Source organism: Uranotaenia lowii, chromosome 2 (genome assembly GCF_029784155.1).
Source record: "Uranotaenia lowii strain MFRU-FL chromosome 2, ASM2978415v1, whole genome shotgun sequence".
NCBI lineage: Eukaryota > Metazoa > Arthropoda > Insecta > Diptera > Culicidae > Uranotaenia > Uranotaenia lowii.
The window spans coordinates 366,771,402-367,348,117 of NC_073692.1; the positions used below are offsets into that span (position 1 = coordinate 366,771,402).

At 34.6% G+C, this 576,716-nt stretch overlaps 15 protein-coding genes and 1 long non-coding RNA gene across 27 annotated transcripts; 8 read left to right on the forward strand and 8 right to left on the reverse strand.

The window, feature by feature from the left end:
• Positions 1 to 1,094: 1,094 nt before the first annotated feature.
• LOC129746781 (uncharacterized protein K02A2.6-like) lies at positions 1,095 to 4,136 on the reverse strand. Its single transcript, XM_055740661.1, has 2 exons — positions 1,384 to 4,136; positions 1,095 to 1,305 (listed from the first exon to the last, which is right to left on the reverse strand). The coding sequence occupies exon 1, from the start codon at positions 3,835 to 3,837 to the stop codon at positions 1,585 to 1,587; it is 2,253 nt and encodes a 750-aa protein (XP_055596636.1). The 5' UTR covers positions 3,838 to 4,136; the 3' UTR covers positions 1,095 to 1,305; positions 1,384 to 1,584.
• LOC129746782 (uncharacterized) lies at positions 1,102 to 6,095 on the forward strand. Its single transcript, XR_008737370.1, has 3 exons — positions 1,102 to 1,250; positions 1,399 to 1,468; positions 5,871 to 6,095. It is a non-coding gene; the product is annotated as an uncharacterized LOC129746782 (long non-coding RNA).
• Positions 6,096 to 7,028: 933 nt separating this feature from the next.
• Positions 7,029 to 70,433, reverse strand: LOC129747799 (uncharacterized). 10 transcript variants are annotated; one of them, XM_055742154.1, is made up of 6 exons: positions 70,216 to 70,433; positions 51,611 to 52,084; positions 15,269 to 15,468; positions 14,928 to 15,205; positions 8,173 to 8,345; positions 7,029 to 8,108 (listed from the first exon to the last, which is right to left on the reverse strand). In XM_055742154.1, the coding sequence occupies exons 2-6, from the start codon at positions 51,714 to 51,716 to the stop codon at positions 8,020 to 8,022; spliced, it is 846 nt and encodes a 281-aa protein (XP_055598129.1). In that variant the 5' UTR covers positions 51,717 to 52,084; positions 70,216 to 70,433; the 3' UTR covers positions 7,029 to 8,019. The 10 variants fall into 10 exon arrangements, with proteins under 10 accessions (XP_055598129.1, XP_055598131.1, XP_055598122.1 ...); XM_055742156.1 differs by having other exon boundaries at positions 51,611 to 52,087; XM_055742147.1 differs by having other exon boundaries at positions 70,138 to 70,433.
• On the reverse strand, positions 55,744 to 69,740 carry LOC129747802 (uncharacterized). Its single transcript, XM_055742157.1, has 2 exons — positions 69,601 to 69,740; positions 55,744 to 56,919 (listed from the first exon to the last, which is right to left on the reverse strand). Exons 1-2 carry the CDS (start codon positions 69,625 to 69,627, stop codon positions 56,359 to 56,361), a joined length of 588 nt encoding a protein of 195 aa, XP_055598132.1. The 5' UTR covers positions 69,628 to 69,740; the 3' UTR covers positions 55,744 to 56,358.
• A 37,389-nt stretch (positions 70,434 to 107,822) lies between the features above and the next one.
• On the forward strand, positions 107,823 to 133,833 carry LOC129743579 (cytochrome P450 6g1-like). The gene is made up of 6 exons (XM_055735638.1): positions 107,823 to 108,495; positions 124,133 to 124,280; positions 132,357 to 132,786; positions 132,845 to 132,951; positions 133,012 to 133,287; positions 133,352 to 133,833. The coding sequence occupies exons 1-6, from the start codon at positions 108,155 to 108,157 to the stop codon at positions 133,634 to 133,636; spliced, it is 1,587 nt and encodes a 528-aa protein (XP_055591613.1). The 5' UTR covers positions 107,823 to 108,154; the 3' UTR covers positions 133,637 to 133,833.
• Positions 133,693 to 142,338, reverse strand: LOC129743578 (ATP-dependent helicase brm). Its single transcript, XM_055735637.1, has 4 exons — positions 141,407 to 142,338; positions 136,955 to 138,890; positions 134,420 to 136,642; positions 133,693 to 134,353 (listed from the first exon to the last, which is right to left on the reverse strand). The coding sequence occupies exons 1-4, from the start codon at positions 142,001 to 142,003 to the stop codon at positions 134,178 to 134,180; spliced, it is 4,932 nt and encodes a 1,643-aa protein (XP_055591612.1). The 5' UTR covers positions 142,004 to 142,338; the 3' UTR covers positions 133,693 to 134,177.
• On the forward strand, positions 139,450 to 140,755 carry LOC129743580 (uncharacterized). Its single transcript, XM_055735639.1, has 2 exons — positions 139,450 to 140,101; positions 140,171 to 140,755. Exons 1-2 carry the CDS (start codon positions 139,631 to 139,633, stop codon positions 140,537 to 140,539), a joined length of 840 nt encoding a protein of 279 aa, XP_055591614.1. The 5' UTR covers positions 139,450 to 139,630; the 3' UTR covers positions 140,540 to 140,755.
• Positions 142,339 to 144,123: 1,785 nt separating the features above from the next.
• On the forward strand, positions 144,124 to 145,612 carry LOC129747642 (uncharacterized). Of its 2 annotated transcripts, XM_055741943.1 has the most exons (4): positions 144,132 to 144,194; positions 144,483 to 144,604; positions 144,683 to 145,366; positions 145,427 to 145,612. In XM_055741943.1, the coding sequence occupies exons 3-4, from the start codon at positions 144,686 to 144,688 to the stop codon at positions 145,565 to 145,567; spliced, it is 822 nt and encodes a 273-aa protein (XP_055597918.1). In that variant the 5' UTR covers positions 144,132 to 144,194; positions 144,483 to 144,604; positions 144,683 to 144,685; the 3' UTR covers positions 145,568 to 145,612. The 2 variants fall into 2 exon arrangements, with proteins under 2 accessions (XP_055597917.1, XP_055597918.1); XM_055741942.1 differs by having other exon boundaries at positions 144,124 to 144,194; positions 144,683 to 145,612.
• On the reverse strand, positions 144,382 to 147,144 carry LOC129747640 (probable methyltransferase-like protein 25). The gene has a single exon (XM_055741940.1). The coding sequence runs from the start codon at positions 147,142 to 147,144 to the stop codon at positions 145,678 to 145,680; it is 1,467 nt and encodes a 488-aa protein (XP_055597915.1). The 3' UTR covers positions 144,382 to 145,677.
• On the reverse strand, positions 147,004 to 147,960 carry LOC129747643 (protein LTO1 homolog). The gene is made up of 2 exons (XM_055741944.1): positions 147,626 to 147,960; positions 147,004 to 147,561 (listed from the first exon to the last, which is right to left on the reverse strand). Exons 1-2 carry the CDS (start codon positions 147,633 to 147,635, stop codon positions 147,155 to 147,157), a joined length of 417 nt encoding a protein of 138 aa, XP_055597919.1. The 5' UTR covers positions 147,636 to 147,960; the 3' UTR covers positions 147,004 to 147,154.
• On the forward strand, positions 147,855 to 149,816 carry LOC129747641 (uncharacterized). Its single transcript, XM_055741941.1, has 2 exons — positions 147,855 to 148,454; positions 148,997 to 149,816. Exons 1-2 carry the CDS (start codon positions 148,174 to 148,176, stop codon positions 149,799 to 149,801), a joined length of 1,086 nt encoding a protein of 361 aa, XP_055597916.1. The 5' UTR covers positions 147,855 to 148,173; the 3' UTR covers positions 149,802 to 149,816.
• Positions 149,817 to 151,409: 1,593 nt separating this feature from the next.
• On the reverse strand, positions 151,410 to 429,386 carry LOC129745446 (pro-interleukin-16-like). Its single transcript, XM_055738532.1, has 5 exons — positions 428,365 to 429,386; positions 406,669 to 407,932; positions 207,892 to 209,765; positions 159,780 to 160,031; positions 151,410 to 152,361 (listed from the first exon to the last, which is right to left on the reverse strand). Exons 2-5 carry the CDS (start codon positions 406,691 to 406,693, stop codon positions 152,020 to 152,022), a joined length of 2,493 nt encoding a protein of 830 aa, XP_055594507.1. The 5' UTR covers positions 406,694 to 407,932; positions 428,365 to 429,386; the 3' UTR covers positions 151,410 to 152,019.
• A 66,403-nt stretch (positions 429,387 to 495,789) lies between these two features.
• On the forward strand, positions 495,790 to 497,173 carry LOC129747701 (mitochondrial genome maintenance exonuclease 1-like). 2 transcript variants are annotated; one of them, XM_055742018.1, is made up of 3 exons: positions 495,790 to 495,836; positions 495,900 to 496,691; positions 496,752 to 497,173. In XM_055742018.1, the coding sequence occupies exons 2-3, from the start codon at positions 495,910 to 495,912 to the stop codon at positions 497,047 to 497,049; spliced, it is 1,080 nt and encodes a 359-aa protein (XP_055597993.1). In that variant the 5' UTR covers positions 495,790 to 495,836; positions 495,900 to 495,909; the 3' UTR covers positions 497,050 to 497,173. The 2 variants fall into 2 exon arrangements, with proteins under 2 accessions (XP_055597993.1, XP_055597994.1); XM_055742019.1 differs by lacking the exon at positions 495,790 to 495,836 and having other exon boundaries at positions 495,878 to 496,691.
• A 16,633-nt stretch (positions 497,174 to 513,806) lies between these two features.
• Positions 513,807 to 514,337, forward strand: LOC129744341 (uncharacterized). The gene is made up of 2 exons (XM_055736814.1): positions 513,807 to 514,012; positions 514,074 to 514,337. The coding sequence occupies exons 1-2, from the start codon at positions 513,871 to 513,873 to the stop codon at positions 514,271 to 514,273; spliced, it is 342 nt and encodes a 113-aa protein (XP_055592789.1). The 5' UTR covers positions 513,807 to 513,870; the 3' UTR covers positions 514,274 to 514,337.
• Positions 514,338 to 514,584: 247 nt separating this feature from the next.
• LOC129747450 (uncharacterized) lies at positions 514,585 to 526,064 on the forward strand. Its single transcript, XM_055741683.1, has 9 exons — positions 514,585 to 514,745; positions 514,813 to 515,016; positions 515,159 to 515,443; positions 524,544 to 524,844; positions 524,913 to 525,126; positions 525,187 to 525,370; positions 525,428 to 525,568; positions 525,625 to 525,788; positions 525,887 to 526,064. The coding sequence occupies exons 1-9, from the start codon at positions 514,664 to 514,666 to the stop codon at positions 526,004 to 526,006; spliced, it is 1,695 nt and encodes a 564-aa protein (XP_055597658.1). The 5' UTR covers positions 514,585 to 514,663; the 3' UTR covers positions 526,007 to 526,064.
• A 9,341-nt stretch (positions 526,065 to 535,405) lies between these two features.
• Positions 535,406 to 544,394, reverse strand: LOC129743131 (transmembrane protease serine 9-like). The gene is made up of 3 exons (XM_055735097.1): positions 544,374 to 544,394; positions 535,913 to 537,142; positions 535,406 to 535,849 (listed from the first exon to the last, which is right to left on the reverse strand). The coding sequence occupies exons 1-3, from the start codon at positions 544,392 to 544,394 to the stop codon at positions 535,406 to 535,408; spliced, it is 1,695 nt and encodes a 564-aa protein (XP_055591072.1).
• Between the last annotated feature and the right edge of the window lie 32,322 nt (positions 544,395 to 576,716).

Below are 576,716 nucleotides of genomic sequence, written 5' to 3' on the forward strand. Positions count from 1 at the left end.
AGTTCTTATGCTTTATGGCCCTCTTGGTACGTTTATAGATAAAGCAGTCATAAAGTCCATAACACCTGCGTTCACTTGGAGTACTCGAACGACGAGTGTTGAGAACCATCTTTGGCGGCGTTCGGGTGAACGAAGTGTGAAGGCGAAAGATGAATCACTACTGATGATCAATCATAAATGAACAAGGAGCTCCCGCGACTCTACGGTAAACCCAGTAAGTTCAAAGTTTAATATTTTGGGAAATTCTACCAGGTTTACCTGACTTAAGGGGTGAGGTCTAACGGGTAAAAAAAACACCATTCTCACAATTTTTTCTAGAGCTATTGTTCAAACAAATGTATTCAATTTTTTTGCATTATACAAAGCATTGTTGAAAGAACATTTAGTAATTTTTTCGTTGAAAAATATTGAAAAATGAGCCGGTGACGGAGCACTTTCGAGGATGCCTTTTAGAAAACAGGATTTGCGGTGGACACTGTATCTCAGCACAGAATCATCTGAAGTCAAAAAATCAGAGCAAAATATTTTTAATAGATGTTTTTCTGGACCCCAACGTTTTTATTTTACTTAAAAAAAAATTTATGAAATTTTTGTGGCTGTTTGAAGTAAAAACTACGATTATTCACGAAAAAATCCGCCATTTTTTATCTGTAAAATCTTCCCAAAGTAAAAAAAAGAAAAAAGAAAAACGTTGGGGTCTGGTATTTTATATGTAGAAAACATATTCCAAATTTGAAAAGAATCGGATAAGTAGTTTTCAAATGACGATGTCCACGGACTTTAAAAATGTGCTTTCGAGAAAAACGCGTTTGAAGTTTCTGCTCTTGCTTTCTTGCAGTACTAGATGTAGAGTCCACTAAATAACTGCTGGATATGCTTTTATAATGGAAAACACCGACACTTTGACAACACCACTTTTTATTGTCCGCTTGGTTCAACGGTCGAAAACTAACTGCCTTTCGCGGCAACTGCTACACTCTTAATTCATTCCACAAATATATAAGTAAACATTACACAAAATGCACTCTCATTATTATTTACTAAAGACCAATTCATACATTCCTTCTTCTACCTAAAAAAAAATCAGTAGTCCATGCTTCATTGAGAAAATTTTATGTCAGTCCTATGAAGAAAATCTTGAAGGCAGTTTGGTTTTGCGTTTCGGCCGACTTGAAGTTTGGATTGGTTCATCAAGGGTATCCTCAAGGTCCATTGCGTCCGAGTGAAGACCAGGTTGGCGATACTGACCGGTTTGTGATGTCCCTGCTTCCGAAGATGAAGATGAATCCGAAATCGAATCTGATCCTGGAATGAAAGCTATTACATTAATCATGTCTTGAATGAAAAGAATGATTTAGGTGATTTGGATTATTTTAAACTTACGAATTCTCTTTTTAGATACTTGTTCCGAAATTGTTTCCTGGTCTGATTGAGAAGGCCACTTCCGCAAATGAGAAACTGGTCGATGGTATGTAATTCCTTCATCATTGCGTACAACCGTGTCTGTTCCGTTTCGTTCAACGACTGTGAATTTTTCTAGTTTAAAGTGCGATTCCAATTTTCCGCTAGCGTAGTTTTTTAGCATTATTGTATCCCCGACCTCAATATCGGACAGTTTCGCGTGACGGCGTTTGTCAGAGCGTATATTTTACCTTTCGTTTTTTCAATGAGGTCTTGCTCTCTTATTCCTTCATCACGAAACAAGTTAGGATCTGTTTTTAACGATGGCAAAAGGTCCTTAACCGGTCGTCCCGTCATCAATTCTAATGGAGCTTTTCCGGTCATCGAATGTGGCGTAGTATTGAACATGTAAACATAATTTTTCAGAGCTTTTCGCCAATCCTCATTGGTCGCCTTAGCAATCCTCAAAGCTCGTAAAATGCCCTGATTTTGACGTTCTACTAGCCCGTTCATTTGTGGCCAGTAGGGAATAGTTCGTACTAATCTGATGTTTTTTTCCACACAGTAGTTTGCAAACGCTTCGCTATTAAACGGGGGCCCATTATCACTTCGGATGGTCTCTGGATAAGTTTGCTCAGCAAAAATGTCTTCGAGAACATCAATTGTTTTGCTTGCATTCGTGCCTCTCATTTCTACGACTTTCAAAAACCGACTGTAATAGTCAACTAGTACTAAAAATGTAGAAAACTCTTTCGCTGAAAAAAAATCTATTGCTACTTCTTGCCACGCTCTATCAGGCATACTCTTGCGAAGCATAGGCTCAGGAGGTCCATCTATTCTGACTGCAGCACACCCAATACATTTTTGAATGCGATCCACAACGTCATGATCCATGTACGGCCACCAAAGCTTCTCCCTAAGAATTCTACGCATAGTGACTATCCCGGGGTGGCCACGGTGTGCAATGTCTAACGCTTTTAGTCTTAGGGCTAAGGGAAGAACTATGCGATCGTTTCTAACGAGGATTCCATCGATAATGCCAAGCTCTTTAGCAAACGCTGAATACCGAACGAGTTTCGGATGCCAGTCTTGTGACTCAATCGCTTTCATCACCTCACACAGTGTCTCATCCTTGTTTGTTTCCTTTTTTATTTCAGCCAACGATATAGCAGTCATCCCCTCACCTATGGCACAAAGAAAATGTTCGGATGGCTCGTCGAATGGTGTTTGTGATTCAGCACAAAGCCGCGAGAGGATATCAGAAATGTTCGTTGGCCCCGGAATATGCTTTATCTTGAAGTTGTAGGGCTGCAATCGCAAAGCCCAGCCCTCTGCACGAGAACAAGCCCTTTTTCCCTGTTGATGTTTTCCGCCAAAAATATATTCTAGCGTTTTGTGGTCAGTAAAAATTGTAAAAACCGTGCCGAATAAGAAGTGATAAAACTTCTCCACCGCCCAGACAACTGCGAGGGCCTCACGCTGCGTTTGTGGGTACACCCTTTCAGCTTTAGTCAGACCCTTGGAAGCGAAGCTTATGATCCTGGGAACGTTTTGCTTATTTCTTTGCGTGAGAACCGCTCCAAGCCCAACTGGCGAAGCATCCACAAAAAGCTCAATTGAATCTTCTGGATCGAAGAACCCAAGCTGACGGACGGTGTTTGATAGTTCAAATCTCAAATCGTTAAACGCTATCAACTGATCTTCCCCAAAAACCTCGACTTCTCCTCGTACAAATTTTCGTAAAGCTTCGGTTCTTGTGGACATATTGGGGATGAAATGTCCCACAAAATTGATCAAACCCAAAAAGCTCCGCACTTCTTCTTTAGTTTTTGGAACTCTGAAGTTTTTTATTGCTGATATTTTTTCCTCTGAAGGGCTGATACCACTGGCACTAACCTTAAAACCCAAAATTTCTAGCTGATCCGTTCCGAACAAACATTTTTCTTTGTTCAATTTAGCGTTGTTTTCTCCTAAAACATGAAGAACCTCCTGCAAGCGAGAATTATGTTCATCTAGTGTTTTTCCCGAAACTATTATGTCGTCAATGTATACGATCACTCCTTCTATACCAGAAAGCATCTCCGTCATGATTCGCTGGAAAATTTCAGGCGCACAGTTGATGCCGAACATGAGCCTTTTATATCTCATTAGTCCTCTATTTGACATAAACGTCGTTATTGCTCTTGAATCCGGATGTAGCTCCACATGGTGGTAGGCGGAAGTTATATCTAGCTTGGAGAAAAACTTAGCGCCCCTTAGCTTATTTAAAAAAGTGTCTATTTTTGGAAGGGGGTAGTGCTCACGTTGTATTGCCTCATTTGGATATTTCATGTTAACGCATAGTCTTATATCTCCTTTGGCTTTCGGTACAATGACCATCGGAGAAATCCATTCAGGGGGTTCTATAGCTGGCTCGATCACATCTTGTTCTAACATTTCTTGTATCTTCTTATCTACTAGCTGTTCTAGTGCAACAGGTATCCTAACCTACCTACCTAAGGGTCCAGCGCCGATTGACCGGCGCATAGGGCTGAGATAAAAGATCTCCACTGCTGGCGATCCGGAGCCAGCGTCTTCACTTGCTGCCAGCCAAGGTTCTCGTCAACTGTGCGGATTTCAGCGGCTAGACTTCGCCGCCACGAGCTTTTGGGCCTGCCTCTTCTTCGATGCCCATCTGGATTCCAGTCAAGCGCCTCTCTGCAAATCTCGTTTTCATCTCTTCGCAGCGTGTGCCCAATCCATCTCCACTTACGTTCCCGAATCTCGATTTCTAGCGCCTTTTGATGACACCGGCGATGAAGTTCAACGTTTGAGATCCAGTTGCCAGGCCACCAAGCGCGGATGATGTTCCGCAGGCACCGATTCACAAAAACTTGCAGTTTTCGCGTCGTCACCGCATATGTGCACCAAGTCTCACACCCGTACAGCAATACGGATTTGACGTTTGAGTTGAAGATTCGGATCTTAGTTCGTAGAGAGATCTGGCGTGACCGCCAGATGTTTCGGAGACTCGATCCGCAGGTAAGATATTTTTCGAGGAGGAATTTTGGGATCGACTGACAGTTTGACCTGAATGTTAGGGAACTTAGGAAAGCTTGGCAACTTTACTTCAACATTTTGAACATTTAGCCCTATTTTTAAGATTTTCAAATCCTCTGCCGTTCGCTTGCTAAGTAACGATTTTTTTGCTCCTTGAATAACGAAGAATTCCGAATAAATTTTGGGTTTATTTTCGTTTACGGTGACCCAAGCTTCAAAGCCACCTAGCACTTTCAAAGGCTGCTGACTAGCGTATGCAAGAAATTGCCTTTCACCCCCAATTCTTTTCTTAAAAATCTTCACATTATTTTTCAACAGCAACGACCATACATTTTCAGTTACTGTGTTGATTGCTGATCCCGAATCAATAAGAAACTGTACTGGGAAGCTATCAATCTTACAGATAATGTTTTCGTTGTCATATGATTTTTCCTAATAGGAAAAATAAAAAATAAAGAAATAATTATAAATAGGTCCAATTTTTTGAACAAATCGATTTATTCGTTAACTAGGTTAGTTTTGTATTAACCAATCAAATAGAAGATAAACATAAAAGATATTTTAAAAATACGACTACTGCATTACTCTACCTTAGGAAATATTTCGCTTTCGTTCAGGTGGGCTGTATTGTATTCTTTACGCTGATTTTCGTCTACATGGTTGGTCTCGCGTCTGCTTGGAAAATTTGGCCTCCTGCTAGAAACTTTGCGTTGAGTTCTACAAAATTTTGCAAAATGTCCGCGGAATCCACATTTGTTGCATTTTGCATTCTTCGCACCACAATCCCTTGAATCACTTTCATGGTCGGTAGAGCCACATCTGGAACATTCCTGATCCGATAGGGGTTTCCTTGTGCTAAAGTTTCCGAAATTTGTGTACCTTTGACGCTGTCTAGAGCTTGACGCCCTTTGAACTGCTGCTACATTCTCAGTTTCGGATACTGTTTTAAAAGGATGTATTTTTTCTTTTTGGTTCCTAAGAATTTCGCGATTCATAGCATAATTTATGAGCTCGTCTAGGTTCATTGTATTTTCTAAGCCTTTATCCCTGACGCGCTCGTCCTTTGCACCCATAGTTATTTGTTGCAAAATTTCTTTTTCCTCGCGGTCAGAAAAATCGCAACGGTTTCCTTGGGTACGCAGGCGCAAGATGAACTGGTTGAACGATTCATCGAAGGATTGTTTTATAGACCGAAAAACTTCCAGCTCAACTCGCTCGTTCCGCTTTCCAACAAAGAAGTGATTCAAGCGCTTAATCGCGTTGTCGTACTCCGGTACCTCTAGTGGCATCAATGGTACTTTAACTGGTTCGGGATAGATTTCGGTGGCAACTGGTCTGCAGTTGTAATAAAAATGCTGCAGTTTTCGGCCACCTCGAGCCAACAAGTATATAAATTTTTCATGTTGTGTTTCTATTTGTTTTATTTCCAGTATGAGTTCAAATGCTCTGTGCCACTCTTCCCACTCTCGACGGAGGTCTGAGGCATCCACGGCACCGTTGAATGGTTCTAGTGGCCACTGATCCATCTGCAACAATGGACATGATTAATGATAGAATGATCACGTGATAAAATCACTATTATGAATGGAAATAAACCCTCCAGGTGAAACGAAGATGAAGGAAAATTTAATGACAAGCCAGTTTCCATTTTTAAATAAAATACTATTCAACCCGAAAGGGAGTGATATTGCTTTATTTCAATTTTTTTTTTGTTAAGAAACATTTCATTCATATTAAGACACATTCAGCTCTTCAGATAGATTCTGGACTAGCTTATGTACTGCGCTTCAGTTTTTTCTAACCGGACTCGCATATTATTGCTCTTCGGTAATGATTACCGGACTAGCATAGCACTTCAAAACACAATTCCGGTTTAGCTTTACTTGCACTACGACTTTTGGTCGGTCTTGCTCTTTTGGTATGAACATTCATTTTTAATAGCACTTCGGAATTTATTTTGGACCTGCTTTAGCGCTTCGATTAAAACCGGACTCGCTTAATATCTAGTTCAGCACCTTTGCATTTCCAGCACTTCGATAGAGAGAATAATAAGCGCCCGCGGAGAAAATTAGCGCCCGCGGAGAAAATTAGCGCCCGCTTATGATTAGTAGACTTACCTTGAATGATCCTACCGACTGCGCCAAATTGTAGAGTCCACTAAATAACTGCTGGATATGCTTTTATAATGGAAAACACCGACACTTTGACAACACCACTTTTTATTGTCCGCTTGGTTCAACGGTCGAAAACTAACTGCCTTTCGCGGCAACTGCTACACTCTTAATTCATTCCACAAATATATAAGTAAACATTACACAAAATGCACTCTCATTATTATTTACTAAAGACCAATTCATACACTAGATAGGAGGAGATAAAGGCCTATAATTTCTACAGTTTTGCTTCAATTGACTTGAAAATTTGATACAACATTCTTGAAATGTTTTACAATAAGAAAATAAAAAAATAAAAAAATCGATTTTTTGAAAGTGTTAGACCCTACCCCCCCCTTAAGGAATCGTAAATGTATAATATGTTTTAGTAGTGTTTAAAGTCTTTCTTAGTTCGATATCAGAAAAAAAACTACATTTAATTTTATCTTAACTTTATTATCTTAAACTTTTGGTACAGGATCTTTGTTTTGTTTCAGTTTCATTTGTTTTCGATTGACATAAAGCATTTGGCATGAAGTAACAAGCAATAGTTTTTTTTTTTTGATCGTAACAATAAATCCAATTCTCACACGAGAATCATTAATTACTGAAACGAAATTTTGAATACAATGTTCAATAGATTTACACAATTAAGAAAAAAAATATCGCCTTATGATAAGATAGATTAATTTACACAGAAAACAAAACAACTGTATATATACAACAATTGCTCAGCAATATAACAAAAATGTATCAATGTTGAACTAGTCGATTAACAAGGTGCATTTTTTTTTGTTTTCTTTATTTTTGGAGCTATATTTAAATTTCTGTGGTAAGCTCTTCTTCACACACTCATATTTGCGATTTGACTAATTGCGTTGTGCGCTGTTGTTCAATTATGGGAACTGAACGGAAGCGTTAATAGAATTGAAAGTTTACATTACTTCATTAACGTTTCTGAATGGACGCACTTAACAGAAAGTCGATAGACCAATTAGCTATAGTTATTTTCGTTAAAAGTCACATATCGCTTAAAGAACTAAACACATAACAATCTGCTTTCCAGATTTTTTTTTTAATATTTTTTTGTAAGACACTAAGTATTCACTTTTCAGTTTGCCTCCTAATCCCCCTACGCAAATATATTATTGTTGTTTGAATTTAATATATTTTAGGCTAGGCACAACAATACACACTACTTTCAAGAGCATAAAACCCCGAGTGATTTTACACTTTATACTTAACTCAACTAATACTCAAATTGATCGTCGGTTTTCAGTATTACATCATAAATGGGGTCTTAGCTCAGATGTTTCATTTACATGCAGTGTGTATGTAAAGCGCTCGAATTTGAAAATCGCTTTGAGCGACTGACTATTGATTGGTTCCAAATTGTTTGCTACCAAACAACACCCGCCGGATGCTGTTAGAATCTGATCGTACTGGATAGAAGGGCTGCCAGCAGAGCGTACAGTAAGGCTTGTAGAGTTGATATTTTCAACGATGCTGCGGATGCTGCAATTAAAAAAGAAAATTGTTAGGATCATTTATTAAAATTTATACAATTGCGTGATCTTACCGCTGAAGAGCTTCTCTCTCCGTTTGGTGTAGTTCGTTCCGGGTATCGAGAGCTGGCACTGGATGTTGGCGTCCTTGCTGTTATCCGCTAGAACATGCTGCAGCAAAACATCGTATGATCCGTGAATGTTTTCCTCCGTTAGTGTTACTTGCTTGGTAATTTCTTCGTCAATGCTGAAAGGAAAAATTAACTGTTGAGTATGGTTTCACAGCATTTGAGTAGTGGATAGTTATGCAATGTTCTGTACTGATGGTCTCAAGATTGAAAATTTGCTGATTGTTCGGGAATGTCGTAATTGAGCTTGTGTCAATATGCCTAAGTGTGTGTCTGCAAGGCATTCTCTAGCCAGTATAGTCTTTCAATCGAAATTGGATAAAAAAATCCGAAGCGATTCCAATAGACGCCAAATATATTCTATTATAGTCTTTGTTCTTAAAAAGAACATATCCATGGCCCACCTTTCCAAAAATTTGACTTCGAGCTTAATTTAGGTTATGATCTGATGAAGCATGAGGAGTTCAGCTTTTAGAAGGAAACGTCAACAATCCTTATGCTGAGATTATACAGGGTGTCCCATTATGTCTAAGCACAATTTTGATACATCCCTGCTCATTCCGGATGACTTTCAAACAGCCGATGTCTGCTGTGTGTTGTTGTTTACAGTTAGCTTAAAATTCTATGTATCATAATGACGAAAATGGAAAAATGCTTACATTGAAGCGGTCCGGATATTAATTCGAAAGTATTGAGACGAAAGCAACTTGGTGAATAAAAAAAATTTGGACGGAAACCGGGTCCGATGGACAAAACTTTGGACCGGATAGTTGTGCGTGGTTATGTCAGTAACAAGACTGCCTCAGATTGGGATATGGCCAAAAAAGTGAGATCCCATCGCCGCACCGATCATCGTGCCAAAGAAAGATTGGATTTAAAGACATAAAGTCTGTTTCACATAGAATCTGGTCGCATCTTTTCATTTACTGCAGCGCTCCTAGTTGTCAAATCGCTGGTTCACTGGTGTTGGGAAAAAGTGGTAGAAATTCTGAAATTTTGAAAATTTTACCATGCAAATATGTTTTCAAGATCTTTGGGCGTTGTATTTTTTACCAACACTGTTTCTATTTCAGCCGTATGTGATAGAAATATTGCTATTTTTGCATCACAGCATGCGAAAATACAACACGTGTTGTAAAAAAAACTAGAAGGTCACAGATCTTGAAAATGTTTTTGCATGGCAAAATTTTCAAAATGTGCCGTAAGTGTCAAAATTTCTACCACTTCTTCCCAACACGAGTGAACTTGCTCTAAGTGTCGAAATTTCTACCACTTTTTCCCAACACCAGTGAACTTGCTCTTAGTGGTGAAAATTTCATCAAGATTGAAGCAGTCAGTCAAAAGTTATCGACGATGGAACGCGAAAGGCGAGAGAAAATTCTGCACACTCACGTAGAGAAACCGACGTGGTCCGGGGTAAAGATCGCGAAATTCCTGAATCATCCTAAATCGACTGTAAATTCGGTGCTGCAACGTTACCGGGAGACTCTTACGGTGGATCGAGCAAAACAAACCAGGCGTAAAAGTGGAACATTTGACCGGAAGCTGCGAGCAAAGGTAATTCGATCAGTTCACAAGAATCCTGGAATCTCCTTGCGTGATTTGGCGAAAAAGTTCAAGACAAACCACAGTACAGCTCGACGAATTTGTTTGCGAGAAGGCTTGCGGTCGTATCATGCGAGCAAACACCCCAACAGGGCGTTGAAACAAAACCTGGTTGCCAAAACCAGGGCAAGGAAGTTGTACGAGAAAGTGTTGACCAAGTACAACGGATGCATTTGATGGACGACGAAACTTACGTCTAAATGGATTTTGAACAAATACCCGGTAACAAATTTTACCTTGCGAAGCGTAAAGGGAATGTTGCGGGTAGATTCAAGTTTGTTTTCGCAGATAAATTTGCTCGTAAGTTGATGATTTGGCAAGGGATCTGTAGGTTTACAAAGTAGAATGTCTCCAGAAGAGGGTTTTGTCATTCATTCGATCCCACAAAGGTCTGGTGAAGTTCTGGCCGGACCTGGGAAGCTGCCACTACAACCGGGATGTATAAGGAGAACAAGATCAATTTTGTTGAAAAAAGTATCAATCCACACAACTGGGCAATAGTTGGGCAATAGTTAAGGGCAAACTGAAGAAATGTGGCAGAGCCATGAAAAAATCCGCTCAAATGGAAAAGTGGTGGAACAAGATGGCGAATGAGGTTACCAGCAGTACTGTGCAGAAAATGATGGGTGGTATCACAAAAAAAGTTCGAAAATTCATCCGGAAAGCTGACGTTTGATTTTTATGTATTTTTTTTCCTTAAAGTGCAATAAAAACTTTACAAAATGACATTTTTACTTTTGTTGCACGTTATTTCTTTGTGGAGAAATGATCTATTTTATCCAACCAGATTCTATGTGAAAAAGACTTTACGATCGCTTTTTGGAGCAGGCCGACGCCAGATCCGGCAAGAACACGGCGTTTTTGGCTTACAGGTTTTTTTGATAAATTACGCAACTTCTGGCAAGCACCTTATACTAAATATTTTTTCGTTCATGACCCCAGTTCGGAGCGGAAAAAGAGTGGTTTTGACATTTCTTTCTTGCTGATTGTCATCCACAGCAGGAAACACTCGCGGAACTTGGTGTGAAGTGATTTTTACTCCAGAAACACGTCTTTAATACGAGAAGGAAAATACGAAGTTCCCTGCCATTCATTGCCATCCGGGGTGTGATATATTGACCAACTGCATGTTCCCTAGGATGATCCAACAGGGGTATGTCCCGGAACCAACACCTTTGCCTTGGGGCTGAAATCGTTCCTTGGCTTACCAGGAAGTCCCATTTCAACTTTCAGTTCATTTGGTGAACCCTAAGGGGTCGCTGTACGTGGCTCAACGATACTCGATCATTGTTTCTAGTTAAACTGCAAAATTCACATTTTGGCTGTAATTTTTATGCATATGGGCCGATTGATCTACAACTTGGATATTCTTAATTTAGACATAATTTGACACAATTCTTTGGAGACTGTATGATGATACGAGATAGCGTCGTGTTTTAGGAAACGGAATACATCCTCGGAGACGAAACTATCATCTGGGTGACTCGTTTCAACAATCTGGGCGTTATTTTCAACCAACAGCTGGAGTTCAATACTCACACGAACTATGTTGTCTGTCGAAAAAGCTTTTCGAAGCCTTCGATTCTTATTTCGGATGGCCAATAACCGTATTTTCGCTGACATCTGGAACACTGAAACAGTCCCGGCCGACTGGATGCAGGTTATCCTCGTAAAGGTCCCGAAGAAAGAAGACCTGACCAAGTGCTGTAACAGGCGTGGCATAACTTTGATCTGTACAACTCTCAAAGTCCACAAGCTGGGTTCCGATCCGGATGATCATGTGTAGACCACATCACCACAATACGAATCGAAGCACAGTATGAGTCATTTTTGTGCAAGTTTCTGCACTATGGTGTATTTTTTTATCCAGTCCCGGTAACTGCTGGAGTGAGTCAGGGATGTATCTTATTACCACTACTCTTTCTCCTTGACGTGGCTGACGATATTGTTTTGCTCGCCCAAAGACAACAAGACATTCAATGCAAACTCGACGACCTCACCGAAAGCTCCAAGGCAGCCGGTTTCAAAGACCAGGTCGATGGAAATCAACGTAGAAAATCGTTTCAATTTCGTGGTAGCTGGGCCACAGGTTGAGAAAGGTGAGTGCTTCCAGTATCTTGGCAGCCCGATTACGCCTAATTATGGTAGGTAGGTACCAAGAAAGACATCGAAACCCGATCAGAAAAGCTTGAATCGCTGCCTGCGGAATATTTTCCGCGCTTGATGGCTTGGCAGCTGGATCTCAACCGTGGAACAAGATCGCAGGTGTCATCAAAAGGCGCTAGAAATCGATATTCAGAACCGTAGGTAAATGGAGATGGATTAGGCACACACTGCGAAGAGATGAAAACGAGATTTGCAGAGAGGCGCTTGACTTGAATTCAGGTGTGTATCGAAGAAGAGGCAGGCCCAGAAGCTCGTGGCGGCGTAGTCTAGTTGCTGAAACCCGCACAGTTGACGAGAACCTTGACTAGCAGCAAAAAAAGACGCTGGCTCCGGATCACCAGCAGTGGAGATCTTTTATCCCAACCCTATGCGTTGGTCAATCGGCACCGGACCCTTAGGTAGGTAGGTATAGAGTAAAGACTTCAAAGATTTCACTGCCACCTAGTCCGTTCCATTCTCGAGTGTGCTTCAGCTGTTTTGTGGCCTTTCCGCCAGAACGGAGCTGAATGAATCGAGGCTATCCATCGGCGCTTGATGCGGACGCACTACGACTATGAAAACCACTGCCGTCTCATAGACTTGAATACGCTTCAAGTCCGCTGAAATGCTACTCGTGCTTTAATTCTGGGTAACCAAGTACATGATCACTGAAGCTGATGAATGTGAAAGTAAACTTCCTCGATGAGGTGACACAAGAGGAAGAACCTCGAAATGCATTAGTCTCCCAATGTAGCTCTGCCAGGTGAGAGCAGACAATAAAGTTTTTTTAAGGTTTTATCAGTGACCCTTTACCATTCTTGTGGCATTCGTGTCTTAGCCTGGTCACGTCTCAACAAATCTTTAGCATACAAAGCTTTAACCGCAGCCCGTGGTGTAGAGGATTGCCTTCAAGTCTTTTAAGCCAACGGGTATGAGATCGAATCCCGGTCACGGCATACATAGTACACTTTCTGTGGGTTGGTGGTTTTAGCATTTGTAAGATGCTAGCCATCATATCCTCGAAAGATGTACGCTTAGAGTCAAGAAAAGGGAATCTCTTCGTTTCATTGAGATCCTATATGTGTTTGTGTTCGTTTTTCATACACATACACGGGGGGTGTAGGAGCAAACTATCAAGCCGCGCAGGTGGCGCTGAATGCTGCCCTGCATAAGGCACAGGCGTATCTATAACAATCGCTTATTCGTCGTTACGTTTTGGAGGGTCGATGTAGCGTCGAAGCAAGGTGCGAGTGAATTAACACAGCGAAAGGTGGTACACTAACACGGTCATTCGATGCCGGCTGAGACAGTTGAGTCGAAGTAAGATGGTTTCTCGTTGGGAATCATCCGAGTCGATACGCTAAGTTCCGAGCGTGGCACGAGACTAGGATAAGTATGTCTCTACCGGTACACGACGGGCACTTCAAGCTAACTCGAGGAGAGATCGGTCCTTGAGTCGTTCGTGGCCGCCCTCCATTAAAGGGTAGTGTAGAAACAATTCGAGGTGGTTACCAACGTCACAGGCCTCAGGGGAGTAGGAGGTATAAGTGGAGTAATATCATGGGTAGTTCTATAATGACCTCGAGTGTTTATGATAAGACGTCGGGTCTCGAGTCGCAAGAGGAGATATCAGGCCTTTTATCAACAAGAGGAGGGGTATAAGTTGTTACCTCGAGTCTTTACGAGGGAAGGTTAGATTTCGAGTCGAGGAGAGATCGGGCCTTGAGTCGTGCAGAGGAAAGGTATGTGTACATCAACCTCTAGTCAATGTCAGGAAGGGTCGGATCTTAATCGTAAGAAGAGAGATCTGGTCTCGAGTCGCTAAGAGGAGAGATTTATGTGGGAATCTCGAGTCATTGCGAGGAGATGTCGGTTCTCAAGACGTTAGAGGAGAGTTCAGACGTCGAGTCGTAAGGATGAAAGGTTTTGCAGGAAGTGGTCTGGCCTATGAGTATTGCCTTGGAGCGCAATAGCGCGAATAGGCCTTCCACTTTTGAAGCATAGTGTGTTAAACAGTTCGAGGTGAGAATTACTAAGTGTGCGGCTCCTGGTAATCGCACGCAACACGATTTTTAGGTACGGCAAACCTACTACTTCCTACATCCTACATCGCTGGGCGGAATGTATCATTACGTAGGCGGATGTTCAAGGCAGTACAAAGCCGCTGAGGTTCTGAAAACCGAAGTTTCTACCAAACTACACCTCAAAATATGGACGTGAACCCTACATGATTTCTTCACTGCTTGTACGTGTAACATAAGGAAAGGCGTAGTGATCGAGTCGGTTTTACATTCTTCGACCGGTCAACCTTCGACCCAATAGCTCCATAAAAAGGGTGAAATGTAGGTACATAAAACTTGATTGACGTTCAGAAGAGTGAATTTAAAAGGAAGATCTGTCTTAAAGGTTGTTTTTAGAGGGATGACCCCTCAAAGCATTGACAAGTGGATTTCACTCTATTCTATTCTATTCTATTTTTATTTATTTAAAGAGGATTTTAACCTTCGTGGTCATTTATCCTCTTTTTCGAGGAACTGGTTACATTTCAATTTTTAAAGCTTAATTTTTGATAATAAATTTGCACTTTGTAAAAATTTTACTAGCTTTTCTTCATTGGCTGGATGCAAAGCTTCTTCTATCCTATGTCCAATGCCGCTGGATTGTCTGTATGTTGCATATGCTCTACATTCTCCGATGATGTGTGAGACGGTGAGTGGTTCGTTACAAGAGCCAATTTCACTCTTCTATTCATAATACCCTCTAGGTTTTTTCTATCCTTCTATTCCTCTATTCGTACCTATATCATTTTCAGTCCTCCCATTCTTACTACTAGAAAAAAAATCATAGATCAAGTTGTAAAAATTCCAATAACCAGACACACGGTTATACCGAAAAATTCTAAAACACGAGATGAAACAATAATCATAATAAAAAAAGAACTAGATACTCACAACAGTGACAGCTCCGGCTTGGGGAAGATATCGCTCACCGCACAAGAAACCATCAGACTTCCGTTCGATTCCTGATGGTAGGTCAGATTGAACTCTGTCTCTGGCAGAATTATCTGCAACGGTGCACTCTTGGTTTCATTTTCCTCATACGTCTGCACCGAGCAGCTATACTTCCCGGTCAGATTGGTCAACGGGTTTGTCAACCGTAAGGCACGGTACTTCTGAAACCGATCATCCGAAACGGCATAGTCAGTATCGATGTGACCCTTGAAGTGACTCTAGAATAGATTTTCGTTTGTTAGGTTTCCAATAAGTTAGAAAATTCACGTTACGAATCATACAAACGCTACTGGTTTTTTGGACGGGATCCACTGGTAGATTTGCAGGTCGTTGTGCTTCCACTTTAGTACGAATCCCTTGGAACGGGTTTGGTCCAACTCGAACTCACAATCCAGGATCAGGTCTTCCGGTGGATCCTCACCCCGGGATATCACGTAGGACTGGGGCACATCGATGTTTGTGATCTGCAGGCATTGTGAAACTGACAAAAGAAACAATAAAAAACACAGATTAGAATAAAAAATTAAAAATGTAAACTATAGTTAAGTCAAGTTCGGTCTAGAGCTGTCAATCATCTCTGTTAATAATTCAAATCGGGTTTATTCAACGGATCGTTGATTAACACGCTCCTTTCCACATCAAATAAATCAAAATTGAAATGCACTGTCCATGAATGAGTACATATTCAACTGCAATGATGGATATGTAATGTGTTATGAATTATTTGATACAGGATGCATATTGAATCAAAAATTATATTATCTTAATCCGGACAAGCTCTCAGAACTTTATAGCAACTTATGAAAAATATCAAAATATCAATATTTTTTTATTCAAAGCCCTCACTTAAATGGTAATGTTACTCACTACTACCAATTCATTTTTTCTCTTGTCACTAGGATGTCTGTCTGTCCGTCAATCTTTCACTCAGCACCGGATCACTTGTATGCAAATGTGTGACCTACTATCAGATGCTAATTTATCCTAAAACTGAAATCCTGTATCAACAATGAGGGCGCGAAACGCGATTCAAATACACACATAAACCAAGTAATGTTTTTGTCGCGTTTCGATTGAAGTTTTACGCTTTTCCTCCGTTCAAATAAAAAAATCGGATCCCCGAACCACAGACAACAAAAAACCTAACCTCATTACTATGGCAGGTCCACTTGCACGGAAATGGGCCGGCACGAAGAAAGTATCGGCATATGAACTTGCGACCATTAACCAAGAAAGAACCGTCCGAATTTCGAATCTCACACACTTGAAACAACAACAGTAGCTAGCACAGACATTCGGACCTATGATAAATATTCAAAATTTTCTTTTCATTTCACGCTCCACTAACGTAAATAAACATTAGAAGACCGGGGCGGTTGGGCGATCGTCGGCCAACTTTACGACCAACGATGATGATGATGCCACTTGCCAGCCTTTACGTAATGGACTTACTTTTAGGAGGTGCGGCAGTTCTATTCAAATAGTCATATGTACCTACGTTCTACTGAAAGAGTGTCAGGTCAGGTCTTTCTCCCAGACTAAGTATGTATCTACTAGTGAAATCAGTTGCCTGACTAGAACTGACAAAATAACCTTTAATGCTGTTTTGCATTTCTGAGCTGAAAGCCAGTGTCGGAAAAGGAAAGTTCCTGCATGTGTTATTAATTTTCGAACCACAGCAGCAATTTCAAAAATTACAAAAATGACAAAAATGACAAAAATCACAAAAATGACAAAAATGACAAAAATGACAAAAATGATAAAAATGATAAAAATGACAAAAATGACAAAAATGACAAAAATGACAAAAATGACAAAAATGACAAAAATGACAAAAATGACAAAAATGACAAAAATGACAAAAATGACAAAAATGACAAAAATGACAAAAATGACAAAAATGACAAAAATGACAAAAATGACAAAAATGACAAAAATGACAAAAATGACAAAAATGACAAAAATGACAAAAATGACAAAAATGACAAAAATGACAAAAATGACAAAAATGACAAAAATGACAAAAATGACAAAAATGACAAAAATGACAAAAATGACAAAAATGACAAAAATGACAAAAATGACAAAAATGACAAAAATGACAAAAATGACAAAAATGACAAAAATGACAAAAATGACAAAAATGACAAAAATGACAAAAATGACAAAAATGACAAAAATGACAAAAATGACAAAAATGACAAAAATGACAAAAATGACAAAAATGACAAAAATGACAAAAATGACAAAAATGACAAAAATGACAAAAATGACAAAAAAGAAAAAAAATGACAAAAATGACAAAAAAGAAAAAAAATGACAAAAATGACAAAAAAGAAAAAAAATGACAAAAATGACAAAAATGACAAAAATGACAAAAATGACAAAAATGACAAAAATGACAAAAATGACAAAAATGACAAAAATGACAAAAATGACAAAAATGACAAAAATGACAAAAATGACAAAAATGACAAAAATGACAAAAATGACAAAAATGACAAAAATGACAAAAATGACAAAAATGACAAAAATGACAAAAATGACAAAAATGACAAAAATGACAAAAATGACAAAAATGACAAAAATGACAAAAATGACAAAAATGACAAAAATGACAAAAATGACAAAAATGACAAAAATGACAAAAATGACAAAAATGACAAAAATGACAAAAATGACAAAAATGACAAAAATGACAAAAATGACAAAAATGACAAAAATGACAAAAATGACAAAAATGACAAAAATGACAAAAATGACAAAAATGACAAAAATGACAAAAATGACAAAAATGACAAAAATGACAAAAATGACAAAAATGACAAAAATGACAAAAATGACAAAAATGACAAAAATGACAAAAATGACAAAAATGACAAAAATGACAAAAATGACAAAAATGACAAAAATGACAAAAATGACAAAAATGACAAAAATGACAAAAATGACAAAAATGACAAAAATGACAAAAATGACAAAAATGACAAAAATGACAAAAATGACAAAAATGACAAAAATGACAAAAATGACAAAAATGACAAAAATGACAAAAATGACAAAAATGACAAAAATGACAAAAATGACAAAAATGACAAAAATGACAAAAATGACAAAAATGACAAAAATGACAAAAATGACAAAAATGACAAAAATGACAAAAATGACAAAAATGACAAAAATGACAAAAATGACAAAAATGACAAAAATGACAAAAATGACAAAAATGACAAAAATGACAAAAATGACAAAAATGACAAAAATGACAAAAATGACAAAAATGACAAAAATGACAAAAATGACAAAAATGACAAAAATGACAAAAATGACAAAAATGACAAAAATGACAAAAATGACAAAAATGACAAAAATGACAAAAAAGACAAAAATGACCAAAATGACAAAAATGACAAAAATGACAAAAATGACAAAAATGACAAAAATGACAAAAATGACAAAAATGACAAAAATGACAAAAATGACAAAAATGACAAAAATGACAAAAATGACAAAAATGACAAAAATGACAAAAAAGAAAAAAATGACAAAAATGACAAAAATGACAAAAATGACAAAAATGACAAAAATGACAAAAATGACAAAAATGACAAAAATGACAAAAATGACAAAAATGACAAAAATGACAAAAATGACAAAAATGACAAAAATGACAAAAATGACAAAAATGACAAAAATGACAAAAATGACAAAAATGACAAAAATGACAAAAATGACAAAAATGACAAAAATGACAAAAATGACAAAAATGACAAAAATGACAAAAATGACAAAAATGACAAAAATGACAAAAATGACAAAAATGACAAAAATGACAAAAATGACAAAAATGACAAAAATGAAAAAAATGACAAAAATGACAAAAATGACAAAAATGACAAAAATGACAAAAATGACAAAAATGACAAAAATGACAAAAATGACAAAAATGACAAAAATGACAAAAATGACAAAAATGACAAAAATGACAAAAATGACAAAAATGACAAAAATGACAAAAATGACAAAAATGACAAAAATGACAAAAATGACAAAAATGACAAAAATGACAAAAATGACAAAAATGACAAAAATGACAAAAATGACAAAAATGACAAAAATGACAAAAATGACAAAAATGACAAAAATGACAAAAATGACAAAAATGACAAAAATGACAAAAATGACAAAAATGACAAAAATGACAAAAATGACAAAAATGACAAAAATGACAAAAATGACAAAAATGACAAAAATGACAAAAATGACAAAAATGACAAAAATGACAAAAATGACAAAAATGACAAAAATGACAAAAAGAACAAAAATGACAAAAATGACAAAAATTATAAAAATAATGGACCGTCCTCCAGTATATGTAAAGAAATTGTTTTTTTTTTGTTTTGGAAAATTATAACATCACAGTTGATTTCAATTTCGAAAGTTGAATGTTAGATTTGTTCATCGATATTTTTTTCTTTAATTCTTATTTTTGTTTACATTTTTCTCATCTGTTTCCAGCATTATGAATATAGGAAAATTCATAGAAAAAATCGTTATTGTGGCACATATAGTTTGATTTCCATTTGATTTTGAAGTCAATCTCATTTAGGGACTGCTCGGTTATTGAACATGCTCAGTTTTTGTAATTCATCAAACCATCATTAGTCTTAAATTGCGTAAATAATGAGAAATCAGCTCTTCGTTTGACAAGCTTGGAAAAAGCTGATACAATATGAGAGGACATTCAGTCCTCCACGAAACCCGATAACAATTCTTGAAGAGAAAGAAAATTGACTTTGAAACGCATGTAGGGAAAACTACGTCAGATGAGCAGCAGATGAGTGACATGAGAAGGTTTCCTGTTTTAGGAACAAGTGTAGAAGTTTAATAGAAAACAGAGCTTCTAGTGCTGACATTTTGACATTTTTTAATTTTTTATCAATATTCAAAATTACTCAAAAAAGATTTATATCATGCTGTACATTAATTTTAATTAATTTAACATAAAAAATTGAAAAGTTACTATAAAAACAGCTTTTTAAGAATGTTTCCAAAAAAGGAACGGTATAGCACGAATATTGCCAAAATCCAACGTTGCCTAAATCAAACGTGTCCTGCACCTACTATTTTAGCAGAAAAGAAAAACGGTCATGTAAACGACCAGTTTCACTCAGATTATAACTTATTTACAAAAAAAAAACTTTAAATTTAAGAGGAAGAATTTTCATTTTTTTTTCAGTCCTATCACTTTCAAATTCAAACTGAATTAATATAACAAGATTACTCGAAATGACACAATATGGTTGTTAAACTTTGCCACCCATAAAATATGCATATTCTGTCCGATGTGGAATTTCGATGAAGGGTACACATTTTATCTGCACCGCCAATTAACAACTCCACTCACGCGTTTGGGATCGGAACATCCGATCTGATTCGCACCATTGACCCTGTTTTTCGTTCACTGGCTGGCTGCACTATGGAATTCACAGTTTCTGGTTTTATTTTTATCCGACAAATGAATGACCGCGTGTGCACTGCAGAAACATACTAGGTGCTATCGTCATCAAATGTGGATCTGTGAATTTATCTATCTCGTTGGATGGATGAATGCATCCCCACGTCTCAGTTATTTAGTTTAGTTTACTCCCGCACCAGAAACTCATTCATCCATCCATCCATCCATCTAGTTATTTATCCGAGATGGGTTTTCGGTTTGGGAAGGTCGCATCCAGGATCGAATAGGTTGTTGTTGTTTTGCTTTTGCTGCATCGATACCCCGGGGGCGAGTTTTACTATGTTTTGTTCCAAACATGCGGGAATCAGATCAAACAGCGCTCTGCGAAAAACAATGACGACCTACTGCAGGGAGCGATCTGGTCCACTGAATATGAAGTGTAAACAACATACAATTGAAGTTGGATGCTGCAAGTTTCGGAGGGAAAAACATGCACATTGCAAATATTTTATTCGATACAAAATACCGATGAAAAGAGCAGGTTTAACCTTTTAAAGGGTGATACGGTCAAAATTTGGTCAAGGGAAAACGCGTGTAAATCGGTGAAATCGTTTATTTAAAAAATCAAATTAAATTTTCTTTTCAAGTTAAATTAGTATTAAATTCAGGAAAAATATTCAGTTCAGCTTCCGCTTTTCAAATCCGAATTGCCGGGCCTTTCTCTTAATCCTTGCCATCAGATTTTGTACAGCCACCTTGTCCACCTTCTTCGCCGCAGAAAGCCAGTTTGCCTTGAATTGCTGCTCGTCCTTAGCAGTTTTTTTGGTCTTCTTTAGGTTCCGCTTGACAATAGCCCAGTATTTCTCAATTGGGCGAAGCTCTGGCGTGTTGGGAGGGTTCTTGTCCTTGGGAACCACCTGCACGTTGTTGGCGGCGTACCACTCCATGGCCTTTTTACCGTAATGGCAAGATGCCAAATCCGGCCAAAACCGTACGGAACAACCGTGTTTCTTCAGGAAAGGCAGCAGACGTTTATTCAGACACTCTTTCACGTAAATTTCTTGGTTGACAGTCCCGGAAGCTATGAAAATGCTGCTTTTCAAGCCACAGGTACAGATGGCTTGCCAAACCAGATATTTCTTCGCGAACTTTGACAGTTTCATGTGCTTGAAAATATCTGCTACCTTTCCCCTTCCTTTTGCCTTATAAAACTCCTGTCCCGGAAGCTGGTTGTAGTCGGCTTTGACGTAGGTTTCGTCGTCCATTACCACGCAGTCAAACTTCGTCAGCAACGTCGTGTACAGCCTCCGGGATCGCGCTTTGGCCGTCGTATTTTGTTTATCATCGCGATTTGGAGTCACTACCTTCTTGAAAGTCGATAGTCCGGCTCTTTTTTTGGCTCGATGCACGGTTGTAGACGATACACCCAGCTTATTTGCGGCATCTCGGAAAGAGAGGTTAGGGTTTCGCTTGAAACTACCGGCAACTCTCTTTGTCGTCTCAGCGGCTTCCGATTTTCGATTTCCCTCCGAACGAGACTTCATGGCTGTCGACAAACGTTCACCAAACACTTTAATTACATTTGCAACGGTTGATTTGGCAACTTTTAACGATTTTTCCAGCTTTGCGTGCAAGAAGCTCGGATTTTCGCGATGCGCGAGTAAAATTTTTTTTTTCAATGCCAAACGACTAAGAATTTGATAAAAATCAGAGAAATAATGCTATTTTCAAAATAAAAAAAATGGCCGAAAAAATTGTTTATGAATACTTTTCACTTTTTCGTAATATTCACCATTTATGTCATTTTTGTCATTTTTGTCATTTTTGTCATTTTTGTCATTTTTGTCGTTTTTGTCATTTTTGTCATTTTTGTCATTTTTGTCATTTTTGTCATTTTTGTCATTTTTGTCATTTTTGTCATTTTTGTCATTTTTGTCATTTTTGTCATTTTTGTCATTTTTGTCATTTTTGTCATTTTTGTCATTTTTGTCATTTTTGTCATTTTTGTCATTTTTGTCATTTTTGTCATTTTTGTCATTTTTGTCATTTTTGTCATTTTTGTCATTTTTGTCATTTTTGTCATTTTTGTCATTTTTGTCATTTTTGTCATTTTTGTCATTTTTGTCATTTTTGTCATTTTTGTCATTTTTGTCATTTTTGTCATTTTTGTCATTTTTGTCATTTTTTTCATTTTTGTCATTTTTGTCATTTTTGTCATTTTTGTCATTTTTGTCATTTTTGTCATTTTTGTCATTTTTGTCATTTTTGTCATTTTTGTCATTTTTGTCATTTTTGTCATTTTTGTCATTTTTGTCATTTTTGTCATTTTTGTCATTTTTGTCATTTTTGTCATTTTTGTCATTTTGTCATTTTTGTCATTTTTGTCATTTTTGTCATTTTTGTCATTTTTGTCATTTTTGTCATTTTTGTCATTTTTGTCATTTTTGTCATTTTTGTCATTTTTGTCATTTTTGTCATTTTTGTCATTTTTGTCATTTTTGTCATTTTTGTCATTTTTGTCATTTTTGTCATTTTTGTCATTTTTGTCATTTTTGTCATTTTTGTCATTTTTGTCATTTTTGTCATTTTTGTCATTTTTGTCATTTTTGTCATTTTTGTCATTTTTGTCATTTTTGTAATTTTTGTAATTTTTGTCATTTTTGTCATTTTTGTCATTTTTGTCATTTTTGTCATTTTTGTCATTTTTGTCATTTTTGTCATTTTTGTCATTTTTGTCATTTTTGTCATTTTTGTCATTTTTGTCATTTTTGTCATTTTTGTCATTTTTGTCATTTTTGTCATTTTTGTCATTTTTGTCATTTTTGTCATTTTTGTCATTTTTGTCATTTTTGTCATTTTTGTCATTTTTGTCATTTTTGTCATTTTTTTCATTTTTGTCATTTTTGTCATTTTTGTCATTTTTGTCATTTTTGTCATTTTTGTCATTTTTGTCATTTTTGTCATTTTTGTCATTTTTGTCATTTTTGTCATTTTTGTCATTTTTGTCATTTTTGTCATTTTTGTCATTTTTGTCATTTTTGTCATTTTTGTCATTTTTGTCATTTTTGTCATTTTTGTCATTTTTGTCATTTTTGTCATTTTTGTCATTTTTGTCATTTTTGTCATTTTTGTCATTTTTGTCATTTTTGTCATTTTTGTCATTTTTGTCATTTTTGTCATTTTTGTCATTTTTGTCATTTTTGTCATTTTTGTCATTTTTGTCATTTTTGTCATTTTTGTCATTTTTGTCATTTTTGTCATTTTTGTCATTTTTGTCATTTTTGTCATTGTCTATTCTGAATCATGATTCTTCCTTGCTTCCATTGTCATATCGCACCTCATGAAAAACTGAGTGACAAAATGATTTATCCATAGAGCCATCATCATCCCCCGATCCTGGTTCGCACCGAATCCCCCCATACTATGGTTCCAATTCATCCCCCCGAGAATCAACAGAGTGGTCGTGGAAAATTAACCACAACCCTGTGGCGCGCGTTCGCTAACACGGTGAAAACAGACGTTTAGGTCGGTACAAGAGGGAAAATTTACTAGTGATGATGGTTATCGTCATCATGTCGTTAAACGGAGCGACGACGATGAACGAACGCCAATTCAAAAAAAAATATACAGAGCCAAATTTGTACTTCAGATTGTTACCGTAACAGGTGGAGTCTATTTCTCGAAGTTTTGAAAATTTTTAGTATAACATCGAATTCGAATTTAAATTCGGAAATCGGAATTCAGAAAAACAAAATTTTAAATTTTGATGTATTGAAATCATTTAAAAAAAAAAGTCAATTTACATCATTTGACGGTCTCTCTCTATCGTTCAAGTCGATGCAGGGTAAGAAATCTAACATGAATCGGCCATCATCGACCGGTCGCCGCCGGATGATGACATACATAGTTACATATTTGTAGAGCCAATGTCCACTGCTGACTTTGGCCTTGACTATGATAGCAAAAATTTCCCTCATTTGCCGTCAGTTTGTCTAAAGACTGGTGTGGGATTTTTCCACCAGCTTTAATTAGGACTTGTGGAGATATTGCATAAAATGTTGGACTTAACAACTTTCCTGGAAGAAAATCGGGGAATTGTTAAGTCGTTCTGAAAACCTAATTAGAATTTGACACGGCATCTCTAAAAAAATTCTTATGGAGCCGTTCGCTTATGAAATCACTTTTCAAATTCCAAGCACTTAAATATGAAGCCTCAATTGACAGACATTAAACTGGTCTTCAAATCGCGAAAGAAGTTGCACCAACAAAGCTGTTTTTTTATGAATGAATATTAGGGTGGCAGCAAATTGAGTCCTGTCGAATTTCGAAAACCGACCATATAAACTTTTTAGATTTGTCCAAAAAATCAGAAAAATCGAAAATATAAGTTTTTATGCCAAATGACTTAAAAATACAAAAAAACGTCGAAATCTGGTGTAATCTCGAAAAAAAAATATGTAAAAAATTTACTTTCTTGGATTTTTTCGGAAAACCTGCCATTTTTTCCCAGAAAGTCGATTTTTTTTTCGAGATGACACCAGATCAATAAAATAAAAATTTTGATTTTCCGGATTTCTTTTCGTCCCCCTTTGGTGATTATTGAAGGTCAAAAATCCAAAGATCACGTAAAGGGGACCACAGAAGATGAGCTGTGTTATCAACATTTCATTGTATAGTACCATTTTCCTTAATTCCACCCTGGTCGGGGCCCGGGGCAATTTTTCTCAAGGTGCCCCTATGATTCGATTTTTTTTTCAAATGCTATCCCAGAATACAAAACATTTTAAACTTCTAAAGGAACTGAAGATGAGTTCAGTATACTGTCTTCAAATAGCTACTGCGTATAAGATAGCTTCTGGTATTTCCAATAAAAATTAAAGCTCTGATTTGAGCTGCAAAATGCAAAATTAGATTCTCATTTTTTTAAATGCCCTTATCATTAACTAAAATACTGTGATTTAGCAAAATGATCAGATAGATATTATACATGTTTTTCATTTCATCATTGATCGATTGGTTTGTGCTTCTCCGAGAAATATATAGCTAATGACAATTTGAAAGTATCACGAAGATTTGAAACATAGAATACAAAATACAAAAAATTCAAGAAAATCATAAAATTTAAATTCCATGAAGATACAGATATAAGAGTTTAACAATTCAAAACTTGAAATCAGGTTATATTCAGAACCACAGTTCAGTGTCTCAAATCCAAATCATAATTTCAATTCAAGTTTTGAGAAATAAACTACAAATTGAATAAATAAAATGAGATTCAAAGTTGCAATCAAAGCCAAAGCAGGAATTGCATTAAATGTATATTTCAATTTAATATCTTTTAAACAAAAAAACGTGTTCATCAAATGTTTATGAGTATAATTATTCTCATCAAATAATTTTTTTTATCTAATTGTTATTCTAGATGTGACAAAAGTTTCATATGACGCCCTCAAACCCAAAGGGGTATAAGGGGTATATAAGGGGTATATGATCGATTAAAAAATATTAGAATGGAGATTAAATAAATGTTAAAAATACAGAATCAGTTATCATTAAAAAAGTCAGATAAAGAATCTAAATGAAACAAAGATCCTGAGATCACAAAATTCAGAAAACTATGAAACTAAATTTCTCGGCCTTAGCGGTGAAAAGTGATGTCCTTTTTAGTAGGGACATCTAAAGATTATGAAATTTTTATATAGGTGGAGCCCGTGCGAATGACCCGTCCATGGGGGGGTTTTCTGAATTCAAATTTAGCTAAAAATAATAACATTACCAAGAATAAACAGTAAAAACAGGTTGATTGAAAAATTCCGCTGTTGTATTTTGAATTTGTACAAAAAATATTTAATCGCGATTTGAACGATAATTTCAAAAGTGCCAGTGATAGAAGCCAGAAATTTTTTTATAAATAAAATCTTGCAGTTATAATAAAACGGCTTGAAAAATATCTTCATTTTCAATTATTCTGGAAAGGAAATGTTGGTAAATTGGAAATTTCGTAATTGATCAATCAAAACTGATAAAAATTTGAAAATGAGGGGTTCATAGTTTTGTTGAAAAATATTGAAAACACAAAGCAAATACAAAGTTAGTTAACATTGCGCATTAAAATTAAGTTTTTACGTTCATTCGAATCATTTTTCAAACCTTTTAAGATTAATTTAGAAGTCATGATCCATTCATAAAACATGATGTTATATAAAAAAAAATAAATGAGAAGTTTTGAAATTTTCAATCGCAGTTTTCAAAGTTTAAAATTACAAGCACTGAATATTTTTTCACTTTCGATTGAAATACTGGGTAATGGAAAAAAAACAGAAGGTTGGAAGTATGTTTTTCTTATAAAAAACTAGCTGATCCCGTACGAACTTCGTTTCGCATTTAACTTTAAAGCTGATGATTTTGTATTTGGTTTGTAATTGGGACGAATTTTCACCAAAAAATTGCTCAAAATACTAAACAAAATTTACAAGCGACCTTTTTACTTGTCTAACAAACGGAAATTTTAAATAAGAAATTGATTGACCGTTAAAAAGAACACCAGTGTACGATTTTTTGTCTTTTTCGGGTGCATAACAATGAAATTATGTCTAAAATATTTTAAAGGTAGTATTAACGACCCCTTTTCTGTCGTCTGATTCAAAATTTTAATTCATAAATCAATTGTCCGTTTTGTAAAACAACCGGGAATGAATTTTTGTCTGGATCTCATGCATAATAAAACAATCCTTGCAAAAACATTAAACAGTAAATGTGGACGATCCCTTTTTCTGTCGTCTAATAGAAAGTTTCTTATCAGGAATCGATTCCTCATCCTGCAAAACTCTCGTGTTTAAATTTTACCCTTTTACTGATTCCGTGACAAAATTTGACACGTGAATCAATAACATGTGCTGTAAAACTCCCATGTGCAAATTTTCATTACAATCCGATGTATGATAAAAACAATAAGACTTATTCTGAGAGTCACGTGACGTGATGTGCAAAATTTCACATCGTTGTGCCGAATCCAGAAACTACTCTAGGCTAGAAGGTTCAGCTCAAATGTCCTGTGATCGATTTTTGGAGCTCATTCATACTAACGTTTCTTCTCTGAAACATTTCCTGGAGTCAGGATAAAGAAATGAAATTGTGTGAGTCACGTCACTCGACTCGCAGAATAACTCCCAATCAGCAAAAACAGTAGACAGATTATATGGACTACCCCTGACTCCAGATTTGAAATCTGAAACAATTGAGCGTCCCTCAAAAGTTTAAGTGGAAATTTTTATTTCTATCCAATGCATCATAACGGCAACACCGTAAAAACATTGAAAATTTTATATGGACGACCCCTTTCGCAGACCTCTGAATTAAAATTTGACTCCTGAAACCAATTACTCGATCCTTGAAACTCCCACTTACCAAGTTTCCATCTTAATCCAATGTATTTAAGCATCAATATCGCGAAAACAGTGTTAATATGGACGACCCCTTTGGCCGACCTTTGACTCTGAATTTGAAACCTGGAATCGATTGATCGTTCCTAAAAATACTACTATGCAAATTTTCATCAAAAACAAATATATAATGACGCCAATATCGCAAAAACATTCGACAGTTTATATGGACGACCCCTTTTGCCGACCCCTTCTACAAAATTTGAAAACTGGAATCGATTGTCCGTTCCTTAAAATTCCCGTCTGCAAATTTCCATCTCAATCCAATGAATAATAACGCCAATATAGTAAAAACATTAAAAAGTTGATATGCACGACCCCTTTGGCCGACCCCTGACCCTGAATTTAATACCTGGAATCAATTGCTCGTCCTTCAAAACGCTCATGTGCAAATTTTCATATCAATCCAATGCATAATAACGTCAATATAGTAAAAACACCGAACAGTTCATATGGACGATCCCTTTTGCCGACCCCTGACACAAAATTCAATACCTAAAATCAATTCCTCATCTCTCAAAACTCCTATGTGATGGTTTTTGTCAAAATCTGACAAAAAATAACGTCAATATCGCGAAAACAATATTTGTCTTGTATGGACGACCCCCTTTAGAAGGGGTCATCCAAAAATCTGAAAACATTTTTCATCATTCCTGGTCCTAATGAGTATCCATGCCAAATTTCAACTCTCTAGCTCTTAAGATTGCTGAGCCTATAGAGGACAAACAAACAAACCCACAGAAATTGCTTTTTATATATATAGATTTAGATTTGAGGGCTTATGTTTCAAGAACACAAAAATTCAGCTTCAAAAAACAAAGACAAATTTTTCAAAAATATTTCTTCAATTCAAATAATTTTTTCTATGAAATTCGGCAAGTTTATTAGAAAATTGAAAAAAAACTCTACTTGTACTAACTGTAAAATTGAGTAAATTTATTTGAAAATTAAAACAGAATATATAAAAATGAAAAATATAAGTTTTTCAAAACATTTCAGAAGGTTTTTTTTTCATATAAATACTTTTCACCATAACAATTTTCAGAATTTAATTGATAATTCAAGGCATCAGAATTTTAGAGCTTATGATTGATTTGGTAGATTGTAGCGTACTGAACTCGAATCTTTTGTCATTTAGTTTGGGTGATAAGGAAATTCAAAATGTATCAGTTTTAAGTGAAATCAAATATTGATAACTGATTAACTAACAAACCTTCATTTATGAATAAATCTTATTGTGATTCTGCTTATCATCCAATTAAGGAATAATATTCTGATGAAAATGATGCATGATCTAAAAAAGTAAAATTCAACAGTTAAAAAAATTGAACCATAGGTATGCTTTAAAACTATCTAAAATTCAGTTTGATTTAAAAATTCTTATGAATTTGATAAATGAGAAAAAGGAAAAAAAATAACATAAAATTTCTATAACTTTTTTCACAAAACTCAAATGTCTTGAAAAAAAGTTGATAATTTGTTTTAAAATTTAATTTAATGACATGTTTTTGTAAAAAAAAAGTGCAGAAATTTCTCAAATATTTTTTTTTACTTGTTTTCAAAAGTCTGCATTATTCAAAGCTGATAGAAATATTGCAAATTTAGTTGAAATTATCTTTTTATCTTATTCATTGCACTTAAAAAAAATGTAAATTTTGTGGCCTTGTGTAAATTATTAAAACCTATTGTGTTGAAAATTTAGAAGAACAAAAAGCACGAAATAATATTGAGTGTTAAAAAGGTTTCTAGAAGAATATTTCATATCAGCATAAAATTTGTTATGACATAAACGATTTTTTTAAATAAAAAAATGGTTCGTTTTATACTCTGTTCTTATTAAGTCACATTCTGAGGACGAGGTAAGGCTTTTGTATGTGAACTTTTGAGTTCTAATACAAATGATTGATTGAATTGCGAAAACTCAGAATCAAAGTTAGTTTCAATTCGTGAACGTCGAATAGTGTCGTAGATTGAAATGATTTAAGATTGAAGTCCGCCGTAGGCGAGAAAAATTTCTGGCTGGCTTAATAACACTTATTTTTAAATATATTTTAAGATGATGTAATTTTCCGTTGCAACGGTGGAAATTTTAATGTATGTATGTATGTATGTATTTAAACCCACCAGTGGCTGATAGGTCTTTCGACCCGAGTCGGTACGGGAAGTCTCGATCACACGTTCAAATATTGTCCATGCTTAACTCACCAACAATATTTGCAATGCAACCAAGGGGTCCGTTACCACTGGTTTGGGATAGGTTTGACTCACCTAACTCTCTTCCGACTGTTCGAAACAAATTTAGAATTATGAAAAGGAACCAGAGTATCCTTCTTATGATTCCATATTTGCCGAGATACTCCGGCTGGCTTGAACCCACAATCCATTGTATATCAGTCTTTCGTTCGCTTGGTGACCTATCCAACCCCCCACGAATCCCCTTGAATAGAGTTAAGCTATTTTAAATATATGAATATAATACATTTTAAACATCTTACCTTTTACCATAGAAATATAAATACATTTTAAACATCTTACCTTTTAACCATTTGAAAAGGATACTTATCTTAAAACTACACCGAATTTCGCTACAAATTCATAGTAGCAAAAATTTATACCACAATAATGGTATAATTTCATGATGAAGTTGGTTTTCTCAAGGTATGCAAAAAAATTGTTTTTGTTGATTATGTCCTAAGAACTAAGTATTAAGCCATTGAATGGATTACTTTAACAAAAAGTTAAGATGAGCGTATATGAGTTTTTTTCTTAAATGCAACTAAAGCAATAAACATCGCTGTGTTATGAAAATCGGTTGCACTTTTGGTTGCATAAATTATGGCGACTTTCACACCTCCGCTCGAGCATCTAAAAGTGTTAGAAATAAACATATACGTTCATATATTACGTAACGCAGTTTTTATTTCCCCCCCTAACGCACATACATATTCATAATAGCACCATAACTTCTGATACTGAAATGTGAATTTAGATGACTTTTTTTTTCAAAAATCGTAGATGAGTGTGATCTTCTGCGATACATACATTCGTTATTTATTGGCGTTTCAAATAGTTTCATAATAAATCGTACTGCAGAATGCGTTGCAACGGTGGAAATTTTAATTAGAAAAAATCTTCATGGGGGGGTTAAACCCCTCCCCGTTCGCACGGCCTTGCGTGGATAGAAGGTTAGATGAAATGAAAGATGTTGAAAATGATTTTTTTTTGGGTAGAATTTATTCAGAAGCATATCATCACATATCAAATTTTTGTTCCTCACGGGCCTACTACTATGAAGCGGTAGATACAGATAGAGTTGCATCTACCACCACACATTAGTAGGGCAAGCGCCTACTAATGTGTGGTGGTCCCCACAAGGGAAAGCTTGCAGTGCGGACGAACAAAAAGATGATATGTGATCGCTCAGATATACTCCCTTTAACTCAGAAACGCATCTATCGATGTATAGTCTTCTCAGTTTGTTATCTTCGCATTTGTTACATCCGGGGTTTGGATGCGAAACGGTACGGTCGATTTTCTGATAGTGACCTATCACCGATGCTATGATGTCGTATTTTTTTTATTTCTTTTTTGGCCAAAGTTATTTAATTTAATGAAGAGATTAACCACCGTAATGTTTGTATGATACTTTAATTTGTCGGCCTTAGCGGTGAAAAGAGATGTCCTTTTTAGTAGGGATATCTAAAGATTATGAAATTTTTATATAGGTGGATTTAGATGTCCCTACTAAAAAGGACATCACTTTTCACCGCTAAGGCCGACAAATTAAAGTATCATACAAACATTACGGTGGTTAATCTCTTCATTATATGGAACTAAACTTCAGTAACTGAAGAAACAACACAAGACTTGAAAATCTCAACAACAAGACTTGGAAAATGATATGCTGAATTCAGGATATTTATTTCAGTAGAGAATTAAATTTTGGTTAAATCAGTTGAAAATGATTCAATAAGAAGTTCATGTCTAAGACAGAAACTGGAACGGAAATTCAATAAAGAAACTCAGCACTGTCGATTGCTCCATAAAGCAACTACAATTTACTTTATGAATTTTATTTTCAAAAAAGGTAGGGAAAAGGGTTAAGAATTTATAAACAAAAGGAAATATCAATAATAATGATTGAAAAGTGAAAAACTATCAAAATACCCGGTATTAACCCGGATATAGACCGGATAAAATTCTGAAGTGTTTATTATAAAGACTTTTAGTTTAATTAAATAATCGTGATTATATTAATAAATTGCATATTTAAAGGGTGATACGGTCAAAATTTGGTCAAGGGAAAACGCGTGTAAATCGGTGAAATCGTTTATTTAAAAAATCAAATTTTTTTTTTTTTTTCAAGTTGAATTAGTAAAAATTTCAGGAAAAATGTTCAGTTAGGCTTCCGCTTTTCTAAATCCGAATTGCCGGGCCTTACGCTTAACTTCTGCCATCAGAGTTTGTACAGCCACCTTGTCCACTTTCATCGCCGCAGAAAGCCAGTTTGCCTTGAATTGCTGCTCGTCCTTAGCAATTTTTTTGGTCTTCTTTAGGTTCCGCTTGACAATAGCCCAGTATTCCTCAATTGAGCGGAGCTTTGGCGTGTTGGGAGGGTTGTTGTCCTTGGGAACCACCTGCACGTTGTTGGCGGCGTACCACTCCATAACCTGTTTACCGTAATGGCAAGATGCCAAATCCAGCCAAAACAGTACGGAACAACCGTGTTTCTTCAGGAAAGGCAGCAGACGTTTATTCAAACACTCTTTCACGTAAATTTCTTGGTCGACAGTCCCGGAAGCTATGAAATTGCTGCTTTTCAAGCCACAGGTACAGATGGCTTGCCAAACCTGATATTTCTTCGCGAACTTTGACAGTTTCATGTGCTTGAAAATATCTGCTACCTTTCCTCTTCCTTTTGCCGTATAAGACTCCTGTTCCGGAAGCTGCTTGTAGTCGGCTTTGACGTAGGTTTCGTCGTCCATTACCACGCAGTCAAACTTGGCCGTCGTATTTTGTTTATCATCGCGATTTGGAGTTACTACCTTCTTGTAAGTCGATAGTCCGGCTCGTTTTTTGGCTGGATGCACGGTTGTAGACTATGCACCCAGCTTATTTGCGGCATCTCGGAAAGAGAGCGGTAAGGGTTGCGCTTGAAACTACCGGCAACTGTCTTTGTCGTCTCAGCGGCTTCCGGTTTTCGATTTCCTCCCGATCCAGACTTCCTGGTTGTCGACAAACGTTCACCAAACACTTAAATTTGGCATTTTTAGCGAGTTTGCCAGCTTTGCGTGCGAGTAGCTTGGATGTATGCGATGCGTGAGCAAAATTTTGATACGCTGCTCTTCTTCCTTGCACGGCATTTTGTCAACTGAAGAGTGAATTCCAAAATCAAAATAGGGGCAACATTCTACACACACACACACACACACACACACTCACACACACACACACACACACACACACACACACACACACACACACACACACACACACACACACACACACACACACACACACACACACACACACACACACACACACACACACACACACACACACACACACACACACACACACACACACACACACACACACATACACACACACACACACACACACACACACACACACACACACACACACACACACACACACACACACACACACACACACACACACACACACACACACACACACACACACACACACACACACACACACACACACACACACACACACCTTCAAAATGAGGGGTGTTCATGTTTTTTAAATGCAAAATTGGAAGAAATTCCTTCAAGTTGATATTGACCAAATTTTGACTGTATCACCCTTTACAATTGTGGACCTGGGATAAGATTTCGAGGTTTTAGCTTTAGTTCTGAGTTGAGATTGTTATTCTAGAATCATTTTGGCCGTTCATCGAAATCTGATAGGAAATTAGAAATTTTGAGTTTAGAGAAGAACAATGCTCTTGGCATTTTCTAACCCTAACCCTGGTTAAAAGTCACCTTCTGTGGTATCCGTTATTGGTGTACAGCCTGGGGCGAACCATGGTTGAATATTTTATAAACGGTCGCCATGCACGGAGAACATTCAACAACATTTTTTTTACTGAAATGAAGAATTGACAAATACCTTATTTAACGATGTCTAGTGAGTATTTTTTCCCTAAAATTTAAGAACGTATAAACAAGATGCGAACTATTAAACGGTCCTAATTTAAATGCATTCTTCATATTTTTTGTATGATTTTTAAATTAAAACTTGATATTAAAAATTTTAATATTAAGTTTTCAACTTTTTAGGTGAATATGAGTGAACAGTTTGCTCCAGAATCACAATATTTTCCTAAAAAGTAAGTTACAAATCATTTAACAAGCTCAAACGAAAGTTGCTTAGGCTGCTAATCCAGCAATGGAATGAAACCTAATTGGGTCAACATTCACTTGTGCTCTACGAGATATTCTGTCGTATAAAACCTGTGGAAGAAAATTTAACAGACACCTTACAGTTACACCCGTTGAGATAAAGGATAGGCTAGTAAAACACGGGAAGGACGCAGGTTTGATTCAAGGTATAGAAAAGCAATGGAAAGTGGGATCAGGTTGTGTCAATATTTTCTTTCGGTGCTGTTAATTGATGCAACAAACATCGTCAGTTTGATGAGCTTGATAAGCCAGGATTATTCCCGAGGAAAGAATGACACGGGTCAACCATTTATTAGGTCAGACTCTCTCTGATGAAAATGAACTAGTTTTTCTTCGAAGAGTAGACATCAGATACGGGAAATAAAATCTAAATTAATTTTCTGCTGCAACGAATTGGTGAAAATAATGCCTGGTGATTGACGGAGTTAAAGTTGATGTGGAGTATGAAAAAAAAACTTCATGATAGGGAATATGAACAAATAAACATAACCATAAGATGGCAATAAAAAATTAAATAAAAAGTATGAATGCAAATTTTCATAAAAATGTTTAAATGCTTTCCTCTGCATTGGTCGCTACCAATAATTATCTTGCGTTGCTTTTCAGTTATTGCGGAATCACATCTAGAGGTGTATCCTGGCAATCTACAACGGTTTCCATTATACCTGTTAATTATATTAATTAGGTTAATATTTCATTGGTTAAAAACACAAATCAAACACGGTACTCGACTCGCTGCTCACGAACATTTCTTGTTCAGTGAATTTTTAATTTTCTATCGCGTGCATCATCCCGCATCATCATCAGCAGCGTTGGGGCAGCACGATACTATGTAAATATTTAAAGAGATGGCACGCGAAATTTCTGATTCATGTTCGTCATCACAGGAGATGTCATCACTTCCAAATATGCCTATACGAACCTATCGAATGACGGCCATGTTAGCGCTTCGCGGGAATCTGATTGACTAGAACGATCCATTGAGGATTAAAAAAAAGCGGTTTTGTTTTCAAATTTGTTTAAAGAATTAAGAAAAAATTTGAAAAAAAATCCTAATCATTTTATAAGTAAAAATATCCAACCAGTTTCGTTAGAACTGATTGAAGATTTCGTTTTGCTAAAACTTGAAACAATCCACTCGGAAGTTCGTAGATCAGCGATACGCCGATGACTGATAGCGAGGTGTGGTACAAAATGAAATTGTATGTCAGTTTTGCCCGGTCGATGATGGTTGATGTTGTTTACGCTCATCACGCTGATGGGTCAACTGAAGACAGAGAGTAGAAAACGGAAAATAATGAACAGAGGCAGAAAAAAAGCGCGGGAAATAATGCCACGGATCCATTATGATTTGATGTCCTTCCGCGAGATGCTCAAGGCTCAGGACATGGCGGCGGTTGATTTATTATAACATGGCGTCGTCGTTGCGTGATTAGATGGCTGCCATAGATGAGAGTAGGCGAAGGAACCAGCGTTTTGCTTTCAAGTGGATAATCTTCGGAACCGGATATATTTGCCCAGCCATTAGCGGAATTCTGCGCGCAAAATGTTTCTGGTATTCTACTTGTGAAGGAGATTTAAATCGCGCCAACGCGTTGGAAATATTTGCCAACCCACTGATAAGAACAATGATGAAGGGCAACTTCCGGAAAATATTACTCTAACAAGAAAGTCCATTCAGCGTAAAGGCCTATCTATCGATCAACAGGGTTGGACAAATAAAACACGTTCTTTGCTATGAAATTATAAAAATGCGCTGAAAAGTGTACGGTACCAAAGATGGTATCATTGGAAAAGCACTATTAGCATAAAGATTCGAGCTTCTAGGCTAAATTTTATGGGATTTTCATCCTATTGATACTTACTTACTTACTTAATTATCCCGAGCCGATCCTCCGGAGCATAGGGCCGTGGTAAAAGACCTCCACTGTTGACGATCCGGAGCCAGCGTCTTCACCTGGTCCCAGTCAAAATTCTCGTCGACAGTTCGGATTTCAGCGGCTAGGCTTCGCCGCCAAGAGTGTCTGGATCTGCCTCTTCTTCGTTGTCCTTCTGGATTCCAGTCTAGCGCCTCCCTGCAAATCTCGTTTTCATCTTTTCGTAGCTTGTGCCCAATCCATCTCCACTTACGTTCCCGAATCTCGATTTCTAGCGGCCTTTGATGACACTGGCGATGTAGTTCCTCATTCGAGATCCAGTTGCCAGGCCACCAAGCGCGGATGATATTCCGCAGGCAGCGGTTCACAAATACACGGATTTGATGTTTGAGTTGAAGATTCGGATTTTCGTTCGTAGAGAGATCTGGCGTGACCGCCAGATGTTTCGGAGACTCGCAAATGCAAAACGGGCCTTTCTGATCCGGGTTTCGATGTCTTTCCTGGTACCACCATCAGGCGTTATCTGGCTACCAATATACTGGAAGCACTCCACTTTCTCAACTTGTTGCCCACTTGTTGAAACTGGAGGGATTTCCTGTGTGGATCTCCATCGACTTGGTCTTTCCGACATTGACTTTGAGACCTGCTGCCTTGGAACTTTCGGTGAAGTCGTCGAGTTTGCTTTGCATGTCCGGTTGTGTTTGGGTGAGCAAAACAATATCGTCTGCCAGGTCAAGGTCGTTCAGTTGCTTCCTTGTTGAAGGATTCCACGGCAATCCTCGGTTCGGTGCACAGTCAATCGATCCAGTCAGAATCTCATCCATTACGATTAGAAAAAGTAGCGGTGATAAGATACATCCTTGTCTCACTCCAGCAGTTACCGGGATTGGTTCGGACAAGACACCGTCGTGCTAGACCTTGCACGAAAATGCCTCGTATTGTGCTTCGATGAGATGGACTAGTTTCTCTGGGACCCCTCGTCGCCTTAGAGCCGCCCAGATGTTTTCATGGTTAAGTCGGTCGAATATTTTTTTTCGAAATCAACGAACACCAGCAGAAGAGAGTCCTGGTATTCGTTGATTTGTTCCAGTATGATTCGTAGCGTTGTGATGTGGTCTACACATGATCCAGCTTGCTGCCGTCGGAGTGTAGCGTCGATTTTCTCCTGGATCCTGTTCAGGATCACTTTGCAGAGCACTTTGAGGGTTGTACAGATCAACGTTATGCCTCGCCAGTTATCACACTCTGTCAGGTCTCCTTTCTTCGGGACCTTTACGAGGATACCCTGCATCCAGTCGGCCGGGAATGTTGCAGTATCCCAGATGTCAGCGAAAAGACGGTGCAGGGTCGGCTTTCAACATTTCAGCAGGGATGCAATCGATCCCAGGTGCTTTGTTGGATTTCATGTTTTTGATTGCCGCTTCTATTTCAGCCAGCGAAGGAGCTTTTGAGTTGGCGCCATTTATGCGACTTACAGTTGGCGCTTCGAGCTGCGGATTCTGTTGGCCATCGCTATTCGTGACTCGGAAGAGTTGTTCGAAGTGCTCAGTCCATCGTTTGAGCTGATCTGTTCGATCGGTCAATAAATGACCTGCTCGGTTTTTCAGCTGCATTCTTGCATTAGTCCTTGCACCACTAAGGCGGCGAGAAATGTCATAAAGTAATCGGATATCTCCATTGGCGGCGGCTCTTTCTCCCTCTTCGGCTAGGGAGTTTGTCCACTGCACTGTCCACTCTCTTGTCTCGTCTACAAGCTCGTTTAACTGCCTTTTCCAGCTCCGCATATCGTAAGCGGGCGGCTGCTTTGGCTGACCCGGTACATGCCTGCTCAATTCCGACTTTCGTCTTTCTCCGATCATCGACCATCCTCCAAGTTTCCTCTGACATCCATTCACTTCTTCTTCCACGAACTTTACCGAGAGTACCATGGCTCGTCGTGATAAAGGCATTCTTGATTCCACACCACTGTTCTTCGACTGTTCCGTTTGTCGGCAATTCCGAGGCTCGGGATTCTAGCTGTTCAACGTATGCCCTTTTCACCTCTGGATTCTCCAACCGCCTGACGTCGTATCGACAACCGACTTTCTCCTCGCGCCGTTGGACACGCGCAACTCTCAGTCGTATCTCGCCAACGACGAGGTGATGGTCAGATGCAATGTCTGCGCTTCGTTTGTTGCGTACATCAAGAAGGCTCCTTCTCCATTTTCGGCTGATGCAAATGTGGTCAATTTGATTTACTGTTCGGCCATCTCGAGATACCCAAGTGACCTTATATGCTGGTCGATGGGGGAAGAGCGATCCACCGATCACCATGTTGTTGTTGCCACAAAATTCTACAAACAGCTCTCCGTTTTCGCTCATCTGTCCTAGACCATGGCGCCCCATGATGCTCTCAAGGTCCTGATTGTCGGAGCCAATCTTTGCGTTGAAGTCGCCCAAATTCTTTCTGACCTAGAGAACAGAGGTTGTTGTTGCACGCTGCCCCTGACCTGGGAAACAGACGCGTGCGGCCACCTTCTCAGTCTGCATGCGACCAAAGCATCCACCGGGGTTGGGTACCCGATCTCCGCTTAGGTTACTCGCATCCCAGCCGGTACCACGGGGAGGTAGAGATAGGAGTTGTGAATAAGAGATTATATGACCACTATGGGGTCTCGTGTTGCACATTATCCACCATTTACCATCCTATTGATAGTTCATCTCGAAAAAAAAAATACATAGTGAGAAACGAACTTACTGCAACATTTCATCTCGGCTTGCCAGTCCGATATCTTACCCAGTGCACCATCTGAGTCGGTTAGCAAACGAATGTTTTTTTTTGTCATAGTCGTTCCGCCACCGTCAATTTTCAAAAAAAACACACTGCAATTGTGTTTTTTTTTATGAAAAGGGGATGAGAATGGGAGGGGAATGCAGTGGGAATGGGAAGCCAGAAACTAGAAACTGTTTTCTATTGTCGGCCGTTTACTTACACACGCACAGCTCATCTTGGCTGGTGGTTTTTTGCCGTCTGTTGGAAACAAAAGAATGTTTTTCTTTTTTCTAACGCCGGTTTACATACACACACATCACTCGGTACTGGCACTCGGTACACACACATCACTTGCTGGCTGGTTGTTTCCATCCTGCTTTGTCTTGTGATAGTAAACTGAGTCGATTTGGGTTCATTTTTGAATTTCTCAAACCCTGGGGTCTTAAAAGCTTCGTTATCTACATGGCTAAATTTGTACTTTTCATTTTGTATGGGAAAATTGAATATTTTGTACTGAAAAATCAATATCATTTTTGGTTCTTCTGCGGTACCGAACCTGTTTACAGTTTTTGTGCCAATTTATAAATTCGCTAAAGGAAATTTACCGCTGAACAACTTTGTAGAAGACTGTTACTTCGTATTTTGTTATACTAAAAAGTTATTAGCTGTTTAACAGGGGTATGTCTTTTGGCATTGAAATTCAATTGATATCACTGCTGGGTGCCTAGCGAGGAATTGCATGACTACTTTTCATGCAATATTTCGCCCCTGCTCATCTTGTTCCTTCCGGATTCACAGTAAACACCTGTTTTTCAGGACAGTTGTCCGGCATTCTTGCAACGTTTCCTGCCCAGTGTCAATACCTTCTGGGTACTGGTACGGTACCCTTCGCCTCCATACTAAGTTTTTCTGCACGCCGCCAAAGTTGGTTCTAAACAATCGTCGCTCGAATACTTTGAGTCTTCTCAACCAAATGAAAATATTTAAATTACAAACCCTTTATGAAATATGCGTTCAGATCGAATTTAGATCCAACCTTTTGTAGCAGATTTTTAAGAATGCAGCTCAAAACTGGAACATTTGATATTTAATAACAACTTTTAAAATTGATCTGATAACTTACATTAGTAGTAACAGGTAGAAAACGACCCGAAACTATTAAGTTTTATATGCTCTTTGATCGTATTCTCAACTTTAACTGAGCAGCAGTACCTTCGCACATTTAATGTGTCTACTTATTTCCGAAATGTGTGAAATTCCACACACTAATGTATGAATAAAAATAATAAAATAAATGATAAAAAAAAACTGTAAGAGTTGTTTTGATAATTTGCATCGTTGGCTCTTCCATACTACAGATTTTTTTATTTTACCCGTAATTTTGCATAATCAACACAAATATCGACTAACAATTTGGCATTGTTGTAAAGTAGATTCATCTGTACAGGATTTCTCAACAGCTTTCGGCTATAATAATCGAACAACTGGTAGATTTCATAGTCTTCTTGATAAGTAGTTCTCTAATGCCACTGAAGCTTGACTATCACACAAAAAAAATCTGAGTTTTACATTTGATGTAAATTTTGATTTCATGTAAAATTCGGTCAGATGTGTTCTACATTATAACGCAGCCCTGAAAAAAACCATGCGTTTATTCATTCGGGTCAATTTGTTGTAATTTTACATGACTTTTGCTTGAAACGATGTTTGGAATCAGAAACGTTGCTGTCGCGCACAGGGTGTGTCTTATTGTTTGCCAATTTTAATGAATGTAAAAAAAAGAAATCCTTTTAACAATTTTCACCAGAAACAAACTATGTTTTTTTTGCTTATTGTAAAAAAAAACACTTTAAAAATATTAAATTACTAGATAGAATTTCGTAGACTTTATTAGAGAAGTGATATTTTGTTCTAAGAAACAGTTCACCTCTTGTCTTTGATTCTTGATATTTTAAAAATATATGAATAACTCTAACCTAAGCTTGCCAGATTGCCCGGTTTTATCCGGGTTTGCCCGGATATTTGATGCAAAATTTCGAGAAAGTCCGGTCCGGCCCGGTTGCTCGGATATCGTGAAAAAAGTCCGGATTTTGCACGAATTTTTAACAATTTTCACAAAGAAACCAAAAAAAAATCAAAGTTTTTGTGTACGTTTTAGCAAAATCGATTATCGTTATGGAAATTTTCAACGGTTGTTTCAAATAATTTCGTTGATTTACTTTTATAAATCTTTAAATATTTAAGTGTTCCAAAAAGTTGTTGGAAGTCTGTAATTCCATTAATAAAATATTAATTTCGATTTTTTTGCGTTTTTTCTTTGCTTTTATGTAAAATAACACCTTAATTTTGCCCGGTTTTTGGATTTGAAAAATTGAAATCCATGCCTGGGTTTTGCCAGGTTTTTTTGAAAAAATGCCCGGATTTGCTAGGCCCGAAAGGTAGTGAAAAAAATTCTCTCAACCTTACTCTAACCGATAACATTGATACGAATTCTAACAATCAAAAATGAATAGCACAATAAGTAGTCAAACTTTGAGTTTAATAAATATTGCACAAAAAGGTCAACAATATTCTCAATTTGTTGTTACAAAAGATTCAGCACAATAAAGCTTTTTTTTTCGCTTTATTCTTCGATTTAAGTATAAACTTCTGAATTCAAAAAAATCAAGTTCTTAGATTTAAATACAAGTGAATCGTTTTGAATTGTTTAATATTTATACAAACAAGTTACAAGCTTCATGAACCCTTCCTCACATTCCATCATATTGCAAAGGAGATTTCAATGTACAACGAACAAATAGCAAGTATTATTAATCAAAAAACATTCTAGATAAACTTAGTGCTACCTACTTTGAAAAGTAATGAAAAATTGTTTTCAAAATCATCCATCCAAAAAGTATTAACGAAACTAAAAGAAAATTCAGACACACCCTGTAGCAGCATCGTTTCACAAACAACACCGAACGGCCGACCGGTAAGCAGCAAGTTCGATTTGATGCGCCATGAAAATGCTGTTTCAAATCCGGAGCTCGTGGATTTCAAGTAGGTAAATCATTATGAATATATTTTAAATCATACTGTCATGTTTTGTCATGAAGCTGATAGCTAGAAGTTGAATAATGATTCAAAAACTTAAAAGGAATTATGAGCCGGAACGGTTTCATTGTTATGGTCATTGTTCACGCGGCCCACAGTGCTTGACAACGATAACAGCAGTTCTGTCAGAAGTTGTGATTTACGACGGTTTGAAATTTTGCACCTCTCCGACTACGAAGCGGAACTTAAAAGGAATGTCAAGAAGAACGTGAAACCGGTGGCGGCAAATTCAGTATCAGTTATACTCTATATTTAACATTCAGTTTAGCAGAAATCGTTAGCACAATTGTTGCGTTACACTAATAGCAGTATTTGGTTAGTATTACAATTATAATAATAATTTCCACACCAATAACTAACTAATTCACTATTGTAATCAAAGTGCAGCAAGTTTAAAGAAACTAGCCAAAGAAGGCAAATAATTTAGACGTTTCGGATTAACGTATTGGAAGTATCACACGAGATACGTAGCAATCGGATAGTTCATCGTAAGTCCAACGATTAAATTTATCTAAAATACGTTATAACATTCCTTTACGAATTATTTAGTATCGACGTTAAGATTCGAGTTCAGCTCGAGATAGGCCAGATTACACTACCGCTCGAAGTATTGTGAACACTAAAATGTAAGTTCAATTAATTTATCAGCTGAATTAATATTAAAAGTCTTATATTATGTTTTAGCTTTGAAGCTTACGGCTATCAAATCTTGGTGGTTTCACTTACGTCATCCGAACACTCTTCAAAGATTTTATTTCGGATTCGAGATGACCGGTAGACAGGAAAACGAAGCTGTATCTGGAATGGAAAACAACTGTTTCATGTGCAGCAAACCAGACTCAGCTGCCAATTTGGTTGGATGCGATAACTGTTCGGCTTGGGCCCATTACGATTGTGCCGGGGTGACAAGTTCCATCGAAGGGACCGATAAAACTTGGAAGTGCCAGAACTGCCAGCCTTCTAAAGGCAAGAGTATATCATCTCGCAATAAAGGTGCTTCAAAAGCAGGCTCACACAGTAGTCAACGGTCCATCCGTGTCGACACGGAGTTATTGAGGCTAGAGGAGGAAAAAGCCATGGCCCTGAAGGATCTGGAAGAAGAGGAAGAATTTCAACAGGCCAGAAGAAAGAAATTTGTGGAAAAGAAAAAGGAAATATCTACTGAGTATTTGAATCGGAAGTATGATGTTCTGACAAGGGATTCAGGAGAAAGTGCTAGCAACAAGAGCGCGTCGATCAGCCAAAAGAGTAGGGAGAAAGTGGAGGACTGGTTGACTATAAATAGAACTGGAAGAATGTCTGGACAACACCCACAATTAGAGTTTCCATCAGTACCCATAACTTCCAAACCGTCCTCTCAAACAAGTGCATTGTTTCAAAACGTTAACGTAGCTCTATGCAATGAAACACCTCATGATATCCGGTTACCAGCATCATCAACATCCACTCCACAAAACACCCAGGTTTTTCAAGTACAAAATACTGTTTTAACTCCTAACGTCATTGACAGCTTGGCAGAGTTTACAATTTCGCGCCCAGTGGTCCATACGTCTTCTGCCTCCCGTCTGGTGCCAAGAGTGAGCGTTCCAAATCCCTTTGTAGTAAAGGCAACTGATTTAGCGATTGAAACTGGGTCAACGAATATGAAAACTGCTAACGTACACGTTTCTCTACCGCCAACTGCTGGATTGAATACAAGAACGAAGAAGTCGCTAGACAAGCGCGAGTTTCTTTCCACAATATCTGAAGAAAGAAGTAACCAGAACAACAACACATCTAGTATACTGAACATCCCCAATTTTGAAGCTCTACCACAGGTTTCAGTATCCACTATTCAACCTCAGGATTTATGGATTGATTCGTCACGGGAAACACGGGAAAGATCCAGTTATAATTTACGTTCAAAAGAAATCGGTAATATCAGAAGAAATACTAGGATGTCATACTTCAATCTTCCCTACCCAGCTCAACGCCATACATCAGAGATCGTTCACGCAAAAATTTCAAAAGGGCTGGAAGTAACTGAGCACATGATTACTCCCCAAGCTGAAGAAGTAATTCTCCAGAATTTTTCTACAATATCTGATGAACACGTTGGAACAACTGTTGTGTCTGGCAACAACATCTCCGCGTGGACCTTTGACAATCGATTTGCAACCGTCAATGATTTGAAAAAAGGATGTGAACCACAGATTTCACGCCCAAACACTTATGACGTCACTTGGATTGCAGATCCGAGAAATGCGGCACCTATCCCTAGCAGTTCCGTGTACAAGGGTCGCGCCCGCCCGTCTGTCTCGTTAGAATTTAGTTCTCAGCCAAATAAAGGCTCACCTGGGCCAAATTTATTATCCCAATCATTGGAATGTCCAAGCTTAGTGAATGAAGGTCGCAGGGAAAATCTTTCGAGTAGTTTGAAAGAAGCACTGAAAGGCGAAAGTTTCGGACCATCTAATGTTCAACTTGCTGCCCGTCATGTAATGTCTAAGGACCTGCCCGTTTTCTCGGGAGATCCCCAAGAGTGGCCCTTATTTTTTGGTACATTTCGAAACACTACGGAGTCATGCGGATTTAGTGATGCCGAGAATTTAGACCGACTACAACGATGTTTAAAAGGAGAAGCTCGCGAAGCTGTTGGTAGTAAGCTGTTGATTCCGGAATCGGTTCCACAGATAATTCAAATCTTACACATGCTTTACGGCAGACCAGAGATCCTCTTACATGCAATGATACAAAAGCTCCGTGGAATTCCGTCTCCAAAAGAAGACAATCTTCGTTCAATTATAAAATTCGGGTTGGCTGTGCAAAACACGGTGGATCACATGACTGTTGCACTATTACATGATCACCTGTATAATCCACTACTGCTTCAAGAGCTGGTTGAAAAGCTTCCCCCCCAAATGAGGGTTGATTGGTCGCGATTTAAAAGGCAGGAAACAGTCGTTAATCTACAAACATTCAGCACCTTCATGTCAGACTTGACATCAGTCACAGCTGATGTGGTCATTCCAGTAGCTGGTGCGAAGTTTCACGATAGATCTAATAAAACCAACCGTCAAGGGTTATACCTTCATCAGGAGACTGATTCCGAAGAAGAGAAGCAAGAGAAGATTCCAGAACGCATCTCCACAACCGAAAATAGGTCTTCGGAATCACGCTCACTACAACTGTGGAAACGTAAGCCTAATGAAAGTGCCTGGCCTGAGTACTCGCAAAGGAAGTGCGGATATTGTAATGACATCGATCATCAAATAAATCACTGCAATCAGTTTAAAACATTTGACTTGGATGGAAGATGGAAGGCCATCAAGCAAAAGAAGCTTTGTCGTACATGTCTCGCGAGTCATAAAAGATGGCCCTGTCGCTCGAGTAAAGAGTGCGGTACTAACGGATGTAGGTACCGGCATCATCCCCTTCTACACACTCCTAACCCAACTCCACAACTAAATATCGATTCTACGAGGCTTGTTGAGCACAATAACCATCATAGTACCACCTCTCTTTCCTTATTTCGATATGTTCCTGTGGTGGTGGAAGGAAACGATAAATGTGTGGAAATATTTGCATTTCTAGACGATGGTTCGTCATCGTCAATGTTGGAGGCATCAGTAGCAACTGAGCTCGGAATAAGTGGTCCAGAAGAATCTTTTTGCCTAACTTGGACTGGCAATATCTCACGGGAGGAAAAAACTTCTCAGCGTCTATAACTGTGCGTAGGAGGAAAAGGGTTGAAAACACGATTCTCGTTGAATAATGTCAGAACTGTGCAACAGCTTAAGCTGCCAAGACAATCCTTTAATTATGAAGAAATGCAAAAGCTGTACCCACATTTGAGAGGACTGCCTGTGCAAAGTTATGCGAATGTTGCACCAAAAATGATCGTAGGTCTCGAACATGTTAAAATGCTTGTATCATTAAAAGTTCGTGAGGGACGGGATAATGACCCAATAGCTTCTAAAACACGTTTTGGATGGTGTGTCTTTGGAAAGCATGCTATGAATTCTAACACAATAGAACAGCTGAATATCCATACGACAGACAATATAAGTAATGATGAACTACATCATCAGATGGGTAGATTTTTCGAAAGTCAGCTGACAAGTGTATCGCCACCTCCGAATTCAGTACACGACGAACGAGCTTTGAGAATTTTGAAAGAGCATACCAAGAGAATAGGAGATCGATTCGAGACAAGTCTACTATGGAGATATAATTCTCCCCGCTTTCCAGATAGCATTCATATGGCAAAAAAAAGACTGCTTTGTCTGGAAAAACGTTTAGAGAAGGATCCCCAATTGAAGCAAATAGTTCATGACCAAATCAAAAGTTATGTCGATAAAGGCTATGCTCATCTTGCGACCGATCACGAAATAATGAAAGCAAATCCTGATAAAGTGTGGTATTTACCTCTCGGCGTTGTCAGAAACCCGAAGAAGCCGGATAAGGTCCGCTTAATTTGGGACGCTTCAGCAAAGGTTAACGGGATCTGCTTTAATGACATGGTCCTCAAAGGCCCTGATATGCTGACATCCCTGCCTACTATTTTGTTACGTTTCCGCCAGCGTAGTATTGCAGTATCCGGAGACATAAAAGAGATGTTTCACCAGGTGAAGATCAGGGAGGCTGATAAACACTCTCAACGATTTCTGTTCCGATACGACACTAATTTTGCTCCACAAATATATGTCATGGATGTAGCAACATTTGGAGCTACTTGCTCACCATGTATGGCACAGTACGTGAAGAATAAAAATGCAGAAGAGCATGCTTCACTATACCCCAAAGCAGCAGAAGCAATAATCGATTTGCACTATGTCGACGACTATCTGGATTGCTTTGATACACCGCAGGAAGCAATAAGAAGAGTGAATGAAGTCAAATTAATTCACCTAAAAGGCGGTTTCGAGATAAGAAACTTCTTATCTAATTCCCCCGAAGTCTTGCAGCAACTTGGAGTTGTTCATGGTTCAACCGACAAGCCTTTGAATCTTGAACCTGGATTGGATCATCCAGAAAAGGCAGAACGTGTTCTGGGAATGCTGTGGAAACCAATGGACGACATTTTCTCATTCAATACTGCTATCTACGACGACATGCAGAACTACGTTTTTCAACATTCACCAACTAAACGACAAGTTTTAAGAACGATCATGCGCCTCTTTGATCCGTTGGGCTTAGTGGCACACTTTGTTGTCCATGGGAAAATACTCATGCAGGAAGTCTGGAAGTTCGGATCCAATTGGGATGACGAAATTCCAGCTGAGCTGACTGAAAAGTGGACCAGATGGAGTCAATTGTTACAAGAACTGGACACAGTTCTAGTTCCGCGTTGTTTTTTCAGTGGTGTTAAAGTCGATAATTTAGCTGAGATTCAATTGCACATATTTGTAGATGCCAGTGAAGCCGCCTACGCAGCAGTGGCCTATTTGCGTGCGGCAATTGAAGACAAATTTGAAGTGTCTTTAGTTACAGCGAAAACAAAAGTGGCACCATTAAAACCGTTGTCCATACCTCGGCTAGAACTCCAAGCCGGTGTTCTCGGAAGCCGGATCGGCCACGATACCTGTTCATCGCTTAATATACCGATAAATAAACGCGTTTTTTGGACGGATTCCATGACAGTACTGGCTTGGCTGAGATCAGATAGCCGACGATTTCACCAATATGTGGCAGTCAGAGTTGGCGAAATTCTTACGAACACGCGCGTCGACGAATGGCGTTATGTTCCAACCAAACAAAACGTAGCAGACGAGGCAACTAAATGGGGAACTGGTCCAAGTTTCAGCGCCCAAAATCGGTGGTTCACAGGTCCGGATTTCCTTAAGCAACACGAATCTCGGTGGCCGACCCACCACAATGCAAAAATTAACACAGAAGATGAACTTCGCGCCGTATTTCTACACCACGGAGAAGCTCCAAATTCACCGATTGACTTTACAAGGTTCTCCTGTTGGAGGTCCCTTCTTCGTCGAGCAACATTTTTGGTTCGAGCTATAAACGGATTTCGCAAAAATCGAGTACTGGGTTTGTTAACATCTGAGGAATATGCAGCGGCGGAGAATCTTCTCTGGCGTATGGCGCAGATGGACGCGTTCCCAGATGAATATGCTACACTCAAACAAAATCAAAGAACTAATACTCCACCACCGATAGTAAAGTCGAGCCTGTTATATAAACTCTCACCGTATATCGACAAGAACGGAGTCATAAGGATGAACAGCAGGATTGGGGCAGCTCCCTTCACCCCATTCGAAGCTAAGTATCCTATTATACTTCCGCAAAGGCATCGTCTTACAAACCTTATCATTGACAGCTATCATCGGCGCTACTTACACGGGAACAACGAGACAGTAGTGAACGAAATGCGACAAAGGTTCTTCATATGTGGACTCCGAGCCCAGGTCAAGCGAGTCAGCGCGGATTGTCAGCTTTGCATACTCAGAAAGGCCAAGCCACGACCGCCGATAATGGCACCACTTCCCCGAGTTCGACTTACTCCGTTTGTCAAGCCGTTCACCTTTGTGGGTGTTGACTACTTCGGACCTCAATTAGTGAAGCAAGGTCGTAGCTTGGTCAAACGTTGGATTGCACTATTCACCTGTTTAACGGTACGAGCAGTTCACCTCGAAATAACACACAGCTTAACAACGAGTTCGTGTATTCTGGCATTTCGTCGATTTATTGCCCGCAGAGGCTCACCCGCAGAAATTTTCTCCGATAATGGAACCAATTTCCAAGGAGCGAAAAACATCCTCGCGGACCAGCTAAAACACATTCATCAGGAGTGCGCTGTTACATTCACCAATTCTACCACACGATGGAATTTCAACCCACCTGCCGCTCCTCACATGGGTGGTTCGTGGGAACGAATGGTTCGTTCTATTAAAGTGGCTATGGAGGGAATTTCGAAACACCCGCAAAATCCTTGCGATGAGGTGTTGGAGACAGTAGCGCTCGAAGCGGAAGCTATAGTCAATTCCAGGCCTCTTACCTATATACCCCTAGAAACGGCTAATTCTGAGGCGCTTACACCAAACCATTTTTTGTTGTATGGTGAACACGGTATCACCCAACCGATGAGCCTGGCGGAACCGGAAGGAACAGTGCTCAGAGATAGTTGGAAACTGTCCAGAAATTTAGTAGACATATTCTGGAACAGATGGGTTCGAGAATATCTACCCACTATAACTCGAAGAACAAAATGGTTCCAGCCGGTGAAACCTTTGGAACCAGGAGATCTTGTACTCGTAGTAGACGGAAATAAACGGAACGGTTGGATTCGAGGTCGCGTTTCTAGCGTCGTCAAAGCCCCCGATGGTCAAGTGCGAAAGGCGTATGTTATGACTGCCAACGGTGAAAGTTTGAAACCAGTGGTAAAGTTGGCGCTACTCGAGGTTAAACCCGGGACTGCAGAAAACGCTCCAGATCCGTCGGAAATGCACGGGTGGGGGAATGTTCACGCGGCCCACAGTGCTTGACAACGATAACAGCAGTTCTGTCAGAAGTTGTGATTTACGACGGTTTGAAATTTTGCACCTCTCCGACTACGAAGCGGAACTTAAAAGGAATGTCAAGAAGAACGTGAAACCGGTGGCGGCAAATTCAGTATCAGTTATACTCTATATTTAACATTCAGTTTAGCAGAAATCGTTAGCACAATTGTTGCGTTACACTAATAGCAGTATTTGGTTAGTATTACAATTATAATAATAATTTCCACACCAATAACTAACTAATTCACTATTGTAATCAAAGTGCAGCAAGTTTAAAGAAACTAGCCAAAGAAGGCAAATAATTTAGACGTTTCGGATTAACGTATTGGAAGTATCACACGAGATACGTAGCAATCGGATAGTTCATCGTAAGTCCAACGATTAAATTTATCTAAAATACGTTATAACATTCCTTTACGAATTATTTAGTATCGACGTTAAGATTCGAGTTCAGCTCGAGATAGGCCAGATTACACTACCGCTCGAAGTATTGTGAACACTAAAATGTAAGTTCAATTAATTTATCAGCTGAATTAATATTAAAAGTCTTATATTATGTTTTAGCTTTGAAGCTTACGGCTATCAAATCTTGGTGGTTTCACTTACGTCATCCGAACAGTCATGAAAATTCACAGTAGCATTTTTTTCGTTTCGGGAATTTACATTACATCATAAATCATGTAAATTTAGTAGAAATAACTTGTTCCAATTATTTGCAGGTTAAAACATGTAAATATTTAATACTGTGTAGACCTCGAATATTGTCAGTCAACTTAGATATCCAAGACGAACGAGCAATATCTATAATTGGTTTAGGAAATAAAAAAAGTAGAAGAATGGGGAGTTTTTTTCTGGAAAAGATGACCGTCCTGAAGTAGCGAAAAGATAAAACTTTTTTTTTTCAAGTTGCTTTTTTGTAAAACATTGTCACTTCGTTTCAGATACACAGATTTTTCCTGCCAAAGTAATCCCTTCTCATATTTTAAATCTACGATTTTCTACATTCAGAGGAAATATCTGTTACGGTAAAAACAGCCATTCTCTTGGATTTTAGGTAGCGCTGACTTGTTATTTCTAGATAAAGTATTGAATTACAGTGCCATGATTCAAATTAAGAGAACAACTTGAACATAGAACAATAGAAAAAAAAATCAAGTATCGTAAGATTTTTCTTAATCTTCAAGAAGGAATGCGCGTCAAGCCGTTTATAATTTTTTAAGGGTATTAAAAATCGGTGCTTTGATAAAACGACCTACATGATACCCGTTCGAACCTAATTCATTGCATTTTTTGTTTTTTTTTTCGTTTTATAGTGCAGACATAATGGTCTTATACTTGGAACAATTATAGAGATTTTTCGAGGCTAAGTTTAGACAGGGAAACATAAAAATCCATCATCGATTCAAAATAAATTATAACGATACTTTAATTTTATACCGGAAATAACATGAAAAATTTGTTCTAGATGATCGCACTAGTCAAAAGTGTCTCCTGATCATATCCTTTCATCCATACTTCCAGAAACATTTTTTTTTGCTAGGATGGAGAGGTAACCTCGATCCTAAAGCACAATATTGATCTTTCATTCTTTTCTCTCTTTTCCAACTATCTTTTGACTTCAAGGACGTGGCCGGCGCCGTTATTGATGTTCAAAGAGAGAGCATCAGTTTTGTGCAAAGAGAATGAGCTGCTATTTATTCCCAAGCACCATTCTTTTGACCTTTGCACAATTGATGGCCTCGGGCAATCACGGAGTAGTGGGTGTGTGGAGTGGATGTGAGTAGTCAAACAAGCTAAGCTAATACACAATAACAAACTAAAGCGTCCTTATGTTTTTGGGTTAAAAATTGGTAAGACACTTTTGACACGTCGAGAAACAATTTTTGATCACAAGATCTTCATTCCAGGATTAGATATAATTTATTTCTTAATTCTTGTAAAGGTTCCTCAATCTGAATTTCTGGCTGTTTTTTTTTCATAAAATGAGTCTTAATATCCATATATCCAAAGTTGGGTTTTGGAAAAACAATCGGAATTGAAATTTAAAAAATACAACAACAAAAATGATATTTACCTTCCACCGCAAGAAGCAGCACGAGTCCAATTTTACACCACGAGAGTCCGCTCATTTGACTGGCGGAAAAGTATTTCTGTCGGGTATCCACTTTGTTTGACGCCATCGCTTTTCCGGGGGAAAACACTTTTCCCACAGCTTTCCGGAAGTTTGTAAATATTTCCCCCGAAACAAATATTCACCTCGATTTGTACCTCGACTACTGGTAACTTGTCATTCACTAGACTCGATTCTAATGGGATGTTATCCCGGGTGGTGTTACTGATTTCTCCCCAACACGATTGCACTTCTTCACTAATTGATTTGTTTTCACACTTCTGCTTCGTATATTCAATTATCACAGCTTCTTCTTTGGCGGCCTTGTAAGTATGTTATTTTATCCTCTAATTGATCTCATCTGTGTGCTCTTCTGTTCAAAACACTTCTTCACTGCCCATCATCAGTTGGTTGATTAGTCACTTTGGCATTCACGTGCTGCTAATTCAAAAATCGAAAGGAAATTTAAATAATTTCACTTGAAAAATTATTTCACGACGACGACGAGGAGGACGACGATAATCAATTTGCGGTCGGTCTTAGCGGTAAAATCCCTAGTTTTTGATCAAATCTTCCACAGTAGGTACTCTGTACGTTCACTCTATGGGACAGGTCGGAAACCACCGAGAGAAAAAGTCCGTCACTCTTAATTTTCCTCAGGCGCATTCGGAAAAGTCGAGATCTGTTATTTATAAACCTTCCTACCTCTGAAAGTATAAGTAGGGGTATACGGATAGCTTCAAATATGTAAAGAAGAAAATTCCCAAGAGGCTTAACGGCCAACAGCCGAAAAGAAAATGTAAAATGACACGATCGTCAAAATTTTCGACCATATGCAAACATACACAAGCCGAAAATCAACCACACAAAAAAACAACAAACGATGTTTCTATATGGACCAGACAGACAGACACTGACTTAATAATGGCTTTTTGGCAAGTTTTTCGGCGGCCGAAGAATGCATTTGTGCACTTGGTTCGACCATGCTTTTCGTTAGACAGCATCCCTGTTGCACTCATCGTCACGCCATCACAATCTTGATTTCTGTTGGTTGGTGTTGGTTGTTGATTCAAAACTTTAGGATAATTTTGTTTAAAAAGTTTCTCGATTAATATCTATTTAAAGGTTAGAGAAAAATCATTCAATTGAAAGTTAATATTTATAACAAGTTTAAAGTCAGTGGGTTGGTGAAATTCAAAGAATCTTTCGCCAATTTCATAACAATTTTCAGAGTAAAATATCATAATCTATATTTCAGAAGATTTATTATTTGTAGAATTTAAAACTACGTCTCACCTAAATTTACATTTAATTTTTCAACAAGATAAGTCACAAATAATAATTTGTTATGGAAGCTTAAAATTTTTTTCTTATTCTAATTTCAAAGGAAATTAATTTAGTTCTGATTTGATAATACGTCCTCATTTTAATATTTTTATTTCATTTAAGTCATTCACGGCTAAAAACTTACGATTCAGTTAGCGGATTACCTAGCCGATGCAAATTTCTTCAATGTATTTTTTGAACGGAACTTATGACCGCCAATAAAAAAATAATTAACAATATTAGCAAAACAGGTCTAAAAAAATTATTTGTTTTGGGGCTGATTCTCACTAATTTGTTGAATACACATTTGCTATCATTTTTTCTTTAACAGATCCGGTTTTTTAAATCGATTATTTAAAAAATTGAAAAAAATCCTTTTTTTATATATTGCCAAAAACACTGGAGAATACTTCCAAGATATTCAATTTCAAGAAATGAGAGGTTTCAAATCATACATCATCTTTCTAGAAGATTTAGAGTTATTATAATTTCAAGGAAAAAAGTTACAGAAGTTATTTTTTTGTTTTTGTTTTCCGTACCGTAGAATATTAGGATATCGAGAAATTTTTAGAGGAATATTAGATCAAAACAAAATTTTTGTTTTATAAAGCATGACTATTTTGTTGTATAAAAGCATGACATGGTTTTTAACAAAGTTCTAAAAATTTTTTTTGATTTTCTCAAATATTTCCGATTTTTTTATAAAATATCATCAAAATTGGTGTTTAAAAACAAAATCTGACAATAGATTCATTTTCCTCTAAAATGTTAGACAAATTATTTTCCTGGTATTCTTGATTCTAGAATAAGCTTGTCTTATTGTCCATTTTTATCCGGGTTTGCCCGGATATTTAGCATAAAATTGGGAAAAGTTCATTCCGGCCTGGTTGACGGATTTGATTGAAAAAGCCCGGATTTAGACCGGGTTTTTTTCCCATTGTCATTCTCAAATCAATTTAATTTGCATTTTTTTTATTTATGCGCCCAAATTTTTTTGGCCAGTTTCATAAAAATAATCATGAAAGGGTTTTTTGTAAGTCTCAAACACGACTAAAGGTTTCGTGAAAATTTTTTTCTAGTTTTTTTTTCTTGATTTTTGTTGAGTTATTCCTGGGTCTTAACCAAATTCGCCTGGATATTCCGTCGAGAATTTTTAAATCAAATGGCCGGATTTTGCCAGGTTTTAAATAGCCCAGATACATGCTAAAAAAATTCTGGTAATATTATTCTAAAATAAGCTTGCCAGATTGACCGGTTTTATCCGGTGGAGAGAGTCCAGCACGGCCCGGCTGCCAAGATTTCATTGAAAAAAGCCTGGAATTTTCCCTGATTTTTTCACTTGGCTTGCCAAAACCAAACTAAAAAAAAACAAATTGTGTTGTTAGTTTTTTTCTATTTATGCGTCCACAACCAAATTTCTGAGCAAGTTTTATAAATATAATCATTTTTGTAAGCCTAAGACCCGATTTAAAATCTTTGATTTGATGAAAAAATAATATTTAAAAAATTTTGTATATCAATCAAAAGATAAAATTTGATTGAGTTTGAGGTTTTATTGAAATTCATAACAATCACAAACTACTGTAGAATTCTTAGGCCATCATCACAGAATGCAGAATTTTGTATTTCTTTTCCTTATTTGACCAATTTTCTGCTAATTTTCCCAAACTCAAAGCGGAAATTTTAATTTGAACATCTGAACAATTATTCGAAACACCGTGTTTTGCAATACAAATTGAAACGTAGCACATATTGAAATATGAGTTTGCAATTAAAACTTAAAATTTTTCTTTTCAATAACTTTTTGTTTGGTTTGATTATTTGAAATAAAAAAGTTTTTCAGAGAAACATATAGGTATGAAAACCTGATTGTATAACTAATGAATGTAAATCCGACTGAACCAAATTAAAGGTCCAATCATAAAGTAGAGACTTGAAATAATTAAATATTTGATTTTGCGATCAAATAACAATTTTTTTTGTTTTAATTAATGTAGTTTTAATTAACACGTTCGTCGCCACGCTCATTTTGGTAGTTTTACTAGCAGGGCCCAAAGAAATTTTCAGAGAGAGAAAGCAAAGAGGGAGAACTCCCATATTTGAAAAGTGTGGTGAATCTGAGCGGTAAACTTAAGTAAGAGAGCGTCACACGCTTTTTGATGTCACGGGGCCCCCCAGGAAATACACCCGTCACCCGAATATGAGTGCCGTGGCGACGAACGTGTTAATGATGTTTTCAAGATGAAGAAAAATTTACCAGATATACCGGTTTTTCTACCAATCAAAAACCGGTATTTCGATATTGGAAAATTGACGGTTTTACCGGTTTTGGTAAAACCTTTTAGCCCACCCTAAGAAAGACTCACTTACTTTATTATATACTCTGGATTTAATACGTTGCATTCTATAAAATGAACTTTAATTTCAGAATAAAATTTAATTCAACAGTGATAACAATTTCAAGCGACACTATAGAAAATCTTTGAGATTCATATCATTTTCAATAATTTTTTATTCACTTATTGAAAATCAACTCAATTGTTTATGATTTAGATTAACATGACACTGAGCCATACCTGACATGATTTTTGATAATGCAAAGGTAGTTAAAAAAACTCACAAAAATTTCGCGTAAATACTTTGGAAACTTGAAGCACCATTTCTTATTCAAAAAATTGGGTAACTCAGCGAAAAAACTGAAATTTCTCATGAACTTACATAAACCATGAAGAAATAGATTAGAAATTATATCCTATAAGTGGGTTATCTTATATAGTCTCTTATATGAAGTCCTCAGAGTCAAATGTGTATATTTAAGTGTATAAAATCAGCTTCGTGAAAAGACGTCTCAGAGCATTACGCGAATTCACATGCATTTTGTTTTATTCGTTAAAAAAATTTCAAAATAATATTCGCTATAAGATTAAAATCATCGTATATTTATGATTCGAAATTTTATTCTTTAAATCAAAACTAAGCACTGGAGACAAATTTTAATTTAAAGCTTTTTTGCCTTATTGACATATTGAGAACCGCGAAGGAATCTTATGAAAATTTTCTTAAGGTTTCTTAACATAAAGGGCGATACGGTCAAAATTTGGTCGAGGGAAAATGCGTGTAAATCGGTGAAATCGTTTATTAAAAAATCAGTTTAAATTTCTTTTTCAAGTTTAATTAGTATAAAATTCAGAAAAAATATTCAGTAGGCTTCCGCTTTTCCAAATCCGAATTGCCGGGCCTTACGCTTAACACCTGCCATCAGATTTTGTACAGCCACCTTGTCCACCTTCTTCGCCGCAGAAAGCCAGTTTGCCTTGAACAGCTGCTCGTCCTTAGCAGTTTTTTTGGTCTTCTTTAGGTTCCGCTTGACAATAGCCCAGTATATCTCATTGGGCGGAGCTCTGGCGTATTGGGAGGGTTCTTGTCCTTGGGAACCACCTGCACGTTGTTGGCGGCGTACCACTCCATGGCCTTTTTACCGTAATGGCAAGATGCCAAAACAGTACGGAACAACCGTGTTTCTTCAGGAAAGGCAGCAGACGTTTATTCAAACACTCTTTCACGTAAATTTCTTGGTTGACAGTCACAGAAGCTATGAAAATGCTGCTTTTCAAGCCACAGGTACAGATGGCTTGAAAAACCAGAGATTTCTTCGCGAACTTTGACAGTTTCATGTGCTTGAAAATATCTGCAACCTTTCCCCTTCCTTTTGCCGTATAAAACTTCTGTCCCGGAAGCTGCTCGTAGTCGGCTTTGACGTAGGTTTCGTCGTCCACTACCACGCATTCAAACTTCGTCAGCATCGTCGTGTACAGCCTCCGGGATCGCGCTTTGGCCGTCGTATTTTGTTTATAATCGCGATTTGGAGTCACTATCTTCGTGTTAGTCGATAGTCCGGCTCGTTTTTTGGCTCGATACACGGTTGTAGACGATACACCTGTGGCATCCTGAAGAAGAGAATAAATCATCGCAGTCAGATGAGTGAACGACGGGTATCCAAAACTATAAAAGGCAAAGACGTGCAGGCGCAACGCTCAGTCTAGAGAGGACCATCAATCTGTGCACATCAGGGTATCATATTGGCGATCCGTGCCAGGAGCACAGCCCTTACCCTCGAAGAGAGTTTAGATAGGTTTTAGTTCCGAGGGAGGGCTAGTGCCAGACCAGAAGGTGCAAGATGCTAGGCCCCAGATGCGTGGTGTTGAAGGTGTTGTGGCGATGTTTGGTGCTGCGATGCATTTTGCTGAGTTGTGAAAGTGTGGCAATCCAAGTTTAGTTTCACCACCGAAAGTGTTGTAGTGCCGAAAGTGTTGTAGTGCCGAAAGTGTTGTAGTGCCGAAGGTGTTGCTTAGATGTTGCTATGCCCAAAATGCGGTGCCGGAGAGGTTACAGTGCCAACTGGATCTTGGTGTCTTCGATGTTGCGATTTTTTTTATGAGATGAAGCTAGAGTCGGTTATGATTCCATGATTCCAGTGTGGGTGGAATGAATGCGGTGCTCCGCTCAATGATGGTGGGTAATCACCGCCAATGGGAAAAATAATAAGGAACCAGTAGAAGGCAATGAATTGGCCATTAAGTGGCTGCACTAGTCGAGTTTAGCTCAAGGCAGTGCTACTATATGAAAACAATTGCAGTCGGAGTAAGCCCAAGACGCAAACACTAGTCGAGTTTAGGTCAAGGCAGTGTTACCATTGACGAATTTATGCAGTCGGGCATGCTTGGAATCGCAGCTCAGATTAGCCCGTTCAGAGTAAGAGCGTGTATTTTTTTCGCTGTGCTCTCCCCAAACGGAGAATCTTTAAAAAATGCTCAGTTACCTCCAGAGCGACCAAGCGTCTACCCAAGTGTGAACAAGAGATGCAAGCAAACTGATGAAGTGCGTTCTCGGTGCAGATAAATTCGTTCGCACTCGGGCGAAAGAGAAGCTTTACAGAAAACTCGGTTTGTCTTCATCGGTTGCGCCTGGATCGATGTTTCGAAGTGAGTCAGAATTTACAATGCAGAACATAAATCTAACGGAACTAAACAAATAACGCCAAAGGTAGTTAAGATAGAATGCTGGTGTCTTCGACAATATTGCTCTGTATAATAAAGCGCATATTTTGATATGAAATATAAAGTTTAGAGGTCCACTAATACCAAGATATAAATCATAACTTTCTTGTTTAGCATTTTAGAGCTTTAGTTTTTTCTACAAAGTTATTTATCTCAATAAAACACACAACTTTGCTTAACATGTCAAAGTTCAACAATCTTAACCCAAGGAGATACGGTTAAATTAAAAAAAAAACTTTACAAAAATTTATTGTTATTATCACGCTATTTTTAATCTCTTCACTTTAAATTTTATATCAAAATATGCGAATTAACAACTTTGCCCAAAACACCTACACGGTCATTCCTGAGCGAGTCCTCTACTCTAGATTGATGTTCTGCACCAGGACCAATGATTAGCTACAAAAGCTTTCTTCGGTCAAAAAATATCGAAAGCATAGTGGTAAAGGAAGATAAATCCTAAATTTTACGATTTGTGAAAGTTTTGCAGTTTTATTACTAAAATTTGTCCCAGATCCCCGCGTTATTTTCACGGTTTGTTTAATAGACAAAGATTTTTGGATAATTTTAGTAAATGTTACTTTGCGAATTGCTGCTTTAGTAAATTAATGCTACTCACGTACGATATTTAAAGTACATAAACCTAAATATACAGCAATTTGCGGATGCCCGGATATTGTGAAAAAACTACTTGGATTTTGCCCAGTTTTATCCACATTATTTGGAAAATGAAACAAGAAAATCGAATTCAGTTTAAAATTGTTTGTCGAAAATTGGATTTGTGAAAGTTTGTTTCATCAAAAATCAAACCAAAACTTTCCTTCGTATGCTTTAAACATAAATGTAACACTGCTGATGTGTTGCGACAAAAAAATGTAAGTCGTTTTTCTCCACTAGATAAATGTCTGGAATTTCCTCAGATTTGGTGAGATATTGCTCGGTTTTGTGAATGGAAAATTTCAGATTATTTACCCGGTTTTCAACATGTTTTTCAAATAATTTGCTAGGAAGTGCCCGGCCCGGCTACGTACAAAAATATTTTATACATAAACCTACATTGGACCTTTTCGACTGATGCACTGTTCCGCACTGCATAGCGGCTTTTAAAAAAAAAACATTCCTGCATTGAAATCTTTCTGGCTTGATACACTGAGCGACTCAGCAGCGTCGCTAGAGCACAATTTTCTAGCCAGCTCCTTCTCTTTTCTTTAGAGCGAGCGACGTCCACCCGACCGTCGGAGCAACCGCAATTGGGCGCACTCGGCAAAAAGATAAGTGAACGTTGATCGGCTGAGCAGTGCACTCGGAAACCGAAATGATATAAGTGTAATTGGTTCTCTGCTCTGTTCGGTTTGCGAGGTGTTGGACAAGCATGCAGTCGGGTTTAGCCCAAGGCGCAAATAAATAAAATAAGAATTAAAAGACAAATCCTGAACCGAGTACAAGCTCATGGTCAGGTCAATAAAGGTTTAAAACACTAATAGAAAAATGAAAATATAATGGTAGTGATGAAAGGTAAAAAAAAAAATAAAAGTAGATATCAGAAAATGAGAAAAGTGTTCCAATACAGAAAGCGAGAGAATAAAACGAAAACTGAAAAAAAGTTTATCGAAAGAGAAAGAAATTCAAAAGCTTTTCCAAATTAAAACGTAAGCGTTTAAAAAAAAAATAATTGAAGTGTTATAGAGACAGAAACGAAATCGAAATATTTAAAGAAAAAAAAATTTAAACCAGTGATAATAGAGAGTAAACTAAACATTATATTACTGAAGGGAAATAAATAGAAAATAGACCAAGAAAAGGAGAGGAAGAGGTGAATATAATGAAAACTAAAGAAAAAGAACAACAGAATAACGTGAACAGAAATATGAAAAGTAAGGAAAAAAAGCAAAGTACAAGTACGGAATATTGAATTAATAGTGAGAAGAAATATATAAAGGGCGGTTGAAAGAAATAGAAACAAACAGAAACAAGAAAACCATTCATGGATATAACTTATAAAGAAATAAAGTAAATGAAAATGATGGCACGAGCACATCTTAATTAGGAAAACTGAGATAATCATTTAAAATTGTTCACAGGAAATGGCAATATATTCACAATAATCAATTTCCCTGCAAAGGGAGGATGTGGCATCCTGAAGAAGAGAATAAATCATCGCAGTCAGATGAGTGAACGACGGGTATCCAAAACTATAAAAGGCAAAGACGTGCAGGCGCAACGCTCAGTCTGGAGAGGACCATCAATCTGTGCACATCAGGATATCATAACACCCAGCTTATTTGCGGCATCTCGGAGAGATAGGTTAGGGTTTCGCTTGAAACTATAAGCATCTCTCTTTGTCGTCTCAGCGGCTTCCGGTTTTCGATTTCCCCCCGATCCAGACTTCCTTGCTGTCGACAAACGTTCCCCAAACACTTAAATTACATTTGTAACGGTTGATTTGGCAACTTTTAGCGATTTTGCCAGCTTTGCGTGCGAGTAGCTCGGATTTCCGCGATGCGCGAGCAAAATTTTGATACGCTGCTCTTTTTCCTTGGACGGCATTTTGACAACTGAATAATGAATTCCAAAATCAAAATTGGAGCAACATTCTACACACACACCTTCAAAATGAGGAGTGTTCAGGTTTTTTAAATGCAAAATTGAAAGAAATACGTCAAGTTGATATTGACCAAATTTTGACCGTATCACCCTTTATAACCTTTGCAAACACATTTCATGAACTTATTAAAAGTTCTAGCAAGCAAAATTGACCATTTTTAATACTTTTCAATGGTTTCTGATTTTTAATTTGGAAATGGTTATTACTTTTTTTCATGGAATGTTTAGCTGCTTGTCAAGATAGCAAAAAATAAAGCTTAAGAATAATCAAAACCAGAAATTAAAGACCAACTTTATTACAAGTTTATTTGAATTTTCTGGATGATTTTATGTGCAAAAAATTCTTTTTCCATACAAAATTGAAACGCGTTGTTCTAACTCAGATATCAACCAAATCATCACAAATTTTACTTGGTTGCTCGGTGACCCAAAAGGCATTGAAAAACATACGAAAGCAAAAAGTAATTTTTTGCAGCGGTCTAGTGTCGCATCCTTCACTCCCCCCGTCCCTCACCTTCACTCTTTCAAAATGATCGTTCATTCACTAGTTAAACAAAAAAATATTCTAATGAATACTCATCATATCACAATCACCCAAAACCGATAAGTGAACCTAACATGTAAAAGGTGATCAATTTCACCAAATTTGTTCCCATTTCGCTCGGTTCATTCATATTTTATTTATCTTGTTTCTAATTAGAACAAGCACCAAGATTCAAATATCTTTTCAATATGAAGTGTAAGTGAAGTTGAAATTTAAAGTTTTGTTAAAAAGTTTTGGAAAGACTTCTTTTAAAAGGTTTACAAAAGCTCATTTTTTCACCTCGAATGTTGCAAAGTGAACATGTAATATCCTATTGTTTCCAGGCTCAATTTTTTGATAAATCTGTCTCTTTACTTAAGCTGAATATTCTTATTGTTTACTCAAATTAAATTTCAGTGATGATTAGTGTGATTTTAATTCTGTAATATTTGTTCGCTTCATGGAGGGAGTGCCGGTCATCTTGTATATTTTTCGTTCCAAAGATGCCAGAAACATGTTATAAATTTGCACCAACATTTAAACTGACAGCAGCAAGTGTTCGGCCTGGCAAATATCTATGGTTTATTTTTCTTATTTACCAAAAGAAGCTGCATAAAAATAAAAACACTCTCCAAACCAGTGCCCATGGCCATGGTCATCCGGTTGTTGGAGATTATTTTTATTTTCTGCGGAATACAATTGCATGTTGTACAATGTCTGGTGGGATGTGTTGGAAAATTGAACAGAAAATTTTGTTAAAAAGTGGGTGACTTCATACTAGGATTATCACCTTACCAGAAGTATATTTTGGGAACAAGATTCCCAAGAAAAAAAACATCACTTTCATACCTAGAATTTTTTTTTGTTCTCGTGTTGCAGGGCGAAACAACTGATGAAAAAAAAAACCAACACATATCTTAATTTTCCTCTCAAACCGCTCAATTTTCGCCCACTCGAGCGCTCCGATAAAAATGCGAAATGTGATAGTGCCGAGCAACTTTTTTCGTTCGGATTGCAACGTCCGTCATCGTCTACGTTCGGTCAGGCATCCAATTCAAGACTCAAGACGCGGGCAAAGCGATGCAACAAGTGTGTGTACCGATTTTCTTATTTTCTGTTATTGCCCGCTACTTTTCGGATCGCGACGCTCCATTTCGCGATTACTGCAGCAGCTTTTCCCCTTCTTACATCTCCCATGCTTCTGTACCTGCCTAAATTCGGTTTGGCGTCCGTCTCTCGCAGGATCTTCATTGAACGTGCTGAGCGTAACAGAAAATTTTGACCGGCATTCACGCATTCCTTGCTCGTTTTATGTGTATGGGCAAAGGAAAAATTAAAACTGTAGGTTGAAGAAGGGCCGGTCAGTGTTTCATTTTCCGAGAAGTCTCCCGATACTAGACGAGAGAGAAGGTAGCAACACAAAGCGAAAATTTGATGAAGAGATCTAATGGAGTTTCGTTGGATTTTTGATTGTTCACACCCAGCCAGATGCGTCGCGATTCTTGAAAAACAGTAAACTTTTGAACGTAATCATGTTTCCTGTTTATTGTTACTGGAATCTTTTGATGGTTTCGGCCCTAGAAATGTGTAAAAGTTACACCGATAGTTGACTTGGGTTTGAAGTCTGTCGGAGCAAATCGAGCTGAAGTTGTTCGCTTTACACAAAACAGATGATGATAGTTCAATATGACGCAAATCGGAAACGGTTCATGGTCGCCGCAAGTTTCTCCGTCGAAATTTTTCTTTGAAAACCAGATATTAAGTGTGCCAGCTGTCAAAATGCCAGAGTAGCTCTTTCGCAAATCTTTTATGGTTTTCTAAGCATAAAAGAAAGTCGGGTAAGAAGGACACTTTCAATATTTCGAAAATTACAATGATTGGCACAAATCTAATAATGGTAAAACTTTTGCCATTTGGTGTCTAATAATAGTAAACAAAACTAACAAAAACTTAGAGGATTCATTATTCGATATGATTTTCTCTCCTCAGAAATTAAAAAGTTGAAATCTCAGAAAACATTTTCTAAAATTTCAACCGTTTTCAAAGGACAATAGGAAGGCGGAGGGGGGCTACCTTATATTTTTTTACAAAACGCGGGAACCGAAGTGGAACCTAATTTGGCAAGGGAGAAATGTTCTAATGATTATTTCAGATCCTTCCCTTTTCCAGTGGGGGTGTACGAAAGGGGGGGGGGCCAATTTCAGCCTCTATTTTTTATCTCAATGTTCAACTCCACATTCAAAAGGGTTTTTCTAAATTCACATGGCCACAGAATTAACACTTTTTTAGATGAAAAGAATTTGAGAGCTAATCTTGATTTATGTTGGTGCCCTAAATTATTTTCAAATAGGTTACAAATTATTCAAGATAATTCTGCACTTTTCTGACAAAACTTTAAAATATAACAATTAAAATTCGGAATAAAGGTTCATATCACATTTCTTTCCGTAAGAAAGCAAGTTATTTTGACTTCTGTGAAACTTTTTTATTGATTTTTATTGCTGTTCATTAACTGTTCCCAATTTTGTAAAATAATTGACTTTTAAGGAATGTTTAAGGATGTAATGACTGTATAGAATTTAAGATATTTCTCAAAGCATAAACTAAATCTGTTTTCAGATACAGCAATTTTTTTAAATGAAATAAAATATTTGTTTTTAATACTTTCTTTAATAATGTCAGAAATTCTGGTCTTCCAGAATTATAAAACACTAGATTTTTTTCGATCATTCATCATCATGAAAGTAGTATTCCTTAATTGAATAAAGTATAATAAACAAGTTCAGAATCAGTTTTTTTTTTTTTCATGTTAACTTGTAAGTTCATCAGTTATCAATGATTGATTTCACTCAAAACTGATTGTTTTGAAAACTCCACATAACGAGAGGTGATAAACAAAATCTAGTTGAAGATTCAAGTTCAGCGCACCAAAATCTACTAAATCAATCATCAAAAATTAAACACCAAAATGCTATCTTACATTATTTTGGTAAGACGTTTTTATTAGAAAAAACATTCCAAATGTTAAAAACTAATCTTTTCCATCTTCATATTATATTAAAATTTATGAAGAGTTAATCACCGTGATTTTGTTTGTTAATTTTATTTATCGACCTTATCGATGGAAATTAAAAGAACATAACTAAGAACAATTCAACATTATGAAAATTCTTGCAAATAGAAAGTTAGAAATGTATGGATGTTGAAAATGAGAGAGTAAAATTTTATAAGAAGCATTTTAATCACATGTCATCAATTCATTCTTCATGGATAGACAAATAAACAAATAAATAAATAAATACCTAAATTAAAGGGAACAGTTTCGTGTTTGATCATTCAAGAACTCTTCAATTTCCCAAATTGTTTGTACTCAGTAATGATGAATTATCGTTGTATTTTAAATCCATAAAGTTATAACTGCGACCACAATCTAAAATTAACTTTCCTTGCCTTTTATAATAATAACTGGTAGAATTTGAATATAAGTTAGGGATTTTATCTTTGATAACCTAATAACTTGATAGAATTAATTATTTTCATTTTTAAATTAATCATCTACTAATTTCGAATAAATTTTCTGAAGTTCAAAATGGATATATTTTCCTCATCGATAATTCACATTTCAAATTGTGATTGAATATTATTTCAAATGGAAGATATTACAAAGGAATTTTTCAACCAAAACTACAATTGAAATTAAGGAAAAGAAATGTAAATTAATATGGTTGATAATTTAAATTGTCATCAATTATTCTGACCTGATCTGATTTTGGTAAGAATTCGAGTTAAATTTCTCACAAACCTGGTGTTATATTTGATCTATTCTTCTTCTGTGCACTGATTGTTATGTCCGAGGCTTCAAATTCTGGCTCAATACCAATTTTTAATTGGCATTCTGTTTCTGATGTTTTGAAAATACTTGCTTGATTTTTTTTTTGTTCAGAAAAAGAATCTACATTTCGAATGATTTATTATAGACTAACCGGAAATTAACTTGATTTGAAATTTTGATTCTGATTTATTTTGATTCGTATCAGTATCTTTTTTTCGAGTTTGTGTGATGATTATGGGTTTGAATATGGTTATTGAATTCAATTTGCCTATTTTTTGTTCTTTTTTGGTATTGTTATAATTTCTAACAAAATTTGAAATTCGAAACCCCTCACCCATGGACGTGTCCATCGCACGGGTCTGGTGTGGAGCAAATATTAAAGTCTCATTTGAAACTGCACACAACCTCCCCCCCCCCCCCCTTCCCCCCACTCGCACTCGCCAAATCAACGTTTTTTTCGCAATATATTTACGTTATTGACTGATTTTTGAAATTTGGAAAATCAACCCCCAGCCCCCCCCCCCCCCCCACCCCAAGAGCCAGCTCTAGGACCGCCCCTGGTTGGTCCCAACCTTTTGGACGAAAACTTATTTATTTTTAGTACATTTCAAAATTTTTGCACTAGATGCAACAAATGTGTGTTGATAAGTATGGAATAAGGGTTGGAACGCAACTTTAATTTTGAAATTTGGTCCACCCCACCCTGAGATGAACGGGTTTTAATTTTGAGTGCAGGTTTTAAAATATTCTAAAATATAGATTTTAAATCAATACTCAACTTTCCCAAAGACCGTAAGTAATTTTGATTGCGGTGGAAAAAAATTAAAGAAGCTTTCATTTTGTTTACTTTTTCTCATTATTTACTTGACCCTGACTATATTGTTCTATCGATGGACTGACGTTAAATCAATAAAGAAAAATTACAATTACAATTATTCTCTAAACTACGGGAATTTTAACGAATTTCAGAAGTTTTAAACCAATTTGAGTAGATGACTTTAAAGTAAAAATCGAATCGTTTTGCGGGCTTCTATAAATGTGTTCAATGGTATAAAACCATTTTTAACTTTCTTAAGTAATGACAGAAATAATCGTAATCATATCCTTCAAAAACTAAAAAAAAAGGAAAATTTAACTTTTTGAGATAGTTTATTTTCTGAAATTAGAATATCTTCAGGCAAATGCCATTCTTTGGGTAAATTAAGAATACCAAACAAATTCAGATTTTTTTTGTTTCGTGTATAGGTTATGTTCGGCTTTCGGTCTTTCGGTCAAAATTTACAACACTTTTTATGTGCTCTTCATCCAACGTTTCGAATTAATATTTATTCTTTTTCAAGGAACTAAAATAAAACATAAAGCATAAAACATATTTCTTATGGAACCAAAAATGTTCACTTACTCGAACATTCGTGCTATAGTCCGAAACAGATGCGCTCCTAAAGCGTTCATCAATCGTCGGTTTCTGGCTATTAAATTTTGGAATTTGAAATGGTTCAGCTCAAAAGTGAGGAGGATAGCGTGTAACTTACGTGCCCGATTTTATTTTAGTTCCTTGAAAAAGAATAAATATTAATTCGAAACGTTGGATGAAGAGCACATAAAAAGTGTTGTAAATTTTGACCGAAAGACCGAAAGCCGAACATAACCTATAAATTATTCCCGGTCGAAAAATAAATAAGTAGAAAGATGGCTAACTTTTGTTTCGTGTAAATTTGCTAGTTTCTCAATTATAAATGATTGATTTCACTCAAATTAAAAATATATTTTTAGGAAAAAAGGCTATCAGCATAACACTAGTCAAAAGTGTTTCCTAATTATTTCCTTTCCCCCACATTCCCAATAAATTTTTTTTGCAAGGGTGCCGAGGTGACCTCGGTCCTTAGGCATAAAGTTGTTCTTTTATCCCTTTCTCATTTTTCCTAACCTATCTATTGACTACTAGGACGTGGCCGGCGCCGTTATTGATGTTTAAAGAGAGAGCATCAGTTTTGTGCATTGTGAATGTGTAGCCAATCCCAGGTTCCGTTCATTTGACCTTTGAACAAAATTGATGGCCTAGGTCAATCACGGAGTAGCAACCATTGGCGATGTGGAACTTGTTCTACTGAAATGTATTGAATGTATTTAAACCAAGTTTAGAAATCTATCACAGAGTTTACTAAAATACTCTAAAATTAAAAGACTTTTTAATTTGCATTTCGGGTTCAATGATTCAAGGTAGATGTGAGTAGTCAATCAAGCTAAGCTCAAGCTCAAAATTGATTCATTTTTTACCTTATAAACTTTATACCACTAAAACTAGACAAAATCTGACAAAATATTCTAGTTCACGAAGCCAATTTCTTTTACCACTATTTGAATTTTTGATTTTTTTTTAATAAGTTGACTTTGTTTTCCATTTATGAAATTTTGTGTATGAATCTAATTTCGTCCTTTCCAGAACCACATTTAAAAATTGACGGTATCAAAATATAAAGAACTTCAAACTCTAAACTATATAACGATATAGATTAAGCTTGCCAGATTGCCCGGTTTTATCCGGGTTTGCCCGGATACTTAATGCAGAATTTGGGCACAGTCCGGTCCGGCCCGGTAGCCTGGATTTCAGTGAAAAATGCCCGGATTTTCCCCGGATTTTGCCCGGATTTATTAACTTTTTTGGCTAATAAAAAAAATTGTGTTGAAAATATTATTTTCTTATGCCTCGAAAAACACAATTTCTGAGCAAGTGTTGTAAAATTGTAAAAATAATCCAGAAAGGTGTTTTTTGAAAGCCTGAAATACGATTTAAAATCTCTCGATGAATTTTGATAAAAAAAAAATTTCCATTTTTTTCTTGATTTTTGTCAAGTAATTTCTTGATTTTGACAAAATTTTCCCGGATATTGCCCGGATTTTCGGTCGTCAATTTTGAAATCGGATTTTGCAAGGTTTTCATATAAAATTGCCCGGATAAGTGCTGGAAAAATTCTGTAGCATAGCATAGCATAGCATAGCATAGCATAGGGTGACTACACACATCTTGCATTGGCTGATACACGAGGTACAACTAATCATCAAGCTCAACACAAGATGCCAAAATGAGAACCTGGATTCAATTCTCATTTCAAGTGTTGATATTGAGAATCAGTGTGGTACCACAATGCACACCGTGGCTAGTCAATGTAATCATATAGGGATAGTCTGAACAGCTTAATGAACTTTTCAGGTGCAGAGAACTCATACGACCCTACGTGTAAAGATGCTGTTTCAGACAGGAAAGGGAAGGGTTACTCGTTTTGATGGGAAATCCTACTTGACAGATAGGATTGATGAATAAGGAATTGTTATGATGTTCACAAATATACAAGTAAAATGGAAAGAGCTCACCAATTTTTTGTTTTAACCCGAGTATCTGCTGGCAACCACTTCAGATCTTGAAAACTACTATTCTCTGGTCACGATGCCCAATCAATTTCTTGAATCTAGTTCCAACTTTGAATATTTTCTTTGCTTCATTTCTGGTAAAACTTGATTTGGTGCAATTCAAAGCAAATTTCAATTAAACTGTTGAAGTTTTTTGAATAATTTTGAATTTTCGCTAGCTTGATTTTGGCAGATGAAAAACAACACGTCTTTCTCGGCACACGCCTACTTCACTTTCCATAAGTGCTGGAAAAATTCTGTAGCCTTAATATAGTTTGTGCTTTAAATATTGATTAAATAATATTTTTCAGCTTTAAATTCCGGTTTCATTCAAAATATTAATTTGTATTCCATTTTTGATGTTTTGTAAATATTGATTGCAAATTTGTAAACTAGACTGCTTAAAATTGATTTTCAAGCAAATTTGTAGTTCAAGAAAAAAGAACATGATTTTTGATAATTTTGTTATGACTTTCTGGAGAAAACATTTATTTGAAACTTCGATTCTGATTCATTTTAATTTTTTTTTGTAATTCGTTTATTCGAAACGGCTCATACCTTGAGGCTTTAAGGAGCCAAACTCGTTACATTTTTTTTTACAATTGTCATTTGGAAATGTATTAGTAAAATTTATTATTTTTCCAAGTTCTGTGATGGTCATGACTTATGAGTAAAAAATGGTATTAGAAATCAAATCGAATCAAAATCCTCGAAGGGAAGGAATTTACAAAGCGTAGGAAGATGTTTTATCAAGGGCTATCAGAAAATTTAATAGGGGAAGTGATAAGAACAAAACGCCTGTATTCATTTTAAATTGGAAAAAAGTAATCATTTTAAATGAGAAGCAACTTATTTTTCTCTTTAAACATTAGTTGTAAACCATCTTTTGGTTTTTCCCCACTCTTCGATCCCAATCGCATCACAGAGCGTAATTCAATTACCGATTGAAATTTCACCAAGCCATAAATTTTCACCCGAAAAAATCCTTGACCCCAAAGCATTCCACTTATCCTTGCATGTAAAGTGAGCATCCGAAACAGTTCGGCCAGCCGCCACCAGTATTCCAAGGCAACGAAGAGCAAAAGCAATATTTTTGGCCAGTTCCATTTTAATGGTACAAAAATAAAGCATCCCTCCTCACACTGATCCTTATTACTGCACAACACACACACAGTCAGTCAGTCACAGCACAGTGTAAACATACAGTGTATCCTTCCATCACTGCGTCCATCCATCTTGTTCCTGGTCCTGGACCTGCTTCTGTCCTCTGCCCGTCCTCGTGAACTCAGATTAAAATCAACTTATCGGAATGAATTAAACTCAACAAGCACACTTAAATTTGCACCGTTACGTTGCGATTTTTCACATTTTTGTTATTTTTTTCGAAACGGAAAACACTGTAAACATCAACAACCACCACCAGGGCACAGCACAAGCCCGAAACGTAAGTTGCCTATTTAATTTTCCACGCTTCGGTAATCAGCTTCTCTCCTTTTCCCCACTCTTGAATTCACGGTGTTTTCATCCGTCAGGCCGCTGATTACAATAATGCGGTTCCTCCTGGCTGATTGCATCTCTTTCTCTCTCTCTCTCTCTGTCTCTCTTTAGGCCCACAACACAACAACACTGGAATCCGGCGTGCGATAAAAACCGGAAGACCGTTAATATACCTAAAATAAACACACATCAAATATCACCTCCGGTCCCTAGAGGGCACTTCGCTTTCTTTCGTTCTCCTCACCTTTTTCGGGGGAGCACGTGCTCGCTTCCAAAACGCGATTCCGATACTGCGAAGCGCGCGCCAAAATTCTCAACCTACGTCCTTTCGGCGGTTTTTTTCTCCTTCAATTTTCCCGAAGGTCCACTCAACCGCGCGAATCCGAAAGAGATCGGAAACCACCAGTAAAGCTAGAAAATATGTAGTCTAAATGTTGGCGCGCGGCGGAAAATTCGACTCTCGTGCACTCAACACAAAAACACGGATGGATCGTCAATCGTTGGTCGGTGCGATTCGTTCGAGCGAAGGAAAACGACTGCGGCCCATCCGAAACCGAAAACCCCGAAACGGATTCCCAAGTGGGAGGCAAACGGAATGCGCTTACCATACTACACATACCTTCCACTAGTAGGAGGAAGCAAGCGAAATAAAAAACGGAACCAACCGTTGATCGTCGTCGTCGTCGTGCTCTATGGGTTTTCCTCCCCGAAACGTTTTACGGTTTGCTGCGCTTCGACCACTATAGGAATTACTAGAGGAGCGTTTGGCATATGTACAAGGAGGCATCCAAGCAAGCGAACCGGCAGCAACAACAGGCAAATCATAAGTCTAAACGTCAACGACGACGCTCTCCTGCTTTCCGAACATCATTTTCTCGACCGTTTCCACGTGCCACCATGTAGTGGATGATAAGTTGAGACCCCAGTCATATGGTCGCCTGTTGTAACGACCATCTGATGCTCTGCATCAGATGACCCAAACATAAAAAGCGCGAGGGGAAGGATAATTCAATTTTGGAAAATAGCTTCCACACACGCGTCTGACGTAATATGGCGGAGGAAATGATCGATCATTATTTATGTTTTCCCCTGTCAATTCCGGAAAGTTTACTTTGAAAACGACAATTCCAAAAGTAGGTAGCCATTTCAACCATAACACCTATTGATTGGGTCAGGAATCCTCCAAGGTAGTGCAAAATATTGATAATATACTCCGAGGCATCCGGAGTTCAAATTTGTGTTCCATTTGTGGGCGATAAATACTGATTGCATAAATGGTTGTAGATCTACAAAAAAACAGATCTATCATGCGTCACACATTTTGAGATGAACTATAGAAATGATCATGCCGGAAATTTGCTTCACTGAACTAGAACTTGCACCTGGGAGAGCTATCGGAATTTTGTCGCATTTGAGTATAAATATTTAATTGCTCGAGAAGGAAAGGGTCAACTCAGCAGAAATAACCGGAAATTAGGAATTATATCACGGCAATGCAACGAGTTACGACTCGCGCACCTGTTGAAATGTTGCCATTCCAATGACCTCTCAATTGCGTAAATATTGACAAATAAACTTTTGAATAAATTTTATCTTTCTATCTGAAACCTTACTCAGCACTCGAGTTTAAACAGAATTTAAGGATTTGTAAAACAACCGGTAATACTTAAAGGATTTGTACAACAGCCCTACAACATAAGGTTGAATTTTTTCAGCTCGTATCCGGGCCGCAAACCTCCGGGCTATTTTATCTAAAAACCTGGCAAAATCCGAGCACTTGATTTCAAAATTATCAACCAAAGCCCGGGAAATATCTGGGCAAATTTTGTAAGAACTCAGAAACTCAACAAAAATGAAGAAAAAAGGGAAAATTTTCGTTTCAATATATAGGAGCTGATTTCAAATCGTATTTTAAGCTTGCAAAAAACATTTCTTGATTAATAAAAAATTTTTGATTCTCAAATGTTTTACGTTTGATTTGGCGAAAAAAGGGGATAACTCTGGGCAAAATCTTCGCTTTTTTCAATGAAATCCGGGCAACTGGGCCGTATCAGACTTTTCTAAAATTTTGAATTAAATATGCAAACCCGGATAAAAACGGGCAATCAGACACGCTTACTATAAGCCTTAAGCCCTATAACAGCTATTTAATACCTTATTAATAACATTTATAAACAGAGTGACAATAAAGTTCCCGTAGATACTTAAAAAAAATGCTTCAAAACCGAAACCTTGCCTAATTACACTAGTTTACAGTATTTTTGAGCTAAGCGAACTGTAGATAACTTTTAATGTGTAATCGGGCACTGTATTCAAAAATGATACGAAAAAACTCAGTTGAACCGCTTTTTGAGTTATGCTCCAAACATAAAATGGCATATTTTTTGGCATATTTAATGTGAATAAATATGCAATCTATCATCTTAACTTCATTTTGCGTATGATCAACAGTATTGTTTTTATTTTGTAAATTCTTTATTTTAAACGGTTCATACCTTTAGGCTTTAAGGAGCAAAACTAGTTTTGTTTGGTTACAATTGTATGCTTATATCTAGTTCACTTTTTGAAAGATAGATAGGTAAATATGAAAATAAAAAGAATTAAATACGAAGATCAATAGCTTTTAGAAAAAGGTATATTTCGAACATGTAGTCCCAGTCCATCACAGCTAGCACATCTCTCACTGGAACATAGGGTGGTTTATATTTATTTTTCGCTTTTTGCTATTGGTACGGACCAAAAGGTGGTTTTCCTCGGGCCCGAAGGGAGTCTACACGCAAAATAATTTAGAAATTAAATGCAGGAGATGTTTCACGTAAACTCAACTTTAACTGCATTACATCGGTTCTTCGCGTGCTTTTAGTAGCTATTGGTACTTCCATTTAATAGGCACATGAGTTTCACGTAAAATCGAAGTGGAAAGATTCTAATCCGTTTTTTCAATCAATTTTCTCAAGCTTGTGGTACTGAATTCTTATAGGAAAAAAGGAATTTAAACCTGATATTTGCTGCGATAATGCACAATGAATGCGGTAATTCAGGAACATTTAGCTTAAAGGGTGTGTAAGATCCGTCTTACCACTTCCGCCGGCGTCTCAAAGACTCCCTTTTTTTTGGGCCTCAGGGCGGCACGCTTATCCACAAAAACAAATCGCAGGGAATATCAGTCGAATGAAAGAAAACTCCCAAAATTTATGCTTCTCTATGTGTACACGTATATTGCCAGACTTTACACTGCTTGCCCCCCACTTCCTTAACTAAGGCTAACCTGTTAGGGACCTTGCCCTTACTGCTACTGACGAAACCTCGAGGTCTGATGGCGACCTCGATAGTTGTTCCTGGAGGGGTTGCGTTCCAGTACAAGGGGGCTTCCGTCGTGGGAACCCCGACAGGACGTTCCAGGCTACCTTCTCCCCGAAACAAGATGGCTTCCGTCGGTGCACCAATGCGGCCTAGCGATGGGTACCAAAAACAATGGCTGGCCTAACGACGACGCCGGAAACAAAGGCTTTAGCTTAAGCCAAAGGGGTCCTGATGTCCTTACTCACACCTTTTACAATACTCTTCTCACAGTTTCGACTATGGTTGACTTTTTTCTTGGTTTTTAGTCACAAGATAATGTTCGCGCTTTGGTGGGTTTTGGAAGAGTCGACGAGGATCAGCCAGTGTTCTTTGAGCGACCTTCACCTCTCATTCAGGTCGTTGCCCTCGCCTTGGCGCTCTTGCTTTTCGAGTAGAGTTTTGTCGACATCGTTACTATCGTTAGCTATCTGCTACCAACGGGTTCAGCTGACGGCCATCTGGTGGTCAAGTTCCTAAGCTTGGTCGGTGTATGTGTCTGACAGCAGGGGGCTTAATCATCTGGGGACTGCTTTTGGGAGAGAAAACTTTACATACCAATGACACTCACTGCGATATTCTACAAATAAACAAAATTTACATTTAACGCGAACAATCTATGAAACCTCATTGGAAGTGTCATCTGGCGCTTACAGGTGTCCACGATGAAATTGTCACACACAAAATTGATTCGCAAAATTCGAGTTTTCATCCGATTGCCATCAAATTTTCAGAGATTGAAGAATGACTATTAAACTTCATTTTACCATTTTTCTCGTATTTTGTTTACAGTCCATACGCAAATGCCAGCACATTGGCCTTAACCCCGGCCATTTTTTGCATGTAAACCCGTACTTTTTTAAGTTCCTCGACTGTTTTACTACCTTAGGTCGTTTAAGAAGGTGCTGCTTCCTAATCGCCCGGTTCCGAAAGTACAAAACTAAGGCTGGGCTTCGAATCTTCAAGGTACGAAAGGCCCCTTATCGCGAAGAGAAGCAGAACAAGTCCGCGAAAACCCGTGCCAGAAAGTTGTACCTCAACATGCTGGCGAAAGTTGAATGCTGCATCATGGAGGATGAAATATATGTGAAGGCCGACTTCACACAGATCCCCGGCAACCTGTTTTTTACGGCCAAGGATAAGGAGCATGTTCACACTCAAAAGATGTCCGAATTTGCGAAGAAATTCCTGGTTTGGCAGACTTGCTCTGCTTTTCGTCACGATTAGGGGCCTTTTATACCTTGAACGTTCGAAACCCAGCCTTAGTTTTGGCCTTCTGGAACTGGGCGATAATGACGCAGCACTTTCTTAAACGGTAGTGAAGTCGAGGAGCTAAAGAAAGTATGGGTTTACATTAGACTGCCCCAAATTTGTATGGGAAATTCAAAACCTGTGAAATGTTATGCGCTTGTCCATTTTTGAAGCCCAATAACTTTTTTATCTTAACTCTTATCGAAATGCAGTCTTCGGATGAAATATTTTTCATAATTTAGGTTTTGAGAAAACCCATTTTTGAAAGAAATTGGTCGACAGGAACCAAAGTTATTGATGAAAAACTTGTTTTTCATATTTCTCCCGAACAAAATGTCTCAATATCCCATACAAACTTCAGGCTTGTTGAGCGACCCCTTCCCATGTTCCAATCTGGCCCAAATTTGGCGTGGGACCTTGTACTTGACTTTGGATCAATTGAAGCCTGCAGTGCATAACATTTTTAAAAGTCGGGTCATTTGGGGCACTCTAGTTTACATGCAAAAAACGGTTGATTCACAAGTTGTGCAGAATCTTATGGCCAGGGTTAAGGCCATTGTGCTGGCATTTGCGTATGGACTGTAAATAAAATACGAGAAAAATGGTAAAATGAAATTTAATAGTCATTCTTCAATCCCTGAAAATTTGATGGCAATCGGATGAAAACTCGAATTTTGTTAATCAATTTTGTGTGTGGCAATTTCATCGTGGACACCCTTTAGGCTAACGAGCAGTAGTAGGTATACTCTGGACGTCCTGCATGACCCAAGGTAGCGTGAAGGTAAGTGACGTTGTTTGATTTAGGGTGAGGAATCCATGTTTTTTTATTTCGGAGGTATCAGCCCCAGATGGAATATACATTTATGGCAAAATAAAACAAGTTTTCTACTGATCCTCACAAGGTAAATACTAATCATTTTGCTGATTCTATTTTTAATCATTATATTTTTTTTTCAATTTTTACAGATTTCCACAAACCAACTCGTTGGAAAGAGGAATTGATTTTTTCATTATGAGTGGAGTGTAGCGGCAGTGTGACTTACAATGATGTTACTAAATCATTAAAACGATTAAATTTAATTTATTATTATTTTATTATCCAAAGTAAAGAAGAACAAAAAAATAATAGGAAAGATCCAAATTTTATTTCTTTTATAAACACATTACAGGAAACTTCCATCCTCAAATCACGTTTGACACATTTAAAATTCACGGAATTTGTACGAGATGTTCATTAAGCAAATATTCCTATTAGGTACACTGACAAATCATTTCACACATTTTTTAAAATCCCTGAGAACTAAGGAAAAAAATCACACATTAGTGTGTGAAATTTCACACACTATGGAAATAAGTAGTCCAATACATAATATGTGTGAAGGTACTGCTGCACATTAATGTAAAACACTGCCTAAGGAAACGAAATGTTTGCTTTTCACACACTATGCAAAAAAAACGTTTAAAATGTGAAAACATGTGAAATGTAAATAGATTCACTTGCAAAATATTAATTAATTTAATTTATTTTATTAGAGAGGCTTAAAATAAATTAAATTAATTAATATTTTGCAAGTGAATCTATTTACTTGCAAAATATGTAAAATTAATCTATACGAGCTCAGGGAGGTCACAATTTTAATTAATGATAATTTAATTACGAATTACGAATTTACGAATAATGGTAATTTGATATCAGATTTCTTTAATTACAGTAAAGGGTAAAACAAAAAATTAGATTTGAAAGATTAATAAAAATTTCAAATTCAAATTCCATCGAAAGGCTTTCGATGATTTCTCAAGAAGTTATGATTTGATATTGAGAGGTTTGACAAAAATTTTAATGGATGAAATATTGTTCAATGTTGTTAATTTTTTCAATTTTATAACGTTACTAGCTGATCCCATACGAACTCAGTTTCGCTTTCAACTTTGAATATGTCATGAACAGTTTGTATGAAAGCCGATTGCCAAGCTATTTCTAGATGCACTTCCGAATTCATTGTTTAGTAACAATTGCAAAAATATTGGACGATCACTTTTTCTGCGTCTGCTGCTAAATTTGAAATCAGAAATCAATTGACCGTGCCAAAAAATCCTCGTGTATAAATATCGACTCGATCGTCACATAACTACGTAATTATAGCCAAAAAAGTTAAACCCCTTTCGAAGGCCTCTTATACAATCTTTGAAATCTGAAATTCATTGTCCTTCCCTGAAAACTCCCGTGTGCATATTTTCAAAGCAATCCAATGCATAATAACGTCAATATTGCTAAAAACAGTGAAAAATTAGTCAATATGGACGACCCCTTTTGTCGAGCCCTGGCAAAACATTTGACATCTGAAATCCCGTCCCCGAAAACTACCGCGTGCAAATTTTCATCTCAATCCGATGCCAAATAACGACGATATTGCAAAAATATTGAAAGGTTAATAAGGACGACCCCCTTTGCCGGCCCCTTACACTGAATTTAATTCCTGAAATTCATTGCTCGTCTCTTTAAACACTCGTGTGCCAATTTTCATCTGAATCCGATGTGCATTCACAGTGATTAGTTAATATGGATGACCCCTGTTTTTAATTTGGATAAGTGAAATTAATTGTTTGTCCCTAATAACTCCTATGTGAAAATTTTCATTCCAATCCGATGCAAAATAACGTCAATATAACTAATATATTGAAAAGTTAATAAGGACGACCTCTTTTGCTGGCCCTTTACACTGAACTTGATACCTAAAATCAATTGCACGTCACTCAAAACTATCGTGTAACAATTTTCATCTAAATACGACGAATAATAACGTCAATATCGCAAAAACAGCGAACAATTCATATGGACGACCCCTTTGGCTGACCCCTTACACAAAATTTGTCATCTGAAATCGATTGCTCGTCTTTCAAAACACTCGTGTGCAAATTTTCAACACAATCCGACGAAAAGTAACGTCAATATCGCGAAAACAATATTTGTCTTGTATGCCGACCTCCTTCCGAAAATCTGAAAACATTTTTCATCATTCCTGATCCTAATGGGTATCCACGGCTGAGTCTATAGAGGATAAACAAACATGCAGAAATTGCTTTTTATAAAGGGTGTTACGGTCAAAATTTGGTCAATATCACCTTGACGTATTTCTTTCAATTTTGCATTTAAAAAACCTGAACACCCCTCATTTTGAAGGTGTATGTGTTGCTCCTATTTTGATTTGGGAATTCACTTTTCAGTTGTCAAAATGCCATCCAAGGAAGAAGAGCAGCGTATCAAAATTTTGCTCACGCATCGCGAAAATCCGAGCTACTCGCACGCAAAATCGTTAAAAGTTGCCAAATCAACCGTTACAAATGTAATTCAAGTGTTTGGGGAACGTTTGTCGACAGCCAGGAAGTCTGGATCGGGGGGAAATCGAAAACCGGAAGCCACTGAGACAACAAAGAGAGTTGCCGGTAGTTTCAAGCGAAGCCCTAACCTCTCTCTCTGATATGCCGCAAATAAGCTGGGTGTATCGTCTACAACCGTGCATCAAGCCGAAAAACGAGCTGGACTATCGACTTACAAGAAGGTAGTGACTCCAAATCGCGATGATAAACAAAATACGACGGCCAAAGCGCGATCCCGGATGTTGTACACGACGATGCTGACGAAGTTTGACTGCGTGGTAATGGACGAGGAAACCCACGTCAAAGCCGACTACAAGCAGCTTCCGGGGCAGAAGTTTTATACGGCAAAAGGAAGGGGAAAGGTTGCAGATATTTTCAAGCACATGAAACTGTCAAAGTTCGCGAAGAAATATCTGGTTTGGCAAGCCATCTGTACCTGTGGCTTGAAAAGCAGCATTTTCATAGCTTCCGGGACTGTCAACCAAGAAATTTACGTGAAAGAGTGTTTGAATAAACGTCTTCTGCCTTTCCTGAAGAAACACGGTTGTTTCGTACCATTTTGGCCAGATTTGGCATCTTGCCATTACGGTAAAAAGGCCATGGAGGGGTACGCCGCCAACAACGTGCAGGTGGTTCCCAAGGACAAGAACCCTCCCAACACGCCAGAGCTTCGCCCAATTGAGATATACTGGGCTATTGTCAAGCGGAACCTAAAGAAGACCAAAAAAACTGCTAAGGACGAGCAGAAGTTCAAGGCAAAATGGCTTCCGCGGCGAAGAAGGTGGACAAGGTCGCTGTACAAAATCTGATGGCAGGGATTAAGCGTAAGGCCCGGTAATTCGGATTTGGAAAAAGGGAAGCCTAACTGACTATTTTTCCTGAATTTTATACTAATTAAACTTGAAAAAGAAATTTAATTTGATTTGTTAAATGAACGATTTCACCGATTTACACGCGTTTTCCCTTGACCAAATTTTAACCGTATCACCCTTTATTGTATGATAATTAACAATCTAGAAAAATATCGTGAAATTAATTTAATTTGAGATTAGCTTCACGGGCAGCACAAACATGTCTCGAAGGGTGTACTGACCGCGGGTCGCGGGTTACCCATCCCTGGCTTAGATAAAAGTTAGGTTCGTTCCTATATACTGTAAAACATAGATATTGGAGAGTAATCAATGGAAAGTAATCAAAGAAAAAAAAATTTAAATTACCGAAAGTTCCTAAATAACGGTCAAAACTTCCCTTAACCCCATTGTTTTTGTCAATTTGAAAAAACACCTTTTTTAACCTTTAAATATGCAATTTATTCCATAAAATATTCCAAAATTGCCCCCTAATGCACTAAATACTCTAAATAAGAGCATGCATAAATTTCTTTAAATTTCCCTAGAAATAATTTTTCAAATTTTCGTTACAAATAAAAACCATGTTGAGCGACTACTCTCATAGCGAAGGTCAGAATAATGAGTAGAAGAATTTTTTTTTAATCATAAAATTTGATCATGAGCTTTGGTTGTTAAATAAATATGCGATCATCGCTCATGTTAAGCTGAAAAATCAATCCGTAAAATCAATACCTCATTTGTATTTGTCAAAGTTGTTGTTTATCGCACATTACTCGTGATAATGATGCTGGCTAGTATGAGAGGGAAAAAACTAATGAGTTGGCATCGTGGTAAGAAGAGGGAAAAAACAACATAGTGGTCATCATCAAAAGATGGCATTGCATTGCAATGTCTCGGAGATTGCTCGAAAAGTTAAGAAGCGACCTAAACAAAAATCACGACAAGGTGCCAATCGATTGAGTAAATAACTGACATCATTTTAATGTAGAAAACAAAATGATTCCCAAATAAGCAATCATTAGGCTCTCAGAATTATTAGATGTTTATCAACTTGATGACATGTTCATACGAAAATTTGTACCATAGTTTGACCTACAACTTCTATGTTTACCAGCTTTGAGATGCTAGAGGACGTCATTGGCCCAAAACATCATGAAGTTAATTCCTGGAAGATTTCGATTCTTCTTCAATAATCTACCATCAAACCTAATCCACCTTAAACCTAAAACTATATTGTTTCTTAGAATGAATGAAAATGTTTTGCCTAGCTAGACCAATATAAACCTGCTCAAAACGGCAGGATCTTTCGCTTCCCCAATAACCTTGATTCAGGGGGAGGTGGAGAAATCAATCGACGAAAGCAAACCCCGGGACCGATTTCCAAACATCAAAATATTATTCCTAATTTTATGGGAAAGTCAGAGAAATACAATCGGGTCGGAGAAAACAAACAATCCAGCACCTGCACCACGCCATCTTCCACTGACCGCCTCTAGTCATTCCATTTAGTTGGCTTAATGTTAACCGGGGTAAGGTTTTTGTTTCAGGAAATGGATCAACCGGCCGACCTTTCAGCGCCAATTTTCTAAACATTCGAAATTTACTGAGAACGAAGAACGAATGATGGAAATGTGTCGATCTTTCCGTACCTTACGTTCGGTCGTCCATTCGAAAGTCGTATGCAAATGGTGGTTTAACTTAGTCTCTAACTAAGTGATTCGCAATATATTCTAGCTAGGCAAACGAAGGTAGATACCCACATGTGTGCTGATTCTACGATAGGCAAACTTCTGAATTCGGATGCACCACACATGCAGAGGAAAGGTGCTCGAAAAGTTCCTTCGTCGGACGCACTGAACCGAAAAGTTTTGTGTGGTACAAAGTTTTACGGTCGTTCGCTCGCTCGTTCGCTCACTAGAAGATGTTCGGAGGGTGAAATGGGCAATATGTTGTCAAACGTCATTATTTGTTTTTTTCTTTCGTTCGAAAAAAGGAAAAATTCAAATAAAACTGTTTAAATTTAAGGATTGGAACGTGTCATGCCTCACGTTGGAATGTATAAGTAATGCACAAATTCCTACTCTACCCTAACGTAGCTGCACTAGTTAGTTGTGTACCTTCAAACAACCGAGTGGTCTTTTACTGCCGGTTGCTGATTCACTTACTTTGCTGTGTTTTACCTGGCTTAGCTGGCTTGAGCTGGTGGGTGCCATATGAATGAAGATGCGTTCCACTTGGCTGGCGCCTCTGGTGTTATTTATACCAAAATGTTTCCACGTTAGAAGGGGTGTTTGAGTCGATTTTGCTCCAGAGAAACTCATCCATCACTCAGCAGCTGGAGAAACTTACTAGCTCTATGGCTTTGTTTTCATTTACTCTCCTCTTATCATGTGATATTACTGAAAAATATGTTCCTATCTCTAAAGCTAACTTAGTTTAAACTTCAGGAAGCTCCAGGGTTGATTTTCTCCGGTCAATCTAGCTTTTGTGAATATTTCATATCCTTTCACTATGTATTTCTAGAAGATGTTTGAAAGAAAGAAAAAAAACAGTAACTCTAATCTTTTCATAAATGGAATATTTAGCCATTTTCCGAGTCTTTTTTAGGCAAAATTAAAATATTTGGTCGGTGAGTCTACATACGCTTTGTTTTTTTTTTAAGATTTGTAGTCCATGTTTATAAATTTTCATCAGTACAATGGAGTAGCAAGGTTTTTCTATCAAAATTTTATTTTTTCATTTTCATTTAAGGTTTTGTCATACCGAAACATAAAAAAAATCAAGGGCAGAAAATATTAGTGATTTGAATTGAAAAACTTATAAGCACGTTTCAACTGGAAAACCGATTTTTATTTTTCGTTATTCAGTAATAAATTGCACAGCATTAGAAAGGTTATTCCTTGAGCTTCATTTTCCATCAAAAGATATTCAGTTCTCTTTTTTTAGAATTGAGTATGTTGTAGTTGAAATTTTAAAATTTAAGTACGAAAATAAACTGGTTTTTACAGTCATTCTTTATTTAAAACATAACTTTGTTAAAAATCTAGCTACATAAAAAAAAAATATTGAAAAATGATAGTTTAAAATCCATGAATGAATTCAATTATCAAGTTTTAAACCAAATTAAGAAACTTATTTTTTTCGAGGAGAAAGCCATGACTTTTGGGCGACGCTAATGCCAAGAAAGGGGGAGTGATGGCATTTTTATACTATATTTTTGGTGATCTGTGAAGGAATTTTTTTTTTCACTTGACTTGTTGGATATGCGGATAATTATGTGAAAGCGCATCCTTTCCATCAGATTCGTGCAAGATAGTTGGCAGTTTCTGGATGTTCAAAATTAAGATGTTCAAAACGTGTGGATGCAGTCTCCACAACGCAAGAATAGTGAAAATTTTGGGTGGAGCTTATAAGGCCGGAACAAATTTCAAATCCTTCTTTTGTCTCTCAGAGTTGGGACATCGCGAGGGGGGGGGGGGGTCAATAAAAAACAATGCCAAAAACAAATAAATTAGAATAAATTGCACGGAAGCTTTTATGCAACAAAATTGCATACTATATCTTAACACAAAACTTATAAAACAAGTAATTTTTTATCGAATAATTCAATCAAATAAAAAAAAAAACAAAAGGTTAATAACTCTCATCTTCTTAAATTTGCTTTTTGGTCTTGTAATCTTTTAGATAATGGATTTTTTATACAGACCCCGTTCGTTTTTGGCAACACGCTCGTAAATTTCATGTTGCCAAAATCGAATGTTGCCAAAATCGAACGGATTTTTTTGTCACTTTTTTATTTCAAATTTATATTTCAAATTATTCTAAATTTATGTAAAACCTTATATAAGCATAAAATTTTTCAATTTGGCTCAATTATATTAGTTCTAAGCAGTAAAACATGGAAAATGAATTTTTACTAATTTGAAATGAAAATAAAAAATAAAAAAGTTACAAAAAAAACCGTCTTTTTTGGATGTTGCCGAAATCGAACGGTTTTTGCTCGGATGTTGCCAAAATCGAATGTTGCCAGAATCGAATGGGGTCTGTATTGAAATTTACATAAATTTTTTCAAACTTTATTTAATTCCCCCTTCTGATTTTTTGGAAATGGGGGGTTGTCAAAAGAAGAAATTGATATTTGTTCGAGCCTAATTGAATGGGAAAGATTGTGCCCAGATTCAGTGAAAAAGGTATTTATAAGCAGATTATTGGGCTGTTAAAAAAAGGGTTTGGAAAATTTATCGGTGAATTCAGCCATGATTTGGTGAGACAATTTTCATAACATTTCAACGTGTGTAAAATAAAGAAAAAACTGGTAAGTGTCACACGAAATCAGTGCACAGAAAATTTAAAGATCATAAATACTTTCTGCCGATTCATGTGCCAGTAAAAGTAATTATGTATGTACCTGTTAGTGAAGTGATGTTGGTTTGCTGTGACTATCCCTGTCATATGTCAAATTATCAACTGTCTCTTAAGAGAACAACTGAAGGACTGAATATGGGAGCCACAAAAGATAAGTATCCTTGAGAATTTGTCGAGAATTATACATTTTGAATGTTGTTGTAAAACTTAATTTAAAAATATAAATATACGGGGTTGTTGTAAAATTTTAAATTATCTAAAAAATATTTTATGATACTTAAAACTTAATGGTTCATTGAGCTACCTAATGAAAAGTGATGCAATACGTTGCAATACGTTGCTTCAATGACATTACGGGTAACTGTGTTTGATGACTATTTGGTTGTTGTTGTTGTTGTACATTTATTTAAAGAGGGTTTTTAGTCTTGAACTTTTACCCTATGACTATTTGGTTATTTTAAAACTTCCACATTGATTCAACGCAATCTTGAATGAGTAAATTTCAAAAAACATTATTTTGTCTTTCTGTTCCTTCAAAGTTTCTTTTCAAGAGCGAGCAAAGGCGCTATATCCAAGGTCATTAGAGAACCAGAGATGATGGTGCACGGAAATCCAAAACATGCAATTCTATGAAGCGTTTATTACAGATGTCATGCTAATTTTTAACAAGAGATTTTGCTAAATGCAGCACTATTTACTATCTTTTCATAAATTAGTTAACTATATCGCGAAGTTTTGGATTTCTGTGCAGAAAAACCTTATTTCCGAAGAAGGAAGAAATCTCAACGACAATAATCATCAAGGAGCACAATCAATTTTAGCAAATGTGCTCCCAACGAGAATAACTTAAACATTTTATAATAAAATGAGCGTATAATTGGCTAGCGAACGGTAGACAATGTGCAACTCGAGACCCCATACACCCATCCTTCGGGTAGTGGTCATATAACCTCTTGTCTGCAACTCTACCTCCCCGTGGTGCTAGCTGGGGTGCGAGCAACCTTAGCGGAGATCGGGTACCCAACCCCGGTGGATGCTTTGGTCGCATGCAGACTGAGATAGGGGGCTTCGTACGCGTCTGTTCTCCATGTCAGGGGCGGCGTGCGGAGTGCAACAACGTCCTGGTGGTGTTCGGGACCCAAAACAGCAACATCACGACGGTCCTCCTGCGAGATAGTGGGGTTAGCTGCGGGCCTTGCGAGCCCGTAACTACAAAAAAACATAAGCAACGAACAACGAACAACAAATTTCAGATGGAAATCGGCAAAGACCCACGCGACGAAAAGGGACAAGCGATTGGAAACTTGGAACATGGAACTGCCGATCTCTAAATTTTGTGGGCAGTACCCACGTGCTCTCCAACGAATTGAAGAGCCGCAAATTCGACATCGTAGCGCTGCAGGAGGTATGCTGGAAGGGCTCCACGGTACGAACGTATCCAGATGGTCGTGCCATCTACCAGAGCTGCGGCAACACACACGAGCTTGGAACAGCTTTTATAGTGATGGGAAAGATGCAAAAGCGCGTGATCGGGTGGTGGCCGATCAACTCACGAATGTGCCGGTGGAGAATCAAGGGCCAGTTCTTCAACATCAACATCATCAACGTGCACAGCCCTCACCTCGGAAGTACCGGTGCCGACAAAGACGAATTTTACGCGCAGCTGGAGCGTGAATACGATCGTTGCCCAAAACATGATATCAAGATCGTCATCGGGGATTTCAACGCTCAGGTCGGCCAGGAGGAGGAATTTAAACCGACAATTGGAAGGTTCAGTGCGCCAAGCTGACCAACGAAAACGGCCTCAGACTGATAGATTTCGCCGCCTCCAAACGAATGGCCGTACGTAGTACCTTTTTCCAGCACCGCCTCCCACACAAGTACACCTGGAGATCACCGTACCAAACGCAATCACAGATCGACCACGTTTTGATTGACAGCCGGAACTTCTCGGACATCATCGACTTCAGATCCTGTCGAGGAGCCGACATCGAGTCAGACCACTATCTGGTGATGGTGAAGATGCGCCCAAAACTCTCCGTAGTGAAAAACACACGCAACCGGCGCCCGCCTCGGTTAAATATCGCGCGACTGAAGCAACCTGAGGTCGCGGCAGACTACGCGCAATCGGTCGAAGCAGCGCTGCCGGCAGAGGGCGAGCTTGATGAAGCCCCTCTCGAGGACTGTTGGGATACTATCAAGACAGCCATCAACAGTACTGCGGAGAACGTCATCGGTTATGTGGAGCGAACTCGACGGAACGACTGGTTCGATGAGGAGTGTAGGAGGGTGATGGACGAAGAGAATGCCGCGCGGGCGGCAGTAGTGCAAAGAGGCACCCGTCGAAATGTGGAAAATCACCGACAGCGGAAGAGGCAGCGAGTCCGACTTTTCCAGGAGAAAAAGCGCCGCCTGGAGGAGGAGGAGCTCGAGGAGCTGAAGCAGCTGCATCGTTCCCAAGAAATACGAAAGTTCTATCAGAAAGTCAACGCATCCCGCAAAGGCTTCGTGCCGCAAGCCGAAATGTGCCGGGATGAGGACGGAGGCATCCTGACGGACAATCGTGAGGTGATTAAAAGGTGGAAGCAGCACTTCGATGAACACCTGAACGGCGCACATGCAGGAGATCAAGACGGTGGGGGAAGGTACATCGCCGGCGTAGCCAACGACGTAGAGGAGCCAATCCCAACGATGAGTGAAGTTAAGGAAGCCATTCGCCAGCTGAATAGAAACAAGTCGGCTGGGAAGGATGGCATCACAGCTGAACTCATCAAAATGGGCCCGGACAAGTTGGCCGATTGCCTACACCGGTTGATAGTCCGGATCTGGGACATAGAACAGCTACCGGAGGAATGGAAGGAGGGGGTAATATGCTCCATCTACAAGAAGGGAGACAAATTGGACTGTGAGAATTACCGAGCGATCACTGTCCTCAATGCCGCCTACAAAGTGCTGTCCCGAATCCTACTCCGCCGCCTAACGCCACAAGCAAACATATTCGTGGGAAGTCATCAGGCCGGCTTCATGGAGGGACGGTCTACGACGGACCAGATATTCACATTACGGCAAATCCTCCAAAAATGCCGGGAACACCAAGTCCCCACGCACCATCTATTCATCGACTTCAAAGCCGCATATTTTTTTTTTTTTTTTTTTTTTTTTACAAGATGGAAATTTGACTTCAAACCATAACAGCCGGGTGTTTGCTGCCGTGTGTGGGTTTGTCCCACTAAAACCACCTTGGGCTTCGTGTGCCAGATGTGCCCCTTGGTTTCACCCTATGATACTACATCAAGGGGTAGGCTGTGCTCATGCACTTATACATCTCACCCTTTTCCTCTTTCTCAATTTTTCCTCAATTTCTCCTTGATCATCATTCTGCTTTATCCTTTTTCCTCCTTCTCCTTATCCTCTATCGTGAACTTCAGACTGGTACGGAAGACCCCGAAACGTGTGCCGGTTAGGTAACGCTTTCATAATAACTCACGCCCGTCACAGCATCCACTATCCCGGGGACCTCGAAACGTGTGCCGGTTAGGTAACGCTTTCAAAGTAACTCGCGCCCGTCACAGTAACCACTTCCGCAGGATTTCTAACCACCAAGGCATGGCCGATTGAGAAACTACCAAGCTAGAATCCCGACACGACCACCCCGAATGGTATCTCCGCTTCCTTTTGCTGCAGGAAAGATCGTAGCTGAGTACGTGAGACCTTTTAAGTCCCACCACACGTATGAGTCCAGATTAGGGTTATACCGCGCCCTAAGATCGCGTTGCTTTTGAATTGAAGTGTCATACGAGGCCCAAGACCTTTCATTAGCTTGTCAAATTTGATTGACTATCTCGCTCTCTTCGTTCATCATCTTTCCTGATCCTTATCAGATCGCGCATGATTTGCGAGATTTCGTCGACTATAGCACGCCATGACTGTTCGTCGCGACACATTTCACTCACTATGTTTTCAGCGTTCAAATTTTGAAGTTGTTGACGCCTTGAATTGAACCTGGGGCAGACAAAGATAGCGTGTTCTGCCGATTCCTCCGTCTCTACGCATTCCGGGCAATAAGGCGAGCTGATAAGCTTAAACCGATGAAGGTATTGCTTAAAGCACCCATGACCCGAAAGGAACTGCGTCAGGTAGAAGTTGACCTCTCCATACTTCCGATTTACCCAGTCTGAAAGTCTCGGGATTAGCCTATGCGTCCATCTTGCGTTGTTCGATGCGTCCCATTGCTCCTGCCACTTGAGCATTGACGCTGCTCGTTGAATATTACGCACTCCTCTAACAGCTCTTGCTTTGTAACATTCCATATCCTCCGCCAGAGTTATGTCGATGGGAACCATGCCCGCGATGACAAAAGCTGCATCTGCTGATATGGTCCTGTACGCACAGGAAACTCGCATGGCTATCAACCGATGTGTGCTCCGTAATTTGGATCTGTTGCGCTCTACCTCTATCGCGGAGCTCCAGGCCGCTCCTCCGTATCGTAGTTTCGACAGTGCTACGCTCGCAAGGAGACGTCTCTTGCTACTCTTTGGACCATGGCAGTTCGGCATAATCCAGGCCAATGAATCTATGACTTTCGATGCACTTTCGCAACAGTATTTGACATGCGCACCAAAACTTAAGCGATGATCGACCATTACTCCAAGGTATTTCAGCTGCTGTTTCGAAGATGTCGTGTGCCCTCCAACAGTAATCTCCATGTGCGGCACAACTCTTTTATTGGTCACGAGCAGAACTTCAGTTTTATGGTGAGCTATCTGAAGCTTAACTCCCTCCATCCAGATACCAACCCTTTCTACGGACACCGTTGCAAGGTCTTCTACCTCCTCGATTGTTTCGCCGGTAATCATGAGCACGATATCGTCAGCAAATCCGACTATCTGCACGCCTGCTGGTAGTTTCAGCGTTAACACCTCATTATACATGGCATTCCAAAGCACAGGTCCGAGTATGGAACCCTGTGGAACACCCGCTGTTAGGGCAGTAGATCGTATCCCAGTTTCGGTTTCGTACGTCAGGATTCGATTTTCGAAGAAGCTTCCTATTATCCTGCAAAGAGTATTGGGAACAAGCATCCTGTGAAGCGCTTTGGCAATCGCTTCCCAGCTGGCATTGTTGAAGGCATTCTTAACGTCGATCGTCACAATGGCGCAGTGACGAACACCTGTTCGCTTCTTTTTATATGCGCGCTTCGCGTACTCTGTCACCATACGGATGGCGTCCACCGTAGATCTCCCTTTCCGAAAACCGAACTGTCTGTCCGACAGTCCACTTCCGCCTTCTGTGCTGATAATAAGTCTGTTTAATATTATCCTCTCCAGTAGCTTACCAAGGGTGTCCAGCAGACAAATGGGTCTATATGATGATGGATGCCCTGGGGGTTTCCCGGGTTTCGGTAGTAGCACCAACTTCGCCGTTTTCCACGAATTGGGAAAAGATCCCTCGTCGAGACACTTTTGTAGCACCACTCTGAAGGTATCCGGAATGGTCTGTACCGCCACCTTCAGCACTGCATTTGGGATTCCGTCCGGACCAGGGGCCTTATTCACCGCAAGTTTCTTAGCGATAGCCACGAGTTCTTCGTTCGTTACTGGCTCGATGTCGTGGGCACCCGCGTCGTACGGGGTAAGTGGCCACTGCGTCGGGCCATGCTGCGGGAAAAGATGTGCAACGATCTCTCTCAGTTTTTCCGGACACTTTTCGGTCGGCGACCTTGGGCCACCGAATCTCGCCAGTGCAACTCTATAGGCTTGGCCCCATGGGTTATCATCTACGCTCTGGCATAACGCTCTGTAGCAGTTTTCCTTGCTTGTTTTAATAGCTCGCTTAAGTGCCACCCTGGCTGCTCGGTAAACGGCACCTCTCGTTTCTCTGTCGGCTTCATTTCTCGCCCGTTGAGCTCGTCGTCTCGCTTTTAGACAGCTAGTACGAAGCTCAGCTATTTCTGAAGTCCACCAGTAAACCGGTCGTCGCCACCACTTCGGTGTATTTCTTCTGGGCATGGTCATGTCGCACACCGCTACCATCATTTTCGTCAGCTGCTCAGCATTATGGACCTGGGATGAGTCCTGCATGTATACAGCTTCGGTGCACACTTCCTTGTCGAACACTTTAGTCTTCCATCTCCGCTCGTGCAATGGCAGTTGCCTTACTGCCACCGGATTTCGGTTTCCTACGCTATAGCGTATCGCCTGGTGATCGCTGTGGGTATAATCGTCACACACTCTCCAATTCATATCAGTTTTTAATGATGGACTCGCAAAGGTGATATCGATCACTGACGTTCTGTCTGGTAATCCATGCTTGCGATAGGTGCTGATGGATCCAGTGTTGCACAGCTCAACTTCCAGTCTTGCGAAGGACTCTAGTAGACTGTGGCCCCTAGGGTTGTTGCACCTACTACCCCAGTTTACCGCCCAGGCGTTGAAGTCTCCTCCTATTACAACAGGGGCCTTTCCTGCCAGTTCGTGAGTGAGTTCATCCAACATTGTGTTGAACTCCCCGATCGTCCATCTTGGTGGAGCGTAGCAGCTACAGAAAAAGATACCGTTAATTTTGGCAATCACGAATCCGTCCCGAGAATCTACCACTATCTCCTGGATAGGAAAACGTCCCGTGGCGTAGACAGCAGCTGAGCCAGACCTGTCCGCTGCCCAATTACCGTTTCCAGACGGGATTCTGTATGGTTCTGATAAAAGCGCCACATCACACTTCTTTTCGCCTACCGTTTGCTCCAGCAGAAGCTGTGCAATCTCGCTATGGTTGAGGTTTAGCTGGATTATTTCCAGTTTTACTGGCTTGCCTTTGCCTTTATATATACCGGACATTCCAAGCCACCAGTTTCGTGGACATTTCCATCCTCCTGCTTGCATAGCATACATTTCGGCTGTTTTTTGCATTCTCGAGAGAAGTGTCCCTCTTCACCGCATCTTCGACAGCATCGTGACCGGTCGGGTCCGTTGCAGCTTCGGGATAGATGACCAAAATCCCAGCAGTTGAAGCAGCGTTGCATCTGCTTCGGTATCCTGGGTGCGGTTTTAAAATGCCCTATTGACCACCCTACTCTTACACTTCCTACCGTCAGTAGCTTGTTGGCCGCTGTTGGTGAGAGGCGAATCGTTGCAATCTGCATTCCACCGTACGCCTTTCTTAATTTTATAGCTACCGATTCGTTGCTCATGCCAGGTATGCTGGAGAGAGCTTTCTCGAGCTCCTCTGCAGTGGTAAACTCATCAAGGTCCTTACATTCAATGGACGCGATCTGTGATAGCGCTCGGACAGTCGCTTCATCGCCTAGGGTGCTTTCGACAAGCTCCTTGAAGTCGGCGCTTTTTACCGCCGGGTCTTTTTTTAGCTCGAAGAGCAGTTCGCCTTTTTGGGTGCGTCTTGTTTTGGTGACGCTCTCGCCAAAAGCAGATAACTTTGGCTCTGCGCGTAACTTCCGGAACAAGTCCGCATACGTTGTGCCTTCTTTCGCTTCCACGATAAGCGCATCACCCCTGGACATCACCCGTTGAGGTTTGGGTTTTGGGGGTGGTTCTGGTTTCATAACGACCTTTCTTTTTACGTTCTCCTTCCTATTGCGAACCATTCGCCAGCCTCCAGCACTGCTTTCACCGTCGGCATCCTCATAATCCGTGCCCCTCCTTTTTTTGGAGGAATCGTTCACGACAGGGGAGTCGCGGTCTCTTTTTGCGGTTTTTCTTGGCTTAGACTCCTTCGAAAGTCCTTGAGAAGCAACCAATTTTGCTTCCTCCAGGTCCTTTTCTGCAGCCTCGGCCTTCCGCACCAACTCCGTTCGTTCCTTGACGGCACTCTGCAGGAGCACCATCAATTTCGGCACCCAGGTCTTGATGTGCGTGTGCACGTTGTTGGTGCTTCGCACAAACTCCTGCATCTTGTCGACCATGTCGGCTGCCTCCAAAAGGCCACACTTTTTGATGCCCCTTGGTGCACCTCTTCCTGCGATTGGGACCTGCTCCTCTTGCTGGGAACTGTTGAGGTTTTCAGTGGACCCCTCCGCGACCGGGCTTCTTCCCGCTTCCTTAGCAACCTCCCTGCCAATCTCCTTTCCTAGCTCCTTTACTACTTTGCTCAGTAGAGGAGACCTAAGGAGTCCTCTCTTAGCAAAGACCTCCGACCTCCGTGCCGCATACGACACGATCGACCGTAACGAGCTATGGAAAATCATGGACGAGAACGGCTTTTCCGGGAAGCTGATCAGACTGATCAAGGCGACGATGGATGGAACGCAGTGCTGTGTGCGGATCTCGGGTGAATTGTCGAGTTCATTCGAATCACGCAGGGGGCTTCGACAAGGTGATGGTCTATCCTGCATGATGTTCAACGTGGCGCTAGAAGGTGTTATTCGACGAGCGGTGGGCGAAATGTGGGGCACGATTTTCAACAGATCCAGTCAACTTATCTGCTTTGCCGATGACATTGGTATAGTCGGCAGATCATCTGCGGCGGTGGAAGACATCTATCGCAAACGGAAACACGAAGCAGGAAGGGTTGGGTTGATGATTAATACGTCCAAGACGAAGTACATGCTGGCCTGCGGATCTGAGACCGACCGAACCCGCTTGTCCAGTAATAACAAGGTCACGATCGACGGCGACGAGCTGGAGATAGTCGAAGACTTTGTCTATCTCGGCTCACTGGTGACCGCAGACAATGACACCAGCCGTGAGATCCGGAGGCGAATTATCAGCGGAAGTCGTGCCTACTATGGACTCCACAAGCAACTGCGGTCGAGAAGACTTAGCCCTCGCACGAAGTGTAACCTGTATATGACGCTCATTAGACCGGTTGTTCTCTACGGGCACGAGACATGGATATTGCTCGAAGAGGACCTGCGTACACTCGGGGTATTTGAGCGACGAGTGTTAAGAACCATCTTTGGCCGCAGCGTACAGGAGAACGGAGTGTGGAGGCGAAGGATGAACCACGAGCTCGCGCGACTCTACGGCGAACCCAGTATCCAGAAGGTGGTGAAAGCTGGCCGGATACGCTGGGCGGGACATGTTGCGAGAATGCCGGACGACTGTCCTGCAAAACAGGTGTTCGCTACGAATCCGGTAGGAACAAGACAAGCGGGGGCGCAACGAGCGAGGTGGTTAGACCAAGTGGAGCGTGATCTGGCGAACGTGGGGTGCCCGAGGAATTGGAGAATTATGTTCGTCAAGTTATGTCGTGAGACGGAATACTATGAAAATAAAAAAAATAAATAAAGAATGAACATTGTAGGAGTTTTTTAGTTTTTTTCTATGAATTTTGTATGGGAGCTCCCCGTTTCAAAAGCAAGAAACATCATTAGGGACAATGAATCAAACTCTCGTGTCAAATTGTGCTTCTGCACCCAGTTTCATGAAAATCATATGTAAATCGTTTGAGTTATGTCATACTTCCAGTTGAATTTGTATTAGAGCCCCCTTTCTATAACATCTGATGGTTTTGAACCTATTCAATTTAATTTCAATTTCAATTTTGTTTATTTAGAGAGGATATTAACCAACATGGTCATTCTTCCTCTTGCGGTTTTGAAACTATAATACAAACAATCCTCGGCCCAAAACAACCTTCCTTGTGTAAATGAATAAGTGAGTAAGTGATTAAGTTAGTAAGTGAGTAAGTGAGTAAGCGAGTAAGTGAGTAAGTGAGTAAGAGAATAAGCGAATAAGCAAGTTAGTGAGTAAGTGAGCAAGCGAGTAAGTAAGTCAGAAAGCGAGAAAATGAGTAAATGAGTAGTAACAGAGTAAGTAAATAAGTTAGTAAGTGAGTAAACTTCCAATTGATTCAGTAAGCAAGCGAGTAAGTGAGTGTTTGATAAAATAAATAAGTGAGTAGGTGAGTAAGTGAGTAGCGAGTAAGTGAGTAAGTGAGTTAGTGAGCTAGTGAGTTAGTGATGCAAGTTTAAAAGTGAGTGCAAGTGATTAAGGGGGAGGGGGGGGTAGGGTCAAACGGGTAAAAAAAACACCATTTTCACGATTTTTTTCTAGAGCTATCGTTCAAACAAATGTATTCAAATTTTTTGCATTATACAAAGCATTGTTAAAAGAACATTTAGTACTTTTTTCGTAAAAAAATATTGAAAAATGAGCCGGCGACGGAGCACTTTCGAGGACGCCTTTTAGAAAACAGGATTTGCGGTGGACACTGTATCTCAGCACAGAATCATCTGAAGTCAAAAAATCAGAGAAAAATATTGATAAAAGATGTTTTTCTGGACCCCAACGTTTTTATTTAACTTAAAAAAAAATTTATGAAATTTTTGTGGCTGTTTGAAGTAAAAACTACGATTTTTCACGAAAAACTCCGCCATTTTTTATCTGTAAAATCTTCCCAAAGTAAAAAAAAAACGTTGGGGTCTGGTATTTTATGTGTAGAAAATAAGTTCCAAATTTGAAAAGAATCGAATAAGTAGTTTTCAAATGACGATGTCCACGGACTTCAAAAATGTGCTTTCGAGAAAAACGCGTTTGAAGTTTCTGCTCTTGCTTTCTTGCAGTATTAGATAGGAGGAGATAAAGGCCTATAATTTCTACAGTTTTGCTTCAATTGACTTGAAAATTTGACACAACATTCTTGAAATGTTTTACAATAAGAAAATAAAAAAAAATCGATTTTTTGAAAGTGTTAGACCCTACCCCCCCCTTAAGCGAGCAAGTAAGTTGGGGAGTTCTTATTGAATATCCAAACTCACGCGCTCTGTTGTTCTCATTCAAGTTTTAGCTGTAAAGTTTTTACGCTCACGTTTGGTTCGAAAATCGTAATGCGTCACGCCGCTGCCTGCCTGATTGAAACACGAATAAAACAACAAAGCACCACACACTCTACAGCTCCAAGAAGTATTTAGAGAGATACGAATGCAAACAAAGAAAGAAAAACTTATCCACCGGAACCGGAGAAATAGAAACCTTATCATCTTCACCGTACAGCACCTTGTTCAACTGACTGATCGCATTCAACCGCACCATTCCAAAACCGAAACAACCAGGTGGTCAACGAACAAATTTAAGCCTCGTTTGATACTGGTTTTCACTTACGCTGAATGCCCTATACTTTATCAACAAAACACATGCCTTAAATTGTTTCATTCTACCGAGACGATCGAATAACGATATCAAATGGGTAACGAATTAAAAGAGCACTGTGGATTGCTATCGTAAACGAAATAAGATATTAGGAGCTTAGAAACGTTACGATCTCCTAATTTCATGGAAGGTAATTGAAGAAGTTGTAATTGTAACTCTGCAATGAGAACGAATTTCAATTTATTTTCAATAGAAGAAATGGAAAGTCAACTTTCTGCTATGCATCCTAAAAATAAATATTTAAAAAGAATCTGAATTCTATCTATTTTAAAACTTTTTGACTCGACCAGAGATTTATTCGCAATTGATCGACGGTATTTCGACAAAATATAATAATACAACGATTAGAGGCGGAAAAAATGACTAAACAGCTGAGCAGCAAAAGTGCAATATTTCAAATTAATTTTGGTCACCTGTCTGTCGTCTAGGTTATTTTTTTCATTTCTCGTTTGCAAACATTCAAAAGTAGCTTACAAACATCTCGCTGTGTTATTTAAAGAAATCTAACGACAGAGAAAAAAAAACCACAACGATGGAAAAATTTTTCGATGCCAAATCGTTAGATCATTTCTTTTCTGTGAGCGTTTAGGAAAAGTTGAATGAGGAAGGCAGCGAAAAAAAAAATAACACCAAGTCACTATTAATATCTGACACGAACCTTGAACAGGCATTAGTTAGGCATTCTAGCTCTAGCGTCAGCATATTCCCGGCGCTTTTTCCACTATGAACCAAGTCAAACGGATGTTTTCTCATTGTCAAGGCCTGGGTTAGGGCGTGTACGGATGTGTGATGGTCATCATAAAGTAATTACAAAGTTCGACAAAAATTCCCATAAACTTTGTCAACACATTCTTCAGTGGATTTCTCATATAAAAGTAAACACACAAGAATAAGAAAGCACCCTATAAGTTTAGAATTCGGTGTTTTAGTTTCCATTTTATCAACAAAAAAGTGTGTTTATGATCTCGATTTTTTCTCTAATGATAGTCAGTTTTCCAAACTTTGATCCTTGAAATATGTGGTAATAAGAAAATAAACATGAGCAAGCTTAAAAAATATATACATACTATTTAATCATCCCACAAATCCCACTGGCTGAATTAGATAATTCGCTAAAAATAAACCATCCATCATCGCTCTGACTGTCCTTTATTACTCGATTTAACGTACACATCACAAACACAAACCAATCCGCCGCCCGCCCCTCGTCTTTCTTATGTAATGCAAAATAAAATAAATTGTGTGACCACCATGCAAGGGGAAAATCGACGAACATCTTGGAGGAAACATTAAAATTGAAACGTGCATTTTAGTAAAATCTGGCTGTGGTACTCTGTTTTTGCCAGACGTCATTCAGTTTATTCTCATTTACAGGAAAACGGTACAAATCGAATCTAAATTATTCGAGTATTATTTAAGTTTTATTCTGAATGTTTCAGATTTTTTTTTTCCTTGTAGGGGAGAGCTTTCAGGTTATATGAAATTCATAAAATGTCATTTTTATCATTGGTGTCATTTCTCTAATTTATGTCATTTTTGTCATTTTTATCTGTTTTAATTCTGCATTAAAGTTTAGTTAACAAAAGTACGAAAGGTTTGAGAAAAATGTTTTTAAATACAAAAACAAATAAAAAAGTTTTTTGAATGCAATGACAAGAAATTATATTTATTTTTTTCCTGTCTGAGTTAAAAATATGAATGAACTTCAATGAAAAACAAAAATAAAGATGCCATCTAAAATCAAAATTAAATTCACAAGTTATGTCGTCATTTTAAAAACCACTTAGAATATATTCCTTTTCAGCCTTGGGTCGCACAGAAAGCCACAACTGTCGGTGAAAAATTGAAACTTGTTTATTAATTATTTTCACGACCTTAGCGATGAAAATTATATTGTTTAGCCTAAGGTTGCCAAAATTTTTGCAGTACGTGTCCGGGCTGTTTTATCTAAAAACTTAGCAAAATCCTGGCATTTGATTTTGAATTTGTTGATCACAAATCCGGGCAGTATCCGGGCAAATTTGGTCAAAGGCCAAGTATTACTCAACAAAAAACAACGGGAAAATATTCAAAATAAAAATTTTTCATCAAAACTCAGCAGATTTTAAATAGTATTTTAGGATTCCAAAAAAACTTTAATGATTATTTTTATAAAACTTGTTCAAAACTGGCGTTTTGCATGCATATTTTTTTATGATTTGGCGAATAAAGTGCATGAATCCGGGCTAAACCGAGTTTTTTTTTATTTAAATGCGGACAACCGAGTCGGACCAAACTTACCCCAACTTTTATATTAACCCCTATCTATCTGATTTTTAAAAAATTTCAAAGTCTGAGAAAATGAAAACCAGAAAACATGCTTAAAAAAGACTATAGATCAGCTACGGAATACTCATAAAAATTTATTTAGTGTTCAGGAAAGCTGAAGTTAGAAACTATACGTTGCGCACAAGGATTATTTTTTGATTTTTTTTTAAATCATAACTACACAAATTGTAAAAAAAAAGTGGTGTAAAACCACACTTTTCAATCAATGGACCGTCAAAATTGTTTAGGTCTCACTAGATAAATTTGAGGAGAGGATTGGAAAGTTGACGTAATTTGGCACATTTGTGCACCTTCAGATTTAATATAATACGAATACGTAATACGAAACACAGAATTTTTGACGAATTTGACGGTCCGAAAAACACATTTGAGTTACATTAAGAAGTTTTCAAAACTGTAAATTTTGTAAAAATCGGTTGAGAAACATGAGATACATGGCGATTTTATTCAGGAGTGTCAAATTGACACTCCAGGAACTCTATCGTGTATAAATTTCAGGGACGGATTACACTTGTGTACAGCATTTTTGAGCTAAGTAAACTTAAGATCACTTTTAATGTGAAATCGGACACTGAATCTGAAAATGATGTTAAAAAAATCTCAGCAGTTGAACAATAACATTTTGGAAGAATTAAAAACATATTTGTACTTAGATTTAAATATCTCGGACTGCATAAAATCAATTTGAAATCTCTTTTCTGCATATTGAATAAATTTGATGAACTTTTATGCGTATGATCAACAGTTTGTTGATAAAAGTGAAAAAATGATAAAAAATTTTCTTTCATTCATTTCTTTACAGAAAAAGCTTACAGAATCTTTACAAAAAAAACTCCCGCTTCTTTTGGTGAATTTTCGAGGATCAAAAAATTAAAAAAATCAACGCTCGCGATTTGTCTCCCAACACAACCCCGCCTCCACTGCTCCAGTTAAAATTCATCTGGACTCGATGATTGAACCATACTTTTGAAAAATTTGGTGGTTCATGGTAGACGAAGAAATTGCGGAAGCAGATTAATACAGAACTGAGGCCTTCAAATCACGTTTTACCGATTGACTGTGTGATTTTGTGATCTTCACTATATTGTGCTCAAAATAAGCAGATGACAGGGGGCCGCCCTAAATTCATGATTGTTATTTTAACCATTGCACAGTGGGAATATTTGGACCTTAAATACCGATGAATTCCAAGCCGCCGTGGTTTAAGGACCTGAAATAATACGTATGTTTTGTGCATTGTTTCAGGAGTTTAAATCTGTCCCCAGATTTGGCCGGAGACATCTGAGTGCAGTGTTTTTTGCTCTTAAAGGAATCATTTTGAGCAATAATAATAATAACTCAGCAAATTTTTTTTCGGGAAGCTTTGTGATGTGAAAGTTTTATAAAGATTGATGAAGTGTTACTAGAGTTACTAGTCACATATATGATCACTCTATTAAAAATAAATACACTATTTTGATTTTGAACAAACTTTTTGGAAAGGCTAACGAATGTATGCACAATTGAATATCGTTTGCATACATCGTTCGATTTAAAATAAATTTTGAGCGTTGTTGAACGCATTCTGGCCCTTTAATATGATTTCCATTTTGTTAAAATCGATCAACATTAAAGTGAGATATAAAGCAATTACATACACCAAGGTTTTTTTAACATGGTTTTTTACGCGGTTTTTTTACACGGCTTTTTTTACACGGATTTTTTTACACGGATTTCGCGAATTAACACGGTTTTTGAGAGAAAATATTCCCTTTTCCCCTTTTTTTTTTTTTTTTGTTTTCCTTTGAAAAGGAAATAAGTCCTTTTCAAAGGAAAACACTTAGAATCTTTTGAAAGTTGGGGAAATCTTAGCTCTGAGACTAAGAACATGATACATGAGACCTGAGACCTGGGACCTGAAACCTGAGACCTGAGACCTGGGACCTGAGACCTGAGACATGAGACCTGAGACCTGAGACAAGAGACATGAAACATTAGAAATTAGACATGAGACCTGAGACCTGAGACCCAAGACCTGAGAACTGGAACCTGAGACAAGGGATATTAGACTTGAGACCTCAGCATGAGAAATTAGAACTGAGGCATGAGACAAGAACCATGAAACATGAGACTTTAGACCTGAGACATGAGACATGAGACATGAGGCATGAGACAAAAGACATAAGACATGAGACCTGAAACATGAGACCTGAGACCTGAGACATGAGACTTTGGACCTGAGACCAGAGACAAGCTACTAATGTTAGTACCGCGAGAAAATAGTTTTGCTCCGATTTCAACTTTCGACCAGTCTTCACGAAAACATGTACCGAGTTCAACTTGAGAGCGGAAATTCAGGCGCATGTTTTCTCTGAACTTGCACACAAACTTGTAGGGTATTTCGGGGGAATATGCACCTGCTAAGGGAAATGACCGAGTATGCTGAATACGTAAGCTGAACACCCGAATAAATTGCAACATGTGCTTCGTATTTCTATCTTCTACTCATATTCTGTCAAAAATATTACTTTTTATGGTAAAAACTATGAAAATATTCGATTTTTTACAAACGCCTTTAAAAGCAACCTTTGAAACCATTGGATGTTAAACGCCCCAGTGTAGGCAAATGATGCTCCAAAACATTGGATCAAAACGACTCGAAAACAACACAATATTCACAGTGAAAATAAATTAATTCTTTTATTTGATTCAGAAAAAAGTGCAAAAAATATTTTTTTTCCAAGTTTATCTACACATAAAAACAAATGGTTTGTTAACATTTCCCAATGAAAAAATTAAATATTTTGAAATTCTTGACTTTATTTTGAACTGTGTCAGTTTCAACCAAATTTTTCTGCTGCTTTTGGCGACAAATTTAGTGAACCGATTCGATTTTCTGTGCACGTTTTTTACTCAAAATCGGTCGAAAGTTATAATTATTATGCATCCTAATGATAATTAAGGACTAAGCAAAGAAGAAGATCGATACATCTTTTCGATAATCGGTCTGTATTCATGGAAAACTGCACTTCAAAATTTAGAATAAAACACGTGGTTTTGTTTACATCTTACCGAACAGCACCTTGAGAGGAGGGCGATTTGTCCATAAATTCATGGGGGCATTTTGATCGGATATCTAAAATTTAATATGTCTTTAGTTTACCATAAAACAACAATTTACCACAGTTTTTCATCAATTGATAATTCAAATAACAAAATTTAACAAAATATAGTTGCTGTCGTTTTACCCCGCATGGGCGTTATGGACAGAAGTACCCTACTTGGGTTTAGCTCGAACCTGAACTCGAGCACATTTATTGTACCCGAGTGCGCGCCCCGATGTCCCTACCCTGGTTCGCTTCGGGTTCGTACCGAGTTTTGTACTCATAGTGGCTGGCTGAACTGAGATTGAATGTGTCTACCTGTGTATGCCTGGGAGTTGAATGCGGTATGAATTAATTTCTTCAGTTAGTTTTTCTATCATTTGTGCGTATGTTATTCAATTTCACTACTGTTTTTTGAGCATTTTTGGAGTTATGTATGGGGTGTTAAAACCGACACATATATATGGTTGGTTTTTGAAAATTATCGATGAAATTTTTTTGTCTTCTGGCCAAAAAACAGAATAAAAAATTTGGCCGAAAATTTGTTTGTTTGAAACTAGATAGGTAGTTCCCAAATATTCCCAAATATTTCATAAAATCACCGGTTGATGATTTTATGAAACATTTGGGAATTGCCATTCCAACTCTCGCTCCGCAAACCTCATGAAACAATGTTTATATTTATGAGGCATTAAAAAATGCAAACATAAAATCGATAAATAATCGCATGGCGAGTAGAAAACATGTAAAATTTTGCATAATTTGAATGATTAAAAATTATAAAAAAGATCCAATTGACACAAATGAAAAAACGGTCAAATATTCAAAATGTCAACAATAACAAAAATATAAAAAATGGCTTTAGTGACAAAAAAGAAGAAAATGACAGAAATATCACAAATGGCAAAAATGAGCCCATGGTTAAATGGCAAAACCTTCTAAAGCTGTTCGAAAAACATCCGTTACAAGGAAATTTGAGTTGCAGTTTGATGGCGTTCCCAAAGCCGCAAATGTTATCCGATTTTTATGATATTATATTCATTGTGTAGATTATTTATTCAAGCTACTCAACATTTCAAAATTAAGTCGATATGTATTGCCAGCTTTTAAGAAACTGGTTCAGACAGAAAATAGTAAATATAAAAAAACAATTATATTTTCAAAATACTTATGCCACTGATCTTATACCTTCTGACAGCTTTGCTGTATTTGAATGTTTCATTGATGTTTGGAATTGTCAAGAACACATCCATCCGACTGTGTTTAGATATGTTGGAATCCAATGAAAGTTTTGACCGCTATTTCGGACTAGAAAAAATTCATACTTTAAAAGCGGCATCTAATTTTGGCTTTGCTTAGTTGTATTTCATTTCTATATGAGCTGATTTTTTTAAATAAAATTTTAATTTTTTGTTGTTCATTTGATTATCGTTTCGAATGAACATACTTGATCTTATCATATTGACCCAAACAATTTTGAAGGGTTAGAAATGACAACAAATATCATAACTATGAAACTGGCAAAAATGGGAAAAAATAAAACTCATAATAATTTGGAAGATTCGTTGATTAGATTTCATAGACTTTCCACTGGTAAGATGTTGAAAAAATTTAATACCTCATTTTATTGTACACCTGTCAAATTACAAATCACATATAATTTCTTTTATTTGTTCTACAATTAATTCGTCATATGAATTATAAAAGCTCTGTTAATACCAGGACAATAAATTGTTTTACAATTGTTTTTCAGATAATCTATTTGTTTAATTGTTTTTTACACTATTACTTCAGAGAAAGATTATGTTCATCATTTTAGTCGTACATGAAATAATGTTTTTATAGTCTTTAAAACTTCGTTTAAATGACCTTTATTTTTAATGTGATATCGGGCTCTGAATCGGAGAATGAAATTTAAAAAAAAAACTCAGTAGAACAGTTTTTAAGTAATGCTCGAAATATGAAATTTTGAAAAATTTTTAAAAAGTAGGTACTTGTACTGAAATTCAAATATCTCTTTATGCATGACGTGAATTTGAAATCTCTTATTTGCATATTAAAGGTGATTAAATTTCCTATCGATCTTGCAAACTTTATATTTGAGTATGATTAACAGTATTGTTGATATTAATGACTTAATGATAGAAAAATTTATAAAAACGGATTTTTATAGAGAAAATTTTGTTTCAGCTTTAGTTTCAGACTCGAAGGTAATATGTTAAAAATCCGATTTTCTTTTGTACTTAAATATCAGTTCAAAACAAAGATTTCAAGTGGTTGTTTATCAAAATCGTTTGAAAATTTGCATTTTTGAATAATTTTGCGAACCACGGTGTACTTATCATAGTGTAGGAAGAATAAAATATAGTAAATCTCACTCGCTCCAAGTCAAAGTTGGGTATTAGTGTACCAGAAGGTCACATGCCAAATTTCAGATTGATCTGACCATGGGGAGGGCTACTTGAGTCTCAAAAGTGAATAGGATTTTTAGGTATTTTGCTCGGGAGGAACAAAAAATACTGGTTTTTCATTCATAACTTTTTTCTTCACTGGCCGGTTGCTTTTTATGAATAATTTTCTTAAAGCCTGAATTTAGAAAAATATTTCACTCGAAGACTGCAATCCGATTGGACTTAAAACAAAAATGTTATTGCGATGGTAACATTCTAATATTGTTTGTTTTATACGGAACTTGAATGTTGATATAAAACAAAGATTTTAAGTTCTTATTTATCAAAATCGGTTGAAAGTGGTAGAAGTTATGGTCAAGGTTGCCGAAATCACAGAATCTATAATTTTACAGAATTTTGAGCATAAATATTTTTGTCACAGATTCTATGTCATGGAACAAAATATTCACAGATTTTTGAAATTTTGTAGGCTTTTCCAAACTAATAAATTTTCATACCAATACTTACTTTGGATTTCTGAATCAAATTAACGAAAATGTTATAAAATTAACACTGTATATACAGCGTAATTGTAATATTGTAAAAATAAGCATATGGGAAATGTTTTTCAGTGAAAATCGTATTAAAACATCACAGAACCTTGTCACAGAATTTTGGAGCCAAATCAAAGAAATATAGAACTTTTTTTTTTCAAAAACACACAGTTTCTCCGGTTATGGTTACTTTACGTAAGTAATATTAGCATTGGAAGAATAAAACATGGTAAATCTAATCAGCTCCAAGCTAAAATTAAACATTGCCTTACCAGAAGTTTACAAGCCTAATTAAGCAAAATCTAACCATCAGAAGGGGTTTCGATTGAGCCTCAAGCGTGAATGGGATTACGAAATCCCATTCACGCTTGAGATTTTTCATTAATAACTTTTTTATCCCCTAGCCGATTGATTTTTTTAAATAATTTTCTCTAAGCCTAAATGAAGACAAACATTTTACCCGAAGACAGCATCACGATTGGAATTGAAACAAAAAAGTTACCTAAGCTGCTCAAGCGCTTACACTTTCTGCATTTTATTCCGTTTCCTGGATTCTGAACATGGATGCGCGCACACGGGTTCGCACCCGAGTTCGAACTTGCACCCTACACTTTGAGTGCGGTGAGTTTAAATGGGTGCGTGTTGAACTTGCACCTCAAAAGTTGTGTGCAAGTAAGTACAAAAACTTGCGTGCACTTCGCACCCAAGTTGTACCGTGAAGACTGCTTTCGACCGGTCAAGTGAAAGGGTTAGTGGTTAGCGTGGTAAGACGATAATCGCTGGTCCACTGATGGCATGGGTTCGATTCCCATCGCGGTACTGGGTGTTCAATGTTAAGTTGATTGCACATAAAATTGAGGTAGTCAGAAAAATTATTGGTTTCACCAGTTTTTTAAATTTGCGATTTTTACCGCACTAAGAAAAAGGGCTAATTTGTTACAAACTTAATTTTTATTCAAAATCTTAAAAAACGTTTAAAAATTTATAGTTTTTGATGTATTTGTGATTTCGTAACGCATGAAGCACCAATTGCAGTAATTTTTGGCTATGTTCGAATTAAATATTATATTTTTTAAATCAAAAATGTTTTTATAGAAAAAACATGAGTGTGATACAAACATTTAGGGGTAAAAATACTGCAACAATTTCTTCTAGCTGAATTCATAAAAATTCATGAGAGGATGGATAAAAATTTTGAAGTTATATTTTCATTACTTACAAATTTCAAAGAATGCGATGTTTGAAAACAATTTTTGAAAATTTGTAGTATCTTCTTCAAGTTTTCAAACAATCAAAGAACGCAAGGGCTCACAGCCACACCGGCTCTCTAGAATGATGATTTTACTCAACTTTCGGCTGGGTGGGTCCTGCAGTTTCTGCTTGCGCGTTATGATTTATTTTGCCAGTTATCAAAAAAAACATGATACAAAATATAAAAAAACGCTTTATATACCATTCAATTCCCCGGAGTCTCAAGATTACCCTATGTCACCAATATCACCAAGAAGTCAATCCCTTTCACTTGACGAGTCGAAAGTTGAAATCGGAGCAAAACTAATTTCTCACGGTACTAGCACAAGTAGCTTGTACAAGCGAACTCGCGACACTATTTTTCGTCACCTACAAGTGAAGCTCTTTCACTTCACACCGGTCTAAAGTTGAAATCGGAGCTAAACTAATTTCTACTGGTACTAAACCTAGTAGCTTAAACTAACGAACTAGCGACACTATTTTTCGTCACCTACAAATGAAACCCTTTCGCAAGTTGAAATCGGAGCTAAACTAATTTCTCGTGATACTAACCCTAGTAGTTTGTACTAGCGATCTCACGACACTATTTTTCGTCACTTTCAAGGGAAGCCCTTACACTTGACCGGTCGAAAGTTGAATTAGGAGCTAAACTAATTTCTCGCGGTACTAACCCTAGTAGCTTGTACTAGCGAAGTCGCTACACTATTTTTCGTCACCTACAAGTCAAACCCTTTCACTTGACCGGTCGAAAGTGGAAATCTTCTTCTTCTTCTTCTTCTGACACCAACATGGCCAAAACTTGTATGCATCCTGGAAAATGAAAAACTTGCGTTCCTCATTTTTCTTTTCAACATAGTATCTGAGACATAGAACATGCATTGAAGATACTACTACGGCCAGGCCAACCATGTGATGATAAACGCAAAAGATTCAGGAACAAGGGAGGAATGAAGCGTGGAGTTCCCTGCCAAACGCTTCATATGATTGTATATGGTTTTGGTGTTAAATTTAAAATAAAATATAAATAAATAAACGGATTAAAAATAATACAGAACGGGCTCACCAAATCAAAGGGAAACTTTAGTTACGGATGATTCAGGGCGCAAGAATAGCTTTACTGCGGCAATAATTTCTGGAAACTCGGCTTGACTGGATCAGGGGATGTTGGGGAAACAGCTTGCTTTGCTTCTTCGCAGGAACCGAGGCTAACTAGTAAGTCTTCTTTAGGGTGGGCCACTATTCCAAAGTCCAGTCGGTTCCATTTTTCGGACTTAAGCAACAGCTACCAAAAAGCTTCCAATTCCGAATATTTCACATATAAATTCAAATTTCACATATAAAATTATCACAAATTGCAGTAAATTTTCATGTCAAAAAATAAACTGATCCGCTTTCTTCGCCCACAGCCTACCTGACCGGTCGAAAGTGGAAATCGGAGCTAAACTTATTTTTCGCAGTACTAACCCTAGAAGCTTATACTAGCGAACTCGCGACACTGTTTTTCGTCACCTACAAGTCAATCCCTTTCACTAGAGGGGTCGCAAGTTGAAATCGGAGCTAAACTAATTTTTCGCGGTAATAACACTAGTAGCTTGTCTCAGGTCTAAAGTCTCAAGTCTTAGGTCTAATCTTTCATGGCTCTTGTCTCATGCCTCAGTTCTCATGTCTTATGTCTCATGTCTCAGGTCTCAGGTCTCAAGTCTCAGGTCTCAGGTCTCATGTCTCAGATCTCATGTCTAATTTCTAATGTTTCATGTCTCTTTTCTCAGGTCTCATATCTCATGTCCCATATCTCATGCCTCATGTCTCATGTCTCATGTCTCAGGTCTCAGATGTCATGTCTTAAGTCTCATGTCTCATGTCTCGGGTCTCAAGTCCCATGTCTCAGGTCTCAGGTCTCAGGTCTCAGGTCTCGTGTTTTATGTCTTAGGTTTCTTGTCTCAGGTCTCAGGTCTAATGTCCCATGTCTATGGTCTCATTCTTCAGGTCTCAGGTCTCATCTCTCAGATCTCAGGTCCCTGGACTCAGGTCTCAGGTGTCATGTCTAAAGTCTCAGGTCTCAGATCTTAGGTCTCATGTCTCTAGTCTACATTCTCAAGTCTCAGGTCTCAAGTCTCAAGTCTCAGGTCTCAGGTCTCAGGTCTCAGGTCTCAGGTCTCAGGTCTTAAGTGTCAGAACTTCAGAGCTGTAGAATTTGAATGGTCTTTTTTTACGGTTTTCGGGAATTAATACGGTTTTTTTTGCACGATTTTTTTACGCGGTACGTTCATCAGTGTAAAAAAAACCTTACTGTATTTCACATAATCTTCATAGGGGTAAAAAGGGGCAAGAAAGATCGCTTCTTAGGAGCTCCACCCTTGTAAATGGTTCCTTTCAAATGATTTTAAGTTTTAAACAAACGTTTCAACTCGTTTTATAATATTGCAATGACTTAATATTTCATGTTGTGAAGACATATTAACCCTCATCTGCATCAGATTTCATTGCCCTAATCAGCACTAGGAGTGTCAATTTGACACTACATGCTCAAATCGTTATAACTTATGGCGTGTTCAATCGATCTGAATCATTTCTTTTTCGGCTTATTGGTCCAAACAAAGTAAAAGTACTGAAAATCCGGGTACAACCTGACGGTGGACTCCAAAAAAACAGATGAAATTTTAATTTGTAAAATAATCGCACAAATTAGTGAACTTTGAAAAATTCGTGTCAATTCAATTTTTGTGGCATCGAAAATCTAAAGACAGCAAAATGTTTGAATTTCAATAAATTTTGTAATCATATTATTTTTACAAACTCTACAATCGCTTAAACAGTATTTACTAGCAATCGAATGAAAAGTAGGTTTTTCAGACCCTTTTTTTAACTTTTTGTGACCATTTCATTAAAAAAAAAAATAAAAAAAAATTTTCTTGGCTTCATGATGTAGGAATTAACTTCAGCTTTTATAAGCATAAGGCAAGTATTTTTTTGGACGTATAATATATAAACTATACAGCAGTTTTCCTAAGGCATGTTTTTTCGGATTTTTTTTTCTTTCATGCTGAATAACGAGAAAATTAAAAGCTTTAGCTATATATAATGTTCTAAACATATTTTACCGACATTACAAAGTTTCTATTGATATAATTTTATATAATTTTTATATAATTTTATATATAATTTTATATAATTTTTGTATTCTGAAGCTTCTGCAAGAGTGTCAAAATGACACTCTAATACGGATGAGGGTTAAGAAAATAGCTTGCTTTTGGGTTATTTAAGTCAAATAACACCCCAAGGAGACAGATTGGAATTTCTGAGAATATTTCAAGTAAGATAAGCACTATTTCAAGTTCTTGTTTTTTTGGGTCAAATTTTCCCTCTGCCATAGTGACATGTGACGTTTGTATGACATTTTTGTCCCATTTGTTCAAAACTCGGTATTAGTCATACAAATTTAATATTCTTTCCTTAATTTTGGAATTTAACATTATTTTTTGGCCCTTTCCAGTGGAAAATCAATAGTTCACTCTTAGGTGAATTTTGAGGGATAAAATAATCGAAACTGTGAGCGCTTCGATGTAGGTTATCATTCCTAGTTGTAGGGGTATAATTCTTAATTTATGAGCTAACTTATCAATCTTATCCCATAAAAATTCGAGATAACGTTAAAAATTCCAGCACCGTCCCGGTCAACAAAGTCTTCTTTCGCGGTTATAAATTCTCTGATTTGTAGCTATTCCAACTGTAGCTGGCCAGCTCTAATGTAATATGAAGCCCTTCATCTGCACAGACAGCAAAGCTTTAATGCCTATGTCATGTCCCATGCGTGCTATGGGTGATGACATGCCTGCCATTATGATTGTTTCTGTGAGGCTTTGAACTCAAACATTGCCATTTGTAGCATGAAATCGAGGCTTCCCTTACTAGGTTCCCAGAAATGCTTAACTATGCTCAACGTATTGCTTGCTTTTTAACGTTTTGTCAGCATGTACTAGCAAAATCGCATCGCAACCCTCCATTTGTTTTCGATCATTTCTTGTGTCTGTTTGGAATTATACAGTGCTTGTCACTCAAATTCGTTTATGAGGTCAGGTTAGGCGCATTTCTTTCTGAGTAGAATTAATTGATCTAGAAAACAAACGTTTTATTTGTAAATGTTCGGAAAATGTTGCTGTTTTAAGATTATTCATGATTGATCTGTTCAAATTTCAATCCTAATGTGTTTTTAGGCGTAGTCACATAGTGAGTGGTTTAAGAAAAAAAGCGCTCATCCAGTGAAAAACAAACGCAACGCGTCCAAGTGTGTCGAGATTGTGCATAGCTAGCTTCATACATATGTTCGGAAGTAAGATCCGGAACGTCATCTCAGGTTACCTTTTCCGTCATGATCTACGCCGGCTGGGATACTCTCGGGGGATGTGTGGTAGTTTGGCTGTTGGCCCTGGTCATTTTCATGGCCTGGTTCCTCTCGACCTCGGGAACTCGATACTGGCACTTCCACGAGCTACCGTACATAGCCGGTAAGCCCCTGGTGGGGAACTTTTGGCCAGTTCTGTCGATGAAGAAAAACACCTTCGAGCTAATGGAAGAGTTGTACTGTGATGCCAAAGTGGCCGGTAGTTCACTGTTTGGTGTCAGTATCATGATGCAGCCCAGTGTGGTTCTGCGAGATCCAGAGCTAATCAAACAGGTGCTGATCAAGGATGCGGGTTGGTTCTGTAATAGGTGAGCACAATTGTTTTTTTTTTTAAATTCAACTTATTGTCGCTTTCTTACTTTGTTGCTTGATGCGCTTGCTGTCTTTCATCCTTTATGATTCTGAACATGCATGTATCCTATTATTTTATAGAATATGAGACAAACATAATTTTATACGCATTGTAAAAGTATTTCAAACTACCAAAACCTGTAGGGATTCATTTTTCGACACACTTAAGTACCGTCAAACGGGGCATTATACAATAGCAGGGTTAGATGTAATCTTTGTATACCACAACACGTAAAAAATGATTTCAATTAGACTGGAACAAATATCGATTTCTTCTTTTGTCACCCCCTACCCCCCCCCTTCGAAATTTCCAAAATCCCGAAGGGGGAAATAAATAAAGTTTGAAGTGTTTTAAGTAAATTTCAAATAAAAACTCAAATATCGGACAGATTTCAAGACCAAGAACCAAATTTTGGAAGATGGAAGTTAATTCTCGTTTTGAATTCTTGATTTTAGTGAATTTTTCGATAAAAAAAACTTAATTTATAGGTTTTATGCAATAATATAGTATGCTATTTGGTTGCATACAAGTTTTCGTGCAATTTATTTGTTTTTCGCATTATTTTTTAATGTCCACCGCCCCCCTCCCCCCCCCGCCCCCTCGCGATGTTCCAACTCAGAGTGACAAAAGAAGGATTTGAAATTTGTTCCGGCTTTATTGATTGCAAATTGATGATGACATAGTTTCTCACATTGTGAGATAGTTTTAGAAGTTATTTATTCTCATAGAAAATTTAAAAAATCGAGCAATATATGTACAAATTTTTACATTTTTGGATGACGTAAAAAACTTTACCCAGTATAAGGGATCGGCTTCATGATATCACCTAAAAACTCTATAGTGTTTTTATTATTATTAATAATTATATAATGAATATTTTTATAATTCAGTAACCAGTCTGGGATAAAATGCACCAAATCAAGGATTCACCTTTTAAATCTCGTTTCCATATGCTAGAAAATGATTGTTTTGCATCACACGTTTGTTAATTTCAAAATTTCATCCATCCACACGTTAATTGGAGCTTGATTTCAGCTAGTAGGTTTTTTGTACACTCAGAAAAATACTATTATATATACCATAAGATTCTCTTATGAAGTGGCGCCATAAGAAAAATCTATGAAATTCCTAAGATTGTCTTATGAAGCGAATGAATTCTTCAGATGAACACCTGCTTCAATCAATGAGAGGTTGTTGCTTTTCATAAGAGGGTCTTATGGAAATGAAAATTTTACGTTTGAAGGGAAAATATCAAGATAGTTGATGTTAAAAACGATCAGTTTATTTTCTGGGTAATTTGTTGTTTGTTTACAATAACGGGTGGTATGAAAAAAAAAACCTAGTAATTGCTTTTGCTAAACTAAATCGAGCAGTCGAGCAGTCGCTTAAAGCAATTGCTTCGGTTGTTATGAATAAAGTTTTTTTTGACAGCTGTTTTCTCAGTCAGGAGCTTTTACTTTTAGAACAAACTAGTTTGGTATGAATAAAGCTCAAATCTGAAGCAATTGCTCGACAAATCTCCTAGCAATTGCTTTATTTTCTAAGCATGCTCGGTAGCAGACTTTTCCAATAAAAAAATCTTTAATAACGTCATGAATTTATCAAATTAGCAATATTTCACTTCAAAACAATTCAAAAAGGCATTTTCAACATGGATGAAGAAAATTCGAAGTGATAACTCAACTTTTTCCATATTCCTGTCGTTGTATAAAATCATTCGTCTAAGATAAAATTAAACAAATCAATCAGTAAATATTTCAAATTAAAAAAAAATCCGGCTATAGTGGAAGAATTCCCAATTGGCTCAAAGTAAGAAATAAATTGTAATAATTTGAAATATTATACAGATCTATCATTTTTATATAATTTTGTTATAATCCTAAGATTTAAAAAAAATCTAAATTAAAATGCGCGCCTATTGCTATTTTTTTATACATCGGATTATCCCGATCCGAATACATGTGGAAGAGCTTATGATAAATATTAAAGTAAGGCAATTTTTTGTTTGACAATATTCGAATATGTTTTCATTTTTCTTTAAACATCGACATACTAGCACGCATTTACCAAAAAAATTCCGGTCGTTCTTACACCCACCAACCGCTTCGTCGACTTCAAGGCTACTTTAGCCATACTTTTCAATTTTCTGATCGTCTTCTTTCATTTTACTTTAGAAAACTTCAGATTCTGCTGGTTGGATAGCTCTATTTTTCGAAGCAAAAGCTATGTTCTAAAACTTTAGTACACATCCGCTAAGCAAATGTTTATTCATATCAAACTAAGAAAATGCTTTGGACATTTGCTTTGATTGATTTCGAGCTAAGTAAAAGCTTTCGAAGCAATTGCTAAATCTTATTCATACCACTAAACATCATGATCACCATATCACATTGCACATCAAGGCACGGTTCCAACAGTCATTCTGCCGCACCCGGTCCATTGAACTTATCCTTTTCGCCGGTCAACATGCTGAAAAGTAAACATAAAAATATGTGTTTACGTTAACAAATAATTTGAACGTTCACAAAAAATAAACTTACCATGTAGAATAACAAAATCACTTTCAACTTTGAAAAAAACTGATGGCTCCACAACTGGTTAGTGCTTGGTACAACGACAAGAAAATGACTGAATGTGTTCATTATTTTTTCACAATGTCGCTTCTTCTATTTTTCATAAGAACTTCGTATGAATATTGAAAGAATTCCATAAGACTCTTATGAAAAATTAGTTTGGACGCAAAAAAGTGGTTCATAAGATGTATCTTATGAAATTTATAATAAGATTTCCTCTGAGTGTAGTATTTTTACCCCTAAATGTATGCAGCATCCTCATGCTTTTTCTCTAAAAACATTTTTGCCAGAAAAAATGGAAAATTTAATTCAATCAAAACCAAAACTGACTGAAATTGGTGCTTTATGCAATATTTCATCAAAAATATGTTAAAAGTTATCAATTTTCAAAAGGTTTTCATTTGATTTTCCATTAAAAACAAAATTTTATGCAAATTTACCCTTTCTTTGTAGGGTGAAAATCGCATGTTTTTCTAAATTTAAAAATAACTTTCGAAACCAATAATTTTTCTGATTACGTCTATTTGATGTTCCATTAACTTTAAAACTTTTTATGTGAAAGCGGTATGATTATATGTGGACGTTAAATTTCTAGAATCCATTGAAGTTGAAAAGCGTTGCATGATGCCCCAGTTGACAGTACGAATCATCCACGCGTTTTTTTTTTTTTTTTCAAACCACGTTAGTACACTGGTCACAAACACGGATGTAGGTAGGTGTACTTTTGTAATAAAGTGCACTCACGTCTGCATTCAAAATCTGACTAGCAGACTTTTTTTCCAAAAATTCTCTAAAAAAGAATTTGATATTTTTTTAACATTCAAAAATAGTAAAAAAAAGAGTTTTGAATCAAAACTATTTCGATTTTTGAAATGTGAAACAAATTCCACCGACAAAATAAAAGTGAAACAATCTTTAGTGAATTCGGCTACCTAAATTGGGATTTTTTCTCTTCTACGGTAAAAGGACTATAATTGATACAAAAAAAGAGTTGAAATATTTCGGTTATTTGTAGTACAACTTTAACAATTTTTTTTTAAATATAGCTACGAGACAGGTTGAAGTGTGTAAAAACTACAACCGAAAGTTACGCTCCTTAGCCCCTGTGGTTATGCAATTTTGAAACAAATTTCGGACATTTTTTTGTCGGCAAAAAAGTTTTTCGTTGGAAAAAAATCCCTTATAATCATTAAACTAAGCTTCTGTGAATTTTCAGAAAAAAAATAGAATTTTATGAAGGATTAATCACCGTAATTTATATTTGTGGATGTAATTTATCGGCCTAGCGGTGAAAAGTCATGTCCTTTTTAGTAGGGACATCTGAAGATTATGAAGTATTTATATAGGTGGATAGAAGGTTAGATGAAAATGAAAGATGTTGAAAATGAGCGGGTAGAATTTATTTAGAAGCTTATCATCACATATCAAATTTTTGTTCCTCACGGGCCTACTACTATGAAGCGGTAGATACAGATAGAGTTGCATCTACCACCACACATTGTGGGGCGGACCACGCTTGGCCTACTAAGACTCTGTTGTAGGTCTTCGAAAGGTCTAAAGCGGCCATATTGATGTGCAGATTATTTTTAGATGCTTTGTTTAAAATACTAGCTAGGTTTCTGAAACATACACCAGTTCCTTTCCCTTTTCTAAAAGCATATTGTCGTTGGTCAAGTAAATTATTGCTTTCCAGGTGCGTTACGAGCCTCCTATTCACCATTCGTTCAAGAATTTTAGACATACAACTTGTTAGGCTGATAGGACGAAAGCTTGATGGCGTTTTTGTGTTGTTAGATACTTTTGGTATAGGGACGATAATACCTCTGCGCCATTCTTCAGGGAAGCATCCGGTTTCCCGAAGCATGTTGTATCCGTCAAGAAGAGCCTGTTTAATTGGTAGTGGTAGACGCTTTATCATGGGATATGCCACTTCATCTGGGCCACAAGACTTGCTTTTAACATTGTCTAAGGCATACAATAGTTGAGTCATATAGAAGGGATCATTGTATGGTTGCCTAGGTGATGTCAAGGTTTGATTGAATGTTATTTCACGCTCTTCCATCAAACCTGTCTTACTTATAAACGCAGAAGGGTACAATTCAGTGGAAGAAATTTCGCAAAAATAACGGCCATTCATTGCTTATTTTTGTAGGGTTATCAGTTATTTTTTCGTCGACAGTTAGGGTGAAGCCGTTTAATCTTCTATGTCCTCGTAACGAGTTAACTCGACGCCACACTTCTTGCGATGATGATCGTGGTGATATTCCATCTAGAAATTCTAACCATGAATCCCGTTTTGCTTCTTTTATAATGCGGCGACATGACTGTCTTGCAGTACGCCAGTTTTCCAGATAAGCATCTCGATTGGGATCATCAGGGGGAACACGTTTCCAGGCTCTCAAAGCTTTCCTACGTTCTTTGATGGCTAGTTTTACATCTACGTTCCACCTGGAACTGAACGCGGACCTGGTTTGGCCGAAGTTCTTGGTATGGATTTATGTGCTGCTTCAAGGATGAAGTTGCCAATCTGGCTAGGTGAATATTGGGTGTCTCAATCTACAAGTGTCAATAGTTTGGCTTCATAATCAACCCAGTTGGCTCAGTCTAATTGCCATCGCGGTCGTTTACCTGTTTGAGGAAAGCTTTTATTACCAATAATTTCAATTGGGTGTGGCTCAGCATAATTTATGCTTCAGCCACCTGGGTTCGAATAAATTGTTTCCCTCTGTTTGTCTCCTACGCTTGGGTTAGAATCATTGGTGATTTCCATCACGTTTGTTTGGTTTTATGCATAGGCAGTGCATCTATGCGAAGAAGGAACGAAACCAAGAACAACGATGGAAATTACCAACGCGTCGGGTACCTATTCTTAGCTTACTTAATGATCCCGCGCCGATCTTCCGGTGCATAGGGCCGTGGTTAGAGACCTCCACTGTTAACGATCCGGAGCTAGCGTCTTCATTTGGTATAAATAAAGTGGAACGAGGTTCCAAAAAAAGTAGTATTAGTTGAGACATATCAGTGGACACGTCATTCCATCCGAAATATTCTACAATTGGTGGCAGCGGTGATGCGGTGAGAATTTGCCACTTGTGGTAAATTTCCTCACCGCAGACCCAGTTAAATAGTTGTGGCTACCCTGAAAGTTATAAGTGCTCCTAAATGCGCATGTTGTGTAATATGCGCATACAGCCGATTGACGATATGGCTGGAGATTCAACGCATCTAATCAGTGCAGTTACCACCGAGTGCGGAGTGTGTGCGAAAGCGATGTTCGTGCCGATTGTAATATGCCTTCAGTGCATGCCGCGGATATCTTGGCATAATTTTTTTTTATTGTTGTGGCCAACGTGTAATTATTGGCTTGGACATTTGATTGTATTTCAATCGTCTAAAATAAGTGAATTTTGGACTGAAGCCGCGTGAATCGGATAAGGCAGCGTGAATACTAATTCGTGAAAAGGAATTTATTGATACATCACATCAAGGACAATGTGCCGAAGTAAACATTCTAATGCGGATTGGAGACCTTCGTGTAGTTTAAAACGAAAGATCAGTTGCTAATAATGTGCTTTATCTATGATTTTGAGCATAAACGCCAGATCGGACAGGGTAGGTGGACGGGTCCCATCAGTGATGGTGTGTGTTTACGAAAAGTTTCTCAAGTGCTTCATGTGTAACGTGGAAAGGCCATCGGCGCAGAGAAAAAAAAATCGAAGTGCGAAACCAACCAGCAGACGAAACTTGCGGAGATTGCGGCAGTGGCAATACAAACAGAAAATTGAAAAAATTTCTCTGAATTAATAACAGCCGAAAATCGACGACATCGAAGCAACGACGACAACGACGACGACCAACGAAGAGGCAACAACATGAGAAGTCGGTGCTGCTGGAAGAGGGAAAAAGGATCGGTGTCCGCTACATCGGAGAAGTAGCAGTATGTTAGCAGACGACAGACAACAGCTCTCGGATGTGTGCAGCAGCAGAAAAAAAATGTATGAACTCTAATAAGAAGCATGGGGGAAGCAAAGGGGGTGAGTAATAAAAAAAAAATCGTAAGCATATGAAGTTAAAAATGATAAAAAGAATAACAAATTTCGGCGCTCGATGGTTTGACCAGAAGTTGCTAGAAGAGAGATTCGTTTAATAGCGTACGAATGCGGCGGAATCGAATACCAGGAGAGCAGGAGGAAAGAAAATCAGAAATTATTTAAAAAAAAAACACAGAAAATTGAATTGACTTTAGGGCTAATTCGCTACTATTGCTACATTTACCATTTAAACACAAACAAAATACACCATTGAAAATTATAACGAAAAAACGAGCAAACATAAAGGATATTGAAAACCGAGCATTGCAATGCTGCGAATAAATGCAGATCGAACGTTTAAACAAAAACTGCTTGAATGAAGATAATGATGACATAGGCTGGTATGATTGAAAATCAAGCGGAGTTACATTTATTTGATAGATGATAGATTGTTGGATTTTGGTTCTTAAAGGTTTTTATGCGAAGTTTTAAAATGAACACTGGGGAAATCAAGTACTTTTATTCGAACGCGATTTCCAGGGCCAATTTTTGTTTTTGAAAAAAAGGCCATAAAATATTTTTCTTTGGAACTCGAAAAAAAATAAAACAAAAGCGGAATGATTAACCCAAAATCAAATAAAGTTGAGTGAATCCGATGCTTATAAGTCATCAAAAAGGGTCCTCACTTCAAATAGGCTAAAATGCCGAATAAATTCCAGCTAGAATGCTGATGACGGCATTGACCGTTTTATAATGGAAAAATATTCATTTTTAATTCCAGCAAAATAAATGCTGAAGACGGCACTGACCGTATTTAAAATACCTGCCATAAAAAGGTGGATGAAAAGAAGAGATTAAAGTTCAAAACGGAATTTCCGAGGATAATTCACGTTTTGATCTTAAAAAAAAATCTCCATAAAAATTTAAAAAACAAAAGGGTCTTGACACCGCACAATTTTATTTATTTTCAAAATTCCATAAGATAATATTTAATTTTTTTTACTGTCATATATCGGGTAAATTAATTTCCTTATGATCAAGATCATAAGAATTTTTGTATTTTCAACTTGAATATCATATTTCGACCAATGAGAGGCGCCAACTCATTGGAAGAATATGGTTTCAAAATTGCAATACAAAAGGAAATTAAATTTAATGCCTTGACGTGATTTAGTACTGCAGTTCTAGTCACAGATATATTGACGGAGCAGTAAGGAGTGAATTTTTATTTTTTTTTAAAGTTTTCAAATTTGTCATACTTTTGAAAACTTATTTTTGGAGGGTTGAGGAGGATGACCCTCATGTTGCTCAACATTAAAAACGTTTTTGAGATGAAAAAAACAAAAACATCAATTATTAAATGAGAAAACATCAATTATTGGCCAAGAAAAGAGCCAGATTTAAGAATAATTAAATGTCATAAAATAAAAAATTGTTGTCCGCAAGTGTTTAGGACCGTTAAGGGTGACACCTTCTGGCCCTTAACCGTAGGAATTATAAAAAAAAAAAGCTAAGTTAGGACTGTTCTGGCCCTTAACAAAAAAAAAATTTGTTAGTATCGTCAAGGGTGACACCTTCTGGCCCTTGATCGTAGGAATTGTAACTGGAGTTTAGCTCAGGATGATCAAGGGTGACGCCTTCTGGCCCTTGATCATAAAAAAGGGGGTGAGTAATGTGGCTCAGCATAATTTATACTTCAGCCACCTGGGTTCGAATAAATTATTTCCCTCTGTTTGTCTCCTACGCTTGGGTTAGAATCATTGGTGATTTCCATCACGTTTGTTTGGTTTTATGCATAGGCAGTGCATCTATGCGAAGAAGGAACGAAACCAAGAACAACGATGGAAATTACCAACGCGTCGGGTACCTATTCTTAGCTTACTTAATGATCCCGCGCCGATCTTCCGGTGCATAGGGCCGTGGTTAGAGACCTCCACTGTTAACGATCCGGAGCTAGCGTCTTCATTTGGTATAAATAAAGTGGAACGAGGTTCCAAAAAAAGTAGTCTTAGTTCAGACATAGAAGTTGTTTGATCTTTCCATCCGAAATATTCTACATGGGTGATGGTCACTGCCTCGAGGATCATCATGTAAAAACCAGTTAATTTTTCTTATAAAATCGCTTGAACATATCGATAAGTCGATTGCTGTCGATGTGCTGCCTCTTGAAAAGGTTGTACCACCGTCATTCATTACAAACAAATCGTGTTGCTCACATACACGGACTATAGCCTTACTTCTGGGATCATCTCGGTCACAGCCCCAATTCCTGTGATGGGCGTTAAAATCTCCCAGAATTAAGAAAGGTGCTTCGAGTTGGTTAACCAGGTCAGAGAAGTCACTTTCAAAGCTCGGATGTGGTTCGTTAGTAACGTAGATGTTAACAACTGTGCAGGGCAATCTACCTTCGATTTTGTTGCCAGTGCTAGGAAAGGAGTGTCCAAATGAATCTGATGATGGAGCTCGGTTGTAAGGACTCCTAGAGCGATGGACTGATAAATGTTGTTTTTTGCTGAGGTTTTCCAAGTGTATTGGTTCCGTAATGTGTTAACTAAGCTTCCTTCTGCATTTGACCGGAGATGGGTTTCCTGAATAGCAAGTACAGTTGGGGGATTGAAATTGGTGAGCAAAACCAAGTCACTTACATTATTGAAGAATCCATTCATGTTCCATTGAAGAGCGATGCGATGTTTCAACGATGCGTTGTGGTCTGGTGTGGACATGTTAGATCTGGTTTCGAGCCCCCAGTTGTCATCGAGCCTTGCACCGACAGACAAGGTGGATGATGTTGAGTGACCGACATCTGGAACAGGTGTAGGATGGACCCGCTGGCTACAGTGGGTGTCCTGAACCTCCACAGGATATGACACGATTTCATCAATAGAATCGTTTCGAAATATTTCTACAGCGGCTTCTTCCGATAAGCGATGTTGTTGTATATCTGTGGCTGGGGAATAATCAAGACCAGTCAGTCTGTCGGAGACAATAAATTGAAAAATACTTGCCTGAGAGAATTGGTTTCTCGTTCTTGGTCTGGATTCATCACACAAAGATTGGATACCCTCTTCGGTGGTAGTCATCGATATTTGTCGAGTTGGAGGACTTATCAGTCGTTTTTGACTTCTGCTACGCATGAGCATTTCAGATTTACTTTTTGGGTAGCCGTCTATTCTCGAAGGTCTTTGCGAGAGATTATTCGGTTGTTTACTGTTATTCGAATTGCAAGAAGGGTCTGGTTTGCTACTTCGTCCCATTTGTTGGTTTGAGTTTGAATTCTGTGTGTTAAAAGAGTCAGTTAGTCTGGAATCTACTGGAGACGATTTTTGAGTTGTTGTTTGATCGGCTAAAGATTCCTTCAAAGATTTAAGTTCAGTTCGTACTGCCAGTAGTTCATCACGTAGCATTTGAATAATTTTGTCCTTTTCGTCAGTGTTTTGCGATAGACGTTGTTGAACTAAGCTTGAAAAGGAGGTACCTTGGTTGGCTTCACGGATTAGGGCTCTAGCTTCCCCAAACGATATGCCTCGATCTACTTTGATTTTGATAATTTTCTCTTCCTCTTTGTATTTGGGACATGTTCTAGCAATGGGAGCGTGATCTCCATTGCAGTTCTTGCAGAATGGTGACCTTTCGCACGGTGTTTTCTCGATTTCATGGTTTCCGGAACATGTTAGACAGACGGGTGTTTTGGCGGGACATTTGTCTTTGCCGTGGCCATAATCAGCGCATTTGAAACACAATAAGGGAGACGGGTAAAAAGCGCGAACTTTAACACGGAGCAATCCTACATATATAAAATCTGGTCGCACTGTTCGTTGAAAGGTTAATATTAGGAGAGGGGTGTTGACCCTTGACGACCCTTCTCCTTTCTTGGTGATTCTTTTAACCTTTGTAACACCTTGAGGTTGAAGCTGTTCGAGAATGAATTGTTCTTTTTCATCAATCGTATCAATATCGAAAATTACTCCTTGAACATAACTTAATGTGGGGTGAAGAATGATTTCTACTGAAGTGCCATCTACCAGAGATTTTATGCTTAGAAGTTGTTCCATAATTCGTTTCGAGTCTGTCCTTAGGATATTTAGCGCCCCTAGCTTCCTTCGTGGCTTGAACTCTCTTGGCTTTCTCATAACCAATCGTCAGTTGAACCGTTTGGGCTATTAAAAAGGGTTTTGACGGAAGTCTGGGTTCTTTCGTGTCGTCATCATTCTCTTTCACAACTTGCATAAGTAATGTTCGCATTTCACCCAAGTCGTCGGGCCCAAGCATCCACCTAGGTACTCTGGATCCCCCATCGGGGGGATCTGAGATGTCAGCCATCAGCTGATCCGACTCCTCTCTCTCTACACTTTAAGTGGTGTTGTATGCAAGTTTCCAATCAAGAAGTATAACAACTGGTATAAAAGCTGACTGATAGCCCTCGTGGGGCTGCCTCGAAAATCAACGATTAGAAATCTAGATAACTATCCGGGAAGATCACAAAACGATACTTCTCCACCGAATACAGAAGAACTGGAATTCCGGGCAACAAACTATCCACTTCACACGCTTTTAATTATCCGTTTCCCCGAGAAAAACTCTTTTAAAAGCAACGCAGTCTTAGGTTAGACCAAACGTTAACAAACCGTGTTGCCAACGTCTCATTTCAAATTTAATGTTGATATGAAATATTCTTCAAGAAACACAAAATTTACATTTTTCTGAAGTGAAATGAACATAAAAGGTCGTTTGGATTTATTTTTGATAGGCAATTTTTGACAAAACTTTATAACAAAAACCTAATATTTTAAAATAAAAGTTTTTGATAGGCAATTTTTGACAAAACTTTATAACAAAAACCTAATATTTTAAAATAAAAGTTTTTAATCAATTATTAACTTTCCTCAAGACTTCAAGTTATTTTTTTGAGCTCTGCAAAAAAATTCTTGATGCTTTCTATTTGTTTAATACAATTACCTACACAATGAATATAATATTATCAAAACCGGTTAACATTTACAGCCAGGAGAACGAAATCAAACTACAACTCAAATTTCCCTGAAAAAGTTATTTTGCGAACGGCTTTGGAAGGTTAACGAATTTAGGAAAAAATTGAACCAAATTGAATTTAAGATATTCTTTAAAGCATAAATCTTAGCGTTGGGCAGGGTTCATTTTTTTTTTAACTTTCCGCAGTAATGTTAAAAATACTTGTACCTAATCATACTTTTTGAAATTTTTAAAAACTGTTTAATTTTACTTTTTTAAATCATGCATCATCTTCATCGGAATATTATTCTCAAAATGAATGAAATATAATAAACAAAAACAAAATCAGATTTTTTTTTTCTTAAATGTAGGTTTAATAGTTAATCAGTGATTTCACTTAAAACTGACACATTTTTAAACTCCATATAAACAAAACTAAATATGATCGTCCAAAAAAATTGTTTTTTTCATCTTAATATTTTATTTTAATTTTCAAATGAATTTATCGAATTTTTTAGTACAATTTTTTTTCAATTTTTGAATAAATTTACCGAATTTTGAAGTCAAACGATTTAAATTTATAGGAATATTTTTGATAAGTTTGTCTATGTTTTTCAATTCTGATTTTTTTGTGTTCCAAAAACATAAACCTTTAATGCTTAAATTATTAGAAATTCACATTCCTGCTGAATTTTTCAATCAATTTTTCGATTGAAAATGAAAAAAAAAAGGAAATTAACTCAAATAATAAATAAAAATTATTATCATATTCTTAACAACTAATCATAGTTAATTTTTTACTTGCTCTGAAATTTATTTAAAAATTCAATTTATTTTTCTAAATCTGTGTTTTGAGAATCTTTATTTCAAATTTTGAAACAAAACTGCTTAAAAATTATATTGAAAATTTTATTAATGACTTACTGAAAATATCATTTATATGAAACTTTCTTGGGCTGAAATATTTGTCATAATATAAGCTTTGAGAAAAACCATATTCAAAAGAAATCGGCTCAAAACAACCAAAGTAATTGTTGAAAACTGATTTTTCAGATCTCCCCGAACAAAATGTGTCCAAATCCCATACAAACTTCAAGCTCGTTGAGCGAACTCTTACGGTGGTCCGATCTAGCTCAAATTTGTCATTGGACTATAATATGTTTGTCTAGAATCAATTTTAGCCTGCAGCACATAACATTCCACAGGTTTGAGGTAAATTTCCAATACAAATTTGGGACACTCTAACCCGCAACCGTCCAAGAAATGTCAATTTGGCACTCCTGACTTAAACCAATATATCTTTCTTGTTTCCCCACCGATTTTTACAAAATTTATAGATTTTGAAACCTCGTAATGTAACTCAAACATATTTCTCAGACAATATGCAGCTACAATACTTCAGATCTGCTATGGAATGTTAAAAAAAATTTACTTAATGTCCAAAAAAGTTGAAGTTAGAAGCAATACGTTGTGAAAAAAATGTAAATAGTAGTGTAAAAACCGGCATTTCTCAATTAAAGAACCGTAAAATTGTTCAAGTCACACCAGATAAATTTTGAAAAGAGGATTGGAAAGTTTACGTAATTTGGCATATGATACACGCAGATATGTATATTGACAAATTTTCAAAGGTAGCTGTTTTTCAAACGTTTTGTAAATTTGCAATTTCACACACACAAAACTTTCGGGGCTCCACTAAGCAAAATTTCGCTGTTACTTTCCGTTAGTAAAAATATTTTTTTACTATTGAGTTAGCGAAAAGCTAGATTTACTTGATTTTAGCAAAAAGAAAGTTCATTTTGCTTGATTTTAGTAAAACGAAGGTTTTTTTACTGTTGAGTTAGCAAAAATCTAAATTTACTTGATTTTAGCAAAAAGAAAGTTCATTTTGCTTGATTTGAGTAAAACGAAGGTTTTCTAGCCGCTTTGTGTACAGACAGCAGCCGCCGCGGATTGGAAGAAAAATAGCGCGCGTTGCCGAAAGTTCGATGTTGGTGGTTCTAGAGGTGGCTATAAGTCAACAACTAAATACTAACCAAATCGACACGGGATGCGTACAGGTAAGGGCCGATTATGAATTGTACAGATTTTCCGATTTTTAATTCAAAATTGTTTGTTTGTTTTTCTTCCGACCAGGTTACAACTGCAACAGGAAACTCGCAACAGCCAGGAAATGAAGGGGGACCACAACTGGAATATCAACGAACTGCATCCGGCACACACTCCGGTGCATTCGTTGAAGTAAATGGCTCGGCAGTTGGCTCGCCGGAATCGGAACTTCCGTTGTACGAAAAGTGTGAGAGAAAATAGCAAAAAATGTGAAAAATAAAATGAAAGCAAAGGAAATTTGTGTATTCTATTTCACAATCAAACATTCTCCCTGATTCTCCAGAAAAAAAAACAATAAATTTTGTAATTTCAGAACCAGCGAACTTTTCCTCCGGTTTTTGCTAAAAATTTGAGTAAAAATTGCGGCGGCTAACTTTTCGCTCGTTTGCTAAAATAATAGTTTAAAAATATTGCTAAATTGATTGCTAAGTTTCTAGCTGGTCAAATTTGAGCAAATTTTTGCTAAATTTCGGCCTTGAAAATTTTGTGTGTAGAGTGTCCTACCCGGGAATTCCCGGGAATTCCCGGGAATATAAAAAAAATCGGGAATTTCCGAAGCCCGGAAAACACAAAAAAATCAAGGAAATTCCCGAAGCCAATAAAAGGTTCTGAATTACTGGTCATGATCTTGAAAAATTAAAAAAAAAAGTACCATCAAGACGCCATTTACCGCCCAAAATCACCCTTTTGTGTGTATTTTGAAAAAACTGGGATGTTTTCTCCAAATATAAGACCTGTGTTCTGTGTCGGCATCATTGTTCGACAATTTCACCGAAAAAACATCACTTAATTATGCTAACTATAGCCAGAAATAAAATATTTGGTTTTTCGTTTCTGGTCAAATTATTGAATTCGACGCCTGTTAGCGAACTAAGCATGACTGTACTCCTAGGGCAAAAAGGGTTTTTGTTTAGTAGATAGTACCTATTGGACCTAAAATCGACTTGAAACGATAGTTTTATTTTCGTAGAATAGATTTGCATCAAAAAATTTTCGATTTTTTCAATAGTTGTTGTTTTTTGAAGCGTTTAGTGATGGGAGGTAATTGGTGTATAAAAAAAAGTGTGGGTTCCTAATGACCGGTCACGCACAATTTCTTTGTTTTTAACGCATGTATTGTGTCAAATGTGTAAATTGTAAGAAGCATTTAGTTTGATTATGTTAGAAAATGATGTTTTATCGCTGAAAGTAACCGGTTACTTGAGGTTGTTTGCCGGGAATCATCATTTTGTCAGTCAACGCACTTTGTTAAAATTTGTACTAAATTTGAGGAAAAAATTTCACAAAATGTATTCTCTAAAGAGCCAAAATATGGTTTTGACAGCTCGTTGTATGGAAAATACTAAAAAGAACAGTTTCCGTGTTGTTTAGATAGTTTTTCCTTAAGAAAACATTATCGATACCCGAAAAAGTCGAGTGGGCGGTAATAAGGCCAGTTTAACACCCCAAAGTTTAGTTAATTATTTTGAAAAGCGTACATTTCTCGCATTCCACTAAATTTTTTATGGCTTGTGATATAGCTCAGTTGGCAAGTCTGTTGTCTCCTGAGCCGATGTCCGCGAGTTCGAGCCCAAGAGTAAACATCGAACACAGTTGTACCGGATAAGTTTTTCAATAACGATCCGCCAACTGTAACGTTGATAAAGTCGCGAATGCCATAAAGATGGTAAAACGACTATATAATCGAAACAAAAAAAACTAAATTTTTTATTTAAAGTAGAGGGGTTTTGGGATGTATTGGAAAAGAAAGCGAATAAAAATCTGCCGTCGTTTTTTTATTACACATGTTTGAAGTTGAAAAACCGCTTAACTGGGCGGTGAATGGCGTGTTGATGGTAAACATTTTTCTTTATGGGTATCTTCAAGACACAAATAGACTATGGTAACAAAAAATCCCTTTTTCAATTTTCAGGCACATGTGCACCGATCCGGAGAGTGATCCGATCGGTTACTACAACCTGCTGATGATCAAAAATCCCCACTGGAAACAGTTACGTACCTTTCTCACCCCATCACTGAGCCTGAACAAGATCAAACGAATGTACGAACTGGTCGATCAGGTAAGCTACCTTTACAAAACAAGTCGTTCACAAAAAAATATAATTTTATTCTAGTTCAAACCTTTACCGGTGGCAATCGAACATTCACGTGGCAATAGCCTGACTTAACAAATCAATTTCAATTGATGAATGTAATACTCTTGGCAATGGGTGATGATATGATTTACGTTATCATATGCTATCCAATGCGGTTGCACCAAAATCTCTGTACATATACAGAATCATTGATAAGCTGTTGAAAACCGGATGAACTTTTCGTTCAACGAATTTATGTGAATGTTAAACAAAATGTCCTATCTCCAACAAATACGGAAAATCTGAGCACAGGTTACCTAAATTGCTTCATCGATTACCGTTTGCTACACACGTGTGATTAAAAATAATACAAATTCCATCGTCAGCCCAGTGATGGCTGATAAGCCAAATCGAAGGCGATTAAACTTTATTATCAATCAAGCGTCTTTTTGTCTAATTGAAATTTGATTCCTTAATTTCCTGGTTTTAGTATCGGACAAGTTTTTGAACTGTGATAATGTTACTATATTTGTTCGTTGTTTTGATAGTAATATTTTTAATATTTGGCGGTTGGAAACGACACAATTTTTGGAATGATCACAAAATCCGATACATTCTGGAGGTTCCTCTGATAGGGAACTTCTGTTCAATCGCGCTTCAAATTCATTCCGCCTTCAACTACATCGATTGGATCTATTGGCATCCGCGGACCCGGGATGTCGATTTTTTCGGGATCAACATATTCTTCCGGAAGGCTTTGGTTCTGAGAAATCCGGCTCTCATCAAGCGCATGTTCATGGAGGATTCGGCTTACTTTATCAACCGGCAAATGTGCAGTGATCCCGTTGGCGATCGGTTTGGATATTATAATCTGATCATGATAAAGGAGCCGCTGTGGAAGAATCTGAGAGGCAATCTTTCGCCTCAGGTGACCTCACACAAGCTGAAACGAATGCTTCCGTTGATTCAACAGGTAGGGTTGACTTATCCCAGAGGAAGTTATTAGCAGATGTGGGGGCGCAAATGTTTTCAAGACCCTTGGGCGTTTAATTTAAAAACACTTTAAGGCTCTAGATTTTGAAATTTGCATGATGTAAAGTTTTCAAAATGTGCTACAAGTGTCAAAATTTCTACCACTTTTTCCCAACACGAGTGAACTGGCTCTAAAGGTGACTTGCTTTTAAGAGAGTTCTAACAAGAGTGAAAATTTTATTGATTGGTTACTTGATTGATTACTTATTTATTTTTTTTTATTTACATAGTATTCCGTCTTACGACATAACTTGACGAACATAATTCCAACCGTTCTCCAATTTCGCGGGCACCCCACGTTCGCCAGATCACGCTCCACTTGGTCTAACCACCTCGCTCGTTGCGCCCCCGCTCGTCTTGTTCCTACCGGATTCGTAGCGAACACCTGTTTTGCAGGACAGTCATCCAGCATTCTCGCAACATGTCCCGCCCAGCGTATCCGGCCAGCCTTCACCACCTTCTGGATACTGGGTTCGCCGTAGAGTCGCGCGAGCTCGTGGTTCATCCTTCGCCTCCACACTCCGTTCTCCTGTACGCCGCCAAAGATGGTTCTTAACACTCGTCGCTCAAATACTCCGAGTGTACGCAGGTCCTCCTCGAGCAATATCCATGTCTCGTGCCCGTAGAGAACAACCAGTCTAATAAGCGTCATATACAGGTTACACTTCGTGCGAGGGCTAAGTCTTCTCGACCGCAGTTGCTTGTGGAGTCCATAGTAGGCACGACTTCCGCTGATAATTCGCCTCCGGATCTCACGGCTGGTGTCATTGTCTGCGGTCACCAGTGAGCCGAGATAGACAAAGTCTTCGACTATCTCCAGCTCGTCGCCGTCGATCGTGACCTTGTTATTACTGGACAAGCGGGTTCGGTCGGTCTCGGATCCGCAGGCCAGCATGTACTTCGTCTTGGACGTATTAATCATCAACCCAATCCTTCCTGCTTCGCGTTTCAGTTTGCGGTAGATCTTCCCCACCGCTTCAGATGATCTGCCGACTATATCAATGTCATCGGCAAAGCAGATAAGTTGACTGGATCTGTTGAAAATCGTGCCTCGCATTTCGCCCACCGCTCGTCGAATAACACCTTCTAGCGCCACGTTGAACATCATGCAGGATAGACCATCACCTTGTCGAAGCCCCCTGCGAGATTCGAATAAACTCGACAATTAACCCGAAATCCGCACACAGCACTGCGTTCCATCCATCGTCGCTTTGATCAGTCTGATCAGCTTCCCGGAAAAGCCGTTCTCGTCCATGATTTTCCATAGCTCGTTACGGTCGATCGTGTCGTATGCGGCTTTGAAGTCGATGAATAGATGGTGCGTAGGGACTTGGTGTTCCCGGCATTTTTGGAGGATTTGCCGTAATGTAAATATCTGGTCAGTCGTTGACCGTCCCTCCATGAAGCCGGCCTGATGACTTCCCACGAATCTGTTTGCTTGTGGCGTTAGGCGGCGGAGTAGGATTCGGGACAACACTTTGTAGGCGGCGTTGAGGACAGTGATCGCTCGGTAGTTCTCACAGTCCAATTTGTCGCCCTTCTTGTAGATGGAGCATATTACACCCTCCTTCCACTCCTCCGGTAGCTGTTCTATGTCCCAGATCCGGATTATCAACCGGTGTAGGCAATCGGCCAACCTGTCCGGGCCCATTTTGATGAGTTCAGCTGCGATGCCATCCTTCCCAGCCGACTTTGATTGATTACTAAGATCGATATTAACAGATCAATGCTTGCTTTTCGAATACTCCTCCTTAAGCGGAATTATAATTTGATATTTTCAGGATACCCACTTCGATTCGATTCTGCTCCAGCTTAATCCGCTGCAGGGGTTTTGTCAATCCGTCAGCAACTTGTTAATCAGTGCTTACGAACAACAACGTAACAGTTTTGCGATCCAGTACGTCTCGGATGAAATGGTGCCGGATATCGATGTGCTTCGTCCGAGGTGTGTATCCAACTTTTTTTGCAATGCAAATGGTGCTCTGATTGTCGCATCTTACCCGATACCTTTCGGTTGACCAAATTGAAACAAAAGTCCACCAACAGGCTTCTTGTACGGCAGCTCAAAGTGCCATCTACATATTAAGCCTCGCAGGTTGAGAGTGCCACCGTAGTTTGACGCTTGCAGCACTAGGACACGGCTCCGCATTGTAACAGGAAAATGTATCCACTAGTGGATTTCCTATCGTCGAGATCTGCTGCCCAATCTGCGTCGAAGTAACCGATGAGTTTCGATTTGCCGTGCCTCATATTCCACAGCTTGTACTCCGCAGTTCACATCAGATGTTTGAAAGAAGGATTGGTGTTAAATCTGCTCAGCTTCTTGACAGCTGCTCCGTTTCTTCGGGTTCCGGTGTTCATCGGGGTTATCGCAGTCTTCGCATCGTCCATATTGAAGCGCTTCAGTACTGTTCCAATATATGTTTCAAGCATCACTGAGTCTTTGTTCGTGTAACTCCGATACCAAGACAACATTTTGCTGGCCCGAGATCCCTCATGTGAAAACGCTGCTAAGTTTCTTTTTGAGCTCATTTTTAGTTTGATTGTCGTTTTTTTAAAAATGATGGTCATTCACAGGATTATACCATCTTCTATCCGGTGATAGAGACATGGATCGAACCCTGAAGCCTTCAAATCCATCTTTTTCAAAGCTGCGTTTAGCTTAATGTTCCAAATCCGGTTGGATTGTTTCAGGTCATAAAGCGCTTTGTGCAAGCGACACGCTTGAGTTTTGGAAGCATGGGAGAAGGGAGGTGCTCCATATAAATCTCCTCCTCCATCTTGCCTTGCAGGAAAGCGGTGATGGCGTCCATCTGGTCCACGTCGAGGTTGTGTTTGGCTACCAAGGCAAAAAGGTACAGGAGCGAACTATGACGGACTACAGGGGAATATGTTTCGTCATAATCCACCCCCATTTTGCTGCGAGTAGCCCTTTATAACCAAACTCGCCTTGTAACGTTCTTGAAGATCCACTTGCTTTTTATCGCCTTTCGACCTTCCGGGAAATCCGTTAACGTCCAGGAGTTGTTGCTCATCAGGGCCTCGTATTCCTCGACCATCGCCTTCTTTAACGATCGGAATCATCGCAGGACAAAGCCTCTTGATGCGTCAACGGGTCTTCTGTAGGTAGCCCCAATCCGATAGGTGTTGCCACACCATTGAACGAATCGGGGCATTCGTTGTAAGGACATTCACCATCTGTGGAGGATTGTGAAACGGCAAACCTTTGCTCGGTAGGACAAATTCACTATACTTGCCTGGAAGCCTGTGCTCCCAACCGCTGCGCCTCAACGTCTGTGACCAAAACGGATTTGAAGATGGTCGCGGTGGGACCACGGTCATGTGAGTTACAGTTTCAGTGGAGGAATCACTTTTCACTAGTAAATAAAAGTACTTTTTGGGATGACGGCTTGCGTTCACTTTTCGCTTAGTTGATGAATTGGACCTCTCGACTGATCACTATCGACCTGGATTTGGTGTTGTACAGACGATAGCCTTTCGTGATTTCATCGAACCCAACTAACACACATTTGACAGACTTGGGATCAAATTTCTTCCTAGTTTGCTTGGGAATGTGTATCATCGCCGCTGTATCAAAGATGCGAATAAGTGAATGATCCGGCTTCTTTCCCGACCAAGCTTCTTCTGGAGTGACATCGTGACCTTTTGTTGAAGACCTTTTCATCAAATAGGCTGCGATTGACACGGCCTCACCCCAAAATGTTTTGCTCAATCCTGCTTCAAACAGCATGCAGCGCGCTCGCTCAAACAGGGACCGGCCTGCTGGTTCGGCCATGCCATTCTGTTCCGGAGTGTTCACAGTCGTTCGTTGATGCCGTATGCCATATGTCCTCAGATAATCCGGGAAGCCTGCGTTGGTAAATTCAAGTCTATTATCATATCTAATTACCTTCACCTTCTTTCCAGATTGTCATTCAGCCATGACGTGGAATTGCTTTAAAATTCCTGTGGCTTCGGTTTCCGATATGGAATATGTCCACATCCGGCAGCTCTTGTCGACGACGAACACGATGTAATAACGAGCGCCACCTAAGGACTTGACCTCCGGTCCAATGGAGATGTCTGTGTGTACCAGTTCCAGAACCTCAGTCGCTCGGCTTCCCTGCTTGCTAAATGGGTTCCGATACTGCTTACCCACCGGACAAATCTTGCGGTCCTCGATGCTTTCATCAGTCATTTTTACACCATTTGCCAAAGAGGTCACCAACTGACACCTGGGACCCTTCGGATTTTCGTTCTTCTTCTAAACAGGAGCACTGCTTACTACCTTCTTGGAAGCAGTCAACTCTGTGCTTGCTGGTGGGGTTTGAGTTTCCTGGAGAAGTTTCGTTTTGATCACGAGGATACTAGAATTCTCCAATTTCAATATCATCGTGTGGTACTGATATTCAAGTCTTCTGAGAACCAGGATACGGTTTAGCTTTCGTTGATCGGACTGCGTCTTATCCAAATCACGTTTGCCGGAAATGTGGCGCGGCAGTTGAGCTGAGCGTCTGACGGAAACTGGTCGACAGAGAAGGACAGAGAGATGATGAGAAAAAGGCAAGAGACGCGTATATGACAAATCTGTAAATTAGTGAATGCTGTCAAATTGGGTTGCCAGTTTCTAATATGAAATATGTTCGTAAATATTGCTTTCAACTTTTACGCATATCCCACACATCAGACGATAATCTTCCTGCAGGTCGGCCAATAGAAATGTTCCGATTCATTCTCGAGACAGGACGAAACCGATTCCGTTGAGCTGGTGGGCGGTGGAAATGATCTGATTGACGTACTCTGCCATTGATCCACACGAAGAAAGTTCGGTTTGATGGAGCTTGTGGATAAGGGTCACACAGCGATACAATCCAGAATTCTCGAAGGCATTTTTCAGCTGAATCCAAACTTCCCGGGCCGTTGATGCATTTTGGACGTGCACGTAGTTGACTGGGTCAAGAAGCAAAATAATCTTGGCTCTTGCTCGGCGATCCTTCGCGAAATCGACAGCCTCCATGCTCTAACGTTTCGTCCTCCTTCTGGTTCGGTTTTACAGCACACCGCAGGTCTTTGAGCTCCAGGAACGTCTGGACGCTAACTTCCAGGTTGCCCAATTTTCGTGACCAATCAGGCGTTCGATGCCAGGAAAATTTGCCGAATTCTGGACTGCGTTATTTCCAGCTTGAGGAATTGCTTGAAGAAATTGAAACCATTTCAATTTGGGTTTACTTCTTAAAAACCTTGCTGAAAAACTCTACCATAACCATAACCATAACCTATTAGCAGATGTGAGGGCGCAAGGAATACAGGTGAATTGCTTTTAAGAGAGCTCTAACAAGAGTGAAAACTTTATTGATTGGTTACGCCCACGGTGTACAATATAATAAGGTGATATCTTCCCGATAATGTCGTCATTACTATCCATCTAGTGATCTGATTATTCTCCGCGCGCTGAACTTTTTGCCCGGCACGCTATAGGCAGATAGTAATGACGTCACTAGTTTGCATTCAAACGAGTTGTTTACTCGCGTTAGTAGCCTACCGGGTTACGCCTAGTTACAATTCAATGATTACTAAGATCGATATTAACAGATCAATGCTTGCTTTTCCAATAGAAGTGTCTCAACGAAATATGAAAAATACACCTCTTTTTGCCCTGTTGCATGGAATAACAATTGAGAATCAAGTAAAAAAATCGTTTTAGAATCACAATTTAAATGAATTTTTTCAAATAAAGCCCAGATTGAGCACAAATAATACCTGGTGTTCTAAAATCAGGAAAATTCAGAACAAACGACAAATAAAAAATAGATTTTTAAATCAAAATTAAGAAAGAGGTCAACATTTGAGTAATTGTATTTATCGAATAAATTGTAAGAGAATCTCTGAAATATTCAAAATTACCATGATGTCTTATTTTTTATATGCAAAACCTACTGGTTCCGTAAAATTTTAACTTGAATAATACACCTGAACTGGTTGAAACTCGTTGTTTTCAATCTTTTGAAAGTTATTACTCATAAAAGGTAAAAAAACAATTTTTGAATAGTGAATTCATTTCAAAACAATTTTCAATTTTCTATCAAACATTAAGTGCAGGAGGATGCCTGTGATTGATTGAGACTTAAAAATCTCTTCCGCTTTCTTTACCCATATTCTAAGTCCGAGATCATTTGTTCACATTAGAAAATGTGCACGATCTTATCAAAAACTCGAAAATGTTTGGTACCAGAAGACTACAAGTGACATTGCTGGGATCAGAAGGGTGCTAGTGATTTGTTTTCACAGAAACCAGTTAGCTTATTTACCACAAATAACAATAGAACTATGATATTTCGTTCAGAATTATTCTTTTGAATACACAAAAATCTTCGAGATCGGATTTTTCTCACTCATGTATTGCGCCTCATATATCATTCAAAATTATCCACGCGTTTCCGAGATGATTTGATTTTACTGAGTGTTGTTTTAGAAATAGAGGGCTCAAAATTGGGGATTTAAATTGAAAAATAAATTATTTTATATGTTTAATTTAAAATTCAAAGATTGATGAAAAATGAGCATAATTTTCAACTTTTTAAAAAGTCTCATAATTTACTCTTCAATAAAAGTGTAAGGGACGGGGAGGTTTAAGCAACAAATCCCCCCCCCCCCCCCCCCCCATCCCTTTCTCCTCATTCCTCATCTCTCCTCCCTGGAGTTTGGACGGCCTTGTTGTTAACCGTTACTGAGAGCAAAAAGTCGATTTTGTGTTGATCATGAACTGAAGGTATCGAAACAAGAAGCTAAGACTTGGTGGCTCCAGAGAGTAAGTTGTTGATTTTCAAGAACCGATAGTTAACTGAGACATATAATTGAATACTCTGTAATACTTTACTTTGATTATAAAAATTTAAATCTCGAGAATGATCTAATAGGCTGTCCCAGCCTTATAGAGTTACGTTTATCTTTTTTCAAGCGATTTTATCATTGTAATAATGCTTGCTGTCGTTCTCATTAGACTTCTCATTTTGTTTTCGTTCTCTCCAGATCGGCATAGACATGATCGACACACTGAATACACTGCCCCAAATCAACCTGAACGGATCCCAGGTTCGTGAGACCGAATTCAAGGAACTGTGTGCCCGATTTACTACCGATGTTATCGCCAGCACATTTTTCGGTATTCGGGCAAACTGTCTCGGCGATGAGGGGTCCGAGTTCCGATACTACGGCCGTAAGATCTTCGAGTACGGCGTTCAGCGGGGCATTACAATGGCTTCGTTCTTTTTCATGCCCGAGTGGGTACCACTATTGAAGTTCAAACTTTTCCCGAGGGATACGGAAGCTTTCCTGAAGGTTATCATCGAGCGAGAAATTTCACGGCGGGAAAAAAGCGATGAAAAACGTGGCGATTTCATTGACTCACTGATTGCCTTGAAAAATAACGATGCGAGCATTGGAGTCGATGAGAAAATTCGTGAGTTTTGTTTGCTTCTTTGAAAATTTTTTGTTTTTTTAATGTTTGTATTTTTCAGCGATGAAAGGAGACATTTTAGTAGCCCAAGCTGCCACATTTTATATGGCGAGTTTTGAAACAACTTCTTCAGTATTATCTTTCTGTTTGTACGAGCTAGTTAAGAATGTAAGTAAAACCTAAATGTAAATTTAAATTAATAAAACAATTTGCTTCTTGAAATTTTAGCCTCAAATTCAAGAACGCCTGCGGGATGAGATTCGCCAAAGTTTACAGAAATATGGTCCAGAACTACCGTACGAATGTTTAGTGAACGAAATGTCTTACCTGGGAATGGTGATTTCGGAAGCTGCTCGTCTCTATCCGGTACTACCCTTCTTGGAACGGCAATGCTCTTTACCGGATGGGGCAACCGGTTACAAACTGGATCCCTTCCATAGTTTTGTTATTCCCAACAAAATGCCAGTTTTGGTTCCGATTTATGCAATCCACCGGGATCCCAAAGTAAGATATGAATAGAAACTCAATTTTAGATTACAAAAAAAAACTTTAAAAATATTTTCCGCAGTTTTTCCCAGACCCGCTGTGGTTCAACCCAGAACGATTTGCCAAGGAAAATCAAGATAAGATTGTTCCCTGCAGTTACATGCCATTCGGAGTAGGACCACGGACCTGTTTGGGGTCACACTTCGGAACGCTACAGGTGAAAGTTGCCATCGTTAAGCTGCTGAGCCGCTTCCGAATGGATCGATCCCCGTCGACTCCGGACACTTTGACCTACAAGAAAAATACCTTCACTTTACATACCAACGAAGGTCTGTATGCGTATTTGGTGGAAGATAGTCTATTCTGATGACACTTCTAAAGAAATTATGGAAAGGCGTTTCGAAGCAATAATTAAAAATCAAATTTGCCGATTCTAGCGTTTATTATGATTATATTGTTGTCATACTATAAATAGCTTTATATAATTTTATATTCGGTTGAAGATTTATATTCATGTTTGATTCTACTCCGTCGAATAAAATAGTTAAGTTAAATTCTGAAAAAGTAGTTTAATGATGTGAAACATAATATTGTTTTTGCCACAGAGATTATCCCTTTCAAATATCAAACCAATTTTAGTACATCATACCGTCATGCATATAAAATCTTACAATTTTTTTTTGTCTTATCAATCAATTGATCCAAAAAACCTTTCGGATTTACTTTGTTTACAATTACCAAATTTTATCGGGATAAAATACATTTCTTACATCTACTACATTATAACAATTACTTTATGTATTATAAAGGACTGCAAGTTTTCAGTGCGGTTAGATTTGTAGAGCTTGATGAAAGCAGAAGTTCATTATATGGTAAACATTTGATAAATATGCATTTCTACCGGCAGCTTAATCCATATCTTCATCATCGTCATCGGATATAGTATACTTTTTTTGCGATCGCTTTCGCCGGCCTGGCGTTCCCTTCGGTTTCGACGACGAAGAACTTCCCGCTTTGGAAATCTTCAGCTTCATCTTGACGCTGCTGGTTTCCTCCTCTGAGTTTTCATCATCTTCCACGGGTGCTGTTGAATTGAAAAAAAAAAAATGGATTAATATAAAGGTTCCCAGATAACGTGAAACAAACCAACCTTCTTCTTCAGATTCCTCTTCTTCGGCGGCGGCCAGCTCCATAATCTTCTTCTTAGCATTCGAGAAAATTGTTTGCAACTCAACACTATCTTCGTATATGAGCGAAGCTTCTTCGTTGTAGATCTGAGCATTCTGACACAACTGGAAGAAATCTTTCTCCAAATCGGGGAAATCGGCATACTTGGCCTCGTCAATGCGAGTCATAATTTTACGAATATCGATCGGCCGTTTAATAACTTCATAATAATCCGGCAGGTCCCGTTTTGAGGGTAGCTTCAGGAATGGTTCACTAAGAACTCGACCATCCTGATCAGTGTATTTGATGACCGCTTTCATCACCTTCTTCATCTGTTTCCTAACTTTCGGATCCGTCGTACCCTTGCGACGTTTGGTAACCTTAGTGATCAAAGTTTCATCGTCCGAATCCTCCTTCAATCCCTTCCGTTTGCGGCCTCTACGTTTGCGCTCACGTTCCTCCTCCTCAAGTTCTTCGTCGAAATCTGCTCCATCATCGATAGCCTTCAACCACTCCTTTTCGGTCAAGCTATCAGTATAATCGACTTCTTTACGTTGGCGAGAGCCTCGACCCAAAATGCAATTATCCTCCTCATAATCCCAACGGTCAACTTCCTCTTCTTCCTTGACCAACCAGTCTGGCAGCTCAGATTCTTCGATCAAACGTGGCTTAACCTCCTCTGCCTTCCTTTCAGTGTCCATCTTTTTGAATATTTCCACTTCATCTTCATTACGAGCAATCATCATGTTTACCATTTCATCGTCCGGAACTTCATTCTCTTCTTCCTCGTCCATTTCATCCTGATGCAAGATTGTTTGCAAAAATTGTTGACGTTCGCTACCGGTAGATTTCTGATCGAACATACCGGCCTGAATGACCTTTTCGTCCATGTTCAATTTGTACCGAGCAGCGGCCAAAATACGCTCTTCTACCGAATTGACCGTCATCAAACGCAACACCCGCACCTCGTTACGCTGTCCAATACGATGGGCACGATCCTGTGCCTGCAAATCCTGATGAGGATTCCAATCGGAGTCGAAAATAACCACAGTATCGGCTGTTTGCAAATTCAAACCCAAACCTCCGGCACGAGTTGACAGCAAGAAGATGAAATACTCCGAATTCTTACAGTTGAACTTCTTCAGCAAGTCACCACGTTCCTCAGCCTTCGTCGTACCGTCCAAGCGAAGGTAGCCAAAGCCACGCCATCCCAGATAATCCTCGATAATGGTCATACACTGAGTCATTTGACAGAAAAGTAGCACACGATGTCCCGTAGCCTTTAACTTCGGCAAAATACGATCCAACAGCTCAAACTTGCCCGAAGCGCGGTACAAATCCGGACCGGAAACCGTTCCTTGCCCACCAATGTGATCGCAATATTTCTCCTCGATTGCTTGGAACATGAACGGATGGTTGCAAAGCTTTCGCAGCTGAACAATCGTGTTCATCAAAGCCTTCGCACCTCCCTTACCCTTGTTACCCTTCTCGGAACCATCCGTAAGCAGCACACCCTTACTTTGCATGTGCTTGTACAACACCCGCTGCAATCCGGACATATCGCACTTGATGATGTACTCGACCTTGTCCGGCAGCTGCGATTCCACCTCCTTTTTCAAACGACGCAACAAGAACGGACGAAGTACCTTGTGCAAACGACGGATAATCAAAATCGTTTCTTCTTCGTTCAGCTCGACCTTCTCGCCTGTGGTGGCAAACGGTGCATTGAACCACTGTTCGAAGGTTGAACAGGATTTGAAAATCGAGGGCAACAAGAAATTCAGTAAAGCCCACAATTCCGGTAGCTTATTTTGCAGCGGAGTACCGGTAAGTAGCAAACGATGGGGCGCATTGTAATGGGTATTCAAAACCTGTGTCAGCTTGCAGTGATGGTTCTTCATACGGTGACCCTCGTCGATGATCATGTACTTCCAGTTCAGCTTGGCCAGCACCGATTTATCCTTAATGACGTACTCGTACGTGGTGAGCAGCACATTGAACTTGGTGGCCTTCATTTGGTTCTGCAAGGTACGACGACCGGCCGGGGAACCCTTGTAGGCAACCACACCAACAGCCGGAGCCCACTTCTCAAATTCCAGAGACCAATTGGGCAGAGTCGAGAGCGGCACGATGATCAAGTACGGGCCGTTGTTCTTTTTCTTCTCCATCAGGTAGGTCACCAGGGCGATGGTTTGGATGGTTTTACCTGCAATGACGTTACGTGTTGTATAATAAGTTAATTTATATAAGAATTATTAACACATTTTATTGCTCGGAAAAGTAGTATGAAAAAAAAATCTCGTCCCTCCTTGCTCTTCCTTTTTTTCACAACACAAAAAGGATTTGAAATTTTTTGTCAGTTTGATCATTTTTTAATTTTAACAAAGGAATATGCAATACGCAAAGAAGAATGATTTATTAAGCTTGATTCTAGCACTAAATGAAGATAGAAAGTCTGTAGTCAAGTTTCGAATTCTCTAGTACGAAACATTCTAGGTATTATGCAAAAAAAACTTACCCAAACCCATTTCATCGGCCAAGATTCCATTCAGATTATTATTGAACAGCGACACCAACCATTCCAATCCCTTGATTTGGTACTCCTTCAACTTTCCGTTCACCAAAATCGAAGCCTGCTCGGTAACCTTCTCGTGAACGGTGTGAGCGATGCTGTAATAAGTTTGCTCTTCCGTCTTGTACTCATCATCCTCAACCTTGGCTTTCTGAATGATCTCCTTCGTTTTGTTTTCATCTGCCTGAGTTTCCTCCTTCTTGTGAGATCCACCTTCCTCGTCTTCATCATCATCATCCTCGGCATCGGAAATAACATACTCCCATCCGGGATGAATTTGCAACCATCCGTACAGATCCCGCAGATATGGTGCATCGTCTCCGCTAATAGTTTTACCGGTGGCCGTCTCCATAACCGTGACACGGCAATCATGTGCCTCACAGTCGGTATCCAAGTTTTGAATATCCCCACTCTCCAGCACCATGCGCTTGCGGTACTTCTTCCTATCCTCTTCGTCGTCCTTTTTGCGCTTCTGATCCATCTTGTGCTGCTTGACCATCTCGGTAAGGTTGCCGATGTATTCGTCGGTCTGCGAAAGCAGGAAAGCCAAACGTTTATCCTTTTTCTGATCGATAAGCTTTCGGTAACCTTCTTCGTCCTCGGCCATCAGACGACGCATACGTTCCTTCTCGATACGCTCCTGTTCCTTCTTCTGTTCCCGCTCGGCATTGGCGTGGTAGTTCATGATGGCCTTGTTCAGTCGACCCAGCTTAGCTTGATTGTTACGATGATATTCCTTAAAGTCCTTGCCGTGTTGAAGGACCAGGGCAAGGAATTCTTGATGTTTCTGGCGACGCTTGCGTTCGGCTTCGAGTTTCTGTTGTTTCTCAAGTTTTTCGGTGGCACGAGCCTCGCGAAGTCCTTGACGTTTGGTACGCTTATAGGCTTTGACGTTGACCGCCGTTTCCAAAGTTGTGTCTCGACGGGTGCATTGTACAATCTCTGAACGTAGCTGACGTTGGAAGTTCAAAACTCTTAGGGCACGGAGTTCTATTTGTGCCTGAATTCTTAAGTCCTCGGCCATGGTAGCCGGAAGGTTGCTTAGCTCTTCCATGCGTAAAGCGATACGAGCAGCCATTCGGTTTTCCCTTTCTTGAAGGATGGTAATGGGATCTAAACCGACCGGTTTTGCTACGGTTGTGACACGGTTCTGTTTCTGAATGGGTTGAACTACCGGAGCTTGAGCACCTGGTCGTGGGCCTTGAGCACCGGCTGGTCCTTGGGAGCTTGGTCTTTGTGGCTGTCCGGGTGCACCACCCATTTGTGGCGGATGAGGACCTTGCTGACCTCCCATTGTCATGCCTGGCATGGGACTTTGATTGGGTGGAATTCCACCTGCGATTGGTTTTCCGACTTCTGGGGGACCAACTTTGCCTGGCGGGATTCCTGGGGGACCTTGTGGTGGACCGGGTGGTGCTCCAGGTTGTTGAGGTGGCTGTTGCTGTTGTGGCATGCCGGGTTGAGGCGATGGGCCTTGCTGTGGTCCTGGGAATGGACTAGCTGGAGGTGTTGGACATTGTGGGGGAGTACCTTCAGATCGTTGACCTTGAATCTGGGATGCCAACTGCTTGCTTATCTGCTGATGCCGGGCTAGCAGCCGATAAGCCATGATTTGGCCCCTCAATTGGTGCAGCTGAGATGCGTTCAGATTTTGCTGCTTAGATGTGGCTCGAAGAGCTAACAACTGGGAGTAGCGTGGATCTTCCTGTAAACCTTTTTCCTCCATAGAATCGATAGCACGCTGTAGGGCGTTGAGATTTTCCTGACCGGGAGGGCCCGGCGGTGGACCACCGGGCATCATTTGTGGGCCTCCAGGGCCAACCATACCCTGACCGGGGCCACCGGGAGCACCCTGTTGCATTGGACCGGGTGGTGGGGGACCCTGCAAAAAGAAGGTAGAATCCATCAATATTGAAATGTATTATTACGCAGCAATATGTTTTAGCTCTAACACTTTCGAGAATACAAACAGTCCTCTATTTAATAAGGTTGATATGATTTACAAATCAAACAATTTACAATTGTGCCACCTGATTACATTAATCTAAAGTTTTATTCTTCTGCGAACAGATTCAGTCAACCTCATTCCACTCTTCAATTATTTATTTGTCACTGAACGTGATGCAATGAACTTTTTTTTCTTTGCTTCTGAATGACGATAACAAATCGTACCGTAAGCTTATGAGGAAAAGACGGACATGAAAATGAACAATCATTCTCGCAGATATCTTGCACTGAGAGACGCAACTTAATCAATCAGTAATGCCAGATTTTAATAATTAATTCTAATCAAGAATTACAATATATGTAGTTAGCAGCATGCAGAAATTAGACAGCTCAATTAAATATATCAAAATTAAAATGAAACTTAGATAAATGAAACACGAATGATTGTTCAAAATCTAGCATCACTTCATTGAAACGTAGCCACATCGACCACATCGCTTAACTTCAGTTCGCGGAGAACCTTAATTCTTGTTTTTATTTGATCACACAACACACAGAATGGCAATTGCATACAATCTTATCAGCACGGTTTGAGCTCGTCAGTTGCGGTCGGCTAACGAAAATCATATTAGGAGGTGGGCAGGTCTTGCACCATTCAAGTATCTCTCGTGTAAAATGGATGACCGACAGCTGGAAGAGGCGTACGAGCTGGCCTGCCGTCTTACCAAGGAATGTGGCCCCATAGTATTGGATGGGTTCCTGAACATCTCGAAAACGGTAGAAACCAAAGGCAATCGTCACTGGGATGTTGTTACTGATTACGATCGACGCGTTGAGGAAGTGCTCATACAGGGACTGAAAAAACGCTTCCCGGACCATCGGATGTTGGGTGAAGAATCGACAACGGCCGAAAATAGAAGGGAACCACTGGATCAGAGACCGACCTGGATCATCGATCCCATCGACGGAACCAATAATTTCGTGCGCGGCGTCAAGTTTATTGCCATTTCGGTGGCCCTGGTTGTCGGTGGGGATTTGAAAATCGGGATCGTATTCAATCCCTGTTTGGATGAGTTCTATTCGGCTGCCAAAGGAAAGGGAGCGTTCCTGAATGGACAGAAAATTACTACCAGTGGAATTCAAGATGTAAGTGAATGAGTAGGAGGTCTTGATAAGTCAATCGCATTTTTTTTCAATTTGATTTCATTCCCCCAGCTCAAATCGTCTCTGGTGGGTCACGAGTTTTCCATCGCCAGTCACCAAGGTGCTAGGCCGTACATCTTCGGTCGTGGCTGTGAGTTCATCAAGGAGTGCACGGGGCTGCGGGCGTTCGGATCGGCGGCTCTTACATTGGCCTATTTGGCGAGCGGAAATATAGATGTGTATACCATTGAAATGTTGGCGCCGTGGGATATTGCTGCCGGGGCTTTGCTGATTCGGGAAGCCGGTGGAACTGTTATGAACATCAATGGAGGTGAATACGACATTCTTAAACCCGATATTATTGCGGCCGCTAGTGATAAGTTGGCCCAACGAGTGTTGGAGATTGTTCGGAAAGTCAATGATGATGTAGAACAGAAGTAATATTCTGGATGAATGCATTTACTGATCATTATTTTAATAAATAGATGAATTGAGTAAACTTCATAAAATTTTGAAATCAATCCGTGAAAAGACGATGCACGATTCAGAAATTTGTTTCTTACCAGTACAAAAAGTTCTGGAAGAAGGACCCAAACCCTAAAAACGAATTGAAGACAGACTGATTGAAAGGTGAAATTTTCGTTTATTTTGTATCCGAGGATTTTTGGGCACATAAATAACATAAAAAATCCTCCCTAAAAGGATCTTTCCTTGAAAACTGTCAAATATCCGAAATATTCACCTTTTCCCTAAAAGGACTCTAAAGTTATTTGTATCTTAAGCGGGCCATAGACTACACAAATTGGCCTGTACAAATGCGATGATTCCGCGTCGATTGTTTGATCTATGCTCGCCCACACACTATACAAACATATTTCACGCGAACACAAATGATTGCTGGCGAAAACAGCAACAGCAACAAAAAAACCATCTCCACCCTGGCTGGGAGAATGTTTTGTGCAAAATATTTCGATCCCGACCGATTTTACACCAACCGTTTGGGCGCTCATTCAAGCAGTGCCATACACTATGCAAATCGTGCTCACAGCGACAAAATTTCATCGAATTTCATCGCATTTGTACAAATGTTGTGTAGTCTATGGCCCGCTTTATAGGCGGCTTTAAGTGAAAAACAATATTTAGTAGGTTGTCAAGTAATTTCATGTGAAATTGTCATATTTAGGACAAATAATATTCAAATTTTGGTATCTAATTTTAAGATTATGTCCAGAAGTTTAATGATTTGATTCTCTTTTAATTATAGCATTTAAAAGGGATTTTTACCGCATTCCATAAACGGCAACTTACCGCATTGGGGGGCATCGAGTGCGGAGGATATCCGCCGGGGACCATTCCTGGCGGCATTCCGGGAGGTCCCTGGTGTGGGGGCATTCCCGGATGCGGCGGCGGCTGGGACTGCGGTGGCGGTCCCGAGTGTTGACCCATTTGAGGGTGAGTAGGAACCGGTGGATGTTGTTGCATGTGTGGTCCCGGGGGTCCTCCCGGGTGTCCTTGAGGGCCACCCTGCATGTGATGCGGCGGCGGAGGACCTTGTACCGGGCCACCTTGTGGTCCGGGTGGGCCCTGCATTGGAGGTCCGTTCATGTGCGGGGGACCGTGTTGGGGTGGAGGTGGACCGTGGGGGTTCGGCGGCTGAGGCCCATGCTGAGGAGGTGGCATATGGCCACCACCTGGACCTCCTTGGGGAGGACCTGGTGGACCGTGCGGATGTGGTGGACCTTGTCCCGGAGCCATATGCGGAGGCCCTTGCGATGGACCCGGGGGTGGAGGTTGATAGGGACTATGCGGTGACGGAGAAGGCGCCGGGCTTTGTGACGGCGGACCCATCGGACTGGGTGCTTGCGGAGGCGGCATTGGGCTGTTCACAGGCGATGGACTCGCCATTTTCGAACAAAATCACTTCCCAGCAACGAAATTTGCTTATTGCACAACCGATATTTTAGACCGAGAAAAATCCGCTTTCTGCTGCCACCTAATTCACTCTAGACGAGAAAATGGCTGCCGATGAACAAAATTTTCAATTCACTTTTTAACCCTCAAAATCAACTGCAAACCGATCCGGTTCACATTTCAAACTTGCCCAGTCTGTTGAATTTCACTTTGATAACACAATTATTCCGAACAGCACAGTATTTACTCACAATTTTTGCGAAAACAACTCCACGAACGGAAAGCTTGACGACGGCACCCAGCGAGTGAAAAATTTCATTAAAGTGGCACAAAAAGAAGACGCAAGCTGGCCAGGCGTAAACGCGTACCCAGGGTTGCCAACATTTATTTTCAAAAATCAGGGAACTGGCGAAATAAAAATCAGGCAAAATCAGGCTACGTAAAAGTAACGGAAATTTCGCTCTAAGTGCTGACTTTTTTTGATTTTTTTTTGTCGTCGCTCCACATTTTCACTGTTGTTAGCCTACTACTTAGTTGAATAATTCTACTGCATCAAACAAATCGAAAGATTCCTTTTAATTCTCTTTTTGAATAAAAATTAACGGGAATCTTTCGATTCAGCCACTTTTTCACTTTTTATTTCAGCTATGGTACCTACTCCAGTTTCTTACTACCCATTATTCACGACATTCGCAAAAAATCAGGCAAAATCAGGCATATTTTCAAAAATCAGGGAAATTTAATGGCTTATCAGGTTGTCAGGCAGAGCCTCGAAAAATCAGGCAACGCCTGAAAAATCAGGCACATTGGCATCTCTGCGCGTACCCCATAGCCGCCTCACAAATAACACAAATAAACGTCAACACTCGCGCACGGGCGGCCGCTTCGCAAATAAAAGTGACAGTTTGTTTGTTGGTGTGTGTGACATCGTGTTAATCTCCTGAGGTGTTTATAGGCCCGTTCAATAGCCAATTGAAATTGGTTTCAATCGATTTCGATTGGTAAATGGTTGTTCACTCAGCCAATGTTTTGGTCGAAACTAATCGAATTGACGTTCAATGAAGCCAATCGAAGTCGATAGAAACCAATCGAAATCGATCAAGCCCGAGAGCAGGATTCGTTTCCATCGGTTTCGATCACACTAACACACATGCAGTTGTTTACTGTCAAAAAACAACTGATTCTGTTTGTTTTCAATTTTCAAGTGTGAAAGTGATGGCAGTGGGCGGTGCGGTGTTGGTGGTGCTATGCCAATGGTGCTGTGTGAGAATTATGCAGTGTAAGTGGTGTCATGGTGTCGAAGCTAGTGTGTCAGTGCCGAAAACACCGTGCCCGCAATCACCGAGGAGGAAATAGTGCACAATAAGGCCATGAAGAAAACCGTCGGAGGAATGCACCCAAGCGGTAGAATGAAAGTGTAAATCAAATCAACTGCTTTCCGGCAGCGGAAAAGATGCCCTCAATCCAGTCAGTGGCGGAGGTGCCGTTGCTGCTGCTGTAAAAATCCCCACTGAGAAGAAAAGTAACAAAGTGATTTATGTAATGTGAAAAAATCCTATGATTTTTTTTATTATATGTTTTCAGAGCTTCCCACCGAGGGGAGAAATAAAAAATTTAGAATAATGATGAATTTTATTTTATTACATTGTGAAGAATCATGTTGCAGGTATTTGTTTTCCAATTGGATTAATTTGAGATTCACTCATAGGTGGAACTGATAGTTATTTCCTGGGTCCGGGCACTTCTTCAAGTCGAACGTTAAACTTTCTTATTTGTCATTTTCCGCTTGTATTGGTAAGAATTTGCCTTTGAAATATATTGCCAAAATGATAGATTAATTACAATTTGCTAGAGAAAACCGTCTTTTCAAATTCCGAACGAAGCTGATATAAAATGACATCTGAGAACACTGCGCCAGCACGTTAGTATTGGTTAGTGGCTGTTCAATCAACGGCCGGATAGAAATCGATTGAAGTCAATTGAAAAATCAGCTGTGCAACTGTCAATCCGTTTCAATTGATTTCGATTGAGTTTCGTTGAACACACCTTATATACTCGTATAACAAGGTGGGAAACCAATTTATTCACATTCACATTCTGCAGAGACGGGAAAGGATTTTTTACAGATTTTATAAAGGCACCATACCATCGTGCAAATTGTGCAAAGTATAGATGCTTTTTTAAGGTTTGTGTATCTATAAAATTTTTGTAAAGTATCAATTTTTAAATTGCACAGAATAATTCTGTGACCTATTATTGGACACATTTTTAACATCATAGATGCAACATGCGAAAATATTTTGACTTGTGGCTTCAGCGATTGCAATTTAGAATTCAGCTTTCGAAGTCAAGTTGAAAAAAAAAATCGATAAAACTGAACTTTATTGTCTAAACTTTATCCTTTTTTAGTTTTTTAGAAAATTGAATAAGCATCCCTAGAATTTTCATTTTTCTGTTATAACTTTTTTATCAGCATTCGTTTTGTTGTTTTATTCTACCGCGAGAATTCACCACTACCACTGTACATTCGGCGAGAATGGTGGATGGTAAATTTGAATTGTGATAATCGCTTCAAAAATAGTCAGACCGTTAAAAGTAAGTTTATTCATATTTTACTTGTAAGAATTTATCACTCTAAAGGCCAACATTTTATCGACCCCACGTTCTACCCAGGGTATGGATGAAGATCTGAATCAGCTGTCCAACGCCATAATCGCCAGCATCGAACGGACCAATAACATTCTTGCATCCGGCCGTTTGGAGTCGAAGCTACTACAGAATGCAGATTTGCCGGATCGTCTGCTGAAATTAACGCGCCAGGACTATTTACCCGGTAAGGAAGTACGCACCATAGATCCCTCGAGTCGCCTAACGGTGGAAGATGTCGACAACCTGTTCACAAAAATTCGGCAACGATCTGGTCCCACAGCAGGTCGACTAGCTCGAACTGCCACTCTCAAAAAGAGCACGGTACCTCTGCAACAGTCCAGGATCCTAAACGAAACAAATCTGGTGGGTAGCCAGTCCGGATCGCTCACGGATCTCAGTGACAGCGGAAAACAGACTTCTACAGTTGCGGCTATCAAAAACATCGATGTGGAAACGCTCGTTAGGTCCCTGAAACAATCGGCGGAAGCCCTGGGGCAGATAGAGAACCGCACCCTGGAACCGATCGATTTCGAACGGGTTGATCGCTACAATCGGAGGGAGTGTCTCAAAGTACGGGACACCTTGCGCGACGTAGATACCATGATCGAGGATCTGGAAAAGTACATAAACAGCGAGCAATGCTCCGACGAGGGTAAGAAAGAACTGATTAGCACGAACCTGGTGGAAAAACTTCGAGAACTTTCAGAGGTATGCAGTTCTGGGATTTGCTTTTTCACTAAAATCATAATGATTATTTTTAAATTCCAGGTCATGTCCCAAGTGTTGTTCATCAAAAACAACGAATATGTTCCGGATATGAGTAAAACGCTGCTGGTGGAAACTTTCCCTTTGGCCGAATGTTTGGATGATGTTGGCGAAAATATCCGACAGAAAAAGCTCTATCAATGAAACCTGAGTTTCTTCTGTTAATAAAAAGATTTTTGGATGTTGGAAGACCTCAATTATAATTGCGATGTCATCAGCAAATAACTCATAAATCTTTCCTCTAAAATTTATTCCTACTTAAAGGCAACGATCGAAAAACATCGCGGAGAAACCACCGGGTCGAAAAGCTTAACAAGATAACTATACTCGTAGCCACACTCTTTCAAAAAGAGCAATCGGTCCAACAAAATGAGTCCCTCAATAACCGGTGCAAAAGTCATTCGATAGAGATAGAAAATCTTCAGCTGTTCCAACTGCAACTGGTACCGGACTTCTAGATCCCGTAAAAACGCATCGTCAAGTTGCGAATGATCGATTTTCAGTCGAGTCAAAGATTTTCTACAATAATCAACAAAATCGGTGCATTTTTTTAGCTTTCCCACCTGTTGCTGTTGATCGGCTGAATCGAGGCCCAAATGCTGTTGCAGCACTATTTGGAGCAAAGCTCGGTAACCCAGTTTATCGGATGGCTCCTCCTGATTGGCGCAAACTCGTTCGATCGATTCCGCTGCCAGATTGCGAGCGTTTCGACCTATGAAAAATTTGTTTTGCTTTAGGACTCTGCTCATAGGGAAGCCATAACCGGGGTTATCATTCAGGCGTTCCGGGTTATAGTATTTGTCGACTACAAACTCCTCGACGAGCAAATGGTAACAGCAGCCAACGTTGAACAGAGATTTTACATGTGGGTTTTGGTGGAATATGCGGACACAATTGGGCCCCAGATTTCCACACGTATGAAGCCCTGCCAGACAAAATTTATTTGCTGTTGAATTTGGGAATTTTTCTTTTACCAACTCAATCAGATTTGTGTCGAAACCGATAAGTTTGGTTGTAGTTTTGTAATTCGGATCCGAAGATCCTTGATTCTGAAGCAAATCGTTGAAATAATCATCATCTGAAAGTTCAGCTTTCTTTATAGCTTTCCCCACTTTCTTCTTAAGCTTTTCGCGACGTTTTTCTGCATTAATGGTGTTTCCCTCATTACAATCGATCCCTAAAACACGAATGCCATGCTCCAAAGCTACTCGAGATGACAGATATCCCTTTCCATCGCCAGCGTCAATGACCATCACCTCTTCCGGAGATTTTCCTTCCGAATATTTACGGGAAATAACCTGACAAAGGGAAGCTACAATGCTAGCAGCCGATTCAACTTCGTGCCGTTTTTTGACGTTCATTAGTTCCGGTATCTGGAGTCGAGTTTCTTTCAGGCAGGAATCAAACGCTTCTTTCAAATCTTCCAAACCTAGGAAAGCATGCGGAAGTGATTCCAGTTGGTAATCCCTCGTGTTTAAGATGTGTTTTTTCAAGGAGGAAAATTTCATGTTTGGAAAAACTTTTGCGTCGAACTGATTCCAAAATGCAGATTTGGCTTCCCGTAAGTCTTCAATACTTTTGAGTTCATCTCTTATGTTTTGAGGTACATAAGCATTCCAGTAATCTTTCGTTAAGTAATCCACCATGTGACAATTGAGGAACTCCATTTGTGGTTTAAGGAACTCTGCCACTTTTTCAACGTTTCTTTGAATCAAATCCATTTTCAACAGCTTAAAACGAAAGCTCATTCCCCTTGTTAAATTTAGCTGATATTTTCAATAGGGCGCACAACTTCTTGTATCGATTTCTTATTTTCACCAATCGCTCAACAATGTCCTGTTCCAAATCGTTAAATCGAGGAAACTCCTCAATATCCTTCAGAATTTCCTCCGCCAAACTTTTGGCTTTGGGAACAACGATTTCCCCCAATCCCTTGATAACTCCGTAGTAAAATCCGAGCTCAGCCCCCACTTCCGCCCCACGATGATAGCCAAAATGATAGGCTTCTACGTTGCCCTGCTGACTACCGATTTCCTTGCCCTGTTCGTAGCTTTCCTCCGCTAGCCGTTCTTCCGTTAGCAGCAGATCGTCGAAAACATCGTTTATGTCCACTTCCGGTGCCGGTGCGCTGTTACTAGCTGTAAGGTTCAAGGTTTGTTGTTTTATCTTTATGTTTCAGGACATCAACGTTTTTTAGCTTACCTTCCGACATAATAAGCTTTTGAGTTGAAACAAGTTGTAAGCTGCATTAGTATTCAATTAATCATCGGAACTTAATGGCAAAGATGGTAAATTAATCCCGAATCACCGACTGAAACCGAGCTGGATTCGAAACGTGCACCAAAATCTGTTCCGTTTCTTTCGCTTCTCTCTATAAAACGAATGAGAATCACAACAAACAGCACAAAAAAAACTGTTATACGCTTCACGCTGAAAGCAAAATTTGATTTTTTTAACGGCGTGTTCGTAAATTGATTTTTTCTATCGAAGTGATTTTTTTTATCGATGCTGGCGTTCGTAAATTCCAAACAAACGTATGCAAAAGCATATGGAAAGTGATTTGACATCTACCAAACAAATCAATCGACGATGCATCACCCAAAAAAATCAATTTACGAACGCGCCGTAAATGGCGTCTCCGATATAACAGCTTCACAGTAAACTTCACAAACAAGAGCGTCGACTTTCGTGCGCCAGCTTCGAGTCCTTTTTTAACGGATACGGAACTTATTTCGAAACTAGAACGGTCAATGGACGTCCAGCCGGAAGTCGGCAACCGGCTAACCACGACGGTTGACAGTGAGCTCTGTTTCCAGGAAGGGGAACTGTTCGAGTCGTACCAGAAGTTTCTGGAGCGATTGGAACTGCACAGTCGTCAGGATTATGTATATTACTGGCGTCGGGATTCGCGAACCATCGAGGCGGCGTCGATCAAGAAAACGACGAGATGCATTAATCCGGCGCTGCGATACTATTCGTTGCGTTATACTTGCGTTCTCGGAGGTCAGAAATTTGAACCGAAGTCCAAAAGGTAAGTTGGAAGTATTGCGTTAATTATAAAAAAAAAATATATAATTAAAGCAAGACCTTTAATGTAAAAAAAAACTTTGCGTAAATCTGTTCTTCGATAACAAGCATTCTGATTTCAGACGAACGGAACATATTTTCAAATATACACTAGAAACGATGAAAATCAAACCTGAATCTTTTTCCGATTCTGTCGCTATCTGATCGAATATAAAAGTCGTGGTTTTTTCGTGTCCATCATCCATCTGCTTTTTGAGATAAAATGAATCCTCGACTCCAAACTGAACTGATTGCGTTATTCGTTTATACCTATAATACCAGACGCCTTTTTTAACGGTTTAATAGTATTTAGACCACTTGCGTTCTAGCTAGTTTTTTTTATAGACGGCGAAAAGCAACCCTTCTTTAAGATTTTTTTTTCAAAAACACAAATTGGTGTCATAAAAAACGTCTGAAATTGTCTCAAAAAACGGCCCTCACATCAACCTGCCCCTTGATTTGATGTTTGTAAACCGTACAAGTTCTAACGATCTCCTTCGCTTTCAGACGAGAATCGATCCGCATCGACTGTCCCGCCTTCGTCGGTCTGCGAGCCACAAAATGTGGCCAATGGTTGGTGGTTTCTGCCGTCTGCAACAGCCACAACCACGAGATCGGCCCGGAGGTGTCGAAAAAGCTGTCTCAGGGCAAAAAGCTTTCCCCGGAAATGAAACGAGAGGTGCAAACCCTTTTGCTGCATTCGCTGGACAAAACTCTCCTCAAAGAGTACGTCCGGTTGAAGGAACAGAAAGAGCTATCGACCAAAGATTTGATTAATCTGACAGTAGCCGCCCGGAAACAGCGAGACTGTGGAAAGCTTGAGTTTCACAAAAATCAGACTGCTAGATTGACGAAACATGTGACGAATTTCGTGCGGAAGAATTCTGACCGTTATGATAGCAAGTTGCCGGATGAAAGTTCCAGCTTAACCGATATTGATTCGCAGGGTATTGAAATGCTAGAAGAAAGACTGATGGATCTTGACGGGCTTGCGGATCAAGACACTCAGGAGTCACAGTTCTCAACATTGGAAACCGCCCATTGCCAGATTGAAACACTTGAAAACTTTACAATAAAGCATGAGGTCGTCGAACTTACCCCAGAACCCAAAATCGAGCGAAAAAGAAGTCGTTGGAAGAACTCAACCTGTTTGAATTGTTACTCACGAAGTCGAATACTTATCCGGTCTCAAATCGATGTCCTTCGAGCACGCAAAGATAAACTTAAAGAAGAAACCAACATTCTCCGGTTACAAAAGCAAAAACTTAAATTAGAACTGAAAATTCTGCACGAAACTGCAAAAATAATATAACCAATAAACCACACGCTGTTACACTTTTAAACCGGTTGTCTTGGCTACGATTTCTCTTCGAAATGGGAAACAAAAAATCGCAAACTTAACTTTCAATTTCGTTTATTACAGCAAAATTTGCTCTCGGAAAAAGCTGACACCACGTTTCACCCCGCTGCTGCACGTTTCAATGGCGTCGACGGCTGCGGCTACGGCGACGGCGGGAAGACCGGGATCGCGATCGCGATCGGGAACCTCGGGAGCGCCTCCGACGACGACGGCCTGCATCCTCCGGCTGATTGAACATGTCGGCCGTGGATCCTCCGACCGGGCCACGCCGGGCCGCTTGCTGCAGTTCAAAGTTACCAGGTCCGGTCAGGTTCGCCAGTGGATCCATTTCTGCTAAGTGTTTCTGTTTTTCGGTTAAGTCTTGAGAGGGTTGAAGAAACTTCCTTAACTTCACTTATCGGTTTGGAACTTGCGGAACTCTCTTGGAAGCGGGAGGATCCAAAAATGTTTGGCTTCTGTTTTCAAACTAAAGGGGCTTCAAATTTTGGCTTCCGTACGCAAAGACGGCTCGAAAGGTAATGAAACTTTTGAGCGAAAATTTTCGGTCGATGATGAAACGAAGGAGCGTCGATTGCTGTGATTGAATATTGAAAATCGAAATGGAAATCTACTTCGAAGATTGAAAGTATCGAATGAAAGGTGAAATGCTTCATATTCGGATACATTCTTGAACCGTCGGATAATAAAAAACATTCCTGATATTTTTTTGGAATATCATTGCTGAAATAGCTGGTTTATTTCAAAGATATTAATTCCAAATTTCAATTTTAAATATCAATCATGATCTCAAATTAGAATTCTGATTCTGAATTAAGAATTGGAGTTTTGCATTTGAATACTGAATTGAAATTTTATGGATCAGAATTCTGAAACTGAATCTTTATTCCGAATTCTGAATTTGAATATTGAATTTGAATTCTGAGTTCTGATTCAGAGTTCTGAATCTGATTTGAATTCTTAATCTGAATTTTAAATTTGAATTTTTAATCTGAATTCTGCACCTCAAACCTGAATCTGAATTCTAAATCTAAATTCTAAATCGGAATTTGTATATTAAATTTAAATTCTGAGTTCTGAATCTGAATCTAAATACTGAATTTGAATTCTGAACCTGAATTCTAAATCTGAATTTTAAATCTTAATCCTGAATCTGAATTCAGAATCTATATTTTGAATCTGAAAATTGCATCTGAGTTCTGAATCTGAATTTGAATCTGATCTTGATTCACTCTTTACTCTGTAGCTTAACTCTGATACTGAAATGTTCTGAATTCCGAAGCGGAATTTTGAATTTAGATTCTCAATCTGTTTTTTTCCGAGTCCGAATTTTGAATCGAGTTCTTAGCTGAATTAAAAATTTTGAATCGTAAATTCTAATTCTTAGACTTGAGTTTCATTTTAATATTTTTATCGTTTTTCTAACAACCTTTTTTTTGATATCTTGTTTTGAATAATTATTTTTTATTCGAGTGCTAAATCTTCTTTTTTTTTAAATTCTGATGGTTTTCGGATATAGACAATGAGGTCAACGGATTATTGGAAAAGTCTTTAATTCATACGATTTCGATATATTCTACATTTATTAAATACAAAAAAAATATTCCAGTAAACACTCCAGCTAACATAAAGACAACAACAATCACTTAAATTATGTTTTGAAGGTTGGTTACTGAGTTTTCAAAAAAAAAAAAGGGTGAAAATTTATACAATACTCTTTAATTTTCCTCCTTGACTGTTTTTTCATTTGATGATTTGCTTTGGCATACGGTTAAATAATATTATTTCAATTATTTTTAATGGGTGAAATATATACTCTTCGTTGGTTTATTTTTTGTTGTTAAAGGGTTATTGCGGGATCAAATACATGAGTTTTCTTATCATTATGTAGAAGAAGAAAAACATATACGACTAGGTGCATTTATATCGATTTTTAAGATGCAAACGTTTGATTCGCGAGCTGCCACTTGAACATTGCTGAACGTGATTGTGTGTAAATAACAATTTTGGCACTTTACTTAGATTTCAGTTTTCCTATAGTTCAAGCTTATCGAACTAATAATTGCATCTTGGTTGTTATTTACGGAAATCCTTATTTTTAACCGCTAAAAATAATATTTTCTCTGGTTACTTTTTCCTTGTAGTACGATATCTAACGAAAACTCGTTCCATCTCATTCCTGATGCTGTACAGTAGGATCAGCAGATGGAGTTCCCTGGGGGGATGGGGTGTCACCCTTTCGGCGACTAACGTTTCTTCGACCTATTAAAATGACCACCTCTCCACTTTTGATGGATTTGAACACATTGATAGCCTCCTGATGGGACAATCCCTGGAAGCCTTTGCCGTTGACCGATAGGATTTCGTCGCCCTCCTGGAGGCTTCCCTTTTCCGCGGCCTGACCATTCGGGTAGATGGTCTTAACGTAGATTCCCATCGATCCCTTCGGTGAGTCCTTGCCGCCGACGATGGAGAACCCTAAGGCTTTGGCACCGTTACCCTTGACGAAGCGGGCCTGTTGTGGAACGGAAAGAAAAAAATCAAAATTAGCTTAACTAAAAATGCTCAATATCACTAAAACAAGAATATTGATTCTAATTTGAAAATTTAATTTAAAATTTAGAACTTATAACTCAAAAAACGAATGAAGAATTGGAAGGCGGAGTTATTGGGAATAGAAGCTTATTTCATTGTATTGTAGACCCCATAGATTTTCCCTTCAAAATTTAAAAATATCTTTGAAAACATTGTTTCGCGTTCAGACACTAAAAAAGTCTATTTGCTAACGGGATGAAACTTAAAAATGTAGGTAGATGGTATAGTTTAAAAATGCATTTTTAAATTTCTTTTGTCGAAAGCTGAAAATAGGGGCATAATAAGAACCCTCAATGGGGTAGTATAAGCACCATTAATCGGGGCATGATGAGCATTTTCTGCCGCAGAATCTAGCAGCTAATCCAACTCGATGCAGTCAACTGAATTATAGAGCTACAGCTTGACTAGGTTCATCTGACGATTTGGTCTATTGGTAAGGTGTCGGAGAGGTAATCAGAGGACTCGTGTTCTCGATTCCTGGTCGAGGCGAGGTTTTTTTTTTTCATTCACCATGCACCTATGCACTTTGAACTAAACGGTGAATCGAAGCACCCATCAAACAAAGCAAGAACAGAATAATATATGCGTGTTTGTAGAATACAAACATTTCACATACACTCATACGTAATTTTTCTGAAACTTTGTTTGGCGGATGATTCAACTAGCCGTATAATGCAACAATAAAAAAAATCAATCATGAATAGCAAATGAAAAAAAAATCGCCTTTACTAGGAATCGAACACGAATCCTCTGTGTACCTCTCTGGCACCTTACCACTAGGCCAAATCGTCAAACGAAATTTGTCTAATTTATTCCAGGATTGGATCAACGAAATAAGATTCAATCTAGAAGACTAGCAACTCCACTCGTGTTTCATTAGCTGTCAAACGGTTTAGAATTGCGTCAGAACTGAACCCAAATATCAGCAGTTCTGGAGCGTTTTGAATGTGAATATCTTTTTTTTCGTCAATAACTCAACAACGCGACATAACTAGTGTTTGTAAAATGGTGGAATCGATAGTTGAAAGATGAAATTCCATCCGGACACGTTCTGTAAAATCTTCAACACCTTAGTTGGATTTTCATCCCGATCCATTCCACCGTGCTACAAAAGCTAGTCAATATAAAATACGAAATTACTTATTACTATTCACTTCAGAGCTCAGTAGGCAAGCACGGTAGGCTTGCCTGATAATCCGATATCTTTAAGTTCGAGCCCGATAACTCATGTACATCAAACACATGTGTAACAATATGATTAATTGTTAGATGTTTATGTTTTGGACAAACTTAAGAAGCGGAGAGTTTCCGTAACACAAAGCTCATACATAATCTTATCCCTCGTGGTTGAAACGATGTCGTCTTATACTTCAACAACCGGAATTAAAGGACGATCTCGACACAGAAAAAAAGCTCAGGAAACCAACAGTCAAAACGTCCTAGATCATTTCTGCAAGATTTCCTCTGGGAGTTTGTAAAATTTTCCTGTGCCTTCGATACAATTTCTTCCCAAGAAGCGCTTAAATGATTCTATATCGAAGCTCTGTATCAATTTTTTTTTAATTTTTTTTTAACATGAATTAAACCCAACTGTGTAACATAGGCTTTACAATGCACTGGCTGAATGGGATACACACGACCTATCCCACCAAATATCGTTACCTAATTGACGACCACTCACGGCACGACAGTTCAGCCGTCGTGTGTAGGTGTTTAGTGAAGACGATTAAGAGAGATTCTCGACTTGGAAAGAGCCAGCGGCTTCGGCGTAGTGGTTAGAGTTCAAGTCATCTACGCCAAAGTTCATGAGATCGAATCCCGGTCATGGCATACATAGTACACTTTCTGTGGTCTGGTGGTTTTAGCATTTGTGAGATGCTAGCCATCATTACTTCGAAAGATGTGCGCTTAGAAAAAGACGAACCAGCCCAAGGCTGAAAGTCTCTATAATAAGAAAAAAAAAAAGACTTGGAAAGGCCTATAGACCGAGAAAGTTTCGCTCTTACAATTATCGGCTACACATCTCCCCCTACAGAAAAAATGCAAAAAAATAGAAACAAAATGTTTTGGATTCAAAACCATATACTGACAATATGCAAACACACGCATATTTGATCATTTACTCGAACTTTCATCACACCATTTTTCTGAACGCGGTTTCCATCTCTTTTTGTACTTATTTATGTTAATAATATTTCTCTTAAGTAAGAAATTCCGCCAAAACTTTTGTTCGGAAAATATATTTAAGGTGGAGGTTTGATAATTGATTGGCATGCCCAAGCAACCAAAAGTCATACCTATATTTGCTTGAATGAAGGCTTTGAAAGATATTTATTTTACATAGTATTCCGTCTCACGACATAACTTGACGAACATAATTCCTATAATTCACTCGGTCCATGGCAACCGTTCTCCAATTTCTCGGGCAACCTACGTTCGCCAGATCACGCTCCACTTGGTCTAACCACCTCGCTCGTTGCGCCCTCGCTCGTCTTGTTCCTACCGGATTCGTAGCGAACACCTGTTTTGCAGGACAGTCCACCTTCTGGATACTGGGTTCGTCGTAGAGTCGCGCGAGCACGTGGTTCATCCTTCGCCTCCATACTTCGTTCTCCTGTACACCGCCAAAGATGGTTCTTCTTAACACTCGTCGCTCGAAAGATATATTTTGGCTGACACAGAGAAGCAACTACCCAATTCCCTTGAGTGAACTTTATGTACTAATTAATGAACTTGAAAGTTGCAAAAGTGATTAATATGTACGTTGTATGTGTTATTTTGCTTAGTTCCCATGAGTGAAATATATGTACTCATTAATGAACATTGAAGTTACAAAAGTGCTTTATATGTACTTTGTAAAGGACTTAAGTCACATAAAGGGCACAAAAGTGCTCAAAACGGGGCTCTCCCCTACAAGGAAAAAAAAAACTTAAAAGTATCAATAAGAACTTAAATTATGAACTGCATAGAATATGTACTTCGTATAAATGATGGGGCTGAGTAAGCTTTTTGTACCTGTTTTATGGGACTTTTGGTTGCTTGAGTAGCTTAAGTTTTTCCCCATTTTATGGAGAAACTATGGTCATATTGTTTTAACAGGCCTTAACTTTTTCAGAAATTGATAATCAAAAAATGTTATGTTGCCTCCTTGGTCAGGCCGTACCTTTTTTTTTATTCAAATAGTTCTTTATTTAAGGCTATTTAAGGACTTTTACAAGTTTCATAGGGCCGGGGGTCAATTATACAAAGCAAAAGTGGGGGGAGGATCGACGGAAGGTCAGGATTTAGGAAGGGATGAGGAATGAGGATAAGTTTTTATGCGATTTGCACTCCGTGAACGGGTCAGAATTGGACAGTTGTCTCCAACTGTGGGTACACGATTGTCTTCCACATTTTCTGTCGGCACGAGAGGGGGCGGCTGTGATGTGATTCTTTTCCTAGGGGGGGAATCAGCATCCAACACGGGAATTGGGTTTGCGGTGGCTGCAGTGAAGCGATCTCTCTTCGCTATCTCCTTGCTTGTTTGCTGCTGCTGTTGATTGTCTTCTTGTTGGATCGGTTGTTTTGTTCGGTGCAGATTGTGTGCTTCAGTTTGTCTCTTTACGATGTCGGCATACGATGAGTTGGAATTATTATTGTCAACTATTTTGCGTGCGGCTGTTAGCGTTATTCCCTTTTCGGTTTGGAGTTTTAGAGCAGCAGATTCAAAACCCCATATTGGACAGGACCTATCGGTAGGAGAATGGTTTTGTTTGCAATTTCGACAAAATTTCACCTTTGAGGTACAATTTGCGCTCCCGTTGTTAGAAGAGCAAATTACACACGCCATCTGATAAAGACATCTTGCTTTAGTGTGGCCGTAAGTAAGGCACTGCCGGCACAACTTCGGTTGCGGATAGTAGGGCCTTGTTCGAACTCTTAGTAATCCAAAATTTATGAATTCCGGTACAACAGTACAATTAATCGTCAACACCAGAGTTGGTGTGTTAACGAAACCACTAACAGTCTTCCAAGTGATACGACGAACATTTGTTATTTTCTGGGGAGCAAGCTCAACCTTTATTTGTCTTTCAGTCATATCATCCACTTTGTTACACAAAACCACAAACTTTCGCGAATTCAGCTCTGTATGGCGACCAATTTCGATGGGCGTACCATCTTTCAACGCAGTTAGAGTGAATAACTTCCTACCTTGGTCCTTGCTACGAATTTTGATGACATACCATGATTTGCGTTTTTCATAGTAGCCTCCTTCCACCTTTCCTGCGTGTTCCTCTACTGATTTCCCAATCACGAACGGGCTTTTGGGAAGCGTATAACCTGGTTTAGCACGTAAAAACATATAATAAAGTTTCCCCCGCAGGTTTTCCGTGTCCATCCATTCTGGGACAGTCCGCCCAGGATGGTCTCCTGGTGAAGGACTCATCACCGCTTCACTGACTCACGCATCCAACAAAAAAAAATCAGTTGCCTTTTAGATCCGAAATAAGCACACTCTTAAAATGCGACTGGTCGGCTCGAAGGCAGAGAGTGAACTGGGGTCGTACTTTCTACTCCGGAATAGTCCTGCGTAAACGACTCCGCTTGGCAAGTGCTGCAGATCTCGGGTGAGTTCCAAGGCACAGCACTAACAGGGCTGTGGAATGTGGCTCGCCAATACAACCTTTGGGTAGTGGTGAATTGGCGGCTTATAGTGTGCAGGTCTGGAAAGCTTACACGATCTGCTGGGCTTCACGACGGATTCAACCGACGATGCTCGGTGGGTTGACGGAACGACACTTTGATGGCTCGTCTGAGCGGGCTCAGGCATCGGTAAGAGCAACTGCTTCGTTCAATAGCGGGATCTGCTTCAATGGCGGATTCTAGTCCGCAGTTCGGCACGAAGACAAACCTTCAGCTAAGGTAAAACCTCAGGGTCCTGGATATCCTGGAATCTAGCACTTCCGGATTCCGTCTTTTCACTACTAGCACAATATTAAGTACGCGTGATTTGCGCCGCTGCGTGCTGGCGTCTTTGGCTGCTGCAGTGAAATTGCCGATTAATGGCGGGTTGTTGACCCCGTAGCCGCGTATAATGACTTGAGACCAGTCTTCCGAAAATCACTCGGAAGAAACGCTCATGATAGGTTTCTCGTTGGAAACATTCAAAGCCGATTGCTGCTGCCTGTTGTTCCCTAGAGAATCGGCAGAGTGACAATGCGAAGTCAATGTAAACAAGATTCAAAAGCGAGAGCGGACTCGCATCTAAGTCGATCTCTCAAGCTCACTACCTGGTGTATCAGAAGTGATTGAGACACTGACTGATACAAGATCCAATTCGAAAATCCACTCACTCACTCACTCAAACTCAATCAATGCGGCCTTGCATCGGTTCATACTGCCTGCGTACTTTCTGGCAAAGCGGCAGAAACATATGTTCATACGTACTGCCTGCGTGTTTGAATGACTATTTTAATCCTCCCCAACAACAGCAACAACAAAGCAAGATGTATCAGGCAGACAGCATTCGATCATCGATCAGTAAACGAGTGAGTGAGTGAGTGATTGAGCAAGAAAAGTTATTGACTGAAAAAATAAACTGAAAATCAGGTAGCTCCTCACTCAGTTGAGAATTCCAACTGGAGAAGAAACGTCTCTCTTTCAAATTTTATTTCTTTGATTCTCGGAGCAGCGCTGTCGAACACAATCTTTGCCCCACTGGGAGATAAACCAACCGACAATTTAGGTTTTGCTTTCGCTGTTGAAAACGTTTCAGTGTCTCTCATGAGAATTGAGTGATATTCGGAACACTGCTTGAGACGTCATCTTTCTTTCGCATCGCCTTTTCGCCTCATCAAAACAGCGCCATCTGGTAGTGAGGTTCTGAACTATACGATTAGAATTGCTTTTCGGGGTGATGCGTAGAGGTTCAGGAGTGGACTCCAACGCAGAGCGATTCCTTCACAAATACAGTGTCTTCTTGGCACATTTAACTGTATCGCGAGCAAGAGATCAACTACCGCTGACACTACTAACCGGGCACTTATTACAATGTCTCCAACCCACTTGAAACTTTTCGGTACTTTTGGAACACAGAAAAGAAGCGCATTATTTGCGCTTCTTGCACATAAATTCAACGCAGATGGCAGATAGCTTTGGTGAGCTAATTCTTAAGTGTTGACCTGACTGAAGTGACTCTGGCTGGAATAAATGTGTCTACGTGTCCCATTTTTTCAAGAGTCTTCTTTTAAGCTCTCTTCCATACATTCGGAACTTATCAGTTTATTTGCATTTTCTTATCTCTTAAAGTTCGCATAATTTATGATTCTAAAATTCTTCATAAATTTTATGAAGAGATTAACCACCGTAATTTATATAATTTTCATTTACCGGCCTTAGCGGTGAAAAGTGATGTCCTTTTTAGTAGGGACATCTACCGTGCCGTGAGGAACAAAAATTTGATATGTCATGATAATGCTTCTAAATAAATTCTACCCGCTCATTTTCACCATCTTTCATTTCATCTAACCTTCTATCCATCTATATAAAAATTTCATAAACTTTAGATGTCCCTACTAAAAAGGACATCACTTTTCATCGCTAAGGCCGATAAATTAAAAGCAACCAACATTCTTCATAAGATTTAGTGGAATTTTAATAGATATTTTGCCATTAGCTGTTTCAACTAAATTCTGTTTTTACTCAAACAGAATAGAAATCGAATCTTTGAGGACAATTCCGACGTTTTTATTGATCTGAACTAATTCGAAGTCATACGTATTAGGAACATCGAAAAATTTGTAGTCAAAATGTAGTCATAACTGTCCCAACGCTGTTAATTTTAAAAGTGAACCTTCAGAACTCTATAAAATTGGTCCTCTCGATCAAATTTATCATTTAAAAATCTGAACCCCATGTAAGGATATCCTCTTTCCAAATAAATGCAATTGATGAACACCTTCCTCGTCTTTTTTTCTGTTGGACCTCCCGTCTCAACAATTATTCAAATGTAGACCTCCCGTCTCACCTTTTCGGTTATACCTTGTTCTGATTAAAAACGTAACACAATCAAGCGTCACGAGATTCGGATGGATATCCATTCGAACTTCGTAAAATTTTGTCAACTTCCCTGTGGTTTGAATAGTTATTCTCCCGAGCAGAATTATTGTGTTCCCAGTAATTAGGGTTTACTTATAAATTTGTCTAGGTGGATAATAAGGATAGGTACGCATTGTTTGTGTAGTCCGAAAAAATGTGTGAATCAACTAAATTAGTTTACAAAATATGAAAAAAACCTCAGAAAAGATCCATCTAAGTTACTGTACTACCAGGATTATTAAAAATAAAATGACTGCTTACCTGTCGTATGCAGAAAGCATTGGGTCCGCTCCGTGGCAGTGTACAAAATTTGCTCTCCTCGATTTCATCCTCCAGTTCTAGCTCATAGTCATCCGTTAGCTGCACCGCCGGATGATGACCATTTTCTTCGGCGTGATCCGGCTGATTTGTGCCCCTTTGGCTTTGGTTGTCCAGCACCTTGGTGAAAGTAACCGAGGTAAGTTTGGAAATCCCGTTGGTCGAAACCGACGATTTCGGTGTACTATCGGTGGTCTGAAATTGAGAAAAGAAAAAAAATGTTGGAAATCAGAATAGTTCTTTGGTATGGAAATAAATTTCGAAACCTAAAAATTAATTTGGTTCTAGACAAAAAAAGTGAGAAAAGTAGGTAAATTCAAAATCCAAATCACAATGGAGTCATTATTCTTCAGTCCAATCAATGGATAAAGTTCCCGTTAGGCTAACTGGCGTAGCGAATTCGAAAATGGATTCTAGAAAAAAAAACCGAACAATCGTTTAAGTCACCAAAACAGAACCAAAAAATTCAAACAAACCTGCAACCGACACACTTCTGGTCTTGACTAAGAAGCACTCCCATTCACCGTTTTTTAATGCTATTTGCATTCGGATCATATTTGTATTTGGCAAACTTTCTTACCGCTGCTGCTGTAGATTAGTTAGGCAGGTTTGTTTATGCTAATCAAGTCATAGGTATGCCCACGAACGGCGTCTTGCCGCGGCGTAAGTTTAGTAAAGTACCGTCAACTGGGGCAACATGCAACAATTTTCAATTTCAATGGCTTCCAAAAACCTTATGTTCACAGTTAATCATACCCCTTGTGTATCAAAAGTTTTAAGGTTGATGGGACTTCAAATTGGCGTAGTCAGAAGAATTATAGGTTTCTACTGTTAATTTTAATTTTCTTAAAACATGCGATTTTCATCCTCCTCTGAAAATGGGGTAACTTGCAACAAACTTCGTTTTTGATAAAAAATCTTATGAAAACGTATGAAAATGTATAGTTTTTGGTAAATTTGCGATGACTTAAAGATCATTACGCATGAAAACAGCATTTGCAGTGATTTTTTGTTTTTTGAAAACTTATTTTCACATTTTTTCTGATAATAATGGTGCTGCCTACATTTAGGGGTAAAACAATACTACTTAAAAATTGTAAAAGCCGAAATCATAAAAAATAATGTTTGGATGAAAGGAATTTCAATGTTGACAAACGCCTGATGCAAAACAATCATATTCCAGCATATCGTAATGAGAGTTTCAAGGTTTTTCTGTGATTTGCATTTTGTTGCATTTTACCCCAGACTGGTTACTGGAATTATATAAATATTTTTTAAAAAATATTGAGCGATAGTTCGAAAAATATTTTTACATCACTAGTGTTGGTATAGAATGAGGAAACCAGTATTAAGTTTGTAGGAGATATTATTAAGCCAATCCGTCATACTGGGTAAAGTTTTTTACGGCATCGAAAAATGTTAAAAATTGTACAATTATTGTTCGATTTTTCAAATTTTATATGAAAATCCAAAACTTAAAAAACCTATCTTTGGATGCAAGAAGTTATGTCAGCATCATTTTGTAATCATTAAAAGATATCTTTATCACATTTTATTGAATTAAAAATTGATTCAGTGGGTGTTATATAAATGTTGCATCTAACCCCGCTGTTGCATGATGCCCCGTTTGACGGTACGCTTTGTTTTGTAAGGTGTGTCTTATTTTGTTATTTTCAAATAAGCGACGGGACTGTATTTGATGACAAATTTGTTGAGGAATTCATGCGTCATACTTGTGGAGCGAAGAGGTTCATTGTCACGTGTATTTTGAAATACATAAAATACGGAATAATAAACATGAAAACCTTAGAAGCTTACAACCTCAAAATACTAAAACTGATCATTCGAAGTTGATTGTTTTGTTCACGGCACAAGAGCCAATTAAACCTGAATTACTTTCTTCAACTGTCGGTAGTAAACACAAATCCATTCCATTAACACTTGACTCTGAAATCAGTGCCACTCCGGGTGACTTTTACGATCGGAGGCCCCACCTAGTGTCAAAATGGCTAAGCTTCGAAAGTACTCTGGACAATAGTTTCAATAAAACCATTATTGCCACCCTCTTGGCACTCCATTCTTGCAATTATCAATATTTCATTTTCTTCTCGTCAGTTCACTTTTATACCGGAAAACTTCCTTTATGACTTATTGTCTGTCCATTCGGCTCAATCTGTGAACAGTGCGACAGTGAAAACAAAATTCCGGAAATATTAACCTCCATTGAGCATTCACTGCAGTTGAAAATGTGCTAAAGGTACTTTTAAAACTCTAGGTTATGTTATTATTTTTTCGGCTAAGCCACTACAGCTTAGCTTACTAGTCCCCTACATTTTAACACTATACCGTGCCGGGAGTTTTCCGTTGGTTTGTTTGAAGTTTTATGGTTGCCCGTTGTTCGTCGCAGTCCGAAACTTGGTGGCCACCACGCCACGATCTCAAGATTTACGACTAACCCAATTTTTCACCTGTGTAAATCATATCGCCGTTGCCGGGGGGAAGTTCGCGCCTCCGATAAATCAGTTGCATTTTTTGGTTTTTGGAGGGAACGAAAGTATACAACTCAACCCGCGACAGCCTACGGTATCACGATCGGGATCGTCTTCAGCAGGTGTTTCGCGGATCACCCTGACTGAGCAAAAATTTATGACAAACTGTGCCTGTAGTTATGATCTTGATCAGATGATTTTTTTCCTGATAAGTCTGAGTAAATATTAGAAACTGGAATTGTGATAAAATAGACAAAAATGACAAAAATGACAAAAATGACAAAAATGACAAAAATGACAAAAATGACAAAAATGACAAAAATGACAAAAATGACAAAAATGACAAAAATGACAAAAATGACAAAAATGACAAAAATGACAAAAATGACAAAAATGACAAAAATGACAAAAATGACAAAAATGACAAAAATGACAAAAATGACAAAAATGACAAAAATGACAAAAATGACAAAAATGACAAAAATGACAAAAATGACAAAAATGACAAAAATGACAAAAATGACAAAAATGACAAAAATGACAAAAATGACAAAAATGACAAAAATGACAAAAATGACAAAAATGACAAAAATGACAAAAATGACAAAAATGACAAAAATGACAAAAATGACAAAAATGACAAAAATGACAAAAATGACAAAAATGACAAAAATGACAAAAATGACAAAAATGACAAAAATGACAAAAATGACAAAAATGACAAAAATGACAAAAATGACAAAAATGACAAAAATGACAAAAATGACAAAAATGACAAAAATGACAAAAATGACAAAAATGACAAAAATGACAAAAATGACAAAAATGACAAAAATGACAAAAATGACAAAAATGACAAAAATGACAAAAATGACAAAAATGACAAAAATGACAAAAATGACAAAAATGACAAAAATGACAAAAATGACAAAAATGACAAAAATGACAAAAATGACAAAAATGACAAAAATGACAAAAATGACAAAAATGACAAAAATGACAAAAATGACAAAAATGACAAAAATGACAAAAATGACAAAAATGACAAAAATGACAAAAATGACAAAAATGACAAAAATGACAAAAATGACAAAAATGACAAAAATGACAAAAATGACAAAAATGACAAAAATGACAAAAATGACAAAAATGACAAAAATGACAAAAATGACAAAAATGACAAAAATGACAAAAATGACAAAAATGACAAAAATGACAAAAATGACAAAAATGACAAAAATGACAAAAATGACAAAAATGACAAAAATGACAAAAATGACAAAAATGACAAAAATGACAAAAATGACAAAAATGACAAAAATGACAAAAATGACAAAAATGACAAAAATGACAAAAATGACAAAAATGACAAAAATGACAAAAATGACAAAAATGACAAAAATGACAAAAATGACAAAAAAGACAAAAATGACAAAAATGACAAAAATGACAAAAATGACAAAAATGACAAAAATGACAAAAATGACAAAAATGACAAAAATGACAAAAATGACAAAAATGACAAAAATGACAAAAATGACAAAAATGACAAAAATGACAAAAATGACAAAAATGACAAAAATGACAAAAATGACAAAAATGACAAAAATGACAAAAATGACAAAAATGACAAAAATGACAAAAATGACAAAAATGACAAAAATGACAAAAATGACAAAAATGACAAAAATGACAAAAATGATAAAAATGACAAAAATGACAAAAATGACAAAAATGACAAAAATGACAAAAATGACAAAAATGACAAAAATGACAAAAATGACAAAAATGACAAAAATGACAAAAATGACAAAAATGACAAAAATGACAAAAATGACAAAAATGACAAAAATGACAAAAATGACAAAAATGACAAAAATGACAAAATTACAAAAATGACAAAATTACAAAAATGACAAAAATGACAAAATGACAAAATGACAAGAATGACAAAAATGGAAAAAATGGAAAAAATGACAAAAATGACAAAAATGACAAAAATGACAAAAATGACAAAAATGACAAAAATGACAAAAATGACAAAAATGACAAAAATGACAAAAATGACAAAAATGACAAAAATGACAAAAATGACAAAAATGACAAAAATGACAAAAATGACAAAAATGACAAAAATGACAAAAATGACAAAAATGACAAAAATGACAAAAATGACAAAAATGACAAAAATGACAAAAATGACAAAAATGACAAAAATGACAAAAATGACAAAAATGACAAAAATGACAAAAATGACAAAAATGACAAAAATGACAAAAATGACAAAAATGACAAAAATGACAAAAATGACAAAAATGACAAAAATGACAAAAATGACAAAAATGACAAAAATGACAAAAATGACAAAAATGACAAAAATGACAAAAATGACAAAAATGACAAAAATGACAAAAATGACAAAAATGACAAAAATGACAAAAATGACAAAAATGACAAAAATGACAAAAATGACAAAAATGACAAAAATGACAAAAATGACAAAAATGACAAAAATGACAAAAATGACAAAAATGACAAAAATGACAAAAATGACAAAAATGACAAAAATGACAAAAATGACAAAAATGACAAAAATGACAAAAATGACAAAAATGACAAAAATGACAAAAATGACAAAAATGACAAAAATGACAAAAATGACAAAAATGACAAAAATGACAAAAATGACAAAAATGACAAAAATGACAAAAATGACAAAAATGACAAAAATGACAAAAATGACAAAAATGACAAAAATGACAAAAATGACAAAAATGACAAAAATGACAAAAATGACAAAAATGACAAAAATGACAAAAATGACAAAAATGACAAAAATGACAAAAATGACAAAAATGACAAAAATGACAAAAATGACAAAAATGACAAAAATGACAAAAATGACAAAAATGACAAAAATGACAAAAATGACAAAAATGACAAAAATGACAAAAATGACAAAAATGACAAAAATGACAAAAATGACAAAAATGACAAAAATGACAAAAATGACAAAAATGACAAAAATGACAAAAATGACAAAAATGACAAAAATGACAAAAATGACAAAAATGACAAAAATGACAAAAATGACAAAAATGACAAAAATGACAAAAATGACAAAAATGACAAAAATGACAAAAATGACAAAAATGACAAAAATGACAAAAATGACAAAAATGACAAAAATGACAAAAATGACAAAAATGACAAAAATGACAAAAATGACAAAAATGACAAAAATGACAAAAATGACAAAAATGACAAAAATGACAAAAATGACAAAAATGACAAAAATGACAAAAATGACAAAAATGACAAAAATGACAAAAATGACATAAATGACAAAAATGACAAAAATGACAAAAATGACAAAAATGACAAAAATGACAAAAATGACAAAAATGACAAAAATGACAAAAATGACAAAAATGACAAAAATGACAAAAATGACAAAAATGACAAAAATGACAAAAATGACAAAAATGACAAAAATGACAAAAATGACAAAATTACAAAAATGACAAAATTACAAAAATGACAAAAATGACAAAATGACAAAAATGGAAAAAATGACAAAAATGACAAAAATGACAAAAATGACAAAAATGACAAAAATGACAAAAATGACAAAAATGACAAAAATGACAAAAATGACAAAAATGACAAAAATGACAAAAATGACAAAAATGACAAAAATGACAAAAATGACAAAAATGACAAAAATGACAAAAATGACAAAAATGACAAAAATGACAAAAATGACAAAAATGACAAAAATGACAAAAATGACAAAAATGACAAAAATGACAAAAATGACAAAAATGACAAAAATGACAAAAATGACAAAAATGACAAAAATGACAAAAATGACAAAAATGACAAAAATGACAAAAATGACAAAAATGACAAAAATGACAAAAATGACAAAAATGACAAAAATGACAAAAATGACAAAAGTGACATAAATGACAAAAATGACAAAAATGACAAAAATGACAAAAATGACAAAAATGACAAAAATGACAAAAATGACAAAAATGACAAAAATGACAAAAATGACAAAAATGACAAAAATGACAAAAATGACAAAAATGACAAAAATGACAAAAATGACAAAAATGACAAAAAAGGCAAAAATGACAAAAATGACAAAAATGACAAAAATGACAAAAATGACAAAAATGACAAAATTACAAAAATGACAAAATTACAAAAATGACAAAAATGACAAAATGACAAAAATGGAAAAAATGACAAAAATGACAAAAATGACAAAAATGACAAAAATGACAAAAATGACAAAAATGACAAAAATGACAAAAATGACAAAAATGACAAAAATGACAAAAATGACAAAAATGACAAAAATGACAAAAATGACAAAAATGACAAAAATGACAAAAATGACAAAAATGACAAAAATGACAAAAATGACAAAAATGACAAAAATGACAAAAATGACAAAAATGACAAAAATGACAAAAATGACAAAAATGACAAAAATGACAAAAATGACAAAAATGACAAAAATGACAAAAATGACAAAAATGACAAAAATGACAAAAATGACAAAAATGACAAAAATGACAAAAATGACAAAAATGACAAAAATGACAAAAATGACAAAAATGACAAAAATGACAAAAATGACAAAAATGACAAAAATGACAAAAATGACAAAAATGACAAAAATGACAAAAATGACAAAAATGACAAAAATGACAAAAATGACAAAAATGACAAAAATGACAAAAATGACAAAAATGACAAAAATGACAAAAATGACAAAAATGACAAAAATGACAAAAATGACAAAAATGACAAAAATGACAAAAATGACAAAAATGACAAAAATGACAAAAATGACAAAAATGACAAAAATGACAAAAATGACAAAAATGACAAAAATGACAAAAATGACAAAAATGACAAAAATGACAAAAATGACAAAAATGACAAAAATGACAAAAATGACAAAAATGACAAAAATGACAAAAATGACAAAAATGACAAAAATGACAAAAATGACAAAAATGACAAAAATGACAAAAATGACATAAATGACAAAAATGACAAAAATGACAAAAATGACAAAAATGACAAAAATGACAAAAATGACAAAAATGACAAAAATGACAAAAATGACAAAAATGACAAAAATGACAAAAATGACAAAAATGACAAAAATGACAAAAATGACAAAAATGACAAAAATGACAAAAATGACAAAAATGACAAAAATGACAAAATTACAAAAATGACAAAATTACAAAAATGACAAAAATGACAAAATGACAAAAATGGAAAAAATGACAAAAATGACAAAAATGACAAAAATGACAAAAATGACAAAAATGACAAAAATGACAAAAATGACAAAAATGACAAAAATGACAAAAATGACAAAAATGACAAAAATGACAAAAATGACAAAAATGACAAAAATGACAAAAATGACAAAAATGACAAAAATGACAAAAATGACAAAAATGACAAAAATGACAAAAATGACATAAATGACAAAAATGACAAAAATGACAAAAATGACAAAAATGACAAAATGACAAGAATGACAAAAATGACAAAAATGACAAAAATGACAAAAATGACAAAAAAAAAATGACAAAAATGACAAAAATGACAAAAATGACAAAATGACAAAAATGACAAAAATGACAAAAATGACAAAAATGACAAAAATGACAAAAATGACAAAAATGACAAAAATGACAAAAATGACAAAAATGACAAAAATGACAAAAATGACAAAAATGACAAAAATGACAAAAATGACAAAATGACAAAAATGACAAAAATGACAAAAATGACAAAAATGACAAAAATGACAAAAATGACAAAAATGACAAAAATGACAAAAATGACAAAAATGACAAAAATGACAAAAATGACAAAAATGACAAAAATGACAAAAATGACAAAAATGACAAAAATGACAAAAATGACAAAAATGACAAAAATGACAAAAATGACAAAAATGACAAAAATGACAAAAATGACAAAAATGACAAAAATGACAAAAATGACAAAAATGACAAAAATGACAAAAATGACAAAAATGACAAAAATGACAAAAATGACAAAAATGACAAAAATGACAAAAATGACAAAAATGACAAAAATGACAAAAATGACAAAAATGACAAAAATGACAAAAATGACAAAAATGACAAAAATGACAAAAATGACAAAAATGACAAAATGACAAAAATGACAAAAATGACAAAAATGACAAAAATGACAAAAATGACAAAAATGACAAAAATGACAAAAATGACAAAAATGACAAAAATGACAAAAATGACAAAAATGACAAAATGACAAAAATGACAAAAATGACAAAAATGACAAAAATGACAAAAATGACAAAAATGACAAAAATGACAAAAATGACAAAAATGACAAAAATGACAAAAATGACAAAAATGACAAAAATGACAAAAATGACAAAAATGACAAAAATGACAAAAATGACAAAAATGACAAAAATGACAAAAATGACAAAAATGACAAAAATGACAAAAATGACAAAAATGACAAAAATGACAAAAATGACAAAAATGACAAAAATGACAAAAATGACAAAAATGACAAAAATGACAAAAATGACAAAAATGACAAAAATGACAAAAATGACAAAAATGACAAAAATGACAAAAATGACAAAAATGACAAAAATGACAAAAATGACAAAAATGACAAAAATGACAAAAATGACAAAAATGTCAAAAATGACAAAAATGACAAAAATGACAAAAATGACAAAAATGACAAAAATGACAAAAATGACAAAAATGACAAAAATGACAAAAATGACAAAAATGACAAAAATGACAAAAATGACAAAAATGACAAAAATGACAAAAATGACAAAAATGACAAAAATGACAAAAATGACAAAAATGACAAAAATGACAAAAATGACAAAAATGACAAAAATGACAAAAATGACAAAAATGACAAAAATGACAAAAATGACAAAAATGACAAAAATGACAAAAATGACAAAAATGACAAAAATGACAAAAATGACAAAAATGACAAAAATGACAAAAATGACAAAAATGACAAAAATGACAAAAATGACAAAAATGACAAAAATGACAAAAATGACAAGAATGACAAAAAAGGACAAAAATGACAAAAATGACAAAAATAACAAAAATGACAAATATGACAAAAATGACAAAAATGACAAAAATGACAAAAATTGCAAAAACATGTTTATTTTTAAACAAAAAAAAATAAAAATGGTCCATATTCTATTCGTTTGGTTATTGGTGTAATTTTTTCTATCATTTATCGCCATTATAATCTTTATATTTTAATTTGATTTTTTCCGTATTAATTATCATTATTTTGCAACAGTTTTAGGAGTTGTGAATTCGTTACATTAGAAGAATTTTGGAAATTTCTGACTCTTCCTCCTCCTGGTAAGACAAAGGGAGACTCTTCAATTCCCTCTTTTCCCCTTTTAGTAAGATATTACGGTTGTTATTCTCTGAGAAATTGATTCGAAGAAATTTTCAAAATAAAAAAATATTAAAATATAACATCCACGCTACAGATCACATGAAACTCAAAAACAACATTTTTAAAGCACAATATAAAGAACATTTTTTACAAACCAAATAATGAAATATAATAAACGGATATAGAAAACTTTATTTATGCCATAGCATGTGTGGAGTAACAGAAATCTTACAAATTTTCCACAATCAATTGAACAAGAGAAAATCGAATTTAAGTTAAAAATAATAAAAAATAGGTTTAAATCAAGACACCATGTTTATGTTTTTGATCTGCATCGTAAGCAAATGTGAAACCTCCCTCCACCCTTCTGAGCTTAAGTAATAAGTGAACGGTCCCTCATTTTTAGGAGACATATTTGTCAAGTTTGTAGCTTTTATAATTTTTTTTCTTTGCCTTCTACTTTTTTTTTCTTTTTATTTTTGCATCAGTTGCAGCGTTCTTTTTTTTATCGGTGAGTAAAAGCTGGGTAATGAAACTTGCTCCCCGCGATTTCATAACAAAAAAGATAAAGATAAAGATTTTAAACCATTCAATTTCGTTTGAATGTTGGTTAGGGTGGTCCAAAAATTGGGTTGTCATTTGGAATCAAAACCTTGAGCAGAATTTTTTTTTGAAAAATCGCTAATGTCAAATTGGTCTGATTAAATCACTGATTAGTGAGTGCGTTAAATTTTGTGGGTCTTAAAAATGATCATTGTAAAAACTTTTATAAGACTTTGAGAAAGTTTTTCATTGAACAGAATTGAAAATTTAATCAAAATGAGCATAAAACAATAGTTTTGTTGATTTTGATTGGTTCTGGCGTGAAATTTTATTTTGAACGATTACAAGTCTTTTCAAGAACTTCTCAGTTTTTTGTCGAAAAGTAAAAAATTCTGCAAATTGCTGCAGCGAATTTTTATTTGCCTCATCAGGTTTCGAGAGGTCGCTCAAAGACGCTCAAGTTTGTATGGAAATTTGACAGCACTGTCAAATCTACTTTTTTGGCTCAAAATTTTCCGTAGGGGAGATGAAAGCATAACGAGCACCCAGGGCAGAATAAGCACTCCTTTTTTCTACATAAGTACGTTTTATTTATTTATTTATTTATTTATTTATTTATTTATTTATTTATTTATTTATTTATTTATTTATTTATTTATTTATTTATTTATTTATTTATTTATTTATTTATTTATTTATTTATTTATTTTTTTTTTTAAACAAATTTTCATAAGGGCTTGTTTCGTACTACCTATAGTATTAATTTTTCACCAAAAAAGAAATATCCTTTTCATCTTTACAGAAATATTAAATAATAACCAGCTAGGTTCTCAAGTGACGAAAATAGTATAATTTTTGAGCACCCCCAAATAAGCTTTTATGACCTTTAAATCATCTTGATCTGAAATGTACGCACTGCAACATGATCTACACATTGTTTCCCAATTTTCAACATAATTAAATTTTTTATTTTTCACTTTAATCAATTTTAAAACGCGTTTTTACTTTAATTTGTTCACTGGAGGCGAACAGAGCACTATCAATGAAGGCAAGACGAGCGTTTTCTGCCGTATAATCTAGCAGCGAATTCAACTCGATGAAGTCAACTGAATAATAGAGCTACAGCTTGACTCGTCGATTTGGCCTATTGGAAAGGTGTCGGAGAGGTAATCAGTAGACTCGGGTTCGATTCCTGCTCGAGGGGATTTTTCTCGCACATACCATTGATGATTGATTTTTTTGATTGTTACATTATACGGCTAATAGCATCAAAGCATCATCCGTCAAACAAAACACCAGAAACATAATGTATGAGCATGTGTTAATTGTTTGAATTCTACAAACAGACCTAGATTATTTTGTTATTGCTTTGTTTGATGAATCTACGCCTCACCGTTTAGTGCAATCATGATTATGAATGATAAATGAAAAAAAAAAATCACCTCGACCAGGAATCGAACCCGAGCCTACCTCTCCGACATCCAACCAATAAGCCAAATCGTTAAGTTAAGCTGTAGCTCTATTATTCAGTTGACTTCATCGAGTCGAATTCGCTTCTAGATTCCCCGGCAGAAAACGCTCATCTTGCCTTGATTAATGGTGCTTATACTGCCCCAGGGGGATTCTTGTTATGTCCTTACAGTGCACAGTGGGGATTTTCGAGCCAAAAAGGTACTTAATTCAGGCAAGAACGCCTTCTTTATGTAAAAAAACACGAGGAATCGAATGATCCACATCGCTTTCTGATAAAATGACTCTTAACGTCTCATTTTGCCCGATTTCCCCTATTTTTTTGGGTGTAAAGTTATAATTTCGATTGTAGCCATCTACCTTGCAACAAAAAAGTCATACAAACCATACTTAATTATGTAAAAATGTCAGCTGAATCGATTGGTGTACTCCAATTTTTGTTTCTACTACGACAAGTGGCTCATTTTGGGGTTTTGGGGGTTAAACCCCCCCCATGAGAGTACAAAAAAGCAAGCCAGATATTCTACATTCTTCACTCACAATTTTAAATTCATAATCAAATTATGATAATAGAGCAAAGATATCCAAAAGTAACTATCTGAACTAAAAACTAATACTAAAACCCCAAAAACCCATTTCAAGTTCAAAATTCTGCTACAGTTTTTCAAAATTTTCTCATTTGTTCATAGAATGAGGTTGTCAGATTTTTTTCAGTATGTATCCGGGCTGTTTTATGTAAAAACCAGGCAAAATCCGGGTATTTGATTTAAAAATGGTCGACCAAATCCAGACAAAACCGGGCAATTTTGGTCAACACCTAGGAATTGCTCAGCAAAAATCTAGAAAAAAAACATTAAAAACCTTTCATGATAATTTTTTGGATCTTGCTGCAAAAAATATGGACACATAAATAAAAAAAATTACAATACAATTTGTTTTTTTTTTAAGTTTGATTTAAGAATGAGAACAAACCCGGGCAAAATTCGTGCTTTTTCAATGAAATCTGGGCAACCGAGTCGGACCGAACTTTTCCCAAATTTTATATTAAATCGGGCAATTTGGCAACCTTATCATAGAAATTCAGGTCTTAAATTTTGGAAGTTCTGGTTCCATATTCCTAAAACCAAAATTGTATTTCTACATATTTTCGTATTTCTGATTATGTATCAAGTTTGGGATTCTTGATTTTTAGTTCGAATAATCATAAGAAATAAGGAATGAAAAGATGCTTTGAAATCCTTGTTCGAATTCGGTTTTGCATTTTTAATATTTTGATAGTTTTTTGAACATGAAAAATGAAGAAATTTGTTTTATATTCAAATTCGAAGTTTTTACACTTTCTAACACAAAATTTAAACATTGAAAGCTTCTAAGTGGCGATCCAAAATTGAAAACCAGATTCTTCATCATTCGAAATTGACATTTTAAATCAGATTCACAAAATAAATTAAAAATAAATAATTGAAACAATGAATTAAGATTAAACCAGCACTGCAAAATTTAAATACCTAATAGATTCATGAATGAGCGATTTAGCTCATGATATTCTGATCTAGAATTAAGATTTGGAAATCGTATTTTTTTTACATTTCGGAAATCGTATAGAAATTCGGAAACAGATTCGAAGTTCAATTTTTGAATTCAGGTTTAGAATTCAGAATTAAAATTCAGAAAAAGATTTAGTTTGTGAATGAGTTTTTCAATCAACATAAAATTGTTGAGAAATTCAAGAGAACATAAACTTAAAAATTTGCTTGTCAATTTAATTTCTAGATTTCAAAGTTTTTAATCAGTATAAGTTTGTAAACACTAATCACAAATGTAAAGTAGAATTTGAGTTAATTTTCTAAGTTCTGATTCATGCAAAATATTCCAAATTATACTTAAAAAATCATACACAGGATTTTTAGTATGGAATTCATTCTTTATGAAAATATTCCTTGTTTAAGAAATATGTACCTGATCTTCACCTAAAAAATCTCTTTTTTTATTTTTTCGGTGTATTTCATTGCTCTATTAATATTGAAGCTCTTTTTGAAGCTAAATTTCAAACTAAAATCATAAATTTAGTTTAAGATTGCATCATGAAAATTTGATTCGAAATTTTTTTAACTCTAACGGTTTTTTTGGAAAATTAAATTTTATTTATTTTTATCAAAAGTAAGAATCTTGGAATTTGTAAAAGAGTTTAGAGGATTAGGCTTGTTTGATTTGAGTATAGAATAAGTATTTTTAAGAAATTGGAGACTACCCTAAAAAAAACTTATTTTATGTCCAAATCAATAACTTTGATCTACCAAACTTTCAAAAAAATTAAAAAATTTTAATCATCGACGAAAGCAAATTTTATATTTTGTTCCTAGAGGTTTCATTGAAAGAAATTTAGCCCGCCTTTTAGGCTAAGGACCACTTTTCTAAAGTTACTTTTTTTAAGGTTTTATCAATGACACTTTTCAATCCTTGTGGCATCCGTGTCTTCTCTTAAGTTACAATTTCATACGAAAACTATTAATGAGTACTTAAAAATGAATAATCATATAGTTACAAACATAATTTGTTTAATTTTTTTTCATTAGTATGTTGTTAGACAACAAATCATAGGACAAAATTAGTCACCAAAACCCCCCCCATGAGTTGGTTCTTCCTACGGCCCTGGCTGAAGCCCAAAATTTAAGTTCTTATTGAAACATTGAAGTTCCATTACAGATTTGAACGGCCTTCTATTCAGCTCACAAGTCACCTTTTAATCAACAAAAACAAAATCTATTCTCCCCTCTCTTTCTTCGATCATCACCAGCCCGTATGGTGCTGCCGGTTTCTCGGCATCCATCTTAATTCCTCCCATCACCTCAATTCATCTGACTTAATTTCTTTGTTTTTGACATTGTTTTATACATCCAGGCACGCACGCTAGTTCTGATACACATTTGATTTATTTGCTGACTCAAGCAATCAAACAACCTAATGACAAAAATTAGTCCTGATACTAGATTTGAACCGCGACCCTTCGAAGATGATAGCCACACACGTTGCCACGAGGTCATGCCTAGATGTTGTCTTATCAGCAGCTTAAACTCGAAGTGGTAATAAGCTTCCCTAGAATACCAGCAAAAGCAGCCAGCGGCCAGCAGCAAAGGCGCCAGGCTATTTGAGGAACTTTTTGGAACTTGAAGTCCATGGAAGGCTATTCGAGACCTAATTTGTAACTTTTATACTGAAGGGATGCGATTGATATGTCACAAAAAGGCTGTTTAAGGAACTTAGAAGGCTATTTTAAACCCAATTTGTAAATTTTATACTGAAGGGATACGATTGATATGTCACAAAAAGGCTATTTGTTCAGTCCGACAAGCGGACTGAGAAATGAGAATAGACGCGAGAGTAACGCACCGAGAGAGCGAAACGGTTGCTCTCGCTGAAAGCGTCGAGAATGTTCTACACGATTCCATCTGACGCAAGCGCGTGGCTGTGTGCTTGTTCGTCAGCCTATTTAAGGGCGCATTCTTTGATGCGCCTGGAGTCAGTCGATATTAAACCACCAAACCGTCAAGATGGGACGGTAGTGTAAATATAAAGTGTAAATAATAGTAAATAAGTGAAGTAGAGAAATAAATAGTATATAAGCTGAGAAGATAATTGCCTTCTTTCTTCTGGTGCTTCGCTCCGTCGCCTTGCTCCCGGGTCCAGCTGCCACAACCGGCTCTTTTTAGAGCCCTCCCATCCGAAAGAGTTCGGATCTCGATCAACCAGGCGATCGAGATCCCCCCGAGCCTTGGCCGCCAGGCAGCGTCAAGAGGACCTGCCTCCACTGATGGGACAACCATGCGTGGTTGTCTCTTCAGGTCCAATCCCACGAGGGGAGCGGACCATCAGTGGTAGTTTCCCAAGCGCTCACATCGACCTGGCCTTGGCCCCCAGGCAGACAGTCTGCGGACCTGCCTCCACTGTTTGGCAACCACCAGGGGTTGTCAAAGCCCAATCCCAGAAGGGGAAAGGGCAAGCAGTGGTTGTTTTGCCAAGCGCCGCTCCTACAGTCCAATGGCTTTTCATGGCCACAACACTAGAAGGCTATTTTAGGCCCTATTAGTAACTTTAAACACTGAGTATTGCGATTGACGTGTCACAAAAAGGCTATTTGAGGAACATTTTGTAACTTTCATAATCGCATTCGAGAAAATTCGGTAGCAATTCCCTTTGGAACCTTTACGAAATTCGAACTTCGTAGGCACGCGTTTAAGTTGATATGGGACTTTTGGTTGCTTGGGTTGCATACAATCTAATTCGAATAGAATCGAAAAATCGAGTTATTTTACATCAAACACTTGAACAAACCTCGGAAACGAAGAATGAAAAATATCCTAGCTTCCACGATTTGTTTTTTGACTTTGGAATTGTTTGAAAATTCTGATAATTTATCAATCTTTTCATAAAATTCTTTAAACTTTTTTAATTCAATCTTCCGGTTTTTCAGAAATTATCAGGGGGGGGTAGGTGTCAAAAGAAGAATTTCATATTGGATCCGACCTAACTTTTTCGTCGTTACTCGTATCATCTTACGATCTTCGAAGAAAATGTGTGAAATTACGTCAAAAAAGTGGATTTGGCAGTTTCGTTAGAACAAATAGTATCAAATTTCCATACAAAATTGAGGCCCGTTAAAAACCATGAACCCAGAAAATAACCGGAGTAAATAACAGATAACAAGTCTTGGTCTCAGTCTCAAGCCAAAAACGCAGATAAGGCCCCCTGCCCAAATTTTTAATGATAAATCTGAATTCTTAAGAGTCAGAGACTGTCTTCTTTGGTTATGAACACTGAAAACAGTCAATAAAAGTCTTAGCAAAAATTGTCGAGTTGTTATGCCTCCCACAGCCATTCTTTTCAACATTGCAAAAAAAATTAATTACAGGTGTCTTCTAAATGGAAGTTATGATTCGATTAAATCGCCCATTCTGGAATAGTTGCTTTGGCCTTGAAGATGATTGAAATCGGCAAGCTCAGAAATTGCTTCTTATAGGTACGACTCAGGTTCGTCCGTTATCTCCCCGCGGGAATCTCTATATGTAATAGTTAGGAACGAAATGAAAAATCACTGATCGATCCATTATTAATAAATGTACCAATTAGCGCGCGATCAAGCGATCTTGCCATGCGGACTCGATTTCTGAACGTCCGTCGTCGTTGATGAGCACCACCGTTCTTGACTGGGTCTTACTTTAGGTTTTTGTTCCCTATTCACGTTTTCCAATCATTATTGTTTGTATCATATGGTGAGTAGACAGACATGTTTGTGAAGAGTTGATTGAACATCATGTATAGAATAGTTCTGCTTTCAGGGAGGGGAGAAGCAACTTGTCTGTCTAATAGTTCCTTTTTTGGGAACTGACCGCAGCAATAAACGGTAGCAAAAACAGTGCTCGGAAATATTTTGATTGGATGCGTGATTTTCTATCTTTGCTCAGAATGGTTTGAAGACAAAGAAACAATTTCAATTAGCTCCTGGATAAATGTTTCATTTTTCGCTTATGGGATGTTCTGAATTTTGATTTTGACTAAGCTATAATTTTGTATAGGATTGTATAGAAATTTGAAGCCTGGAGACTATCTACCCAAATAATTTGACAGTCTGAAACACATACTTAAAAGGAAAAATAATTAGGTTATCCGGTTCTAGATCGAAATTTGAAACTGACAAATGGGCGGCTTAAGAAGACGTTGATCACTCACTCCATCAACTAATCGCCCGATCTATTTATTGCCATGCTGTGCTGTTTTACATGCCATACGATTAGTCAAAACGATTAAATCTTGGCCTTTCGAAGCTGACAGGACTTACAATCAACGATTCCGATTGGATCTCAGACGACGACCCCAAGGAATTATTACATGACCAGGACCACGCGTTCGGACTTGCAAGTGCCTAGGCCTAAACCAAACCTGCCTAAACTGTGACGATTTAGATTCCAAACTGAACAACATGGTGATCTACTACGTGCTCTCAAGATTCCTATCGCGGTGAGCTGTGTACAGCGCATTAATTTACGATTGCAACATTTCGCTGAAATACGCCCACTTTCCCCGTTCTGCTCTAATGTATTCCAAGTGATCGCAACATGTGAGTATCTATCACGCTAGGAAACATTGTTGATAGTTAAGGCTGGTCGCGTTTTTTTTCTACTTTCGATGGACATTCGAGATAGGCCCCCAAACGATCAGATGACCGCCTGGTGAATTATATTGATACGGGCGGAGGGCAGTTGAGTTTTGTGTGTTGAATTACGCCCCCATTCTATTGCTTTGAGGTGGTGCCTTATGAGAATGGTCCGCCCTGTTGGGCGAGAGATTTGTTCTGTGGGAGTTTCCTTCAGACGCCCGTGTATTTTTTCTTTTCATCAGATACTGCTAATTTAGACCCAACATGTGTGGGGTCCTTTTGATTATAAATCTTCTGTGATAAATGTCAAGTGTAACTACAGATAAAGTTGTCGTCCAAGTTTAATTAAAAACTAGCTGACCCGGAGAGCTTTGCTTCACCATCAAAAAACTGTTGAAACTTGTCAAAATTTATTTTAAAAAAATTTTTGAAATGAAAGCTCAGCATCAGTTGGAATGTTTGAGAATTAATGCCGAATAAGTTTAGTTTTAGTTTTTTTTTTTAACTTTGTTGTCTTAAATCAAAAGTTTGACTATGTTCTTTGAACTTCTACGTCAATTTTACACTTTTTATTTACAAGCAAGCTTTGTATGGAAATTTTAAATTCTAAAATTTTTACTACTCCCATAACTTTTTTTTGGTTGTTGCCAGAAATAGCAATAAAAATTTTGGAAGCGATCCATCCAGTTCTAAATTAGCGCAAAGAGTTTTAATTTTGTATGTAGATTTGTATGGGAGAACAAAATTTTTTATTCAAAAATCGCCAGAGACGTACTGAAAGTTTCACAAAAATAGAACTTTGGATGAAAAATATTCCTTGATTCTTTCGGTAAAACTCATGTGAACAAAGCACAATCCTAAATTGTATCCCAGAAAAGATATTCGATGTTTTTTTTTTCAAAATTATTTTTTATAATTGGAAGCATGAACATGAAATTCATCTTTGCAAAAACATTTCATGAAATTATTAGAAGCTCTAGCAAGCAAAGTATGCCATTTATTAATACTTTGCAATGGATTCAATTTTTTTTTATTTTGAAATAGTTATAACTTTTTTCATGAAATGCTTAGCTGTTTGTTATAATAGCAAAAAAAGAAGTTTAAGAATAGTCAAAACCAAAAATTAGAGACTAACTTTATTTCAAGCTTATTTGAATGTTTTTAGATGATTTAATGTTCATAAATTTCTTCTTCCATACAAATTTCCATACAAAATTGAAACGCGTTTCACTAACTCAGGAATCAACCAAACCATCTCAAATTTTAAACTGATGCTTGGTAAACCAAAAGACACCGAAAAAACATATGGGAGCAAAAAGTCATTTTTGCAGCGGTCTAATGGACATAGATCTTCCATTCTTAGACTTTTTAAATGATTTTTTTTGAGTGAATACTGTTTTGGGCCTACTAAATAAATATTAAAAAATTCTCAGTATCGGATCATTATGTCAAAAGGCTTACGCTCGTCAATTTTTAAAAAATCCTTCGACGATTGTTAAAATTTTGTTCATTTTGTATAAGAGTCCCTAATAATCAAAGGTTTGAAGAACCTCTTAGCTGAATGAAACTGTGATTTCAAAGTAGTCGAAGATTCCTTTGAATTCAGCTACAGTATTTGAAAGACCCAAATACTAGTATTTCACTAGCTACTTGCTAGCATCCTCAGTGGGTTATCGACTTGTAGGGATGAGATGAAGAATATACAGAAAATAAATCAAATTGAATTAGGAATAAAATAAAATAATAGTTGTATTCGGCAACACTGAAGATGAATAAAATAAAATAAATTTCTATGAGAACATTTGCTATTTTGGCAGCACTTGACAAACAAACAAAACAAAGTGAGTCATTGATCTATTCTTGCGAGCGACAGACGTGTTTAGGTGAATCTCTGAATTGAGATTCGTAAAATCACGACACGACTGATCAGTCGATCATAGCAAGTAGCTAGTGAAATACTAGTATTTGGGTCTTTCAAATACTGTAGCCGAATTCAAAGGAATCTTCGACTACTTTGAAATTATAAGAGTCCCCCTTTTAAGATTCGACAGGGATTTGAAAGTATTATAGAAACCATTCCCGGTCTTGATCGGTTCAGTAGTTTCTGAAAATTGGTCGATGGTGTCATATTTTTAATAATTTTTGTATTGGAACCCCTCCTTTTTTTTTTTTAATTTGGAACGTTTTGAAAGTGTTATAGAAACTATTCCCTGTCTTGAAAAAGACTACACAGTAAACGAAAATTACCGAGTTCGGTAATTTTTTTACCGAAATCCTAACATGTGTAAATCGTTAAACTGTTCGGTAATTTTTTCGGTAAAAAATAAACGAACATCGGTAAATGAAGAATCGATTTACCGATCTTCGTTTATTTTTTACCGAAAAAATTACCGAACAGTTTAACGATTTACACATGTTAGGATTTCGGTAAAAAAATTACCGAACTCGGTAATTTTCGTTTACTGTGTACGTACCGAATTTCACGTTGGGTGGTTCATTAGTTTGCGGAAATTGTTCAAATTGAGTCATATTTTAACTTATTTTGTGTCCAAGAAAGCTGAAGTTAGAAGCTATACGTTGGACATAACGATATATTTTATTGAAATTTTTTAAGATCAATTTCAAGATTGCAATTTCTTGCACTTATAATCAACTTATAATCAACTTTGTACTGGAGTTTATGTATATTCCCGCAAGATTTTCGCAATAAATTTATATTCATCAGAAAGGCAACTTACCATGTTTCCAAAAATATAAATTTTGTAAAAAGCGGGTTGGAAACAAGAGATATATATTAGTTTTAGTCAGGATTGTCAAATTGACACTCCAGGGACTATAACGGGTAAAAATTTCAGGGACGGATGAGGGTTAACTTGGAGCGGTCTGAAAGTATTTTAGAAACCATCTCTGACGCCAAAAATTTCTGCATACCGTCAACAAAGACAACACATGGTTTACCCTCTAAAACTTTTAACCCTTCGTTTCATAAAGTAACAATTTTGCAACAATTAATGTATGAAAAAAGTGAAAACGAATTACATATAAGGGAAAATAAAAAATCATGATATGAAGGGTTAAGGTTGATGGGGCATCAAATGTTTGTAGTCAGCAAAATCCAAATTTTTAATTTTCTTAAACTTTGGTGTCCCCCTCTTCTCTTCCTATTTGTTTACTGGGATCAGAAAGGGATCTCAAACAACCATTGAGTCTTTTTCCATATCCAAAAATCGTCCCATGCCAAGTTTAGTACCATTGGATCGTCATACCAGTCATGCAAAACATTGTATGGGAACTCCTCCTCTTTTATATTTCTTTAATGAAAGGTGGGAAAAGCTTCAAACCATTGCACAGTGGTTAAAAATGCGAAAATCGTGATCGTTGCTTATAACTTTTTTGGTTCACAATTTAGGTTATTGGTGTCTTCGGAGAAGTTTTTCAATAAAATCAGCTCTATAAAATTTTTTTTTTTTGTTTTCTGATTAATCCCCCTACAAGTGAGATAACATTTCTTACTTCTCTATTCTAGGTTTTAGCTCTTTGATGTCTTCGACTTGTTTAAAATCAAATTTTCTTAAACTTAGACTCAGATGTCACGTTTCTAAAATAATTACTGTCTGCGCTATAGTCTAAATAAAAAACTTGATCTCTAAAAATCAGTTTAATACTAATAACTTTTTTTCAGTCAACTTAAAGCTTAATAATATGTTTAACAAAATTGTTTGTCTTTGTTGAACATTTCAAGTTTGTACAATGAGATACTGCAGAGCTATGTTAAAAAGATTTCCGAAAATAGTGCTTTTTCACGCCTAATTTTAAAAATACCGGGCAACATCGGGCAGCCTGCTTCAGATGCAAATTAAAGTCAAAGATTTCGTCTACAAGATGCACGTACAATCGTCTTTATCCTTTGTATCCAAGCGAGATACATTAATTTTACTTTTCCAATTTTGCATTAAAAACAACAATTTCTTTGAAACTATAGCGCATTCTACAAACTGGAGGGCCAAGTGAGGTGGTCACAGATACGTACTACGGATCTGCTATAACGCTTTGTCGAAGACATCAAAGAGCTAACGTTTTGAATAGAGAAGTTAGAAATGTTATCTCACTTGTAGGGGGATTAATCAGAAATTTTTTTTTTATTATAGAGCTAATATATTTGAAAAACTTCTCCGAAGACACCAATAACCCAAAATGTGAACCAAAAAAGTTATAAGCAACGATCACGTTTTTCGCATTTTTGACCACTGTGCATTGTGCGAATATTTTGTTCACTCAAATACCCCCGCATGCCAAATTTGATTCCCCTCTTCCTATCCTCCCAATGCAAATCGGGAGGAGTTCCAAACAATAATACAACCTTTTGGGATATCTAAATATCCTCTCAAGCCAATTTGATTCCATTTGCTAGTATAGTTATCTAATGTTGGAATGAAAATTGTATGGAAGCTCCTTTCGATCTCTCCGCTGGCAGAAGGAAGTGGTCTCATTTAATCATTGAAACCTTTTTTCGTATCCAAATACCCTCACATGCCAAATCTATTTCCATTTGTTTGACAAATTCTCGAATTATGTTAAAAATTGTAAGAGAGCCCTCCTTCCCCCTTTTTAAATTTCTCCTCTGAAAAAAGAGGGGTACAATATATTCATAGAAACATTTCTCGTTGCCAAACCCTCTCCTCCCATGCCGAATTTGGTACTATTTGCTTGAATGATTCTCAAGTTATGTAATTATTTCGTTATTGCTTCTAGATCCTTCCACCTCCTTTCTTATCCATAAACTTGGTTCCAGTCAAATGATAAGTTCTCGAGATTTTCAAAAAAATATTATATGAAAGTCTCCTCTCTACCCATTTCCCCATTAAAGAGAGGAAGGGATCACAAAACATTTCTACTTCTCAAATATACTCACATGCCAAATCAGGTTTCGTTTGCTGGATTAGCTTTCGATATATGAAAAAAATGTAAGGGAGACCCACTCTCCCATTTTTATCTCCTCAGTGAAAGGAGAAGAGGTCTCAAAACATAGGTTTCGAAATTCAAATTTAGCTAAAAATAATAACAATCTCAAAAATATACAGCAAATAGGAAAATTTATAACACGATTTTCTTACTCCTGATTATCACACAAACTAAAAAATAAAAAATAAAAAATTGACTGATAAAATAAATGAAAATTTTCCAAACAAATAAGTCTAGTTTTCTGCGATTCGTTAAATTATTCAAAATGTAAAAATTACTGTTATGATAAAGTAACCATAACTTCTTCAATTTGCAAGCGATTTTGATAGATAAATAAGATTTTTGAATCTAAGTTCAAGTCCTATTTTATTTTTCCATAATTTAATATTTGGAGCATAACTCAAAAACTGTTCTACTGAGATTTTTTTGAATTTCATTTTCGGATTCAGCGCCCGATTTGACATTAAAAATGATATTGAATTTACCTAGTTCAAAAATGCTGTAAACTAGTGTAGATAATTGATTAATTAACAAATCTACATTTAAGGAAAATCTGTTTCAGGTTTTTTTTTCTTATACTTCATTCAACTAAGGAATAATATTTTGCTGATGATGATCTAAAAAGGTATAATTCTACAGTTTTTACAAATTTGGAAAGTTTTTCTGACATTACTGCAGAAACATATAAAAAAAACTAGATTTTCTTTATTAAATTTGTTGAAACTTGTAAAACGATTAGATTATGCTTTTAAAATTATCGAAAATTCAATATGGTTCAAAAAGTAAGCAAATAGAAATGTTTTGAATGTGTTTTTTTTTTTCAAAAAAGTGCAGGAATTTCTTTAATGATTTTAACCTGATTTTTAAAGTTATTTAAATAACAAATACTGATAGAAAAAATGCATATTTAGATTCAGGTTCAAATTAGTCAAAATTATCCTTCAATTGTTTGCATCTCGGAAGAATGTCAATTTTTTGACCTTATGACCTTGTGTAATTTATCAAAACCTTTTTGAATGTGATGTACGCAGTAAACGAAAATTACCGAGTTCGGTAATTTTTTTACCGAAATCCTAACATGTGTAAATCGTTAAACTGTTCGGTAATTTTTTCGGTAAAAATTAACGAACATCGGTAAATGAAGAATCGATTTACCGATGTTTGTTTATTTTTTACCGAAAAAATTACCGAATAGTTTAATGATTTACACATGTTAGGATTTCGGTAAAAAAATTACCGATCTCGGTAATTTTCGTTTACTGTGTATAGCATTTTAAAAAACCAGGAACACAACATAAAGCTGAGACTGAAATTGTATTTTTTGACGAATATTTCATAACAGCATAATATTTGTAATGAAAGGTTTAAGATTTTTGTTTCGCTAATTTTGATGACCGTCGTTGATATATAAAATTAGAAGTCGATGAAATAATTTTGAAGAAATCATTGGTTTTAGATTCTTAACTTGTTCAGTTGCAGTTTTAAAAAGAAACCCATTCTAAAGATGAGGCTGAGCACTTTTTTTAGAACAACTATAGAATAAGTTTTCCAAAAATTTTCAGCACATTTCTGGGCCGGACAAATCCAGGCTATTTTATCTAAAAACCTGGCAAAATCTGGGCATTAGACTGAGTCGATTTGGGGTCATTTTTGAATTTCTCAAACCCTGGGATCTTAAAAGCTTCGTTTTGGTCCAAAACTCATCCATGATTGTAGTAATTTGAGGTTCGGAGTTAAAGAAACAACACGAAATCAAGTATAAATCGGTTTAATTCGCGGTTTTGTACAGAGATAATATTTGCACGAGTTGTAGCTTTCGAGCTTCAGTTAGAGACTGATAAAATACACTGTTAAAAGTTTTTCTCTACATTTCGGGAACCGGGGAATACCCATTCGTCCCACACGGCCTTTCCTGACATCACTTCCGGCCCGGAAGTGTCCACGGCTTCAACTGGTCTCCTGCGGTTTTCGCCTTCTTAGGACCCTCAGCGTCGTCGTTAATTTTCCTCACTGCGTACCTGTCATTCGGCAAGATAGTCACTTCTTCGTAGGGGCTAAAACATCGCTGCTTCACCGTTCTTCTTAATTCAAAACGGTACTTCGGAATCACATCCACGTCCCCTTCTGTAAGCTCTTCGGGCGGCTTTCGATGAGCGTTGTAGAAACCTCGATTTTGCTGGCTCCTTTCGATGCCCTCGCTCGTCAGCTTCCGAAATTTGAATTTCTTCCTTCGGAATTCTTCAGGGGCTTTTTTCATTTTCACTCCTTTGCCCAACTTATCAAGACTTACAGCAACACTAATTGTGTAAACCTGAGCACTGGCCATCTGATTCTCGACGTGGTTCATCGGATTGTTGTCACGAATAACTTTTTTGTTCACTTTTCGAAAGTCAACACAAACACGACGTGAGTCTTCCTTTTTCAAAACCACTGCTACAGCACTACAGTACTCGCTGTCGGACGGCTTAATCGTAGGATTTTTCGCGATAACACTACTTTCCGGATGTTCACGGTAAGCATTCGAAACGATAAGTTCACTTTCAGTGCAATCTTCGATCCGTCGGATCCACTTCGCATCGTTGTCCTCTTCGGCTTCTTTCAGCGGATACTTCTTCACACGTACGCCTTTCGGGGTTATCGAATAATCGACACCGTGAAGGAAATCCATTCCTAACACCACTTGCATGTCGATTGCATTGCTGGACACGACATAAAAACGAATAACGAAATTTTCTTCTTCGATCGCAACATTGACAGTTGCCTCCTCGCACACTGTTTTCACTTCTCCACCATATCCGCGTACCCTTATGTCAGATCGCTTCAATTTTGCTCCAATATCGCAACTTTTCTCAATATTGAGCCAAACATCCTTTCGCATCAGCGAAATTTCACTTCCCGTATCGATCATAGCACATAGCTCGTGGTCAGCCAACTTCACACTAACACTGGGCTGAATGTTTACTTTTTCGATCGTATTCACTATAGCGATTCTCTTCGCACCTCGCTCGTCGCTCTTCTTGTCGCACTCTCGCGACAGGTGCCCATAACCATTACAGGAAAAACACTTCGGACCTTCTCCTTTCAGCGGACAATCGCTGGCAACATGTGTCGAACTACCACAGTTAAAGCAGTGTCGTCGTGCGTCGGATTTCGGCTTCGAATCTTTTCCATCCACAGGGTGATCTCTTCGCTGGTTGTTACGGTCTTCGGTGGGGGACTTTTTGTTCATTTTAGCCTTCGATTTTTCGAACATGGAAAGCTTCTCCTTCAGCTGCTTAATGGTGAGAGCGTCGTACAACATAGATCGATGATACTCGTCGTCTGTCACACCATCGACGATATACTCACACAAGCTTGGCTCATCGAGATCGATCTGCAGCGCAATTCGTTGCATATCGTAAAAGTAATCACGTACCGGCTCAGTGGGCTTTTTCTTACGAGCTGCCAACTGCCGGTGCACATCACTTGCACGCACAAATGGGGCAAATTCTTCGATCACCGCCTTCTTCAGTTTTGCGAATGTGTTCAGGTTACGTTGCGTGAACACAAATCGCCGCGCCGTACCTGTCAGTTTCTTCCGCAGCATTATCAGCTTTTGCTCGGCATTCCAATATGCAGCAGCTGATATTTCTTCGAACTGACGCATCCATTCTTTCACGTTCTGACCCTCTTCCGCGGTGTACGATTCGATACTTTCTTCTACGTCACGGAACGAATAGGGTCGTGGAGCACTTTTCTGCAACTTCTTCGTTTGCTTCGGCGTTGAGGTGGGCTGAAATTGAACAGCTGTACGGAAACTCGAACTTTCACCCACACTACTTTGCTGATCGTCGTCTTCGGCTTGGTCTCCCTGTGTGCTGTCTTCGTCAGCAGAGTGACTATCATCGTTAGCCGCGTCATCGTCGTCATCTTCGGCCTCTTTGTCATCGGCTTCTTCGTGGCTGGCGACATCTTCGGCAAAGGAATCATTACTATCGTCATCGTGGCTACCGTCATGTACCTCGTCGTTGGTACGCTGACAATCATCGTTTGTAGCGTTATCATGAGTAACGATCCGTCTTGCCATCTCCGTCTTGCTGCCTGTCGCCGGTAGCATCCTTTTCTTGCACTCGCCTTCTAGGCCAACTTTCGTAAACGTGGCGCACAATTCCACTATCGGATCAGCCATCTTGTTTCTCGGCAAATTTCCGTCACTCGACTTCACAACTTTAATGTCCGATTTTACTCGAGGTCGCGCACATTTCACTAAAACTCCATCCCGGTTGAGCCCCCATGTAGTAATTTGAGGTTCGGAGTTAAAGAAACAACACGAAATCAAGTATAAATCGGTTTAATTCGCGGTTTTGTACAGAGATAATATTTGCACGAGTTGTAGCTTTCGAGCTTCAGTTAGAGACTGATAAAATACACTGTTAAAAGTTTTTCTCTACATTTCGGGAACCGGGGGAATACCCATTCGTCCCACATGATTTTTAACAGAATTTTTAAGTATCGTTTACATGAGTAAATTTGAACTTTTAGGTTTATATGGGAAAATTGAATATTTTGTACTGTAAAATCATCATCATTTTTGTTTCTGCTGTGGAACCGAGCCTGCTAATGGTTTTTGTGCCAAATTATAAATTTCTCACAGGAAATTTTCCGCTGAACAACTTTGTCGAATATCATAACTTAGTATCTTTTAAGACAAAAAAGTTATTAGCTCTTTAACAGGTGTATGTCTTTTGGCATTGATGAAAAAGAAATTCAATTGACATCACTGCTGGAGCCTAGCGAAGTATTGCAAGACCACTTTTCATGCCATACTTCGTGGGGCACAAGCAGTGGTGTCAATTGAATTAATGGTTTATCAATCCAAAAAGACATACACCTGTTAAACGGCTAATAACTTTTTTGTCTAAAAAGATACGAACATATGATATTCGACAAAGTTGTTCAGGGGAAAATTTCCTTGAAGAAATTCATAAATTGGCACAAAAACCCTTGGCAGGCTCGGTTCCACAGAAGAAACAAAAATGATGTTGATTTCTCAGTACAAAATATTCAATTTCCCATACAAACCTAAAAGTTCAAATTTACTCATGTAAACGTTACTTAAAAATTCTGCGAAAAATCATGGATGAGTTTTGGACCAAAACGAAGCTTTTAAGACCCCAGGGTTTGAAAAATTCAAAAATGACCCTAAATCGACTCAGTCTACTGGGCATTCCATTTCAAAACTATCGACAAAAATCCGGGCAATATCGGGCCAAATTTGGCAGTCTTCAATAATGTGATTTAATGTAATGGAATTTTGTTATTATCACATGCTACATGACGTTCTTGAATGATGTCAGATATAGTTGTAAAATATATGAAATAAAATATAGTATCTTACAGTTTTTTTTAAATTTTAGAATTCAACTTTTGAAAGCACTGTATCTCTGATACCAGATTTGCTAGACAAAATCTGAATCCTTGATTGAATGGAAGGTAATGAGAAAATTCAAAATCGGTTTTAAGTTTTCATGAAGCTTAATTAATTAATCAGTTTTAATCAAAACTGATCAATTTTAAAATTTCTTATTTTAAAGGTGATCATTCTGACAAATGATGTGTAGGTATTTAGGACGCCAAAATCTTCCAAATTGAGTTATCAAAACATAGCCACCAAAAATGCTGTACCCTTAAGGAATGAATCTCATTTTCAACTCGCCACCATTTTTGATTGCGTGGATCGATATCGCTGAAAATTGGCCACCTATTAGACAGAACTTTTTAACATTATATCACCAATTTTTTTTCATCATAGTTGAAGTAATCATGTAAAAACTTCCATTATATTTTGAACAACTTTCAAATAAAAACCTAATCATGCATGTTTAACTCATTTTGAGACATTATGTACAATTCTCAAAAACTTGTGCTAATCACTGATCTATTGATGACAGAGGGAACCCTGTCAATCGATTTCAAGAGAGTTGAATGTCATTAATCTTGATCTTGATGGTTTAGGTTTAGACATTGGCTGTGAGCACACACAATGACGGAAAACATTTGGACTATTTTTTGTCATAATTGTCACAGCTGGTTTAATACGATAAATTCAATGAACACAGACAACAAAAGTAGATGGAATCTACGATTTTTTTTGCTTTTAAAAACACAATCTTGGAAAGGTCGACTATCGTAAGTTGATGTTTTCGAGTCGCGGTGTACCATAAATACATCATTAATAGCGGAGATGAGGTACCTACATCAAATTAAGTAATGCGATCGTAGCTACCAGATAAAAATGGTGCAGCCTCAGGCGCGTGCTCACCTTTTTTTTTGGGCTCCATTCATTTTCAGCCATATCGTTTTTCTATCTACACATGGTGATTATTCATTCCGCTAATCATTAACCTTGATTTTTCGTTGGTTGTGCTTTTGTGATATGCTCCTATTGAGCAGAGATTTTATCACAGTTTCTACATCTTGGAAAACTTCGACCTTCTCTTTTGGAGGTGAAGGGTAATATTTGTTTTTTTAGTTTCTATTCCAGAACCGGGATCTATAGGACAGTTTTTTTTCTGTGAGCGAACCGGTAATTTCTTTCAGAAATCCTATTCAAATCTTTAAGCTCTCTTGAAAGCTATGCACCAGTTGCGGTGAAGGTGGCTCAAATTTACTATGAAACCAATCTGTTGTGACAATCTCATTAAAAACCGAAAAACGGCTGTTCACCAATCTAAAGCTGGTAGGCACCTTGTTCACACGATTCTCTTCCCGGTCTCTAGGCTAATGGCTAATCGTATCAGATCGTTTTCCACGATTAGACTATATAGGAAACAGAAAGGTAGAAAAAAAAAATGGACCGCCCGGCGATTCGCTCCAGACTTCTAACCCGTGGAAAAGTAAAGATAATCTCCCGTCCACGGCCTGTAGGCCTAATCTGTCACGCGGTTTTTACTCCGATTTCTATCGGATCCGGATCTTTTTTTTTCCTCCCTAGTGGTGGCGTCTTTCTCTCCGGTGGGCGATCTCAATCTCCGGGACCTCCGGATAATTGGAACTGGCCGGGTGTGCCCGCACCACAAAGCAATCACAATTTATTTGGGCCCATCCAACCCTTTTTTCTCGCCTTGATCCTCTCCTGGTATCTAATAGTGGAGTCGAATTGAATGCACATAAGGGATCCGGGCACTTGACTTAACTTTTTTTTTTCCTAAACCAACTCGTCTCAACTTTATTGAAGGTGAGCCATCATGGATCGTGGATCGGGAATTAGAGTGAGAAATTAATTAGAGCCGGATTGCGGCTTACTTTCACTTCCTTCCCGTTCTGTTTTTTGTGGTCGCGGAAGAATGAAGATGATAGGCACGATTGTAATTATGCAGTGTCAAGAAAGCTAGTGAGATGTAATTGCTATAGTTAAGAGGTACGACTTTGATCGGTCCCCTTGTATTGACAGTGCCGATAGTTGATATTTATGGTCTCCTTCATCAAGAACTAGTAAATGAATCAGATAACCGCGAGTTCAAATGCAGAATGTCAAATTAAAAACGAAAAAAGAAGTTAAATACTGGATCATTTCAGAATAGTGATTGGAATTCAAAATCTTATTTCGGATTAAGACTTTTTCATGACACTTTCGACATATACATACGTACGTACATACCTTAAATATATACAATATATACATAAGTTAGATTTTTTTCGTTAATTGTAACGTCAAGGGATCCTAAATCTTCAATTATGAATTTATCGAACCCGAGGAAATCTGTTCAAGTTTTTCTTTTCGACCCAGCGATCATTATCAGCTTACATATGCTGAAATTACTGTTTTTGGAATCAGCACTTTGCAATTAGGAAGTCTGTGATAGTAACACCTAAATGTTATGTATGACACAAAACTCTGACTTGTTTTCATTCCTCTTCGGAATCGCTTTCAATAACATTTTTAATTATATTTAGAAAATTGGCATGTTCTTAGTTGACTTCAAATCTTTAACCTTTGTGTTTCATAACGGACCGTGAACCTATAGTTCTCGGTTGCTGCTGAAGACACGGTAGATTTTCAAATTTCGAATAACTTTAATTTTTAAAAGTCAATTTTTCAATCATTTTTGACATACATAAATTCTTAAAGTTGGATAAATAAACCTGAAAAAGTTTTACAAATTAAAATTTACGCTTAAGATGTTCCAGTTTTGGATAATAATCTCCAGAATAAATCAAAATATTAAAAAAAAAAATGAGTCCATCAGATGAAATTAAGTCGTTCCAGTTCCAGATGAGAAACCTATTTGGACAAAGTTGAAAAAGTTACTGACAGTTGCTTCACTATAATCAAGCTCAAAAAGCGTTTTTACTTGAACTTGTTGACTCGGGGTGTATAGAGCACAATTGATCGGGGCACGATGAGCATTTTCTGTTGTAGTACCTAGCAGTAAATTCAACTCGTTAAAGTAAGCTGAATTATAGAGCTAAAGCTTGACTTGAATCCGGGCATTTCATTTCTAAATCGACGACCAAAAATCCGGGCTATATCCGGGCCAATTTTGACAAAACCCAGAAATTACTCAACAAAAAGCAAGATAAAAGAATTGAAAAAAATATTTTTTTCATCATAATTCAAAACTAAATTTTAAATCGTATTTTAGGCTTCGAAAAATCCTTTTATGATTATTTTTGCAAAATCTGCTCAAATAATTGTGTTGGTGGATAAATAAAAAACATTGATGTACAACACAATTTAATATTGTTTTTGTTTGATTTGCAAATAAAGTGAAAAATCCGGGTTAAATCCGGGCATTTTTTAATCAAATATCCGGGCAAACCCGGATAAAACCGGGCAATCTGGCAACCTTACGTATAATGCCACAATCAAAATAATCGATCATGAATGGTAAATGAAAAAAAAAATCACCTCAACCAGGAATCGAATTCGAGTCTTTTGATCACCTCTCCGACACCTAACCAATAGGCTAAATCGTCAGATGTAAACTAGTCAAGCTGTGGCCAGAGCTGCAAATTATCAGTGTCAGACAGCCAATGTCAGCCGACTTTGATACTGTTTTACATGTCTATGTCATGCGATACTGATTTTTGGTCAGCGACATATGCTTACAATGTCATGACCAAGTTGAATGAACGACATCGTGCTTACTATGACTTTTTCCTTTTTACAGCCAACAACTACATTTTTTCAACTGTTTCTCAACTTATAACGTAAAATCGCTTCCAACACAGCCAGAAAATGAGATAGAAAGACGACTGTATGTGTGATGCTAGTGGAGCGCAAAAATGTCATTCAATATTGACATTGCTAAATGACTGACATTGTAGCTTGGTCATTCAACTGGTAGACGACATTGATATTCTTTCGATGACATTGACTACTAGACGTTGGTCGGGTCGAACAAAATTGACTGAAATTTCTCAGCCTTGGCTGTGGCTCTATAGTTCAACTGAATTCATCAAGTTGAATTCGCTGCTTTTTTTCTACGGCAGAAAATGCTTATCGTGCCCAGATCAATTGTGCTCTATACACCCCGAGTCAACAAGTTCAAGTAAAAACGCTTTTAAAAAAAATATAGAGAAAAATCAAAAATTTAATGATGGTAAAAATTGAGGAAATGTGGAAATGTGTACATCATGCTGCAGTGCGTATCTTATTGATTAAGATGATTTAACTCTCATAAGAGCTAATTTTCCGGTGCCTGAAAATTACAATATTTTCGACACTTGGATCTTCTTGGCTTTTTTTTAATGTTTCTGTAAAGATGATAAGAAGATTTCTTTTTAGCTGAAAATTAAAACTGTAGGAGCTACAAAACTGTTCCTCATGAAAATTAATTTGAGAAAATTCGTACTTTCGTGGGAAAGAGAAGTGCTTAATATGCCCCGGGTGCTCGTTATGCCCTTATCTTCCCTACCTTACCAGATTTTCCATACAAAAAAATGCATGCATGTTTTTGCATTGGAAATTATAATATGTGTTGCGAGCCTATTTGGTTTATTAATTCTACTGAATCAAAGCAATCGAAAGATTCGCTGATATCGTGATTGAATTAAAGAGATTCTTTCGATTGCTTTGATCCATTGGAAATTAATAAATCAAGAGCTTAAAACCCGTTACAAAAAAAAAGTAAAATAAATATTTCGTGTATGTATGTTAATTGCACTTCCGATTGATCACAAATGAGACTTGATAAAATTTCCAGTTCGTTAAATTTATAAATAAAATTAATTAATTTTTTTAAATATTTTTTTTTATGTACCCTTAAATGTAAAAGTGAGGTTTAAAGAGGTTAAAATATTGGTTCGATTAAATAGCTGTATAATCATCCTTTTTTTTATTTAGGAATTTACTCCAATGATTCAGGGTATTTTTTAAATTTGAACTTGTTATTTGAAAAAATAGAAGCTATTTTCGTGGTTGTGTAGAAGAAACAAACGCAAAATTATCGTAGAATAACGACAATCTTGTTATGAATAGTACAATGGACTCTAATTGATCGATGGGGATTGAACAGTTCCATGATCATTTGAAGAGAAATTCACATTCTAAGTCGCTGCAACTACGCTTACTTCGCTAAACTATACAAAAAAATCTAGTAGGTATAACGTATAAGTAGGATTCAAACCTTGGTTCTTATTCTGGATCTAAATTTAGCTCCAGATGTTTATCTTATTCTTGATATGGATCTTATTCTTGATCATGACTCTGATGCAGATTCAGATCTTGTTTTAAAATCCATCTAGACGCAGGTTTACATTTTTTTTTCTAATCAACGAATGTTGGAACGTATTCGGACTCTTTTCAGCAAAACCCGTTTTTTACAGGATGTAGCTAAAAGCTAAAGTAATTTCATTTTAATTAAACGGAATATAAACTATTAAACTAAGACTTACATCGAGTGTCCTACTGTCTTGCAGCGTTCCGAAAGATCTCGAGTCCGCGCAACTGCCTACTCAAACTAAATACTAATTTGAATAACTACTATTTGCAAGAAAACCGATTTAAATACTCACAACCAACTATAGTCACGGCTAGCGATATCCTTAACGTCACGACCTATTGTCCAACTGTAGGAACGGCCTAAAATAGTGGCACACCTGTTTCTATTAGTTTGTACCGTGTGAGTATTCTGATAATACCTACGATTTAGTAAATGATGCTGAACTGAACGTCGGGTTGATTTTAATTTAATTTAAAAAACACCAAGTTTAATATCGAACGCAACTCAACTTCACAATCTTAGGATGACGAATCAACTTTCAATTTCAGTCTTCTTTTTCTCATTTGCCACTTATTTCTTCATACTCATCTGTTGTCGTTCTGACAGCGGGTTCCGTGAAGTCAGCCACTGTGGGCTGTCGAAGTCGCAACAACATCCCCCCTTCCGTAAGGCGAGTCTGCTTCCGGAGCCTTACAACCAACCACATTCAGTAGCGCAATCTTCGACGCAGGCCTTGTTATCGGACCCGATGACGTTTGCACCACTGCTCGGCGAACGCGTCCATCAGCACCCTCGATCGTCTTCATGATTCGGCCTCGTAACCATCCGTTCCGAACCGACTCATCGACGATTACCACCAAGTCTCCGGGTTGTAGTGATCTTGATTCTTCGAACCACTTCGTACGTTGAGCAATGACCGGCAGGTATTCTTTGATCCAACGAGGCCAAAAGATGTCAGTGAGATGACGAGTGTGTTTATAGTCATCGCGCGTAGCGAGTCTGGGGTCCACTGCTTCTGTCTGCGGCTGCACCACTCCACTGGAGCTCAGAAGAATGAAATGGTTCGGCGTCAGCGCTTCTTGATCTTCCGACTCCAACGAAACAAAGGTTAAGGGTCTGGAGTTAACCAACGATTCTGCTTCGACCATCAGCGTTCCAAATGTCTCCTCGTTCGGGTTCTTCGAAGTGGACATGGCGTAGAATGCTGTCTTGACTGACCTAACTAGCCGCTCCCAGGCTCCTCCCATGTGAGGCGCCGAAGGCGGATTGAACTTCCACTGCGTAGCGGAGTTGGTGAAGATTGTTCCCAGTTTTCGGTTAATGTCTTCGATTTCCCGAACTAGCTCGTTCCGAGCGCCCCAGAAGTTCGTCCCGCTGTCCGAGTATATTTCGATGGGAGATCCTCGTCGACCGATGAAACGCCGCACTGCCATCTGGCAGGAAACCGTTGTGAGCGAGTGTACTACCTCCAGATGAACCGCCCGCACAGTCAAACATGTGAAAAGCGCCACCCATCTCTTCACGGTGCTGCGACCCACTCGAATAAGCGTTGATCCGAAATAATCGAGTCCGACGTAGGAAAAAGGGCGACAAAACGATTTGAGTCTCGCCGCAGGAAGAGGACTCATTCGAGGGACGACTGGTTTGGCATTGTAGACTCTACAATGCGCGCATTCTTTCGCTATCCGACGCACGACCGATTTCAGTTGCGATATGTGATATTTCTGTCGCAGCTCGTTGACCACAGTGCCGAAATTACGATGTAAATATTTCTCGTGGTACCACTGTACCAGGAGTTCCGTCAGTCGATGTTTCGGGGGAAGAATGATAGGGTTCCGAGCGTCGTACGATACGAAAGCTGCTGCGCTGATCCTTGACTCCATCCTGATGACCCCGTGCTCATCTACGAAAGGTGAAAGCTTAATCAGTTTACTGCTGCGTTTCAGGTTCTTCTTTCCAGCTCGATTCGACTCCAATATGGCCATTTCCTCAGGATACTCCTCCCTCTGCGCCGTCCGATAAATCAGCCTCTCAGCCGCAACCAGTTCATTTTGTTCCAGTGAATCGATCAAGAGGTCGAGACCCCTAGCTTCTCTGCCGAGATTTCCCACGTAGCGGTATACATAAGCGAATGTGTGAACCAGCCTGTTCCACCGAGAGAAATTCGCCCAATCGATTCGCCAGGTCCAACTGTCTACTTCACGATGCGCTCCCACAACTTCTCTCTTCGATACGCGAAGCTCCTCCGTCGGTTCTTGTGATACCGTTTCCTGAACCGGCCAATTCTCTTCGGACTCATAGAGAAACTTCGGTCCCGACCACCATCTGCTAGCTGCTGCCATATCTGGTCCTGCGCCCCACTTCGTTGCATCGTCCGCCACGTTCAACTTGCTGGGAATCCACCGCCATTCCGATGGGTTCGTTTTCTCGATGATTTCCCCTATGCGACACGATACAAACTGATTGTAACGCCTGAGATCCGAAGTAATCCACGCAAGAACGGTGCGCGAATCGGTCCAAATTATCCGTCGAGTGATTTTCAAAGAGTGGTCCTTGACGATGTTATCGATCAAACGACTACCGATGAGCGCCGCCAGCAGTTCCGCCCGCGGTATCGTCAGCATTTTCAACGGTGTCACTTTCGCCTTCGCCGATATTAGCGTACACTCGACTCCCCCATCTACTTCTGCCCGCAAGTATACGGCGCATGCGTAAGCGGATTCGCTGGCGTCTACAAATGCATGTAATTGCAACGCTCCAAGATCACGGGAAGTCCAACTGGGGAAATATGCACGGGGTATGCGAATCTCGTTCAGTTCCGGGAATAAAGCAATCCATTTCTCCCAACGCTTGTGGATGGCCTCCGGGATTAGCTCATCCCAAGACTTTCCGCTTTTCAAATGTCCTGAATTAGGATCTTTCCATGGATGGTAAAGTGGGACAGGAGACCTAGGGGGTCGTAGATGCTCATGACTATGCGCAAAACCTCTCGTTTTGTGGGTCAAACTGGTACACGCCCGAGGCTGGAAGAGAATGTGAATGCATCTTCCGCCCGGACCCAAAACATGCCCAAGATTCTTTCAGTAGAAACGGACTCAGTTGTATCGAAAAACTTCACAGAGGAAGGGTCGGATTCTCCAACAGCTCGCAAAACTTCATCGTTGTTCGAAGACCAAGAATGAATTTCGAACCCTGCTTGGGAATGCACGAATCGGACTTGTAAAGCAGTCTCCGCTGCTTCTTCTGGACTATCAAAACTCTGGAGGTAGTCGTCCATGTAATGGTGATGAATAATCGATTCTGCTGCTCGTGGGAATCTTTCTTCATGCTCTCGGGCGTTCGCGTTTTTGACGTACTGTGCGGAACACGGAGAGCAAGAAGCACCAAAGGTGGCCACTTTCATCAACAGTATCTCAGGCTCCTGCTCAGGATGCGATCTCCAGAGAATCCTTTGCGCGTGGATGTCTTCGTCGCGAATGAGCACTCGGTGAAACATCTCGCGGATATCGGCACACACCGCGATCCGCTTTTCTCGGAACCCGCACAACACCTTCGGCAGCGACACCAACAGATCCGGACCTTTCATCAGCATGGTGTTCAAACAAATGCCGTCAACCTTGGCCGCCGCGTCGCAAAAGATTCTCACCTTGCCGGGCTTTTTGGGATTGACGACAACGCCCAGTGGCAAGTACCACGTCCGTCGAGGATCCGCCGCTTCCAACTCCGCCTTCGTCGCTTTGATCAGGTACCCCTTCTTTTGGTATTCCGCAATCTGCTTCCTGACACTCTCGCCGATGATAGAATCTGCTGCCATGCGTCGCTCTAAACAAGACAATCGTTTCACCGCCATCGCAAAGTTATTCGGGAATTCGAAGTAGTCGTGTTTCCATAGGAGGCCCGTCTCGTAACGTCCGGCTACTCGCTTGGTGGTCTCTATCAGGATTCGGCGCGCTCTTCGGTCTTCGTCGGATTCTGGACTCGGGCACACGGCGATTCCTAAGTTGTCCACGGCAAACGACTGCTTCACCATCTCGTGCAGGCTACTCAACTGGGAAGAACATTCACAAATATGGAAACTGTAGTTGACGAGAGTTTCTCCAGGCTTCGACCAAGATCCATGGATGGACCATCCAAGGCGGGATTTCGTTGCAATCGGAGAATGAGGCTCGCCTTCGCGTTTCCGAAGAGATACCGACAAATGAGCATTGTCGTTTCCTATGAGAATCCGGGGAACAGCATCTTCGTAGTCGCATATCGGTAGACCAGCCAAATGAGGAAAACGGGATGACAATCGACGGTATTCGAGAGATTGGACCGGAAAAGAAAGTTTCTCGACCGTCCGAATGTTCGTTAGGGGGAAACACCTGGAGCTGCCTTGTCCCGAAACATCCAGTGATACCCATTTCGAATTGGGCTCCTGTCGGGTGACGTCCGCTGTCCAAGACATACACAAAACGTCGCTTTTTCCTTCGAGTCCCAGTTGTTCCGCTATGCCATTCTCCATCAACGTGATAGACGACCCATCGTCCAGGAAAGCATATACGTCGATCGAGCGTCCGCGGCTGTGCAGGGTTACTGGCAGAATACGGAACAAAGCTTTCGGGTTTTCGTTTCGGTGGCTGTTCACGCTAGCAGGTACATTCGGCTGATTTTTCTTCGGGTTATGCAGTAGTGGATGATATTTGTAATCGCAACCCTGCACACCGCACGCTTTCTTCTCCTTGCAGGGACGCCGACCGTGTTGAAAGAGGCAGGTTCTACATAGCGGCAACTCTTTCACGATCCTCCATCGCTCCTCCAAGTCCTTGCGCTTGAATAGTTCGCAATCTCGAACCTTGTGATCGGCTTGCTTACAAACCTTGCAGTTTCTGCTATCTACGGCTTCCGAATTGCGATCTCGTTGCGGTACTGGCGGCTCTTCCGAATATGGTCGCACTTCGGAATGAGCATGAACGAAATTCCGCTCACTGCTCCTTCCAGCTTTGGCGCCTCTCTGATCGGGCTTGACACGCGCGGGCAAGGTGACGTCTGAAGCGGCTTTCACTAGCACCGACATGAAACGGGCAAAGGTTCGCAGGTTGACCTCCACGAACTGATCCTTGAACATGGACCAATCCATTTGCATCTGGGTGGGCAATTTGGCAATTAGCTCGAACAGCAACGTCGGATTATTCAGGTGCGCTTCTTGTTGTCCAGCTTCCAGATGATCGCAAAGATTTCCAACTACTGTGCCGAACGTTATCAGCGTTTCCAATTTGTCCGGCTTTGGAGCGGGAGTATCCTTCACCTTCCTCAGCTACGAAAAAATCATGATTTCCGGCCTTCCGTACATCTGCTTCAGCGTCTCGATGATTAACGGTACGGCAGACGGTATCAGCAGCTTGCTTCGCACCGCATCCAACGCCTCCCCACGTAGACTTCGTTGCAGTCGGGTTAAATTTTCGACGTCCGAATAACCGCAAGCATGTGAGGTGTTATTATAGATCCCGAAAAATAACGGCCAGTCTTCAGGGTTGCCGGAAAATGTCGGTAAATCCTTTCCCATGAGTTGCCGGGCTGCGATTTGTTCCGACGATAGGCCCCTGAACTGCTGCTGCAAATTGGTAGTCGACACTGTTTCATTTCGGTTCACGCACTCCGGGTTTGCACTGTACGCACTGTGATGGTTCACATTCCAGGGTGAAGAGTGATTCACGGGCAGTAGGGGGAATGACGGGGTAGGATAGGGACCACGCTGAGAATTCACGCACTGCTCACTCGGTTGTCCTGACACCACAGCACCAGCGGCGGGATTTGATACAGAATTATGATAAACCGAATTAAACTGGTTGACTGGTACAGAAAACGTAGTTGGCTCCCGAGCTTGCATTTGCTGATTGACGATAAAGGGCAACATTCTACTGGGCAATTGTCCATAGCTTGAAAGCGGAATCGAGGACGGTTGAGGCGCTGAGCAGAAAGAAGTGCCAACCGCAAAGCCCGAATTTGGAATTGTTGTCTGTGTGGTCGAATAACTTCCCTCAGCCGGTAAACTATTATGAATCGAGTTGTGCATCGGTCCTACTTCCGGAAATTTGCTCAATAATGGTGGAAAACGTTCTGTTATTTCCGGAATCGCGCCCGTGGATACCAAAGGTTTACTAATAGTATCCAAAACAAGAGTACTTGCCGTATTTCGATTCGCTTCAACAGTAGTTTGCAAACCGCGAGGGACTATCACCTGTCGGTCAGGTAAAGAAATATGTGACATACCTGTATGTGCAGGAAAAATGGTGGGGGTGGAGCTTGTAGAAGGCTCTATACTAAGTTTCGGAATAGCGGAAACTAGATCACTGGGATTATATCCGACGACGCCAGATCTTGTATCAGTCGTTGCTGCAGACACCGGGGTAGACGCTGTTTCCGGGGCAATAAACACGGTCGTTGTGTCCGTAGTTTTTCCCAGAAGTCGGTCCATTTTCCATCGAAGCGTTCTACTGTTGAGACTTTTATTTGATCTCCTGCTTTGTCGGTCGTCCTCGTCGCCAGCTTCTTCCTCCAACGTCTTAAACTTCTCATCCAGGTATATTTTTTCCAAAGCCAGCTTCTTTCTGTTGATTTCCGCCGCCTTCTCGAGTTTCTGCATCTCGAGTAGCCTTTCCTGATCGCGCTGCTCCTGTTCGAGCTCGCGTTCTTGAAGAGCTTTCATTTGCTCCAACTTTTGGAGTTTAAGTTGCGCTCTTCGCTTGCACGAATCCACCGTCGAAATGGAAATGTTATCCTCAATCGGTGGTACCGGCGCTTCCTTCGATTTGGTGCACTTAGGGCAGACGAAATCCTTGTCTGCGATGCTGTCACCAACTCCGACGCACGCATAATGCCACCATAGGTCGCAAACGTCGCATTGAACCATTTGATTATCATCTGGCAAGTTGCAAGCGGCTCCGCAGCTGGAAGTCATGGCTCGATGGAGTCGTTCTTTTAGTATGTTGGAACGTATTCGGACTCTTTTCAGCAAAACCCGTTTTTTACAGGATGTAGCTAAAAGCTAAAGTAATTTCATTTTAATTAAACGGAATATAAACTATTAAACTAAGACTTACATCGAGTGTCCTACTGTCTTGCAGCGTTCCGAAAGATCTCGAGTCCGCGCAACTGCCTACTCAAACTAAATACTAATTTGAATAACTACTATTTGCAAGAAAACCGATTTAAATACTCACAACCAACTATAGTCACGGCTAGCGATATCCTTAACGTCACGACCTATTGTCCAACTGTAGGAACGGCCTAAAATAGTGGCACACCTGTTTCTATTAGTTTGTACCGTGTGAGTATTCTGATAATACCTACGATTTAGTAAATGATGCTGAACTGAACGTCGGGTTGATTTTAATTTAATTTAAAAAACACCAAGTTTAATATCGAACGCAACTCAACTTCACAATCTTAGGATGACGAATCAACTTTCAATTTCAGTCTTCTTTTTCTCATTTGCCACTTATTTCTTCATACTCATCTGTTGTCGTTCTGACAGCGGGTTCCGTGAAGTCAGCCACTGTGGGCTGTCGAAGTCGCAACAACATCCCCCCTTCCGTAAGGCGAGTCTGCTTCCGGAGCCTTACAACCAACCACATTCAGTAGCGCAATCTTCGACGCAGGCCTTGTTATCGGACCCGATGACGTTTGCACCACTGCTCGGCGAACGCGTCCATCAGCACCCTCGATCGTCTTCATGATTCGGCCTCGTAACCATCCGTTCCGAACCGACTCATCGACGATTACCACCAAGTCTCCGGGTTGTAGTGATCTTGATTCTTCGAACCACTTCGTACGTTGAGCAATGACCGGCAGGTATTCTTTGATCCAACGAGGCCAAAAGATGTCAGTGAGATGACGAGTGTGTTTATAGTCATCGCGCGTAGCGAGTCTGGGGTCCACTGCTTCTGTCTGCGGCTGCACCACTCCACTGGAGCTCAGAAGAATGAAATGGTTCGGCGTCAGCGCTTCTTGATCTTCCGACTCCAACGAAACAAAGGTTAAGGGTCTGGAGTTAACCAACGATTCTGCTTCGACCATCAGCGTTCCAAATGTCTCCTCGTTCGGGTTCTTCGAAGTGGACATGGCGTAGAATGCTGTCTTGACTGACCTAACTAGCCGCTCCCAGGCTCCTCCCATGTGAGGCGCCGAAGGCGGATTGAACTTCCACTGCGTAGCGGAGTTGGTGAAGATTGTTCCCAGTTTTCGGTTAATGTCTTCGATTTCCCGAACTAGCTCGTTCCGAGCGCCCCAGAAGTTCGTCCCGCTGTCCGAGTATATTTCGATGGGAGATCCTCGTCGACCGATGAAACGCCGCACTGCCATCTGGCAGGAAACCGTTGTGAGCGAGTGTACTACCTCCAGATGAACCGCCCGCACAGTCAAACATGTGAAAAGCGCCACCCATCTCTTCACGGTGCTGCGACCCACTCGAATAAGCATTGATCCGAAATAATCGAGTCCGACGTAGGAAAAAGGGCGACAAAACGATTTGAGTCTCGCCGCAGGAAGAGGACTCATTCGAGGGACGACTGGTTTGGCATTGTAGACTCTACAATGCGCGCATTCTTTCGCTATCCGACGCACGACCGATTTCAGTTGCGATATGTGATATTTCTGTCGCAGCTCGTTGACCACAGTGCCGAAATTACGATGTAAATATTTCTCGTGGTACCACTGTACCAGGAGTTCCGTCAGTCGATGTTTCGGGGGAAGAATGATAGGGTTCCGAGCGTCGTACGATACGAAAGCTGCTGCGCTGATCCTTGACTCCATCCTGATGACCCCGTGCTCATCTACGAAAGGTGAAAGCTTAATCAGTTTACTGCTGCGTTTCAGGTTCTTCTTTCCAGCTCGATTCGACTCCAATATGGCCATTTCCTCCAAATGGTTAAATTTCAAAACTAATTTAAAAATGTTACAGTTCAGTTGTAATTAGTCGAATTTGGAGTAATTTTTAAGGTTTTTCTGAATACTCACGCAACCAAAAGTCCCTTAAAACAGGTACGAAAAAGTTGTTGAAGTTCGTTCTATGCAGCTAAAAATTTAAGTTTTACTTACTTACTTTCAAGTTCCAAAACAAGCCTAAATGGCCTTTTATTCACCTTCCAGCGGCCTTTTAATACAGCTTAAAAAAAAAAGTTTAATGAGCAACTAATTCTCTCTCTATCTCAATTTTACATTAGAGGCATCAGTTCTCATATCACCTTTTCTTGATTATTTACATATTATGTTCAGTACATGGTGCGGCCTTGATGCCGCACTCCGGATTTCAAACTCAACTAGTTGCGGTTTGTCGATATTAGTTCAATTTATTACTCGATTGCTTCTTTCCTACATTATATAGATAATATATCGCATACGAGTATTCAAATGAGGTCCTTGAAGCCAAAGTGGTATAAGTGCATGAAAGCTTATGTATGTATGTATGTATGGTTCCCCCATCGGTAGCAAGGTCCTGCCTATGTCTGTGTGGATCGGCCTTCGAATTTCTCCTAGGGCTTCCACGGTCCGATGGTTCGTCGAAGGAAGGCATCCGACCTTCAGAAAACTACAATGGCCGGCTACCCGTGCCGCTTGCAATAATTTCTTTGGGTTATCCCCAGATGCATTCCTTCTAAAAATATTTTTATATATGTATGGCAGTAAGGAAAACTACTTAGAATTACATAGATAGTATATACAGTGTTACATTTAAGATTTTTTCATTATTATTCTGATACGATATTTGAGCGAACTTGCAAACATTTAAATTTAACCCATTCCCTCGTAATTATCTAGCAGTGTGTAAAATAAAATGAAAACGAATCACCCCTCGGTGAACAAAAACAAACAAATACCTGCACGAAAAGTGATTGAAATCCACAAAGTTGGCAGCAGTGGCGCTAACAAAAAGGCAGTTCCGGGAAAAAATCAAGCAAGGCGGTTGAAAAAGTGCAACCGGTGGTGAAGTCGCTGAAAAACGGCAACATATTGCCGCATCATTATCGGTTTGCCGCAGGTAAGCGGATACATCATCGTCGCTATCCAGAGTGCGATTTTAAAACTCCCTCGAACAGTTTTCTCCACCATAGGACCCGAAAATATTCTGCTCTGCCAACAAGAGCCAGCAACTTTGTCGCCAGCACGCGAAGCGTGAATTTCGTCCGGTCATATCACTCTCGGAACCACAGGTAAGCGGAAATTAAATTCCTGCTAAAGCAGCGCGCTTACCGAAACACCTACTCCGCAGATTTCGCTCGGCGGCAGAGACAAGAAAAAAAAATCCGCCACCACCAAAAGCGGACACGAGGTGATCGCTGGGGAGAATTTAAACCAGCTAAAGAAAAAGGCCGTAAGAGTGAGTAGACCATCATTTTTTTAAACTATTCCCGTTGCTGATCGGAACTCTTCATCCGACAGGGCCTTTTTTTTTTTTATATGCGGCTTTTGCAAACCGTTGCGAACCGATCGTCAGACGACTGGCTCGTGTATCGGCACCATTGTCGTACACTTCGCTTTCCCTTTCGGGAACAGTGGTTTATAGCAGAGCGTGGAGACGAATTCCGGGAACCACTTGCCTCGGAGCTGAGTTGCCTGCTTGGCATATCGTTTGGGTTGGAAAGACCACCAATTTCTCCCCTTTTGAGCACCGAGCGGCCAGATAGCAGCTGTAGAAGGAGGAGCATCGCATAGCCGTTCTTTTCGAGAATCTGAAGCACAATATCACCGATCTTGGGACAGCGGATGACAGAGCGGTTCGACCCTTCATCGAGAAAACACTGGGTCCACGGAACCGCTGCGAACGCGTACAGCTTGCATGTGCCTTCGAACACAGTCGAGGGTGAAAGAGTTTTGCCAGGAACGGACGACATCTTCGGGCACCGAATCCCGAAACGAACTCGTGCGCTTGGAGGAAGCGTGAGTTTTCTTCAGCTTCGGATCGAAGCCAAGCATCATCAAACATAAATCCAGTTCCCGCAAATCGGACTGGATAATCAGACGTGACGCGGAGGAGGGTCGCGTAAAGAAGAGGAAGTGCGGTGCAGCTTTCTTCTAGTGACTTCCTGGTGAGGAGCCACAAACTAAACGGTGCGGCACGGGTGAGGTCAACCGAAGCGTGTCGCACAAGCAGCGAAGGTCGACGAATTTGTTTTGTGCAAGGAAGAACGACTGGTGAATTGGATCAGCAAGCGCGGTGTACAGTATACGGCGCGGGTGAGGTCAACCAAAGCGCGTCGTACCTTCCGGAGCTAATGGCACTGGGACAGTGGGAAGCCAGCACTTCGTCGCGCAATCTCATCGAGCCTGAAGTAGCCCCGAAGAGGGCAGTGACGTCGTCAAAGATGGTGCAGAATAAACACACGTAAGTCACTAGATCATACAATTATGGGGGGACAATAAAATGGGTTTGAACCAATTTGCAACAAAACCAAAAGTTGCTCCAAATATGTTTGCTATTTTTATTTTTTCGTTTGTGGCATCGACCACGGTGAAAGCCCCGATAATAACAGTTATATAAAAATATAGAATGCAGGTTTATTTATTAAGTTTTATAAAAGGATACGGATCTGAAAAGAAATTTTTTTGATCATATACATGTCGTTTTCGAGAATATTAGTACCTATATTCCCAAAAGAATTATATTTTGATAACACTTACCCAAGGACATAAGCCAATATGTGAATAATATAATCAGAGAAATGTTTATTCTAACGCTTGCATTTTCCATATTGATGCTTTTTGTCGGTTTCAAATTAAGTTGATATGAAAGTAATGCATTTATTTGATTACAGATTATTATTGTTGAAATTTTCATATCAATTATAACTCCCTTTTTTTCTAACATATTTGCCGAAAGGTTTCAGCGTGTGCGACTTACCGTTTCGAATTTATGTCTTATTTTAATGTTTATCAAAATGATTTTAATCAGAATAATAAATAATGATGGAAATAATCAAGTTTCATATTGTTGAAAAACAAACACAAAATTTTACTTAGCTTCAAAGTGAACGATTATCCCCATTTATTAGTACTCGATTTTTCTATTTTCTACGCCACTTAAAACAGCATAGCAGGCTACGAAATACTGTACCCGGCAACATCCAACTGCTCAACCGATATGGTTTTGCAGCAGCACTCTCCAATTGATTGCTCTCTAATCTCTCTCTTCCTTTATGCTTTTTATTTATTTTCATATCACACACACTAGCACTCTTGCATGGCATCGAAGCCGGTTGATCCTACGCATAACATCTTCCCGGGGCGACGACCGGGCCCCAAATCATTCTCGAAAACCGAAGCCTGCCGCCATATTTTCCTCATACACATGATATTCATCCAACTTTTTAAATGCAATTGGATATGGAAAATCACACTAGACACTTTTCCTTTTAAAACACTAGGCACCAATTTCACAATATTCGGACAGCATTTCTAACAAATTCGTTATTTTTCTCGTACCGTTGCCCGGAGAATGTGAGCAAGCAAACCGAACTGAACGAAACCACGCACGCAACTCACAGTATAAGTGCATGAAAGCTTATTTCGAGAAAACACGCTTTTAAATTGCCGTGCTTGGCGTTTTTTTTATATATTTTTCGAGAATTTTTAGTTTTTTTTCAAAAAAAAATTCTAAAAACACGGAAAAATCATTAGATCTAGTTTAAAGTAGGAAGAATCGTTTGGCATCATTAACTCAAAATCGACCATTTTGTCACTTAAACCCCTTTGGCTCTGAGGGCCTCAAATTACTTCTTGAAAAAATTGCCCGGCTGCGGGATCGAACCCCCGAACTCACCCTCACCCCCTCGAAGTTTTCTAGCATACTTGTAGGCGTACCCGCCCAACCTGCCAGCTAGGAAGCAAGCACCTCAATTAACTTTTTGTGACTTAGTAAATCCCGTTTTGAGTACTTTTGTGCGCTTTCTGAGCCCTTTTTGTGGCTTAAGTAGTCTCTTACAACATTCAAATTTTGCAACTTTCAAGTTCATTAATGAGTACATATAATTCACTCAAGGGAATTGGGTAGTTGTTTCTTTTTGTCAGCCAATATGTAACTTTCAAAGCCTTCATCCAAGTAAAAATGTGACTTTTGTTTTGTAACCTTATGGCTAAAATGTCTTAAAAACAAAAACTTAAACAAGATCAAAAATTGCGTTTGCAGCCTAACAAAACTATTTTGAAAACGTCTATCAAACGGTTGTCAAATTTTGGTGGTGAGTAACGCTGCGTTATGTCTTCTCCAGAGATATCATCCTAATATTTCTATTTTTTCTTTTTCATTCGTTTGCGTCTGTAAAGTATGTGGGAAGTGTGAAAACAATGAGAAAGTTTAAGAAAAATGCTCGAAAACTTGGAAACTTGTTTCTTTAGTTCAACACGAGTTTTGTTCTTAATAGCTCAGACTTTGACGGTAGTAAGACAGTTGTTCACAAACTCCAATCCAATGCAAACCGTTTTGAACTTTATTTGAATCGAATACCTATTAGAGTTCCCCAAATGGCTTGACTTTTGAAAAAGTTATGTGGTGCAGGCTAAAATTAATCCTAGGCCTAACTAGTGCAAGATCTTATGCCAAATTTGGGCCAGATCGGCCTGAAGTTTGTATGGGATTTTGAGACATTTTGTTCAGGAGAAACATGAACAACTAGTTTTTCATCAATAACTTTTCAAGCCCATATGATGACAAATATTTTATCCAAAGACTGCTAACCGATTCGAGTTGAAATGAAAAAAGTTATTAGGCTTCAAAAATGGGCTTACTTTTGGAGTTCGAACGTCCCGACTTATTAACAATCATGAATACCACCCTTAAAAAAGTTTGCCCATTTTTGAAGCCTAATAACTTTTTTATTTTAACCCGAATCGATTTGCAGTCTTCGGGTAAAATATTTGTCATAATTTGGGCTTTAAGAAAAACCGTCTTTAAAAGAAATCGGCCGAAGGAAACCAAAGTTATTGATGAAAAACTAGTTTTTCATTTTTATCCCGAACAAACTTCAGTCTCGTTGAGCGACCTCTTCCTGTGATCCGATCAGGCCCAAATTTGGTATGAGATCTTGCACTAGGCCTAGGATCAATTTTAGCCTGCAGCGCATAACATTTAACAGGTTTTGAATTTACCATTCAAATTTGGGCAGTTTGATACCTATGTATCTATCTATCACTCAACTCTCAGTATAACAGAACTTCCATCATATTTGAATCTTAACAATAAGTGTTAAAAACTTCAGACTCACCTGTTTGGGTTTCCGGTCACGTTCCACCACAACTTGCGTAGCACTGCTCTTCCCAGCACCTTTCGCCGGTACCGATTTCTCACCGGAGGCCACCGATTTGGCGGCAGCCGCTGATCGTTGCGAGTTCCTGTTCCCGCTGCTCAGCTGCGTCAGCTTCTGGATGGTCGATTGTTTACTAACATTGCCGACAGTGACGGTGACGGCTGTTGCCGTGGATTTCGGACGAACTGGGGTTGATGTCTTGCTACCATCTTTGGACGCGGAACCGTTAACTGCCGTCGGTGGTTCACTAGCCCGGTTGGCCTTTTCCGGCGATGGACTGGCGCTGTGCATCATCCGATTGAGGCGGGTAAGTAACCCTATCGATTCACGTTTGGCTTTCGGGGTTTCCGGGATGGTTGGGGTAGTGTTGTTGTTATTGTTGGTAAGACCGAGGTTCGAAAGGTTGATTTTGATGTTTTTCAGGGGCGAGTGGCTTCGGGGACGGATTTTGCGTTGCTCGGTAGCTTTTTTCGGCAGTGGACTAGCTTGGTTAGAAGTTTTTGATCGTAAACGGTTAAGGTTCATGCTTTCGACTCGTTCTCGCAGGGAAAGTCGACCTCCGAGAGAGAAGTTCAGTTTTTCGGTCTTTTCTTTTGGTTTCTTCTCGTCTTCGGTGATAGGAATGCTTTTAACGGGGGCAGGTTTGTCTATTGGTTTCGATTCTTGTTCGCTTTTGTGCATCGGAGCAGAGAAATCGATGGGTCGATACCAGGTTTTGGTGCGTTCTTTCCTAGGGCTTAAGGATCTATCTCGTATATGGACGGGTGTAGCAGTTGGGTTAAGTAGGTCGTCACTGATGTAAGGTAGGCTTATGGGGCCATCGTCTTCATCGTTTGATTCTTCGTCGAATCGAGGGACGGAGCTGTTGTGGTTTCGTTCTCCGATCAAAGGTGAAGGAACGTAGAAGGTTGGTTTGGAGGGCGTAGTTTGAGCAGGCATTTGAAAAACTTCCTGGACCGAGAGGGCTCTTCGTTTGCGTAATCCTGCATGAATCCGATTGAATTTACTCCTCAGAAGCTGTTGAACTTCGTTGATGGACGATTTTTGACCCGGTAATCGCATCGAAGCCGATTTGAAGTTTTTGAGACTAGGAAGTTTGATTTCTTTGGCGATTTTGATTCCACTTTCACTTTCGCTCGCACCGAGAGAGTTTTTCTTTTTAACACTCGATACTTCATCGTAGTACTGAAGTTTTTCGTGCCGAAATAGCCGGGCAGCTGCAACCTGGGCTGGATCAACCATGTTTTCGTATTTCTGGACGTTGTACTCCCAATCGATGCTGTGGGCACTTCGGCGCTGGTTCGGAGTTACCCTGATCCTATGGGCATATGTTTGATGAGCTCCCAGACGCCATAGCTTGACGTCGCGTTCGTGTATCTGCCAATACTCTTCGCTGTTCGAAGATGCGTAGATTTGAGGTGGACCAAGCGTCGATGAAGACGTTGATGTGGAGCTGGAGCTGGAATGTCTTAACTCCCAGTTGGGGTCATGCAGGTGACTTGTGGGATAGTGAAGCTGTTCGCCGTAATGATGCTCGTGACTTTGGCCGTTCTGATGGTGATGGTGGTGGTGATGATGATGATGCCTATGATGACCCGGATGATGGTGATGATGATGATGGTTGTGGTGATGCGGATGATGCTGGTGTTCCTGTTGCTGTTGCAGTCCCGAACTCTGAACCGAACCGGAAGCAATGATCTGATAAGGCACCGTCGGATGTTCGGCCAAGATGAAATTGGTGTCCGAATCGAGTGACGCTGGACCGGAGACTGTTTTGAACGATGCACATCGGCGACGCAGTTTGCTCCACTTTTGCGAGATGCCCGTTACATCTGTAATAGAAGGCGAACGAAAAAAACGAAAAGGAGAGTTATTATTGAAATTAATTGAAATCATTGCTGGCTTCGAGACGAACCCCGGTGTGCAAGTTACTCCCAGCGCAACTACAAGCTAAACGAAACTAAGAGCGATCGCATACAGTGAATAAATTGTGTATTAGTTAGTTAGTTAGGCCCCCGGTTCTCGGGCATCGGTTGAATGACTGACTTTATTTGTTTCAAGTCAACCGGCACCGGGGAACATCTCCTCCAGTCTCTAGCTGGAGATCTGGGAAAAATGTGGGAGAGATCATCTGAGATCTGTGGGACATGTTAGGCGAAGTGAAAAAAAAAATTCAAATATTTGAAAATGTGCATTGGAGCTGCAAAATGTATTCAAGGGTCAAACTAAAAAAGCTATGAATCAATATTTTTGGTTATTCATTAACTTTTTGTAATATTCTTTTGATAGAATAACGTTTTATTTCAGTTGAAGTCTTTCAGATTGTTTTTTCAACCTATCATTTGTATGCTACTAGTTATAAACTTGATTCTGCCGATTACTCCAAAGGTTTTTTATTCAAAGATACACAAAAAAATCAACACGCCCTAGCTCCGCCGCCACGCATTTCGCATAAACGCTGGGACACGCGGTGTGTTTAGCGGAGGGAAATATTTTTCCACTGTCACACAAGATACATCACACGGGTCCCTCTCTCGATTCCCTGAAGGGTGGGACCAATAGAGTGTGTGCATTTGATTGCTGGAACAACTCAACTCAACTCAACGACGACTTGTAAAAATGATTATGGCAGATACAGCGCCTCGACTAGAACTAACTAAATCATTGTTGGATCAAGCAAAAGTCAAGACGGCACTCTCGGCGAAAATCAAACGTGAAGTGGGTTCTACTGAAACTACACAAACCGTCATCGGTCGGTGTGTTGAGGGACTTCATTGGAAGTTATTGAGCTTGGTCGGACCGAATAATACCAGCATCATCAGCAAGTGCATGTTCAAGTCATTTGTTCGTATAACGTTTGTAATAGTAAATTCAATTCGACACACTTCATTAGGTGTGCGCTCTTAAATGTGTGATGAATTTCAGCGATTGCTGGCAGCGCTGAGAGGGAACTTTTGCTTTCCATCATACACGTTTAGGGCATTAGTTGCGGGAAGAATACTTGCCTGTCTACATTAGGTTGAGATGCGATGTCTAAATTGTTCTAAGGAAGCTGTGTTGTTATGCAATGAAGGCATTATTGGAGGCGTAACCCGATGCACTTTTGATTTCGCGAAGTGGTGTGCAAAATTTATGCATAATGTGACAAAACTGATTCACAATTTGATACAGGCGTTCTTATTTTAAAACTGTTGACATTTTGATTATTTTTTAAACAGATTAAATTCGATTATATTTTGGTTTTTTCAACGAGTATGAAACACGAACAGTTTTTTATGCAGCCACATCTGAGTTATATTATTATAATTACATTAAGTCATGCGAATAAATCAAAATTACATTGACAACTTTTTTACAATCAAACTGTCCATAATTTATAATGCTATATCTAAAATATAGGTAAAGGCGCAAACAAGAAGAAACATAAACGAAGTTTTAAATTTTCCTAATACTATATACGGAATGTGTTCCTCTAAAACACAACACATAATTATAGGCGTGTTTGTTAGAGTGCCCCAAATGACTCGACTTTTGAAAAAGTTATGTGCTGCAGGCTAAAATTGATCCTAGGCCTAGTGCAAAACAGTTAGCTCTTTTCTGAAGCCTAATAACTTTTTATATGACCTCGAATCGATTTGCAGTCTTCGGATAAAATATTTGTCATAATTTGGGCTAAGAGAAAACCCATTTTCAAAAGAAATCGGTCTGTTATAATAACCAGGGACCTAAGGAACCTAAGAAAACCAAAGTTATTCATGAAATAGTGGTTTTTCATGTTTCTCCCGAACAAAATGTCTCGAAATCCCATACAAACTTCACTTCAATTTGGCATGAGATCTTGCACTAGGCCTAGGATCAATTTTAGCCACAGCGCAAAAAAAATGCAACTCTTTGCTTAGTGAATGACTTTTGAATGCATGAACGGAAATTGATGAAAATTTCAGTGAAATTTTCTGGTAAAGTAATGTTAACATGTGAAAATTTATAATATGATAATTGTTTTTTGAGATATCACCCAATGCAGAAGTACTACGGCTATAATTTGCTTTCTATCAACCAACTCTTTTTTTTATCATGGCAATCTTTTAAGACGTCATCGACTTCCTGGATCTTGACCTTAAAAATCACTCAAAACTTTTAATTTTATAGAAGTTATGGCAAATTGATCAGATTGTCCTCTACGGCTCAAAAATCACATCATTGACTTTTTATCACTCGTCCATAGACTTCGCTTGAGGATATGGTTCCAGATGCAACCAAAATAGGTTATCAATTTTGTGGGACCTACGGAAGTGCTATGGAAAGTGAACGGTCGCATTTGGAGGAAGTCTTCTTTGTATTTGACCATTAATTGTGTAAAGAACTATGTAACACACACATCAGATATTGAATTTTTTCTTCTTGTTTATTTCCGAAACATCCAAACAAGACTTGTCAACGAAAAACTTTTGCCGATAGATCTGCCATTTGCCCGCTAGCGATTCAAATATTTTGTGCACGATTTGACCACCGGATTTTTTTCTTAATCGGTGGCCAACATTATTACTTAGTAGACAATAGTCAGCTGAACGAACCAGACAGAAAAATTGATCTTTTTTTTTACCAGTTTTTCATTTCCAATAAAAACTTTCCGAATATTTCTTCCTCGACAGTTTTAAAAGCAGTAGTGGTAGTACGATGTACAACGTTGCCATGCTTTGCTTTATGAAAAAGATTATTCGTGAGTATGAAAGCATATTCGACTTCGTGACAGTTGGAGATACCTTCGTGACAGTTTTCTAGGGTCTCAACTTTTGCTTGACAGTTTTACTAATGTCGTCCGACTGTAGTCGAAATTTCGCTTTTAGTCATGTACGGCTTTCTTGCCGAAAAATTCTCAACAGTCAAGAAAAATTTACTCCTTTCATGATTCATGCAATAATTATATATACATTCATTGCATTTTTTTAAAATAGGTTTAGAAATTTCTGATAACGTAAAATAAAATCATTTCAAATCGAATAACACAACTGAACAGGTTTGAAGCCGATATTTTTTAACTCATGAAAGTTACTAATCGATTCGAAATTGTAAAATTTGTTTTGCTCCCGTTTTGCGAACTTCTTCAAAAAGTTTTCATTTTTTTTTAAATACATATATAAATATGAAGCCCTCGTAGCCAAAGGGGTATAGATGCATATAGGCTAGTTTCGAAAAAAAAAACTCGCTTTTAAGTAATTTTGTTTGACTATTTTCGATATATTTTTCGATTTTTTTTGCACTTTTCTTTCGAACGTAAAAGAACTTAAACAAATTTCTAAAATCTGAAAAATATTCTCAAATATAGTTTGAAATACGAAAAATCTTGGCATTACTAACTTGAAATCGATCATTTTTGCATTCATACCCCTTTGGCTCTGAGGGCCTCATATGTAGAAACAGCAGCAATTTTTCAGAAACAACTTAAAAAAAAAGATGATTTATGAATTTGGCTTTTTAAAAAACTACTGAAACTTCTCGAAAATAAATGAAAAAATCAAATATACTATAAGTTAAGATATTATGATCTCTAGAATATATCTCGTCAAAATATGCCTTAAAAATATCCACGAGTCTCCGAAGTATTTGTTTAAAACAACACTTTGCATTTAAGGTTCTAAATGTTCCAGATTCATTACTTTAAAAAAAACTGTATAAGTACATTCTAATTTTTCTCGTAGTTTTTCTTATAAGAAAAAGTTTATGTTTAAGATTAAACCATATATCGAGGTGGAAAATGATTTTTCTTGCCGAATCTGAAGCTTTTTTTTCCAAATTAGTTTGAGTAATTTTTTGAAAATTTAAGCTCGAATCATTGGGTTTCAAAATTTCCAGGTTTTTTCAAACGTTTCCCGGAATTGTGAATTCCCGAAATGTGTTTATTGACACTCACACGGTCCAGTCCAAGCAATTTTAGAAAGATTTTTATCAAACTTGATATAAAGCGAGTTTTTACGTTACAAAACGATTAGATATGTTGGTAGATTTTTTGCCACTTCTAAAAGCCTCTCGTCAAAAAAAAAAACCGACATAAATTATCAAACAGCTAAAAAACTTTGAAAAGATTTCCATCAAATTTGTTTTCTATGCGAATTTGTCTGCGATTAGATGAATTGTTGCATTAGAAGACCACTGCCTTACAAAAAAGTACAGTTTCAAGATGAAACCGACTAGCGTCATACAAATTCTTAACTGATAATATTATTTAAAATCTGAAATCCGATCTCGTAACCACCGTCAAAGAGACTAGCATTCTAACTACTAAGCCGCAGTCAGCTGGCAGGACTCAGGTTAAATTTTCGAGTAAAGATTCGATCGAAATGTTTCCGAAATAAAAAGTTTCGCTGACTGAATGTTTGAGTCAAGACCCATCTTTGGGTCACAGTTTAAAAATAAAAAAAAATATTTTGAGCAAATTGTATTACAGAGTGTGTGTTTTTTTTTATGACTGATGTTCAGAAAGAAATAATTAAATTTGGTCCTGAGTTCCACATTCCTGTTCTCTCGTAAAAACTTTAGCCGTTACATTTTCTAAGATCTCTGAGTTGTGACCAGAGTTCTAAGCCAATTTTGCGATTCAAATCTTTCTAAAATTATTAAAACTATAAAAACACTGGTCACAATTCTGAAGTCTCAAAATTTATCTAGACCAATTGTTTTCAAAGTGGTTCCTACCACCCCCTTGGGGGCGTTGAGAGCTTCAAGGAGGGCGGTGAGCGCAACTTTAAAACTTGAGGGGCGTTGAAAGGGCTTAGGGGGGCGATGGTTTCATTTTAAAATTCACATTTTCTCTAATCACAAAACAATTTAGAACTGAAACGACAAAGAGTACGTTTAATGCCCAACAATGAAACGATATTGAATCACTCTGAAAAACAAATTTTAGGCATAGTTATTACAAAAATATCTTTTTGATTTGATTTTGCCTCTGTAAGTCTCAACACAGACAGATTTTTTTTATTGTTACAGATTTTCTTTACGATATGTACATTGATCAGGGTTTGAAAGTTATTTTGAGCAATGTTTGATAATTATGATTTGTTGATCTTCAATTCAATTGTATGTATGTATGTATGGTTCCCCCATCGGTAGCAAGGTCCTGCCTATGTCTGTGTGGCTTGGCCTTCGAATTGAATTCTAGGGCTTCCACGGCCGATGGTTCGTCGAAGGAAGGCATCCAACCCTCAGAAACGTACAATGGTTGGCAACCCACTCCGCTTGCAATAGTTTCTTCAGGTTATCCCCAGATGCATTCCCTCTGAAAATATCCCTACCCCAAACGATAGTTATGGCCGTAAGGAAAATTACTCAAAAGTCTGAATAATACGATTATATGTATGAATTATAAAAAATAGTTATAAATGGTATTTTGTTTTAAAAGGATACGTGTCTGAAAGGATAAAAGTTGATATGTTGGTCTGTATAACTAAACCAGCATGGGGACGTTTTGTACCTTTTCATCCCAACTTACGGCAATGATTGACAATTACTCTATTTTAAAAAACAATCTTACACTGCTGTGCTAATTCACCCCTCTGAAAATGCTGTTTAAAATATAAACTTTTATGTATGTATGTAATTTGTTGATCTTCAATTCAATTGATGAAATTAAATTCTTCAACTTTTCATGAAATAACATCAAGGTTATTCGATTTTTTCTAAAATTGTTCAAATCCATTTGTTGGAACCTACACACTTAATCTTTTCTCCTGTGATCGGGACAATTTCGTCCTGTATTTTCAACAGCTGAAATTACAGGACGATCTCGGGACAGAAAACCACTACAGGAAAACAACTGTCAAAATCACCTGTAGGGTCGAAACGATGTTCTCCTGTGGCTTGCAGGACGGTTTCGAAATAATCCTGTAGCCTCGAGACTGTTTCCTTTCGAAATTTAAATGTATAGAGATATATTTATAGGGATATATTTCGCACAAAATACCAATTTAAAATGAAAGGCACTTTTATTGATGATTTTTTATAATATCACATCGCTGCTGTATTCCGTTTGTATTCTTCCGGTATTTTGCCTGAAAAGACAACAATGAAATGTTATTCTTTAAGTAACTTTTCATTTTGACAAAAAAAATACCTAAAACTTGGTATGGAACAAAGTATGTTGCGACAGCCAATTTTTCGACCAGTTGGATTTGAAGTCAAGCTCCGCCGGTAAATTCCTCCCGCCTGGCTCAGCATCACCGATGTTCCAGCTGAATCCTGGCCGCATCTATGAAACAGAACAAATAAGAATGTTCGATAGTGGTATCAAGTTAATCACTTCTTTTTTTAAACACAACACAATTTACGGCTCACTTTTTTCACTGTTTTTGCTTGGCTGATGGATGGCTCGTCTGGAGGAAGTGTCCTAAATTGAAGTAAGAGCAACATTTCGCAGCTGGTTTCCTTGCAGATTCCTGGTCTTTGTCGTCACAAACGGAAACTTTACGTAACTTTCCGCCAAAGGTGAAAAAGAAAAACTATAAAAAGCGAGACAAAAAACGGTTGACAGCTGAAGTTCTCCCGTGATACAGGGCGATTGTTCGATCACCTGTGCGTTCGTAGGAATTTCATCGCGAATTTCAGAAGAAATGAAGCGCCCCGAGATTCGAGAGGGGTTCCGTTCGAACTTCGTTTAAATCAAGCCATTTCCCTGTGATTCAGATAGTCATTATCCCGAGGGAGAAATTTGTAATCTTAGTGTGTATGTAAAGTTTTTGAATCCGTGAGCACAGCTAAATCTTGAACAGTTTTCAAATATTCAAATATTTTCATAAATAAAAGTTAGACATTAACTTTTTCTTAAATTTTATTTGCGACTTCAGAACTGTTAGTGTTCATTCGAGTCTTTGCTCATGAAGAAATTTACTTTATCAAGATATAAAACTATGCATTATACTTTTTATGCTATTTCACCGAATTAACAGGAATTGTTTTGTTCACAAAAATGGTAAATTTAGATAAGCGTTTTACGATTTTTGCTACAATCAATTATAAGTTAGATTTTCGGCTTTCTCAAGTTAATTATAACACTATTTATATGTTCTCAATAAACTTCCTTGAAAATTAGCTTAGGGGGCGTTGAGTTCGGAAATTTAGCAAATGGGGAAGTGAGGGAAATTTGAAAATAACTGATCTAGACGGTGATCTATGTTATGGTTTCTGCACATTTTAGCAGTGACATATATACACCCACAAATCATGCAGACTCTACTTCAATAATGAACTTCCTTGAAGGTGTAATTGTCGGTATTTGATTCTATGTCGGACCGGCATTAACAAGCTTTCTACAAACTGGCATTGTCCTCACAGCGCAACCGCATGGCATATGTCAAAAAGAAACCAAATAAAACATATTCCATATCCTATCACAAAACAAAGCAGGATGGAAACAATCAGCCAGCAGGGATATCGTCCAATCATATCACCTTTGATACAGTATGGGTGTAGCATTGGTGATACAGTGATAAGAAACCAAAGGTTTTTTTGTCCAGAAAATCTTTCATAACTATAAAACCTAAAGTGAGAAGAAAAATCCTGGATTATTTGAAAGAGCAGGGTCCAGAAAATAGAAATGTTGTTTCAAAAGCGTCCCTGGTTTTTAAAAAAGTAAAGTGACTCACAAAAACTGAAAAAGATGGCGTTAGTGGTGCAGATATTTTTGTCTATGTTTATTTTGTTTGGAAGCTATATCAATAAACTAAAGAGACCACATTCAAAAAGGCGCAGTCTGATCCCTTTTGAAATAATAAGCTTGCAACCCTGCTGTAGGGCTGCCTTCAAGACTGCTTGGTTCTGCTCGATTGGAATGACACTGACAGAAAATTGAAAAATCCAATCGTGACATTTTGTCTCTTTATTTACTATAGGTTCGTTACAATAAACACTTGACAAATTGTTACCAAAATTTTCAAACGTTAGATAGCGCCCAATGAAAATTTTCTCGACTATAATTTTTGGGCAACACGTGCGCCATCTATAATGCATACTTTGAACCTTCCTTTTTACAATTCAAGAATATTTTTGATCACGTTCCCTGTTTGCTGATGCTTGACCTTCCAAATAACTAAAAAAATTGAATTTGGTCGAAGTTATTACAAATTTAGCCGATTGTCCTCTTGCGACAAAAAAAGACAACATATTTGACTTTTTATCACTCCACCACCGTTTTTGCGTAATGGCACGATTTAATATCCAACTTAAACAGAGTACAGACCCCGTTCGTTTTTGGCAACATTCGATTTTGGCAACATTCGATTTTGGCAACATTCGATTTTGGCACATGTGCCAAAATCGAACGGTTTCTAGAAACAACATTACCTTTTAGTTTTCGTTATAACAGGACCAATTTAATTCAAACAAATACCACTAATACGTTTTTGTGTTCTGAAATGGTGCTTAAATGCAACAATAAAAACGGAAGTTTTTTAAAAATTTTATTAAGTACCTACTAAAAAATGACAAAAAGATGAAAAATTCAAAAAGTTAAAAAATAAATTTAAATAAAAGACTGAAAATGACTAAAAACAACTTAAAAATGATGAAGAACGACAAAAACAGCAAATACGACAAATGAAAACAAACATTATAAACAATACAAGAAAAGTGCAAAATGCATCAAAAACATGATGAAAAAAATAAAAAATGACTAGAAATGGACTAAAAATAACGTTTTTGATAATAATATAAGTTATTTCGTAAAAATAACTAATAAAATAGTTGAGAAAAAAACCGTTCGATTTTGGCAACATTAGATTTTGGCAACACGAAATGTACGAGCGTGTTGCCAAAATCGATCGGGGTCTGTATAAACTTTGTGGGACCTATTGAAGTGCTTTGCAGGGAAAACGGTCGCATTTGGAGGGAAAATTTTTCAATTTTTCCTCCCTGTTTATCTCCGGGAAACACAGACGAGACATATCAACGTTTCTGGTTGGCAACCTGCCAGGTGACCGCTAAAGAATTCGTTTTGCTGTCCACTACGAAATTTTTCAGAATACCTCCCCTCAAGCAGTCCAAATATTTTACGCACGATTTGACCATCGTATTTTGTATATTACCAGTGGGTTGCTTTCCTACCTTATAGAAGAACCTGAGAAATGAAGTCAGGCCTATTTCCATGTCTGTTAGACGAACAGTCAGAAAATTTTTACTTTTTTATCACTTGCTATGTTTATGGATTGAAGTGTGAAGTGAAAGTGTTGCATTTTTTTTAATACACTCCTTACCATTTGCAAAAAAGTGGTTCATTTTTTCGAGTACAGGCCTTAAGGCCAATTGAGTAACTAGACCTTGCACCTTAGCTGCAACAGCTTTCTCTGGTATGTTGTTTTAAATTTATCATCTCCCACTTATATCATGCGATGTACGCATACAGTTTTGAACTTTTTTGAGGCCTATTACACAAATAGTATTTCTCCCAATATTTGAATCGGGGTAGGTTTATGGATTAATTAAACAAAAAAAGCATCAAAATTTTATAGTTTCATTTTTTTTAAATTTTGTTTCGAGCATCCGTTTTTTGAATAGTTTCGAACATAAAAGATGGCAACATAGAGTTGCTATTCAAAACATGCTTAAGTAAGGCGTGAAGATTCTTCGATAATCTTATTCAAAGACCGGGATTCAATCCCATGACTGTCAGCAAAGGAGACTAGGATTCTAACCACTTTGTCATGGTGAGGCGGCAGGATTCGGATAAATTATCGAAAAATGGTTGAAATTAAATGGAAAGTTTGAAAAAATAAAAAACTATTATGAGAAAATTGTTGCGCACATCTGCAAAAAAAAAAATGAATTTAGGCCTTCCAGTTTCACAATATTTCACGAGCTTGGAGAAACTCAATAGTCGATCGATTTCCTTGAGTTGTGACCAGAGTTTCGAATCTGTTCTTTAAAAAAAATCTTAGAAAGATTTGGATAGTGAAGTTTGAAAAAGTCTGGAACATCAAATTAAACTAGATGGTGATTATTTTCTGATCATTACTGCGCATTTTGGTGTTATTTAATGTTACTGTTCAAATATGATTAGTTTCAATAACAACCCTTCAATATCTAAAAGAATAGGAAATTCTATGTACCAAAAGCTAAACTTGATTTTTCAAATTAATTAAAGCTTCGAGAAAGCTTTTGATTTTGTTTTAAACTCTTCAAGTAAAAAAAATCTCTAAATCCGTTTACGAATGAGTTAGTTTTAATTTATTTTTTCCTGATAAATTTGTAAACAGTAACAGTTTAAAAAAGACTGAAAATCGAATAAGCCTTTCCAACTATTTAGTTGAAAAAAAAAACACATTCCTAAAACGGCAGCAGTGCAGTACCCAGAAAAACAGGCAATCAACGTGCTTCAATGGAATTAAACCGATCGCTATCAGCATGTGAACTCCCACAAATTGGAGGTTGGGATGACACAGGTTTAAATCTGTTTAACTTTTTTTTCCTGTTCATTTCATTTACTAGTTGTTTTTGTTGCTGCAGCTGTTGAAGTTTCACCCCTTTCAGTTTTTAAGTAGGCAAACAAGATTTACGATGGGGAATGTGCAAAATTAACCCGGGTTGCGATTCAACTGCGGTTCCCACCAATCAAAGACAGAAAAAGAAGGCAATCAAGTGGGTGGATCTTCTTCGAGTCGGTCGTTTGGGTGGCCGTCGACTATTTGAGAATGTTAAATTTTGATCATCACTCTTTAACGCTACAGGATTTAAGCTGCAGCTACCCAAATTGAGGCGGCGCGGTTTTAAATTCACAGGAATAAAACACCATCTTCAGCAGCCAGGAACAAACGATCTTGGTGATTTTTGTCATTTGTCATCCCGATCTTCGAAAGGTGTTTGAGGGGGCTTTGAAAAGATAATCCGTCGTGAATAATCTTTCTGAGATATTTAAACTTGTTAACGTAAAAACATCTGTTCGAGTAAAATCGTTTTGAATAAAAAGTTTGTATTACAAGATAAATTTGTATTTTTGAAAGGACAAATTAATTTTAAATAAATAATTTCAAATTAATATTAATTTGAAAAATTGAGTAGATTAGGCGATCAGAACAGACCAAACAAAATTGACCCATAAAATACAACAACGATTTTTTTTCCCTCAAAATGCACACTTTAACTGGTTGATCATTTCCTGGGGATGAGTTTTTTTTCCTTAGACCTCTTACCTCAGACAGCTCAATGAATCGATTGATGGCGCGTTCCCGCTTGGCGCTCAATAAACAACAAGCACCGCCGTCTGTCGAGTTGCTTGAATCAACATGAACAAACTGCCGGACGACTCGACGTCACATGGCATAACGTTGGACTTTAATTTCCGCCAATTTAGCTTATTTTTTGCTTTCTGATATCCGCGTGCATTTTTTTTCGGGGTTCGTTCTTCCTGACCGTAAACGAAAAACCGTTGGAACTGGCCCCGGGAGACGTTTATGACCACTGCAGTTCAGTTCTTAGTGGGTCATTAAGTTGGTTTGGCTCATATTTTTACCTTTCGTTTTTTGGACAGGATAAAAAAAACGAAGCAAACACTATCAATAACGTTAATCTTTTCCGCTGGTCATAAGCAATTTTTGAAAATTAATTCAAAAGAATAAATAAAACTTTATCTGAAAATACAGAGTGCCAGTTTTAAGGACAATTTGAGTTAAATCTACTTTCTAAAAACCCAGAAATTGACAGCAAAACAAGTTGCAATCCTACCTTGTTGTAAATGACACTTTTTTTCATTATAGATGGAAATTAGAGCAAACAAAAAAAAAGTTGAAACCGTGTGCCATAAGCTCGTACCATCATATCGTTATCATTTCAAAGGGGGGTAAGAAAGTGCTACCACAAAGTACACAAGTTTCAAACCAAATGGTGGCAAACACTTAAGTTTGTTGTGACATCGTTTCTTTCCCTCGTAACCAGTTCCAGGTGTGATCCCGAAACGAAATGCAACAACCCAACCCCGAGGCAGAAAATGATGATTCATGGTGACACAGTTTCGGAACTAATTCCAACCACTTTATTTCCGCTGTATCGCCCCACAGCAGAGCGTTCGCTGTAAGGTTAGAGTTTTGCCAACCAACAATGTGTGTTTTTGATTGCGTTTTTGTGTGTTTTTCTTTCCTTAAATGAAAGGGACAATGAGTTGCAACACCTGTTGTTATGCTTTTGGATTTTCTACAATATGAGGAATAAAAATAAGACTGTTGAATGTTTCTAGTTATTAAAAATTTCGAAATAACAAAGAAAATCTAAAAATGTATGCATGCGGTTGACATACATTTTTTCGTCATGAGTGGTAAAAAACGGTAAGACTCAGAATTTGGCTTCTTTTCTGAATAAGTTCATGAATTCAGACCATGATTTTACGAAGTATTTTTATGCCAATATTTTAGTTCCACTTTTATATCAGGATGAAGATTAATTCACTACTAAACAATTTAAATTCATAGTCAAAAACTTATTTTAGATAATGAATTCATACTTTCCCAAAATTCTAATATGTTACTTAGATTCAGAGTTCAGAATACGGAGTGTTGTTTCAGAATCCAATTTCAGAACTCAGCAAGAATTATGACAGTTAATTTCAAGTGAGGTCGCAAGTTCGTTTTTTTCATGTTTCTACTCTAGATGAAAAAAAGAATTGATAAAATCCAAATTCGAATTCAGATACTAAATCACAACACTAATAAAAATAATTTTTCATTTGAAAAGAACTCGTTTTTCTACTTACGGATAATCTGTATTATTCATGTTCCAAATCAGGATATGTATGTGTTTTAAAGTTCGTATTTAGAACGAATCTTCTTTCTGAATCATTGCGTATTTGAGCTTTTGTTATCAGAAATATTAACGAAATCTTTTTCAAAATAAATAACTTTAATAAGCACCCTGTGAACTCAGTTAAAATATCCATATCCTGTTGACAATCTTGATTTCAAAAATTTCTTGAGTGTATCTTCTTTATTTTTAACTAGCTTTACCCCTGGGTGCGTTGCAACACATGCATTGAGGAAAAATTCAAATCATATCGTAAATACAGTTTACTTAAACTTCTTGAACTTCTTAGACTTAAATCTAAAATCATTATTTATCTATTTTAAACTGAAAGCAAAACGCGAGAAACACCATACTCTATTTTTTCTAGCATTTCATGTTTTTTATCATTTTGTAAACTGACCCGAGTAAAATTTTTAAATATGTTTTTCAAATCGCGGAGCCTGTAGATTTCAAAATCACACCCAATTATCGTCATTTTTACATTTTGTTCTGTTTGCTAGGAAGTGTTTTGGATTATTCTTCCTCGAATGTCACATGATGCGTTAGAAGCATCTCAGAAACTATACTGTTGAATTTTTTTCGTAATATTCCTGCCAAACTCAGCTTCTTTAGCCAACTTTTTGGATTAAAAGATATTCTGAGCATTCTTTTAGTTTAAATAACACCAAAACGTAGAAAATGAAAAAAAAAATGACCAGTTTTAAATCAGCCTTTTCGGCCCCTTAATGAAAACTCGTAGAATTCGAAATCCGTAAAAAAGCAAAAATATTTTCTCAAACTTTCACCGTTTTAAATATAAAAAAGGATTGTTTTTTGTTGTTCCTATAGCTTATTTGTTCTTAATTTTTACCAATCTTAAATAAACACGTTTGCTGTCACCCGAGGAAGAATGACCTTAATGGGTTAAATTCCTATAAAAAAGGAAAAAAAAGTTTGCTGTCACCCATACGTATATTCGAAGCAGTAATAGGTGCCTAAACTTAGGATTAAAATTTGTCACAAATTAACGATTTTTCAAGATAAACCAATGAAAACTAAATAGGAGCGATAACTATATGGATTCATCGTTTAAGATGGAGGTTTTTTTCAGTTCATTTTAACTTATTTTGTTTAAATACTTGACACTAGACTAGACTTGACACTTGACAAAAAATGACTGTTCGCTCCCATATGTTATTTCGATGCTTTTTGGGTCATCAAGTATTAGTGTAGAATATGAGATGATTTAGTTGATTTCTGAGTTAGCGAAACGCGTTTCAATTTTGTATGGGAATTTGTATGGCAGAAGAAATTTTTGCACATTAAATCATCCAGAAATTTCAAATAAGCTTGAAATAAAGTTGATCTTTGATTTTCGGTTTTGAGAATTCTTAAGCTTTATTTTTTGTTAACATAACAAGCAACAAAATATATATATAGCGCTGATGTGGTCTAGTAGATAGGCTGGCGCAAGTCTGGTAACCCAGGCGTACTGGGTTCGACAAGAAAACTTTTAGGTTCGAATCCCATAAGTTGCCGAAAGGTAAGATGTGTTTAGTTGTATAAATAAATAAATGTACTAATCATTTCAGAGGGAATGCATTTTGGGATAATCTGAAGAGACTATTGCAAGCGGAGTGGATTGCCAACCATTGTAGGTCTCTGAAGGTTGGATGACTTCTCTCGACGAACCATCGGCCGTGGAAGCTGGACCTTGCTATCGATGGGGGAACCATACATACATACATAACAAGCAACAAAATATTGCACAAAAAAGTTATAACCATTTCAAAATGAAAAGTCTGAATCCATTGAAAAGTATTTAAAAATGGCATACTTTGCTTGCTAGAGTTGTTAATAATTTCATGATATGTTTTTGCAAAGGCAGGGGGGCAACTCGGTTTTTTACCTTCAATAAGTGATTTTATTATACATTTTTTAACTAAACCTTAACATCTTATCACATTTAAGATTTCAATTATAAAAAACTTCACCATGCCGAGACACGTTCTATATCTGCGCATTTTCATATCTCGTTAACGAGAAAAAGGTTTTTTTTACAGCAATAAGAAAATTGAAAAAAGCCAAGCCAAAAAGAGAAGATGGACAATTTTTGTTTGGGTAATTTATGAGAATTTTTGAAAGCAGTGGCAATATTAGAGGATATAAGTTATTCACTATCTGAAACTTTTTATTTTTTTCAAAGAATAGCGGTACTTGAAACAAACTGGAAAGATTTGCTTTTAACAGGAATTTTGTGCTAAGAGTATGAATATGATGAAAAGATGTCTCAAAGTAAACTCATTTTCATTGAATGGTATATAAAATGATTCAAAACAGCCGCGAAAAATGTCAAATCATGCCACAAACAAGGTGATTTTTTAATCATATGTGCAATCAAGTGTATCATTTATTTCAAAAACCTCGTTTGAATGAATTTTACCAACTTTTGAACATCTTAGGCTTTTCAAGAAAATATTTTTCAAGACGTGAATCAGCTCAGAAAATGATAATGATTACACAGTGAGAAATTAGGTCAGAAATTAAGTGATGTGTTTTTTCCAAACAATCACAATTACACAAAAAAATCATTTCTTTCTCCTTGATATTTCGACTAAACATATTTTTTAGTTTTTATTTATATCAGAGGACAAATGGTCGGAATTTGACCAGACCAAACTAAACGTCATGAGCATTTTTTTTAGAGAAACTTCAGTTTAATGAAAAAATGTTCATGCAAGAGATAAAATTTATTAATTGTAAGGACCAGAATCAGTTGTTTCTTATCCCATGAAACTAATTTTCGTCAATATCAGATTTTTCGGTCTTGTAAATGAGATTCAAATTCTGTTGTTTGAAAATTATCTCATGGTGATGGCTTTCAGTTAGGCTTGGTCGAACCCCACCAAATATTTGTTAAAAAAATTCAAAAGGCTTAAAATGTTAAATTGTAACAAAAATTTAAAGATAAGTCCCAACACATTTAAGAATGCTAGGCATTTATTGGAAGTTCATTCATTTAAAATTCATACCGTTTCACTATTTAAAGGTTCAACGATTCAAGAAATCTCTCTAAAGCTAAATAAAATAAACGACAAATATCTGATTCCACTTCAGATGCAGTATTCGAAGTTCTTAATCAAATGCTATTTTAACACACTCATATTCCCGATGGATTTCCCGTCTTTTTCCCGCATTTCCCGATTTTCCCGAATGAGTGGCCAACCTGCAAAGGTTATATAAATCAATAATCGTTACCAAACTTATCATGTTTTTATAAAACGAAGTTAAAAATACAAAATTTATGTTGACATAAAAATTATAATTTGAAAATACGTACAAAATTTAAAAAATCTGGGAAATCTGTGAATATTTTCAAAATGTTGTGTTCTATGACACAGAATCTACCACTATTCGGTACATCTCTACTGTTGAGAATATCAAAGAATGTCAGTTATCTTATATGCAATGGACGAATCCCCTCGTATATTTATGCGATGCTCAGAGCATACTGGAACCTATCTGTATGAACTTAATGCATTTGTTGTGTAGTTTCGCCAAGAAAAAAAAAATCTTTAACGTGACACAGAAAACGAACATAGCTGTTAAGTGTAACCGTTCCCCAAAGGTTGATTTAAAAAGTTCGGATAATGATTGAATTTAGTTTAATTCAGGTTACTGCAGGCCCTAGTATATAAATATTATTTATCGATCCAGTTTATCCTGAAATATTTATAATATAATTTTAAAGAAATATTCAAAATCTTCAGAACGAACGGCTGTTATGATAAACATGGTTAAACAAAAAAAATAATACAGCAGAGCTAAAAATAGAAGTACCCTGTCTGTTTGTCTGTGGTTGATCATTGAGTTAAATCTTCATTTTCAAAAACAAAAAAAAAAACTTCAAATTATTTCGAAAACCAGAGCTGATAAAATTATTGCCTCGAATTATTATAGAAAAAATCAGCGTTGTTTACGCTCATACTCTTTTGCTATTTACTAAACACCCCTTAAGGCATTCCTGTTTCAGAAATTAAAAAAAAATTATTTGAAAATATGCAAGTAAGAAATTGGCAATCAAAAACTACGAAGTTCAACATTGATGTTCACATGATCTTCTCCAAAAAGTATTGGAATGAGGAAGGAATTTATTAATTATAAATCTGGAACAAAATTCGAATAAAACTTACAAATATGAATAAAAATTTTCTCTTCATGATCCAAAAATCAAATAACAACGATATGAATCCAACTTTGAAGTTGGTGAAACGAAAAATTAAATTAATATCCGATCAATGGAAAAAAACTACACTGAATTTAAAATGCACAAGAGCCAAACTTTGGAAAACATATTATTGATAACTATATTCGTATGTAAATGCTCTGTTATTTGTTCAAATCTCGATAAAAATCCGTTGAAATTATGAACTCAAATCTAGAGGATCAATATAAAACGATCAGAAATCTTTCACAACTTAAATTGAACAAATTTAATAATTGAAAAAATGAAAATCTCAATCTATTGCAATTTAAAGTTTCAATTGAAAACAAAATCGAAGTCATAAGAAATATTGATTAATAAGCCTAAGGCCTCCTTGATTATAGTAACAGGTAAATTCAAACATTTTTATAAGGTTATATTTGACATTTTTCAAATAATTTTAAAATTTTAATTTTTTATTTTTGGTTTTCTAGTTTTTTGCTTTGAGTAAAATAAACAGTTTTTTTCTCGAGCAATTGCCCGGCCCCATCCTTGAATCCGGTCTAGCAAAAAATTTTAATTTTTCGTTAAAGTTCCGATACTATTATTTTTCTAATCTGTTCATTAATTTCAATTCCGTTTTTTAAATATTCTTTTTAGAGAAAAATTAAGAGTTTAGATTTTGTTAATTTACGATACTTTACCATGCTTATGGAATTCGTGTCCATACTTAAATTTAAGATGATATCCCTCTTTTTGTTATAGGTACTTGAATCATTTGGAATCCATAGATGTGGTAGTTTTTTGTTAAAGTATGTGTGGTTTACAAAAAAAAAATGATTTAGTCATATACAGATTCCTCCAATCCCTTCTATTGCGAGTATTCTTGTTTAATTGATATGAGCTTGTTTGTTTTGGTAAAGTGCCTACAAAGCAAAAAAAAAAATCCGTAGGTGTGGTCCTAAAAGAATGTTTGAATAAAAATATTTATTTTTTTTGGATAATATTTTTTTTAGTATCTTGAGTGGAACTAGCCGAAATCTGATCTTGAGCAGAACTATTTACTTTTCCTAAGATCTAGGCCATGATTAATTATAAATCTTGTCGAAATGTTGCATTTTCTCAAGATATTTTCATACAAGCATTGTCATTTTTGCTGAAATTTATGAAATGGAATAATATTTTTAGCTGCTTGAAAAATAAACGCCTTTTCAGTTGCAATTTTCACCAATCTATGTTGACTTTTTTCGTTAAATTATATAACCCTTGACCGCCATGAACTGATTCTTAATAACTGAAATGGTAGTAACACTAATAAAAATGCAATATTCGGGTTTTTGTATTGAGTTTTTCATCAAAATATCAATTAATCGCATAGTTCTCAAAATTAAAAATCTTGAGTGGAACCACCTTTGATCTTGAACTAGCTTCCAAAATCATCCGCTAGGTGCGCTGCCTTATGCCTAATGTCTCACACCCAGTTTTCACAGCTGAATGTACGCAACACCTTTGTATTTTCCGTATTTTGGCTTCAGGGACAGAAAAGATGTAAATTTACGTTCGAAGAGAACCAAAAATTACTTTAATTTATGTCACAGCGTACCAGACCAGACACACAAAAAGTTTGATTTAGGGGTACAAGAAATGTTTTTAGATTCTTTCTTTCTGAGGGAAGATGGAAATGAGGAGGAAGGCTTTCATATTTTTTATTTAGCATAATTCGAGGACTTATGAAGCCAATAAAGGTAAAGTCCTAATTTAAGAATTAGAATCAATCTTCGCCATTACTATTTGAATTTCAAGAAGCTCTCATTAAAAGAGGTTTTTCTTGATGTTGAAATTTCGAAAAAAAAACGATATAGTAATATTCAAAAATTCAAATAATTTTCATCACAAATTTTTCAGTTCTACATAAGGTAGCAAAGCATACCGGGTCAGCTATTTTATAATACATATCGATGCAATTGATAGCCTGTGAAACGCTATCCGATTCACTTGTGGTCGACATTTAAACTCGAGCTCGAACTCGCGAAAATCGGTTTAGGAAATAGTTGTTTTATCAACTGAGCAAAATACCTAATGATTCCATTTCGGGTTTATAAGGAACTGGAATTTATTATAAACTAAATTCTATAAATGAGCTGTTTAAAGCAATGTACAGATCTTTTTGGAAAATCTGTAATTTAAAGCATACTTTTGTATTACTGACATTCCCGTTAACTTCAAAAGTTGTTCGGGCCAATATAACCCTAAACGCGCACATGTAAATATAATAAAATACTGAATTTTGGAGAAAAGAAAAACTAAAATTTGAGATTAGAAAGTCGATTCTTTAAAAATAAGATAGAGTGAATCGAAATCAAAATTGGATAACTTTCTTGAAGTAAGAAATAAATGTGAACGGATATTTGGTGTTTATGCTCTACGTCAAGGACCTGTCGACCTTCTGAATCCTCAACGATGCTGTCGGATGAAGAGAACCTATATCTCGAAGAACTCACATACTTAACACACACATACACATTACATCATCATCACCATCATCATAATTGTCCACTCAACACCTGAATATGTAAAACAATGTAATCATCAAAAGTAGTAGCTAAAAATAGCCATTTTCTAAATTTAGAATAAATCCTGGAGCTGTAAAGAACAGTCGTAATTGTAACGTTGTCGTTGTAGTAAACGAAGGTGTTATCAATTCGTGCCCGGAATTCCAACCCGATAGTAAAAAATACCGTCCTAGAAGGCGAACCCCAAACCAATCCAAGGAACACCAAGATTCGCCTAGCCAATATCAGCCCAATCGGAATCCCACCTACTTACGCAGAATACAATCCACCGTCCAAGGAACCAACCCAAGGTGCGATCCCATCCTAAACATTTGGCGAACAACTTTGGAAGGTTGAGTTAACCTTGAAAACCTATAAAAATGGCATTTAATTGAAATTTTCACAATTACATAAAGAATTGCGTTAAATTGAGGCACTTAGTTTCGCTCAATGTCATTTACCCTAATCAAAAGGATTTTGAATTAAAAGACAAAAGTAAAATTTTTGTTTTCTTTAAATTCAAGGTTCGAATATAATGCTTGAAGTTACAGAAGCATGTGAATTCCCTTCAGTTCGAAGGAATAACTTAATGGGACATTAACATTTTTAGACCTTCCTCTATTTCATGCACAAAATCCGTGTGAAATATTATCTGAAACTGATTTTTGGTGATTTCAAGTTCACAGTAAAACAGTCTGAGACAGATGTTCAGTTTAAATCAACATCTTAATCTACGTATTTTGTATGGCGTGTAATTTAAGACTTTTTTCTGCAATGTAAAATTGAAACATTGTACCAAATTCGATCATCCCACACACACGTTACTCGATTTTGTATGAAATTTACAGGCGATCTACACCGAATTGAACCTTGCCCCAAAACGAAAGACTTCAATCACCTTTAAGCGACGAACCTCATCCGAAACGGATGTACCGTACATCTCAAAATGTAGCTTTTCTATAACAACGATCTATTATTTTTTCGCCAATTTTCTACATATGGCAATTGCAGCTATACCCTCAAAATGGAACCGACATCAATGATCATCGATGCCGCCAAATGATCACAGCAGTTCCCCCTCACTATAAATATCATGGTCCTAAATGCCTGATGCCATTAAGTTTCAATCAAGCCATTACTTTCCGCGTGGCGTGGTATGGCGCACCCCCTGAAGCGCAACGCGCGTCATGAACTTCAACCGTTGAAGCCCACCTATTTCAAATCTTGGCGTAAGAAACGATCTCAATTGCCCTCCCGCGTAGTAAATTTGTGCAAAGTGTCTTCAACCGACTTTGAGACGATCTCCATCTCTCGGGAAGTGTGTGCGAATATGCTAATCTCAATGGCTTTTCACAAGCTGAGGGTTTTTTTCTGCTGTTTCCTCCCAAGCAATGCAAGTGCTGCAACGAATCTACTGATTGATAGTGTTGGTGAATAGAATATTTATTCGTCCATTGTGAATTTTGAATCGACTCAACGGAGATCATTCCGGTCGGATTGCATGGGGTCACCCTCAATCTACGATGTTTCCGCTTAAAAGTCTTAATTGGAGTGAAACAAAAAAAAAATTGATCTAGAAGTTGAGAATTGAAACAAACAATCAGTTCACCCAGTTTGTGGATCATACATTATTTTTTTCCTTTATTGTGTAACTCCTCTTAAGTCACTTTTGCCTTCAGCGATCGGCGAACCGCAATCGTAATTCACCTTATAAGTACATCGACATTGGCAATCATCATTATTTTCGTTTACCATTGAAACAAACCAATTGCACCAAAAGCAAATCCGTGACAACGAGGAAGGGAAGAGTTGCAGGTTCGCAGGGAGGGTCGAGCTGAGTCGGTGCATCTCATTAACCCATCTCATCATTTTCTTCAATTGGTTCTTCACATGCACTTGCACGATGAGCACTACGCGCTTCCACTCCCAAGCTCACTCACGTGGGAGTTTCCGAAGGCGTTCTGATTCAATTTCGAGAAATATACCTGCCTGGATTAAATCGTTTTTTTCCCTCTCCAACTTGCTTAGAACTTGGACTACTTCGCAGACCTAATGTCTACGTTTTTTTTTGCTTCAAGCAGAAGCACGGTTAAGCCGCTTTCCTGAAGCTTAAGTATGGGACGACGATATGATAATTTGCGGATCGGAACGGCTCCACTCTGAGAATTACTACCTTCTTCTCGTAAAAACGTGTGCCGTGTGTTTGAACTCATAAATTTGCTGAACCGTAGCTCACCTACATACATGTGAATCGATCGTTAGGAGGTGTGTGGGATCTGAGAAACGCTCGGGAGAAGAAGCGTGTTTTAATTACCGATGCCGATGGTTGATGACTAATGCCAAAGTGTGAAGGGGCGAAATTAATTTATTCCTTACATTAATGACTTACTTTGCGCTCAATCTGATGTGACCTTGGTAGTTTATTTGCTGTCCAATTAGTTTATGTAAGACTTTGTTGAAAAATGCAAATAATTTTAGCAGGGTGATCACTGAAGCGATTTGATTAATTATAACGAGAAGAAGCATATCATTTTTGAGTGTCATTAAGACAGTTATAAAATAACTTGTTATATACTTAACTGTGAGCTTGAATGGAATTCCCAAATCTTTATTTTGAAGCATATAATTTTGTTTATTGCGAAATGTTTATGAAGATTTTATAAAAATGGACGCATAAAAAACATGAAAAAATTCAAATTTTCTTTTATTGCAATTTTTAATGATCATTTTTATTTTTGTTCTTCAACAATGTATCCGTAGTATTATTTTATTTAGAAGCAACGTCAAGAGTCAAGATCGTGCGAACGGAGAGGGGGAGGGTTTAACCCCCTTCCATGAAGACTTTTCCGAATCACATTTTCAGCTCATGAAATGAAACTACCACAGTAATAAGAATTTACTGGATCCAGAAAGGTGTTTAAAAATAAGTGTTAACAAACTTGTCAGAAAATTTTCTCGCCTCTGGTGGAATTTAATCCCGTATCATTCTAGACTAAGATTGCCCGGAAATTTAATGTAAAATATTGAAAAAGTGCTTTCCGGTTACCCGGATTTCATTGAAAAAGCCCGGGTTTTGCCCGGGTTTATTCTCATTCTGATTCTCAAATAAAACTTTTAAAAACAAATTCTGTGGTAAAAATTTTTACTAGTGCGTCCAAACGAATTTTTTTAAGTTTCATTAAAATAATTATGAAAAGTTTTTGGAAGCCTAAAATACGATTTAAAATTGGCTTATTAGTTTTGATGGAATTTTTTTTTTTTTTGATAATTGTCGAGTAGTTCCTGGATTTTGACCAAATTTGCGTGGAAGTTTTGTCAGGTTTTTAAATAGCATAGCCCGGATTTCTCTGGCCCTGAAACTAGCTGAACAAATTCTGACAAACTGACTCTAAAGTCTCAAGGCATTTCGTTCGTGAAATAATTTAAGGCTAAATTTTGAATCGCAACTTCAAATAATCAAAGTATTCAAATTTTAATATTGATTGTCAAAACCCCTACCTAGCCCTTAAAAGATATTTTTCATAAGAAGTAAAAACAGCATCAGAATTCAAAACCAATAGTTCAAACTTCACAAAACATTCATAAAATCCCAGTTTGACCAAGTGACAACGTTGTAGCCATGTTGCAGATATTTAATACTCGAGACAGTCAACCAAGTGAGCAAATAGAAGAAGAAGTCCCAACAATCAATTTAAATAATAAAAAAATCGAAAACATAAAATATAGCACATGTAACATTTTCAGCAGATACCTACATGTAAAACATTCTTCAAAGAAGCAATTTCAGTCTCTACATTAAATTTATGATTTTTGTTCTCCTAAATTCTTAGTAGAAAAATTTTCTTCTAAAATGTTAAAAAACTAATCTTTCTGATTAGTTTTATCCCGTTTATGATTTTTTTTACCCGTTGAAGTTCTAGAAGTGACAATTTGACACTTCTGAAGTCCTGACCAAAGCTGTTATACCTCTTCTGTTTCCCAACCGATTTGTATAAAATTTATAGTTTTGGAAACCTGATGATGTAACTAAAATAACATTCTCAGTCAAAATTCAGCTGCAATATTTCAATTTTAAATTCTTAAATTTTAGGAAAAAAAAAACATCGATAAAAGACTAAAGACAATTTTACCAAAAGTACCAAATGCTCAAAAAAAATCAACTAATACCTAAGAAAGCTAAAGTTCAATGCATATGTTGCGCACAAAAATATTTTTTTTCATTTTTTATTCAAAAATTATAACCACAAAAAATGTTAAAAAAGTGGTGTGAAAATCGCAGTTTTCAATCAATTAACCGTCAAAATTGTTTAATTCACAGTAGATCAGGCATGTCAAACTGGGGGTTTGCGGGCCGCATGCGGCCCGCGGCTTTGGTCAGTGCGGCCCGCGAAGCCCCGTTAAATTGTCACAAAAAAAACACCACTGATTTTTATGTAAAATATTACTGCAAAAAACTTATGTTGAATGTAAGGTTTTCAACTTAATGCAAAGGTTTTTCGATGCTGTTATTTGTTTCTCTGAACCACATTTTGAGGTGATTCTTGCTTCCGTGGAGGATTGTGTGTAAACATTCATATCGTAAACAACATAAATATCTTCCAAGTATTTTGATTCTATTATTTTTGTTTTACCGAAGGAATAACAGACATATTGTGATATTTTTTAAATTGAAGATGTACGTAAGCGTGAATATAAACATTATTCATTGTATAAAAGAACATCCTAAATAATCAAAAAATTTCCGAGATTAAATTTGTGATTAAAATTGTAAAATGAAAAAAATAATTGTGTTTTTAAAAAATATCCTCAGCTTCTGTTCATGAAATTATATTTTTCTGTAATCTGACCAATAAACTGCTCTTCGCACATATTTTTTTTACTTCTTTTCGGATTCAGAGGTCGATTTTAAATTTGAAACTGACGTCGATAAATAAAGTTTAGTTTTTTGTAAACAATTGCTATCACAATATGAGGACCTCAGAGCCAAAGGGGTATAAGTGCACAAAAGCTACTTTCGAGATAGCACGCTTCAAAGTTTCTTTGTTGTGCGATTTTCAATATACTTTTTGGGAAGTTGTCGTGTTTGTCCGTTCAAAGAAGTATAAAGATAAAATTATAAAAATCTTAAATAAGTACTGAATAAAGATTTTAATACAACTAATGGTGCAAATCTGTTTGCGAAGATAAGGGACACCGATAGCAATTTCAAATTTGCTCATTTTCAATGTATTATTCACCAAGAGGCATTATGCACAAAGCAATTGAAGTTGCGAAATGTGCTAAAAGTACGCTGGCTTTTCTGCCACAAAATATTTAAAAGATTTTGTTTTGCTACGAGAGGAAATAATATTATTTTTGGAAATGAAAGGTGAACCTGTTGAACATTTTCAAGCAGACGACTGGGTTCTGGATTTGACATTTGCCGTTGATCTCACTGGTCACCTGTAAGATTTGAACTTAAAACTTCAAGGAAAAGAAAAAAAATCATAAGTGCTTGTGATGATGTAAAAAACTTTCAAGCGAAGTTACTGTTATTGATCAACCAAATTTCCAAAGAAAACCTTGTGCACTTCTCTACGTGTCAAGAACTGAAAAGATCAAATGAGGCTGCATAATTTGGTAAATACATACTTCACCTAGAATCGTTACTAGATGCATTCAAAAGCCGTTTTCTTGACTTAAATTCATACGAGCAAGAATTTTCGTTGTTTGTATCTCCATTTTCGTTTGCTTCTGAAAATGCTGCTGATAATTTTCAACTAGAGTTGATAGAGCTGCAGTGCAATTCTTTATTAAAAGCAAAATACATTGAAGGGGCTGTACCGATTTTTTACAGCTATTTGCCTGAACGCTACGTTGAGTTACGGAAATTTGTTGCCAGAATTCTTGCTATGTTTGCAAGTACCTATCTATGTGAGGAGTTTTTCCCATAATGAAAGCCATGAAAACTTCTTATCGATCGAGAATATTTGATACAAATTTATCATCAATAATGAAAGTGTAAGTGACAAATTAACTTCAACCTGATATTAATAAACTGGTTCCACGAAACTAATATGTTATGTTTTCTAACTGATTTTGACTGCGGCCCTCTACGTCTAGAAATTTTTCGATGCGGCCCGCACACCTAAACGAGTTTGACATGCCTGCAGTAGATCAATTTTGAAAATTGGATTGGATAAGTGACATAATTTCACACATTTTGGCGTCATCAGATTCTCAGAATACGAAACACAGAAATATGTGGTGTATTTTTTAAACTTTTTGTCAATTTATAATTTTTTTAGATTTTTCAATGCAGATATAATATTATAAAAGGATGGGCTTAGTACAGGGATCACATTATTGATAGCATTTCTCTGTAAGAGTTCGGTGGCGGTGCAATGTGTAATTCGATATTCTTTTCGAATCGAAAATTTTTTTAAGTTTTATATTCTACACTTTACCAGCATTATGTCATTTAGGATTGTTGAAACTCACTCGCGACGAACCGACGACGACCGACTGTTTATACCGCGGCGATTATACGGTACTGACGAGCCGCGTGGCGAATATAAACAACAAAAGAGATTCTCAAGTGAGAACGTCAATTCGCTATTGTTTCAAGAATCGATGAAGAGTGAATTCGTAGTGTTCACTGGAATTGTTGCCAGTTGAACACTACGGAAACCAAGGGGCTGAAGAAAACAAAAATTCCCGTACCAAGTTTTCAGTCAAGAAACCCGCAGGAAGAAGAAAAATGAAACGAGTGAAACACGTATAGGGGAAACATGGCGTCCTCATTGCGAAAATTTTAACCAGAGGCAATTTTTTAATAATCCTTAAAACGATATCTGCGGCTCGGGAATGTCAATCAAAGGGATCTTTGGTAACATTAATAAATTATAGTTGGGCACAAAATGCAGAGTTTTCAGCATAACACTTGTTAAAATTGATTCTAAATCTGCAGTATGACAACAATAGATGCGTTTGGCAACCAAAATGTTACCCTATTTCGAGTCTGTTATGGGGTGAAGTGTTTAATTTCGGGAACCACACTGACGTTCTGGTACCAAAAATTTGGTACGGTGCGTTTGTATGCGATTTGACAGCTGGTTCAGTCCTCTGACGGAAACCAATAGGGAAGTGTTGCCAATATGGCGGATGGATAATCCAATTATCATTATTAATCACAGATATCAATATCAATCACTATTGTAACCTGACCTTTCAACATCACTTGACGTAAATAAATATGATTACGATATCAGTTTTCCGATACAAATTTGCGTTCATTATTTCAATATTACAACAAGGATTTATCTATGAAAAGTACTAGAAATCATTTGAAGTAGGTAGTAACTATGGAAAGCTTGATTTTGATCTGTAATGTCTAATATAGTGTATTTTTCTACTTTCAATGTTTAAAACCAAACTTTTTTTTCTTACCAGTTCCTATTTGCTTATAAAATTTCAGTTCCAATTTTCAAACACATACATTTGGAATATAAGTTTTTAGTCATAAATGAAACGAATATGATATATATATTTCAAATAAATAAATTCATTATAATAAATTCAATAAAAAAAATTACCAGCCCTCCATTTAGATAGCTGGTGGGTAATAATTCAAAAATAATTTCAATTCTTATTTGAATCATTGAACATCGTCTTTTTTAAATTATAAATTGTACACATAATTTTTTCAGTCTTAATATTTTGTCCAAACCTAGGGTAATATATTTTTGAATAAGAAATACTTAATGTTGATCTCTTAAACTCCGATGGAATTTTTTTAATTTATTTAATTTCTGAACACTGAATTTTCTTTTTGGAAATTCAGTACTGGTTTAAACGAAATTTTTATTAAGAAGTTTTTTTTTTTCTATTCCTGGAATATTGAGTTGTTTGCTGTTAAAAATTAATTTTCAAGCATTTTTCTATCTTAGAAAAATGAACATTGTTTTAAAAAATTTAAAACAAATTGCCAAAACAAAGCATCGATTTGAAACATTAAATCGGTATTTTTTTTGTATTTATTTATTTACTTTCTTTTTTGTGGAATTCTATTTGTAAATAATTATTAATTTTTACGGCCTTATCAGTGAACATGAGGTACCTTCTTCAATAAGGACATTTCAAGATAATTCAAGACAATATTTAATTTTATAAATTACTAGCTAACCCGGTGTGCTTTGCTATACCTGCCAAAACTAATGATATTTTTGGAAATTATTGTTATGGGTCGAATTTGGCTCCATTTGCTTGATAAGTTCTCAGGTTAAACTCGCCTTCTCCTATCTGATTCCTCCATTGGAAGGAGGTAAGGGTCTCAAATATCAATTGAATCATTTCTCTTTCTCAAATACTCCCTAATGTACATTTTGGTTCCACTTATTTGAAAAATCTCTCGAGTTATGTGAAAAAAATTCTGGGCACCACCCTCCAGAATCACCAAATCACCATAGAAATATTTGTATCTAAATACTCTCCCTTCCCATTTTTTTTTTCATTTGCTAAATTAGTTCTAGAGTTATGCCAACAATTGTATAGGAGCTCCCCTTCCCTCTTCCTATTGCCCTAGTGAAAGCCACAAAATTGCATGCAAGCCAAAATATAAAAAAATCTGGAATATAGAAAGTGAAAAAATTACAATATTTCACAATAAGTTTTTGGCTCTTATAACTGTTTTTATTTATTATTATTGTTTCAGCATCAACAAGTGAGAAGGGTCTATGTTAGGGTTGCTATCCGTCCCGCAAAAGCGGGACATGTCCCGCTTTTTCGAAAATGTCCCGCCGTCCCGCTTTTTACTCGAAATGTCCCGCTTTTTTTTTCAACAAAGTTTTCAAAAGAAAAACAGTTTTTCAGATTTAACCTGATTTATTGCTATATCGAAATTTCACAAAACACAAAGATGTACATTGAAATATGGAGAATTGTAAGGTATACCTAACTCAAAATGGATAATATTGGACTTGCATCCCTCTGATTCTGAGAGCCTCAATTGAATTTATTTGATTGGTACATAAATTTATATAATTTAGAGGTGTTTTCAATCTAAAAACGAAACTTATGTGACTTTTACAGTAACAAAAATAATTCATGCTAACAAATATTATGAAATTGAGAGTTTTATCAATGCATATGTTTTGTACTGACATTCAAGGGTAAGTTTGGTGAAAATTAACAAAATATCTTGAGATTTTCAAAAACAAAATTCGCTGTACGGCTGATCATTTTTCATCAATGGTCCTTTTTTTTGTTTCAATCTGAGTTGTTATAACGATTATGAGTTATTCGCTCCAAGTTTGATAAAACTCCAACTATGCAGTTGGCCGAAAAACATTGAAAACCTTTTACTTTCTTCGATGTTTACTCCTGTGTTTAAAATCATGGTCGTTGAATCTAAAAGAAGATGTCCTACGAACTGAGCATCGCTGAGTTGGCAATTTAAAAAAATTTATAATCAAGTATAAAGCATCGCACTTCTATACCCAGAGTATCACCAAATGCATACAAACAAACATATCATGACTTATTCTAACAAATTTTAAAATGTCCCGCTTTTTTCGGCTATGTCTCGTTTTTTTTTCTCAAAATGTCCCGCTTTTTTTAAAAACCATCTGGCAAGCCTAGTCTATGTTCATTTATGACGTTTCGTGAAAAACGCGTGTGAAAATTTTGCAACCTTTTTTAAATCGCTTATAAAAATTCACGAAGAATCTTCCAAGTCTATATGGTCAAAATGCTGCGTGAGATCATTCTAAATATGTTTTCATCGATACGAGGGTATTATCATGGAAAAATAGCTCGCAACTGTTTATAGAACCTAGCTAGAGTATGAATTTCGTCTAAATGTGTTATACGCCCTTTGTTTTGTAATGTTTGTCTCATATGTGTGAGCGAGATGGAGATAAAATGTCCCCTATTTTTTTACAAACGCTTATGGTTCTCTCAATAGGAGAGACTGAATGGCTTTCCGCATTCTTCCCCTTTTAATGTTTTGCATCTTGACCGTTTGCATTGTTGTGGAGTAAAGGTGTATAAAACAATTTTTGTGAGGATAATGTTCACATTTTCATATGTGATGAAAGAAATTAGAGAAACATGAACTATCAAAGAACGAAAGAACATAAGCCGTAAATATCATGAAAATTTCGAAAAAGATACAACGGCTCACCGACAGGACTTGAACCTGCAATCTCCGCTTCGGTACAACGGCGCGTTAGAAAATTCCACCACGGTGAACGTGATGGAACCGGCGAACACGAGCAATCGAGCTCTGCCGATCAACTGCTGGACCTTCTATCGAAACACCATGTATATCCCGCATCAGCCTTGCCAGATCTACGGATTTCTCCGTAGTTCTACGGATTTTGACCATTTCTACGGAGCTACGGATCGATGCTCCAAATCTACGGATTTTCAGCATTTCCTACGGATTTTCTACGGATTATCGAATAAATTCAAGGGATTCTGCAGATAAATGAAAATTCTACCTGACGACCAAAAAAAAAACCTGTTTTAATACACTTGGCAGTGGATTTTAGCCTTTCTTACAGCCTATAAATTATATTTCGATACATATGACCCAAAACAATTAAAAAATGATGGATTCAATAATTCTGAATTATTATTCAAAAATTTCGAACCTTGTAAACCCAATATTAATTAAAGAAATTAAGATTCAAAATTTTTAAAGGATGAAAATATTTTTGAAATAATTATAATTTTCTTCTAAATAACATAATTTGCCAATTTGACAATTTTGGCAATTTGAACCATCTTGTCTATTTTGTCATTTTTATTAGTTTTGTCAATTTTAACCGTTTTGTCAATTTTATCAATTTTGTCAATTTTGAAAATATAAAAAATTTCGTCAGTTTTATCATTCTTATCAATTTTTAAAGTTTTGTCGTTTGTTGTCAATTTTGTAAACTTTGTTATTTTTTCACGTTTGCCATATTGGTATTCTCAATTTGTTAATTTTGTAATTCTGTCAAATTTGTCAATTTAATCACATAAGCCAATTAAGTCAATCAAGTCAATTTTGTAAATTTTGTCAATATTGTCAAATTTTACAATTTGCTAGATTTTTTCAATTTCAACAATTTAGCCAATTTTGTCAATTTTGTCAATTTTACCTATTTTGTCAATTTTATCAATTTTGTTAATTTTATCAATTTTGTCAATTTTATCAATTTGGTCAATTGTGTCAATTTCTAAAATTAAGAAAATTTTGTCAGTTTTAACAATTTTATATTTTTTACAATTTTGTCATTTATGTCATTTTGTCATTTATTCTGTCAATTTGGTCAATTTTATCAATTGAGTCAATTATGTCAATTAGGTTAGTTTTGACAATTTTGTCAGTTTTATCATTATTGTCATTATTGTCAATTTTGTCTTTTTTTTTTTCAATTTTGACAATGTCGTCAATTTTGTCAAATTCGTCATGTTTTCAATTTTGTCAATTTTGACAATTTTATAAATTTTGGCTATATTGCCAATTTCGAAAATTTTGTCAATTTTATCAATTTTGTCAATTTAAAATTTTTTGTTAATTTTGTCAAGTTTATATTTTTTGTCGTTTTTGTTATTTTTGTCAATTTGTCATTTGGCCAAAATGGCCAATTGAAAGAGTTTCATCAATTTTATCGATTTGTTTCGTAAATTTTGTATTTTTTTTATTTTTGAAATTTCGTTAGTTTAGTAAATTTTGTTAACTTTGTGAATTTTGTCAATTTTACCATTTTTTTTTATTTTATCAATTATTACTATTTTGTCATTTTTGTCAATGATGTCAATTTGGTGAATTTATCAATATTGTATGTTTTTTGATTATGTCGTTTTGGTGAATTTTTCCAATTTTCTCATTCTTGCCAGTTTTGTAAATTCAGTCTATTTCATCAAGTTTGTCAATTTCGTTAATTTTGTTAATTTTATCTTTTTGGTGAATTCTGGTAAATTATGTTAATTATGTCAATTTTGTCATTGTTTTCAATAGTGACAATTTTGACAATTTGGTTATAATTTTTTAAATTGTGTAATTTTTCAATTTTTCTTTGGTCATTTTTTTCAATTTGTCAATTTTTTCAATTTGTCATTTTTTTCAATTTGTCAAGTTTTTCAATTTGTCAATTTTTTTCAATTTGTCAATTTTGTCAAATTTGTCAAATTTGTCAATTTTGTTAGTTTTGTCAATTTTCACGATTATCATCATTTTTTAAATTTTGTCTATTTTCAATTCGAAGGTTTGTCTGAAATCAACGGAGTATTTGAGCTGTTTATTGTAGTAGGAAAGGGATCTCAATTTTTTAGATTTTTTATAGTATAATTCAAGTGTCGTATTCTGTTTGTGAAAATGGACATCTGAAATATTTGCTTTTCTATTAGAACTGCGTTCACATTATTATTAATTTTTTGTCAAACATTTATTATTTTTTCATTGGCTTGTCTTGTAATCACCTTCTAATAAGAAAATATTGCTCAATAATTATTAAAAATAACATGAGGAGCTAATTCTAAGCTTTTTATTATATACATGTTCCCAAATGCTATAAACTCAAATGTGGAGAACTTGGTGGCGCTGCTGTTTGGTCATTATATTCCATTGGCTCAAGCAAGCGACTCCTATCCTGTTTTTGTCTTTGCTAGACACCGACAACAACCGAACAATTGTACAGATTTTCAATGTGAACGAAAAGCTTTCATCGCGCAACGTATGATCTGAAGAGAGCAATAAAAAAGGGAACGAAAAAACTAACCCGAGAGCGTAAAGCTCGAGCGTAGCATATATGTTTGGTTAACACGTTCGTCGCCCAAAAAAAATCTCAGAGCATGAAAGTAAAGCGAGAGAGCTTCAGATTTACAACGCGTGGCAGAACTGAGCGGCAACCTTGCTTAAGAGAGCCGTCACCCATATATGGGTGACGTGGCGACGAACGTGTTAAAAGAACTTGCTTTTTCGAACGAAATTCTCTGCTGTCGTTCGTGCTTAGGAAAAGCTTCCTGAGAACGAGCGACATGTGAGAAGATGAGATTGTGTGCGTGCATCGTCAGCGTCCCCGACCAGTGATGCCACATTTTTATCGGTATTTTGGAACCCGAAAAAATCTTTTATCGATATGGAAATCCACAAAATCGGTATTTAAGGTGGATATTCAAAAATGCTTGCATTCTCAACTTCCTAACGTTTTTTTTAATATAAATGGAAGCTTGCAATAAAAAGCAAGTCTAAGAACTCTTATGAATGATAATTTTTAATATAAAACTAGCTGACTAAGTGTGTTTTAGCATATATTGTTCCATTTTTTCCGTAACTTGGTTCTAGGTAACGCAAGTTTACATAAAAAGACAGCTTTAAAATTTGATCAGAATTGTATGTTTGTTACGACTTATACATTTTTTCTTATTTTTAAACTATCTGCTTTTGCAGACGAAAAGTAAAAATCATAAATTAAAACATTTCTTTCCAGTACTCATAATTGAACGGAAGTCTAATTCAAAAGTTACCGTTGGATAAGAAAAATATGGGCATGGCGATCACCTTCAGGTTACACGTGGTCTAGGCATAATAATGAAGTAAAAACTTGATACTATAATTGATGTTTAGCTAAAGTGGGATGTAAATTTGATAAATTAGATAAGGCAATAGAACCAGGTCAACCTAAAGTAAATTTTAATTTAGTAAGTACTTACAAATCCAATGGCTTTTTGATGTTCGAGGTAAATATGGACCCAAGTTGATGTTCTTCGTTTGGTTGATGGTTTTTTTTGCCAAACTGGCCATTTCAGCTTTCAAAACCTCAAGTATTAGATAAGAGTTCTAGCGATTAAAAAAATAAATGATTGCAGAAAGTTGATAGAGTTGTTGCTTCAATTTTTTTTCAGTCAATGGAAAATTAATTTTATTTTTTGAAAAATTACGCATTAGTCATATGAAAACCCAAGAATTTTATGCGAAAATAAATGAGAAACGTGTTCTAAAAGAAGGTGTTAAATTATTGAAAATAGCCATTTTGCCTGGCGTGGCCTGGCGATCTCTGCAGTTAGATACATGTGATATCATTTACTTGGCTAACAAGATCGAGAAGGATTGAAGATTATACCGATGATATGACAAACCGTGTATCTGATTGCACTTCAAATCTTGACATACCACACCTGGCGACAAGTTGAACAAGGATTATATTCCAACGGTATATATTTTTCCTTGAAAAGTTAGCATCTCAGGAGACAAGAGCATTGTCAATGGTCAATGTCTTTAGAAACTTCTACCTTTGATTGCAGTCGCAGAAGGTCAAATATCAGCCTTGAGCTGAGTCCATTGGCTTTGAGGTTGAGCACTATAATAGTGCATCATTTGACAGAACATAGGAATAAAACAGCGCGAAAAACTGAACGAATTATGAGAGTGAGCCGTGGATATCTTTGCAGGGTACTTTAAAAGTTGTACAGATCAACTTATGCCACGCCAGCTACCGCATTTTGTCTCCTTCCTACGGGACCTTTACGAGGATAGCTTGAATTAAGTGGGAATGTGGAAGTGGAATGTAGTTTGAGTTAAAATCTCAAAAATCGGTATGAAATCGGTATCTTTTGCCAAAAATCGGCAATCGGTATATACCGATTCTTGGTCAAAATTTTGCTCAAAAATCGGTATAAATACCGGAAAATCGGTATGTGTGGCATCGCTGTCCCCGACTCCCGACGTCTCCGTGTCGTTTCCCATTCTCAGAGAAATCTGTGCTTGAGAATCTAGCGTTGGGACTTGCAATCACTATAGAACCTTACGATGTGAGGGTCGAGTCCCTATGCTTAACACTCGTTGCATAATCCATTTGAATCAAATAAATTTGAGGCTGCAGCCAGCCTCAAACTATTAAATCGAATCGGATACAATCTGAGTTAGAGAAAAATTATTCTCCTTGCACAGGGATCTTCTCAAGCTTTTCTGTCATGCATGTTACCCTTTTGTCAACCGATTTTCGTTTCCTATTATAGCGGGGTTGTACTCTCCATCACCATGGGTCGGCTATAAAAGCACTATAGCAAATCGAAGCTTGCTTAGCTTTAAAAGTTTGAGAGGGAAATTTTTGCGGGTGTTTTTGTTCTTCTGCTGTTAAAAGCACTTGGTACCGGTGCGAAGTATTCGATTATAATACATGATTCTTCATTTAGGAGGAAATAAATACTAATCGTCTATTAGGAATAGGATTATATTGATAAGAACAGTGGTTTTCATAGTGGTCCGTGGTCCCAACCGCCGCTGGGAGGTGCTGATAGTCTACAAGAATATGCAGTGTATAAAATATGGATACAGTGATTCTCATCATGAATTGACTTCTTCAGCTGAATAAACTATTTGGACTGAAAATGTATGTTCCAGCTTTTAGGAACCAACCATTTTCATATTTTTGGAACTCTTCATAGGGAAAGACAAATTAATCGAACTAAGGGTTGTGTTCAATGCTGCGATCTCAACGCTTTGATTGCCATGTAGGAATTTAATTTAAAAGAGCGATTAGACAGTTTAACATAAATTTTCTGGAAAAAGTAAAACATGAAAATTTTTTGGTATTTTAATCTGAAGTTTTTAGTTTCCTTCATTTTAATTTTATTGGTTATTTTATAAATTTTAAATATTATTGGTGATAAATGTGTTCGATTCTACCATCCAATTAAAAGAAATAAAAAAAACACATTGAAAACTTGCAGAGGAAGTCTTCAACAAGGTTTCAGCGAAAATCTATTCCAAAATTTCGAAGTACAAACTAAAACTTAAATATACCATTCTACGGGGAGATCCTCCATCTTGAAAAACGTGATAATCTTCAAAAAAGGTCGTTGACATACATATGTTTACAATCTTAATATACGGGATTTTCACTAGATAACATATGGAAAAGATTAAAATACATTGCTATCATTTGATAAAAAAAATCTACTCAAGCTTCCTAAAAGTAGCGATTATAAAATAGGGTTGCCAGTTTTTTACCGGACATATCTGATCCGGACAAATCCGGCCAATTTTATCGAACAACCTGGCAAAATCCGGACATTTGATTTTAATGTGTTCAACTCAATATCCGAGCAAGCTTTCAAAATTTCAAAAAGTCAAATGACTCATTTTGTTTTATATTTTATGTGAACCCGAGCAAGGCCGGGTAAAATCAGCTGGTATAGTTTATTTTGTTAAGTTTGTCAGTTGTGTTCAGTTTTGTATTTCTTTTTCAATTTTATCAATGGACCCAAAATAGAAAACTTGGGCAATTTTGTCTGTACCATCAATTTTGTCACTATGTAACGTCAATTTTTATAAATTTGTCAATTTTATCAATTTTGTAATATTTTTCTATTTTGACAATCTCAAATTTAATAAAAATGTAAATTTTGTAATTTTTTTCTCTATTTTGTCAATTTTGTCAATTTGGCCAAATGATAAATATGACAACTTTATCAGTTTCGTCAATTTAGTGAACATTTTTTGTGAATTTTGTAAATATGTTGGATCATTTTTACATTTTTTTCTCAATTTGTCGTTTTTTTTTTGCAATTTTTGTCAATTTTCTCATATTTGTCATTTTAGTCTTTTTTGTTATTTTTGCTTTTTTATCATTTTTGTAAAATTTGTTATTTTTGTAAACTCAGCTAATTTTGTCAATTCGTTCAATTATGACAATCTTGACAATTTGATATTTTATTTCAATTTTGCCAATACAGTGAATGTTGTTAAGTTTGTCAATTTTTCGTATCAGTTTTGTGAATTTCGTTAATTGATCAATTTAAACAATTTTGCTAGTCTAATTAATGCCAATCTTTTAAGTCAATTTGTCAATAATTTTTATCATTTTTGTATTTTTTTTTTTTCATTTTGTCATTTTTGTGATTTTTGTCAATTTTGGTTTTTTTTGGTGACTATTGTCTTTTTTGTTATTCTTTTCCATTTTGTTTATTTTTTTAAATTTTGTCAGTTGAGACAATTTTGTCAATTTTGAAAATTTTGTCAATTATGACCATTTTTTCAAATTTTGTCAATTTTTTCCAATTTTGTATTTTTTCCTATTTTGACAATCTTGTCAATTTGATCATATTGTAAATTTTGTAATTTTTTTTAAATTTTGTAATTTTTTTCAATTTGGCCAAAATGGTCAATAAGACAACTTTGTCAGTTGCGTGAATTTTCGAAATATTTTTTGTCAATTTTGTCAATATGTTTTGACCTTCTTTGATTTTTTTTATTATGTCATTTTTGTATTTTTTCATTTTTGTGATTTTTGTTATTTTTTTATAATTTTTCTCATTATTGTCTTTTTTTTGTTATTTTTGTCATTTTTGTAAATTCAGTCAGTTTTGTCATTCTCGAATATTTGTCAATTTAATCAATTTGGTCATTTTTTTTATAATTTTTTCCTATTTGATCCGTTTTTCAATTATTACTATTGTATTTTTTTTTCAATTTTGTTAAATTTGTCGTTCATTTAATTTTTGTTAATTTTTGTCAATTTTGACGATTATCAAAATTTTAAAATTTTGTCTGTTTTCAATTTGAAGATTTTGTCTGAAATCAATGAACTCTTTGAGCTGTTTATTGTTGTTGGAAAAGATCTAAAATTATTTAGATTTGTTATAGTATAACTCAAGTGTCGTATTCCAATTATGAAAATGTACATCTGAAATGCTTGTTTTGCACCTTCTTATAAAAAAAGTATTGCCCAATAATTATTAAAAATAACATGAGGAGCTAATTCTAAGCTTTTTATTATATACATGTTCCCAAATGCTATAAACTCAAATGTGGAGAACTTGGTGGCGATGCTGTTTGGTCATTATATTCCATTGGCTCAAGCAAGCGACTCCTATCCTGTTTTTGTCTTTGCTAGACACCGACAACAACCGAACAATTGTACAGATTTTCAATGTGAACGAAAAGCTTTCATCGCGCAACGCATGATCTGAAGAGAGCAATAAAAAAGGGAACGAAAAAACTAACCCGAGAGCGTAAAGCTCGAGCGTAGCATATATGTTTGGTTAAAAGAACTTGCTTTTTCGAACGAAATTCTCTGCTGTCGTTCGTGCTTAGGAAAAGCTTCCTGAGAACGAGCGACATGTGAGAAGATGAGATTGTGTGCGTGCATCGTCAGCGTCCCCGACTCCCGACGTCTCCGTGTCGTTTGCCATTCTCAGATAAATCTGTGCTTGAGAATCAAGCGTTGGGACTTGCAATCACTATAGAACCTTACGATGTGAGGTTCAAGTCCCTATGCTTGACACACGTTCTTCGGGTTGTACCCATATCCATAACCCTTTATACATTCACTATTTTGAGACTTCAACAAGTCCCAAATTTTTGAATCTGGTTCGGCTGCAAGCTGGACTGGATTGATTATAATATCTAAAATATTTACAATTCGATCAATATTTCTAACTTGACGATTATTCAGTAATTTTACTTTGATCATGACTGTCCTGTTTGGCGTTCATCCGCACCTTTGAATGTGGATGTGCACCTCCATTCTGTAAAGCGAAGCCCATCGCCTATCGTGTCTATGACGTCATGAAAAATATGACGTCATATTATCGATAATCTTGATTTTAGTGATTGCTGGTTGTGGCTAGCAAGCCAAATTGACACGTTTTTGGAGTGCTGATTTGATCATATTTAGTATGAAAATTTATTTTTCAAACTATTTTGTATTTTTTTCTTTCTTTTATACATTGAAGAGGGAAAAAAATCAAAATTTTTAAGACAAAAATCATTTTTATTGTACCACCCAGTTTCGCAAAAACGTGTGGACAAAGTTTACAAAAAATCACACCTGCACACACAAATACACTGACATCGACTGAACTCGTCGAGCTGATTCGATAGGTACCTATAAAGGTATATCTAAGACCCATAACTAATGATCTCCCAAATCGACCGATAACTATACCTTTCTGAAAGAAAGGCAAAAAAAGGTCATCAAGTTTTATTTAGCCGAAAACAGTACATTTTTCGATTTTCGTGAAATCTACGGACTTGAGCGGTTTTCAATCTGGCAACGCTGTCCCGCATGTGATCTTTCCCTCTATTGATCTCTCTTGTTTCTCTAACCCCACCCATCGACTCGGAATTTTAGCCGAGCGAGCACATGGTCGATTGCTACGGGTTTGCCGCAACTTACGGTCAGATGAAGAAACAATCAGTGCCGCTCAAGGTTCCGAGCAGACCAGTTACACAGGGAGGTGTTGCTCTGTTGAAATCAATACTGATGTTATGAAATCGTTATGAAAGGATAATGTTATTTTTCTTGGCTCTAAATTTTTTAGATCCTTTGCTTAAAATGCATTATAAATCTTACGAAAACTGATAAACTAAAAACGGTTTTTGTGTTAAGTAGAGCTCATATTGGGCTATTTGATACCACTGAAAATGGGTTTTGTTTACTTTGTCTTTTACACCCTTTTCACATGTTGGTGCGGATTTGTTTATCGGATATTTAACAAAATGCATAAATCATTATTTACACAAATAATGTATGAAAATAATGAGCGAATAAACAATTTTTTCAAAAGTCAAAAATTTAAAGGCTTGTCAAAAAGCGCCGGATTGCCCCATACTCTTTTCACTTTTAAGATCTTGTTTCATGTCCTAAAAATACAATTAAAAAGTTTCCAGGTACCTTAAAACACCGTTTTTAGAGATATAGTCAAATAAAGCAAATGGGCAAATAACACCAATCATCCGCCTTTATCAAACTTTTCACACAATTTTTTATATGAATATATCTGAAATTAGCTAAAAGAGTAATTTCATACAAAATTTTCAAATTATACAAGAGTCCAAAACACCAAATAATACTTTTTGCCATCTCATTGTATGGAACTGCCGCATAATGCAGTGGAAGGAAAGAGGGATCTCAAAACATCATGGAAACATATTTCCTGCTTAAATTCCAAAAAATTAATTACATGTGCCTGATAAGTTCTTGAGCCACGCAAAAAACTGTATAGGAGCCCCCTCCTTATAACATCTTATAATATTTTAAACCATCTTATAATTATAAAGGATAGATATGTGTCAAATTTGATCAAAATAGCTTGAAAATTGTTCGAGCTCTGTCACTTTATATATGGATTTTTAAAGAGACCCCCCCTCTTTTCAGCTAAAAGATGGGATTTTCAATACAATTAATCTACTGAATATATCAAAACTTAGCCACCAAAACAATGAATCATCTTATCATGTATAAAGTTGGTTTCGTAGAAAACTTGAAGGGTAATTCCTTGAAATTGTAGGGATTGTGTCCATCTTTTATTAAAATATTGTATGGAAGCACCCCCTCCCTTAAGTCGGATGAGTATGTATCTATTATAGAAACCATCTCCGGTCTTAAAAACTGGTTCACTAGTTTCCGAGTCTATAGGGAAAAGACAGACAGACAAATATTATGTATACAGATAAATGTTGGCTCTTCCAACGGTTGCCTACATCTTTTCTAGACTAAAGGTTCAAAATAATGAATTGGATTTTACTTATCTTCCGTTCTGATTTCGCTTCCTCAAACTTCAAACATTTAACAAAATATTGAATTCAAATTAACAAATTCGCCATGCACAATGTAGCGTATCGATTACACCGACTGATAACTTTGCAATTCCAATTCTTCTAACGCATGATCAGCAGCGTGCATGGTCGATCGCCGATATACACCCAAAGTCACATTGACCATAAAAATGGTGGACAAATTTCTTACGCGGCTCGATTACAAAATAGTGGTCCCCCAATCGCTATTTTATCGGAATTTTCGATAAGCTTAAGCCGCCAGGTAGTCCGTGGTCATTACCGAGTGCAATCAACCGTGATACCTTCCCCAGTGGTTTTTTTTAAAGGAAAGCAAAAAAAAACAATCATTTAAAGTGATGTACCGGTCTCTGTCAGGCAGTGGGTTCGTTTTTGGAACGCCCGTTGAACTCGAACGTAAATCTTGACTTAAGCCACATTGATTGGATTTTAGGTAAGCGCCTATGGCGCTTCGAATTTTTATGTTTGCTGAACTAGAAACAAACGTAACCCCTCGATTTGGATTTAAACTTTTGGGAACTAACCACAGCGGATGGTTGACATTAATTCCCCTTTTAAATCATTGGGTTTGTTTTGATGTCATTTGTTGGCGGTACTTCTGTACGCATTATATAAAAACTTTTCAGCTGATCTTCAGTACTCAATTGGGCCAGGGCGTCCAAGGAGTTCCAATTTGTCACCGCAATAAATTAGACTCTTCTTCGAAATCGAACATTATTCAAATTGATTCCATCCGGTTGATCGATTTATAGGGTCTTTCTGTATCTGAAGCCTACCAACAAGTCATTAGCGTATGCATACCTTTTTCAAAATAAAAAAAGAAACCGGCACCCGGTGTGTGACACAATGCTACTGTCAGCTCAGGCTACCGGTTTATTTTTATTTATGTGGATATATTTTTGGACATTTGAGTCAGCATCAGCCAAGAGCTGCTGAAAACAGGAATATTGATGGTCAATTTTTTATCCCAACCAAGCCAAGCCAAGCCGATAATCTTATGTCATTTGTTATGGTTGTTTTTATGTTGGTGAAGAAGAAAGTCCGTTTCAAGGTTTTCGAATCTGATACTTATGGCATGGCTAGTGTTCTGCCGTCAGCAGAATCGTAAAGTTCATTCATAATCATCGGTGGGGATTATGATGGTGGTGATACACAGGCTCAAAATTTGTCATAAGCTTGCTACCTTATGGCATTTTTACGTTGAAAATGACCAATAAACATTTCATAAGGGCTGCATTATCAGTTTTTGGATTAAGGCTGTGTCACTGCGTTGCATTCCACGTTTTATAAGGCGCCTATCAAATATTCGGTTATTGTTTTTCTGTAAATGGTTTTGTAAAATTTTCTATATAACCAACTTTTGTTGATACAGTGGAAAAACTAAAATTGAACTTAGAAGGAAGCTCGTTAATAACTCGGTAATAAATTTCAAAATTAATTGGTAGAAACAAAAATTTAAATTTCAGTGACTTGGGTGGATAAGAATTTTCTCCTGCATGGTGACCGTCAGCAAATTCATAGATGAAAGTGGTGTTGGTGTCTTAACAAAATTTAAAACTTGGCAAAAATCAGGAGATAATTTATCTTTCAAAAAATTTTTTCAAAACAATTTAAAAATTAAAATAAAACTATTTAAAAGATATAATATTCAAAAAAATATCAAAAATGTCAAAAATGTCAAAAATGTCAAAAATGTCAAAAATGTCAAAAATGTCAAAAATGTCAAAAATGTCAAAAATGTCAAAAATGTCAAAAATGTCAAAAATGTCAAAAATGTCAAAAATGTCAAAAATGTCAAAAATGTCAAAAATGTCAAAAATGTCAAAAATGTCAAAAATGTCAAAAATGTCAAAAATGTCAAAAATGTCAAAAATGTCAAAAATGTCAAAAATGTCAAAAATGTCAAAAATGTCAAAAATGTCAAAAATGTCAAAAATGTCAAAAATGTCAAAAATGTCAAAAATGTCAAAAATGTCAAAAATGTCAAAAATGTCAAAAATGTCAAAAATGTCAAAAATGTCAAAAATGTCAAAAATGTCAAAAATGTCAAAAATGTCAAAAATGTCAAAAATGTCAAAAATGTCAAAAATGTCAAAAATGTCAAAAATGTCAAAAATGTCAAAAATGTCAAAAATGTCAAAAATGTCAAAAATGTCAAAAATGTCAAAAATGTCAAAAATGTCAAAAATGTCAAAAATGACAAAAATGTCAAAAATGTCAAAAATGTCAAAAATGTCAAAAATGTCAAAAATGTCAAAAATGTCAAAAATGTCAAAAATGTCAAAAATGTCAATAATGTCAAAAATGTCAAAAATGTCAAAAATTTCAAAAATGTCAAAAATGTCAAAAATGTCAAAAATGTCAAAAATGTCAAAAATGTCAAAAATGTCAAAAATGTCAAAAATGTCAAAAATGTCAAAAATGTCAAAAATGTCAAAAATGTCAAAAATGTCAAAAATGTCAAAAATGTCAAAAATGTCAAAAATGTCAAAAATGTCAAAAATGTCAAAAATGTCAAAAATGTCAAAAATGTCAAAAATGTCAAAAATGTCAAAAATGTCAAAAATGTCAAAAATGTCAAAAATGTCAAAAATGTCAAAAATGTCAAAAATGTCAAAAATGTCAAAAATGTCAAAAATGTCAAAAATGTCAAAAATGTCAAAAATGTCAAAAATGTCAAAAATGTCAAAAATGTCAAAAATGTCAAAAATGTCAAAAATGTCAAAAATGTCAAAAATGTCAAAAATGTCAAAAATGTCAAAAATGTCAAAAATGTCAAAAATGTCAAAAATGCCAAAAATGTCAAAAATGTCAAAAATGTCAAAAATGTCAAAAATGTCAAAAATGTCAAAAATGTCAAAAATGTCAAAAATGTCAAAAATGTCAAAAATGTCAAAAATGTCAAAAATGTCAAAAATGTCAAAAATGTCAAAAATGTCAAAAATGTCAAAAATGTCAAAAATGTCAAAAATGTCAAAAATGACAAAAATGACAAAAATGACAAAAATGACAAAAATGACAAAAATGACAAAAATGACAAAAATGACAAAAATGACAAAAATGACAAAAATGACAAAAATGACAAAAATGACAAAAATGACAAAAATGACAAAAATGACAAAAATGACAAAAATGACAAAAATGACAAAAATGACAAAAATGACAAAAATGACAAAAATGACAAAAATGACAAAAATGACAAAAATGACAAAAATGACAAAAATGACAAAAATGACAAAAATGACAAAAATGACAAAAATGGCAAAAATGACAAAAATGACAAAAAAGACAAAAATTACAAAAATTACAAAAATTGCAAAATGTTCAAAAATTACAAAAAGTTAAAAAGATACAAAAATGACGAAAATTACAAAAAATTGCACAGAAATATCACAGAGAAGACTCAAAAACGACACAAAAAGTAATACAAAAATGGAACAAAAATGACACAAAAATTACACAAAAATGACACAAAAATAACACAAAAATTGTAAAAAAAATGCCACAAAAATTGCACAAAATGGCTTAAAAATGGCACAAAATGATTAAAAAAAATGACACCACAATGACACAAAAAATAGAAATCTTAAGATGGTCACCGTTGTCGTTATCTTCTCGTTTTTTGGATAGAATTTACGCGGCAATTAAATAGTGAGGGCGTGTGGAGTATCATGGTTTCAAGGTTTTCTACTTAATGAGTTGACCAAAATCTGAAATTCTTTAATTCATTTAGTCATTTTAAAACGATTTCAGATAAGGAAATTAAAAAGAGGTTGTGTTTGATCGAATAATTCCTAAAACCTGGCTCGGGAACGTTTCAGCAAAATTCCTAATATAGGATGGACAAAATATTTTCCATGACTCTTCATTTGGCATTAGAACACTATAGAGATAGGAAAAACGTATTTTAAGTCCTGAATGTGTATAAAAACATAAAAATATAGGTGGCCCAAGATACCCCACAAGATATGACCTCTCAACACACATCTGAGATATTCAGAGTGGCCCACGTTACTCTACTCTCCCCTATATTGTGTCTTTTTAAAAATATATTGTTTCAAACACGAATTAATGAATCAAACTTTAAATCTGAATCCTTTTAAAAAACTGGGTATCGTGAGTATTAAATGGAAAAATGATGTTTTGATAACTTACGTATTGTTGGTATTATTTAAAAACCCTCACCTGAAAAAGAAAAAAAATACATAGGAATCATTAGTTTCAGTCTTATTGCTGAACATATGTGACATTATAAAAGAATGACTAAATTTAGTTTTTTTACCATTACATTGGTATCTTAATTTTTTCATTGATTTAGCCTTTGATTGAAATCGCGCACATTATTACCCGATAATGGATGACCCTAACGACGACGACGGCGACGATCGGTTTTCCTTTTTCGGTGCAAACACAATTAAGACGTGCACAGACAAAACCAACTAGCTTGACCATAAAAAAGAGTTACGCAACATCTAATAAGCAATTTATCAGCAACGCCGTGCAGCCATGAGTTTAATAAGATGAAAAATGGCTCCACCAGCAGACCCCGAAAAAAGGCCAAACCCTCGACAGATGCGCGAAACAAATCTCTTTTTTTGCTTCACGGTTTTGCTCTAGGGCAAATCGTGTAATGTGCTACTAACTATAAATATTACTTTGTCCACCAGCAGACTCTTCGAAAATGAAATGACCATGTACCAGACCACATCGCGGTTTATCTCATCAAACATTTAAAACTCAACAACAACAAAGCTCATATGGGTGCACACCGAAAAGCATTCAAATTGAGCAACATCCCATATGTGTCATACGTTGAACTTATCTTTTCAAAATTAGAAGCAGTGTGTCCAACGTTAAGGTCCCTTCAGGTCAATGTTGAGAAAAAGAGTTTTGCTAAATTCGAGCAGACTATTTTTTAAATTGTCTTTTTTATTTTATGTTGATCTGTTTTTTTTCAGTTTGTAGTGGATTTTATCAAAAAAGTTTTTTTTGACAATGCTCGAAAATGTTTAAAATGAATTATCTAAAAAAATTTGCAGAGTGAAAAAACCTTTCGGAAAGAATCGGTATAAAAAGGCTTCTGCCCATAAAATCTATTAACCAGTCATAGATTTTATGGGCAGAAAAATGAATGAATTATGACATTTTAATCAGAAAACTTTTATTTTTACAAATTCGCAACAGTTTTTATACATAAAAATCGTATTTTTTAAATATTTTTTTCTTAATGTACACATTGTTTCCAACGGTATAAAATTAATTAAAAAAAACATGAAATGAATGTTAAAATTACCATAAGCTTCCAGATTTTTTTCTCTGAACGTATCCGGGATCTTTACCCAAAAACCTGGCAAAATCTTGGAAATTGGATTTTAAAAATTCTTACTCCAAAACCGGGCAAATTTAGCAAAAAACAGGTATTTTGTATGAAAATTCTAAAATAAAAGTGAAATATAACCAAATGAAAAAATATTGTTTATCTAGACACTTCAGAGGCGTCAAAATCTAATTTCACAATTCAACAAAAAAAATTGCAAGTTTCTTTCGATGAAACAAGTTAGAAAAAAAAGTTGTTTTTCGACGAAAAAATATTTATCCTCTTACTCAATTAGAACTTTTTGTTTGGATTTAGGTGAAATTGTGGATAAATAAATCGGGACAACTGGGATGGACCTTGCTTTACTATTTTTTTTCTCTGTAAATCTGGACAAGCTTTGATAAAACCAAGAAAGCTAGAATGCTTAGTTTATTACTATCATTGCCAGAGCTCTGTCATTATTATTCATTTTATTGTCTAAGATCGGTGAATGTTGCATATCTTTGAACTTGAATACTTAGATTTTAGGTTTCATAAAAATACCGAGATGTGAAATTTATGATATCCGGAATTACGTTATCAGACATGAGACAGAAGTTAATTTGAATTCAATAATGACAAATTAATGGCAAATAAAGAATTTTGTTCAACAAAATTTAAGACATTTGTATTGTTTTAAAAACAAAATGATTGTTTTCAAGTTTTGATATTTGTTCCTTTTCAAAAAGGAGGCGTTGAGCTGAAAAATTGAGCGAAAGGGCGCGGTGAGTGAAAAAAGTTTGAAACCCACTACCTTAGACAAACTGTTGCAAAAGACTTAAAAATCATCCAAAAATTTATAATGTTTACAATAGTTGAAATTAGTTTTTTTTAATAGTTGAATCTGATGTTTTAGTGAAAAAAAATAATTTTGTTATCAATACTGATGTTATGAAATCGCTTGGTACATCTTTGTACCTGAAAATGATCACATTTTCATATGTGATGAAAGAAATTAGAGAAACATGAACTATCAAAGAACGAAAGAACATAAGCCGTAAATATCATGAAAATTTCGAAAAAGATACAACGGCTCACCGACAGGACTTGAACCTGCAATCTCCGGAGCGGAGATTGCAGGTTCAAGTCCTGTCGGTGAGCCGTTGTATCTTTTTCGAAATTTTCATGATATTTACGGCTTATGTTCTTTCGTTCTTTGATAGTTCATGTTTCTCTAATTTCTTTCATCACATATGAAAAAATAATTTTGTTCCTGATATGTATATACATTGATATTTTATTTTCTCGTAAATATTTGTAAGTTTTTTTTTGTAATTTTTCATTATATTTGGTCCATGTAGAACCTCTTTGTTTGTTTTTTTAGTTATTTTTTGTCATTTTTATGAATTTCGTGATTGTTTGCGATTTTTGGAAGTTTTGGACTCTTGTTTGCATGAACTATCATGCATATCATTTCATGTGGGTAATTGTTGTCATTTTTCGAACTTTCGTGCACTTATCAAAAAATATTCCTCAAATAATTGTAAAGTATAAACATTGGAGCAAATAAGCCCAAATACTTGGAACGCTTTCGGTTATATTGAAATGGAAACAAGAAAAAAATTGTTTACATAGTTGGAATTTTAGGTTATTTTGCTTTTTTTTTTACTGTGGAAACAGAAAATGTCTGAGTATACAGCTTTCACTGCTGGAATTTTGGAATGAATTCATTAAATCACGCTTATCCCAAAAATATTTATTCTCTTACTTGAATTTTGATTTAACGTTTCGGTCATTGGATATCTCGAAACATTTTATTAAGGAGTTTGTGTTACGGAAATTGATGTTTAGTAAATTCATATAACTCTTAAAAATCAATACTGAATCTTCCTTTTTTTTCAAATCAATTTTTGTTTTAACGAAAAATTTTCTACAAAAATTCTACAAAAAAAATTATTTTGAAATTTCATTTAAGGGGTTTATTAAAAAATCCTTTTTTGTGCTTTCTATATGGGAAATAAGGCATAACAACACTTGGGGCAAAAGTACGTATTTTCTTTAATTAATTTTCATGAAGATTTGTTTCGTATTTCCTAAAGTATTAATTTTTTTTACCAAAAAAGAAATATCCATATCGTATTTACAAAAATATTTAAAAAAACCAGCTAGGTTTCAAGTGACGAAAATATTATAATTTTTGAGCACCACGAAATAAGCTTTTATGACCTTTAAATCATCTTGATTTAAAATGTACGCATTGCAACATGATTTACAAATTGTTTCTCAATTTTCACCATCATAAAATTTTAAATTTTTTACTAGGGTAAGTGAGCCCTATTTTGGCATGGTCCTTATCTTGGCATGCCAACATGTCTTTTTGTGTTTTTCAGGTTCAAATTGAGCTTAAAAAATTTGGAATATATTTTCATTTCGAAGAGAATAATTTGTTTCAAATCTGTGCATACCAAATTTTTTGATTGTTTGTACTTTAATAAAGAAATTATTTTTTTTCGATCTGCATCCGAGGAAATTATGTTGGAAATCACCGTATGAAAATCAGATGAACTCACCTTTCTAGTGCAACTGTTAAATTCACATGCGATTTCAAACGCGGACATTCATTTGAAAAATTTGCAATAAATACTCATGCTTACAGTTAACCCTCCAAAGCTGTTCGGGTCAATATGACCCGAAGCGCACATTTCAAACCTCTTTATCATCATTCCAATATACTGAAGAACTGGGAATTTTGACAAACCAAGTATGTTCTATGAAAATAATGATCAAATTAACGACAAGAAATTAAAATTTGAGTTTTGAAAATCGATTCATTGGTAAGTGAAATACAGCTAAGCAAAGCCAAAACTAAATGTCGTTTTTTTAAGGAAAGATTTTTTTCTATCGGAAGATCTGAGATAACGGTCAAAACTTTCATTGGACCCCAACATATCTATACATTGTCGGATAGATGGATTCTTCACGATTTCAAACATAAAAAACCTGTTTTAATACACTTGGCAGTGGATTTTAGCCTTTCTTACAGCCTATAAATTATATTTCGATACATATGACCCAAAACAATTAAAAAATGATGGATTCAATAATTCTGAATTATTATTCAAAAATTTCGAACCTTGTAAACCCAATATTAATTAAAGAAATTAAGATTCAAAATTTTTAAAGGATGAAAATATTTTTGAAATAATTATAATTTTCTTCTAAATAACATAATTTGCCAATTTGACAATTTTGGCAATTTGAACCATCTTGTCTATTTTGTCATTTTTATTAGTTTTGTCAATTTTAACCGTTTTGTCAATTTTATCAATTTTGTCAATTTTGAAAATATAAAAAATTTCGTCAGTTTTATCATTCTTATCAATTTTTAAAGTTTTGTCGTTTGTTGTCAATTTTGTAAACTTTGTTATTTTTTCACGTTTGCCATATTGGTATTCTCAATTTGTTAATTTTGTAATTCTGTCAAATTTGTCAATTTAATCACATAAGCCAATTAAGTCAATCAAGTCAATTTTGTAAATTTTGTCAATATTGTCAAATTTTACAATTTGCTAGATTTTTTCAATTTCAACAATTTAGCCAATTTTGTCAATTTTGTCAATTTTACCTATTTTGTCAATTTTATCAATTTTGTTAATTTTATCAATTTTGTCAATTTTATCAATTTGGTCAATTGTGTCAATTTCTAAAATTAAGAAAATTTTGTCAGTTTTAACAATTTTATATTTTTTACAATTTTGTCATTTATGTCATTTTGTCATTTATTCTGTCAATTTGGTCAATTTTATCAATTGAGTCAATTATGTCAATTAGGTTAGTTTTGACAATTTTGTCAGTTTTATCATTATTGTCATTATTGTCAATTTTGTCTTTTTTTTTTTCAATTTTGACAATGTCGTCAATTTTGTCAAATTCGTCATGTTTTCAATTTTGTCAATTTTGACAATTTTATAAATTTTGGCTATATTGCCAATTTCGAAAATTTTGTCAATTTTATCAATTTTGTCAATTTAAAATTTTTTGTTAATTTTGTCAAGTTTATATTTTTTGTCGTTTTTGTTATTTTTGTCAATTTGTCATTTGGCCAAAATGGCCAATTGAAAGAGTTTCATCAATTTTATCGATTTGTTTCGTAAATTTTGTATTTTTTTTATTTTTGAAATTTCGTTAGTTTAGTAAATTTTGTTAACTTTGTGAATTTTGTCAATTTTACCATTTTTTTTTATTTTATCAATTATTACTATTTTGTCATTTTTGTCAATGATGTCAATTTGGTGAATTTATCAATATTGTATGTTTTTCGATTATGTCGTTTTGGTGAATTTTTCCAATTTTCTCATTCTTGCCAGTTTTGTAAATTCAGTCTATTTCATCAAGTTTGTCAATTTCGTTAATTTTGTTAATTTTATCTTTTTGGTGAATTCTGGTAAATTATGTTAATTATGTCAATTTTGTCATTGTTTTCAATAGTGACAATTTTGACAATTTGGTTATAATTTTTTAAATTGTGTAATTTTTCAATTTTTCTTTGGTCATTTTTTTCAATTTGTCAATTTTTTCAATTTGTCATTTTTTTCAATTTGTCAAGTTTTTCAATTTGTCAATTTTTTTCAATTTGTCAATTTTGTCAAATTTGTCAAATTTGTCAATTTTGTTAGTTTTGTCAATTTTCACGATTATCATCATTTTTTAAATTTTGTCTATTTTCAATTCGAAGGTTTGTCTGAAATCAACGGAGTATTTGAGCTGTTTATTGTAGTAGGAAAGGGATCTCAATTTTTTAGATTTTTTATAGTATAATTCAAGTGTCGTATTCTGTTTGTGAAAATGGACATCTGAAATATTTGCTTTTCTATTAGAACTGCGTTCACATTATTATTAATTTTTTGTCAAACATTTATTATTTTTTCATTGGCTTGTCTTGTAATCACCTTCTAATAAGAAAATATTGCTCAATAATTATTAAAAATAACATGAGGAGCTAATTCTAAGCTTTTTATTATATACATGTTCCCAAATGCTATAAACTCAAATGTGGAGAACTTGGTGGCGCTGCTGTTTGGTCATTATATTCCATTGGCTCAAGCAAGCGACTCCTATCCTGTTTTTGTCTTTGCTAGACACCGACAACAACCGAACAATTGTACAGATTTTCAATGTGAACGAAAAGCTTTCATCGCGCAACGTATGATCTGAAGAGAGCAATAAAAAAGGGAACGAAAAAACTAACCCGAGAGCGTAAAGCTCGAGCGTAGCATATATGTTTGGTTAACACGTTCGTCGCCCAAAAAAAATCTCAGAGCATGAAAGTAAAGCGAGAGAGCTTCAGATTTACAACGCGTGGCAGAACTGAGCGGCAACCTTGCTTAAGAGAGCCGTCACCCATATATGGGTGACGTGGCGACGAACGTGTTAAAAGAACTTGCTTTTTCGAACGAAATTCTCTGCTGTCGTTCGTGCTTAGGAAAAGCTTCCTGAGAACGAGCGACATGTGAGAAGATGAGATTGTGTGCGTGCATCGTCAGCGTCCCCGACCAGTGATGCCACATTTTTATCGGTATTTTGGAACCCGAAAAAATCTTTTATCGATATGGAAATCCACAAAATCGGTATTTAAGGTGGATATTCAAAAATGCTTGCATTCTCAACTTCCTAACGTTTTTTTTAATATAAATGGAAGCTTGCAATAAAAAGCAAGTCTAAGAACTCTTATGAATGATAATTTTTAATATAAAACTAGCTGACTAAGTGTGTTTTAGCATATATTGTTCCATTTTTTCCGTAACTTGGTTCTAGGTAACGCAAGTTTACATAAAAAGACAGCTTTAAAATTTGATCAGAATTGTATGTTTGTTACGACTTATACATTTTTTCTTATTTTTAAACTATCTGCTTTTGCAGACGAAAAGTAAAAATCATAAATTAAAACATTTCTTTCCAGTACTCATAATTGAACGGAAGTCTAATTCAAAAGTTACCGTTGGATAAGAAAAATATGGGCATGGCGATCACCTTCAGGTTACACGTGGTCTAGGCATAATAATGAAGTAAAAACTTGATACTATAATTGATGTTTAGCTAAAGTGGGATGTAAATTTGATAAATTAGATAAGGCAATAGAACCAGGTCAACCTAAAGTAAATTTTAATTTAGTAAGTACTTACAAATCCAATGGCTTTTTGATGTTCGAGGTAAATATGGACCCAAGTTGATGTTCTTCGTTTGGTTGATGGTTTTTTTTGCCAAACTGGCCATTTCAGCTTTCAAAACCTCAAGTATTAGATAAGAGTTCTAGCGATTAAAAAAATAAATGATTGCAGAAAGTTGATAGAGTTGTTGCTTCAATTTTTTTTCAGTCAATGGAAAATTAATTTTATTTTTTGAAAAATTACGCATTAGTCATATGAAAACCCAAGAATTTTATGCGAAAATAAATGAGAAACGTGTTCTAAAAGAAGGTGTTAAATTATTGAAAATAGCCATTTTGCCTGGCGTGGCCTGGCGATCTCTGCAGTTAGATACATGTGATATCATTTACTTGGCTAACAAGATCGAGAAGGATTGAAGATTATACCGATGATATGACAAACCGTGTATCTGATTGCACTTCAAATCTTGACATACCACACCTGGCGACAAGTTGAACAAGGATTATATTCCAACGGTATATATTTTTCCTTGAAAAGTTAGCATCTCAGGAGACAAGAGCATTGTCAATGGTCAATGTCTTTAGAAACTTCTACCTTTGATTGCAGTCGCAGAAGGTCAAATATCAGCCTTGAGCTGAGTCCATTGGCTTTGAGGTTGAGCACTATAATAGTGCATCATTTGACAGAACATAGGAATAAAACAGCGCGAAAAACTGAACGAATTATGAGAGTGAGCCGTGGATATCTTTGCAGGGTACTTTAAAAGTTGTACAGATCAACTTATGCCACGCCAGCTACCGCATTTTGTCTCCTTCCTACGGGACCTTTACGAGGATAGCTTGAATTAAGTGGGAATGTGGAAGTGGAATGTAGTTTGAGTTAAAATCTCAAAAATCGGTATGAAATCGGTATCTTTTGCCAAAAATCGGCAATCGGTATATACCGATTCTTGGTCAAAATTTTGCTCAAAAATCGGTATAAATACCGGAAAATCGGTATGTGTGGCATCGCTGTCCCCGACTCCCGACGTCTCCGTGTCGTTTCCCATTCTCAGAGAAATCTGTGCTTGAGAATCTAGCGTTGGGACTTGCAATCACTATAGAACCTTACGATGTGAGGGTCGAGTCCCTATGCTTAACACTCGTTGCATAATCCATTTGAATCAAATAAATTTGAGGCTGCAGCCAGCCTCAAACTATTAAATCGAATCGGATACAATCTGAGTTAGAGAAAAATTATTCTCCTTGCACAGGGATCTTCTCAAGCTTTTCTGTCATGCATGTTACCCTTTTGTCAACCGATTTTCGTTTCCTATTATAGCGGGGTTGTACTCTCCATCACCATGGGTCGGCTATAAAAGCACTATAGCAAATCGAAGCTTGCTTAGCTTTAAAAGTTTGAGAGGGAAATTTTTGCGGGTGTTTTTGTTCTTCTGCTGTTAAAAGCACTTGGTACCGGTGCGAAGTATTCGATTATAATACATGATTCTTCATTTAGGAGGAAATAAATACTAATCGTCTATTAGGAATAGGATTATATTGATAAGAACAGTGGTTTTCATAGTGGTCCGTGGTCCCAACCGCCGCTGGGAGGTGCTGATAGTCTACAAGAATATGCAGTGTATAAAATATGGATACAGTGATTCTCATCATGAATTGACTTCTTCAGCTGAATAAACTATTTGGACTGAAAATGTATGTTCCAGCTTTTAGGAACCAACCATTTTCATATTTTTGGAACTCTTCATAGGGAAAGACAAATTAATCGAACTAAGGGTTGTGTTCAATGCTGCGATCTCAACGCTTTGATTGCCATGTAGGAATTTAATTTAAAAGAGCGATTAGACAGTTTAACATAAATTTTCTGGAAAAAGTAAAACATGAAAATTTTTTGGTATTTTAATCTGAAGTTTTTAGTTTCCTTCATTTTAATTTTATTGGTTATTTTATAAATTTTAAATATTATTGGTGATAAATGTGTTCGATTCTACCATCCAATTAAAAGAAATAAAAAAAACACATTGAAAACTTGCAGAGGAAGTCTTCAACAAGGTTTCAGCGAAAATCTATTCCAAAATTTCGAAGTACAAACTAAAACTTAAATATACCATTCTACGGGGAGATCCTCCATCTTGAAAAACGTGATAATCTTCAAAAAAGGTCGTTGACATACATATGTTTACAATCTTAATATACGGGATTTTCACTAGATAACATATGGAAAAGATTAAAATACATTGCTATCATTTGATAAAAAAAATCTACTCAAGCTTCCTAAAAGTAGCGATTATAAAATAGGGTTGCCAGTTTTTTACCGGACATATCTGATCCGGACAAATCCGGCCAATTTTATCGAACAACCTGGCAAAATCCGGACATTTGATTTTAATGTGTTCAACTCAATATCCGAGCAAGCTTTCAAAATTTCAAAAAGTCAAATGACTCATTTTGTTTTATATTTTATGTGAACCCGAGCAAGGCCGGGTAAAATCAGCTGGTATAGTTTATTTTGTTAAGTTTGTCAGTTGTGTTCAGTTTTGTATTTCTTTTTCAATTTTATCAATGGACCCAAAATAGAAAACTTGGGCAATTTTGTCTGTACCATCAATTTTGTCACTATGTAACGTCAATTTTTATAAATTTGTCAATTTTATCAATTTTGTAATATTTTTCTATTTTGACAATCTCAAATTTAATAAAAATGTAAATTTTGTAATTTTTTTCTCTATTTTGTCAATTTTGTCAATTTGGCCAAATGATAAATATGACAACTTTATCAGTTTCGTCAATTTAGTGAACATTTTTTGTGAATTTTGTAAATATGTTGGATCATTTTTACATTTTTTTCTCAATTTGTCGTTTTTTTTTTGCAATTTTTGTCAATTTTCTCATATTTGTCATTTTAGTCTTTTTTGTTATTTTTGCTTTTTTATCATTTTTGTAAAATTTGTTATTTTTGTAAACTCAGCTAATTTTGTCAATTCGTTCAATTATGACAATCTTGACAATTTGATATTTTATTTCAATTTTGCCAATACAGTGAATGTTGTTAAGTTTGTCAATTTTTCGTATCAGTTTTGTGAATTTCGTTAATTGATCAATTTAAACAATTTTGCTAGTCTAATTAATGCCAATCTTTTAAGTCAATTTGTCAATAATTTTTATCATTTTTGTATTTTTTTTTTTTCATTTTGTCATTTTTGTGATTTTTGTCAATTTTGGTTTTTTTTGGTGACTATTGTCTTTTTTGTTATTCTTTTCCATTTTGTTTATTTTTTTAAATTTTGTCAGTTGAGACAATTTTGTCAATTTTGAAAATTTTGTCAATTATGACCATTTTTTCAAATTTTGTCAATTTTTTCCAATTTTGTATTTTTTCCTATTTTGACAATCTTGTCAATTTGATCATATTGTAAATTTTGTAATTTTTTTTAAATTTTGTAATTTTTTTCAATTTGGCCAAAATGGTCAATAAGACAACTTTGTCAGTTGCGTGAATTTTCGAAATATTTTTTGTCAATTTTGTCAATATGTTTTGACCTTCTTTGATTTTTTTTATTATGTCATTTTTGTATTTTTTCATTTTTGTGATTTTTGTTATTTTTTTATAATTTTTCTCATTATTGTCTTTTTTTTGTTATTTTTGTCATTTTTGTAAATTCAGTCAGTTTTGTCATTCTCGAATATTTGTCAATTTAATCAATTTGGTCATTTTTTTTATAATTTTTTCCTATTTGATCCGTTTTTCAATTATTACTATTGTATTTTTTTTTCAATTTTGTTAAATTTGTCGTTCATTTAATTTTTGTTAATTTTTGTCAATTTTGACGATTATCAAAATTTTAAAATTTTGTCTGTTTTCAATTTGAAGATTTTGTCTGAAATCAATGAACTCTTTGAGCTGTTTATTGTTGTTGGAAAAGATCTAAAATTATTTAGATTTGTTATAGTATAACTCAAGTGTCGTATTCCAATTATGAAAATGTACATCTGAAATGCTTGTTTTGCACCTTCTTATAAAAAAAGTATTGCCCAATAATTATTAAAAATAACATGAGGAGCTAATTCTAAGCTTTTTATTATATACATGTTCCCAAATGCTATAAACTCAAATGTGGAGAACTTGGTGGCGATGCTGTTTGGTCATTATATTCCATTGGCTCAAGCAAGCGACTCCTATCCTGTTTTTGTCTTTGCTAGACACCGACAACAACCGAACAATTGTACAGATTTTCAATGTGAACGAAAAGCTTTCATCGCGCAACGCATGATCTGAAGAGAGCAATAAAAAAGGGAACGAAAAAACTAACCCGAGAGCGTAAAGCTCGAGCGTAGCATATATGTTTGGTTAAAAGAACTTGCTTTTTCGAACGAAATTCTCTGCTGTCGTTCGTGCTTAGGAAAAGCTTCCTGAGAACGAGCGACATGTGAGAAGATGAGATTGTGTGCGTGCATCGTCAGCGTCCCCGACTCCCGACGTCTCCGTGTCGTTTGCCATTCTCAGATAAATCTGTGCTTGAGAATCAAGCGTTGGGACTTGCAATCACTATAGAACCTTACGATGTGAGGTTCAAGTCCCTATGCTTGACACACGTTCTTCGGGTTGTACCCATATCCATAACCCTTTATACATTCACTATTTTGAGACTTCAACAAGTCCCAAATTTTTGAATCTGGTTCGGCTGCAAGCTGGACTGGATTGATTATAATATCTAAAATATTTACAATTCGATCAATATTTCTAACTTGACGATTATTCAGTAATTTTACTTTGATCATGACTGTCCTGTTTGGCGTTCATCCGCACCTTTGAATGTGGATGTGCACCTCCATTCTGTAAAGCGAAGCCCATCGCCTATCGTGTCTATGACGTCATGAAAAATATGACGTCATATTATCGATAATCTTGATTTTAGTGATTGCTGGTTGTGGCTAGCAAGCCAAATTGACACGTTTTTGGAGTGCTGATTTGATCATATTTAGTATGAAAATTTATTTTTCAAACTATTTTGTATTTTTTTCTTTCTTTTATACATTGAAGAGGGAAAAAAATCAAAATTTTTAAGACAAAAATCATTTTTATTGTACCACCCAGTTTCGCAAAAACGTGTGGACAAAGTTTACAAAAAATCACACCTGCACACACAAATACACTGACATCGACTGAACTCGTCGAGCTGATTCGATAGGTACCTATAAAGGTATATCTAAGACCCATAACTAATGATCTCCCAAATCGACCGATAACTATACCTTTCTGAAAGAAAGGCAAAAAAACATTTAAATACAGAGAAGCTATCAAGAGATATGAGTATTTTAAAAAGAAAATTGATTTTCCGGACTTTTTACTTTCTGAACCAGTTTCTGATAACCTGGTAATAGTTTTCGACTTTATTTTGGAATGTTGAGTAAGAAGACTAAATTACCTACTCAATGAATGTAATATCATTAAAATCGGTTAACATTTACAGCCAGGAGAACAAAATCAAACAACAACTCAAATTTCGCCGAAACGGATATTTTGCGAACGGCTTTGGAAGGTTAAACTCGGCAAAAAATCAAAAAATACACGAAAGACTAAAGAGTGAATATTTATTTAGGTTTTGAATAAAAATTTAAAACTAATTTTGTTCCTTTTCTTGGCATGCAACTTCAATCAAAATACACCACCAGTGTTGGAAGCTGGAAAAAATACATGTTCATTAAAGAGGTTTTTTTGGGCTGATGTTTTCCCTAAAACTCCATTTAAAACTGCACACAAATGTTTTCATACTAATTGGGTTGTATGATAAGACCGTTGCTATCAACTTAAGCTTCGAAATAAGTTGGAGAACATAAGTTATTCGACTAACTAAAAGTCATATCCGAGCATTGAAAATGCAAAAATCGCTATTTGGGAACCATGAATCGAAGGTATATTGGTATGCGTGCGAACAGCATTTGCATTGCAGTCTGCCGAGCAAAAGCCACGTGGTCCTCCTACAGAACACAGTGGTTCGAAATAAAAAAAAAACTAAGTGAAATCAAGCAACTCACAAGACTTAAGATGTTTTTCTTATCTAAAAACTGTTAGATCGAAGGCAATTTATGATTTTAGTATATAAAATACATAATTAATTGAGTTTTGGAATCGTTTTCTATTGCTTGGGAACCATATACTCAGATTTAATTTTTTGAATTTTTGTTCTAATTTTTTCTTTGAAACAGAAGTTGGAAGTTCAGGAAAATATCGTTTGCTTTCCAATTATTCTTTAAAATATTTGATGTAAGTTGAATTTAAAAAAAATGTTTTAGCAAGGTTTACATTCTAACATCTATTTGGCGTGTCAAACCACTGCGCAACGCCCCGGGCATTCGAGATGGCTCTTGCTAGAAGCTCATAATCTCAGCTAACAAATTCAAAAGGGCAAAGTTTTAAAATACCATTCAAGGAATTTTTCAATTTCTTACTTTATGAAGCCAAACTCCACAATATGAAGACAGTTGTTTGGTGGTGAAAATAACCCTATGTGTCGCTATCGCATTGCAGAATTTCTGGACTTCCGACTTTTTGAAATGAAAGCTTATTGTGTGTTTTTCTTTCAACCAAATTTCAACAATGTTTTCAAAAGCCTTTTTGTTGTATGAGTGGCGCCCGGTGTTCCATCGTCGTATAGAACTTTACGCTCAGCTGACGTCATTCTGTCAGTGGTCTTATATTCAGAATAGCCAACGATTCTGTTAACTGTCAATTGAGCATTGTTTGTAAAGATCTATTGCACCTTGCTGGTGGCCAAGAATCGGATCATCGAAACGGCAAACAATTGGTACGGCTGCCAAGTAATTGGAGCACCACAGTGTGTACTTTGCATGCATTTTACTCACATTTATGAAAGTTCCATAGAGAAAACATATTTTTGTTGAACTCTAAGCAAGTTAGCAAGTAAATTCTTCAATGGATGTTTTATGGTGCACTCAACAGGAAGGTAGGAATGTCGAAAAAAATGGTAAACCATGCCTTAGGTGCCTAGGTCGGGTACATTTACCCTATATTTAATAAATTTTAAAACGCGTTTCTACTTAAATTTGTTGACTCGGGGCGAACAGAGCACTATCAATCGGGGCACGATGAGCGTTTTCTGCCGTATGATCTAGCAGGGCATTCAACTTGATGTAGTCAACTGAATTATAGAGCTACAGCTTGACTAGTTACATCTGACGATTTGACCTAATGGTAAGGTGTCGGAGAGGTTATCAGATTTGAATTCGATTCCTGGTTGAGGAGATTTTTTTCCTTTACCATTCATGATCGATTATTTAGATTGTTGCATTTCATGACTAGTAGCTTCTTGACGGGGGATTTAAAGCACCAAAAACCAAAACTATTCTACAAAAAGTTATACATTATTTTAGTATAACTTCGTTTGATGGATCTACGCCTCACCGATAAGTGTAAAATGCATCGATTATGAATGGCAAATGAAAAAAAAATCACCTCGAACAGGAATCGAACTCGAGCCTACTGCTTACCTCTCCGATATCTAACCAATAGGCCAAATCGTCAGATGTAAACTGGGGAAGATGTAGCTCTATCATTCAGTTGACCTCATCGAGTGAAATTCGCTGCTAGATTCCACGGCAGAAAAAGCTCATCGTGCCCCGATTAATGTTGCTTATACTGCCCTAGTGGGGGTTCTCATTATGCCCCTACAGTGATTGATTTTCAGCTTTCATCAAAAATTTTTAAAATGCATTTTTAAACATTTTTATCTACTTTTTTAAGTATAATCCAGTTCTGAAATTTTCTTTTTTAGTGTCTTAACACGAAACAATGATGTAAGTCACATATTATAGCTGTTTTCTATGGTTAAATTAGCGTCTTCCTTAAGGTGGCTATTATGCCCTTATCTCCCCTACGTGTTTGAAATTGGGTTTTACAAAGAAATGTAACTAAACAAGTTCAAAATTTGAAACCAACCATTTGAACTTCTCATTTCATTCATCGAATACTTATTTTAGACATCACAAGTTGGTGGTCATGTGACTATTATTGAATATTCACGATATTCAACAGAGTTTGCAAAATAAAACCCAAAACTAACATTCAATACTTTATAACTTATCACTTCGACTTAAAAAAAACAGTTTATGTCGTTCCAAATTTTATACTGATATGAAATATTCCTCAAGAAACCAATTTCAGCCTCAATTGTATTTTTTTCCCATTCGTCTGAAATCTAAAGTCTATAAATATTCAAAAGTATTTTAATAAATTACTCAAAGCCATAAAATTTATATTTTTCTAAGGTGAAAACCAGCTCTTAAGGTGTTTATTAAATTTTTGATTAGTTTTTTGTCTGACAGCTGATGTTTTTAAAATCACTCTTGAAAATAATAAAAATCATTTACAAATTTCTTTTTTGATTTTTTTAACAGAACTTTAACACAAAAAAATTAATTAAGGTTTCAAATTAATTAATTATTGATCTTCCCCAATAGTCCTTTCATTTATATATTCTAATTACAGTCCCCCCACAATCATTAGTCGCTTAACGTATCATTTCACCACAAAATGTTCGTTCATTCGGGTGTTAGTGGACCAAACATCAAGCTTTGCATGAATTTCAGTCATTAAATATTCCCTCTTTGATTTCAAACATGATTTTGTTTCCAATTTTGTTGAAAAATAAAATAATTTAAACAATCAACGTTTTTCAAAACCACAATTATGGGTCAAAATTGAAGCTTGTAACAATTATTACTCATATTGCCCACAATTATTAGTCACATAGAAGTCCATGGCAACACCCAAATATCAACATGAAAATCAACAAGTTTCTGGCAAACATTCAGGGGCATTCTTCGCTAGTATACGTTCAAGGGGCAATTGGGTTGAGCTAGCAACCAAAAAATGTTTTGTTTTGCTTGCGAAAAAGTGACCCATGATTGTGTGGAACTTGGTGGATTCTGTAACAATTATGGGTCACTTTTATTTAGCTAAATATTATTGAATTTCCGCATTTCATTCGCTCAGTTTTATTTGGAAAATGTAAACTCTTCTTTTGTGCTTATATGGGACCAATTCATTTGGTTGGAATCTTTGAAATACCCGCATAAGGGGCTTAACGGTTTAAGATGTCAACCTTATAACATTGGAATTTTATGCGATAGTTCCACAGCTTATAGTTCACCTTTGATAAAAAGTATTCAAACAGCTATTATACTGTTTTCAAATGCACAAATAATATTTTTAATGCATTTTAATGATATTGTCGATAAACTAAAAATAATAATATGATATAATTTCTTTTGGTTTAGTAGATATCAGCAGTTCTTATGATCGGTGACTAATAATTGTGTGTGACCCATGATTGTGGGGGGACTGTACATTAAAAAATCTTTTTTGAATCGTGTATGATTTTATTTAATCTATGAAAAGTTCGAAAACATTTTTAAAGTAGCAACATTAAAGCTAAATTTTAATGCACAACGTTCATGAAATTGGTATTTGCTGTGTGCTTTCATTACTGAAACAAATCTTCGAATTCCTTATTTTTTATCAGTTTCTTATTAATCATTCTCGAAATCATCCTAGAAATCAATTTTCCCACCTGTACTTTGTCAGTATAAGCTTTCAATGATGAATGGAAAATGTTGTTTTATAAATATACGAAGTTTTTATTGTGAACTTTAAAATTGAACTTGTTTAGCCTTTTATTTCGTAACAGGAAAAATTTTATAAAAAAAAATGATTTTATCTCTGATTTTGATTACTGATACTCTTTAAATGAAATTCAGTTTCTTCTTTGTATCAAATTCAATTTAATCATCAAGATTTTGTTTTGAATAAATTCGCTCAAGCTCAAAAAACATTTTTTTTCTTATTCAAGAATTTACAATTTAAATATTCCTTAAATATTTTTTCAAATTCAAAACATTACAGTGGAATTTCTTTAAATTTTTTTAGTCTGACTTATAATTTATGTTGTGATTCTTATGTCCGAAGCTTTAAATTCTGATTTTATACGAAATTTCAATTGGTACTCGTTTTCAGAGTTTTTAAAAAATATTGATGTTAAAATTGTAAACGTGAATTCAAATTAATTTCCATCACATGTCTAGTTCAGAATAAGAAATCGTATCAGTAAAATTTATAATTTTTCAAGTTTGTGTATTTTTTTTTTGGTTTCAATTATTATCGTTTTAACATTTTTATGTCATTTGCGAATTATATCAACGATGAAGTTGGCGGACAATAATTGAAAAACTTATCCGGTACAACTATGATCGATGTTTATCTTGGGCTTGAACTCACGGACATCAGTTCAGGATGCAACTGATTTACCAACTCACAAGCCCGAAATCACAAGCCCCCCCCCCCCCCCCCCCCCCCCCGGGTCGGGTCCTTAGCCCGTGCCTCATGTGTATGTTAAAAAAAGTAATTAATGCAATTTAACACAGTTTTTTTTAGTATTTTCAACACTTATGTCGCAGACATCCAGACAATCAGCACGTCTGGAAATATGCAAGAATTCCATCATGCTGCTAGATATTTGAATTTTTTTTCCAGAAACAATAAATCATCTCTACACAGAGAAAAATTTTGACTATTACGTTTCACTGAAACTGAAACCTTTAAAATAAATCAACCTGTAACTGACAAAACCTGTAATTTTAAATCGTTTTCCTTGAATGTTAACAAAGATTCATTTATTATTACAGCAAATGTCCTGTAAAAAAGTTGTACACTGAAAATTAAATACCACGTAATATGTTTTTCGACCTGTAAATTTACGGTAAATGTCCGGCTCTTTTTTGTTACAGGATTTTTGCGTAATTTTACAGGAAATAATTTTTGCTGTGTAAGAGCCTGCTGCACTGGAAATCTTTTCCAAAAACACGTTGTTAAAATGCATAAGACTTAAAAATCAATGGACATATGTATTTTTAAACCCCTGCACAATTTGCGCTTGCGGGTGTGAGATTCACTCAACTTTTTTTTAAATTAAAATTTTGTTTCGTCCTTCTAAGCCATTTTTAGGCAAAAAAGAATTTTGTCTCGTGTTTAGCATTTCATTGTCTTTCGATGAAAGTTATGAAAACAATTTTTTATATCGATTCAAATTCTTGCAGATTTTTTTACAGCTCATACGACACTTTTAAAATTACTATTTCCTTTCTTGAAGCTGTTGATATTTGTATAAGAACATAATTTTTGTTTTATTCTTGTTCTATTTAATTTAAGGTTTGATGGTCCTTAGGTCATGAAGAGGCGGAGTCCAACTGTCAATCATCAACCCAAACAACCTACAAAGGTAGGTATCAGATTCCAGACGACCTTTTCGAAGACAGGTTGAAGGGCCTTGATTCGACAAACAAACTCGAGACATACAAGGGAACAAAACTGTCCACAACTTTTGATGGAACCAGCATAATTTACATATTGATGTAAATATGTTTGTTCGAAAGAACGAAATCTCGTCTAAATTGTTGCTATACGAGGGAAACATACGTGGGAGAGACTCATAGCGCACATTAACACACAGCACGAATTCTCAACCTTCCAAAGTGCTCCCCCGCACTTTTGAAAGCCGAATCACTACACTCAACAACTGTCACTTGACGAGCAAACAACTTGACGCTTCAGATGTGAAACGTTCTATGCTATGGTTATTGCGATGTGTCACTTTTTTTTCTCAATAAAAATTGAAATTTTGACAAAAATTTATAAAGTGTTTTTTAATGATTGAAATGTCAAAATTTGTAGGTTATAAAGTACAGTTTAATTTTTTTTCCTTACTTGCTCAAAAATAACAAAAAAAATTTTGTTTCGTCTATCATCGCCGGCAACAGAAGCAACAGAAAACGATATGGCACTTGAATTCGGAATATGTTGACAACTTGGCTCAACAGTTCCAGGCGTCTGTCAGTTCAACCACTGAGATAACAAAAAAATCTTCAAAAATCAACCCGAGAACAACTGCTTCTATCAAATTCCAATAATCTCCTCAAACGTGCAAGACATTTTTTTTTGTTTTACTAAGGAAGAGTTGTGTTGTTTTTGGCTGAAACGTGATTGTGTCTCTTGATGTTTTGGCAGTGTTTCAAACTTTTTACAGTCTCTAATCGTCGTCGGCGGCTTGTGGCAATTAATAAAACATACGCTCTAAGAAATCTGCCATACCTGCCCACCAACCTACAACAACAACAACGTGTCAGGTGATTAACTTTCCGAGGTGGTCCATAAAGTTCCATGCTAACAGTTTATTTAGCATTTTTATGTTTGCCGCAGATCGTTTGGCGTTAATCGGCGTGTGAGGTCATCCGGTTGATACTTAAGCCTTGAGCCAATTAGAAATCTATAATAAATGGCAGTTCCAACTTTGGCAAGAATCAACGTAACGAGTTCTCGAAATAAAAAAAAATCAGTTAATCTCAATCTAAAGTACATTTAAATGAAATGGTCGAAATTGATTTAACCATTTCTTTAACCAACTCGAAATTGAAAATAAAACATAAATGAAAATGAAGAAAACATGTGGAAAAAGCATTAAATTAAGCCGAATAGTGGAGACGAATGAAATCTATCGCTTTTTCTGTGGGTCGGCAAACTACAAAACTAATCGGTGTAGTTTGATTGCACCTTCGTCGCAGCCGATCAGAATGAAATCTCTAATAAAGGTACCCATCGGGTATTGTGGAGTAAAAAAACACAACCCCAAAAAGCTTGTTCGAATACACGTTACTGATTGAGCGTCTTGAAACAAACTACCCAAAAAGGATAGCAGGAAATAGGAGAAAAAACCTTTACGACCGACCATATAATGCGTTTCGATCCCACGGTGTGCAAGGTGCTGCGTGTCGCATTTCGGGGTGGATTTCAACGAAGTTTCCTATTTTCTATGTTGTCTCTTACTTTTTCCGAAGGATAACCAAAAATTAATTATCGGTTTCGGGTTTAGACTGACTGACTGACTATAGTATGCTATAAAGAGTGATTATTTCTATTCCATATATTGGGTCGAAATTGAGATTAGATTGTCGGTAGGTCGTCATCAAAGGCGGATTTGTGATTGTTGTTGATACATGTCCAGATAGTGTTGAGGATAATTTCTTTTTAAAGGTAGCGACTTAATACCGGTAGTTTTTGAAACGAGATGTATCGTGAGGTCTAGGTTTAATTGGTTCTATTGACCAACGGATATGAACTCTCAGAAATCAAAATCGAAGGCTGCATTAGTTGGATTGTAAAACCATAATTTCAGAACTCCAGAAATTTCAGATTTCAGTTAAATGTTGGAGACTTTGAATGAAAACAGAACAAAATAAATCAAATAACATAAGAAACAAAAAAAAGATGATCAATTCGGTACTTTGTATAATGGTTAAATTAATGATTGAGTTGCAAGACATGAGCTTAGAATAAATATTATTTGTACGATATTTACGGAACTCCGGATTTCATATTAAACTAGCTGACTGGGCAAACTTTGTTGAGCCTTTGTAGAAGGTAAATGATTATTTATGTTCATGAAACTGGATTGGCACCATAAAATATATAGAGTGAATCGGGACAGTTTTCGGACTATTTTCATAATATTGTCCAATTGTATTAGAGGGACTTTAACAAAGTTCAATCAAATAAAAGAAAAAGTTAGTTGAATTTTTGACTATCAATTTTTAACAGCCTATTTTTGTTCACCCTTCAAGTAGGATAACTATAGACAGTGGCTTACTGTTGGATCTAACGAACATGCTTACATGATATTCAATGTGGATCAGTGCGTTGTTTTTCGCTTTGCAGATATGTTTTTGTTTAAATATTCCAATTCCCTGTAATTACCTCTTTCATCACCCATACTTAAGTTTACCAAAATTTTCATAGCATATATCCGGGCCGGACAAATTCGGACTATTTTATCTAAAAACTTTGCAAAATCCGGGCATTTGATTTCAAAGTTTCCAGCTAAATCAGGGCAAATTTGGGCAATAAATATCAGGAAGGACCCATCAAAAATCAAGAAAAAAAAAACATGGAAAAAAATTCATCAAAAATCAACAGCAGATTTTAAATCGTATTCTAGGCTTCCAAAAAACCTTTCATAGTTTATTTTATTAAACTTGCTCAAAAAATATCATTTTGGATGCATAAATAAAAAAAAAATAACAACACAATTAATGTTTTTTTTTTGCTTAATATTTAAAAAAAATGAATAAATCCGCTAAATCCGGGCTTTTTTCGCTGAAATCCAGTCAACCGGGCCGAACAGGACTTTTCCCAATTTTTTAATCAAATATCCGTACAAACCCAGATAAAACCGGGCAATTTGGCAACCTTACCCTTTCTTATATTCGAAGAAATGTTGATGATAGAGTCTACCTTCAGGGGCAAAATTACCGATAAAAAATTATTAGTAATTTTTCTTGGTTTTCAGCGAAAGCTGAGAGCAAATATCTTCTAGAATAAAAATGAATTTTCATCCGTTTTACATTATATTCTTCATTTACAAAGGATCCTTGACACTGTTTCGTCCATTTTTAATCAACCCCAAGATAAGTGCGCCAAAGTGCGCCAGTTTTAATCAATTGTCTTGCTATTTTCGCCAAAATCATGTTGGAATTTTTCTTCACCATATTTCTTTAATTTGCAATTCAGTAAGTTTGGAGACATGCCACATCACTATATGCAGTGTTTCCAAACAACACTTCGCATGGTATGAAGTTTTGAGATTCTTTTATGCTTCAAAAAAAAATTTTTTATTATTTTTTTTTTTTTTTGAATAAATTATTAAATTCCATTCTGTTTTTCGTTATCTGTTACCTGAAATGCATTTGATTATCTAATCTTAAACATATTATCCTCTTTTCTATATTCCATTTATTTCCATTTTGCATTTATTAGGGGAGAGTGGGGATACTTTTCTTATTTTCACCATATCTTTTTGGAAAAATTTAGCAACTCGAACCCTTTTACATTTTCTGACAGCGTGTAACTTCAAGTTTCTATGCTCCAAAAATTAGAACGATGTTTGAACTCGTAGATGAACTAGAAGCATTTTCGTGGGAGTAAAAAAATTGCGATATTTTTGAAGTTAAGGGAGACTTCATCCTTTATTCAGGAAGCCCTTATCCTTGGAAAAAAAAAATTAAACAAAACCACAATATAGAATGTTAATTGACTGTTTTGGCCATGTTTGATCTCATTTCCAATTTATAACTGACAGAAGAAGAAAATTCTATAACTTTGTCGCAACGCTAATGACATTGCATATTTAAAGGTGCTATTTTCTTTTATTAAGAGAAAATTAACTATATTAGCCCTTTTCTTCAGACAATTGTTGGATAAATATTTATTATTGGATAAATATAAGTAATCTCGTAATCAGCAATGATTACGATCAATATAGAAGAAGAACATACCGTTTTTAGAAAACTTTTTCTTAAGAAAGTTTCGAGTATTCCATTGCTTTGAAAATATGATATTATGAAGTTTATATTACGCTCGAACGATTGATATATTTGAACAAATATTTTAGTAATAACTTTTCCATTTGAGGAACAGATTAAAGTGTTGAAAAAAGATCTTCAAGTCACATTTTGTGAAATTTTTCAAACAAAGTTCAATTACTAGAACAATTATGTTGTTAAAATTTTTTGAGCTTTAAGCATTGTTGTTTTGCTCCATTTGGCACATTTTTCTAGAACATTTGATCTTTGAAGGACATTCCAGTTTCGAGATATAGATAAGGAATCAAGTATCCTCACTCTCCCCTACTGCTTAAAACTAATATAATAGAGCCAAATTGAAAAATTTCATGCAAATATTATGTTTTACATTAATTTTGATAAAATTGAAATGCAAATTTAAAAAAAGTAACCTAAATAAACGTTCGATTTTGGCAACATTCGATTTTGACAACACAAAATTTACGAGCGAGTTGCTAAAATCGAATTATAATATTTATCAAAAATGAATGCTTATGTTATGAAAAAGGAAATAGTACATACAAAAATAAAATTAAAAACTATAAATCATTCAAAACTCTCAATTTACGAAGTGATTTAAAGCATATTTCTTCCTTGAACTCATTTTCTAAATTCGAAGCACGCGTATTCTTAGTTTGTAAATAAATTTGAAGACTTAGATTTTATTCGTTGATCTTTTATCTCATTTTCTTTAATAATTTTAGCTCCTGCGAATTTCGTTTGAATTATTCAAATTTATATTTTACGTAACGAGAGATGATTTGAATTCTTGGTTTGATGATAACAAAAAAATAAACTAATTTCAATAATGAAATATTCTATTCGAAATTTAATTGATATTTTTAATCAATGTTCAAAACTGGCTTAAAGAATATGCCATTACACTTTCTTACATTGAATCAATAGCTTGATTTTCATTGTGATCATGAACTCAAATTCAGAATTTAAATTTAAAAACTCTCCTATTCGTTTCCTTGATTCCGTTTAGTTTTTAAGCATCTGAACATAAGACGAAAAAGAGGAGATTTTCTAACGTTTCTTTATTTTTCAATTGACAATTCAATTGTCAATTTTTTTAAACTTACTGAGGTAAGGAGTATAAAGTATGATCATTGATAGCAGAATATTCAAATGACATTAGTGGCTATAACTAAATGTTTGTTACAAAACCAGATTTCATGTTTCGGGGTAACTTTGATCACTATGGTTTTAAAGTATCTCAACATCTTCAAAATTATTGGTTTGATGCCAATTAGCACTGAAGCTTAAAACATCAATAACAGTAATTTTTGTTTGGACTCAAATGATTTTTTCAACGTTTTTTCAAATACAAATATACTCAAAAGATGGACAATGTTGCTGCATACATTTAGGGGTAAACATTTTAAACATTTCTCAATATTTTTTGGTTAAAATACAAATGAAATTTTACCATCATGCAATTCCCTAGGTCCTTCCGCTGTTCCTATGTTCTTTTTTTTTTTATTGAAACTTATCTATTTGATAGGATTTTTAGCAATTGGTTCTATACAGGCTTTCTCATAGAAAATGTCCGTCCGAAAAATTATCCAGAAATTAAGGTTACCAAATTTTGCCCGCACGTGTAAGGGCCGACCAAATCCAGGTGGTTTTATTTAAAAACTTGACGATATCCGGGCATTTAATTTAGTTTTTTTTTAATCAAAAATCCGGGCAATATCCGAGCAAGTTTTGTCAAAATCCAGGAACTATTCAACAAAAATCAAAAAGAAAAAAAAATCATTTTTTTCCATCGAAACAATTACAACGTGTGATGAATTATACGATTTTTCATGTTTGTCATTTTTGTGAACAAATGGTTATAAATTTATTTAATTTATGTGGAATACAAACCTTCAGAATACGAAGATTGAGTACCGATTTTCCGCATAAAAATCAACTTTGATGATGAACGGCTTATTACAGGCTAATCGAGAAGTCGAATAAAGTATGGATCCCACGCCATACTGGATTTTTGCAACCTCTTCTATGCGTGCAGATATTGAGAAACAGGTTAAACATTTAGAGCAGCAAAACTAGATTTCTAAAATTTGTAATTTTTGTTTTAATAATAACTTATTAACTCGGTGTTTTTGCGACTTAAAATTTAAATGAAATGTTAAATAATTTTAAATTTGTGTTTATTTGTATAACATTTAAAATTTAATTTCAAAATCATTAAGAGGCAACCGATTTCAAATGGAAGCTGGCACCTTAGTTTCAAGGTTTTATCCAACAAAGCTGATATTATTAAAAAGTCTGAAACGATTTTTTTTTCAAATTTAAAAGCATTATTTCAAATTTTTCTTATCATTGTTTTCCGTCCAAAATAAGGAGTTGGTTCATCATTCATGTTTTGATCAATAACAACTCTCCGTATCCTTTTCCAATTTGAAAGGCACTTCAACTATCCTAGAAACATTTTTTGTGACAAAATAACATCACAAGCCGAATTTGATTCCATTATCTCGGTTAGTTCTCGAGTTAATTAAAAAAAAACTGTAGGAACCCGTTTCTTTACCTTACTCGATAGAGGGGAAAATATTTATCAAACCATCAGAGGAACATATCTTGTATACACATACGATCCCATGGCACATTTCAATCTGTTTTCTAGATTTGTTTTCGAGTTGTACAAAAACTTGTATGGGCGACTCCATATCCCATAAAAAACAACATATACAGAACACTTTCATTGAAAAAAAAAGCGAAAATTCAATAATAAGATTCTTTAGTTAAAGTGTTTCTCGATGGTATACATATTTAAACCCATTCCTCTTATATTATCTTCACTATTGTTTTTAAGACGTGGCCGGCGCTAAAGCATGGACATTAGACTGAGTCAAATTGGGGTCATTTTTGAATTTCTCAAACCCTGGGATCTTAAAAGCTTCGTTTTGGTCCAAAACTCATCCATGATTTTTTGCAGAATTTTTAAGTAACGTTTACATGAGTAAATTTGAACTTTTGGGTTTGTATGGGAAAATTGAATATTTTGTACTGAAAAATCAACATTATTTTTGTTTATTCTGTGGAACCGAGCCTGCTGAAGGTTTTTCTGCCAATTTATAAATCTCTTCAAGGAAATTCTCCGCTGAACAATTTTGTTGAATATCATACCTTCGTAACTTTTTAGACAAAAAAGTTATTAGCTCTTCAACAGGTGTATGTCTTTTGGCATTGATAAACAAGAAATTCAATTGACACCACTGCTTGTGCCCCACGAAGTATGGCATGATTAGTGGTCTTGCAATACTTCGCTAGGCACCCAGCAGTAGTGTCAATTGAATTTCTTGTTCATCAATGCCAAAAGACATACACCTGTTGAAGAGCTAATTACTTTTTTGTCTAAAAAGATACGAAGTTATGATATTCGGCAAAGTTGTTCAGCGGAAAATTTCCTGTAAGAAATTCATAAATTGGCACATAAACCATCAGCATACAAACCTAAAAGTTCAAATTTACTCAGGTAAACGTTACTTAAAAATTCTGCAAAAAATCATGGATGAGTTTTGGACCGAAACGAAGCTTTTAAGACCCCAGGGTTTGAGAAATTCAAAATTTACCCCAAATCGACTAAGTCTAATGGACATGGTCGGGTTCAAAAATCGCGAAATTATTAAAAATGGTCAAATCGACCGTGTTCAGTATTCTTAAACGTTTCCGTGAGATGGTCAAAATTTTTAACAAAGCCACTGGTCGGGGTGATGTCCCCGCCAAGTTCAAATTCGTTTTTGCCGATTAGTTTGCAAGAAAGTTTTTGATCTGGCAAGGTATTTGTAGCTGCGGACGAAAAACCCCGGTTTTTGTAAAAAACAAGACCAAGGACTCCAAGATGTACAAGGAGCAGTGCCTGAGAAAACGTATTCTTCCGTACATTAGATCTCACAAAGGACCAGTAAAGTTTTGGCCAGATTTGGCAAGTTGCCACTACAGCAAAGAGGTACTACGAGGTGGATTTTAGCTTAGCTTAGCTTAGCTTGATTGACTACTCACATCCACCTTGAATCATTGAACTCGAAATGCACCTTAAAGAGTCTTTTAATTTAAAAGTATTTTAGTATACTCTGTGATTGATTTCTAAACTTGGTTTAAATACATTCAATACATTTCGGATTCCAAGATCGCAGGAGTGGCTCAGTAGAACAAGTTCCACATCGCCAATGTTTGCTATTCCGTGATTAACCGAGGCCATCAATTTTGCTCAAAGGTCAAATGAACGGAACCTGGGATTGGCTACACATTCACAACGCACAAAACTGATGTTCTCTCTTTGAACATCAATAACGGCGCCGGCCAGGTCCTAGTAATCAATAGATAGGTTAGGAAAAATGAGAAAGGGATAAAAGAACAACTTTATGCCTAAGGACCGAGGTCACCTCTGCATCCTTGCAATAAAATTTGGTTGGGAATGTGGGGGAAAGGAAATAATTAGGAAACACTTTTGACTAGTGTTATGCTGATAGCCTTTTCTCTTGAAATATGTTTTTAATGTATTTAAACATTTTAGCAAAATAAGAAACAACAATTTTGAAAGGTGATTATGACTAAAACACATTCTAAGTCAATCGTATAAACTTGATTTCCATCTTCATCTGTATCTGTTATAGTTGTTGCTCACATAACTCAAAGTTCGAAGGGATAATCATATTTATGTAGGAATCATATAAACGTTTAAAAAGTGTAAAAGTTCAAATATTTTGGAGAAAAATTGACGAATAGATTGAAATAAAATAAAATGAATTGTATTATTGGCGAAATCAAAAGGCCAAATAGAACGTTTTACCCTTTTTTTTAAAGAGAAATAAAGGGAATAAAAACTATGTCAATTTTTTCAGTAATTTTGATTAAATTATTAATCTAGCGACTTCCCGCATTTGATCAGAAACATCAAGATTTAACTTAAGCCCTGTTTATGATTTAATCATGATATAAATTAATAACGATCACTTTAAAGTTTCGAATAAGGAAAAATTTATGAGAAATTTTGAAATTCTAAACAAGTTATTGGATAATTTAATCCTTGTTAATTTAAACCAAAAAGGACCAATTTTGTAATAGAAGAACTGATTGAATATTTATTTGAATTGGTGAAATAAAGATTAGTTTAAAAACATTGAAAATCATTTAAATGTTTTTTTTGCGGCATTATTAATGTGGCACGAATATTTGTGAATATTCTTAACATTGACAACATTTTAGTATTTAAATTAAACTTATAAGTTTTGATCAACTGACATATGACAATACTTAGCTTTAACGTTTTCCGGATTCCAAACATCAATACATGACTCCGAAGGTTTCATCCCCGATAAGTATGAGAGGCCGACAGCATTCCAGGAAGACAGGACAAATAAACTTTGGAAATGAGTGTTTGAGACCTTTAGAAAATTTCTCCATCTTTTAGGGCTGATACCGGGAAACCTTTGGTTTTGGTTTTGGTTTGAACTGGAATTTGAACGGTCTTGGGAATTTTCTTCAAAGTTAAACACTACCGTCATCGACGGTCACAGCCTACCGAGTCCTCAGTTTTGGCCAGATTTGGCAAGTTGCCACTACAGCAAAGAGGTACTACGGGGTGGATTTTGTCGATAAAGTCATCAACCCACCCAACTGCCCTCAATTCCGCCCTATTGAAAAATGTTGGGCAATTGTCAAGCAGAAGATGAAGAAGAATGGTAGGACGACTCGGGATGCAACAGAGATGGTGGAAAAAATGGCCAAAACAAAATGGTGTCCAAACTATGATGAGTGGTATTCAACGAAAAGTTCAAAATTTCATCAAAACCCCATCGGAATAATTTTTTTTATTATTTTCCCTTTAAAGAGCAATAAAAAACCTACATTTTGAGTACAAAACATTTTTATATCATTTACAAAGCTCCGAGATAGACCCGTTTTAATGCATCCAGATTTAAGATGAATATAGGTCTGACACTACATTATTCGTCATTATAAGAATTTGATTGCTACCCCCAAACTTTAAAACATTGTCATCACCCTACACCGATTTGGAAGTTAAAATGTACAAAGGCCAAAATGACATTTTTACACTAGGTATGCATATTAAACATTGTGATCATACCAAAGTCATACATACAACATAGGAATGCGCCCGTATGAAAAATGCGCTTCGGCTGAGCATTTCTTTTTAATGGTTTGTTTATGTGCAAATGAATGCTTCATTTTGGGTTTTTTTTGTTATTTTCGTTTTTTTCTTTGTTGCTCCAACCATGATGTGGCGGTAAAATGAAACAACTTGTATCGAGCTGACCCCACAAATAGTTTCCCTCGTAGTACACACCACGAAACGGGTTTACATGCACTTTACGTTTACTACACGGTGTTATGATTTCAAAGCGTTGTCGTAAACATTACCGGCTGACTCATGAGGGACCACAGACATTGTAAATTTTTGCTTTGAAAGATGGTAAGTTGAAGACTCTTAGATTATAAAATTAGTTTGAAAATAATTCGTCAATTTAAAAAAATAAAAATCAACTCCTATAAGAAAGTTTCACTTAAAAGTTATTGAAATTTCAATCTATTAACGTTTTTTTACAAACGATCCTATTTATCATTTGAAAGTTAAATCGCTCAGATCCACTTGCTCATTGGCGTGCCACTGGGTGTTAAATGAAAATGCGGGACTATTATCCTCTTTTCGGCTTCCTTACCGTTTTTTTGCTACGATAGTTTCCCCTCAGTGTGGTCCGCAGTTTCGTAAAGCGTAAATTGACAATTTTCTCCCGAAAGAAACCGCTTGCAACTATTTTTATCTGGCCACAGTTTTTTTGTTCCTTTCTCCGAAACCTTGAAAACCCGCATCGTCTACGGTCACAAAGCGTGGCTAAAACGTGAGAAAATGGACCCCGTTTACGATACGGATGTCTATTGTTATTGTAGAGCTTGTTGTTGTTATTGTTGTTATTTTTTCGGATGTTTTATAAAACTACCATAAAAAGTGCTGCAGCTACCCGAAAGCTCAACTTTTATTTGTCGGTCCCCTAATCATCACCCGACGACGATGATGGTGGTTGGAGAAAACGATTGCACCTGTTTAGTTTAGTTTAGTTCAGCGCATTAGTCACAATCATAATCGCTTGCAGGTGAAAACTGTCTGTGGTTAGCGCGAATAAAAAAAATAACGCTAAACTGTATCATACAATTAATTCACTTTTGCTGTTTTGTATCTGCGCTGCGGCTGGATTTTCATCTTGGAATCAATCAACGAAATAAAATCAAAGGCGAAACTGTTGCTTGGGAAGTTACTTTCCAAAAATGCAATGAAGTTTGCTGAACTCTCACGTTAGCCATCGAAAAATTATTGTTTTTATTTATCCTTCTGCAGTTTCCAAACCAATGTGCAGGTAGTAAAACGATTATCGCAGTGACCAAATAAAAAAGCGGCTAGATAAGCGCTCTAATGAAAATGTATGAAGGCTGTCAAATTGTAATGAAAACCCATCATAATTAATGTGTGGTTAAACTACCTTTCTGAAGCGGATTGTTTGATGATACATCAAAGAAATTTTCTGCGCCAACGATTTTATGACAAATTGTTTACAACAATCCTATTAAATTAAATTAAATTAAATTAAATAAAAAAGTAGTTTACCTCGGATCTGCTTTAACCCTAATCCGTCCCTAAATTTCTACCCGCTACAGTCCTTGAAGTGTCAATTTGACAATCCTGCCTAAAACCAATATACCTCTCCTCTTTCCCAAACGATTTGTAAAAATTTATAGCTTTGGAAACCTCGTAATGTAACTCAAATATGTCTTTTGGACATTATTCACCTACAATACTAGATTTCCGTTATTCAAAGTATAAGAGAAAAAAATCCGAGGAAACATGCTTCGGAAAAAAGACTGTAGATCAGCTACAGAATGCTTAAAAAAACTTCACTTACTGTCCATGAAAGCTGATGTTAGAAGCTAACCATAGCACATAAGGATATATTTTTTTGAAATATTTTAGATCATGTATGTATGTACAGTACCGTTCATAATTTTATAGAAATTGGAAGCAAGCGCACTGTCACGTCGATTTTGAACTTCCATAACTTTTTACTCTGATGATATTTTTTGATAATTTTTTTGCGTTAGATAGATCAACTATCGCACTATTATAACACAAAATTTGAGCTTTCTGAAGTTTGTGTGGCCTGAGAAACAGTAATTCTACGAAAATCGGACTTTTTGGACTTTTCTCATTTAAACTGCAATTTTTCTGAAACTACGCAACATTTATTATTGAAATTTTGCACAGTGATTGTTGAGATACGAAGCTAGCATGTCTGAAGTTTTCGAAAGATTCTATCCATTCTTCAATGATTTCTGAAAAAAATGTAGGAGAATTGAGGGTAAAAACAGTAATAACTCCATATTTCAAAGCGTGCGATGGTTCAAACAGCCTTCATATTATTTCTCGGGAAAAATTGCATAAGATAAGTCTCGTTTGGTTCAAAATTTTCAAGTCCGATCACGGTTTTTCTAATCTTTTTGAAAAATTAAAGGGAATTGAGGGTAAAACAGCCATAACTCCTGTTTCCGATGCGTGCGGTGTGTCAAATAGGCTTCGTTTTATTCTTCGAAAAAAATCACGCATGATACGTTCCATTTGGTTCAAAATTTTCAAGTTCGAACATGCTTTTTCTTAACAATTTGACAAATGTAGAGAAATTGAGGGTAAAACAGCTATAACTTCTGTTTACAATCCGTGCTGTGGCTCAAACAGCCTTCATTCGATTTCTCGGAAAAAAAATCCACAACATTCAACCCATTTGGTTCAAAGTTATCAAGTCCCAACATGCTTTTTCTGAGCTATTTGAATAATGTTGGGAAATTGATGGTAAAACAGCCATAACTCCTGTTCCCAATCCGTGCGGTGCACCGCGGTGGCTCAAATAGGCTTCTTTGGATTCTTCGGAAAAAATTACATAGGATACAACCCATTTTGTTCCAAAATTTCAAGTCAACATGCTTTTTTCTGAAATGATTGAAAAATGTAGGGGAATTGAGGGTAAAAACAGCCATAACTCCATTTTCTGAAGCGTGCGGTGGCCAAAACAGCCTTCATTCGATTTCTCAGAAAAAATGACACACGATAGGTTTATTTTCGTTCAAAATTCTCTGGTTCGAAATAGTGTTTTTCTGGAATGTTTACAAAATATACCGGAATTATGGGTTAAAAAGGCACTATATGTCCGTTGTTCGTAAGCTTGTGCGGCGTTTGAAACTATGTCCAATCGATTTTCCGGAAATTTTCACAAAAGGAAAGTATAATTTCATAGATTTGGGTCATGTAGGACGAAAGATATTGAATTTCTTGGCGGTTTGTACAATTTTTTTCCCCATTGTGCATTGGGTTTGCTGATAATTTTCAGCAATTAAAATTGCTAGAAATTTTGCTGGAAAACCACCGGGACAAAAACCAGCAAAATTTTGCTGGTTTCCAGCAATTAAATTTTTTTTTGGGTGGAAACTGAACTTTGAAACTGACATAAATCTTCAGAACAATTTCATGCGTTTTGCACTCAGACAAACATCATGTTCCAGAATCAATAATGATATTTCAGCACCATCTCAATCCATTCAAAATGAATAACTTAATTCCACATGGTTTCAAATGTTAATTCAACTAACGCTTTGATTGGAACATAGTTTACCTAAAGCATTTTCAAATTTTCGAACTTATCCCACTAAACTGTTTTGATAAATATGTAAAAAAAAGTATTAATTCATTTTACAACTTTTTTTTAATTAATTTTGCCGGTTTTCTCTAAGTTGCTGATTTACCACAGAAAATTTTGATCTGTTTACAACTCAGTCAAATTAATATATTGATTCCGAAAGTCGATCTTTACAAACCAATAAAAAATAACGATTGGAATGAACTGGAGAGATGAATCATCCTTGTGGATGAAAATCCCAGAAACACGACTGAAAATGCATGCTGACACACAACCTTAAGAATTACATGATATTTTTACATGTTTACTTTAAGATTCAAAAATTGTTTTATGAAAAAATTGCTTTAAAGCTTAAAAATAAAAATTTAAATATTGAGTCAAAACAACTACATGACAAACAGCTTTGCTGCAAATCGCAATCCGACAAACAAATAGCAGAACACATACTTCCGGCAACCTACACAGCGATTTTTGCTGGTTTTTATCCCGCTGACTTCCAACAATTTTAATTGCTGAAAACGATCAGCAAACTCAATCGCTGGAAATCCAGCAATCTAAATTGATGGAAACCGGTTATCTCAATTGCTGGAAATCAGATTTTTTTTTTTCAAAAAACAACCGGAAATCTTTGGGTTCTAAATTAGACTCTAAATTGAAAAATCAATATTAAACCCTCATGGCAGTAATGTTTATGATTAGAAATTGGTTTTTCCATTTTTCTTGAGCTTCATTAATTTAAATTTTTAAACCAAATTAAATAATATCTGCCAGTGGGTTGCCATCATGCTCCATCTAAAATAAAAATAAATTATTAGTTATAGTAGGAAATAAAATTCGATGTCTGCACCGTTGCATACAGGAGAAACAAACAAACACTTTTCGCGCGCAACGTAAAATAACTGGCAAAAACAAAAACGAATTCGAGTTTGACAGATCGATTGCTGGTTTTTTAGCAATGAAGATCAAGTGCTGAAAAAATCAGCCAGAATTAAAAAGTTTGCTGGTTTCCTGCAAAAATATAGATTTCTGAACTTTTCCAGCAATTTTTTTGGTGGAAATTGAGGCGAAAATTTACTGTGTATTTCTGACACAATTTTTCTTCGTCGAAAGTTGAAAGTTCGACTTTCGAAGTTAAATTAGAATAATTGAATAGAAATATTGAATAGAAACATAACTTGGAATCCTAAATTCAAATGAATTATTAAATATTATATAGTACAAAGAATGTTTCAAAATAGTCCAAGATGTTTTAAATAATCAACTCTGATCGATGTCTGATAGTTAACAAAACTCACGGGAAAGTCTATTTATTCATCCAAATAATAATTTAGTGAATCTTCAAAAACGATATACTTTCATATGATGATTTTCTTTAGGGTTGCTCGGCTACACTGACGAAAATGCAACGTATCAGCAGAGCTGTCAAATTACGGTTGTCCAATTTCGGGTCTAACTACCGTTGCGTAAAACCAATTTTTCTCTGAATACGCATTATAAAGGGTGATACGGTCTAAATTTGGTCAAGGGAAAACGCGTGTAAATCGGTGAAATCGTTTATTTAAAAATCAAATTAAATTTCTTCTTCAAGTTTAATTAGTATTAAATTCAGGAAAAATATTCAGTTAGGCTTCCGCTTTTCCAAATCCGAATTGCCGGGTCTTACGCTTAACCGCTGCCATCAGAGTTTGTACAGCCACCTTTTCCACCTTCTTCGCCGCAGAAAGCCAGTTTGCCTTGAACTGCTGCTCGTCCTTAGCAGTTTTTTTTGGTCTTCTTTAGTTTCCGCTTGACAATAGCCCAGTATTTCTCAATTGGACGGAGCTCTGGCGTGTTGGGAGGGTTCTTGTCCTTGGAAACCACCTGCACGTTGTTGGCGGCGTACCACTCCATGGCCTTTTTACCGTAATGGCAAGATGCCAAATCCGGCCAAAACAGTACGGAACAACCGTGTTTCTTCAGGAAAGGCAGCAGACGTTTATTCAAATACTCTTTCACGATAATTTTTTTGTTGACAGTCCCGAAAGCTATGAAAATGCTGCTTTTCAAGCCACAGGTACAAATGGCTGGCCAAACCAGATATTTCTTCGTGAACTTTGACAGTTTCATGTGCTTGAAAATATCTGCTACCTTTCCCCTTCCTTTTGCCGTATAAAACTCCTGTCCCGGAAGCTGCTTGTAGTCGGCTTTGACGTAGGTTTCGTCGTCCATTACTACGCAGTCAAACTTCGTCAGCATCGTCGTGTACAGCCTCCGGGATCGCGCTTTGGCCGTCGTATTTTGTTTATCATCGTGATTTGGAGTCACTACCTTCCTGTAAGTCGATAGTCCGGCTCGTTTTTTGGCTCGATGCACGGTTGTAGACGATACACCCAGCTTATTTGCGGCATCTCGGAGAAAGAGGTTAGGGTTTCACTCGAGACTACCGGCAACTCTCGTTTGTCGGCTTCCGGTTTTCGATTTCCCCCCGATCCAGACTTCCTGGTTGTCGACAATCGTTCCCCAAACACTTTAATTACTTTTGTAACGGTTGATTTGGAAACTTTTAGCGATTTTGCCAGCTTTGCGTGCGAGTAGCTCGGATTTTCACGATGCGCGAGCAAAATTTTGATACGCTGCTCTTCTTCCTTGGACGGCATTTTGACAACTGAAGAGTGAATTCCAAAATCAGAATAGGAGAAACATTCTACACACACACACCTTCAAAATAAGGGGTGTTCAGATTTTTTAAATGCAAATTTTGACCGTATCACCCTTTAAAATTCTGAGAAAATGGTGTGGCTTTGATTTAAGGAGTTTTCCCACTGTGGGTTGAATTGAAATTTCCATTTTCCCGGTTCCCAGTTTTGTGAATTACTTTCAAAGGCATAAATGAAACTTGATGAAATTTTCTGAGAAACTGCCTGGTAATGTAATGTTTACATGTGCAGCTTTTTGTGACGTTCTGTCAAGTGGTTTTTAAGATATTGTCCTCTAAAGCAGCTTTGCGACTTCTATTTTTGGTCACCACTCGCGCCATTGCCTTTATACAAATCAAGGTTACGTTTTCTATTTCCTGAAGCTTGACCTTAAAAATTTCTCGAAATTCTTAATTTTGTCGAAGTCATGACAAATTTAGCCGATTGTTCTCCTTCGGCACAAAAACAACACATTTGACTTTCTATCACTGCACCACAGTTCTTGCGTATTGAAACGATTCCAGATCCAATCAAAACAAAGTAGAAACTTTGTGGGCCCTATTGTAGTGCTAAGAAGGGAAAACAGTCGCATTTGGAGGCACTCTTCTTTGTGTATTCAGACATTCATCGTGTCAATCGTAATGAAACATTGACTGATTTTCAGCTTCCACAGATCGTCAGCCTCCTCAAAACATAATTTTTTTTTTCATTTTTTCTCCTTGTTTACTCCTATCTCCTAAACGCTATCTCAAAAACCACTTGACGGATTTCCACCCAATTTTGAACACATACACTTAAATATCTTCACTAAGTAGTCACTGAAAATTTCATCAATTTCCATCCATACATTCAAAATTATTCACAAAACAAAGTGTAGCATTTTTTCAAAATACACTCCCTACTCAATCCTACAAAATATTATAAAAAAAATTTTATAAATTGAGTTTAAATGAAAAAAATGAACAACCAATTATCAGCAGTAAAAAAATGGCTAAATTTTGCTATGATTTACTTACTGCATCGTGAGCTAAGTCGATCCGTGTTTATTTACCTGAAATGAAAAGAAAAAAAAAGTTAAATTTTTATGTGCTGTTTTGGGTTGAAAACCATGGCTATTGGTTACATAGATAATAACGTTAAAGCAATAAAAATTACATAATTCAATAGGTTCAATCAGTTCAAACAAAACATCTCCGTAACAAGTGAAACTGACCTCTCGGTTCCACCCCGCCATAAATAAAAAGGCAAGCAAGCAATTCCTTTCACCCTCGGAAACATAATCGACAATAAGTAACTCGAAAAACCTCCGAACCAATCAATTAGGTACGAATTGCGCTGCGGCTTCGAAGAGCAGCATCTTCATTTTCTCAATTTTCTATAGCAACCGACGATGATGCTTCATCGTAAAAACTAAAGGAAGTGCACATTAGTCAAACATTAGTTTGGTTGGTTTGAAGACTTCGGCTGGTTGAGTGACTTACAACTATAGCAGCCTCTGTTGAGATCTGCAGCTATGACGCGCGCTAGTAAATCAACTTTATGACCCTTTCTCGATGCGGCCAAGTGGCAATTCGTCGCATTTTTCCACTGCTCCTCCTCTAGGCGTACCTAGTTGTTGTTTGTTGTTGATCTTTGGTTGATGATGGCGCATAAACGCGGGGCATCTCAACTCAAACATTGACGCGTACTGTATTTAGTTAGCTGAGGAGGCGCCCGCGCTGCCGCCTGGGGAAGTAATAAATCCCTAATGAAAATAAGCGCATTCCGCATTCGGACACGGTAGATCGGCTTTTGGGTCTAACGAGCCGGCAAATGAGAATACCGTGCCGCGTGGTGTGCAAACAAGACATTTACCGCGCCTTCTCATTACTCAAAAGGAAGATGTGAAATTGAAGCTGCCGTCGAGATGCAACAGCTAGGCAAGAGTGTTTCGAAGATTGATCTCCCTCTTTGCAACGAGTGTTTCTTTCTCTAATTGAAAATCCGGATCAATTCCGTTGCTGATGGAAGAACGCAATGAATATAATTTACGACACGATAAATGCAGCATCTTTGGGAATGTAAGGCCCATTTTCTATAATTATTTATAAGTTTAAAAAACATATCAAACAACTTTGCGGAGATTTGAAATTTCAAATCATTTTACATCAATTGCGCTAAAATCAACCACGATTCCGTACAACTCAGTAAAAGGTTGAAGTTTAGTCGAGAAATTCCATTGTAATTTCCATTATAATTTGATAAATTAGCATGTAAATCTTAGAATTATCACAGAGGTTTGTTTATCCTGGAATTGAAATTGAAATATGTTCTTAACTAAACCTAAAATTACAGCACATACATTGAACTTAACCTAAATTGAAAGACCTCGTTCGGGTGTTAAAAATTAGCTGTAAACAGAATATGTGAATTAAGATTGTAATTAAAAAAACCTAAACATGCAATTTAAATTTAAATACAACTGCAGCTTTAAGCTGTGTAAACTGCTAACGAGGTCAGCGTACTTTTTCTTCAAACATCCGCAAAAAACATGCTAGAAAGATCATAATCAAAATTAAAGAAAATAATTTTTTTTATCAACATTTTCTCGCATGGAATATTAGGTATACAGTTTTAACTTCTTCTCTAGTTTTTATGTTTTTCTAAATACCTCTGATTTAGTTCAATGAAATAAAATGAAATCAACGTTGTAACATTAGAAATCTATTTATTGGTCGAATTTTGGAAAATTGTAAAATCACCATCTCCCCTCCCCCACAGGAGCGAGCTCTAAGACCGCGCTTGTCTCCGGATCAGCTATTTGTTTTCGTTTTTTCTGTGAATTATGAATAATTTTTTTTCAATTTGACAATTTGAAATGAAGAAGAAGAATTCTAAATTCGATCGATTAAACAATCTAATTTTCGATTTTTTCATTTCATCATTCATTCCTAGCTGAATTACAGAAGACAGATGAATCATCTAATCTAGCCAGCAACAACTCAAGAGAAGGCACGTGTACTCAAAGACTGAAACTCGATCATACCGTGACATTTGAAAGTTGCACATTTCAGAGACGAAAAAAAAACAATTCAGCTCCTGCTACAAGAAGCAAACATTTTCCAGGGCACACGTTTGCTAAATGGTCTGGTAGTTCCAATTAACGTCTCGATATTGGTTGTGTTTTATATTTCTGTCTCACTTTTTGGGAGGGAAGGTAGTATGAACAGTGAACACAATGCGGCAATTTTTAGATCCGATACAGTTTAACCATTCAAGTAGGTATGATGATCGGATCTCTCAATTCCAGCCGTGTTGGCTGGAAGTGGAACAGTAGCACTTTTAGAATGGCGTTAACGAGCATGTAAAGCTGGAAAAACACGCGACACCAAACGATTTGCAGTTGCATTAACTACAATTTATGGTTTCAATATATAAGATCACTGAAAGAAATAAGTTTCCCCAAACATATTCGTTTTAATCTCGCTTACCAATCAAGATAAAATATTTGTATTCGTACATACTTAACTTAACAATCTTGGTTCGAAGTGTAAAACTCTGATTTAATCAATACCAGAGTTTGTGTCATTCGTCTCTACAATACCTTATATTGCACAAATGGATCAGCTTCGATCAATGGAGCCATTCAATGGGACTCTAAAATTCTAACAGAATTCCCTTAAAACGTCATCTACCTACCAAAAGGTATCGCGATCAATACCCACATCAACAGCATGGCGATTGCTCAATTTAGCTTCGGAAAGGTTAGTCTGGGTGCGCACGATCGGTTTTTCGGTCGCGCCCCCTCAGGAGGCTCAGCATGTGAAAATCCGCTACGATTCGATCAACCCGATGAATTGAGGCAATCGAGACACAGCGGTTTTTTCACCTTGTGCCCTAGGAAGAAACGCGGTTGCATTCGTCTGTTTACGCGAAGAATTAATGCTCGCTTTAGAGTGATCTTTACCTGAGTAAATAGTGTTCAATTGATCCGCTCCCTATAGCGTGCGCTGTCATCGCTGCTGGAAATCTTTACAAAGGTTACATAATCTGGGTGGAAATCTATGAGTTGATTGTCGGTATCCTATTGAACTACATTCGGATTGAGATTAAAAGTCTCATCATGAGATTTTATAATCAATCTTAATTTTATTGATTTTTAATTAGTAGGTCTACCAGCTTCGAATCATCTATTTAATGTTTCAATAAATCATCTTAACTACTTCTGGTTTCAGCAATGATTGAAACCTGATTAAATTTACACAACTTCCAGCGTGAATCAGCGCATTGTGCTATTGTTAAGGCTCAAATCAGCTGACCAACCCATTCAACCGCATAACGTCGTATAAATTCAATCAAAACATTGATGTGTCATCCGTTAATTACCTGCTGCAACGCCCAGCCAAATAGGCTTGGCCCTTCGCTATCCGGTTTTACGATGTCTCAGAAGCCAGTTTGACTGACCTACACATGTATGTAGTAGATACATAAGTAGTGTACCTCCAAATTCCAACTCCGATATCGAATCCACCAAACTCGTTGAAACTAGTTTACCAGTTTTTGCAACAGCTTTTGTTTAGCGAGACGAGAATCTTTCAAATGTATAAAACTACGAAAACAAAATTAACGAAAATCTAGACTGTTGGACTACGAGCTCTAGCTAGCGTCAAATGCACAATTCCAGACGGGGAGGAGCAGCTGTCGATTAAATGTTTCCGTATGTTGAGGCGTGTTGATGTGTCGTTAAATTTCAATCTTTTGTTTCGTTTTAGTCGTTTTAACATCATTGCATAATCGCGACTATATATCAACGATGCAGTTTGTCGGATGTTGTTGAAAAACTTATCCAGTTCAACTGTGTTCGTTTATTCTCTAGCTTGATCTCCTGGATATCGGTTCTGTAACAAATGTTCTGCCAACTGAGTTATAACACAAGCTGCTGTAAAATTTGAATGTGACGCCCATCTCTATAAATAGGATGATTTGCCAATCCATGCAGAGCTAAGTACATGATTTTGGTTTTTATACAGTTTATTAGTCATTTCAACCGAATTCGCTCGATGTTTGTCGAATGTATTCATGCAGGATTGGTTTATTAGAACCAAAAATTCAAGTGTTCTAAAACGGTGACATAAAAAAATACAAAATAGTTTGTTTTTGCCCAATAGTTGTACAGCCAAATTTGATGTTGTGCCTAATGTGGTCTTCTTAAGGTTCAGCCAACATGTGGATTAGGGAGCTAATATTTGGCACGGAAGCTTATAATGAGATCTTCTAGTTGTTGCCTTCTTAAGGCTCAGCCAACATGTGAATTAGGGAGGTGATATTTGGCAAGGAAGCTTATAATGAGATCTTCTAGTTTCAAATGCAATTTTGAGAGGACCCCCTTTTAAAGAGAGTCGTCCAAATAAAAGAACCAATGCACAATGGGAAAATTTGGACACGAAATCCCAAAAAATCTTCCTTTGTTTTCCTTATATGTTTTAGCAGCATGAAATTTTATGTCGTTGAAATTCCATAAAACTTACTAAAAAATTGTTTAAAACTTAAAATATTTTTAAAGGTATTGTGAACGGGTGAATAGATAATAGGACCTTATCTGTTTAGCCCGTTCTATGAGTAAAAAGCTATTTAATATAATTATTGCTTTATGTCTCACTTGGAAGTTGCCGTCTGACACAAATAGGGGAGAAGGCTATATGCGCATATTGAGGAAAGCACTCATTTTCTCCCATATTCCAATTTTAGGAGTCTGAAAACTATATACAAATGAGCGAACATCTGTTTTATATACGTTAGAACAATTTTTCTGTTAAAATTTCATACAGTTTTCGTGAAAATAATGTTATAACAAAAGAAGTCAAAATAGCCGATTTTCGAAACTGGCGGGCTAAATGCGCATATTTATATGTTCAGCTATATTTCATTTACACTTGCAATATTTTGATATTATTTAATTGAAAATGGTAAAAACGGATGTTAAGCATACGTCATGGCTGAAATTTTGGTGAAATTTTAGGCATCACTAGTTCTTTTGCATGAAACATAGTTAGGAAGCCATATGGCCATATTTCATGGTAATATTTTGTTCACATCGTATTTTTAGCGGATCAGTATGAAGTTCTTCTTTTTTCGCTGTAAGATCGTGATTTGAGCGTAGATTTAAAGTTTAAATGATAAAAAGTAAAAAAGTTATTAGACTAATCTATTTTTTCTTGATATAACCTGTCTGATATGGGCAATCAAAACCTGTCTCTTATTCCAATATATTCTCATTTATAACTTTGCCAAAAGCTTCAATTTGTTGAATTTCCAATTTCCAGATGAATAAGAAAAAAAAAACCATTAACATTTTTGTTCACAGATTCTGTACGCAAGATAATTAAATTTCAATATATTTTAACAAAACTGACAAACTGACTGAATTTTTAAAAATTTTTGACTTTATGTAACCATAAAATTTGTACGTGCCATGTGGCAAAAGCGTATTACCTTAAAACTCCACTGATTAGATATGTTGAATCTCCAGTCATATAGTCAATCGGCCGTATACGCATATTACCGAATAAGCGCATATAGGAACATTTCCCCCCATAAATTTCGACTCGATCGTTGCATAAAAACGGAATCATTTTCAAAAAATTCAACCCCTATCGGTGGCTGCTTCTACAAACTTTTATATCTGAAATCGCTTGCTCTTCTCTCAAAACTCCCTTGTGCAAATTTTCAAACCAATCCATTACATGCCTTTAGCCGACGCCTGACCCAAAATTGGTTAATTGGAACAATTGCTCGTCCTTAATAATTCCTATGTGCAAATTTCATCTCAATCCGATGTATAATAACGTCAATATCACAAAAATATTGAAAAATTCATATGGACGAACTCTTTTGCCGACTCCTTACTCCTTACACTGAATTCAAAACCTGAAATCGATTGCACGTCATTCAAAACTCTCGTGTACCGTTAACTGGGGGAACTTTGATCAGCGGGGTAACTTTGATCAACATGGATTTTTGGCAGATAATCATGATTAACTAAGTTTGAAGTTAAAATACCTGAAAACTGTTTACTACGTTTGAAAACCTATAAATTAAGTTACAAATAAGCTAAATTTGGTTTTTATTAGCAGATTTTTAATGTTACTTAAAATGTAATTTTAAAATCTTAAAATATCTCGTTATTTGAAGGCTCACAAACAAACATCTCTCCTGATCAAATTTAAGCATTTTGGAGCAAATGGGTTGTTTAATGTGAAAGTTCAACTACTTTCTTGGTTCAGGTTTAGTTTAAGTTTTATTTTTATGGTCATTTGATGATAATTTTTGGATATTGAAAAAAAAATGGTAATTTTACATGAAAAAGCCCGTTTCGAAAAAAAGTCTAAAACCCCTATAAAATGGTTAAGTTTGAAGCAAAAAAGAATAGGGGAACAGTGCGAGGACTCAGGGAATTGCATAAAGATAAAATTTCATTTGTTTTTGAGGCCAAAAAATATTGAGAAATGTTTAAAAATTTTGCGCCTAAATGTATGCAGCAACATTGTCCATCTTTTGAGTATATTTGTTTTTGAAAGAAAACGTTGAAAATTCAATTGAGTCCTACCAAAAATTACTGTTAATAATGTTTATGCCTTCTGAGCTAAATGGCACCATAACAATAATTTTGAAGATGTTGAGGTACGTGAAAACCATAGTGATCAAAGTTACCCCGAAACTCGAAATCTGGTTTTGTAACAAACATTTAATTATGACCACCAATGTCGTTTGAATTTACTGCAATCAATGATCATGTTTAATACTCCTCACCTCAGTAAGGGTTTTAAAGCTTTTAGTTATTACAAAAAAGCAACCCCCTCCAAAATATTCAAAAATGAATGAAAAAAGTGATCAAAGTTCCCCCAGTTTACGGTACTAATTTTCATCTGAATCCGATGTATAATAACGTCAATATCCAAAAATAGCGAACAGTTAATATGAACGACACGTTTGGCTGGCCCCTTACACAAAATTTGATACAGGCAATTGATTGTCCGTCCCTAAATATACGAGCGCAAAGTTTTATCTCAATCCGATGTATAATAACGTAAATATAACAAAAAAAAATTAAAAAATTGCCACTTCCTCAAAACCCCCATGTGCAAATTTTCATCACAATCCGACGAAAAATAACGTCAATATCGCGAAAACAATACTTGTCTTGTATGGACGACTCCCTTCAGAAGGGGTCATTCGAAAATCTTAGCCTGGGAAACTTTGTTGAATACCTACATCAAAACTTTATGCATAGAAACACGCAAAACACATCATACGTAGGTTTGTTGTGTTCAAATATGAGCGCGTGGAGACAAATGGCGCCAACACCAATTTGTTGCACTTAGTTCAAGCTTCAATGTGTTGTATTAGTTTTAAAAATCCACTTGCACATTTTTGCAATAAACGCTGGTGAAGTTGCGTAAAAATAAAACTTAAAATTGCAATAAGTTGGCTAGGTAACGTCGTAGAATGTTGAAATCTTGTGCAAAACGTGTGATTTGAATACCCAAAAAATATTCAGAACATCTTATTCATGTAAATTCTCATCGAACTATAGTAAAGTTTAAAAACTAAATTTTAAATAACTTTCGAAATAAAACCTTAAAAACTCTGCTCTGTAGAGAAATAAAGTTTTGATGTATTCAACAAAGTTTCATATTTTCATCTTTTCTACAACTTTGTAGCATAAAATAAAGCTCTATCTATTCAAATAAAAAAGTTAGAATTTTCAAATTTTTTTATATGGGAATTTGACTAACTTTTGATACTTTTAAGTTATGAAGCATGTTTTAAGAAGCAAATGTTCTGAAGACATTTAGAGATAAGATGAAAGACAGGAGCGCCAGGAAAAAAGTTCCACTTTTAGTCCTTTTGGACTACTGTGCTGTGTGCAATGATTGCAAGATCCGGTATTTTTTATAGTCCTGTCTTGCCCCTACTCGCATAACAGTCCCATATGAATTTTCGTCATTTTTCATCTAACCTGGCAGTTTGTCATTTTGAACATTGAACTTCTATATAAAACAATAAAAAAAGAGATTTTTTTTTAGAAATTTCGAAAAAAAACTATCAAGTCTTGACTGTTCTACATGAAATATACCCGCATAACAGTCCCATATGTGAAATATAGTTTCTATGTTTCTTTCGGTAAAATTATCTTGGGTTCATCGCTTTAAGTCATTCAAAAAAAAATCAACTCACTTGATGTTGAATTATGCACACTAGTTTTGCAGGCAGGCTAAAATAATGGAAGGAATGTCTTCCTTTGAGAAAAACTATCAGAAGCAACTAAAAATCATGAGACTCAAATTAAAATGTGGAATTTACGATATTTTCTCACAAGTATGTTTCTATTTTTTAAAACTGCTTTCAGAAGTTCAGAAATGATCAAATTTAAGTCTTAGAAAGTATCTTGGTGAGCAAAACATATTCTGTATGGGACTGGTATGCGAGTAGATTTGAAAAAGGTCTCGAATATGCTCGCATAACAGCTCCATAGTAAGCGGAAATGACGCTCCAGGCCTTACCAATTGCCTTATTTCGAAAATTCAGTTGTTTGGATTTATTATGACAACCTAGAACATATTCCATTAATATAATAATATAATTCCTGAGTTCACCGTAATGCTATTAAAGAACATTTACCATTTTTTTCTTAACTGATAAGGGGGTTATCTTACAATCTGATAATTTGCGCCGGAGGTGGACAATTCGGCAACCCTGCCGTTGTGATGTGGATATTTTTTGATCAGATAGAAAGTTGTATTTTTCAGAAGTTGTGTGGTGTTTAAAAGTGAAATGGTGTTGCGTAACAGTTAACAGAGTGTTTTTCAACAAGCGTATAGCGAGGGTTGCTGGTGTTTTGAGTGCTAAGTGTAGTTTTTAATGGTTACAAATCGCGTGCATAAATTTTCTTCAGTCCATTTTCCATTTCGTTCCTTGTACCTGATCTAATCGTGCTGTCATCCCACTTATATGAAACGTTACACTGGCAAAACGGTGGTGTGAGTCTCGGATGAAGGGAAATAATTATGGTAACCCTTGCTGCGTTACGTTTTTGAAACCGAATGCTTCCAACAAAACAAACAACAATTGAAATATGAGGAGAACTAATATTGGAAATTTTGCTCTGCGAATTTTGAAATATCCGAGATGTTATCAAAAATACACTGGATTGCAAGATAAGTATTATTCATTGATATATTTTTTTGAAGTGTATACTTAATTCAAATTTTTTCTATTGAAATTTTCTTCTGATTCATCATAAAGTTAACTCACAATTACTTTTATTATATTAACATGTTTTTTTTCATGAGAAATTACTAAGCATTCAATTGATAGAATCAATCCTAATCAAATCAAAGTAAACAAATTGAAAACATTTACTACATATGTTATATAAAAAATTTATTCAACTTTAGAATATTCCCAGGTTTATTAAATCCTACAAAAAACAAACTTTTTTCAACTTTTTCTATCGGAATCATCAGTACTGTGAGCATTTAAAATTGATTTGAAAACCTTCATGAGTAATGACTTGCTTAAAATGGTGTTCATGTGTCCAATTAGTTTTTCAGTTGTGTTAAGTAACATTGATATCATCAGAATTTATATGATGGTAAGAAAAATTTCCAAATGTTTTTTTTTAATTAATTGTTTTTTAATGATGATTAAATTCTGAGGCAGATTAGAGCAAGGCAGCCAATTAAGATAATGATTTGTTTTTAATTTTATTTAGTTTTTCATGGCCCTATTTTTTCCAAACAGAGGATGGAATTACTGATATTCTGTCTCTATTCATCTTAATCTCTGACAATGCAGGGAACTTAATATCAATTTAACATACCTTATAAATTGCACAGGTATTATACTTTTCAGCAGCTCAATACAACGGATCAAGGAGCCGATTACTTAAATTCAATTCATGCACAGATCGTATTGTTTATATCATCAAATTGTTATGATTATGTCATATTAATATCTCATATGAATTGCGTAATCAAAATATTCTAATTCATAGTTAGATCATATTTTCATATCACTGAATCAGCCATATAATCAAAACATTATTCCTTTCAGCAGCTCGATCCAACGGATTACGAAGGTCTCTTATTTTAGACAATATAATGCAACATTATTTTTGAAAAATCGTTGAAATTCTCAAATAAAAATATTATTACAAAATTATATAAATTTCATATATTGAACATAACAATAATATTCATATTTATCATGCACTGAATCGATTACAACAGAACATTACAGATTCTTTAAATTCTTCGCTTTCAGGATGGAACATCGTCTTTATCATGTTGATGTTAATGAAAAATTAAGTTGGTTTTTATCTAATTCTGGTCGATTGAATAATTATTTTTCATGTCTTTGCTTTTCAGGCTTTTTAATTATAATGTTGATGTACAAGTTTTTTTTATCAAGAATACTAGCTGACCCGGTGTGCTTTGCTACACTTTTTAAAAACAAATGGTATTTTCAGAAATTATTCAAATTGTTATTGTTTTGTTGGCATTATTTTAAATCAAATTATTACATAACTCAAAAGCAACCGCTATAAAATGAGAGCTGCAGCTGGAGTTTTGAATTGCAATACAAAGATGACTGAAACTAATTTTTTGAATCTTGATCTATAAATTTGTGTTTAAGATCTGATAATTTTAATCTGTTTCTTTAAGCTTTACGCTGAGCTGGGAGAGTTTCAAATTAATCTTACGCGAACAATCTTACTTATAAAATATGGTTAGTTTTGCTTGATATATTCTGAATTCATGCTAAGAAACCGAAAAGAAAGCCCCGCTGTCCTTTTCATCACCCCCTGCGGAATGGAGGTTGTGATCTTTAATAATCATACCTCTCATATAATCAAATCCTCTTATATCAACTATAGTTCCATTGGTTGATAAGTTTTCAAGCTTTACATCAAAATTCATATTGAGCCCCCCCCCCCCCCCTCTTTTTTCCCCTTTCTACACTGTAAAGCGTAAGGGTCTATAACAATCGTAGAAATATATCACGTAACCAAATACTTTTCCATGCCATATAGACCCCCCCGTTATACTGAAAACTGTAAGGGAGACCCCTCCTCCCTAGCTCACTACCAAATATCGTTCCATGCCAAATTTGGTTCCATTTTTTTTTGTAATTCTTTATTTGAAACGGCTCGTACCTTCAGGTTTTAAGGAGCCAAACTCTTTTTGTTTTTACAATTGTTTGCTTAGCATAACACTTTTAGTTTAAAGAAAAAGAAGATAGAAAGGGAAACATGAAAAATAAAAAGAACTATATACGAAGTTCGATAGCTTTTAGAAAAAGATAGATTTCGAACATGTAGTCCAAATCTAGCACAGCTAGCTCATCTCTCACTGGAACGTTAGGTGGTTTTCCTCGGGCCCGAAGGGAGTCATTTGCTGTTGTAGTTCTCGAGTTATGCAGCCAAAATTGTATGAAACTCCCCTCCCTCTTTCCTTTCTTTCCACTGGAAGAAGGAAGAGGTCTCAAACAATCAAAATAAAATGTCTCGTTCTCAAATACCCTTGCATGCCATATTTGGTTCCATTTGCTTTATAAGTTTTTGAGTTATTCAAAAAATTATAAAAAGAGGTCCCCTCTCTCCAATATATGTTTCTACTGCAAAGAGGGAGGGGTCTCAAATGATCATAGAAACATTTTACGTATCCAAATATCCTCCCATGCCAAATTTGGTTCCATTCCCTCAATTAGTTTTTCAGTGCTGTAAAAAATTATAAGAGGACCCCTCCCCCTTTTATATCTTCCTTCTGGAAAGGGAGAGGGTTCTCAAATAATCATAGACAAATATTTCGTATCCAAAAACCCTCCCATGCCAAATTTGGTTCTATTTGCTTTGTTAATTTTTGAGTTATGTAAAAAATTATAAAAGAGGCCCCCTCCCCTTTTCTACTGGAAAGAGGGAGGGGTCTCGAATAATCATTGAAATTTTTTTCGTATCCAAATACTTTCCTATGCAAAATTTGGTCCCAATATCTTGATTAGTTTTTGAGATATATGAAAAATTGTAAGGTAGCCCCCCTCCCCCCTTCTTATCTCCCCACTGAGAGGAGGGAGGGGTACCTTATATTCATAGAAATATTCCTCGTTCCCAAATACCACTCCATGCCAAACTTGATACCATTTGCTTGATTGGTTCTTAAGTTATGCAAAAAATCGTCTTTTGTTTGGGAGGCCCCTCCCTCCCTTCATGAGAGAGGGAGGGGTCTCAAACCATAATAGGAACCTTCCCCTGCCTCCAATACCTCCATTTCCCAAGTTTTACGCAAATCGGTCCAGTAGTTTTCGAGTCTATAGGGAACAGACAGACAGACAGACAGACAGACAGACAGACAGACAGACAGACAGACAGAAATTCATTTATATATATATATATAGATTACTCCTCTTACAATTAGCCGAATTAATTGATATATGTTTTCTACTTATAAGTTCTTCTGTGAGTTGTCCCTGAAGGAGGTTTATATCATGATTTTATTGGTAGTTGATCTATAGTCTTTCAGAAACCAAAAGAATCCCGAATTTATGGAGAACTGCAGCAACAAAAATGATTTTGAATACCAAAATAAACTGTTTTCGTTTGTTTACAGGTTTGGCATTTGCATCATCATGCAAGACCTTTTTAACATGCATGTTGATTCTTTGTTTCAGGATCTTCAGACACAACAACAACTTAATTTAAAATAAGTTAACCAGACTGGAGAATTCACTTATTCGAGCTACTATTATTATTATTCGTTAATACTTCTTACATTAGTTTAATATTTAAAAATAATACAAACTCGTTTATTTTCAATTTATTTTCTTAAATAACAGTTTACACTCATAGCAACATGATATATTAAATTTGAATTGTTATATTTTGGACAACTCCATATTCTCCCAGCAAAACTTTTATTCTGCTTTTTTTCATTTTTCTTCAGATTTACTTTAGAAAGCATTATTCAATCAAATGTAGGTCTTCAAGCGTACTTTGGCATCCAGCTGAAAACTTCATTTGTTCTAATTTGGAACATGTGACCTTTGCGAAGCTCAAATTCAAATTTTTAATCAAATATGTTTACTGTTTTTCTAGGAATCAAAAGCCTCATGCTTGGATGGACCCAGTTTGACCAAGTTTTGAAAATTTCAGTATATCGTTTTTAACTTCATGTCTTCATACCATTGAACAATATAATTGTTGTTTGTTAATGTCAACAGTTTATAATAGTTGTGAGTATGTTATGAAACTAACTACTACGGATTAACATTTTAGGAAACACGAATGATGGTTTATTAAAATCATCGATATCATCATATGATTCAAGCTATATGCCAATTTTATACCCGTCAGCAATATGATATAACATTATTTACTATTCCAGTTTTCAACAAAAATTGCATAGAAGTGCCTGAACATCAGTTGCTAGCAAGTTTTATTTTACACTGTACCTGCACTATTTTCACCATTTTACCATTTTTTTCATAAATCAATTATGTTTAAATGTACAAAAATTTCAAGCGGAAGAAAAGTTATTGCTTTCTAAACATATAATACAGCTTTTAAAATAAAATATTTCAGTTTTCAGTCATCATAGTGTGAATTACTTACGTTTTGAACTATTTTTTTCATTATATTTGTTAAATTATTGATTTGTACTTAACACAGGTGGTTGGAGTTCACCAATGCAATTAATTCACTTTTTTTTTATTAAGGTCAATAAAAAAAATCATTAATCGAAATATATGCAGATGTAAATACATAATTTTTATGGATTTTATATTGTTTTATTATATGAATTATATTTTATGAGCATACATTATTCTATGGTATATTTTACAATATTTCTTTTTAATATTTATTTTAACATTACCATTATAATATGATTATTATATTACATGTTTATGTTTTATTATATTATATTACATTTTATCATATTATATTATATTATTATATTACATTTTTATATTATATTTCATCTGCATCAAATGAATGGGTGGGGGCATCAGGGTACCCTTCTTTTGCAAAAGGAGCGGGTAGCAGTATGTGCTTGTTACCTGTTTCGAATACTGGACGTTTCTCAATTTATGCCAAGGGAATTTGGCATGGTTGAGGAAAAGAAAGTATTTGATTACTTTTTGTAAAATAAGGACGCACTCTTTTTTCGGAAGCCTTGGAGGCGGGATTATAATTTGTATGCTATTTTGGTTAGTCAACAATACGGTTATAGCTTCTTGAGACTTTTTCCCCTTCTATTCCTGGATATCGTAAGTGCCTCTGCTTACGATTCTATTCCCTTGGAAGTCTCTTTGAGTGGCTATGATTGTTTTGCGTGGTAACCAAGATGGTCGCACGGGTTATTTTTTTGGCCATGACCGCGGCGCTGCCGCAAACCCAAGGTGGATACATACATACATACATACATACATCTGATAATTTGCGCCGGAGGTGTTCAGATCTTCCCCAAAATTTAGAATATGATTCATTTTTACTACTTAAAACACATGTATTTTTTGCAGATTTCTAAAATTAGGTGTTATTATTTGAGTTAGATTCGGTTGGATTTTTTTTTCTAAATAAAATACTTAAAAGCACATTTCAAAGCTAAATAACTCGCCAGTTTTCCAAATATAATATTTATAAAACAATTTTAAGTAATGACCTTAAACATAAAAAATCGTAAATAAGCTTTAAATGGTGTGTAAAAGTACCGTCTGCATCACCGAATATTCTGCAAAAAATACTATTTCAAGCTCAAGAGTAAACCTCGAGCACAGTTGCATCTTCCAATACATTTCAGCCAACTGAATCGTTTGTAATAGTCACGAAGAACATAAAAATGTTAAAACGACTATAATTTGAAACAAAAGAAACTTTGGTCAAAGAGCCTCATCGACACGTCCCCATGTTGATGACGCATTGCATGGCTGGAACTGCAAATGCACAATGTAAACATTAGTGCAGAAATAAAAATGCACGTGACTCAACAAACCCTACCCATGAACTTTGACTATACAGTCAAGCAGAATGCAATCATACCTACTGTTGCAACCTTCATCATCGTGGCGCACCAAATCCCCTCCCAAACGATTCCGGAACCTTTGCGATGAACTGGACCAGGTTTCCAAAAATAGGGAAATATTCATACCGTATGCAATAAATGCAACAAACTGCACGGCTGCCACAATTTCGTCGCGCAGAAGAATTTCATTTTCATGGAAAATTAGTAGAGGAAGAAGAAAGGCCGACCGGCCGGAGATTCCGGTGAAATAAAACGCATCCAAGCGTGGCCGATGCATGGCTGTCATCAAAGGTCACGGACACGCTTTTTCAATCAAGTAACGTTTCATGTGTTAGAAAAGAGAAATGTAGGGTGGGTTAGTCCAATGTTGTGATTCGCCTTAATTTCTTCCCCATTATTTTGGAAGATTCTTTAGAGATGATGTTGATAAAGTACCGGTTTTCGTACCCTAGTCGAAAACTTATGTTCATATTAATTTTGATTGTTGAATCCGGTGCTAACATTTTTTTTGAATTGGATTCCAGAGGGGTCCCAGAAATTGTGGAACCGTCGTTGAAGGCACCCCTTTTTCATCTTTCATCTTTCTTTCTTGTGCATTTTCATTTGATTGGGTGCTTCAGATAATAAATTCCGGTTGGCTATGCCGAGTGTTTAATTATAATTCCATTTCGCACCCCTCTCTAGTCAGCTGGGCTTGTCTTTTGTATTCGTGAAAATTAATATTCCAATATAAACAAAGCATACTAGCTAAACGATATATCACTGAATGTCAACCGTAGATAATGAGTTGTCCAAGTTTTTGAAAATAAAAAATACTAACACTAACAAATAAAAAACACTACTAATAAAAATATTAACACAGAATAAACTATTCTGAAATTGATTTTGGTTTTAATTTGTTCTTTATTACAAGTTCTGAAAGTAAATTTTGGATTTTATTTTTTAAAATCATTATCATAGAATATCTCTTTTTTTTCTTATTATTGCCTGTTACATATAAAGTTAAAGTACTTGCTTTAAAAAATTTGGAAATTTTGTAAAGGGACCTCTAGAAATACTGCTGAATATTTCATGTTCGCAGTTACATATGATAAAATTTTGTCCAAGATATTTGAAAGTTATTTTCTTAACGTTTCTATAAGCAAACAACAATTTTTTTAAATTTTGATTTTATGTTACTGAAAATTCAAATCGCAAAGTTAATACTGAAAGTTCAAAATCAGAAAACATCGCGAATATCTGAGTGTTCATTATGCTTTTGGAATCAAATCAGTTTGAATACAAATATTTTTTATTTCGATTAAAAATGTCAAATGATTTTATCTTGAATCTTATTCTGTTGTGAGCTTAACATTTTCAAAATTTCATCCTCATACTTTTTTAATAAATTAGAAATTTCAACTTTTTGAAATATTTTTAAAAATTTGAACAGAGCTAAAACTTGGAAAGTACTTTCTCGAAACTAGCTTTTATGCATATACATATATTAGGATGCACGAAAAAAATGTCATGATCGATTTCTTTTAAATCGTCCATGTACATTTTTTAAATTAGCCAAAATTTGCTCAACCGAGTTTGATTTAGGGGTGCCTTAAAGCACTCAAAGTTTCGTTTTTTTACCCTACAAAAATCAGAAATCCGGAAAATCTAATGCATGAAATGCATGAAACATCGAGATCTGTTGTTATCTCGAAAAAAAAGCAAGTCCAATAGAGCTGATATTTTCGACAGGCCAGTTTATTCGGCCAATCTACTAAATGTATATGGTCGGTAGCATAGACCGTAGACATTTTGAAGATTTGAGCTTAAGATTGTTATCAACTACGGTCCATCTGCGGCCCCTCCTAGTGAATGGCGTAATGATTGCACTCCGTGATTGGTTCGGGATAATCAACATAGGACAATGAACCAAACGGAAGATTACTGGGAGCAAGCAACACAATCACACTGTGCAGTTTTGAGAATCTCGATCTTCTACATGAACCAATAACGACGCCGGCCAAGTCTGTGCATTCGAGAGACGAAAGGGAAATGCAACACATGTGATGATTTGTTAGAATAACGGACTTATTATGGACCGGGTACATATATTGTAACAGGTTGCAGCTTTTTCCAATCTTAAGGCTACTTTTTATGATTCAAATCATAACTAAAATTCCATTTCAATAAGCTGATAAAGGATAGAAAATTGAAAATAAAGTTCAAGCGAATCAAGCCCATTTCAGAAGGACGTGTCATTATTGGAGTTAACTTCCAAGAAGTTTTCTGCCTAGCTGTGATGAATTTAACAACTACCAACATGTTCACAGCTATGATAAAACTAGTTTGCAAGCTCGAAGACCCAAAAAAAACTTGTTAATCGCAATTTGACCCATGTCGAAAAAAGGTCCTACTTTATTCTTTAGGGATTTATTTTGGACCATCCCACATAACCTGAGTATTAAACTTGCTGATAAATGATAAATGATAAACCTTATAAAACGTTATAAGGCAATATGAAAAGAATTAAGCACACTATTTCAATCGCTTATTATAAATAAAATTTGGAATTTTGGCATTATTTTATTTAATAAACTTGCTAAAGCCCAAACCCGCCTTTAGATGGCGTTCATTTCAATCGCAAAAACCAAACCAACCATTGTTTTAACTTACTTTTTGTGCACTTAGCTTCAAACCACGTTATTTTTCATTTACATTCATCTACAAATTACAATCGAAAATAATCTAAAAATCTAGTTTTCCATCCCCTGTGGTTATGCAAATATTAAAAAAAACTGTTGAAGAATTTACTCCAACGATTTTTTTTTTCGTAGAACAAAAGTTGTTTCAAAGATAAAACTGAAATTTTGTGAATTTTTCAGCGAAAAAAAATCTGGCTTTTAGATGGTTAAAAATATCGCACAATTCTCGCACAGTTTCATATTTTTTTGATTCTATTTTCTACAGAACTGAAGAAAAACCAAATCCACTAAGGTTTTGGAAGTCAAAATGCCTCAATTGTTGTCGGGGAGTTGATAATGTAAGACATTCGTAACTTATCATTGGGTCGCCTGAAGGAGATTTGTGTTCTGAAGATTGATCGTACCGATAAGCCAACTCACCAGTATATAACACTACAGAACAAATTTCGTCGAGATTGCAGGGTACTGTCGGAATTTTCAAAACATTTGAAACACACTATATAACTGGGGAGTTTTTCTGTTGTCACCCTATTCTTATCGAATAAACATATGGATGCAGTAGGAAATATTCAACAAATAAGTTTACCTAAATAGAGGCTGGGGAAAAATTGAAGAAAATTAGTTCAGGAATGATTTAACGTGAACAAACAAAGCTCGACTACAAGAATAAGAAAAAAAGATTATCTGAAATATTTGCATAATTGCGCATCAATCGCTCTCGTAAATATAGCAAAATTTAGAAAAAAAAAACCTATTCAGTTTAAGGGTGGTCCGAAATAGGTCCAGATGGTGGTCTAAAGCTTAGTTCTTTTAGAAATGGGACACTTTCTTTTGATATTAGCTCATTTACTAGTAATCGGACACTCAAAATTTTGGCAGCAATTTGTTGCCTGTAAAAAGTACTCTCTGACCTATTTTTTTCAAAATTTAAAAATTACGCGTTTTTGAGATATTGACAATGCAAGAGAAAAAGGAAAAAATAATTTTGCACAGTTTCATTCAAAACCCATCATAATCAAATTGATAGCTGACAAAACCGTTGATTATTCGAAGAATTACTTATGTCAGTGGTGGAAAAGTATGCAAATACAGTCAAAAATGTCCACAAAGTTCAAATCAAGCATTGGAGTGAAGCACATGATCGGCAACTTCGACTAAGGGGCATCAGAGAATCAAGTCTCATACCAGCATTTTTAATTTTCAAAAAGCGAAAAACTAAGGGTAGATCGCTGAAATTTCCAATTTTTTTTTTCTCCGATAAGCTGAAAGAGTTGCCTGGCAATGAGTCATTCAAACCATACCTCAAACACTAAATTTTTGCTAGTTCCAGAGCTCGTAAGCTGTATAGCCGGTTCCGAAGCTATGGGACAGATGATTTCTGATGAACGACAAAATTTATGAAATACCCTATTTTAAACGAATTTCAGCGGTTGAGTCCTATACCATGTCTGCTCGTGGCAAGGTCCTGAATATATTAAAGTATGTATTTGCTGGTTATGTTTTATGAAATATTATGATTTGCCAAAATTCTGCTCCTGTGGAAAGAAATAACAATATTCAAAACGAAAACTATGGTTTTCGCTGTTTTTAAAAGCCTAAAAAGAGTAATCTTTTATGTAACCTTCGCAAACTAAGATCTATTCTAACCGATTATACTTTTAATTTAATCTCATGATGGTTTTACTTCGTTATTGCAAGATTTTGCCAGCAGAAATTGCATTAAAAACGCTCAAAAAGTGGCTCAAAAATAATCAAATTTGTTAATTTCGAAACATCTGTTTCCACTAAATTGCCCTCAGTTTCTTTCAAAATAGAAGTATTGGTCCAAAAAGTAGCGGAAATTGAAGGAAGAGGGTGTAGCCACCTTAAATACAGATTAGACGAAGTATTAGTTTGAAAAACTGATCAATATCATGACTGACAAAAGTGTGCGCTAGCCGATGGGAGGTGCCAAGAATAAAGTAGAATTTATCCTTATAAAAAACGATAAATATTTTTTTTCAAATTTTTTCATTAATTATCATAAAATTACCTTCATTTCCTTCATAGAAAGTTTTTAGATCAAACGAAAGGTTTTTGAGATACACGCATTCGTAACTGTCCCATTTCTAAAAGAACTAAGCTTTAAAATATAAACCTGGTGGTCCAAAATACCGACCAGATAATTGATATAAGAAACAAGTTTTTAAGCTTAAATCTTGTAACATTGCCACAAACGACGATATGTTTCGATAATAAAAAGCCTTGATCTTCGTAATGAACGGATAAAGCAGCCAAAAATTGCAACATGTAGCGGAGAATGAGGATACTTGATCCCTGGGGATACTTGATTCCTTAGCTATATCTCCAAACTGGAATGTCGTACAAAGATCAAATGTTCTAGAAAAATGTGCCAAAATGAGCAAAATAACAATGCTTATAGTTTAAAAATTTTAACAAAATAATTGTTTGAGTAATTGAACTTTGTTTGAAAAATTTCACAAAATGTAACTTGAAGATCTTTTTTCATCACTTTAAAATGTTCCTTACATGGGAAAATTATGAAAAAAATATTTGTTCCTATGTATCAATCGATCGAGCGTAAAATGAACTTCATAATGCCATATTTTCAAAGCAATGGAAAACTCTCAACTTTTTTCAGAAAAAGTTTTCTAAAATGTTGATTATGGGTACAATTGATCCCTAGAGTTGGGTACAATTGATCCCCCTACCAAACGGCATATTCTTCTTCTGAATTGATCGTTATGATTGCTTATTACGAAATTACTAATATTTATCTAAAAAATAATACTTATCAAACAATTGTCTGAACAAAAGAGCAAAAATAATTAATTTTCTCTTAATTATAAAAAAATAGCGCCTTTAAGTATGCAATGTTATTAGCGTTGAGACCAAGTTATAGAATTTTCTTCTTATATATGCTATAAATTGTGAAATAAGAACAAACATGACCAAAATAGTCAATTAACATTCTATCTTGGGGTTTTGTTTGATTTTTATACAAGGATTAGGGCTTCCTGAATAAAAGATCAAGCCTCCTTCAATAGGGGATCAAGTCTACCCTAACTTCAGAAAAATCGCAATTTTTTTACTCCCACGAAAATGCTTCTAGTTCATCAACGGGTTCGAGTATCGTTCTAATTTTTGGAGCATAGAAACTTGAAGTTACAAGCTGTCAGAAAATGTCAAAGACGGCGAGTTGCTAAATTTTTCCAAAAAGATATGGTGAAAATAAGAAAAGGGGATCAAGTATCCCCACTCTCCCCTACTCTTTTATTTCAGAAAACAACATAGCCGCTTCCCAAAGCTATCTAAAATAGGTCCGTTACCCTATTTACCCCCCCTGTACGCCATCCCTCCACTAATCTCACGCAGAATGATTGGGGGAAAAGGTAATGTGGCATGGAAATCACCTTGGTTAGTGATGTGGCCACTAGAAACCTCCTGATATCTTAGTTTTCAATAAAAACGTCAGGTTTTTATGAGATCCAGTGAATGACGAACTGAGGCAACAAGATAATGATTTGATTCATATTAAGACCTCTTATTTATAAAAATGTAAGTTCGTAGTACATAAATTATTTAATTCAATTGAAATCTCATAAATAAAATTTAAAACTTATTCACATTTACAGAAATAAATTAATAATCAACCATTTAGGAAAAACCTTTAAATGCTCCCCGAACTCTGCCACATTTCATTTAACTTTTTTTTTAGGTGTTTTCTATTTCTAAAGACTCAATCAAAAACCAAAATACTGATCGCGATAAAGATTTTTACCAGCTCTATATCGCGAAAATCATCAAACTAGCTGAATGTAAATAAGAACTGAACTGACCATTTAAACGGCTTCAATGAGTGAAACCATATTTATATAAACTTATTCTATATTAAATTTTATTATATCATCATGAGGGTCAAATTTTCAATCAGGAAACTAATGATTTAAATTAAAAACCGGCAAATACTCGAATGTACCCGGTGCGAGTTGCCAAGCATTCGGTTTACTAAATTATTATGCAGTTATTAGGATTCAATTGTGGACAACTGATGTGCAGAATGTTATCATATACCATTTTCTCCGATGTTTCATATTGTATTATTTATAGGCCTATATCCTGACATGTTTTTCACCAAGATGCATTTTGGCATTCCAAGATAAGGAGCATGTCAAGTGAATGGTCACTTTCCCTAACGCTCTTTTGTGATGCCAGAGTAAGTTTTTTTAAATTAAATTTTGTAAAAAAAATTATCTTCGAAATTGAAACATCTAGACAAAATCTGGGTCATCCATTTAACGAAAAATGATAAAAAGATTAATTTTTTTTTGCTTTATGTTGGTTTATTAGTTTATAAGCTATCAATAACGGATTTCAGTGAAAATCGGTAAATTTTTAAATTTTCCAGAGCCAATATTATTTTGAAAACTATCAGTTAAACAATAATAACTCCTACAATTTTCGACCAATTTTTTATCTTTTGTTATCACTTGAATTTTTTGTTTTTATTATAATGAAAAATTGTTAGTAAGATGTAAATTTTGTGTAATTAAATTTAAATTTCAAGTAATCGTTTGGACTTCGGCTTGGTCTGTTGATTGAATAAACAAAAAAAAAGTTGAAATCTAGTCCAGAACCGTCAAAAAATTTGATTTTGTTCAGAAAAATTGGCTTTTTGAACGTTTTTTGATCATAGAGCTTGAGCTTTGAGCTTGTTATCAACTTCAGTTCACCTACGGCCCTATGGCTAATGGCATAATGGTTGCACTCCGTGATTGGTTCGAGATAATCAATATTGCACAATGAACCAATTGAAAGTTTGCTGGGAACAAGCAACACAATCTCACTGTACAGTTTTGAGAACCTCCTACTTTAAATGAACCAATAACGACGCCGGCCAAGTCCGTGTAGTCGATAAGAGGAAGGGAAGAGCAGCACATATGATGATTTGTTTTACGGAGACCGGATGTACGCCATCCCTCCACAAATCTCACACTGAATGTATGGAGCAAGGGAATCACCTTGGTAAGTAATGTGACCACTTGAAAACTATTCTCCTACATTCTTGAAATGCCTATGTTTCCTATTGAAACTCCTCAATAATTCTAAAGGCCTAAGAAGGTTAAAAGTATCCAATTGTAAACTTGAAAGAATGTTTCAACAAACTGTTTTGCATTTGCTAAATTTAATATTCCATTCTTTGGTTCCCTCATTTCATATCTTTACCGGTTATAATCTCCTTAAATTACTGTTTCCTACTGAACTTCGTATTAATATGAATAGAATTTGTCTTAAATCCGTGAATTCAAGTCCCTACTCTCACTAAAGGCCTCATGTAGATTTTTCATTAAATATTTCGATTTGAATTTGATTTTGATTGTCTGTTTGAAAACCATAATGAAATTTCATCATTCGATAATACAAATCTGGGAAGATAGTTGTGATCAATCGATGCGATGCTGAACTATACTTCAAGTTAATAAATTTTACCAATTCAAGGTAACATTATCAATATATCATATTTATTAACATTTACATATTTTTAAACACAAATGACTGACCAAAACTGAATAGAAAATGTTATAATAAAAAATAAACCCATGAAAAATAGAATGAACAAGATATAAATGTCAAATGAAGCACGTTTACTAAACCTTGTATCAGGTCAAGCTCTGGGTTTTACTCAAAAACTGAAATGATAGTAAGAAATAACAATCATAATGAAACTACCAGTTCAAAACAAACTTGACTGTGGTTGTATAACATTGAACAAAAACACTTATTAGATATTATTACATGCATGAAAAATTTATACTTCATTTGAGAGATGCTGTAATTAATACGACCGACAGCTTTCAATGTTCATGGAAAAGTATCAACTTAAAAATTTGAAAAGAATTTTTTATCAAAGAGATATATTTATAATCCCGTGAAATAATTATTAGAGAAAAAATGTTAAGATCATTACTTTACATTTTGGCTGTCAGCACTTGTTTTTTAATCGATCGAAGCAACCGAAACCTGTAACAATGAAATCAGCTACTAGAAAAAAAAACCCGATTTAATACACTTAACAGTGGATCAGAGCCTTTCTTACAGCCTGTAAATTATATTTGGGTACATATGTCACAAAATGAATTATGATTAATGAATTTCATACGCAGTAAATCCAAAAAGAATTTAGGAAATAAAAATTTGAAGTTTTTAATTGGAGATTTTTGAATGACTAGATTCTGGAATATCTTGTAAAATTTCGTTTCTATGACATTATAATCTAACTCAATTTACTCTTTTTGGAGTTATAGCATATGGTAACTTCAAAATGGAAGGGGTATAAAAATTAAGAATACAATTTGAAAAATGATGCATGACCATGTATTTCAAATAATCCAACCTCTCAAGTAATGGATACATAGATAAAATTATTGGATAAAATTTCAATTGCTAGAGTAAAATACGAAACCGAAACGTAGAAAATCGGTAGAATAAATTTTGAAAATCAAAAATTTTGAAAATTTTGAAATCGCAATGTTTTTAATTATGTAAGTTTGCCATTTTTTCAATTGCCAAATTTTTCAATTTTGTCAATTTTGTCAAATTTGTCACTTTTGTCAAATTTGTCAATTTTGCCAGTTGTGTCAATTTTGTCAGTTTTGTCAATTTTGTCAATTTAGTGAATTTTGTCGATTTTCTGATTGTCAATTTGGCCAATTTTAACAATTTTTTCAATTTTCTAAGATTTTGTCAATTTGTCAATCTCTTCAATTTTGTCAATTTTGTCAATTTGGTCAATTTTGTCAATTTTGCCAGTTTAATCAATCTTGTCAATTTATGAATTTTGTGGATATAGTGAATTTAGTCGATTTTGTCTTAGTCAATTTAGTCAATTCTGTCAGTACTATCAATTTTGTCAATTTTATCAATTTTGTCAGTTTTGTCAATTTAGTGAATTTTGTCGATTTTGTCATCGTCAACTTGGTCAATTTTGCAAATTTTCTCGATTTTGTCAATTTTCTCGATTTTGTCAATTTTATAAATTTTGTCAATTTTCATGATTTTGTCAACTTTGTCAATTTTGCCATTTTTGTCAAATCAGTGAATTATGTCAAGTCAGTCAAGTTTGTCAATTTCGTCAATTTGGTCTATTTTGTCATTTTTTTTTAATTTTGTCAATTTTGTCAATTTTGTCATTTTTCTTTTTGTCAACCTGGCCAAAATGGTTGATTCGGATAGTTTTATCTGTTTCTTCATTCAACTTTGTCGAATATTATTATTAGCTTTTTAGCTTTATATGCATGTTCCAAAAAAAAAACCAAATGCTTCAAACTCTACTATGGAGGGCTTGGTGGCGCTACTGTTTGGTTGTTATTTTCCACTGGCTCCAACAAGTGAAAGTTCGGATTGACTTCCAAGCCGTCCTTGTTTTTTCTAGACACCAACCCCAACAACAACAACGCAACAATTGCACAGGTTTTTCGATGCGAACGAAAAGTTTTCATCGCGCAACGTTAGATCTGGAGAGAGGAAGAGAAAAGGGAACAAAAAAAACCAAGCCCGAGAGCTTAAAGCTCGAGAGGATTCAGTAGCATTTGTCCTATTGGATTCAATTTGCTTCCACGGGCGAAATTCTCTCCTGTCGTTCGTGCTTAGAAAAAGCTCCCTGAGCACGAACGGCACGTGAGAAGATGAGATGGTGTGCATACATCGTCCGCGTTCCCTCCCGTGTCGTTTTCCCCTTCTCAGAGCAATCTATGCTTGAGAATCTATCGTTGGGCGAGACGGGACTTACCATCACTATAGAAATATGCGATGTGAGGGTCTAGTCCTTCGGCTTGAGTCATTGGAATTTGGGGTTGTACCTCGTGTTGCAATCCATTAGTTTTGGGTAACAGTCCCGAAATTAAGTTTTTGGCTCCTGTTCGCCTTAGGGTGGACTGGTATATATTTAAATATTTTCTACGTATACTGATTATGTATAAATTATGACATTTTGTTTACTGACATCTATTTGTCAATAAACTCATAATTATCGTTCGATTGGAAGCGCCCTCTGTTTTCCTTATGGGGAATTACACGGAGTGAAAGCGTACCCAGCGCTTATCGCTCCATGTTTTCGATCATCTTCATGAGTGATTGTTAGAAAATGCTGGCAAGCCAAATGGATACGTTTTTTGGAGTGATGATTTGATGATAATTACTATGAAAATTTATTTTTCAAACTATTTTGTTTTTTTTTCTTTCTTTTATACATTGAAGAGGGAAAAAAATCAAATTTTTTAAGACAAAAATCATTTTTATTGTACTGCCCAGTTTCGCAAAAACGTAGTGACAAAGTTTACAAAAATTCACACAAATACATACAAATACACTGACATCGTCTGAACTCGTCGAGCTGATTCGATAGGTACCTATAAAGGTATATCTAAGACCCATAATTAAGGATCTCACAAATCGACCGATAACTATACCTTTCTGAAAGAAAGGCAAAAAAGGTCCCAACTATATGTTTCAAATAATTCAACGATTGCTCTTGGTAAACTATGGAGTGAAGACAGCGAGAATAGAGTATCAATGATTCTAAAGCGGGCCATAGACTACACAAATTGGCCTGTACAAATTCGATGATTCCGCGTCGATTGTTTGATCTATGCTCGCCCACACACTATACAAACATATTTCACGCGAACACAAATGATTGCTGGCGAAAACAGCAACAGCAACTAAAAAACCATCTCCACCCCGGGTGGGAGAATGTTTTGTACAAAATATTTCGATCCCGACCGATTTTACTCCAACCGTTTGGGCGCTCATTCAAGCAGTGCCATACACTATGCAAATCGTGCTCACAGCGACAAAATTTCATCGAATTTCATCGCATTTGTACAAATGTTGTGTAGTCTGTGGCCCGCTTAACATAGAGTCCAATAATGGGTAAAATATATTTTCAAAATCAAAATTAAAGATTACTATATAAAAAACCTAACGAAAATCACTTCAGTGTCTATTAAATCAGTTTACATCATTTTCAAATGTGTCTCTGGATTATTTAAGTTTGCCTTTAGGTGACTTATATTAAGCGTGTGACTGACAACAAAACATAAACAAACGGTTTTCGGGCTTGAAACGGCCTCATCTTTTACTTGTCGCATAAACCTGCATTTTTATTGAAGCATCCAGCCATTCCACTGTCATTACGATCGTAGACGTCCCCATGGCAGCCAAGAACCTGAAAGCTAGACGAACACCAATCTCATTGGATGCTGCATCGACCATCGAAGTGAAAAGAACACCATGGAAGCAATTCCAACACTCAATACACCGGTAAAGGCAATGGCGATAGTGATAAAGATCAACCAAGCGCCAGAGACACGACGACACCACACAAATGGAACACCGAATGAAGATGCAGCTTGCAAGGGCAACGGTTCAACCAAAACGGTCATCAACCCGGCACTGTTGGAGGTTACACTGGCCGCTCCAGGGGCTGCTAAAGAATATCATTCAAGAAACCATCAACTAACAACATTAGCAACAAGAAAGCCTCCACATCAACAGGACTCCAATTCTAAAATTTTACTGAAGCTTCCGGAATGTTTCACTCAACAGTTCGCTCTATTCTGATCCTTCTGGTAAAGCTACCAGAACTGGTGGTGGTTTTGCACAGAAAACTTCTTCACAGCTTCAAGAAACTCCGCAAAAAAAAGACTACAAGTATCTATTTTGACTGTCGTCGCTTGTCTTCAAGGCAAAATCAGCAACATGATCAGTGACTACGTTTCTTTGTTTTTAGGCACTCTTTGGAATTAAATTCTATCGAAGGCTACGACGTCCCGTGTCGCGATTACGTCATAGAACCTATTTTGGAAGGATTTCAACGCAGTGAAAATTACAGTGAGAGCCAGAACATTCAACTGCCTCAGGCGCCCCCCATGAACATGAGCCTCGCAGCAACAAGTGGGACGCCCACCTGCACTGCACCAATAGACGCAAAATCGTAGCTTTCAGCAGCCAATTCTAGTCGAAGGTATACCTGGAGAAAAATGCTAGAAATATTCAACGTACCCAACGTTAACCAGATTGATACAGTTGAAGAACCAGAAGCGCCCTGCGGTCAAAACGACGGAACCCCTCACATTGCCTATAACGGCAACTCTAACAGGCCCTACTTTCAAGATTGATATCGTCAAACAATGCTTAGAAGTAGGAAATGCGCGCTTAAAATCTTGATGATCAACCTTTGAAATTCATTTCCATCTTTTGCGCCAAATAGAACACTCTAGAATTTGTTTATGGAAAATTCATTCAATCATATGAGGGTGCGTATGCAGGAAGATTCTTAGGAAGATTCTAGAGACGTGAACAGAAAAGAACAGTAAAGTTCGAAATACCTCGCAATGTTACATCTCAAAATTGTTGCTGTCATCTCTAGTTTTTTTATATTCCGAGCAGTAAATTAATTTTATTTCATCGAAATATCTCCTGAATAAATTCGCGATTAGGTATGTACATGTTCAGTTTAAAATATATGCGGTTATTTGTATTGCGCGAAAAATGTAACCGCATGCTGCTAGTAGCTGAAGATGGGATAGATATTAAACATTACACATCAGATTCTCGCAATTTGTAATTAAATTAATGTGTGTTAATAATTATGTTGTGTTTATTCAAGGAGACTTCCTGCGTCTCAATCTCAATGAAAAAATTCAGAGCTTCCAAAACCTCGATTGAAAATAAAATTAAGAATAGCGAAGATTCATTTCGATTGTCTCGTAGATAATTCACCTTTATATTGACAGTCAATTTGACTGATTTTGTTATACAAAACAAATACAAAATCGAATAAAAATTTGATGCGATTTGATTGTAGTATTGATATGTATGGAAAAATACATTTTTGTTACTTTTCGAAATTAACTACAATAAAAGAAAAAAAGCGATGAATTTTGGAATTTTCAGCTTAGTAAATGGTTTGTTGGCCTGGTCTACATGCGTAGGTATATCGATCATAAAAAAAAAATACCGATCAAAATCAATTAAGAACATGAAAATAAAATTAAAGATTACAATATATTTTCACTCCTCGATAAAATGCGTGCTTCTTCAAAATTGATCACTTTGAAAATGGCAACGAATGTCAACTTTTTTAACCATTTTATAATTTTTAAATGAGAACTACCATCATGATTGCAGTTTTTTTCAAAAATTCATTCAAAAGCAACAATATTAAATTATTAATTAAGTAACCGTATAAAATGGTTAATGAAAATGAGCGTGTGAAGAAATTGATATGGTGTGCTTCGTTCTCCCACACGCTCCCCTTCGTCGTTTTGTCCTTCACAGAGCAACCTGAATATAATGTAGGGCCACGGTGTATGTTGGGCGTTCTCGAAGTAACAATCGCTTTCGTACCATGCAGTGTGAGCATGACGTACTCATCAACGACTTCTTTAATTTCGGGGTTGTACCCCTTGGTGAAAACCATTTTATAATTTAAAACTCGGAGCTTCGGTTCCGAAATTTTTGAAATGGTTCGGTGTAAACTGAACCATTAAAATGAAAAAATTTCAATCATTGGCCGGGAAAATATGAACTGGCGTCTTCCTCCCATACGGTTTCTGTCACCATGACATCAAACCTGAGAGGGAGTGAAGCCTGTCTGTCCCCCCTTTCACACATCGACAGGTCCATACTTTTCGATAGCAAGCGCGTATCTATGACGTCACATATAATTTGACGTCATATATACGATAATCTTGATTTTAGTGATTGCTTGTTGTGGCCAGCCAGCTAAATTGACACGTTTTTTGGTGTGATGATTTGATGATAATTACTATGAAAATTTATTTTTCAAACTATTTTGTTTTTTTTTCTTTCTTTTATACATTGCAGAGGGAAAAAAATCAAATTTTTTAAGACAAAAATCATTTTTATTGTACTTCCCAGTTTCGCAAAAACGTAGTGACAAAGTTTATAAAAAAATCACACCAATACATACAAATACACTGACATCGTCTGAACTCGTCGAGCTGATTCGATAGGTACCTATAAAGGTATATCTAAGACCCATAATTAAGGATCTCCCAAATCGACCGATAACTATACCTTTCTGTAAGAAAGGCAAAAAACATGGAAAATCCATTTCTGAAATTTTAGGCTGTCCTCTCTTGTCTACCAAACTTCTGCTAATCAATATTAACGGCATCGCTGCCTCAAATAATATACGATTCAATAAAATCCTTCTCTTTCTATATAACCTAGATTTTCATCGATATTCTGTTTAGAATGGTATTTGTATATAGGGAAAAATTAGGAAAACCCACGTTTACGATAGCATCGAGAGAATGCTGCTCCACACAGTGTGGACCTATTCTAAGTAATTAAAAAAAAAAAATGCACAGCAGCCAAATCGATAGGAAAGTGAAAGTGTCTAAGTTATAAAGTTTAATCGGAAAGATCTCACCGGTTTTTCCTGTCCTTGTTGTTCATGCCGACTATCGCTCTCCGCAATATAACAGCTGTTTTTGCTCGCATTCGCCTCTTTCCAGTCATTCGAGTTCTTTTAAATTCAACTCTAAACGCCAGCTTTTCTTGACAGGGTTAAACGTTAAACTGTACTTCAATTCCTTGTAAATTTCACTTTGATTAATTTCTCAAATCACTTGTATTGCAACGATAAAGAAAAAAAAAACCAAAAAATTCAGCGCAACCCCAACGAGAAAACATATAATTTCAAAAATTATAGATGAGAAAGTTAGATTCAGTAGAAATCTTACGTTTCAGAAGCGCTTTTTGGAAAATTGACCATCCCAATAAGTATACATTTTTTCAATATTTCTTTTGTTCCATAAAGATTCGCACGGAGTGATCAATCTTGTGTATTCAGAGTATACCGAATAGGAAAAACTCTTAATTTTTATAGAAGTGATTTTGAAACATGTTTTCCCCATAAGACCGCGCGTGCTCGGTGAACTCTGTTTTACTTAAAATTTAATGAATCGTTATTAAAATAAGATGAGTCACAAACCTGTCCCAAGCCAGTGGTAACGGACTCCTTGGTAGTGCTGCAATTATGGTTGATGAGTTAAACATGAACAATATTTGATTGTGCGATCGATACTTACCGTACCGACACGGGTCAGAAGACCTATCAGCCATTTTTTGATACCTACCACATTACATACATACATACCTATTCACATAAGGTTTCTCTGTAACATCTGGTAGAAAATCGTCGTGGACACGTGTAGCTGCAGATGCGCTTATTTATGGCTTTCCACTATCGTCGAATGAAATAGAACAAAATACCTACATAGCTAACATCGATAGCTGAATAACATCACCAACCGGAAGAGCATCTGCTTCATATCGAATGAAGCAGCGATAAGTCGCCCACAGCCAGAAGGTAGGCACCTTCACTTTGTTTATCAGTTGGATGTGTTTGCTTTCGGCTTCTTCCTAATCGATCGGTGCTCATTTCCGTTGAGTGAAGTTGAGTCAAAATGTTAAAAGAGATACATAATTTATTCGAAGCAGCTACGAGTGTCAAAATCGTGATAAAGAATGTCTAAACGTTAAAAAAGAAATATGATGAATGATGAATGGATCCCCAGGTGCATAACGGGCACATTCCCAAAATTTTTCCAAGTATGAACTCGGTATCTACGTCAGCTGCCTATCAGTAAGTTTGTAGGTATTGGTAAATTGATTTTCCACGCGTTCATTAGTCGGCTTTCCTAAGTCGGAGAGTTGTGGTACCAATAAAACCGCTTTATTACGTATGTTTACCAACAAACCGTCCGTCAACGGCGGCGTTTCGAACCGAAACCGAAAATGATCTTGTTACGATTTCCCCCCGAACCGAACCAATATCAGAAACCCGTCTCGGATGTCATCTGTCACACTCCGGTAAATACGATAATGGCAACGCCGCGCCGCATCGATGACATACTGGCTGCAGCATAAGCAACACTAAGAAGGCCAACATCATCGACCCGCAGCCGAAGCGTCATCGTGGCATAATCAGTTTTGGTTTGGAAGGTTTTTTGGACAAGCCCCTGTGTTCCTCCACCAAGCGGCATCCATCCATTCACATTCGTCCATTCATGAATTTCATTGACGACGAGTGACACACGACGGGAAACGACCGACCAACCGACGACGACAACGCGGGTCATCTTTTAATCGGCTTCCGTCGTTCCCAAACCCTCTATAAGCGTAAGAGAGTTTCTTGTCTAGAGAGGGACGAAAATGCACCGGCTGGGTTAATCACCGGCTCAACATTGTCATCGCCAACGACGTCGTCGCCACGTAAACACTTATAAAACCCGTGGTCTATTTATCGCCCACGGCTACGCCACGCCATGCTGGTTAATTGAAGCCATGCATCCTCCCTTTTCCGCGCACACACGTTTCTCACATTACTTACGATTTGGGCCCTACGTTACGCGTCCCAATTTCATCGAAGCGTGTTTATCGGTCCCACGATCCTCAGCTTTACCCGAATCGGGTCCCTTACGAATGTTCATACTGCATACAGTTAAATGCTTTGTTTACAGATCGATTACGGTTAAAGAGCATCTCACCCCCTCCAAAACGGGTTGGGATTAGGGAGTGTTATCCAATACCTATGGGCAAGCTGCAACTCTAGTTCAACGCCTTTAAAACTTAATCTAACGATACTTCTCAGACTTTTATCGTTTCCCTATTTTATCCGACGTTTCTGTGTTAAGTATTTCGTTTTTTAAGGGGTTCATTGTATTTTATGAGTATTCCAATTATGTGTTACTAGCTGATTCTACCCGGCCTTGCGCGGGTTCGCAAAAAATATATATCAAAGTGAGTCGTTGGACTTTTCGAAATTTTGGAAGCTTTGTATTCATCATTAGATATAAGAAATTTCGCCAGTTTTTGCTGTGAGCTATGTAAGTTTGGTTAGTCTTTTTATGTTTTGATTGAGATTATTTATTGTTTTTTTCGTGTTCATAATTTAAAAAAAATAATGTTTGTGTGTAAATAAATTTAAAACTATTTCCCTAGAATGCTTGTTCATCCTATCATAACAAACATTTTTATCACCCACCATTTCCAAGGTAGCTTGAATAGCATTTACCTGATATCTTCAGCTGATTAAACTGTTTTTTTACTTTCACATCCCCCATTTAATAAAAACTTCTTTTGTAAATCATTCCACTTTTCAAGTTACATGGTCTCCCTGTACAGTGGTATATTCAAGTTTTGGTTACTTAGAAATTTTCAAAAAAGACTTTCGAATCTTGTTGAATTATGTTCAAAACTCACTTTGCATGTTTTCAATTGTATGTGTGCTTTTAAAATCACACTGCTTCATGAGTACATGTTCTTAAACGATAAAAGTCCACTAATAGTTTTTTGAAGTTATCGAGTACAAACTATCTCTGAACCGAAGTTACCATTATAATGCTATATGAAATAGATTTGATTTGAGTTATATTTCAATGTTTCCATTGTTGGACACAATCATCCCATTAATTATTGTGATCAATTAAGTGATCAAGGTTGTCAAGTCACACTGATGACCAAAAATTACTCAAAAGTTAGAAATTTGCCAATGAAATTGAATTATTTAAAACTCAAAACGTTAGATTTAATTTCTTAGTCAATTTTCTAAACCCCCGTTTGAATTCCTCGAAGGCTATCTAAGAAGCTGAAAGCTGAATCTAATCATTTTTTCATTCTCTATGAAAAATCTCATGAATATTAAAACGGTTGGCTCTTAAAAGCTTGAAATTATGAAAATCGGTTCATAAGTTTTTCAACACTCAGTCCAAATAGTTGTTTAGCTGAAAAAGTCAATTCATAGTTCACTATTCAGTTCACTGTATGTTTTTGTAGACCCTCAAAGCCCCCCAGCGGCGGTAAAGAGCTTTGATAAACACTTTGTACAATGCTTGTCAATATCTGTATTCCCAACAGGCTAGTTAGATTTTTCAATTCAAATTGTAGGCATATTATTGCATCCAAATATCTCGTACCGGTTTCACGTGCTTTGAAATAGAATGACAAAAAACACCCGCCAAAATTTTCCCTTTAAAATTTTGAATGCTCAGCAAGCTTTGATTTGCTATCCAGTACACGTGAACTCTGGATGGTCGTTTCTAACGCCCGGCCCATGGTGATGGTGAAAACAACCCAGCCAAAAGGAAAAAACTGCTTTTGAAAAATGGGTGCCATGACTTTTGGTTCGTGGGAGAAAAAAGGAAAGTTGTATGGGAGGGTCCCTTTTCATAGGAGGGAGGGGCTCAAAACTATCACTAAAACCTTACCATGGTCCAAACACATAACTGTACCAAATTTCAGGCTGATCGGTTAAGCGGTGTAGATTTGTATAAGGTGCATACAAACAAACATATATAGTTCAACTCATCTTTATATATTAGATGTATTACGATTTGGCTGAAGGGAGACGTCTCAAATGGAAATCTCCTTTCATTTTGTGTAAAAATGCTAAAATACTTTAAAAAACGTGAAGGTCAGCTATAGACAGCTGGTGAACTTGACTAAATCGATCTACTGTATAAATAATCGATAATTTCAGAAGAATCCTTTGTTATGAGAACAGATGAACGATCATTACCTTGCTGATGATTTCTTACTGTAAACCGAATATGTAAAGCAAACCCCACGAACTAACAGAATGTTAGTTAGGCCACGTTCAAGGAATGATTCAGAGTTGAAAATCACATAGAATAAGCGACAAGATTATAATCGCTATTGCTCTAAGTTAGCTTATAAGGATTTGACATACTGGAATGAATAAACGATATTTTGAGGGATGAATGACCCCAAAGATGTTAAAACATCCCAATGATCTAATAAATAAAAACAAAAAAACGATATCTCATTTCTAAACCAACCAAATCCTCGTTGCTAAATCAATGAATTCAACAGGTTATGGGTCCAGATGCTTCTGGTGAGAAAAAGGATATAGCGTGAGAGGGGTACTCTCTAGAAATTCTTCGAACACGGTTAGCGAGTCCAGGAGCATTCCAGCCATCCAGAGGCCCCCGAGGTTATCCAAGGTCCGAGGAGGTCATCCAGGAATCAGCCGAGGTTCGAGGTGGTCAGGCAAGATGTCCCAAGTCCAGGTCCTGAAGAAGGAAGGGAGGTCCACCAGGAATCCGGAGGAACTGACAGCCCAGGAATGAGCCCGGTAATGGTCGGTTTCCGAGATAAAAACGAGGGTATAAAAACGAGGGTATAAAAACGAGGACTCCAAGGTGCTGGACGAGATCGTGATGACCATCAATAACATCGTCCTGAACCGCATAATCGGGGTACGATATACGAAGGAGACCATGAACATCTTGGTGGAGACCTACCAGCGCATTGACACCTATCCTTGGATAGCGATGCGCGACAGGCTCCATGACCTTAAACATAGGAAGAACACCGGGTCGTTGAGTCAATTATTTGAGGAATACGATCTGATCGTTCGGGAGCTTGAGTGCATGGGTGCGAACATCCCGGCGGATAAAAAGGTCCACGCGCTGATCTCTGCGGTTCCCGATAACTACAATCACGTAAAAGGGGCATTGACCATTCTACCGATTGCAGACCTTTGCGCGAAACCGGCACCGGAGCTGAATAGAATGTTCCTGGACGCAAAGCTGGCATTACAAAGTCGAGGGGACTTCGCAACAAGAAATTCAGTACCAAACTCCGAGATGAAGACTCGAATGGCAGAGAACATAATTTGCTTCGGGTGTGGCGAACCGGGGCACTACAAAAATCGTTTCACAGCCCAACGTAAAGGCAGACCCTAAAAAATCATGGTGGCTGTCGAAGCTCAACGTTCAACTGCTGGGGTTACCAGTGGACGAAAAGAGCGCAGGGTCTGGTTTGTTGTCGATTCCTGCGCCACCGAACACATGGTCGAGGATGAAGGACCGTCATCATAGAAACGGCTAAATCTGGCGTGAGTCTACGTGCTAAGAAAACTGGCAAAGTTATATTGAAGAGCGTAGTAAACAATGAAAGACATAATACTCTACATCGTTCTTTTCGTTCTTGAACTGGAAGAGAATTTACCCTCAGTTCGCACCAAGAACGGGAAAAGGATGATTTTTCTGGGCAACCAAGTTCGGTTCGAGTATTCTGGGGAGGTTTTTGATGAAGGAAAAATCGTTGACAGCTTGTACTGCCTTGATTTTCTGTGGCCTAGTCAGCCTCGTCGGGAAGCGCTGCTTGGAAGCCATACGACAACACAAAAATGGCATATAAGGTTAGGTCATCTTAGTCTCGCCTCAGTAGAGCAGTCGGTTCGCGACAAAATGGCAGAGGGTATCTGTCATTTACCAGAAAAATTGGAAAACCAAGTGGTTTCCGAAAGTTGTATGGCAGGAAAACAGACAGCCAACAAGTTCAACGATGCAAAGCTCCCTCGGTCGGTTAGATCACTCGAGCTTGTGCACTCTGACGTTTATGGGTACATGGAGGTGCCGACGTTCGACGGATTCCGTCATTTCGTCACCTTCATTGACGACTTACCCACTTCATGGTCACCCCGCAGCAAAATGGCGTCATCGAACGAGCCAACCGAACTCTGATGGAAGGGCGACACTCCATGGCAGCAAGCAACCGAAGGCTATGTGAGGCGAAGCCGTTTTATGCGCTGCTTACCTGACAAACCGATCACCAACACGGGGTATTGTGATTAACAAGACATCTTATGAAATGTGGTTTGGTCGAAAACCCAGGCAATCGAGGAAGAATGACCTTAAAACCCAGGCTGAATAATTTTTGGGTTATCGGGTGCTCAGCAAAGACTCCGACGGAAAAGCGGCAAAAGTTCGATCCTCAATCCGAACGACTTGTTTTCGTGGGCTATGCTAACAACAGGTTCAGGCTTTGGAACAGGTCGAGTCGATCCATTGAAATCCATCTAAACGTTGTCTTCGATGAATCCAGCATGATGGAGCCTGAACAAAACCGCGTAGAGCCACTCCCCGAATCCATCGAGAACTCGAGATATCAAAAGCGCCTGAATCAACATTTGAGCGCTCAGCTTATGTAGAACAACAAAAAAAAAACTGTCGATCAGTTGTCATCACCCGAACCCACATCCGAGCTGTTAGCCGATGTGCCTGTTGATCCCATTCAAACTGTGAGTAACAGTGTGGTTGAGGATGAACCCGGCGAAAGCGACTATTAGAGCAGAGCAGAATTCCCAGACGATGATGTACAAAATTCCGCCGATCCGGAACAGGCGCTTAGAGGAAGTCAGTAAACTTGAGGAGTTTCTCATCGGTACGTGGCTAACGTTGTCGCTGCTATTGATGAGGAGCTTCAAAACATCTACGAGCTGAAGCGCCGAGAAGACTGGGAGTCCTGGAAGACCGCCATTGACGAGAAGATGGCTGCCTTAGAAGAAAACAAGATGGGAAGCGGTCAGCTTACCCCAGGGTCACAGAAAATCTATTCAATCTAAGTGGGTGTTCACCATAGATGATGATGATCGCTACAAGGCACGATTGATTGCAAAAGGGTGGATTACTAGGAAACCTTCGCTCTGGTGGCCAAGATGGAGGGTGTTCGCACCGTCTTGGCGTTGGCAAAACTGCATTTCGTAACGGAACTTTAGAAGAGATCATCTTTACGCAGTTGCCAATTGACGACATCGGTAAATCGAAGGTGGTTCGGCTGCAGAAAAGCCTGTACGGCTTGAAAAAAGCAGGCCGCTTTTGAAATCAGCGATTCGACGACGAGATACGCAAACAAGCGAGGACTCAATCTCATCCTGTCCGTGGATGACATGATTACCGGCAAAGATTTATCAGTGGTTATCTGGAAAAAAACGAGCTTGAAAGGTTATTCCAAATTAAGGATCTGCTGAAGGTAGAGACTTTCTTGGGAATGACCACTAAGCGAAATTTCAGCAAGAGCATCATCGATATTTCGCAATCAGGATACGCCCAGAAGGTTTTGCAGCGATTTGGAATGGCCGATTGTGAGCCCGTAGGCACACCGTTTGACAACAACGTTCGGTGGACGAAGTTGGACGATGGTGAGGTTAACACCGAGCAACCGTTCAAGGAATTGATCGGTTGTCTCCAGTATCTGGCGACATTTTCGAGGCCAGATATTTGTGCAGCGGTTAGCGCACTGAGCAAATACCAGGCCAGCCCGGAGGATAGGCACTGGAAAGGCCTGAAGCATGTTCTGCGATACCTTCGAGGTACGACCGATACGGCGTTGGTATACCGCAGAAACGCGAATCGGATATGCAGACGCAGATTTCGCTAACGATTCCGATGATCGAAGATCTGTATCAGGCTATGGATACATGTTCTTCGGGAATTTAATTTTGTGGACAACGAAACGTCAGCAGACGGTCAGTGTCTCATCGACCGAAGCTGAGATTGGAGCGCTGTGCGATGCGGTGAAAGAAGGTTTGTAGCTAACAAACTTTGGAGTGGTAAGCACTCCTTTCACATTGATAGAGGACAACATCCCATGCATCCAGTAACACCAGGAGGCGAGGACCCATCAGTGGATTAAACACTTGGATGCCAAGTACTCTTTCATCAGAGAGATCATAAGAAGCGGTCAGCTTTCTATGAGACATATCTCACCCAGGGTTAGTCAGCTGATGCGTTCACGAAGGCGTTACCGAGGGCGAGGCATGCGAAGCTGTTCAGCACTCACAATTTGCGAATTGAAGGGAGGTGTTGATACTCACGGTTTGTTTCGGGAAAATGCTCGGACCCGATCCTTCGCGGCCACATTTGAAAACCAAAACAGATTTTTTTGGTTTCATTCTCTTTCGTCAATTCGCATATTGAGAGCAATAGCGGTTGACAGTTGACGATGATCAATGATAGTGGTGGAATACAGTTTTGATGATCAACTCGCTAAATCTGGTTTACACAAAGCCCGACTGCATTTTACTCAGATGTCGTCTCATGCATGGAGCAACCATCGGCTGATCCAAAACAACTCAGAAATCATGAGCATCTATTACTCAGACGACAGAAAATATGGCACTCAGAGAACTCGAGCGCACGAAGGCGACAATTCAGTAAACATTGAACAATTTGTACCAGACAGTTGACTTAGTCTGTTTTTGTCAACAAACAGATCAACTTATTATAGTAAATATACATTTTAATTGTTAGTTTATCAGTAATTAAACAATTTTTATTCTATTTTAGGGAAGAGTGACAACAAATCTTAAACTCGAAGTTGCCGGAACACATTTAACGGAACTTTGCAAATACGGTCCCAGAGGTTCCGGAATGGATTCCTCAGACAAACCCGGTACGATGGAGTTGAAAAAGGATGGTGGCAATGGGTACAGATCAACCCGGTATGGCAAAATCAGTCCCAGACAGAACCCCGTCCTGAACCGAAGAAGAAGGTGAATGGGTTAAAAATCTAGAAGAATTTTTTTTAATAATAAAAGTTTGAACAATTTATTTTTTGTTTTTTTTTTTTTTTTGTTATCCAAACCATTAACGCATCCTTTTATTTCATAATCATATTGGATTTAACTATTTCACCATTAAAACCGGTCAAAACCGCCCCGAAATTATTCGCGCATTCGGAACCAATCAAACGTTTAGATCTTGCGACAAAAAGAAACGTCGATCACCCACACCGCAGAAACCGCCAATCACCCGGCAAAAGCTGCAATTAATTAAAACATTCATTACCATCAAAACACATTTGGCGTTCGCAAGTCTGTCTGTGGCCTGTGGCCAAATCGAAACCCCCACAATTTCGTGTCCTACACCTACCAGTGCCTCTAATATCGATCACCACGAGGCGGCAAAACCGTTCGATCGAGATTTCATATTTGCTTAACAAGCCTATTTGTCATGATTTATCATTTCGTGTTCTGGTCTTCTGGTGGCGGGGCATTTTTTTCGTATCGGCAAATTGGAACCGATTGCAAAATGGCACGTTCGACTAACTTGCCGCAGCGTGTCAGATTAATTACGGGATTATTTATTGCTGCGCGCCACGGTATTTTGCGGGGCGCGGGAGTTTGGGCCCTTTTGTTTATACTAAGTAGGTTATATGGAAAAGGGCATTCAATTCCAGAGCGGGAGTTCATTGAACTGGAAGTTGAATTTGATTGAGTTGCAAAAATGTTGTCGAATTATAACTGACGCTTACTACAAATGACCTATGATGGAGAATGTTTGAGGTGGCTATTATAATACTGAAAGGGCTATTAAAATGAAAATGTCTTAGAGCAAATATTTATGCTTGGGGAAACAGACTCTCATCAAAATAATGAAGCCTAGAAGTCGCGATTATTCAGCGTACCTGCTAAGGTGTGTCAACTCACAACTTTTTTGAAATAACAAAGTTTTGTAATAAAATTAAATGGAATATTGTAGCGAAAACTGATAATATAATCACATTTTTCTCCTCAAGTCATGTATAAAGGTCGGGTTTCAATAGTGATTGATATATGTTTGGATTGTCCATCCGTCATATTGGCAACACTTCACCAATGATTTACTATCTGTTTAAGTGGCAACCATCCCAGTGATTACTACGAATTCGATTCTAGAGCAATAGTGAATTGACGTTCTCTCTCACTTGCAACTCTCTGTTATTGATTACTTTTGCCACGCGGATTAAAAAGACGTAAACTATTTTGGAAATTTGAAAAATAAGTTGCAATATGACACACCCTACTCCCCACTCTTCACTCAACCTTCGGTTTTTGAAAATCAAAAGTCATCCGCAGAATAATTCTGGAAGGAGTGGCGCTTCGTTTTGTTTGTGCCCACGAAAAAGTTGGATGACCTCACCCCGATGCCAATACGGGTTCCACGAAACTACTACGAGAGAAAGAACCAGACCAGAATGCCCGATTGACCGATTTGGATCGTAGCAGTTGGAGTTGAAAAATGACCCGGTCACCTGGTCCGGGAACAACAACACCCCGAATTGTGACTTTCGCGGCTCGATGGTTGTAATAAAATTTGTTGAAAAAAAAACCGAGCGTGTGGCATTGTTGTCGTTTCATTTTTCTTTTGGCCTTTCGGGAATCGTCAGAAGTCGCGCGAAGGTGGCGAATCTTCATCATCACGTCCGCAAATCTGACGATGATGAAATTAGCGAAGCGTAGAATTACACTGCTTCTTTACGCCAGGCAGCCAGCCAACCTTTGCGGGAGGAATACGTAATCGTCGTAATTCTAACGAGTTGTGATTCTGATTTTTTTTCTGTAGGCCGATGACGTGTCCGGGCAGCCATACACAAACCATACAAACATGTGGGAATATGGCGGCTTATTTCGCGGTACAAAGGCGGTACCGCGTAAGTCAATCTAATTCTGGGAGAGCTAACGACAACGACGACGACGTACGGGGCTGAATTTTAAATTACTCGGTGCCGAAAACTTCTGCGGAACCACGCTAACTAAGCCAGTCATCTAGCTAGCTAGCTAACGTGATTGCGAAAGATGGACACGGCCGACTCAAAGAGGAAAGAGACATGCAGTCTCGAAAGTTTTGTGAAATTGAGTGACATTTAATTAGTTCATGGTTCGGCGACGAATTTGGCTGGTGCAGTACCGAAAACAATCTCGAAGACTCGATGTCTCATGGGAAAGGAATGCAGCAGCAATTGGGTACAAACTTTATTTTAGAGAAACGGTTTCCCTGTTGAAGGAAGGAGGTCGCCGAGGTCCAAATGAATTGGACGGGGGAAAAATCAAATTTACTTATGAGTCATAAAAAGAAGTTCAACTTACGGAATCCACTTAAGGATCAACAGGTATTCTTAAATTTTAAAATTCAGTCAGCTTCTTGAATAATAATTCCATGGCGACCGTCAAAAATTCATTAAACGAGTTTCAACATGCTCGCGCGAGGCGGTTTTTCAAGATCCATGCTCCAAAAACGGATTCCACTTAGTGAAATTAAGTTTGAGAACACATTTGAAAAAAAAATCACTTAAATAGTTATTTATCTAATTCAGAGTTGAAAAGTGAACATTTTGACACTGAAAACAGCATCAAACATTGCTACTTTTCGTCAATGAATTCAGTGTCAAGAAGCACATTCCACGGACCTACTTGATCATCAATTTTCAATCGTTGGCATGGTTACCCACATGATGTTTGCATGAAATTTGCATGAAATTGTGTATGCAGCTCGTTGCAAAACTCAATTTTTTCAGCACTCGACGTAATTATCCAACTCGGCAAGCCTCGTTGGATAAATTAACGACTCGTGCTGAAGAAATCCACATTTTACAACTTGTTATATAAATAACTAAATATAATGCAACTAGTTGCAAAAAGTGTTTTCAGCACGAGTCATAAATTTATCCAACTTCTTTTTGAAGAGCAGACGTTTTAGGACGGATTTACGACCCGGTTAATTGCTAAATTATCACAGATACTAAAAAACAAATCTAAACGAAAAACAAATCAAACTGTTCAAAATTAATGCACAGGCTCCGTTCGTTTTTGGCAACATGCCCGAACATTTTGTGTTGCCAAAATCGAATGTTGCCAAAATAGAACGGTTTTTTTTATCTTCAATTTTTTTTTTATTATTTTTATAAAATTACTATTTTTATTATCATAAACGTTGTTTTTAGTCAATTTCCGACCATTTTTAGAAATTTTTTTTATTATTTTTTCTCATGTTTTTGATGCATTTTGCACTATTCATGTTTTGTTTATAATCTTTTAGTTTTTTCGTCATTTATCGCTTTTTTATCATTTTTCACCATTTTTCAGTGGTTTTTTCTTATGTTTGAATTTTTTTTAATTTTTTGAATTTTTCATCTTTTTGTCATTTTAAGTACTTTATAATTTAAAAAAAAACGTTTGTTTTTTTTTGTTGTATTTTATCGCCATTTCAGAACGTAAAAACCTATTTTCGGTGTTTGTCTAAATTATAATGGTTCTGTTATAGCGATAACTAAAAGGTGATGTTGTTTCTAAAAACAGTTCGCTTTTGGCACATGTGCCAAAATCGGATGTTGCCAAAATCGAATGTTGCCAAAAACGAACAGGGTCTGTAGTTTAGACAAGGGCCAGCAATTTGTTAGTGGTAACTAAAATTTAAAATTAAGATTGAATTTTTAAAGGAAATATAATGTTAGTGTCCACTGAAGAGTAACTCGAAACGTCTGGACAACTGATGAGTTTTGGTTTTTAATAAATATAAAAAATCGCCGGAAAAAGACGATAAAATCTAAAATGCAAAATTGTACAGATTTTGTAAGGACCATTTATTGAATTTTAATTCGTCGAAATAGAAGTTTTCACATGTTTATGTTTAAGTTTTTTTCAACTATTTTTTGGTTGGAAAAGAATTAATCTTCCACAAATCTCCAATAAGCAAAGATCGCTTTTGTTCTAAAATGTTTAAATATTGTAATAAAAATTTCCTGCTATTTTACCATATTTTCTCATTTTAGATTGACTTTATATTTTTAATAAAAACTAACATAGCTATGTAGGTCAATTATTAGTAACAAACTGGGTTATTGAAAATAAATTTGTTAGAGGACGCCGCTTGATTCAAAACAGTTTTGGAAGTACAAAATGGTTTTTCAAGTTGAACTGAAATAAACAAGAAACAGTTCGGAAGAAATATAAAAAAACGGTTAAATTATAGGTTGATACGTTGATATGAAATTAGACGCTAGATAGACTCTATCTTTGGAAACTTACCACTAAAATAAGGATAAATATGTCTCTGGTGACTTACCTGAAAGTTAAGAAAGAAAAACATCAATTAATATGGTGTGTTAACAAGAGTTATTTAATTTACAATTTTGAAGCTTCTAAAAAAAAATTAAAAAAGAACAATGTGGAAAGAAATTACTTTTCGGAAACAAGATTTTAACCATACAATAATCTGTGCAGATAAGGACAGCCAAAAACGCTATGGCAAATTTAAAAAAAAAAACCCGACCATACACATTTTTTAGATTGGCCCTAAAATGAGCTGTGCAAAATTCTAGCTCAATTAGATTTGACCTAAGGGTACCTTAAAGCGCTAAAATTTACGATATTTTTACCCACCAAATCAGGAATCAAAGGAAATCGGGAAAATCGAAATTTTTATTCCAAATGACTTAGGAATGTCTTAATTCTCGAGATCTGATGTAATTTTAAAAAAATAGTTTTTGACGAAAATCGACTTATAAGATTTTTGAATGACCGCTTGATGAAATGTTAAAGAATTGACATGGAAAATAAATCACTAATCGTTCCGAACCTCATATAGGTTACATGGATGATTAAAAGACATTTAAATCTAGGGTGGTCCATTTGTTTTCCACTTCCTAAAATAATTTAAAAAAACCTAAAAAATATGAAAAAAACTTTCAATGATTCGAAAACGAAAAATATGACAAAAATATATACTAAGAAGTGATAAAATGTAGAAAAAAGTCAACAAAATTACAGAAATATCATTTAAAATATTCAAAATCAATTTCCCCAAGTTAACAATTGTCAATTTTCACATGTTATTATTTTTAATTTTGTAATTTCTATTTTTACTATCAATTTTGTCAATTTATTTTTTTTTGTCTTTTCTGACAAAAATTTCTGACAAAAATGATAAAAACGAAAAAAGTTTAAGTGACTTTGAATTTTAAACAAAATAATTTGTTTTAAATTTTTTGTCACTTAAACTTTTTTCGTTTTTATCATTTTTGTCATTATTGCCATTTTTGCCATTGCCATTTTTCATGTTTGGCAATGGTAGTTTACGACATTTTTATCTTTTTGGAATTTATAGAAATTTTTGAATTTTTTTTTTATAAATATTATCTATTTTGATATCTTTTTTTGTGTTTTTGCGTTCTATTTTTCATTGTTTGTTATGTTAGTTTCTTTTTTCGTTTCCTGTCACTTTTGTTCAAAGTTTTTTAATTTGTCATTAATTTTATCCCCTATTTTCAAAATATTTTCGAACCAACATAGCGGAAAATAGAAGGACACCCATGTAAAAAAAAAAAAATAGTCCTAGACGCCTTTTAAACATTCAAATGAACTCCTGATTTTTCCCAATTTTCTATTGATCCCCTCTTTGGTTATATTTTTGAATAAAAAAAATCGTAACTTTGAGCATTTGAAGCGCCCCTTAATCTAAATGAGCTGAAATTTTGCTCAACTGTCATCCTAGGGCAGATCTAATATTAATAAAAGTTAGCTTCGCTGACCAGAACTGAGATTTATGCATATCTTAGAAAAACGCCTCAACTTTTCGTTGGTCGTAAATTTGAAACATTCAATGTAATTTAGAGTTCCAAATTTGAGATTAGAGTTTTGAATCTGGTACAAGCTTGCCAGATTGCCTGGAATTGCCTGGATATTTGATACAAAAATTGTGAATAGCGCGGTTACCCGGATTTCTTCGAAAAAAAAACCCCAATTTTTCCCGAATGTGTTCACTTTTTTGGCAAAATTAAACACACAAATCCAAATAAAATAGAGTAAAATACCTAGTTTACGACAGTTTCTGCTTGATTTGTCAGAAAAACCTTATAGATAAATTTATTGACTAAAGTTTTTCATCTCAAATATGATTGATTTTATTACTAAACTTTTTTCTTTATTCTCTACATTTTTTTTGATTGAAAGTCTGAAAACACAGTGTTTATTATCTTTTTAGTTTTTACTTCACCTTCTCGATGGTCTAGTTTTCGACAAGAGCCTTTCCACCTTTTTTGATAGCAACTGAACGGACGTAGGGTTCCGTTGTCTGTGTCCCACGAGTTGGGTCCCAAACGGTGAACGAATCCGGACTAGCAGGATACAGCTTTGGTCATCAAACGAACCAGCGATGGCGGAGCGAAACAAAAGGCCAAACAGTCAAGCTTATTTTCGGTGGTAAAAGCACGTCCGATCGCGAGAGTTGAGTTTTAGAAGTGATTTTATTGTTGCAAAAAAATATTTGACATGTCACTTAAATTATAGCGTTTCACTTCACGTATCACTTTTCGTCAGATTTTCTCACTCTTACTTCTATGTTGTGTAGTTCATTTTCGTTTTTGTGTTATGTGTTGTGTAAAGTGTAAGGTGAAATTAATGTTTTCGTGTGGAATATTTACAGCTTATTTCTTCTCTTACTGCTATTTCACTTGACATTCATAATAATTAATTTCATTTCTTCATCGAATTCGATTGTATATAAATGATGTATCGATGATGAATCGCTGCGATGTGACTACGTCGGAACAGCAACGTAATATGCATATTTGCGTATTGGAATTGCTTGCCTACTTCACGGCGTTTTTACACCATGGAAACAGTATTAACAAACATACACAGAAAATTGGGTAACGAAAAATAGATTTTTCGGTTCAATTTCAGCGCTAGTTTCAACAGCTTGAACAACTGGGATTTTTTTTTATTATCTGACGGGTTTGCGCCGGGGGTATTCAGATTTTCCCCAAAATTGAAAATTTGGTTCATTTTTGCGACTTAAAAACACATGTATTTTTTCAGATTTCTAACATTTTTATTTTGTGAGTTAGCTTCGGTTAGATTTTTTTGTAAATAAAAAATAACCATTTTTCAAAGCTTCATAACTCTGTTGTTTCTCAACGGAAATTATAAAATAGCACATCAAAATGCATTGAAATTTTATCAGCTTTCCATATAGAATAGTTGAAAAAAATTAAATATTGACCTTCAACATGAAAAGTTGTAAATAAACTTTAAATGGCGTCTAAAAGTACCGGCTGCACCACCGAATATTTTGCAAAAAATAGCATTGTATAGCTCGATTCATGTTGCATCTTTCATCTGAAGACACCAAAGTGGGCCATTAACACCTTGAAGAGTTATGAAAGAAATAATGACAATAAATCTCTTTTTTTGCATCGAAAACAAACAATGGTGAAACAACTGCACTCACATATGGAGGTAGCGCGCACTTCTAACAACATGGAAACAAAAGAACTTATCAAAGCTAGTAAAAAACACTATTTTTTTGTCCTTTTCAGACTGCCCTTACTCGCATAACAGTCCCATATGAATTTTCGTCATTTTAGGTCAACATAAGGCTTCAACATTAAAGACTAAAAAAAGAGGTTTTGTTCTAGAAATTTCGAAAAAAATATCAATTCGTGGCTGTCCTATATGAAATATACCTGAATAACAGTCCCATATGTGAAATACCACGGATTTGGTTACTTTTCAATGTTTCTTTCGGCGAAATAGTCTTTGGTTTATTGCTTTGAATCATTTAAACATTTTTTTTAACTCACTTGATGTCGAATGATGCACACTAGTTTTCGAAGGCAGGTCTGACTTTCTTAGGAATGACTGCCTGAGGCGAAAATCTATCGGATGCAATCAAAAAACGTAAAAAGATTCAACTTATAATGTGGAATTCATGATATTTTTTTTGCAAAAGTATGTTTCTTTTTCAGACAATTGCATTTGGAAGTTCAAAAATGATCAAATTTAAGTCTTAGAAAGTAGCTTGGTGAGAAAAATATATTTTGTATGGGACTGTTATGCTAGTAGATTCGAAAAAGGTTTCAAATCTGGTCGATTAACAGTCCCATAATGAATAAAAATGGTGCTCTCGACCTTACCAATAACCCAATTTCGAAAATTTCAGGTCTAACGATTTATTATAACAACCTAGAAACGATTTTCGTTTATGCTGAAAGTGGTGGTCACAATTTAAAAATATATTCCAAAACAGAAAAAGCTGATTGTCTCGCTTGTTTATTTTTGTGTATGGGACTGTTATGAAAGAAGGGGCGGTAGATTGTTGCAGCTTAACTGATTTCATGTTATATCCAAAAATCTAATAACGTATTCGTTTATAACCAGTTTTGCATCAGGTCACAACAAGTTTTGCAAATTTTGCTGTCATTTTTATAAGTTTATGCGCTCAGTTTGCATCCGTTATTTCCCAGATTTGATTTAAAATGGACGGTGGAACACTGAAGATTCGTTTGTAAGCGATCGAGGTAGCAAAACACTGACGATGAATTATGTTCGTTCTAGTATGGTAAACCTCAAAACTGGGCGAATGGAGAAAACGAATACGGTAAAAGTATCATATTTTCATCATTTTACAGCCTGGGCTGGCCATACTGAGCTCTTCGATTATTTCTACAACATTTGTGCCACTTTCTCATACTTTTTTAATCAATGGGAAAGGATTTTGGTGTCCTGCTTGCAGTGCTTAGCTCCCGATATAAAAACTATGTAAAGCACGTCTATATTTCATTTTTTTTAATCACATTTTTGTGATCCCAAACACAGGGACTGAACCTTCTACTATTGGTATTGATTATGCTTCACAATGATCTTTGATCGAAAAATTAATAAGTTATATAGTATATGTGCCGGGATAAGGACGGGGGTATCCTGACGGACAATCGTGAGGTGATCAAAAGGTGGAAGCAGCACTTCGATGAACACCTGAACGGCGCACATGCAGGAGATCAAGACGGTGGGGGAAGGTACATCGCCGGCGTAGCCAACGACGAAGAGGAGCCACTCCCAACGATGAGTGAAGTTAAGGAAGCCATTCGCCAGCTGAATAGAAACAAGTCGGCTGGGAAGGATGGCATCGCAGCTGAACTCATCAAAATGGGCCCGGACAGGTTGGCCGATTGCCTACACCGGTTGATAGTCCGGATCTGGGACATAGAACAGCTACCGGAGGAGTGGAAGGAGGGGGTAATATGCCCCATCTACAAGAAGGGCGACAAATTGGACTGTGAGAACTACAGAGCGATCACTGTCCTCAATGCCGCCTACAAAGTGTTGTCCCGAATCCTACTCCGCCGCCTCACGCCACAAGCAAACAGATTCGTGGGAAGTCATCAGGCCGGCTTCATGGAGGGACGGTCTACGACGGACCAGATATTCACATTACGGCAAATCCTCCAAAAATGCCGTGAACACCAAGTCCCTACGCATCATCTATTCATCGACTTCAAAGCCGCATACGACACGATCGACCGTAACGAGCTATGGAAAATCATGGACGAGAACGGCTTTTCCGGGAAGCTAATCAGACTGATCAAGGCGACGATGGATGGAACGCAGTGCTGTGTGCGGATTTCGGGTGAATTGTCGAGTTCATTCGAATCGCGCAGGGGGCTTCGACAAGGTGATGGTCTATCCTGCATGATGTTCAACGTGGCGCTAGAAGGTGTTATTCGACGAGCGGTGGGCGAAATGCGGGGCACGATTTTCAACAGATCCAGTCAACTTATCTGCTTTGCCGATGACATTGATATAGTCGGCAGATCATCTGCGGCGGTGGAGGAGATCTACCGCAAACTGAAACGCGAAGCAGGAAGGATTGGGTTGATGATTAATACGTCCAAGACGAAGTACATGCTGGCCTGCGGATCCGAGACCGACCGAACCCGCTTGTCCAGTAATAACAAGGTCATGATCGACGGCGACGAGCTGGAGATAGTCGAAGACTTTGTCTATCTCGGCTCACTGGTGACCGCAGACAATGACACCAGCCGTGAGATCCGGAGGCGAATTATCAGCGGAAGTCGTGCCTACTATGGACTCCACAAGCAACTGCAGTCGAGAAGACTTTGCCCTCGTACGAAGTGTAACCTGTATATGACGCTTATTAGACCGGTTGTTCTCTACGGGCACGAGACATGGATATTGCTCGAGGAGGACCTGCGTACACTCGGAGTATTCGAGCGACGAGTGTTAAGAACCATCTTTGGCGGCGTACAGGAGAACGGAGTGTGGAGGCGAAGGATGAACCACGAGCTCGCGCGACTCTACGGCGAACCCAGTATCCAGAAGGTGGTGAAAGTTGGCCGGAAACGCTGGGCAGGACATGTTGCGAGAATGCCGGACGACTGTCCTGCAAAACAGGTGTCCGCTACGAATCCGGTAGGAACAAGACGAGCGGGGGCGCAACGAGCGAGGTGGTTAGACCAAGTGGAGCGTGATCTGGCGAACGTGGGGTGCCCGAGAAATTGGAGAACGGTTGCTATGAACCGAGTGAATTTTAGGAATTATGTTCGTCAAGCTATGTCGTGAGACGGAATACTATGTAAATAAAAATAAAAATAGTATATGACCAGGTTGTAAAAGCAACATTCCCATTATTAGTTATATCACTTAAACAATTCGATACTCAGAATTTTGGTTAAAATTTAAAGTCAGTTTTGCTGCAAACACTCTACAGAGCACGAAAAAGTAGTGTTTTTTACCTGCTTTGGTAAGTTCTTTTGTTTCCATGTTGTTAGAAGTGCGCGCTACCTCCATATGTGAGTGCAGTTGTTTCACCATTGTTTGTTTTCGATGCAAAAAAAGAGATTTATTGTCATTATTTCTTTCATAACTCTTCAAGGTATTAATGGCCCACTTTGGTGTCTTCAGATGAAAGTTGCATCATGAATCGAGCTATACAATGCTATTTTTTGCAAAATATTCGGTGGTGCAGCCGGTACTTTTAGACGCCATTTAAAGTTTATTTACAACTTTTCATGTTGAAGGTCATTATTTAATTTTTTTCAACTATTCTATTTGGAAAGCTGATAAAATTTCAATGCATTTTGATGTGCTATTTTATAATTTCCGTTGAGAAACAACAGAGTTATGTAGCTTTGAAAAATGGTTATTTTTTATTTATAAAAAAATCTAACCGAAGCTAACTCAAAAAATAAAATTGTTAGAAATCTGAAAAAATACATGTGTTTTTAAGTCGCAAAAATGAACCAAATTTTCAATTTTGGGGAAAATCTGAAGACCCCCGGCGCAAATTGTCAGATAATAAAAAAAAATCCCCAACTGTGAAAATTCTATAAAATGTAAGCAGGAATATTTGTTAATTAACGGAAACACTACATCCAGAACCTTATCCTTTTGTGCTGCCTTTTTTTCGCATGTTTTTTGATAATTCAAAATCGATCTTTTTCGATCGATGGCATTAAATTAGATGATTTAGAATGTTTTTCTTATCAGTTAATGATTTACAATCTACTATCAAACAACTTATTAAGAATAATTTTTTATTCAACATATGCTTAAGTGGAAAAGCAAAAATAGAAAGTATAAACGTATAAGCTTAAGCAACCAAACAGAAATATAAGTTTTTAATTAAAAATCTGTCGACAGCTAGCTCTTGTCGAAATCTAGAGTATATACACCTACTATAATTTTTTTAATATTACGTTTGAAAATGTTTTTGATGGCGTTTGATCAAAATTATGAACATTTTTAAAGCCTTAAATACGATTTTCATGCAGCTAATGTGTTTTAATGAAAAAAAAAAAGTTACAAGTGTTGAGTTCTTGAGATCTTGAGTTTTGTTGAATAATTCCTGGGTTTTGACCAATTTTCCCCGGATATTGCCCAGATTTTAGGTTAAAATTTTTGAAATCAAGTGCCCGGTTTTTACATAAAATTGCCCCCGTTTGTCCGGCCCGGATGCGTGTGAAAATATCTGGAAATCTAAATCTAACAGAAAGACGTTCAATTAGTTTTCAAGAATGATAAGCTGAGAAATTTAATAGTGTTGATAAATTGAGCTCAAACACTCCACAACGCACAGGTTTGTACTTAACGATTATACCCGATGTAAGATATGAAAAACGTTTTCAACAAAGATAACAACATTTTAAATCAGTTTTTTTCTAATCCACAATTTGATTCAACAGAATAGAAAAAAAAATCTAGGCGATTTTATTACTCTACAAGCTTTGTACTAGTATATAGATAACCCTTCTTTCTTTTTTAAGAACATAAAATAAGTTTCATTCAAGAAATGGTTGAGGGGAGAGAAACTGATTTATTTGCTAATTCCAAAGCAGTGATTCAATTTCATACGAAACTTACTCAACTTCAACATGAATCACACAGTTTTATCATAAACAAACGAGAAATGTACTGAATAAACAAGAACACACAATCCGGACTCGATCGATTTTTGTCCCGCTGAATAATTTCATTGCTCCACTTTTTGTCACAGATGTTGCTATCTGCTCGAAAAATCACCACAACTGACGCGTTGCTGTTATCAGTCAATGCCATGTGGGTCTGGTGAAGTATCGCTTCACGCCTGTGAGGCTTCTCAACTTGTGATGATTGGGGTAAACAACACGTTTCCAAAAAACCAAAAAAAAACGTTGTTTTTTTTTAATATACATACAGTACATAACACACCAAGGTATTGTGTAGTCACTAAGTGTGTTCACTATAATTTTTTCTGGTTAATTTCCATCGAAGTGGGGTGTGGATGAAGCATTTTGTATGTAAACTAGTCATTATCGCCGGCCTAAAGGGCCAAACCAGAACTGATCTCATAATCGCGGGCACTTTAAGTTGTCTGTTTTCGATTTTTTTCTTTACTCTCAACTCTTTTCTTTATGTTTTCGGATAGGAGCCATGTTTAGTGGCTGAAGTAATGGATGGTTTTCGTCACCGCAAATGCCAGATGACTTAAATTGTCGTTACACGATCGCGCGCATCCATCCATTCTTCCACATGGCGGCTAGCATTATGCTTCAGTGATCCTTTTGCCGCCAAAAAGATGCAAGTGCGGGGCGAGCAATAGCGAATTAATTTATGTTCGCTTTCCAATGACGTTGATGATGCTACCCAACCCAAACCTCCTTCATCATACGCCAATTTGCAATGGGCAGAAGTATAAAGTTCGCGTACTTTCAAAAGCCGAAGATTACTGATCGGTGTTTACCCTTTTACGCCAGAGTGTAAGAAAGCGATTATGCAATTTTTGTATAGGTATATCTAGCGTGGATTGAGGAAAGTTGTTCGCATTTATTCATGCTATAATTAGGGGGTGCTGCTGAGCGCAAAGGACTGGTAAATCTACTTTTGTGATTTTTTTTTTTGCTGCGGCATCCAGTCTTGATTGAGCCTTGGATAACAGCTGAGTGAGCTTGTGGTGTGCTATTATCAATTTAAATTTGGCTTGAACCAGTATTTAAAATTTTGCCACAGCTTACATGTAAATTTGAAAGATTTTCAAAGCAAACAACTGCGAAACACTGACTGGGGCTGTGCTGCAACCTTCATAACGGATTGATGTCAAAGTCGTCGTTACAGTAATTTGTTAAACTTGGCCTAAGTTCCCTTTTGTTGGATAATTAGATGATGGAATAAAAAAATCGTTTGATTGGGTTACTTTTTGGGTAATATTAAACATGATTTTAAGAGGAGAAATCACCGTGAATTTGTTTTATGAAATGAATTTGCGGCTTTATCGGTGAGGGTTAAAGAGTTGAAATGAAAGACTAATAGAAGAACAGAAGAAAATTCTAAGGTGGTGAAAAGAGCGAAGAGCATTTGAAATAGAAGCTTGACCACATACTAAATTCTTTGTCCCGCATCAATTAACTGTATTGAAGAAGTAGTACCCAATAGAGAAGGCACTACGGAGTCCGTTCGGCACATGTGCACACTCACATGGCGGTCGAACCATCCATAATTAACTGTATCGAAAAATGTAGTGCCTTCTCTATTGGGTACTACTTCTTCAATACAGTTAATTGATGCGGGACAAAGAATTTTTTATTAATTAAGATTAATCACCGTGATTTATGTTCTGAAATTAATTTTTACGGCCTTATCGCTGAAAGTTATGTTCTCATAGTGAGAACATTTCAAGAATTGAAAATTATAGATGGATAGAAGAAGATTAGAAGAAAATTATAGGTGTTGAAATGAGCGGGTAGAATTTCACCGATAAGGCCGTAAAAATTAATTTCAGGACAAAGAATTTAGCATGTGGTCAAGCTTCTATTTCAAATGCTCTTCGCTCTTTTCACCACCTTAGAATTTTCTTCTGTTCTTCTATCCGTCTTTCATTTCAACTCTTTAACCCTCACCGATAAAGCCGCAAATTCATTTCATTAAACATGATGTCACTTTAAGACTAGCTAAACTTTTCCTGGGACTTCGGAACTTTTGGTTTATGCTTTTGAGTTTATAGTAGTAGGTTAACTTGCACACCTATTTTCTAACAGTTTCAATGTATAAATCGATAAGAGCAAGTCCACTGGTGTTGGGAAAAAGTGGTAGAAATTTTGACATCCTGAAAATTTCACCATGCAAAAATGTTTTCAAGATCTTGGGGCGTTGTATTTTTTTACAACACTGTTTCTATTTCAGCCGTATGTGATAGAAATATTGCTATTTTTGCATCACAGCATGCGAAAATACAACACGTGTTGTAAAAAAACTAGAAGCCCACTGATCTTGAAAATGTTTTACATGGCAAAATTTTCGAAATGTGCCGTAAGTGTCAAAATTTCTAACACTTTTTCCCAACACCAGTGAACATGACTCAGGTTAACGAGATTTACGAAATTTACTTTTCCTCCGACGTGCCCATAATTTAAGAGTTGATTTTGACTTACAAGGTTATGTTGATCCAAAAAGGAATGCTATAAGTGCTTTTTTGCATCAGCTCTAGTTCAGTTCTTGTTTTGAAAGTAGATTAAAAATCTCTAAAATAAAATTGTTCAGTTTTTTCGATACGGTTGAGTATTTAAAAATTTAGATTAAGGTTGTAATCATAGTTCATCATCCAACTTTCTTGAAGATTACGAGTTAAAGGCGAACTTTTTTACCATTGGGTAAAAATCAACCAAACTTTGCACACTTTTTCATTGACGTGTATTGTTTACATGCTGTCACTCGTACTCGAATTCGTATTTTTCGATTCAACGAAAATGGAGATGAACCAACGCGAGTTGAGAGAACAAATTCTTTCCAAACACTTGGAATTTCTGATCTGTCGCACCGGCACACACAGGAGTACGTAGAAGAAAAAGTTGGCCAAAAGTATTTTTTAGTTTTCAAATCAATAAAATAGTTTATTTTGACTTATCGAACGTTTTTAACATCATTTAATATATTTTTTACCGTTTTCGTACTTTTTCATAATTTTCTATTAGAAATTTTCTAACATTTATATGACATGATAGATAATCTAGGTTAAAAAAGTTGTAAAATTAAAAAATCTAGATTTTTTTTTTATTTCTTTTTGAAAGTTAAATAACATTTGAAAATATTCGAAAAAGAACATCAATTTAACTGAGCTTAAATTTAAAATAAACGAAGCCCTAGGTGACTTTTTTGTTGAAAAAATCTATCAATATTTTTAAACTTTGCACATGATTATTGAGGTTATCAATTTTTTAATGATATCAAACATTTTTCCGGGACTTGGTGGGAACATAAACAAAAACACTATTTTGTTAAAAAATCAACGTTTAAAACAAAAAATAAATAGAAGGGTTTTCAAAGCTCTGCGTACTGTCTCTCTAGTCATCGAATTTTGTCTATTATACTTAAAATTATTAAACATCCCTCCATTGAAGTTTTCCATTTCAAATTTTCATTTTTAGTCACTAAAGAAAGTTTTATTCATTGATATGACGTAGTCGCGCTGATTCAACAATTTGTAATTTTGAGTTTTGGCCTGGTTTTTGGGTGAAATACTCCTGTGTGCGGCAGTTGAAAAAAAACATTAAACGTTCACCATTCAACCGTCTCCAGAGTGTTGAAGTTGTTTCAGGAGCGGTTGACGTTGGACCACGGCAAAGAAGCTGGAGGAAAACCAAAACAAAACAAAAAGACGGAGGGAAAGGTGAAGCGGATGATTAACGCAAATCCCAACGTTCCAAGGTGTAATTGGGCAAAAAAGATCGGCATGTCGCAGAGCTATGTCCAGAATGCAAAGAAGAGAGCTGGACTACATACATACAAGGTAGAGAACATCCCAAATCATGATGAACGGCAACAATCGACGACTGAAATTCGGGAACGGAAGCTCTTCGAGAAAATGCTGACAAAATATGGCTGCTGTGTGATGGACGACGAAACGTATATAAAAGTCGATTTTAAGCAAACTTCGGGGTTGGAGTTTTTCACCGACAAGAGCAAGTTCGATGTGGACGACAAATTTAAGAAGAAGAAAATGTCGAAGCTCGCCTCCAAATATCTCGTTTGGCAAATGTTATCGCTAACATAGTACATGGAAAACAACAGGTAGGCCATTGCGCTTAGCCTCACTTCGAAGCTCCGTGTATGTACACAGCATGCTTGCGTACCAACAAAAATAGTAATGAGAGTTTTGCAATTTTATATAGAATGGTAATCAAAATTATTAATTTCTCCGTCGATAGCCATTCGATTCTTTTGAAAATGGCTTCAGATTAAAAGTTGTTTCTTCAGGCTCATCGGAAACTATTTTTTGAATTGGATATTTGAATCTGAACCATAAATAATGAGCATTTAAAAGAAATTTTCATCACCTTTCCTGTTTTTTTGAGAGCAAGCAATGTAATATTTTCTTCTGTCCATGTTAAAAATTTGATAAAAATATCATCAGATTTAAGTTTTTAATCGACAAAAAGTCCATTGCATATTACTTTGAGAGATTTTAAAAAGTCGAATATTGTTCGTCGCATGCATCAGTGTATATTTTTCTCATAATTTTATTGCTTGTCAATTTTTACGAAACATGTGATTTTCTGATAAATTCCATACAATGTTGTTTTGACAACATTGATGACAGTATTGGTGAAATTCTACCAACACTGACTTTATTCTCAGAGCGACACCGTCCGTTTTTCGTGCGCCACTAGGTTGCCCTTAGACTAATAAAAAGAACGATGAAAGCAGTTAGTGAACAATTAGGTTGCCACTAGGTTGCCTCCATGATGGAAAAACACGCAAATTCCACTGAACGGGTTTGATCTTCTTCTAAAAATCACGTACCACTTTGAGCCAGTGTATAATTCTAAACTATGCCCTTATGAAAATTGACCTTTATGCAAAATTGCGATCCAGAACCCGCAACCTTCATAGACGTCAACTCAACGGGTCTACACTCTACAGTATGTCTACAATACTCTTACTCATGTAATGTTGACATGACGAGTTTTGTTTTGCTTTGCCCTCACAACTTTCGTGTGTTAATGTTTTGTTGTTGCTCTTGTCAAAACAAGACTTGATCAACCGAAGTAAAGTTGTTGACAATTTGTAGTTACACTTGTACCATTAAAAATCATTTATAAATAAAAATTCTAAAAAAATGAAAATTAAAATTTATATATTTTATTGAGACATTATTTCCAAGTCCGATTTCAACTCCAGCTGCATATTTATTTCAAATTCGGACAGCTTTGAATGCCACGAAATTACTCCAATCTTGAGGAAAAGCATATCGAATCTACCCAAATTGAAACCACCCAGAAACTCGACAGCCCGTGATAATTCATTTCGATAGCCTCAAGCGGGCGGAACATAATCGAAGAATCTGATATCACAATAAAACCGTCTCCGTAGTCGGATGGGATTTTCATGGGTTCGATATTGAAGAAATAGCCCATTCCTCCGCCACATTACACGATCATCAACCTTTAAGAATGCCTTCATGCATTTATGCGCAAGGGAGAAAAGCGACAAGGGCGAAAGCGTATCCAAAATGAACGCATATCGTATTGCGTACCTTTAGGATGAATTCGTTTAGGCTTACAAACATGTGTCAAATTTCCCATTTTCGAAGCGTTAATCAACCTATAAAATTGAAATTAAAGAGAGACATTCAACGCGTGATGATGTTGGATGAATGTCTTTTTTCAATCAATCTCGACATAGCAAGAACAACACCAAAAATTACAAAAATGATAAAAAACAGAACTGATATAAAAATGACAAAAATGACAAAAATGACAAAAATGACAAAAATGACAAAAATAACAAAAATGACAAAATTGACAAAAATGATAAAAATGACAAAATTGACAAAATTGACAAAAATTACAAAAATGACAAAAATGACAAAAATGACAAAAATGACAAAAATGACAAAAATGACAAAAATGACAAAAATGACAAAAATGACAAAAATGACAAAAATGACAAAAATGATAAAAATGACAAAAATGACAAAAATGACAAAAATGACAAAAATGACAAAAATGACAAAAATGACAAAAATGACAAAAATGACAAAAATGACAAAAATGACAAAAATGACAAAAATGACAAAAATGACAAAAATGACAAAAATGACAAAAATGACAAAAATGACAAAAATGACAAAAATGACAAAAATGACAAAAATGACAAAAATGACAAAAATGACAAAAATGACAAAAATGACAAAAATGACAAAAATGACAAAAATGACAAAAATGACAAAAATGACAAAAATGACAAAAATGACAAAAATGACAAAAATGACAAAAATGACAAAAATGACAAAAATGACAAAAATGACAAAAATGACAAAAATGACAAAAATGACAAAAATGACAAAAATGACAAAAATGACAAAAATGACAAAAATGACAAAAATGACAAAAATGACAAAAATGACAAAAATGACAAAAATGACAAAAATGACAAAAATGACAAAAATGACAAAAATGACAAAAATGACAAAAATGACAAAAATGACAAAAATGACAAAAATGACAAAAATGACAAAAATGACAAAAATGACAAAAATGACAAAAATGACAAAAATGACAAAAATGACAAAAATGACAAAAATGACAAAAATGACAAAAATGACAAAAATGACAAAAATGACAAAAATGACAAAAATGACAAAAATGACAAAAATGACAAAAATGACAAAAATGACAAAAATGACAAAAATGACAAAAATGACAAAAATGACAAAAATGACAAAAATGACAAAAATGACAAAAATGACAAAAATGACAAAAATGACAAAAATGACAAAAATGACAAAAATGACAAAAATGACAAAAATGACAAAAATGACAAAAATGACAAAAATGACAAAATTAACAAAAATGACAAAAAAAATGACAAAAATGACAAAAATGACAAAAATGACAAAAATGACAAAAATGACAAAAATGACAAAAATGACAAAAATGACAAAAATGACAAAAATGACAAAAATGACAAAAATGACAAAAATGACAAAAATGACAAAAATGACAAAAATGACAAAAATGACAAAAATGACAAAAATGACAAAAATGACAAAAATGACAAAAATGACAAAAATGACAAAAATGACAAAAATGACAAAAATGACAAAAATGACAAAAATGACAAAAATGACAAAAATGACAAAAATGACAAAATGACAAAAATGACAAAAATGACGAAAATGACAAAAATGACAAAAATGACAAAAATGACAAAAATGACAAAAATGACAAAAATGACAAAAATGACAAAAATGACAAAAATGACAAAAATGACAAAAATGACAAAAATGACAAAAATGACAAAAATGACAAAAATGACAAAAATGACAAAAATGACAAAAATGACAAAAATGACAAAAATGACAAAAATGACAAAAATGACAAAAATGACAAAAATGACAAAAATGACAAAAATGACAAAAATGACAAAAATGACAAAAATGACAAAAATGACAAAAATGACAAAAATGACAAAAATGACAAAAATGACAAAAATGACAAAAATGACAAAAATGACAAAAATGACAAAAATGACAAAAATGACAAAAATGACAAAAATGACAAAAATGACAAAAATGACAAAAATGACAAAAATGACAGAAATGACAAAAATGACAAAAATGACAAAAATGACAAAAATGACAAAAATGTCAAAAATGACAAAAATGACAAAAATGACAAAAATGACAAAAATGACAAAAATGACAAAAATGACAAAAATGACAAAAATGACAAAAATGACAAAAATGACAAAAATGACAATAATGAAAAAAATAACAAAAATCACAAAAATCACAAAAATCACAAAAATGACAAAAATGACAAAAATGACAAAAATGATAAAAATGACAAAAATGGCAAAAATGGCATAAATGACAAAAATGACAAAAATGACAAAAATGACAATAATGACAAAGATTACAAAAATGACAAAAATCACCAAAATTACAAAAATGACAAAATTGATTAAATTGACAAAAATGGCGTAGATTACAAAATTGACATAGGTACACATTTTGCAAATCCTTAATCAAATATGAACACTTTAGAAAATTCTTTACAAAAAAATTCACATTTAATCATAGCTCAATAGTTTTTGATAAGTGGCCACAAAAATCTCAATAAAAAAAAAACAAACAACTATTCAAGAACCTTGACTTTTTGTGTTTCTCTTCAAAACCCTTCTTGAGATTTATCTCAAACACATCCTATGCTATGTAAATATTTACCTGATCCCAAGAATTATCTCCCAAACTAGAGATTCAGCTGCGTCAAACATGAGCGTTGGAATAAACTTTGTTTGTAATTCGTAGCTCATTCCACTTTCTCGAGAATGGTCCAAATGAAAAGCGGATGGACGTAACGAATGGCTTTGAAGTCTCGTTTGGGGTTTCGCTTTCAAAGTTTGTTTGTTGGATAAGTTCCGTGGAAAGTTACACTCACCGAGAACTAGAAGTGTTTTTAAGTGATTCATCCTCGTGGACAATGACCGGATGCCAAATGTTCAAAGGTTGATTTCCTCTAATCTATACTGTAGTTCCGCCCTTCTTTGCTTATGAGCAGCAGATTTAGTCTTTTTCGATTTCTTGATGGTTTCAAGAACACGGTTTGAATTGGAACGCGAAAAACTAATAAGGAAATGAGATACTTTTGTACTTTGGCGGATATGTCTATCTCATTACTTCGCGGCATTGCAAATTGTTAGACCCTATTAGAGTTGTTTTTTTTTTCAAGTGTTAACAAAGTCTCAAAGTAGTAACGATCACTTTATGATCGTCAACCAACTAGCCTAGGGGCGGATGTCCGATTCGATTTGACTGATAGTTGGGTGCACAAAACAGACGTTTCCCCCCGAAAACCTACTCACTAATCAGTTCCACCTTAGTTGCCATAAAGACTTAAGGCTAAAGTGAGTAGCGATTCATGTTGGACGCGAACAACGGGTGACTTTTAATGGCTATTGATATGTTCTGTGAATTTAAAATGTTCAGAATTGGACGAGATTATACCAGTGACACGTTATTGTTCGTGGTGTTATAGGCAAAACAATTCCTTTGATTCAGCTCTAGTTTTGAACCGGTAGTTTAAGATTGACAACTCAATCGGTAGGAAGTAAAACAAACAGTGTTGATGACTTCTTAAAACTGGCAGGTGGCCTTGGTGATTATTTTGAGAGGATTGAACAACTGGTAGTAAAATAAAATAAGCTAAGGAAACCATTTCTAACAATCTCAAATGTACTTCGTTAAGAATAACGGTTGATAAAAAGTCCTAAGGAAAAAAACAACTCCTACCGATGTGCGTATACATACATACCTAGATAAAACTAATTCCAGAGTGGTGGGAAAACAAGAATGGTGTGAAATTGCCATTTCTCATGATCGTTATCGGGATTCATTAAATGTCACGATTTATTCCGGTAGAAGTTGTCAAGCGACGTGACAGTTCATTGTCGGGAACCCCCATGGCGGCCATGATATGGTGGTAGCATAATTACGCAAATGCTACACTGAATTCTGATATGCACCCCATACATATCACAAACTGCATTCAGCTTTCGTCGTTGAACTCCGAGGGTGGCGCAGCACTAATTCAAGACGAAAGAATGGGATTGTTTTGCTTTCGCTGCATAAATTTATACCAATAAGCGCATGGTTAAAGAACGAAACGAACGGGAAACCAAGCTTAATACAGCTTACAGAATCAGCTTTGTTATTTTTTTTAACACTCATGCTGGTTGTCGCTCGAGTTTTATATCAAACCTCCTTTTAATTGGCGCTAGTATTGGCTTTCCGCAGACACATGAACTGCCACTCAGCACGTTGCACGCGGTCTTGAATGGGTTTCGCTTGCATTTCAGTTTATTTGCTTCTAGACATGTGTAAATCCACTAGAGATGCAATCAACAAAATTCAAGCTGCCGGAAAGAGATGCAACCGAAACACGCTCAAATCGCTAACTCGACATTGTACGCATAGGGGGGAGTTCCCACTTGAGATGGCGTTTTACTGAACTAGTTCCCAAAACGTTCATGTGGGTACGCTTTTTCAAAACCGAAATGGAACGGGGTGTCGTGAGATGGCAATTGTGAATTATTTGTAACAAAAGAGACAACTAAACAGAGCGTTCTGAGTTGCCGAAGAACTGAAGAACAACGAGACTTCATCTGATAAAGGCGTCGTTTTATGCGAAGATTCAGATAAACTTATCCGTCCTAAACACAAAACTCCCCTGTATTTTGACTGCAGATGGACGAACTCAGCGTTCCGCAAAATTAACAAACAACGTTAAACAGCTGGTTTCTATTCAGTTGTTCAATTCGTTGGAAAATGGATAAAAGAAACGCATTCCTAATCGCGTCGAATGCGTGGAAAAGCGAATGTTCAGAATTGCCAAGATTTTGTCGAAGTAGAAAGTCAAAATCTTATCAAAAAAAAGGATATTCAACTTTTTTGGATCAGAGAAGGTTTTAATTTTTTTTTTCAATGAATGCAATAAGCGTAATTTTAGACATTAAATTATGAAGTTTAATTTAATTGAAACCCTTATGAGGAATATTTCAAATCCGTTCATTCATTCCCACACGGTTTTGAACTATTGCAGACGTGGACCCAACGAGCTGCATGATGATAGAAAATTCACTCCACCCAAGCAACCAAAAGTTCGAATAACATTCCTCTATCAGGTTTGATCAGCTCAATCGTGTTTTTAATACAACTCAATAATTGAAACAGGATGTTTTCCAGATTGCCTTAAAGTAGCGAAAGTAACTCCAATATTCAAATCAGGTGATTCAGAAGATGTCAACAACTATCGACCAATTTCTACGCTCAGTGTCTTCAGCAAAGTGTTCGAAAAATTACTAGTAAACAGAATCATGAGTTTTCTTAATTGTAATAATATTTTATACAAAATGCAATACGGTTTCAGAGCAGGCTCAAGCACTCTTATAGCTATTTCTGAACTAGTTGACTCAATTATAACAGAGGTTGATTCTAAAAATATTGTCGGAACTTTATTTTTGGACCTGAAAAAAGCGTTCGACACACTGAATCATGAAATATTATTAGAAAAATTAAACAGATACGGAATAAGGCAAATGACATAATTCGAAGTTATTTGAACAACAGGAAACAATTTGTTGTGGTTGAAGGAATAGCAAGCGAATTCAGAAATATCAATATAGGGGTTCCACAGGGCAGTAACATAGGTCCTTTACTTTTTCTTATTTACATTAACGACATTTGTAATCTTCCTCTTATTGGTACAGCACGGCTTTTTGCGGATGATACTGCTTTATTTTACACAGGAAAGTCTCCAAATACAATAGGGGAGAGTGGGGATACTTGATCCCCATTTCTTATTTTCACCATATCTTTTTGGAAAAATTTAGCAACTCGCCGTCTTTGACATTTTCCGACAGCTTGTAACTTCAAGTTTCTATGCTCCAAAAATAAGACCGATAATTGAACCCGTTGATGCACTAGAAGAATTTTCGTGGGAGTAAAAATATTGCGATTTTTCTGAAGTTAGGGGAGACTTGATCCCCTATTGAAGGAGACTTGATCTTTTATTCAGGAAGCCCTAATCCTTGTATAAAAATCAAACAAAACCCCAAGATAGAATGTTAATTGACTATTTTGGTCATGTTTGTTCTTATTTCACAATTTATAGCAGACATAAGAAGAAAATTCTATAACTTTGTCTCAACGCTAATAACGTTGCATACTCAAAGGCGCTATTTTTTATAATTAAGAGAAAATTAATTATTTTTGCTCTTTACTTAAGACAATTGTTTGATAAATATTAGTTTTTGGATAAATATTAGTAATTTTTTAATCAGCAATCATAACGATCAATTCAGAAGAAGAATATGCCGTTTGGAAGGGGGATCAATTGTACCCAACTCTAGGGGATCAATTGTACCCATAATCAACATTTTATAAAACTTTTTCTGAAAAAAGTTGAAAGTTTTCCATTGCTTTGAAAATATGGCATTATGAAGTTCATTTTACGCTCGAACGATTGATACATTGGAACAAATATTTTTTTCATAATTTTCCCATGTAAGGAACATTTTAAAGTGATGGAAAAAGATCTTCAAGTTACATTTTGTAAAATTTTTCAAACAAAGTTCAATTACTCAAACAATTATTTTGTTAAAATTTTTTAAACTACAAGCATTGTTATTTTGCTCATTTTGGCACATTTTTCTAGAACATTTGATCTTTGTAAGACATTCCAGTTCCGAGATATAGCTAAGGAATCAAGTATCCCCAGGGATCAAGTATCCTCATTCTCCCCTAATCGAAAACCTGGAACATGATTTGAGATTGCTATCTACTTTTTTCAATAGCAATCTACTCTCTTTAAACTACGAAAAAACTAAATACATGTTATTCCATTCATCCAGGAAAGTAATATCACAACACAGGGATCCGCATATGAATCAGTTTGCCATACAAGAGGTGAAAACCTTCAAATACCTAGGTATTCATTTAGATAGTACTCTTTCCTGGAGTTGTCATATACAACATTTAGAAAAAAGAATTTCTCCCCTCTGTGGTGTACTGTGGAGATTGAAGAACTTTGTGCCACAACATGTTCTTTTAAAATTCTATTATGCTTTCATTCACTCTTTATTTCATTATCTTATAACAGTCTGGGGACGAGCATCTCTTTCACACTTTCATAAACTTCAAACTTTGCAAAATAGATGCTTGAAAAATATTTACAATCTTCCTTTGCTGCATCCAACTAGGCTTATTTATTCATCCAGAGTCCATAATATCTTACCCTTATCAGATCTTTGTGATCTCCAAACTATATTGTATGTCTTGCATTCGTCAACTTCTATTCAAAACCTACGTTTCACAACGGGAATACGAACACATAATACTCGTCACTTAAATCATCTTCAACGCTTCGATCCTCAACCTCCCTAGGACAAAAAAGGATATCGTTTATTGGACCAACAAAATATAATTCCCTACCTAATGAATGAAAAGAAATCAGTTCACGATCCATTTTCAAAGTCAAATTGCTTCTAATATTTAAAGATAAATTAAGTCCGTAAAACAAGCCGAACAAAGCTAGCCTTTATTATTTTTGTAATTTTGTAGCGTTATTTATTGTAAAATTATAGTAATAACTTAATCTTTCAATTTTAAACTCCTAATTTTAGTATTACTTTTTATATAAATATTTAAAATTTTCTTAAAAATGAATCTCTTTAAAGGAAATCTCTTTCCATTGAGATTCAAAATATAAATTAGTTTAACTTATATCGCCACATATCCTCGCATTTAACTATAAACTTTGAGTTCTCAGCACGAGTAATGTTTTGCTCTCTTCGCGTATTAGATTGTTTGTTTTTGTTTCTGCTGCCAGACGTGCTGAGAACAGTAGCGTCCATTACCAGGGGGCTCAATGGAGCCTTTTGGTATGGGGGAGTGTGGTGGGCCGCTACAAAAAAAAAAAAAAAAAAAAAAAAAAAAAACTTCTTTTCAGCTTAATTTTCAAGTACCTAGCTAAATGAACAACACTAGAAACGGAGGAATGAGGATGAATAACTCGAGAGAGTTTAAATTTTAAATCCTAGAAAAAGACAAAAAATAGCTAAATGAAAGTTAAAGTTGACAAAAATCACCGCTTGAAAATCGAGCTACATACCAGCTGCTCTATATGAACATCATGTGTAGGCAACGATTTTTTTTTCCTGTTGGGGAAAGAGTCCACTGCGATCATTAAGTTGATCTATTGTGGTATTCCCCCGCGTTATTATTTTCACTTTGATATGCTACATCAAACCCCTGCACTATTGTTTGAAGTTGCAGTTGTTTACCGGTAGCACTACGAGCACACACATATCTAGGCAGGATCTCCAAGTGCAATCTAAGTTCCCTTGAAAAGATCCATCCACATGCATGTGCTGCATCATTGAGGCGTACAATTCCAAGGTATTCACGGCTAGCATTTCACTAATGCTAAAACCGCTAACCTTCATCATACTATGTTTGCCAGGTTATGTCACGACCGGGATTCGATCTCATGAACGTTGGCTTAGAAGACAAGTATGCTATTATCTAGGCCACGATCTGCTGGCTAAAGAAAAGGATATAAAACTTCTTTGGGTCAGAGAAGGTTTTAATTTTTTTTATTCAATAAGTGCAATAAGCGTTAGTTTAGATATTAAATAATGAAATTTAAATTAATAGAAACCCTTATCAGGAAAATTTCAAATCCGTTTATTCATTCCCACCTAGTTTTGAACAAGTGCAGACTTGGACCCAACGAGCTGTATGATGGTAGAAAATTCATTCTATTTTCTTTAATTATACCCAAGCAACCAAAAGTTCAGATAACATTCCTCTATTAGGTTTGATCAGCTCAATCGTGTATTGTAATGCAACTTCTTTTCAGCTTAATTTTTAAGTAGAGTAAGTGAGCCTAATATCGCTTTATTATGTCAGAGGTTTCTAGGTTTGATATTAGTAGGCCAAATCTTTGATTCTTAGATATACAATTTTTTGGTAACTAAGTTCCAAATTTTTTCTGAACTCTGTTATGGTTTGAAATAATCATTTCAAGCTTAAATCTACGAAAAATATCATGTTTTACAAAGTGTGTCGATGTTCCTTATTTGGCACTATAATTGTTCCTAATGTCAACATATGAGGAAAAATGTATCCGCGTACCCAATATAACACTGTTTTTTCCTGATTTTGCATATGGGTCTGTTTTTTTGAATACTTAAATGAGAAAGATCTCAAAACTCACCTTTTTTATAAATTTTACAACGTTTTTGGAATATGAATAGAGAAATAAAGACTATTTAAATCCTACACAATATTCCTTTACGCTAGTTTTGAAGAAAGTAGTGGATGTTGAGCTTATTAAAATTCAAACTTTACCTTTTCTAATGGATACATTTATTATTTTTCAAAAAGTAGAAAATTCATTATAATGGATGCAACATTTGTGTACCACAACACTTATTTAAATTTTATTTTAGTATAATGTAATAAAATTAACATTTTTTGATAACAAAACGATGATGCCATTGTTTCTCACAACGTGAGATAGTTTTTTGGAGTTTTTGATTCTCATAAAAAAATTGAAAAATCGAAATTTTTACATTTTTTGATGCCGTAAGGACTTTACACAGTAAATATGACGGATTGGCTTAATGATATCACCTATAAACTTTATTGATCTTATTACCCTATATCAACACTGTCGGTGTATAAATATTTTCCGGAAAATCATTTAATTTTTTTTTAATTCGGTTACCAGTCTGGGCTAAAATGCATCGACATGCACATCAATGATTTACAGTTTAAATCTGGACATGCTGGAATATTTTTTTTTTTTTTTGTTTCGATTATAGTCGTTTTACCATCTTTATGGCATTCGCGACTTTATCAACGTTACAGTTGGCGGATCGTTATTGAAAAACTTATCCGGTACAACTGTGTTCGATATTTACTCTTGGGCTCGAACTCGCGGACATCGGCTCAGGAGACAATAGACTTGCCAACTGAGCTATATCACAAGCCCCATGCTGGAATATGGTTTAAATTTTTTTGTAGTATTTTTTACCCCTGAATGTATACAGCACCCTTAAGCTTTCTTTTTTAAAAATCGTTGACCGTAAAAATATCAAATTCAATTCGAACTAAATCAATAATAACTGGAGATCGTGCTTTACTTTTAAAACATTTTCATTTGATTTTTCATTAAAAACAAAGGTTTTTGCAACTTACCCCTTTTTCCTAGTAGGGTGAAAGTCGCTTGTTTCGTATATTTTAAAATTAACTGGTGAAACCAACGTTAATTTGATGTCCCATTAACCTTAAAACTTTTGATGTACAAGCGGTATGATTATCGTTGAGAAGCTCTCTGTAACTTGACGGTTTTCTTCGCGTAGAGTGCGTTCTTTACAACCTGGCGAAAATAGTTTTTCAACATTTTTACCTTTGAGATACAATGAAATAAAAAAAATCGTGTTTCATCAACTCAAAACAGTTTATTTTAACAGATCGTTGAAAATTAAGTTAAAACACAATTCGATCAATCAAATTTATTTCAAATGCATTCTATGACTTTGCCAGAATTTGGAAAACTTTGACTATGTCCATAATTAGGTACACATTAAAAATAGTTTTCCTAATTGTGGACATAAGCTTTTTTAGTTTTTACACGAATAAAAAACATGGTTCTAACATACTAACTACTAAAATCATGATGAAAAACAAGCCTAGCATCATTGTCGATCATGTTTGTTATTGATTGACAATCATGAATGTTTCAAAAGGAAAATTTGAAGAAATGCCAGGCCGCATGTTGACAAAACCTGGTGCATGGGCTCGCCACTCCATTGTGGTTAGCTAGTAATGATTTGATAATATTGTACCCTCCGAAGAATAAAAAACAATTTTTATTTTATTAATACCCTCTGTGTTGCCAATTTGTTACTATTCTAAACAAACGATTGATATTTTATTTCATTCTTTTCTAATCCGAAACAAAGTAAAAATAATGTTTTAAAATAAGACATTTCCATATTTTATTTCAGTACTAGCTGACCCGGTGTGCTTTGCTACACCTTCCAAAAACTGTTGAAATTTGTTATAGAATAAGTTATTTAACTTTTCATGCACAAAATTCTAAATTCAATTTTAATATCATTAAAATGTTTTTTCAAAATAAAATTGCAACTTTTTTTACTTTGAAATCTTATTTTTTTTTTAATCCGTGTTTAAATCCTTTTTATGACTCTGGATTTCTTTGCTTCATAAGTTTATAGCTTATGACAATTTTTTTTATACATGGAATCTTCGCTGTCTCTTTATTTGTAGGGAGGGTCTTAAATGTTCTTGGATTTTTTTTTCTATAACAAAATAACATCACGGGACACTCATTTTACCTTTTCGTCCTCGAATTATTATACAAATTGTGAAAGTGACCCCCTCCATCATTCCTTTAACCCTAATGGAAGGAATGGAGTCCCATAACATCAGAAAAACACTTCTTGTATACAAATACGATTCCATATCATATATGGCGTCATTCTTGATAAGCTCTCGAGCTATAAAAAATGGGTGACCCTCTCCCCACTTTATATCTCCCCTCTGGCAGGAGAAGGGGGTCTCAAACTATCGAAGCAACATTACCCGTATACAAATATACTTCCATGCAAATTTGGTTCCATTTTCTCGATAAGTTATCAAAATATTTAAAAAAAAATAGTATGAGTGACCCACTTCCCATTATATCGTTCCACTTAATGGAGAGAGGGGTGCTAAACTACCGAAAAAACATTTCTTGTACTTGAATACCCTCCCATGCCAAATTTGGTTTCGTTTGCTTTAATAGTTGTCGAGTTGTGCCATAAAATTTGTATGCCTATCATCCCCTACCTGGAAGGAGGGGATCAGGATCCAACATTCAGTGTATTCAAATACATTTCCATGCCCAATTCTGATCCATTGGCTCGATTGTTTGATTGTTCCCATGTCATATTTAGTTCTATTTGTTAGATAAGTTCTTGGTTTATGCAACATAATCGTATATGAGCTCCCGTCTTCTCTAACTGTATCCTCAATTGAAGGAGAAAGAAGTGTCAAATAAGCTAATAACCTTTTTACGTATCCAAATGATTTTCCATACCAAAGTTGTTTCCATTTGCTCAAGTTATGCGAAAAATTGTAAAGGAGCCCCCTCTCTCCTCCCTATCACGCAACTGGAAGGAGGCAGCAGTACCAAATATACACAGAAGCATTCCATGTGCTCAAATACCCTTTCAAACAAAATTTAGTTTCATTTGCTGGATAAGTTCCCGAGTGATTTAATCATTGTATGGAAGCACCCTCCTCCCTCAAGATTTTACAACTTGAAGAACGGAGGGTTCTCAAAATATCATAAAAACATTTCTCGTAATCAAATACCTTCTCACACCAAATTCGGTTCCATTTGCTTGATTAGCTATCCAATTATGCTGAAAATTGTAAAGAAGCCCCCCCCCCCCCACTTTCTATCTCCTCACTGGAAGGAGGAAAGGGTAGCAAATATGCAAATAACTATTTATCGTTCCCAAATAAACTCCCAAGCCAAAGTTGGTTTCATTTGATCGAATAGTTTCCAAGTTATGCAATTAAAAAGATATGAAAGCCCCCTCCTTCCTTCCTGTATCATAACTTGAAGGAAGGAGGGGTCTAAAACAATCATAGAACCATTCCTTGTATTCCCCTACCCTCCCATGCCAAATTTGGTTCCATTAGCTTGATTAGTTCTAAAGTTATGTAAAAAAATTTAAGGTAGGCCTTTATATGAAAGACCCCCTCCCTCCTTCCTGTTAGAGGGAGGGGTCTCAAACCATAATAGGAACCTTTCCCGGCCTTCAATACCCCCACCTGCCAAGTTTCACGCAAATTGGTTCAGTAGTTTTCGAGTCTATAGGGAACAGACAGACAGACAGACAGACAGACAGAAATTCATTTTTATATATATAGATTAAATATAGATTTTGAAATAAAACTTTTTGACCACAATTCAAAATGAGAAATTTATTTAAATATTGATAAACATTTTCGAATCACGATTCTATTTTAAAATCAGTTTTAAGTTCCTAGCAATTATGATTGGAAACTTTTCTAAAATATTTGGTTTTTGAACGAAAATTTGCAAAATGAGAATCAAACAAATTTCGATTCGTTTATAAAATGACATTCCGAGCGATTCCTCAAAATACTCCTCCTAATGCAGATTTTAAAGAAGCCAATGAACTCATTAATAGAAAATAGATCGATTTGCTATCTACAATTTCAAAACTTTTTTTAGTCTCTTTCGTAAATCAATTCACATAACAAAGGCTGTAGCTAGTCATGAATATTATACAAGCTTGATTTGAATGACTTTCAAATTTTATAAGAATAGGCAAAATCGAAATTCATTATGTTTGAAAAGCTATTTAGTTAATTTTGAAAGATTGTGAATTGTTACTTGCATATCGGCTTATTTAAATTAGCAAAACATTATAATATAGTAAAAACATAGAATTAAATATTTAAAAATAAAACCTTCAAAGCAAATACCTACATATGTATGTACATGGCCGTGCGAACGGGGGGGCGGTTTAGGGGTTTAACCCCCCCATGAAAATTTTTTTCAAGTTAAATTTTCACCGAAGTAACGAAAAATTACTTGATCTTAAAATGTATTTTAAAATAAGTGTTAACAAGCAAGTAAGAATTTTTTCTCACCTCCGGCGGAGTTCATTCTTAAATCACCCTTCGCTTGAGACATTTCGATCTACGATACTATTCGACGTTTACGAATTGAAACTAACTTTGGTTAGTTTCTAACTAAATTGCAATTCAATTAATCTTTTGTATAGGAACTCAAAACTTGACATACAAAAACCCTACCTTTTTATTAAGAAGTGTAACTAAATAAAAACAGAGTTTGAAACGAACCATTTTTATATTTGAAAAAATTGTTTATTTCATTACAAATGTTAAGCTGATATGAAATATTCTTCAAGAAACCAATTTCGACTAAATTTTAAAACGTGTTTTTTGTTTTTCTGAGTGATGTTCTCAACACATCACAGAATTTTTTACAAACCCACAAAATTTACATTTTTCTAAGTACTTTGTAAACCCTGAATCTGTATATGCAATATTTCTTTCAGCTTTTGTTATTAAAATGACTTTTGTAAATAAGTAAAAAATATTTTAGAAATTTCTGCACTGATTATACAAAAACTCAAATCAAAAACATGTCATTCAAAAATGAAAGTTTTAAATAAATTTTCTACTTTCCTCATGAATTCAAGTAATTTTGAGTTCCGCGAAAAAAGTTATGGAAGTTTTATGTTTTTTTTTAATTTTTTTTCATTTTTAATTTTTTTAAGTGGTTTTAACCTAAACTGAATTTTAGATATTTTTAAGTAAACATGTAATCTTTTTGCAGGCTCAACAAATGTGTTAAATGAAATCAAGTTTTTTTTACACTTTCTACAGTTATGTCAAAAGTACTTTCCATTTTTTTAAATTGTTGAATTTTACATTTTTTAGATCGTGCACTATTTACATCAAAATAATATCCCTTAATTGGATGAAGATGGATGGATAAATAGAATCAGAATCAGATTTTTTCGTATATGTAGGTATGGTAGTTATCAATATTTGATTTTACTTAAAACTGGTATATTTTTTAAATTCCTTATCACTAAAATTCAAAGTGTTCGACCAAAATTGATAAAAGATTCTAATTCAGAACGCTTAAATCTACCAAATCAGTCATTAAAAAAAATAGCATCAAAATGCTGTTGATTTGAGTCATCAATTATATTATGAAAATTCTTATGTTAAAACATTATTTAAAAAACCTCCTGAAATGTTTAAAAAAACTTATCTTTTTCATTTTCATATTTTATTCAAATTTTCAAATAAATTTACCAAATTTAATTCATTAACTTGCCGAATTTTTAATTCAAAATATTTAAATTTTAGAAATAATTTTAACATTTTTTTTTTAATTCTGAATTTTTGTGTACTTAAATCTAAAAGCTCTTAAATTTTAATTTTTAGTAAGAAAAACATAGTTCGATCATGATCATGATTTTTGAATTAATCTTTAAAAGTTTGAAACATGATTTGAATTAGATAGCAACTTTAAACTTAATTTTATTGCGAAATTTTAAATAACTTTATATTTGCTTTGTTCTTCCAAATTTTTGTTGTAACTTGGAACTCCTTATCTTTCAATTTTTATCAGTTTCATTGATCATTCACAAAATTACCCATTTTCCAACATTTCCTTGTAAGTATAATTGAACATGAAGTTATTATTTTGAACTTCAAAAATGAACTATTCAAGCCGTTTATTTTTTCTATAAACAGGTTCTCTGATTTCTTTCACTGGCACTTCTCAAATAACAATAAATATATCTATTCATCTTTTTATCAAATTAAATTAAACCATCAATCATTGAATCAATACTACATAGTTCGGATTGGTTTTTCAGTTATCGAAAATTCACATTTTTAATCGCGATTAAATATTTTTTGTTCAAATTCAAAATAGGTACTACAGCGGAATTTTTCAATCACCTTTCAGTTGAAAATGAAGATAAGAATTTTAATTAAGATGAATAAAAATTAACAATTATTATCATTATCCTAAGAACTAATCATGGTTGGTTTTTTTATCTGATTGGACATTAATTTAAGAATCCAGATTTCTTTTAAACTCTGTGTTTTTGAAATGTTTAGTTTAAATGAGCTTAGATATTCTTTTGAAACAAATTTTTAGTTCAGTGATAATTTCAAAACACTACAGTGGATTTTTTTTAATCTACCCTCCAGTTGAAAATGAAGAAAAGTACTGTAAATTAATATGAATAGTAAATAACATTTATTATCAATTTCCTAACAATTTATCATGGTTAATGTTTAACCTGATCAGATATTTATTTAAGAATTCGGATTTTTTCTAAATCTGTGTTTTGGAATTATTCATTTCAAATTAAATTCAAATTAAAAAACTAGACTGCCTAAAAATTATGTTGAAGAAAATTTCTAGTTTAGATCATTTTCAGAAAATTATCAATGACTTTTCGAAAATATCATTTATTTGAAACTTTCATTGGGATTTGTTTGGGAAATTTTATTTTTTTTAATCAGTAAAATGTGTTTTTTTAGTGATATATCATCATGATAATCGTGAGTAAGAAAATGGTGTTAGAAATGCATTTGCTTGTTAATTGTGTATTTTTGGTATTGTTATTATGTTTAGCTTAATTTGAATTTCGAAAACCCCCCCCATGGACGGGTCCTTCGCACGGGCAGGATGTACATATTTCATTTAAATTCAGTGAAACAGTGAACGACATCTATTTGTTTTTACTTAATCTATTGAAAATGACTTATGGTAATCAGTAAACGGATTAAACGGATATTCTCTGTGAACTCCGCCTCAAATCAATGATCAAATGAAATCCTTGAACGTCGCAATCCGATCAACGTTCATTGAGTAAAAAAAATTACGATATAATCTTTCCAATAACAGTTATCGATTGAAGCAATCGTGAAGTTAATCTTATGCAGTTTCTTACAAATGCAAATTAACTCCACAAAATTAAGACCCTATTCAATGGTGGGAAAATATAACTGATGTAAAATTTCCATTTCCTCTTATCATTATTGGGATTCATTACACAGCACGATTTATTCCGGTAAAAATATCAAGTAACGTGACAGTTCATTGTCGGGAACCCCCACAAACAATGCCATTGCAATGTGAATATGTTGGAAGCATAATTAGATCGAATTTAAGTATTCACCCCATATATCACAAACTGCATTCAGCTTTCGTTGTTGAACTCCAAGGGTGGCGCAGCATTGATTCAAGACGAAAGAATGGGATTGTTTTGCTTTCGCTGCATAATATTTATACCAATCAGCGCATGAATAAAGAACGAAACGAACGGGAAACCAAGCTTGCAGCTTACCGAATCAGTTTTAGTAGGGTGATTTGCCAATCGTTGCACAGCTAAGCACATGATTTTGGTGTTTATGCTGTATTTTAGTCATTTCAACCAAATTCACTCGATTTTTTTTGTCAATGCACTCATACAGGATTGGTCAACAAGATCCAAAGGTTCAAGTGGTTGAAAAAAGTGACATAAAAATTTAAAAAATCATTTAAAACAGCTTGTCTTTGCCCAATAGTTGCACAGGCAAATTTTGCGTCGTGCATAATGTTGTCCGATTTTTTCCAATGGTTGCACATTTTTGAAAACAGTCACCATGAGGTCGAATAGGCTGATATTTGTTACGGAAGCTTATTATGAGAACTTCTAGTTCAAATGCAATCTAATTTTTAGACGGCCCCTTATGAGGGGGAGGGGGGGAGGGGTGGTGTCTTCCATATAAACCGTCCAATGCACTTTCCAATTCCAATTCGGGTCCAAAAAAAAAACCCAAAGCCACCGGTTTGAGTGTCTGGAATAGCATTTATCACACGTGAAGTTTTCTCAGAAACTCAAACCCACCTCTTTATTTCCCCAAAGCCATTTGAGTGGAGGTTAAATAACATAATTTGTCCAGTGTTGAGCCTTTTTCTTTATATGTCCTACCGACATAAAATTTTATGTCTTTAAAATCCCATAGAATGAACTGAAAGGTATTTAATGCTGAATTTTTGAGTGGCTATTAACAGGTGAAAAGATTAGAGAACGTGAACTGTTTTGCCCCCTTTTACCCTTATGAAGAAGATGCGATTTTATAAAACAAATGTTTAAGGACTCACTTGGAAGTCGATCGATTTTTACATAATGAATCTCAATTTAAAACTTGAAAATGGACACAATCACGCCCAAAGTTTCAGATCGTTTGACTGATTTATGCTCATGATATACAATTTTGTATAAGAATTTTGTTTTCGAAAAGTTAATTGATTTAAATATCTTTTTAATATAAGTGGGTTTATTTGTAATTTATGTAACCTCTGTAGCATTTCATCAATCTTCAGGAAACAATCACATCACATAGAAATTCTTCCCAAGAGTTATCCGGCTGAAAAACTGTTTTGGATTAAATTAAGTTTCACAAAGCTATGACTGTTTATTTTTCTGGATGATAAGGGCCAAATAAAGCTTAACATAGATGTGTCCAGTGACGGCAACTCGACAGCAGATTCGAATTCCTGAGAAAATTGCACGTCAGATAAGTAATATTTCGGGTCTTCCAACCTCCGACTTCTAGTTTTTGGGATTAAGGGTCGTAGTTTTCCTCCTGTACAATATTCTGACAATATTAATAACAATATCAAGGGGATCGCTGTTGACATGGAATGAAATTCTTTTAGATTTGTCGTCACGAAATTAGAGAAACAATTTTTTCAGAGCAGCTTTTAGATTCTTTACATAAAATTTTGAGTAAATGCTCGGGATAAAGGATTTCAAAATAAATCTGATAAAAAAGTAGTTTCTCAAAGCCAATGCAGTTAAGTTGACTTTGACACTTTTCAGACAATGCAAATTGCCCGACTTTCATACATGCATAAGTTTTTTCAACGAGTTTAATAATTTCAATACTTCATTTTTAAGATTTGACGGTGAAAAAAAATATGTTTATGGATATATAAAGTGTCTTTGAATTATAGAATTAATTATTAAAAATCAAAATTGAGTGCAAAAAATGTGAAAATTCTAAGTGGACGTGAATATCCACTTATTCAGAAAAAAACATGCCATGTCAATAGACAATTTGAGTTGTTTTAGTTGCATGTAGTCAATGAACGTGTTAAATTTTGTATGACAATTTGTATGCAAGAAGAACTTTTCGCATATACAAGAAATTCAAATAAGTTCGAAATGAATTTTGTTTCAAATTATTGATTTTTCCCTTTCTTAAGATTAATTGTTTGCCAGCATGAGAAGAAGCAAAGTATTTCATGAAAAAAGTAATAAGCATTTCGAAATAAAAATTCGTGATTCATTGAAAAGTATTGTAAAATTGCAGGATTTGCTTTCTGAAGCTTTCAATAATTTCATGACATGTTTTTGCGAAAGTTTAAAATCATCAACTTATTAGCTATGCAAAGCAGTATAATGCGAATCTTATTATCATCCGGTCTACCAGTTTTAAAATTAGCTGTCAAAACCCTTAAATTAAAAAAAATATTTACCTATTTTGAATATTTTGTATTACAAAGAATATCATTTCTGGGGTACAAGATAGGTTTAGTTTTTGTTCACATGCAATGTATTGCAAGAACCAAGAAATATTTTAAATATACAAATATATGTTTTTTGAACTTTCAGTAGATACATCTCTGATGGTTTTTGAATAAAAATTTGGATTTTTCCGTACAAGCCTCTTTATTAATTCAAAACACGTTGTTATAATTCAGGACTTAATCAATCGCTTCCAAAATTTTTATTGCTATTTTTAGCTGTAAAAACAACCAAACAAAGTTATTGGAGGTTTACGAATTAATAAATTTGAAATTTTCAAACAAATTTTACAGCGGAATTATGTACAACAATGGGGCAGGAGGATATTGAGCGGACCAATTGTTGCACGATCCAACATATTTTCTGGTTAAGTATGAATCATAATTTTTTTTTCAAAATCATGGTGTTAAAATTGTCCAACAAACGTTTCGTATAGAAAACTGATACGAAAAATGTTTCGTTCTGACGTAAAACCTTATTTGCCGTAGAAGGAATGTTAAGGTTTTTGTTAACAATTAGCACAAAAAACACGCGAAAAAAACAAGAAAAATTAAAACTGTCGTAAGATATACACTTAACAGCAGAAAATATCACAAAAGCCTCATTTCATCAGAAAACATTCCGAATTACACGATTCGGTATTATTTTTGAGGAAAAGTTGAAAAACAGCTGAAATATTGACAATTTAAGTCATGCTGTGCAACAATGGGTTAGGGGACAACGATTGGCAAATCACCCTATATATTTTAACACTCATGCTGGTTGTCGCCGGAGTTTGATATTAAGACTACTCTCTTTCAATTGGAGCTGGTACTGGCTCTCGGCAGACACATGAACTGCCACTCAGTGCTGCGCACGGTCTTGAATGGGTTTCGCTTGCATTTCAATTTATTTGTTTCTAGTTAGACATGTGTAAATCCACTAGAGATGCAATCAACAAAATTCATGCGATGCAAGAGATGCAACCGAAACATGCTCGACTCGCTAAGAGGAAGAATTGTCACTTGAAATGGCGTTTTGCAGAACTTATTCCCAAAACGACCATAAAGACACGCTTTTCCCAAACCGAATAGAATGAGGTTTTCGTGAGATGGCAATTGTGATGTTTGTAACTAAAAGTGACCACCAAATGAAGGATTCTAAAGTGGTGAAGAATTGGGTACATTAATACTAATTCTAATAAATGAAGTTTTATGCGAAGATTGAGATGTACAAAATCTTAAAACAAAACATGTGAATCAGTATATACTCGGGTAGCTTTTTTGGAGGGCGGAATTTTTTAGTATCGTTTCGATTCTCTGTACGAAAAATCTTTTTCATCTGCAATGGCGACAAAATTTGGTTAAAAAAGTTTAAAGCCTATTTGCCGACTGTATTCGTTATGGTTGAGTGGCTAATCTTTTTAATTTTTAACAACATGAATATTTTGAACATAATAATCTATCGACATTGGCTGTTGTTAGGTGAATTGAAGAACCACTGACTAGAGCAATTAACTGTTTCGTGACAAGTGTCAAGTATCGGTCATATCAGTTGAAAGACTAATACACCAAGTATAAAGCAGATTTCTCTCATCAGGCAAGGTGTCCTAATGAGAATATAATAATGGTACTCGATAGAGGTTTATAATTTACGCGAAAACCGCAATTGCATCCAGCTGCCAGCAGCACCTTTCTTGGTTGTGAAATCTTTCGGAAAGTAAATTTTCCCCAACATCATCTGGGGGAGAAATTCCACTCACTTTCTTCCGACTTTTAGCTATAGCTAGCTTTCTTCAAGTAGGATAAGTGCGGTTTGACATTTCCCGCGCGCACAAAAATAGACCAACCGCACATTCAAATCCGATCCGGCAGAAAGAGAAAAATACAATAAGCGTTAAATTGTCATGATGGCAGTCGACTGCCGGTCAGTTGTTGCATTTTTCCGACTTTCGTTCATTCATTCATTCATTCGTCACTACGCGTCTTCCGTAGAGCGAGTTGGACAAAACTCGTGCCCAGCGAAATTCCCATGGCCTCAAACTTGATCTTCACCTTCCTCTACGGCGGCACGGCAATAACTCTGAGGGAAATGGCAACGTTCCGCGAAATGACACGGATTCCGGGGCATGTTGTTGCGTGGTTACCTAGTTATTGATGGTGGTGGCTTTGTTGGACGGCTGTTGCGAATTACACCTTAATTTTGTGGAGCTTTGGACGAGATTGACCTTGTCCGGTTTTTTTTTGTTAGGTTGATCAGATGTTTTTCAGATTAAAACTTCGCTTTTACAATTTTACTTTTTGTACTTAGACTGTTCGTGTAAATAGTTTTTGAGGTATATTTAGATATCAGAATAAATTTAAAAAAATTTAAGATAACATACAGTACCTACAAAAATTAAAATTAGAATCAAACCATTTTTTGAAGTTTTTTAATATCAAATGAGGTCAAAAGATATAAGTGCATAAATGCTAAATTCAATAAAATACGCTATTAAATTGTTGTGTTTGTCCATTTGTATTTTTTTTTTCAAACTGTAAAAAATTCAAAAAAAATCTGGAAATCTGAAAAAATTACCAAATTTATGTTGAAATATGAAAAATAGTTTGGTACTCTTAACTCAAAATCGATTATTTTTCCACTTACACCCTAAAAAAATTATTTTTTGAATTGAATTAATTAACTGATTCTGCAAGCTTTTGGCGTCTTGAATTCAAATCTTGTGTCAGATTGTATTTATCACCTCTAATTCTGGTGATACGCTTTACACTTGGAGTTTCAAAACTAGAGTTAAATTTATCATTGAAAACGGATAAACTTATATATTGCATGAGAAACAAAAACTGATTTTGATTGAATAAAGTATCTTCCATTCAATTAAGATTCCAGATTCCGCCTTAATATTCTAGTTGCAGATATACTAAGCTTGCCAGATTGCCCGGTTTCATCCGGGTTTGCCCGGATATTTGATGCAAAATTTCGAGAAAGTCCGGTCCGGCCCGGTTGTCCGGATATCGTTAAAAAAGTCCGGATATTGCCCGGATTTTTTCACAATTTTCACAAAGAAAAAAAAAATCAAAGCTTTTGAGTAAGTTTCAGCAAAATCGATTAACGGTATGGAAATTTGCAACGGTTGTTTCAAATAATTTCGCTGATTTACTTTTATAAACGTTTAAATATTTAAGTGTTCCAAAAAGTTTTTGGAAGTCCGCAATTACATTAATAAAATATTAATTTCATTTTTTTTGCATTTTTTCTTTGCTTTTATATATAATAACACCTAAATTTTGCCCGGTTTTTGGATTTGAAAAATTGAAATCCATGCCCGGATTTTGTCAGGTTTATTTGAAAAAAATCCCGGAATTGCTAGGCCCGAATGGGAGTGGAAAAAAATCTGGCAACCTTAATAAAAAAAATTTCATGTAGTAAAAAAAAATAATAGAACTGAGAAACAAATTGCAAACTTCTAAACCTTTTCTCTCAGACGTTAGAACTACTTGCGGACTGCGGAAAAGCTTATGATTGATTGAAAACCATTATTCAAAAAATGTTTGTAATTTTCTACAAAATTGAACATTTTTTAAAATGAATTTTCTCCTATACATTTTCAAAAGTTTTCTCAGAAACAAGAACTGATAGAAAGAACTATCTGTATATTTGAATTTAACATTGTTACCTTGTGTGATTGTTGTCTGAAGCTCAAATTTCACATCCGTTTAAAAACAAATTGAGTTGCTCCGTATGGTGTTAAGCATCTTGAAAAAAAATCTATTTCATGTTTTTGTGCAAGGTAATTGATGGATTCGGAGCCTGATGTACTCTGAAGAAAGGTTTTCGATGTCTTTTTGCAAACCAGAACGATGATGAATTCGCAAATTACTCAAAGATGTCCGAACAAATACCTATAGTTAAAAAAAATCATCTATTTAATAGCTCCAAAAAAAAGTCCAAGTCTGCAATTGTCCAAAACTGAGTGGGAAATAATGAAAAAACGAATTTGAAATTATTTTCAACGCTGTTTTACATGGGGTTTTGTAAATTAAAATATTCAAAACAAACATTTATTTTTCTAAGATTTCCTAAAAATATCCCGTATTTCCCGTTAATAAAAACGCCATTATAAAATTATCAAATCGTTAAAACTCTATAAAAGCATTAATTACTGTTTTTTATACATTTTTTTTTATTAAACACATAATTTGACATATTTTATTTCTTGGTTGTTGATGAGCTAACTCATTTATGTTTTGAAAATAAATGAATTTTTGGTAGAGCTACCAATCACTCTCGACACCTCATAGAGATCTTTTCTTTTCAATAAGCTCATCTTAGAACTAATATTCATTTTAGTGATATGGCTCTGAAGAACATCATTCAACTTGTTTAAACCATTTGAACTTATAAAAAAAATTAACTTCCCTACAAATAAACTTTTTTCGTGCATTTTATTCATTATCGTATTTTACAAAATCAACAATACCCAAGCTCGTTCCTAACCGATTAAAGAGGGATAAGAAGATTACTATTGTTATTTAACTAGAACAACAAAATGCTGTTATCAAATATATGGTGAATATTTTGACAGTGGTAAAATTTTGCGTTTAAATGTGAAGACAATTAATTGCAAATATTTTAATGACATTGTTTTTCAATTTGTAGGTTTAAGCAGCTCTGAAAATTCAGTTTTTCATGTTGAAAGAATAACTAATTTAAGAAGGTCTCGATAAAATATTCCAGACTATAAAACAATTATTTTTCATTTTTCTTGTGAAACATTTTTTTTTGTCAAAGTTTTTATGTCCACCTTATGCTAAAAACAAAATATTTTTCAAAAAAATGATAGATACTATGCCGGCTAGGCTAAAGTTGCCAGAGTTTTTTCAACATCCTTCCTGGCCGGACAAATCCGAACAATTTCAAATAAAAACCTTGCAAAATCCGGGCATTCGGTTTCAAAATTGACGTCCATAAATCCGGGCAAAATCTGAACATTTTTTTTTTTTGCATAACCCAGAAATTATTCAACAAAAATGATAAAAAAATGTTTATATAAAAAATTCTATCATCAAAACTTATACATAGATTTCAAATTGTATTTTTGGCTTTTAAAAAACTTTTCATGATCGTTTTTATAAAACTTGTTCAAAAAATTTAGTTTTGAAGGCATAAATTAAAAAAAAAATATATCACAATTTGTTTTTATTGTTTGATTTGTCAAAAACAGTTAATTAATCAGGGCAAAATCCGTGCATTTTTCAATAAAATCCGGGCATTTTTCAATAAAATCCGGGCAACAGGGCTGGGCCGGATTGTTCCCAAATTTTGTATTAAATATCCGGGCTAACCCGGATAAAACCGGGCAATCTGGCATCCTTAGGCTAGGCATTAACAAGCTTTGCACTCGCTGGCATGGTCTCCCTGGCAACCGGATTGCATATTATGTGTATAGCACAAGCTTGCCAGATTGCCTGAATTTCATTGAAAACGTATTTTTTCGTGTTTTTTTTTTCTTGAATTTATTTGAGAAATTCATGAATTTTGATCAAGTTTGCCTGGATATTGCCGGATTTTTGGTCGAAATTTTTTAAATCATATGCTCGGATTTTGCCAGGTTTTTATACAATATACGTGTGGAAAAAAAATCTTGCAACCTTAGTATAGCACCAAATCGAATAGCAACAGTTGGACTAGCGCCACTTTTTACTAGAGAGATTTCCGTTATTCTCAGGTTTGTTATTCTTTTTTCAGTCTAGTAGGCGATTTTAGTTTTTTTCTAAAACGGTATATTGTTTACGTTTTTTTTTCTTCGGGTACAATCGCATGCTTCTAGTCTTCTGTTTTTCTTGTTGCACTTGAATCAGAATACAGCTGTTCCAACTCTGATAATTAAATTTTAGACTTATGATTTTATTGAGTTAGTTCTTCTTATCAGTGCAGGACATAGCAAACTGAAAAGTTAGCGACGCTAGTTAAATAGCTAACTCGATTAAAGTTAGCGTTCGATTGAAGTTAAAATTGACGAAATTTTCTTATCCGCTAGCCCACTATCATTTTAGTGTGAAAATTTTTCGCTAACCGAATGAAAATCCAATTTAAAGTTGTGTTCCCAAAAATTAAGCTCAATATGCCGAAAAACTCTTCTAAAGGCCAGAAAATGAATTTTCAAGTTGTGATCCCAAATTAAGCAAAATTTTTAAATTATGATCCCAAATTAGGCACAGAATCCCGTAAAACGCTTCTAAAGGCCATAAAATGCATTTTAAAGTTGTGATCCCAAATATTAAGCTCAGAATCACAAAAAAAACGCTTCTAAATAAACGCCAGAATATGCATTTTAAAATTGTGATCCCAAATTAAGCTCAGAATCCCGGAAAACGCTTCTGAAAGCCAGATAATGAATGCATTTTTAAGTTGTGTGGAAATGCATTTTCAAGTTGTGATTCCAAAAATTAAGTTCAGAATTACGAAAATGCATTTTAAAGTTGTGATCCCAAATTAAGCTCAGAATTTTAAAAAAAACGCTTCTAAAGGCCAGAAAATGCATTTTGAAGTTTTGATCCCAAATTGAGCTCAGAATCCCAAAAAAAATGCGTTTCTAAAAGAAAACGCATTTTAAACTTGTGATCCTAACAATTAAGCTCAGAATCCCGATAAAAACGCTGCTAAAGGCCAGAAAATGCATTTTAAAGTTGTAATACTAAATTAATCTCAGAATCCCAAAAAACTGCAAATGCAAAATAATTTGTGATTAGCGTATTAGTGTTTTTGTGCCAGACACTGTTTTTACGAACAAAAACACAAACAGGATCTCAATGAAACTTGACGTTTCTTCGAAGAGGTTCCTTCTACTTAACTCTAAGCGTACATCTTTCAAGAATATGATGGCTAGTATCTTACGAATGCTTCAACCACCAACTCACAGAAAGTGTTCTGCCGTGACCGGGATTCGATCTCATGACCGTTGGCTTGAAAGGCTTGAAGGCGCCACGGACTGCGGCTTGTTTCTTGTTACCGTAAAGCTGAATCCGGTAATATATTGGAGGTTTCTGATCAAATTAATATCATCTACCTAGAATGGAACTTTTTCACATGCTGAGTTGCTACCTTTTTCCGAACCATTCATCTTCATCATCTTGATTCAGCTGCCGCGATTTCCTGCGCGCATTACTCAGCTAGAAGGTTCCACCCTCTAAGCCAGCCAGCCAGCTGCAGCGGTTGTTTGCCTTCCCGAGCAGACTTTGATGCCCAAATTGATAGCAAACTGAGATCATAATAAGGTGTCAACAGCAAACTGACATCATGTTTTGCTGTAAAATTTTGTACGAGAGCAAAATTAGGCATAATTAAGGCTTCATATAATTTTATTTGACAGCAAATTGAGGCCACATTTAGGTATCAAAAGCTAACGATGAGCACAATTTGGTGTAGAATTTTATATGATAGCAAAACTAGGCATAATTAATGTATCCATATATTTTTATGAATAGAAACCTGAGACCAAAATTATAGCATAATTTGCTGTACAACTAACCCAACAACAAAATTCAGCATAATTGAGGAACACTTAATTTTGAAAAAAACATTAAAGTTGTAGCCTCATCAGGCAAATAAAATCCAACACTGATGAGATTTAGATCCCATTTGACGGAGTTCTAAACCGTTTGACATTTAATGGAACACGAGTGGGGTTGCTAGTTTTCCACTGGATTGGATCTAATTTCTTTGGTCCAATTATTGTATAAATTAGACCCAAGAATAGACCACGGATACAGGTGCTCTAAGAGAGCCAAATACAAAATTAAATTCCTGCATGCTAACTCTCCGACACTCAAAAACCAACATACAAAACTGGCAACAATAACCCCGTCAAATCTAGCGTAACATTTCATTAGGGCGAAACTGGCAAATGTAAACAATCAATCTATCAAATAATTAATTAAAATCAATTGGGCGAAACTTCTTGCTGATACATTTTTTTTTGTAACCTTGAAGCCTAGTCCACACTAGGAGACGTTTCGTCTCGAGACGGTCTCAACGTCTCCCATTTTATTCGGGATACACTGAGACCGCCTCAGGTTTCCAACAACAACCACACACAACAAAGTTCGTCTCATAACAAAAATCTCAGTTCATGTTGACTAGTGTGGACTAGGCTTAAGGCTCTTCGAAGATGGTGAATTTTTCCATTTGTGTAGGACCAATAGGAGTAACTGATTTGACCGTGTGTTTATCTCACGGTGTAATTAGAGTTTTTGTATGTAGGACCAAAGAGCGTAGCGTAACTTCAAAAGCAAAACAAAAACGACCAATCAACCAGACAAAACCTTCAGGCACAGCTGAAAATGAAAACAAAAAAGTGCGGAACTCTTAAATATCTTGAATTTACTGAACAAAGTTATAGATATTGATGAACAATAAACAAGATAAATAATACGCTCATTTCTCAATTGTGTTTAAGAAACAGTATTAGTTATTAAATTATTAATTAATTTAAGTAAAATTTTTATTTATCTAATACGATTCAGTAAGATGTTTCGAAATTCCAAACGTGTTTTTCTCGTTTCGAGTATACTGATAATTTCGCCCTTATGAAATGTTAAGCGAGAACTGTCAATGAAAATCAAAACAACACGAAAACGAAAGTGCACGAAAGTTAAATTTCGTTACCGTTTGTTTGGTTCGTTTAAAAGTTTTCCAATTTAAGTGGATTAGCTGGCGGATTAACTGACGGGAATGTTGTCGGAGGATTTCGGTGTAACGTTGCGTTGGTGGCTTGTGGATAAGGACCGTGAAATTATAGTATTGTTCCATTATCAGGTGTAAGTTTGTTTTTTTTTAATTCTAGTGGTTCTAATTTGTGTGCCTTGGATTGCATGTACTCCGGGGTAAACTGACGTAGGAAAACGTACTCTGGATAAGAATCGACAAGCATAATCAGGCATAATTGACCCAGTTTTAGCAGCAATATGAAATCTGGGTTGCGGTATCGTAATTGTATCTCACAGGTAAGACCAACATATAGCCGTGATTAATCTTTCTCGTCCTATTTCAGGTGCAGACGTTGTCACCCAAGTTCTTCGATAAATTATGGTGTCTTCGAAAACATGGTTACTAACGAAGAACATGAGACACCCTCCCAACAGTCCGCACTGGCTCCAAATGGACGTCTCCGGAAAAGTACCCTTCATCAGATGCTAAAGACGGTATTTCCCTGAATAACTGTGAGTGTTTTTTTTTCTAACAGAACTAAACTAATATTAGGAATAAGGGAAGTGAACAATCTTTGCTACTCATGCGTAACTATGTAACGAATGAAGTCCGGTTTCCTTATTTCCGGACTTCCAGTATCATTTCAAATAGGCATGTGCCCGGCTTTATTTTAAAGCTTGAACAAGAATTTATGAGTTAAAAATCACAAAAAGCAAGCTCTAATGAACTCGATATTTAACACTTTTAACACTAGAAAGACTGTCAAATTGAATATACCTATTTGGACCGTGACCAGTCGAATGACTGGTAAAGGCAAATTTTTTTATTACATATTATTTTGAACTTTTTTCTTTTGATATTATTTTGTTACTTGTTCGATAATATTTTGTTATAAAATGGAAATATTTTTTCACCATGGGTGTACGGAATCATTTTGGTATAGATGACGAATGCAAGTATGTCATGAAATGATTATTCCAAAAAATAATTATCAAAAAATTAAAACACATTATCAATCTGATCAGAAAATCATGTTAAATAGTTATGAGTATTGAATATGGGTGCACGGTTTCACTTCAATTTTATCGTAGTAGATATTTTCTAGCACCCATCAATCTGAAGTTTTTCAACGTGTTGCTTATAAGTTATACCTGATATTGTAGGTTTAAAAGCATAGTTTTTCTAAAAGTAGAGCAATTTACCATGTGTGCACGGCTTCACCGCCATTCATCCAAAATCAACTTTTTTTTGCATTCTAAAGGTAATTGATGCTCCATATGGTGTGATATGATTTTATGCTGAAAAAAATTCCCACCCACGTACAAATAAGTGTTCATAATTACTCCATACTTTTCAAGATGTGGGGTAATTATGAACACGTATTTTCTCAGCATTGGTTTATGGCCTTCAGAATCATAAGCAGGTTAGTGAACAGATGATAGTTTAGAGAAAACGCGCTTCCAAGTTTAGAAGATGCTCGATTTTTCATATATATTTTTTTAGAATTCGATCAGTTAATTAAAACTCTAAAAAGTGTATAAAAATTATAAAAAAAATCTGACTTTGGCACTTAATGTAGATTAAGCTGAAAAAAAATTAACTCAAAATCGATGATTTTGGCACTTTTTTCCTTGCATATCTTTTCTAATACTTGACAGATAACCAAAAGTTTACACGTATATATGAATTAACAAGTGTTTAAAACCACACTATGCATTGAAGGGTTAACCTAGCTGGCACATTTATACGAGTTTTGATAGTTGCATAATCAAAGGCGATTTTCACATAACATCAAAATCATGAATAGTAATCAAACGATTACATACATTTTGGCGTTAAACGAGTAACCAAAATTCTTTACTGTACACTTGTGTTTTTTGTTTTGCGCTTCGCTAGCATAATTTTACGGAAAACTATAGCAAATCGGTATCACACCTTGAGTGTAAGATTTGCTCACATTTTTCTTGACATAAGGTGGTGAATGAGAGAAAAATTTTCATACATGAATAGCAACGTACAGCCAGTTTTTCTTGTTCTGAGGCCTAAACGATAACTCGTTTTATCAAAAATTTTGAGAGTATATTTATGCCAAATTTTGCTGTAAAAGAAATTTATTTGATGCCTTATATTGGCATGATTTTGCTCTCCAAGCTCTCGGAAATCAAGGTGTAGTTAAGGTCTCAGTTTTAGCAAAATTAGGCATCACTTTGCTAACCAAGTATGAAAATTTGTGCTCTCATTTTTGCTGTGTACCACCTTATGTCAAGCAAAATGAGAGCACATTTGGCTCTCAGGGCGTGATAGCAAAATTTGCTATAATTTTGCCATAAAAGTCTGCTCGGGTTCGCATCGTAGATATTCGTTTTATTTTAATGGAATCTCTGTTTTTCGATTGGCGATGTGACGACGCGATAGCGAATTTAAAATTATAATTTCCTTTTGTTCCCCTCCTAAAGACTAGTTCAGCTCTCTTGGTTTGAGTCACTGCTGTTTGGTTTCCATACGATTTTGATAGAAAAGTCAGTGGGTGATTCAGTGTGTGATATATTTGACGTTACTTGTTATAAAATTTTTGAATGGGGGAATGTTAGACAATGACAATGAAAAACAAGGGACCGCACAGCCCAAGCGTTGGTATTCGGAACCATGGACCATAACATAACCTTTCGCGATTAAATATTCGGTTTTAATTTGCTTCCAGAATGCTTCCATAATAATAACTATACAGACAGCCGGGAATGGAGAGCCTCTCGGAAGCCATAAAGTAACTTTTTCAAAACTCAAAAAGCTCTTCCTTCGGAAATTCGAGCTTCGCTGTTTTGTTGTTTCGGTCCTCCCGTCACGGTGATTTCTCGCCCAAATTGGTCGCTCAGATTCATAAGTCACCGACGCATATCATCGCAGACACTCTCTTTGTACTTGGACCCCGAGTTTATGGGTCTGCTCGATTTTTTTCTGTATGAAAAAAAAAAATGCTACAAAACACAAAACAAAGAAACATAAAAGGTCGAACCAGTAGTTTACTGAACACACCATATTGCATTGAATTTAGTATTGTAGGGATCATACATTCGGGGGAGTTCTTCACCTTAGCAGCATAATGATGGGCCCGGCTAACTGTAAATTAGAAGCAGGGGCATTGTATTCGGAAAATAAAAACGAATAGGACTTATGTATTCCGATTGCATCAATCGGCTGATAATCATGGGTGAAGTTTTGCGCGAGTGATCACCCACCGAATGATTGTTAGGAATGGTTTTTGGGCGGAAAATTGTTAATTTCCTGGAGGAAGTTTACCCGGTACCCATTTTCGATCGGATTGTGATTCGTTTCAAATCAATATTTGAACAATCTATTGAATGAATCACTTCCGGTTGGGAAGGGATGGTAAGTTTTGTACTCAATTTAAATGACTTTAGGATAAGGTTGCCAGATTGCCCGGTTAATCCGGGTTTGCCCGGATATTTGATACAAAATTTGAGAACAGTCCGATCCGGCCCGGTTGGCCAGATTTCATTGAAAAATGCCCAGTTTTATTCACTTTATTTGGCAAATCAAACAAAAAAACAACGAACGAAATATTTTGAGCAAGTTTTATATAAATAATCATGAAAGGTTTTTTGGAAGCCTAAAATACAACTCAAAATCTGTCGATGAGTTTTGATGACAAAATTTTTTTTTTTCAATTTTCTTTTATAGATTATTGTTAAGTGATTTCTGGATTTTAAGAAAATTTGACCGGATATTGCCCAGATTTATGATCGTCACTTTTGAAATCAAATGCCCGGATTAGGCCAGGGTTTTATATAAAAATGCCCGGTTTGTCCGGCTCGAATACGTGCTAAAAATATTCTGGCAACCTTATTTTAGGATAACGCTTAGTTTAAAAGTAGGGGATGAATAGAATGATATAGTAAAACAAATTTCGATGGCACAATTTAATAAGAATCTATATTGCAATGAATGAGCCCGCCTTTTTTGGCAAGGGGTCCTATATTAAATCAATATAAAATAAGTCTAACAAATTTTGAAAGATTTTTATCAAGGAAGTAGGTAAACATGAAAGTTTTGACAATGCTGACCCCGTTCGATTTTTGCAATATCCGATTTTGGCAACACTCCTTAAGCAGGTTAAGCACCTTTCGTTTTTGGCAGCATATAAAAACGATTTTTTGTCATTTTTTTATTTTTTTTTATTTAAAATTTAAATCAATCGAAATTAATGAAAAACGTAATATTTGCATTAAATTTATTAAATTATTACAATCATAAAAGTTTCATGCAGTAAAAAATAGAATTATTCTATTTCACTTCTTAAAACTATTTTAATTGAGGCACTTTTCATTTTACGACACTACAGGGGTGAAGGGGTTAACGAATTTAAACTTATTTTTAATTTAAATTTTGTTTTGATTACCTTTTGTATTGAAACTCTTAACTTGACATACAAAAACAATGGATGTACAATGGATTTTTATCAAGAAGTATAACTACACAAGTTTGAAACCAACTATTTTAACTTCAAAATTATTTCATCGAATACTAATTTCATACTTCAAGAAGTTGACAACGGTCATCAGAATTAGCAAAACAAAATTTTGAACCTTGTATCCTCTACTTTATAACTAAAGTTTTTTATTTACAAAAAAACGTGCTGATAAGAAATATTCATTAAAACAATAATTTCAATCTCAATTCAATTGATTGTTTCTTGTTCTTCTAATTATGCCAATTTTGCCTTATTTGGGTGCTTAGTCTTTATGCCGAGAAGCGATAAATAATTTGGGAGCCCTGGATCTAAATTTGCAATGTTTCGACCATTTTAAATCATTTAGGATATTTCTGCATTTTTTCAACAACACTTTAACACAAAAATGTTAAATCTTAAAATAAAGGTTTTCAATGAATTATCAACTTTCCTGAAGACTTCGAGTAATTTTGAGTTCTGCGAAAAAAGTTATAGAGGTTTTCTATTTGTTTCCTTTTCCCATTTTTAAAGAAGTTTTGATTCCAATTGATTTTTAGATATTTTTAAAGCAAATATTTAATCGTTTTGCAGATTTACACAAGTTTTGTTCAATGAATTCAATTTTTTGAAAACCTTATTCAGTAATGTCACAATTACTTGTAATGATATCTAAAAATAATTGAAAAACTGTAGAATTTAACATTTTAGATCATTCATCATCATCTTTTAAATATTATTTCTCAATTGAAAGAAAAAGGTATAATAATAAATTCAGAATCAGTTTTTACTTTAACGTAGATTTGTTATTTCATCAGTTATCAATGATTGATTTTATTTAATGCTGATAAATTTAAAAGTTTATAAACTCCATATCACCAAGATTTAAGATGATAGACAAAATTTGACAAAAGATTCGAGTTCAGGATGCTAAATTCTATCAAATATCATGAAATATCTATCTAAAAAATCATTAAATCATTGACACCAAAAGTGATGTTCCCTTGAGTTATCAATTAAATGATATTAATTTGTTTTTAAAATGGTTTGACAAGTTTTTTGAAAAAAAAAAATCTTGAATTTTAAATTCTATTAAGAGAATAATCACCGTAATTTATGTTTGTTACTTTAATTTATCGGCTTTATCGGTGAAAAATTATGTCCTTGTTTAGTAGGGACATCTTAAATATGAAATTTTATAGATGGATAGAACGTTAGAAGAAATGAAAATGGTGAAAATGAGCGGGTAGAATTTTATTTAAAAGCATCATCATCACATATCAAATTTTTGTTCCGCACGCTCTATCACTTCACAGTAGTTGGCCCGTGCGGAACAAAAATTTGATATGTGATGATAATGCTTTTAAATAAAATTTTTCCCGCTCATTTTCACCATCTTTCATTTCTTCCAACGTTCAATCCATCTATAAATTTTGATAATCCTAAGATGTCCCTAATAAAAAAGGACATCGTTTTTCACCAATAAGGCCGATAAATTAAAGTAATAAACTAAAATTTTAAAAACTTATCTTTTTCATCTTCTTTTTTTTTTAATTTTCAAATAACTTTACCGAATTTTTAAAGTCGAACTATTTAAATTTTATGAAATAATTTTAAATAAGTTATTTTTGAATTTTAATTCTGAAATTTTGTTTTCTGAAAACATAATCTTTTTGGAAACTAAATTTTTAATAAGAAAAACATAATTTCCACGTTTTGTCCATTCCAGGACATAATATTTCAATCGAGGGCGATAAATTATTCAAAGCATGAAATTTAGAACTCTGAAACCTTCAATTGAAAATAAATAAACGTTTCATTAATTTTCATTTCATTTAATCATGATTTTTGATTAATCTTCAGAAAGTTCGAAAAATGATTCGAAGTAGCAACTTAAAAATTGAATTTCAATACTCTTTAACTCAATTTGTATTACATTTGTGCTTTCAATATTTACATCAAAAATTAAAATTAGTTATTTTTATTTTTATTTTATCAGTTTCTTATTGATCATTTCCCAATCTTTACATTGTCAGTATGATTGAACATCTTACACTATAAATATATGAACTTACCATTTTTAACTCAAAAAATGAACTTTTTTAACCTTTTATTTTGATGACTGGAAGAATTTTTATATAGAAAAAGGTTTAACCTTTGGCTTTATCTTTTATCTTTTGATCATAAGCACTTTTTTCTTATCGAGAATTCACATTTCAAATCGTGATTAAATTTTTAAAGCGGAATTTTTCAATCATTCCGTCAATTGAAAATGAAGAAAAGGAATGTAAATAAAGATGAATGATAAATTACAATCATTATAATTTTTTAACAACTTTGAATCATCATTTTGAACCTGATCTGACATTTATCAGGAAATTAAGATTAGCTTCAAATCTGGTGTTAAATTTTATGAATTCTCTTTCTGTGCAATAATTATTATGTCCAAAACTTTATTCGAAATTTTGATTCGCATTCTTTTTCTGGTGTTTCGGAAATATTGATTTCAAATGAAAACTACACTGCTAATTGGCTTTTCTAGTTGATGCTTTCAGTGAATTTGAAACACCGGCCTACTACTCCCAACCATCCTCAGAAAGCAATATTTGAATACAAAAACTTTGAAAAATACAAAAAAGAACACACCAAAAGAATTGTTTTATTTGATTTCACCAGAAATTCTACCAGAAAAGCCAATAAAAATCAACGGATAACCTGGCAAAATCCACCTGGCATTTGATTCCAAAGTTTTCAACCCTAAATATCGGGCAAATTAGATAAAAACCGCGGAATTATTCAATAAAATCGAGGAAAATACACTTGTAATATGTTTTTCCCCATCAAAACACATCAAAAACATTCCACCGTGAAGTGAAATCACTTTTTCTGGACTTTACTGAGCTTTTACCATTCTAGAAGCCAAACAATTTACTTGAAAATGAATAAAAAAAAATGCAGCAAACGGTTGCAAATTAAATTTCCTGCAAATTGAGTATAATTTGGTCATTGAAAAAAAATTTAAGTTTTTTGTGTTGTGATTACTTTTGTTGCGTAAATTCATACTAGAATTGAAAATTTGAGACTTTAGTACATACCACTTTGATTTCTTGTTCTCGCTATGCAAATAGGCCATCCGTGTCTTCAAAAGAATTTTTGAAAAAAAAAAAAAACAATTATCCACAATTTCATGTGCGTAACTTATCAATTGAACAGCTACGAACGAAGTTATGCCTCTTTAAAGTTGTGACGTGAATTCACTCAGTTCAAACGAAGCAGGCTAGGGAACTGAATTTTCTCACGAAATTTTAAGTTATTTTGAACCATTCTTCAGAGCCTTCAAATTTGATGTAAGGGAAGTCGGGTAAGACGGACACAGCAGGTAAAAAGAACACTTTCAATATTTCGAAAATTACAATGTTTGGCACAAATCAAATGATGGGAATATGTTCGTCTAAGTGTATCAACACCTTAATTTTATTAGTTAATTTTATAGCAACCAACCTAAACTGCCCATTTGCATGAAAACTGCGATGAAAAAAGCAATATCTGATATTCTATTGCGATTCTACCTGGGTGTCCGTCTTACCCGGCTTTCCCCTACGATAGGCGATGAGGGAAGCATGCAGCATGGATTGATTTGTATTTTATGGTCCGGTTGAACTTATGGTGATCATCCCTGCACCTTCCAGTCACTGTTGCTTGATAATCCAGGAAGTACTTATGAATCACTTTTCGGGATTTGAGTGCTTCTTTTCTTCTGCAGAATAACACAATCGTCGCCCTTATCCTCACACATATTCCGGAAAAGAAGCTCCAAAACAGATAAAAATCATTGTATTTTCACGAAAAAAAAAACCAAATGAAAAAAATTCTCTCGTAGCATCATGCGGAAGATTTGTTTGAATTTGTTTGAACTTCCATACGTTTAAAATGAACACTTGAACTTGAACTTGAATCAGGACTATGCAAACATTAATCAAAGTCTCTAAGTAATAACTACAAGTTTCGCAATAAATTTCTCGCAATTCGTTACAAAAGCACTTATTGGAGTATGTTTATCCCGGATTACGAAGAATTAATTCAATAAAAAAAAACTTAGCTTCACTTTACTGCAAGCTACAAATTCTGCCAGTGAACCTTCCGGGAAGATAATTGGTTGGATCGATTTTCGATAGCTTGATTCTGCTCAACTTTCGGAAGGATTCGCTAACTACATGGCCAGTGTAGACATGTCACTTTTCGATTAATTTCTTTTCAAAAGTAATTTTTTTTTAGTACAATGATTTTGACACACGCGGAAAATTTTCTTCGTCTGAAGATTCAGCAAAAATCTTGTTTTAACTTTAATATCAATATTTTTGTTTTTTTTTTTTAATTAATGAACTAATTAAAAAATCAACTAAATTATGTTCAATTTGAAAAAGCTTTCAGAGCATATTTTCCTTATTAACTTTTACAAAAAATAAATTTTGTGGCGGGAGTTCACTCATTTACGTTGTTGTAACTAAGCTGGATTTCAACCAATTCCTATTAAATTTAGTGTTTCAGAATCGTCCGATCATTTTCAAAGAAGATTTTTTTCGTTATTAAATGTCAAAATTTTCTCGTAAAATTGAATGTTTCTATTTTTTGTGACGTGAATTCACTCATTTGCTACTGTTTTTGTTCGCTTTTTAATACAACTCCATTAAATGTAAACAAATTCTTGTTTCTACACAAAGAAGAAGTACTTGTTGGCTTCAAAACGTATTAAATTTAGTTTTCTCATTTCTTATTGGTTTTGTGTGATTTGAATTATAAAAATTATTGACAACTTTGAGTTTTTTTTATATACGAACTAATAAAAATCACTAGTGAGCGGTCAAAGAGCGTGGAATGTGTCATCGGCAGTTTTTAAATCGTATTTTAGGTTTTCAAAAACCGTTAAGATTGTTTCTCATAAAAGTTCACTTTCGGATCATAAATAATAATACCAAAAATCGAGTAACTTGTTGTATATTAGCAAGCTTATATTAGGGTATGACACTGACACATATTGTAATAATATCAAAAACAAAAAGAAACTAATTTATTTTTCCACAATTATTCCGTGTGACAACTCCCACATTTTCAACATAATAATCATTTCCCTTCTCGCCAGGGGAACATACAATAGCTAGAAGAAGACGATTCAATCCGATTCGTCTCGAAGAAAAGAATTCCATTAGCCGCAATTGCAATAAACTGACACCCTGATATGCATGTAGAGTTCGAGTTTCTGCACCTCTTCTTTCCTTTCCATATTAGGCCGATTTCAATCTTCAACGACACAACCCAGCATGAACATCACGCGTGTTCTGGCAACCAAACAACGAACGATCCAACGAACAAGATGCCACACTTGAGATGGGTTGATGGGTAGGAATTGATGATTTACCGGTTCAAAACTGTCAGACCACAATGTAGGTATACATAGGAACCTTCCTAATGGCAGTAGCAATTCAACAATAGGTAAACAACAACAAACAGCGAACAAGAAGACGCTCGTTGCTCGGATTGTTTTCCCATTCAAAGCAGAAGATCGTTGAAGAACGGTAGCTACTGAACCTAGGAGGTATGCCGCTCTCATGTTAAGTGCGAAATTCAACATGGTAGTTCCAATCCGGCTTCATGGCTGGTTGAGCGATATGCTACGGTGTGATGAGAGGCTTAGATCAAGCCGAGAGATGATGTAAAAAGGTGTTAATTGCTTAATTGGATCTGTAGAACATTGGGTAGTATCGGTTTTTTTTCTCTCGGAACGGTACCTCTTGTGGTTCGAATTGTTTGGATCAACGAGTGACCTGATTTGAGGAGGTGCCACATCGGAGAGTAAATAAAGAATGTAAATTAGCCTTTGGAACTTTCTGTCCAGCTATTAGAGCATGATCTTGATTACATTAACAATTTCGTCGCTGTGGGACTCATATTTGGGTGACGGGTGTATTTTCTGGGAGGCCCCATCACATCAAAAACGGGTGACGCTCTGTTACTCTAGTTAGCCGCTCAGTTGAGCCACAGGTTGCAAATCTTAGAGTCTCCCTCTTTACTTTCTCGCTCTGAGAATTTTTTGGGCCCGACTAGTAAAACTACCAAAACGAGCGTGGCGACAAACGTGTTAATACGACAAACCAAAATAAAATGGTGAAATTCGGTCCAAGGAATTGCAAGTTACAGCTTGGAAAATCGACTTTTTCGACCTTTGGTCTCTAAGTGTAAATAAAAAAGAAATTTTTGAGAAATCAAAAAATATGACCATCCTAACATGAGCTTTGAATAGGTATAATCATAACACAAACTGAGCTAAGCTGAAAAAGGGTTCTTGTGGCAGTAGAAAAGAAAATTCCCGTTACAACACAACTCACGGGAAGCTAGCATCTTACAGATACTTACATGAATCAAACAGTTGATTTAACGTTTTCAACTTCATGACCTGAATCTGATCCTAGTTATATTTCTGGTACAATCTTGATACGATGTTGATTACATAAGGCAACAAAATTCTCATTATTCCGAGGTGCAAAGGATTTAGGAGCTTAATGTAACTGATTAGGGTGTGCTGATTTCAAATATGGAATTAGTTTTTTTTTTCTATCAGCTCTTGTTCTCGAGATACCTGTTTTCTGTCTTCATATTTTGGCTGGTTCGTCTCTGAAAGTGATAACTTTTGAATGTAGGTAAAAATTCATTCATGAAATTAGTGCACTTTTTGGCAAAGCTGAAATACATTAGAAATATTTTAAAATATTTTTTTTCTATGACCAATTTTCCCGAAAACCGGGAGTAATTTTGATTCCTAAGAAAAAAAGTTATGAATGTTTTCATTTTCATGATTCCTCGCAACTTTGCAAAAAACGGAATGTGGCTTAAGTTTAAAAGAAGTTTGAAACCAAACCGTCATGTTTTGTGGAGTAGACTTCGGGCTTCTGTATACGCTAGACAGCCAAGTCCATAGGGTTCAGGTCCGGCGAACTCCCCGACCACTCCGTACTCGAAATTAACCCTCAAAAATAATCCCACACAAAAAATGGGATCTCTTTTCCTTGGTGAGCCAATGTGAAGTTCTGCTGAAAAACCATCAACCAAAACCAAAATTCGGACGTGTCCACAGTTCGAGGACATGTCGTATAACTATTTTCGATACGTAAATTGATTGATCTACACCTCTTCAGGGTGTTCGGTTGATCTTCACCAGGAAAGTACGGGCGATTCCGACCCAGACCTTCAATAAGACAGATTTCTGTCGTTTTGTGGCCATTAATACGTTTGCGTAGGTTCGTGATCATTCTGGCAACCAAAATCTGTACTTTTGTTTTTTCACGAACTGCTGAACGGCGATTAATTCATCGGCAGAAAACACGATATTCTTCAAATTTTTCGTCCTTTCTACCCGTCTTGCTTCTGTTCAAACGAGAGGTCTTGAAATCTTAGGATCTTGTAAGGCTGGGCCTAAAGCGATTTTGATCCGGTGTATTAAAATCTATCGCCAATTTAGTGTTACTACGCCAAGAAATTCTTTTATGGTGCATCTTGATGATCTTCACCATGGTAGGTGTCGCCACTGTTACTTGACGTTCCTAACCATACTATGCCTGGGTACTTCTGATCTCCAGGTATCTTCCAAGTGCGAGCCAAAATAAAAAAAAATACACTCATTGGACAACGCACGAAATATGTCTTTCTACCGTTTCACAGCCTGGAACAAGGCAATCAAAGCCTTGTAAATATCTCAGGCAGGAGTTACTGAACTGATTTTTACAAATTACTTGAAGTCTCAAAATTTTGTTACAAAACTTTTTTGTTAGTTTTCAGCATTTTGAACACGATGTTAAATTGTAGATTTAACTATTTTTGTTGAATGATATTTTTATTTGAATGTTGTTTTCTTACATACCTGCGAAATAGAGAATGATGAAAAAATCACTCCAATTGCTTATTTTTCAGTTTTCATCTTCAGACAAACATCAATTTTTAGGATGCATTAATTGTTTTATTTGAATAAAAGTTTAAAAGTAAAAATTCTTTACAACAATTTCGAAAAAACTTACAGCCCACCTCACGGTCATAAACCGTACGAATCGAGAGTAAGTAGGCGTATGCCAAACTGTCATCACGCGTTTTTTCGGATCCGCTAATTTTATACTAATTTCATAAAAAATAATAAATTTTAAATAACCTTATTCAATTTAGGTGCTCAAAGTTCTCCTAAGAAACCGTTTCAGTGAAAGTTACGAGTTGGAAGAAACTTTTGAAGAAGTTCTTGCTGTAGTCAACAAAATTCGGAAGTTTGCTGAAGTTCACGAGAAATGTCATCGTAGCTGGAAAAGGACCAAGATGGCATGACTTTAACATCATATTTGTATCTGCGTCAAGCTTTGATAGTTTTTGGTGAGATCAATCCATTATTTTCATTCTTTCTATAATTCTACCTTTCCAACAACCTACTGTTTAATCATAAATAATTTGAAAAATCCTATGAAGCGTTTGGCAGGGTTTTCATCACATGGTTGGCCTGGCCGTAGTTGTGTCTGCAATGCATTCAATGTGTAACAGATACGATACGAATTAAGGACGCAAGTTTTTCATTTTTCGGGATACTTATAAATTTTGGCCATGTTGTTGATGTTAGAAGAAGAAAGACCACGGTCATGAATCATACAAATCCTCAGAAAACCCCTACGAAATGAATACTGGCAAAAACTACAAATTTCAAGGAAACCAATGATGTTCACATCAGTTTTAGAAGAATTTGTAGCAGGGCTTGAATAAAAAAGCCGAGCTGCCGACTTTTTATAAAAATGTTAAGTTATCGATCATGGTGATATAATAAAAAATGAATTTAAGAGCACTTTTTAAAAGTATCTACCGATTCAGCTAGATGATTTACTGAACTCTAAGTTCATTCTCAAACAATTTTCAATTTTGAGAAAAATATTCTATTTTATGAAATTTACTAATATGAATAATGTTCTTATGATGGCTACAAAAAAGGTGATAAAAAAAATTAAAAAGAATTTAGATTGCTAATCCGAAACGATAGATTCTGTAAACAAAAAACTCATCCATAGACTATGAACGCTAATTCCGTTAATTTTAATTCTCCACGAATTTCGAGTTTCATATACGGTTAGAATGAAAACAAAATTGGATGGGTTTTGTATTTCTTGAGGATTGAAAAATTAAAAATATTAATCGTGCTCAAATTTTTCATTTGTTACGCATCAAGTGTTGGAAATGGGATTCGAAATCCAAATTTTATAATCCAGATTTTACAAAACGTTCAGATTTCGGAACAGGAATTCATTTTAAATGCTCTATCAGATTTGAAATTCGCATTTTGAAAACAAAATTTAGACCAAAAATTAAGTTTCACATGGAGTACTGCATAGGAAACTTTTATGTTCCATAAAAACATTTGAGTTCACTTCTCATATTTTTGTGAAACATCGCAGCGCAAATATAATTACTTCCCTAAAATTGGTATGTGATAAGCTTTCTTGTAAATATAATTTCGAGGAAGAATGACCATAACGGGTTACACTCCTATCAAAAAGAAAAAAAATATAATTTTATTGCAAAAATACTGCGTTTACTTTTAAGTATGAGCAAAGTAAATTTAGACGTTAGAAAAATTAGTGTAAAAAAATTTCAACATTCTAATCCTTTGTTCAAATTTTTTTTTTGCAGTGACCGAAACAATTCAGGTGGTCTATCGATTGAAAAGAACGATACATCTATTTTTTTCTTTTTTTTTTTTTTGTAACCAAAAAATTTATATAAAAAACTTGAAAAAAATAATTTTAAAACATCTATAAGGACATAAGTCCACAATACAGTTCATGAGATCAGCTTTCTTAAGCACTAAGTTTTTTCAGCAATTGAATGATTATGAATAACATAAAAACGAGGGGCTGTAGCTGAATATTGTCTGAATATATGAGTTACGTTACAAGATTTCCAAAACTTTAAATTGTGTACGATTTGTACAATAGAGAAACAAGCGAGATACAGCGATTTAAGGTGAGGAGTGTTAAATTGAAACTCTAGACCCCTAAAGGGTGTCTTTTTGTCTGGGCGTTCAGGAAGCGTTTCATGAATTAAAGGGAGATTCCAAAAGAATTATTGTTATTTGGGTGCACCTGAAGAAAGTTACAAGCCTCCAAACTTGCAATATTGACATTCTATGACGATTTAGGGTTTAGCGAAAATATTCCAAGTCCTATGTGTTAACGACGGATTTCATACCGCGTAAAAAAAAACCTTCGTGTAACTGAGCAGACTCACTGCCACACTGGCTCCCTTGAATTAGGGGAGAGGCGTGCTAAATGCGCATACTAAGGAGAATTCTTGTTTTCTGCAATATTCCAATAGATGGGTGTCTATATGGACCTCTGTTTTGTTTTTACTTTGGAACAATTTTTATGTTGAAATCTCTCACAGTTTTTTTTTGAGAAAATGATTTCATGATAAAAATAGTGAAAATAGTTGATTTCCATTACCAGGCGTGTATTTATTTTTGGCAATATAAGTGTACTTCAAAGCTGAAATTTTGACGAAACTTTAAATACTTTAGATTTTTGTATAAAACATTACAAGGGCTGTGATTTCAAGGTAATATTTCGACAATTTGATGTTTTTTATCAAATCTGTAATATACTCTTCTATTTTCACTGTTAGATTATGATTAGAGCTAAGATTTAAGGTTTCAGTGATAAAAATCATAAATTTTACATGGTTAATTTTTTTCTTTAAAAGAGGCATTTTACCTGCCTAATATGGGCATTAAAACCCGTCTCTTATTTCTCAATATCTTATCATTTGCCACATTTCAAAATCGTTAAACTTTTGATTATCAATTGATTATTTTATTTTCATTTTCAAAGTATTTCGCAGCATAGGTTGATGAACATAATTCCAATTAGTAATTGAATGAGAAAGAAAAACCACTAGCATCCTTATCTAGAGACACATGATTTTTGAAGTTTAATAAATATATTACATGAAAATGTTGCAAAACCTTGCTTGATTTTTTTTAATTTTTTTTATTCTGTATTTTATTAAAAAATTTTCATGTCAAATGATCAAAGCGTATTTTCTCCAGGCTGGAATAAAAAACTATATTTAAAAAAATCATGTTTAGAGGTTCCGCAAGCGCGATCTTTGAAAAAAGTCCACTTTCAAAATATTTGATTTTAAATTAATTCTGGGTCCAAAAATTTTCATAAAATTTATATATTATATATTTTTTTAAATTATGTTTGAGTTAAATACTACACGTGAAAAATGAAAAATGAACCAAAATTGTAACAAAATGTAAAACAAGCAAGCTATTTCTAAGAAAAAAAATTTTTTTGGTCCATAAATTTTGTATTCAACTGACCAAAAAGTGAACCAAGCGTTAAATATTTTTGATACCAATGCCATCAAAAGATGCGGATTTTTGTGCACTTAAACTTTGCTCAGCAAAACATGTTGTTTGCATCATCGTGTGAACAGCTATTCACTGTTTAATCCTTAATAAAAATCATAATTTAGGATATTTTTATTTAATTTTTCAAATTTGTCTTAATAAATACCTACTTTAAATTCAAAATACTTGCAAAAAAGACTTGGATGGTTTAAGGAAGTCATCAGAAGGCCGTATGCCAAATTTGAGCGGAATCGGACAACAGGAAGGGGTTGCACTGAATCTCAAGTGTGAAAGGGATTCTGAGACATAGTGTTCTAAAGAAGCATAAAAAACTGGTTTTTCATCACACATTTTTTTCTTTACCAATCGATTGCTTGATTTTATAGATTTTATTAAAATTTTAATTAAGACTAACATTTCACCTGAAGACTGCAACTCGATTTGACTAAAAACAAAAGAGTTATAGCTGTTCAAATATTGCGACAATTACGGCCCCTCTTACTAACCCAAAGTTAAATTATATTACGCCCTTAGAATTTTAACATCTATTCGTCCATTCATTCGTCCCTCACACCTTACCAAAATAGATTTAAAAACGTAGTTCTTGAATTTGATTTGAATATTTCAAATACTGTCTGACAATTTTCACACGTTTCTTAATCGATTATTGGAGCGATTCGTTTAGACAAGTCAATTATAGCCAACACCTTTTCTGGAGCTCACTTCAAGGGCCACTTTACCTTCAATCTAGCACACAGATCTTGAAGTCTTAGACGAACCTGTGTCAGTTATAGGGCGAAGATCGCTCGAAACCAATCTCCCCCTAGGAAGGAGGAGGTTGAAACTGTAGAAAACCACGATCTTCGCCAAAACATAATGACGGATGGAATTCTAGTAGATACCTAGCCAATTGGACAATAGAAGTGCAACACACCACATAAGGGCATGCTGATGCCTTATTTGTCAATAATCACGAACTCCACGAGCAGACACGCGAACGGTAAGGTCGCGACTCGATGCTCTCTGTTGGTCTCTGGACTGGATAACGAAACGAACGAGAGTTGAGTAACACTCTCGCTTCGGGTCGATAATAAATCGATCGATTGTGATCTCGCGTCTTGGACGTGCCAATTGAGTTGTTGTTCTCGTGTTGGTCGCCGAAAATCAGAACAATTGTATGGATGTTCCTACGATTGTCGGAACCGGAGGCGATGTAGAATTGCTCTTGTTTGGAAATGTACAGTTCTAAACGCTTGTCACTGCACTCGGTCCTGTAGCAAGGTAAAGATCACTCGAGGAGCACGATTTAATTGACCGCAAATTGGAGACCCCGGAGCGAAAGATCAATTGATCCATCTGGCGTGAATGACCTTGTGGACTTAATAGAGGAGGTGCTATATTGATGCTCTCGTTTTTTTTACAGAGATTTCTCGATTCCGAAGCGAAGCGACATCCGTGGAGCACGGATGCGAAATCTCGGCGCTTCTTCGGATGAATCTCCGGTGATTTAGCCAGGCAACCGAAGATCCTACGAATTCCCTCTCAATATCAAAGTGCCAAATGAGTTGTTTTGTTTCCACTCGATTCAAGGTTGTTCATGGACAAATTTTCAATCGATGTTATGAAGAAAAACATAACCTCAAGAGGTTGCTACTTTTATTCAGTTGTGTACCAATATGCACCAGACCGGTACAATCCGTGATTCCTCACTCCGAGCACACCGATGGCAGCATGGCAGAGGACGTTCCGAGATGTGGCGTTAAGGTCTTTTGCTTTCGAGAGCCTCTCGGCAAAGGCTTGAAGTCTTCAGAAACTTAGCCTAGTGCGTCATGCACCGCCAAGCGTGACGATTTAAGTTGGTTTTGCGTACTTTTTTTGTCCTCCACACTCCACAAAAGACCCCATAGAGGACGACTTATCCGATTTTTCAGAAGAAGCACAAGAAAAAACCCTTATTTATTGTTGCTAGTAAATTGAGTCTTTCGCCGGTAAAGATCTCCATACACAGACCAGGGAGTAAAAAAAGTGTATTAACCCTTTCCCGCGCAAAATCCGTGATGGGCCGAAGGAAAATCCATTTTACTGGATACCCTACGATCGGTGGATGAACTCCAGCTCAGCCGGAAACGCACATGCCTAGTTCTCCATGCTCCATGCGAACATATCACTCTGACAGGTTTGTTCAGTTGTTCGGTTCGGGTTGGCGTGCGGTATGTTCCTTCCTTCAGCTGTTGTTCCCCTGGCTGGCAATAATGGCTTAAGTTCATGACTAATGACGCTTTGGTGTCTTCTTCGGTGTGGTGCGGTGGCTGGAAACTAAATAACCAACAATCGTGAAGTCAGTACCTACAGGAATTTCCACACTCAGTGACTTTCGTTGAATATTAACAAGACGCTTGGCTTTGGAGTTGTGGAATACCTACTTGGCGATCAGGCATAGGCTTAGTTTTTTTTAAGTGGGGGGTAGGGTCTAACGGGTAAAAAAAAAAACACCATTTTCGCGATTTTTTTCTAGAGCTATCGTTCAAACAAATGTATTCAAATTTTTTGCATTATACAAAGCATTGTTAACCCTCCAAAGCCGTTCGGGTCAATATGACCCGACGCGCACATTTCAAACATCTTTATCATCATTCCAATATACTGATGAACTGGTAGTTTTGACATACCAAGTACCTATGTTCTATGAAAATAATGATCAAATTAACGCCAAAAAACTAAAATTTGAGTTTTTAAAATCGGTTCATTGAGAAATGAAATACAGCTAAGCAAAGCCAAAACTGGATGTCGTTTTTTTTAAAGTAAGACTTTTTTCTACCGGAAGATCTGTCATAGCGGTAAAAACTTTCATTGGACCCCAACATATCTATACATTGTCGGATAGATGGATTCTTGACAATTTCAAACATCTATGAAATAGTTGAATACAGAAAAGCTGTCAGAAGTTATGAGTATTTTAAAAATAAAATTGATTTTTCGGACTTTTAACTTTCTGAACCAGTTTCTGAAAACCTGGTAATACATATCGACTTTATTTTGAAATGTTGTGTGATTAGAATAAATAACCTATACAATGAATGTAATATCATCAAAATCGGTTAACATTTACAGCCAGGAGAACGAAATCAAATTACAACGCATATTTCCCCGAAACGGATATTTAGCGAACGGCTTTGGAAGGTTAAAACAACATTTAGTAATTTTTTCGTAGAAAAATATTGAAAAATGAGCCGGTGACGGAGCACTTTCAAGGATGCCTTTTAGAAAACAGGATATGCGGTGGACACTGTATCTCAGCACAGAACCATCTGAAGTCAAAAAATTAGAGCAAAATATTTTTAATAGATGTTTTTCTGGACCCCAACGTTTTTATTTAACTTAAAAAAAAATTTATGAAATTTTTGTGGCTGTTTGAAGTAAAAACTACGATTTTACATGAAAAAATCCGCCATTTTTTATCTGTAAAATCTCCTCAAAGGAAAAAAAAAAAAAACGTTGGGGTCTGCTATTTTATATGTAGAAAATATGTTCCAAATTTGAAAAGAATCGGATAAGTAGTTTTCAAATGACGATGTCCACGGACTTTAAAAATGTGCTTTCGAGAAAAACGCGTTTGAAATTTCTGCTCTTGCTTTCTTGCAGTATTAGATAGGAGGAGATAAAGGCCTATAATTTCTACAGTTTTGCTTCAATTGACTTGAAAATTTGACACAACATTCTTGAAATTTTTAACAATAAGAAAATATAAAAATAAAAAAAATATTTTTTGAAAGTGTTAGACCCTACCCCTCCTTAAGACGTTATTATTTTTTTCTTATTTCAATTTGTATTTTACATTTGAAGAGGGTGTAGAGTCCGGAACTTTATGTGTTTGATTGGTCATTCAAAGAGATGTTATATAAGCATATCTACTGCATACTTCTAGAGCAGGAAGCATGTGATAATTTTGACTTTAACGCATGGTTTTAATTGATATAAAGTGTTGAGAGTGTTGAGACTTGAAAACTCAGCCATATCTCGAACTGGAATATCTAACAAAGATTTAATATTCTGGAAATAAGAGAAAAATGGAGCGAAACAACTTAGCAGATACCTTAAAAAAAATTTAACAAAAAAAAGTATTTCATGAACTTTAGTGGTGAAAAGTTAACCTCTCGACACTGAAAAATGGCTACTGGACTGGAACACTGGCTACTTTTTGACACTATTTTTTCCAGTCCACGACCTACATGCTCAACAAATTTCAGGACATTGGCAGGACATGCGATTATTTGTAAGGATGCGCGTCTGGTTTGTAAATGAATGGATTTTCAAAGACATTTTTCGAATTTGCATAAAATTTTGTATGCAACTCGTTACAAAAATTGTTTTTTATTTTTTCAAAAAAAAATCACTTTTTATTACTTGTTCGCTGCGGCATTGAAAACTATTCTGAAGAAAGATCTTTTTTTCGAACGTTCCAGACATGGAGAAATAAAAAAAAATCCAAAATGTCAATTGTTGGAGAATGATATGAATATTACATTACCATATTTTCAGAGCAATGGTTAACCCTAAATTTTTTTTTTAAGAACCAGGTTTCAAAAATGTTAGCTGTAGATTCATTTAATCAACCCTCTAGAACCCACCTTTTTTCAGTGAAAAATTCACAGAGGCTTAGTTTTATATATACACACACTTTTATTCATCGAAATACTTTATAGGTGATAAATTTGTATGTCATTTTTTCCTAAAATTGCGTAATTACAGGGCAAGGTTGCCGAAATCACAGAAAATTCTGTAATTTCACAGAATTTAAAAAAAAATCATCACAAAATCTGTGTCACAAAACACATAAATTATAATTTTGTTAGGCCAAAATAAAATTTATATTTCTTACTTTGAATTCGAAAGGTATGATAAGATTGGAAATGTTAATTGATTTTTCCCTATTAGAATGCAAAAAAGACCCAATTTATCATGAATTTTCAATGAAATTAAAGGAAATATTAAGGAAAATTTTTGGGTAAAATCACAGCCAGATTTTTTTTCTCAAAAACACAGAATTCTTTTCGGCAACCTTGCTACAGGGGCCAAGGAACTTTACTTTTAGTACTTTTTCGATTGTGATTCAAACAGTGCTGCAAATTATCTTCAAGCACGAATGATACTGACTGTGATTTTCTATCAGTGTAAAAAGCTTCATCTGAAATGAACGGAATAGAAAAGTTAACAAATATAAAAGCTTCTGATCGGCTCGGTCATCCTTGTGCCTACAGAAAGCTGTGTGAGTGTGTCTATCAGTCAGTAGAAAGCTCACTCGTAAACCCGAACTAACTTGTTTCACTCGAAAGCTACGAAAGCGTCTTTCGCTTGGGCATTTCTGTCACTTACTGTTTTTGATCAGTGACTGCAGCTTAAGCATTCAATCAGTGTCAGCGAAAGTTGCTGATAATTTCAGTAAGCATTTGTTTTTGCCATTTTTGCAAATTATGAATTGGGATTCAAAAAGAAAATGCGAATTGAAAATCCCTGAGACTATACGTTTACTTGAAGGGGGACAAGAGGATGGATGTATATAAAAAAAAAATTGAATTTATGGTAATTAATAATGACAAAAATATGATAAAATGAGGTCAAAAAATGACAAAATTATTACACAATGTAATAAATATGTTGAAAACATGATGAAATTTTGACAAAAGTATGAGAAAAATCTGACAAATATGACTAAAATTTGACAATAAAATGACATCAGTCAAACAATTATGTCATAAATATGATAAAAAATTGACAATAAAATGACAAAACATAACAAAAATAAGACAAAAATCCGACAAATGAGACAAAAATGTTACAAATGTGATAAAAATATGAAAAATAACACAAAAATGAAGCAAATTATTTATAATACAATGACAAAACATGACAACAAAATTATAAAATTATGACAAAGTCTGACAAAAACGACATAAATTTAACAATAAAATGATTTAACTTCGAGAAAACTTTGTCAAAAACATGTGTTATGTGATGAAAATAAGACAACGTTATGACATAAATCTTATTATTAAAACAAAATTATCACAAAAAATTGACAATAAAATTATTTATGTGGTTAAAAAATGACAACAATCTGGAAGATTTGTAATATTTAATCATTTTGTCAAATTTTTACATAGTTTGACGACATAGTCGTATTTTTGTTCTTTTGATATCAAATTTTCAAATATATAAATTTGTCTGACTTCACAATTTCATGTCATGATTTTGTCAATTTATTGACATATTTTTACCACGCTTGTCATAATTTTGATATATTTGTCATATTTTTGTCAATTGTTTACGACATTTGTCATTTTTTTTTGCCATGATTTTGTCTTTTTTGTCATATTTTTGTTAAAATATTGTCACATTTTAATCAGATTTGTCATATTTTCGACAGAGTTGTATTAGTAAATATTTTTCCATTGTATTGTAAATTTCATTCCTATTTGTCAGATTTTTTTTTGTCATAATTTTGTCATACTTTTACCACATTTGTCATGTTTTGTCATTTTATTGCCAACTTTTTGTCATAATTTTGTCCCCCACATTCGTCTACACGCTCCCTCGCCAGCGTTCGTCTCGCCAACCCGAACACTCATTTCTAAACCTTCCCACCTCTTCACAGCATTTGAAACAGACGTATTTTTTATCAGAATCCTTCAAAAATAGCGATCTCAGCAGTTATTCTGAAATTTGCGCATGTCTAGCGAGTCGAACAATCTTTGTCACCATTCAACTAAACTTAATGATAATAGAAGGAAGCTTTTTTCTCTTTCAGCAATGTTCGCTTGAAACTGAAAATGAAGATTGGATAACCTCATGAACCTGCAAAGAGCCTGAATGTATACTAAGCACCGATGTTGCCGATTGGTGAATGAGTGTGCAGAGAGCTTTCAGGACTGAGCTTTCAGTTCATTCTCGTATGAATCTAGTTGGAATTGAACTGACCGATACACTGCAATAAAGTCAGCTGATAATTTCTCACTGACACTGAAAATTTGCAGCACTGGATTCAAACACAGTTCAATCAATTTTTGCTGAATTTTGAAACATATTAACACTGACCATAGCTTTGATTTGATGTAGTTTTTGTTGAAATTATTCCACAAAAAGCTGATACATATATTTAAACTTATATGAATAGTGAATAAAGTGCATATTTTTCGATTTGTTGTCGTACTTTCCTAACCCCGCCTTTAGTTGCGGTTTATGATTGGTATCTCTTCTATCTAGCTCAGGATTTTTTATCTAAAAATCTATTCAAAACTTTGGTAACTCTTTTCCCAATGCCAATCTTTTTTTAGATCGAAAACCGCAATAACTAAGGATTTCTGAGGCTATCAAGAATATCATTTTTCGAAAATAGGTCAATTTACAGTTTTTTTCATTTTTTTAAGCTTCTCTCAGCTATAACTTTCAACAACTGCTTTTCAAACAGATTTTACGATTTCAGTAACATGGTTTGATAGATTGACATATTTTTGAATGATTTGAAATGCCAACTCGAATTAAAATTAAATAAGATTTCCGCGGCGATCAAAATTAGATAACTTCATTTGTTTACTGCAACACTTGTGTGGAACGAAATATGTTTGAAACGCCATTTAAACAAATCAATATTTTATCATTTCATCTTCCGGAACAATTTTGTCGGTCGCATATTGATTTGCATTACCACATATCAACACATATTCGTCAAGCTGTCAGAGAATTCACTAAAAAAATCAGCAACTTGCAACCTGCAAAATCGGATTTTTCAATCTATCCGATCTAACCCCAAGTTTTCAACACTTCTAACCCATTTTTTAACGAATGATGGGTGCTTCTGATATGATTAAAAAGATATTTCAAACAATCTCACAATAAACTGAGGGTAATATCGATGGAAAAGTAAGTGTAGTATCTGTAGTATATTTCGTATCTGGAAGAATCAGGAGGGTTACAAATTTTTTTCACGTTCGGAAAATCATTATTTTTTATTTTAAAATGCATTTCGGTTTTGAAAATAATGCATCAACTTTTAAACGAAATGCAAAATCATAGTTAAACCAGGATTGCAGAACAGTATTCCTTTTATTTTATTATGATTATTCTAACTGAAAATCAAGAATCCCAAACTGGATACAGAATCCGAAAAATGAAATCAGAAATTAGAAACATGTGAAAAAAATGTATTTTAAATTTAATATTCTGAACAGAATTTCTGTCAACAAGTGAAAAACGTTTGAAACTGTAGCTTAAATCTGAATATAGGATTAGTTTTCGAAGTTTTGGCATAAGCTTTGAATAATGATTACACTAGTTTACAAAATTTAAAAAAAATCGTGAACTTTATTAACTGACCAACAATTTTATGGTAAAATTGGGCGCTGAATCCGAAATTGAAATTCAAAAAAATCTCAGTAGAACCGTTTTTGAGTTATGCTCCAAATTTGAAATTTCGGAAAAATTAAAAAAGCTCTTGTACTTAGATTAAAATATCTCGGACGGCACAACAGTAATTTAAAATCCCTTTTTTTGCATATTGAAGGTGAATAAATTTTCTATCGATCATCTGAACACTGTTTTTGCGTTTGACCAACAGTATTGTTGATATTAATGACTTTATGAGAAAAAAAAATTATAAAAAACGCATTTTTTTAGAGAAAATTTTGTTTTAACGAAAGTTTTAGACTCGATGGTAGCATTTAAAAAATCTGATTTTCTTTTGCGCTTAAATGTCAATTGAAAACAAATATTTCAAGTGGTTATTTATCAAAATCGGATGAAAATTGAAGAAGTTATGGCTACTTTACCATAATAGTATGTTTTGTAGTTTTTCATAATTAAACGAACCGCAGTACACTTATATTTGTATAGGAAGAATAACACATGGTAAATCTCACTCGCTTCAAGTCAAAATTATTTTTTAGCTTACCAGAAGGTCACATGGAGGGGTTTTTTGAGTCTCAAACGTGAATAAAATTTTAAGGTTTTCTGCCCAAGAGGAACAAAAAATACTGGTTTTTCATTTTTTACTTTTTTCATCACTAGCCGATTGATTTTTATGGTTGATTTTCTTAAAGCCTAAGTTGAGACAAATATTTCACCCAAAGACTGCAACACGATTGGACTTGAAGTAAAAAAGTTATTGCAGTTTAAAGGCCGCAAATTTTGTCCAACACGCAATGAGTACTTTTTACGCATTGCGTTTTATACGAGAATTTTCGACCAAAATACAATCTGTACTCATACTTTTCTGTTTCAAATCCAATCGAGTTGCAGTCTTCGGGTGAAACATTTGTCTCAACTTAGGCTTTAAAAAAATCAACCATAAAAAACAATCAGCTTGTGATGAAAGAAGTTATTTATGAAAAACCAGTATTTTTCGTTCCTTCCGAGCAAAATACCTCAAAATTTTATTCACATTTAAGCCTCAAGCAACCCCTCCCTATGGTCAGATCTTCCTGAAACTTGGCATGTAACCTTCTAGTAAACTAATAAATAATTTTGACTTGGAGCGAGTGAGATTTATCATGTTTCATTCTTCCTATACTATGATAAGTGTACTGCGGTTCGTTTAATTATGAAAAACTACAAAACATACTATTATGGTAAAGTAGCCATAACTTCTTCAATTTTCATCCGATTTTGATAAATAACCACTTGAAATATTTGTTTTCAATTGACATTTAAGCGCAAAAGAAAATCAGATTTTTTAAATGCTACCATCGAGTCTAAAACTTTCGTTAAAACAAAATTTTCTCTAAAAAAATGCGTTTTTTATAATTTTTTTTTCTCATAAAGTCATTAATATCAACAATACTGTTGGTCAAACGCAAAAACAGTGTTCAGATGATCGATAGAAAATTTATTCACCTTCAATATGCAAAAGAGGGATTTCAAATTACTGTTGTATCGTCCGAGATATTTTAATCTAAGTACAAGAGCTTTTTTAATTTTTCCGAAATTTCATATTTGGAGCATAACTCAAAAACGGTTCTACTGAGATTTTTTTTGAATTTCATTTTCGGATTCAGCACCCGATTTCACATAAGAAATGACCTTCAGTTTACTGAGTTAAAAAATGCTGTAAACTAGTGTTATTAATATTAATTGAATAAATTGATTTTCGGCGATTTCAGTTACGAAAAAATCTAAAAACGATTTTTTTTCTCCATCCGACGTTTCGGCATTCATTATGCCTTTTTCAAGGAGTTGAAATTTCTCGTTTTAATTGTCCAAAAAGTTTTTTGAATCTTCTATGAATCTGCTTTGAAGATTGTTTGATTGGGAATTATTTGGTGGCAAATTCAAATTTTGAGTTCAGATTAGAATACCTCGTTTGCTTTTTCTGGAACCTCATGTGGGGGAGGGAGAGGGAGTTGTGTTTTGTAGATATCGAACATAGTGGGGCTTATTCTACGACTCGAGTGACGTAACTTAGGAAATTTCATATCGGCTGCTGGCTTAAAAAGCCTCTCTAGTATCAAAATTTTCGTTCAGATGAGCTGCCATTAGTCTTCAGAGCTCATCGATACTCAATTTTCTTTCCTGAAGAAGTGAAATTTCGTGAGTCTCGAGTCACAGATTAAGCCCCACGGGATTTCCAACCCATCCCCAATCAGTTGATGCGAAGTGGCTTTTAAATATTTTTCTGTCAACCAAAACTTAAATTTAGCTGGAAGAAAAACTTTATTATGAAACAAATATATAATTCAAATATATTTATTCACTTGAACACTTGTAAATGATAAGCTTGATGTGTAAGGTTGCCAGAATTTTTTGAGCACGTAGCCGGACCGGGAAAATCCCAGCAATTTTTTATAAAAACCTGGCGAAATCCGGGCATTCGTTTTCAAAACTGACGACCAAAAATCCGGGAAAATTTTGTCAAAACTCAAAAATAACTCAACAAAACTAAAGAAAAAAAAATGAAAAATAAATTTTTTCATCAAAATTTATCGACAGATTTTAAATCGTATTTTTTGCTTAGAAAAAAACCTTTTATGAATATTTTTGTAAATTGCGTGTTGAACGCTTCAATAGAAAACAACATGATTTGTTTTTTTGGTTGATTTGCCAAATAAAGTGATTAAATCTGGGAAGAATCCGGGCTTTTTCAATGAAATCCTGGCAACCGGGCAGGGCCGGACTGTTCCCAAATTTTGTATTAAAAATCTGGGCAAACTCGAATAAAACCGGGCAATCTGCCAACCTTATTGATGTGTGAACTAAGAAAATCACAAATTAACAAAACAAACTGTGTTATTTATCAAAATATTTTCAATATTTAACAATAAAGATACCGACATTCTCCCACACATTTTTTTCCGGCAAAACTCTCTTGTTTCTCAACCTATTCTTAAAAAATGTACAGTTTTGGAAAGCTTGTAACGTGACTCAAATATGATTCTCAGTCAATATTCAGTTACAAACATTTATTTTGAACTTATTCAAAGTCTTAGGGAATTCAGTCAGTTATAAAGTGCTCGAAAAAAAAATCACTTTGTGCTTTAGAAAGCTGAAGGAAACTATATGTTGCGCATATGAACAGATGTTTTTTTTAATTCCTTGAGATCATGTCCACAAAATCTGCAAAAAGTGATATAAAACCCGTACTTTTCAATGAATCAACCGCCAAAGCTGTTCCGGTCACAGCAGAAAATTTTTGAAAAGTGAATTAGAAAGTCTACGTAATTTTTGACACTTTGGTTTCTTTAGATTTATAAAACACGAAACACAGAGTTCTTGATGGCTATTCAAAGGTATCTGATACAGTAATACCTCGATATAAAGCAACGAAATTTTTTTTTCGTTACTTTATATCGAAGTTACGTTATATCGAAACACTACTTAAAATGGTCCTTTGGAACATCGATAGTGATCGTTAATGTTTATTTTGGACTTCTTTTGTAAATTTGGCGATATATTCGTCTATAATTTCTATATTACTGGACAATTTTTCTCCGCTTAGTTTAAGAAGGTGGATACTTGGGTTGTCACGTTTTTGCTCGTTTGAAGTGTGCGTAAAAACACGCTCTCAAACCACTGAGCTCGCTATACATGGGAATTCTCTTTTTGAGTTTCTCATGTATAGTTAGCTAGCGTAGAGCAAAGGCGGGAGCAATTCATGGGAGCTTTTCATTAAAATGCTCTATAGCCCCTCTAGCCTAAAATTTCAACACCTATCAAGGTTTCTCCTATTGGCGCACTAATGCCTGTCTATCCACCTTTCTTTCAAATTTCTATAAAATAAATTCTCTCTAGTTTTCATTCCGCCGCACATGCCATTAAAATTATAATCATAAAAAACTACGGCGATTTAAATCATATAACAAAATTGAAAAATGTATGAAAGGAACAAAATATGGAAATGACAAAAATGACAAAAAGTTACAAAAGTGACAAAAATGACAACAATGACAAAAAAGACAAAAATGATAAAAATGACAAAAATGACCAAAATTTATTTGAATAAAAGACTACATGCCCTAACCTCACTTCAGCTTAAGCAATTTATCTGTAGGTGCAAATATAGTCAATAAGTTTTGAAATGGAGATATGTACATGCTCTAAGCTGGATTTTCAAAAGCACAAAAGCGACTATCACAATACTGAAGTACTGGAGTTACATTTTCAACGCCTGCGCTTTTTCGCTCTTTATGCCTCTGAGAATTTATCGTATGGCTCATAAACAACATTATTATATTTTTATGACAAAAAAGTATTGAAATTAAACATATTTATTCAAATTAGAAACATTTTTAAAAGTTACGTAATATAGAGGCAAAAGTTGCTTTATATTGGGTTACGTTATATCGAGGTTGCTTTAAAAAGAGGTTGCTTTATATCGACGTATTACTGTATTAGAAATTTTTATCAATCTGCAACTTCTGAGACTATTCTAACAAATAAATTCGGCTTTGCACTGGATTTTGAATATGTTAGCAGAAGATTTATATATTGAAACTATAAGCACAAGAAAGGTAATTTCATACCTGTTTTGGTGATCTAATAAACATTGGTGGAGCAATTCCTGACAAAAATGTGATAAAGAAACAGTAACCTTGCGGTAACATACTCAAAATTCAGTGCAAAATCGAATTTAGTTGCTAGAATAGTCTCAGAAACGGCAGATTGATAAAATGTTCAAAAAACAGCTACCTTGGTATAGTTGTCAAAAACTCTTTGTTTCGTGTTTTATAAATCTAAAGATGCTAAAATATCCCAAATAACGTCAAATTTTCAATCTGTTGTTACTGGACCAGCTTTGGCGATTGATTCAATAAAAAGTACGGTTTTAAACCACTTTTTCACATTTTTGAAGGCCATGGTCTTAAGAAACTTTTAAAAAATATTTTCATGTAACATATAGCTTATAACATCAACTTTCCCAAGCAGTATCTAAGTGATTTTTTCCGTGCATCTAATAACTGACTTACAGCCTTTTTCCTCGAAGCATTTTGTCAGATTTTTTCTAAGACTTTGAACAATTTTAAAATAAATTATTTCAGCTGAATATGGTCACATAATCATATTTGAGTCACGTTACAAGCTTTCCAAAACTATAATTTTTTAAAATATCGGTTGAGAAACAAGAAAGTTTCAGGTAAAAAAGTGTTATACGTCATTTGACCCCCGGCGGTTTAAATAGGTTTACCACATTAGACTGAGTCGATTTGGGGTAATTTTCTTTGAATTTCTTAAAACCTGGCGAGGGAGCGAATGTCAAAAAGGACCTTAATAAAATAAACTCTGGCGTCTTAAAAACTTCGTTTTGGTTTAACACTTATCCATGATTTTTTCCAGAATTCTTAAGAAACGTTGAAGTAAATGAGTAAATTTGAACTTTAAGGTTTGTATGAGATAAATTGGATATTTTGTAGGTACTGAAAAATCGACATCCTTTTTGTTACTTCTGTGAAACCGAGCGGTGATCGCAAGACCCCAGTAGTGATGCCAATTGAAATTATTGTTTTTCAATGCCAAAAGATAAACCACAGTTAAACAGCTAATAACTTTTTTGCCTAATTAGATACGAAGTTAAAATCTTCAACAAAGTTTTAAGCGGAAAAATTGCCTTCAAAGGATTTATAAATTGACACAAAAACCAACAGCACGCTCGGTTCCACAGAAGAAACAAAAATGAAGTCGATTTTTCAGTAAAAAGTATTCAATTTTCCCATACAAACCTTAAAGTTCAAATTGAAAAATGACCTCAAATCGACTTAATAGTATACCCCATACGATTTTCGAAATTTACAAACTTAAAAAAAATATTTTTTATAACGAAAATATGCGTGCCTTTTGATAAAAATGATAGTCATGTAGAAAAAATGGAAAAAACAATTATAATAGGAGTAATAGTCATTTGGAGTTTTAAAAAAAAGTCATTTGACCCTCTCCTGTAAGCTTAGTGTTATCACTGATCACACTGACATGACGCTTAGAACAAAAATTCAACCTTTTTCTGTCTTTTTTTTTTTTTTTGGCAGATTTTGCAGGTTCGCAATACTGACGGCAGGTGGCGAACCTGTAAAATTTGACAAAAAATGCCCTGTAGGAAAAATGTACCTGTTTAGCCCGATTTTATCGTAGAAATTGCCTGTTTTTTATTTAAAGTTGGGTGGCATTTCCTAACTGGGATAGCATTTCTTCGATTCGATCGATGTGCACTCTGGAATCGACATTGCGTACTGTTGGAAAAATTATCCAGAAACGAAATCGAGTGTCCAGTCAGTATGGTCAGTGGTGTTATTATAATTGTTTTGAAATTTGTTTTTGTATAACTTCTCTTCTGTTTATTTTTGAAATCGGCCACACATGTCAAACAAATTGATAGTAATGAAAAAGTTAAAACGCCTCGACAACTATTGAGATTGAACACGATTTTCGTGGGAATTGAAGTAACATCGTACATGTTTTTTCGGTGTTTTACATGAGCATCGCCTTAGATCTACGTGTTATGATTTAGGGGCAATTACTCTGCGAAGACATTTTACAAGAATAGGTACAATCCACAAGAAAGAGTGTGTGGCGCTGTTCTCAGAACTGTCGCTACATTTATCAGATGCCGCCCGTTTTACGAGTGTGAAATTTTCCGTGAAATGTCAACGGTATTGCAAGGCTGATTCTTGGAAATGAGCTGAAAATCGAAATAATTTCAAATCCAAAAAATTTGAAAATAAATTGGAAAAATCTGGATTCCAAATTTTCAACACAGGATTTCAGAATTTCTTTCGTTATTTCTTGATTCACTTCAGTCATTTGCATTTATGGGTAACTTGCTTTTTTTAATTTCCCGGTATATTTTCGTTTTTTAGGAATAACTAGTTTTAAAAATTTCATCACTTACCTAAATCACTGTCGCAGAGTACCATCTTGTCGGTTAGCCCTTCCTTTTATCCGTTGAAAATCACCAAAAATATTTCTTTAGGCCGCGTTCCAAAACAAAATCAAACACATTCACCCCTGCAAAGGGTCTTCAAGTTCCACTCTTAACGTCACAGTTTGGATCATAAATTTCCACGTTTCATATGTTATTCCTTGGCCCCGAAAAATTCCAGACCTTTGAAAGCAACGACAAAATGAATACGCCCAGGAACCACACTTCCGATTGAATAATTAATCGAATGGAACAAACGATCGTTCATGGATTGACTTTTTCCTGTGGCATTCGGTTTGTGTCGGGTTTTTTGCTTGCTTGCTTTCTTTCTTGAACGACCTGTTTCACTTCAAACGGTTAAGCTTCTTCACTTTAGTTGGACAAACAGCAGAAACTTTTGCCGCCCGTTGTTCACCGTTTAGCGCTTGGACATGGGGAAACAACTAAGGTGCAGCTCTTTTTTTTTCGTTTGTCCGACGCACTCCGCACTCAGGGTCTTTCAGTAGCCCTTCTTCAGCCTAAAGACTTCACCCCCCCTCGAAAAACGGTTGCAGTTTTGTAAGCAGCTTGATCGCAAACTACTTCACTTCAAAGCACTTGGCCCCGGACACATGCGATTTGAAGGGTTTGGCTGAATGGCTGTTGCCGGCTTAACTTTACCTTCCTCCAGCTATTTGGCCGAAACCGGTCAAATGAAGATTTATTCTTTCGATTGCCTACTCACGCTTCGCTTCGTTCATAGATCACTTACGGATGTTTTTCGCTCCCATTAAGGTGGGTGTTCAATTGCTCACAACAGAGCCAACAGCAGCACCGAGCCGATTATTAAAGATCTTTAAGTTTTCAAATTGTTCAAAATGGGGTAATTGATCCGTAGGAAATTGCCACCCACTTGAAGGCAGGCACGGTGCGGTCAATGCAAAAAAGTGGTTCGATTTTAGCGCACCGGATCATTGATTCACGACGAGTATCTAGTCTCCTTCAGCGTTTGCCTACTCATTCAAGACTAAATAATTCCGTCCATGGTGCGGTGCTAAATCAACCCATCATCGACCAACCTCGTATACGTGTGGCTAATGACCCGTTCCAGATTGACCGATTCCAAAGTTGGAACCCTGGCCCTATTGGAAGGTAACTCGGTATGTAATCCTATTTGGCGATGGGCTACCGTTAGGTTCTGGCCGCTTATGGGGCTATCGACAGTTAGCCATGTACCGATTTGAGTGAGTGCGTTCTGGAAAGGAGAAAGGAAAGAAAGAAAAGAAATTTATCAATGGAACTGTTCATTCGAATCGAGTTTGTAATATGATTGTTGGAGAAATTAAATGCAAAAAAACAGGATTTTATTTTAAAAAATTTTGCCAAAATTTTCTAGATGATAAAATGAAGAAATACCGTCATGCAACAGCGGGGTTAGATTAAGCTTACCAGATTACACGGTTTGGAAATTTGGTAAAAGTCCGGTCCGATACGGTGGCCCAGAATTCATTGAAAAAAGAGCCCGAATTTCAACCAGATTCATTCAATTTATTTTTAAAAATAAAAAAAAAAATGTGTTTATGTGGGATGTGTTTATTTTTTTAGCAAGTTTCATCGAAATAACCATTAACGAATTTTTGGAATCCTAAAATACGATTGAAAATATGTTTAAGTCATTTTCTTTTGCATTTTTGTTGAATAATTCCTTACTAAATTTGTCCGGATATTTCCCAGATTTCAGGTTGAAAATTTTGAAATCAAATGCCCGGATTTTTTCAGGTTTTCCAGATTTTCGCCCGGATAGGTAAGATGCAACATTTAAATACCACAACATTTATTTTTTTTAATATATTGTAATCGAGTTATTAATTAAATGATGATGACATAGTTTCTCACATTTTAAGCTTCTTTTTTAAAGTGCTTGATTCTCATAGAAAGTTTTAAAAAACCAAGCAAAAGATGTTCAAATTCTAACATTTTTAGATGCCGTAAAAAACTTTATCCAGTATGACGGATTGGTTTATTGATATCATTTGCAAATTTTATGTGTATCTATAAGTTTTTCTATCCTATGCTAACAGTGTTAGTGTAATTTTTTTTTTTTTTGGGAAAATCACACATTTTTTAAAATAAAAAATTTCAATATTGCAGTTATTTTTATGGGTTAGGATGCAACAGAATGCCAAAAGCACCTCCATACGCTTGCCAGAGTTTTTTTTCAGCACGTATCCGGGCCGGATAATTCCAGCATATTTGATCTCACAACCTAGAAAAATCCGGACATTTGATATCAAAAATGACGAACAAAATCCGGACAAAACTATTGAAAACCCAATAATTACATAACAAAAATCACGAAAAAAAATCTAGAAAAAAAATCTATAAAAAAAAAAATAATCGTCAAAACTTATCAGTAGATTTTGAATCGTATTTAAACTCCCGAAAAAACCAATCATGGATATTTTCATAAAACCTGCTCGAAAAATTTCATTTTGGACACATAAATTAAAAAAAATTTTTTTTTTTATTTGGCTAATAAAGTGAAAAATCCGGGTTTCAAGCAAATTTGATCAAATAAATTTATACCTCTTACTTTTCATTTAAATTTGATTTATTTTCATCAAAGCAAATATACTTAAAACCAATATTCACCACTGTCGTTTTCTCCATACAACAAAAGGGCGACAGCATCAGCATCCTCTAGCGGACAAAATGGAAGCACTAATTCGAGAAATTCGTGAAACGCGTGTATTTTTTTTTCCTGTTGGGGAGAGAGTCCACTGCGACCATTAAGTTGATCTATTGTGGTTTACCCCGCGTTATTATTTTTACTTTGCTATGCTACTTGACACCCCTGCACTATTGGTTGAAGTTGCAGTTGTTTACCGGTAGCACTACGAGCACACACATATCTAGGTAGAATCTTCAAGTGCAATCTAAGTTCCCTTGAAAAGATCCATCCACATGCATGTGCTGCATCATTGAGGCGTACAATTCCAAGGTATACACGGCTAGCATTTCACTAATGCTAAAACCGCCAACCTTCATTATACTATGTGTGCCAGGGTATGTCACGACCGGGATTCGATCTCATGATCGTTGGCTTAGAAGACAAGTATGCTATCCTCTAGGCCACGATCTGCTGGCAAACGCGTGTATTCCGGACACGACTCAATCAGGTATGCCAGTTATAATAATTTTTTTTTATTCCTTTTCTTGAACCATGAAAATTTTAGAAACACGAAAAAATAAAGTGATTAAAATATGTTTAAAGAAAATTTGTCGATGTTTTGAAACATTTATCCACGAAAACTTCGTCCAATCGTATCTTAAAATCGGTTGCAACTGGTTTCTGTCAACTGGTAGTTGTTCAATGAGCCAATATTTTGGTCGAAACTGGTCAGGTCGTTGTTCAATGAAGCAAGTTGAAACTATTTAGTCATAACCGATCCAGCTCGGCAGGAGGATTCAATTTGACCTGGTGAAAACCGATCGAAGTCAATTGGAAAGAGACAGGTGATCAACTGTCAATCCATTTCTACTTGTTTCGATCTATTCCGACCAAACATTATTGAACAAACTTAAAATGGGTATCAGGGCAATTATTTTCGATTAATTTCTAATGAGGTTTTAATGTAGATAACTATATGCCCCCAGTTGATTTCAAGATTTTGTTGGCGACATCATTTTCGAACTAAATGATTTGATAAACTGCTCAACTTTGCATACAATGTTTGAAAACTAACAGTAAAGAAAAATATATATTTATTTATTCTGTTGAGATATTATACCCAATACGTGTCACCATGTTTTTCAGTACTAGATGACGGATGAGTTATTTTAGTTAATTGCAAATTAACAAGGGATTAACATAAATAAATAAATATTTAAATTTAAAAAGCTAATACATCTCCAACGAGCATAAATCAACATAAGACACAAATTCTTCCACTATAATTGTATCATAATATTAAAATAAAAGCTATTCTGACTCAAGCCAAATTAACTTAAACATAAATTTATAGTTTGTGTCTTCATCAAATGAACTATGCTGAATGAATCGATTCTTTCAAAGGTTTTTGTGCTGACTAATGGAAATTGTAAATTAAATCAGATTTCTAATCAAATAATTTTTTTATCATTGTGCGTGAACTAAAGAAAAAAGTGATGAAAATTGATTCGGTCGGCAGCTCTGAACAACACTTTTTGCGATTGACCCCCTCTGTTTGTCAGGTGGTATTGTCAAATAACAGGATTTGATCTATTTCTCAGGACAAAACTAGATTGCAAAAACAAAGCATAAACAGGTAATGTAGACGCATTAATGTATACAACAAAAGTGAGCATAATCTTGGCTGAACTGCTATTAATATCGAGAAACACCATTAAAATATCATCTGAACCGAAGATTACCATCGGTTGAATCGGTTCAACTACTTTATTGCAGATTTTTTCGATGTTTTCATAACTTTACTACAAATTTGATTCTTATTGTGATTTATTTTGAAAATCGGGAAATTTTTAAGACCATTTTTCAAAAATCAGGACAATTCGAGAGTTTTTCTAAACGGTCCTCAAAAATCAGGACAAATTTTTAAAAATAAGGGCACCTGGCATCTCTGATAAAAGCTCCGAAAAAGTTCAAAGTGTAATACTTCCATTTCTGTCGTCAGATAGCGCTATTCGTGTCTTCCGTTTTCACGTTAAGTGGTGTATATCGGTTAAAGTATATCTAATCAAAAGTTGAAATCATTGAATTTGCAAAAGAGTTTGGGAGATTGAGCTTGTTTGATTTGAGTGCCGAATAAGTAGTTTTTTTTTATAAAAATGAAGGGTCTTCTAAGAAAAACTTATTTTATGCTCAAATAAAATCAAATTCAATGATTTTAACCATCGATTAAAGGGAATTCCATATTTTGTGAAGGTTTTATTATAATAATTAAGTTCACCTTTCAGGTTTAGAACCAATTTTCTCAAGTTACGATTTCATAAGAAAACTATTAATGTGAAAGTACTTAAAAATTTAATAATCATATTTGTTTTAATTTTTTTAATTTGTGCATTGTTGGACAAATAATCACAGCCTAGGCCAACATAGGATTTCTTTTGTCGGACCTACGAAGTACAATAATCTACCCGAAGAGTTAAAGATAATTAATAACAGGAATATTTTCAAGACCAAACTAATGCAACACTAAGAACTTATTAAACCAATAAACAACGAATCACCAAACTTGTTTTTTTTAATTTGTATAGAATAAATGATTTTAACTTGTATGTCTGTAGTTTAGTTTAATGTCACCTAATTTTAACTTTTAGTTTAATTTATTTTAATTTATTTTAATTTTTTTTTACTTGTTAATACTCTTCAATTTCTTCCATCGAAAAGTGTATCTCTTAAAAGGAAAACTTGTTTTCCACTGAGATTCACTGTATTTGCTTACTTTTTATTACATTCTTCCGCGCCTTAAAGTTAAAATATATTGTGTTCTCAGCATGCGTAAATTTTGTGTTTTTGCTCGCGTTTTTTAAATTAAATTTATCCTGTTGCTGCCAGACATGTTGAGAACTGAAGTGTCCATTACCAGGGGGCTCTTTCGAGCTTTTTGGTGTGGGGGAGTGTAGCGGGCCAAAAAAAAAAAAGATTAAAACCAGTAACCAATACCTCTCCCCCCAGCTCCCCCCCCCCCCCTTGAGTTGGTTCTCCCTACGGCCCTGTTCGTGAGTATCGTAAAATCATGACACTTGATTTAGAAAAAAGATCTTGACACTGATCATGCAAGTTTTAAACGTAGTACTGATAATTTATTACATGACTTCGATTTTGAGAAATCACAAAATTTTAGAATGGTATTGATCAAAACTTCTGATCAAATTAAGCAGAAGCATACGTTTAAGTTAGGTATTCTAATATAAATTCTAAATGACCTAACTTGTCTTTAGCGAAATTTCAGAAGATAAAATTTTGAGATTTCTGTATATTTCCAGGCGTACTGTATATATGCCAGGCGTACTGGGTTCGATTCCAGGTATCGGCAAGAAAACTTTTAGGTTCGAACTCCATAAGTTGCCGACAGGTAAGATGTGTTTCCTCTTATAACTTCCTATATAGGGTTAGTGCTCCTACTTTGGACCTAGAGCCTACTTTAGTCCTAAAATGCCGAAAATTGTAAATAATTCATTTTGCTAGCATGGAATAAAGCTATCTTTATGCACATAATAAACTCTTATTCTTCCTGAATCCTACCATGCTGCATTTTGTCATAAAAAGTCTTTCTGATAAAATTTACAACGTTTTTTAAAATGTTCCTCGTCATTAGTGGTAAATCAGACAGCGCAATTAGTGGATCGCGTTTTGAGAAAATTGAGCGCATAAGGAAAAATCAAGTTTTTTACTTGCCTTTTGAAGCAACGGGCCACTTTTAATTTGAAATTCTTCCGGCGGGCCGCATTAACATAAAATTTATATAATAATAGTTTGCAGAGCCCCCCCCCCTCCCTGAAGATTTTTTCAAAGTAAAAATTTCAAAGAAGTAAAGAGAAATTACTTGATCCTCAAAGGTGTTAAATAAGTGTTTACAAGAAAATCACCCTAGGCTTGAGACATTTTGTTTTACGACATTACATGAAACGGTATACGAATTGAACCTTATTTTTAATAGTAAATTTCGATTTGCAATTAATCAACCTTTTGCATTGAAACTCTAAACTTGACATACAAAAACCCTACTTAGTCTTCAGAATGGGTTTTATTCAGAAATGTAACCAAAAAGTTCAGAATTTGAAACCAACCATTTTAACTTCAAAATTAATTTGTTGAATACTAATACTATACATCAACAAGTTGGAAGCCATGTATGACTCACGATGGTTATCAGTATCAGCAAATCGAAATGTAAAACCTTGTATCTTCCTGTCTTTATTACTGAAAATTTTGATTAACAAAAAATTTTGCAAATATGAAATATTTTTCAAGAAACCAATTTCAGTCTCTATTATATTTTTTTGTTTCTTGTTCTTCTAAATGTTCAACATCACATCCAAAAACGTTTTGATAAATTTCACAAAACCACAAAATTAACATCCTTCGCGGAGCAAATATTTTAAAATCATTTAAGAAATTTCTTTATTTTTTTGACAAAACTTAAAAGAAACACAACATTTATAAATAAAAGCATAAATAAATTTTCAACTTTCCTCAAGACTTCAAGTAATTGAAGTTCTGCGAAAAAGTTATAGAGATTTTCAATTTGTATACTTTTCTCCATTTTTTAATAAAATTTTAAACTAAATTAAATTTTCGGTATTTTTAAAGCAAAAATTCAATCGTTTTGCAGGTTTGAACAAGATTTGTTGAATGAATTCCATTTTTTTAATACTTTATTCAATAATTTAAGAAATACTTGTAATTATATCTTTCCATATTTTTAAACCTGTACTATTTTAGATCATACATCATCATCTTTGGAATATTATTCCATAATTGAATAAAATGGGCATAATAAACAAATTCATAATCAGATTTGTTTTCTGTAACCGTAGATTTGTTACTTCATCAGTTAGTAATGATTGATTTCACTTAAAACTGATACATTTAAAAGCTTACAAACTCAATATCACCAAAACTCAAGGTGATAGACAAAATTTGACGAAAGATTCGAGTTTGGGATGCATAAATATACCAAATCAATCATTCAATCATAGGCACCAAAATGATGTTCCTTTAAGTTATCAGTTTTAATATGTTTTTAAATGATAAGACGAGTTTATCGGGAAAAAAACCCTCTTAAATATTAAGAACTAATCTTTTTCATCATTAAATTTTATTTTAATTTTCAAATAAATTGACAGAAGTTTATGAAATATTTTTCATAAGTTTGTATTTGTTTTTCAAATCCAAATTTTTGTGTTCCAAAAAAATAATCTTCTTATTTTGAAACTAAATTATTTTAAGAATTTAGATTTTTTACTAAGCTGGTATTCTATGTCTGTGCAATAATTCTTATGTCCGAAACTTTATTCGAAATGTTGATTTGCATTCTTTTTCAGGTGATTCAGGAATATTGATTTCAAATTTGAAATCTACACTGTTTAGAATTTATTTGCAAGCCAATTACTAGTTCAGAATAAGGAATATCATTTAGAATGATTTACCAATGGCTTACCGGAAATAGCTTTGTTTTGAAACATTCATTCGGATTCGTTTTGAAAACGTTGATTAATTTTATTAGTAAAATTTTTTTTTTAAGTTTGTGTGATGATTATAAGTAAGAAAATGGTTTAGAAATCAAATTCCTTATTTCATGTGTATTTTTGGTATTGTTATTATTATTGGCTAAATTTGAATTTCGAAACCCCCCCCCCCCCCCCCCCCCCTTCCCTCATGGACGGGTCCTTCGCACGGGCCTGACTCAATGATCGACTTTCCCAAAGACCAGTTCAGATCGACCGGTAGACCGGTTCTGAGAAAAAAGTTGTCAAAAAAATAATTTCAATTGAATCTTCAATATTTTTAAAACCGTATGTCAAATCAAGCTGTTGAATGAAATGAAATCTTTAATTTCCAATATAAAATATTTATATCTTTAAGAAAAAAATGTTATCTTATTATTTAAAATTTATTTGAATTGTAGAATTTTTTGAAGCGTTATACCTCTGAATCAAGAATATCTTAGCAATATCTGAGTCCTTGATTGAATGAAGGGTAGTAAATTGATTAAAAATTCTCATTTGGTAAAATGTAGGTTTATTGGTTTATTAGTTATGAAAGATCGAATTTACTCAAACCCGATGAATTTAAAAATTTCGAGACGCCATATCACCGAAACTAGAAATGAATGACAGAATCTATCAAATGTTTTGAATTCAGACGCCAAAATCTTACGAAATCAGTTAATGAAACAGAGGTACCAAACATTATTTTCCCCTGAGTAATCGTTACATATTTTTATGGGTTGAATCACAGATTTACATATACATATTGTTTTTGTCGACAAATCACCCAGTCTTCATTATAAAACTCTTCTTATTTCTGTCTTTAATCAAGAGCAAAAATGTTTATTTAAACTTTGATTGAAACGAAAAATAATGACATTTCTAACTCCTATAGGTATTACATTTTTTCAATAACCAATATTGCATCCATGCCTTTTAAAGAACTCAATAAAAAGCTTAAATCTTATAAAAAAAGTCAACAATCTGGATGATTTTGGACAAATGCAACTGCAAACAAGTGACGTGCATTTCAAGTAGTTGATATATCATTTTTTGGTGTAGTAGGGGCTGTTGTTTTTCTGATAATTAACAATCTATAGCAGAAAAAATTGAGAAATAAATTTAATTTCAAATAGGCTTCGCGGGCCGCACACACATGTGTGCCACGGTTGCTCATCCCTGATTTAGTATATTATCACAAATTCGGACGGATCTTCGAACTATTGTGCTTAAAACCCAGAATTACTGATTCAAAACGAGAAAAAAACAATATTCCCATTGGTTTTCCTACTTGTCGCGCTACAAAATACCCTGGCATGAGCTTTGTCGGGCATTTCAAAGCGCTCAGAATCACAGGTCTGCGCTTTTTCCATGGAGATTAAATGAGAGCAGGTACCTATGTCGTGTGAGAGCGTCGAAAATCAACGCGCTGCTTGTCGCCTGAGTATGACATCTGCCTAAGGTGTTTATTAGAAGTTTTGGTCTGTCCACTAGCTGCAAACATGTGAAAGAAAAAAAGGAACTTGAAGATTCACAATTTTTCAAGTCGGGTGGAGCAAAAAGCCTCAAAAACCTTAAATAAACCAGTTGACTGAATGCAAAAGCAAATATTTTATACCCCAAAATGTGTGTGCACTTATAAGAATTTCTACCACTGTATGTGAAGCGATTTGAACGAGAGAGTACATCATTTGTTCTACCCTCAATTAATGTTCATGTTGATTACTGATTCTGTATTGAATGGCCCTACCATTAAAAATCAAAACTTAAATCACTGCTCATTCCACCAAAACCTCATCGATCTACTTCAATCCATTAATTGTGCTTGCATTGTCTAAATTGCCTGACCCTAAACCACCCCGAAAACAACTTTAATTCCATGGTACGGTATACTTTCCATAGCTCAAGCCATGGTTTAACTAAAAACTCAAGCGCTTGAGAAGATCCTCGCATAAAATCGACCCGTTTAGCTGGGCCAACAAACAAACAGAAGCCATTTATGAAGAGGGTGCACAAAATCAACCGCTAAAACGTGATCGCCATCCTGCCGAATGAAGGTGGTATGGAGGGGAAAAAATCACGCACGATTTTTCTAGAACCATTTAGGCCAGAAAAACATTCATTCGGTCGCACACACTCCTACCCATTCATTAAACGGTTTTAGGTCCTATGGATATTTTTTCTCGCTTCTGTTTCTAGGAAACTTCTACATGGGTCGATCCGTAGTGGTTTAAAAGCTGAACAAGATCAATTCATCATCCCGCGTTCTCATATGGTCGTAAATTGAGGGTAGACTCGGAAAAGAGTAAAGAGAGGACGAAATTGAAGAAAAAAATAGGATCGGAAGCAGTCGACAGAGAATTTAGGATACGTAGATGCAGCATTCTTGCTATGACCTATTTCGGTGAACTTTTCTCGAGTCTATGGGGGAAAGAAAAACACTTCCTTTTTTTAAGTATCGTTTTCCTGTTTTGTGTGATACAAAAAAAAAAATGATTTTTTTCTTTCCTGATTTAATTGATTGTATACCTCGAAATTTAGGTAATACACCTTTTTTCAACAAAATACCGATTTTCATTTCCAAATATTGAACAAATGTCTAATAAGAAACGAAGTAACAGTCTTCTAAGAAGTTGTTCAGCGGAAAATTTCCTTTGCAAAGTTTATAAATTGGCACAAAAAGTATTACCAGACTCACTTCCACGGAAGAAACAAAACTGATGTAGATTTTTCAGAACTAAATATTCAACTTTTCCATACCAACATAAAAATTCAAATTTACTCATGTGAACGTTACATAAAAATTCTGCAAAAAATCATTCATATGTTTTGAACCAAAACTAAACTTTTAAGATCTCAGTGAGAGATTTTTGAGAAATTTAAAAATGACCCAAATCGACTCAGTCTGATGGGTCATGAGGCTATTAAGGACCTTCAAATTTGCTAGGTATATTATAGAAGAATTCTTCTATAGAGAATAGAGACCTATCTCAGAAATTTCTATTGATCAAATCCAAATCCATCAAAAACTTGGAAAACTTGAACAAAATAAACTTTTTTGGAGCAAATAGAGTTTTACTAGTCACCTTTCAGATGATGCTGAGAATTGCCATCTGTCTCTTATTCTTATTTTCGTGATCATAAAGAGGACAAAAACTTAATTTTATCGCGTTCAAATGCGAAAAATTGTAAAAATTAAATCACTCTGTTGTGGTATGAGCCTACTTGGTTGAATGATTGAACTGAATCAAAGCAATCGAAAGATTCCTTTTAATTCAACCACGGTACCGTGGTTGAATTAAAAGGAATCTTTCGATTGCTTTGATTCAGTAAAAATTAAATCAATTTTATGAAAACGCAAATATACAAAAGAAAACACAAACGATTCTTGAAATTGTTGAAAACAGTAATGTGACACCTCAATTTAGAACGAATTCAGCAACACCCATAACAACAACACTCAGCAGAACGAATCTCTGATCTCGTGGAATCGCGCATGCACCCGGGATTGAATTACTTTCTCCCCTGCTTTTCTCATCTTCTCCCCGGAAACTGTGCTCAGCTTCCCCCACATATATTTGTCTGGCTGGTTGAACCAAAACCATTTTTTTCTGGAAATCGACAAATCGTGCTTACCCATTCATTTTTTGAGTATTTTAGCTATCTTTGTCGACATCGGCGTCTCGAAACTATGTACAGAACCTTCTATTAGGTCGGTGACAAAAATAACTGTGGAGCGAATAATTCGCGGAATTTTTCGTTTACTGCTGTTCCTTTAAATTTGATCCGATTGTTTTTTTTTTAAGATTAGCGGTCTGCTTAATTCAGCGGAATCCACTTTTTAGTAGACGGCGTTACTCGAGAGATGAGATGTCAAACATTTTTAGAGTATATACATACGTACATTTGTACAGCTAGGTTGGTCAAGGAATAAGCGATGGACTAAAATTATTCATTGACTGTTCAGAAGAATCTATACCAATTTTCTTATAATTTTGTTTCATATCTCTGCAAACGTTCACACTTAAGGGCCTAAGTTAAAGAAAGTGGGTCCTTAAAAACCAAACTGCTATAACTAGGCAAACATTGGAGCGAGTGTCACAAACTTAGCCTTTGTGAATCACTCGGTGTATCTTGTTTTAGTTTGTAGAACTTTGTAGTTCATTAAATCCAAAGAATTTTAACCCTCCAAAGCTGTTCGGGTTAATATGACCCGAAGCGCACACTTCAAACATCTTTATCATCATTCCAATATACTGATGAACTGACTATGTTCTATGAAAATAATGATCAAATTAACGACAAAAAATTAAAATTTTTGTTTTGAAAATCGGTTCATGAGGAAATGAAATATAGCTAAGCAAAGCCAGAATTGGATGTCGTTTTCGAAAAATTAAGATTTTTTTCTTCCGGAAGATCTGGGATAGCGGTCAGAACATTCATTGAACCCCAACATGTCTATATATTGTCGGATAGATAGATTTTTAATAATTTCAAACATCAATGAAACACTTAAATACAGTAAAGCTGTTAGAAGTCCAATGAGTATTTTAAAAATTAAATTGGTATTTCGGACTTTTTACTTTCTGAACCTGTTTCTGATAATCTGGTAATACATATCGACTTCATTTTGAAATTTTGAGTAATTAAAATAAATTACCTACACAATGAATATAATATCATCAAAATTAGTTAACATTTACAGCCAGGAGAACGAAATCAAACTACAATTCAAATTTCCCCGAAAACGAATATTTTGCGAACGGGGGCCGGACATTCGGCCGAAGGCCGATAGGCCAAAAGATGTTAGGTCGAAGGTCGCTAGGCCGACGGATGTTCGGCCGAATAGGACAAAAGGCCGAATGGGACACTAGGCCGAAGGTTATCTGTCCGAAAATTATTTGGCCGAATGGTCATCAGGCTGAACGGACGATAGGCCGAATGGTCATTAGGCCGAATGTTCGTAAGGCTGATTGGATGCTAGGCCAAAAGATCGCTAGGCCGAATGGTCGGTCGTCGGGCCAAATGATCGTAAAGGTGAATGGATGCCAGGCCGAATGGTCATAAGGAAGAATGGATGATAGGCCGAATGGTTGTAAGGCCGAATATTCGTAAGGCTGAATGGATGCAGAAGGTTGTTAGGCCGAATAGCCACAAAGCCGAATGGTCGTTGGGCTGAATTTATGCTAGGTCTATAAGACATATTATCACTTTTCTGCATGTTAGGCCGATCAGTAGTTAGGCCGAATGATCATTAGGCCGAATGGTCTTCAGGCCGAATGGACGCAATGGCGGATTCGGCTATCGTCCATTCGGCTTCACAACCATTCAGTGTAATAACCATTCGGCCTAATGACCATTTGGCCTTATGAACATTCGGCCTATCGCCCATTCGACCTAACAGCATCATGACCATTCGGCCTAGCATGCAGACAAGTGTAAAAGATTTCTCATTGGCCTAGCAACCATTCATGACGATCATTCAGCCTTATTGCCATTCGGCATAACGACCATTCGGCCTTACGAGCCTTCAGCCTAGCATCCATTCGCCCTTACGACCATTCGGCCTAATAACCTTTCGGCCTTACAAAATTTCGGCCTAACGATCATTCGGCCTTGCGACCATTCGGCTTTGTGACCATATGGCCTAACGATCATTCGGCCTTATTATCAATCGGCCTAATTACTATTCGGCCTTATAACCTTTCGGCCTAGTGACCATTAGGCCGAACATCCTTTCGGCCTAACAGCATTCGGATGGATAATCGTCGGCCGAATAACCAATTCGGCCTAGTGGCCTGTTCGGCCAGATAGCCCATTCAACCTAACGTCCATCGGCTGAATGACCTTTGGCCGAATGGCTTTCGGCCTCATGAGTTTCGGTCGAATGACTCTTTTTGGGTTTTGGAAGGTTAAGAAAATTTATTTCCCTTAAGATTGTAATTTTAAAAGCTTTTTTTGCCGAAGAAATTATAAATATTTTGGTTATGTTAATATGTTCATTTTTTTCCTTTGAACATTATGCAAAGTATTCATTTAAGCTAAATATGGATTTTTAATTTTTTGATCCGTTATTTGCAAACTTATTCAAATTGATTTAAAATCACACCATGTTAGAAGAGTTGATAATACAGAAGATAATCCATATACTTATTGGTAATCGGAACAGATTTTAAAAAATATCCAAGAGTTAGAAAAAATTCAACATGATTTTAAAGTTATTTTCGTAAAACTTATATTCATTGATTTTTTTTTTAAACAAAAAGAATAAATTTTTAATGTGGCTCTTTTGAACTTTTCAATTTGGAAACATTTGAAGTTTTTGGCTCTTTTGACTTAGAAAGTTGCCGACCACTGGGCCAACGTAATAACGCGTCACTTTTTCCACTTTTCTAATCTTTTACAAAATCATACTTTTCTGCTCTTTCATCGAACCAAATTTAAAAAAAATTAGGATAAAATCAATTCATTATATATTTTATAGATACTGACTCGAACGGCGTGAGGAGGTTAAAAGATATAAAAAAAAATAAATAGAAGTTCTCAAATGAATTTACAGACTTTGAAAACGCGTGTTTAAGGAAGAAGAGTTTAAGGAAAAAATAAAAATGATAGAATACTTGACGTATATTGAGAGTAATCCTTTTGTAAAACAAAAATGATTTCATAACCCTATGATTTTAAGTTGCTGTAAATTAGAATTCGATGAATATTTTTAATGATCTTAATGTTCCTTCTTCTTCAAAACAAAAGCCTTCTTAGAGCATCTGTATTCGTGGTCTATACTTGGGTCTAATTTATACAAGAATTGAACTAAAGAAATTAGATTCGATCCAATAAAAAAACTGGCAACTGCACTCGTGTTCCATTAACTGTCAAACGGTTTAGAAATGCGTCAAATTGGATCCAAATCCCATCAGTTTTGGACCAATCCTTATAAGTACCAGCTCTAAAAAAAGTTGAGTTGAACCTGGTATAATGGATCACCAGTGCGGTTGCTCGGGTCAGAATTTGGGTCTAATCCGGCTGTTTGGACCACGGATACAGGTGCTCTTATGTTGACAAATATTATGAAATGTAAATTGATAAGATTATCATAGAATTCAAAGTAGATAATCAAAGGCATTTCAGATAACACATATCGATAAACAGAACTTAATATAGAAATATGCTCAAAAAAATGTAAAACAATATTCATTTGAAGCATAAAAAAACGAGAATATTTATACCATGGGAAATAGTGATGCAATTATGGTATTTAGTATTGAAACGATTTTGGAGAAAAAAGAAAAAGTCAATTGATTAAAACTGCTTAAAATGCTATTCAATTACTAAACATATCAACGAAAAAATGCTATTAATTTGCTAAACATATCAACAAAACTTGGGGTTAATCAAAATTGAACATCACAGTGTCTAGGACCATCTGTAAACGAAAAAAAAAATGTTGAAAGAAAGAACAACCCTTATTAAGTTCAACCCAAAAGACATCGCTTTCAGCTTCCGCTGGAAATAAAAAAATAAAACTAATAAATTATTACGATCATTTTTGCCCCTGGAGTTAGGCACTACAATTAATATTTCTTCGAATATGATTAAAGGTGGGAAAAGGAATAACCGAAAAATATCTGCGAAGCGAAAAACAACGCACTGAATTCTTCGATTGAGTTTCAATTAGGTTCACTTAATAAAATTTGACAGAAATATTACGAAAATAGTTCGTAAACTGTCCTAATTCAACCCCATTTTACGGTACCAACCCAATGTCATGAACATAAATGATGATTAACGTATACCCAAATGAACATTATTTTTGTAAAAATTCGGTGACCTATTTTTATCTATGACATTTTTGCTCAAATAAAAAAACATGAAAAAAAAAATTAAAAATATTCTGTCAACACCATTTGATAATTCATTTTTTAATTCTTTTACAAAAATTGTTTTTCGTGTTGAATAGAAACTTTTGAAATACGTCCTACAATCTTCGAAATTGCTATTTAAATTTGAATAAAGAATCTTTAAGTAACAAAATAGGAAGCTTACTCTCATCGATGGTTGATATCTTCAAACTTGTATCAAAATCTGTTGAACTTAGTTTAAGGTTGCCAGAAGTTCTCCCGCACGAATCCGGGATACGTTTTATTTCAAACCTGGCCAAATCCGGCATTCAATTTCCAAATTTCCACACCATAATCCGGAAAATATCCGGACAAATTTCACAAAAAATCCAGGAACTATTCAACAAAAATCAGGAGGAAAAACATTGGTATCATTTTTTTTTTCATCGAAAAACGGCTCCAAAAAAAATCGTTTATGTTTAATTATATTAATCTTGCTTAAGAAATTTCTATTTTGGCGAAGAAAATTTCAATTATGGAAATGTAATATGAATTTTTCGTTTGATTTTGAATAAATTCGGGCAAAATCAGTACTTTCGACGAAACTTTGGAAACCGGGCCGCGTCGGTAAAATCCAATTTTCCGCGTTAAATAAAATTCATTTTTCAAAAGTAAAAGTAATTTATGCAAACTCTATACTGGTTATAAAAAAATAGTTTTAAATTTGGTTCCTGAAAAACGACTTAATAACGTTGAAAAAACGCTGAAAACATATGGAATTCCCTGCAATTGTTTTAAAAATAAAAGATACAGGTGTTTTAATTATCAAATGCTTTTAATTAAAAATCAACTCCAGTCGATGCTTTTGTTCCAAATAAAAAGCAGAGTTTTTCATAAGACAAAACTTGCAAAATAAATTCATACTGTACTTAGTGTTTGTCATTTTTAGCGGAATTGTGAAAACGAACTGACTTTGGTTAAAATACAATCAGAATTATATGCCTGCGATCTCTTTCAATTTTAATTACCGTAAACTGAGGGAACATTGATCACTTTTTTAATTCATTTACGAATATTTTGAAAGGTTGCTTTTTTGTAACCATAAAAAGTTTTAAAATACTTACTGATGTAAGGAGTATAAAGCATGATAATTGATAGCAGAAAATTCAAACGACATTAGAGCAAGTTTACTGGTGTTGGGAAAAAGTGACCTATGATCTTGAAATTGTTTTTGCATGACAAAATTTTCAAAATGTGCCGTAAGTGTCAAAATTTCTACCACTTTTTCCCAACACCAGTGAACTTGCTCTTAGTGGCTATAACTAAATGTTTGATGTTTCGGGGTAACTTTGATCACAATTGTTTTAACGTATCTCAACATCTTCAAAATTATTATTTTGATGCCAATTAGCACAGAAGGATTGATACATCAATAACAGTAATTTTATGTTTGAACTCAATTGATTTGTTTAATGTTTTCTTTCAAAAACAAATATTCTCAAAAGATGGACAATGTTGCTACATACATTTAGGGGCAAAAATTATAAACATTTATCAATATTTTTTGGCTTCAAATACATATGAAATTTTATCATCATGCAATTTTCCAGGTCCTCCTTCTATTCCTATGTTCTTTTTTCATTGCAATTTAACCATTTGATAGAGTTTTTAGCCATTTATTCTATACAGGCTTTTTCATATAAAATGTACGTTTTAAAAAATATCCAAAACTTATCCTATGATGACCATAAAAATAACTCTGAAACTATGCCTATACAAAGGAAAAAAAAATTAACTTTCATATAAAACAACCCATTTGCCCATAAATCCTATCCTATTATCAGGAATGGTGTTTGTTTGTGAGTCTTCGAAAAAACAGATATTTTAAAACTTTAAAACTACATTTTAAGTATGGGAGAGTGGGGAATCATGGGCCACTTTTTTTCGTTTCGTTTTCCATGTGTCTGTTGAAAAAAAAAATCACATTTATTCTTAAATGTTACACACCACTCGGCGTCCATGTCTACCATAATTATTGCTACGGTAATCGACCAGATAATTCTTTACGGCACTTGGCCAGCCCGACCACATCTTTCAAACGATTGAATAGCGGTATAAACAGAAATATATTCAAATTAGACCTATTTCACTATTCTCGACCGTGACTAGATCGTTCAACAACGTTTTGAATCGTTTGCTTTATTATAAAAAATAAAATGAAAATAAAAAATGGTATGGTTTTCTACATTTTCAAGGTATTATAAGGTTTTTTTTTTAATAAGTTATTTTCCCCAAATTCTGACTGTTTTAAAAAAAAGCAATATTATTTGGATTTTGAAAAATGGTGGGGAATCGTGGGCCACAAAATCGCATAGATTCCAGAACCTGGCTCGCGAACGTTTTGGCAAAATTCCTTATATAGGATGGACAAAATATTTTTCATAACTCTTTATTGGCATAAGAAAACTTTACAGATAGGGAAAACGTATTTTTAGTTTTGAATGTGTATAAAAACATAAAAATATTGGTGGTTCAAGATGTGTGGCCCATGATTCCCCACAAGCTATGATTTGCAAATTGGTTGCGTTCGTGTGACTTATTGATGTTTCATCAAAAATCCCTTTTCCACGTGAAAGATCATGACAAAACTAAGATCATAAACGTATGAGCATATTTTTGATATAAGCTTTAGGTTCCTCTTCGATGCAATTAGCGGGTGTATTTTTAATTATGAAAGTAAATTTTTCCAACTTGTTTTAGCTTGATAAATAAAAGAAGCATATGATACGTATTTAAGTCAACAACATATATGAATATATGCTCACGCAAAGCGACGACGATGAGAGTTGGTTTGAGATTTTTATCTCAACACACATCTGAGATATTAAAAGTGGCCCACGTCTCCCTATGGCCCACGATACCCCACTCTCCCCTAATATAAAAAAAATCTCCAACTACAAACCAAATTAAGCCAATTTAAAACTCAATTCATACGCTTTCAGACGTAGTAAACAGTTTTTAGATATTTTAACTTCAGACTTAGTAAATGATGATTTTCTGCGAAAATTTCATGTTGATCAAAGTTACCCCGGTGATCAAAGTTCCCCCAGTTTACGGTACTTACCGAAATAGTCATCTTGATAATATTATTCAGGTTATGGAACTCATTGAAATCAGAATCTGAATTGTGAAAAAAAATTCTGAATCTAAATTTCGAACCTGAACTACATACATATGTTACATATGTATACATATGTATACATATGTTTTCTGAATTTAGATTTCAGATTAGAATTTAAAATATGAGCCGAGGATTGATATTTTGTTCAGAGCCCTCAAATCACGAATGATTAATTATAATTCTGATTGAAACATGTCGATTATTTATTTCATTTATGTATTTCTTTTCCGACTTGCAAATCTTAGTAAAAATTTAAATTTTAAATGATGAATCTGTACCGCCATTTGAAGCTTTGTTAGAATTTTCCATAAGAAAAAAAGTTCATATGAGTTTTAAAATAATGAACCAAATTTCGAATGAAATGAAAAACCAAATTTGAACGACGATTTGAAATGAAGCTTTTATTTTCAATTTTTAATGATGATCCGAACCGAAAATCAAGAATCCTTAACTGGATACAGAATTCGAATTATGAAAACACAAATACAATTTCGATTTTGATTATATGGAACCAGAACCTCTGAAATGAGTTAAATCTTATTTAAAATTCAATGTTCAGAAATGAATTACTATTAAAAAGTGAGCAAAAGTGAGTAGTTAAATTCTGAACCTGGGATTAGTTTTCGATGTTTTGACATCACTTCTGAGTCAAGATTGTTACTCTCGAAAAACCTTACTCCGTCATCAAAATTTTATTCAGAACTTCAAATTTTGAAGTATGGGAGGATGAGGATACCTGATCCCTGGGGATACTTGATTCCTTCGCAATATCTCGAAACAGGAATGGCTTACAAAAAACAAATGTTCTAAAAAATGTGCCAAATAGAACAAAACAACAATGCTTTTATCTCATCAAATTTTAAAAATGTTATTTTTCGAGTTATTGAACTTTGTTTGAAGAATTGAATAAAATAAAATTTGAAGATCTTTTTTTTATCCCTTTAAAATGTTTCGAACATGAAAAAAATATAATAAAAATATTTATTCCAATATGTATGTAATGGGTATAATTGATCCCTATGAGTTCAAAAAAATGTATTTTTCTTCTGAACGGATCGTTATCATTGGTTATCATGAAATTACAAATATCTGTCAAATAACTAATGTTTATCCAGTAATTTTCTGTTAAAAATGAATAAAAAATACTGTATTTGTCCAAATACTAGGAAATTGCGCCTTAAAGTATGCAATGATTATAGGGTAGTAGACAAACTTTTAAAATTCTCTTTGAATGATACTTAAAAACTATAAAATGAGAACTAATATGGCATTAAATAGTCCACGGACCTTTTATCTTCGGATTTAACTAGATTTTTGCCTAGGGTAACGAGACCCTAAAATAAGGATCAGGTCTCCTTTAGTAAAGGATCAAGTCTCCTGTAACTTAAAAAATATCATTTTTTTTTTAGTTTCACGAGAACTTTTCTAGTTCATCTACGAGTTCATGTATCGTTCTAACTTTCGGAGCATATAAACTTGAAGTTAAACGCTGTCAGATAATGCAAAAGATGCTAAATTTTTTCAAAAAGATATGATGAAAATAAATGAAAATCAAGTATCCCCATTCTCCCCTGTAGAGAAAAAACCTTGCTTGTTTTTATGAGGGGGGGAGGCGGGCTAAGCCCCCCCCCCCCTCCTGTTCCTACGGCTATGCATTATACAACCTTTGAAAATGTGATAACTTTGAGGTAAGAAGGTCTACCAAAACGAACTCGGATCGTTAGATTTGATTTCACTGCTCAGTATTTTTAAACAATCAATCAACAGTAAATTTTAGAAGTTCATAACCCATTGCTTTGATTGTTCAATGCTGTTCAATCATCAATTTTGAATTAAAAAAAAAATAAAGCGAATGCATGTTTCATGGAATAACTTTTTAAGCGTGTGCCTATCTAAATGCAGCTGATTTCAGCAAAATTCAATCCTTGAAAAGCAATTCAATCATATCTAACCAGAGAAATAAAAAAATTCCCAGAAATTTTTCGTTCCATTGCTAATTTTGTTTTAAACCAAGGAAATACAAACATCTTTGAGACGACAACGACGACGACGACGCTCAAAATAAGTGTGAACAGGCATTTCGTGTCGATCTCCATAGAATCTTTCTCGATCCGGCCTGCCAGAATTGAAGAAGCTAACTCAATTTTGGTGCAGAAAAGCGAGAGAAGCAGCAGAAGCAGGACGAGGGCTAGTAATTTAATCCCAAAAGCATGTGCCCCTTTATGAGATTATGGATTTGTTCTGCTCAGTGTGGTTATGAGTGTTTTGCGGATTTCGTTTAAGTTGAGGTTTCAGGTTACTGTTCAACAATTTCGAACATTATTATAAACGAAAAAATCCTTAAAATAGTAAGAGTTCAGATAAAAAATTTATAAAAAAAATCAAACTTATTAATAATTCTAACCATTTTCTGGGATTAGAGAAAACTCCCGGTTCAAGGTTTCAACTAACCTTTTATCGATGAATCCAAGGTGTGTGCTTATTATATCCAGTTCAGCACCGATGTAGATAGAGCAGTATCAGCAGGAAACACAAAAATCCTTTTTCTCACGTGTTCCCTTTCCCCCCAAACCAGATAATCCTTTTAAATTGAAACACCCGTATGGTTTAAATTTCCACTCCAGACATTTTCAATAGAAAGCATCGATCACTTCATGCACTTTTGAATTTTTCTGTTGATTTTTTGTCTCGTCTCAGTTGTTTGTTGAAAAAAAACACACGCTGCGTCTTGTGCTAACAATTATTCAAAGCGGGCTTCGTCGTTGTCGGCAGATTCTAAAGAAAATAGGCAGTCGTGGAAAGAAATTGTGTAAAGTAACACGAAACACATGGGACTCACTTTTCTTCCTTCATTCCTTATATGAAAGTGCGGCTGGCTTTCCTCTGTATACAATCTCGAAACACAACTCGCTGCACTCACTTAGGTACTAATATGGAAAGCAGTTTTCACTTCCTTTGTGGTAATTTTATGTTTTTTGCTTGTGCTTGAAGAATTTTTAAATCCATTTCACATTCTTCTTCCCAAAATACTTCAAATATCCATTTTTGAAGTGTCAAGGCGCAAATTATCCGCTGAATGCATCCAAACCTCAACGAACAATCAAACAAATTTCAGGTCACCTCTAGGTGGAAGATCTCTGGAATAATTTCAAGGCAACGAACGGACTGTCGCGAAAACGCATAATTTGCTCATAAATCACCGAGGACTACACATTGATCGTCGTCGTCAAGCGGCGCATTGTATTCAAAATACGACAAATGCTCTTCTCCACTCCAAATAGACGCTGATGCAGCAGTCAGCATGCAAACGTAAGCACAAAACGAAACACAACAACGCACCCGCAGCAGAATTAGCAGAACGCATCGACGACGTAGCACTACACTGCGACAATCCAGAACGAGGATCGCGAAAGCCCAAGCACAACAAGCGGACACTAACTAAACAACGAATTCGTAGGCCCAATCCGACCGATTCGATGGTTGGAAGCGAACTGAATTCGGCAACAGCAGAGAACCATTCGCTCGAGCCACTCGTGGCAGCAAAACAAGTCCAAGAAAGAGGGTATCATTCATTCTCCTATTCCGCTTGAATCCGTCCTCAAGCGACCATCACCGTTTTTTTCCGCCCGAGGAGGGTGTTCATGCTTCAGGAAACATATGGATGATCGCCGGTCGTTCCACCAGTTGTTTACAACGAAGGGAGAGAAAATGTGTGGGGTGGATTGTATTTGGAATCAAACGCAGATGCTTCAAAGCAAATAGTAAGACGAAGGAGCAAAGCAAAACGGAACCGGGTCAAAAACAGAGAGGAATCCGGCTTCCTTGAGAGAGTTAGGAACGAGTTTTTCGCGAGGTGACCAGGTGGACGGGGTTTAAATTTGTGAGTTAAACCTATTGGTTGATGTGTTTTATTCTGGAAATTATTACCGAGGAAACTCTTAACGAACAGTTGAAATTATTGACAAATCCTTTGGGTCTCTTTTCGACCTCTGAATGAACTTCATACAATTGAGAAAAAAAGGATAAGTGCATTTTAAGTTCTCAAGAAGAATAGCCTGCGAAAGACAGAGAAGACATAACAAACAATAAAATTTTATGTAAAGAAAAACAAATTCCATTAACATTCAGGTTACCTCAGGCCAAGATACCGTCACTTCAAGATAAAGAAGTGGGCTTTGCCGCGAACATACATTCTTCTATATGGATATTCGATGTTCGCAACGCCATCTAAAGAGTTGGGGCAACAAAACTCACCCATGTTACTAAGGATACCAAAGTGTGTCTTGGGAAAACCAAATCGCATTCAAAGTTATTATGGTTGGCAGTCAGTACAATAGCGACATCTACATGCTTTACAAGCTGAAGAATATTTTTGATTATTTCGTTGAGTTAAGTTATTCTAGAAGCAATTAGAAAGCCTAAATTTGTTTTCGCGTTGCTTTAAACAGAACATTAATAATTTACCTTAGTGGGCCTTCTGGGGTTCTCAAAATTCAAACTTCAAACTTTGTAAAAAACATTGATATCAGGGAAAACCATTCAGGTACATACTGTGAATCGTTCTAAGTAAGTGGTTTTCAAAGAAATAAGGATACATTCAAAACGTTAAAATTTTCGAAAATATCTTACCATGCATGGTAGCTTTCGACTTCGCGAGGAATATCATTAGCATCCGGTAAAACTGGTGGAAAATCTTTGGTTTCGAATACGTTTTCAACAATCTTCGGGCCATTAAGTGTTGGTTTCGCATTTTGAATAAAATTAAAAATTATAAAATGATTGTCCGGTTGTTTCTTCGTACAAAAAAACTACCTACCCTTGGGAATGGTTGGATTTATTAAAAAAAAATCATCCTCTGAGAAATGATTCTCGCAGATTAAGTGGTGAGGCTTCATGTCTGGATTGCCGCTAAACTTTTTCCAGCACTCAAATGATCTGAAATGTTCGAGATCATTCAATGTAACCGAATCTTATCAATTTTGAAAATAGAACACTTACCTGCCTTTACCAGATGCACGAAAGAATGTTTTCTTTGCTATTCCGGATTTGGAAGCAAAACATCCAACAACTGCACAGTTTTTGCGGCCCATTTTGGTTGAATGACTTCTTGGAATTTATGCTACCAAAACGAATTCAAACAACGGCTACTTTGATTTTTTTAACCTTTTTTGAAGTTTACGTTATCAAAGACTCGAACTATTAGGTAGTAAAGAGGGTGTACAAGCTATTTTCGCCGCCTGTTATGATACCCCCACTCAGAAGGGAGCAGCACTGAGCGTATAGAAAGGATTTTCGATAAGTTACATGGGTGTGCCTCAGGTGTTCCACAAGGTTTACATTACGACCACTTCTTTCAACACGGATTGTTGGTATTTCCAACAATAATCCACTTATATTTAATCATATATCTGATTTATTCTCGATCAACCATAATTATCAAAATTTCAACAATCCATATAATAGACAATCTGGCTGATTTCGTACATTCAACAACATATATAATACATTCAACTATGGTAGTATAATGATTTTGTGCATTCTACTATAAATATAATAGATTCAACTATAATATACGATTGATGTCATACATTCAACAATAATTATAGTAGATTCAACTATAATTTATGATTGATTTAATTATAAATATGATAGATTCAACTATAATAATATGATTGATTTAATATGATAAATATGATACTTACTTACTTACTTAATGATCCCGCGCCGATCCTCCGGTGCATAGGGCCGTGGTAAAAGACCTCCACTGTTGACGATCCGGAGCCAGCGTCTTCACCTGGTCCCGGTTAAGATTCTCGTCGACAGTTCTGATTTCAGAGGCTAGGCTTCGCCGCCACGAGTTTCTGGGTCTGCCTCTTCTTCGATGTCCATCTGGATTCCAATCTAGCGCCTCTCTGCATATCTCTTTTTCATCTTTTCGCAGCGTGTGCCCAATCCATCTCCACTTACGTTCCCGAATCTCGATTTCTAGCGCCCTTTGGTGACACCGGCGGTGTAGTTTCTCAATGATACGTTCAATTTAATTTCTATGATTGATTCAATGAGATCAACTATAAATATTGTAAATTTAAATTCTGTTTACATTAGAAGTTATCATAGTTTAACATGTTTTTTTTGGAATAATTTTATGACTACGTTTTATTTTCTCCTAATTTATTATTTCAGCATTTTGCATTTCTTTCGTTTAAGCCGCCACGATGCTAAATAGAAAAGCTGGCCGGAAATCCCGACTTCCACGTCCTGGTTCCTCCGCTGTGGCTTTTTTTTTGCATTTGCATTTGCAGATGTCCTTAGAAGTTCGTGCTTCTGATCCTGTGGGATCCTGCCAGGATCACGTAAAGGAACGGCGAGATCCACGTCGATTTCGCGGGCAGCCAGATTCGGTGTACCTTTCCCAATTCCAGGAGCTGTCGGCCTACTACACGACTGCTGCCAGGAACTGGTAGAGGAAAATGTTTCCCCGCTTGCGCTTGCGCTTTGCCACCGACGTCAGGAACTGCCAACTGGGCCCTAAAAACAGCACTACGATCACAGGGAACACGTAGTGGTCTCACACTTACGGTTTTTTATTTAATTTTTGCTGATGAATACGGATTAACACTAAAGTATTCAAGAATCACACAATCAATCATAAAAATATTGTTTAATTTTCTATATTTATAATTCAATACCAACAATCAATCATACATTTGTAGTTGAATCTATCATATGTACTGTTGAATCAATTATACCACTACAATTGAATCTATCGAATTTATAGTTAAATGTGAGACGTCACCCAGGAATGTATAGTTGAATCAATTATATTTATAGTTGAATGCCTAAAATCAATCATTAAAATGCAGTTGAATCTATCATATTAACAATTTAATCAATTATACCAGTACAGTTGCTTCTATAATATTCATTGTTGATTGTGTAAGGTCAATCAGCAGTTTGTAGTTGAATCATGTATATTTATAGTTGAATGTCTAAAATAAATAATACAATTGTTGTTGAATCTATAATCTTTACAGTTGAATCAATTATACCATTACAGTTGAATCCATTATATTCGAAGTTCCAATTAGAAAAAATGCGGTTGCAGAATTGATCGAAAAATCTGACTGGATAGTCGGGATATTCTTCGACTTAGTGCAGAGGAAGGTCATGGTGTTTCAGCAGCTGAGATTTTGCTAAATTTTTGTGGTTTGATAATGATGATAAAAAGAGTTATGTTTTCATTAATTCGATGAGTGAAGTCTGATTGTCATTCAAGAAGAGAAAAAGATAATTTTTCTGCGGTGTTATGTTTGGTTGATCGATGACGCAAAGAGAGCTTTTGAATAGGTTGATACCAGAATTGAAAATCAGGTGATGCTTTAAAATTGCGAAAGCTTCCAATATAGCTTTGGTTCCGGAATCGATAACCATATATTTTTCGATGTGTTATTGGAGTGCACAGATAATGGACACAGGATTAACAGATAAGTATATTTAATTTTCACACTCATCCGTGTTCAAGTTACTAACAACGATGTTTTTACATCATTTGAAATCAATTCTGAGGCATCCTAGCAAATACCCTTGTTTCCAAGCAACAATTCTGAGGCTCGTTTCCAACTTGACCAAATCGATCAATAAGGTAATCGCAATGATGCCAGATGTCAAATATTCTCTCTATTATACAGATGGTTCATCGTTTGTGAGGACATTTGAACGTTCTTGTTTTTTTTTGTAAATTTATCTTCATGATATACGGGTTTGGTAATTTTTCCTCGAAATCAAATGATTAAATGCTTCGTTGAAATTCTTAAACGGTTGATTATGTTGATTAGAATAAAACAAGTAGAATAAATATTCAAGACAAAATTGAAAAAAAACACGGAGAACTTAATATATTGAACCATATTTAACATTCGTTAATGAAAATTATTCGGCAAACCCTACTTTAAATAGATTCTTCATAGCAATAGGCTTTTTAGCTTTTTTTACTCGTTGATTGTATAAGCTATTTCGAACAAACCGTTTTCTTTTAAATCTAGTTATTTTAACATTCTTCGATATTTTTTAAAAACATTAATTAAATAGGGATATTTCGATAAATACCAACACAAACATCCATATTCAGATTTTAAGTTTGGTTTTGTAACTGGTTGAGAAAAAATATGAAAAAATACCAGACCAAATTATTCTATCAAACTTTATCAAGATTTTTGAGTTTTCAACCTAGATTTCAAATAAAAATTTAATTAAAATGGGGAATAATATTTATAAAATCAATCGTTAAATTTAAATCAAGAATTTCAATACCAAATTGTTGCTTCAATATTAGAATTAAAATTTTCAAGTGCGAGTTTTAAAGTAAAATTCAGTAGAAGTATTCGATTTCTAATATATGACAATTATTCCCAGAGCTTTTTTCTCTTAAAGAAAAGTACATTAAATTTACACATAGGTATAAGATTTTCAATTGTGACAGAAATGAAGAATAGTTATCAACTGCTTATTTCCCCAAAAAATTCTGATTAATCGTGGTTGTTGGACAGGATTTTTGCTACCAAATTCTGGACAGGCATTTTTCTCATAAAAAAAATATAATAAATTCCTTAGCAAGGAAACCATTAAACAGAAACAACAGTATAAATTTAAGTTAAGGAATTGGAATTTACGTTCACAGACATGAGTTGACATAATTGTAGATAGTAAAGTGTAAAAATAAAATAAAAACGCTAAGAGGGCTAAAATTTTCAAAATAATAAAAGCAAAAGCAAAATTGTAAAACGAAAGACGAAATAAGACATAGAATAACTTGATGACTTTGTTCCTAGATCTTGACTTACATAACTTGACATTTTCGAAAAGACCAACTTAAAAAAAAAATAGCACCCAACACTAATTTGATTGTTATGATGTATTTCAAAAATCTTAATGCAACCATAACACAAAATTAATACATACAGATAAATAAACGTAAGCTTCAGGTTGAAATTTATTTTCCGCCAAAAAAATTATCACTAATCTAATTTTTTTTTCATGTTTTTGAATTATTCTTAAAAGTTTGTACGGCTAATGAGCAATAAATGATGGATTAATTTCTAGAATATATGTGTGAAAAGATAACAAACAACACTTAAAGAATAAGATATGCATATACATAGATAAATTCAGTTAAAAAGATAACGCAATCAAATTAGAATGTTACGAGTTACTTTTTAATAAAAAGTATTGTTTCTGATGTTAAAAGTAAACCTTAATTCACTACTTGAGTGAATATCTCACTTGGCTATGAATAACCAATTTTCTTGGTTGGTTTGTTTTCTTCATGTAATCGTGAAATCAATATGAGGCATAGAGAAGAATTGCACTGATGAGTTTCCAAAAAACGATCTTATCCAGTTATCACAACCTACATAATAAGTAAAAAAATAAAAAAAAAAACAACAGAAAGGAGATTCCCGACCTCCATCAACAACATTTTTATACTTTAAATATCCCCTTTTAAATATTCTTTGAAGTTTGATAGATGTATCTTTACTCTAAAGGGTCGTTTTTGAAAACACATTAGTGTATCAGGAACAAGAAATAGGGAAACAAGTTAGTTTAAAGAAAATTCAAACATGTTTTTTACTTTACTATTAAACTTTTTATCACTGCCTCAAAGATAGAAATAGGAGTTTCCTTAGGAAAAATCTAGGAGCATAGGAGGTGTAGGAAAACTCGATCGCACCATTCACCAAAATGGATCCTGATCTATAACCTTTCCTCTACTAACACAACCCTTTCCTTGGATATTTAAATATAGATTCGCAGACGTATAGACGGTTTCTATAGTTGGTGATATTGACTTACCTTTTTTTCTGAATTTTTCGAAATAAGTCTTTGGAATATTTAGAGGCAAAATGTTGTTGATTGATCCTAGAAAGTATCCTACTAACAATCCTTCCTTCGTTCCTCATTGACTACTAGGACGTGGCCGGCGCCGTTATTGATCATTTTCAAAGGGAGAGCATGAGTTTTGTGCATTGTGAATGAACTGCTAGTCCCAAGCACCATTCTTTTGGCCCTTGCACAAAGCTGATGGCCTCAATCAATCACGGAGTAGCAACCATTGGCGAGGTAGAACTTGTTCTGCTTAGCCACGCCAGCGATCATGGAATTTGAAGTGCGTAAGTTATACAAATTCTAATCAAATATGTTATCTGTAGTTTTGAATGAACGATCAAATCTAAGCACTTCAAGTTCAATGATTTAAGGTGGATATGAGTAGTCAACTAAGCTAAGCTAAGCTAAGCTAAGCTACAGTTGAATCCATTATATTCATAGTTGATTGCGTAGAGTCAATCATCATTTTGTAGTTGAGTCTATTATATTTAAAGTTGGATGCGAAAAATCAACTACGCTTTGATGATTGGTATAACCAGCCAGGCCCGTGCGAAGGTCCCGTCCATGGGGGGGTTTCGAAATTTAAATTTAGCCAAATATAATAACAATACGAAAAATGCACAAGAATTAAAGAAATTGACTTCTAAACCATTTTCTTACTTATAATTAGAACAAAAACTTAAAAAAAATAAATATTACTAGAAAATGTTGATTTATTACATTTTCAAAACAATTCAGAATAAATGTTTCAAATCAATGGTATTTCCGGTAAGTCATAGATGAATCATTCAAAATGATGTTCCTTATTCTGAACTAGGAATTTGCTCGAAAATAAATTCTATGCAGGCAAGACCACTGTAGTATCTTGATTTGTGGAAAACATTATTATGATTAGAAATGTGAAATCTGATTAGGAAAAAGAACATTTTAAGGAAAATTTATTCAAAAGTTGATAATTGAATTTTATTTGATTAAAAAAAGAAATATTTCATTTTATTTCAAGACTGTCAGTGATCAAAGTCAAAAGGGTCAAAGTTCTTTACTACAATTTGTCTAGTTTTAAAAAATAAAAGGCTAAAAAATTTCTGAATGTCATAATAATAGCTTCATTTATTTAGAACACAACATGTACAATTACTCTGACAATTTACAGATTGAGAAATGATCAATAAGAAACTGATAAAATAAAAATAAAAATAATTAATTCCAAGTTTTGTTGTAAATATTGAAAGCAAAAAGATAAAACAAATTTAGTTAACATTGCTCATCAAAATTCAAATTTAAAGTTGCTAATTCGAATCAAATCAACTAGAGATAAGATAAATTAAAAATCATGATCGGTTGCAGGGCCGTAGGAAGAACCGACCCATGGGGGGGGTTTTGATGACTGATTTTTACCAAAGATTTTTGCCCAACAACGTACGAATAAAAAAAAACTAATTAAATTTGTCACTATATGATTATTCATTTTTAAGTTCTCATTCAAAGTTTTTGTATTAAATCGTAACTTTAGAAAAGTGGTCCTTAGTCTAAAGGGTGAACTACATTTTCTTCATGAAACCTTTCGAAACAAAACATGGAATTTTCTTTCATCGATGGTTAAAATTTTTGAATTTGTTTAAGAGTCTTATTATTGAATTATTTGATTTGAGCATAAATTAATTTCTATTTAGGCTTGCCTTCTAAAAATACTTATTGTATGCTTAAATCAAACAAGCCCAATCTTCCAAACTCTTTTGCAAATTCCAAGATTCTTATCTTTGTAGAGAATAAATAAAAATTTCGAAAAAAAAACAGTAAGGGATAAAAAATTTTCAGATCAAATTTGCTTGGTGCAATTATTTATTTACATAGTATTCCGTCTCACGACATAACTTGACGAACATAATTCCTAAAATTCACTCGGTCCATGGCAACCGTTCTCCAATTCCTCGGGCACCCCACGTTCGCCAGATCACGCTCCACTTGGTCTAACCACCTCGCTCGTTGCGCCCCCGCTCGCCTTGTTCCTGCCGGATTCGTAGCGAACACCTGTTTTGCAGGACAGTCGTCCGGCATTCTCGCAACATGTCCCGCCCAGCGTATCCGGCCAGCCTTCACCACCTTCTGGATACTGGGTTCGCCGTAGAGGCGCGCGAGCTCGTGGTTCATCCTTCGCCTCCACACTCCGTTCTCCTGTACGCCGCCAAAGATGGTTCTTAACACTCGTCGCTCGAATACTCCGAGTGTACGCAGGTCCTCCTCGAGCAATATCCATGTCTCGTGCCCGTAGAGAACAACCGGTCTAATGAGCGTCATATACAGGTTACACTTCGTGCGAGGGCTAAGTCTTCTCGACCGCAGTTGCTTGTGGAGTCCATAGTAGGCACGACTTCCGCTGATAATTCGCCTCCGGATCTCACGGCTGGTGTCATTGTCTGCGGTCACCAGTGAGCCGAGATAGACAAAGTCTTCGACTATCTCCAGCTCGTCGCCGTCGATCGTGACCTTGTTTTTACTGGACAAGCGGGTTCGGTCGGTCTCGGATCCGCAGGCCAGCATGTACTTCGTCTTGGACGTATTAATCATCAATCCAATCCTTCCTGCTTCGTGTTTCAGTTTGCGGTAGATCTCCTCCACCGCCGCAGATGATCTGCCGACTATATCAATGTCATCGGCAAAGCAGATAAGTTGACTGGATCTGTTGAAAATCGTGCCCCGCATTTCGCCCACCGCTCGTCGAATAACACCTTGGTGCAAACTTGAACTAAATTTATGATTTTAACTTGAAATTTAGCTTTAAAACTGCAATCTCATTAATGTTATACAATACACCGAGAAAATATAGAATTTTGTGCATATTTTTTAGGTGAAGATCAGGTTTTTGAACAGGAAATATTTTTCATGAAGAATCAATTCCATAACAAAAGTCCTGTGGATGAGTTTTTTTAAATATAATTTGGGATATTTTGTATAAAGCAAAACATATAAAATTAACCCAAATTCTTCTTTATATCTGTGATTTTCAGCTGAATTGTTTGTACAAACAAATTCTGAATAAAAAATGATAAATCTATTAATTGACAAGCAAATTTTCAAGTTAATGTTCTCTTGAATTTCTCTACAATTTTATGTTGATTGAAAAACTCATTAACAATTTAATCTTTTCCTGAATTTTAAATCTAAATTCTGAACCTGAATTCAAAAATTGAACTTTGAATCTGTTTCTTAATTTCTTTACGATTTCTAAAATGTACCATAAGTGCGATTTCCGAATCTTAATTCCAGATCAGGATTTTATGAGCCAAGTTTTTGAGCTATCATTCATGAATCTATTATTTAAATTCTGTATTGCTGGTTTAATCTTAATTCATATTTTCAATTATTTATTTCTAATCTGTGTTGTGAATCTGAATTGAAATGTGAATTTAAAATGATGAATCTGAATCTGAGTTTTCAATTCTGGATCATCACTTAGAAGCTTGATGTGTTTAAAGTTTGTGTTAGAATAAAGTTTTGAGAACTTCGATTTGAATATAAAGCAAAATCCTTCTTTTTTTCATATTCGGAAAACAATTATCAAAATATTAAAAATGCAAATGATTTTTCAAAACATGAATCAAATTTGATATGAAATGCAAAACCGAATTTAAAGCAGGATTTCGAAGCAGTAAATATATAATTCCTTATTTATAATGATTATTTGAACTAAAAATCAAGAATCCCAAACTTCAGAATCAGAAATACGAAAATATGTAGAAATACACCAGAACCACCAGAAATGGGTTTAATTTAAAGATTAATATTCAGACCTGTATTTCTATGAGAAGGTTGTCAGATATTTAATATTAAATTTTAAAGAAATTCGGTCACCCGGTTGTCCGGATTTCATGAGAAAAGCCCGTATTTTGCCGGGTCTGTTCTTATTCTCATTTTTAAATAAAACTTTAAAAAACAAATTGTATTGTGAATTATTTTTTACTTATGTGTCCGACATTTCTGGAGCAAGTTTTAATAAAAATAATCATGAAATGTTTTTCAAGTTTTTCTTGATTTTTGATGAGCGATTCCTAGGTTCCGTTAAAAATTGGCCGGTATTGCCTGGATTTTGCTCGACAATTTTGAAATCAAATACCCGGTTTTGCCAGGTTTTAATATGAAACAGCCCGGATTTTTCAGGCACGGATACGTGCTGAAAAAATTCTGACAACCTTTTTCTATGAACAAGTGAGAAAATTTTGAAAAACTGTAACAGAATTTTGAACTTGGGATGGGTTTTTGAGGTTTTGGCATAAGTTTTTAGTCTAGATTGTTACTCTTGAATGTCTTTGCTCTTTGATCATAATTTGATTATGGATTTGAAATTTTGAGTGTAGAGTAGAAAACCTCGCTTGCTTTTTTGGACCCTCATGAGGGGGGTTTAACCCCCAAAACCCCCCCCGTTCCTACGGCCATGATCGGTTGAACAACATGATATAATATAATTAAAATTAGAGAAACTTTTATAATATTTCAATCGATGGTTTGGAAACTATGTTTTTCTTATTAAAAATTTAGTTTCAAAAGCAGAAAATTATGTTTTTAGAACACAAAAATTCAGATTAAAAAAAAAAACAAACTTATGAAAATATTTCATGAAACTTAAATTTAAAATTTTCTAAATTTATTTGAAAGTAAAAAAAAGCCAAGATTAAAAAGATTATTTTTGAATGTTTTAGAAGTTTTGATAAACTCGTTATACCATAAAAAACAATTTAAAAAAAATGGTAACTTAAAGGATCAGCATTTTTATACCTATGATTGAATGATTCATTTGGTGGATAAAAGCGTCTTGAACTCGAATCTTTTGTCAAATTTTGCCAATTACCTTGCGTATTAGTGATATGGAGTTTATACGCTTTAAAAGTATCAGTTTTGAGTGAAATCAATCATTGATAACTGATGAAGTAACAAATCTACGGTAACAGAGATAAATCTGATTCTAAATTTGTTTAAAGTACGCATTTAATTCAATTAAGGAATAATATTCCAAGAATGATAATGCACGATGAATGATGATGCATCTGAAAAAGTTAAATTCTACAGTTTATAAAAATTGGGAAAGATATCATCACAAAAACTTCTGACATTACTGAAAAAAGTTTAAAAAAAAAATTGAATTCATTTAACAAAATTTGTTCAAACCTGCAAAACGATTAGATTTTTACTTTAAAAATATGTTAAATTCAATACGGTTTAAAACTTCATTAAAATGGGGGAAAGTACATAAATTGAAAACCTCTATAACTTTTTCGCAGAACTCAAAATTTCTTAAAGTCTTGAGGAAAGTTGAAAATTGATATAAACCTTTATTATAAGATGTTATTTTTGTTTGAAATTTTGTCAAATAAATGCAGAAATTTCTTGAAAGATTTTAAAATATTTTCAGAAGTTATTCAAAAAACAAAAGCTGCGTATTTAGATTCAGGGCACCCAAATTAATCAAAATTAGATTTCAACTTCTTTTCCCCTCGAAAGATGTTAATTGTATGGCCTTGTGTATTTTGTCAAAACGTTTTTGAATGTGATGTGAATATTTAGAAGAACAAGAAACACAAAAAGTAATTGAAACTCAAAATGGTTTCTTGAAGAATAATTCATATCACCACATTTTTGTATGTATGTATGTATTAGATTTTCATTTGCTAATTCTGATGACCACCCTGAGTCATGATATTTTGTTCATAATTACCCCACCTAGCCCTATGGCTTCCAACTTATTGAAGATTCCATTTTTGAATACAAACCCATTCTAAAGGCGAAGTAGGATTTTTGTATGTCAAGTTGAGAGTTTCAATGCCAAAGGTTGATTGAATTGCAAATCGATACTTACAATTAAAAATTAGTTTTAATTCGTGAACGGCATATATGTTTGTATCGTCGTAAAATAAAATGTCTCAAGCCTAGGATGATTTAAGACCAATTTCCGCCGGAGGCGAGAAAAATTTCGGACTTTTTTGTTAACACTTATTTAACACCTTTTGATATCAAGTAGTTTCTCTTTACTACTTCGAAAATTTAACATGGGAAAAATCTTCATGGGGGAGGGGTTAAACCCCTAAAAAGCCCCCCCCGTTCACACGGCCTTGTATCCAGCTGAAATAATTAGAACAACTGTGGTCTAGTTTTGAATTTCAAATGCCATCATAAAAAAAACGTTAAAAATTGACTTCAAACAGTGCCATCTATTGTGCCGTTCAAAAGTTACAAATAAACTTTTCAGGTGCTCAGTTTTCGAAAAGGCGTAATCGTATATGAACCCAAAAATCGTTAAATCAATGCAATGGCCCACTGAAATAGACGGCTTCAATTTATTGCTTGAGCTACTATTGACTGTGCAAAATTTCACTTCCTTTATTTTTGTGCCACTGAGGCAGTCATTAGGTATATTATATCTAACACGAACGATTTTTTGCACTTCTTGAACGGTAATCGGATTCAGAGAACGAATCCGCTTCAGCCAGTCAAATAGGAACAACGATCAGTCTTACCCAGCAGTACTTATTCTAGACATTTCAAAGAGAGTTATCATTTTTGCATCACATTGTTAAGAATTTTGAACTTCTAACTTGTAGGAAATAGAGAATAAGTTTCAAGATATTTTTCCCTTATTCAATATGACGAATGTATTACGAAACTTCAACAGCGATTTGCTTGAAACCTCTTGAAACAAGCTATGCAGCTGTTATGACCTGTTGAAAGCTGACTAAAATTTTTTTCAGTTTTGTTTTAACAGTTTTCTTTGCTACGTTTGGAGACATCTAAGTGGACTTGCTTGTACGTATGTTCTCTGTGCTATGCATGCATGCGAAAAGTTTCACCACCGAATCTCTAAAATCGATAAATGTATAGACTTTAATGTGCGGCTCTGCCTGATTGAATCTGTTTTTGAAACGAAGGCACCAAAACTGCTGTTCCTCTGTGTAATTTTACTCCCAAAACTCATTTTTAGAAAGGAGTAATGAAAATCTGGAATATAGGATTTTTTTTCAATACAAAAATGACATAAAAATGTAGAAGAAAACTTCGAAAATCGGATTTTTATGATTTTATGGCAAATGTTAAGGAGTTGGCTATAAATCGCTCCAAACTGAAATAAAATCATTTTCCATAAAATTTTCAAAAAATAAAAAAAAAGAAATTTCAAACGCATTTTAAGAATTTTTCATCAAAAATGACAAATGACAATATTGAATAAAATGACAAAAATGACAAAAATGACAAAAATGACAAAAATGACAAAAATGACAAAAATGACAAAAATGACAAAAATGACAAAAATGACAAAAATGACAAAAATGACAAAAATGACAAAAATGACAAAAATGACAAAAATGACAAAAATGACAAAAATGACAAAAATGACAAAAATGACAAAAATGACAAAAATGACAAAAATGACAAAAATGACAAATATGACAAAAATGACAAAAATGACAAAAATGACAAAAATGACAAAAATGACAAAAATGACAAAAATGACAAAAATGACAAAAATGACAAAAATGACAAAAATGACAAAAATGACAAAAATGACAAAAATGGCAAAAATGGCAAAAATGACAAAAATGACAAAAGTTATAAAAATGACATAAAATAACAAATATGACAAAAATGACAGAAATGACACAAATGACAGAAATGACAAAAATGACAACGATGACATAAATGACAAAATTGACAAAAATGACAAAAATGACAAAAATGATATAAATAAAAAAAATGACAAAAATGACAAAAATGACAAAAATGACAAAAATGACAAAAATGACAAAAATGACAAAAATGACAAAAATGACAAAAATGACAAAAATGACAAAAATGACAAAAATGTCGAAAATGACAAAAATGACAAAAATGACAAAAATGGCAAAAATGACAAAAGTTATAAAAATGACATAAAATAACAAATATGACAAAAATGACAGAAATGACACAAATGACAGAAATGACAAAAATGACAACGATGACATAAATGACAAAAATGACAAAAATGACAAAAATGATATAAATAAAAAAAATGACAAAAATGGCAAAAATGACAAAAATGACAAAAATGACAAAAATGACAAAAATGACAAAAATGACAAAAATGACAAAAATGACAAAAATGACAAAAATGACAAAAATGACAAAAATGACAAAAATGACAAAAATGACAAAAATGACAAAAATGACAAAAATGACAAAAATGACAAAAATGACAAAAATGACAAAAATGACAAAAATGACAAAAATGACAAAAATGACAAAAATGACAAAAATGACAAAAATGACAAAAATGACAAAAATGACAAAAATGACAAAAATGACAAAAATGACAAAAATGACAAAAATGACAAAAATGACAAAAATGACAAAAATGACAAAAATGACAAAAATGACAAAAATGACAAAAATGACAAAAATGACAAAAATGACAAAAATGACAAAAATGACAAAAATGACAAAAATGACAAAAATGACAAAAATGACAAAAATGACAAAAATGACAAAAATGACAAAAATGACAAAAATTACAAAAATGACAAAAATGACAAAAATGACAAAAATGACAAAAATGACAAAAATGACAAAAATGACAAAAATGACAAAAATGGCAAAAATGGCAAAAATGACAAAAATGACAAAAGTTATAAAAATGACATAAAATAACAAATATGACAAAAATGACAGAAATGACACAAATGACAGAAATACGGACTTGCTTGTACGTATGTTCTCTGTGCTATGCATGCATGCGAAAAGTTTCACCACCGAATCTCTAAAATCGATAAATGTATAGACTTTAATGTGCGGCTCTGCCTGATTGAATCTGTTTTTGAAACGAAGGCACCAAAACTGCTGTTCCTCTGTGTAATTTTACTCCCAAAACTCATTTTTAGAAAGGAGTAATGAAAATCTGGAATATAGGATTTTTTTTCAATACAAAAATGACATAAAAATGTAGAAGAAAACTTCGAAAATCGGATTTTTATGATTTTATGGCAAATGTTAAGGAGTTGGCTATAAATCGCTCCAAACTGAAATAAAATCATTTTCCATAAAATTTTCAAAAAATAAAAAAAAAGAAATTTCAAACGCATTTTAAGAATTTTTCATCAAAAATGACAAATGACAATATTGAATAAAATGACAAAAATGACAAAAATGACAAAAATGACAAAAATGACAAAAATGACAAAAATGACAAAAATGACAAAAATGACAAAAATGACAAAAATGACAAAAATGACAAAAATGACAAAAATGACAAAAATGACAAAAATGACAAAAATGACAAAAATGACAAAAATGACAAAAATGACAAAAATGACAAAAATGACAAAAATGACAAAAATGACAAAAATGACAAAAATGACAAAAATGACAAAAATGACAAAAATGACAAAAATGACAAAAATGACAAAAATGACAAAAATGACAAAAATGACAAAAATGACAAAAATGACAAAAATGACAAAAATGACAAAAATGACAAAAATGACAAAAATGACAAAAATGGCAAAAATGGCAAAAATGACAAAAATGACAAAAGTTATAAAAATGACATAAAATAACAAATATGACAAAAATGACAGAAATGACACAAATGACAGAAATGACAAAATGACAACGATGACATAAATGACAAAATTGACAAAAATGACAAAAATGATATAAATAAAAAAAATGACAAAAATGACAAAAATGACAAAAATGACAAAAATGACAAAAATGACAAAAATGACAAAAATGACAAAAATGACAAAAATGACAAAAATGACAAAAATGACAAAAATGACAAAAATGACAAAAATGACAAAAATGACAAATATGACAAAAATGACAAAAATGACAAAAATGACAAAAATGACAAAAATGACAAAAATGACAAAAATGACAAAAATGACAAAAATGACAAAAATGACAAAAATGACAAAAATGACAAAAATGACAAAAATGACAAAAATGGCAAAAATGGCAAAAATGACAAAAATGACAAAAGTTATAAAAATGACATAAAATAACAAATATGACAAAAATGACAGAAATGACACAAATGACAGAAATGACAAAAATGACAACGATGACATAAATGACAAAATTGACAAAAATGACAAAAATGATATAAATAAAAAAAATGACAAAAATGACAAAAATGACAAAAATGACAAAAATGACAAAAATGACAAAAATGACAAAAATGACAAAAATGACAAAAATGACAAAAATGTCGAAAATGACAAAAATGACAAAAATGACAAAAATGGCAAAAATGACAAAAGTTATAAAAATGACATAAAATAACAAATATGACAAAAATGACAGAAATGACACAAATGACAGAAATGACAAAAATGACAACGATGACATAAATGACAAAATTGACAAAAATGACAAAAATGATATAAATAAAAAAAATGACAAAAATGGCAAAAATGACAAAAATGACAAAAATGACAAAAATGACAAAAATGACAAAAATGACAAAAATGACAAAAATGACAAAAATGACAAAAATGACAAAAATGACAAAAATGACAAAAATGACAAAAATGACAAAAATGACAAAAATGACAAAAATGACAAAAATGACAAAAATGACAAAAATGACAAAAATGACAAAAATGACAAAAATGACAAAAATGACAAAAATGACAAAAATGACAAAAATGACAAAAATGACAAAAATGACAAAAATGACAAAAATGACAAAAATGACAAAAATGACAAAAATGACAAAAATGACAAAAATGACAAAAATGACAAAAATGACAAAAATGACAAAAATGACAAAAATGACAAAAATGACAAAAATGACAAAAATGACAAAAATGACAAAAATGACAAAAATGACAAAAATGACAAAAATGACAAAAATGACAAAAATGACAAAAATTACAAAAATGACAAAAATGACAAAAATGACAAAAATGACAAAAATGACAAAAATGACAAAAATGACAAAAATGACAAAAATGACAAAAATGGCAAAATTGGCAAAAATGACAAAAATGACAAAAGTTATAAAAATGACATAAAATAACAAATATGACAAAAATGACAGAAATGACACAAATGACAGAAATACGGACTTGCTTGTACGTATGTTCTCTGTGCTATGCATGCATGCGAAAAGTTTCACCACCGAATCTCTAAAATCGATAAATGTATAGACTTTAATGTGCGGCTCTGCCTGATTGAATCTGTTTTTGAAACGAAGGCACCAAAACTGCTGTTCCTCTGTGTAATTTTACTCCCAAAACTCATTTTTAGAAAGGAGTAATGAAAATCTGGAATATAGGATTTTTTTTCAATACAAAAATGACATAAAAATGTAGAAGAAAACTTCGAAAATCGGATTTTTATGATTTTATGGCAAATGTTAAGGAGTTGGCTATAAATCGCTCCAAACTGAAATAAAATCATTTTCCATAAAATTTTCAAAAAATAAAAAAAAAGAAATTTCAAACGCATTTTAAGAATTTTTCATCAAAAATGACAAATGACAATATTGAATAAAATGACAAAAATGACAAAAATGACAAAAATGACAAAAATGACAAAAATGACAAAAATGACAAAAATGACAAAAATGACAAAAATGACAAAAATGACAAAAATGACAAAAATGACAAAAATGACAAAAATGACAAAAATTACAAAAATGACAAAAATGACAAAAATGACAAAAATGACAAAAATGACAAAAATGACAAAAATGACAAAAATGACAAAAATGACAAAAATGACAAAAATGACAAAAATGACAAAAATGACAAAAATGACAAAAATGACAAAAATGACAAAAATGACAAAAATGACAAAAATGACAAAAATGACAAAAATGACAAAAATGACAAAAATGACAAAAATGACAAAAATGACAAAAATGGCAAAAATGGCAAAAATGACAAAAATGACAAAAGTTATAAAAATGACATAAAATAACAAATATGACAAAAATGACAGAAATGACACAAATGACAGAAATGACAAAATGACAACGATGACATAAATGACAAAATTGACAAAAATGACAAAAATGATATAAATAAAAAAAATGACAAAAATGACAAAAATGACAAAAATGACAAAAATGACAAAAATGACAAAAATGACAAAAATGACAAAAATGACAAAAATGACAAAAATGACAAAAATGACAAAAATGACAAAAATTTCAAAAATGACAAAAATGACAAAAATGACAAAAATGGCAAAAATGACAAAAGTTATAAAAATGACATAAAATAACAAATATGACAAAAATGACAGAAATGACACAAATGACAGAAATGACAAGAATGACAAAAATGACAAAAATTAAAAAATGACAAAAATGACATAAATGTCAAAAATGACAAAAATGACAAAAATGACAAAAATGACAAAAATGACAAAAATGACAAAAATGACAAAAATGACAAAAATGACAAAAATGACATAAATGACAAAAATGACAAAAATGACAAAAATGACAAAAATGACAAAAATGACAAAAATGACAAAAATGACAAAAAATGACAAAAATGACAAAAATGACAAAAATGACATAAATGACAAAAATGACAAAAATGACAAAAATGACAAAAATGACAAGAATGACAAAAATGACAAAAATTAAAAAATGACAAAAATGACATAAATGTCAAAAATGACAAAAATGACAAAAATGACAAAAATGACAAAAATGACAAAAATGACAAAAATGACAAAAATGACAAAAATGACAAAAATGACAAAAATGACAAAAATGACAAAAATGACAAAAATGACAAAAATGACAAAAATGACAAAAATGACAAAAATGACAAAAATGACAAAAATGACAAAAATGACAAAAATGACAAAAATGACAAAAATGACAAAAATGACAAAAATGACAAAAATGACAAAAATGACAAAAATGACAAAAATGACAAAAATTTCAAAAATGACAAAAATGACAAAAATGACAAAAATGGCAAAAATGACAAAAGTTATAAAAATGACATAAAATAACAAATATGACAAAAATGACAGAAATGACACAAATGACAGAAATGACAAGAATGACAAAAATGACAAAAATTAAAAAATGACAAAAATGACATAAATGTCAAAAATGACAAAAATGACAAAAATGACAAAAATGACAAAAATGACAAAAATGACAAAAATGACAAAAATGACAAAAATGACAAAAATGACAAAAATGACAAAAATGACAAAAATGACAAAAATGACAAAAATGACAAAAATGACAAAAATGACAAAAATGACAAAAATGACAAATATGACAAAAATGACAAAAATGACAAAAATGACAAAAATGACAAAAATGACAAAAATGACAAAAATGACAAAAATGACAAAAATGACAAAAATGACAAAAATGACAAAAATGACAAAAATGACAAAAATGACAAAAATGACAAAAATGACAAAAATGGCAAAAATGACAAAAATGACAAAAATGACAAAAGTTATAAAAATGACATAAAATAACAAATATGACAAAAATGACAGAAATGACACAAATGACAGAAATGACAAAAATGACAACGATGACATAAATGACAAAATTGACAAAAATGACAAAAATGATATAAATAAAAAAAATGACAAAAATGACAAAAATGACAAAAATGACAAAAATGACAAAAATGACAAAAATGACAAAAATGACAAAAATGACAAAAATGACAAAAATGACAAAAACGACAAAAATGTCGAAAATGACAAAAATGACAAAAATGACAAAAATGGCAAAAATGACAAAAGTTATAAAAATGACATAAAATAACAAATATGACAAAAATGACAGAAATGACACAAATGACAGAAATGACAAAAATGACAACGATGACATAAATGACAAAATTGACAAAAATGACAAAAATGATATAAATAAAAAAAATGACAAAAATGGCAAAAATGACAAAAATGACAAAAATGACAAAAATGACAAAAATGACAAAAATGACAAAAATGACAAAAATGACAAAAATGACAAAAATGACAAAAATGACAAAAATGACAAAAATGACAAAAATGACAAAAATGACAAAAATGACAAAAATGACAAAAATGACAAAAATGACAAAAATGACAAAAATGACAAAAATGACAAAAATGACAAAAATGACAAAAATGACAAAAATGACAAAAATGACAAAAATGACAAAAATGACAAAAATGACAAAAATGACAAAAATGACAAAAATGACAAAAATGACAAAAATGACAAAAATGACAAAAATGACAAAAATGACAAAAATGACAAAAATGACAAAAATGACAAAAATGACAAAAATGACAAAAATGACAAAAATGACAAAAATGACAAAAATGACAAAAATGACAAAAATGACAAAAATGACAAAAATGACAAAAATGACAAAAATGACAAAAATGACAAAAATGACAAAAATGACAAAAATGACAAAAATGACAAAAATGACAAAAATGACAAAAATGACAAAAATGACAAAAATGACAAAAATGACAAAAATGACAAAAATGACAAAAATGACAAAAATGACAAAAATGACAAAAATGACAAAAATGACAAAAATGACAAAAATGGCAAAAATGGCAAAAATGACAAAAGTTATAAAAATGACATAAAATAACAAATATGACAAAAATGACAGAAATGACACAAATGACAGAAATACGGACTTGCTTGTACGTATGTTCTCTGTGCTATGCATGCATGCGAAAAGTTTCACCACCGAATCTCTAAAATCGATAAATGTATAGACTTTAATGTGCGGCTCTGCCTGATTGAATCTGTTTTTGAAACGAAGGCACCAAAACTGCTGTTCCTCTGTGTAATTTTACTCCCAAAACTCATTTTTAGAAAGGAGTAATGAAAATCTGGAATATAGGATTTTTTTTCAATACAAAAATGACATAAAAATGTAGAAGAAAACTTCGAAAATCGGATTTTTATGATTTTATGGCAAATGTTAAGGAGTTGGCTATAAATCGCTCCAAACTGAAATAAAATCATTTTCCATAAAATTTTCAAAAAATAAAAAAAAAGAAATTTCAAACGCATTTTAAGAATTTTTCATCAAAAATGACAAATGACAATATTGAATAAAATGACAAAAATGACAAAAATGACAAAAATGACAAAAATGACAAAAATGACAAAAATGACAAAAATGACAAAAATGACAAAAATGACAAAAATGACAAAAATGACAAAAATGACAAAAATGACAAAAATGACAAAAATGACAAAAATGACAAAAATGACAAAAATGACAAAAATGACAAAAATGACAAAAATGACAAAAATGACAAAAATGACAAAAATGACAAAAATGACAAAAATGACAAAAATGACAAAAATGACAAAAATGACAAAAATGACAAAAATGACAAAAATGACAAAAATGACAAAAATGACAAAAATGACAAAAATGACAAAAATGGCAAAAATGGCAAAAATGACAAAAATGACAAAAGTTATAAAAATGACATAAAATAACAAATATGACAAAAATGACAGAAATGACACAAATGACAGAAATGACAAAATGACAACGATGACATAAATGACAAAATTGACAAAAATGACAAAAATGATATAAATAAAAAAAATGACAAAAATGACAAAAATGACAAAAATGACAAAAATGACAAAAATGACAAAAATGACAAAAATGACAAAAATGACAAAAATGACAAAAATGACAAAAATGACAAAAATGACAAAAATTTCAAAAATGACAAAAATGACAAAAATGACAAAAATGGCAAAAATGACAAAAGTTATAAAAATGACATAAAATAACAAATATGACAAAAATGACAGAAATGACACAAATGACAGAAATGACAAGAATGACAAAAATGACAAAAATTAAAAAATGACAAAAATGACATAAATGTCAAAAATGACAAAAATGACAAAAATGACAAAAATGACAAAAATGACAAAAATGACAAAAATGACAAAAATGACAAAAATGACAAAAATGACATAAATGACAAAAATGACAAAAATGACAAAAATGACAAAAATGACAAAAATGACAAAAATGACAAAAAATGACAAAAATGACAAAAATGACAAAAATGACATAAATGACAAAAATGACAAAAATGACAAAAATGACAAAAATGACAAAAATGACAAGAATGACAAAAATGACAAAAATTAAAAAATGACAAAAATGACATAAATGTCAAAAATGACAAAAATGACAAAAATGACAAAAATGACAAAAATGACAAAAATGACAAAAATGACAAAAATGACAAAAATGACAAAAATGACAAAAATGACAAAAATGACAAAAATGACAAAAATGACAAAAATGACAAAAATGACAAAAATGACAAAAATGACAAAAATGACAAAAATGACAAAAATGACAAAAATGACAAAAATGACAAAAATGACAAAAATGACAAAAATGACAAAAATGACAAAAATGACAAAAATTTCAAAAATGACAAAAATGACAAAAATGACAAAAATGGCAAAAATGACAAAAGTTATAAAAATGACATAAAATAACAAATATGACAAAAATGACAGAAATGACACAAATGACAGAAATGACAAGAATGACAAAAATGACAAAAATTAAAAAATGACAAAAATGACATAAATGTCAAAAATGACAAAAATGACAAAAATGACAAAAATGACAAAAATGACAAAAATGACAAAAATGACAAAAATGACAAAAATGACAAAAATGACAAAAATGACAAAAATGACAAAAATGACAAAAATGACAAAAATGACAAAAATGACAAAAATGACAAAAATGACAAAAATGACAAAAATGACAAAAATGACAAAAATGACAAAAATGACAAAAATGACAAAAATGACAAAAATGACAAAAATGACAAAAATGACAAAAATGACAAAAATGACAAAAATGACAAAAATGACAAAAATGACAAAAATGACAAAAATGACAAAAATGACAAAAATGACAAAAATGACAAAAATGACAAAAATGACAAAAATGACAAAAATGACAAAAATGACAAAAATTACAAAAATGACAAAAATGACAAAAATGACAAAAATGACAAAAATGACAAAAATGACAAAAATGACAAAAATGGCAAAAATGACAAAAATGACAAAAGTTATAAAAATGACATAAAATAACAAATATGACAAAAATGACAGAAATGACACAAATGACAGAAATACGGACTTGCTTGTACGTATGTTCTCTGTGCTATGCATGCATGCGAAAAGTTTCACCACCGAATCTCTAAAATCGATAAATGTATAGACTTTAATGTGCGGCTCTGCCTGATTGAATCTGTTTTTGAAACGAAGGCACCAAAACTGCTGTTCCTCTGTGTAATTTTACTCCCAAAACTCATTTTTAGAAAGGAGTAATGAAAATCTGGAATATAGGATTTTTTTTCAATACAAAAATGACATAAAAATGTAGAAGAAAACTTCGAAAATCGGATTTTTATGATTTTATGGCAAATGTTAAGGAGTTGGCTATAAATCGCTCCAAACTGAAATAAAATCATTTTCCATAAAATTTTCAAAAAATAAAAAAAAAGAAATTTCAAACGCATTTTAAGAATTTTTCATCAAAAATGACAAATGACAATATTGAATAAAATGACAAAAATGACAAAAATGACAAAAATGACAAAAATGACAAAAATGACAAAAATGACAAAAATGACAAAAATGACAAAAATGACAAAAATGACAAAAATGACAAAAATGACAAAAATGACAAAAATGACAAAAATGACAAAAATGACAAAAATGACAAAAATGACAAAAATGACAAAAATGACAAAAATGACAAAAACGACAAAAATGTCGAAAATGACAAAAATGACAAAAATGACAAAAATGGCAAAAATGACAAAAGTTATAAAAATGACATAAAATAACAAATATGACAAAAATGACAGAAATGACACAAATGACAGAAATGACAAAAATGACAACGATGACATAAATGACAAAATTGACAAAAATGACAAAAATGATATAAATAAAAAAAATGACAAAAATGGCAAAAATGACAAAAATGACAAAAATGACAAAAATGACAAAAATGACAAAAATGACAAAAATGACAAAAATGACAAAAATGACAAAAATGACAAAAATGACAAAAATGACAAAAATGACAAAAATGACAAAAATGACAAAAATGACAAAAATGACAAAAATGACAAAAATGACAAAAATGACAAAAATGACAAAAATGACAAAAATGACAAAAATGACAAAAATGACAAAAATGACAAAAATGACAAAAATGACAAAAATGACAAAAATGACAAAAATGACAAAAATGACAAAAATGACAAAAATGACAAAAATGACAAAAATGACAAAAATGACAAAAATGACAAAAATGACAAAAATGACAAAAATGACAAAAATGACAAAAATGACAAAAATGACAAAAATGACAAAAATGACAAAAATGACAAAAATGACAAAAATGACAAAAATGACAAAAATGACAAAAATGACAAAAATGACAAAAATGACAAAAATGACAAAAATGACAAAAATGACAAAAATGACAAAAATGACAAAAATGACAAAAATGACAAAAATGACAAAAATGACAAAAATGACAAAAATGACAAAAATGACAAAAATGACAAAAATGACAAAAATGACAAAAATGACAAAAATGACAAAAATGACAAAAATGACAAAAATGACAAAAATGGCAAAAATGGCAAAAATGACAAAAGTTATAAAAATGACATAAAATAACAAATATGACAAAAATGACAGAAATGACACAAATGACAGAAATACGGACTTGCTTGTACGTATGTTCTCTGTGCTATGCATGCATGCGAAAAGTTTCACCACCGAATCTCTAAAATCGATAAATGTATAGACTTTAATGTGCGGCTCTGCCTGATTGAATCTGTTTTTGAAACGAAGGCACCAAAACTGCTGTTCCTCTGTGTAATTTTACTCCCAAAACTCATTTTTAGAAAGGAGTAATGAAAATCTGGAATATAGGATTTTTTTTCAATACAAAAATGACATAAAAATGTAGAAGAAAACTTCGAAAATCGGATTTTTATGATTTTATGGCAAATGTTAAGGAGTTGGCTATAAATCGCTCCAAACTGAAATAAAATCATTTTCCATAAAATTTTCAAAAAATAAAAAAAAAGAAATTTCAAACGCATTTTAAGAATTTTTCATCAAAAATGACAAATGACAATATTGAATAAAATGACAAAAATGACAAAAATGACAAAAATGACAAAAATGACAAAAATGACAAAAATGACAAAAATGACAAAAATGACAAAAATGACAAAAATGACAAAAATGACAAAAATGACAAAAATGACAAAAATGACAAAAATGACAAAAATGACAAAAATGACAAAAATGACAAAAATGACAAAAATGACAAAAATGACAAAAATGACAAAAATGACAAAAATGACAAAAATGACAAAAATGACAAAAATGACAAAAATGACAAAAATGACAAAAATGACAAAAATGACAAAAATGACAAAAATGACAAAAATGACAAAAATGACAAAAATGACAAAAATGGCAAAAATGGCAAAAATGACAAAAATGACAAAAGTTATAAAAATGACATAAAATAACAAATATGACAAAAATGACAGAAATGACACAAATGACAGAAATGACAAAATGACAACGATGACATAAATGACAAAATTGACAAAAATGACAAAAATGATATAAATAAAAAAAATGACAAAAATGACAAAAATGACAAAAATGACAAAAATGACAAAAATGACAAAAATGACAAAAATGACAAAAATGACAAAAATGACAAAAATGACAAAAATGACAAAAATGACAAAAATTTCAAAAATGACAAAAATGACAAAAATGACAAAAATGGCAAAAATGACAAAAGTTATAAAAATGACATAAAATAACAAATATGACAAAAATGACAGAAATGACACAAATGACAGAAATGACAAGAATGACAAAAATGACAAAAATTAAAAAATGACAAAAATGACATAAATGTCAAAAATGACAAAAATGACAAAAATGACAAAAATGACAAAAATGACAAAAATGACAAAAATGACAAAAATGACATAAATGACAAAAATGACAAAAATGACAAAAATGACAAAAATGACAAAAATGACAAAAATGACAAAAAATGACAAAAATGACAAAAATGACAAAAATGACATAAATGACAAAAATGACAAAAATGACAAAAATGACAAAAATGACAAAAATGACAAGAATGACAAAAATGACAAAAATTAAAAAATGACAAAAATGACATAAATGTCAAAAATGACAAAAATGACAAAAATGACAAAAATGACAAAAATGACAAAAATGACAAAAATGACAAAAATGACAAAAATGACAAAAATGACAAAAATGACAAAAATGACAAAAATGACAAAAATGACAAAAATGACAAAAATGACAAAAATGACAAAAATGACAAAAATGACAAAAATGACAAAAATGACAAAAATGACAAAAATGACAAAAATGACAAAAATGACAAAAATGACAAAAATGACAAAAATGACAAAAATTTCAAAAATGACAAAAATGACAAAAATGACAAAAATGGCAAAAATGACAAAAGTTATAAAAATGACATAAAATAACAAATATGACAAAAATGACAGAAATGACACAAATGACAGAAATGACAAGAATGACAAAAATGACAAAAATTAAAAAATGACAAAAATGACATAAATGTCAAAAATGACAAAAATGACAAAAATGACAAAAATGACAAAAATGACAAAAATGACAAAAATGACAAAAATGACAAAAATGACAAAAATGACAAAAATGACAAAAATGACAAAAATGACAAAAATGACAAAAATGACAAAAATGACAAAAATGACAAAAATGACAAAAATGACAAAAATGACAAAAATGACAAAAATGACAAAAATGACAAAAATGACAAAAATGACAAAAATGACAAAAATGACAAAAATGACAAAAATGACAAAAATGACAAAAATGACAAAAATGACAAAAATGACAAAAATGACAAAAATGACAAAAATGACAAAAATGACAAAAATGACAAAAATGACAAAAATGACAAAAATGACAAAAATGACAAAAATGACAAAAATTACAAAAATGACAAAAATGACAAAAATGACAAAAATGACAAAAATGACAAAAATGACAAAAATGACAAAAATGACAAAAATGGCAAAAATGACAAAAATGACAAAAGTTATAAAAATGACATAAAATAACAAATATGACAAAAATGACAGAAATGACACAAATGACAGAAATACGGACTTGCTTGTACGTATGTTCTCTGTGCTATGCATGCATGCGAAAAGTTTCACCACCGAATCTCTAAAATCGATAAATGTATAGACTTTAATGTGCGGCTCTGCCTGATTGAATCTGTTTTTGAAACGAAGGCACCAAAACTGCTGTTCCTCTGTGTAATTTTACTCCCAAAACTCATTTTTAGAAAGGAGTAATGAAAATCTGGAATATAGGAATGACATAAAAATGTAGAAGAAAACTTCGAAAATCGGATTTTTATGATTTTATGGCAAATGTTAAGGAGTTGGCTATAAATCGCTCCAAACTGAAATAAAATCATTTTCCATAAAATTTTCAAAAAATAAAAAAAAAGAAATTTCAAACGCATTTTAAGAATTTTTCATCAAAAATGACAAATGACAATATTGAATAAAATGACAAAAATGACAAAAATGACAAAAATGACAAAAATGACAAAAATGACAAAAATGACAAAAATGACAAAAATGACAAAAATGACAAAAATGACAAAAATGACAAAAATGACAAAAATGACAAAAATGACAAAAATGACAAAAATGACAAAAATGACAAAAATGACAAAAATGACAAAAATGACAAAAATGACAAAAATGACAAATATGACAAAAATGACAAAAATGACAAAAATGACAAAAATGACAAAAATGACAAAAATGACAAAAATGACAAAAATGACAAAAATGACAAAAATGACAAAAATGACAAAAATGACAAAAATGACAAAAATGGCAAAAATGGCAAAAATGACAAAAATGACAAAAGTTATAAAAATGACATAAAATAACAAATATGACAAAAATGACAGAAATGACACAAATGACAGAAATGACAAAAATGACAACGATGACATAAATGACAAAATTGACAAAAATGACAAAAATGATATAAATAAAAAAAATGACAAAAATGACAAAAATGACAAAAATGACAAAAATGACAAAAATGACAAAAATGACAAAAATGACAAAAATGACAAAAATGACAAAAATGTCAAAAATGACAAAAATGACAAAAACGACAAAAATGGCAAAAATGACAAAAGTTATAAAAATGACATAAAATAACAAATATGACAAAAATGACAGAAATGACACAAATGACAGAAATGACAAAAATGACAACGATGACATAAATGACAAAATTGACAAAAATGACAAAAATGATATAAATAAAAAAAATGACAAAAATGGCAAAAATGACAAAAATGACAAAAATGACAAAAATGACAAAAATGACAAAAATGACAAAAATGACAAAAATGACAAAAATGACAAAAATGACAAAAATGACAAAAATGACAAAAATGACAAAAATGACAAAAATGACAAAAATGACAAAAATGACAAAAATGACAAAAATGACAAAAATGACAAAAATGACAAAAATGACAAAAATGACAAAAATGACAAAAATGACAAAAATGACAAAAATGACAAAAATGACAAAAATGACAAAAATGACAAAAATGACAAAAATGACAAAAATGACAAAAATGACAAAAATGACAAAAATGACAAAAATGACAAAAATGACAAAAATGACAAAAATGACAAAAATGACAAAAATGACAAAAATGACAAAAATGACAAAAATGACAAAAATGACAAAAATGACAAAAATGACAAAAATGACAAAAATGACAAAAATGACAAAAATGACAAAAATGACAAAAATTACAAAAATGACAAAAATGACAAAAATGACAAAAATGACAAAAATGACAAAAATTACAAAAATTACAAAAATGACAAAAATGGCAAAAATGGCAAAAATGACAAAAATGACAAAAGTTATAAAAATGACATAAAATAACAAATATGACAAAAATGACAGAAATGACACAAATGACAGAAATACGGACTTGCTTGTACGTATGTTCTCTGTGCTATGCATGCATGCGAAAAGTTTCACCACCGAATCTCTAAAATCGATAAATGTATAGACTTTAATGTGCGGCTCTGCCTGATTGAATCTGTTTTTGAAACGAAGGCACCAAAACTGCTGTTCCTCTGTGTAATTTTACTCCCAAAACTCATTTTTAGAAAGGAGTAATGAAAATCTGGAATATAGGATTTTTTTTCAATACAAAAATGACATAAAAATGTAGAAGAAAACTTCGAAAATCGGATTTTTATGATTTTATGGCAAATGTTAAGGAGTTGGCTATAAATCGCTCCAAACTGAAATAAAATCATTTTCCATAAAATTTTCAAAAAATAAAAAAAAAGAAATTTCAAACGCATTTTAAGAATTTTTCATCAAAAATGACAAATGACAATATTGAATAAAATGACAAAAATGACAAAAATGACAAAAATGACAAAAATGACAAAAATGACAAAAATGACAAAAATGACAAAAATGACAAAAATGACAAAAATGACAAAAATGACAAAAATGACAAAAATGACAAAAATGACAAAAATGACAAAAATGACAAAAATGGCAAAAATGACAAAAATGACAAAAATGACAAAAATGACAAAAATGACAAAAATGACAAAAATGACAAAAATGACAAAAATGACAAAAATGACAAAATTGACAAAAATGACAAAAATGACAAAAATGACAAAAATGACAAAAATGACAAAAATGACAAAAATGACAAAAATGACAAAAATGACAAAAATGACAAAAATGACAAAAATGGCAAAAATGGCAAAAATGACAAAAATGACAAAAGTTATAAAAATGACATAAAATAACAAATATGACAAAAATGACAGAAATGACACAAATGACAGAAATGACAAAATGACAACGATGACATAAATGACAAAATTGACAAAAATGACAAAAATGATATAAATAAAAAAAATGACAAAAATGACAAAAATGACAAAAATGACAAAAATGACAAAAATGACAAAAATGACAAAAATGACAAAAATGACAAAAATGACAAAAATGACAAAAATGACAAAAATGACAAAAATGACAAAAATTTCAAAAATGACAAAAATGGCAAAAATGACAAAAGTTATAAAAATGACATAAAATAACAAATATGACAAAAATGACAGAAATGACACAAATGACAGAAATGACAAGAATGACAAAAATGACAAAAATTAAAAAATGACAAAAATGACATAAATGTCAAAAATGACAAAAATGACAAAAATGACAAAAATGACAAAAATGACAAAAATGACAAAAATGACAAAAATGACAAAAATGACATAAATGACAAAAATGACAAAAATGACAAAAATGACAAAAATGACAAAAATGACAAAAATGACAAAAAATGACAAAAATGACAAAAATGACAAAAATGACATAAATGACAAAAATGACAAAAATGACAAAAATGACAAAAATGACAAGAATGACAAAAATGACAAAAATTAAAAAATGACAAAAATGACATAAATGTCAAAAATGACAAAAATGACAAAAATGACAAAAATGACAAAAATGACAAAAATGACAAAAATGACAAAAATGACAAAAATGACAAAAATGACAAAAATGACAAAAATGACAAAAATGACAAAAATGACAAAAATGACAAAAATGACAAAAATGACAAAAATGACAGAAATGACAAAAATGACAAAAATGGCAAAAATGACAAAAATGGCAAAAATGACAAAAGTTATAAAAATGACATAAAATAACAAATATGACAAAAATGACAGAAATGACACAAATGACAGAAATGACAAAAATGACAACGATGACATAAATGACAAAATTGACAAAAATGACAAAAATGATATAAATAAAAAAAATGACAAAAATGGCAAAAATGACAAAAATGACAAAAATGACAAAAATGACAAAAATGACAAAAATGACAAAAATGACAAAAATGACAAAAATGACAAAAATGACAAAAATGACAAAAATGACAAAAATGACAAAAATGACAAAAATTACAAAAATTACAAAAATGTCAAAAATGACAAAAATGACAAAAATGACAAAAATGACAAAAATGACAAAAATGACAAAAATGACAAAAATGACAAAAATGACAAAAATGACAAAAATGACAAAAATGACAAAAATGACAAAAATGACAAAAATGACAAAAATGACAAAAATGACAAAAATGACAAAAATGACAAAAATGACAAAAATGACAAAAATGACAAAAATGACAAAAATGACAAAAATGACAAAAATGACAAAAATGACAAAAATGACAAAAATGACAAAAATGACAAAAATGACAAAAATGACAAAAATGACAAAAATGACAAAAATGACAAAAATGACAAAAATGACAAAAATGACAAAAATGACAAAAATGACAAAAATGACAAAAATGACAAAAATGACAAAAATGACAAAAATGACAAAAATGACAAAAATGACAAAAATGACAAAAATGACAAAAATGACAAAAATGACAAAAATGACAAAAATGACAAAAATGACAAAAATGACAAAAATGACAAAAATGACAAAAATGACAAAAATGACAAAAATGACAAAAATGACAAAAATGACAAAAATGACAAAAATGACAAAAATGACAAAAATGACAAAAATGACAAAAATGACAAAAATGACAAAAATGACAAAAATGACAAAAATGACAAAAATGACAAAAATGACAAAAATGACAAAAATGACAAAAATGACAAAAATGACAAAAATGACAAAAATGACAAAAATGACAAAAATGACAAAAATGACAAAAATGACAAAAATGACAAAAATGACAAAAATGACAAAAATGACAAAAATGACAAAAATGACAAAAATGACAAAAATGACAAAAATGACAAAAATGACAAAAATGACAAAAATGACAAAAATGACAAAAATGACAAAAATGACAAAAATGACAAAAATGACAAAAATGACAAAAATGACAAAAATGACAAAAATGACAAAAATGACAAAAATGACAAAAATGACAAAAATGACAAAAATGACAAAAATGACAAAAATGACAAAAATGACAAAAATGACAAAAATGACAAAAATGACAAAAATGACAAAAATGACAAAAATGACAAAAATGACAAAAATGACAAAAATGACAAAAATGACAAAAATGACAAAAATGACAAAAATGACAAAAATGACAAAAATGACAAAAATGACAAAAATGACAAAAATGGCAAAAATGGCAAAAATGACAAAAATGACAAAAATGACAAAAGTTATAAAAATGACATAAAATAACAAATATGACAAAAATGACAGAAATGACACAAATGACAGAAATGACAAAAATGACAACGATGACATAAATGACAAAATTGACAAAAATGACAAAAATGATATAAATAAAAAAAATGACAAAAATGACAAAAATGACAAAAATGACAAAAATGACAAAAATGACAAAAATGACAAAAATGACAAAAATGACAAAAATGACAAAAATGACAAAAATGACAAAAATGACAAAAATGACAAAAATGACAAAAATGACAAAAATGACAAAAATGACAAAAATGACAAAAATGACAAAAATGACAAAAATGACAAAAATGACAAAAATGACAAAAATGACAAAAATGACAAAAATGACAAAAATGACAAAAATGGCAAAAATGACAAAAGTTATAAAAATGACATAAAATAACAAATATGACAAAAATGACAGAAATGACACAAATGACAGAAATGACAAAAATGACAACGATGACATAAATGACAAAATTGACAAAAATGACAAAAATGACAAAAATGACAAAAATGACAAAAATGACAAAAATGACAAAAATGACAAAAATGACAAAAATGACAAAAATGACAAAAATGACAAAAATGACAAAAATGACAAAAATGACAAAAATGACAAAAATGACAAAAATGACAAAAATGACAAAAATGACAAAAATGACAAAAATGACAAAAATGACAAAAATGACAAAAATGACAAAAATGACAAAAATGACAAAAATGGCAAAAATGACAAAAGTTATAAAAATGACATAAAATAACAAATATGACAAAAATGACAGAAATGACACAAATGACAGAAATGACAAAAATGACAACGATGACATAAATGACAAAATTGACAAAAATGACAAAAATGACAAAAATGACAAAAATGACAAAAATGACAAAAATGACAAAAATGACAAAAATGACAAAAATGACAAAAATGACAAAAATGACAAAAATGACAAAAATGACAAAAATGACAAAAATGACAAAAATGACAAAAATGACAAAAATGACAAAAATGACAAAAATGACAAAAATGACAAAAATGACAAAAATGACAAAAATGACAAAAATGACAAAAATGACAAAAATGACAAAAATGACAAAAATGACAAAAATGACATAAATGACAAAAATGACAAAAATGACAAAAATGACAAAAATGACAAAAATGACAAAAATGACAAAAATGACAAAAATGACAAAAATGACAAAAATGACAAGAATGACAAAAATGACAAAAATGACAAAAATGACAAAAATGACAAAAATGACAAAAATGACAAAAATGACAAAAATGACAAAAATGACAAAAATGACAAAAATGACAAAAATGACAAAAATGACAAAAATGACAAAAATGACAAAAATGACATAAATGACAAAAATGACAAAAATGACAAAAATGACATAAATGACAAAAATGACAAAAATGACAAAAATGACAAAAATGACAAGAATGACAAAAATGACAAAAATTAAAAAATGACAAAAATGACATAAATGTCAAAAATGACAAAAATGACAAAAATGACAAAAATGACAAAAATGACAAAAATGACAAAAATGACAAAAATGACAAAAATGACAAAAATGACAAAAATGACAAAAATGACAAAAATGACAAAAATGACAAAAATGACAAAAATGACAAAAATGACAAAAATGACAAAAATGACAGAAATGACAAAAATGACAAAAATGACAAAAATGGCAAAAATGACAAAAATGGCAAAAATGACAAAAGTTATAAAAATGACATAAAATAACAAATATGACAAAAATGACAGAAATGACACAAATGACAGAAATGACAAAAATGACAACGATGACATAAATGACAAAAATGACAAAAATGACAAAAATGACAAAAATGACAAAAATGACAAAAATGACAAAAATGACAAAAATGACAAAAATGACAAAAATGACAAAAATGACAAAAATGACAAAAATGACAAAAATGACAAAAATGACAAAAATGACAAAAATGACAAAAATGACAAAAATGACAAAAATGACAAAAATGACAAAAATGACAAAAATTAAAAAATGACAAAAATGACAAAAATGACAAAAATGACAAAAATGACAAAAATGACAAAAATGACAAAAATGACAAAAATGACAAAAATGACAAAAATGACAAAAATGACAAAAATGACAAAAATGACAAAAATGACAAAAATGACAAAAATGACAAAAATGACAAAAATGACAAAAATGACAAAAATGACAAAAATGACAAAAATGACAAAAATGACAAAAATGACAAAAATGACAAAAATGACAAAAATGACAAAAATGACAAAAATGACAAAAATGACAAACATGACAAAAATGACAAAAATGACAAAAATGACAAAAATGACAAAAATGACAAAAATGACAAAAATGACAAAAATGACAAAAATGACAAAAATGACAAAAATGACAAAAATGACAAAAATGACAAAAATGACAAAAATGACAAAAATGACAAAAATGACAAAAATGACAAAAATGACAAAAATGACAAAAATGACAAAAATGACAAAAATGACAAAAATGACAAAAATGACAAAAATGACAAAAATGACAAAAATGACAAAAATGACAAAAATGACAAAAATGACAAAAATGACAAAAATGACAAAAATGACAAAAATGACAAAAATGACAAAAATGACAAAAATGACAAAAATGACAAAAATGACAAAAATGACAAAAATGACAAAAATGACAAAAATGACAAAAATGACAAAAATGACAAAAATGACAAAAATGGCAAAAATGACAAAAATGACAAAAATTACAAAAGTTATAAAAATGACATAAAATAACAAATATGACAAAAATGACAGAAATGACACAAATGACAGAAATGACAAAAATGACAACGATGACATAAATGACAAAATTGACAAAAATGACAAAAATGATATAAATAAAAAAAATGACAAAAATGACAAAAATGACAAAAATGACAAAAATGACAAAAATGACAAAAATGACAAAAATGACAAAAATGACAAAAATGACAAAAATGACAAAAATGACAAAAATGACAAAAATGACAAAAATGACAAAAATGACAAAAATGACAAAAATGACAAAAATGACAAAAATGACAAAAATGACAAAAATGACAAAAATGACAAAAATGACAAAAATGACAAAAATGACAAAAATGACAAAAATGACAAAAATGACAAAAATGACAAAAATGACAAAAATGACAAAAATGGCAAAAATGACAAAAGTTATAAAAATGACATAAAATAACAAATATGACAAAAATGACAGAAATGACACAAATGACAGAAATGACAAAAATGACAACGATGACATAAATGACAAAATTGACAAAAATGACAAAAATGACAAAAATGACAAAAATGACAAAAATGACAAAAATGACAAAAATGACAAAAATGACAAAAATGACAAAAATGACAAAAATGACAAAAATGACAAAAATGACAAAAATGACAAAAATGACAAAAATGACAAAAATGACAAAAATGACAAAAATGACAAAAATGACAAAAATGACAAAAATGACAAAAATGACAAAAATGACAAAAATGACATAAATGACAAAAATGACAAAAATGACAAAAATGACAAAAATGACAAAAATGACAAAAATGACAAAAATGACAAAAATGACAAAAATGACAAGAATGACAAAAATGACAAAAATGACAAAAATGACAAAAATGACAAAAATGACAAAAATGACAAAAATGACAAAAATGACAAAAATGACAAAAATGACAAAAATGACAAAAATGACAAAAAATGACAAAAATGACAAAAATGACAAAAATGACAAAAATGACATAAATGACAAAAATGACAAAAATGACAAAAATGACAAAAATGATAAAAATGACAAGAATGACAAAAATGACAAAAATTAAAAAATGACAAAAATGACATAAATGTCAAAAATGACAAAAATGACAAAAATGACAAAAATGACAAAAATGACAAAAATGACAAAAATGACAAAAATGACAAAAATGACAAAAATGACAAAAATGACAAAAATGACAAAAATGACAAAAATGACAAAAATGACAAAAATGACAGAAATGACAAAAATGACAAAAATGACAAAAATGACAGAAATGACAAAAATGACAAAAATGACAAAAATGACAAAAATGACAAAAATGACAAAAATGACAAAAATGACAAAAATGACAAAAATGACAAAAATGACAAAAATGACAAAAATGACAAAAATGACAAAAATGACAAAAATGACAAAAATGACAAAAATGACAAAAATGACAAAAATGACAAAAGTTATGAAAATGACATAAAATAACAAATATGACAAAAATGACAGAAATGACACAAATGACAGAAATGACAAAAATGACAACGATGACATAAATGACAAAATTGACAAAAATGACAAAAATGATATAAATAAAAAAAATGACAAAAATGACAAAAATGACAAAAATGACAAAAATGACAAAATTGACAAAAATGACAAAAATGACAAAAATGACAAAAATGACAAAAATGACAAAAATGACAAAAATGACAAAAATGACAAAAATGACAAAAATGACAAAAATGACAAAAATGACAAAAATGACAAAAATGACAAAAATGACAAAAATGACATAAATGACAAAAATGACAAAAATGACAAAAATGACAAAAATGACATAAATGACAAAAATGACAAGAATGACAAAAATGACAAAAATGACAAAAATGACAAAAGTGACAAAAATGACAAAAATGACAAAAATGACAAAAATGACAAAAATGACAAAAATGACAAAAATGACAAAAACGACAAAAATGACAAAAATGACAAAAAATGACAAAAATGACAAAAATGACAAAAATGACAAAAATGACATAAATGACAAAAATGACAAAAATGACAAAAATGACAAAAATGACAAAAATGACAAAAATGACAAAAATGACAAGAATGACAAAAATGACAAAAATTAAAAAATGACAAAAATGACATAAATGTCGAAAATGACAAAAATGACAAAAATGACAAAAATGACAAAAATGACAAAAATGACAAAAATGACAAAAATGACAAAAATGACAAAAATGACAAAAATGACAAAAATGACAAAAATGACAAAAATGACAAAAATGACAAAAATGACAAAAATGACAAAAATGACAAAAATGACAAAAATGACAAAAATGACAAAAATGACAAAAATGACAAAAATGACAAAAATGACAAAAATGACAAAAATGACAAAAATGACAAAAATGACAAAAATGACAAAAATGACAAAAATGACAAAAATGACAAAAATGACAAAAATGACAGAAATGACAAAAATGACAAAAATGACAAAAATGACAAAAATGACAAAAATGACAAAAATGACAAAAATGACAAAAATGACAAAAATGACAAAAATGACAAAAATGACAAAAATGACAAAAAATGACAAAAATGACAAAAATGACAAAAATAACAAAAAATGACAAAAATGACAAAAATGACAAAAATGACATAAATGACAAAAATGACAAAAATGACAAAAATGACAAAAATGACAAAAATGACAAAAATGACAAGAATGACAAAAATGACAAAAATGACAAAAATGACAAAAATGACATAAATGTCAAAAATGACAAAAATGACAAAAATGACAAAAATGACAAAAATGACAAAAATGACAAAAATGACAAAAATGACATAAATGACAAAAATGACAAAAATGACAAAAATGACAAAAATGACAAAAATGACAAAAATGACAAAAATTACAAAAAATGACAAAAATGACAAAAATGACAAAAATGACATAAATGACAAAAATGACAAAAATGACAAAAATGACAAAAATGACAAGAATGACAAAAATGACAAAAATTAAAAAATGACAAAAATGACATAAATGTCAAAAATGACAAAAATGACAAAAATGCCAAAAATGACAAAAATGACAAAAATGACAAAAATGACAAAAATGACAAAAATGACAAAAATGACAAAAATGACAAAAATGACAAAAATGACAGAAATGACAAAAATGACAAAAATGACAAAAATGGCAAAAATGACAAAAATGGCAAAAATGACAAAAGTTATAAAAATGACATAAAATAACAAATATGACAAAAATGACAGAAATGACACAAATGACAGAAATGACAAAAATGACAACGATGACATAAATGACAAAATTGACAAAAATGACAAAAATGATATAAATAAAAAAAATGACAAAAATGGCAAAAATGACAAAAATGACAAAAATGACAAAAATGACAAAAATGACAAAAATGACAAAAATGACAAAAATGACAAAAATGACAAAAATGACACAAATGACAAAAATGACAAAAATGACAAAAATGACAAAAATGACAAAAATGACAAAAATGACAAAAATGACAAAAATGACAAAAATGACAAAAATGACAAAAATGACAAAAATGACAAAAATGACAAAAATGACAAAAATGACAAAAATGACAAAAATGACAAAAATGACAAAAATGACAAAAATGACAAAAATGACAAAAATGACAAAAATGACAAAAATGACAAAAATGACAAAAATGACAAAAATGACAAAAATGACAAAAATGACAAAAATGACAAAAATGACAAAAATGACAAAAATGACAAAAATGACAAAAATGACAAAAATGACAAAAATGACAAAAATGACAAAAATGACAAAAATGACAAAAATGACAAAAATGACAAAAATGACAAAAATGACAAAAATGACAAAAATGACAAAAATGACAAAAATGACAAAAATGACAAAAATGACAAAAATGACAAAAATGACAAAAATGACAAAAATGACAAAAATGACAAAAATGACAAAAATGACAAAAATGACAAAAATGACAAAAATGACAAAAATGACAAAAATGACAAAAATGACAAAAATGACAAAAATGACAAAAATGACAAAAATGACAAAAATGACAAAAATGACAAAAATGACAAAAATGACAAAAATGACAAAAATGACAAAAATGACAAAAATGACAAAAATGACAAAAATGACAAAAATGACAAAAATGACAAAAATGACAAAAATGACAAAAATGACAAAAATGACAAAAATGACAAAAATGACAAAAATGACAAAAATGACAAAAATGACAAAAATGACAAAAATGACAAAAATGACAAAAATGACAAAAATGACAAAAATGACAAAAATGACAAAAATGACAAAAATGACAAAAATGACAAAAATGACAAAAATGACAAAAATGACAAAAATGACAAAAATGACAAAAATGACAAAAATGACAAAAATGACAAAAATGACAAAAATGACAAAAATGACAAAAATGACAAAAATGACAAAAATGACAAAAATGGCAAAAATGGCAAAAATGACAAAAATGACAAAAATGACAAAAGTTATAAAAATGACATAAAATAACAAATATGACAAAAATGACAGAAATGACACAAATGACAGAAATGACAAACATGACAACGATGACATAAATGACAAAATTGACAAAAATGACAAAAATGACAAAAATGACAAAAATGACAAAAATGACAAAAATGACAAAAATGACAAAAATGACAAAAATGACATAAATGACAAAAATGACAAAAATGACAAAAATGACAAAAATGACAAAAATGACAGAAATGACAAAAATGACAAAAATGACAAAAATGACAAAAATGACAAAAATGACAAAAATGACAAAAATGACAAAAATGACAAAAATGACAAAAATGACAAAAATGACAAAAATGACAAAAATGACAAAAATGACAAAAATGACAAAAATGACAAAAATGACAAAAATGACAAAAATGGCAAAAATGACAAAAGTTATAAAAATGACATAAAATAACAAATATGACAAAAATGACAGAAATGACACAAATGACAGAAATGACAAAAATGACAACGATGACATAAATGACAAAATTGACAAAAATGACAAAAATGATATAAATAAAAAAAATGACAAAAATGACAAAAATGACAAAAATGACAAAAATGACAAAAATGACAAAAATGACAAAAATGACAAAAATGACAAAAATGACAAAAATGACAAAAATGACAAAAATGACAAAAATGACAAAAATGACAAAAATGACAAAAATGACAAAAATGACAAAAATGACAAAAATGACAAAAATGACAAAAATGACAAAAATGACAAAAATGACAAAAATGACAAAAATGACAAAAATGACAAAAATGACATAAATGACAAAAATGACAAAAATGACAAAAATGACAAAAATGACAAAAATGACAAAAATGACAAGAATGACAAAAATGACAAAAATGACAAAAATGACAAAAATGACAAAAATGACAAAAATGACAAAAATGACAAAAATGACAAAAATGACAAAAATGACAAAAATGACAAAAATGACAAAAATGACAAAAATGACAAAAATGACAAAAATGACAAAAATGACAAAAATGACAAAAATGACAAAAATGACAAAAATGACAAAAATGACAAAAATGACAAAAATGACAAAAATGACAAAAATGACAAAAATGACAAAAATGACAAAAATGACAAAAATGACAAAAATGACAAAAAATGACAAAAATGACAAAAATGACAAAAATGACATAAATGACAAAAATGACAAAAATGACAAAAATGACAAAAATGACAAAAATGACAAAAATGACAAAAATGACAAGAATGACAAAAATGACAAAAACTAAAAAATGACAAAAATGACATAAATGTCAAAAATGACAAAAATGACAAAAATGACAAAAATGACAAAAATGACAAAAATGACAAAAATGACAAAAATGACAAAAATGACAAAAATGACAAAAATGACAAAAATGACAAAAATGACAAAAATGACAAAAATGACAAAAATGACAAAAATGACAAAAATGACAAAAATGACAAAAATGACAAAAATGACAAAAATGACAAAAATGACAAAAATGACAAAAATGACAAAAATGACAAAAATGACAAAAATGACACAAATGACAAAAATGACAAAAATGACAAAAATGACAAAAATGACAAAAATGACAAAAATGACAAAAATGACAAAAATGACAAAAATGACAAAAATGACAAAAATGACAAAAATGACAAAAATGACAAAAGTTATAAAAATGACATAAAATAACAAATATGACAAAAATGACAGAAATGACACAAATGACAGAAATGACAAAAATGACAACGATGACATAAATGACAAAATTGACAAAAATGACAAAAATGATATAAATAAAAAAAATGACAAAAATGGCAAAAATGACAAAAATGACAAAAATGACAAAAATGACAAAAATGACAAAAATGACAAAAATGACAAAAATGACAAAAATGACAAAAATGACAAAAATGACAAAAATGACAAAAATGACAAAAATGACAAAAATGACAAAAATGACAAAAATGACAAAAATGACAAAAATGACAAAAATGACAAAAATGACAAAAATGACAAAAATGACAAAAATGACAAAAATGACAAAAATGACAAAAATGACAAAAATGACAAAAATGACAAAAATGACAAAAATGACAAAAATGACAAAAATGACAAAAATGACAAAAATGACAAAAATGACAAAAGTGACAAAAATGACAAAAATGACAAAAATGACAAAAATGACAAAAATGACAAAAATGACAAAAATGACAAAAATGACAAAAATGACAAAAATGACAAAAATGACAAAAATGACAAAAATGACAAAAATGACAAAAATGACAAAAATGACAAAAATGACAAAAATGACAAAAATGACAAAAATGACAAAAATGACAAAAATGACAAAAATGACAAAAATGACAAAAATGACAAAAATGACAAAAATGACAAAAATGACAAAAATGACAAAAATGACAAAAATGACAGAAATGACACAAATGACAGAAATGACAAAAATGACAAAAATGACAAAAATGACAAAAAATGACAAAAATGACAAAAATGACAAAAATGACATAAATGACAAAAATGACAAAAATGACAAAAATGACAAAAATGACAAGAATGACAAAAATGACAAAAATTTAAAAAATGACAAAAATGACATAAATGTCAAAAATGACAAAAATGACAAAAATGACAAAAATGACAAAAATGACAAAAATGACAAAAATGACAAAAATGACAAAAATGACAAAAATGACAAAAATGACAAAAATGACAAAAATGACAAAAATGACAAAAATGACAAAAATGACAAAAATGACAAAAATGACAAAAATGACAAAAATGACAAAAATGACAAAAATGACAAAAATGACAAAAATGACAAAAATGACAAAAATGACAAAAATGACAAAAATGACAAAAATGACAAAAATGACAAAAATGACAAAAATGACAAAAATGACAAAAATGACAAAAATGACAAAAATGACAAAAATGACAAAAATGACAAAAATGACAAAAATGACAAAAATGACAAAAATGACAAAAATGACAAAAATGACAAAAATGACAAAAATGACAAAAATGACAAAAATGACAAAAATGACAAAAATGACAAATATGACAAAAATGACAAAAATGACAAAAATGACAAAAATGACAAGAATGACAAAAATGACAAAAATGACAAAAATGACAAAAATGACAAAAATGACAAAAATGACAAAAATGACAAAAATGACAAAAATGACAAAAATGACAAAAATGACAAAAATGACAAAAATGACAAAAATGACAAAAATGACAAAAATGACAAAAATGACAAAAATGACAAAAATGACAAAAATGACAAAAATGACAAAAATGACAAAAATGACAAAAATGACAAAAATGACAAAAATTACAAAAATGACAAAAATGACAAAAATGACAAAAATGACAAAAATGACAAAAATGACAAAAATGACACAAATGACAAAAATGACAAATATGACAAAAATGACAAAAATTTAAAAAATGACAAAAATGACAAAAATGACAAAAATGACAAAAATGACAAAAATGACAAAAATGACAAAAATGACAAAAATGACAAAAATGACAAAAATGACAAAAATGACAAAAATGACAAAAATGACAAAAATGACAAAAATGACAAAAATGACAAAAATGACAAAAATGACAAAAATGACAAAAATGACAAAAATGACAAAAATGACAAAAATGACAAAAATGACAAAAATGACAAAAATGACAAAAATGACAAAAATGACAAAAATGACAAAAATGACAAAAATGACAAAAATGACAAAAATGACAAAAATGACAAAAATGACAAAAATGACAAAAATGACAAAAATGACAAAAATGACAAAAATGACAAAAATGACAAAAATGACAAAAATGACAAAAATGACAAAAATGACAAAAATGACAAAAATGACAAAAATGACAAAAATGACAAAAATGACAAAAATGACAAAAATGACAAAAATGACAAAAATGACAAAAATGACAAAAATGACAAAAATGACAAAAATGACAAAAATGACAAAAATGACAAAAATGACAAAAATGACAAAAATGACAAAAATGACAAAAATGACAAAAATGACAAAAATGACAAAAATGACAAAAATGACAAAAATGACAAAAATGACAAAAATGACAAAAATGACAAAAATGACAAAAATGACAAAAATGACAAAAATGACAAAAATGACAAAAATGACAAAAATGACAAAAATGACAAATATGACAAAAATGACAAAAATGACAAAAATGACAAAAATGACAAAAATGACAAAAATGACAAAAATGACAAAAATGACAAAAATGACAGAAATGACACAAATGACAGAAATGACAAAAATTTCAAAAATGACAAAAATGACAAAAAATGACAAAAATGACAAAAATGACAAAAATGACAAAAATGACAAAAATGACAAAAATGACATAAATGACAAAAATGACAAAAATGACAAAAATGACAAAAATGACAAGAATGACAAAAATGACAAAAATTTAAAAAATGACAAAAATGACATAAATGTCAAAAATGACAAAAATGACAAAAATGACAAAAATGACAAAAATGACAAAAATGACAAAAATGACAAAAATGACAAAAATGACAAAAATGACAAAAATGACAAAAATGACAAAAATGACAAAAATGACAAAAATGACAAAAATGACAAAAATGACAAAAATGACAAAAATGACAAAAATGACAAAAATGACAAAAATGACAAAAATGACAAAAATGACAAAAATGACAAAAGTTATAAAAATGACATAAAATAACAAATATGACAAAAATGACAGAAATGACACAAATGACAGAAATGACAAAAATGACAACGATGACAACGATGACATAAATGACAAAATTGACAAAAATGACAAAAATGATATAAATAAAAAAAATGACAAAAATGACAAAAATGACAAAAATGACAAAAATGACAAAAATGACAAAAATGACAAAAATGACAAAAATGACAAAAATGACAAAAATGACAAAAATGACAAAAATGACAAAAATGACAAAAATGACAAAAATGACAAAAATGACAAAAATGACAAAAATGACAAAAATGACAAAAATGACAAAAATGACAAAAATGACAAAAATGACAAAAATGGCAAAAATGACAAAAATGACAAAAATGACAAAAATGACAAAAATGACAAAAATGACAAAAATGACAAAAATGACAAAAATGACAAAAATGACAAAAATGACAAAAATGACAAAAATGACAAAAATGACAAAAATGACAAAAATGACAAAAATGACAAAAATGACAAAAATGACAAAAATGACAAAAATGACAAAAATGACAAAAATGACAAAAATGACAAAAATGACAAAAATGACAAAAATGACAAAAATGACAAAAATGACAAAAATGACAAAAATGACAAAAATGACAAAAATGACAAAAATGACAAAAATGACAAAAATGACAAAAATGACAAAAATGACAAAAATGACAAAAATGACAAAAATGACAAAAATGACAAAAATGACAAAAATGACAAAAATGACAAAAATGACAAAAATGACAAAAATGACAAAAATGACAAAAATGACAAAAATGACAAAAATGACAAAAATGACAAAAATGACAAAAATGACAAAAATGACAAAAATGACAAAAATGACAAAAATGACAAAAATGACAAAAATGACAAAAATGACAAAAATGACAAAAATGACAAAAATGACAAAAATGACAAAAATGACAAAAATGACAAAAATGACAAAAATGACAAAAATGACAAAAATGACAAAAATGACAAAAATGACAAAAATGACAAAAATGACAAAAATGACAAAAATGACAGAAATGACACAAATGACAGAAATTTCAAAAATGACAAAAATGACAAAAAATGACAAAAATGACAAAAATGACAAAAATGACATAAATGACAAAAATGACAAAATGACAAAAATGACAAAAATGACAAGAATGACAAAAATGACAAAAATGACAAAAATGACAAAAATGACATAAATGTCAAAAATGACAAAAATGACAAAAATGACAAAAATGACAAAAATGACAAAAATGACAAAAATGACAAAAATGACAAAAATGACAAAAATGACAAAAATGACAAAAATGACAAAAATGACAAAAATGACAAAAATGACAAAAATGACAAAAATGACAAAAATGACAAAAATGACAAAAATGACAAAAATGACAAAAATGACAAAAATGACAAAAATGACAAAAATGACAAAAATGACAAAAATGACAAAAATGACAAAAATGACAAAAATGACAAAAATGACAAAAATGACAAAAATGACAAAAATGACAAAAATGACAAAAATGACAAAAATGACAAAAATGACAAAAATGACAAAAATGACAAAAATGACAAAAATGACAAAAATGACAAAAATGACAAAAATGACAAAAATGACAAAAATGACAAAAATGACAAAAATGACAAAAATGACAAAAATGACAAAAATAACAAAAATGACAAAAATGACAAAAATGACAAAAATGACAAAAATGACAAAAATGACAAAAATGACAAAAATGACAAAAATGACAAAAATGACAAAAATGACAAAAGTTATAAAAATGACATAAAATAACAAATATGACAAAAATGACAGAAATGACACAAATGACAGAAATGACAAAAATGACAACGATGACAACGATGACATAAATGACAAAATTGACAAAAATGACAAAAATGATATAAATAAAAAAAATGACAAAAATGACAAAAATGACAAAAATGACAAAAATGACAAAAATGACAAAAATGACAAAAATGACAAAAATGACAAAAATGACAAAAATGACAAAAATGACAAAAATGACAAAAATGACAAAAATGACAAAAATGACAAAAATGACAAAAATGACAAAAATGACAAAAATGACAAAAATGACAAAAATGACAAAAATGACAAAAATGACAAAAATGACAAAAATGACAAAAATGACAAAAATGACAAAAATGACAAAAATGACAAAAATGACAAAAATGACAAAAATGACAAAAATGACAAAAATGACAAAAATGACAAAAATGACAAAAATGACAAAAATGACAAAAATGACAAAAATGACAAAAATGACAAAAATGACAAAAATGACAAAAATGACAAAAATGACAAAAATGACAAAAATGACAAAAATGACAAAAATGACAAAAATGACAAAAATGACAAAAATGACAAAAATGACAAAAATGACAAAAATGACAAAAATGACAAAAATGACAAAAATGACAAAAATGACAAAAATGACAAAAATGACAAAAATGACAAAAATGACAAAAATGACAAAAATGACAAAAATGACAAAAATGACAAAAATGACAAAAATGACAAAAATGACAAAAATGACAAAAATGACAAAAATGACAAAAATGACAAAAATGACAAAAATGACAAAAATGACAAAAATGACAAAAATGACAAAAATGACAAAAATGACAAAAATGACAAAAATGACAAAAATGACAAAAATGACAAAAATGACAAAAATGACAAAAATGACAAAAATGACAAAAATGACAAAAATGACAAAAATGACAAAAATGACAAAAATGACAAAAATGACAAAAATGACAAAAATGACAAAAATGACAAAAATGACAAAAATGACAAAAATGACAAAAATGACAAAAATGACAAAAATGACAAAAATGACAAAAATGACAAAAATGACAAAAATGACAAAAATGACAAAAATGACAAAAATGACAAAAATGACAAAAATGACAAAAATGACAAAAATGACAAAAATGACAAAAATGACAAAAATGACAAAAATGACAAAAATGACAAAAATGACAAAAATGACAAAAATGACAAAAATGACAAAAATGACAAAAATGACAAAAATGACAAAAATGACAAAAATGACAAAAATGACAAAAATGACAAAAATGACAAAAATGACAAAAATGACAAAAATGACAAAAATGACAAAAATGACAAAAATGACAAAAATGACAAAAATGACAAAAATGACAAAAATGGCAAAAATGGCAAAAATGACAAAAATGACAAAAGTTATAAAAATGACATAAAATAACAAATATGACAAAAATGACAGAAATGACACAAATGACAGAAATGACAAAAATGACAACGATGACATAAATGACAAAATTGACAAAAATGACAAAAATGATATAAATAAAAAAAATAACAAAAATGACAAAAATGACAAAAATGACAAAAATGACAAAAATGACAAAAATGACAAAAATGACAAAAATGACAAAAATGACAAAAATGACAAAAATGACAAAAATGACAAAAATGACAAAAATGACAAAAATGACAAAAATGACAAAAATGACAAAAATGACAAAAATGACAAAAATGACAAAAATGACAAAAATGACAAAAATGGCAAAAATGACAAAAGTTATAAAAATGACATAAAATAACAAATATGACAGAAATGACACAAATGACAGAAATGACAAAAATGACAACGATGACATAAATGACAAAATTGACAAAAATGACAAAAATGATATAAATAAAAAAAATGACAAAAATGACAAAAATGACAAAAATGACAAAAATGACAAAAATGACAAAAATGACAAAAATGACAAAAATGACAAAAATGACAAAAATGACAAAAATGACAAAAATGACAAAAATGACAAAAATGACAAAAATGACAAAAATGACAAAAATGACAAAAATGACAAATATGACAAAAATGACAAAAATGACAAAAATGACAAAAATGACAAAAATGACAAAAATGACAAAAATGACATAAATGACAAAAATGACATAAATGACAAAAATGACAAAAATGACAAAAATGACAAAAATGACAAAAATGACAAAAATGACAAAAATGACAAGAATGACAAAAATGACAAAAATGACAAAAATGACAAAAATGACAAAAATGACAAAAATGACAAAAATGACAAAAATGACAAAAATGACAAAAATGACAAAAATGACAAAAATGACAAAAATGACAAAAATGACAAAAATGACAAAAATGACAAAAATGACAAAAATGACAAAAATGACAAAAATGACAAAAATGACAAAAAATGACAAAAATGACAAAAATGACATAAATGACAAAAATGACAAAAATGACAAAAATGACAAAAATGACAAAAATGACAAAAATGACAAAAATGACAAGAATGACAAAAATGACAAAAACTAAAAAATGACAAAAATGACATAAATGTCAAAAATGACAAAAATGACAAAAATGACAAAAATGACAAAAATGACAAAAATGACAAAAATGACAAAAATGACAAAAATGACAAAAATGACAAAAATGACAAAAATGACAAAAATGACAAAAATGACAAAAATGACAAAAATGACAAAAATGACAAAAATGACAAAAATGACAAAAATGACAAAAATGACAAAAATGACAAAAATGACAAAAATGACAAAAATGACAAAAATGACAAAAATGACAAAAATGACAAAAATGACAAAAATGACAAAAATGACAAAAATGACAAAAATGACAAAAATGACAAAAATGACAAAAATGACAAAAGTTATAAAAATGACATAAAATAACAAATATGACAAAAATGACAGAAATGACACAAATGACAGAAATGACAACTATGACATAAATGACAAAATTGACAAAAATGACAAAAATGATATAAATAAAAAAAATGACAAAAATGATATAAATAAAAAAAATGACAAAAATGGCAAAAATGACAAAAATGACAAAAATGACAAAAATGACAAAAATGACAAAAATGACAAAAATGACAAAAATGACAAAAATGACAAAAATGACAAAAATGACAAAAATGACAAAAATGACAAAAATGACAAAAATGACAAAAATGACAAAAATGACAAAAATGACAAAAATGACAAAAATGACAAAAATGACAAAAATGACAAAAATGACAAAAATGACAAAAATGACAAAAATGACAAAAATGACAAAAATGACAAAAATGACAAAAATGACAAAAATGACAAAAATGACAAAAATGACAAAAATGACAAAAATGACAAAAATGACAAAAATGACAAAAATGACAAAAATGACAAAAATGACAAAAATGACAAAAATGACAAAAATGACAAAAATGACAAAAATGACAAAAATGACAAAAATGACAAAAATGACAAAAATGACAAAAATGACAAAAATGACAAAAATGACAAAAATGACAAAAATGACAAAAATGACAAAAATGACAAAAATGACAAAAATGACAAAAATGACAAAAATGACAAAAATGACAAAAATGACAAAAATGACAAAAATGACAAAAATGACAAAAATGACAAAAATGACAAAAATGACAAAAATGACAAAAATGACAAAAATGACAAAAATGACAAAAATGACAAAAATGACAAAAATGACAAAAATGACAAAAATGACAAAAATGACAAAAATGACAAAAATGACAAAAATGACAAAAATGACAAAAATGACAAAAATGACAAAAATGACAAAAATGACAAAAATGACAAAAATGACAAAAATGACAAAAATGACAAAAATGACAAAAATGACAAAAATGACAAAAATGACAAAAATGACAGAAATGACACAAATGACAGAAATGACAAAAATTTCAAAAATGACAAAAATGACAAAAAATGACAAAAATGACAAAAATGACAAAAATGACAAAAATGACAAAAATGACAAAAATGACAAAAATGACAAAAATGACAAAAATGACAAAAATGACAAAAATGACAAAAATGACAAAAATGACAAAAATGACAAAAATGACAAGAATGACAAAAATGACAAAAATTTAAAAAATGACAAAAATGACATAAATGTCAAAAATGACAAAAATGACAAAAATGACAAAAATGACAAAAATGACAAAAATGACAAAAATGACAAAAATGACAAAAATGACAAAAATGACAAAAATGACAAAAATGACAAATATGACAAAAATGACAAAAATGACAAAAATGACAAAAATGACAAAAATGACAAAAATGACAAAAATGACAAAAATGACAAAAATGACAAAAATGACAAAAATGACAAAAATGACAAAAATGACAAAAATGACAAAAATGACAAAAATGACAAAAATGACAAAAATGACAAAAATGACAAAAATGACAAAAATGACAAAAATGACAAAAATGACAAAAATGACAAAAATGACAAAAATGACAAAAATGACAAAAATGACAAAAATGACAAAAATGACAAAAATGACAAAAATGACAAAAATGACAAAAATGACAAAAATGACAAAAATGACAAAAATGACAAAAATGACAAAAATGACAAAAATGACAAAAATGACAAAAATGACAAAAATGACAAAAATGACAAAAATGACAAAAATGACAAAAATGACAAAAATGACAAAAATGACAAAAATGACAAAAATGACAAAAATGACAAAAATGACAAAAATGACAAAAATGACAAAAATGACACAAATGACAAAAATGACAAAAATGACAAAAATGACAAAAATGACAAAAATGACAAAAATGACAAAAATGACAAAAATGACAAAAATGACAAAAATGACAAAAATGACAAAAATGACAAAAATGACAAAAATGACAAAAATGACAAAAATGACAAAAATGACAAAAATGACAAAAATGAAAAAAATGACAAAAATGACAAAAATGACAAAAATGACAAAAATGACAAAAATGACAAAAATGACAAAAATGACAAAAATGACAAAAATGACAAAAATGACAAAAATGACAAAAATGACAAAAATGACAAAAATGACAAAAATGACAAAAATGACAAAAATGACAAAAATGACAAAAATGACAAAAATGACAAAAATGACAAAAATGACAAAAATGACACAAATGACAAAAATGACAAAAATGACAAAAATGACAAAAATGACAAAAATGACAAAAATGACAAAAATGACAAAAATGACAAAAATGACAAAAATGACAAAAATGACAAAAATGACAAATATGACAAAAATGACAAAAATGACAAAAATGACAAAAATGACAAAAATGACAAAAATGACAAAAATGACAAAAATGACAAAAATGACAAAAATGACAAAAATGACAAAAATGACAAAAATGACAAAAATGACAAAAATGACAAAAATGACAAAAATGACAAAAATGACAAAAATGACAAAAATGACAAAAATGACAAAAATGACAAAAATGACAAAAATGACAAAAATGACAAAAATGACAAAAATGACAAAAATGACAAAAATGACAAAAAATGACAAAAATGACAAAAATGACAAAAATGACAAAAATGACAAAAATGACAAAAATGACAAAAATGACAAAAATGACAAAAATGACAAAAATGACAAAAATGACAAAAATGACAAAAATGACAAAAATGACAAAAATGACAAAAATGACAAATATGACAAAAATGACAAAAATGACAAAAATGACAAAAATGACAAAAATGACAAAAATGACAAAAATGACAAAAATGACAAAAATGACAAAAATGACAAAAATGACAAAAATGACAAAAATGACAAAAATGACAAAAATGACAAAAATGACAAAAATGACAAAAATGACAGAAATGACACAAATGACAGAAATGACAAAAATTTCAAAAATGACAAAAATGACAAAAAATGACAAAAATGACAAAAATGACAAAAATGACATAAATGACAAAAATGACAAAAATGACAAAAATGACAAAAATGACAAAAATGACAAAAATGACAAAAATGACAAAAATGACAAAAATTTAAAAAATGACAAAAATGACATAAATGTCAAAAATGACAAAAATGACATAAATGTCAAAAATGACAAAAATGACAAAAATGACAAAAATGACAAAAATGACAAAAATGACAAAAATGACAAAAATGACAAAAATGACAAAAATGACAAAAATGACAAAAATGACAAAAATGACAAAAATGACAAAAATGACAAAAATGACAAAAATGACAAAAATGACAAAAATGACAAAAATGACAAAAATGACAAAAATGACAAAAATGACAAAAATGACAAAAATGACAAAAATGACAAAAATGACAAAAATGACAAAAATGACAAAAATGACAAAAATGACAAAAATGACAAAAATGACAAAAATGACAAAAATGACAAAAATGACAAAAATGACAAAAATGACAAAAATGACAAAAATGACAAAAATGACAAAAATGACAAAAATGACAAAAATGACAAAAATGACAAAAATGACAAAAATGACAAAAATGACAAAAATGACAAAAATGACAAAAATGACAAAAATGACAAAAATGACAAAAATGACAAAAATGACAAAAATGACAAAAATGACAAAAATGACAAAAATGACAAAAATGACAAAAATGACAAAAAATGACAAAAATGACAGAAATGACACAAATGACAGAAATGACAAAAATTTCAAAAATGACAAAAATGACAAAAAATGACAAAAATGACAAAAATGACAAAAATGACATAAATGACAAAAATGACAAAATGACAAAAATGACAAAAATGACAAGAATGACAAAAATGACAAAAATTTAAAAAATGACAAAAATGACATAAATGTCAAAAATGACAAAAATGACAAAAATGACAAAAATGACAAAAATGACAAAAATGACAAAAATGACAAAAATGCCAAAAATGCATGACAAAAATGACAAAAATGACAAAAATGACAAAAATGACAAAAATGACAAAAATGACAAAAATGACAAAAATGACAAAAATGACAAAAATGACAAAAATGACAAAAATGACAAAAATGACAAAAATGACAAAAATGACAAAAATGACAAAAATGACAAAAATGACAAAAATGACAAAAATGACAAAAATGACAAAAATGACAAAAATGACAAAAATGACAAAAATGACAAAAATGACAAAAATGACAAAAATGACAAAAATGACAAAAATGACAAAAATGACAAAAATGACAAAAATGACAAAAATGACAAAAATGACAAAAATGACAAAAATGACAAAAATGACAAAAATGACAAAAATGACAAAAATGACAAAAATGACAAAAATGACAAAAATGACAAAAATGACAAAAATGACAAAAATGACAAAAATGACAAAAATGACAAAAATGACAAAAATGACAAAAATGACAAAAATGACAAAAATGACAAAAATGACAAATATGACAAAAATGACAAAAATGACAAAAATGACAAAAATGACAAAAATGACAAAAATGACAAAAATGACAAAAATGACAAAAATGACAAAAATGACAAAAATGACAAAAATGACAAAAATGACAAAAATGACAAAAATGACAAAAATGACAAAAATGACAAAAATGACAAAAATGACAACAATGACAAAAATGACAAAAATGACAAAAATGACAAAAATGACAGAAATGACACAAATGACAGAAATGACAAAAATTTCAAAAATGACAAAAATGACAAAAAATGACAAAAATGACAAAAATGACAAAAATGACATAAATGACAAAAATGACAAAAATGACAAAAATGACAAAAATGACTAGAATGACAAAAATGACAAAAATTTAAAAAATGACAAAAATGACATAAATGTCAAAAATGACAAAAATGACAAAAATGACAAAAATGACAAAAATGACAAAAATGACAAAAATGACAAAAATGACAAAAATGACAAAAATGACAAAAATGACAAAAATGACAAAAATGACAAAAATGACAAAAATGACAAAAATGACAAAAATGACAAAAATGACAAAAATGACAAAAATGACAAAAATGACAAAAATGACAAAAATGACAAAAATGACAAAAATGACAAAAATGACAAAAATGACAAAAATGACAAAAATGACAAAAATGACAAAAATGACAAAAATGACAAAAATGACAAAAATGACAAAAATGACAAAAATGACAAAAATGACAAAAATGACAAAAATGACAAAAATGACAAAAATGACAAAAATGACAAAAATGACAAAAATGACAAAAATGACAAAAATGACAAAAATGACAAAAATGACAAAAATGACAAAAATGACAAAAATGACAAAAATGACAAAAATGACAAAAATGACAAAAATGACAAAAATGACAAAAATGACAAAAATGACAAAAATGACAAAAATGACAAAAATGACAAAAATGACAAAAATGACAAAAATGACAAAAATGACAAAAATGACAAAAATGACAAAAATGACAAAAATGACAAAAATGACAAAAATGACAAAAATGACAAAAATGACACAAATGACAAAAATGACAAATATGACAAAAATGACAAAAATGACAAAAATGACAAAAATGACAAAAATGACAAATATGACAAAAATGACAAAAATGTTAAGTATAGCAACCATCAGCTACGTGCTTAGTTACTGACAAACAGTAATCGCAGTAATCATTGACTTTAGTCTCAGTTAAAATTTTCACTTCCACTTTATCCATTACTGAATAAACACATCTTTTTGTAAATGCTCTGCCTAATTCTTTAGGTTATGGGCCCAGAGTAAAAGGAAATAGTTCTTAGTTTTGTTCCGGAAGTAGAACGTGGTCAGCAAGATGAGCGAAGAAAAGTTGTGGCTGTTTGACGGCACGAACTTCAGCAACTGGAAATTTCGTGTCGAGGTGCTGATGGAGGATAGAGGGCTGCTGCATTGTTTGACGGATGCCATAGAGGACGAGGAGTTTGCGAGGGATCTTCCGGAGGACTCCATCCAGGTGAAGGCCGAGAAGAAGAAGAAACTCAACGAGCGTCAGGCCCAAGACAGGAAATGTAAGAACCTTCTTATCCATCGTATCGGCGAAGACCAGTTGGACTACGTCAAGGATAAGCGAACCGCCAAGGACGCCTGGGACGCACTCTGTAATGCGTTTGAACGTGTCGGAATTGCCGGTAAGCTTTATCTCCGGAAGCAATTTCAAGAATTGCGACTGCTGGAAGGAGAGGACGTCAAGGCATACCTTCTGAAGTTCGAGAAGGTTCTACGAGAGCTGCGAGCGACTGGAGTGAATTTGGAAGAAGAAGACGTCGTTTGTCAGCTTTTGCTCTCACTTCCAAAATCCTACGAGGCTCTGATCACAGCGGTGGAAACGATTCACCCGGATCGAAGTACGGTCATAGGCGAGTTGACTGCCCCGAAGCGGAAAAGGCTGGAAAATCCGTCGAGAAGAACCCCAAGTTTGCCTGGAAGTCCGGAAAGAAATCGAAAGGTGGTGCAAAAATGGCGGCTGAAAAAGAAATTTGTTTTCTGGTAACCACGGGCAACGCAACGGCACTCTTAGCTCCTAGCAAGTCGACGAAAAAGTTTTCCTGGTTTCTTGACTCAGGAGCAACGGACCACATGGTCAACGACAAGTCTTTTTTCGAAGAGCTTCATCCATTGAAGAACAAGATTCACATCGCTGTAGCCAAGTGTGGTGAGACGTTGGTTGCTGAATCGGCTGGAACAGTACGTGTCAATATGATTGTCGACGGCGTGAAGAAACCGGGTACAGTAAAGGAAGTGCTGTATGTTCCTGGTCTGCAGTGCAATCTATTCTCGGTGCGTAGGTTGGAGGACGCTGGAATGGTGTTGAAAATTGCGGCTGGAAATGTGACGATCGAACTGGATGGCGAAATCATTTGCGTGGGACGAAGGTTGGGCCAGTTGTACAGCTTGGATATGAGCCTACGCGAAATTAAATCGGAAGGGAATGCCATGGTAACAAGTAAAAACGAGTACGATTTATGGCATCGAAGGTTTGGACATCTTGGCGAGGCAAATATAAAGAAACTTTGGCAGTACGGCATGGTTGAAACGAAATCCGAAATCCCAAAATGGCCTGGTGGTACGGTTTGCGAGGTCTGCCTCAGTGGAAAGCAGACGAGACATCCGTTTCCGGTGAGCAGTGGTAAGCGATCAACACGTCTACTAGAATTGATACACTCCGACGTTTGTGGGCCGTTCAATCCGAAAACGTGGGATGGCAAACGTTATTTTGTCACGTTCATCGAAGATTTTAGCCATTTTACGGTGGTGTATCCAATAGCAACGAAGGATGAAGTGATGGAAAAGTTCAAGGAGTACAAGGCAGCAGCAACAGCTTATTTCGGGACGAAAATTTCCCGTCTTCGATGCGACAACGGTGGGGAGTATATGTCCGCTTCCTTCAAGAATTTTTGCCGCACCGAAGGGATTCAACTGGAGCCAACCGCACCGTACAGTCCGCAACAGAATGGAGCAGCTGAGCGGATGAACCGCACGTTGTTGGAGAGAGCGAGATCGATGTTGCAGGAAGCTGGCTTGCCGAAGGAAATGTGGGGTGAGGCGGTGAGTTCGGCTGCCTACATCCTGAACCGAAGTCCTACGTCTTCTGTGAACTGCAAGAAAACACCGTATGAAATTTGGTATGATCGGAAACCTGAGGTCGACAAAATGCGTGTTTTTGGTTCGGTGGCGTACACTTGGGTGCCGAAAGGAAAACGACACAAGTTGGACAGCAAGACGGAGAAAAACGTAATGGTTGGGTTCGCTCCCAATGGCTATCGAATTTGGGATCCAAGGAAACGCAAGCTGTTCATCTCAAGAGATGTGATTTTCGACGAAAATCTGAAATGGTCCAGTGTGATTCAAAAATCTTACCGTTATGTTGAACCTGCTACTGAAGATGACGTCAAGCCCAGTGATGGACCAGAATCAAGCCCAGATAATGTTTTTCCAAGGCGTGGAGAAACACATGAACCGGAAATCCTTGAGGTGTCGAGCGAGCCTGGTGTGGACGAATCGGATCAATGTGCTGATGCGATGCAACCGGAAATGACGACTGATTCCGATTGCATGACCGATGACGAAGACAGCGATCCAGACTTCGCGCTCCCACCGCACCAAGAACGTGACAACTGTTCTACAGAAGTGTCAACGAGGCGCAGCGGTCGGGAGCGCACGCTCCCTGGTAAGTTGAAAGATTTCATTACCAATTTTGGAGCCAATACTGCTGGTACTTATTTGTCAGGTTCCCCGATGGCGAGTGATGGTTCGATTCTGGCGTATGCGCTTAATGCAGAAGCGTATGTGGAAAACATTCCGACGACGATCGCTGAATTGAAGAAGCGTGACGATTGGGACGATTGGAAGAAGGCGATCGATAGTGAGATGCAATCCTTGAGCAAGAACGAAACATGGGAGCTTGTTCCGAAGCCTGCCGGAAAGAATCTGGTGGAATGCAAGTGGGTTTTCCGAATCAAGCGTGACGAGGCTGGTAATGTTGACCGATACAAGGCGAGGCTGGTGGCCAAAGGTTTTTCGCAGAGGAAAGGCTTCGACTACGACGAGACATATGCTCCTGTGGCGAAAATTGCAACCCTCAGAGTGCTGTTGGCGGTTGCAAATCAAATGGGACATCATGTGCACCAAATGGATGTCAAGACGGCGTTCCTTAACGGCATCCTGAAGGAAGAAATTTTCATGCGTCAGCCTGTTGGATTTGAGCGGGGAGGACCGCATCTCGTCTGTCGGTTGAGGAAGTCCTTGTATGGGCTAAAACAAGCACCGAGGAGTTGGAACGAGGAGTTCAACAAATTTGCGCTTCAAATAGGATTCCAACGTTCGAAGATCGACACCTGTCTCTACACGAAGAAAGACAAAACGAATGTTGTCTATTTGCTGCTGTACGTGGATGACATTTTGTTGGTCTCAAACAGTCGAGAGGAAGTCGTGGACATCAAATCCAAACTGTCTACGCGTTTTGAAATGTCGGACATGGGTCCGATAAAGCATTTTCTCGGGCTGAAGGTGGATTACGATCATACGCGTGGTCGAATGAAGATTAGTCAACCGAAATACGTCGTGAACCTGCTAAGCAGATTCAAAATGGCAGATTGCAAACCAAGCGCAACTCCATTGGAACCAAACCTAAAATTGAAGACCCGAAGTGTTGAGGAATTGACCAAGCAGCCGTTTCGGGAACTGATCGGTTGTTTGACCTATTTGGCTTTGGCTTCAAGACCAGACATCAGCGCAGCTGTGAATTACTTCAGCAGATTCCAATCGGCTCCTACCGATGTACACTGGAGTAATCTAAAACGGGTTTTGCGGTATCTAAAGCAAACGGTGAACTATGGATTGGAGTACCAACGGTCGGACGATGGCGAACCTTTGCGAGGATATGCCGATGCTGACTGGGGAAACCTGGAAGACAGAAAATCGATATCTGGGAACGTGTTCAAAGTTTTTGGCAGTACCGTTTCCTGGATGACCCGAAAACAGAATTGTGTGGCATTATCGTCAACAGAGGCCGAATACATTTCGCTGAGCTATGCAATCTGCGAAAGTATTTGGTTACGGAACTTGTTGCTGGAACTGGATATCAAGATCATCAAGCCCGTTCCGATGTTCGAAGATAACCAATCTTGCATTCGAATATCGGAGGAACCGAAGGAACACAAGCGAATGAAGCATGTTGACATCCGTTTTCACTTCATTCGTGAGAAGCTTCAAGATGGATTCTTCAAAATTATCTACGTACCTACAACGGATCAAATTGCGGATATATTTACCAAAGGACTGGCGAAAGGACCTTTCGAGAAGCTGCGATCCAAGCTGAGCTTATCTGGTTGAGCGGGGATGTTAAGTATAGCAACCATCAGCTACGTGCTTAGTTACTGACAAACAGTAATCGCAGTAATCATTGACTTTAGTCTCAGTTAAAATTTTCACTTCCACTTTATCCATTACTGAATAAACACATCTTTTTGTAAATGCTCTGCCTAATTCTTTAAAAAATGACAAAAATGACAAAAATGACAAAAATGACAAAAATGACAAAAATGACAAAAATGACAAAAATGACAAAAATGACAAAAATGACAAAAATGACAAAAATGACAAAAATGACAAAAATGACAAAAATGACAAAAATGACAAAAATGACAAAAATGACAAAAATGACAAAAATGACAAAAATGACAAAAATGACAAAAATGACAAAAATGACAAAAATGACAAAAATGACAAAAATGACAAAAATGACAAAAATGACAAAAATGACAAAAATGACAAAAATGACAAAAATGACAAAAATGACAAAAATGACAAAAATGACAAATATGACAAAAATGACAAAAATGACAAAAATGACAAAAATGACAAAAATGACAAAAATGACAAAAATGACAAAAATGACAAAAATGACAAAAATGACAAAAATGACAAAAATGACAAAAATGACAAAAATGACAAAAATGACAAAAATGACAAAAATGACAAAAATGACAAAAATGACAAAAATGACAAAAATGACAAAAATGACAGAAATGACACAAATGACAGAAATGACAAAAATTTCAAAAATGACAAAAATGACAAAAAATGACAAAAATGACAAAAATGACAAAAATGACAAAAATGACATAAATGACAAAAATGACAAAAATGACAAAAATGACAAAAATGACAAGAATGACAAAAATGACAAAAATTTAAAAAATGACAAAAATGACATAAATGTCAAAAATGACAAAAATGACAAAAATGACAAAAATGACAAAAATGACAAAAATGACAAAAATGACAAAAATGACAAAAATGACAAAAATGACAAAAATGACAAAAATGACAAAAATGACAAAAATGACAAAAATGACAAAAATGACAAAAATGACAAAAATGACAAAAATGACAAAAATGACAAAAATGACAAAAATGACAAAAATGACAAAAATGACAAAAATGACAAAAATGACAAAAATGACAAAAATGACAAAAATGACAAAAATGACAAAAATGACAAAAATGACAAAAATGACAAAAATGACAAAAATGACAAAAATGACAAAAATGACAAAAATGACAAAAATGACAAAAATGACAAAAATGACAAAAATGACAAAAATGACAAAAATGACAAAAATGACAAAAATGGCAAAAATGACAAAAGTTATAAAAATGACATAAAATAACAAATATGACAAAAATGACAGAAATGACAAAAATGACAAAAATGACAAAAATGACAAAAATGACAAAAATGACAAAAATGACAAAAATGACAAAAATGACAAAAATGACAAAAATGACAAAAATGACAAAAATGACAAAAATGACAGAAATGACACAAATGACAGAAATGACAAAAATTTCAAAAATGACAAAAAATGACAAAAATGACAAAAATGACAAAAATGACATAAATGACAAAAATGACAAAAATGACAAAAATGACAAAAATGACAAGAATGACAAAAATGACAAAAATTTAAAAAATGACAAAAATGACATAAATGTCAAAAATGACAAAAATGACAAAAATGACAAAAATGACAAAAAAGACAAAAATGACAAAAATGACAAAAATGACAAAAATGACAAAAATGACAAAAATGACAAAAATGACAAAAATGACAAAAATGACAAAAATGACAAAAATGACAAAAATGACAAAAATGACAAAAATGACAAAAATGACAAAAATGACAAAAATGACAAAAATGACAAAAATGACAAAAATGACAAAAATGACAAAAATGACAAAAATGACAAAAATGACAAAAATGGCAAAAATGACAAAAGTTATAAAAATGACATAAAATAACAAATATGACAAAAATGACAGAAATGACACAAATGACAGAAATGACAAAAATGACAACGATGACATAAATGACAAAATTGACAAAAATGACAAAAATGATATAAATAAAAAAAATGACAAAAATGACAAAAATGACAAAAATGACAAAAATGACAAAAATGACAAAAATGACAAAAATGACAAAAATGACAAAAATGACAAAAATGACAAAAATGACAAAAATGACAAAAATGACAAAAATGACAAAAATGACAAAAATGACAAAAATGACAAAAATGACAAAAATGACAAAAATGACAAAAATGACAAAAATGACAAAAATGACAAAAATGACAAAAATGACAAAAATGACAAAAATGACAAAAATGACAAAAATGACAAAAATGACAAAAATGACAAAAATGACAAAAATGACAAAAATGACAAAAATGACAAAAATGACAAAAATGACAAAAATGACAAAAATGACAAATATGACAAAAATGACAAAAATGACAAAAATGACAAAAATGACAAAAATGACAAAAATGACAAAAATGACAAAAATGACAAAAATGACAAAAATGACAAAAATGACAAAAATGACAAAAATGACAAAAATGACAAAAATGACAAAAATGACAAAAATGACAAAAATGACAAAAATGACAAAAATGACAAAAATGACAAAAATGACAAAAATGACAAAAATGACAAAAATGACAAAAATGACAAAAATGACAAAAATGACAAAAATGACAAAAATGACAAAAATGACAAAAATGACAAATATGACAAAAATGACAAAAATGACAAAAATGACAAAAATGACAAAAATGACAAAAATGACAAAAATGACAAAAATGACAAAAATGACAAAAATGACAAAAATGACAAAAATGACAAAAATGACAAAAATGACAAAAATGACAAAAATGACAAAAATGACAAAAATGACAAAAATGACAGAAATGACACAAATGACAGAAATGACAAAAATTTCAAAAATGACAAAAATGACAAAAAATGACAAAAATGACAAAAATGACAAAAATGACAAAAATGACAAAAATGACAAAAATGACATAAATGACAAAAATGACAAAAATGACAAAAATGACAAGAATGACAAAAATGACAAAAATTTAAAAAATGACAAAAATGACATAAATGTCAAAAATGACAAAAATGACAAAAATGACAAAAATGACAAAAATGACAAAAATGACAAAAATGACAAAAATGACAAAAATGACAAAAATGACAAAAATGACAAAAATGACAAAAATGACAAAAATGACAAAAATGACAAAAATGACAAAAATGACAAAAATGACAAAAATGACAAAAATGACAAAAATGACAAAAATGACAAAAATGACAAAAATGACAAAAATGACAAAAATGACAAAAATGACAAAAATGACAAAAATGACAAAAATGACAAAAATGACAAAAATGACAAAAATGACAAAAATGACAAAAATGACAAAAATGACAAAAATGACAAAAATGACAAAAATGACAAAAATGACAAAAATGACAAAAATGACAAAAATGACAAAAATGACAAAAATGACAAAAATGACAAAAATGACAAAAATGACAAAAATGACAAAAATGGCAAAAATGACAAAAGTTTTAAAAATGACATAAAATAACAAATATGACAAAAATGACAGAAATGACAAAAATGACAAAAATGACAAAAATGACAAAAATGACAAAAATGACAAAAATGACAAAAATGACAAAAATGACAAAAATGACAAAAATGACAAAAATGACAAAAATGACAAAAATGACAAAAATGACAAAAATGACAAAAATGACAAAAATGACAAAAATGACAAAAATGACAAAAATGACAAAAATGACAAAAATGACAAAAATGACAAAAATGACAAAAATGACAAAAATGACAAAAATGACAAAAATGACAGAAATGACAAAAATTTCAAAAATGACAAAAAATGACAAAAATGACAAAAATGACAAAAATGACATAAATGACAAAAATGACAAAAATGACAAAAATGACAAAAATGACAAGAATGACAAAAATGACAAAAATTTAAAAAATGACAAAAATGACATAAATGTCAAAAATGACAAAAATGACAAAAATGACAAAAATGACAAAAAAGACAAAAATGACAAAAATGACAAAAATGACAAAAATGACAAAAATGACAAAAATGACAAAAATGACAAAAATGACAAAAATGACAAAAATGACAAAAATGACAAAAATGACAAAAATGACAAAAATGACAAAAATGACAAAAATGACAAAAATGACAAAAATGACAAAAATGACAAAAATGACAAAAATGACAAAAATGACAAAAATGACAAAAATGACAAAAATGACAAAAATGACAAAAATGACAAAAATGACAAAAATGACAAAAATGACAAAAATGGCAAAAATGACAAAAGTTATAAAAATGACATAAAATAACAAATATGACAAAAATGACAGAAATGACACAAATGACAGAAATGACAAAAATGACAACGATGACATAAATGACAAAATTGACAAAAATGACAAAAATGATATAAATAAAAAAAATGACAAAAATGACAAAAATGACAAAAATGACAAAAATGACAAAAATGACAAAAATGACAAAAATGACAAAAATGACAAAAATGACAAAAATGACAAAAATGACAAAAATGACAAAAATGACAAAAATGACAAAAATGACAAAAATGACAAAAATGACAAAAATGACAAAAATGACAAAAATGACAAAAATGACAAAAATGACAAAAATGACAAAAATGACAAAAATGACAAAAATGACAAAAATGACAAAAATGACAAAAATGACAAAAATGACAAAAATGACAAAAATGACAAAAATGACAAAAATGACAAAAATGACAAAAATGACAAAAATGACAAAAATGACAAAAATGACAAAAATGACAAAAATGACAAAAATGACAAAAATGACAAAAATGACAAAAATGACAAAAATGACAAAAATGACAAAAATGACAAAAATGACAAAAATGACAAAAATGACAAAAATGACAAAAATGACAAAAATGACAAAAATGACAAAAATGACAAAAATGACAAAAATGACAAAAATGACAAAAATGACAAAAATGACAAAAATGACAAAAATGACAAAAATGACAAAAATGACAAAAATGACAAAAATGACAAAAATGACAAAAATGACAAAAATGACAAAAATGACCCAAATGACAAATATGACAAAAATGACAAAAATGACAAAAATGACAAAAATGACAAAAATGACAAAAATGACAAAAATGACAAAAATGACAAAAATGACAAAAATGACAAAAATGACAAAAATGACAAAAATGACAAAAATGACAAAAATGACAAAAATGACAAAAATGACAAAAATGACAAAAATGACAAAAATGACAAAAATGACAAAAATGACAAAAATGACAAAAATGACAAAAATGACAAAAATGACAAAAATGACAAAAATGACAAAAATGACAAAAATGACAAAAATGACAAAAATGACAAAAATGACAAAAATGACAAAAATGACAAAAATAACAAAAATAACAAAAATGACAAAAATGACAAAAATGACAAAAATGACAAAAATGACAAAAATGACAAAAATGACAAAAATGACAAAAATGACAAAAATGACAAAAATGACAAAAATGACAAAAATGACAAAAATGACAAAAATGACAAAAATGACAAAAATGACAAAAATGACAAAAATGACAAAAATGACAAAAATGACAAAAATGACAAAAATGACAAAAATGACAAAAATGACAAAAATGACAAAAATGACAAAAATGACAAAAATGACAAAAATGACAAAAATGACAAAAATGACAAAAATGACAAAAATGACAAAAATGACAAAAATGACAAAAATGACAAAAATGACAAAAATGACAAAAATGACAAAAATGACAAAAATGACAAAAATGACAAAAATGACAAAAATGACAAAAATGACAAAAATGACAAAAATGACAAAAATGACAAAAATGACAAAAATGACAAAAATGACAAAAATGACAAAAATGACAAAAATGACAAAAATGACAAAAAATGACAAAAATAACACAAATGACAGAAATGACAAAAATTGCAAAAATTGCAAAAATGACAAAAATGACAAAAAATGACAAAAATGACAAAAAATTACAAAAAATTACAAAAATGACAAAAATGACAAAAATGGAAAAAATGACAAAAATGACAGAAATGACAAAAATGACAAAAAATAACAAAAATGACAAAAATGACAAAAATGACAAAAATGACAAAAATGACAAAAATGACAAAAATGACGATGACATAAATGACGAAATTGACAAAAATGACATAAATAAAAAAATGACAAAAAATGATGAATTGTAGTTTCAAAAGCAATTCAAATAGCAAATTCAATTGAAAATTGAATTTAAATTTGAAATAGTCAACTTAAATGATGCAAGTTTTGAAATAAAACATCACAACTTCGAACGCCGCTATTTTCTCTCTGACATTCATCCTGACATCTATATTCACGCACAAAAACTAATTCGTAAATCGAGATGGAAACGAGCCCTTATTTGCTAGCCGGTTCGTAACGCGTAAACATTGAAGGTGTTTTAAATTCTGTAACGCCCGGTTAGATGGTGATTTTCTGTATAAATATCTATAAAATTGCAAGTTTTCTGTTAAGTATATCATTAACTTTAAACTAATATCCCTATTTTTCGTCATTTTAGATGTTCCAAAATGATTAAGTTGTGCAACATTCGTCAATTCGCTACTGCTATCAAGAAAAAGGCGGAAAAGGAAGTGAACACAAAAGTTGAGCTTATTAAAAATCTCAACTTCGAGAACAAGGCACTGTATGGAGCAGTTGTAAAGGCGCGAAAGCCTAAAGTATCTTCTAGTCACAACGTGAGAAATGATAAATCAACAGCATCCCCATCTACCGCTAACTCAGAATTATTTTGGTTGATGAAAAACCAAAACCCCAAAGCACAGCGAAATATTACTATCGCCTCAACCTTCGAAGAGCCAGAACAAACCGAGCCTCAGTCAAGTTTAGAAATTCCTTTCAAAGATTCGGAACTCAAGTTGATAACCACGTTTCCATTGAAACCTAGCGAGTCGGGTTTGCTGGAAAAATCCTGGACACGAAGCGATCACCTTCCGAAAGATCGCTACAAATTGCCATCGGTTAGCAAAATTCTCACAGCCACAATGCCGGAATCATCCCGACAAGCATTGCTAAGGTGGAAGGCATCCAAAGTGGCCCTGCTCGGCGAGGAGGGCTTTGAACAGTTCCAGAAAGAAATTTTTGAAAGAGGAAAAAATTTCCATTCGTGTCTTGAGAGTTGGCTTGCTGAACAGGAACCGGCTGAGGCCGACATTAATAAAGCTGACAAATTGTGGACCAGCATCGGGTCCCACTTAGGACGAATCGGTCGTCCCGCTAGTTTAATTGAACAAAGATTGAGCCACCCTTTCTTACACTACACCGGAGTCGTAGATTGTGTAACCATTATTGAGTATGGCCAATTGTTATCTCGAAGCTAATCATTCACTAATTGAAGTTCTTTCATTTTTAGCAACCGTCTTCACATCATCGAGTGGAAAACGTCGGAAAGTCAGAAACCATCCCTTGCGGCAACTTACGACGCTCCGGTTCAGTTGTGTGCTTACCTGGGAGCACTGCGAGCCGACCCGGAGTTTTCCAAACTGGACATTGTCAAAGGTGCGGTACTGGTAGCTTATACAGATGGACAACCTGCTCATGCTCACGGAATCACTGGAAGCCAACTGAAGAAATACTGGAACGTGTGGTTGCAACGACTGCAAGAATATTGGACCCGATATCGGGACAACACGCTGCCTGATCCGATTTAAACTTTTCAAACCTTTAAAAACAATTGTTGATTTGTTAGAAATTATTCAAAAAAATAGACATACAATCTTTTGGTCATATAGGATAAAAACAAATTGTTAGTTGAGAAATAAAATTCATTGTAAAATAGTGTCTATCTGATCTTCGTTATTTTATTCCTAGAAAGTTTTTATATTTTTAGATCAATTTTTGTTGATTTTTTTAGTTTATTACATTTTTCGGGTTTCGCATCCTCTGGAATGGTTCTTCCTAGTTATGTTTCTGACGATTCATCAAGTCTCTTTTAAAAAAAAGAACCATCAAAAAATGACTTTTCGAAACAGTATACAATCAAAAATTGTTGTACATTTGTTTCCTCCATACCTTTTCCACGTTTGAAAAATTAATTTTATTTATTTTAAAGCAATTGTACTTAAGACTTATCTTATGTATTCCTGAACTTAAAATGAAATAATAGCAAAATGGCAAAATGTAACGTTTTTTGAAACATCCAACTCATTCAAAATAAATATATTGCATAAATCTAGGAGAATTAAACAAACATTCGCCTAGATTTATGCAATATAATATACCGGCAACGATTGGCTGGGAAGAATTTGTTTGAAAAAAAAAACGTGAACGGAAAATTAAATACGGCTTTTATGATTTGAATCTGAGTTCCGAATCCGAATTCCGAATTAATTAATAGAATCCGAATTCTGAATCTGAATTCTGAAACCAAGTTCTTTAAGAAATTGAGTTCTAAATCCGAATCCTGAATCTGAATTCTGAATCTGAATTCTGAAGCTGAATTCTGAATCTGAATTCTGAATCTGAATTCCGATGTTTTTTTTAACGACTGTTACTTGAATTTAAGGTGATTTTTTCGGCTTTCAGTCAGTTCAAATAGCAAAAACGACTATTTATTTAACGTTCCAACGTTTCAATCCATATAGGATCGTCATCAGGGACTGTAAAATTTATTGTGTGTAAACAAAATTTCAAAAAGTCTTCACAAAATTAACCGATTCTTACCTAAAATGTGTCGTATTTCTTGTCAGGTTTGATTCGGCTGATCGGGTCAAGCTGTCATTTGTGTCTGTTACGAAATCAATCACCTTAGAATCTGAAATCTGAATCCGAATTCTGAATCTGAATTCTGAATCTGAATTCTGAATCTGAATTCTGAATCTGAATTCTGAATCTGAATTCTGAATCTGAATTCTGTAAATTTATTTTTCGGCATATCGGTGAAAAGTAGTTTTGAAATTGATAAAGATGGATAGAGAAGTGAGAAGAAAATCTACAGATGTTGAAAAGAGCGAAAGAGCATTTTTGCGAGGAAACTTATTAACGTACACCATACTTTACCCTGCAACATTTCATTATTTAGGAGAAGTAGTACCGGGATAGAGGTGGCACTACCTTAACCTATACAATGAAATCTGGTTGGTCCGAAGTCTACATGTGGTTAAAACGTATACTCCGGACGGGCTCTTTTCAACATCTGTAGATTTTCTTCTCACTTCTCTATCCATCTTTATCAATTTCAAAACTACTTTTCACCGATATGCCGAAAAATAAATTTACAAAATTAATTAACGGTGGTTAACTTATCTTAAGAATCTGAATTCTGAATCTGAATTCTGAATCTGAATTCTGAATCTGAATTCTGAATCTGAATTCTGAATCTGAATTCTGAATCTGAATTCTGAATCTGAATTCTGAATCTGAATTCTGAATCTTAATTCTGAATCTGAATTTTGAATTCTGGATCTGAATTCTTAGTTCTGAATCTGAGTTCTGAATTCTGAATCTGAAGAGGTTAATCTCCGTAATATACGTTAGTTATTTAATTTATCGGCTTTATCGGTGAAAAGTGATGTCCATTTATTACGGGCATCTTAAGATAATGAAATTTCTAGATGCATAGAAAGTTAGAAGAAATGAATGATGGTGAAAATGAGCGGGAAGAATTTATTTAGAAGCATTATCACCACATATACCACAAATAAATTCTACCCGCTCATTTTCACCACAGAGAATTTTCACCGTCTTTCATTTTTAATTTAATTTAATTTATTTTATTAGAGAGGCTTGCTTGGTAGATTCGCCTCTGTTTGAAAACTTATTTGCTAGTTACTTTATATTTTATCAAGTACTTCAATTTTTTTAAGAAATTCTATCAACTTGGTTTCACTATTTGTATTCCTAGCTAGTACATTTTTTAAAGCTGTCTCAAGACCTAACCTCCTGCGCTCAAATTCAAATTTGCTGCAATGCAATAAGATATGTTCCACGTCCAGTGTGATATTACAGTCTTCGCAAACCGGCCTGCTCGTACGTTCCATAAGAAAGCTGTGGGTTATTCTGGTATGTCCGATTCGCAATCGTGTGAGACATCTCTGTTCGGTACGATTTTTTCGATCACTCCAGGGGAAAGAGGTTTCCTTGATTTTTCGAAGATGTGATGCGTTCTGGTTGATCTATTCTTGCTCCCAGCGGAACCGCAGTTGAGTATGTACCCATCGTTGTGCATCCTGATAGGGAACAAAATCATCCATTTGGTAACTTGTATGACCTTCGTTTGCCAAAGCATCTGCTCTGTGATTTCCCGTTATGCCGCAATGACTTGGGATCCAACATAACGATATTCGATTTTTGATACAGCTATTTTCAGCCATTCTAATCCATGGGTGTCGATTTTTTCCACATTCGATCGCCGAAAGACAGCTCGCCGAATCACTAAAAATAACAGTAGGTCCTCCAATTCGTTCCGCAATCTCAATAGCATGGTTTATTGCGGCTGCTTCAGCGGAAAAGATAGAACTACTATCTGGCAGTTTCAGACTAATATCGATAACATTACTGGTTACGCCGAGTGCAACTGACCCATTGCTGACCGACCCATCGGTAAAAATATGATGATGACGTTTATATTTTTGGTCGACATGATTCCTATAGATTACCCTGGTTCTGTTGTTGTTTTCACCAGCTCGCACAAGTTTTTTAATGCTCCAGTCAATAACAGGTTTCGGTGAATCCCATCGACGTTCGACAATTCCGATGGCAGATTGGATCCTCGGCAGACTGTTTCCTGTTTCGGTTTCAAACCACGAATTTGCTCTAGAAAAGATTGTGGTTGGTTCTGTCGATTTTTGCTGATGCCGTATAGCGCAACGTACCAACAATTCCGTGGCAACAAACTGGAAAGGCAAGGTTCCCGCTTCAGCCATCAGTGAAGGAATTGGACTTGACGGAAAAGCGCCCGATGCGAACCGGATGATACCGTTATAGCTTGGGGTCAATCTGCTGTATGTCTGCCATCCACCGCGACTCACCATCTCTATGCCATATGTTATTTTCGGAAGGATCAGGGCCTTGCCGATGTTTGTTATAGTTTTCCGGCATCCTATTTTACTTCGCCCACTGATGCACCGCAGCAAGCAAAGTCGTTTGGCACTATCTTTCTTCGTGATGTTGATGTGTTTTTTAAAATTAAACCTCCTGTCGATCCAGATTCCCAGAATTTTCATACAATTTACCTTGTTCATTGTATTTTCACCTATTTTTAGAGGAGGAGGAGCTTCACCACGGTGTTTCCTTGAACAGCAGTGCATCAGTTGAGATTTCTCGGCTGACATTTCAAATCCAATGTTGTGCGCCCATTGATTTATTTGATTAATTGCCGTCTGAAGCCGTTTTCGCACCGATGTTGCAAATGGTCCAGTGGAGATGACAAGAATATCGTCGGCATAGAGGAGAACATCAATTCCATCCGGCAATGTTTCGAAGATTGACTGCATGGCAACCAAGAAGAGTGTCACTGATAACACGGATCCTTGTGGTACTCCGTTTTCTAAGCAGCGTCTTGTTGATTTCGAACCTCCTATGACCACTCGGAAATGTCGATCGGAGAGGAAATCTTTGAGAAAAGAAAACAATCTTCCACGGATTCCCCATCGGTTTAGTTGCGTTAATATGTTATGTCTCCATGTGCGGTCGTATGCCTTGGCCAAGTCGAGTGCAGCGAATTCCTTCATTCGAAGCTTGAATTTTCTCGTCAAGGCTGCAAAAATAGGTGCTCGTTCCCATCCCTTTGCGGAATGCGTGCTGTCGTTCGTCAAGTAGCTGCTTTTCTTCGAGTGTCGCCATCAAACGACGATTAACCATTCGCTCCAGTACTTTTGAGAGGCACCTCAGTAAGGTGATAGGTCGATATTCATTCGCTGTACGTTTCATCATGCCGGGTTTTGGTATTGGTATTATGTAACCCTCTTTCCAGTTCTGGGGATAATATTCCTGATGCCAGCATTCGTTGAAACTCGCCAGCAGTAGTTTTTTTTGCGAAATATGGTAAGTTGCGTATCATTGGATAACCAATTTCGTCTGGCCCTGCCGATGTGCCTTTGCACGAGTCTATTGCATAAAGCAACTCATCAATGGTGAAGTCCTTATCGTAACATTCTTCTTTTCATTTTTTCTAACTTCCTATCCGTTTATAAAATTTCATTATCTAAGATGTCCCTACTTAATGTTGGCATTCACCCGATCTGGCTGAATGTAAACAACACACGCAGTTTAAAGTAAACGCCAATAGGTTTTTAGATATAAAAAGAAAGCCGATTTTGAAAATAAAGTCATTCCAGTTTTAACCACAGAACAGTGCGTTTGGTTATTTGTCTCTCCTTTCCACTCCGAAAGTGCTCCCTATCTAACAGGTTATGGGCCCAGCACTAGTGGAAAGGAGGAGAGTGAAATCGGTAGTGGTATCCAGCCAGGAGGAAGCCAATGGAAGGGCAAGCCAGCGCCGGGAATCCAGAGGAACGTCGTCGAGCCAGAACCGTGTAAGGTTGTTGGACCAGGAGCCTGGTAGGTCGTCGGACCGGGAAGCCAGCTGGAGGTCGACAAGCCAAGAGACACGGGAGGGAGGTCGTCGGACAGGTGCTTTGGAAGGTCGTTTGGCAGGAGCCATCGGAAGCGGACCGGAATCATTTGTGGGTCATCGTGCCGGAAGCCATGGCAGGTTGGCGGGCCGGAATCGTGGAAGGTCGTCATGTTGGAAGCCAGGTGGTGATCGTAGGATCTGGAACCTCTGGAGGACTTACGAGCCGGGAAACACGGGAGGTCGTCAAGCCGGTGCCATGGAAGGGCGTCGGACCGGAACGCCGAATGGGGGTCATTGGGCTGGAGCCACTAGGTGGCGTCAGCACTCAGGAGGAGCGTCGAGGCAGAGAGTTTCGATTTGCTGCGAAGGGCCGTGCGAGCCGTGAGAAACAGCATCGGTAGCAAGAAGGGTGTCGGGCCAGCCGGAAGTCAGTCTTCGAGTGATCCGCAGGAAGGTTATCATCGAGTGGGCCGAAGAATGGTCAGCGAGCTACACCAGAGGAGGGTCGTTGAGCTGAATGCGATGGTCGTGGTCCGGCGCAGTGCTTTGCTGAGCGGTGTTGAGGAGGAGTGTTGGCATTCACCCGATCTGGCTGAATGTAAACAACACACGCAGTTTAAAGTAAACGCCAATAGGTTTTTAGATATAAAAAGAAAGCCGATTTTGAAAATAAAGTCATTCCAGTTTTAACCACAGAACGGTGCGTTTGGTTATTTGTCTCTCCTTTCCACTCCGAAAGTGCTCCCTATCTAACAGGTTATGGGCCCAGCACTAGTGGAAAGGAGGAGAGTGAAATCGGTAGTGGTATCCAGCCAGGAGGAAGCCAATGGAAGGGCAAGCCAGCGCCGGGAATCCAGAGGAACGTCGTCGAGCCAGAACCGTGTAAGGTTGTTGGACCAGGAGCCTGGTAGGTCGTCGGACCGGGAAGCCAGCTGGAGGTCGACAAGCCAAGAGACACGGGAGGGAGGTCGTCGGACAGGTGCTTTGGAAGGTCGTTTGGCAGGAGCCATCGGAAGCGGACCGGAATCATTTGTGGGTCATCGTGCCGGAAGCCATGGCAGGTTGGCGGGCCGGAATCGTGGAAGGTCGTCATGTTGGAAGCCAGGTGGTGATCGTAGGATCTGGAACCTCTGGAGGACTTACGAGCCGGGAAACACGGGAGGTCGTCAAGCCGGTGCCATGGAAGGGCGTCGGACCGGAACGCCGAATGGGGGTCATTGGGCTGGAGCCACTAGGTGGCGTCAGCACTCAGGAGGAGCGTCGAGGCGGAGAGTTTCGATTTGCTGCGAAGGGCCGTGCGAGCCGTGAGAAACAGCATCGGTAGCAAGAAGGGTGTCGGGCCAGCCGGAAGTCAGTCTTCGAGTGATCCGCAGGAAGGTTATCATCGAGTGGGCCGAAGAATGGTCAGCGAGCTACACCAGAGGAGGGTCGTTGAGCTGAATGCGATGGTCGTGGTCCGGCGCAGTGCTTTGCTGAGCGGTGAACAGCGTGTGTTGAGGAGGAGTGTTGGCATTCACCCGATCTGGCTGAATGTAAACAACACACGCAGTTTAAAGTAAACGCCAATAGGTTTTTAGATATAAAAAGAAAGCCGATTTTGAAAATAAAGTCATTCCAGTTTTAACCACAGAACAGTGCGTTTGGTTATTTGTCTCTCCTTTCCACTCCGAAAGTGCTCCCTATCTAACACTTAAAAAGACATCACTTTTCACCGATAAAGCCGAATCTGAATTCTGATTCAAATTTGATTCAATATTCGAAATGAGAATCTAAATTAAATTTCAGAATGCTTAAGAAGCATAAAAATTACAAAATTTTATTTTAGAATTGCAAAGGAAAAATTAAAATTAGAAAATCATTCGGTAGCAATCAATATCAAACTTGAGCTAAGCATCAGAAATGGAAACTTAAATTTGAAATATAAATTCAAATTTAAAAATAAGTTTTGATCTATGGATCAGTTATTCAATCAAAAATTCGGCGTTATTTTTCAAATTTAAGAATTCAGAAGTCTGCTGAATTGTAGAATTCCCCTTATAAAAATCGAGATTTTTGTTAAAAAGTGAGAAGAAGGTGACAATTTATGACAAGATTTCACTAGATAAAATCAAGGTTAGGACTGGAGTTATTTTCTTACTTCTTTGCATTACGACCATCTAATCAGGCCCGTGCAAATGACCCGTCCATAGGGGGGGGGGGAAGGGGGGAGGGGGGTTTTAAATTTCAAATTTAGCTAAAAATGATAGCAATACCAAAAATAAACAATAAAAAAGGAAAGATATTGGACTGATAAAAAAACAAAATTTTCAAATCATACCAGAACGAAAGTTTCAAATTTTCGGTAAGTCATTGATATTTTTTTTCAAAATTATGTTCTTTATTCTGAACTAGAAATTTGTTTCAAAAGAATTTCTAAGCTAATTTAAAATAAACGTTTCCAGAACACAGAGCTTAAAAGAAATCTGGATTCTAAAATAAATATCCAATCAGCTAAAAAATTAACCATGATAAATTTTTAGGCAAATGATAATTATTGTTTATTTTTATTCATCTTAATTAAAATTGTGTTCTTTATTTTCAACTAAAAGGTGATTGAAAAATTTCGCTGTAGTATTTTGAATTTTAACGAAAAATATTCAATCGCGATTAAAAATATGAATTTTTGATAACTGAAAAAGCCATTTTGAACTTGGGAGAATTTATTCAATAATTGATGGTTTAATTCAATTTGATAAAAAGATTGTGTAGATGTATTTATTATTATTTGAAAAAATGCCTGTGAAAGAAGTCAGAGAAAAAACCTATTTTTTAAAAAATAAATGGCTCAAATAGTTCATTTTTGAAGCTCAAAATAATAACTTTATGTTCAATTATACTAACAATGAAAATGTTAGGCAATGGGTAATTTTATGAATGATCAATGAAAACTGATAAAAATTGAAAAATAAGGAGTTCCAAGTTACAAAAAATACTGTAAGAACCAAGCAAATAGAAAAATTAGTTAACATTTCGCATGAAAATTAAGTTTAAAGTAGCTACCTACTTCAAATCATGTTTCAAATTTTAAAAGATTTATTTAAAAATCATGACTGATTCATAAAAGACGATTTTATTTAAAAAAAATTATGAAAAGTTTTTAAATTTTCAATCCCAAGATTTAAAGTTTCAAATTACAAGCTTTGAGTATTTTGTAACTTTCGATTGAAATATTGGGTCCTGGAAAAAACAGAAGGTTGAAACTTTGTTTATCTTATTAAAATTTAAGACTAAAGGACTTATGTGTCAAGTACACAAAAATTCAGAATTAAAAGAAAAACCAATTTCCTAAAATTATTTCTAAAATTTAAATATTTCGACTAAAAAATTCGGCAAGTTAAAAAAATAATTGGGAAAAATTGTTCTTTCAAATTCCGTTAATTTATTTTTCAAAATTTAAACAAAATATGAAAATGAAAAAGATAAGGTTTCAAAAAACATTTCAGGAGGTTTTTTTTAATAAACATGTTTCACCATAAGAATTTACAAAATTTAATTGATGACTCAAGGCCACAACATGTCGAACACTTTGAGTTTTGGTGATAAGGAATTTTAAAATATACCAGTTTTAAGTAAAATCAAACATCGATAACTGATTAACTAAAAAACCTACATAGGTATACGAAAAAAAATCTGATTATGATGAAAAAATGATGTATGATTAAAAAAATGTAAAATTCAACAATTAAAAAAATGAAAAGATTTCATTATAAGTATTTTGACATAACTGTAGAAAATTAAAAAAAGACTTGATTTCATTTAACAAATTTTTTAAACCTGCAAAAAGATAACATATTTTTTAAAAAAATTCAGTTTAGTTGAAAACTTTTTCAAAATTTGATAAATAATAAAAAGTAAAAAAAAACATAAAACTTCTGTAACTTTTTTCGCAGAACTCAAAAAAACTTGAATTCTTGAGAAAAGTTGATAATTAATTGAAAACATTTATTTTTGAATACAAAGTTTTCGATTTGAGTTTTTACATAAACAATGCAGAAATTTCTCAAATACTTTTAACTTATTTTCAAAAGTCATTTTAATAACAAAAACTGATTGAAATATTTCATATTCAGATTCAAGGTACCCAAATAAGTCGAAATTACCTTTTTTAATTCATTGCACCTCCGAAAACAGTAAATTATGTGGCCTTGTGTAAATTATGTGTTGTGTTGAGCATTTATAAAAACAAAAAACTTGTTTCGAACTCTGTTCTTATTAAATTACACTTCATAATAAAAACCAATTCTGAAGACGAGGTAGGGTTTTTGTATGTCAAGTTTTGAGTCCCTATACCAAAGATTAATTGAATTGCAATTTAACTAACCAAAGTTAATTTTAATTCGTAAACGTCGAATAGTATTGTAAATCGAAATGTCTCAAGCCAAGGGTGATTCAAGACTAAATTTCTAACATGCTTGTTAACAAAAATTGAAACTCGCTGGCCATCCTGTATAAGATATCATTTCGAAAAAAATTTATCATTCGGAATCAGTTACAGGTTATCTGGTGAAATATTTAAACTTAACTTTTCTATATTGAGGAACAGGAATACACTATCTAGGGTAACGGACTTATTTTGGACCAGAGGACCAATTTTGGACCACCTTGTCTAGCTCTCTTATAATACAAATAATCATTAAATTTTTTAGTAAACATTGTTAAAGCCCGAGTACTTAGTGTAATGCACTAATTTTTTTCATTATTAGTTGCTTTATAAAAGAGCTAGACAAGGTGGTCCAAAATTGGTCCTCTGGTCCAAAATAAGTCCGTTACCCTATACAATGAATTAAAAATCATCAAAGTCGATCAAATGCGGCAAAAGGAACGCATGCAAACTCTCTGGTCATATTGACCCGAAAATCCTATTTACGGTTTTTTTTTGTGGGAGGACTTCTGGTGGTCACAGGAAGTTGCCTGGTACCGTAAAACGGGATAACTTTGACCGACAATATTTTTTTCCATTTTTTAAAACGTTTTCTACGTTTGAAAGCCTATTAATTGATTATCAAATAAGCAAAATTTGGTTTGTATTTTAAATTTTTTTCTGTTAGTAAAAATGTAACTTAAAAATATTAAAATATTTATTTTTCCAAGGTTCGCAAACAAATAGCTCTCCTGATGATACCAAAAAGCATTTAGAATCAAACGGGTTGCTGAATGTGAAAGAACAACTTTTATCTATAAATAGTTATAGTGCTATTTTTTAAGTCATTTAATGACACATATTTTATATTTAAAAAAGAAGGACATTTTCCATGAGTAAGTCCGTTTTGGACAAATCGATAGAAACCCTATCAAATCGATAGAAACCCTATCAAATGATTAAATTGAAAATGGAAATAATTTAATTCGTCCATTCATTCATTGTTTGATTGAAAATAATTTATTTTCACTCGGTATTTCTGTTCTTTTCTATCCAGAATTTGTATTTTCCTTAATTTTACTCTCAAATGATTTTTTTTTTAGGATTCCGGAGAAATATCTGGAGCCACCATCATTTGGAAGCAACTTAAAGAATATTTTCTTTAAAAGAAAAATATTAACCTCGCAAGAAAGTGCTCAAAGAACGCTTGACTAAACCAGATATTTAAGGTGATGCTAAGGAAAGTTTATCATATTGCCCGGTTTTATCAGGACTTGCCCGGATATTTGACACATAATTTAGGAAAAGTTCGGTTCGGCCCGGTTGCCCGGATTTCGTATAAAAAAAAACAACAAAAAAAAATAAAATTGAGTTATTATGAGATTTTATTTTTGCAAGCTTTTTGAACAATTTTTGTCTGAATAATCATGAATAGATTTTGGGTAGCTTAAAATTCGACTAAAAATCTGCTGATGTGTTTTGAAGAAAAAAATAGTTTTCAAGTGTATTCTTTTTGTTGATTATTGAATAATTCCGAGATTTTGATCAAATATGCAGGATTTTGCCCAGGTTTTAGGTTGAAAATTTTGAAATCCATTGCCCAGATTTCACAAGGTTTTGGATAAAAAAAAAACCCGGATTCGCTCGTTTCGGAAACCTATGTCTAGAAAATATTCTGGCAACCTTCAATGCTAAGAACTAAACGAGTTATTTGATCTTGTCTTTTTTAAACTTTGAAAAAAATGCTGCTTATTTTGAGAAAGAAAAACACAAAAAAACATTATATTTGTATGATTTTCTGTGTTGAACCAATGAGTTTAAATATATTTAGGGTTTTCCAGTGTAAGTCGGTGAAACATCATAAATGTGTTATTTAATTTTACAGCCTTATCGGTAAGTGTCATTTTCCTCAAGTAAAAACATTTCTAGTTTTGAAAATCATAGATAAATATATAAAAATGAATTTCTGTCTGTCTGTCTGTCTGTCTGTCTGTCTGTCTGTCTGTCTGTCTGTTCCCTATAGACTCGGAAACTGCATGGAATTGCATGAAACTTGGCAGGTGAGGATATTGGGGGCAGGGGAAGGTTCATATTATGGTTTGAGACCCCTCCCTCTCTCATGAAGGGGGGGAGGGGCTTCCCAAACAAAACACAGTTTTTTATATAACTCGAGAACCCATCAAGCAAATGGTATCAAATCTGGCAAGGGGTGGTATTTGGGAATGAGGAATATTTTAATGAATATAAGGTGCCCCTCCCTCCTCTCAGTGGGGTATGAGGAAGGGGGGAGGGGGGCTACCTTTCAATTTTTCATATAACTCGAAAACTAATCAAGATATTGTAACCAAATTTGGTACGGGGAGGTATTTGGATACGAAAAATATTTCAATGATTATTTGAGACCCCTTCCTCTTTCCAGTTGAAAGAGAGAGGGGGCCCCTTTCATATTTTTTTACATAAATCAAAAACTAATGAAGCTAATGGAACCAAATTTGGCATGGGATGGTATTTGGATACGAAAAACATTTCTATGATTATTTGAGACCCCTCCTTCTTTCCAGTAGGGAGATGTAAAGGGGGGGGGTATCTTTTATAATTTTTGCATAACTCTAAAACTAAGCAAATGGAACCAAATTTGGCATGGAAGAATATTTAGGAGCGTGATATGTTCTAATGATTGTTTGAGACCCCTTCCTTTTCCAGCGTGGAGAAAGGAAAGAGGGAAGGGAGTTTCATACAACTTTTTCTGCATAACTCAAGAACTACAACAGCAAATGGAACCAAATTTGGAATGGAACGATATTTGGGTACGAGAAATGCTTCTATGAATATTTAGTATCCCTCACTCCTTCAAAGAGGTGGATGGGAAGGGGGAGAAGAGGTCTCCCTTACAATTTTCAGTATAACTGGATATCTGATCGAGTAAATTTGAACCATATTTGGCATGTGAGGGTATTTGGATACGAGAAATATTTCTATTATAAATTGAAGCCCCACTTTTTTTCAGCGGAAATATATAAAGGGGAAATGGGGCTACATACAAATGAAATATAAATTGGTATCAAAAAATTTTCGAGTAAAAACAATATTTTTATGAATATTAAGTTTTCACAGCTCCATTCAATGGGGTGAAGGGGGTTGGTACTTCCTTTCAAGTTTATGCATAACTCAAGAATTTACATCGCAAATAAAACCAAATTTGGCATGGGAAGGTTTTTCAATATGAGAAATTTTTTTATGTCAAACAATTCCTTTCTTGCAGTGAGATGATAGAATTGGAAATAAAGGAAGGGAAGAGGAAAGCTTACATTTAACTTTTTTTTACAAAATCCGAGAAATGGACAAAACTTAACATGAAAATCATTTTGGTATGATTCTATGATTATCTGACACACCATCCTCCTTCCAGTGAGTAGGTACCTAGGAAGAGGGAGGTGAACCCAATACAATTTTGTTAGCATAACTTCCCAATTTATGCTAACGAAGCCAACAAATGGAAACAAATATGGAATGGCAAGGTACTTGGTTACGAGATATGTTTCTACAATTGTTATAGACCCTTACGCTTTACAGTGTAGAGAGGAGAAAAAAAAAATTTGATACAAGAAGATTTTTGGGAACGAAAAAAAATTGGGTATGATTATTAAAAATCACGATCTCCATTCAGCAGGGGGAAGGGAAGGACAGGGGGGGGGGGGGGGGGGTGTTCTCTCTTATCAGTTTTTAGCATAAATCCAGAACATATTAAGAAAAAAACAACCACATTTTATTAGTTGGATTGTTTGCGTACGATTTATTGTGAACCCTCCTTTTTTAATGCGAAGCTTAAAGAAACAGATTAAAATTATAAGATCTTCAACACAAATCAAGATTTAAAATATTAGTTTGAGTTATTTTTGTGTAGCAATCCGAAACTCCAGCTGCAGCTCTCATTTTATAGCGGTTGCTTATGAATTATGTTATATTTTGATTCAAAATAATGCCAATAAAACAATAAAAATTTGAATAAATTCTGAAAATATCATTCGATTCTGAAAGGTGTAGCAAAGCACACTGGGTCAGCTTATATATAACTAGCTGATCCCGTACGAACTTCGTTTCGCTTTAAATCATTGGTACGTCAAAATGAGTTTATAAAATGTATTCGAAACATTCTTTCGACAATTTTGGGGAAAAAATTCAACAGTGTTTAAAGTCGCTATACTATTACTATTACTTGAAATTCAAATTAAACGGTTGATTGGCTTTTTATTAAAATTTATGTGACAGTGTTTTCTTCTCGATCGGTTGCAAAATCTGAACATTATGGCAGAAACATGTACTATTTGTTTGTGTACACGACTCTTTTGCTTGACCTTCACACTTAAATTGGTATCAATTAACTGCCTCCAACAAAATTATTGCACAAAACACTGAACTTTCAATGAAACCCTCTTTTTCTGTCCCATGGCCCGAAATTCGTTATTGAAACCAATTTTACGTTCGTCAAAACTCCCTTGTGCCATTTTTTCTTGTAAAATTATATGTAAAATAACGTCAGGAACTTGAAAACAGTGATCAGTGAATATAGACGCCCCTTTCGCCGACCCTTGACACGGAATTTGCTACCTGTCAGTCAATTGCTCATAGTTTATAACCCTCATCTGAACATTTTCATCTCAATCCGATGCATGATCACGACAATATCGCGAAAACAGTGAGCAACTAACATGGACGGCCTTTTTTTGACCACGATTCAAAACTTGACACCTGTAATCAATTATCTTTTCTGTTAAACTTCCATGTGCCAATTTTCATTACAATTCCATGCTCAATCAAGAGAATATCGTAAAAACAGTGAACAGATAATAACCCCTTTTGCCGACCCCTGAGTCAAGATTTGAAACCTGGAAGCAAAAGAGCGTCCCTCAAAACTCCTATGCGGAAATTTTCATCTCAATCCAATGTAGAATAACGTCAAAATCGCAAAAACATTAAAGTTGGGTATGGACGACTCCTTCAGCCAACTTCTGATCCGCAATTCGAAACTTGAAATCGATTGCTCGTCTCTCAAAACACTCATGTGCAAATTTTCATCACAATCCGGTGTATAATAACACCAATATCGCAAAAACATTAATCAGTGGATATGGACGACCCCTTTGGCAGACCCCTGACCCTAAATTTGATAACTGTAATCGATTGTTCGTCTCTCAAAACACTCATGTGCAAATTTTCATCACAATCCAATGTAAAATAAAGCCAATATCGCAAAAACATTAATCAGTGGATATGGACGACCCCTATTGCCGACCTCAAACCCAAAATTTTATAACTGTAATCGATTGCTCGTCTCTCAAAACACTCATGTGCAAATTTTCATCACAATCCGATGTATAATAACGCCAATATCGCAAAAACATTAATCAGTTAATATGGACGACCCCTTTGGCCAACCCCTGACCCTAAATTTGATAACTGTAATCGATTGTTCGTCTCTCAAAACACTCATGTGCAAATTTTCATCACAATCCAATGTAAAATAAAGCCAATATCGCAAAAACATTAATCAGTGGATATGGACGACCCCTTTAGCCGACCTCTGACCCTAAATTTGATAACTGTAATCGATTGCTCGTCTCTCAAAACACTCATGTGCAAATTTTCATCACAATCCGACGGAAAATAACGTCAATAACGTGAAAACAATATTTGTCTTGTATGGACGACCCCCTTCAGAAGGGGTCGTCCAAAAATCTAAAAACATTTTTCATCATTCCTGGTCCTAATGAGCATCCATGCCAAATTTCAGATCTCTAGCTCTTAAGATGGCTGAGTCTATAGAGGACAAACAAACAAACAAACAAACAAACAAACATACAGATAATTGCTTTTTATATATATAGATAATTGACGCGTTTTCTTTGTAACACCATCACGTATGAATGGTCGGTCGGAATTAAGTGAAATTTGGTATTCGAGGGTTTTTCGGGGAAGAGATGGTTTGTATAAAAGTTTCAAGAGTCTCACTTTTATGGAAGGGGGGTCCTCATACAAAATAATCTCATTTCCACATTCTTATGCATAAAAATGGAGGCGTTTTCTTTGTAACACCATCACGTATGAATGGTCGGTCGTAATGAAGTGAAATTTGGTATCCGAGGGCTTTTCGGGCCAGAGATGGTTTGTATTATAGTTTCAAGTATCTCACTTTTTATGGGGGGCTCCTATACAAATTCAACTAGAAACGGGACAAAACTGGAACAACTTGAACATGATTTTTCCCGAAAACTGATTCACGAGGACGAAGTAGTTGAAGAACTGGAAACATTTTCCAACGATTGATTAAGGAACGGGTAAAACGAAGTTTACCGGGTCAGCTAGTAGATAAATAAAAGAAGATTAGAAAAAATGACAGGAGTTGAAAATGATCGAGGAGAGATTTTATTAGAAGCGTTTTCACAAGCACGGAACAACTATTTTGAAGTGGAAGAATCGGAGAGGGTTAAGTCTACCACAAAAGTGTTCTCAGAAAGAAAGCGGGACATTTTGAGAAAAAAGCGGTACGGCAGGACATTTTCTAAAAAAGCGGGACGGATGGCAATCCTAGCCTAGGAGAATGTGTGATGGTAGAATGTCATTTGTATTTTGAAGCTAAAACTATTTTGCAACTGTTATAATTTTTGCCCCTAAATGTATGCAACATCATTGTTCTTTTTTCGATTATAAATGTTTTTACGTATAAAAGCAAGGTAAAATTGTTAGTAAATATTATGAAGGTGTTTTGTATCTGTCGTGATTAAGCAAACTCGTTAAAACCGTCCAAATTGAGACTGATCTATGTTACCCCAAAGCATCAAATTCTAAACAAAGACGAAATCAAATTTCAAGTAGTCAAATAAATTTCTGAACCCATGTTTTATGTCCATAGAGGTCGAGTACTGATTTTAAAAATATGAAAAATGCCACCTTCCCCTTAACAGAAAAAATAACCGAAAAATATTGAAAAAAGTGATCAATCTTATCCCGGATTACGGTACAACAGATTGTGTATTTTGTCATTCCCAAGGACGGTTTTTAAAATGAAATGTTTGCGATTTTTTTTCGAAGAGCTCTGATGATTCGAATGTGCGATTCGGGTAAAATTGATTCGCCCAAACAAGAAAAAGTCATTAATTCGAAAAAATACTTTAGGTACTAAAAATATGTTTTCAACACAAAGTATAATTAGTCCATGAATGTTCAAAATGAAAGAAGAATCTTGGCAAATGCACTTCTTCAGTCCCTTCTCGCTAAATGCATCTCTGTTTGCATTTTATCACCGCGGTTCGATTGTAGTTTGCCGCCACCTCGATGCCCGAGCCCTTCGCATTTGAATTTGAATATCTCGAAACAGGTCAATGTTATCCAGCAGCAGCAACGCACGGTAGAAGCAAACAAACGTTAAAACCTCGATCGCTCGTTTGCTTATTTTGGGCTCGGATTTAGGCTGTTTAGTTTAAGTTTGACCGTTGATCACTAAAGATATCATTTGGATTTCAGAGTAAAGTTTTCTGAGCTCGGTGAAAGTATCCTAAGATGTCTTCAAACAAGGCGATTTCTTTTGCAATTTTCGTTTGTCTAGCCTTTTTCTTACTTTTCAAACGGTTGGACGCAAGACCTCTAGAGTTTGAAGCCTCGATCGTACAGAACGTTACACAAAATTTGCAAAAATTAGATGGTCTGTTCGATTTCTAAACTGTTTAAAAAAAAAAGCATTAACTTTTTTTCTTATTTTTTAGCTTCTATTAATGACAACATAATCAGGAAGGATTTCTACATCCTGGAATACCCGGAGGAAATTATTGCTGAAGAAGTGGATGCGTTCATGCAGAAGATGGAACAGAGACGCCAGTTTGAGCTGGATCGTTACATTGCGCGCTTGTTTTCCGAATTCAAGAAACGTGAACAAGACGGAACACTGGATGTTGCACGTGTTTAATCAATTTTAATCTTAAATCTGTAACCTAATTGAAAGTTTGTTAAGTTATTTTTTGGAAATTATCAGCTGCCTTGAAATAAACATCGTCATACAGCCTTGTTGTCGTTGCTTCTTTTTTTGTTGTTAAAAAATACAACGTGATGATCTATTCCAAGTTCTTGCAAATGATTTCTTTTTCTCAGAACACTAGCATAATCGAATTCCGACTGTAACTTTATCAACTTTTCTCTCTTCGGGAGATTGAAATAGAACAAACATTATCCTACAAGAGTCCAGCCTTGCGATTGCAAGTCACAGTATTTTATCTCGTTTTGTGGAGCACAGACGTTATTTTCAACTTCTGTCCAGCTTCCTTGGGAAAACCCTGAGAGCATAAGTTTTTAGATAACGATGCGGTTGCTGCTATTTCTGATATTTTGTGAATCTTTTCGGTCGAGTTTGGCCGAAAGCAAATACAACGTTACCTACGCAGGTGAGATTGAAGAAAGTTAACCGTGTGTAACTTTTTTGAACTGATTTCCGGTTTTCATCATCCAAAGATCTGGACAAATGCAAACAGTACGAAACCATCAGCGGATACAACTATCAGCACTTCTTCAAGCTGGATGATATGCAGAATCACGACAAGGACAACAACGACACGATCGTCAATCTGCGGCTGTTTGTGCTGGCGCCCAAAGATGCCCACATCCTGTTATCGGATATCGACAATACGTCAGCTGAGGCGCAAGTCTACGAGATAGGTTAGTATGGCACGGGTGCTAAAAATAGCCGCAGTGCATAACAGATGAATGAATGAATGAACCATTCATGGAACTGGTCACTTGAACATAACAACAACATAATAATTCTCATGCATTTTTCTCCCCATAAATATGTATGTAGTTATCGGCGCCGGGGCAAATACTTTCAGCGAGATAAGAAAGCAGCGCAAGAAGAATCCGCTCAAGACGAAAACGACCAAGGGCATCCTATCGGCAATTGATCCGATGCCGCTCAGGATTCGCATAACAAGTGAGGGACTGATTGAGGTGACGATCGAGGGACAGGATCTGCCGCTGATGTCCGCCACCGATAAAAGCGTCATCATGGTGCGATTCCTGAGCTTTAGCGCCTGGGGATCTACTCAGGCCAAGTGGTTCTACGATTGTCCGACCGATGACGACACGAGTAAGTACTCTGAGTTGGGTGAGATGTGAGCTCTCTCATTCGATCATATGTTAGCGGGATTTTGCTTATGGAATTTGTGAGTATGAATTTATGAGATTCAAACAATTTTTACAAAAATTCTGTGTAATTCCACCAGTTATTAACACGCGCTGAATTCTTAGCCCGAAAACACCAAAATTTGGCATTTTTTTCAGAAACGACTGGACCAAACTCTTCAAATTTAATATCTTTGAATTCTCGAATGTGTTGTACACAATTATTTAAAAAAAGTTTCTTTATAAAATGTAACACATTTGAGTTATGCTTTTCAGTGAAGCGCACTCGCGTCAAACTAAAAAACTTGATATCTCGCAGTTGTTCCGCAATTTGTTGAAATGAATTATTATGTTTCTAAATAAAAATACATTTTTAAATGTTGTTTACCGTTTTTCACGTTTTTTACCGATATCGCAACTACGGACCTCGTCAACCAGTTCGAAAGTTCAAGTTACAGGGTATTTTTCTTAATCAATTTCAGATTTGATTTTAACCTTTTTTTTTCAAATTTTTCAGAGCTTGGTATTTTTATACATGACCGTTCGTAGCTTTTATCGATCTTTCAGTAATTCTTACCGGAAAACGGTTGTTTTTGCCAAACAAATTGTGAACGTTCGTTGAAGTTTACCAAATGATTTGTAATTATTTAATTAGATAACCGTGATAAACATTCCTATGTTTCAAAACAGCCATCCACAAAAATAGTGGCCAGCTGATATAAAAATATTTTATCTACGTACCGTAAAACGGGGTAAAATTGATCACCGGGGTAACTTTGATCAACATGAAATTTTTCCACATAATCATCAATAATGAAGTCTAAAGTTAAAATATCTTAAAACTTTTTTCCACGTTCATAAACCTACAGGGATTAGGAAATTGATAGGATAATTGAATATGAGATTTTTAGTTTTATACATTCAAAATTCATTGGTCAATTTATTATTTCAGAGTTATAAATTGAGTTTCAAATTGGGAAAAACTTGGTTTGTTTTAGAAAATTTCAAATTCAAGAAAAAAATGTAATTTCAAAATCTTGAAATATCTCTTTTTTTCAAAGGCTCGCCAACAAACACCTTTCCTGACATTAAATCAAAACGTTTAGAAGCAGCAGGTTGATTTATATGAGAATTGAACTTTTTCCATAGTAAATGTATAGTTTTGGTGTAGTTTTTGTTGTATTATGAAGTAAATTTAGATAAAGCTAGTTCAGGACAAAAAGCTAGAAATCTTATCAAATGGTAACGTTTGAAGGAAAAAATTAAAGAGAATAGTGAGAGGGCCTAGGGAATTGAATGAAAGCCAAATTTCATTTTATTTGTAGTTAAAATTTTATAAGTAATGTTAAATTTAATTTGAATTTAATTTGAATTTATTTATTTCGCCAAACATCGTAGGCTACATATATATTCTTAAAACTAGTAGTTACAATCTTAATATTACTTTAAATACTACAATATTAGGTTCTTAAGTTCTTGTTCCCGTAAAAAGCACTTTTTAGCTGCTGTTTAGACATAGTAAAATCTATGATCTGGTAGTTTTTATTATAATTCTGCATTAGACAATTGATTGGACTATTTTTACCATAATCAGTTCGAGCAGAAGTTAAAATAAACAGGTTTCAGGTTCTCAACTGGCGACTCGGACAATAAAAGTTTATCTGATTTAGTAGATCAGTAGACTGGACACGCTGATTAATTATGTCGTTTACAAAGGAGATTGCAGCAAATTCTCTTCTAACACTTAATGGTTCAATATTTATTAGTAAACAGCGTGATTCGTAGCTTGGTAATTGGCTCTGAGACCATCCTAGATTTCGTAAAGCATATATGTAGAACAAATTGTTTCTGAATGGATTCTAAACGGTTTCTATGAGAAATTTGAAAGGGGGACCACACAACGCTACAGTACTCAAGTATGGATCGGACATAAGCTGTGTACAATGTTTTTACTGTATATGGGTCTTGAAAATTATAACTAAAACGTTTTATAAAGCCAAGCATACTATTTGATTTTTGAATTACTGAGTTATAGTGATCTACAAAGGTAAGTATTGAGTCCAATATAATACCTAGATCTCTTATCTTATTGATTCTCTCCACAGGCTCATTTCCTAATGTAACAATTTCAAATGACGGATATTTTTTCCTTGTAAATACAATATGTGAACATTTTTTCACGTTTAGTTCAAGAAGACTTTTACTGCACCATTTGTAAAAAATATTTATTTCATTTTGAAACACCCTGAAATCTTCTTCGTTATTGACTATCATATAAAGCTTCATATCGTCTGCATATATCAGCACGTTTAGCTGGTTCAGTAAATAAGTAATGTCATTGACGTATAAGATAAATAATAAGGGACCGAGATGGGAGCCTTGAGGCACACCAGATGTAACGGATATACTTTTCGAAAGTGAACCATTGAATCTAACAATTTGTGTACGGTGTGTCAAATACGACTCAATCCATTTCAGCAGTTGTGCACTGAATCCGTTTTTATGTAGTTTAATAATTAACAAAGGGATGTCGATTCTGTCAAAAGCTTTACTGAAGTCCGTGTATAGAGCCTGAACGGAATTTCCTTGATCCATGGAGTGGATATTATAAGAAACGAATTCAAGTAAATTATAGTCGCTGTAGATCGTCCTTTAACAAATCCATGTTGCTTTTCAGCTATGAGTGTTTTTATTTGATTATATATTTTTTCATTCACTTATGCTTCAAAAAGTTTCGGTATGCACGATAAGATTGCTATACCCCGGTAATTTTTAATATCATACTTTTTCCCCGACTTGAATAGGTACAAGGAAAGATTCTTTCCATACTTGAGGAAAAACACCGGATTTCAACGATGAGTTGAACAGAAGAAACAAGGGCATACTAAGTTCATTTATAAGATTTTTTAAAAGTAATGGAGGAATTCCATCAGGCCCGGGCCCTTTGGAGCTATCCAGGGAGCAAATTGATTTGTGTATTTCCTCAAGGGTGATTGAATCTACCACAGTCAATGATGCTGAGTCGAAAAAATAATCGAAAAACGCAGTGTCGCGATCGGCTTCCGAAAAACTGGTGTAAACGCTTTGGAAGAAATTGGCAAACAAATTACATATTTCATGGGAATTATTACCGTTAGTGCTGTCCAAGTGCATACGAGATGAAAAATTATTACTTTTCAATTTGGAACTTACATACTTGAAGAAGCTTCTTGGGTTAGATTTAATGTTTTCCTCTGTTTTCCTATTATATTCTTCGAAGGAGGTATTAATACATACGGCTAGTTGGTTGCATGCTTCTTGATATTCGTAACTATTAGCTAGCGATGGTGTCTTTTTTTCAGTTTAGCCCCTTAATTTTTACAGCATCATCGTCCATCTCTAGATTTTAATTGTTGTTCGGCCTTAACACAGCTTAAAAATTGCCTGAACAAGGACCGCGAAGAAATCTAAACCATGAAACACCGAAATTCAGCATTGTGTATCTCAGAATTTACTCGACCAAAATTACAAATTAAGTATCTTTGAGCCACCGATAGTATTATGTTAAATTTTGTAGTTTTAGTACTGTTTTAGGTTTAATTTTATATCATTTGAGTTTGTACCGAACTGCCTTAACAATTGATAAACTGAGAGAATCAAGCTAGCCTTGATTGAGTGCGGTCGTGTTTTTTCCGCTCGTGATTTTTTTGCGTTGAAGTTTCCGGGGAAAATAAAATTTCAAATTTTCGTTTATTGTAGAAGTGAACTCCAGTGTTTTCTAAGGTTTTTTTTGAAGAAATATAAGAAGGAAACGGTTTTTTTTTTTCAAACTGATTGGGAACGCGATGTTTATGGGCTCGTGCAGGGTTTTTCAGAAATTTGTATATCATTCGTTTTTTCGCTTATGTTTAGTTTTTCCCTATATCTTTTGTGTTAATCTTTGAAAAAAAAAATCCGAAGTGAAGAGCTATGTAAAAAGATAACTGTGGCGGCCGTTTTGAAGAAGAGTTTGAAGTGGATTTCCCGCAACAGCAAATTTGAACAGCATTTAAAGATCGCAAGAGGTTGATCGAAGCTGTTCGCTTGTTTCCCGGAGCTTGTGTATCGATTGAAAAATATGGTAATCATTATCAAACTACTCGCGAAGTGTTCGGGAAAATCTTGTTGTTCTGTTGATCATAAAATTTATGAACAGAAATATAAATCAGTTCAGGGAATGCTGAAAACATTCTCAGTTCGAATTGTTTATTTTCAATCTATTTTGTGCTTGTTGGTGTTATGCTTTTGCTAACTGGGTTGCTTTGATGGGATGCAGTTTGTCGCTTGGTGCCTTTATCACACCCAGAGCTACAGCTAAGTATTCTGTTAAAATTATGTTATGCCACATATGGAAATTTTAAGTGTCGTAAAAAAGGTAAGATGCAAAGTATGATTAAAAATGTGTTTATATTTTTGATTTTAAATAGCTTAACTCTATTATGGGGGCTCAGTGGGGGGTAGGACAGGGCATCAAATAAGCGGAAAACTGACATACAATGGATTGTGGGTTCAAGCCAGCCGGAGTATCTCGGAAAATCAGGAATCTTGAGTAGGCTACTTAGGTACCTTTTCAGGATTCTTTATTTGTTTCGAACAGTTGGAAGCGAGTAAGATGAGTCAAACCTGTCCCGAGCCAGTGGTAACGGACCCCTTGGTTGTGATGCAATTATTGTTGATGAGTTAAGCATGAAAAATATTTGAATGTGCGATCGAGACTTCCCGTACCGACTCGGGTCGAAAGACCTATCAGCCACTGGTGGGTCAAACATACATACATACATACAACTGCCTTAACAATTGATAAACTAGCATTTGTAAATATTATGAAGGTGTTTTGTATCCTTTATGAACAAGAATATGTAAATGTAAATATGAACAAGAAAACTCGTTAAAACCGTCAAAATAGAGACTGATCAATGTTACCTCAAAGCATCAAATTTTAAACAAAGACGAAATCGATTTTTGAATCAAATTTATAGTAGTCCAATAAATTTCTGCAACCATGTTTAACATTAATTGGAGTCCAGTACTGATTTCAAAAATATGATACAGTCCCCCCCACAATTATTAGTCACTTAACGTATCATTCCACCACAAAATATTCGTTTATTCGGGTGTTAGTGTACCAAACATCAAGCTTTGCATGGATTTCAGTCATTAAATATTCCATCTTTGATTTCAAATATGATTATACATTCAAGGGGCAAAACACGACATATCGGACATATCTCGTTTTTTTACCCAACGCGAGTGTGTATCTCTTAGAAGCATAACTCAAATTTTATAAATTTGGGTGTAAAGGTGTACAACTTTTAACATTTCTCGATGCCATGAAAAATCTTAACCTTTTATGATCACTTTGTATAACACGTTTGTATGTGCAGATAATCCACCATGGGTGCACGGATTCACCGCAGTTTCGTCAACGTATGCGCTGATTTGCAGTCTTTAGATCATGAGTTCGGTTAATCTTCAATGCGAATCACCACATACCCGATACCATGGCTTCGTGTGAACTGTCATGTAGTGAAAGTGTTTTGTGTATGTGTGAGTCTTATTTGGAGAACGAGACAATCAGTTTCGCTACCGTTTAAAATTCATCACATATTCAGTGTTATGAATCTACGACAGGTATTCCGCATTCGTGTATATACCTGACCAGCTGACAACTGATTGAACATTCTTATTATATAAGAGATAACACATCTCAACCTGTCGGCAACTTATGAGATTCGAACAAAAAAGTTTTCTTGCCGATACCGGGAATCTAACCCAGTACGCCTTGCATACCAAAACCAGACTCGCGCCAGCCTATCCGCTAGACCACATCGGCGCTCATAATTTTGTATCACCCGTTTGTTGACATTACATCCAAACACATGTTTTTATGATTCCAATTTTAGATTTTGTATTTTGACCCCTGAATGTATGCTGTATCTTTATGGTTTGACTGTTCGAACCAAACAAAAAAATATTGCAATTGGTGTTATTTTGCCTTAATTTTTTTTAAATACTATAGATTTTCATAGGTTTACATTAGAGATTTTTCATTGCAAACACGTTTTTTGCAAGTGGCCGCTTTCTCAGAGCAATTTGAAAAACGAATGTTTGTGGGATATTAAAAACAACTGACTGACTTACTTACTAAATGATCCGTCGTCAATTTTCCGGCGCTTAGGGCCGCGGTAAAAGACCCCCACTGCCGACGATCAGGAGCCAGTGTCTTCACTTGGTCTTAGACAAGATTCTCGTCGACAGTTCGGATTTCAGCTGCTAAGCTTGCCACCACAAGTTCTGGGTCTGCCTCTTCTTCGATGACCTTCTGGATTCCAATCTAGCGCCTCTCTGCAAATCTCGTTCTCATCCTTTCGCAGCGTGTGCCCAATCCACTTTACTTACATTCCCGAATCTCGATTTCCTGCACCTTTTGATGATACCGGCAATGCAGTTCCACGTTTGAGATCCAGTTGCCAGAACCAATCGGATGATATTCCCCAGGCAGCGATTCACAAATATTTGCAGTTTTCGCGTCGACACCGCATACGTGCACCAAGTTTCACACCCGTACAACAAAACAGATTTGACGTTCGAGTTGAAGATTCGGATTTTCGTTCGTAGAGGGATCTGGCGTGACCACCAGTTGTTCCGAAGACTCGCAATCGTAAATCGGGCCTTTCTGATTCGGGTTTCGATGTCTTCCCTGAAACCACCACCATTATCTTGTTACCAAGACACTGGAAGCACTCTACATTCTCAACTTATTGCCCAGCTATCACGAAATTGGAAGGATTCACTGTGTTGATTTCCATTGACTTGGTCTTTCCGACATTAATTTTGAGACCTGCTGCCTTGAAGCTTTCGGTGAGGTCGTCGAGTTTGCTCTGCATGTCTTGTTGTCTTTGGGCGAGCAAAACAATATCATCTGCCGTGTCAAGGCCGTTTAGCTGCTCCATTGTCGAAGGACTCCACGGCAATCCTCGATTTGTCTATGTACAGTCAATCGATCCAGTCAGAATCTAATCTATTACGATTAGAAAAAGTAGCGGTGATAAGATACATCCCTGTCTCACTCAAGCAGTTACCAGGATTGGATCGGACAAGACACCGTCGTGCAAGACCTTGCACGAAAATGCCTCGCACTGAGCTTCGATGAGATGGACTAGTTTCTCTGGGACTCCTCGTCGTCTTAGAGCAGGCCAGATATTTTCGTTGTTCAGTTGATCAAATGCTTTTTCGAAATCAACGAACACCAGCAGAATATAGTCCTGGATTTCGTTGATTTGTTCCAGTATGATTCTTAGCGTTGTGATATGGTCCACACATGATCGTCCAGATCCAGCTTGTTGCCGTCGGAGGGTACCGTCGGTTTTTTCCTGGATCCTGTTCAGGATCACTTTGCAGAGTACTTTGAGAGTTGTACAGACCAACGTTATGCCTCGCCAGTTACCGCACTCTGTCAGGTCTCCTTTCTTTGGGATCTTTACGAGTATACCCTGCATCCAGTCGGCCGGGAATGTTGCAGTATCCCGGATGTCAACGATAAGACGGTGCATCATCTGTGCTGACAAGGCAAAGTCGGCATCCAGTATTTCAGCAGGGAAGCAATCGATTCCAGGCGTTTTGTTGGATTTCATGGCTTTGATGCCGCCTCTATTTCAGCCAGCGAGGGTGCTTCCGAGTTGACGCCATTAATGCAACTTACTATTGGTGCTTCGGGCTGCGAGTTCTGTTGGCCATCCCTATTTGTGAGTCGGAAGAGTTATTTGAAGTGCTCAGTCCATCGTTTGAGCTGATCTGATCTGTACTCCTTCTTTTAGTGGCATTCTAGCGTTAGTCCTTGCGCCACTAAGGCGGCGAGAAATGTCATAGAGTAATCGGATATCTCCATTGGTGGCGGCTTTGTCTCCCTTTTTGGCTAAGGAGTTTGTCTAGGCTCTCTTGTCTCGTCCATAAGTTCGTTTAACTTTTTTCCAGCCCTGCATATTGTAAGCGAACGGCTGCTTTGGCTAACCCGGTAGATGCTTGCTCAATTCCGACTTCAATCATCGACCACCCTCCAGGTTTAATCCGACATCCAATCATCTCTTCTTCCAAAAACTTCACCGGGAGTACCATGGCTCGTCGTGATAAAAGCATTCTTGACTCCACACCACTGTTGTTCGACTGTTCCGTCCATCGGCAGTTCCGAGGCTCGGGTCTCTACCTGTTCAACGTATGCCCTTTTCACCTCTGATTCAGCTAAACCGCCTTACAAGCGGTGTTTCAAACGGGTCGTGGATTGAAATTGTTGTCGTATTGGTATGACGTTGAAGGTCCCTAATCTCTTGGGTTATGAAAATCTCGGATGTTGACGAAAGTGCGGAGATTTGAAAACATGTGGTAGTATAAAACCGAGTAAAAGATTTTCAGAGTGATTTACCTAATGGGAGATTGCTCTACGAATGCCGGACTGCTTGATTTACTTTGGCAGAGTTCTAAGCGAACCTGATGTATACGACAATGGTCGTCATCATCAGTAGAATATGATCATCGGTAACTGGACCAATGATCATACTACGGCTGGCCAGAGACCTCTCCTATTGTTCTCTCTTATAAGTTCGTTATAAGCAAAACTCCTAATAACCTAAGAGAATTCTACAGGCCCAATCCGAACCCCGACACAACCTATAACACCCTATCATTGGACACCCGGAGGACGTAATCCGCTATTCGTGTGTAATTTTTTTTTTACTAATTTGACACGTTTGAGATCTTTGGGATTGAAATGCCCTTGCGATGTCTCAAACTTCAACTTTTTTTCAAAATGATGTTCTATTTTTGACTATTTTTCGTTCTTGGATTTTAAGCAAACAACTTTCTTTTTGAAATGCCCGACTTTTCGACTATTTTTGATGGTCTTCCTCGAGGGTACTGGAACTTTTTTTAAAATTACAATGAACGTTATTAAGAGTATGATTTAAAGTGTGTTTTCCTAGTAATAGATCATTTATACATTGGACTATTTTTGACATTATGTATTAATCCCATTAACCTTTTTCACCATCCAGTTAATCAAATCGAAGACTACGACCCGACGGTCTCGATGACTCCTCGCGAGAAGCTGATCTACAACTTCCAGATGAACGCCTCGTCCGAGGCACCGAACGTGCACACACCGATTCGGATGCAGAAACTGGTGATCACCCGTATTGCCTACAACGCCTGGAAGGATTCCTTCGAAACGCGCATGTTCCTGGAGCTGACCTGGACCGACAACCGGACAACCTGGGACCCACGAGAGCACGGAAACGTAACGAAAATCATCGGCTACCAGTACCTGTGGTGGTATCCGACGATCGTGGCCAAGGAGTAGGGTTTTGAAGTTCTTTTTGATCAAGCAAAAAAAGGGTTTATCATATGGTTTTTTACCGTTCCAGTGAATCCGAGACAACTACTTACGATATGAGCGGGATGGACCATATGACAGTTTCGTACGATGGGTTCTTCCAACTGGTGTCTCGGGAAATATCGGTAGATACTTTCTGTCCTCTGAGAGAATCTGCCGATTGGCCTTACGAAACCAATGATTGTGATTTGGTGATGAGCACAGATCTGTCTGTAACACCGTTAGATTTCAATATGTCTTCTGTGGTAAGTTTTCAAAGTCACTTTCATGAAGAGTATTTAAATTTATGAATTTTATCTTTTAAGAGCTTCCATCCTAACGTTATGCAATCGGATTGGCTGGTGCAAGAAATCACGAGACATGATAACATAAATCATGAAGAACTTTTCCTGCTGAACGACGGTAGTCCGAGGGAGGAAATCATCTTGAGATTTCACCTTAAACGGAACAATGAATTCTACAGTACCGTACTTTATGCTCCGTATTTAAGTATGCAAAGAGTATTAAATCTCTCGAATGTGGTTTTCAAAAATCCTTAATTTTCAGTGTCCAACGTGATGATTTTAGTTTCCTTCTGGTTGGAGGGAACCTTTCGAGTGTTCGCTACTTCCTTGGGGATGATTCTACTGATTGCAGCTTTTCTCCAGATTTCCGTGTTTGTCCCACCGACGATGAATCCGAGGATTTGTAAGTCTTTTCAAAGGGATTGCAGGAAATTTTTTAAAAAACATCCTATTTTGCAGATACCTTTTTCCGGTGCACATTGTACTTCTCCTGGGTCTGCATAGTTCTGTTCATCATGGACAAGTGGCTTAAGGCATACGGGCCCAAACTGGCGCCCGATTCCTGGCTGGCTCGAATCATCAGTCAGCCTCACCTGCGAGTCGTCCTTCGAATAGATAGTTCGGTAAGTAGACTTGTTGAATATTGAATTGAACATTATAACGACTACGAAATAAACAGGAAGCAACTTTAATCGATAATCTTTTTTCTTTTCTCTGATAGAATTACGGATCCTTGCATGGAAAGAATCTGGATTGGAGTGATTTCGCCAAGATACTGGACCGAATCGTGTTCCTAGCTATGACAATTGTGTTCCTTGTTTCTTGTTTCAAGAAGATGTGAAAAGTTTATTTCTAGATTCAAGATAATAGGTCAATATAATATAAGTTTCCTTACCCGATTTAGGACACACTATGTTCATTTGTATTTCCAATTTCCGTAGTTTTGATCGTATTATTCAGTTACTCCTCAGCTAGATCCTGCCTAGGTTGCAAAGAACGTCTACCACTAGAAACCACCGTGAAACCCCAAAAATAAAACCCTGATCGTTGAGCGTTCACTCTAGAATATTTCTCTGTGTAACCTGTATTAAGGATTTTCTCGTGGATTTACAGATCTATAACTTGCTCTAAGGGAATTTTAAAAGGCAAAGAATTTGTCATTTTTGTAATTTTTTAATTTTTTTGTTTATTTCTGTTTATTTGATGTCCTTGACAATGTTGCCATGCAGACCATGAGTTTTGACTAGATCCTTATGCCGTTTTCGTTTATCTCCACTCGCGCGGGGCAAAACTTTTTCTGAATAAACAAACAGAATCGTTACCCGGGACGATGCAAATAGCTGGTTGCTATACTCACCCTTATGCTTACCCCCAACACTGACAACTTTTACGGGGTGAAACCGCCTGCTTGAGGTTCAAATCTCGGGCAAAACTAGTGGACTTCTGAATTAATAACCGAACATAATAACAGCAGTTAGGGCAAAACTCGTGGGTAACTAGGTTGCCACTGCCAATAAACGAAAACACTATAAGTTAAATAATAAAGTAGGCTTAAAATTAAGTTACATCACAAATCAAACATTTAAATTTTGTTTTGGATACATTGAGGTGCTTCTTGGTAGCCAGAAAAGAGTCTGGTAACGTACCGTAAACTGGGGGAACATGGATCACTTTTTTAAATCATTTTCAAATATTTTGGAAGGGGTGGCAAATACCAGCTTTTTAACGGATAAAAACCGGTATTTCCGGTAAGTTTCTCATCGTTCTTTGGCATTGTAAAAAATGACAAAAAAATGACAGGTAGATGTTTTTTTTACCAAAAATTTTTGAGAACAAATACTCAAATTTTGTTCAATCAGCTTGAAAACCTAAGCTCAATAAACCTTACTGCAAGGTTCAGGTGAGATTTGATTATTGCTAAAACTTTTCGATGTAAGTCTTTGAATTAAATTTATTATAATAGTGGCGTTCAAAAAAGCATTGACATGCTGCCATCTCTCTCTTAGCTGATATTTTTTCATGAAATTTTTACACATCTTAGTTCAGCTATCCTATTAACGCTCAACAAAATTTAAAGACTGTACAAGTGTACAATGACCGAAAAAAAGGATTCTTGATCCCTGGGGATACTTGCACCCTTCGCTATATCTCGAAAAAGGAATATCTTACAAATATCAAATGTTCTAGAAAAATGTGCTAAATAAAACAAAACAACAATGCTGTTATCTCAACAAAGTTAAAAAAAAAATTCTAGTTATTGAACTTTGTTTCAAAAATTTTACAAAATGTGAATAGAAGATCTTTTTTTATCGCTTTAAAATGTTTCTCAAATGAAAAAATTATAATAAAAATATGTATTTCAATATGTCAACCGTAAGAGTATAATATGAACTCACAATGCCATATTTTCATAGCAATAGTGAACTCTCAATTGAAATGAACTTGAAATTACACGCTGTCAGAAAATGCAAAAGACGGCGAGTTGCTAAATTATCCAAAAAAGATATGATGAAAATAAGAAAAAGGGATCAAGTATCCCCTTTCTCCCCTACAGTTACAGGAAATTTAAGATTGCTTCACACAGGGCCGTAGGAAGAACAGACTCATGGGGGGGTGGTTTGGTGACAATTTTATTCCTATAAAATTTTTGCTTGAACAATGCGTACTCAAAGAATTAAAAAAAAAATGTGTAGGTACTATTCAATTATTCAGGTTAAAGTTATTTTGCATTAAAAGTTATTTATTTCTAATCATAACTTTGGAAAAAAGCCCTATGAGCTGCCAATTTCTTTTATGAAGTTTTTTACAAATATGAAAACTTGTGATGTAGCTCAGTTGACAAGTCAGTCTTCTCCTGAGCTTTTGTCCGTGCCGTGAATTCGAGCCCAAGAGTCAACATCGAACTCAGTTGTACCGAATAAGCTTTTTTGATGACTTTCCACTAAATGCATCAAAGTCGCGAATGACACCAGAGATGTTAAAACGACTATAGTCGAAACATTAATTTAAAACAAATAAATAAGGGATTTTGAAGGATTTCATTTTAAAGAAAAGTTTTTTGTGTTTATTTAAATTAGCAAGAATTCTTATACACATGCAGAACGATTTTAAGCATTCGAGAAAATGCATCAAATATTCAGAAATAAGAGCTACAAATCAGGTTAACGGCTCAAATAAGGATTGTATTTTTCTATTGTAAAGCCGAAAAAAGATTTAGATATTTGTTTGTCACATTATTTTGAAGAATCTGCCATATAAATAATGTTAAAAAATAAATAAAATTTCCAGCTGAATTTCACCTGATACAAGATCATTTTTCAACAAAAATTATAAACAAAAATTTTACATTTCAGAATTCAAACCCCATGAATGAAGTTTTTAAAAATTAAAATCTAGATTTTCAAAAAACAATTCTTTGAATTGAGAGATGTATAAAAAGTCCTAAAAAATATCTAATTACATCAAAACTTTTCTTGAATATTGGAGATTTGAATCTTACACAAAAAATAGGTTGTCGCTGACTTGGAAAATTGACTTTTTTTAGCTTTTTGGGGATTTGAATCACTGTGCGCCATCCCTTTTTTTATTTGAAATGTACCGCTATTTTGATCGAAGTTAATTAAAAAAAGGTTTGATTTAATTGCTTAATCCAAACTACACAACACACAAATAAGATGTTAGATTTTCATTGATCACTCATTTCTTTTGGAAATTCACTCCTGAAATTGTTCATATACATTGAACCGTTTTGTTGGAGCTGGAGAATCTGTTCCATGTTTACAATTCACTAAAACCCACGAGATTTTTTTTTAAATTATCAAAAAATGAACCTCATTTCATCTATATCAACATATCACAATATTATTCGTGATTAAATTTTATATAGTATTCATTCTTCGAGAATGTAGGTAAGTAGGCGTTGCTTGAACGTGACAGACGTGTTTTTTTTTTGGAGCTGAATATTTTATATTATCAAAATGGTTGTCAATATTTAATCCATTGTCAATTTTTCGTTCTGTTCAACCGGGAATACCAATAGTGATAATGTAGTGGATAAATTTATTTGTTGAACGGCATTTTGTCGAACTGGTTGGTGTTGTGAAAAATGTGATTTTATTCTATATTTGTGATTCTCACCAGGTTTGTTTTTCTAAACTGACTCTGATTGTATAAAAAAAATGTATTTTGAATCAAGAATCAAAGTTATAAATCACGATCTCCTTCAATTTAAATCCTTAATGAATTTCGCACATTGATATTTTTAGCTTGACCATAAAAACTTAAAATCGAGCTGAATGTGAATACGAATTTTGAATCTTATTTCCGAGTCTGAATACTGCTTGTTAAAGCTCAATTCAAAATCTGAATCTTAATTTCAGATAAGTAAGAGAATAAGTAAGAATTTATAACCAAAATGCAAAGTTTGGTTAGAACCTTCAACCAGAGATCTTTTACTAGATTCTGAATCTATGGGCTTCTATAGAATTTCTTTCATTTTTTTATGTATTTAAACATGTGAATTTGAACAAAAATTTCGAATGACGAAATTGTTTCAGATTTTTTCAATCTGGACTCATTAATATTTCTTATGTTTCATTTATCCATATAAATTGATGATCCAAATATCAAGTCCAAATATTGTAAACGGTTAAAATTTTAAAAATTTGAAATGAAGAGTTTTAGTTTGAAATGCAAAATCAAGATTCGAATCTCTACTTCGAATCTGGTACTTTCTAAATATTTTTCCGCTAGTATCCAGGCTGGGCAGATCCGGGATATTTTATCTTAAAACCTTTCATTATACCGGGCAAATTGTTTCAGAATTTTCCCCAAAATCCGGCCAATATCCTGGCAAATTTCAGATTTATTCCATTAGGATCAAAAAGAAAAAAAACCTTGAAAATTTGTTTTTTTTATCGAAACAAATCAGCCGATTAAGAATCGTATTTTAGGCTTCCAAAGAATCGTTTATGTTTATTTTGACAAAATAAGTTTAAACAATTTTTTTTGACGACTCTATTTGTTTTTTGCAAGTAAAGTGTCAAGCTTAGTCTAGCTTTTTGGAGCCGTGGAGTTAGACCACAGAGAACAGACGTACAAGCTCGAACAAAAAATCTTTAAAAAAGTGTGTAAAATTTCAAATGCTGACACCCAAAAAATACGTTGAAAATTGATTTGAAACAGTGTCATCTATTGCGCCGTTCAAAATCAAATTTTCACAGTTCTTTTTGGTGTATTTGGAGACATCTGGTGACTAAGCTAAAAAGGAAAAATTGGTTAAAATGTTCGCTGGAAATTTTACACAAGTTTCGTGAAATAGCTTGTACGTCTGTTCTCTGTGGTTAGACTCCAAAGAGTCTAACTTTTGGAAATATATATTTGGAACTGAATCACTGTCAGCAAATGAGAATTAAAAAAAACTGTAGTTAAATTGTGGACCTGCGATGAGATTTCGAGGTTTTGGACGAAGTTCTGAATCGAAAATGTTACTCTTGACTAATTTTAGTTATAAATCAAAATATGATTAGGAATTTCACATTTAAAGTCTAGTGGTAAAAATTTCGCTTTGCATTTTTTAACCCTCCTGGGGGGGGGGGGGGGTTTAACCCCCAAAACCCCCCTCCCCCCCGTTCTTACGGCCATGGCTTCACGATAATGACTGTATTTTTCATTGAGAAAAATAATTTTTTTTCAAAAGATGTAAAAAATTTTCATCAAAAAACAGGCCAAGTTTTATCAAAATTTTCCTAAGCGATGCTGGACTTTCACTCATTTAAAACCATAAATGTTGAAAATTTATTACAAACTTCCTAATTTGTTTTAAACCATAAAATGTTTCAACAGAATTAACAATTAAACACATGTTTGAATGTTTGCATGAAATTTGTTTATCAGTATTATTTTGTAATTGATGGAACTTGTTACGTTTAATGCTGTTGAAGCATTTTCTTTTTCCAGACAAAGCAGTAACAAAGTTTTTATAAATTTACAACATTCTTATGGCAACTACAAAGCGTACGGATCAGATCCAAACAACTATATTTATTGCTGAATTTTGACTGATTTTGAATAGCTTTTTATTCCTATGTTTTCGTTTCAATTTTTGAAAGGCAAATTGAATGCGATCACGAACGAGGTTGCGGACAAAACATTCGTATTTTGGACAACAATAGAAAATGTTGCTAAATCTATTGCATTATAAAATCTAAGCATTTTATGCCATTACTACTGCAATTAGACAAAACCTTTTCATGAAATCGATATACTTTAAAAAAAAACACCGGTTTATCAGTTTTATCAATTACAAATACCGAAATATATTTTTCCAAAACGTTGAAAAATTTGATTCATAAGATTATTTTCTTTTAACTATTTTGATTATGAGAATGTTTGCATTCTTAGAATAATAAATGGCAAATCACGCAACCCCGAAATACTGAAGCGTCTTTTTTTTCGGAAGCAGCTTTTATGCACTAATGGCTCTGGAGGCCCCATTTGGGATTCCAATCTGGATCCAATTTGACTAAAATTCTTGGATTTAAAGTGAAAAGAACTGAAGTCTCGAGTTCACATTCCTATGGAATTTCAATGTTCTGAATCTGAATTTCGGGAAAAAGATCCAGCATTACCAGACAAAAGAATATTTCTTTAAAAAATCGTCAACAGTAAGTCCAACTAAATATTCAAATACAAAAAAAATCAGAATTATAACCATCATAATCCAACATAGAGATCCAATGACAGCAGTTCAAAATAGCCCGAATGAAACCGAACAAAAAAAAAGACATTTTTTGGAAAGAACTATGATTTCAGCCGATTTTCACATAATCATCGAAAAATTTTAGCCTCTGAAGAATTCCATTGAAGATCGAAACGTTGGAGTAAAAAAAAGTCGTTTAAGTTAAAAAAAAAACCAACTCCAAACTTCCAAAATCGAAATCAAGAAACTAGATAAAACTCCTAAACTTCAATTATGAGTCAATAATCAATAATCTACTTTCCATTTTCTTTTAATTTTAGATTTGAGACAAAATATTAGAAATTTTTTTATTAACTTAGTTATCAAACATTATTTCATTGTTCATATTTTACTGTCTGAACATTGATTACAAAAAGCAACAAAATTCACATTTTCCATAGTACCAATAATTTTAAAGATGATTTTTTTTTTAATTTGGGATCATTGAATGCAAATATTTATTTAGTTTTTTTTTCTATCAGTCCTGGATTTCCGAGATTCAAGTGTTAACTAGTTAAGGTAGATGAAAATAAATTTGAAAAATTTGTATAATTGATTCAATGCTCGAAGCTAAATTTTCTTTGAAGACCGCGAGGGAAAACGGGATTTTTTATCAAATTGTTGAATACTTTTTCAACGTCCTTCAGTGCTGCCAGATTTTATTATTTCTTTTTTGTTTTGAATTCCCTCGAAAATTGATAAATTTTAATTTTTAATGCGTTATACATCTTAAACAATTCTTGGCAAAACCTGAATCCTCGATTGAACGGAGGATGGTGTATAATTTAAAAATCTGTCTTTATTATTTTTTGTATACATATTTAGGTATGGTTTTTTATCAGCCATAAATGGTTGATTTTACACAAAACTGACCATTTTTTGTATTTCTATGTAGGTACCGTAAAACGGGGTAACATTGATCACTGGGGTAGTTTTGATCAACATGAAGTTTTGCCACATAATCATCAATAACTAAGTCTAAAGTTAAAATATCTTAAAACTTTTTTCTACGTTTAAAAACCTACATGTTGAGTTTCAAATTGGAAAAATTTTTGATTCGTTTTTGAAAATTTCAAATGTAAGTAAAAATGTTATTTCAAAATCTTGAAATATCTATTTTTTCGAAGGCTCGCAAACAAACACCATTCCTGATGAAATCAAAGCGTTTAGAAGCAGCAGCTTGATTTAAGGGACAGTTAAACTTTTTTTTCTTAAGAAATCTATAGTTTTGGTACAGTTTATGTTTTATTTTGAAGTAATTTTTTGATATTTAAAAAAATAGGGACGTTTTCCAAGAGTAAGCCAGTCTAGAACAAAAGGTTAGAAACCCTATCAAATGGTAACGTTTGAAGGAAAAGATAAAAGAAGAAAAGTGCGAAGGCCTGGAGAATTGCATGAAGGCAAAATTGCATTTTTTTTTTCGTAGTCAAAATGTTATAGGTAATGTAAAAAAAATTTAGCCGCTTAGTTTATGCAACATCATGATCTTGTTTGGTTTTAATTGTTGTTCGGCCTTAACACACGAACTGCCTAAGTTTATCAATTACTAGCATTTGTATTATGAAGGAGTTTTGTATCCTTTATGATCAAGAAAACTCGTTAAAACAGTCAAAATAGAGACTGATCAATGTTACCCCAAAGCATCAAGTTCTAAACGAAGACTCAATCGATTTTTAAATCAAATTTGAAGTAGTCTAATAAATTTCTGCAACCGTGTTTTACGTTCATAGGAGTCCAGTACAGGTTTTTAAAATATGAAGCTCATCAAACCGTGCGCTATAATAATCTTAAATAAAATATTAGAGCGTGTCATTTTTGCATGATTTACGCAGAAAAACAAATTGTCTTCTTCAAAGTTGTAGCCAACAGTTTTTGAGGCAACTTTACGGAAGACACCACATACATATTACATTTCGTAAGCGAGTTAAGATTTTTTGAATGATAAAATGTTAGGGTGTGTCACAAAAAAAAACATTATTCTGGCTTTAACTTTTGTAAATGAATTCATACAATAAAAATGTTCTCTAAACATGAGTATAAAATAATAATTTGCACACTTTTCTCTCGTAGCGCAAACTTGTACCTGAAGACGTTCGTTAGTTATAAGGGATATTTTAGAAAAAACTTTGTATTATATTTTATGGCGGCATTATTTAGTTCAAATATCAAATATTTGATTGTAAAATTATGGAAGATAGGTTATTTTTTTGAACTCGAGAAAAAAATTGCCAAATTTGTTAATTTTCGACACAAATTCACACATTTAAAGACCATGTGACCCATTTCTCGTGCAAACTCCAATTTTCATTGTTTTGTTATAGCCTGAGTCCAATGCGATGCTTAAATAAGCGATTTAGCACATTTTGCTCGCTTCAAATCAAATTTGCAAAAATTAAAAATTTTATGAATTAAAAAAAATCAGTAATTCACAAAAGTAAAAGCCAAAATACTGGTTTTTTTCGACACAACCTAACATTTTAATATTAAAAAAGTCATAACTCACTTACGAAACATCATATGTATGTGGTGTCTTCCGTAAAGTTTCCTCAAAAATTCGTTGGCTACAACTTTGTACAAGACAGTTTGACCCTATCTGCACGCTGAAAAAAGTTTTTATGTGTCAATCATGCAAAAATGACACGCCCTAATATTTGATTTAAGATTATTAAAGCGCATGGTTTGAAGACACTATTTGTCTATCTCTTATAGTATCTTCGTAATTAATTTTAAGTATGTATGTATGTATGTATAGAGATAATCCACCATGGGTGCACGGATTCATCGCAATTTCGCCAACGTTTGGGCTGAAATTGCATTCTTTAGATCATGAGTTCGGCTAATCTTCAATGCAAATCACCGCATATTCGACACCATGGCCTCGTGTGAACTGTCATGCAATGAATGTATTTTGTGTATGTGTGAGTCTTATTTGGAGAACGAGACAATCAGTTTCGCAACCGTAAAAATTCATCACATTTTCAGCGTTATGAATCTACGACAGGTATTCCGCATTCGTGTATATACCTGACCAGCTGGCAACTGATTGCTGATTGTTATTATAAGAGAAAACACATCTTACCTGTCGGCCACTTATGGGATTCAAACCCAAAAGTTTTCTTGACGATACCGGGAATTGAACCCAGTACGCCTAGCACACCAAAACCAGACTCGCGCCAGCCTATCCGCTAGACCACATTGGCGCTCATCTTCGTAATTAATTTTATCACGATAAAGTTCAGTCCTTTATCACTGTGCAATGATTGAATATTCTGTAACATACAGGTGAAATAAAATATTTCTAAGTTAAGAGCTGTTTCGATTTGGAATTTGCCAAAATATACGAATATATACGTTAGAAGAAAAGTTTTTTTAGTTCTATGTTGAATGATTGAACTTCCAAGTTTTATACGTATTTAATTTTTATTTATTTATTACAAAAAGTCACGAATTACTTTTTTAAGTGCGAAATAAAATGAAATCCTACTCTCAAAAATCAAAGTTTCATCGACCATAACAACTCTGTTTCGGTAAGCGGGACACTTTCTGCCTCCTATTTCCTCCTGGACATTTCCTGTTAACTATTCGCAACACATTCGTATCTCTGGAAGGACTTTTAGTTCTCACTTCGGTAACCGAACTCGACTGATTGAACCAGCACTTGGATATCATTAACCTAGGTCGATTGACCCTCGTAACACATCCTGCTTCCGGTAGACAGTTTTTCAGCATTTGTAAACCTTCGTTTCTCACACCAGGTCTAGAGCTGCTCAGCTTACCCAACACCACCGATTCAATCCAATCGAAATCGTTAGCCACTTTTGTAGCGAGGAAATTTCCAGTATCTCCTCCACAATCCGAGCCTACCGAATTGACGCCGTAAATGTAGGGAACGAAGTCCTGCGTCGGAACGAAGGCGTAATTCGAGGTGTGTCCACCAACCTCGTACTGTAAACAGGAAAAGATTAATAAAATCTGTCTACTTGACGACATTCAGCGGAAGAGGCCTACCCTACAAGTCCCAGGAACAATGTGGACTTCATTGTGGGAACAGATTTGATTCGCTTTACAGGAGCTACCACCATCGGTAAGATTGCTGTAGATTATCATCGTTTGGTACGATTCATCGCTCGGGTCAACGGCAGCTACGAATACGTCTTCGCTATCTAGGGACGAATTCGTCCATAAACAAGCAGGTCGAATACGACGACCATCGTATGGGTTAAGGTTTAAAAATTTATCCACCTGAATGAGGGCCAAATCATGATCTAGAGTCCGTTTTGAGAATCTAGGATGAACAAAAATTTTCTCAATATTGAGAACATGTCCGTGAAGATAGACTCGATTGGGTTTCTTTGGACCCCAAACGCACTGAGCAGCGGTCAAAAGATGTCGGTAATCGATGAGGGTCGCACCGCAACCAGTGTATTGGAAGTTGTTCACGAGCGCAGCTCGGCAGACCGGCGAGGTCGATTGAACCCGCGCTGGGCTTTGAAAGTCCGGAAAGAATGCCCGACAGGTGGGATTTCGAGCACATCTAAGCTGATTGAAATCTGCCCCCGTTACGGATTGAATCCAACCTACGAAAGATGCTATCCTGGTGTAGACGCCTATAGATCTCGATCCGCAACTGGTTCCGACCGAAGCAATCCCAACTACGAACGGTATCAACTTATCGTTGTCGGCAGATTGTGTCAGGAATGGACCTCCTGAATCACCGGGACACCCATCGATCGTTGAACCTCCGGCACAGATCTGGGTGTTGAGAATACCTTGCGGTAGTTTTCGAGCAGGAAGCAAAGCATTCGCACAGGTCGTTGAGTCGACCGTTGGAATTGTACCTTTTAGCAGGATCGGACTAATGGGTCCGATTGGGACAGTCGAACCGAACCCTAGTAAGGTCAATTGAGAGAACGTATTAGCCGTTGGCCACAGGCAGGCAGTACAAACAAACTGCGTAGGTTGAGCACTTTGAGCCAACTGCAATAGCGCTATGTCGTTGTACGCCATCGTAATCATGAAATCCGGGTGCCTAGCGATGTTTCTTATCTTGATCTGCTGAGCATTACGATCGTTGGCCATTCCCACCAGGTCGATATCGCCAAGTCTTACGGTATCAGGAGCGGCATTTGTGGAATCGGAAGTGCAATGGGCTGCCGTCATTACGTAGTTGAGGGTAATTAACGTTCCACCGCACTGGTACGCGATGACGTTGTTCGGACGAGTCCAACCGATGGCGGCCTGTAAAATTAAATAAAATTGGTTCAAACAGCTAACACCGTTTAATTTTTTTTTTACTATGTGTGGCCAAGATTTTCACCAAAATAACCTATAGGTATCGCTCAAAGGAATATCATACTTACAAAAAAGTTAAACTCTCCGAGACGCACTGGAGAACCATTGAAAATACCAGTAAAATCGTGATATTCCTCGTTTGAGTGGAATCGTTGCTTACAATCTGTGGAAGCTCAGGTTGATTATGTGGAACATTTTCTCAAGATAAAACATAATCCAACAAAAATACCTCTGATAGTTTCTCTTTCGAAATAATCTGCCGGCGGGTCGTCAACAAACACTTGGTTTTGACTAGATGCTACAATTTGAAAAGTTTTTGAGCAAGTTATAAAATTTTGTTGAACTGCTTTTTTGAAAATTCCACCTACCAATTTTTATGTAAAATCCAAGAAATGAGACAACTTTAATAAATTTCAGTCTCATGGCGAATATTCATCTATTCAGGGCAAAATTGTTAAAACTATACCTGGAATTGAACTGAACAACTGAAACATTCCCATCATTAAGCGCCGACTACGGTTACGATTACATAACGCCAGAACGATAGCTTGTTCAAAACAGGCAAACATTATGAATAAAGCCAAACTGAACGTGAGTTTTACCGGATACAATTAGCTCTTTTAGTCATAACGGTCAGACCTCTCAAAATCGAGACTTAACATTCAAGTCAGATTGTCTTCATCAACATAAGAGGATTGTAGTTTTCAGGACCATGGAACCACGCCGAAGATTTTTAGAATTTATTATTGCAATATTTTTGACAACAACAGTAGGTAAACGAAAGTGGAAGCATATACTTTAGAGGAAGCATGTTCAATTGAATTTTTTTTGTACGGTAGGCAGTCAAGATCTATTCATAGATGATCCTCCAGCGGATTACAGTCAGAGGAACACACTGAAGGGTATTTTGTATAAAAAATGTAATTGATGCCGATCAAAGTGGTAAAACAATTTTTTAACAGATTGTCAGCAACGGTTTTATGGCGGTTCCGAAAACGAAGACTTCACCGCAATATACAACGGCGTTCCGGTGGCAGCCAGAGAGTTCAACTTTTTCGTAAGTGTTCAGCCTGACAAATATCATTCTGAATATTGTGATCATTCGGATTATGTGACAATTTTTATGTAGTGGTTCTGTTTTCATCCATTCAATAACAAAACATGCATAAACATATACTTGAAAAATTGAAACCAGGTGATTATACAGTTAAGTTAGATCGGAAAAAATAACAATAAATAAATAAAGTTAAAGGTTTTAATTAAAAAAAAAACAGATATATTATTCGAAAATTCAAACAGTTGATGAGCAAAAATCAAATTGCAGGGACATTCAAGGTGAGCATTCAATTATCTTTTGCATTCGAGATATTTTCAAGTTTTCGAACTTACAATACATTGAATACATTGAATGCTATTTTGTTGCATGCAAACTTTCGTCCAATTTGTTCAAATTTTTTAAAATTATTTTCATAAATTAAAAATTCTTTTTAACTGAAGAAAAATAAATAGTCGATTCAAAGAACGTTAACTGGAGAATGAAGGAGGAGGAGAGGTGTTATAGACTAATATAGTGCTCATTCCCCATTTTTCCTTTTAAATGTTTTGCAAAAAAAATCAAATGGTTTTTTGTGATTCCGAAAATTCAAAATATAAGTAAACTATTTAAAGTCATTTTGTCAAGATACATTATTCCAAATATCTTGATAAATTTACAAAACAACGAAATCTTATAATTTGATTTGAGAAAATATCGATTGAAAGATAGATTTCAATTTGTTAAACCTGGAATTTAAAAATGATGATCAATGAGTGATCATCATTTTTAAATTCCAGGTTTCACGTAAGCATGATTTTGGAAATTTTAACCTGCCACCGCCTCCCTCCCCCTTGTAAGACAAAGCAAGATCTTTCAATAACCCCCTTCTCTCTAAATAGTAAGATTTTACGTTTTTTTATTCTTTGAGAAACTGTCAAGTTTTTTTTTTAAATAGCTTGAAAATATTAAAAATGTGACATCCATGTTTCAATAGACTGAGACGTTTTGAGGTTATTTTGAAATTTCTCAATCTTTGGGGTCTAAAAAGCTTCGTTTTGGTTTAATATTCATCCATGAATTTTTTGCTGAATAAATTGTTGTTATAAATTATTGTTTTTCAATGCCAATAGACATACCCTCATCCAATAGCTAATAACTTTTTTGCCTAGTAAGAAAGTTACAGTCTTAAACAAAGTTGTTCAGACGAAAAGAATTTAAATTTAAAGAATTTTCAAATTGGCACCAAAACCATTAGCAGGCTTCTCAGTACAAAATGTTCGATTCTCCCATACAAACCTCAATGTTAAAATTTACTCATGTAAAAGTTACTTAAAAATTCGGCAAAAAATCACGTCTGAATTTGTAACCAAAACGCAGCTTTTTAAACCCCAGGGTTTGAGAAATTCAATAATAGGCCCAAATCGACTCAGTCTTATGCTTCAAAGCAAAGCACTTTTTAAGTACAACTTAATAACTGCATTTGAAAAACACAATTTATACAAAACAACAGATGAAAAGTCATAAACGATTAAAAAAAAAACATTATTTAAAACATAGCAGGTTTGAGGTAGCAATAATCTTCAATAAATTTCCACAATCGAATAATCAATATAAAACCTAAATTCCGATTACGAAAAAAATGAAAGATCTACTTAGATCGAGAAAACATAAAAAATTATATATTTTTCATCTGAAAATCATGAAAATCTAAAAAAAAAATCATTATATAATATAATTGGTGGAAAAATGTTTAACGCCAATTTCGTTGTCAACTTACCTAGAAGCTCAGATTCATTTGAACGGCTAAAGATAAAGTTCTAATTCAGAGTTGCTAGTGTTTAACACTGAAAAAACTATCTAGAAACTCATTATCTAAAGCGCCTCTTATTAATTTTAAAAGATTTTTTTTTTGATGAAGTCATTTTTGAAATATGATGGATTCAAATCGTGGTGTCACAACGCACCACTTTTTCTTTTTGTTTCTATAAATTTCTGAATTGGAAAGATTGTTACGATGAATAGCGAAAAGCGATGATCTTTTTTAATAAAGTGATTTCGTGTTTTTGGTGGCATGTTGGTTTGAATTGTTTCTCTATAAATTTTATAGAACCAGCATTTTTTATCATTAACGCAAAGACATTAAAAGATAAATAACATTACATAAAAAATAACCAAAAAATTACGAGTATATTCGAAAAAAATGCAACACTTTGTTTCGTGAATAACCTTTAAATGAATGGATGGAAATTAATGAAATTTTCAGTGAAACTACCTAGTACTGTAATGTGTACGTGCACAAAAAAGGTGACAATCTGTCAAGTGGTTTTTGATATAGCGTCCAATACAGAAGTTCATTGACAATTTTTTTGGGTAGGATCGAGAAAAATCCAAGAAAGTCCCAGTGGGAGACTAAAAAACAGCTTGAAATCAACTATTCGACCAAAGTTCACATGGTAAATCGTTTAAGAAATTCTAAAGGACCCAATAATGAGCTAAAATTTGAATTAAAGTGAAGATTGTTGATTAAATTTTCAAGCTCAATCCGAAAATATGAATGAGGTTGTGATTAAAAAATTCATTTTTTTCTGACTAGTTCGTCTAGCTGACTAATGAACAGGCTTGACTTCATTTACAAGGTAGAAAAGCTGCCCATCGGTAAAATAAACAAAATACGGTGGTAAAATCGTGCGAAAAAATATTTGGACTGCTTGTGGAAAGATAATTTGTAAACTTACGTAATGGACAGCAAACCGGACTCTTTAGCCGTCACCTAGCAGGTTTCCATCCAGAAACTTTCCGTTGATAAGTCTCGCATGTATTTACCGGAGATAAACAAGGATAGCGAATTGTAAAATATAAAGTCTAGTACTTGAGGAGGCTAACGATCTGCGGAAACTGCAAATTACTCATTCTTTCATAACGATTGACATCCTGAATGTCTAAAAATACGAAGAAGACTGCCACCAAATGCGACCGTTTTTTCTGCAAAGCTCTTCAATAGCTCCCACAAAGTTTATATTCTGTTTAAATTGGATCTGCAATCGTGCCATTGCGCAAAAACGGTGGTGGAGTGATAAAAAGTCAGATATGTTGTTTTAGTGCCGAAGGTCATTACTTAGACCAAATTCAAAATTTTTAGTTGTTTTGAAGGTTTAGGAAACAGCAAACGTAATCAAAAATTGCCTGGATTTTTTTTAAAAGTTGGTTCATAGTATGCATTATAGATGGCGGACGTGTTGCCCAAAGTTAAAGTCGAGAAATCGGACGCTATCTTAAAAACAACTCAAAAATTTGCATATGTAAACATGACATTACCAGGTAACTTAGCTGAAAATTCCATCAAATTCCATCCATATTTACTTTCAAAAGTTATTCAAAAAACAAAGTGTTGCATTTTTTCGGATACACTCCTTAGGTTGTGAGAAGAAAAAAATAAAACCTTAGTAATATGGTTTCGTATGGCTGTGACGAATTATTAATGTAACATTTTTTAGGTAAGATGTTTGAAACACCCCCCTAGTAAGAGATCGTAAGCGAATATGAAACTCCCGCAGAAGGGGGTGCTTACGTTATTATTAGTGAACGACCCCTAACTTATGTCACCCACCCCCTTCGATTTTCCCGAAAATCCTGGAGGGGAAAATAATTAAAGTTTGAGGTATTTAACTGAAAAGTTTTATAAATTTTTCGACAATTGAAAATTTTTGAAGCTCAAAAGTCAAACTGTAAAAGATGGGAATTATATCACCTTTTGTAGTCGAGATTTTTCCAAATTTTTGAAAAAAAATTTCTCGACTCTTTTATTTTGTGTAATGTAGCTTGTATGCAAGTTTGTTGTGTGCAAGCTTTCGTCCTATTTGTTCCAATTTTATGAAAAGTTGGATTTTTTTATGGTCATCCACTTCTTCCTCCATCGTGATGTTTAATCTTAGAGTGACTAAAGATGATGGATTTCAAATTGGTTCCGACCTTATTAAGCAGAAGATATTAAAAAAAAATCTGTCAATTATTCATTTTCAGGAGCTTCTTTATCAGTCGATTAAAGTTAACACATTTTTATTTCAATGCTTATCGATGCAAGATTGATTTGAATCTATTTATTATTAGCTATTCAATCAAGAGTAAAGAATTTGGATAAATATGCTTTGAAAAAGACTAGGGATGAATAACGAGATAGTTTTGAAATCCCAGACAAATAAACAAACAAAAACAAAAGCTTTGAAAAAGAATAAATTTCTATTTTTATAAACAGCCATAAAAAAAAGCTACTATTTACGAAATTGCAAATGAAAGTTTTGGATATTTTCAAATTAAAGATTTGAATCAATTTTAAAACTTTTCTCAAAACTTTGAAATGACTAGATCTCTTTATAGATCATGGATTAAAATCCTTCATTTTTGATATATTTATGATATTCTACAGTTTGACAGAATGTGCACATTTTTTTAAACGGATTTTGCCTTTTTTCGAAAATTTACCCTTGAATCTCAAAAACCAGAGCTGAGAGAAAAATGCATATGGAAATTCAAATATGTCAAAATCCGCTCTAAAATTCTTTGCTTTTCCGAAAAATTTTAATTTTGTCATCTTGCGTAGTAATTTATTTAAAATATTTTAAACTGATGGTAAAAATATCAATTCAATAGTCCAATTTTCAAGGTTGATTCTATTTTTGATTATTCAATTTAATTTCAGAAATTCAAATTTTTAAAACTCTGTTTATATTAGTTTATCATCAAAATTCCAGCTGTCAATCTGGTTTGAACTATATTATAACCTGAATCGTTACTCTCGTAATTTGATTTCTGATGGTCAATCCTGACCTCTAAGAGATGGTTGAAAATCATAAATTCATAAACTTGTACACAAAATTTTAGTAGTGATTATAAAAAAAAATATCTGAAAGTTGTATCAGGGTTGCTAGCAAACCGAAAATACCGGAAAAATCTTTGGAAATTTGAATATAACTTATATCCTATATCTCTATTTTTTCGGATTAAAAAAAAACTGTACCAACTAAAACTAAAACAACTTAAACTGGATTTTTCAAAACATTCAAAGTTTGTTAACAACGCTGAATAGATGCAGGTATAGCTGCTTGATTTATTTTCAAACCAACTTTTTCAACCCTGGGCCTTTAAGTGTTAAACTACTCCAAACATTCCGAAAAAAACTTTACCCAGTATGACGGATTGGCTTGATAATATTACCTACAAACTTTTTACTGGTTTCCTCATGCTCTACCAACACTGTTGGTGTAAAAATAGTTTTCGAACAATCATCCAATTTTTTAAAATAAATATTTTAATAATTCAGTTAGGTGTCAGGGGTAAAATGCAATAAAATGCAAATCAAATGCAATCAAATCAAACATCTTGTAAATCTCGTTTCCATATGCTGGAATATGAATGTTTTGCATCACGCGTTTGTAAACATTGAAATTTCAACCACCCAAACATTTATTTTTGTGATTTCAGCTTGTAGAATTTTTCGTAGTATTATTTAACCCCTAAATGTATGCAGCACCCTTATTTTCAGGAATTAGCTTCTACAGACCAAAAAATTACTGCAATTGGCGTTTTCATGCGTAACGGTCTTTAAGGCATCGCAAATATATTAAAAACTATAAATTTTCATACGTGTTCATAAGATTTTTCATTAAAAACAAAGTTTGTTGCAAGTTACCGCGTTTTCTAAGGAGGGTGAAAATCGCATGTTTTTAGAAAATTAAAAATAACTAAAGAAACCAATATTTTTTTCTAACTACACTAATTTGATGTCCCATCATCCTTAAAACTTTTGATGCATAAGGGGTAGGATTAACTGTGAACATAAGTTTTTTAGAAGCCGTTGAAGTTGAAAATTGTTGCATGTTGCCCCAGTTGACGGTACCTCTTAGAATAGGAACCGGTTCTCAGCGTGTAATGTAGTTATCTCTGTTTCAAAGGAAATGGGAAACCAAGCTCGATTCAGCTTTTTTTAAACAGCTTGAGCGTCGCTGACTTTCAGTGTGTATGCTACACAGCTAACTCTTACCCAAAACACAATCACTCAAAACCCATAAACTTCGTAGATGCAATCACAATTTACCCTTACGACATATTAAAAACCTAAACTAGTTTAGCATAATGTCTACTCACAGGCCCGTTTCCTACCTTCATTTACAAAGATAACATCCAAAACAAAGAAACATTCGTATCACAGCTCGGTTTTCTGAGGTATCCCATAATATGGAAGGAGCTGGAGGGCTGCCTTCCTGGTTGCACAGCTCAACAAGCGTGAGATTATTGCCCGGAGCACCTCGATGTCTGCTTCCGGCTGGATTTGTTCCGGCTTGGCCAAACCTTTATTCGCTATTTCTCAAGAATTTTTGCAGCGCTAATTCTTCACTCACCCAATGGGGACCGTCGGTATTGGTAAGAGGGTTCTACCTTACGTTTTGATCAGTTTGGCTTGGAAGGATATTGTCGTCTTCGATTCTACCGTTGCCTGGGAGTTGGAAAATAGTGGAAGTGGTAATCCATAATTGCTATCGGTTACGGCACCTATTTCTTGAAGATATGTACATAACTGCATCCTTTATTTCGGTTTCAAAATGCCATCCAATTGTGTAATTTAGTTTCTAACGTTTTTGCTTTCATAACAGGCCGCCATTGGATGGACCAGCCCTAACAAAACCATCGTTTACCAATGTGGTGGAACGCTGATAACACTGAGCTACGTCCTGACGGCTGCCCACTGCAGTACGGATGGCTTAAACATCGCCCCTGACACCGTCAGGTTGGGAGACATAAGCTTTCTAACGGCTACGAATGACCAAAACGCCCAACAGATACCGATTCGTAACTTCATTAAACATCCCGATTACCGAGCTGCGAGATCTTATAACGATATAGCGCTGGTCCAATTGGCTCAAAGCGCAAAACCTACGGCTTTCGTTTGTACGGCATGCCTCTGGACTACGGCAAATAACTTTGCCCGGTTGACCCTAATGGGATTTGGATCGACCAGTTTTGCCGGCCCACTTAGTCCCTCGCTCTTGAAAACCACTATCCCAACAATAGATAACACAGCCTGTTCCAATGCAGTGCTTCCAAACAGGAAACTTCCTCAAGGTATTCTGAACACTCAATTCTGCGCCGGTGCTTCAACATCCGATGGTTGTTTCGGTGATTCCGGAGGGCCGTTTATCACTCAGTCGGCCGACAAAGATAAACTCATTCCATTTGTGGTGGGAATTTCCTCCGTTGGAACGGGTTGCACTACTGGATCTATTGGAGTCTACACTCGGGTGGCTTCTTTCATTAGCTGGATCCAGACTACGACGGGAGCTAGCTTCAATCAACTGACCTGCGCTAGAAATCCCACTTGTCGAGCGTTTTTCCCAGACACCACAAGCCCTGTTCAGCTGCAGAAATCTTCACCCAGCTGTCGGGTTGGATTAATGGATGGGAATCGATACACAGGATGCGGTGCGACCCTCATAGACTATCGACACCTCCTCACGGCTGCTCAATGTGTTAGAGGGTCGGTTGTACCGAATCGTGCCGACATTCATGGAGTAATTCTCAACATTCAGAAAATCAACGTACATCCTAAATATTCGGCGGATACTCGAGATAACGACATCGCAGTTATTCAAGTAGACAAGTACTTTAATCCGAATCAGATGAGCCGGCAAATATTGCCAGCATGTCTTTGGATGGAACCAACGCTGGACACCGCTGAAGTATTCGTGGCTGCCGTTGACCCGAGCGAAAGCGCTTACACGAGGCTGATCATCAACACCAATGTAACGGACCCAACATTTTGCAGAGAGGATCAAATTTGTTCCAGCAACGGTGAAGAAATCGTTCCCGGATCTTGTCGAGTATGTTTTGTTGCATTTAAAAAATATTAAATTTAAAATAACTCTCCATTACAGTACGAAATCGGTGGCCACACCTCAAACTACGTCACGGTTCCAACGGAAGGATTCATCCCGTTCATCTACGGTGTGAACTCGGAGGGCTTGGATTGTGGTGGTGAAAATGGAACCTTCCAGGCGACCAAAGTTTCGATGCATTTCGATTGGATTGAATCGGTTGTGCTGGGAACCCAGAAGTGCGAGCCCGGCTTGAACGATGAGTTGTTGAATGAGCTCAAGAGTTGCCTCCCGGATGGCAGCTGTGTCGTACGGGTCAATCGGCCGTGGTTGAAGGTGGCCAGATGTCGGTATAACGAAACGAGTTCGGTGACCTCGCTGAAGTTGAGTAATCGGTTTGTGAATCGCAATGTTGTAAGTGTTAGTAATAGGAGAAGATTTAGAGGAAGGAAATAAATGATGGAGTTTGAACTTTGTGAAGCAGTTTTTTACCTCAAATATATATAATCTATGATCTAAAAAAGTTTAGGATGATTTTGGTTTACAAATACGGTTCAGTATTTCGTCTTCATTGATTGCAGTTTGTTTTATTGCTGTTTTATAATAGCTCTACAAAATGCTTCAAGCTCCTATTATACTTAATATGATACTGTATGTGAACGAGTTTTAAAAATTCCATATAAGGCTGTAACCTCCTACTCGGTTACAACCTGCATTTTATGCCTTTCGGTGTCAGTTTTGTCCCGAATCAAATAAAATGTAGGTAAATGTACATATTCACGCATTAAAGTTTTGAATTATATAAATTAAGTTTAAATGAAATAAGTTTGGGCATTTAAATAAAAGTTAGGAGAATAGCAGATTTTTTTCCGTGTAGCAGTTCAGGATGACTCAACTGCTAGAACATCAAACTTCCTGACACATGTCACAACAAAAGAGCGAGATGGCTACATCGCCTCAGATGACGTGGCCCAATCAGATGCATCTGCTTTGCCGATCTCCAATTCAGGCGGAGTTTATATAAGGCCTAAGCACCCATTGGCCGGGCTCTTTGATACTTTGGAGTGCGCGTCCGAAGTGTCGTCCAATCGTTGTGCGCGCCTTTTATCCCGCCAACATCCGTTTCTGTTAACCAAGTGTCGTTTCCGTTTTGGGACCTTGGTTTAAGTGCTCAGTTTGTTGAGTGAAAGGCACTGTGCAAACAGATTTAAGTGGCCGCGACTCCAAGAAGATTGGACAGCCGTCCGTAACCATACGGCTCAGTACACGCCGTCCGTCAACATACGGCAGGACATTCCCGGCCGTACGACAACCTACGGCTCGGAAAATATCGAGAACTGCGGTTCTTGGGTAGCTCCAACAGTTACCGGACAACAAGACGAGGTCAAGGCAACTTCCGCCATAACGCCGGAGGCAGGCAGAGGGCCAAACGACATCACCGATCGTTGGTGAACTGGGCCAAGTTCACGGACAGCGATCCCACGTGGTACCACGGCAGCGATCCCCGGGGCAACGAAGTGTCCAGCAGCAGCAGAGATAAGCAGTGAGTCAAAAAAGGGTTTTTTTAATAATAAATTAGATTTGTTTTTTCTAAGTTTTCTTGATTTTGTTCAATACAAATAATTTTAATTGCCCCTTAAAGATTTTGGTACTTTATTGCGTGCACCGAAAAGCCTTAAATACGGGTTATAACTGGGTGGGAGGAAGCGACATCGAACAGGTGAGTAAGTGTTTCCTAGCTACGACGAGCCGACCCTGAGATTGGCTGGAGTCCTGAGCTAGCCGAAGGCCTAGTTTCAAGGCTTAATGAAGCACTGCATTTATGGTTTTAAACTTTTTCAAAAGATTCTATGAAAGCTTCAAAAGAGGGTTAACCCCCCCCCCCCCCCCCCCCCCTCCCTCCAATGAGGTTTCAAAAAGCCGAGCGAAATGTCCTTCTCTAAACTCAACATTTTAAATTCTTAACCAAATATTTTAACCACTAAAATTATTCGAGTGAAATAACCACGACTCAGAATTAAAGCCAAAACCTCGAAATCTTATTCCAGGTCCACAATTCTACTACAGTTTAAAAACAAAATTACCACTTGTTGATAGAAATTGAGTCCCGTATATCGACTTTGAATAAGATAAGACTTACCTTGCCAGATTGCTCAAATGTTGCCCGACTTTGATAATTATTTTATAGTTACGTATTTTGCGTCTAATTTTTTGAGTAAATTTCATCGAAATTTACATGAGTTATTTTTTTAGAAACTTAAAACATGATTTAATATTGATTGATGGGTTTTGGTATAAAAAACAGGTTTTAAGAGCTTTTCTTCATGAATTTTATTAAATTATTTTGATATTGGATATTGGATTTGATTATCCAGTTTGGATCATCGTTGGGAAAAGAAACCTGATTCGAATCTTGGTTTTACATTTGAAACCTCAACTAGATGCATTTTCCAGATTCGAAATTTATCATTTTGGAATGAACTATTACAACTTTTTATTCTTTTGCTGAATTTGAACTTAAGAAAGTTTCATAATGGTAATCCATTATTTCCTGTAAAGTGATTCTGCTGCCGCAAATTGCTTCCCCGTGTCGTTTTATTGATCGAACCCCTAAAAGACTTCATTTTTGTCACCAGACAGTGTAAGCTTTCAAATAATCCGATTCAGACCTGATTTCTTCAATTCAAGCATCAATTCACGAATAAAGTACAAGATCCACACACGAAATGCCAAACCAAACAACTACTGGGAAAATGTTCGTGGTGTGACAAATATGCGTCCATTTTTCGACTTTTCATAGAATTTTTCGGCATAAATGTCACACAAGGATTTTCATTGAAAAAAAAAGTTCATTTTCGAAAAAATTGATCGAGGCTTATATGATAGGGGTATACTTCAGAGATCTACGGCATTGAAGTCAACAAAAATTGCGAAACTGTGCGATAATAGCAAAATGTTTCTGAGAAACTTTGATCGCGTTTTCCTCGCCTTGCCTTTTTGTAACATGCTGACAATTATGCTTCCAACGGCAGTATAATCAAGATAAACATATCATTGTGAAAATTTAATTAAGAATTCAAATGGCAGAAGATCGCAGTTTCAAAGTTTTAATTTTAGATTCAAAATCAAAATTTAATGTTTTATCAGAGTCAGTTTGGAAACACAAACCAGCAGAAACCACAATTATAAAATAAAATTTAGATTTATTTTGAAGATTTCGATCTTTAAATAATGGAGATTTGAATTTCACAAATTTTATCTCAGGATTCTAATTATAAAATAAATTATTTATGTTTTTTTTTCGGTCAAAGAACTTGTACTTTATCTTCAAGCTAAAATTAGCCTGTAAATATATTTTATTTGTTTTCATATAGCAAATTAAAGACATATACCGTCTTAGCCGATTGAAGCTTTACAGACTTAACGTTTCGAATTAATATTTATTATTTTTCAAGCACGAAGCACTAAGCACGAAAAAAATGTTCACTTACTCGAACATTCGTGCTAGAGTTTGAAACAAATGCGCTCCTATAGCGTTCATCAATCGTCGGTTTCTAGGTGCCCAATACTATATAATCCGGCCTGGGCAGCGGCGCCCAATCCGTACTCTGAATGACTTCCGTAGCGAAACTTTATCCACTCGACTCCCCAGTGATTTTTAAGTTCACTTTTCGCTTCGCAGTGAAATAAATTCGAGGCGGGCCGCTTCGAATTTATTTCGCTGCGAAGCGGAAAATGAACGGTAATGAATATTTTTCTTGCTGGGTCACAGTCTGTTATTATTGTCTGGGAATCTTCTTCATAGCCAGAAACCGACGCCGATGAGTGCTTGCGAACTGTCCGAGAGTGTTCCACAAACTCCGCCGTAGGAGATCGCTCTTCCGTCTGTGTCGCTCTGGATATTGACGGTATTCGTAGTGCTTTGAATGTAGCACATCTCGAGTACCTCTAGATGCCGGCGGTGTTTGTTGCAGCAATCGAGGACAGTAGCTGCAACAAGCCATGTAACACCATGTATAGCCCGCATATAATTTTTCCCACTATTGGGATTGGGCCTGCTAAAAAGAATAAAGCCTGCTCTTTACTCTTACACAGATTTCCATAAGAATGACAGCTAATCGGAGTGAAATTGGAGTGAAGGCTATTTCTCTCTCTGTTTAACACACGAGAAATCGTATACCGGGACTGCGAGCGTGCCCATCGCCCATTGATCACTCTTGTTTCTCGATCACCACCAGGGTTGCCAACATTTTTTTTTTTTCAAAAAGCAGGGAACTGGTGAAATTAAAATCAGGCAAAATCAGGCTAGGTTAAAGTAACGGAAATTTCGCTCAGTGATGACTTTTTTTTTGGTTATCGCTCCACATTTTTACTCTAATATGGGTTGTGAGCCTACTTGGTTGAATAATCCTACTGAACCAAATCGAAAGATTCCTTTTAATTTCCTTTTTAAAAAAAGAATATAAAGGAATCTTTCGATTGCTTTGATTCAGACACATTTTCACTTTTTAACTTCAGCAATGGTACCTAATCCAGTTCCTTACTACTCATTTTTCATCACATTCGCAAAAATCAAGCAAAATCAGGCATATTTTTAAAAATCAGGGAAATTCAATGGCTTATCAGGTTATCAGGCTGAGCCTCGAAAAATAAGGCAAATCCTGAAAAATCAGGCACATTGGCATCTTTGTGTTGCAAAACAGTGGTTATTGAAACAACTTGTCGGTTAGGCTGTTGAACATTGACTAACTATATTTTATTTCTCAATAACTACATGCCTTCTAGGATGATGTTTAATTATTCTAAAACTACTTTGTTGCACATAATTAGCATATTTACAACACTCCTCCTCAAAAAGTTTAGTTTTATGTTTGGATACCCATGTTTTCCCTGATTCCTTGAGGATTTCGAAGGCACTCCAGCTTCGTTCGGTCGCCGGTAGATTTCTTCGACTCCACAGCAATACCGGTAACTTCTCCAAAGCGTTTCGGTGGGACTCCCTTATACCGTATTTGTTTTCTCCCCTCGTGGAGTGTCCCACCGTTCCCGTTAAAAACAAACAAAAATCGTCGCCAGTGTATTGCTACCTCGCTCACTCACACGCTCTCTCGCAACACTGACACAATTTTCGGGGCAACACCGCCCGATGGCAGTGCAACACCAGGTCAAAACCAGTGCAACACTGTCCGAATAAACAAACAATTTGACAGCACCAATGGATTCCAACGATTCCTTGATTTTCGGTTTCTTCGGATTCTTCTTCATTGGCAGTATCGAAACCATCTAAATCTGCCGCATCGTTGTCGTTCTCGATTTCCTTAGCGTCTCATGAACGAAAGGTTTCAAAATTGAGTGACATTCGACAATATTTGTTGCAGAACAGTGGTTATTGAAACAACTTGTTGGTTTGGCTGTTGAACATTGACCAACTATATTTTATTTCTTAATAACTACATGCATTCTAGGATGATGTTTAATTATTCTAAGACTACTTTGTTGCACATAATTAGCATATTTACAACACTTTGATCACCACCCATCGACTCGGGATTCAAGCCGAGCGCACACATGGTCGATTGCTTCGAGTTTGCCGCAGCTTACGATCAGATGAAGAAGAAATCAGTGCTGCTCAAGTTTCCGAGCAGACCAGTTACGCAGGGGAATGGTGGGAAAGATCACATGCGCGATATACCTACATTGTGTTTCGATAGAAGGCCCAGCAGTTGATCAGCGGAGCTCGATGTGTACGCTCGTGTCGGTCTATTCCATCACGTTCACTGTGGTGGAATTGGCTGACGCGCCGTATTGTACTGAAGCGGAGATTGCGGGTTCAAGTCCCGCCGGTGAGCTGTTGTATTTTTTTTGTTGACCGAAAGATCGAAAGCCAAATATAACCCATAAAAAAATTTTTAAATTTTAATCGAGTTATCAAGAATATAAAATGAATCTGATTTGAACCGCAAACACAATCTCTTACTTTTGATTCTAAATATTCTGTGGTAGGGGTGATTATTTGCTTATTTAAGTAGATACAAATAGCTTTGCTCAGTGGCAATGAAGTTCTACTTAGGTGCGATTATTGCTTGTTGAAAAGTAGATACAAAAGGTTCTTCTCTAAAATGAAACCTTAAAAATTCATTATTTGTTATTTGAATCTTTATAATAAAATTTTGCATTTCCAAGTCTTAATTTCGAAAGTTAGGATTTAATATAATTATCTAACTATTGTAATAAAATAACGCTAACCAAGGAACAACTTGAGTAGGGGAGATAAGGGCATAACGAGCACCCAGGGCATAATAAGCTCTCCTTTTTTTATACAAAAGTACGTATTTTGTTCAACAAATTTTCATGAGGATTTGTTTCGTACTACCTTAAGTATTAATTTTTCACCAAAAAAGAAATATCCTTTTCATCTTTACAGAAATATTAAATAATAACCAGGCAGGTTCTCAAGTGACGAAAATATTATAATTTTTGAGCACCACCAAATAAGCTTTTATGACCTTGAAATCATCTTGATCTGAAAGGTACGCACTGCAACATGATTTACACATTGTTTCTCAATTTTCAGCATCATAATTTTTTTTATTTTTCACTTCACATCACAATTTTAAAACGCGTTTTACTTAAATTTGTGACCTGGGGCGAACAGAGCACTTTTAATCAGGGCACGAAGAGCGTTTTCTGCCGTATATTCTAGCAGCGAATTCAACTCGATGAAGTCAAATGAAAAATAGAGCTACAGCTTGACTTGTTTCGTCTGACGATTTGGCTGGTAAGGTGTTGGGGAGGTAATCAGTAGACTCGAGTTCGATTCATGTTCGAGGGGATTTTTTTTCACATACCATTCAAGATTGATTTTTTTGATTGTTACATTATACGCTAGTATAGGGTTACCATACGTACTCTTTTAAGAGTACATGTACTCTTTTTCGATCGAGAAATGAGCGTACTCTTCTTTCTGTGAAATTTTATGATATGTACTCTTTTTTCGGTGCAAAAACTTATTTCTTCCGATACATGAAGATAACATTCTTATAAATACAAAAGATCCAACTTTTTATGCATTCGAGGCACTACACTTCAGTTTAGCGTCTTTTGTTGAATGTTTCAAAAGATGGCACAAATGGGAGGAATCACGGTTACATTCACGATTTCAATTAAAATTTTTCGTTCTCAATTAGCGCCTTTGAGTATGCAATTAACTCCCGGACATTAGGCAATATGCAAACAATAACTAGCTTAAAAGCATAGTGCACAGAATAAAAGCGCACAATTCAGCAATGATGTTTCGAAGAATGAAAAAAGGTGCCTCTATAAAAAAAAAAATCTTTTAAAAATGCAGTTTTAATCAACTCTGGTGTGCTATTTCAGCATAAAATCGAAAACTTTGAAATATAAAACTTAAAATACTAAGCACTTGTCATGTAAGTCACATGTTTTGCAACAGCTTGGCGGTATTTGAATGATCTAAAACATCATGATTTTGAATGAATGGCGTTCGTCTTTAAAAATTTTGAAATTTTTTCTCATTGTACTCTTTTTGGCGTTGCAGGATATGGTAACCCTACGCTAGTAGCATCATCCGTCAAACAAAACACCAGAAACATAATGTATGAGCATTAGACTAGTTCACTTTTCGGCTTTTTTCGCTGATCAATACGCCACTTACAGGGTTTGATCCTCATTCATTTTCAAGTACTCTGGCCAAATTTGAGCTCATTTGAGTAAGTTTCCAGCGTGCGCTAGGAGTTTTATTGAAAAAAGTCCATTTTTCTGGAAAATTTCCGTAGATGTGTTCTAGCAAGCTGTTGTTAATATTAAATGATAATTTTATAGTGCTCGGTGATTGGTATGACAAGCATTCGTATGGACCTGTTTAGATAATTGACTAAATCAAACCGAAAAAATTTAAAAAATCATAAACTACCAACTTTTACAGAAAATTTACTTACAAGTTTAGAGCTTAAAATCAGTAGTAAATAGAAAAAAAAATATTTTTAATATAAACTTTTCATAAGAAGATAGCCTTATTTATAACCTTTAATTTGATGTATAACACTTAATGATAGCAAGAGTGCTAGCAAAGTTATTCAAATATCTATGCAACAAATTTGATTTGATAAAATATTTTTCATTCAAGTTTGCTCCACACCAACTTGTGCACAAGAAAGGATATTTTATTCAATCAAGTACCCCATGACGGGGCCAGGAGTTAAAAAAAGCGCGCGCTTTGATCAAGTTGTAAGCAAGTCCTCTTGATGCCTCGTTTTGCAGGTTGCATGATGCTAAAACTTGAATGGAGACAACTTTATGATTCAAAGAATGTGATGTGAATGTTTGAATATCTTTGCTTGTACTGTTGCGATCATTAAGTGTTATACATCAAATTAAAGGTTATAAATAAGGCTATCTTTTTATGAAAAGTTTATATCGAAAATATTTTTTTTCTATTTACTACTGATTTTAAGCTCTTAACTTGTAAGTAAATTTTCTGTAAAAGTTGGTAGTTTATGAATTTTAAATTTTTTCGGTTTGATTTGGTCAATTATCTAAAACAGATCCATACGAATGCTTGTCATACCAATCACCGAGCACTATAAAATTATCATTTTATATTAACAACAGCTTGCTAGAACACATCTAAGAAAATTTTCCAAAAAAATGGACTTTTTTCAATAAAACTTCTAGCGCACGCTGGAAACTTACTCAAATGAGCTCAAATTTGGCCAGAGTACTTGAAAATGAATGAGGATCAAACCCTGTAAGTGGCGTTATGATCAGCGAAAAAAGCCGAAAAGTGAACTAGTCTAATGAGCATGTGTTAATTGTTAGAATTCTACAAACAGACCTAGATTATTTTGTTATTGCTTTGTTTGATGAATGCCTCACCGTTTAATGCAAAATGCATCGATCATGAATTATAAATGAAAAAAAAAATCACTTTGACCAGGAATCGAACTCGAGTCTACTGATTACCTCTCCGACACCTTACCAATAGGCCAAATCATCAGATGAAACAAGTCAATCTGTATCTCTATTATTCAGTTGACTTCATCCAGTCAATTTCGCTGCTAGATTCCTCGACAGAAAACGCTCATCTTGCCTTGATTATTGGTGCTTATACTGCCCCAGGGGGGTTCTCATTATGCCCCTACAGTGACTGGTTTGCAGCTTTCGGCAAAAATTTTTAAAATGCATTTTTAAACGTTTTTATCTTCTTTTTCAAGTTTCATCCAATTAGGAAATAGACTATTTGAGTGTCTGAACACGAAACAATGATGAAATTAACATATTATAGCTGTTCTCTATGGTTGAGTAAGCGTTTCCTTATTAAGTTTCCCCTAAAGGTGGGCATTATGCCTTTATCTCCCCTATATATTTTTTTTGTTTTTACTATCATCAGCACATTCAGCGTTAGCAAACCAGTAGCTTATTAGTTTTCTGAATTTACTTATAACCATGTCTCCAGTCTGATAAATACATACATATCTCAAATCCTTCAACACTCGATAATTACTAGTGCTTAGAACAAGAAAAAAAGGTATCGGTCACTTTATTCGGCGTTAAACAATCACCAAGTTAATTTCAACTGCAATTACTGAAAAAAGAATCAAAAGCTTCAAAATCATCTTAAACCAACTCCTCTGATAGGACGGTAATGTTATAATTCCCTACCCTAATATCTCCGATTTGATTACCAGTGTCATTAAGAAAATTCTCCCTATACCTTTCAGCAGCTCAGACCTACCGGTATAAACAGACGGACGACGGATTGAGAACAACAATTTTCGAACTTTTAGGCCACCGCTAACCAAACGTAGCAGTGGGAATCTCCAGCAGAACTGGTTTAGTTAGTTTTCGAGAGCCCACACACAACAAATGATGCCAAACCGAGGGACCCCGAAATCCAAACCGAGATCGAGATAGTCGATCGTTGCCGATCATTCAACGCAGAATTGTGACGGTTTGTGACAAATTCAGGTCTCTCTGAAAGGATTTTTAGATTAATTTAAGTGATAAATGTGTGTATTTCGGAGCAATGATTCCAACCAAGTGTTTTTGGTGCTGGACAGTGACCTATTGGTTAATTGCAATTGGTGAGTTCCTCTTAAAATTGACGCTATTTCTCCGAATAAGAACTTGTAGATAAGAACTCTTACTTGTGTTTCTTTTTTTCAGCTCAAGCTAAAGTATTTGTAGACGAACCGCCGCCAGATTATTTTCAGCGTGGTTCATTGAGTGGTGAGTTGTGTTGTGGATGCGATTTTGTCATTCGGCTTTGAGTTCTTTGGACTCATTAACTGTTGTTTTTGTTTTTGCTATCGTAGATTGTGTTGAGCGATTCCATTCAAGGACTCCCGATGTGGCGATTGCACAAATTCATAACGGTGATCCGGTGACGCCTGGCGAGTTTAGCTCATTTGTAAGTAAAATAATCTATCCTAGGTACCTACTTTAACTGATAAAGATAGAATAATGAAGTTAAAAAATCCTCATGGCACATTCTGGTGTTCCACGATTACTTTTGGACTTTTCATAAAAAAAAAATCAAAATGAATTCAATTTTTCTAAGTTATAAATGTAATTATTTCTTACCTAGATAGAAAGTGGAAACTAGTTAATACTCAAATCCGAAAGTAGATCTGCTTGAAGGCAAAAAACGGAGTGCTCGTTTGAGGTATATTGGACAACATTATAATAAAAGCTTGCATTTCTACAGAGTTCACTTACAAGTGAATTTTGAACTATTTGAGGGGAGTTTTCAAATTCTGCTTCAGAGAGAAATGTTTAAACAACTTGGAAAGTACAGTTAAAAGGTCGAATATTCGAATTTATTTTTACATTAATTTTCGATCATTCCATGATCTTAACTCATAATGTATGTATGTATGTATGTAGATAATCCACCATGGGTGAACGGATTCACCGCAGTTTCGCCAACGTATGCGCTAAATTGCATTCTTTAGATTATAAGTTTATAAGTTCGGCCAATCTTCAATGCAAATTAGCACATACCCGACACCATGGCTTCGTGTGAACTGTCATGTAATGAATGAATTTCGTCTATGTGTATGTCTTATTTGTAGAACGAGCAAACAGTTTCGCAACCGTATAAAATTCATAACATTCTCAGTGTTATGAATCTTCGACAGGTATTCCGCATGCGTGTAGATACCTGCCCAGCTGGCAACTGATTGAACGTTCTTATATCATATAATAGTTATACAACAGAATAATCTCACCTTTATACCCGACTTACCTCAAGGCACACTAAGCTTACCTTTAGCTGTAACCGACCTTAATCAGTATCATTGCCATAATTATTTCCATAAACAAAATATCGAAAATGATAGATTCATTTTAAGTACAAAAAACTAAGAACAGTAAACATGACCACGTCCTACTAATAATAATTCAAGGAAATTGTTTTGTTAAAATAAATGAACAAAAAATTGTTATAATAAATGTTTACATTATGTTGGCGATGCACATACTGTAGGAAATAAACAAATAAATTACATGGAATTCAGACGTTAATTGCGATATAAATTAATAGTAAACAGTGAGATTCGAGGAAAGAGAATCTGCACAATTTTTAAGTATACTAATAACTGAAACTGTAAATTCCATGACTATCTGAAAATAAAAGAATCCGGTGCTGAGGTGAATATTTCAGGCGATATCCAAGTCGATAGCTGAAAATTGAATAAATCCCCATATTTCATCATGAAAAATTTAAAAAAATCCCAACGAGGGGGCTCAAATTGACGTCCCAGTTTGTTTAAAAAATGAAAATCCTTATCGATGTTCCTAAAATATTGTATGTACAACATACTAAATTTGCCGCTGCATCTCGAAAAGTCCAGTGAAGACTCGAATTGATCGTTAATCCATGATCTCAACTCATAATCAAGATTAAATACAGTTTTTAAATCGCAACTTAGCGGCAGGAGTAGCAAGAAATAATTATAACGCTCCAAAAATAGCATTATTTTTTTCATGAAAAGAAACTAGAAACACTGACAGATTTTCCGTCAAACTTTTAGAAAATATTTTTTCAACAAGAAAGTTATTGATTTCAAAACATACAAATTTTGTGATGAAATAAGATTTATTCAATTCTCTATCATTTGCAAAAAAAAGGTAAAGGTTACCAGAAATGAAGAGCTACCACATATCATGATTTTGCAAAAAATAAATAAAAATTGGGTGGACTTTCTTTTTTACATGTTCAAATCAAAACACATTTTTAATTAAGTGACAATATTCGGCGGCTTGTTACTTTATTCGGGTGCATCCGAATAAAACAATATCTTCGGAGACCCCCAATGAATTCTTGAATTCTTTAGTTTTGAATAATTAAAAAGGAGGATAAAAACTCCTTAATCAGACTTGAGTGTCAATTTGACACTCCTCGCTTAAAACCGCTGTATCTCTCTTGTTTCTCCATCGATTATTACAAAATTTATAATTCTGGAAACCTCGTAATGTAACTCAAATATGTTTCTCAGCCATTATTTACCTTCAACACTTCAATTTCCGATATTCAATGGCTAAAGTAAAAAATCCAAAAAACATGCTTCGGAAAAAAAACTCTATATCAGCTACGGAAAGCTCGAAAATAATTTCAATTTGTGCTGAAGTTAGAAAATCAAATCAAAATCAATTCTATCATGTTTGGTATTTTTTCATTTTTGTGATATTTCTCATTTTTGTAATTTTTGTCATTTTTGTCATTTTTGTAATTTTCGTCATTTTTGTATTTTTCGTCATTTTTATAATTTTCGTCATTTTTGTCATTTTTATCGTTTTTATCATTTTTGTCATTTTTGTAATTTTTGTAATTTTTGTCATTTTTGTCATTTTTGTCATTTTTGTCATTTTTGTCATTTTTGTAATTTTTGTCATTTTTGTCATTTTTGTCATTTTTGTCATTTTTGTCATTTTTGTCATTTTTGTCATTTTTGTCATTTTTGTCATTTTTGTCATTTTTGTCATTTTTGTCATTTTTGTCATTTTTGTCATTTTTGTCATTTTTGTCATTTTTGTCATTTTTGTCATTTTTGTCATTTTTGTCATTTTTGTCATTTTTGTCATTTTTGTCATTTTTGTCATTTTTGTCATTTTTGTCATTTTTGTCATTTTTGTCATTTTTGTCATTTTTGTCATTTTTGTCATTTTTGTCATTTTTGTCATTTTTGTCATTTTTGTCATTTTTGTCATTTTTGTCATTTTTGTCAATTTTGTCATTTTTGTCATTTTTGTCATTTTTGTCATTTTTGTCTTTTTTTTTCATTTTTGTCATTTTTGTCATTTATGTCATTTTTGTCATTTTTGCCATTTTTGTCATTTTTGTCATTTTTGTCATTTTTGTCATTTTTGTCATTTTTGTCATTTTTGTCATTTTTGTCATTTTTGTCATTTTTGTCATTTTTGTCATTTTTGTCATTTTTGTCATTTTTGTCATTTTTGTCATTTTTGTCATTTTTGTCATTTTTGTCATTTTTGTCATTTTTGTCATTTTTGTCATTTTTGTCATTTTTGTCATTTTTGTCATTTTTGTCATTTTTGTCATTTTTGTCATTTTTGTCATTTTTGTCATTTTTGTCATTTTTGTCATTTTTGTCATTTTTGTCATTTTTGTCATTTTTGTCATTTTTGTCATTTTTGTCATTTTTGTCATTTTTGTCATTTTTGTCATTTTTGTCATTTTTGTCATTTTTGTCATTTTTGTCATTTTTGTCATTTTTGTCATTTTTGTCATTTTTGTCATTTTTGTCATTTTTGTCATTTTTGTCATTTTTGTCATTTTTGTCATTTTTGTCATTTTTGTCATTTTTGTCATTTTTGTCATTTTTGTCATTTTTGTCATTTTTGTCATTTTTGTCATTTTTGTCATTTTTGTCATTTTTGTCATTTTTGTCATTTTTGTCACTTTTGTCATTTTTGTCATTTTTTGTCATTTTTGTCATTTTTTTCATTTTTGTCATTTTTGTCATTTTTGTCATTTTTGTCATTTTTGTCATTTTTGTCATTTTTGTCATTTTTGTCATTTTTGTCATTTTTGTCATTTTTGTCATTTTTGTCATTTTTGTAATTTTTGTAATTTTTGTAATTTTTGTAATTTTTGTAATTTTTGTAATTTTTGTTATTTTTGTAATTTTTGTAATTTTTGTAATTTTTGTAATTTTTGTAATTTTTGTAATTTTTGTAATTTTTGTAATTTTTGTAATTTTTGTAATTTTTGTAATTTTTGTAATTTTTGTAATTTTTGTAATTTTTGTAATTTTTGTAATTTTTGTAATTTTTGTAATTTTTGTAATTTTTGTAATTTTTGTAATTTTTGTTATTTTTGTAATTTTTGTAATTTTTGTAATTTTTGTAATTTTTGTAATTTTTGTAATTTTTGTAATTTTTGTAATTTTTGTAATTTTTGTAATTTTTGTAATTTTTGTAATTTTTGTAATTTTTGTAATTTTTGTAATTTTTGTATTTTTTGTAATTTTTGTAATTTTTGTAATTTTTGTAATTTTTGTAATTTTTGTAATTTATGTAATTTTTGTAATTTTTGTAATTTTTGTTATTTTTGTAATTTTTGTAATTTTTGTAATTTTTGTAATTTTTGTAATTTTTGTAATTTTTGTAATTTTTGTAATTTTTGTAATTTTTGTAATTTTTGTAATTTTTGTAATTTTTGTGATTTTTGTGATTTTTGTAATTTTTGTAATTTTTGTAATTTTTGTAATTTTTGTAATTTTTGTAATTTTTGTAATTTTTGTAATTTTTGTAATTTTTGTAATTTTTGTAATTTTTGTAATTTTTGTAATTTTTGTAATTTTTGTAATTTTTGTAATTTTTGTAATTTTTGTAATTTTTGTAATTTTTGTCATTTTTGTAATTTTTGTAATTTTTGTAATTTTTGTAATTTTTGTAATTTTTGTAATTTTTGTAATTTTTGTAATTTTTGTAATTTTTGTAATTTTTGTAATTTTTGTAATTTTTGTAATTTTTGTAATTTTTGTAATTTTTGTAATTTTTGTAATTTTTGTAATTTTTGTAATTTTTGTAATTTTTGTAATTTTTGTAATTTTTGTAATTTTTGTAATTTTTGTCATTTTTTAATTTTTGTAATTTTTGTCATTTTTGTAATTTTTGTAATTTTTGTAATTTTTGTATTTTTTGTAATTTTTGTAATTTTTGTAATTTTTGTAATTTTTGTAATTTTTTGTAATTTTTGTAATTTTTGTAATTTTTGTAATTTTTGTAATTTTTGTAATTTTTGTAATTTTTGTAATTTTTGTAATTTTTGTAATTTTTGTAATTTTTGTAATTTTTGTAATTTTTGTAATTTTTGTAATTTTTGTAATTTTTGTAATTTTTGTAATTTTTGTAATTTTTGTAATTTTTGTAATTTTTGTAATTTTTGTAATTTTTGTAATTTTTAATTTTTGTAATTTTTGTAATTTTTGTAATTTTTGTAATTTTTGTAATTTTTGTAATTTTTGTAATTTTTGTAATTTTTGTAATTTTTGTAATTTTTGTAATTTTTGTAATTTTTGTAATTTTTGTAATTTTTGTAATTTTTGTAATTTTTGTAATTTTTGTAATTTTTGTAATTTTTGTAATTTTTGTAATTTTTGTAATTTTTGTAATTTTTGTAATTTTTGTAATTTTTGTAATTTTTGTAATTTTTGTAATTTTTGTTATTTTTGTAATTTTTGTAATTTTTGTAATTTTTGTAATTTTTGTAATTTTTTGTAATTTTTGTAATTTTTGTAATTTTTGTAATTTTTGTAATTTTTGTAATTTTTGTAATTTTTGTAATTTTTGTAATTTTTGTAATTTTTGTAATTTTTGTAATTTTTGTAATTTTTGTAATTTTTGTAATTTTTGTAACTTTTGTAATTTTTGTAATTTTTGTAATTTTTGTAATTTTTGTAATTTTTGTAATTTTTGTAATTTTTGTAATTTTTGTAATTTTTGTAATTTTTATAACTTTTATATTTTTTGTAATTTTTGTAATTTTTGTAATTTTTGTAATTTTTGTAATTTTTGTAATTTTTGTAATTTTTGTAATTTTTGTAATTTTTGTAATTTTTGTTATTTTTGTAATTTTTGTAATTTTTGTAATTTTTGTAATTTTTGTAATTTTTGTAATTTTTGTAATTTTTGTAATTTTTGTAATTTTTGTAATTTTTGTAATTTTTGTAATTTTTGTAATTTTTGTAATTTTTGTAATTTTTGTAATTTTTGTAATTTTTGTAATTTTTGTAATTTTTGTAATTTTTGTAATTCTTGTAATTTTTGTAATTTTTGTAATTTTGTAATTTTTGTAATTTTTGTAATTTTTGTAATTTTTGTAATTTTTGTAATTTTTGTAATTTTTGTAATTTTTGTAATTTTTGTAATTTTTGTAATTTTTGTAATTTTTGTAATTTTTGTAATTTTTGTAATTTTTGTAATTTTTGTAATTTTTGTTATTTTTGTAATTTTTGTAATTTTTGTAATTTTGGTAATTTTTGTGATTTATGACAGTTTTGTCAGCAGTTGAGTTGAATTAAGTTAAAATACATATAAATTGATGTTAATTTTTTTTTAATTCTTTATGAACGAAATTAACGAATTTGTTACCTTTTCAGGCCGCTATCGGTTGGACCAAAGTCAACTCCAGTGTAGAATTCAGCTGCGGCGGGGTCCTAATAACACCGAGGTTCGTCTTGACAGCGGCACATTGCACTGGTGATTCCAACCTTAAACCACCCGATACCGTTCGATTGGGAGATGTGGACCTGACCAGTTCCGTTGGGGACCAGCATGCCCAACAAATTGCCATCAAATCGATTCACAAACATCCCGCCTATAAGCGGTCTCGTCTTTACGATGATGTTGCTCTGATTGAGTTGGACCGTCCGATAAATGCTAGTAAATTCGTATGTTCTGCATGTCTTTGGACCAATATGGATTTGACTTTTGACCAATTGACGGTTATGGGTTTCGGAATAACGGGGCAAGATTTCAAGCTGAGTCCGATCCTGTTGAAGGCCGATCTTCATCCAATCGGGAGAAATGAATGTATGGAGGAGTTTCCATCGGTAAGGATGCTACCCGAGGGAATTCGAGACAGTCAGTTTTGTGCTGGTCATCCTACTAAAGATGCCTGTCAGGGTGATTCCGGTAGTCCCATTTTGGTGGAGCTGGTAGATCCTTCGAGTCCAAGGGGCTTGGCGAAGTTGGTCCCATTTGTTGCAGGAGTTGTATCGTTTGGCAAAGGATGTGACGACGGATCGTTAGGAGTCTACAGTAGAGTAGCTTCTTACATTGATTGGATTGAAACTGTTACCGGGGAGTCGTTCAACCATACAAAGTGTGCTAGAAGGACACAATGTTCCGGATACCGGAAGGATGTCGATAGTAATGTCAAACCACAAAGTTCTATCACGAGTTACCACGCCCGACTTTATAACGGAACAGACCAAGAGAACCATTTCTGTGGAGGTGCTCTCATAGATTATCGACACGTAATTACCTCGGCGGATTGTGCCATCACTGGACAAAATTCCACGATCGTTGAGATCTACGGTGAACAAGTTCCGGTAGCCAGAAGCATAATTCACCCGGACTACCCAGCTTCACCGGATACGAACAACATTGCCATTCTAGTACTGACAAAGTTCATTAGCCTAGGTTCAGATTTCAGTTACGCACTGCCCGCTTGTATGTGGCGTAAAGCGAAACTTCCCAGTCCCAAAGTTTACGTCTCGGCCGTTGAACAACTGGGATGGAAACCCTCGCGGCTAATGGTGAACTCCAGCGTAGTCCAGGATGACCGTTGCTCATCGGGACAGATCTGTTCCGCAAGTGATCAGACAATCATTCCAGAAGTTTGTAAGGTTCGTTTGAATGATTTAATCAAGATTCGAGTAAAGTGTTTAAAAATTGTCTTTTTTTTAAGTATGAACCGGGCGGGCCAGTGACAAATGAGAGGACCGGTTCAGATGATAAGTATGTTCCTTATGTTTACGGAGTCAACACTCGAGGATCGGGTTGTGGTGGCCGCGGGAAACTATTTGAAGCCTCTTCGATAGCGGCGCATTACGATTGGATTTCGGCAGTCGTATTGGAGCATGTCGGTAAGACATCTCAATCAATTTTGCTTTACCCTCACTTAAATCATTTTCCAATTCATTTCAGTGCGGATACTAAATTCCCAGGAAGATTGGAGCCAGAAGGAGTACTTTGTGGACAGTGCCTGTTTGCCCCCGACTGGAGGTTTGGGGGACTGTGTGCCGGATGATAGCTGTTCGGAGCTTATTCGACATCATAAGAACGACAGGAGCAGTATTAAAATATGTCGCTTCGAGGGCCATAAGTCGATTGTTTGTTGTCCGCATTCGTTTTTGTAATAAAATTGACTAAAAATATATTAAAATTTTATTATTTATCACATGTCTTTGGATTGACTTAAAAACTCTCGTTTCATCAATATAATTTTGTTTTTGATTTCACTAATCACTAATCACTAATCGTACTTCTACAGCCAGAACTTATGTCTGAGTCCCAAAGAATAATAAGTATCTTATTATTCTTCTTGTCTTTGTTTATGTTTTTAATTATTTTAACATAAAAACATTAAAATGATTAAAAACACAAAATGGTTGGGCCTACCATAGAGCAGAGAACGCAGAGACTTCTGGAACACAGGAACAGGAAGAAACGTGGACCACCAGTACCATACGTTTCGAATGGGCAGTATTGTTGGAAGCATGCTAAGAGAAATGCTCCTTGATGAAGAAACCATGTGCAATTTAAAGTAATTATGCCAATCACTAGGATCGTTTGGGGCTGGAAATGATTTATTTTGTACACAGAAATCCCAAAACCTAAAAAAATCTTTGAAAATCTAAGCTTTTTTCTTGGACTGTTTTGGATTTCAATGTACAATCATTTCTGGTCATCAACCAAGGATAAAGCGCCTTTACTCGCTCTTGAAATTAAAAAAGAGATTACGAAAAATATTAATAGAACAATAAACCTTTCGAGATCTCCTTAGAACTCGAAAATTTTTTAAATTTTTTAATCGTAAAATCAAAATTAATCATTAAATTACCTCGAAAGTTCTCCACAAATCATAAATTTGGAGTAATAGATTGGAAAACTGATTGAAGACTGAAAATTAAAGAACTAGAAAAAGAAAAAGGAACGTCCTCACCGGTTTTCTGCTAACTTCCGCCTCTCGCTGCTGACTTCTTTCGGTATCAAAAGTTTTGTCGTTTTTAGCACAAATTTCTCAAGAATAAAATTTCCTGATTTCACTCCTGAGTGTATTATGCGGAAGGCATTGTCTTCAACTTGAGATACACATTAGAACCTTTTTTCTGTTCCATCCCATTTCTATCAACTTCAATTTTCACTTGTATAAATATACTCAAAAGAAATCATAACAAATATCTTCGATCACTTGCAATGTCCATTCCCCAATGCCCCCAGCACGTATCTAAACAATTAAACGAAACCGCCCGTTCGGTATCCCAAAAGCTTCCTTTCATTTACAACACTTCTAAACCATCAAAATCTAACCCACCTCGTCAATTAAACTGTGCAAAAAACTTCCTGAAGCTACCGAACTGAGCACTATAAAAACAACAACGATGTTCAGTGCAATAAAAACTGATACATGAATTCACACTTGTCTCTTTCTCTTATCAGTAGTGACTTCTTCTTTGTATCTCATGAATCATTCATCAATTGATTATTTGTATCAAAAATCAAAACTTTCTCTCGAAAATGACAGAAAACGACAAAATTCAACGCAGAAAAAACAAACACGACCGCACTCGACCAAGGCCTACTCGTCTCCCCCAATATAATTTTCTTTTTGATTTCAAGAAAAAAGTATACACATAAAGTTGCACTGCTTAAACAACTTATCGCTGATCGCTTAATCAAGAATAACCAATTTTAAAAAAGATATTGCATTGGGATGATCTTAAAATACGGGTATGTTTCGGAATCAAAACAGTGGGGGCTAAAATCGTTCTTTGGCTCGCCAGAAGACCCCATGTCAAACTTCAGCTCATTTAGTTATCAAGTATCAGGAAATGGGTAGGCTTAATAGCGGCACGTTAATCAAACGAATGGGAAAAATGTGCCTAGCCTTTTTTTCGTAGATTTTATCATATACCTAAGAAACTTATAAAAAGGATAAGAACATAAATTCAATGTATTAAACATGGCATAGGGATTTTTGAGCAAGCGAGGTGGTTAGACCAAATGGAGCCAGATCTGGCGAATGTGGGATGTCCGAGAAATTGGAAAACGGTTGCCATGGACCGAGTGAATTTCAGAAATTATGATCGTCAAGTTATATTGTGAGACGGAATACTATGAAAATAAAAATGAAATGAAATAAAATAAGGGTTTTTATTTTCTATTTATTTTCATAATACACCGTTTCACGAAAAAACTTGATGAACATTATTCCTAAAATTCACTCGGTCCATGGCAACCGTTCTCGAACATCCCACATTCGCCAGATCTCGCTCCACTTGGTCTAACCACTTCGCTCGTTGCGCCCCTGCTCGTTTCGTTCCTACCGGATTTGTAGCGAACACCTGTTTTGCATGACGGTTGTCAGGCATTCTCGCAACATTCCTGCCCAGCGTATCCGCCCAGCCTTCACCACCTTCTGGATACTGGGTTCGCCGTAGAGTCGCGCGAGCTAGTGGTTCATCCTTCGCCTCCACACTCCGTTCTCCTGTACGCCGCCAAAGATGGTTCTTAACACTCGTCGCTCGAATACTCCGAGTGTACGCAGGTCCTCCTCGAGCAATATCCATGTTTCATGCCCGTAGAGAACAACCGGCATAATGAGCGTCATATGAAGGTTACACTTCGAGCGAGGGCCAAGTCTTCTCGACCGCAGTTCTTGTGAATCTTATAGTAGGCACGACTTCCGCTGATCATTCGCCTCCGGATCTCACGGCTGGTGTCATTGTCTGCGGTCACCTGTGAGCAAAATAGACAAAGTTTTCGATTATCTCCAGCTCGTCACCGTCGATCGTGACTTTATTTTAACTTTATTTTAACTGCACAAACGGGCTGGGTTGGCTCGGATCCGCTGGCTAGCATATACTTTGACTTGGACATATTAATCATCAACCCAATCTTTTTTGGCTCGCGTTTCAGTTTGCAAAGCAGATAACTTGACTGGATCTGTTGAAAATCGTGCCCCGCATTTCGCCCACCGCTCTAATCGAATAACACCTTCTAGAATCACGTTGACCTATCCTGCATGATGGTCGCCATGTCGAAACCCCCTGTGTGATTCGAATGAACTCGACAATTCACCCGAAATCCACACACAGTACTGCGTTCCATCCATCGTTGCCTTAATCAGTCTGGTCAGCTACCCGGAGAAGTCGTTTATATGACATCCTACGTTGAGTTTTCTGATTTAAAATTGGTTACCATTAGGGTATTTTGCCCAATCAGAACTCACCGAGAGCAAACATTGAGAGCACTCAATCTGAGAGTTTAGAATCAGTAATATTCATCGAGATAATATCGATAATTTTTCCCGCATTAATTTGAATATATCCTAGATTAATAAGAACAAAAACTGTTAAAATGGACCTTTAGTCCGTTAGTATTACTAAAAGGCTCTACTTGATTTTTCCATCCTCAGCCGGCATAGTGTGCACATCGAGCATAACACGTCAAATTTAGCCCAATAAAGTTAAAAGGTTATACTTTATGACATGAGTGAGTCTGAGTAATCAGCATTAAACCCAGCAATATCCCATCCTAAAAAAAATTAATTCTACAGGACCCAGAAGTTTTGTGCTTAAAATCTAACTAAGCACCATTTGGTCAACGGCAATTGGCCAGTGATCCAAAAAGCAATTTGATCCATCCGGCTCTGAAGAATCAGTGAGTTGCAACCAAGAAGTTCTGCAGAGGCTCCAGTTTGGCTTAGGCAAGTCAGTGAGCCTTCCCGTTAAACGCTACTGTTGATCTGTTGAGGAGCCTGCCAACCAGCACGAGGTGCTTACTTGCGTTTACCAGCCAGAAGAACCAAGAAGAATTGATCTCACCCACGTTTTTTTAGTTTGAGTGGAACAATTTTCAGTTTCTTAGAAGTTTGTTTGGAATAAGATCCAGGGTGCATTCTCCAGGATCAGGGTGAAGGCTTTCTATAAGGCGACATAAATCATAATAAGCCGCTGAAGCTTGAAACGCTTACTCAGAAATTCGTGAGTTTAATGTAAGTTAACCTTTGCCTATTAATTCAATTAGTTTTTTGCAAAAAGTGCAACAAAATTTAATCAAATTGTTGGATTTATTGCGATTTTCTTCTTGCGCAAGAGTTTTTACACAAAAATCTCGTCAATCTCGAATTTTGCCCAACGGGTTTGTACTTGTTCCACAGATTAATACTTGTTCTCTCCCCGTCATATTAGTCCGTCTCTTGAAATCTAATCGAAAATACATTGTTTTTAGGAGAGCTTATTTACAGAAAATATAAAAATTAAACTGTGGAATTTCGATAAATTTTGGATCTCCCCAACACTAATTTATGCAGTTTGAGCCAGAGGCTATGGATCTGCGTTCTCGAATCGAGGATGTTCTGACTCAGATCGTGGATAGTGATTATGAGAAACTCTTCGAAATTATAAGGTGGTTAGCAAAAGTGATGGATCCTTCGCATTGAACAATTTAGTAAGCCCTTTGAATGACTACTTATATATAACAGGGGATAAATAACACGAGAGTGTTAAAATTCCAGAAAAAAAAACATAAAAAAAACTTATATATATCATATATAAGTTATATATCATATATATATAACATCATTTGATTTTGTTTCTTGGACCCTTATGTAAATGTATATCCATAGGAAATCTTCTTATTTGTTTTCAAAAGTAGGGGAGGAGCGGGCTATATGCGCCTATTAAGCAGAATACCGATTTAATCAAATATGTCATCGAATATGTGTACAAAAACTATATAAACATCAGTAGACATCTGTTTTCTTTACATTGGGGTAATTTCTATGTAAAAATCTCGTTCAGATTTTGAGAAATCGATTTTACTACAACTGTTGTCAAAATTGACGAACCTCAAACCGTGCGGGCTAAATGCACCTATTTATGTTTTAGGCAGAATTTCTATTTTTGGCAATATTTCCGTTCAATTTCATTGGGAATGCTAGAAACTGATAATTAGCATACGACAAAGTTGAAGTTTTATAAAAAAAAATTCTTTTAGTATTTTATAGAATAAAACAAAAGTTAAGGTTGTCATATTATGGAGGCAATTCATCCATAAGAAAAAAATTATCATATCTGTTTTGAGATCTTCAATTCTCTCTAAAGGTGGTCATAAGAGCTTAAAGTCCTAGTTTTTATGATAAAAATCATATATTTATTCTTTTGAATCTGTTATTTTAGGATAGTGGCATTTTACAAACATGATGGGGGCATACAAAAACACTCTCTTTTTCCACTTTTCAATCATTATGAAATCTTCATAAAAGCTTAAATTTGTTTTACTTCTAATGTTCATTTGAATAAGAAACAAAAACCACCCAACTTTTAGTTTTGAGCATCTTTACGTATAATTTTTAAAAGTCAAAATATTACATCAAAAGGTAACAAAACCTTGTATGATTTTTTTAAAATTTTTTTGAGTTGGTTTATTCATGAAATTCTTTCTTGCCTTATGTTCTAAGCATATTTCGCTCAAAATGCATTGATTAGATATGTTGTCTTGTCAGCCATTTCGTCAAACGGCCGTAGGGTCATTTAACCCGATAGGCTCATTTTAAAAAGCTTTCCATTATAGAAATATTCCTTCCGAAATACCTATTGTAACGGAAACAAGATTGGTCAGGAAAAAGGCATGATGGTGGCTGAATTTTGTCATATGTGTACTCGATTTATGCTTTTACCGTTTGTAATTATAGTCAATACACGTTTTCAAGTCTCATGAACATTAGAGAGATCTGATTTGATTGAAAAATCAAAATCGTTTATCTTGCAATCTGTGGACGCAGCTTAATCGCAAATAAAAATTCTTAAAGCATATTAAAAACAAATAATTCAAGAACGTACAAAACAAAGTGAGAAAAAGATTTATGAAAATTATTGACAGATGAAATAAATTGCACGCGAATCTAGTTATTCAAGAAAATCACAATAGAACAAGACTTCACCGGTCTAATCCTTGTCGCCCCAGCGGAAATGGATGAACGTTAAGCGCAACTTGTCTATCAAATTCATATCGCTTCTTGCAGTTTTCTGTTCTGATTCCGGTAGATTTTGGCAATCTCGATTATCAATTTTCCGTAAATCGGTTTCCATTTCGACCACATATTTCCAAGTCATGAATCAAACAGTAAAGCACAAATGATTTATTCATATATTCCAATTAAATATAAGATGAGATGATTGAAGATGGTTCAACGCACGAATACTTCTAAATTATAAGCAATAATTTTTTGTGATATAGCTCAGTTGGCAAGTCTGTTGTCTCCTGAGCCGATTTCCGCGAGTTCGAGCCCAAGAGTAAACATCAAACACAGTTGTACCAGATAAGTTTTTCAATAACGATCCGCCAACTGCAACGTTGATAAAGTCGCGAATGCCATAAAGATGGTAAAACGACTATAATCGAAATAAAAAAAAAAAAAAGCAATCTTTAATTTTGACTTCGTGTTCCTGCGGGGTTTCCCTTCTTGACTAATTAAGTTTTGAATGTTTGTTGTAAGAACCATAACTTTTGTACAAATTTGCAGCGCAGAACGCGGTAACAGTTTAGGTTTATCCATGAGGTTTCACGTTTTCAGCATCAGGCCCGCGATCAACTGCGCCTAAGTTTTGCTCGGATTTTTTTAAAACACTGATTATAATCTTTTATGTCTGTGTCGATGATTGTTTCCGGAAAGAACAGCGCCTCGACTGTCTCCAAACAAAGGTATTGAGATATCAATCACTTCAAGCTGGTAGCCTTTTTCCTAGATTTTCCCTCGTTCAGGAACCGCATGGCATTTCCTTTGTCAATGATATGATAATGATAATGAATTATGCAAATTGAATCAATGATTTTAATCGGCAAGGCAAATTCTTTTTATAATTTTCATGAGATGGTTCTTATGAATCGCTTTTTTGAGTGTAAAATTGTTTTTCATAAGAGTCTCATGAAATTCTTTCAATTCTCATTCGAATTTCTTTGAAAAATAGAAGAAACGGCATTGCAAAAAAATTATGAGCACATTCATTCCATCAGTCATGCATTTCATCGTCGTCAGAAGCACTCACCAGTAGTAAAGTTACTACTTTTACTAAAAACTTTGATGTGATTTTGATGTTCAAACGGGAAAGTGTGAGTTGAAATCTATTTTTAGTTGAAAATATTTGTAAACTCACTAGGTACATTTTATGTTTTATTTATCTACTTTTCAGCTAAATAAGGCAAAAGCGCGAAGTTAAAGGTCCGAGGTGCAATAAAACTTCATTATGGAATCAGGTGTTGAAAGGCAGCTGATTGTCACCGTGTATTTTTTTTAAACGAATTGAGCAGAAAATAAAGTGAAATGGAAATAATTTTGAATTACCTATATTAATTTTATGCGATATTTCCTTTTTCCATAAGAATATCTTATGAAAAGAAACAGCCCCTCATTGAAACCGTGTTCATCCTTTGAGTCCATTCCATCATAAGGATAAGACAATCATATGGATAACATTACTTTTTCTCATGGCGCCATTTCATAAGAGAATCTTATGGCCTACATAATAGGATTTTTCTAAGTATACAGCTAATTCTAATTGTCACGGAAAGATAAACAAAAACGATGAAAAAAATGGCTACTTATTTACAAATGGTTATTTATTTATTTATTTGGTGTTTCGTCTCACGACGTAGCCTGATGAACAATATTCCCCCAATTCATTCGGTCCATGACAACCGTTCTCGGGCATCCCACAACGCCAGATCACGCTCTTCTTGGTCTAACCACGTCACTCGTAGCGCCCCTGCTGGTCTCGTTTTTATCGGATTGGCAGCGAACACCTGTTTTGCAGGACAGTTGTCCGGCATTCTCGCAACATGTCCTGCGCGTATCCATCCAGCCTTCACCTCCACAATCCGTCTTCCTGCACGTCGCAAAAGATGGCTCTTAATACTCGTCGCTCGAATACTCCGAGTGTGCGCGGATCCTCCTCGAGCAATATCCACGTCTCGTGCTCGTAGGGGATAACCGGTCTACTAAGCGTTGTGTATAGGTTACACTTTGTAAAAAGGAATTACCACCCAGGTGATCAACTAACACTTTGTGCGGGGGCTAAGTCTTCTCGACCGCAGTTTTTTATGGAATGCATATAGGCACGACTTTCGGTGATAACTACCATGATGCAAATTATTATTTTCAAAGTCGTAAAGTGGTGCTATCTGTTGTCGGTATTGCCTAGCTCTTTCATAGTTTTGCGAAGAATGCAATTGGAATGTCTTGTCTGTTTGTGTGTGCTTGAACCAAGTACAACAAATTGGTTTTGGCGCCATTTGTCTCCACGCGCTCATATTTGAATACAGCAAGCATATAAGTGTTTGTTTAAATTTTATAAACGAAATAAAACAATATCGGCCAGTGGGTCGGTCGCTTTTCGCCAAGTTTTGGTCATCATCAGAAATAAAATCTGAAATTTAACGAAATACTTAATCGCTTAATACTTAATTAATGTTTATAACGTCTTATTCACGTAGGGATCGTCATCTAATGATAGCTATGCTTGAAAAACTACTATAAAGAGTCTCTTAAATAACGCTCAAAATAAAATCTCTATAACTCTGCTCTGAGCAGTGATAAAGTTTTAGTGTTTTTAACAACATTTCATATTTTTTCGTATTTAACAATTTTGCAGAACAAAATAAAGCTGAATCCCTTGAAAAAAAGGGTGAAATTTCTTTATTTCCTAGTGGACTTTTATTAATTTTTAAAGCTTTCAAAATATGGAGCATGTTTGAAGGAGCAAGTGTTATGAAGACATTTTAAAAATAAAATGAAAGACAAAGGCGCTAGAAAAACGTTCAATGTTTGCCCTTCTGGACCGCTGTGCATTTTGAGAAGCCGACCCGAGATTCTTCACAACCTCTGCTCTAGCTTAGCCAAGCAAAAGAAGCCGCATTTGAGCCCACCCTAACTTGAATTCCCGTGGCTTGGCAGGAATTCGAGGCCAGTTGTAGCTAGCAATTTTGATCAGCTAAGTAAATAATTCAAAACGCACAATCTAAATTAAGCTACCAGCTCTTCCAGATTAAGCCTCAGATCTTATAACGAATTTCTCAGATTCTTAATTTTCATCGAAATTTTGGTTATAAAAGACAGACGAAACTTTGAAATTGAAATTTTATTTACCAGCCTCCAAATGTAAATTTTGTTTTGTAACACATTATTTTTTTGATAAAATAAAATTTAAATAAGTTTCAAATTTTTCTACTCGTTAACCTTCCCATTTTTTCCTTTAAAAATGTGCAATAATGAAGTTAATACTTTTATGTTTTTCATGGATTTCATATATTGTCATAGGAACTTTTACATGCACATTTCGAATGATTTCGTATTATGATATCTAAAACTTTTAATTTTCTATATCTATAGTTGTTTAGAAACAATTAAAATGCTTTAAGCATTTTCATATATTTTCGCATACTTTAATTACCGGATGAATATTTGAGCTAAGCATTTGTAATTATAATCATGTACGATATTGTTTTGCTTCAATTGATACTCGCATTAAAACGACAATTTTTGCGATTAAGACAATTTTTGGAAATGGTTTAGCATTTTATGTTGGGAAGGTTTCTATCAAAATGTGTGTCTCAAATTAGTTAAGTTTAATATTCATTAAGCTTACCCAAGCGCACCCAGATATCTTTACCAAGAAAAAAAAAGCACAACAAAAAATATAAACAATACTCAACAATGCTGCCTCAGCCGTTTTTCAACTGCCATGAGCATTGCCCAAAAGACCCACAAAACTCGTCATCCATTGAAATGGGAAGCTCCGTCGAAAGAAGATGATGACCTGGCAGTCAGTCAGTCCAGTAGTGGTCAGGTGTCTTCTTATGTAAACCTGCCTGCCACTTGCTATTCGACTCTTCTTCTGTCTGAATCATCCTACTAAACAATCGTAAAACCACCGAATGCACCATTAGACGCGCTTAACACTGATCAACAGATGGAATAAATATTTTCCTCTATGTTTATCTATTTGAAGTGTGGAATTTGACTTAAAATAGTTTTTCAAAATCTCTAGAGATTTTTTTTTGGGAACTTTTTTTTTATCGAAGTTGAAATTCTTGAGTCATGGAACAATTAGAATTCGGTGGCCCCCAAACAAGAATCTAATGCAATATTGCCCAGTGTTATCTATCCAAAAACAACAAAAAACTTTACCTTACCGTGGAAGATAGTATACAACAGGTTCCATGGGAATTTTCAAGAGTCGTCGCTTCTATGAAACGCTAATCACTGCACACTACTGGCTTAAGTAGGTACCTACCTAAATACCTTTAATGCAAGAAGATGTTGTCGACCTTCGAAGGTTAACGATGTTTTCTTTCGTGTTGCTTCAGCCTGACTACTAAGTATGGCATTCTTTGGAGTGGCATCGCGTTTCCGGATTTCGTGACCTCTGACAGAGGGAAGAACACTCCGTAATCTGGTGATGGTATTTGAGGCTCTTGACCTAAATACGAGTAGGTACAAAGCTCAAGATTGAATCAAAATCGGAGTTAGGGTTTTTTTTAGTAAGAAAAAGAAATTTTCCAGAGAAAAGTTATTTAATTAGAAATAATAAACTTAAGGAGTAAACATAAAAAACGGAAACAATGTAAAATAGAACACTATATCACTAATCTGCAAAAATAACTTTTTGACTATATTGACAATTTGGACCATTTTGACAATTTTGACATTTTACAATTTTCACAACTGTGACAATTTGGACAATTTTGACAATTTTGACAATTTTGACAATTTTGACAATTTTGACAATTTTGACAATTTTGACAATTTTGACAATTTTGACAATTTTGACAATTTTGACAATTTTGACAATTTTGACAATTTTGACAATTTTGACAATTTTGACAATTTTGACAATTTTGACAATTTTGACAAGTTTGACAATTTTGACAATTTTGATAATTTTGACAATTTTGACAATTTTGACATTTTTGACCATTTTCACCATTTTGACAATTTTGACCATTTTGACAATTTTGATAATTTTGACAATTTTGACAATTTTGACATTTTTGACATTTTTGACAATGTTGACAATTTTGACAATTTTGTCAATCAAGACAATTTTGACAATTTTGACAATTTTGACAATTTTGACAATTTTGACAATTTTGACAATTTTGACAATTTTGACAATTTTGACAATTTTGACAATTTTGACAATTTTGACAATTTTGACAATTTTGACAATTTTGACAATTTTGACAATTTTGACAATTTTGACAATTTTGACAATTTTGACAATTTTGATAATTTTGACAATTTTGACAATTTTGACAATTTTGACAATTTTGACAATTTTGACAATTTTGACAATTTTGACAATTTTGACAATTTTGACAATTTTGACAATTTTGACAATTTTGACAATTTTGACAATTTTGACAATTTTGACAATTTTGACAATTTTGACAATTTTGACAATTTTGACAATTTTGACAATTTTGACAATTTTGACAATTTTGACAATTTTGACAATTTTGACAATTTTGACAATTTTGACAATTTTGACAATTTTGACAATTTTGACAATTTTGACAATTTTGACAATTTTGACAATTTTGACAATTTTGACAATTTTGACAATTTTGACAATTTTGACAATTTTGACAAGTTTGACAATTTTGACAATTTTGATAATTTTGACAATTTTGACAATTTTGACATTTTTGACCATTTTCACCATTTTGACAATTTTGACCATTTTGACAATTTTGATAATTTTGACAATTTTGACAATTTTGACATTTTTGACATTTTTGACAATGTTGACAATTTTGACAATTTTGTCAATGTTGACAATTTTGACAATTTTGTCAATCAAGACAATTTTGACAATTTTGACAATTTTGACAATTTTGACAATTTTGACAATTTTGACAATTTTGACAATTTTGACAATTTTGACAATTTTGACAATTTTGACAATTTTGACAATTTTGACAATTTTGACAATTTTGACAATTTTGACAATTTTGACAATTTTGACAATTTTGACAATTTTGACAATTTTGACAATTTTGACAATTTTGACAATTTTGACAATTTTGACAATTTTGACAATTTTGACAATTTTGACAATTTTGACAATTTTGACAATTTTGACAATTTTGACAATTTTGACAATTTTGACAAGTTTGACAATTTTGACAATTTTGATAATTTTGACAATTTTGACAATTTTGACATTTTTGACCATTTTCACCATTTTGACAATTTTGACCATTTTGACAATTTTGATAATTTTGACAATTTTGACAATTTTGACATTTTTGACATTTTTGACAATGTTGACAATTTTGACAA

Excerpts from the sequence above, each read along its gene's own strand:
- LOC129747799 (XM_055742154.1), bottom strand. The coding sequence starts at position 51,716 with ATGGCGTCAAACAAAGTGGATACCCGACAGAAATACTTTTCCGCCAGT. Across the intron at positions 15,206-15,268 it reads CCAAAAAACCAGTAGCGTTT|AGTCACTTCAAGGGTCACAT; the intron begins GTATGATTCGTA and ends AATCTATTCTAG. Across the intron at positions 8,109-8,172 it reads GAGAGAGAAGCTCTTCAGCG|CATCCGCAGCATCGTTGAAA; the intron begins GTAAGATCACGC and ends TTTTAATTGCAG.
- LOC129747641 (XM_055741941.1), top strand. The coding sequence starts at position 148,174 with ATGGACGTCCAGCCGGAAGTCGGCAACCGGCTAACCACGACGGTTGAC. Across the intron at positions 148,455-148,996 it reads TTTGAACCGAAGTCCAAAAG|ACGAGAATCGATCCGCATCG; the intron begins GTAAGTTGGAAG and ends CTTCGCTTTCAG.
- LOC129747701 (XM_055742018.1), top strand. The coding sequence starts at position 495,910 with ATGATTAAGTTGTGCAACATTCGTCAATTCGCTACTGCTATCAAGAAA. Across the intron at positions 496,692-496,751 it reads GATTGTGTAACCATTATTGA|CAACCGTCTTCACATCATCG; the intron begins GTATGGCCAATT and ends TTTCATTTTTAG.
- LOC129744341 (XM_055736814.1), top strand. The coding sequence starts at position 513,871 with ATGTCTTCAAACAAGGCGATTTCTTTTGCAATTTTCGTTTGTCTAGCC. Across the intron at positions 514,013-514,073 it reads AAATTTGCAAAAATTAGATG|CTTCTATTAATGACAACATA; the intron begins GTCTGTTCGATT and ends CTTATTTTTTAG.
- LOC129743579 (XM_055735638.1), top strand. The coding sequence starts at position 108,155 with ATGATCTACGCCGGCTGGGATACTCTCGGGGGATGTGTGGTAGTTTGG. Across the intron at positions 108,496-124,132 it reads GCGGGTTGGTTCTGTAATAG|GCACATGTGCACCGATCCGG; the intron begins GTGAGCACAATT and ends TTCAATTTTCAG. Across the intron at positions 124,281-132,356 it reads TGTACGAACTGGTCGATCAG|ATCGGCATAGACATGATCGA; the intron begins GTAAGCTACCTT and ends CGTTCTCTCCAG.
- LOC129746781 (XM_055740661.1), bottom strand. The coding sequence starts at position 3,837 with ATGTTAGAACAAGATGTGATCGAGCCAGCTATAGAACCCCCTGAATGG.
- LOC129747640 (XM_055741940.1), bottom strand. The coding sequence starts at position 147,144 with ATGGATTTGATTCAAAGAAACGTTGAAAAAGTGGCAGAGTTCCTTAAA.
- LOC129747802 (XM_055742157.1), bottom strand. The coding sequence starts at position 69,627 with ATGGACGCAGTGATGGAAGGATACACT. Across the intron at positions 56,920-69,600 it reads CAGTGATGGAAGGATACACT|GATGCCACAGGTGTATCGTC; the intron begins GTATGTTTACAC and ends TCTCTTCTTCAG.
- LOC129743131 (XM_055735097.1), bottom strand. The coding sequence starts at position 544,394 with ATGAAGGTAGGAAACGGGCCT. Across the intron at positions 537,143-544,373 it reads TGAAGGTAGGAAACGGGCCT|GCCGCCATCGGTTGGACTCG; the intron begins GTGAGTAGACAT and ends TTAATTTTACAG. Across the intron at positions 535,850-535,912 it reads TTGTTCCTGGGACTTGTAGG|TACGAGGTTGGTGGACACAC; the intron begins GTAGGCCTCTTC and ends TCCTGTTTACAG.
- LOC129743578 (XM_055735637.1), bottom strand. The coding sequence starts at position 142,003 with ATGGCGAGTCCATCGCCTGTGAACAGCCCAATGCCGCCTCCGCAAGCA. Across the intron at positions 138,891-141,406 it reads ACTCGATGCCCCCCAATGCG|GGTCCCCCACCACCCGGTCC; the intron begins GTAAGTTGCCGT and ends TTCTTTTTGCAG. Across the intron at positions 136,643-136,954 it reads GGCCGATGAAATGGGTTTGG|GTAAAACCATCCAAACCATC; the intron begins GTAAGTTTTTTT and ends ACGTCATTGCAG.
- LOC129743580 (XM_055735639.1), top strand. The coding sequence starts at position 139,631 with ATGGATGACCGACAGCTGGAAGAGGCGTACGAGCTGGCCTGCCGTCTT. Across the intron at positions 140,102-140,170 it reads CTACCAGTGGAATTCAAGAT|CTCAAATCGTCTCTGGTGGG; the intron begins GTAAGTGAATGA and ends TCATTCCCCCAG.
- LOC129745446 (XM_055738532.1), bottom strand. The coding sequence starts at position 406,693 with ATGGTACTCTGCGACAGTGATTTAG. Across the intron at positions 209,766-406,668 it reads ACTCTGCGACAGTGATTTAG|ATGTAACGGGCATCTCGCAA; the intron begins GTAAGTGATGAA and ends CTTCTATTACAG. Across the intron at positions 152,362-159,779 it reads ATGCTTTCTGCATACGACAG|GCCCGCTTCGTCAAGGGTAA; the intron begins GTAAGCAGTCAT and ends GTTCCACAACAG.
- LOC129747642 (XM_055741942.1), top strand. The coding sequence starts at position 144,686 with ATGGATGAAGATCTGAATCAGCTGTCCAACGCCATAATCGCCAGCATC.
- LOC129747450 (XM_055741683.1), top strand. The coding sequence starts at position 514,664 with ATGCGGTTGCTGCTATTTCTGATATTTTGTGAATCTTTTCGGTCGAGT. Across the intron at positions 514,746-514,812 it reads ATACAACGTTACCTACGCAG|ATCTGGACAAATGCAAACAG; the intron begins GTGAGATTGAAG and ends CATCATCCAAAG. Across the intron at positions 525,127-525,186 it reads ATTTCAATATGTCTTCTGTG|AGCTTCCATCCTAACGTTAT; the intron begins GTAAGTTTTCAA and ends TTATCTTTTAAG.